Source organism: Maniola hyperantus, chromosome 4, assembly GCF_902806685.2.
Source record: "Maniola hyperantus chromosome 4, iAphHyp1.2, whole genome shotgun sequence".
Lineage (NCBI taxonomy): Eukaryota > Metazoa > Arthropoda > Insecta > Lepidoptera > Nymphalidae > Maniola > Maniola hyperantus.
In genome coordinates, this window is record NC_048539.1 from 4,906,172 (window position 1) to 5,482,568 (window position 576,397).

Sequence of the window (576,397 nt, forward strand, 5' to 3'; positions counted from 1 at the left end):
TAAATATAGAAGTGCTAAGTTTTTGTAGTTTAGGCCTTTTAATCTGGGGGTCTCGAGGCATATATATGTATAGTTACGCCACTGTATGGAAGTGTGTCAAAGTATTTATACGATGTACAACGTCCATATCACATCGAAGTTCGAGACGCGTTCTCCAACGAGCATTTCGCGAGTTCAGGACACAGATTCTCTGTGACACATACACTATTCAAAAATAAATTTTATTGGACCTAATAAGGGTTATCAATTTTTTTGGAGCTAGAGGAAATTAAGTCACTGATGAATAGAGCTGTGGCCGAAGTGGTCGATGCATTCCTGCGCGATACCTGGAGAAATGCAGATATGCGTACCTCTAGCTCCGAAATTTTGATATGTAGATATTTAAGTTTTATAAACTATCCCTGTGTAGATTGAGAAGAAATCTCTTCACAAGAACTGTCAGTCTTAAGACATCACAAGATGTGGGTTAGTGTGTTACAAATTACAATTAAAGTCACAGAGAATAGGGGTCCCTGTTGATGTATTAAATTATTATTAAGAGTATGATGTCGCGGCTGAGCACGTCTGTTTGTTTACATGAGTGAATGTATTTAATCCTATTAGTTTTAATTATATTATTTATATTTTATGTTTATTGTAAATTTCTCATTAAAAGGTATGCAGGATGCCTGCAGTTTTGTTAGCACCGAGAATACTAGGTGCAGAAAGTATCGCGGATATTATTTGAATAGTACATTTGACAGTTAATTAAAGAGGTGCTTAAAATAAATGTTTTTTAATATCCTTAAGTCTCCCTATATTAAACACTAACTGATGCCCGCGACTTCGTTCGCGTGGAATTAGGTTTTTAAAAATAACAAGTAGCCTATGTCACTCTCCGGGTCTTTATATAGACCCCTGCAAAAAAGCACGCCAATCTGTTGCACCGTTGCGACGTGATTGAAGGACAAACAAACACACTTTCGCATTTATAATAAGGGTACTGATAAAAAAAAATGTTCACTGTTTCAAGTTGTCTTGTCTGAATAAAAAATGTTCAAACTTGAGACTGTGCTTGCTTAGCCTCTCAATTGAACCTCAAAGGAAAGCTTAAAATCGACAACAAATTACAATATAATTATGAACTACTAATAATTCATGATGCTAGCTGTATGAAATAAAATCTATTGCATCTTCAGAGAATCACAATATTATAAATGCGAAAGTTCGTTTGTTGGTTTGCTTGTCCTTCAATCATGCTGTATGTTTACGTTGATGTCTGTCAGTTTTTTTTTAGATGAATTGATAGAAGACCCTTCACATAATATAAAAGTGATTGTTCATTTATTGGTTTGCCATTCAATCACGTCGCAACGGATCGGCGTGATTTTTTGCATGGTACTAAGTACTGGTACTGGTAGGGGTACAAGCCTAGTGAGTGACTTTATCCTGTAGTTTTCCCACAGGATTTTTGAAACCTAAATTAACGCGGACCAAGTTACCGGGCACAAACTAGTCATACATAATGCAGTATCACAGGATATTTCTTGAAAATAAAATGTCTTGCTTCTTAGTAGTATTTTATTTTATGTGATCTGACAGTTTCAATCCATATAAGATTTTAACATAACAATTGTACTCATTCTAATACATTAATTACAATAAATTATATTCTTATCAACTATTTTAAATGCTGATTACAGTATACAGACAAATCAGTTGATTTTATGTACAAGTCTGCAACCCTGAGGGTGACTTTCCAGTAAGAAATGAAGATGAGCAGAGCAGACATGAGACATGTAATAGTTTTTACATTACCTACTAGATAATGCCAGCGACTTTAACTGTGTTGATTTAGGTTTTTAAAAACCCAAGGTAACTTTGATTTTCCAGGGTAAAAAGTAGCCTATATTTGCATATGCCTATATCCGTATAGGACGTAAGGTATCATTCTACCCAACAGTTGATGCCAGCGACTTCATCCATGTGGAATTAAGTTTTAAAAAGCCTGTGGGAACTGATTTTCCAGGACAAAAGGTAGCCTATGTTCCTTGCCGGGATGCAAGCTATATTTGTACCAAGTTTCGTCAAAGTAGGTTAATTGCTTAAAAGCTAGCAGACAGATGCATAACATCACTCATGGTCTATTGGTGAACACATTCACACAGCTCACTAGTAGTCTACACTTCAATAAAAACATATCCATAAATTAATATTAAATAGTCTTATATTCCAACTTAAATTAATGATTTCATCACATTTAGGTATAAAATAAAGTTCTTTAAAAAAATCATCAAAAATGATAGCAGATTATCTAAATTTCAATTAAAGGTTCGTATGCACCTGAGCGGCGCGGCGCGGCGCTTCAGTCCGACTGCAGAACGCGTCACCTCAGGCCGCTCGACGGTGCCTACCGCACTACAACTTCAGTACGCGGCACCTCGCGTCACTTGCGCATCACTTTTATACCCGTTCGCGTACGGGCGCGAAGCGCCGTGCCGCGCCGCTGGGTATGTCGCACTAGCGTCACTGCACTGCGCGTCGCTTCGCTGCGCTTCAAAATATTCTCTCCAGCCGTGCCGCGCGGCAACGCGCAGTGAAGCGCTGTGCAGCGCCGCTCTAGTGCGATATGCGCCATACAAAATGATAGAAATGATATTTTGACGCTCTGTGCCGCGACGTGCAGCTCGCTGAAGCGCCGCGCCGCGCCGCTCAGGTGCGTACGAACCTTAAATCTCAGAATTATTAAGGTTCGTACGCACCTAAGCGGCGCGGCGCGGCGCTTCAGCGAGCTGCACGTCGCGGCACAGAGCTTCAAAATATCATTTCTATCATTTTGTATGGCGCATATCGCACTAGAGCGGCGCTGCACAGCGCTTCACCGCGCGTTGCCGCGCGGCACGGCTGGAGAGAATATTTTGAAGCGCAGCGAAGCGACGCGCAGTGCAGTGACGCTAGTGCGACATACCCAGCGGCGCGGCGCGGCGCTTCGCGCTCGTACGCGAACGGGTATAAAAGTGACGCGCAAGTGACGCGAGGTGCCGCGTACTGAAGTTGTAGTGCGGTAGGCACCGTCGAGCGGCCTGAGGTGACGCGTTCTGCAGTCGGACTGAAGCGCCGCGCCGCGCCGCTCAGGTGCGTACGAACCTTTAATGGCATGGTTATTGGTAACGATGGGACTATTTAAAGTTCCTCCCTCTCTGATCTAAGCTCATTTTCTAGAACCCATACTTCTTCATTTTTAAGTGGAATGTTAATTTCAGCTTCATTTGTAATTTTTTTGAGCATTTCTTCCTCTTGTAACTGCTTTTTAACATACTCTGTTGGTTCCGTCCGGTAACTATCACTTTGTTCAGCTCTTTGCTTGTTGTTCTCTAATTTTCCTTGACTGGGTTTATTGGAAAGACTTTCCTCAATATATTTATTTCTTGGCCTCTTTTTTTCAGCTCGGTCAACTGTCTTTTGTTTTGGCACTTGATAATCATCATTATTATTATCATCTTCACCATCTAACAATCTTTCTTCATCCAAATCATCTTCTGAGTCTAGGATATTTTCCATTTCAACAGGTTTTACCTGTTCAGAATTTAGTTTTTTCTTGTCTCTTAACTCGCTTGATTTGGGTGATGCATCTTTCAGTTTTGGCTTTTCCTTATTGTCTGATTCAGTACTTCCTCCACGATCACCTTTCAAACTCTCGTCTTCAAACAAGCACGACTTGTCAGTATCTTTCAAAGCATGATCGCTACACAAGTGAAGCTTCAAGTCTTTTGTCCCCTGCAGGTTCCAGTACCAATATTCTATGGCTTCTTCATTGTCCTCCAAAAGACTTTCACACTGTGTTTTCATGTGTGTAATTTCAGCAGACGGCTTGTCCCATAATTCATAAGGAATACCCAAGTCGACTTTGACCCCCTTGTCAACGAGTCCATGAAGAGTTTTAAACGTTTGACTCATACCCTTTGCGAACCGTGAACTGTCCTGACGCTCTTTATGTATATTGTACTCCAGAATCCTGTCACAGACCCCATCTATCGACTCAATTAATCTCAACTCAGATTTCTGATATTTAGTTTTTTTCTTTGGCTGCACGTCGTCTAGTGAATATCCTATTTCAATGACATCGTGAACCTTACCGGTCTCTTCGAGTCTGCTTTGCAACTCCGTGGCCAATACTTTACACACTTCACAACGGTTTGCGTATTTAACACCTAAATCTTCTTCGGTTTTCACTTCCACATCGCGACTACAAAGGATGGAAGTTGCGCAAACCACTAATAAAATTATTTTATCAAAAAACATTGTCTATCTCTAAGATAAATACAAAGCTTTGACTTGTGACTTCCAAGTGCTAATAATAATGGTTACTTGAGCGCCGCTTTTACAAGTTAATTACTAAAGTTAAGGTAGTCCTACCATCTCGTTTAAAGAAAAAGGCAGATTCAACTTTCAAAATAAAATAATTAAACTTCTTTCCACTCACTATTTCAATTCAAGATTTCTATTTTCTAACCAATTACTGCCAATTACTAAACCTCATCAAAACAAAGTAAAAAAATCTAAAAATGTCAGCTTGCTTGTCAGGTCAGTCGTCTGTGGTTGTCACTGACAATACAGTGCGACAAGGCTATCTTGGCGCGTGGCAAAAATCGGAACTAACGATGCCGTCAAGTGTCCCCTTTGTTCTTGTTTGAATACCTATTCTCCATCATCCTCCATGAATATTCAGCCTTTGTTCTCCAACAGTGGCATTCAAGTGCCAAGAGAGCCTTGTCGCACTGTAGCTTACTTATAGTCGTGGTCGTTTGCTTCTCTTTGTGCGCGAAAATATTATATTATAGTTACTAGCTTTTATTTCTGGTCGGTGGTTACCAGTGTTTCCATATGTAAATTGAGAATTACCGTGTTCAAGGGTTAAAATTACGGTGTTTCTAGATTAAATTACGGTGGATTAGCTAAAAGAATACCGTGTAAATTACCGTGTCATTTTTAAAAGAAAAAACGTCACGAATTAGCTTTTTAATCAGCTATTAATATTATTCTGAATCTGACTCTCCTAGCATAGCAATATCTTTTTCATATACGGATTTATTCATATTAATATTTTGTTAAATCTCATTAGTTTTACATTTTACTCCTTCCTAATTGCTTGAATAAGGACGAAATACTACTATTACGCAGTATATTATGAATTTTTAACGTGATTTTGCATTACGGTGACACGGTCAAGGTAATGGCCATATTACCTTGACGGTAGATTAGGGCTGAATTACGGTGCATCTACGGTAATTACTATCCTACAGGCCCTGTCAACTGAGGGCCATAAAAGATGCATCAGTCCATTTCTTTCGCACTTTCTATTCCTCTTTCGAAATCCACAGGACTATCTCGCTCCACTCACACAGTATTAAAGGCACATGTACATACAGCACACCTATGATATTTTTTGCTAAAATCTTATTGGTCGGTGATTAGATCCAATCGGCTTTCATTACATAGAATTTCGAAATAAAAACATGTCGGTTTTGAGAGATTTTATAACCTAACCTAAAAAACTCAATTTTTCTAGTCCTTAATCCATTGCGAGAGTTTAAACCTTGAAGTGTGCTGCAGTTATAACAGGATATTCATTTTATATTTCTATTTTCAGTTTTTTATGTTTTTGTTTTAATTGGGAGATATAGTGATGTGCTCTTTAAACTTGCCTGCCTAATTTAGGCTTAGTAATATGTTAGTGTTTCTAAATACCTAGTATCCTTTTTATCTGATATGAGGCAGTGTAGTGTACCTAAGTGTAAAAGCACCCTACATTTACACGCCGTACCTTTTACCGACACAACTAGATGGAAAGCATGGTTGATTAACTGTACATATTTGCGTAAGTACTCCCTTAGGCAATTAAAAAATGTCAGGATTTGCGAATCCCATTTCTTACCTCGGTATATCGTAAATAATAGATTGACAAAAGATTCAATTCCCACGCTGAATTTGCATATTACACAGTCTTTTAAAAACCCAGTAGGGCGATTGTCTAAAACCTGCATCAATCATTATTACAATCTCAATTGTTCTGATTGGCTGAATTTGTGCCATTCTTGTTGCAACAATGCATTGTAGCCAATAGTGAGCGAGCATTAACCATTCAGAGATGATTGCGATCGTGACATTGTAGCTGTCAAACAACCGCGGTAGGGCCACTGGTATAGTACCTACATTTTAAAATTGACAAATTTCTAGAGATATCCCCTTTACAGACTGGTAAACCCCTCGATGTTAACATAGTCGATATCCCATCGACTTCACAAACAGACAAACAAAGTAGGAATGAGCAAGCTTCTGTTATTTCAAGTCCTATATTTTAGAGCCAACAACTTCTATTACTCATTACTCTCAACCACTGAGTCTTAAATATATCATATATATGTCCCACATTTACTGAAATGTTTCCACAATAATTTTCAGAAGAAGGACTTGCTCATCGGGAGTCAGCGTGCTCAGTGGGACTACATCGAGAAGCTGTTTGCTGTTGATGGTGTGGCAGGTGTTGGATGGTCTACCAAATTAACAGACAAGCATGTGAAACCAAATTGATATGACAAGTTGAAGGCAAGTAACTGAACATTTGTTTTGTAACAATAGCTTTGTGATAATGTCCTTGCCATGGAAAAAATCCAATAAAACTATGGTGCGCAGACCTTAGTTATTGGTACTAAAACTTCTTGTTTTCGTGGTGTCTATGTTATCACGTTTTTGAAAGCACTGTCTCTGAAACTATGGGTTGTAGACCCTGTTGTTGGTCAATTTTAAGTTTCAGCTTACAAAAATCTCTTCACGTGATCACATAGACACCATAAAAACAAGAAGTACCAATAACCAGGGTCGGCGCCCAATAGTGTCGAAGATAATTATGAGCATACTAGGTGATGCCAGAGACTGCGTGGATTTTCATTTTTCAAAATCCCGCGGGAACTCTTTGATTTTCCGGGATAAAAAGCAGCCTATATGTTAATTCAGGGTATAATCTATCTCCATTCTAAATTTCATCCAAATCCGTTCAGCTGTTTTTTGTGATTGAGTAACAAACATCCAAACATCCACACTACTAATATTATAAATGTGAAAGTGTGTCTGTCTGTCTGTCTGCTAGCTTTTCACGGCTCAACCGTTCAACCGATTTTGACAAAATTTGGTACAGAGATAGCTTGCATCCCGGGGAAGGACATAGGCTACTTTTTATCCCGGAAAATTGAAGAGTTTCCACAGGATTCTTAAAAACCTAAATCCACGCGTACGAAGTCGCGGGCATCGGCTAGTTTATAATATTAACATTAGGATTAGGATAATAAGGTTTAGGATAGTATAATTATGTTTAGGATAGTATAATTATGAGTATAAAAGATAATTTTTTGAACAAAAATTTGAATCCTAATGAATTTCCAAACTACTCATTTAAATTCTTTAATTATATTTTAAACCCAATGTCTACTTTAAATCTAAATTGCATCATCAAATTTAGTTTATTAACATAATTATCTATAAAAAAATAACTATGCATTACAGGTGAAACTTGCTGCGCAAGTCTTCAGCAGAGATGTGGCCCACAGCTTAAGAATACAGATGAACACTTATCGTCAACTACAACTGGAACATGGTTATTGTCTATTCTAAATAAAGTTTTTATATTTTGATAAATTTGATTAATTTTTTTTTTGAAAAACTAAATTCCTTAATAAATTATTAGTAGGATTACCGATAAATACTGAAAATCGGTAATTAATAGCAAAACCGTTAAAATGACATCACTAAAAAGTTACGGTTTTCCTGCTGTCACGCCATCCCTAATTTACGACAATCCGCTGCGCGATTGCGGGAGAATGACAGCTACAATGTCACGATCGCAATCATCTCTGATTGGTTAACGCTCGCTCACTATTGGCTACAATGCATTGTTGCAACAAGAATCGCACAAATTCAGCCAATCAGAACAATTGAGATTGTAATAATGATTGATGCAGGTTTTACGAAATCGACCTACTGGGCATATAATTGCTATATATTATATAAAGTTAGAAAGAGATGGTCCTGTGGATTCTCATAGTAAAAACCAATAAAATGTGAGACAGACGATCACTACAACAATGACAATTTGTTATATAAATTCCTTGCCTCCCACTTCCCCTTACTACTGAAACAAACATCGTCTATGGAGTTGGTGGTCTGTATCCTATATGTTATTGGTCCGTGGTAATTACCGTGTACATGGAAACACTGGTGGTTACTAGCAAATGTACTCTGTGGTTACTAGCTATAATTTAAAGGGCTTAAAGCTACATATTGGTGCTAATTCTGTTGTACCCTAACCTAAACCTAAACTAAATTTTAGATTCTTTAATTTTAGGATTTCTATTTCTAAGCTGCATTCGCAATTTTGCTTCAACTAAATTTAAACATCCTAAATGGCCGTCTAAAATGACGTTTGAATTGAATAGTAAGTGTTGCTATTTAAGATAACAAGAACTGCACTAATGTTGTGTTTGATTTTCCCCTTTAATCTTAAAACTATTTTTTGCGAAAAATATCGAACGATGTTACTTGAAATACAAAAATAATAACTTTACTTGATTTATTTAGGTCGAATCACAATAAAAGTGTCGAAAATTGAAGTTTTGTTCATTTTATCGTGTGAAGTAGGCTTAAGTCTTTGATCAAAAGTGCTAGAACCCAGAGCCGTAAAACCAGTTAAAAAACTGATCTATTATTTTTGTTGCAAATATAATTTCTAACCTAATTTCTTTATGTTTTGTGGATAAAGAATCTTAGTTTTTGTTACAAAACTTTGTGAAAATAGTGGTTATGTGCATAAAATAGATAAAAGCAAAGAATTTTGCTTGGAATCTTACCTACCTACCTTACCTCGAAATCACCGAGGTACCTAATTGTCAAACTCTTGTTAATAAGGAAATCAATGCAAACAGATGAAAAGCAATCATTCTAAATAACTGACTGCCACAGAGTACATTGAATATACAGGTAAAGGAATATACAGCGAGGAAGTTCTGAAACTTGGCGGTATACTTACAAATCTGGCGTGCAAGGACGTGGAACGAGGTATCCATGAATTCTGCTATGAATTCAACAAACTAAGGCGGTAATGTGATTTAAGGCATGAAAGTACCTACAAGATCAAGATTGAATGTATATACCTACGTGTATAATAATAATAATAACAGGTAACAGCTGGTATCATCATAATGATCAACTCATTGCCAGCTCACCTCTCAAAATGAGAAGAGAATGGCCATAGTCCACCACTCTGTCCAAGTGCAGATTGACAGACTTCACACACCTTGGAGAACACTATGGAGAACTCTCAGGCATGTAGGTTTCCTCACAATGTTTTCCTTCATGGTTAAAGAAAGTGATACTTAATTGCTTATTAAACAGCTAGTACATATTATAATATAGCAAAAAATGGAAGTGTAGCATACCTATATAAAAATAATAATTACAGGCGACAGTTAGTATCATCACACGATCAACTAATTGCCGGCTCACTACTGAGCAGGGGTCTCCTCTCAAAACGGGAAGTTTGGCCATAGTCCACCACTCTGGCCGAGTGCAGATTGACAGATTTCACACACCTTTGAGAACACTATGGAGAACTCTCAGGCATGTAGGTTTCCTCACAATGGTTTGGTTCACCGTTAAAGAAAGTGATGCTTAATTGCATAGAAAACAGCTAGTATGCATAGCAAAAAATTGAAGTGTAGCATACATTAGACCTTTGAACACATCATCATAACAAACTTTCAACGTTGATAATTTTTATTTCAGCCCATTTCATGAAACCAAGTATATGGAGTCTGCGAGTTAAAAAGATGTTCCGTCACTCATCTACCAAAAATGAACAGTTGTTTCCTAAACTTAATTTTTATTTAAATGTTATTGAAATAAATATTAATTATGTACAGTACAGAATGAAACATTTGTTTATTATTTTATTATTTTATTTAATAAAAGTAATTGTTAATCATCTGATTGAAGTTTTCTTGCTTTTGTTAGGAAATTCTTGCCTCCATCATACTGAGCAGCTGTAGTATGACTAAGTTGTACTACTACTACTACCTGAAAATGAAATTTATAATCTATAGGTATAAATAGTTCAAAATTAGTTTTCAGTCCCTATTTATATCAATTTCAATGCAGACTTCGCCATAACAATTATAAAAACATTTTTTGAGGTTTGCATATTTTTTGGCTAAAATCTATAGAGTACCTATACTTTGAATTAGCTCAGACTAGACATAGTTAAAACATAATACTTTAAGCATATATGTGTAGAGAGCATACTTTGACTTTGCTCTGACTTAAGTTTCGGTTAAAACGAGACAGATTTATGCCAATGATATAACTCTGTCTCTTTTATCAGTATCTTAAGTCTATGCAAAGTCAGAGATCTATAGATTTCAAACTAAATAAAGGTTGAGTCTATAGATTTCTGTATTAATTTTTAGAATTATAGGTATGTGTAGAAAACTTTAGTCAGCTAGTTTTCAATAAAATAGATCTAGAAAAGATAAAAGAAATCAAATTATTTTTTGACGTTATTTCTCTTCTAACTATGGGTTCCATACCTCCAAGGAACCATTATAGGATCACTTTGTTGTCTGTCATGAAACCCAAGGTCAACGGGAAGTACCCTATACTTCCCGTTGACCTAAAGGCAGGTAGCTAGGTCAGTACATCATCATCATCATTATCAATCCATCGCCGGGTCACTACTACTGAGCACGGGTCACCTCTCAGAATAAGGTGTTTTGGCCAAAATCTAGCACACTGACCAAGTGCGGATTGGCAGACTTCACACATTTTTGAGGACGTTATGGAGAAGTCCTAGCTTTTCTCTCTCTCTTCTGTACATATTATGTAAATGTAAAAATATAAACTGACTGACTGACGTCAGCATATAAGCTGCTGACTCCTGAGTCTAGTAATTTATTAAGCTGCTGAGTTTAAAAACTTGAGAATTTGCATGTAAGGAACGTTTACTTTAAGTACCTATATAGACCACTACGACATAATTTTCAGATACTTACATAGGTACTTATTCCACCCGAACAAAGCTGGGGCAGGTACAACTCAGGCAGGTCAGCTAGTTAACCTGAAATGTGATACCCATATGGGTATGGGTATACCTATATAGGTAAACTCAACAAGATCCTATCATGATATGTTTAGGAATTACAAGATGTATCTACTAGGTACTTCTCAACTAAAACTTATCAGATGATTAAAGTGAACCCAGGCTAAGTCAGTTAGTTGTAGTTATCTATACTGTACTGTAGTTAGCAAGTACCTACTTATGCAGGTAATAGGTAGTCTTTCAAGCAGGTAGGTATCTACTGAGTTGAAAATAAAGAAGTAACTGGGTACTACTCAAGTACTTAGTTCAATACTAGGGGTATGTAAGTATAAGACATAACTAAATGTAAAATCTGTTAATTTAGCCTATAAATAAACCTTTAGGTGAACTCATTAAGATTTTAGAACTTAAACTTTATTATAAGTACTACTAACTACTACTCTACCACCACACTTATTCTGCTTTATTTTTGATATGTTTAGCAATAAGTAGTAGGTAGTAGGAATTAATCTCATTGATAATGATAACAAGGCATCAAGTTTTACCTTGGCATACCTAATTGGCAAAGATTTTGTTCACACTAATATTTAGGTAGCTACCTAATACCTATGCAAGTTTTTGTCTCTGGGTATGTTCCTTTATGCATCTAACCTAGTTGGGCACAGAGATTTTTCACAAGGACACATACTAGTGAAGGATATACTTATAGGCTACTTTTATTAGGTAGGTAGGTAAGCTAAGTACCTAAAGAAAAGTATCCTAGTCCCACAGGATTTTCGAACAGCTGCCACTTGCTAGTTAAGAAATAAGGAGACTTAAGGATCTTAGGTTTGCCTTGCTGAAGCCGCCAGGATGTCTGTGGAGGTGTCTGATACTCTTAGACAACAAAGTAGATAACCAACCTATTTATTTTTTGCGAATTAACGACGAGCCAGAGAAACCACGTATATTTCCATTTTATAAAGTTTAAATTTAATTAAAACACTTGTAAGACACTTTTTTTATCTTAAATATAACAATTCTTAACTCAAATAAAAATATTTCTTTCAAAACACGTCCATTTTGCCATTTAAGCAGACTCTTTAAATTTAGTGGGCACCTCGCGAGGTCCACTCTAATTTTAGAAAATTTTAGGTTGACGTTTCTTAATTTAGGCATTTAGTTCGTGCAACAGAATAACTTTTGCTCTTTAAAATCTAAATTGAATAGTTTAGTGCTGTCAAATTCAATTTTAGGTTAGACCTGTCATTTAAGTGGGTTTTCAGAATAACACACCTTTCTAAGTCTAATATTAGACATTTTAAAATTAGAAAACCGCCTAGAGAATCGGCCCCATTATTTGTATTTAGCCCTTATTATATCTTAATACTACAATTAATAATAATATAAATCATGCACGCGTGGAATGGTGTCAAGAATACTGGCTGAATTTCGGCGCTGGATAGCCAGGCTGATTCGTTGCGCAAAAAATGAGCCAGCCCTTCTGCTACTAGATGAGGCTATTAATCGCGGTGAAATGTCTCGTACTTAAAAGTGTTTTTTGCATTAAGCCATGTAGGTACTCCATGGCCCCAGAGTATCCACGACAAACGGAACAAAAATGTAACTCTCGATAAGAGAGGCATACTTGCGCCGTTTGTCGTTTTCAGCCATTTCTGCTGTGGCTCCCGGTCTTGATACTATCTCCCTGATATGACACGGGGCCAATATGTCAAGCATGTTGCGTTCCACATTAGCGCCCGTCCCCGTTCCCAGGGAACCAGCGTCAATCCATCAGGTCTGTTGCCATCAATCCCTGCCGGCAATCAATAAGCGTAGGAATGTCTATTTTGGCAAGACCTTGCCACAATAGACTGTGTTTGTGTGTGTGGTGGCTTTGATCGTATCGTTAAGAGAGCCATGCCTACCAGTCGACCAGAGCTCCTTTGGCAAGTCTTGTGTATTCCAAATCTATCAACCTCTTTTCCAAACGTCTGTATGTGCTGACTGCAAAGCGGTGCTCTACAACTTAAAATATCTAATAATAAAGTTCCAATCAAAGGTCCAGACTCCAGGCATTACACGAATAAGAATAAAATACTAAATATTTTTATAAACTTTGTACTTCAAAATAAAATTGTCTATGTAACCATTTAGTCCAGTCTTCTGATACATTTTTTTGTAATGTTACCTCTTGAAATATTTCACTTTGCGACTGTTCCACGAAACCCAGTTTTTTAAACATATTTAAACTAACAGCATTTATAAGAGATATTTTTGCTTCATACTCTTTTATACCAATATATTTTATACCATATAGCATCATTAAAATAACTGCCTCCCAACCAAATTTTTTCCCTCTGGCAAATTTTTCTGCTATCATTATTTCTATTTCTGCAGTTGCAGTATCTTTATTGATTATAAATATATTGGTGTCTCCGATCATTGACTCTGAAAAGAGACCAAAAAAATTTGTAATTGTATTATTTTTCATTTTGTTTCGGATCTTGATGAAGTAAAGGGGAGGATCATTTATCATGCACTGAGTCATATCTTAAAGATATTAAGTATCAAGCTTCGTTATGATATCAATATACCAGTTTTTATTAGGCTGTAAGTTTATTGTTACTAAATAGAATAATATAACATACCTATTTCAAAATCCTCTTCCTTACCATCTTTATTTTTCTTTTCATCATAAACCTTTTTGTCTAAAATAATAAAAGTACATTCTGAAAACAAGAAAAACATGAAAATGTTAAATATTGCTGGTTTTTATTATATATAAAAACTGGCCAAATGTGAGATAGAGTTGGCACTGAGGGTTCTGTAGGTTGGAAAGAAACTTAATAATAGTTATTTAGTTAAACTAATCTACCATCTCAAAAACAAATCCCTATTATTTCTGACCACAAAACTAAGTTTGTAAAGATATATTGCTAACTAAAACCCTATGCTAGTTAGAAACCATGTTTTATATTCCCTGGAAAATTCATATTATAAACATCTAAGGTATCAACTGTCAGATTTTTCGATTAGCAAACTTTGTAGCTTAAAGATAAATGAAAATCTATTTTAGAATGTGCAAACAAACTTAGACACACTATATTATGAGTTCAATTTTAAGGGTTCCTTACCCAAAGGGTTAAAAAGCAGCCTTATTAATATTACTGCTGTCTGTCTGTCTGTCACAGGTCTTTAGCTCCTAGTGTAATTAATGAGTTACAACCCTGAAATTTTGGTATTTGGTGTAGAACATTGACCCAAAACTGAGTAAAGGATTAAAACTAATGATTTTAAGCTTATTTCATTGGCTATAAAGCTTATTTCATTGGCTATAATTCAGTTGCATGAATCGAAATATCGGCAGTTAAAAATCGCCTAATTAATCGTGGTATGTACAGTGTACCCGTGTTATACAATACAAAATGGATTAGAAATTCAATTGAATTCATTTTCAGCGCAGGGCACGCACATACATGAAAAAGCAGAAAAAATCTCACCCTAGCATGTGGGGTATCAATGGTATCATTGAGCAGAGTATGAATATCTTTTTTATCATAAAAAAATAAAGAAATATTATAATTATGGGGGCCATCAAAGTTGTCAGTTTAAGACCATTTTTGTGACTGGGACTATCTAAAAACTAAGCTTAGTTATATAGCATGGCCAGAGCCAGAAATGCGAAAGCGTATCTGTCTATTACATTGCCACAACCCATCTTCTGGCACTATTCAGAGATAGCTTGCATCCCAGAAATGGACACAGGTTTCTTATTCCAGTAAATCAAAGAGTTTGCATGTATTTTTAAAAACCTGAATTCATGCGGAAAAAGCTATGGGTATCATTAACCCATAATAAAAGCGCGTGCGAAACGACCGAGAAATTTTAGATATATTTACAAAAATAATACATTTTAAAAATTATTTTGACACATCTGGGATTTCAGGCCTTGGCCGGTTTTTATAATTTTGGTGCGGGACTCTAAAAATTACAATAATTCTTACTATCCTCATCATCTCTCCATGATTTTTGCATTTCATATTCTTCTTCTAAAGTAAGCGGTTCAGATGCTGTCAATTTTTGAAGCTCTTCAGACTTCATCCAGTTATGATATCTGTTGAAATTAATTCATTTTTCACCATTTAAAAAGGGACTTAAAGCTTAAGTAATTTATAATTATTCTTTTGATTAATATATTGAAAGGCAAAAAGTCCAAACATAGAAGGTAAACAAGGGGTGCCTACTTACTTTGGTACATGATAATTTCTGTAAGGAACTAAGAAAACGTTTAGTCCTTTTATTTGAGAATTACTATTGACTCTCATTATCAATAAAATATCGTATTTTGCATGTTCTGTTGTTTGCGATCTGAATTTAAGAAAAAAAATTAAAACCACTGTCTTCTATTGTCCATTGATGGTCCATATATGTTATTGGTCTGTGGTCCATATAAGGTCCATTGGCAACACAGACCAATAACATATTGGCAACCACCGACCAGAAATAAAAATTGGCAACTGATTGTGCAACTCCTGTCATTGGTCTGTGGTCACCACAGCCATCAGTCCAAACCTCAGATTAAGAATCAATTTCTCTTCTTCTTGACCGTAGTGATCGCAGATCACTACAGACGATCTTGGTAGTGATTATAGTTATATACTCTTTGTTGGAAACTGGAAACCGTGGAAACCAAGGAAGTTAGTTCCACAGAGTAGATTATGGTTAGCTGTGGTTCTACCGTAGATAGAGTTATAAAGGTAGATTGATGTATTGTGTAACCGCGTATGAGATAGCGATACGACGTAACGATGAATAACACGACAATTATTATCATTGTTCAGTAGTCAATATTTGTATTAACCGATCAACAATACATGTATTAAACGTTTTTATGTGAAAAATAGTAAATAACTAATGAGAAATACAATGACGCCACGAATTCTCAAAGTTTGTTTTGCAACTAAAGTTGCATTCCTTGTAGGTATGTAGTCTTGAAAAAAACCGGTTACACGATAAGGGACAAAAAATAGGTTAGCTGCGTCTCTGTTTATCACATTAGTAACTTTATCTGTGCTCTCTTTTTAGTGTGAATGAGAAAGCAAACGTTCATGTATCTACCTTTATTACTCTATCTACGGGTTCTACTTTGCTGCCGCTTGGAGTAAATGTATTCTGTGGCTGCCGCTCTGCTTCGTCCGTAGGCAACGCGTTTCTCGCACCGCTTAAAACGTAGTGATTATATTGGCACCGCTCTTCATCAATGTTGACCAATTCCTATTAATCTGTGATGTTGACAATCCTTTGTTGTTATCGTGTTAGTGGTGTTATCAATCACTGATACTCAAGACAGAAAACTTGTAAGTTTTGTAATTTTTTTGTTTTAGAAGATTTTTTAGAAATTACAAATTTATTCAAAAATTCAGTAAAATTGTGTTACAACCAATAAATGATAATATCCCTATGTTAAATTAACTGGTACCCAAAGTGTTTAAAGTTTGTACCTAAAAAACTTTTTTTGTACTTAACATGTTCATCTAACCAAATGTTCGCAATACCTAAGTTTAATCAAGGTCTAGTTACTAATAACCATACCATGCTCACAACAGGCATAGTTTTAAAGCTCTCCATTACTTCACTCACAATAGTTCCTTGTGATACGATTTACGAAGGCAGGGTACCTTAACGCCTGTATCATACGACGATTTTCAATCAAGAGGTGCAAAATCGCACCTGTTAGCATTTTGAATTGAGTTATTGAATACTTATCCATACTTAACATTTTTAAAACAACTTATTTTCAGGTAAAGCAATAAGGCAATGAATTAAGACCAATTTAATAAAATGAACCAATATGAGACAGAGAAACGCCTTTGCTGGGCATACACTTTGTTGACAGTTTTACTCGTAACATCTGCAATATGTGTGGCCATACCTTACAACCATTGGCGGCAAACCTTGGACGTCTGTCCGGGCAATTGGCTAGAGAACACCAACTGTGGCTGTATATTTTATGGTGTCAGTACATTCCAGTACTTCAACGGTGGGCGTGATTCATACTGCTTGTATGCTATCTTTGCCCCATTGCCAATATTGGTGTATGCTCTAGTTATGGCGTTGTTTCATATGTACAGAGTTTGTATCAATAATATTGGCAAATATGAAAGTGAGAAGTCTACTACTGTTGAAGAAATGTATGTAAATCTTTGTTCATTTTTGTACATCTTTTAATGACAAAATCTGAAATGTTCCACTCTGTTGCGCAATTTGTGCTCTAGCCACAAACTACTGTATCTATAAAGACAATACTTTTTACTGCTTGAACACTGATCAAAATCAGTTTACTTATAGATCAACACGGCTTTTTGCATGGTTATAGTTAATTAGTAATAGATCAACATGACTTTTTGCATGGTTATAGTTAATTCAGATTTTAGATTAGATGAGATAGTTAATTAGTAATAGATCAACATGACTTTTTGCATGGTTACAGTTAATTAGTTAGTAAGACATGGAGAGTGAGTGATTTCCACATGATGTTTTAATAAAGTCAATCCACGTCGCATGCATCAGATAGTCTTAAAATTTTGTCTTTGAATTTTTGTTTCAGTGAAGGAGAATCAATAATAGTAACATCGCGAGCACGGGTGCCTGCCCAGAGCGATGGAGTGATATTCTGCTGGATACCAAATGCCTGCTTAGCGGCTGTGTTCGCTATTTACAACCTTGTGCATGCTGCAATCATGACGGATGGCTTCATCAAGACTTGTACGCAGTATAGAGGGTATTTAGTTAGGGTAAGTTAGTATCACCTACTCTATACCATATCTACTGAATCAAGTTTCAGCTCTCTCTACCTAATCCCATACAAAAACAGAGAGCGCTATATTAGCTACATTCTGCGGATAAGTCAGTTAAGCGCTGTCTCTGTTACATACCCTTACAAATGATAGAGCCAAACAGAGAGAGAGATATTAACTTCATTCCGTGGGTAGGGTATATGGGCAATTCATTTGAAAATTGTTTTTATTATTCGACAACAATCAAATAAATAGATAATAAATATATTCTTTATTGACGACTAGCGACCCGCCCCGGCTTCGCACGGGTAGCTTATTACAATTTCGCAGGGACCTTTAATTTTTTTATGACACTCAGGGATAATGTAGCTTTCTACTGGTGAAAGAATTTTTAAAAATCGCATCAGTGGTTCCTACAAACAAACTCACCAACTTTACCTCTTTATCAGTTGACGATATTAGAAACAGTGTGCTTAGTATGAGATTTTACTTCTCACCAACCTTGATAGAATTCAAGCGTCTAATAATTTCAGCTTTAAAGTAAAATGGACCTTAACTTCCTTGTGTTAGCGCTCAAATTCGTCCATACATGTACAGCCAGCATCCCAAGCAGTAACGCTGTGAAATTTAAATAGGTGGTACTGAATATTTGACTTTGAATCAAAGAACGTTAAGTCCTTTTTACTAAGATGTTATTGTGTTTAGATTCAAATTCTATCAACATTGGTGAGATGTCAAACCTGAAATCTTTTATTGAGCACACAGATGGAGTGTAAATTATAAAATTAATGTTGCAGCAAGTTCACGCCACGGGAGACCACGCGACCACGATCCACTTCCGTTTATCCTGCCAATCGATTTTCGACTTTATGGACTATATCCAGAAGGACGCGGTTAATAGCCGTAGAGGCAACTTCATCAACACCGGCATTGCACTGCAAATTGCATTGATTACTACTTGGTTTGCAGTGTTCCTGTGGATAGTAGTTGCCGTGCATACAGCCTTGAGGGCGTATAAGGAAAGAGAAGTACTAACATGCTGCGGTCAATAAATGTGCCAATAGTTTAAGCATTAAGTATTGAGTCCAACTGCACACCATATATATACACACTATTATAATTTTTTTGCAAAAAATTGTGTCACTTTCGGGGTGCACGCAAACGACAAAATTAGCTAACACTACCTTAAACAATACGCACACAATCAGGGTACACACACAGAGACGTGCTATCAGTACACAATGACGTCACGAAGTTCTAGGTAAAAGTGGAGTTTGCACTCGTAATACCTATTTGTCACCAATGGTATCCAACTTCTAGTTATAATTTGGTAGAAGTGGGATAGCGATAAGTAGGTATTTGCTTCATATACATATTTTGGAGTGCGAACTAAATACTTATTACTTCGTGCATCGACTCTTCTTATAAAATTCAAGTAACTATGACTTCATATCTATCAGCCATACTATATCTTTGATACTATCAGCTGACATTTAGGGTTGCCATCCATCAACAAAATATTTTTGCAGTGATTATTTTATCATTTGAAAAATTCATATTTTTTTATTGTTCACGGAAATTTCAATTGAGTGCATTTAAAATACCTACACAGATCGCCATCGTCTAGAAACTGTAGAAGTTAAGGTGAGGATGTGATGTTTCTTTCACTAAAGGATATTTTTATACTGGTTCATAATCAAATACCGACCTCCAAATTGAACTAAGACACGTGGTTTGGCAGAAGTGTAGGCCGACTTTTACACTCCAGTTTAGTTAAGCACTTAATGGGTTTTAGTTACCGTATCAACAGTATTTACAATGGACAGTGGTAAAAGTATTTCAAAATAACATTCCATGTAAAGCTGATAGAAAAAACCTGCAAGAAGCCAAAGGAGTTGCAGCAATCACCTTTAAAATTACAAAATATAAATTAGATATCTACAAAAGACAAAGATTACAGAGAATAAGATCATAGAAGAATAATTATTTTTTACATTTTTACAAGCTATTATTATATGCGAATCGTAAGATATTCGTCTTGACAAATCCCACCAATGCCATCTTTACTAATTTTTTGAATTGCTTTTATTATAAATAGCCTTGTAATTTTATATGTATTAAATTCCCTCACAACGAGCATTTATTATATTATTATTAGGTATTTAGGTGTATTTAATTTTATTAATATCATCACATCTTTATAAACAATTTTTTGTACCTAATAGATTGTTAGAACTAATTTAATGCCTTTTTAACTTTCATTATTAGAATTAATTAATTATTTCATAAGGTAAGTCAATTAAAAATAGCATTCCTTCCATTTTACCTTCCATTTTTAACATCTTATTAGTTTAAAACTATTAGGATACACGTTAGTATATAAAATATTAAATAAAATTTCAATAAATACTGCTCAAAACCGCCTTAATTATACACAAAATAAATATCATTCGGTACTTCCCGCATTAGGTACGTATTATATTACAATTAGTTATAATAAGAGAATTTACTTTAGGTATATTTTTAGACATACTGTTCTTTATAAATAATTTATTTTTAAATTTTACAATGTTTTTTCAGTCAATGTAATTGTGCCGTCCAAGATAATATTAAGTAATTTAAATATGAAACTGTAATTTGTTTATATAAGTATACTTATTAAATAAAAGATAAAATAAACATCACTTATTTTCTTTTATTTCTTTACTTTTTGCGCTGTTTAGAGATGAGACACATGTCTCATCTCTAAACTATCCGCGGAATGTTAGTATAGGTAGCGCTCTCTCTGTTGGGCTCATCATTTGTATGAGGAGCATCATACTAAATTATCCGCGGAACGAAGTTAGTATACTTTCTCTGTTTTTGTATGGTAATAATACGCTCTCTCTGTTACAATTTATATTGTAACAGAGAGAGCGCTATTCTAACTTCATTCCGCGGATAGAGTTAGAGCTACTGATATGAACAACAGCTGTTAGATTTTCTGATTTTTAGTGCCGCAACTTATAGATTATGAGCCCGCGAGGGCAAGACCTTCGTTAATTTAAAAAAAACTGAAAGTTTCTCTGTATATTGTCCCTAACACAGGGAGGAACGATCCGCGACTATGAAGTTTGGATCAAGATTTTTTACACTTTTGTTACCTGCTATCTGGAAAAGCCACCATGATCCAAACTTCATAGTCGCTGATCATTCCTCGCTGTGTTGGGGGCAATATGCAAAGAAACTTTCAGCTTTTATAAAATAACGAATGTCTGGCCGCGGGCTCACTCTATTGTATACCTATATCCACATCTGCATTGTAGTCTGAACTCTGATTTTTTATATCCGTATTTTCACGGATTCGGATCGGATGAGTACGTGATCGCGTGAGAGTAACAGCGATCTGTAGTGAGCCGGTGCGTGGGTTGATCATGATGATGATGATGATGATTTCTTTGTACGTAGGTATAGCAGTCCGCAAAGATGTACTTACCAACTCACTAGGTGTATTAGTATTAAATATTGTACAGACTATGTAAGAAAATAATACAATAAAAGAACCACATAAAATATTTTATTTCATAACCACAATACAAAACATTTATACGTTTATCTACTCAGGCTTTGATTTCAGGCCTAACAAACTTAAGAAACAACGACCATTAAGTATCAATATTTATTACCTATTAGTCTATTTAACGTTAAGTCCAGACAATTTTTAGTAAACAAGTAGGTACTTAAAGTTCAAAATATACAATAAACTTAAAACAATCAAAATGCTTTTAAAAATAATATGTATAGGAGTACGCGACAGGTTGAGTTGGCGATCGGAACGCCCCGCATGTCACGCTATCCCGCAACCCCGATTGCTATACCTCCACCTATCGCGTGCTATAGACACCGTGATCGCAAAATAAGTAGTCCTATCTGAAGTTGCACTCACGGCTATATGCCGTATGCGCAGGTCATAGACTAAAGAGTAGGTAAATAGTACAGGCCCGACTGAGATCTGTTTTACGCAATATGCAGTCGTACGCATCGTGTTCAGCTGGTACTACTTTTTTTGCGTGTTTAGGTACAATATAGGCAGCCTTATATTCAAAAAGCTATATTTAATCATTAGGTTAACATAACGTAAAAAACATCGTAAAAGTTTAAAGTAAGTAAAATATATTTATTAATATCCATTATTTTAATTTATTAACAATAATTCGATAGTTACATAAAATCAGTCTAAAATTATAAGAGTTTATATCTTATATACGTTATACAGTGTATAATATGTATAATTAATACATTATACACTTAAACAGCAGTAAATATAGAGGAAAGTTTAAACACTTTAATCTAGTTTTTATAGATCATAAAAAATACATTTTTAAGCTTGTTTTTAAAATTATTATCGGAAATATTTCTCATGAAAGGTAATAATTTTATTTATTTACAGAAAAAACGTTATCGAAAATGTTACTCTAAATAAGGATGTCAAAAATTATATCGATAATTTTTATGAATTTATATGAACGCGCTCTGTAATTAAATTACAACCAGTAGGTACAATATATTATTTTGCTTGAACTAATTATAATAATAATAATAATATGAAGCCACTATATATAAGTAACAATACATTCAGTTAAAAGTTGATCTATTAGTATATTAATATTATGTGTGTGTTTATTGTACGGTCGGCCTCAGAATTCGAGTAGCAATTCCGCAAAACTATTGCATCAAAAACCAGTCGCACTTATGACACTCAGATGTGCGCAAAACCGTGCCGTGCAGTGCAAGCGAATTCGGCCATTAAGGTGCTACACGAGTTTTAGCCTTTGAATGTACATTAACTATATTCTGTGCACATGAATATAGAATAGAACATTATCAGATTTTCTATTTTTTTTATTAACTTGAATTATTTATATTATTATGTATATTTTTTTAGTATACAGACAACATTAAATATTTATTTACTGTGGGTATATTACATGGCACGTTAATCAGACACACTAGGTAAATAATAAAATATTAGGTTTACTATAATTATAAATTATCAAAATTAATAATATTTGAAGTTAAAGCTCTTGTAAGGTAACCAAACAATAATGGAAATCTAAAATTGTTTACATTGGAAACAGTATTGTGATAGCAAAGCTGCATATCGCATACCAGAAAAAATACATGACTTAGTACTTTATAAATTCTTTTTTTTTCATCACTGGGCAATGAAATATTTTAAAGATGGTTTATATATGATGTAAATATATGTATGTAAGTATAATATGGTTTAGGTATGATGTAAATTGGAATGATGCATATGTACCAAATATTTATAAAGAGTAATTATAATTTATAACACATTTTGTAGTATTTCACATTAAATTACAATACCATTTTAAGTACTAAATCATCATTCGTATTTTTTTAAAACGTCACCCACCAAGTGTCATTCTCACAACCAAGACGAATCTAAATTCATCGTCGTTAGCGACATCTCATTTGTTTAAATTGACCAACCCCATTAGGCGGTAGGCAAAGCCAACATTTTTTTTATACTTACGCACACCCTAAAACATTACCCTCTTTTTGGTGCAATTGGGCAAAAATGTGACATTTATATATAAATAAATAAGTTTCAGTTATTTGACACAAAAATTGATACTTTTTAATCACAAATTATTCAATGAATACTCATTTTATTGACTCGTATTTTGGCATTCAGCTTCCCAATCTTTTGGTGTTAGAGTGTCGAGATGCTCCACAAACTTATTGTACGTGCAGGGATCGTCACAGTAAGGCAGCTTCAATTCTGTAGCTACTTCCACTTTGGTGTTGTTTCTATAAAATAACTGTAACAACGAAAATGTATTAAGTAAATGTTTTCAAAAGGATTTTTTAACATTTTCAAATTGCAACCTATTTTTAAAACATTAGTATAAATTAAGATAAGTAAGTTGCTTTAGCCGAAGTTGTATTTGCGAAGTTTTCGCAAAAATAACTAAAACTATCGATATTGTAAAACATCCTATTGTTCCCCACACTAGAATGCGTCATGAAGTTTAAAAGGAATTTAGTATTAGCTAGTTCTATAGGTCCCTCAGTCCCCTCATCATTGTCAGTAAAGGGATGACCGTGATCTAAACTATTCTAAATGACCAAAGCAGGCCTGTCGGTTCCGTAATTGTTAATATTATGTATTAATTAATTACTTTTACATTTTCGCTGCTGTGATGTCTTTGTAATTCAATAGACTGGTAACATCAACTTATATATATAACTTTGGGGAGTGTGGTCAAGAAATTCACAACCTTATTCCTTTTTCACAGTTCTACCACAGAACAGTGAGAAACCGTGAATGTTGGCACCCTTATCTGCTCGTACGAAATGTTTCTGTTCAGCGTTTCTAAGATGTGGAATGCCCTATCAGCGTCCCGTGTTTCCTGCCGATTAAACCCTAAATACCTTCTAGGCAATAGTGAATAGGCATCTTCTAGGCAAGCGCGCTCCAACCTAGACCTTATCATTGCTTTTTATTAGGCATGACTGTCGTTAAGCGTAAGCCTATCACACAATTTAAAAAAAAACCGGCCAAGTGCGAGTCAGGCTCGCGCAACGAGGGTTCCGTACTACAGTCGTAGTTTTTCGACATGTTGCACGATAATTCAAACACATAAAAATAAATAAATAACATATGCATAAAAATAAATACAAATCTGTTTTAGAATGTACAGGTGAAGACCTTTCATATTATGATACTTCACTTGATATAGTTATCGTGCTTCGAAAATTGAAAATACTAATTTGTAGTTCATGACCACAATTTAATTTTTTTTTGTGTGATGTAACCACAAATTCACGGTTTTCAGATTTTTCCCCGAATGTCAGCTATAAGACCTACCTACCTGCAAAATTTCAAGATTCTAGGTCAACGGGAAGTACCCTGTAGGTTTCTTGACAGACCGACAGACAGGCAGACAGACAACAAAGTGATCCTATAAGGGTTCCGTTTTTCCGTTTGAGGTACGGAACCTTAAAAAACTTACTCTGATAAAAAAGCTGTCCTGTTCGACTTCCTCGTGCAACTCGACGCCGATGCTGGCGCCGTATTCCGGCTCCAGCAGCTCGCGGAAGCCGAGCGCGCGCCACAGAGACACCACGTTCACGTCGTGCCCCGAGTAGATATACAGGGAGCGGTCATTGGAGTGATTCACTCCGTCTAATAACCGCTGCTTTATTTCATTCAGGAGTGGACCTGGAGGTAAAATTTTTAGTTAGATCTCCAACTCAAGGAAATAGCAAGCTTGTGGCGGTTGCCACAGTTGCAACTAGATGGAGCAAATCAATCGATAACGTTTCATGACGTAGTCCCCAACGAATGTACCGCCGACAGTACTCCCAATAACGGAGTTTTCTGCAATCTGCACTATATCAAGAAGTTTCAATATACAACCGTCAGCCCAGCTGGCGCCCCGAGCACAACACCGCTCGGAGGGAAATTTCCCTATTGCTACGGTCGAGCACACAGACACCGCTCCCTTACAAGCTGAAGTAGCTTTGGACAGGCCATGTCAATTGCAGAAATTAGATGCATGGCCGTTGGGGCCAACGTCATGTTCTGGTGTGGAGATAGTGCAACAAGCACAAGACAACCTCCATCCGTTGGACTGACTACTTATAAAGGTAGTGGGAAGTGGGTGGACGATACATGCACAGATTTGCCTGAAAACGTACTAAAGGCGACGACAGTGTACGGTGACGCGATCTAGAGATCAATTTTTTTTAGTAGCCTTGTATCAAACTAGCTTATACTCGCGACTTCGTCCCCGCATATCCGCATGCCAAATTTCAGCTCGATCTGTCTAGTAGTTTGAGCTGTGCGTTGATAGATCAGTCAGTCAGTCAGTCACCTTTTCCTTTTTGGATTTTGGAAAGTGCTGGCAAGCTGATTTTAAAAATACACTACATCATTACATTTCAGCTATTGATTTCTAAAAAAGATAAAACAAAGTAGCTCACCCGTATGAAACCTCTGTATAGTTTCATTATAAGACAGTAGAGCTAGACTCAACATGAATGGCACTCTCATTTTATGCGGAAACACATTCTTCGTCCACTCGGGCAACTTCAACCCAGCCTCCTGTTGCGATGCAAATGTGCTATAAAGGAAATCCACTTCCAGTACACTCCGCATACTCTGATTTGTGTGTTTGCTCAAATAGTCAAAGAGATCCATGAATTTAGGGTCAGCATTTTTCTCAGCTAACACCTCATTGTACATCGCCTTTGAAACTTTACATGGTTTAGTTGCTGCCACTATCTAAAATATCATTGTTGGTTTAAAAAAATATAAATGTATACTTAACAAACACAATATTATAAAGTGTGAATTTTGTGAGTTTAAGTACCTATATGTTACGGAGGGTCATCACATTTGGAACAAATTGTCCAAGGATGTAATTATTTCAAGCCCAATAAATCATTTTAAGACAGGATTTGACAATTACATAAAGAACTTCAAAGACAAATGACGAAAAAGATGTAGACTCATCAACTAAAGCTGCTTAATCAATTATAAGATACTTGCTTATGCTCGCGACTTCGTCCGCGTGGACTACATAAATTCCAAACCCCTATTTTACCCCGGCAGGGGTTGAATTTCGAAAATACTTTCTTCGCGGATGTCTCTGTCATAATAGCTATCTGCATGCCAAACAGCCCAATCCGTCCAGTAGTTTGAGCTATGCTTTGATAGATCAGTCAGTCAGCTTTTAATTTTTTTTTTATATTATTTATTTATAATTTTTAAATACATAATTTATTTAAAACTAAATGAAAAATACCAACATTATCCATATTTCTAGGCAAAGAATGCACGGGTATGGGCTGCCAGGGTATCTCTGGGTGCCACATTTGTCTCTCCGAGGGCGGGTACAGCCCTGCAAGGAACGTGTAAGCACTCATCATGCATCTAGAGGCATCGCTGCTGCGAATGTACACATCCTTCTCGTAATATTCCTCTGGTATGAAGTTTGCGTAGTAACTGCGGAACTTCTTGCCTAGTTCGTACATTTGAAGCTTTCCTGCCTGTGGACATAAAGAATTCATCACTAACCCATTAACGAGATTTACTTGGCTTCTGAAGCAAGCTTGGAAACTAGCACTTGGTAACCAGAACGCTAGCAATAACTTAGCGTTATTGTTATACTACCTGAACACAATCCAATACCAATTTGCCTCATTTTGTAGTTGCAATAATTTAGTATTTTTCAAACCCGCAATGTATAGCGCGGGTCAATGCCCGCCTACGACGCGGCAAGTGGCCTACTTACGCGTCAGTCAGATATTTTTTTGCAATATACCGTAAACTTTTACAAAAGTATAGGATTTTTTATATCTTTTTTCACGTTTTTTTTTTGTGGTATCATATCAGTAATCATCAGTACTATCACCTGTCTTCGTTTCGTCAGCGTTCTGGTTACACCCTGTATGTATTTTAGAGTAAAGAAGTAATTTAAAAAATGACATACATTTGTCAGGCCACTAAGTCCATCAGGCCACTGGTAGTTTTTAAAGGGATCACTTTTGTAAGAGCTCATTGGGGCCCGAGCTCCATGGCGGAAGAACTGCAACATTAAATTGTTATTGGTATATAGGAAACAGAAGTAGTGCTGAGTAAGCTATAGAAATCATTAAAATCTTTTTAGTATGCTCAAAGAAAAACCATGTTGTATACATACATACATACATGTGTATACAGTATACAGTATTGCAGATTGCTAGTGAAGAATGTTAGGATTCTTGGTTTCTTTGGTTGCGAATTCAAGTGGATATGCTGTGGAAACTATTGTATGAAAACCTCATATTATGTCAGGCCATTTAACTAAAATCTTTGTTATATTGAATTCAAGTGTTTTATTTGTCTCAAACATATTCAATGTATATAATCATAATATAGTTACTGATATCACTACACATATTATAAATGTGAAAGTGAGATTGTTTGTTGGTTTATTGGTTTGTCCTTCAATCACTTCGTAACGGAGCAAGGATTGATGTGATTTTTTGCATGGGTATAGTTAATGCCTGGAGACAACATAGAACCTGGAGAGTAACATAGGCTACTTTTTATCCCAGAAAATCTGAGTTTTTACAGGATTTCTTACAACCTAAATCTATGCGGATGAAGTTGCAGCCATCAGCTAGTAAGCAATAAGTATAGGTATACGCAAATTCAAGAAATAGATTGTACTTGGAAATTTTTACTCTCAATTGCATTCCAAATTATCCAATTTATTGTGAACTAAAATATATGTAGTAAATCCCGTGGGAACTCTTAAATTTTCCAGGATAAAAAGTAGCCTATGTCCTTGCCTGGGATATAAGCTAACTCTGTGCCAAATTTCATCAAAAACAGTTGGGCCGTGAAATGCTAGCAGACAGACAGACAGACACACTTTCGCATTTATAATATTAATATTATTAAAATTAAAATTAAATTAATTAAATTTTTAAATTTTATATTCGAAGTTATGTATTTTTATTTTATTTTAAAAATTAGCTGGCTAATGCACAGCATGCTCTGCAATGCGACTAATGTGCCGCCTATTGCATGTTGTTCCTGCAAGTCTCAACAACAACTGGACAAAACTTCATCACAATCGGATAGTTTACCATGTTTAAAGGCACATGGCAAACTTATATGTTTATAAGACACATTCATTATTATGCATATTGTCGTTTGTAAAAAAACTACCTGAGTGGGGACTGGGGGGACTATATTAGAATTCAGAATACTATAAAATTTTTATTTATTTAAATATACATACACAAAGTATTTTCGAATTGTCAAGTGTATCTACCTATGTTGATAGAATATTACATTTTGTGTACTTACAATAATAACCATCCGTAATGTTTTGGACTCATAAGGTAGAGTTTCGCTCAGCACACAATACCCAAGCAAGCAACTGAGTACTGCCAGGCCTAGCACCACAACCGCTGTGGTCGTTGATCTTTTCGGAATTGTGTGACATGTTGCTACGGCCTTGGGAGAGTGTGACCTTCATAAATCATAATAATATTTTTTATGATTGCTTATTATGATTGCAGTCTCATCTATACATACGCAGTATTTAGTTTGGATGACAAGACCTTAATCAATTAACAAAACTTCTAAAATTGACTTAGGATTTAGGTTTTTAAAAATCCTGTGGGAACTCTTTGATTAAGTATTAAGTATTTTTATGCCTGCTTATGTCCTTCCCAGGGATGAAAGCTATCTCTGTACCAAATTTTGTCAAAATCGGTTGCACGGATGGGCCGTGAAAAGCTAGCAGACAGACAAGAGACACTTTCGCATTTTATTAGTATGGATTTTTGGTGTCTTTAAAACGAAATTTGGCACAAAACAGTACTTACGTCTTAACATAGACCTTTGATTCCGGGAAAATATCAATAATTTACATTTTACAAGAAACCAAAAGCTTAATTCGACTGAAACAGACGAATAGAAAATTAATATGGTGCAACAAGAAAAGGTAAGTAATGCACAGTTTTATAAGAATTTTTAAAAATCTTATATTGAGGTTATGTTTTTGTATATTTTGTTATCATAAACCTCAGTTATGGAGGGACGGGTGAGAGGAGAGACCCCCACTATGCGCGGAGGCTCCTTTTACTGGGTGGTTAAAAAAAAAATAACGAAGCCCCCGAATGGTACGAAATCGTAAAACAACTCCTTATTTACCTTCGCCAAGTGTCATCATTTTCATATTCCATTTTCATAGTTTGTTGATAGCAGTTAACACCTATTTATTTTGTTAAACTGTGAGCTGACAAATACACATCTTAACTTCTTCACAAAATCAAGCAAAATCTTTAGAAAATACCTTGAAATTGAAATTATTCAAAAAGTCGATGGTCGAAACAATTTTTGACTTAAAAGCATAGAGTAAAGTAATGTAGTCAGTAGTATCCCCAAAGAATTTCTAAGTACCTACCTACTACTTCGTAGTACAACATTGAGTATATGGTTTGACGTTTGATTTGTTATCGATTTGACATTGGCATTTGGCAAGGTGACCTCGTAGTGACGGGTAACATTGGTATGTTGGTCATCGTGCGGTTTCGACACCGCATGTCGTATAGAAGCAGGTGTTACTTTGCGATAATCCAAAACACACAATGAATCAGACGCATAATTTGCTATAATCCGGTGAAACAGAGAAATACAGAGTTCCCACGGGAATTTTAAAAACCTAAATCCACGCAGACGAAGTCGCGGGCATCCTCTAGTAATTAAATATAGGTTGCTTGGAAGAGATCACTTTAGTGATAAGGTCGCCCTTTGTTTTTTAAGTGTATCCTGTATTCTTACTCTCTGTAATTTTGTTAACAACAAAGTTGTTTAATTAAAACAAATAAATAAAAATAAGACTTTTAGTGGGCGAAAGATTCGAGATTGTAGATCTTATGACGTCAACTAGTTAGTTCGTTGTGAGTACTGCATCGTAGCGTACCTAGTGATAGCTGTAGAATCCATCGATTTCAGGAATCTTTTACCTACCTATATTGCTTAAGAGTTCCAGTAGGTACACCGTACAGTAGCCGGCAGGAAATATTGTACATCGACCTTTAGAAGGAGATTTTGATCTGTCACTCACATCGAAAGAATTTCTAAGTACTACTTCGTAGTACAAGGTGTATTCCTATGTCAATGCTCACATCTCATGTCTCATACCTATGTGACGTTAGTTGATCTCAACTCTCAACGACAGAGAGCGCTCAACGAAACCGCAATCTCTTTCTAAAGGTCGACCGTCGATTTAACTTGTCCCATACCCCGATAGACTTCAGACCACAGGGTACTTTTTATATCTTCAGTCTGAGACTGCAACTTGGTAGTCATCGAGCATGCATGCTAGGTTTGATGACTGTAGAGATTATATGATGGCGATGTTGCAGATTGCTGGCGAGTAAAGATGTGACCATTGATGTCTCTTAGCTAAGTCAATCTTAGGTGCATAGCTCAAAGTTTATCAGACAAGAGGTCATTTTCAGTAGGTATTGAAAATGCGAGTGACGTCCGTAGATAAAGTATGATGTAAAAAGACGTCATCACAGAGTACATTATGACGTCATATTCTCGGTGGTGCCTTAGTATGGATAAACCATTAAGGTACCGTTTAAAACTACTATCGATTTTATGGAATAAATTAAAAAAACACTATAGTTTGTTGTGTAAATCTTTATTAGTGCAAAATAAATAAAAGTATAAAATGTAATATGTAGCATTATAAAAACTGTAATATTACGAACAAATTAGTAATCACAAAAAAGTTGTGAAAATTACTTGATCCTCTTATACATAAGTATTGATAATATAAAATGTCAAAAAAATGTTTGTTCCTCCAGGGGTGTTACGGATATTCACAATTCACATCCGCATCCGCAAATGCGAAACATCCGCATTAATTCAGATATCCACATCCGCATCAATTAATGCGGAGCTTTGACGGAGATTCATATTTGCAACAAGTCACGACCTGCAAAGAAAGTGGGCGGGGGCAAAGAGGCGCGTGCCTCGCGCCACTTTGCCCCCTGTACCTACTTGCTAGTTTATATATTCGTTCACTAACTGACCAATCAAAATCTGTACAATGGTACCCAACGCGGGGGTGTTACGGATATTCTCGTCCGCATCCGCAAATGCAGAACATTCGCATTAATTCAGAAATCTACATCCGCGGATGTCAAAATATTGGCATCCGTAACAGCCCCGGGTTTCTATAACCATGCTAAACAACTTATAAGCTCTTATACTTTATTTTTTAACACGACTGTGGTCTGTGACACACAGACAGACAAACTGGACGGAATTATAAGGGTTTTACAATAGAACCCTAAAAAAGAACACGGATTAAAAGTAATTTCCGAGATTGCCTGTTAACTGAAGCGGAGCGGAGCGGAAACGTGTTTAATAGACCAATAAGGTTACTGTTAGATAACGTGATCATTTTATTACGTCATCTCTTAATAATCTGATTGGTCGAAAATACGTTTCCATTCAGCTTCGCCCCGATCCGTTCAAAGGAAACGCACTCGCATTGGTTTACTGAATACATCTCAGACCCGCTCCGCTTCAGTGGACAAGCACTCTATACTGGTATAGTACTAAGTATTCGAGTATTGGTCCCTTATTTACTGGCGACACCAGAATGGACCGCAGCAAATGGATCAAAATCCAATTTTACAAGTTCCATCGATTTTTCCCACAGTTTCTTCGCGTATTCATCATTGAGAGCCTTTCTGTCAGGATTTTTTACGACGCAATCGCTGAAATACAAAAAAACTTTACTAATATAGGGATTGGAAAATAATGGTTATTACGATTATGGAAGAAAATGAGTAGGTACCTATAGTATAATCCAGTTTCGTTTGCGCATTTTTCATCCACAGCGCAATAAATGGTTGTTTGCGAGCCAAGTTCTGGCGATTTAAAGAATGGGTAGAAGAGAGTACCAATAATTCTTCTAGCACCTTTGAATAGCACCTCATCCATATGCCGTCCAAGCTCTGTCCTTATAACACCGGGGTGCAAACTGTATGTATTTACACCTTCTATATTGTGGGCCTAAAAAGTTAAAAACCTAATAGGTAAGTACGTAATATTACGTGTTAATGTGTTCCGTACCAAGGAAAAACGGAACGCTTATAGGATCACTTTGTTGTTTTTTCTGTCTGTCAAGAAACCTATAGGGTACTTCCCCATAAGGTCATATATTTAGATTTATAATGTAGTATTGAAAATGTGAGTGAATGATTTATATTAAGTATTATACATACTTATACTTATAGATATCAAATATTCCGAAATGTATATTTTGGAAAGTCCTATAAATAATTAAATTTGTTCTTTCATATTACATAATTATGGGCTGACCTCATGGGTCAGATCTTGCACTTTTGTGAAAATTTATAATTTTGCTTCTTAAAATTTATAATTTTAACAATTTTTGTAAGTATGTTTATGTTAGTTTGTACTCGTAGTTTAATTAGTGTAATTGGCTTTATGGCCGTTCTAATTAAATAATAAATAAATAATAATAATTAACAAATTATAATAATAAAATTATTATTATTCTTAATAGCTGGGTCCACACTACGTGCGGCAACCATTACGAGACTACTTTGCGCGGGCGCGATAGCACGGCCATCATTGTAATCAAGTGCGCTGACCGCACACGGATCCCTTGGTTGTGGCGTGTCTTATCGCACTGTTGCGTAAATCAGTCTTGCGTGGCTGGCGCGCTTGGTGCAGAACCCGCTATTTACGTGTTTATAGTATAGCAATGATTTATAAAATACTGGTTTTTCAAAATACTAGCTCTTCTTATCGCTTGCACTGTAACACATAAGTTGATACTATACAAATACCAGACAAGAAAGGTATAGGATATTCTGTGCTATAGCCATAGGCAGTGGCGTGCAGGTCATAGAGGCATAAATGCACTGCTTACCCAAGTTGTAATAGCTCAATGCAAATTTTACATTATGACCTGCCAGTAAACAGGTTCCTACCTAACTAATGCCTACCCTGGCTTCAAACCCTGTGCACGCCACTGGCCATAGGGTACTTCCCGTTGACGTAGAATCATGCGGACGCGTCGCGGTTGTGACCGCGACGAGTGCGCGAGCTGACTCCCTTGAAAAAGGACCCCGGATGGGTTCGAAACTAGTCGGGCTAACGTCGACTTAACACGTGAGTAAGGCCGAGACAGATATTATATTTATGAGGGTACCCTTCCTTCGTGTGCAAGTCCATCTCGCACTTGACACGTTTTTGTATTTCCAGCTCATTTAGTTGGAAGCTTACCTTAAGCTTAGCTGCTAGCTCTCTCGAAAACAGAACATTTGCTAGTTTGCTCTGTGAGTATGCTTCTGCTGAGTTATAACGTCTTGTCTCATAATTCAAATCATCAAAGTTTATATCATACCCTGAAAAACAATTATTATTTAGCTAAGCCCTTATCACCTAAGGACTAAGGTCACCAGTTGTAATCACAGGGCAAGCTTAATTTAATAAATAAATATTTAGAGCCTCAATAGCTCAACGGTTAAAGGAGTGGACTGAAAACCGAAAGGTCACCGGTTTAAATCCCACCTGTTGTACTATTGTTGTACCTTCTAGCACAATATTTACACTTAATTGGAGTGGAAAAATGAATAAATGAATGAAATTAGTCAGCAATTAACTTGGCTAATATTCTTTTAAAATAAAAAAAAGATCAAATTTGCCACCACCTTTAGGTGCCAGTATACAAAATATCATGTTCTATATTAAAACTGTTGGTATAACGCCTTGCATCATCATTAATCATACACATTACTAGGGTTTTGATCCCTTCCAAGATCAATGATTCCTACTATACTCTGATTTTTAATTCGGTGGAATTCTGACGTTGTCATTTTTATACATCAGGGGAGTTATTTGTATGAAAAACAGTGTGACCACCACCTGAAGTTTGATTTTACCCCAAATTACATTAAACCCCTATCAATATAAAAAGCCCAAGACATAACTTCGCATTAAAATAGGGTGCGATCTTGCAAAGCAATGGGATCGGTTGATTAGAGGATGTAATCTTGACTTATGTTGAACATTTCTAAGTTTGTTTTTAGTTCCTTTTAATTTTAATCATCTTGATGTGCCTAAAAGTACACGCTCAGTCATGATTCAGGATTTTATGAAGAAATTCTTTCACAAAAACCTTGTTCTTTACGAAAACAACAAAAAATCGGCCAAATCAGTTGATTTGTTCTCAAGTGATGATCTTACATACATGCGGCAATTGATTTATGTACTTAAATTTACCTATGTACAATATTTAAAGTTTTCTTCTTTGTGGGAATTGTTTTATCTCTGGTAACATTAAGAAACGTCAGAATTCCACGGAATAAAAAATCAGCCTATAAATAATAAGGATATATTTAAAGCAAGAGTGAATAAGTACTTTCAAGGCAAACACATCCCATTTTTGGCCACATTATCACTTCCTATCAAGTGAATAAAAAATTGATTTAAAATACGAAATTAAGAATTACTCATTGAAATCATTCACCATGTTGCCCTTAAAAATGTTATCAAGCTGGGTAATAGGGGATACATACTAGTATGAGCTGCTGAAGACACAGTAACAATCCTTGCCGGAGTACTGTTCCTTATGCAAGGCAATAACAGCATCGTCAGAAGGAAGTGAGCCAAGTGGTTAGTGCCGAACTGTGTCTCAAAGCCATCCTCTGTGACCCCCTTCGGGCACATCATTACACCTGCGTTATTCACAAGTATATTCACATAAGGTTCTGTATCTAAGATTTTCTTGGAAAATTCTCGAACAGATTTCAGGGAGGATAAGTCACATTTTTCTACCACCAGATCACCCTTTTCTGGTAAATCTTTGCAGGTCTGTTCTATATCATTCTTCGCTGCTTCTGCTTTGTCTATGTTTCTACACGCCATTATTACTTTAGCACCTAAAATAATAATATACATTTAACCAACTCTTTATTTGTAAAATTTTGTGTAAAAAAATACTTACCCTAGCATGTGGGGTATCATTGTTTAGAGCTCATTGAGTAGAGTGTGAATATTTTTTAAATCTTGAAATCTGGAAATGGGGGGCAGTGAAAGTTGTCAGTTTTAGACAGATTGTGTGACGGAGGGCTATCTCAAAAACTAAACTAGTTAGGAATATAAAATTCTGGTATATTATGTACCATATTCCTGTATTAACAAATACTGAAAACGATGATTTATAAAAATATAGTTTGTAAGTTGTGACCAAAAAAAAATCATCATTTTTAGGGTTTTTTTTCGGTTTATGGCAATGTTCTAGCTCGGGAAAGAAATATTTCATAAACCCAAAATATGATGTTATAATTGTGTACGGAACCCTAAAAGAGCGACTCCCGTCTCGCACTTGACCAGTTTTTTAATTATTTTTTTAATGCTAACAGCAAAGTTCACCTTTACTAAATTAGTTAGTGCACCAGAGGTACCTATTCAATTGAATTTGGAATTAGAAAGTATAAAGAGTTAGGAAAATATTCGCGACTTCGTCTGCGTGAAAAAGATAAAAGTATTCTGTCCGCCCGCGTCCCCAAGATGCCAAGCTATCTAATTGCTAAACGCGGAAATAAGTTCAATGGTTTAGGCGTGAAAAGGTTACAAGTCGACCGATAGCTAGTGTGGATTGTGTGAGTTACAAGTTACAAACACTAGCACAGAACACTATTACTTACCTCTTTTATAAAAATCGAGTACAGTTTCTTTTCCTATCCCTGTATTGCATCCTGTTACAATAGCGGTTTTTCCTACCAATTTAATATTACTGTAACAACGTCCACTGAATAAAGGCATGATTAAAAATTATATTCTCGAAATATTCACTAAAGAAAATCACTTTTAAAAAGTTTCAACTTTCAAGAGAATATAAAAATATTAAGTACGAATTCGGAATTTAAAATGTTTTGCTATGGTTTTGCTGTTTTGCGTAGTCCTTATTTACAAAGTAGGTATAGGTACTCTGTGGAGTGGTTCAAAAAGATCAAGGTCATGTAGACTCGCATTTTAGACACCTGTCAAACCGGTTGCAATAGTGACGTCCTCGGTTAAGTAAGTATCGAATTTATTATTTATTGTTTAGCATCGATTTCAAGTCGTGTGGAAAATAATAGATACAAATTCCATCCAAATTCATGAATAACTAACTACCAAATGATGTCATTGTAATCTCTCGTTAGACAGTAGTTAAAACTAGGTAGGTACTTATAACTAAGTACCTAGTTAGTTATATCCTTGATTGTAATCAAGGGCGGATCCAGGGGGGGGGTCATGGGGGTCATGACCCCCCCCCTGGGCTGCGTCCAGAACCTAGGTCGAACCACTAATTAAAATTGTTAAACATAATGTTTTTTATATAGATATGTAAGTTCCTTCAATACTTAATAAATTTAATATAATATTGTGGCTAATTCCGTTGTACACATCTCTAAACTAAACTAAAATGGCACGTCTAAATCTATTGCTATCCCTTTCATAATGTTGCTTGCAAAAAAGGATAGCACTAGATTTAGACCTGTTAATTTAGTTTAGTTTAGAGATTGTGTACAAGAGAATCGGCGCCATTTTGTATGATGGCAAAAACATTATGTTCTTGCGAACAAACGCATTCAAAATTTGAATTTTACCGCGCCACCGCTACCTTTCATCGAGATGTCACATTTCGTGTGACGTTCTTCAATAATTGAAGAACATCACACGACACTTGCCCAGGGCCCACGATTGATTAGGGCCCAGTAGTGCCAGCCAGATCACCAATTCTGGCATTTATCTATATCGTAATACAATATTGCTGACATTTATCTTTTCTTTTTTGTAAATAATGTCATAAATTTTGCGCTCGTTTCGCTCGCACGTTCTGTTCAATACGATTAAAAATCCCTTCCGAGATGCAAGCTATCACTGAGTAGTGAGTAGTACCTACCTACCTACATTTGGCCGTGAAAAAGTACCTAACAAGATGATAGACAGACAGAAAATTTCGCGCTCGCTTCGCTCGCGCTTTTGCTCTGTATTAGTTGTTGCCCGCCCGCAACCTTGTCCGCATTGATTTAGGTTTTCAAACAACCGTAGGAACTCTTTGATTTTCCTCATAAAAAGTGTATGCAGGTTTCCGGGATGAAAGCTTTCTCTGTGTAGTACCTGGTCAAAAAGATAGACCGTCAAATGGTAACAGATAAGTAGATAGACACGCTTTCGCATTTATAATATTAGTAGCTACCTTATGATTTTTTCGTAAATATATGAAAAATTTCGCGCTCGCTTTTTTACTTTATATTGGTTGATGCCCGCAACTTCGTCCACATAGATTTAGTTTTTTAAAATTTCCGTGAGAACCCTTTAATTTTCCGGGATAAAAAGCCGTTTCCGAGTGTAAACTATCTCTGAATAGTACCAAATTTTGATTTAGAATATGGACTTTAAAAAGATAACAGATAGATAGAAACATTAGCATTTATAATACGTCTAGAACGTGACTTAGCTGCTTTCTTTGCCTATTCCAAGAAAATAGTACCTACTCTGTCAAGATCATAGGGGCCCCGTTATTCTAATGTGCCCAGGGCCTCCAATAGGTTAAAGACGGCCCTGCGTGCGGGTGTGCGGGGCGTCCCCCCCCCCCAACCCCCGCTCGTCATACCCCGATTACCAACTCGACCTGTCGCAAGAGGTCGAGATGTTGTGACTTGACCACGACTATGTGACCCCCCCCTGGCACCAAAGCTGGATCCGCCCTTGATTGTAATAATGCAAATGCGTAGGGCACCTCTGTATTGCAACTTTCAATTTTCTAAATAGCTCGATATATCTACAGATAAAGTACCTACATAACGTAGCTACATAACAATTTTGGGTACCTATCACTCGTTCTAGGTAGAAACTGCGAAGTGCTAACGAACTCAAAGCAAGTCGCAAAGCTATACATGCGTAAAATACACGCACAGAATACTGAAAGATCTATGAGGTAACAAAACTATTGTTTCTTGGATAAGATTACCGTCTAAGACCTTAGTACCTACTAACTATTTATTTATGTATACCGCATAACACGCGTCTCATACAAAAGTGCTTTTTATTTAAATTATTGTGAAACATTGAATACGATAATTACAATACGACAGTCGACGTCAGTGTGCAGAGGTTGTGTGTGCTGTAGTCTGTTTGTATTTTTCTGTAATTAGTTACTGTATCAAGCAATAAATACCTAATAGGTAATTTATCACTCGCTAGACCTACACAACTTGTTCATAGCTTCTAAAGGACATTCTGTTTTAATAATTTTACTTCTCCGATTTTTGAACATTGATTTCATCGATTTATTTCCTACCTAAAATCTAAGTGGATTTTTTTATCGATAACTTTACGAAGGGTCGCACCAGGTCGCACACTCTGCTCTGAAGTGCTCACTGCTCAGTGCTCATTGCTCAGGTTCAGTGCCAATATGTTATTGGTCTGTGGTGCCAATCCGTACTTATTAGTTAGTGCATTCACAGAGTACCTCCATTGAGTGCATTTCTCATATTTTATTTATATGGTAAGTTCTCCTTCCGTTATTTGTATATATAGAGTACCTATTATAGGTCTATGATATATAGGTACCCTTTAGGTACCTACCTAATTTAAAATACCACTATGGATATTTTCAAAATAGCGTTGTTTCAGATAAAAGGCAAGAATGGATTATTTGAGTAGTTGGTGTAAAAGTACGAAGACTTTGGACGGATACACTGTGGTGATAACTGGAGGAAGTACTGGCATTGGAAAAGAAACCGCTCTTGATTTGTATAGAAGAGGTTTTAGTATGATTTTTTTTTATTGTTTTGTGAACGAAAATGATTTAAGGCTAGCGTACACTATAAAATAAAACTGCGCAATTTTATTTTATTTGTGCATTGGAGTACCTAGGTACTAAGTTATATATCAATATTTTTCTAGGCGCACGGGTTATTTTGGCGTGTCGAGATATTGCCAAGACCGAAAAGGTGAAAGAGGATATCCTCAAACAAACAAACGATGAACACAAAGGTTCCGTAGCTATCGAAAAGCTGGACCTTAGCAGTTTACAATCGGTCCGTGAATGTGCTTCGCGGATATTGGCTACCGAATCAAAGATCGACATTCTTATAAACAATGCAGGAATAATGATGGCCCCCAAAAGCACGACGGAGGATGGTTACGAGATACATATTGGGACAAACCATTTTGGTCATGCTTTATTGACGTTGCTGCTGTTACCGCGAATAATAGAGAGCGCACCGGCAAGAATAGTGACTGTGGCGTCTTTTGCGCACATTTGTAAGTACCTGATGGTCCTAATGAACGAATAAAATACGTGTCACGAAAGTTGAAAAAGTAGGCTGTTGGTGTCACGAAAAAAACTGACCATGCAACTATGCAGGGAATGATTTATTTACTGATTTATTTGGTGATACAAAACGAAGTAGGGCGTAGTGCCTATGCAACGCGATTGGTTCAACTTCAACTGGTTGTGTCACATGCGGTATGAAAGAACAGTACTACAAAGTGTTTTTGTAAGTGGTGTGACGGACGTATGGCCTTGAGCGTCTTGCGCACTTCCCCTTAAATAGTACTATATTATTTTATTTTAAATTGTCTGTTTAGTCATTTAGTATTTAATGATTGGTTTGTTCGTTACCATTTTATTTTTCAGTGTCAAATTTTGATATAGACGATGTTAATATTGAAAAGACGTTCTACCTTCCGATGAAGGCGTACAGTAGAAGTAAAGCTGCGAATATATTGTTCTCAAGAGCTCTTCATATAAAACTGAGAGTAAGTAGTAGACACAAATTAATTCGGTAATTAAAATCATATATAAATTGCAAAAGAAGATAGGTATCCCCATACATCCAAATCTTCAGAAGTTATGGCGGAAGGTCGTGGAGAAACGGCCTGATTCTACTAACTAATTTTATGTTTTCTAGTTTCATACAAGATTATTTATTATCTAGAGAAGGTAAATAATTTCACACCAGTTTTGTGTGTTCCTTCCTTTTTCCTTCAACATGGCGTTCCGAGACTTTTGTAGGTCGTTACCACTCGTTACTATGAATGGCTTTTTTTGCCTTTTTCGTTTTGCTTTGACTTTGATACTATTCCTTTCCAGGAGAATAACATACAAAATGTAAACACATACAGTTTACACCCAGGAGTAGTGGGTACTGATGTGGTGAGGCATTTAGATAAATCACTTTTTTATGGAGCGACGTGGGTAGTCAATAATGTGATAAGTTGGTTCATACGCTCGCCACGTAGCGGTGCCCAGACGACCATCTATTGTGCCATCGACGACGCTTGTGCTAATGAAAGCGGACTTTACTACGAGTGAGAATCCATTTTATTATTAGGTTATGGATAAGATCATCGTCACGCACAACAGACGGAAACGTTTAAGTGCGGAAACCAGCCCAGAGCGAAGAAAGAACATCATCGTCATGGTCAACCCATCTCTGGCTTTACTACTTACTGAGCATGAATTTCCTCTCGGAATGAGAAGGGATTGACCATAGGCCACCACTCTGGCCAAGATCCGCACTTGGCCAGAGTGGTGGCCTATGGCAGGCTTCACACACCTTTGAGAACATTATGGAGGACAGTGCAGGTTTCCTCGCGATGTTTCCCTTCACAGTTAAGGCAAGCGATAACCCCCCACCAAGAGGCGGAAGTCGTAACCACTAGGTATCACGGCTAGGTTAAGGATAACATAATTTATTTGAAAATTGATTTCCTAGATTTTCTCGCGATTTTAAACAGTCCTACTGGCACATTACCTTTTCTAAACCTTTTACAGCAAATCTGTAAATAAATCTGTAAACAAGCCTGTGTGTGTTAATCGCGCGTATTTTCAATCGCGACTAAATATTAATTGATGCACATTCAAGACGTATATAGGAAACTAGTATATGTAGGACTAGCTTTATGCTTGCGACTTCGTCCACATGGACTTCATAAATTTCAAACCCCTATTTCATCTCCTTAGGGGATGAATTTTCAAAAATCCTTTCTTAGCGGATGCCTACGTCATAATAATAATAAAATAATAATAAAATAGTCATTTATTTAGGCAACTTGAGCAAATTTAATAGCTATCTGCATGCCAAATTTCAGCCCGATCCGTCCAGTAGTTTGAGCTGTGCGTTGATAGATCAGGCAGTCAGTCACCTTTTCCTTTTCCAAAAAAAAAAAAAATCATAGTAAATTTTTTATCGCGCCGAAATATTCCACTGTGCAACCTAGCCCTTATATTAATGACCACCTACTAGCTATAATTTACGAGTAGGTGCAGTAGGTTTTTCTGTAGGTATACCTATTGACTACAAGACAAGCTAATTTAATGGGTTTTTAACGTAAATTGTAGGTTTATTATATCATTTTTATTTTATTTTAGTAACTGTGGTGTTGCTCGGACGTACTGGCAATGTAGAGACGACGCAGCAGCGCTTAAACTTTGGGATTTGACTCTTGAGAAACTTGACCTTCAAGATCCATTCAAAACCAAAGACTGAATTTTAAGTGGAATATAAATTATAAATCTTATAGAGGTACCTAATCTACGTTATAATATTCCTCTTATTTTCAAATATATTTTTTACCGCAATGTAAGTAGGTATTTTATTGTGATTTTGCTTCAACGAAATTGTCGTTTCACGAAGTGGAAACCTACAATACAATTATTCACACACCAATGAGAACATTATGGAGAACTCTCAGGCATTTTCATTTTCACCGTTAAACCAAGTGATATTTAATTAACTTAAAACACACAGTAGGTAACGAAAAGTTAAAGGTGCGTGCCCGGGATCGAACCCCCGACCTTCGATTAGGTGGACGTCCTAACCACTAGGCTATCACAGCTTCACACAGGAGGATACGCCGGCTCACTGCAGAGCACGGGTCTCCTCTCAGAGTGAGAAAGGTTTGGCCATAGTCTACCACGCTGGCCATGTGCGGATTGGTAGACTTCGCATACCTTTGAGAACATTATGGAGAACTCTCAGGCATGCAGGTGTCCTCACGATGTTTTCCTTCACCGTTAAAGCAAGTGATATTTAACTACTTAAAACGCACATAACTCTGAAAAAACACAGGATCTATACATAGCTTAATAAAAAAACAACCCTACTTTTTGTATCAAGTATATTCTTCTAACATGGTATCTTCAAGTTTTGCTGAAACTCTATGCTTGTTACGATACCTATTCGGATCGTTGCTTAATGTTTTCTTGAGCTTGAGGGAGCCAGTGGCCGGTTTCTCGCAGAAGAACATGGAAGGTACGCCGCAGCTCCAGGTGGCTAGAAGGCCACTCCTGCGGATGCCGCCGCAGCGGTCTTCTAACTTCGTGGAGTTACCGGGACATTTGAAGTCCCAGTTTATCTGGTTTGCTGGTAGTCTATCCCCTGTGGATTGCATTTTTATGGCATTCTGGAATTCATAGTCAAGATATGAACTTCTTCAGGGGACCATTCAGATGACAAAAGTTAAATATGACACATGTCGCCTGAATGGTCCCCTAAAGAAGCCCATGAACTATGAATTCCAGTGTTAAAAAGCTTCCACTACGAATTGGCACCTGCCAAATTTCATGATTCTAGGTCAACGGGAAGTACCCTGTAGGTTTCTTAGGCAGGTCTTATAGCTGGCGTTCGGGGAAAAATCCAAAAACCGTGAATTTGTGGTTACATCACACGAAAAAAACTAAATTGTGGTCATGAACTAATAATTAGTTATTTCAATTTTCTAAGTAAGATAACTACCTATATCAAGTGGGGTATCATATGAAAGGTCTTCACCTGTGCATTCTAAAACAGATTATTATTTATTTAAAAGTGGCATAGTTTTTTAATTATCCTGCAAAATGACAAAAAAATACGACTGTAGTACGGAACCCTCGTTGCACGAGCCTGACTCGCACTTGGCCGGTTTTTTACTACTAGGATAGGTGTAGGTACCTACCTACTCATAACCTGTTAGCTTTGCTAGTATTACTAGGAAGAAAGACTTAGCACGCAGAAGACTTACCGAGAACAGTCCGATAGTGGTATCGCTGAAACAAATCGCTAAATCCAAGGAAGGCGAAGTCACCAGGCGTTTTATGCTGGTCTATTTGTTTGAACCGTTCCCGGATATACTCGGCTTCTTCCCGGGTGTCCAAGATCGCGAGGTACCCGCCAGCTGAGTAACAGGTCGAATACGCCACGTGCCATGGCTGTGGCTCTGTGTGCGTTAGGTAGCATGTGGCGTTAGGGCCTAGCTTCCATCCTGAAAAAGGATTTTAGTTCTACTAAACGTGCAGTCCTCACTTATAGTGCTGGACTGAAACGTGGGCACTGATAAGGGGCTTGATCCACCAATTCAAATCGCTCAGTGAGCTATTTTAGGAGTTTGGATAAGGATAAGCTTCGAAATGAAGAGATTGGCAGCAGTACCAAGGTCATTGACATAGCCCAAACCATCAGCAAGTTGAAGTGTCATGTTTGCAATAGGGGCGATGGACGCTGGAGCCGGAGAGTTCTGGAGTGTAGGGCGCCCTCATAAAGGTGGACCGACGATATAAAGAGGGCGGCGGGGAGTGGCTGGATGAGGAAGGCTGGGGGCTGGGTATAGGGGTGCTCTTTGGGAAATCAAAGAATTCCCACGGGATTATTAATCGTTAGCATCATCTATTTAAAGAATCTCATTTTGGTGTCTAGCATGTTCCTAAGGAGTTTTCAAATTGTTTTCATGTTTTTGAGGTAATAAATTGAAATCGATTTGATACAGGCTTGCATCCCGGAGACGGCTACTTTTATCCCGAAAGTACAGAGTTCCCACGGGTATTGAAAAACCGAAACTTATGCGGACGAAGTCGCGGGCAATATCTGGTTTGAGTTTTTTTTAAACGCATGCCTGGCATCAACTAGTGGAATAGTAGAAAAGGTCTTACTTGGGTCAAAAGTATCGCAATTAGGGTGGTAGATGATTCTGGAAGCTTTAATTTTGCAAGCAAAAGGAAGATTTTCAGAACACGGATGTACGAAAAGCCTCCCATTGCGGCGCATCGCAACACATCGGCCTCCGCTATGCAGCGGCTGCGTCAGTTCCCACAGCAGTTCCAAGATCGTATCCTGCAGACTGCTCCCTGGAATCATTTAGAATACCTCTAAATAATCTATAGAAACTTGGGTGCTTATTCTTATTCTAGCTAGTGCCTTCTCTTATCGAAGGCTGGCAATCATTAAGGCTAACTGGCGCCATAATGATTTTCTTGGAAACAAGTAATGAGGTGGTTCTCCGATGGTTATTCATCATCATCAACCCATCGCCGGCTCACTACAGAGCACGGGTCTCCCCTCAGTGTGAGAAGGGTTTTGGCCATAGTCTACCACGCTGGCCATGTGCGGATTGGTAGACTTCACACACCTCTGAGAACATTATGGGGAACTCGCAGGCATGCAGGTTTCCTCACCATGTTTTCTTTCACCGTTAAAGCGTCATATTTAATTACTTAAAACGCACATAAGTAGTACCTCTGAAAAGTTAGAGGTGCGTGCCCGGGATCGAATCCCCGACCTCCGATGCCCTAACTAATAAACCTACAACTTTACGATATAACAGTTAACTAGGGCCTTACCATTAATAGTAACAAAGGTTCTTTCAGAGTACAAATCGTGTACACCCACGTAAACTCCTTCATACTTCGACAATATCGGAGTGATGAGTAGAGGTATACTATCAGCCTCGTCCAAGTTATCTGGCACGAAGAGTTCGGTACCCTCGGCCTCGCAGCGTATACGAGACTGATGCCAGTTCACCGCCTCAGTATGCAGCTTGTAGAACGCGTCGAAAGCCTTCTCGTAACGGTAGTCGTCGCGGTACTTGGGGCGTTGCGACTCTGTTCATGTTCATGTTCATGAGTTCATGGAAGTTCACTATCATATTTTATTTATTTTCACTGAATGGAATCATAGATTATTTGCATATTCTATCTACCTTCAGACTATAGTAAGACTCTCTGTTAAGAATTGGTATGTGGAGTTTTTTCAAATTGTGCTAGTAGTTATTTTAGACCTCAATGGTTGGGAAGACTGAAAAGTAGATGGTCGCCGATTCATAATTTACGAAATAAGTGGAAGGAAAATTAGCGAATGATTAAAATTGGTGTCAATCCCATCTTTGTTGTTCCTACCTACATATTCTTCCTTTAGATACGAACTCGCCCAATGCCAAAGGTCACTGATAGGGTCACTGGTATCTCTTATATACATATAGGTGGGTGCTTCCCTGTCCATTTTTTGTGTTTTAGGGTTCCATAATTTAAGGAAGGCCAGCCTCACTCTATTACTAAACCTCCACTGCCCAATGCCCATCCGCTTGTCTGTCAGTCAGCTTGGACTGTATCTAATGAACCGTAACAGGTAGATTTTTTCTTTATAACCGCCGACCTTTCGGAATTCATTCCGCTCCTTAACCGTTGAGCTATTAAGGCTATAAGTTTTTGAAAATTTCAGGGTGTATCGCCGCTATAACAGCGAACAATACAATTTCACTCACCGATAAATGCGATTATAAATAAAATAACAACTATACGAAGTTTGATATAGAGAACCTGTTTCATTATTATCAATCATCGCATCGCTGTTCATATATTGTTTTGTAAGCACACAACCGATATCTCAGACAAACTTATTCAGTTTTATCAACTGAAGGAATTTATTTCAAACACCGGAAAATTATTATGGCTTCGTGACAGGCAAAAACATAAAACACGTTTTTAATCTCAGAGAAATTATATTTCCGTTTAAAAATCTACTCAATATACCTATGTCGTAAATAAACTCCGGTAGATAGTAAAAGTTTGTTTCTATATACATTTTCATTAAGATAGATATTTTACATGAATTCGATTTATTATGTTTGAAGTGTCTATTAATTTTTTTAACTGTGATAGAATAACGTGATTGAAGAAAATATTCATAGAAATCTTATCACACAATATATAATATATTATGTATAATATCATGATCACAATTTCATTGAGTACAAAATACTAATTTGTGAAGACACTTAGTTAAATGCTGCATTATATTATAAAGCTTCTACTTAATTTATGCTACATAATACTTCAATAAAAACCGTATATACAAACTGCATCTCAAGTTTAAATTAAAATTAAAAACAAACAACAAAATATAATAATCAGGTATAACAGTAACGGTGACTAGGGATACAAAATTTTCCTAAAAACTTCATATGAAGCATTAATTATACCCCAACTTAAGAATGCTCGAGATATATTGAGTAATGCTCCGTGATAGAAATTTGTAAACTTGGATCCTCGTTTTCTAAGAATATAGTTGAATTCGTAAACTAGTGTTCGGTGAGGACCTCCGAGTTCACACTGCATGGCAATTTTTATAACATTCAAGGGATAAAACAATGTGCTCAAGAAAGCACCTATCGAAGCACCCGCGATAAAATTCTGAATGCTTTCATATACCAAATTTTCTTGCTTAGGTAGTCTTAAACGCACTTCATCTCTTATGATAAAGAACATGGCATTTGAAGGACCATTCCTCAAGAGAATAGGCACAAGTCCTCTGTAAAACTCTTTAATTCCATAGTATCTAGCAATGTGACTTGAGGCATGTGCTGTGTTTTTGAACTGATTGTGATATTTGGGGTGTATCAGCAAAGTTTGCAGTCTTTCAAATGGCATCAAAGTTGCTTCAACGCAGCCTGCGACTACTCCCGCGACTGTCTTAGCAAAATAGGGGTTAACTTTGTACTCTAAGAGAGGCTGTAGGCATTCATCGTACACTCCGAACATTAGGGACATTGACATGGATCTCTGTAGTAAAGGCGGAAGCATACCACGGTACAGGTATCCCATACCTTCTTTCTGTAATTGGTGCAATGCAAATGTTGCTTCCACTCCATGCATCATCTGAAATTAAAAGAAAAGCAAACTAGGAGTAAAAAAAAATTGTTTGACTAGTATGATTCAGTTTACCAGCTCTTCATTTGCTTTTTTCCATGCGTGTCTGTTTCTTAATTTTTATGCTTTAATAACTTAACCAATCTTGAGTCTTGAGAAATCTCAATGAAATTTTGTAGAGCTAGCATGCATTCTGGATGAACATTGAGCATACATAGAATACTTTTGTCTTGAGAAACCAAATGAAAATAGTAGGGATAGTAAATAATATAACTTTGTTTAGCCAATACATATTGCTTTGCCTACAATACTAAAATGCTGGGTCTAGGAACTAAAGATTTCTACCACACTATTTGCAACTCTTTAATCTACTTTGTAGTCTGTTTGTCAGGGATAGCATAACTGACATTGGACTGAGAATGCCACAAAGCACGAAAGCAAAGCCACTGACATCATCTACGCGATGTTCACGAGGCGCGAGTTTAGACAGGCTTAACTCCCATCAAAATATTTTAAGAAATTCCACCCCAGTGATGTTGAAGTTCCACGGTACTGAGATGCTGACCTAGCATCAGAAAGCGCATGGCAGACCCCCTATCAGGTGGACAGACAACATCAAAAGTTGCATGGTGCCATAGGATAAAGGAGATGCAGAACCACAGCATATAGAAATCCCTTTAAGGCTCATATCCAGCAGTGGTGATGATGATGATGTTGGAGTCCTAGGGTGCCAGAATGGTGACAAAGTACTGGAAAGTTAGAGTGGGCAGACCCCCCATTTACGTGGACAGGGGACATCAAAAATTGCAGGGTATTGCAAGATCCAAGCAGTGCATGACTGAGGCCTACAAGAGGTGTATGTCCAGCAGTGGGGATCCATTGGTTGATCACAATGTCAGCGAAGCCAAAGCAGGTTGGCTAGTTGTCTATTATATAAAACCACTTATGTAATGTATGAGTATGCCCGCAGCTATATCTGCATGTATTTAAGTTTTCTTTAAATTCCGTGGGAACTCTTTGATTTTCCGAGATACAAAAGTAGCCTACATCCTGCCCCGGGTTGTAAGCTAACTCTGATTACCAAAGTGCATCAAAATCTGTTAAACTATTGGGCCGTGAAAAGCTAGTGGACAGGCACACTGACACACACTTTTACATTTATGGTATTATAGTACCTATGGTTATTAAAAGTTTTACCTGTCTAAATATAAGCTTGTTCAATGGGTAGCTGATGAGTATGTTGCAGAAAGCTGCGCCGCCGCCACACGCAAACTCCTTCCAGTGTGGCTGCAGACTCTTGACGCTCACTGGCACAGACATACTGCCCTCATTCAGTGCAGCGCAACTCCTCTCCAACAACTGAGGTTTGGACATCCTCCGCTCACCACATGGCATCACTTATTTACCCATCATCTGTAAAACACAATTAATAAGATGTATAAGTAAATAGTAATTAATCTCTATGTCATGCAATCCTTTACTGCAGAAAGAATTGTGAAAAGGATTACACTCCCTTTAAACCCTCTCAGTGGTTTAGTATGTACATATAAGATTTAAAACCAAATTGGCACCATTCCTAGTTCACAAATAGTGATGTTCTAAGTGGTAAATTAATGCACTTTGACCTGATATTTAATCCCATTGATTTTTGTGTTTGATGCACTTGTGCAAATATTTTATGAATCAGCTGTTTACGATGTTGGGATTGGATTCTAAAACAATGACCTAGTTTTGCCTGGTTAAAAGACAGTGTCCAAACAGTTTTGTAATAGTGAAATGGTTAATCCCGCTCGGCCTTAAGCACAAGGGAGCCTTAATAATAATATGTATTACAACTTACAAGGCCATTTCAATAATTCTGTTCTAAGAAACCCCAAACATCAACTTCATAATTTTATAAAAAAACTATATAAATCTACCTAAAAGTGACATTTTGATACTGAAATTTACGCGAAATGTATTATTTTTGTAACGTACCTTTCCATGAGTATTACGTGTAGCGTGAAACTTGTAAATCTTCATCATGCTATTCTCATGGCACACATTTAGCGTGAATAGATTCAAAGTTCAAACTTTATAGGAAATCCTTAATCAACATAATTCCCGAGCTTGAAATATTGTATTTTTAATATTTTTTATTTTGACTTTATATCTATATAAACTTTATTGAAGGATTTGCCTAACAAATTATTTTTTACGAATTCGCAGTCGCAAATTATTGCAAGTGCAAAAGTCAAAAGTGGTGCAAAATACCAAAATGTCATATTGACAGTGACTTGATGCGTTTTGAAATGTGACATCAATGAACGTTTAGAAAATTATTTGGATCTATCGATTTCAAGATTGATTTGGATCTTGTTAGGATTTGTCATGGAGAAAGGCTCTCTTGGCACTTGAATGACATAGACATGGGGGCGCTGTTGGAGAGCAAAGCTTGGGCTTGGAATACTCAAACAAGAACAAAGGGGTCACTTGACGGCAACGTTAGTTCCGATTTTCGCCGCGCGCCAAGATAGCCTTGTCACACTGTACGGCTGCAAGCATTAGCAACACCACAGAATACTTTAACTGTATACATAGTGTTTGGCGGTGGTTTGGTTTGCAGGGCAAATCGGATCGAACGATAGTGTTGGCAAGTTGGCAAGCAAAACACGCCTTTCCGTATGTAAAAAGTACTCTGTGCACGTCATCCACACACTTGCCAATGCCAGTGCTTGTTGTTTGCACACCGCAAGGACCACAAGCATGAAATACCGCCATCAAATTGCCAAAGCATAGGGATATGCCAAAGTCAATCGTCACAGTGTGGTCCACTCTGTGTCATTTATTCATTTATAAAATGTGATGACTTGTGCACTTGTGAGTAAATGTGTAGGCATAGATTATCTACTATCATAGATTATCTGTTGTGTAAAACGTAGTGATTATATACTCTTTGGTGTTGTGCAGGCACCGGTGCTCCTAGTGGGAGTAAATGTATTCTGTGCACCGGTGACAGCACCGACAAATAAAAGGTGACAGGCACCAACAGGCACAGTTGTGTTGTTTTTATTTACGCAAATATAATTGTTCACATTCAATCTATATAAAATCCAGATTTTATAGAATGGCAGCTGTCCTAAAAAAACGAGCTTTGGCTGAATACAACAAATCATTCCAGGTAACATTTTGATAAACGATGTTCTTGTGATTAACACTTAGCTTTAAAACTTCAACTCAGTTCTAATACTTATAGGTAATTACCGGTTGCTTGATGACTATTTACCCTACAATGCCCCATACCGCATACGTGAATTTGCCAAACGAAACTTGAACTATTAGTGAATCCTAGGCAACCTTTTCATTTACTTTATAAAGGGACAGAGAGTAGTGCTCTAATAGAAGTCTCCTACCGTCGCTAGGCGGGTAGGACGTTCCACCCCTTTCTCTGTGTTTGGATACAGGACTGGTGCCCCGGCAGCCTACCACCTCAAACCTACCTAAACCTAACAATGCCTTGTATAGAGAAGTTTGTTAGGTCTTCACTGATTCTGCTCAGCTTACCAATCAATACATAGAGCACTAGAATATGAAGCAAAAGCTGATCGCTGCACTACTAGCAACTATCTTTATACTTAAATAATTATGCATTGTTAGAAATTATTTCCAACTAGTGTCCATCTGCAGCTTCACTCGGCGAAAATATAAATCCTCTTTATTCCCTACCCTTTGGAGATTTCGGAAAAAACTGTCTCTATTTCTTGTCTACATTATAAAGGGAACCTCTGCAAAATTTCACTTTTCTAGTGTGTAGTGTAGTTTCACTTTTTTAGTTTTGGCTGGGCATTGAGGAGTCAGTGAGTCAAAACTTTTGAAAAAATATACAATGTCAACTCTTTATAGTGAAACTGAAGGGACCGAGTATTTTATTGCATTATAAAGAGTTTTCATTAAATGGAGAGCAAAAGAGTAACAATGTAAACCAAACAAATCTTAGCGATTTCTACGTTTTAAGGAGTTTTTCATTAAATAGATGTTCACAATATATAGTTTACTGTATTTAGTTGAGTTTTAAAAATGTAACACCTACATATTAATGTACCTAATGGAGTTAATTCTAAATGTAAATTTTTTTTATCAGGATGGTCCAGCATCAAAAAAGTTGCACTTAGCTAAAAAGCCACTAATAGGAAGCTCGGCAGCCGCCTTCGTTGGATTACTTGAGAAATGCAAATCAAGTGATGAAGCCCTGCAGTTGCTGCTCCGTATCTCAGACTGCCTTCAATTCCAAGAGTCTGATGTTGAAGAAGCAATCAAAAAGCTTTCAGAACATTTTCAGTCAGAGGAAGAGTCTGTAGTAAGGGTGAAAATACTGTGGTTGTTTTGTGACATTGGGCTAGAGTGCCCAGGGGCGAATCTTAACAACTTGATTGACGAAACTATACATCTAATTAAGAATGAAACTTCACATAAGGTATATACACGTATGTTAAATTAATTTCTCAATATTAAATTATTAGATCAACTCATCAGTAGCATGAAAAATGAATATCTATCTGTGAGACAACTTGTTTTTTAATCCAGCGGGAACTCTTTCATTTTCAGAATAATAAATCTAAATATATGAAATGAAATGGTGACTGACTGATTGACTGGTCTATCAACGCACAGCTCAAACTACTGGACGGATCGGGCTGAAAATTGCCATACAGATAGCTATTATAGTCGACATCTGCTAAGAAAAGATTTTTGAAAATTCAACCCCTAAGGGGGTAAAACAGGGGTTTGAAATTTGTGTAGTTGCAGACGAAGTCGCGGGCATAAGCTAGTAACTTGTATGATGAGTTGTGGTATAAGCTATCTCCATTCTAAATTTAAGTAAAATTCGTCATGTAGTTTTTGCGTGAAAGAGTAACAAACATAGACACATACATACTTTCGTTTTTATAATATTATAGTCGACGCATTTTAAACTGAGTTGTCAAGATATCTGTCTGTTTCGCTCGCACTTACCTATGACCTGTAAGTGCGCGCGAAACAGACAGATAACTCGACTCGACTAAAATGCGTCAACTATAGTGTGCTAAATAATAATTTGTAGGTAATAGCACAAGGAATAGCAACATTGTTGAAGCTAGGCAATAAACTAAGTGAAGACAAAATCCTCATGACACGGCTAGTCAATGTTGCTAAAGACAATTTGAAGGACACCAGCCATCAAGTGAAATGCAGGTGTTTGCAGCTCATGAGTGAACTATACCCTATATGTCCTGAGCCGGACAGGACTACAGAAATGATTGCTGAGTCTGATGCTATCGTTAAATTGCTGGGAGACTATAGTAATGCTGAGGTATTTATGTTATCTTCAATATTCTCCTTATAGTAATTATTGATGACTTATATTATAAATCTAAATATATAAAAGGAAAAGGTGACTGACTGACTGACTGATTGATCTATCAACGCACAGTCCAAACTACTGGACGGATCTGGCTGAAATTCAGCATGCTGATAGCTGTTATGACGTACACATCCGCTAAGGATTTTTGAAAATTCAACCCCTAAGGGGGTAAAACAGGGGATTGAAACTTATGTAGTCCACATGGGCGAAGTCGCGAGCATAAGCTAGTAATAACTAAAAATTGAAATCTCATTCTCTTATTCAAGTTGTATGCGAAAGCATTATTATCCCAAGAAAACTCCTACCTAAGACCCTCAGCAAAGAAGAATATGACGTAAGTAAGGGTAAATACATGCTGAATTTGTAATATTTATGTTTTATAGGATGCAAGGGTTCGCTGTGAGGCATTTCAATCTCTGCTCACATTACATGAGCGCGGGCTGACGATCAGTTTCGACTTGTATGATCCAGTGTGTGCTGCTCTATCAGATGACTATGAGATAGTGAGAGAGGTCGCGCTCAAACTTGTGTGGCTGTTGGGCAGTAAATATCCAGAAAAGTAAGTTGATTTAGTGTGCATTGTATTGGTGCTAATTAAGTTATTAACATAACTTAAATATCATTGACAGCATTAAAAGTATTTTCATAATAAGGGTTCCACATCTCATAATGGAAAACAGAATTCTTATGGCTATATGTGGCTCGAAGGACCAAAAAGACATTTATGGTCCTTCGAGTTTGATATTTACAAATATTTTTCTCCACAGTTCGGTGACGTTACAAGATGGCGAAACAACAATGAGACTAGTGGACGACGCGTTTATTCGCATCTGCTCCGCTGTTAACGACCTCTCCATGCAAGTGCGTGCGCTGTCGTGTTCCTTGCTCGGAACTACGCGCGCCGTGTCCGATAGATTCCTGCTGCAGACGTTGGATAAACAACTCATGAGCAACATGAAGGTAAGTTGGTTAACTGCCATGCCCCTTCCAGGTTAGCCCGCTTCCATCTTAGACTGCATCGTCACTTACCATCAGGTGAGATTGCAGTCAAGGACTAACCTGCCCGCCCCGACTTCGCACGGGAGTTTAGAACAAATTAACACAAAAAAATATTAAAAAACATCTATAAACCTTTCTCTTGTACCACTTTTGTCTATTGGTGAATACCGCATTAAAATCCATTGCGTAGTTTAAAAGGTCTAAGCGTACTTACAGACAGAGAGAAGAGACAATTTTATACTAATATTTAGGTTTTTTACGTGAGCTTGAGAATGAAATAGTCTACTTATATCCCGGAATATCATAGAGTTCCCACGGGATTTTTAAAACCTAAATCCACGCGTACGAAGTCGCGGGCATCAGCCAGTCAGTGATAAACAAAATTGATGTACAGAAAAAGCGCACGGCTCACGAGCGAGGCGCAGAGCTGGTTCGTTCGGGCGCCTGGGCTAGCGGGCGGCGCTGGGCGGACGACGCGCCCGGCCAGCTCATCGAGCAGGCCGCCGTGCAGTTGTTGCCGGGCGGCGCCGCTGGCGCCTTCGTGCATGGCCTTGAGGATGAGTTCATGGGTAAGAGTTGGTTCGTTCGGGCTCCTGGGCCGTTTTTGAAAATATTTAGATTATACGTGGCAGGAAACACGGACTCCGAAAGAGCACTCCAAACCTGAGCGCTTCATCTCTAACGAAACGTTTCTGATAAACGTTTCGTAAGAGACGTTGCGTCGGTGCTGTAAACTGAGCAATTTCGAATGAAGTGATGGATCGTAAATAATTCTTCGGGCGCGGCGATCTATCGAGTTGGTACTCGGCAGAGCCATCCCCAAGTTAGAAGCAGTACTCCATGCCAGACCAAACCTAAGGCTGGTAACGAGTAAGGCGTTATTTTGGCGTGAAGAAGCGCTTCACCTTGTTCCTTACTAAATTGTTAAAGCTCGACTTGCACCAACCTTTGAAAATTGTTAAATGTAAATTTTCTATTCCTGACCTTTTCTAGTCAACCTTGGAATACACTAAACAAAAAGTGACAGCATCACAAAACTAAACCAGATCAAGCAGTTTGGTGCAAGTGGGCCTAAAACCCCAAAACATTTCTTTACTAGCGACCGCCCGCGGTTTCACTCGGCGAAAATACAAATACTTTTTATTCCCTATCCCGTGGGTATTCCGTAAAATGCGGCCTTGCTCGTCTATATTATAAAGGGATGAACAAACATGTATTAATTTAAACTTTTTTTTGTAGAGGTCCGCACGGCCGCGGTGGAAGCAGTATGTCAGCTTTCAATGGAAAACACGGTGTTCGCGACTACGTCCTTGGACTTCCTGGTGGACATGTTCAATGACGAGATAGAGGACGTGCGTCTCAGAGCCATCGACAGTCTCACGAGGATATCACACCACATCATACTCAGGGAGGATCAGTTGGAGATCATTTTGGGGGCTTTAGAGGTAAGATTAAATAGTTTGAGCTTTTAGGTCTAGTGTAATAGATTTTTTTGGTACATTTCTCATTCATCAGTACCCCTATTATAAATGCGAAAGTGTGTTTGTTTGTTGGTTTATTGGTTTGTCCTTCAATCACGTGGCAACGGATTGACGTGATTTTTTGCATGGGTATAGTTAAAGACCTGGAGAGTGACAAAGGTTACTTTTTATCCCGGAAAATCAAAGAGTTCCCACGGGATTATTTATTATTCTGAGCCTCTGGTATGTCTTCAACTTAATATTTTCTTACAGGATTATTCAATGGATGTGAGGGAAGGACTACACAGAATGCTTGGCTCTTGTACGGTGGCTTCAAAGACGTGCCTCGAAATGTGTATCGATAAAATACTCGAGAATCTCAAACGATATCCACAGGTAACTATTACGTAGGTAGTTGTAACTCATCAAAACTGTACCAACAACAGCTGAAACTCAACATAAATAGTGCATTACTGGCTAGGCCGGAAATAAGGCAATTGCTGGCACATTAAAACGGGAAGAACGAGGCGTAAAACGAGGTTGTTCATGCTCTTTCGGCGAGACTTGTATGCATTCATAACTTACATGAAAACGATAATAAGAATTATTTATAGGTACATCCATGTGAAAACGTCAATATATTAATGTTCAATTCCACGGCGCGCCAATTCAACCGCGCGTGCGAGCTGATTATTGTTTTTTTTTCATATCACATTAATTTTAGCTCAACGGTTTCGGATTTCAGTCCACTCGGACTGAAATCCGAAAGATATGGTACAATCCCTACCCGTTGCTCTATTGTCGTACCTACTCCCTAGCACAAGCTTGACGCTTAGTTGGAGAGGAAAGGGGAATATTAGTCATCATTGGCTTCTTTAAAAAAAAAGAAAAAATTTAAAATAATAAACTGTATACTTAAAAACAGCTAAATTATGTTAGTGTGCATCACTTGTCGTGGTAGAAATTGCTGACGTGCGTGCGTACAGAAAGAGCCGATTGAGGTTTTGTTTTTAAAAAATAATGATGCAATTTCCGAGCAAGTAGTAGAAATATATTTTATTTTGTACTAGAGATTGCCCGCGACTTCGTCCGCGTGGATTTAGGTTTTTTAAAATCCCTTGGGAATCCTTTGATTTTCCGAAATAAAAAGTAGCCTATGTCCTTCCCCAGTAAGTAAGCTATATCTGTACCAAATTTCATCAAAATCGGTTAAACGGTTGAGCCGTAAAAAGCTAGCAGACAGACAGACAGACACACTTTCGCATTTATAATATTATTAGTAAATTAGTAATATTAGTAATTAGTATGGATTTGAACAGGATAAGCGCTCAACATTCCGCTGCGTGCAGCAGATGGGCAGCAAGCACGCGACATTAGTACTGCCGCTCGCCACCCGCCTGCTCGCCGTACATCCGTTCTTTGACATGCCCGAACCGGACGTCGAAGACCCAGCTTGTATCCTTTAACCAAACATATTACACAAGGTGTAACCAGAACGCTAGCAAAAACTTAGCGTTATTGTGGCTAATTCCGTTGTACACAATCTCTAAACTAAACTAAAATGATACGTCTAAATCTATTGCTATCCCTTTCATAATGTTGCTTGCAGAAAAGGTTAGCACTAGATTTAAACCTGTTAATTTAGTTTAGGTTTAGAAATTGTGTACAAGAGAATTGGCCACAATGTCATACTACCTAAACACAATCCAATACCAATAACCATTTGCCTCATTTTGTAGTTTTAATGATTTAGTATTTTAAAAACATTTGTGCTAATTTGAATAAAAAATCTATTTCTATTTTTATTATTCCTTGTATATAATGAACTGATTCCTTGACTAACACCCTTAAGACATGTGCGTGTTGATTCTGGTGCTGAACGCGGCTCAGCACTGCACCACAATGCTGCCGCTGTTCGAGGAGCACACGGTCAAGCACTACACCTACCTGCGCGACACCATGCCGCACCTGGTACCGCACCTTCCGATAGGTAACTGATTTAGTAACTTACTGTCTAATTTTTTTCTATGCATTCTAGTCATATTCATAAGACTCCATTTTTGAAATAATAAATAAAGTACGCGACAGGTCGAGATGGCAATGGAGATGGTATGACGCGGGGGGGGGGGGACGTCACCCGCGCTATCCCGTAATGAAAAATTTCCGAAAGGATTAATTTATCATTTTAAAGTGTGCGTCATACAACGCGTTTATCGCGCATGGTGTCTGTAAACGTAGTTTTTCTAGTTTTAGTTGTATTCAACTATTGGAGATCCTTTTGACTATTGTCAAAAGGATCTCCAAACACACAAAACAATCCTGTGGGAACTCTTTGATTTTCCGGGATAAAAGTAGCCTATATTTCCATCTCCAGGATGCGAGCTATCTCTGTACTCGTCAAAATCGTTTGGACGGATGAACGGATTGGAAGACGTAACAGTCAGACACACTTTCGCATTTATAATAATACTAGCTTATGCTCGCAACTTCGTCCGCGTGGACTACACAAATTTAAAACTCTATTTCACCCCCTTAGGGGTTGAATTTTTCAAAATCCTTTCTTAGTGGATGCCTGCGTCATAATAGCTATCTGCATGCCAAATTTCAGCCTGATCCGTCCAGTAGTTTGAGCCGTGCGTTGATAGATCAGTCAGTCAGTCACCTTTTCCTTTTATATATTTAGATTAGTATGGATGATTCAGTATTTTCCTTTCAGTTTGGCACCGAATTCTGTAATGGAATACTTGTTCCAGGCGGAGCTCAACAATCTCGCAGCGAGAAAAGCGAGGCAACGATAGACGACAGCGCAGTGAGGCGGTTCTTTGACACCGTGCTGCAACATATCGACAATGTCACCCTGTCCACTACCGTGAGGCTCAAGATGTTGCAGTCGGCGGAGGAACAGCTCAACAAGTAAGCGGTTAAGGCTATATTCAACAGTCTCGTGGCTAGAAAAGTGAGGCAATGATGGACGACAGCTAGATAGTAGATAGTCGATGGCGCAACATAACATTGGTACTGATTCTGACCACAACCAAATTTTAGAGTATTCCCATACTCTTCTTACTAATGTAATATGAAAAGGACAGACACAGTTTGACAGTTTTAAATTTTATTTTTAGATGGTAAAACCCGTGATTTTAGCGCACAGTCGCGAGCCTACTGTTTAAATTTGTAGCGTGCACTAACATTTAGAGTCTTTAAATGTAAAGTTCATGTTCTGTCCCATTTTAGCATTGTTAAAAAGAAAAAGATGCAGATACTCTAAATTTAGTTTAGAGAAAGACGAACAGAATCGGTGCCATTGAGGCTGATTCCGTTGTACACAATCTCTAAACTAAACTAAAATGGCACGTCTAAAATCTATTGCTATCCCTTTCATAATGTTGCTTGCGGAAAAGGATAGCACTAAATTTAGACCTGTTAATTTAGTTTAGTTTAGAGATTGTGAACAAGAGAATCGGCCCCAATATTACACTATCTTCAGAATACTACTATTTGTATTCTCCGTACAGGGACAGAAAGCTCATTCCGCAAAGACACCGTTTACCGACTGTTTTACTATGCAAAAAAATGCAATTTCAAAAACAGCATTAAAAATAAGCTTTTATGTTTCTTCCAATATGGTATTTTACACCAAGCGAGAAAAAATCTAACAAGGTATAAACCAGGTAATTTTAGCAATAAACAATCGAAAAAGGTTAATTTCAGTTTATAAAATTATATAATGAATTTTATAATTCATTTTTAAGATTTCACTTTTTTATCTGTTCTACAATTAACCAAAATGCACGATATCATAGCCGCCATGTTAATTCCGACTGTGACGGCACATGGATTGAAATTGTAATGTATTTCACTGAAAACATCGTTGCTTACCAATCCGTGTGACGTCATGACAGCTTATGAACCTAAAAAGAGGGCGGGTAGCGTTTTCGTGGCAAAAGACATGCAAAATTTAAATGCAGTTTTATTGCACTTATCGATCGAATAAAATTTTTGTAAATTTTTTGGTAGTTTACTATCACTTTAGGAGCAAATTAAGATACTTTTCAAAAAAGGGTAAAATACCCTATTCAGCTAACAGCACTGCGGTAAAATTTAACAAAGTCTCTCTCTCTCTCTCTCTTCTTTTATTTCAACACCTATTAATTATTTCAGGTTATCAGAAATGGAGCCTATGGTGTCTGGTGCAGCGAACTTCACCGCTCTGTTCGCGCGCTGCGTGCTCTCACTGCACACGGCGCTCAACGCGACCAGCGGCCCGCCCGCGCACGCCCTACAACAACTGACTACTGACTGTCTCAGGTAAGCGTAACATTAAAAGAGTACTACCGGATTTCTTGCCGGCCCTTCTCAGTAGAACTTGCTTTCCAAATCGGTGGTAATCTTCTATATATAAAAGGAAAAGCTGACTGACTTATGTCACTGATCTATCAATGCACATCTCAAAACTACTGGAGGGATCAGGCTAAAATTACGCATGCAGATAGATAGCTATTATAACATAGGCAATAGACATCCGCTAAAAAAGGATTTTCAAAAATTCAACCCCTAAGGGGGTAAAGTAGGAGTTTGAAATTTGTGTAGTCCACACGGACGAAGTCGCGGGAATAAGCTAGTCTTATCATAAGAGGCTTAAGTGGACCTATGTTAATTTTTTTTTTTACATCAAATTAAAATTTTCCCAGATTTTGCGCTTCTTGCTATTTTCACCAAAACATTCCTAAAAAAAGGGTTGTGCAATATTTTTTTGTACCAATATAATGGTTCAAGCATTAAGTAGAATCGATGTAGTAAAAACTATAGTTTTCTTATTTTAAAACTTACATACTAGTTGTAAGATTTACCCATATTGTCCTAGATAAAATAGTATAAGTAACACATCTTTTTTAATTTTCTTACCCATACAGGCTACAATACCAATTCAGCGCTGTAACGGAACAAGAGAACGCTTGCGTATGGCAACTCGCTCTACGAGTGTGTGCGGCGAGGCTCATCGCTGCGGTAGAGAGCGCTACAGTGGCCAACACGGGCACCGGCAACACTGGCAACTCCGCCAGTGCGGCCGCGGCCTTATCCGCCGCCACCACCTTGACGCACCACGCCGAACTGCTGGACAGGATATTGGCCTCTGCAGGTACGTACAACACGGGCACTGGTAACACTGCCAGTGGGGGCGCGATCTTATCCGCCGACCTTACATGTCATGTTATAATTGTCATGAGAACAAAATTGATGTGCGAAGTTCCTTATAAATCAGTTCAGTAGCACTAATTGAGACATCCATCCGTTCGTAAAATTAAGTCAAATCTATGAGAAGACACAGTAAAGTTTGTTCAGGAAAGTATGTTTGTCCCCAGGCGTGGAGCCGGACCCGTTCACGATAGCGGTGTTCCAGCAGCTGTCGCAGAGCGGCGAGCACAAGCCGGCCGCGCTGGCGCGCGCCGTGCAGCCGCTGCTGCTGTCAGCGCCGCTGCCCGTCATACCCAAGCCCAACCTCAAGGTAACACACTCTAACCCACAGAAGCTATACCTTTCTTTCTTAATAATTGTAGGTATTCGTCATTGCTGAGGGTTGTGACTCTTTTCCATTAATCACATAATAACAGGAGTTCTCTTGGAATAATAATGTGGTGGGTTCCAGATCCTTACGCTACAACTCACTAAGAAACGAGATTTCGATTCTACAAAATCTATATACCTAAAATGAAGTCTTTGACTCACTTATTGACCGACTCATCAACAGTTTCCCTTTATCATGTAGACAAGAAAAAGGCCAGATTTTTCGAAACTCACACGGGTGGTCGCTAGTGCATTATAATATGGTTGTTTAGTTTAAAATTTATATATTTCAGATTCGAATGTGTTCAGCGAGCATAATAGAGCCTGCCACAGATAACGACACAGTGCTGCGCTTCTGTGCGGGCCTCATCACCGGCGTGGCTCTAGAGGCGGAAGTGGTCAGAGTGAAAGACCCGTCCGCTCTCAGAGTGCGAGTGGCGTACCCTGACACACGCGTGCACGCATTAGTGCCGCCGCGCGACCATCTGCGGCCACTCGACCATACTAACACAAGTGAGTAGGTATATTGTAGCCTGCCACAGACGACACAGTGCTGCGCTTCTGTGCGGGCCTCATCACCGGCGTGGCTCTAGAGCCGGAAGTGGTCCGAGTGAAAGACTAGTAGTTCAGATTGACTACTTATGTGCGCACTATACTATACCTGACGCCAGCTGTGTCGTGTTTAAACATCAGTACCAGGGCGCGATCCAGCTTTGCTCGTCGTAGTTTGATTGAATTGGTGTTATCCTTGAATTTCTGTGGAATTCTGTGAAAACACCTATCTAGAGAAACTTGAAAAATATAACAATATCTGAGGGATTTTAAGCTTTCATTTTTGTTTCAGATGACGATGGCACTGAAAACGTGCGTATCCTTACAAAAGTCCTAATATCGCATAGTGTATGGACGGAGCCCTGTGGAGTGGACATATCTGTGTGCCTCGCGGTGGAAGAAGGTAGCAGTCGAGACGCCGCGCCATTGATCGAGCTGTGTCGGCCTGTACGCGTAACCGTAGCTCCTAAACCCATCAAACGTGGCATATAGGACTTACTATTAAGTCATATGCAAAGAAAGTTGCAGAGATTTATTAAAGACGATTCGTAAATCGACAACAAAAATAATCAGTTTTTGAATATTTTTACGAAATCTGTAGTCAGTGTTGTGTAACAAAAACTATCAGACTACATAAAGTACAGACAGATATTGGACTATCTTTACTAGCTAATAGTGATCGAATTGAACTGAAATGGTTTCAGTTGAACTCAATGTATAAAGATGTAGTTTAAATAAAAGAATAAAGGTAAACTTAAAGTTAATGTATTTTATTTAGGTAGTGTTATTTTTACAAATAATAAAAATATAAGAACACTAATAGTACTTATTTATTATTTACACACACAACTTAAAGATAAATACATAAAATAAAACAAAAATAAATAAATCTATATTGGACAAAGTAACCATAAATTCTCCTACACTTGCATTTTTGTTTTTTTACACTTATGTCTTACCATTTTTAATAAAATCACTTTTGTGACTAGACCCGCTAAATCCAATAAATTATTTAACATAATTTCCCTATTTACATTATATGTAGTGCAGAGTACAACAGTACAGTAACAATAGAATAGTATGAACCAGCTGGTTTATGGAATTGGAATTCACAAGCATTAAAACAGAGTACAAGTCTCATTCTGAAGGGTTCACTGAAAATAGATAATGGTGCTAATTTGCTTGTATACAAAAGTTATTCATCTATTTAGCTTATGTTAACTGTAGCAATCCTACTGGTGAGACATGAACACATCTCACTCCTACACTCGCAAATTACTGATGGAGAGCCCTAGCTTTGTGTCTGACCAAAATGTTATTTCAATAATGTGACACAAACGGATTATGTTCATCAGACTACTACAAGTTTTGCAAGAAAATGCACCATGTTTGCAAACAAACTAATAGTGTCTTGCATATTAATAGTAAAAGCTATTCATAAATCTTGCTTAATGCGATATGGGATTGAAGTTGTACACGGGCACTCTATAAAACGCGTTGCGGGCGACTGACGGGCTACAGGATGGCCTTTTGCTGCACCCATTTTATAAATATTTATATTTAAAATTCTATGTGCTCTGTTATCATAAAATAATACCATAATCCCTTAGTGTATTAAATGTTCAACGTAAATACGAGATTTTATTGAAATTTGGTTTTATATCAATCTAATAAAACTGGTTATTATCCTAATGGTTTTGTAAATAAATGCGTATTTTTTATTTATAAGTTGAAATGGAAACTTCGCGATTATTTTGTATCAAGCTAAATTGTGCAAATCGTGTTTTGGCTCTCGTAATTGACTAAAGAATATCTTTAATTTTTATAATATTAAAAAATAAATAAACAAATTTGTAGTTTTTGAGGCCAAAACTTGATTCTTTGAACATCCAAAATGTGTCTCAACACCACTTTTGGGATGCACATCACCTTAAACTAATAATATTAGACTACTTATAGTTGAGGACCTGGTGAACAAAACTGGACCAGTTCTCTTTTATCTAAAACCCATTTTTCAAATTCATAGGGTTGTCTCTTGACATAGTCATGTTGATTGCTATTATTATTTTCTATGAAAATGGTTTTGAACTTTAAAGTGAAGTAAAAACAGCCTCAAAAAGTTTTTTTTTAAATAAAACTGGATGAGTCCAATACTTCTTTTGTTCTTTCCAATACAATCCAATCCAACCAGTCTGCTTGCACCCACTGCTGGACTGCCTGCCTTTTCTAGCACCACCAAACAGTCCTTCCCTTCCTCATTTTCCTGCCAACTTCTTGAGGTCATCAGTCCAGAATGCTCTGTGAGATCTTTATTCTTTATCAATAGCTAATAGTTCTGAACGAGCAATACAGTGGTAGATGAGTTGTTTTACTCCCGGCATCCAAGTTGATATGAAGCTTACATGATCAACCATTAGAGCTTTGTGGATATAATCTGCTTTAGTTGGGTTGTCATCTCTAAGAGCTGGAAAGATAAAACTCAAACTAAAAACTACTTCACATTAATTAAGTATACCAAACTTTTACTGCCATAAGAACTGGAGAAGGCAATATATTAGTTATTACTAGTTGATAAATCAAAATACTTTTAGTGAATAAAAGGCATACCTAGGTACATCAAATCTGGGAAAACTAAAAGTATGAAATAATTTACCACAGGCTAGGTCTTTCATCTGTATTTGAATTTGCTTATTCAGCTTTCCACTCAGCCACATTTCTTCCATTATTCCTATTTTCTTCTTGATGCTCTCTGCTTTTGAGCCCAATTCACTGCTCGACTCTAGGAACTCTAATAAAATATCTTTAACTTCTTTTAGCACATTTTCACTGTCTATTTGAATATCATCTTGAGAGTTGGGTTCTAATGGTGCGATTTGTACAGGAGGAAGTATTGTTGTCGGTAAAGGTGGTAAGTTAATCATCGGAGGTGGTATTGTAGTACTGTTACCAGATAAAGGAAATGCCACTCTTTTGTTTAGGAAATTCCGTGGCCGATTCGGCGTAGTTGTCTGGCTTGCGTTGTAGGCAAAACTAGGCGGGTCGTTCCAACCAGGGTCGAATGACACTAAAATAACAATATTGTTACATTTAAACTTCTGAGATTGCATGAAATATATTGGAAAAAATGTGTAAACTTTACCTTTATTGTTAGCGGTATTTTCACAATTTTCCATGATCACTATGTGTGCAACTGTCCAAGAAACGAACAAAGAAATGTGTACAATAAATCCTAGTCAAGGTGTTTATTGCTTAATTTCTAACTAGAATTTTTAAACAATGTCGATGTTTGGTCGAATTGGTGTAATCTACAAATTGTGCTACAAATCATCAATCATCATCATGTCAATGTGATGTCAATTCAATCGTCAATTTGACACATATATGTCATCACCATTGTAATTTTTTTAAAATTGGCGTTGGATGCAAGTCTGTTGAGACGTTGAGACTACAAACAAAAGTTTCTTAAAACTAAAAGTCAAAATCAAACGATACGATACGAACATTCATATGTTAAAAGTACTCTGTGGATACGAACCACACGGAACCACACGACCGAGACATGAACGAACACTCATCAAACGTCAGTTCGTATCAGTGTTTCCACTTTACAGGATTTCACCATAAAATAGAATAAAACCCTTTAAAGCGTCGAAATCCTTCAGTTGGTAGCCCACTTTTTTACCCACCCAATGTAAATTTTGTATTTTTAGGGTTCCGTACCTCAAAACGGAACCCTCTTCTTCTTATTTTGCTTTATGGCTTTCAACGGAACCTTTATAGGATCACTTTGCTGTCTGTCTGTCTGTCAAGAAACCTATAGGGTGCCTCCCGTTGACCTAGAATCATGAAAGGCAAGAAGGTAGTTAGATCTTATAGCAGACATGAAGGGAAAAATCTAAAAACCGAGAATTTGTGGTTACATCACAAGAAAAAATTAAAATGTGTTCATGAGCCAATATTGCTATTTTCAACTTTCAAAGTAAGATTACTATACCAATGGGCTATCATATAAAAGGACTTTACTTGTACATTCTAAAACAGATTTTTATTTATTTTTAGGCATAATAATTTTTGATTTACCGTGCAAAATGTCAATAAAATACGATTGTAGTACAGAACCCTCAGTGCGCGAGTCTGACCTGTGCCCTGTTTATCAAACGTTACAAGTCTTGTATTACAAGCGTTTCTCTTGTAAATTTGTGCATTTTTACAAGAATGCGTTTATCAAAACTACACTTGTAAACTACAAGCTACAAGTAATATCACTTGTAATACAAGTGTTTTTCACACTCCACATATTTGTGGTTTTGTTCATCAAAAATGCCTTTGTAGCTTGTAGCTTGTAACTTGTAACGAAAAAGTTGGAGAGCCTCCGTTGACTCTTAATTTATTTTACAAGTTATATGCAAGTATGATATTGTATAAAAGAATAATTAAATTATCTAGTACGTAGTAGTAAATCGGTAAAATAACTACAAAATAATTCAAAGGTGTAATTTTATTAAACTTATCAATGCTGCTCTTTTTAAATTTGACCAAAACGTGTCTCATATACATACGAGTATGCTGGCATAATCTTTTTCGGTAGATACAAGTCCAAGCGACTGACATAGCAATAGTATCTCTTTCCACTCTGCTATTTTTTGGTCTTTAGATAATTTATCAGTAAATGCGCCAAATAAAATATCTTTTTTGTCACGAATTACTTAATTGAAAAATAATTGTAACTTTCGAATCAGATTTCGCCATTTTTTGCGGTGTAATTCGAATAGCGAATTTTTTTAAAGTCTATCTATTTTTCCAAATTTTAAGTCTAACCTTAATTCATGAAAAGAATGTACCCATTATTTTTAATTTAAACTTTTTGTGTAGGTACTTCCTGTTGGTGTACCGAAATAGAATAGATAAAAATAGGTAGGTAAATAAAATAAGAAGCAATAGGTTTTACAAATACATAGGTTATTTAACACAAAATTAAATTATTTGAAAACAAAATTTATTTCTAACAATAACTTGAGTAGTTATGGTACCGTAATTTCTATTTTATCGACATTTATTACGGTTGAAAAATTATATTGCAATTTAGCAAAAATAAAGTGTTATAAATTAAAAATACATGTTCTACAAGTCTTGTAAAATCCTACAAGTCTTGTGAAATTATTTGATAAACATAATTTACAAGAGTTTGTAAAAAGTTCTTGTAACTTGTAACTTGTGAGCTTGTAGACTTGTAATGTTTGATAAACAGGGCACAGGACTTAACTTGCACTTGATAAAATAAACCTAATATTGAAATAGTCTTTATTCACCTAAATCAGGGTATTTATAAAAAATTGAAGCCAGCTCCATTTTAAGGGGGAATTTCTACAGAAAATAGGGTAAAACTAAAAATCGTAAGTGAAAACACTGTTTTGATTCTAAATTCTAATCATTCGTCCAACCAAGTTGCCAAGTATTCACTGACATTATGTTGTCGAAGCTTGTCATTGTCAATTGAATTTTTAGGTTTCGGTCGTGCTTTTGCTTTTGAATTAAAAAAAAATGGTTTTAGGGAAGTTTTTAAATAACTATATTTATTTTACTAAGGCATTGTTACTAGTTTCGTTATGGGCTGTTCAGGTGGCTGAAGGTAAGGCTATATCTAACGTAATTGAAGTACATTTTCATTGAAGCATTAATGTTTATCTCTCGAAGTCGAGGTCCATGCTTAACAATTACGTGGCCTTATATTAGGGGAGGATGAGGGATATTAAATGTATTAGACATTTCGTGAATGGAAACTTATTGCTGTTATATTTACAGGTTCGAGAGCTGAATTTGTAACGTGCGGTTCGATTTTGAAGTTAATGAACACAGATTTGAAGTTGCGACTCCACTCTCATGATGTGAAGTACGGTTCAGGCTCGGGGCAGCAATCTGTGACCGCTGTCGATACGTCAGACGACCATAATAGCCATTGGCTAGTTAAAGCAGCTACTGGAGAAACTTGTAAAAGGGGGTAAAGATATTATTTATCATTTTTTAAAACTAAAAATCTGATTTTTCCTTATGTTCTGCTCTGTCAATTAATCTGCCTACCGCTGCTGGTGCGCATTTACTCATGTATTAAAAAACAACCCCTGTGCCCTGTTTATCAAACGTTACAAGTCTTGTATTACAAGCGTTTCTCTTGTAAATTTGTGCATTTTTAAAAGAATGCGTTTATCAAAACTACACTTGTAAACTACAAGCTACGAGTAATATCACTTGTAATACAAGTGTTTTTCACACTTGTATTTGTGGTTTTGTTCATCAAAAATGCCTTTGTAGCTTGTAGCTTGTAACTTGTAACGAAAAAGTTGGAGAGCCTCTGTTGACTCTTAATTTATTTTACAAGTTGTATGCAAGTACCTATGATATTGTATAAAAGAATAATTAAATTATCTAGTACCTAGTAGTAAATAGGTAAAATAACTATAAAATAATTCAAAGGTGTAATTTTATTAAACTTATCATTGGGGCCGATTCTCTTGTACACAATCTCTAAACTAAACTAAATTAACAGGTCTAAATCTAGTGCTATCCTTTTCCGCAAGCAACATTATGAAAGGGATAGCAATAGATTTAGACGTGCCATTTTAGTTTAGTTTAGAGATTGTGTACAACTGAATTAGCCACAATGTTGCTCTTCTTAAATTTGACCAAAACGTGTCTCATTTGACGACCTCCCTGGCGCAGTGGTGAGCACTGTGGTCTTAATAGTGGGAGGTCCCGGGTTCGATTCCTGGCAGGGGTTTGGAATTTTATAATTTCTAAATTTCTGGTCTGGTCTGGTGGGAGGCTTCGGCCGTGGCTAGTTACCACCCTACCGGCAAAAGCCGTGCCGCCAAGCGATTTAGCGTTCCGGTACGATGCCGTGTAGAAACCAAAGGGGTATGGGTTTAATAAAAACTGCTATACCCCTTCCAGGTTAGCCCGCTATCATCTTAGACTGCATCATCACTTACCACCAGGTGAGATTGCAGTCAAGGGCTAACTCGTATCTGAATAATAAAAAAAAAAAATGTACATACGAGTATGCTGGCATAATCTTTTTCGGCAGATACAAGTCCAAGCGACTGACATAGCAATAGTATCTCTTTCCACTCTGCTATTTTTTGGTCTTTAGATAATTTATCAGTAAATGCGCCAAATAAAATATCTTTTTTGTCACGAATTACTTAATTGAAGAATAATTGTAACTTTCGCATCAGATTTTGCCATTTTTTGCGATGTAATTCGAATAGCGAAAATTTTTAAAGTCTATCTATTTTTCCAAATTTTAAGTCTAACCTTAATTCATGAAAAATAATGTATAGTATAGGTACTTCCTGTTGGTGTAGGTACCGAAATAGAATAAATAAAAGTAGGTAGGTAAATAAAATAAGAAGCAATAGGTTTTACAAATAGGTTATTTAACACAAAATTAAATAATTTGAAAAAAAGTTTTATTTTTAACAATAACTTGACTAGTTATGGTACCGTAATTTCTGTTTTATCGACATTTATTACGGTTGAAAAATTATTTTGCAATTTAGCAAAAATAAAGTGTATAAATTAAAAATACAAGTTCTACAAGTCTTGTAAAATCCTACAAGTCTTGTGAAATTATTTGATAAACATAATTTACAAGAGTTTGTAAAAAGTTCTTGTAACTTGTAACTTGTGAGCTTGTAGACTTGTAATGTTTGATAAACAGGGCACTGGTCCCTTTATAATTTTTATTTTAAGTCTCTAAATAAAACTTTTATTCAATCTAATAATACTCTTTATTTCAGAGCCCCAATAAAATGTAACACCAATATTAGACTGCAGCATGTATCCACCAAGAAGAACTTGCACTCTCATTACTTCTCATCTCCGTTGTCGGGCAACCAGGAGGTCTCGTGTTATGGGGATGAGAATGGGGAGGGCGACACTGGTGACAACTGGACTGTAGTCTGCAATAATGACTATTGGAGGAGGGATACACCAGTTAAATTTCGACACATTGATACCTCAGCGTAAGTAGATTTTTAAGTTTCAGTACCTCAAAAGAAAAAAAGAACCCTTACAGGATCACTTCGTTGTCTGTCCGTCTGTCAAGATAACCTATAGGGTACTTCCCGTTGACCTAGAATCATGAAATTAGGCAGGTAGGTAGGTCTTATGCACAAGTAAAGGAAAAAATCCGAAAACTGAATTTGTGGTTACATCACAATAAAATAAAAATGTTCATCAACAAATATTCCTAGTTTTGACTTTCAAAGCAAGATTACTATATAGTGGGGCATCATATGAAAGGGCTTTACTTGTACATTTTTAAGCAGTTTTTTATTTTTATGCTTAATAGTTTTTGATTTATCATGCAAAATGTCAAAAAGTACGGAACCCTCAGTGCTTATTTAGCTAGGGAAAAATAAAAAAAGGTAAGCTCATCACTTCATTCTCATGGATTTAGGTTTTGTAAAGTCCCATGGGATCTCTTTGATTTTTCCAGCATAAAAAGTTGCCTGTCACTCTCCAGGTCTTTAGTGCTAAAAATCACGTCAATCCGTGATTGAACGACAAACCAATAAACCAACACACTTTTGCAGTTATAATATGGGTAGTGAAATAAAATCAATCATTCATTATCTGTGTGCTTTGATTTCAGATATCTGGCAGGTTCTGGCAGAACCTTTGGCAGACCAATCAGTGGTCAGGGAGAAATTGTAGGAGTATCATCACAGTATGGAGCATACACAGACTGGCAACCTCAAGAAGGTCTATTCGTCCACCCAAGCGACTTGTTACCACACCTACAAGCACAGATTATACACACAGAGTTATAATTGTGTAGTTAATGTAATAATTATGTTAGTTTTGTATAAATTGTGATTTTCCTATAATATAAGCACCAATGGATCCAGTCCAGATTAGTTCTACAGCTAGAGTTCCATTTATTTATTTAATTCTCCTTTTAATTATTTATTATACTTGTAGAAACTAACTTACACTTTGAAACTGTTTAATTACAAAATCTTATGTTATTGGGGTTCTGAACTGATTTCTTAATTTTTATCTTTTTTACTCTTGTTAATATCATCATGATCAACCCATCGCCGGCTCACTACAGAGCACAGGTCTCCTCTCCGAGTGAGAAGGGTTTTGGCCACAGTCTACCACGCTGGGCATATGCGGATTAGCAGACTTCACATACCTTTGAGAACATTATGTAGAACTCTCAGGCATGCAGGTTTCCTCACGATGTTTTCCTTCACCGTTAATTAAAGCAAGTGGTATTTAATTACTTAAAACTTGTTAATATAGTTATCAATACTATCTCGAAAGCAGTTTCAGCATGTCCTTGTGCAACAATCAGGCTGACGCCATTGTTTAGGACATTAATTCATGGCTTTAGTATCTAATATAAATTCTCCATAGTCAATTATTTCACTATCAACCAACTTGTATTCGAAAAATATGCAATCTTATGACGTTATGTTATCAATAATAATATAATTGAAGCAGTTTTTTGTTCTTACATTTTTATTTCTTTTTATTAAAATGTGTTCAATGAAAAACAGTATTTTTACTTTACTAAACTTTATTGTCAAATGGTGATATGTCGATAATTATGTTATACAACACATCTACATCGGTGAGAAATGATGTGCTTCAAGAGCATCTATTTTTAATACAATAATACTGAGGGCTTATTTCGATAGAAAGTAATGGCTGAATATAAAGAAAACTTTTTTCTAAAATAACAAGTATAGTTAGTAAAACAAGTTTCATATTTAAGTTAATAGGTACATAACGCACCTAGTTATAAAAAAATATGGCTTCAAAGCACTCATTTTATTCTAATAATAAATGTATTTTATGAAATCATGGTCAAAGTCGGAAGTCGAAGTTCGTAAACTGCCCTTATTTTCGTGATGCTACTAAAGCTAAAAATTAAATCTAAAACTAAATAAAACAATCGAAATTATCATGTAGGGTACTGGTTGCCGTTCTAAGTTACGGTGTACTTATTTCCTAAAAATGCTCAAACAAACAAAATAATATGATAACTGAAATTTAACTTAATATTTAAAAAAAATGTCTAATGTTTTGAGACGAATTTGTATGTGTGACATAGTAATTAAGAAATCAAAATTTAACTTATTCAAAAAAGTACGAACAGAATTAATGTGTTTGTGAAAATTTATAATTACCTAATAATTAATTACCTAATATTGGCTGAGAGATGTAACTTGAGCCCTGTATATTCTCTCAAAAGTCACTCGCGCTCTTTTTCATTTTACTAAGGCTTCAAGTAGACGATCCGGTTTAGAGCCGCAAGCGTACCGGACTGCAACTTTGTCATCAAAAACATCGCGCCGCCCGCGAGTATATCGCTGTTTCCTACATTTTCATTCATAAAAATATAGTATTGACCGCCCGCGGCTTCGCTTCCGTAGTAATTTCGTAAATGTCCGGCCTTATTCCTTGTTGAAATCTTTGTACAAAATAACTTTCTAGGTTTCTAGGTAGGGTATGGACTGGGCGCGGTTGATAAGACTTTCTTTTTTTACAAGGTGCTAGATAATGTCCGTAACATCCCGGCATGCTTACACTCCCTAGAATACCACATTCAGTTGAAGACAAAATCGATAATAAATCGTCAAGATTGCCTGTTAGAAGTCCCGCAAATTTCTATTGCGCTGGAACCATGTCTCATTATCATCAAAATGACGTCAGCCTAAATGAAAATATACCATCAGCTCGAAACTTCAGTCTAGTGCTGACGTCATTAAAATGGCGGCCACGCGCATTAGCAATTTGCGGGACTTATAGCACGGGTGGACGAACGATTCATAGATTAGAGAAATCAGCTGCTCGATTGCGGTAGAATGACAGCTACAATGTCACGATCGCAATCGCCTCTGATTGGTTAACGCTCGCTCACTATTGGCTATAATGCATTGTTGCAACAAGAATCGCACAAATCCAGGCAATCACAACAATTGAGATTGTAATAATGATTGATGCAGGTTTTACGAAATCGACCTACGGATAGAACATGCATCACGGACCGTGGCCCGAGTCAGAGTCGCATGCCACGCCGAAAACCGGGACTCAATACATTAATCAGATGCCTACTTAGTTACTAATCAAATGATCGATACCGATTGTCTGCGCTCGCAACTGCGTTATTAATAGTATGGCTTCATGAAAGTTTTTTAGTAAAAAAAAATTACAGAGACATTTTTCTAGAATAAGTATGGTTCCCAAGGGAAAAATTATTGATCAAAAACTGAAAAAAAAAACATCGAAACTATACACTATATTAAATACCTACAAATAATAAAAAATCGCACTTGTCGCACTGCTACAATCGCAATTGTTGTGGTTGGCTGAATTTATTCTATTCTTGTTGCTACAATCGTGAATGAGAGTCAACCAATCAGGTGATTGCGATCGTGACATTGTAGCCATCATTCTACCACTGACTATTCGTTATATTGACAGTTATATTTACAACTAGCATAATATGCTCGCGACTTCGTCAGCGTGGACTACAAAATTTCAAACCCCTGTTTTACCCCTTTGGGCGTTGAATTTTCAAAAATCCTTTCATAGCAGATGTCTAAGTCATAATGGCCAAATTTTCAAAATGTTGATAAATCAGTCAGTCAGTCACCTTTTCCTATTATATAATATTTAGAATTAGATGCACAAGTACATCACTCACCATACGATAGTCGCTAATAGAGCATACGTGACCTAATCCATACTAATATTATAAATGCGAAAGTGTGTCTGTCTGTCTGCTAGCCTTTCACGGCCCATCCGTTCAACCGATTTTGACGAAATTTGGTACAGAGATAGCTTGCATCCGGGGAAGGACATAGGCTACTTTTTATCCCGGAAAATCAAAGAGTTCCCTTGGGATTTAAAAATATCTAAGTCCACGCGGACGAAGTCGTGGGCATCATCTAGTCCTCAAATATAAGATACATAGGCTATGATAACTCAGGAAGAAAAAGTTTAGAAAGAAATAGAGGGAAGATCTGTAGCGAAAAAAATGGTCTTGCCTAAATAAATAGGAGTGATAGTTCAAAGAAAAATAATATAGCATATTTTTTTGTTATAAGTCCCGCAAATTGCTATTGAGTTTGAACCATGACTCATTAACATTTGACGTCATTTGACGTATATTTAAGTAAAACTATACCATCAGCTCGAAACTTCAGTCTAGTGCTAACGTCACCAAAATTACGGCCACGCGCATTAGCAATTTGCGGGACTTATACTGTTCAATGTTGATGTTATACACCGTGTAAATTAATTGCTGCACATAACACAATTTATAAGAATTAAATTTTTAAGTCCACACAAAATATGGATTAAGACACTTTTGCTCTTGAAAAGTTATATATATCATAATTAAACCTTGAACCAATCAAAGTACAGTACGCGGCTGAAAGTAATGTACATCGACATTTAGAAGTAGATAGCAGATTTGTAGAGCGTTGTCCCTGTCATTGACACCGACAAAACGTCATATAGGTATGAGTGACAGAGACAATGCTCTACAAAGCCGAAATGTCATTCTGAAGGCCGATGTACATTACTTTCTGCCGCGTACTGTAGTACAGTTTAAAGAATACAATACAAACTGAAAAGACGCGCGATAGCAACTGTATGACGTCATACTAAACGCGCGCATTTCTACGATTTATAGTACAAAGAACTTCCCTTGGATTACACTAACAAACTAGTTGTACAAAATTTGTAAAAACTGTGGCCCTACCGCGGTTGTTTGACAGCTACAATGTCACGATCGCAATCATCTCTGATTGGTTAATGCTCGCTCACTATTGGCCACAATGCATTGCTGCAACAAGAATCGCACAAATTCAGCCAATCAGAACAATTGAGATTGTAATAATGATTGATGCCGGTTTTAGACAGTCGCCCTACTGGTCAAACACATGTCAAACGATAAACTTGTATTGCCCTTTTACTTATTATACCTGATACTTAAAAAAGGAGAGACAAAATATGTCTGACACAAAGACATATTTTGTCTCTCCTTTTTTAAATAATTAATAACAAGTAATTTTTTTTACAAGTATTGTATACAATAACTGTCGCAACTTGTAACACAAATTTCAGTTTTTATTATAGTGCGCGCAAAACAAAGTATCTCAAATGTCAATACGAGTCGTCAGGGCCTCATAAGAAAGCTCAGAGTCACTCAGCGGGCGATGGAGAGAGCTATGCCTGGAGTTTCTCTACGTGATCAAATCAGAAATGAGGAGATCCGTAGGAGAACTAGAGTAACCGACATAGCCCAACGGGTTGCGAAGCTGAAGTGGCAGTGGGCAGGGCACATAGTTCGTACAACGGACAGACGTTGGGGTCCCTAGGTGCTGGAATGGCGACCTCGCACCGGAAGACGCAGTGTTGAAAGACCCCCACTAGGTGGACGGACGACATCAGACGAGTCGCCGGGAGTCGCTGGATTCAGGCGGCGCAAGACCGTGGCATGTGGAAGTCCCTACAAGAGACCTATGTCCAGCAGTGGACGTCTATCGGTTGATGATGACGAATACGAGTCGTCAGGCTGCGCATTGTACACACATAGGATCTAGACTATGACCAGCGGAAACACAAACCACCATGTCGCAACTTCGGATTGGACTACGGTACTACCACTTTTATAAGACGCATCGACAAAATCCGTTTGTGCATATTTCACGTAAAAAATGAATATATACACCAATGAAATAGACAGATTTTAAACACAAAAACCGGCCAAGTGCGAGTCAGGCTCGCGCACCGAGGTTTCCGTACTACAGTCGTCTTTTTTCGACATTTTGCACGATAATTACTTCGAAAATTGAAAATACCAATTATTCGTTCTAATGAACTAATAATTAGTTCATTTAATTTTTTTGTATGATGTTACCCGAAATTCACGGTTTTCAGATTTTTTTCCCCCCAAAACCTGCCAAATTTTATGATTCTAAGTCAACGAGAAATACCCTGTAGGTTTCTTGACAGACAGACAGACAGACAGACAGACAACAAAGTGATCCTATAAGGGATCCGTTTTTCCTTTTGAGGTACGGAACCCTAAAAACAACAAACTCTGCTATCTCGCTCATAATGCACGCGCACAAAACAAAAAAATAGGGGACGGACGCGTGCTATGATTGGCTCAGATTCAATAAGATTTCCGCGCGGGTACATCGGTGTAACTTATAAAAGTAGTACTGTACAGTACGCGGCGAAAAATAATGTACATCGACCTTTAGAAAGAGATAACGGTTTTGTAGAGCATTGTCACTGTCATTGAGAACGACAAAACGTCACATAGCTCTATATAGCCGAAATCTCCTTCTAAAGGTCAATGCACATTATTTTCTGTCGCGTACTGTACTTCACGATCACTGTACATGAAAAGTCCTAAAACCCTCCCACCTAAGAAATATTAACCCCTCATTGCAGTCTATTTTAAATTAATTCATTTTATCAAAATAAATCCAATGCGAGTCAAATAAGTTAGGGCATTTTATTCTCTAATACACTGTTAAGTTTCTCGAGCGCGTACATGAGGTTGGAGTACAGCCTCTTGTCGCAGCCCTGCTCGTCGATGGTGCTGAACCGGAATGTACGGAAGTTCTTATCGAGGTCGATGTACGTCACTGCTTGCATCAACGGACACAGGATGATTTTCGTGTGATCTTGGAAGTTTATCTGGAAATACATTTTTGATATACAACGTTAGTTTTAGTGTACGCAAAACCTGAAAGTAGTTTGTTCAGAATCAGTAACAGAATCGATTGCAATAATTTTTACTACATGTTTTATTTTGAGCAAAAAATATTTTAAATCCTGCAAGTTACACAACATCTGGTTGAATGACCGCAAGCACCAGCTGATTTGAGTGGGAGCGCGCACGATCGACGCCAGCCGTCTCGTTCGCTCAGAGCCGCTTGCTTAGGGTGACCATATTTTTCAAGGACATTGACTCAACACAACAAGCTTATAACTTCGTAAATTTTCAATAAATATTTTTGAAATTTTGTATATCTATTCTGTATATAAAAATAGTCGTGTTTCGGTTTTTGCGTCAACTAAAGCTAATGCTGTATAGTAAACTGGTAAATAAAACGTTGTGTGCAATTTTAAGTAATTAAAATATCACTTGCTTTAATGGTGAAGGAAAACATCGTGAGTGACAATTTTATTAAACCCATACCTCTTATCGGTACTGGAACGCTAAATCGCTTAGCGGCACGGCTAAGCCGGTAGGGTGGTAACTAGCCCCGGCAGAAGCCTCCCACCAGAGCAGAGATAATTTAGAAATTATAAATTCCCAAATTGGAACGGGAATCGAACCCCGCACCTCCTGCTTGTAAAACTACAGCACTCACCATTGCGTCAAAAGGGACTAGTCAAATGAGCTACTTTTTATCAAACGTCAAAACGTTCGCTTAGCAAGGGAAATAGTACAATAGATGTGACGTCATAACTTAGTCTTATTTTCGTCGTACTTTTTTTGTTAAATCGATAATTGAAAATAGCAAATTTTTAAAAGTAGACGTGGATTTTATGAATTCCGGAAGACCCTCTATTTAATATAATTACTAAGAAATAATTTATTTTTGACTTTCAGGCACCTTTCCAATTGCACAAAAAACTTTTTAAAACCGAAACTTACGCGGACGAAGTCGCGGTCATCACCTAGTATAATATATTGTACAATAATATTGTAATGTGTTATATAATAATATTTAATTTGAGTTGTTACCTGTAAAGTTCCATTGGTCAGGTACATGATGACTGCAAGACTGGTCCTGAACCATTGGTGCAAGTGGGGCAATCGTGCTAGCCCGTCGGTCTCTCGCACGGGAACCGATGCGCCTGACAAAATAAATACAAAATTATTAAGAGCACAATTACCTTTTAGGCCGTAAAAAAATTACTCCTCACGTGCCATTTTAACTTTTTTGTCAAATTTTATGTCAAAAGTACGATTTTAGTCCTTACTTTAAAGGTGAACCGTCCGACATATTTTTAGTATCATATCGACCATTTTTATGGAAAAAATCGCGAAAAAAACTTTTTCTCACTATTTTTCTTTCTATTTAGCATGGGCTTCCTCTCAGAATGAGAAGGGTTTAGGCCACAGTCTACCACGCTAAATAGTTCAGTAGTAGCCGGCGATAGTTTGATAATTGAATGCACAGGTGGTTACCAGCTTTCATAAGATGTTCAGTCATGTATCGTCGGAAGTAGGTGAGCAGCTTCATCTTCTTGTCAAGCTCCTGCGGGTATTCCTGCATGGTCATATACTGCTCCTGGCCTTGTCGGTTGATGTAGTGGACATTCCTATAAGGAAGATAGTACATTTAATTAGATGTACTAGATGATGTCCAATTCAGGTTTTGTACGATCCTGTGGGAACTTTTTCTTTTTTTTTCTCTTGTGGGAACTCTGCTTTTCGGGATAAAAAGTAATAACTTTTTATCCCAGAAAGAAAAAAGTTCCCACGAGAGAAAGAGAGAGAGAATAAATTTTAATATTCTCCATGGTTAAATATATCTATGCGAATAGTCACATTAAACTGTTAAGCAGTTGTGAGTAATTGGATGGCTATGGGTGTTTTGGGTGTCTACATGTGTATTGGATGGCTAGTGGCTACAGGTGTTTTGGGTAGTATAGATAGTTGCACAAAATATGGTGAAGAGTGCTTGCCAGCGGAACTTGGGCTGTTGCGAGTGGTTACTGATGTATCAGTTTACAACTGCAGTTTTGAGTCATTTAAGGTTTTGGATGGCTATAAGTGTTTTGGGTGGCTACAGAGGTGTTTTGGGTAGCTACAGGTGTTTTTGATGGCTACAGGTGTTATTGGCATGTACAAGTGCTTTGGGTGGCTACAAGAGTTTTGGATGGCTACAAGTATTTTGGGTGGCTACAGGTGCTTTGGTACAGTTGTTTCGTGTGTACTCACACTCCGTTGGCCAGCATGATGAGCTTGGTGGTGTCGTTGAACATGACGCCCACGCTCTCGTCGCACAGCTGGTAGCCGAAGCCGTACTTGTCGCTGTAGTCCACCCACTTGCCCACCCACACCAGCGGTTGGGCAACTGGATCGCTCATATCGTCGTTCAGGTGATCGCGACGATATTTGACCTGTAGGGTTGCATTACAGAACTCTTAATAAGGTATCTAATAGTTTTTTAAAATTATATTACTAGCCCTTGACTGCGATCTCACCTGGCGGTGATGGTATAGTCTAAGATTGAAGCGGGCTAACTTTGGGGGTGGAAATAAGTTTTGTTTCAATATTTTTAAAATAAGTTTAACTTCATTTCTTTATAAATTTAAAAATAGTAAGTAACGTCAGCAGCCAGCAGCATGCCAGGGCCGCGCTTCATCGTCGAATCCACTGCTATGATGTTTTTGGTCAATTTTTACTATCATTTACCTGGCCGCCGAGTAGCGCTTTCAACTGGTCTCGCAGCGCCACGAGGTTCTGCTTGTGCGACAGCGGCTCCACGGCGTGCGGTTCCAGCGGCATGCCGGGGCCGCGCTTCATCGGCGAATCCACTGCCATGATGTTTTCTGTCAATTATTATTAGTAACATTATTGCTATTTTTTTTTAAATTATAGTTTTTGTGAGACAAAATAGTATGCAGTAAAAAGCGAAGTTTCTACAGTACGCGACAGGTCGGGATGGCAATCGGGGAAGGAACGCCCTACACAACCGCACAGCCCCACGGATGACGTGCGGGGCGTCCCCCCGCCTCATACCCCGATTGCCATCTTAACCCGTCGCGGAATATTGATTCACGAAACACCGTTATAAACTGATAAACGCAGCTATGTCGTCTGCGTAAATTACAGAAATGTAGAAGTCTATGGCAGAACATACCGTTGTTTTTGACTTCGTTGAGCGGCTTCCTGTGCACCGCCAGACCCTCGAGTTGGTCAGTCCTGGGCGCGGTGGTGAGGCAAGACAGCGGCAGCGCGGCAGGCATGATGCCGGACGTGAAGAACTCGTGTTGCAGCAGTTTGTCGACTGGAGGCCGCTTCGCTGGGACGGACTGCAGCTGCATGATTATCATATTTGAAGCTGGCTTGCGAAGCGACGATGGGATCCTAAGAAAGAATTAATGCTTTAAGTGACTTGAGGGAAGTTACGTTGCTATACCCTATCCATGAAAAGAAGATAGTATAGAGCTCTTTCTGTTACGTGATCTCACAAATGATAGAGCCATAAATTTCAGTGAGCGCTAACTATTTTGAGACACCCAATCACAAACGAAACTGTTTTCTAAATTCATTTCGAATGTTTTAAAAAAACATCGAATTGAAGTTCGAAGGTTTTTTTGAAAACATGTTTGTCATTGATTGATTCAAAATGGTTAACGCCCACTGAGATTTTTGACTCTTATCATTTGTATGAACTAACTTCTGTCCGCGGATACAGTATTAATTCGGTCACTCCGTTAGTCACAAACATGGATCGAAGTTGCGACTATGCGTATTACGGACAGTGGATTAATATTTAGATGACAAAAGTTAAGCATCAAAAGTGTAACATACAAAATTACAAATTCAAGTTTTAAAACAATACAAGTCACAGCACAAAATGATGATGATGGGTTCCCATTTGCTTGAAAATATTGAACATTTACCTATTTTAATACACAAACAGCAATTGACACATTTAGTTATTAGTTTCCTTTTGAACATACACATTCATAGGTTGTTATACCTTATTCAGATATATATTGCAAATCTTGTTCTGAAGTGGTACAATTTCTATTTATTCTAACATAAGCGACATAGCTACTTTCACACTATTCAAAGAGGACCGCGCATTTTGTCAGCACCATACGCAACATATTTTAATTCTCTGTTATTATATATATTTATTTACCAGAATTATTACATTTTGACTTAAAAGTTGTCCTGGCCCCTAAATAAATAAAAACAAACCGGCCAAGTGCGAGTCACGCTCGCGCCACAAGGGTTCCGTACTACGTCTTATTTTTTCGACATTTTGCACGATAATTCAAAAACTATGATGCATAAAAATAAACAAAAATCTGTTTTAGAATCCAGAGGTGAAGGCCTTTCATATGATACCACACTTGATATAGTTATCTTACTTCGATAATTGAAAATGCTAATTATTATTAGTTTGTGACCACAATTTAATTTTTTTTGTGTGATGTAACCACAAATTCACGGTTTTCAGATTTTTCTCCTAATGCAATCTATAACACCCACCTACCTGCCAAATTTCATGATTCTAGGTCAACGAGAAGTACCCTGTAGGTTTCTTGACAGACAGACAGACAACAAAGTGATCCTATAAGAGTTCCGTTTTTCCTTTTGTGAGGTACGGAACCCTAAAAATAGGTACTTTATCGGTTACTTAGTTATAAGCTCAGTAAGTGGCAAGATCGGAGGAAATAGACCCGCGGACCTACCCCCAAGACCTTGGGCTGACCTAGAGGAAGTGGTCAATCTGTCAATCCAACCTATCTTTGAGAGTGTGCTCAGGAACTTCGTAACCATGTTCCCCCTTCACCATTTTATTACAGAACAGTCGGAAACCGTGAACATTTTCATCCTTATGTGGTTGATATCCAATCCAAAAGTTTCTGATACGAACTGCTACGCTAAGGTGTAGAATTCGATTCTGGCGTTAGTGTATTCTGCCGCGTATAACCTAAATACCTACCTTCAAAACAACAGTGAATAGGCATCTTCGAAGAAAGCGCTCTCCAACCTATAGTCCAAGTTCGATCGTGCATGGCGTACGTCAACGTATGGCTGCAGTACTCCATGCACGATCAAACTTGAGCTTTGTACAACGTAAGAAGCTAAATACGTGAGGAATAAATACTTGTACGTACTACGTGAGTAAATAGTACAAAATACGTGAATAAATACGCGCGTAAAGCCAGTTTCTTCTACATTTATAAAGGGAAGAAGCTGTTTCGGCGTGAAGTACCGTTGAACTTTGTTAAGGATGCCAAGTTTCTTGCCACCAGTTTTTGCCTTGGATTCGATGCATTGTCCAAAGTTGAGATTGGACTATAGATAGGTAAGACGTTTGGTTAAGTGAAGGGCTTGCTATAAAATGTCAACTAAAGTTACAGAATCTCCCTGCTGGAGTATATCCGTCGCGTACGGCGCGTATGGTGCTGACAGTTGTGCGATCAGCGTCAATGGCCAGGTGGGGTAACATCGCAGCGTTCCATCACCGTAACGTATAGTTTGAACCTGTAGCGTAGTTTCAGGGTGTTATCGTTGATAACCGCCTGCGCGTATCGAGTGCCGATCGCGTGCCACGGCCCGGAGAGACACGCGTGCAGAGCTAGCTTTACCCCATCACTACGTAAACATACGCAGGGTTTAATAAAACCAAACTAACTTAATAAATAATAAAATATTAACTAACTTAGAAGGATGATAACCGATAAGTATGACCAGGTGACCGATCAATTGACAAAAAACAAATGACAAAGTTTCATTTCCCAAACAAATTTTGGCAAAATTATGAATCGTTTTATGATCGTTATAAAACTTATGTTTCTACAAATAATTCATTTGATAAAACAAATTACCAGACAAATTGTTATTTCATAAAATATCATTTGACAAACAATTGATTTCTTTAATCGTGTTAATTAGTAAAACAACATATCGCACTTTTTTTTTGATAAAATGAATTGTTTGATAAAATGAACTGTTTGATAAATACTTTAAGAATTCACTCAAATCTTTTATATGTCGACCGGGCCGACGGAAGAGACCGCTTACTATAATGGGGGGTCTCTTTCAACCCAGAAAAACGGAGCCCCTCCTCCGCTCCGTCGATGGGCCCCGGTCGACGAGAAGAGACCACCACTATGGTGGGGGGGTCTCTCTCATCCCCCCCGCTCTCACCATCAAGAGCGAGCGAAGCGAGCTCGGGACTTGGGGCACTCCGACTCGGAACGGTTAGGTTAGAAGGGGATGGCGGGGTCTGTAAGACCCCGCCATCCCCTTCGTGGGTTATTTCTTTTGTTACCACCCAGAAAAAAGGAGCCCCATGATATTATTGATGCGTTGCATAGGGGTTTGCATATGTATGCAAAACAGACTTTTTGTATGTTTTTTGTTAATTAGTTATTTTATCGAATAATAAATTTATCATCTATTATTTTGTAAAATCGCGAATTTGAAAAACAAATTATTTGGTGAAATAATAAATTTTTAAAAATTTGGAAAGTTAAACATTTGTGAATAGAATATTTGTCAAATGATCTTTTGTAAAATGATATGTTTGCGGTATACGACGTTTGTGATTTGATTAGTTTTTCAAAAGTTTTTGGTGAACTGATAATTTGTCATACGTTTTTTGTCATTCATTAGTGAACCGTATGACCAATCTGCTGAGTGAATGAATCAGAAGTATATTTTGTACACAATAATACGTCAATTTTGTTTCTTTTAGAGCTAGCTTTACCCCATCACTACGTAGGTAAAACATACGCGGTGTTTAATAAAATCAAAGTAACTAAGTAAAAATAAAATGTTAACTTTAAAAAAAAACTTATGAAAGAATGATGATAACCCATAAGTATGACCAATCTGTCAACATTGAATGAATCAGAAATATATTTTGTACACAATAACACTTCAATTTGGTTAAAAAAAAATGTTTGGCTACAGGCTTGCTTTAAAATGCCGAGTTACAGAAGAATTACAGTTACAGGTTTGATTTTTCAGGAATAAAAAGCAGGCTACTTTTTATTCCTGAAAAATCTCTTCTCTCGTATGTCTCTCGAATGCAAGCTACCTCAATACCAAAATCGTGCAATCGACTTTTTTCACTGGGATTTAAGTTTTCTAAAAATCCTGTAGGAACTCTATGATTTTCGGGTATAAAAAGTCCTATGTTCTGTCGGTTTGCAAGTTAGCTCTGTACCAAATTTCGTTAAAATCATTTAACCAGATGGGTCTTATAAGTATGGATGTGTGTGTGTTTGCAATAAATAAACATACCTGTATTCACACAGCTTGATCCTCTTGTAAGTGTCTTTCAGGCTGGAGGTTTCAAATGGTGGCTTGCCGACCAGCAATGTGTACATGATGCATCCCAAACTCCAGATGTCAACTTCAAATGAGTGACCAGTCTTTGACAATATTTCTGGTGCGATATAATTTGGTGTACCGCATAAAGTCCTCTTTCTCTCTCCTAAAATGCAACCCATTATTGGGTATTATACAAGACTGACCAGACTTTCGACTTTTTTTGGGGTTCTGTACCCTTAAAACAGGACCCTATTACTAAGACCGTCCGTCTGTCTGTCACCAGGCTGTATCAGGAACTGTGATAGTTAGACAGTTGAAATTTAAAATTTTCACAGATGTTGTATTTCTGTTGCCGCTTTAACAAAAAATACTAAAAATTCTAAAAAAACAGAATAAAATAAATATTTAAGGGGGCTCCCATATACAACAGACATGATTTTATTGCTGTATTTATAGATAATGGTACAGAATCCTTCGAGCATGAGTCTGACTCACACTTGGCCAGTTTTTTAAAATTTACAGACTAGCATTTGGCTGCAATCAAACTTGCTAGCAAATGATGATACAGCCTAAGATGGAGCATGCTTGCCTAGAAGATGCATATATAAGAATGGAACTAGAACTGGCCTAACATTTTGATCTTGGTGTAAAACTGCTGTCAACCTTTTATATCAAGCCAATAGCTAGATAGCCAGGTTTACACTCAGGCCTGGAAGATGAGTTATAGACTGGAGAAGTCACAATACTTATAAGTTGCAGTGATTCTAGGGACAACTAGCCCATCAATGAAAACTTAAGCAAAATGTTATTATAACTATTTTTAGCTTTCGCTGATGCGTCTATATTAGAAGTGCTTTGAGTTTTCCAAATGTTTGTCTAATTTATTCTTGAACTGGTTAACAGAACTTGACATAACCACATCCTTAGGCAATTTATTCCACATGTGCACAACTCTGTTGGTCAGAAAGTGTTTTAATGGATTTGACGATGCCAATTAATATTGTAGCTTCTTATTATAGTAATTATTTATTTATTTATATATGCTATTTAAAGTTTCTCTTACCGTCATATTCAATTTTAGCCGCAAGGCCAAAGTCCCCAATCTTAACATGTAAATCATCGTCAAGGAACAGATTCCCGAGTTTAAGATCCCTGTGTATGATCCGCTGGCTGTGCAAGTACTGCACGCCCAATAGTATCTGATGCATGTAGTACCTAGTCTCTGGCTCTGTGATGGCTTTCCTACGTTTGTGAAGTTCCATCATAGACTGTTGAATATATGACACATAAGATACATTACATACATACACAAGACACATTAAGAACTAGCTTTACCTATATAAACACTAGCTTATGCTCGCGACTTCGTCCACGTGGAATACACAAATTTCAAACCCCTATATTATCCCCTCCAGGGTTAAATATTTGAAAATCCTCTTAGCGGATGCCTACGTCATAATAGCTATCTGCATATTAATCCGTCCAGTAGTTTGAGCTGTGCGTTGATAGATCGGTCAGTCAGTCAGTCAACTTTTACTTTTATATAATTATATAGATTTTTATTTTAAAGAGGTTACTCTTTAACTATTATAAAATTACTACTGTATATATATCCGTACTGCTTCGGTGCAGTGTTGTATATACAACAGGATGCCTACATTGGCTCCCCAGCAATACTTCCTGAAGTCCTTGCAGACCTGGGTGGCCTGCTTGGATTCTGGAGTGATCCAAACAGGGAGCCACACCAATAGATGGCTATGTGCGGAAAAGCAACCCAGGACAAACAGGACAATACGCATTCAAAGCAAAAAATCATACTTGCTGTGTGAAAGAATACTAGCTTTTATAATATTATCAAGAAGGGTACACATCTCTCTGCAGTGCCACTCACACTGCACCTGTCCATTGCAATCAATAATTATTGTCACAATCTCAACTTTTGTGATCATCATACATAAAGCTTCTCTATCTAAGGCCACCTCTTACAACTTCAGGTAACTAAGTCCTATTCACTTTATATTATCTAACCATTCGGATCTTTGTCCACCTGAAGCCTGTTTGCCTTCAATTCTTCCTCCCAACACTAATCTTGGAAACAAGAATTGAGCTCTAGGGTTTGATTAGGATTCTACAGCTACAGGATGATGATCACAATCTTTGATTGGCCAAAATGTATAGTTGCAGCAAGACTGCAACACAATAACTTCAGCAAATCACAACAAATCACAGATTTTAACAATGATTGACACAGCTTTTTCGCAACTGACCAACTGTTTTGTTTCCAGTATAAGGACATAATTTTTTACAAAGCTGTATGCAAAAAAGAGTACACCAAACAATATCTTAAATCAACTTAAAATATAATGTAGTGTTGAAATAAACTTGTTAATACTCACTCTCCTTTTGCAGAGTTCGAGTATAATATAAATGTTGAGATGGTCCTCAAAAAAGTTGTGGAAGCCGACAACATGCTTATGCTGTAAGGATCTGTGAATATCTATCTCTTGGGACATTTTGTCTCTTTGGCTTGACTTTACCATCAGTTTCTTTGACACTATTTTACCAGCATACACCTGTTTCGTTACTAAGTCCTGTATTTCATAGCATTTTGCAAAGCCACCCTAAAATAGATAGAAACAGAGGTAAATAAAGAATCTAAACAAAAAATAGTAGAAATATGCATTCAAGTTTTAGGTCACAATAGACAGTTTTTAGTTCAACATTTTGGTTACGGGTATTTCATTATGACAATAGTTTAGTTAATTGTTCAACAATTATTGTTGCTGAAAAACTACTACAGTTCATAAAACTTTACTAAGTTTACTAGACACTTCTAGTAAAACGTAACGGTTACACTAACGAATATTTAGTGCTTTGATAACTATATTTAAGGCTAACCTTTCAATAAACTACAAATAAATAGATTTTATAATAACTCTAGAAATAGAATTAATCAAGAAAAGTAGAATAAAAACTCACCTTTCCAAAGAATCGCAATCTTTGATATGCACATTGTGTTTGGGGATCATGGATAATTTCAGGAATTTCCTTCTTTTCCTCTTCTTTGATTGTCGTCATTATAAATAAACTTAAAATATAAGTTAAATTGAAATAAAACGTTAATAATTACGGATAAAAGTATTGATAATTTCTAACAAATTCACAAAGACGATTTCAAACATCCAAACGGTAAATCGTTTGAACAAAAATGGCAGTTGCCAGTTGCTCAAAGAGTTTTGAACAATAAAATGACCAATCGTAGCAGTTCACCCATAGTTCACCAGTCCACAATTTTAATCTGTGTGGCAATCCATAGATTCCATTTAGTTCTAGGTAGAAATCACAGTAGAAGTGGGTAACATTGGTATAGGTATTGGTAACGTGGGATGTTAAAAAGTTTTTCTTGAACAATTATTTACAATACAAAAATTGCAGTCAGTGGGGGATTGCTGACAGAAGTGAAAACAAAACGATATATACGAGTCTCCATGATTCAATAACTTTCCGACCCGAGCTCTCGGATCATACTGTGGTCCGATCTCTCGCTCTCCCTCTGTAGTCGAAGTGAGATAGCGATAAATAAGTATTTGCTTCAAATGCTTCAAGGTATAATGTGCTCTATCCATAAGTATAATATGATCAGTAGTTTCATGCAACTCTTTGGTTTCATGATCTTCTTAAAATCGAGCTGTTAAGAAGTCGGTTAAAAATGGCGGGAAATCGAAAAACTTTTTACGGCTAGTGTACGGCAAACGGTTACATAATATTAAGTATCAGAATTAACTATTGTTCTTAGATCATTTTGAAGTATATTTTTTATAAGATAGATAATAGATAATAAGAAAAATTTAATTAGGTTTTATTCCAGTAAAATCGTGGGAAGTCATCTTTTATTTGAAAGATTTAAAGAGCAGGGAAGGTATTAGAAAGTATTGAAGGTAGGTTCATACACTATAAAAGAAAAAATAATCTAGTATTGTGTACTGACAAGTTGATAAATATTTTTATCTCCTACAGGCCCTAGGGTGACAACTATTTCATTTCATTATTTAAAGAAGAAAACTAGCTAAGTAGACACGTACCTACTTTAACCGTTTTCTATTAAATGTTATGCTTAAAACAAAATTATCCTAGTTCAATTTGCTAGAAATATTAGATTCGAGTTTTCCTGCGAAATGTTCGTACTACTAAGCTGAGCAGTAGCACCACGTAGCACTGTCAGTTTAATTTTTGTGTGCAACCAACTTGCACTATTGTTATTTTGTTTTCTTATAAGTAATTTGAATTAAAATAATACAGAAGTAGTTGATACGTTTTTTCTGTTGTTGTGTAAAAAATGTTAAGCATTGATTTAATATTTTAAGTATAAATTTTTCTACTTCAAAAATAAAATTATATAATATCACAGGTTGTAATATTATTGTAAATAGACGATTTACGAGATAATATTATAAAAATTATTAAAAAGTCTACGTACGTTTTAATGCAATGTCCTGGAAATATAAATCATTTGGACACTATACATCAGAAAAAGGTACTTCCTGCAAATGATTTAGCGATCGACAATAATAAAATTGTCGTCGAATTGAATCACGGAATTGGCGTTTATTTGCTAAACATGATAAAAGCTCGATCAGTACCAACATTCTCTTCTGTCGAGTTGGATGGTCGATATAATTGACGGATTTTTTTTTAAATTTTCGTAGGGTACCTATTTATGTCGATAATTTTTGCATTCGACCAACAGAAATCGGCGTTAGTTTGTTTCTTTTGTTATCGTTATATTTTGTTATAATGATTTTTCTTATTGTAATGGTGTTTTTAATTACTCCTTTGAATTATGGAAGTGCTGGACGGGCTTGGGTGACAACAGATGAGCGTGAGTATATCTATCAATACTTATAATAAATTTATCAATAAAATTATAAGTTGGTAAATGGTACGTATAATAAGTTCTTATACCTAAGTAGCCAAAGTTCGATCAAAAGCGAATTTATAACTTTTGAATCTTAATTAAACATTAATTTACTTAAGACTTATATTTTAGCCGTCCTATTTACACACAGTTATTATTATTGATAATATCATTAGTTAGATCTAGATTAGATATTCTCGTGGTTCTCGAATATGCATACCATGAGGTAGGTAGTCGTAAATCGTGAGTGCTCTTATTGCTAACTAGCTTATGCTCGTGACTTCCTCCGCGTGGACAACACAAATTTTAACCCCTATTTAACACCATTAGGGTTACCCACCACCAGTCCAGTAGTTTGAGCTGTGCGTTGATAGATCAGTCAGTCAGTCAGTCACCTTTTCCTTTTAAATATATAGATTAGTGTAAATTGCGAAATTTCGCAATTCTAACTTCAAAACTGACAGACTTTCATACAAACTTCAAACCCCTATTTTAACCCCTTAGGGGTTGAATTTTAAAAAATCCTTTCTTAGCGGATGCCTACGTCATAATAGCTATCTGCATGCCGAATTTCAGCGCGATCCGTCCAGTATTTTGAGCTGAGCGTTGATAGATCAGTCAGTCTGTCAGTCAGTCAGTCACCTTTTCTTTTTATATTTATATAGACTATGGTGCTATACCATTTAACTGTTAACTAATACCAATGCCACTGTTTAGGTATACCTCTGTTACTAGGTCTACTTTTATCTAGATATGACATTTTCCACTTCCTATTAAGGCATATTAAATAAAGTAAGTAACTATGTAAATACGTTTTACAAATTATATGAATCAGGTAATGGAATGTGGTTGGTATATTTTATATTTCATAATGCCCGCTTCGTACACGTGGATTTAGGTTTTTAAAAACCCCCTGGGAACTCTTTGATTTTCCGGGACAAAATGTAGTCTACGTTTTGATCTACAACCCGTTTACTGAAAGAATGGACCTGGCGTCGATTAAAAATTTAAAAAATTAAAAACTCAACAAGTGGCAGAATTAACTATTGTTCTTAGATTAAAATTCGTAGTAGGTACGTAGTATGTATCTTTGTCACTGATACACGTACTACGAATGTATGTCTGCCACTTGTTGAGTTTTTAATTTTTTTTTTAATCGACGCCAGGTCCATTCTTTTAAAGTTTTAGTAAACGGGTTGTAAGTAGTAACTATAAGAGACTAGTACCTACAACTTACAAGAGATATTATACTATCTATAATATACCTATAAGGTTAGGTATATCTTTACCCATGAAAAGCTAGCAGACAGACAGACATACACACTTTCATATATATGTATAATCGTTGATTTTCCTCCTCATTGGCCTGTGACAAACCAAAAATCGTTCAAAGGATGGGGCTGTGAAAAGGTAACTGTAACAGCTTTTAATGTTAAGGTAAAGCCCTGTAGTACAAGACTGACAGACAAACTTATGAATTTATAATATTAGTATGGATAATGGATATGGAAATGGAATGATTATATTTTCTCATAGCGGAAGTTTTCTAGGTCAAGGCTGATAGGGAATTATGTGCAATAAAGAATTCAAACAAAATAGAAAAATCTTATTACCGCGATTAATAGCCTCAACTGGTGACAGAAGGGCTGGCTCATTTTTTGCGCAGCGGATCAGCCTAGCTGTCCAGCGCGGAAATGCAGCCAGTATTCTTGGCACCATTCCACGCGGTCATGATTTATATAGTAATTAGATAAGGCTAGCTTTAAGTTTTATTGTATTAAAAAAAAAAAAACATAACTAATAAATAGAAAAATCAAGTCGCGTTATAGAAATATTATGTACCTACCTAGTAGGTATAAAAACGGTCGAAGAACACGCAAAGTGGGTACCTTCCTCGAAAGGAAAATATTTCGAGGAAGGTTCCGGGTTCAGTTCACGGACAGGGCAATAGAAAATTCATAATTTGTATTGGTCAGATCGTCTGTTGTGAGGCTTCGGCGGCGGCTATATATCGGCAAAACGATTTTTGATTGTCAAATGATTACCTACCTACCTACTTACTTTTTATCAATATTATTTAATATTATAAATGCGAAAGTGTGTCTGTCTGCTAGCTTTTCACGGCTCAACCGTTCAACCGATTTTGACGAAATTTGATACAGAGATAGCTTGCATTCCGGGGAAGGACATAGGCTACTTTTTATCCTGGAAATTTGAAGAGTTCTCACAGTATTTTTAAAAACCTAAATCCACGCGGGCGAAGTCGCGGGCATGCATAGTTGATTATAAGTTTGCCTATGACTGCGATAACACTTGATAGGAAGTGATAATGCAGTCTAAGATGAAAGTGGGCTAACTTAACTGGAAGCAATTGGAAGGGGGTATGGCAGTTTCAGTATACCTACCCCTGATCGGTTTCTACCACAGGTTTTTACACACCATTGTACCGGAACGCTAAATCGCTTAGCGGCACGACATTGCCGGCAGGGTGGTAACTAGTAATGACCGAAACTTCCCACCAATCCAGACCGGAGACACTTTGGAAATTTTAAATTCCCAAATCGCTTCTGGTGGGAATCGAAGCCGGGACCTCACACTTATAAGACCACAGGGTTCACCACTGGGTAGTCAAAATCGTATTTAAATATACCTAAGTACCTAATAATAATATTTTAAGTTGCCTAGATAGGTACTCACTTATCTTACACTATAGCTTATGTGCCCGCGATTCAAACTCGTTTTACCCCTTTAGGGATTGAATTTTCAAAAATCCTTCCTCAGCGGATTTGTACGTCATAATAGCTATCTACATGCCCAATTTCAGCCTGATCTTACTAGTTTGAGCTGTGCGTTGATAGATCAGTCCGTCAGTCAGCATTTCGTTTTATACATATAGATGACTAGCTTACTCCCGCTACTTCGTCTGCGTGGACTACACAGGTTTCAAACCCCTATTTATCCCCTCAAGGGTTAAATTAAAAAAAAACCTTTCTTAACGGATGCCTACGTCATAATAGCTATTTGCATGCCAAATTTCAGCCCGATCCGTCCAGTGGTTTGATCTGTGCGTTGATAGATCAGTCAGTCAGTCAGTCACCTTTTCTTTTTATATATTTAGATTATACATCACAGGAGACCGAAGAGCTGGCAGCTACCTCGAACAAAGAATTAGCCTAGTTATTCAAAGGGGGAACGCTGCCAGTATCTTCGGAACCTTGCCTAAAGGGACTCCTTTTAATAATATATTTTAGTTATAATATATATAATATAATATATTATATTTATAAGATTTTAGTTTTAGTTTCATTTGTTCAAGTAAATTTTTAAGATGTTCACTTTTAGATTAGTATCTTTTAGTTACCTAGTATTTAACATTAGACATAGTTTATTAATTACTAATTAGGTACATTATTTATTTTAAGATCTAAAAAAAAAGATTATAGATTAATATCATAATATAGATGCGACTCATACCTGCATTACACCGACTTTAAAAATGCGCTTGCAACTACTTCCTGCTTATACATCCGCGACTGTTCGAAGAAGTACATAGATATTATTATGCATTATGCACTATGCACTCACAATCTCGTAATCACTAGATACCTACCTAGCTTATTGATTCCAATCCATATTCGGCCTTAACATAATTCAATTACTACAATTATGTATATAAAAAAGTGATTTAAAATTTAACTAGTACTATCACAGTTTTTCAATGAGATCGCGTGTCTAGTGGCTTCTAATTGCGAGATAATCGCTTCACTGAACTCTATTCATTTACTTACAGCCTTATAGGCAGTAGGTCAAGTTGATGGGTTGCCTTGGAGATATCAGGCTAAGTAAATGCTTGTATGTAGGTCATAGGTCAACTGTACAAGAAAGGGTGTTAGTTCGTATAGAGCTACTTGCTCATGTACCCGCGACTTCGGCCGCGTGGACTGCACTAGTTTCAAACTCCTATTTTAATCCTGGGGTTGAATTTTCAGAAATCCTTTCTTAGCGAACGTCATACGTCATAATAGCTATATGCATGGCAAATTTCAGTACAATCCGTCGACTGGTTCGAGCTGTGCGTTGATAGATCAGTCAATGTTCTTTTATATATTTAGACTAGCTGACCCGGCGAACTTCGTTCCTCCTAACAGTCGATTCAAATTTTTTTTTTTAAATATCAATTCACTATCAGAAATTCTAAAATCCCCACGATTTAGGACTTCAGTACTTTGCGGCATCAGGATTGAGGAGTTAGGATCCGAAGTTCAATGATGTAGCCTATGCTTGGTACCTAAAATAATTTTGCATCATCCGCAGTTCCTGAAACATTATAGTTTAGGAGTGCTGTACTCTACATCATCAGGGTTGAGGAGTTGAGACTTGAAGTCTGAGAATAAAGTCGTTGCTTGGTACCTACAATATGAATTCACTATGAACACTTCCTGAATCTTGATAACTCAGGCGGGTAGTAACCCTGCAGCATCAGGATTAAGGAGTTGAATCCAGAATTTTTTATGTGAACACCACGAAAACTTTTTTTGTTGATTTAAAAAAAAAATTTGCAAATCGGTCCAGAAACCTCGAAAAAATCGATGTAGAAAAAAGAACCACCTCCTTTTTGACAGTCGGTTAAAAACCAATGACCTTGAAATATTTACGGAACAATTTTTAAAATATCCCCTTTCTAACAAAAAAAGAATGAATGAAATCGGACTACGCGTTAATGAATTACAACTCGGTATACATTTTAACTTTCATCCCCTCTCCTACGGGAACCATGCTGAATTTCGGGATAAAAAGTATCCTATATTCTTCCTCATAGTATGACCTCAAATCGTACCAAGTTTCATTGGAATCCATTCAGTAGTTTCAGCGTGATGCGCGGCCGTGATACAGACAGACAGACGGACAGACAGACAGACAGACAGACAGACAGATAGACAGACAGACAGACAAAAATGAAAAAAATTACAGTTTTGGGTTCAGTATCGATTATAGAGTGCCCTCGAAAAAAAATTTTCAAAATATCTTCAATGTACAGAATTTGACCTGTTAGTTTTATTATAAGTATTGATTGATTGATAGAAATATAATATAGCCTAGCTTAGCAAAATATGCAGTCAGTACCTACCAATAAATAGGTTTAAAGTTCTTACTCTTAGTACTTAGTAGGTATACTTAAATCTATGTCTTGAATCTATTCTTTCTCTTAGATTAGGTCACTCCTCAAGGTTACTCGAGTGACGTGTTCATTAAAACCATACACAATTTTTTGTTTGAGTTGTGTCGCAACTCGCAAGCGTGTGAGGCGCCCCGTCCTATTGTCATCGCTCGCGCGATGATGCGATACGATTTCATCGTGCGACGAAACTGGTCGCGCGATAAGAAATTGTGTGTCCTATTTTGAAGCGATGCGATCACATTCGAAATGGCTGTTAACAGAGATGCACAGTTTTTGCTGTCGGGCAATATTTCTTTAATCGTTAAAAAAAGAAAACGCGGACCACGAGCAGCGAGCGCACACTGTGGTACCCCCCTCCTCCGCTCCTCTTACCCACGTGGTCGCGCGAGCGCCATTAGAACATTCAGTACAGATCAGTATGTTTGGTCGGTGATCGTCCGTGCGTCGATGGTCGCGCGACTAATACTAGACAATATGAACGCATCGCATAATCGCGCGATCTTCAATAGGACATTCAGTAGAACACAGTTTGTTTGAACGCGCGGACGCGCGATCATTTTCGTCGGACGCACGCATCATCGCACCAGCGAGCGATGACAATAGGACGGCGGCGCCTGAAGCAACTCGTGTGCCTGAACCCTTTGGCAGATTTTTAAACTGAGGCAATGATTTTTTCAATAGAACATCATCAGACTGAAGCCATTACAAATAAGCTGATAGGGTTTTTATAATAGGAATGAAGGTAGGTAAATTACAGAAAATTATGAAATCTTTTGCAATGGTTTGAAAAACATACGAAGTACTTAATTTCGTTATTAGATGGCTTTTGGGTTTTATGGATATTCTATGTAGGTATACCTTCACGCAAACTCAGAATCGCACGAATTTGCAATACTTAGTAGATAAATACTATGGCCAATTAGTCAATTTACTCCTTTCATTGTACTTACTAATAGATGTGATTCCATGTAGTTACCCTACTTGATAAAATTTACAGTTGAAAATCACATCAGTCCGGAAGACTTGGAGGAATTTATAAAATGGAGCAGAAGACACGAAACGACAACAATTAGAGACGATGAAGATGTAAACTATGCAGTTTTTGAGGTAAATGTACCTACTTATAATTATTTAGTTTGAAAAGTTATTAAATTCTACCCCTATTTTACCCCCTTACTTAGGGGTTGAATTTATAGAAATCCTTTCTTAGCGGATGTCTACGTCATAATAATTGCTATTCGGTTCATAATGCTGCTACAAGAACGAATTTTTGCATTCTTCAGTGCCCAATGAAGTAGGTATGTACCTAACTCATTTTTCAGAGGGTCAATGACGCTGTGTTTTTTTTAAAATCTGTATTTTTTAAAAGTTTACAATATATTGAAAATAAAACATCTGACTGACGCTAGAGGTCAACGAACGTTACGTAAATAGGTCAGTCGGAGTCAATGCCGCATCGTAGGTTGGGCATTGACCCGAGATTTGCACGATATACATACATTGCGGGTTTGAAAAATATTAATTCACTAAAACTAAAAGATAAGGTAAATGGTAAAAATGATTATTTGCATTGGATTGTGTTTAGATAGTATAAGAATAGCCCCAAGTTTTTGCTAGCGTACTGGTTACACCTTGTATAATATGCCATTTATTTTCTCCCAGGATACGACTGTACTCCCAGTTCCCGACACAGTAGACTGCTTCGGTCTAGGAACTCTGACGCGGGCGTTATGGTTCAACATGCGACCGGGATCCTCCAATGAAATTAAGACGCACTTCTTTTTCTCATCTAGGCAAAATCCTGCAAGAGTTCAAGTGAGTATTCTTTTATTCACACATTTAACCATGTCCAGTAGGTAAGCACTTTAATTGGCTTTAAATGAGACTGCCAAAATTCCCATACATTCCCCCATTATTTAAATTTTTTGCACTGGGTCCAAACTTTTGTGATCTAAATTTTTTAATGATTTCAAAAAAGGAGGAAGGAGGTTCTCGATTCGTCTGAATCATTTTTCATCAAATTAATCATACACATGATTTTTAGTTTAAATTACGTGTTACATTTACTTGGTATCACTTGGTATATTTATTAAACTCAAACTGTGTACCTAATAAGTTATTGATTCTATTAGAAAATCATTTATTTAAATATCTATTTCACGCTTTATTATTTTCTTTACTCAATTTATTTTGTGTGTTTGTTATTTATTTATTAGTATTATTATTTTTTTTTTTTCGTGACGTAAAACATAATATTTTGTCTTGTACGAATGTGATTTAGTTCGTTTAAGACCTATGTATACTCATAGGCTTTACCCATTTCTATTCCTTGTTCGTCATATATTTCCTGTATGTTGTACCAGATATTTTTATATTCTCATAGGTATTCCCCGGCTCGCAGTTCGGCTTAGAATGGGTTGACTTCAAGCCTGAAAGAAAAACTGTTATGATTGTCCACGGGTTCATGAGTCACAGCAATGCTTCGTGGGTCCGCGATATGACTAGTGCATTTTTGGAATGGGTGCGTACTTGTTTGTTAATGAATATATTATGACGTAGAGCGGAGCGAGACCAATAATAATTAATCTATGATTATGACGCATATACATTATACATGTACAGTTTACTTATTCCACTGAATATTTCTTGGTTGTTATTTAAAAGTTAAGTGACGTTTAGGTTTTACTTGGTAATTTCGAAATGTTTCTGAGTCAGCACCAAACAAGTTCAGTGCAAAAACCTGATTGGAAATTGATAATTAATTTTCTAGATCCCTTAAATAGAGAAATAAACGATTGGCCCATTTTTGTTTCAAGATAATATAAAAAGTAAGTTTATCAGTAAATCTGTAGGTGAATCAATGTGATCGAATCCAAAGAAATTTTAAGTACTAATTCGATGTACTTATTAAAAATTACCTTCTAAATCGTGATAGAATCAAAATTAGAATACTTAATTTACAACTGTAGCAGGTAGGTAGGCAACAACAGTATTTATCAATCATGATCAGTATTATTAACACATAAACGAACATATCGCGAATATCCGCCCTAATGAAATCGGTCAAGGTTTCCCTAATTAAAAGTTAAAGAAAAAAGGTTTCTATTCAACATTTCCAATATTTTTTATGCAAACGAGTTTACCGAATACAAATCGAAAGCCGAGCATAAGGAACAAGGGTCAAGGTCGATTCTGTTCAGGATCTTATACTTTTTTTTTGGGGGAGCAAAAAATCCCTACGGACTTCTGCCTGCTGGTGGGGTGTGTCCGACTTACACGGACTAAAATAACCTCCCATTGTCTACAATCTCTTGGGTACAGCGTGTCAAAAATGCAACTGTACTACAAAGGCTAAGCAAAGATCTTGAAATCTTGAAGACCATAAAAGTGCGGAGGTTGGAGTACTTCTGCCACATTATGAGAAATAGCAAATACGACCTCCTTCAGCTCATTATTCAGGGTAAAATAGCCGGCAGAAGACCACCAGGCCGTAGAAGAACATCGTGGCTAAAGAATTTACGCCAATGGTACGGGAAGAGTACCCGATCTCCTATCCGAGCATCAGTGTTTAAGGTGCAGATAGCCCCAATGATTGCCAACCTCCGATAGGAAACGGCATTTCAAGAAGAAGATGTCTACCAGGGCGAGCACGGAACTGTGTAAGCATTAATTCGTGCTGATCATCTAAATTTCTATCTTTTTCTTTTCTTATTTCCCTCTCTTCAATTCTTATCATTATAGCCCTCAGTATTTGGCTATATCGTTACCAGGCGTCTCATGCGGGCTATATGGTTACGGGCATTCACAGCCTCCGCGTCGTCGGTCGATCCTAGCGCTTCTGACCTTAGTTCGGCACAACCAGGACATTCTAAGATTGCGTGACTCGGGCTGTCTTCCTCTCCGCAGAAGTAGCCGTCTTCTGACCCCCCGTTACCACTGAGGCACCCCGTGACCACTGAGAGCTTGCGTTAGCCACTGGTCTACCTCTCCATACTTTCTCTTGTGACACATTTTTAGGTCTGTAACCAGTTCCTTTATCTATCTATACCTACTACTTTATTAAAAGTAAAAATTAAAATTCTTCAGGATGACGTGAACGTAATAGCCGTGGACTGGAGCAGGGGTGGGAACACGTGGAAGTATTGGCGTGCAGTGGCCAACACGCGACGCGTCGGCTCCGATGTTACCGGGTAAGCTTAAACGTCAATCAATAAATAGATCCACCGGTTTGCGTCCACTGCTTGACATAGGCCTTCCTGAGAGCGTGCCTCCATACACGGTCCTCCACCTTCCTCATCCACCCACCACCTCTTCGTCGCCAGTTCAGCGAGGGTCATCATACGCTGCGCTTGTCGGTGCGTGATTTCTACTCCAAAACAGGTTTGCCCCAGAACCAGAAGATATAGTTCTGCGACAAACTTGGCCTGGCCACTATGGTACGTGACAAGTCGAAGTGGCAATCGGGGTATGAGGCGGGGGGAGGCCCTCACACCAGCACGTCACCCGCACTGTCCCGCACCGGGGTAGCGCGGGGGCTGTGCTGGTGTGCAGGGTGTCCCCCATCTCGATCTCGACCTGTCACGGACTCTCTCTCTCTCTCTCTCCACATTTATTCAACATCATTTTGTTTTCTATACAAAAGAGAGGACCGTTTTAGGCTCGATCTATTGTGATTTGTAGGGCATTAATTACATCACATTGAGACAAAACATATAATTCTATCTCTAGTCTATAAAACATACAGAAAAACTTATCACTAAAAAATTTATATTTACAAAAAATATACGCCGTCCAAATGGTCATTTATGGGCATTGTGCCCAAAACACTGGCGCTATTACCTCGCTGAACGGCAAGGCTCAAACATCACATTTGCAATAATTAAAAACACCTTTAAAATTATTGAAGTCGTTTATGATTACGAGTCACGATTTATACACTAGCGAATGTCGGCTTCAACTGTCAAAATTAAAGGTATAGCAACAGTAAAATTTCGTAAAATATCATGCGTGTGGTCTCGCGCGTCTCGTAAGATGGATCATCCTTAACCTTGTATCCTATAGCTTAGCTGTTAACTATCAAGCAATGAACTCTCCACGTACGATTCTGATACTGGGTATAGGGGTTAAATTCTTAATTAATTCCGGACGTGGATCCTTTGCTACGGTCCTCGTCACGACTGAGACTCCAATGCATATTACATCCACTGTTCCGCTCTAATGCATAAACGTAGCATCCTTTTAAGTAAACACATCGAACACCATTCCAGTCAGAAAAGTGCTGCTGTACCTGGTAGCCAGTAGTAGTAACAAGTATTGGCGAGAAAATTCAAAATTGGCGACAGTCATAAATGGATCGGATACGGTAGACGTGATACCTTTATTTGATACCCAACAAAATTCAGTAACAAAATGTCCAAGAAGAAGAAAGAAGAATAAGAATCCATACGTCCCAACGTCCTTAAAGGATGCGTCGTTAGAAAGATTTCATTGAGCCCTAGGGCTCAACCACTAGTTAGTCTTCGCCATAACCCCTAACGACGCTGTAACGGTCAATAAAAAAAAAAACACCACTATTATGTTATAGGTTTATGAAGCAACTCATGGCAGCGACTGGTGCTAGAGTGAAGGACTTCCACTTTGTGGGTCACAGCTTAGGAGCTCACATTGCATCCTACGTCTCCTACCACATCGGCAGAGTTGCGAGGATTACAGGTGAGAATAATATTTACACATTTTATTTTATACATTACTTAGTCTGGTGCAACCAGTAAAATACGATGGAATTGGGATTTTTAAGGATCTTAGATCTCTTGATTTTGAGGTGACATTTGATAGATCTTCACAAACTTCTTTCTTTGGAGTTTAGCGTCATGATAGTAAAATCAAAATCGATGACATGATAGTAGTTTAGGAAACGGTAGCATAATAGGGGTTATTAAAACGAGTGAGTTTAAAAACCGAGTGCCGCAGGCGAGGTTTTTAATAGTATCGATAAAAAGATATTTTACTATAAAGATGAGGGTTAATAGGCTGGCATGGGATGGACACATAATGCGGAGGGAAGAAAACCATGTCACTAGAAAAATGTTAAGTATGCATGTGGAAGGAAAAAAGAGGAGAGGACGACCAAAGTAAAGGTGGATGGATTGCGTGAAAAAGGGGTGGATAATACGTTGACGAATGACAGAAGTGAGTGGAAGAAGAAGACATTTTGCGCCGACTCCACGTAGCGTGGGATAAGGTAAGGAAGAAAAAGATAAAAAGATAATGTATTTTGCTAGAAGCAGCAGAAAAACTGAAACAGCTCAATGTAATGTTTCCGAGGTCGGTTGTGGAGTTAACATTGGATAGAACTGATCAATCTATATTTTTAGGTCTAGACCCAGCTCAGCCATGTTTTCGGACATCGAATCGTGTGGAGCGTTTGGACGACACCGATGCAGACTTTGTGGATGTTATTCACACTAACGGTCGACTGCTGCAGAGGATCGGCTTTGGACTTCCCGATCCTATTGGTGTGTAAATTGAAATTATTGACTTTGGCTTCTTTTGAATTTATTGACAGACCTGGATGCTGATATGTTCTTTATTCCTGACAACTAGCTGATGCCTGCGACTTCGTTTGCATGAAATTAGGTTTTTTAAAAATCCCGGGAACTCTTTGATTTTCCGGGATAAAAAGTAGCCTATGTCACTCTCCAGGGCTTTGTCTATACCCATGCAAAAACACGTCAATCCGTTGCACCGTTGCGCTGTGACTAATATTCCCCTTTCCTCTTCAACTAAGCGTCAGGCTCAGGTCTGTACGACAATAGTGCAACGGGCGGGGTTTGAACCACGGGGTTTGTGGTTTTCAGTCCACTCCTTTACCGGTTGAGCTATTGAGGCTCTAATATGGGTAGTGATTCTATAATTTAGTTTCTCTGTAACAGGTAAGTTCTATAAGCTTGCTTTTATCTTGCACAGGTCACGCAGATTTCTACCCTAACGGCGGTATGAAGCAACCCGGTTGTGCAAACAAAACCAGCTCAATATGGGCACGGATCTTGCCTATATCACCCGCAAGTGAGTAAAGATCCTATGTTTTCTTAGTTGTTAGGGGGTTGTAGCAGTTTATTGTGATTCTTACATTGTAAAAATATTTTTTTACAAAAGGGCTATTTACTTACCAAATTATGTATTTTAAATAGTTACTTATGAATTTTTTTCTCTTAAAATACACAATTATGTCGAAAAACAGAAAACCATAATTTTACTGGTTTTTTCTTCTGAATTGCACATGAATTCAGCATCCCTGATTTATTTGAAAATGCTTGGCCTAGTAGTTTAAATAATGTTGGTATCAAGATCAGACCGAGGGCTTTCCTTGCCTTTAACATCAAAAATCTCGATGGCTCCACTTCTTAAATCCTGAATCCTAAGGATCCATCCCAACAAAGGAAATATCTTGTTCACGAAAACGCCGTATAATATAACATATATACTAGACTATACCAGATATATATATAATAGACTATATCCATGTTATAGGAGACTATAACATGGATGAAACGCCAGAGAGAATTTCTGCAAGAGTCGTCCCACGCCTAGATTAATTACCTAGGTACATCATATTCATTGTTTATTTGAAAAATACTTGACAAGTCAATCCTAGTTAGAGGAGAAATGTTGATCGATAAAAATGACGATAAATTGGTTGGATGGTTGAATTTGGAAATTGGATTAAATATTATTCATAGAATTGCAAATATTTTTTGTAGAATTGCAAACATTTTTTATAGAATTGCAAACATTTTTTATAGAATTGCAAATATTTTTTATAGAATTGCAACAGGCGATATGCAGCCATGGACGCGCTTACCTTCTCTTCACGGAGTCACTGATTAACAATAACTGCAGTTTCCGAGCACATCAATGGAACTTGACTTACGAAGGGTAAGAAGTTTCAATTAAATTATTTATTGAAGTGATTATTTATCATTTATAAATAGGAACGTCCCTCCAGCATCAGTTTTCATATGGGTACCTTCAAGTCAAGAGTGAATAGACATATCTTCTAAGCAAGCGCGCTCCATCTTAGGTTGCATGCTCACTTGCCAGCTGATCTGATTGCAGCCAAGCGCTAGTCTATGTCAGTCAGTCGTCCGCAACGCGTCTTCTCGCATCCGTGTACTCCTTCAATCCCATTTCGGCTTAGGAGTTTTATTCACCATCCATCTAACATCTTGCTGTACGTCCCGCGAAGGCCATGCACGATGCACGATGCAAAAAGACCGTGAATAGGCTTGACGTACATACGTCTATAATTATTATTAACTAGCTGATGCCCGCGACTTCGTACGCGTGAAATTAGGTTTTTAAAAATCCCGCGAGAACTCTTTGATTTTCCGGGATAAAAAGTAGCCTATGTCACTCTCCAGGTCTTTATCTATACCCATGCAAAAAATCACGTCAATCCGTTGCACCGTTGCGACGTGATTGAAGGACAAACCAACAAACAAACACACTTTCGCATTTATATAAGGGTACGGATTGTTTGCTGGATGTGCACGATGAATATTGCATCCAGCGAGCGCCCCCACCACCGCCCGCGTCGTGCAAATATACAGTGAATAGCGCGGACGTACGTCAGAGTCGGCCTGCGTCGTGCATGACTGATCGTGAATAGACTTGCTGTACAGCAGATTGTACCATTTAGAGGTTGTTTTGAGGTTTTCTTCTGCTCACGCTTGATGCGCGCACGATGGTCTGTATGCTACATCCAGCACCGCGGCCTTGACCTGACCTTGGCGGGACGTACAGCAAGATGGATGGTGAATAAAGCGCTTAAAGAGCTTTAGGTAATCGGTTATTATTTTACGAATAGGGTAAACGCAAGCCTAATAGCGGCTTGTGAGAGATTCTCGTCGTGTTCTGTGATGGGCATCAACGCAGTCGGCGATTCTAGGCGACCCCGCGCTACGGGGGCATATTTCGTTCTAACCACTGAGAAGGTTCCTTATTGCCGTAAGTTTTTTTAATGTATTATCCTCAATAGTAATAGTAACAGTAATAGTAATAGTAATAGTAATAGAAATAGTAATAGTAATAGTAATAGTAATAGTAACAGTAACAGTAACAGGAACAGTTATAGTAATAGTAATAGTAATAGTAATAGTAATAGTAATAGTAATAGTAATAGTAATAGTAATAGTAATAGTAATAGTAATAGTAATAGTAATAGTAATAGTAATAGTAATAGTAATAGTAACAGTAATAGTAACAGTAACAGTAACAGTAATAGTAATAGTAATAGTAATAGTAATAGTTTTATTTGCTTGAATGTGGTATAATTTGGTCTTAAATCTATTTTGTTCTAACACATTCAACCAATTACTTAGTGTGCAAATTATATCCATTATCATAACATAATGTGAAAAATAATCAACAACATATAAGTTCATCTATCTAGGTGACTATCTATATATCAAGAGACGTGAGGCGTTTTTATGTTTTTTAAATGATGTCTTAAGGAATTTTTTTCTACGAGTAGACCTAATGGGTGATCGTGAGTAAAACTTACACCTGTAAGTTTTACTCACGTAAGTACCTTACCTACACTTACTACCTTCACTAATGTAAACACTCTTATAAGTACAATTACAATGGTAAAGTTGTCAATCAATTACGTAAGCTACTTACGTGAGTAAAACTTACAGGTGTAATCGCAGCCTTATGTTCATATTGAAGTTAATTTTTATTTTCTCCTGCAGCTACAGAAGATGAACGTCGTCATCCCTTACCAGATTTATTAAGAGACCTGCGTCAAGGGTTCCGTATAGATCGGTCAGTTAAAATAATTCCTACCCAAACGCCAGCGTACGCTGACCCCTATGTGGTTGAAGAAGTGACTACAACAACTCCTAAGAATTGGTTCTGGAGGCTAGTTGGTAGTTTGGGCAAATAATAATTAGACCAATGATATCTTCGTACTTATTATTTTAATTTATAGTGCAATAGATTAGATCTTTAGTGGAGACTGAATAAATTAAAAGGCTACTTAAAATTATGTTTATGTAAGAGACGGTACTTAAATATTGTAAATAAGTATTCATAGACTATAAATTTTTGTATTTGTATTTTGTATAAGAAATGAATTTAGTTAAGTACCTAGTAGACGATTAAAATGTAGGATAATAAAATACTTCATATTAAAAGACAAAGGCACCAATATTACCTGAAATATGAAATGATTAAAAAATGTGCAATACTTAATTTCATACCTATAATAAATGACAATAAATAATTACATCCTAAATATAAATAAACAATTGTACTTATAAATTTGTTTAATTGTAAAATTATCGCACTTATTAATTAACTATAGCTGATCCCCGCGGCTTCGCCCGTGTTTATTTAGGTTTTTAAAAATCCCGTGGAAACTTTTAATTTTCCGGGACAAAAAGTAGCCTATTCATAGTAGCCCGGAGATGTAAGGACGCAGTACCAAATTTGTCTAACCCATGATTCTTTAAAAATCCTGTGGGATCACCACGATTTAGGAATGCAATTTCCTGCAGCACCAGGGCTGAGTAGTTGGATCCCCGAGTTCAAAAAAGTCTTTACTTGGTAAGTACCTCCAATATCAATTTATAAACGACAGTTTCTAAATCCCATCGGTCTTGATGGTCAGGTCTCCCTACAGTAGCAGGATCGAGGAGTTGGAATCTACTATGGAACAAAGTTTCTCCATCGATTAATAAAAATTACTCAAATCGGTTCAGAAATCTCGGAGATTTCGGTGTACGTAGGTAGAAAAACACATCTCCTCCGTTTTTGAAAGTCAGTTTAAAAAGTAGCCTCTTTGGTTAATCCTACTTGTCTGTGAAAGTCCCGTCAAAATGGGTTCAGCCGTTCCGAAGATTAGCCCTTTCAAACATGCAGACACTTCAATTTTATTTATTAGTATAGATTTAAAGAAAAATATAGAATTGATAATATGATCTGTAGGTACGTAAGTATAGCACTTAAAAGTAATTTTGATCAATACTTAATTCAGATAAGTGCCTACCTATATGTTAGAACAAAAGTGTGGATAAAATAACATTTCACGCTTCGAAAATTAGTAGTTAAAAGTGTCATTTAACGTTCTAATAACAGCAATATAACTGAATAACGTAATGACATTGCAATAAATATTACAATTATTTAAACTCAGAAAATTAGAGCTTTTAGCTTAATTAGTGAAATGTATGGTATATATAGTAAATACCGGTTTTCCAGTTACTATTTCATACGTCGCAACGGTATTGGTAAATAGCCATTTCGTGAAAATGATACGGAAACAGTGGAAAATGAAGAGAGAGAGGAAACTTAAGATACAGAGGAAACTAAAAACTGTCTACCATAATGCTTTTGTTAAAAGATTTGTATATTTCGGACGCAACAGCAGCATTCAAGGTCTCAAATATATTTTTCAAGCAAATGGAACTCCTTTAAGCAGGTATGAAAATCTGTCTTAGACATCTTTTGAATACAGTAGAAACTAGATTATACGGATTCGCGATTATCCGGACTACCATACCCGGGTATTTTTCCGCCATTTTGTACGATAAATCAAAAACTATTATGCATAAAAATAAATAAAAACCTGTTTTAGAATTTACAGGCAAAGCCCTTTCATATGATTTCCCGTTTGGTATAGTTATCTTACTTTGAAAATTGAAAATACTATTATGGTGAACTACATAATATGCACAAAACCCACTTTTCTTCATACATTCGATTATCCGGATTTTCGATTATCCGAATCCCTAACGACAATTTCCACTGTAGTTCCAATGTAGTTTGATATTGAAACTACGGCCTATGGCAGGTTTCCTCATGGTGTTTTCCTTCGCCGTTAAAGCAAGTCATAATTAATTAATTAAAACGAACATGACTTCCAAAAGTTAGAGGTGCGTGCCCGGGATCGAACCCCCGACCTCTGATTAGAAGGCGGATGTCTTAATCCTTACTCTATGCTGTGGCTTAGGGGCCTTAAGCTGAGATCTATAGAGCGCACTTTGACTTTGCTCAGACTTAAGATTGAGTTAAAACGAGACAGATTTATGTGGGAAATATAGCTCTGTCTCGTTTTAACTCTATATTAAGTCTAAGCTAAGTCAGAGTGCGCTCTATAGATCTCACCCTTAGTTTCGCTCAATGACTTGATGCGTTTTTAATAAAGGTTATTCTGGCTGCTTCTGCTGATTGTATTTACCGGGTGTCTGTATCTGCTACTGGTGCCAGTCGTACAAAGAGGTGGATCTATTAGTCTCACTCCTGATACTCGCTATTTGCATTGGAACACCACATTCCCGGGGGTCACTGTGTGTGAAAAATATTATTTTCGCGAAGTGGAAACGAAATTACTGAAACATCGTAAGTATAATTTACTATCCTACTAATTATTATTAACTAAGTAGAACATGCCAGCGATTTCGTCCGTGTGGATTTGGGTTTATGAAAATCCCGTGGGACCTTTTTGATTTTCCTAAGATTCCGACGAATTGAGAACCTCCTCCTTTTTTTGAAGTCGGTTAAAAAGTAGCCTATGTCACTCTCCAGGTCTTTAAAGTATAACCATGCAAAAAATCACATCGATCCGTTGCTTCGTTGTGACGTGATTGAAGGACAAACCAACAAACCAATAAACCAACAAAGAAACACACTTACGCATCCATACTTAATATTATAAATGCGAAAGTGTGTCTGTCCGTCCGTCTGTCTGTCAGTCTGTCTGCTAGCCTTTCACGGCCCATCCGTTCAACCGGTATTGACGAAATTTGGTACAGACCTCTTGCATCCCGGGGAAGGACATATACTACTTTTTATCCCGGAAAATCAAAGAGTTCCCACGGGATTAAAAAAAAATCTCAATCCACGCGGACGAAGTCGCGGGCATCATCTAGTTTATAATATTTTTTCAATTCATTTATATTATTTTAGCGTTTAAACTATCGTGAGTGATTTCCATTAAGTAGGTATATATAATATCTGTCAGCGGCTGTACTCACGTACTCATGAGTCCGTTGCGAGGGTGGCTGAGGTAGGCGGGGGTCTTCTTGCTGATCTTCATCGCTGGAGCCGTCACCGCAAGCACCGCACTGTCCAGGCAAGCGGAGAGCTAATAGTGTCCTGTCCCACGACTGATGCCCTTGTCTTAGCGTCAAAAAGCGGTTTCCACGCTGAGGGTAGCATCCATCCATTGTCACGATTGAACCGCGACGCGTGCGCGAACTAACTTCCTTGAAAAAGGACCCCGGATGGGTTCGAAACTAGTCAGGCTAACGTCGACTAAATACGTGAGTACCTACAGCCGTTGACAGATATCATTTATATTAATTTATAACTAAGGAAGTCGAGATTGGTGGAAGTGGCATTTCAACGCTTTTGACTACATACGGCATATCGCGGATGTGACACACGGCCGCGGTAACTGCGGCAACTATTGTGCGCCTTGTGGGAAGTCTAATGCGCCGTCTTGCAATATGACCTGGAGGAATTTAATTGAAAACGTAAGTAATAATAAATTATTACGTCTAGCTATTACCCTCGGCTTCGCTCGCGTGGCTCAAGGGAAGAATAAAATTAAGGTTCAGTTACGATACTTTTTGATGGCATGGTTGCTTTATTTCTGATTTTCATCGAAAATTTAGACATGTTTAGGAAGTTAATCCATATCTCCGTTGCAGCGTTATTGAACGACAAATGCTCAAAAATTAGCAAAAATAGCCTTTTCCACTTTTCAGATCCTCAACCTATGCCTATACAAAAATTTTCTGTATCTGTATGATTGATGGACAAATGCTTGAAAAATATCATGTTACTAGCTGACCCGCCCCGGCTTCGCTCGAAAAATGACGGACTTTCACACAAACTTTCATCCCCTATTTAATCCACCCACGCTGTGCGTTGATATATAAGTCAGTCAGTCAGGACTTTGAATTTTATATATATAGATTGAAAGGTATACCTATGCAAAAGCAATTTAAAATTATTTGAGCTACTTACCACTGTAGGTATCTGATACCAAAATTATTTCAGGTTCACAAAAAATGTGACGAGTTGATTACTAACTGCCATTTCAACAAAGTTAAGTTCCCCTGCTGCAAACACTTTTACACAGTTGACTCCGAAAATGGTCAATGTTTCTCATTCAACAGTTTGCAGGGCCCGTAAGTTACATAATACATTTATATTCGTGTAATATAAGTACTAACACACTGCCAGTGCGTCGTTCGTTCGAATTAGAAAGTCTTATTAGAACTTAGTGGACACTTGATCTTGATACCTCAGGATCAATGATTTATATTTTATACCTAATAGAGATTAGGATTTGAAATTCTTCTTCACTGTCATTCTTTAGATACATTGTTTTTGTTATACAAGGAACATTCACATAAGTTTGACGGGGCTCTTTCATTATCACATTTGGTAAAATATCAAATTAGACAGATGCACATACACCAAATACTTCAGTCACAATTAAAAGTTAGCTGTACAGCACTATCTCGGATATTGAATTAAACTACAGCTACACTAGGAGGTGTCATTTTGACTATTTCTTCAGCAAATTATGCATAACATATAACCATATAATACAATAGGTACGCGGCCGAAAGTAATGCACATCGACCTTTAGACGGGATAGCAGATTTGTACAGCATTTGTCTCAGTCGTTGAGACCGACAAAACGTCCTACAGGTATGAGTGACAGAGACAACGCTCTACAAAGCCGAAATGTCACTCTAAAGACCGATGTACACTAATTTCTGCCGCGTACTGTAAGTATATTGCCACAGACACAAACACATTATACAACGTCAAGAAATAGTGGGAAAAGTAGAGCACATTTTGTTCATAGCCTACTCGAACATAATCAGCTGATATCACACTGATAAGAATCCTCAAACGATTAGTAGGTACTTGTTTTTATTATGACGTAATTGATATTGGTATAGCGATTGTTACCTGATACCTCTAATTAACGTTTTCCAGGTTTACTGGGGATTTTCAGTTTTATGTGAATAGAAGTACTGGTCCTGGTGCACTGTCTTTTCAGCTACTGTCTAATGCAGAAGTATGATTCTTTTCTTATTATTTCCCTCTATGGAGAGAGACGTGGAACCTTGGCTGGAATACCTAGCAACTTCATTGCTTTTAGGGTTCCGTACCTAAAGCGTAAAACGGGACTCTATTACTAAGACTCCGCTGTCCGTCCGCCTGTCTGTCCGTCTGTCTGTCCGCCTGTCACCTGAGGCCCAACCGCGGTTGTTTGACAGCTACAATGTCACGATCGCAATCATCTCTGATTGGTTAATGCTCGCTCACTATTGGCCACAATGCATTGTTGCAACAAGAATCGCACAAATTCAGCCAATCAGAACAATTGAGATTGTAATAATGATTGATGCAGGTTTTAGACAATCGCCCTACAGGTGTATCTCATGAACCGTGATAGTTAGACAGTTGAAATTTTCACAGATGATGTATTTCTGTTGCCGCTATAACAACAAATACTAAATACAGATTAAATAAATATTTAAGGGGCCTCCCATACAACAAACGTGATTTTTTTGCTGTTTTTATAGATATTGGTACGGAATCTTTTGTGCACGAGTCCGACTCACGCTTGGCAGGTTTTTTAAATCTTTGAATAGTTTCTTTATATACTTACAATATTAAATTGTTTATCAATAAACATATTCATGAATTTCAGCATTATTATAGTTTAATTTTAATTCTGGCTAATTTTATTTCTCTAGATATCCGTACATAGTTCTGAAGAGTTATCCACAAATGTTCTAAACCCGAAGTTCAGATTCGAAGTTGATACGTATTCGGAAGAAGTAGTGGACTACTTTTTTTCTATAATCGAAGTGGAAAATGAACCAGATTTAGAAAACGAGGATATCGACATAAGGGAATGTCGATATGACCACGAAATACCAGACCTTCCATTACATACTTATCAGGTAACTAGCTGACGCCCGCGACTTCGTCAGCGTGGAATTAGGTTTTTTTAAATCCCGTGGGAACTCTTTGATTTTCCGGGACAAAAAGTAGTGTATGTCACTCTCGTCTTTATCTATACCCCATGCAATAAGTGTTTTTTGACGTTTTGACGTGTGTCAATCCGTGGCGCCGTTACGACGTGTTTGAAGGACAAACCAACAAACAAACACACTTTCGCATTTATAATAAGGGTACCTCTACCTACTGATTAGCTTGTGCCCGCTACTACATCCGCGTTTACTATACACAAACAAACCCCTCAGGGATTTCTTTCTTAGCTGATGTCTACGTCATAGCTTTCTGCACAATGTTTCTGCATGTCAAATTTCAGCCCGATCCGTCCAGTGGTTGAGTTGTGCGTTGATAGATCAGTCATTCAGTCAGTCACCTTTACCTCTTATATATTTAAAAATGATATGGTAATGGGGCTAATTCTGAGCACAACCTAATTTTAGAGTATTCGCATGCTCTTCTTACTTATGTAATTTGAAAAGAACAGACACAGTTTGACAGTTTTAAATTTAATTTAGATATTCTGAGAAGATACTATGTATCTTATATTAACATTAAAGCTAAATGAACAAAGCACTTTTGTCTTTTAGTGCTACATATTTCATTACTAAGAAGTATTTCAATTTTTTTCTATGTTAGATGGATACATATAATTTGGTTTTTTTTTGATCTTGCATTTTGAATTTCAATAGTTTAAATAATTTTTCAGGTTTATTCTTATGGTGGGTGCCGTTTAGCTCAAAGTACAGCGAAATCTTTCAACCATTGCCATTGTATACATCCTGTACGTGATATACGATGTACGTATCAACTATCTACTTGTACTGGAAATCGAATTCCTGTGTAGGTGTTTAGTAGTGCTTGTAATAACTTTCTTTCCATCATCATCATCATGATCAACCCATCGCCGGCTCACTGCAGAGCACGGGTCTCCTCTCAGAGTGAGAAGGGTTTGGTCATAACTCATAGTCTACCACGCTGGCCATGTGCGGATTGGTAGACTTCGCACCTTTGAGAACATTATGGAGCACTGACGATAGATTCGTTCATCGTTGAAGCAAATGATATTTAATTACTTAAAACGCACACAACTCCGAAAAGTTATAGCCGCGTGCCCGGGATCGAACCCCCGACTTCCGATTAGAAGGCGGACGTCCTAACCACTAGGCTATCACAGCTTTCTTTCTATAATAATAATAATATTTTTTAATCGATTTTCAGATAAAGATATGTATTGTAATTATACCGGAATTATATGTTTAATTGAGTATGAAGGTAATAATGCTAATAATAAAATCTAAATAAGTTTAAAGAATATAAAAATACAAAAAATTACTAAATCTAACTTTTATTACAGTTCAAACATCAAAATTGAGTAAAAACTTCTATACTGACACCGCAGAGTGTCTACCAGCATGTGCGGAAAGTGAACTATACAAAATCCATTTAACTAAGTATGAAAAACGAAAGTTGTTTATAGGTTTACGTATCTCTAAAGAAAAAAACCGGCCAAGTGCGAGTCAGTCTCGCGCACCGAGGGTTCCTAACTAAACTGCATAAAAATTAATTAAAACCTGTTTTAAACAGTCCAAATAAAGCCCTTTCATATGATACCCCACTTGGTAAAGTTATCTTACTTTAAAAGTTCAAAATACTAATTATTTGTTCATGAACACATTTTAATTTTTTTGTGATGTAACTACAAATTCACGGTTTTTAAATTTTTCTCTTCATGTCTGTTATAAGACCTACCTTCCTGCCAAATTTCATGATTCTAGGTCAACGGGAAGTACCCTCTAGGTTTCTTGACAGACAGACTGATAGACAAAAAAGTGATCCTATAAGGGTTCTGTTTTCCCTTTGACGTACGGAGCTCTAAAACGAACCCTTGTAGGATCACTTCATTGTCTGTGTCTCGGTCAAGAGTCTACTCAAGACCCGCCAAGAGAATCAAAAGTTATGTTTAGCATCGAAACAGATTATGTAGTGTGTTGGAGAATCTGTGAGGAAGCCTTGTGATGCGTTTATTGCATTTCCTGTATAGTACTAACAGTCTACCACTGCAATACCCCTTCCAGATTAGCCCGCTTTCATTTTAGACAGCATCGTCACTTACCACCAGGTGAGATTCAAGGGCTAACTTGTATCTGAATATAAAAAAAGTCTGGTGGCAAAAATAAGTTGGTGGTTCTACTTATGTATATTGCCATCAGTGGCGTAGCTACCTAGGGGCTAGGCGGGGCAGTGCCCCGGGGCCCTAAAGCTCAGGGGACCTTCGAATCCTTACCAGAAAATCTCGATCGATCTAAAGTTTTGAAAATTTCTCCCATTTTCAAAATAAATATGATAATTTGAAAGTTACTAGGGAATTCCCCTAAATTCTTTCTGTGAGTGTATTTGTATTTGTATATTTAATATTTTTACTTGATAAAACCTAACCAGTGTAGATAGCAGTGGGGCCCCATTTCTGATTTGCCCCAGGGCCCTTGGTTACCTAGCTACGCCACTGATTGCCATGGACTTTTGTTACTCAGAATCTTTATTGTTTCTGTAATAAAAACCAATTTTTCTTTTCGTTACTACCTGTGAAGAAGAAGAAGACTGCAGCGAAAAGGTGAAATTGTATCCCTAATAAATATACGTATGGTTGCCTTGCCTACTATGCGCTACCAGAAAAGATTGTTACGCACCAATATGGATTTTGTTGGTTAGTACAATTACGAATATTCATCACATTTTAAAAGTAGGTACTGTTAATAATATTTTTTCCAAAAAAAAAAAAAAAAAATTAGGTACCTATAGTACTAGCACGACCGCAGAGCTCCTGCGCTAAACCGGTGCGGGCGAGCGTGGGTGACGTGCGGGGCGTCTCTACCCCAATTGCCATCTCGACTTGTCGCGGACTATACGTCAATTTTGACCGTCACTTCGTCAAAAAAGGCTAAGGGCCGTGATAATGTAACAGACAGAAAGACAGACAGTTTAGCATATTGTGGGTAGGGAGTTATTTGAGTAAATGGGTAAAGTAGGTACATCTTACATATCTGCAATGCAGTTTTCGCTAGTTCGAAAAGTAGTGAGATCCCGGGAACTTTAAAAACTTTTTAAATGATATTCAGAAGCCTTACGTAAGGGACACTGATGGAGTGGTCAGTGGAGTGACGGCAAAGCGTGGCTTACTATATTTTTAACCGACTTCAAAAAAAGGAGGAGGTTCTCAATTCGTCGGAATCTTTTTTTTTTTATTTTTTTTATTTTTTATGTATGTTCCCCGATTACTCAAAAACGCCTGGACCGATTTTGAAAATTCTTTTTTTGTTTGAAAGGGTATACTTCAAAGTTGGTCCCATTTCAATTTGGTGAAGATCTGATGAACATCTTCGAAGATAGATACTGGAACTCCTCAACGGATAAGAGTAAATTGCTCGCGATCAGTGTAATAGCTTAGTAAACAGTAGATTTTTAACCAGTCATAGCATAATTCCATGGGGCCACTAAAAATTGTGAAATAAAAAATTTTTACAAAAAAAATAAAAACCGACTTCGTTACATAAACACTAAAAATTGAAAAATAATTTAATTTATTACCGAATATATTATGTATACAAGAGTTAATATAGTTCCATAATAATATTTTTTGGGGTCGGTGCCAATGAGGTGCCATTGTGGAGTCCCATAAAAATATGAAGTCTAGACGATTCGCGCAGCTAAAGCTAATTGGCACCGGCACCAAAAAATATTATTATGGAACTATATTAACTCTTGTATACATAATATATTCGGTAATAAATTAAATTATTTTTCAATTTTTAGTGTTTATGTAACGAAGTCGGTTTTTATTTTTTTTGTAATTATCAAGTTAAACAGGTTTGTCCAGAGTGTGAATCGAACCCATGACCCAAGATTTTTGAATTTGAAATCAGTTATTAACCACTAGACTTACGAGTTAGTTCTAGATGAATTTTTATTTTATCCTATCTACAGATAGGTATAGTACGCGACAGGTTGAAATGGCAATCGGGGAGTGATCGCCCCGCACACCCGCTAAGCCTCCACGCTAACCCGGTGCGGACCACTATATTACTTTACTCTATGGTGCGGACGAGCGCGGGTGACGTGTCTGACGTGACGTATTTTATATTTATATAGGGTACTTTGTTTATATGCGGTTTTAGCTATTGTGTAAGCTCAAAGAAGTTGGAAGTACTACCACACGAGTAGAGAGTAGATATATAGACCAGAGGGGAAGCTTCATACTAGCGGTTGGCTGTAGGTTCACTCTAGCGCAGCTCACGCAAACCACGACGTGTCACGGACGCTCCGTTTGCCGCCAAACTGGGCGCACGGAGTGTCCGTGGCACGTCGTGGTGTGCGTAAGCTAGTGTGAAGTTTCCCCTCTGGTCTATAAAATCTACTCGTGTGGTACTACTACGTATGTGTAAGCTATCAAGGTAGAGTGACAATTGTTTTTTTGTTACAGTAACCATAGGCGGTATGGTAGGACTTTTCTTCAGTGCATCGATACTAAGCTTCGCTGAAATATTTTATCTAATCTTAAGATCACCTAATAAATAAATAAATATTATAAGTAGCTACGGTACACATCGATTTTTTATTTCATCCAATTATACATTAAAAAAAACTTTCTTGTACAATATAAAAATGTACGTTTGTCTATCTGTTAGTTACTTATATGCGTTCGCGCATCGTTCATCCAAATTGATTTGAATTTTCTACTACTATTTGTTGTTGGTGGCACTTGCGTGAATGTTTCTGACATAATCACATCAATGTAGGACACGATTCGTAGGTACAGGATAACCAGAGCAAAGCTGGAGTAAGTATTATGGTAAGTAGGTAAATCAAATCAATTTATTTATTTATTTTTATTTTTCATGTACCAAAATTGTAGTCATTTATTTCATGTAGGACAACTACTGCCCCTTATGTTATGTCTGTGAGTCTGTGTACCACTAGTTCGGAATTAAGATTCTACTAGTGAGACGAGCCGGCAAGAATATCATCAGTTGCTCTTTTTCTTTTATAGAGCTGAGTCACTAAGTGTAGTTGCTCTTCAAATCATAAAAAATTACAATGGTGTAACAATACGCTACACTAAAAGTACTATACATATCTCACACCCGGCTTTACTGACGTGTTAAGTAGACGTTAGCCCGACTAGTTTCGAACCCATCCGGGGTCCTTTTTCAAAGGGAGGCAGTTCACGCACACGTCGCGGTTGTGACTGCAGTCTCAACTGACTCCCTTTGAAAAAGAACCCCGAATGGGTTCGAAACTAGTCGGACTAACGTCTACTTAACACGTCAGTAAAGCATTTACTGACGTGTATAAAGTATTAGGTAGTAGTTAGTAGGTAGATATAGATAAGCTATTGTTATAGTAACGGACTGTTTCATCAATATCCTCAGCCAGTGCTTAGCTTACACAGACAACGCCGTATTTGTTTAACTAGTAAAGTTTTATAAATAAAACGCAATACGTAATTAATATTGTTCCAAGATGGGTAATACGGAAAGTAATGTTACTAGTGGCGTAAAAAAGCAGGCCGGTACATCGTCACAGAAACTTTATAGATTCATTGATCTCAAAGGTAAGGAATATCATATTTGAAAACGTTACTCAATCTGTACCTACTCTCATTAAAGCAGATTGTAGTAAGTGGGTACTTAAGTGGCAATCCTACATAAGATAGGTAGTTGGTATCATTCAGAACAAGAAACTTACTACCTATTTTTTTTAATAGAGAAAGCGAGCAAATGACCTGGCGGGTCACCTGATGTTAAGTGATTACCGCCGCCCATGAACATTTGCAGAACCAGAGGAACCGCCGATGCGTTGCCGGCCTTTTAAGAATTTGTTGGTCCGCCCCTTGAATAACCCCATGTTATAATCTAGTGAGAACACCGCCGATGGGAGTTGGTTCCACAGTTTGCACGTGCGTGGAAAGAAGGATCTGGCACAGCGGACGGTCGAAGTGCACCAGACACCCAGGTGGTGAGGGTGAAATTCCATACGGTGGCGCGCGGTGCGGTTGTAGAAAAACGAGGGTGGAATGAGGTCAAAAAGCTCTTCAGAGCACTCCCCATTATAAAGGCGACTACTTACTCGCTAATGGAAAAAAAACCAGTAAAGCAATAATTTTTCTCTATTTTTGATATGCGTATTTAAAAAAATCATAAGTCATACACTATTTGGAAAACTATCCATTTATATAAAAACTAGCTGATCCCCGCGGCTTCGCCCGCGTAGATTTAGGTTTTTAAAGATCCCGTATAGCCTATGTCACTCAGGAATAATGTAGCTTTCTACTGGTGAAAGAATTTTTAAAATCGGTTCAGTAGTTCTAAAGATTACCCCCTACAAACAAACTTAACGACATTACCTCTTTATATAATATAAACTGTTCTTAGTGATGAAATCATTTATTTTGATAAGGATTAATAGCATGAGTAAAATAAACGCGTTTAAATGTAGTCCAAAAAAAATTCAAGATTTTTAAATAAAAAAATGGTTGCTGTGCCTCACTCGACATAGATGGGTATAGTGTGTCGCGGACTTTTTTGTAGATATTTATAAGATCTACAATTAATTAGAACATTTTATGGTTCTATCTTTTATAGTTTAGGCAGCGTACGCAAAATAAGTAACTTTTCTGGTTGATTTTTTACACCTTGTGTCCGAAAAACCCAAATATCTTACGGAACCCTATTTTTTTCCAAAATAAAATATAGCCTATGTTACTCGTGGATAATGTAGCTTTCGAATGGTGAAAGAATTTTTAAAATCGGTCCAGTAGTTTTTGAGCCTATTCAGTACAAACAAACAAACAAACAAACAAACAAACAAACAAACAAAGTTTTCCTCTTTATAATATTAGTGTAGACAACGCCGTGCAGCAGAAATCGTAATATTTTAATTTCGCCATAACTTCAAAACCAAACGTCCAATTTTAATCATTCAAAGACCAAATATTATCTCCATAAACTGTTCTTAGTGATGAAATCATTTATTTTGATAAGGATTAATAGCATGAGTAAAATAAACGCGTTTAAATGTAGTCCAAAAAAAATTCAAGATTTTTAAATAAAAAAATGGTTGCTGTGCCTCACTCGACATAGATGGGTATAGTGTGTCGCGGACTTTTTTGTAGATATTTATAAGATCTACAATTAATTAGAACATTTTATGGTTCTATCTTTTATAGTTTAGGCAGCGTACGCAAAATAAGTAACTTTTCTGGTTGATTTTTTACACCTTGTGTCCGAAAAACCCAAATATCTTACGGAACCCTATTTTTTTCCAAAATAAAATATAGCCTATGTTACTCGTGGATAATGTAGCTTTCGAATGGTGAAAGAATTTTTAAAATCGGTCCAGTAGTTTTTGAGCCTATTCAGTACAAACAAACAAACAAACAAACAAACAAACAAACAAACAAAGTTTTCCTCTTTATAATATTAGTGTAGATGTAGAAGATAAACTGTTCTTAGTGATGAAATCATTTATTTTGATAAGGATTAATAGCATGAGTAAAATAAACGCGTTTAAATGTAGTCCAAAAAAAATTCAAGATTTTTAAATAAAAAAATGGTTGCTGTGCCTCACTCGACATAGATGGGTATAGTGTGTCGCGGACTTTTTTGTAGATATTTATAAGATCTACAATTAATTAGAACATTTTATGGTTCTATCTTTTATAGTTTAGGCAGCGTACGCAAAATAAGTAACTTTTCTGGTTGATTTTTTACACCTTGTGTCCGAAAAACCCAAATATCTTACGGAACCCTATTTTTTTCCAAAATAAAATATAGCCTATGTTACTCGTGGATAATGTAGCTTTCGAATGGTGAAAGAATTTTTAAAATCGGTCCAGTAGTTTTTGAGCCTATTCAGTACAAACAAACAAACAAACAAACAAACAAACAAACAAACAAACAAAGTTTTCCTCTTTATAATATTAGTGTAGATATTTCATAAACTTGACTCGATATAAAAAAAAATCCTTTAACGATACAAGTAGGAATGTAAGTAATAAATAAAAATCTAAATTAAATCGGATTCGTGATCTTTGGTTTGGAATTGTAGGTTTACTTCCTTCTAAGAAATATAAGTAGGTAACAGTACCTAAGTATTTCAGATCACAAATCTCAATTCAGATCTGAAATCTTTCGACAATTAAATCCAGGTGGTGGTCTCCTCGTGGACATGATGAAACGTGCAGTGCAAAATAAGCAGTATGCTGAGATAGACCATGCTATCAAAACTAAGGTGGAACCCTTTCTCTACAACCGAGGCAAGGGCCGGTATATACCGATATCTCACTTAGTATTGCTGAGGAATAAGGAAAGGCCGCGGCATAAGCTGGTAAGAATAAAATCAGTAGGTACCTACTTCAGACTATATTGTTTCTAATAAGCCGTCGAATTCTTTTTCTTAGGGAATTTTAGGGAACTTTTTGAAAAGTATTTTAATTTGATCCTAAAGTTATAATAAACTACCAAAAAAAATTATTAGAACGATAAGTGCTCTAAAAATGCATTTAAATTTTGCACGTCAAATTTTGCCGCGAAAACGCTACCCACCATCTTTTTAGGTTCATGAGCTGTCATGAGGTCACATGGATTGGTATGCAAGTGTTTTCTTGTAAAATACATTAGAACTTCAATCCATGTGACGTCACAGTCAGAATTAACATGGCGGCTACGGTATCGTGAAGTTGTATATGTGTTATTTCTCAGTTACCTCCATTACGAGGCATGGAAAACCCCGATGAAGAGTTTGACGTAGAAAAGGATTGGCCCGCGGTCACTCAAGAGGAATACGACGCTAACCCTTCTGCATATAGAGAGCTTTGTTGGGACCTAAAGGTACAAATTCAAGTATCTTCCTTCTACAAGATAGCCTTCACGAAAATATTATTATGAAGGTAGTCTTGTGGCGTTTACGTTAAACCGGCGTCCCATGGTGCGTGATATTGCAGACGGGCGCGGATCAGCGCGCACCGACGACCCACCATGGGAAGAGTATCGTCTGTGGTAGCGCTGACACGTTTTCGTCGTCACTAAGTCTTGTGCGGGATACGTGGCTGACGTCGTCGGGCGTGCGTGATAATCCGCAGAATCACGCACTGTGGGAAGCCAGTTATATCAGGTTAAGGCTCTTTACGCCCTGCTTCCGATCCGAATCCGATAATTATCGATCCGTAGTAGCCGTAGTACTATTTGCACAAGAATTCGTAAAGGTAGGTCCAAAAAAGTACGAAGTACCCTCACACTGCAATGACAAAATGCGAACTGCAGGGGTGCGCGGTACCGCGACACCTTTTTTGTTGACGGGTGGAAATCTTGTGTACCTTAGACCTTAATCTTAGAGATTGGGTTATGTGGGGCTTTCTACCCACTGAAACCCCCTCGCTTCAAAGAGTTCCTTCAAGTCAAAGTGTCACAAGGACTTCTAGGAGATACGTTGAAACGTCGCCGTCGAATCGCACGGCCGTCGAGTTGTATATTTTTTTGGCTTTCTTGAGGATCATTGTAAAATATTTATTTTAGGAGCGTGGTGCAGTGGGAGAAACAATCCTTCACCTATGTCTGCTGAACGCAACGTCACTTTTAGCAGATCTGGCAAAGCGACTGCTGCGGTTTTATCCGAAACTCATCAACGATATTTATATGAGTGACGAGTATTACGGTAATTTCAAAACATTTTTTTGTTTTTATATTGATACAATTTTGGGAATCTGTGATCCAAGAGCCAATGTCAAATTTCGTAGAGGCAGAATATAAAAGCACTATATCATTATTACATTGAACTCGACTATTTTTCCAAATAAAAATCAAAAATGAAAATGAGTAATATTTATGTAAATCACTGGACTTTCATTCATACTTCTGGTAGGTACCTATCGGAATAGCTTATGAGCATAGAATGAAATCAGCCTGATGGATTCTATTTCAACGTGACAAAAAATACAGTTTACTATGATACTTATAAATTATACTGTCTTTCCAAGATTTTACATAGTAACTAGGTAGATTGTCACAACCTTTTTTTTTATTGTGCTTGCTTCATGCCCAATAAAAAGCAGTGATGAGTTAGGGCGCGCTTGTCTACAAGTTGCCTACCCACTCTGGCCTTGGAGGTGTTTAGGTTATAAATACTTGGCACTTGGCAGGAAACACGGACGCTCGCGCCCGTAGCACAGCCCGTCGTAGTTCCTAACTCCGTACGAAGATGGAGCGAGTCAGCTAGCATTTTCTAAAACTCGTCACGACGACGCGCGACGTCGCACTGTATTTTGTGACGGTAGTGTGGCAATTTTAGCAATCCACACTATCCATACTACTTAATATTATAAATGCGAAAGTGTGTCTGTCTGTCTGTCTGTCTGCTAGCTTTTCACGGCCCAACCGTTCAACCGATTTTGATGAAATTTGGTACAGAGTTAGCTTATATCCCGAGGAAGGAAGGCTACTTTTCATCCCGGAAAATTGATGAGTTCCCACGGGATTTTCAAAAACCTAACTCCACGCGTACGAAGTCGTGCGCATCAGCTAGTACTATTATAAATGCGAAAGTGTGTCTGTCTGCTAGCTTTTCATGGCCCATCCGTCCACCCGATTTTGATGAAATTCGGTACAGAGATAGCTTGCATCCCGGGGCCTTAAGGACATAGGCTACTAAGATGTCCCGGAAAATCAAAGAGTTACCACGGGATTTTCAAAAATCTAAATCCACGCGTACGAAGTCGTGGGCATCATCCAGTAATGTATAAACGTAATAAGTTCATAATAGTTCATCATAAGTTGCACGTTTGTCATTCATTATTTTTGATCGCATCTCTTGCAACAAAAGCCGGCATTATGTCGACACATATCCGTTGCGTGATTTCACCTTTGGCTAAACTTACAAACCTACTTCTGCGTAAAGGGTAGAGGACATCTCGAGGGGACGTTGATAAATAAACAATGTTTCTGAATTATATAAACGATGATTTTTGTTGTTTAGGCTTATATAAACGGTTACGAATGTCAACGGTCAAAATTAGATATCTGTTTATGTTAATTACAATCAAGATACAATAAATTATGTTGATGAAAATATTAGGTAAGACATAATTTTGTAGCTGTGGACTTATGATGAACCAGCTACATATAATGCACAGTTTATTTTTACATTTTACATAAATATTATACTACATATTATTAGTAGTACCTCAGGTCATTGTATACACAATGACCTGAGGTACTACTAATAATAGAGGTACTAGGTACTACAGAAGATTCAACATTGAGGCAACTGACCGGTTTAAACCGGCTTACGAAATTAGAGCCGTTCAATCTTATTTGCCTTTTCTTTTTATTACTACATGTTCTAGTTTAATAGGATTTATTTCTCTCATACCTTATCAACCTTTATTTTATAATACTTGCCTAACTTATTATTTCTTTTTTTCCTGTTTCTCACTCCATATGGGGGTGATGTGGAGGTATACCACCTCTACTCGCTACCAATTGGCTGACTGGCAGCGAGTAGAGGTGGTATACCACTACACTAATTCATCATGGAGATCTCATCGTTTTCCGTAGATACACCAAGTTCTTCTTCTCCAGTTAGTATGAAGTTATACGTAATCTCGAAGGATCAGTCATCTGTCATATTCATTTTATGAATGTTAAGTCACACAAATATCAGACTGTTAATCCGAACTGCACATGTCTAAAAATCCTAGATTTATATGATGTTAGATGATGCCCACGACTTCGTTCGCGTGGATTTAAGTTTTTTAAAAATCCCGTGGGAACTCTTTGATTTCCCTGGATAAAAAGCCTATGTCCTTTCCCGGGATGTAAGCTAACTCTGTACCAATTTTCATCAAAATCGGTTAAACTGGTGGGCCGTGAAAAGCTAGTAGACAGAGAGACACACTTTCGCATTTATAATATTAGTATGGATTATTTTAATTAAAATAATAATACCTACTTAATGTATGATTTCTTGGACTATTGAACACAATTAATAGTGCATATATGATATACCATGTACATTAGAATAGAATAGAATAGAATATGTTTTTTATTCATGTAAACTTTTTACAAGTGCTTATGAATAGTCAGGTAGTTTTAATTGAATGAATTACTAATGTTGTTGCCTAACTCCAATACTTTCAATTTTCACTTCGACCCTAAACGCATCCGCAAAAATATTATATCAAAATTTACTAGACATAATATTATGATAAGCAAGCAGTATAGATCAGTAGATAGGCTAAACATATCGGCTACTCTATCAAATTAATAGTTCCTCTTGTACCCATTTGCCAAAGTGCCCGCAACTTTAGTAATATAAACTGGCAGTGATTTATTATTAACCTGTGCGTGATGAGCGTGGTGTTTTCATTTAATTATAGCCTTTCAAAGATATTACATTGCGCAGTACGTAGCAGTATACATTAGTGCATAGTTGCGCCGAAATGGACTGCAAATATTTATTATGTACTTACATTTTGATATTATCATAGTAATTGCCATTTAAAATGTAATTGAGTGTATGAAGGAATCGAGTATCTTGTTTTTGAAAAAAAGACTGTCGCAATAGGGATTCTTAGCTAAAAATTTAGGTACTTCAGAAGCCTACACACGTATCTTTTTAAAGTTAACGTAAACTGTGTTAATACTCGAAAGATTATTAGTAAAGACGAAAAAGTTTTCGGTCCCTTTTCCGTCCACACTTGACTAGAAAGTAATAATCGAGAAAAGGTATAAGTCCCGCAAAATAATGCGCGTGGCCACCATTTTAGTGACGTCAGCACTAGACTGAAGTTTCGAGGTGATAGTATATTTTTATTTCGGCTGACGTCAAAATGACGTAATTTCGACGTTAACGAGATATGGTTCCAGCGCAATAGCAATTTGCGGGACGTTAGATTAGTGACGACGTTATACGTAGTGCTCCGTTCTTTAGTTTGGCTCGTCTTGGCGATAAAATGACAGATTTACGTTTACGCAATTACACACACTTTACGTTAACTTGAAAAACTACATTAGGGCTGGATAATTGAAATGTTATTTGTAGGTGAGAGTGTACTACACATGACAATAGTAAACGAAGACCCGACGATGGTGAAGTTCCTCCTCGACGCTGGGGCAGACTACCATGAGAGATGCTTCGGAAACTTCATGTGTCCTGAGGATCAGAAGGCGTCTAGGACAGATTCGTTTGACCATGAATGGGTTAATGTGCAGCCGGATACTAATTATAATGGGTGAGTGTGGTAAACAGCCACTCTTGCGCTATTGGTTTAAATTTTGTTTTAAGGAAGGAAGGTATTTTAAGTATTCTGTGACTATTATCGTCTACTATTAATTCAGACGATGATACATCTCCTAGTATCATACATCTATCATAGTAGACCTAGCATAAAGCTATATTGAGAGCTACAAGTGTAATTATTTCGATTTTAAATACCCCACTGTCGATATAAATACTCTTCAGCATGAGTATTATAAAATCAGTTTCATATATCTAACTAGCTACTATTAGGCTAGTTAGGTGCTAGTTATAGATACCAGGAAGTTAGCAGGATGCACCCTGCTAACTTCCTGGTATCTATTGGGTTGTTTTCACCAGATACGTGTATTGGGGAGAATACCCGCTCAGTTTTGCTGCATGTCTTGGCCAGGAGGAATGTTACAGGCTGATCTTAGCGAGAGGAGCTGATCCAAACAAGCAGGATACTAATGGAAATACTGTTCTGCATATGCTGATCATTTATGACAAAATGGTAACTTTTTGCTATTTTATTGGCCTTTTAGTCTCTAGTGAGAGTGAGCTGTATTGTTGCAGCTAAGATTAGTAGTCTCAGAATACAAGGTTTCCTGTGATAAATTCCATCTAAATCTTTTCAGGAACAGCTAATATCCATACTAATGTTATTTAAATTCAAACGTATGTTTGTCTGTCTGTTACCTTTTCACGGCCCATCCATTGCCCGATTATGACGAAATTTTTACAAAGCGCTTTCGAAACTTCAAGTGAAATAAATACCATTGGTTCGGTCGGTAATGCTTTGTTCAATGCTGTATCTATTTGTAGAGTACTTTCGACATGGCTTACGAAGTCGGAGCATCTTTAAACAATAAAAACGTCCTACACTTGACACCTCTGACCCTCGCAGCTAAGTTGGCGCGAGTCGAGCTTTTCTTTCACATCCTCAACATTGAAAGGGAGATATACTGGCAAATCGGTGCGACAACCTGCGCGGCGTATCCTCTGGGACAAGTGGATACTATCGATACGGAAACTGGGAGGATAAGCAAGGATTCGGCATTGAACTTGGTAGTTTTTGGTGTAAGTAGGCACTTAACCATAGTAGTAGAAAGGAGTTATGTGCGTTTTAAGCAATTAAATATCACTTGTTTTAACGGTGAAGGAAAACATCGTAAGGAATCCTGCATGTCGGAGAGTTATCCTTAAAGTTCTCAAAGGTTTATGAAGTCTGCCAATCCACACATGGCCAGCGTTGCGACTATGGCCTAAACTCTTCTCATTCTAAGAGGAGACCCGTGCTCATTAGTGAGCTGTAACAGTATATTTAAATGCTTCTTTTATATTTCTTCCATATTTATCTTTAGTATAAATTACTATTATAATTAACACTCCCTTACCGTAGAAACCATGTGAAATACACCGGCACATTGCGGTTGGCCTACAATTCTGAGCAGTGCCAAGGGCGCTTATAGTCTAAAGCCAAAACTTTCCCTTCTTAGGCAGAAGTTTTAAGGCTAATCTAGAAATGCCTGAATTCCTAATCCGAAGCTGAAACTTTGAAGTCCAAAATGCATTTTTCAATTTCGCCTTTCGACTAGGCAAGTCTGAATTATGAGCACTACAAGTTATACGTTTGTTGTTGGTGCTGTGTTTGCTGTTAACTCAAAAAGTTTTGAACTTGATACTTTTACTTATTTTTTTCAGGAGAAAGACGAACATTTAGAGCTATTGGAAGGGATGCTAATCGACCTTCTAAAGACGAAATGGAACACGTTCGTAAAGTTTCGTTTTTACCGTCAATTCATCTTGTTTTCTTGCTACTTCCTGATTTCTCTCGTGTGTTTCACACTACGTCCCGGACCGCCTGATCGGCCGGTTAATGGTACGGTAGTTAACAGTACTATGGGACCTTTGAACAATGACACTGAATTGGTGTCTGAAGTTGGTAAGTCTTTTTTATCGCGAGATGGAATTGCGCTTGATAACAACCTTTCTTCTCGCGTTGGTCCCTCAATTTTGAGGATCGTGGCTCCCTCGAGATATCACCTTCTTCACGATGTTGCGCCATTTTTCCCTGTTGGAGGAGAATGATGACAACCATGCTTTATAAAAAGCAGCGATGAGGTCTGGTTGGAGTGCACTTGCTTAGACGATGCCAATTCACTCTTGCCTTGAAAATATTTAGGTTATACGTGGCAGGAAAAGTACGGATGCCGAAAGGGAATTCCACACCGTAGCGGCACTTAATTCCTCTAAGGTGTGACCTTAGCGGTCTTGTGTACGTCTTGCTTGCTGCCTAATTTTTTTCAATTACCGACATTAAAAACTGGTTGCCTCGAAATCTTATAAGCATCGGTTCAGTAGAATAAAACCAAGTTGAATTTCTTTTCATACGATTTAGAAAAAATTGTATACGAAGGTCAAGCTATATATAAGAAGGTCAATTATTATTTATGAAAGTATATACCTACCGCTTAAAACTAAGACGGTTCCTGAGGTAGGGTGGGTGCGGTTGACATAATACAGTGCAAGCTAAAGATTATAATATTCTTTGAATTTTACAGAAAACAATTGCACTATACCAAAAACTGGTGTAGAATTTGACCCAGGAGACGTTGAGGTATTTAACAGTACAAAGCCAGGAGGTGTCCACTGTGGCAGTTTCAAAAGTCACCCGAAAGAGAAAGAAAAACGTAAGCAAGTCAAAGCCACATTCCTAGGCATGATTTATCTACACGAAATTCAAAACATAGAAGTTGATTTTATAATAGAGCTCAAAAAAGAACTGATTTTGGTCGACCAATGTATCCTACATATTATAATACTGTAATCTCGCGGTGGTTACACTAAAATTCTTTAGTGTTCAAGCAGTAGACTTCCAGTATGGTGATAAGATAAGTGAAGATGCTAGGATTGTTGTTACAAATAAAATAAACAAGTTTAAGTAAGTACTATTTTTTACAGCTGGTACTGAAGCTCCCAGGGAAAATGACATGGAAGGCTGGTGGGAAGATCTAACTGAAGATTGTAGATTGATGAACTTTGATACATGGCAAGCTAAGGTTAGTTGGAGAATACTGCATTCTAATTGAGGTCCAGAAACTATTTAAAAAAAATGATTTGGTTATATTTTTTATTAAAGTTTTGGTAAACGACATGCGTTACAACTTACAATACCTCACGCGACACTGATCAGAACCATCACGCACAGATTACCCTTCAGCAAAAGCAACTGTACAAAGTTTCAACGAACTATCTGAAGATTAACTTACAGTATAAAGAAGATAAGCTAACGTTTGACGATATTGATGTTTAGATAGACAAGGTAGTGTCTTTTTACTCTTGGCTTGAAGGTACTTAAGTTTACATATCTACGTTTATGAAACGTCGATCTCAGCCGAAACGGATCTCAGCAGCTCAGTTCTTACCGGACGATTAGCACAGTCAAAACAACAGATAGAGTTGGCTTTTCATATGCTTGTGTCAATAATATGTTGCCATGTTTCATTGCATTGCATTGCATTATTATTTAAATATCTCGATTTTTAGGTACGGATAAGCGCAGAGCTCATGCTATGGGTCGGTGCGCTGGCATATATCGGAGCAGCGTTACGTGAAGCAAGATTCCTGGGGCTGAAAATGTTTTTCGAGAACTTGAGCACTGTTCCATCAAGGTAAGGGCGAAAAATAAAGGCCAATTTTTGTATGTTTGTGATTTACCCTTTAAAAACCGAAGCGTTTAGGTTTTCGTTATATGTTTATGTCTCCATTTCACATATAATGTTTTAGTACCCTGTTTGGGCGGTATAAATGTTCTCAAAAGAGGCAGTTAGGGTTTGGGTGTGACGTTAATCTGCCAAATGGTTCATTTAGCTGTGTTGTTATTCCTGCCACAGACCGGCTGCTCCCCTGACGTTCTCATTGTACTTACCTAAATGGGTACCTACAGATTTTAGTGACAGAATGGGCACCCAGTAACTAGAAATGCGCCAAACTTCTTCTAGATCTTTTAAAGTCGTTACGGCTTGCCGCGTGTGGAGGAAATAGATAAGTACAAAGCACTTCACGTCCTTTTTTTCATAGACAAATATGAAAAAACATCATAAAGTGCTTTATCATCATCAACATCATTATCAACTGATAGACGTCCACTGCTGAACATAGGTCGCTTGTAGGGGATTCACCACGCCACGGTCTTCCGCGCTCGGAATCCAGTGGCTCTTTGCGACTCTTTTGATGTCGTCTGTACTCTGTACTCTCTAGATACGCTGCGCTTTCCAGTGCGAGGTCACCATCCAGCACTTTGGGACCCCACTGTCTATCGGTTTTTCAAAATATGTGCCCTGCCACTTCAGCTTCGCAATTCGTTGAGCTATGTCGGTTACTCTGGTTCCCCTACCGATTTGCTCACGTAAAGAAACTCCAACCATAGCTCTCTCCATCGCTCGCTGAGTGGCGCTAAGAAGCTTTACTATACTTATCTGCTATTGCAACTTCAGAGTGATCTAGAAGTACCTGTACAATGTACATACTTTACTTCCAGAGTGATGTTCTTATTCTCTTGCTTGCTGATGGTGGCATTGCCGACACTGCGTCTGTGGTGCGCCGACGAAGAGGAAGATCATCTTGCAGTTATTATTATGCTAACGACTGCGCCATACTTTTTGTTTTTCTGTCGGTAAGTTTCTATCTAGATTAGAACCAACCAACCAAGTGTGTAAAATCTATATACTTATTTATTATTTTCAGAAAGTCTGTGTCTATATTCTGTCGGAATTTTCGCTAAAAAGCTGGGATAAGGGATTAGAAACTTGAAATTTTGACAGTTCCTTTTATTACGGAGGCACTCACTAAGAAAAGATTTTTAGAAATTCCACTTCTAAGGGGTTTAGATGGGGGATAAAAGTTTGATAACTGGCATTTGGGTTTTGGTTATTTAAAATTAAGAAGTAGGTAGGTACGTGTTTCATGATTTTTTGAAATTCCAGCCCCTCACCGATTTTCAGAAATTTCACTCGAACGAAGCTACGCAAATCTCACTAGCTGAGCAGCTAGTAAGATATTAATTTAAAAATCGTTGTCCAGGATATTCTATTGAAGTGTTATTAAATTGTCTTTGTACCTGTTATTTTAAATAACATTGCTTAAAATTTTGCTACGCCGATCTAAAATATAATTGGGTTGGGGCGTTTCAGTAACTTCATCAAAGGGAACGTAGGTACGGACGTAAACTCCGGAATACCTGCCTGGTTTTATTCCGAATATTAACTGCTCACAATAAAAGAGAAGGATCACTGGAGCCTTTATTAAAATAATAATTAACCTATAGGGAAAGGATGCTGTAAAACAAACGGCAGCGTACAACACACGATTTTAATTTAGTGTGCCTCAAACGTATACCACTTCTCTCACGTAGCGTTTTATTTTTATCTACCTACTACCTTGATGTACTAAAATATGCTGGTTTATTAAAATTACATACTTGGAATCCTTCTAAATGAGTAAGAAATTAGTATCCATAGAAGAGCTATTTAAAAAAAAACCGTTGTTTTATGAAACCATTAGTATGACACTGGATTTCAGGTTGTAAGCAAAAAACGCGTGATAGCCAGCGAAAATATGTTTTTTTTTGTTTCTATTATTCTGATACATGATAGCCCTTAACTGCAATCTCACCTGGTGGTAAGTGATGATGCAGTCTGAGATGGAAGCGGGCTAACCTGGAAGGGGTATGGCAGTTTTTTAAACCAGTTTTTACTAAACCTAGCCCTTTGGTTTCTACAAGGCATCGACGTACCGGAACGCTAACTCGGTTGGCGGCATGGCTTTGACAGTAGGGTGGTAACTAGCTACGGCAGAAGCCTCCCACCAGACCAGAGCCAAGTAAATTTAAAAATTATAAAATTTCAAATTTCCCCTGTCGGGAATAGGTACCAGGACCTCCCACTGATAAGACCGCTGCTTTCACCACTGCGCCAGGGAGGTCGTCAAAATATTGTGTTAAGAATGACCGTCTATTGCGTAGTATAAGTATTACTGCATAAAGTTAGTTGATTTACCCATATTTTATTAAGTCACTGTTACGAGTGTAATTAACAAAACTTACCTGTTCCAGTGGGTTTAAAACTGTTGGGCCATTCGTTGTGATGATATACAGAATGGTAATGGGTGATCTTCTCCGATTTGTTTGTATTTATCTCGTATTTGTTATGGGATTTTCGCAAGGTAAGTTTAAAAAAAACATCATTGATTTTCAACACAAATATTATTTGAAAGGCCTTGGTAAAGTTTTGGCTAAAACAATAAAAGCGCTGTAGTCCAGCCTTCGTTAAAGCTTTTTGTTTTTACCTACCTGTTTTGTTCCGAGAATATAGTAATATGAAACTTTCAGCAAAGCGATTTCGATCCCTCGCTTCCCTCTTGTACTTAACTAAACTTTTAGGTCGGAAAATCCCTTGTCAGATGTTGTATGTTAATTTTTGATGAATGATTTATCAATTAATTGTTTTGTAAATATACTGTATTATTAAGAATAATATAATTAACAGCCTCATCTGGTGACAGAAGGGCTGGCTCATTTTTTGCGCAACAGCTCACCCTGCCTGTCCACCGCGGAAATGGAGCCAGTATTCTGGCACCATTCCACGCGGGCATGATTTGTATAGTAATCAGATAAGGCTAGCTTTAAATTTTATTATAATATTTTCAATAAAAAAAAGAAAAATATTATATTGAATCTTCTTTATCTATACGTACCTACCTACTTAGTTTCGTCATGTCTGTCTATCCGTCCGTGTGTATTGCACATTCATCATTCACATTGTTAACAAACTCTATTGCGGATTGTGATAGAGAAAAAACCGGCCAAGTGCGAGTCAGGCTCGCGCAACGAGGGTTCCGTACTACAGTCGTATTTTTCCGGCATTTTGCACGATAACTCAAAAACCATGATGCATAATTAAATAAATAAAAATCTGTTTTAGAATCCACAGGTAAAGACCTTTCATATGATACCCCACTTGATATAGTTATCTTACTTCGAAAAATGAAAATACGAATTATTAGTTCACGACCACAATTTAATTTTTTTTGTGCGATATAACCACAAACTCACGGTTTTCAGATTTTTCCCCGAATGTCTGCTATAAGACCTACCTACCTGCCAAATTTCATGATTCTAGGTCAACGGGAAGTACCCTGTAGGTTTCTTGACAGACCGACAGACAGAAAGACAGACAGACAACAAAGTGATCCTATAAGGGTTCCGTTTTTCCTTTTGAGGTACGGAACCCTAAAAATCAAAGTTTCTAAGCAAGCAAAAATTGGTCGATACCTACTTACTTAGTAACTGTTCCATAAATTTTAAAATCCTTTCTTTTCAGCCTACTACGTAATATTTCTGTCATTCGACAACCCGAACACACCAGAAGGTGTGGATGATTCGGTGTCCAATCCCATGCCCTCACCGATGGAGAGCATAATGGCCATGTTCCTCATGTCACTCACGTCATTTTCCGATTATTATGGAGCGTTCGAGAGAACTGATCATGAAATAGCAGCTAAGGTAATTTTTTTTTTATTTGTACCAAAACATTTACAGTAAAGAGAAAAATAGAGTAAAAGTGTACAGGAAGGCACTTATCTCTAAGAGAGATCTCTACCAGTGACCCTTGGCAGTGCGAGAGGTCGTAAAGGGAGTAGAATAGGTACAAAAAGAAGATTGGTAACACAGACTTATAATAATGTATTTTCTTTTAAATAAGCATACGGTCGTTTTGAATTTTTATTAATTTTTAGTAGATCTTATAGCTGTCATTTGGGGAAAAATCTGAAAACCGTGAATTTAGGGTTAGATCACACAAAAAAAATTAAATTGTGGTCATGAACTAATATAATAATTATTATAATTATTATATTAGTTCATGACCACAATTTAATAACCCTAAATTCACGGTTTTCAGATTTTGAATTTAGGGTTATTTAGTATTTTCAACTTTCGAAGTGAGTGACTATATCAAGTGGGGTATCATATGAAAGGTATTCACCTGTACATTCTAAAACAAATTTTTATTTATTTTTATGCATCATAGTTTTTGAATTATCGTGCAAAATGTCGAAAAAATATGACTGTAGTACGGAACCCTCATTGCGCGAGCCTGACTCGCACTTGGCCGGTTTTTTTTTCGATTAGAAGTTCATTGTGATCTCACCTGGTGGTAAATGATCATGCAGTCTAAGATGGAAGCGGGCAAATTTGGCAGTTTTATTAAACCCATACCCCTAATTATTGTTCTACATGGTATCATACCGGAACGGTTTTACCGGAGTTCAATTTTCATATTTTTAAGTAGCTTATAAGTTGATAAGTAATAAATAAGATCAGTTTCTTTCAGCTATTATTCGTGATATACATGATAATAGTAGCTATTTTACTTGTAAACATGTTGATCGCTATGATGGGTAACACTTACCAGAAGATTGCCGAAACTCGAAACGAATGGCAGAGGCAATGGGCTAGAATAGTACTAGTGGTGGAGAGGGGTGTACCGCCCGCCCAGAGGTTAAAGCAGCTGTTGGCTTATAGTCAACCGATGGCCAGCGGGAAGAGAGCTCTAGTGTTGAGAATTAATCAAAAGGTAAGTTTATAATCTAAATATATAAAAGAAAAAAGGTGACTGACTGACTGCTCTATCAACGCATAGCTCAAACTACTGGACGGATCGGGCTGAAATTTGGCATGCAGATAGCTATTATGACGTAAGCATCCGCTAAGAAAGAATATTTGAAAATTCAACCCCTAATGGGGTGAAATAGGGGTTCGAAAGTTGTGTAGTCCACGCGGACGAAGTCGCGAGCATAAGCTAGTTGAAGACTAAAGTCTTCGAACAGTGCGTGATGCCAGTGATGACAATGGATCCGAGACATGGTCGCTTATTGAGAACCTCATAAGAAAGCTCACCCAGCGGGCGATGGAGAGAGCTATGCTTAGAGTTTCTTTACGTGATCAAATCAGAAATGAGGAGATCCGTAAAAGAACTAGAGTAACCGATATAGCTCAACGGGTTACGAAGCTGAAGTGGCAATGGGCAGGACACATAGTTCGTACAACCGATAGACGTTGGGGTCCCAAGGTGCTTGAATGGCGACCTCGCACCGGAAGATCAGTGTTGGAAGACCCCCCACTAGCATGGACGGACGACATCAGACGAGTCGCAGGGAGCCGCTGGATTCAGGCGGCGCAAGATCGTGGCCTGTGGTAGTCCCTACAAGAGACCTATGTCCAGCAGTGGACGTCTATCGGTTGATGATGATGAAGGTAGGAAAGATAAGGAAGTGAGGCATAACTTACATTCAGTAATTAGATAATGACTAAATTCGAAACACTTAACTTTTTTTTTTTTTAAAGAATATTAGCCATGTTAAATGACTAATATTCCCCTTTCCTCTCCAACTAAGCGTGAAGCTTGTGCTAGGAGTATAGGTACGACAATAGTGCAACGGGCGGGGTTTGAACCGTCGACCTTTCGGTTTCAGACCACTCCTTTAGCAGTTGAGCTATTGAGGCTCTAACTCTCTAACTAATAGTAGCAACTACTTTAACACTTGAAAAGAGCAACTGCCGAGTTTCTTCCATCCTAGTTACTAATTTTAAATGTGTTTGCAGGATGAAGACAAGGAAGAAATGAAGGAAATATTGGAAATGAAGCGAACTCACGAACGCATAGTCGCTAAAAGGAAGCAGCGAGATGAGGAATTAAAGGGGATGAAGGGGAAATTGCCTCCACCACCTGTTAGAGATTACCCTACCAAGAAAAATCCAAATGCTGTTAAAAAATCAAGCAAATTGATTATGTAGAACTATTTGAAGTGACATAATATTAAGTACCGTACGCGGCCAAAAGTGATGAACATCGGCCTTTAAAATGACTTTTCATCTTTGTAGAGCGTTGTCTCTGTCACTCATACCCATATGACGCTTTGTCGGTCTTAACGACCGAGACAGTGCTCTACAAATGTTCTGTCTCCTTCTAAAGATCGATGTTCATCACTTTTGGCCGCGTACTGTATTAATATATTCATCTCATTTTATTAGAAGTTGTTAAGCGTAGTGACAAAATATAACTTGCTTTTGTTATTTGTTTCGAACTTAACAATAACTTAATAAAGAGATTAATAATGATAACTTAGCGTTATTTGGCAAAATTCAACTAATGGTAAAGTAAATGATGATGCAGTCTTATGGGGATATAATTTACCCTGGAATAATCTTCTCTATATATAAAAATGAATCGCTAAATGTGTTGCTGATCGCAAATCTCGAGAACAGCTGAACCGATTTCGCTAATTTTTTTTCACAATATTTCTTGAAGTACCTACGAGGATGGTTCGTACGCAGAGAAAAATTTAAAAAACTGCCTGAAAAAGAATCGACTGTTAGGCGGTACGAAGTTCGCCGGGGCAGCTAGTACTTATAGCTTATAATAATAGACTCTCATAACTTCTAAATAATCCATTTCTGCGCAACATCATGCTGAAATGCTCCAGCCCCATGTAAGATTCTCCTCCCAGATCTAAATTGACAGCTTGAATCCTTTTCCCCCCTAAATATTAATGCAAAAAACTTTATGTAGAATCATTAAATGCCCCCCACTAATTCTATTATCTATAGTTGATGCCTGTAAGTCCTGCAACTTGCGTGCGCATATGGGAACTCTTTGATTTTCCGGGATAAAAAGTAGCCTATGTTCCAGCTTTATCAATGCAAAAAATCGCATTATTCCGTTGCTCCATTGTGGCTTGATTGAAGCATAAACCAACAAAGAAATACTTTCACATTTACGAGTAAGTATTATTATTAGTTGTGATATGAGTTATGATCACGAAATTGCTAATATGTAAGTAAGTAGGCATAGAGCATTGACCTTAGCTCGTATTTAGTTATGTCAATCAAAATCCTTCAGAATAAAATACGGTAGCATAACTTAGCTAAAATTAAGCCAAATATGCATTGATGATATTATGGAAACTGTTAAAAGGTCAAGTAGCAAAATTATTGCCTAAGACCGCGTTCTGCGACCCACATTTTAAGCACAGAAGTACCCAAAGGTGTAAACATGGCAAGTTCAAATTTCTCTCTTACTAAATTATTTACAATGTCTTTTTATTTGCTACCAGCGACCCGCCCCGGCTTCGCATGGGTGCAATGTAGATACTAATGTGGTCTCATTGAGGTGTCATTGCCAAGGAAAGTCTCAAATAAGAGGATTTTTTCCGACCTAATTCATATTATTTCAATTTCTCTAGGGATCTCTAATTTTTTGAGAATTAAACTATAGCTATAAACCTTCCTCTTGAATCACTCTATCTATTGGTGAAAATCGCATTAAAAATCCGTTGCGTAGTTTAAAAGATCTACGCGTTCATATATACAGACAGCGGGAAGCGAGTTTATTTTATACTATGTAAAGATAAAGAAGCAATACGGACTAATAGGGATGTGTCCGTCCTTGGTCCAAGCCAATGTATAGTCCGTACAAAATGAGCCAATGATTTTAACTCTATGGGTCAACTGTCATGTCAAAAGTAGATTCACCTTTGAAATGTACTTTTGACATGACAATTGTCACATAAATTTAAAATGGCGCGTGAGAAGTTAAATTTTACGTGTTATACACAAACATTGCGTTGTCGCCAAAAGTCAAGGGGGATTTCTCACGTACCTACGCGTGCATAGATAATAGCGTTTTCACATTATCCGATCCGACATCGATAAGACGCTACTTTACGCTTGACCAAGATACTTCAAACGATCTATTTTGAACCTATATAAGCCTAACCTATATAACCAATAATAGCGTTGCATCTCGCCAGAACGATCTCTTACGCTTTTTGCCAGTTTACTAAAAGAATTACAACTAAGAGCCAGAGATTTTCGACTCTTATGTTTATACAGTTATTGTGAGATATTAGTGATAATAACCAGAACCGACAGCTTAACGTGCTCTCCGAGGCACGCAGAAAACAAAAAGGTCAAATCGGAGCTCAAAAATTGGTCACTCATTAATCAAGCCTACCAACTTGGCTCCATGTACTTAGCAATCGCAATAAAAATCCGTCCGATCCGGATCCGTGAAAATACCTACCTACGGATATAAAAATATCTACGTTATGGCATACGTACTCATAAGCTACCATACAAGTACAAATAGGTACATAGTTCGGAAAACAAAAAGGAACGTATTTTCACGGACTCGGATCGGATGAGTGCGTGATCGCTCTTAGTCTAAGTAAGGATTTAGACACTATAACAACTAGCTATCGTACTTGAAGGACATGAGAGAGTCAAATAAACATAACATTTTTCGTGCCCCGAATCGTCGGGTGTGGAAATTCTCAACAATAAGGCGTCTTACTTGTACTAATATAATTTGTACGATTAGTATCTTTTTATGAGGAACGCATTGCGTTGTCACCACACCACAACGCTCCAGGCATTAGCTCGTATTGTGTGTGAATTACGAAATGCGTAGACTTATCCATTGAGGCGAGGGATTTCGACAAATAATGCCTATTGGTAATTGTGATGAGCCTAGTGGTCAAGACGTCGGCCTTCTATTCGGGAGGTCGGGAGTTCGATTTTGCGCACGCATATCTCACTCTTCGAAGATATCACTGCTTTAACGGTGAAGGAAAACATCGCGAGGAAACCTGCAAGCCTGAGTTCTCCGTAATATTCTCAAAGATGTGCGAAGTCTGCCAATGCGGAATGTGGCCCATTCCGTGGCAGACCATGGCGTAAACCTATCTCATTCTGATTAGGTTTATTATGATGAAATCTGTCATTTAGTATGGATGAAAAAGTTTTCTGTCCCTTTTCCGTTCAGACTACACTAGCTGCCTAGTGTAGTCTGAACGAAAATCAGTATACATACTCGTATATATAGTATCGACAGATTTACGCATGCTTCCTGCTTACCTTGAAAATTTACACTACAGCCTCTGATGTTTGCAGGCGAGAGTGTACTACACAATATGATGATAATGATGATGATGATGGTCATTGTGAACTTATAATTTCACCTCCTCATTATTTATCCAGCAAGTACCTACCTGGGTATTTCCCAACAGATTTTTTTCTCAGTTTAGTACCCGGACCTGCTTAATATTCTAATCCATGTTCCATTATTTCCCATATAGTAAGTAGGTATGCTAACAGATTTTACATGGAGGCTGGGACGATTGCATCAATTTAAGCTTGCTCTTTACATACATTGTGGCACGCCCAAACGTCGTCGTCGAGTGTCGTCTTGTGCCTATTATAATATATTAGGAGTCTATTTCTATAATATGACGCGTAAGTTTAGGTTTTTCCAAAATCCCGTAGGAACTGTTTGATTTTCCGGAACAAAGAGTAGCCTGTCCTTTCTCGGGATGTAAGCTGTCTCTGTACCCATCAAAATCGGTTAAACGGATGGTCCGTGAAATTCTAGCAGACAGACAGGCGGACACGTTTTCGCATTTATAATATTAGTATGGATTACCATTATCTAAAGTACCTAACTACGTATTGCTCAGTAATATAGTATACTAAGTACTTATTGGTAGAATGTAGATGAATTTGACGATTCAAAAGTACTTGTAAAAGTTTAATTGAATAAAAAATATTTTTATTTATTTATTAACTAGCTTATGCCCGCGACTTCGTCCGCGTGGAATTCATTTTTTTTAAATCACGTGGGAACTTTTTGATTTTCCGGGATAGCCTATGTCACTCTCCAAGTCTTTATCTATCTATATTCTATACCCATGTAAAAAAATCACGTCAATCCCTTCGCACTTCGCACACTTCCACATTCGCATTTATAATAAGGGTACTAATGAGGGGATTAAGTGCAGCTCTGCATGCTTTACAGGTTACCCTGAACGTAAAGCCTCGCAATTTCTGCTTCACAGCAGCGACGACGTGATGAAACTTATTTTGTGAAGACCGTACAATAAGTGCTGCTTGCAATATGAAGGAATGAATTAATGCAAAATGAAGCTGTGATAGCCTAGTGGTTAGGACGTCCGCCTCCTAATCTGAGGTCGGAGTTCGATCCCGGGCACGCACCTTTAACTTTTCGTGGTTATGTGCGTTTTAATGCTTTAACGGTGAAGGAAAACATCGTGAGGAAACCTAATGCCTGAGAGTTCTCCATAATGTTCTCAAAGGTGTGTGAAGTCTGCCAATCCGCAATTGGCCAGCGTGGTAGAATATGGCCAAAACACTTCTCACTCAGAGCGGAGACCCGTGCTCTGTAGTGAGCCGGCGACGGGTTGATCGTGTGTGTGTGTTAACCTGGTCTCATCAGATAGGAATATTAAATAGTATTTGCATAATTTGCGTACATTCAAAATTGTATTCGATTCGGATGATTCCAATGATCTCTAGACTCTATACATTTTAATTGCGACTGACAAAGTTCAAAATCTCAGCGCGGTCGTCTTCAGAACCGTAGCATAGTATAGTGAACTATTGACATTGGCTAGCAAATTTTGCGTAACCAAATGGCTCATTGATGAGCAAGTAGTGGTGGCGTATATAACAGAGATTTGTCTATTTACATCGCACACTGACCTCGGTAACCTCGAGACATGAACGCGGTGAGTAACTTCGGAGCGAAAAGTGAAAATGTATACACGTCCTAAAACTCCTAAAAGTCAAATAGTCAACATGCGAATGCGACTTTCCTAATGTTTGAGTAAAAATAAACAGTGATGTGTTTGTGTCGTGACTCGTGATGGATTTGTGGTTTCCAGAAGTGATTACTTAAGTGTCTTGGGTTCGCATCGAGATAATCATCATCAACCCATCGCCGGCTCACTACTGAGAACGGGTCTCCTCTCAGAACGAGAAAGGTTTTTCCAAGTGCGGATTGGCAGACTTTGATAACATTATGGAGAACTCTCAGGCATGATGCTTTCCTTCACCGTTAAAACAAGCGATATGTACCTACCTTATTGCGTAAAATGAACAGAACTCCGAAAAGTTAAAGGTGCGTGTTCGGGATCGAACCTTGGACCCCCGACTAGAAAGCTGACGTTTTAACCACTAGGCTATCACCGCACGATAGGACCAAGATAGTATTAGGGATTATTTGTACCAGCACGTGGCGGGCGCGGGCCGTCTATATGAAGCAGTTTAAATGCTTCACCGTGCCGTGTCCGTGCACGGACGTTACACGTTACGTTCGTGATGTTTTGAATCTGTGCCTCGTCCGCGCGCAGTACATGGCACGTGCTGGCATAAATCATCCCTAAAGTACCTAACAAATTATATATACTGACGAATAATGATCGTAATATATGAAGCGATGAAAGCCTAGTGGTTAAGACGTCGGTCGCCTATTCGGAGGGTCTGGGGTTAGATTCTGGGCATTCGACACCTCAAAGTTTTTGAAGTAATGCGCGTTTTAAGCAATGCCACTTGCTTTAACTGTGAAGAAAAAAATCGCGAGGAAACATATGCCTGAGAGCTCTCCATCGTGTTATCAAATGTTGTGTTGTCTGCCAATCCAACCTAAACATGCCTCATTCTGAGAGGAGACCCGTACTCAGTAGTGGGCCGGCGGCGATGGCTTGAAAATGATTATAATATACGGACCACACTTTATAGTGACCATTTAAGGTGATCGCAAAATACTAGACGCAAAAGGCGTACGAACATGAAGAACCGTACACAACGCAAGTTTTATTATTGAAAATGCTAATTCAGTCCGATGAGGCTGCAGTACTGAACAGGACGTTCTGCTGAAAGTTTTTAATACTGAAAAATATGCCTGTTTTACGAGCCTTGCGGCAGTGTGCGTTTACCTTTACTCGAGTAATAAGTATACGATTTCGAGCCCTTTCACCAATGATCATAATTAAATTACATATGCGTACACCCGCACGTCACCCGCGCTATCCCGCACCGGGTTAGCGCAGGGGCTGTGCGGGTGTGCGGGGCATACCCACCCCGATTGCCATCTCGACCTGTCGCGGACTATAGTGATTGTGTACTAAGCCATCGATATATCGAGCTTCACCCGCAATACGGTATTCGACAACTAGTCAAATCAGTAACTTTTTATCAAACGTGCAACAAAATGCGCACTTAATATGCGATATTCTATGAAATACTGGAATGTGACGTCATATCCTATCATAATGACGTACTTTTTTAGTTTAACCGATAATTTAATATGGTTAATTAATTACCCTTCAAAGGACGTGGATTTTACGTATTTTGGAAGATCCTCTATTTAATAATCACTGAGAAAAAAATTATTTTTGATGCAAGTAGTCAAATACCGAATTACTAATTACCTTTGTGCTGAGAATGTAGACAGGTACCTAATCAAAATCAGTTCAGTGTTTGCGTGCTATCATAAATTACTCTTTTAGTCGTTATAGCCAAAACGACTGTCTAAACTTGTTTTACATAACAATTTCCAAATTACAATTACTTGGTTGCAAGATTTTGGATTTACAAAACTTGCAATCACTTTAGATCACGCTGCAATCTAATATGGCAGATGTACGGCACATGCAATCTTAAATTAAGATTTAAAAAATTCTATGAATTAATAAGTTATCTAATTAAATCACCCGTTAAGTCGACTTTTAGTATCCTCATAACTCATCTCTTTTCATATTTTAAGATAGCTAGTTAATTTGTTACTGCATTATATTATACTAGCTTATGCTCGCGACTTTGTCCGCGAGGACTACACAAATTTCGAACCCCTATTTCACCCCCTTAGGAGTCGAATTTTCAAAAATCCTTTATTAGCGGATGTCTACGTCATAATTGCCATCTGCATGCCAAACTTGTTTGAGCTGTGCGTTGATAGATCAGTCAGTCAGTCAGTCAGTCACCTTTTCCTTTTATATATTTAGTTAGACTATATAGATGATCCCCGCGATTTCGTCCGCGTGGATTTAGGTTTTTTTAAATCCCGTAGAAACTTTTTTATTTTCCTGGATCAAAAGTAGCGTATGTTCTTCCCCAGGGATGCAAGCTATCTCTGTATCTAATTTCATCGAAATCGGTTAAACGGATTGGCCGTGAAAAGCTAGACAGACAGACAGACGGACACACTTTAGCATTTATAATATTAGTGTGGATTTATGCTAAGGTATTAATAAGAGAGCCGTGGTGGCCTAGTGGTTAAGACGTCCGCCTTTTATCCGAGGTCGGGGGTTTGATCACAAGCACACGCCCCTAACTTTTCGGAGTGATAATATGTGCATTTCAAATATCACTTGCTTTACGGTGAAGGAAAATACCGTGAGGAACTCTGCATGTCTGAGAGTTTTCCATAAGTCGTTAACGTCACGGCTTCATTGAAAACGCACCCGGACCGGATATAAATGCACTAAAGGAGAGATAGGCGGAAATGTGGTTAGTTGAAAAATCAGTTTATTGATAGATGAAGTGATATTTTTTTCACGCCATCTTTCAATAATCCTGAAGGGTCTGAGATGTGTTCAATCTCCGTTCCGCTCTTATTAAGCAGATATGTACCGAGCGTTATTGTTTACGAGCTTTTACAAGTATTAGTAATAAATATTATAATATCAACCTTTATTGTTCGCAGGTATTAATACTGGCGTTGGTCATCGCCGCAGCGGCCGAGCCACAATACACTTCATTTAATCCATTCCCTGCAGTATCACAATCACAAGCGCAACCTAGTTACAACTATCAACAACCGCAAATACGACAACAACCTGGTTACAACTTTCAACAACCTAGTTTTAATTATCAACAACTACAACCTGGTTACAATTATCAGCAACCTCAAAGGCCACACCCAGTTTATATCTTCCCACAACCGCAGCCTGGATTTAACTATCCTCAACCACAACCGCTTCCGCTGCCACAACCCCAGCTACAACTTGGTTATAAATATCCACAACCACAACCTCAACCCCAACCACAACCTCAACCGCAACCTCAACCTATTTACCCTATCGATGTAAGATCACAAGCCCGTGTTCTACCGCAACCACTACCCCAGCCACAACCTGGTTACAACTATCCACAGCCACAACCCCAACCCCAACCTCAACCGCAACCTCAACCTATTTACCCTATTGATGTCAGATCACCAGCCCGCGTTCTACCACAACCACAACCCCAGCCACAACCTGGTTACAAATATCCACAACCGCAACCTCAACCACAACCTGAACCTCTTTACCCTATCGATGTAAGATCACCAGCTCAGGTTCAGCCCGTACCAACAGCACAAACGATTACCGTCACACAATCCCGACCAACCTCCCAACCACAGTTGCAATCATCACCGCAACCGCAACCACTTTTCTTATCACAACCAGGATCAACTTTGCAGCCGGAACTACAATCTTCTACACAATCGCAATCATCACAGCAACCACAATCATCACCGCAACCACAGTCATCACCGCTACCACAATCATCACCGCAACCGCAATCACTTTTCATATCACAGCCGCTGTCAACCTTCCAACCAGAATTGCAATCATCTACGCAACCACAACCAACATCTATTCCCCAGACAAGTTCTTCATTTGGCCCTTCATCATCACCCCAAACCACTCCTGTGTTAATACCACGACCACAAACATCGCCGCAACCGTCGACGCAGACTTCACCTCAACCGTCTCCTCAACCACTTTCAATACCTGAAGCCAGTCCGTCTTATGACCCTCCTCGATCACAACCTTCTCCACAACCACAATCTACCACACAATCACAACCAACCCCGCAACCTACCGCAATACCACTAGCTAGATCTTCCTATGGTCCACCACCACTGCTGCCTCAACCACAACCAACCACCCAACTGCAACCAATATCACAGTCGCAACCAATAACACAATCACAACCAATACCACAGTCGCAACCTATACCCCAATCGCAACAAATATTCCAACAGCAATTAATACCTCAACCGCAATTAATAACTCAACCTCGTACAGCTTTTGGAGCATCTACACCGATTCGCAACCTTTCTCCTCAACAACCTTTTTACCAACCTAGTCTTCAGTACCAGCAAGCGCCTATTCAGTATTACCAACAACAGCAACAAAATCAGGCATTCTCCTCCCAACAACGATCACAATTTAACTCACAATTTTTGTCGCAACCAGCACAGTCAATTCCACAATTGTCGAGTTACCAGGCTGACTTCAGCCAATACAATCCCCAAACACAATCTTTTAATGAACCACTAGATGATACAGTCATTTCTAGAGTACAAAATATCTTAAGAGATAACGAACAATCGATAGCTAAAAATGCAGGATATCAGTCTGTAGTATCAGGAGTGGCCTTAGGTAATGCTCAACCTAGCCTTGAAATCTTATCATTTGTACAAAATTCTCCTGTGCCTAGAAACCAGCAGTTGCTATCACAGGGCCTGGGATCCTCAAGTGCTTCATCATTTCAAGGCAGTCAAGTTATAGGTTCGAGTAGCAATATTGGATTCTTAGGACGAACTCCACCAGCTACTTCGTATGGTGTACCAAATTAATTTAATGATTAAGTTGCCATATCTTTTGTAAATATCTAGGTCTAAGTTTTGTAAATAAAATGCCTATTGTTTCTTGTTTTAATTTTTAATTTTAACACAACAATTTCTGTAAGATTCACATCTAATAATGCTAATTCTCTTTTAATTTATCAGCACAAATAATTTTCATGAACAAAGGATATTCAGGGAACATGGTTTGGTTCTGAAAATGTAAAAAATAAACCATGTTAAATACAGCATAAAAATATTTAAGTATATTCGAATCGAATATAAATTAAAATGAAGCCAAACGAACAAAAAGATCTACTTTACATTTTTAATTTAAGATTATTAGAGATACAAGTATTAAGTAATAAATCTTACATCTTTCAAAATGTTCAGAAAATTATAGGCATCAACATCTATATTTGTCACGACATTACGAATAAAATTACCTTTTACCATATTAAGCATATTAAGTAACCTTGGGACCTTGGTATTTTGATTTTGTGCAATATCATAAAAATCATAAACAACTTACAAGGTTTATCGAATAGTTCGAAGTTTGGACACAATCGTTTACAGGTGCTAAAAATGCAGCTCTATTTTTCTCTGTGCTCGTGGAAGGCGCCGTAAAACTTGTTTCTTCTATTTGTGGAATGCATTCTGACGATCTGTTTGGTTTTATAACACTCGTATTGGTTCCCGAAGTCACTAAATCTTGTTTCTGGATTTCAAAAGGTACAACTATTATTAAACTAAATACGATTGCGTTTAGGGATAATAATCGATCACTTCAAGGTCTTCAAAATTTACCATATATCGTTTTCTTAGGGAAAACTGAGTAGGCTAAATAGGATTATCAAAATTACCGTTTCCAAATTTCTGCTATCGAGGTAAGATACAACTTCTGGATACTTTAATTTGCAAGGGCATGGATCTGATCCTTTTATTCCTCTATCTTCGCTTTGACTATTTGCATCGTGTTTTTCATACATATACTTTGAACACTGACAAGATACATGTCTCGAACGATACTTTTTTTTCTTCCGTCTAGAATCTTTCTTTTCGATCTTATGTTTTGAATTTTTTTTATATTCACGTTCCTGGGGAGGTAATCCATACGTATTTATTTAGATCACAGAACCCCATTCGTAAAGCTTATTTAATATAAACTATAGTCATCCTCAAGACGTTACATGCTTCTCGCTCAATATTTATCACGATATATAGATTACGATGATGTATCGTGTTACACGTTGAGCTTTAAGTTACTATTTAAATGACTCACAATACGATATTCAATGAGGATCTCGGATCGTAATAAAATAAATATTGAGATCTCAATATTGTGACAAATATTGAGCATGTATTTGATTATGTAGCCCTTTAGGTACTCATTAACAATGACAAAAATGCCTTAAACAATACAAAACTCTTACGTCTCTTTTAGCACTATATTCAGGAATCTCGAAGGGGAGCATGTATATCTCTCTCTTCTCAATACTAGTCAAACTTTGCGATTTTTGTTTCGTAACTCTGTGCGTGCTTGCATTGGATCCGACGGGGCTACTTGAGCGATTGCAGCATGTCTGGACCTTGGATCTATAGATAATTAAGAAGTTGAAAAGTTTGCGCCTTTCCCAAACAGGTGCGAAAATTTATTCCTAGCTAACTGATATCCGCGACTTCGTCCGCGTGGATTTAGATTTCAAATTCTTATAGGAATTCTTTGTAAGTTGTCTTTGTGCGAAATTTGATCAAGAATGGCGCAGCGGCTGAGCCGTGAAAAATGTAACAAACAGACAGACACAATTACTATCGTATATTTTATAGTAATATGAATACGAAGTAAGAATATCGTAAGATAAATGGTGCTAATTTTAGAACTATAGATTCACAAGTCTTAAATAATTATTATCAAGACTTGAAATCAGTACTTTTCGCAAGTGCCATTGTGAAATGAATGGCATTAGGTATTTATGTTCCAGCAGATTTGTGTATCACCACAAAATTATATAGAATTATACTGAATGCGATAGTGAATCTGTTCATCATTCCGTCTGTTACAGATTTTGATGAAATTGTGTTTTCAATACAATACAGATTACTTTAATCCTGGAAAAACAGAGGATCCCTTTAACGAAAAGATCTCAATCCATGTCGATAAGTCAGAGAGGTAAAGTTTGGACGAAGGGGGACTATAATACGATTCTAAAAAATATCTCACTGATATAATATGAATATTATAGAGCAACATTATTCTCAAGTGCTATCAATTTTATCACGCAGGTAAAATCGCGGGAAAAACTAATTTTTGTTAATTTCGTCTCATCCAAACCTCCGAGCGGTAATTTAACTACGCAGCTGTATCATGTATGTTAGCACAAAATACACAATAGATGTTACTAAGCATGATACGGTATCTAGGTACTAAATAATCTAGACAGATATAACAATAAAGCATTACGAAAATTGCACATTGTACAAAAATGTAGGTCGTATTGCAACGCCAAAAGAAGGCACGTTTCTCATATTCAAATCTTGAATGAAAATGTACAGACTGTCAAGCTTTGTGCTGATAAATGATGAGTGAATGCTTTCGATGAGACAAGGTTTACTATCATTGCAATACGACGTAACTGAGTGATTTATAACTATAATACGTAAGGTTTAACAACTTAACAATTTTAATGAACTTTTTGAAATGCCTCTTTGTCGAAAAGCAATTAGGCTTGGCGGTCTAATACCTAAAAGGCAAAGAAACCTTTTGTCGTTAAAACACTTATTCATAAAACCGACAAAGCACATAAATATAAATAATATAAAATATTGGACTTTTCATAATATGTATGTATAGCCTATAGGTCATACCTAGGTATATTAAAAGTTTAATATTATGTATAGGTATGTACCTACCTTTGACAATATTCTGATGGAGGGCGGGACAAGTCTTTTGGTTTCAAAATTATTTCAATGCTCTGTTTGGATCTAGAATCACCTTTTTCTTTAGCATTTAAACTTTTTTTACGTTTCTTCCACGGGCTGAAATTATACAAGAAGAGTTGAATGAGTTTTTTAAGTTTTGACTCCTTGACTATTCAATTTAGTTAGGTACAGGGTTCCTGGACTACGAAAATTGTCCAATAAATAATAGTCACACACATTCCTAAATTGTTTTTGAATGTTGTGAGTATTCCTGCGAAGACAAATCGGGAACCACTTCAGCTTAAGGCGGTACTCGGAGACGTGGTCATTCTTTCGCAGCCCAAATATGAACCTTATACAAAGATTTTGAAGCCGCTTAAGTTTGTTCAGTTGGTCCTCAGCCAGGTTAAGATTTTTCGAAGGTTATTATTAATCGAGTTGTTATTATTCGAGTTACGTCGCTTCTATAAAAGAAAAAATGTGTGTTCATACCTTTTAACTCTTTTGTGTTTCTTTGTCAACGGCTGTCCGAATTGTTCGCTGAAATTTTTCATTAAAATGTAACATCTGCTTTCGCCAAAAAGTAGGCTGTGTTGCCTAGTAGAGCTATATCATGCGACATGAATTTTCAAGCATTGTTTATATGCAAAACTGCAAAATAAACTTGAGTACAATTAGATATGATATTTTAATTATGTTAATCTCAGAATGCTATTTCGCCAATGACAAACCCAGGACAGAAATTTCTGCCTCTTACATACAAGAAGGCCCATCCCCGAATTGAAATGTGACAAGAACAAGAAAAATAAGAAGCGAAAGGGTATTGAATCGGATGCTCTTAATGTTTCACCCTCAGCGCATTAGGAGCATCCTAGAGAATCCTCTTTTCAATAAAGTAGCTTTTATAATTGAGAAGCTCCAGAAGATCTTTTCTATATTTGTATAGAATAGTGAAATCATAAATTTACTTACCACTTGGTAATTCTATCCATTTCAACAGCGGAAGTTTGAGTCACAATATATTTGGTTCTCTCAGTTCTAGTACTCGTCTGTAGAAACTCGTTATATTTCTCATCCAACCATGCTGCAAAGCCCTTTACGTCGGTTTTGTTCAAATTGCGTGATGAATCCGTGTGTGGTCCTATGTGCTCCTATGAGAGTAATCATATTTTAATAGAGAATTTTATTACTAACCTCCTCGTGCAAAACCCTGGGTATTTTGCGTTCTCTTTTGCATTTTGTCTGAGAAATTATGTCCAAGATTCAAGGACAAAAGTTTAAACTTTTAAATTTTAAGGGTGTCTGGCAAGGGGTTGCCATGATACGAAGTGTCTGGCAATACATGACGTGATTTCTAATACGATTCCGCAGAAAATATAAAAAAATTAGACTTTATAATTTGACGTAAGATTTTTTTACACCTTTATTACCTGTTAGCTCCCAAAGCCACCATGATCCAAACAAACGTTCCTCCTAGTGTTGGGGACAATATGCAGAGAAACTTTCCGCTTTTATAAAATAACGAAGGTCTGGCACGCGCTTGCTCTCTCACTATCACAGTTTTAGGTATATTGTTTACAAGTTTGTTTTGCTAAGACATAATTTATAAAGGGAGGGGTGTACCTGGGTGTACCATCGAAAGGCTTTTTTGAAGTAATTCGGTTTATGGTTTTCGGTTTCTTTGATTCTTTGCCTTCTACTAAAGGGTTGCTGAAGCAGAAATTAATTAGGATTTTAAATAGAATATTTAAATTTGAAAGTACTTATTATTATTCTGCAAACATAAAATAATATTTGCTGTATTATTATTTTATGTTTTAATAAAGGCTAGCTGATCCACCAGCACCGGCCAGCTTCGCTTGGGTTGCTTATCGAAAAAATCTCTATGTAATCCAGGCTGTTCGTTGATAGATGCCTTCATCTATCAACGAACAGCCATCTATCATGTATCATTTTTATGAAAACATTAAGGAGAGGATGAATTCCAAATGTAGAAAGATGAAAGACCTCCAATGGTGTCTCGGCCGCCAGTTCTTGATACCTAGCATATTTTATGGAAGGAGTTGCAACGTCAAGAGCGAAGCTTTTAAATGATGATGACGATGCAAACACTAATTAGGGTTTAGTGTTAGGGTTTAGTGTTTAGGGTAGTACACAGAGATATTTTCAGCTGCAAGGAGCAAGCCAGGAGCATAATGAACTGAGAGGTAAGTGCAGCAGTTTCAGAAGCATGTCAGATCACAGGCGTATAAGCTTTGCTTTGACAATCATGTCTGAGATGGAAGTAGTAACTTTTATGGACCCACTTATGATACTTATGTCAAGATTCTACCACCCGGTTTATAAAGCAGATTTTACTGAGAAGATTTAAATGCGTCAAACGCAACTAAAACCAAGCTGGGCTAACAATAAATGGCCGCGTTACTTGTGAGTTGAGATATATAGGTACGTGGCGGCTCCCAATTTCCTTCGATCTCATAAGAGATATATAAGACAAGAGTTTACACTATAGAAAGGAGAGGCATTAGTTAAATTTGAGACCGTAATGCTGTGCGAACTTTAGTACCTCGTAACACAGGAGTGATTATTTATTTAAATGTCTCTGCGGAGCGAGCCTTCTGAACCTGTAAGGTATTGAGGATTCAGTGCAAAGAAATACCAATTCAGTCCAGTCTCTTTAACTTTTGGTTTATCTTCGCAGTATGTATAAATTAGAATACGTACAACTTGAGAGTAGTAAATCAAAGGTTGACCAAAAGTTGGATACCACGGCGATTCCATCTTATTAGCCCAATACTGCAGAGGATCACATTCACACTCGCTTGATGATGTCGACATGGTTAAAGAAATTGGTAAATAAATGTAAAAATCCAATAGTATTTCATATTTTATTTATATTTTGTGATATTTATTGCAACCAACATAGAGATCCAAAAATAATAAAATTATAATGAAGTACGATTTAAGATGTCAAGATCAATCACGTTACTGCAGATAATCAATTCTCAAGTAATTTTTAATAAGTTAAACTTTTTTATCAGGCCTGTGACCTGTGCGGTATAAATTATTAGTTTTGCGGGTTTTTAGATTTTTGTTATATGAGCATCTGATCTGCATCTGTCTGCATCCATCGGCATCTACATCGATGTCTATCTACGTCCATCTGCATCTGTTTGCGTCTATCTACATTTGTCTGTTTCTATCTGAATCTGACTAACTACTATCGCACTAACCGCATCTGTCAGCATCAGTCTGCACTCTGCATCTATCTGCATCCATCTAAGTATATAGTCTGCTTAAGAACTACAGACCAATCTCACTTCTAAGCCATATTTATAAGCTGTTCTCGCGGGTTATTACGAATCGTCTCGCCCGAAGACTTGACGAATTTCAGCCTCCAGAGCAGGCGGGGTTTCGAAAAGGCTACAGCACCGTTGACCACATTCACACGCTACGGCAGATTATGCAGAAAACTCAGGAGTATAATCTGCCCCTCTGTTTAGCATTTGTGGACTACGAGAAAGCCTTCGATTCCATCGAGACCTGGGCTGTTCTGGACTCACTGCAGCGATGCCAAGTCGACTGGCACTATATCCAAGTGTTGAGATGTTTGTATGACTCCGCCACCATGGCCGTCCAAGTCCAAGACCAACAAACGAATCCGATACCAATACGAAGAGGTGTGAGGCAGGGAGATGTAATATCACCAAAACTTTTCACCTCTGCCCTAGAAGACGTGTTTAAAGTAGTAGTTTGTACGTAGGTTTTGGACTGGAAAGGTCGAGGCATAAACGTGAACGGCGAAAACATCTCACACTTGCGATTTGCGGACGACATCGTCATACTAGCAGAATCGCTGCAGGACCTTGAGGAAATGCTGATCGAGCTTAGTTGTTCTTCCAGACGCGTAGGTCTTGAGATGAACATTGACAAAACAAAAGTCATGTTTAACGAACACGTTATCTCAAGACCCGTCATCGTCGGGAATGTCAGCATCGAAGTTGTTCAAGAATATAACTACCTCGGCCAGATCATACAACTCGGTAGAAACAACTTCGACAAGGAAGCTGACAGAAGAATTCAGCTGGGCTGGGCAGCATTTTCAAAGCTACGACAGGTCTTCGAATCGTCGATACCGCAAAGCCTTAAGACTAAGGTCTTCAACGAGTGTGTCCTACCTGTGATGACGTATGGAGCGGAAACGTGGACACTGACAGTTGGCCTCGTCCACAAACTAAAAGTCGCTCAGCGTGCTATGGAGCGAGCTATGTTGGGTATCACTCTCAGGGATAAAATCCGGAACGAGGAAATTCGCAGAAGAACAAAAGCGACCGACATAGCTCAAAGGATTAGCGCGCTGAAGTGGCAATGGGCAGGCCATGTCTGTCGCAGAACCGATGGCCGATGGGGCAGACGTGTTCTGGAGTGGAGACCGCGTACCGGTAAGCGCAGTGTAGGACGACCCCCCGCCCGCTGGACCGATGACCTGAAGAAGGTGGTGGGGAGCGGTTGGATGAGGAAGGCGGAGGACCGTGTTTGGTGGCGCGCTCTTGGAAAGGCCTATGTCCAGCAGTGGACGCAAACAGGCTGATGGATGGATGAAGTATATTATCTTTTGCAACTGTCTGCATCAACTAGAGTATTCTTTCATGAATTACCATCGAAAACGAAGTGTTTATGCGCCATCGGGTATTTACTGCTACTACTTGGAATCGTCTGCTCTAGCCACGACAAATTCGGGCTTCGGCCCATCATTCTCAACTCCGCCATATCAATATCAGAAACAGCAGAAAGCATTACAAGACCAAGACCAAAAAGTTTTCTGCATTCCCGTCACTTTTCGCGAGGAAGACGCTTAGGATCGCTCGAGCAAAAATCTCGCTCATCGTTCGGGGGATCGTTTTTGCCCCACAGAAACTGGCTCGTTTCTCTTGGCTACTTCATTCGACTCCACTTTCTGTGCATTTTAATTGCTCCTGCTTGGGTGATTTCTTTCTTTTCTCCAACATAGCCCGTTGATCGAATAATTTTTTGACGATTTTTATAGCCATAGCCTTCTAGAGCACTAGTGTAATTACTGTATAGTTTAGCTATAATATCTAATAATATTTAAAACTAATTTTTATTAAAATGCACCTGCTACATGATATTTTAATCAGTTTCTGCTGGTTTGTCTTTGTTAGTGCTTATCGAAATCAGCTTTTCACCATTGCTAAGTTGGAGGAAGGTAGAACTAGAGGTAAACAATTTTTGTATCACAAAATCATACCAACATGAGATTGTGTTGAAAATGATGTTTTTCAACTACGAAGTGGATTTTGTGTAATACCTATGCATAGATATCTAAACATTATGATTTGAAAAAAGTAGAAACAGAGATAGGAATCAATTTGGAAGTAAAATTAAAATTAGATACGATAACTATATGTAGGTTTTTATTTTATTCTGATGCATTTTAGTCGATGTTCTTTTGAATGAATGTTTTCTACATTCACTTGCCTTTATACTATATCTAGAATATAAATGCGCTGTATACGAAGGAGTTAGGACACAAAAAGACCAAGACGAAGACACAAATAGTTCAAGAAGAACATCACCCTTACCATCACGAACTACATCCGGTTTGTCAGGGACTACTGCTATAGAAAGTAAGAACTTTTCACTTAATCCATGAAAGTAACCGAAAATGAAAGAGTTCCAGAAGAGTTCTTAATTTATCTAAATTGCCTTGATTAAAATTTATTATAATTTTCACGATTAGAAAATATTCCCTGATTTTCTCTATTTTATCGACGAGAGCGATATTTTTGGTTTTCGCATCACTGTAATGCCAATTATACCAAGCTGGATTTTTTATAATGTATCCATCTGACATCCGCTTTTTAAACGAACGGAAATAAAGGACTTGGCACTGGGACTGGGCAGGTAATTTTACATTTTCGATCAATATTTAATTTCAGATCCTTATGAAGTATACCAAAACTATCTTCACAAATTCCTGTACGGAAAGAATATTGAAATGGATGGTAGATGCATAATTATTTGTTGATTTTTATTTATTTAAAATGATTTACTTTGTTTACATACAAGCTATTGGAATCTATTTTTTTTAGTAGAAACAATTAAATTGGAACAGAAACTGCTATGGCCTAACGAAAGTGATACGAACAACTACAGACATTATGTTGTCGGTAGCTACATGCGGTAAGAGACATCTTAATATAAAAATTAAAACTAACTTATTTATCAACGCACATCTAAATTGTTGGGTCTAAGAATTTCAAAATTTGTATGTAAGTTTTCTTTGTAATGTAAATCCTGCTCAGAAAAGATGCCCTGACCTCTACCGTCAGTCAGATGTTTTATTTGAAATAAAATTTGCAAACTTTTAAATAAAATAATACAGATTTTTTAATTTATTTTCTCGTTTTTTGTGGTATTTTATCACTTATCTTCAGTACTATCAGCTGTCTTCGTTTTTGCTAGTAGGTATTCTACTTACAGCCTGTGTAAATCATAGGTCGGAATTGTTCAATAACAGAAGTGGTGTCCATTTTCCTTTTCTGGAGTTCTTGCATCGAGGTTATTGTGAGCTGAATCTAACCAGGGATTACATGCAAACCGCCATCAACGCGTTCGCCATCTTTCTTTACGGCACATTGGACGATATAGAACGATTGCCTGCTGATTATGTTTTGCGATCTGTTAGTACTATCAAACTGCTTTCCTGGTAGTATTTCTGTAAATTCGGCAGAATTTTTGGAAATCCACAATAGCATACAAAATCTTAACTTTCTAGACTTATACTAAGTAGTTGCAGTCCCAAGGTGCTACAATGGCAACCTCAAGACCGTGACGTGTGGAAGTCCCTACAAAAGATATATAGCAGTGGATGTCTATCGGTTGCTAATTTATTTGATGAGATATATTGCTATGTCAGTCAGTCGGTTTTAATAACGAATGGTTTAATATTTTGTTAATTCTTTTCAGTCTCGTACCATATCCATGATGAAGATAGCACGAGAGAAACTAGCAGCTACTTGGAATGTGGTGAAGGCAGGCAGGGATACTATACACATCTCACACCTAACACTAGAATTGTATCGGCCGTTGTTCAAATACATCAACGGGAGGGAAATAGCCAGGCTGAACTTGAGCGATGAGAGGATTTTAACTTATATTGGCACACATGCTGACCTAGATAGACATCAGGTCTGTAAATTTTCCGCTGATAGATTTTCCGTGTTCCCGTATTTACAGAATATGCAATTTTAAGACTTGCTAAGGGTCTTGCTATAGGCTTGCGCATGAGTACAATATAATAATTATCATGTATGATAAGGTTCTATATTCGGTTGCGGGGTTATCTTTACTCATAAGCGATGTCATACAAAACAGCTCATATATTTTAAGGAAACTTAGGTAGTACGTTAATGATTACGAATGCATTACCGACAAATATTTGTAGTTATTTTTGATTGGACCAACATTTTTAATACTAGATGCTGCCCGGGATAAAAGTTAGCCTACGTCCTTCCCCGAGATGCAAGCTATCTCTGTAGCAAATTTCGTCAAAATCTGTTGAATGGATGGGCTGTAAAAGGCTAGCAGACAGACTTTTGCATTTATGGTACTATTTTGCAAGTATGGTTTTAAAAAGACCTAAGTAGCATTTTCCTTAAGAAGGATAACATTTGGAAACAAATATTGGTAATTCCAGGTTGGTGTAGTGACTAGCAAGTACATAGAGGTCAATAAAGTTTGGACCAGTCCCAGATATTTAAACATAATGAATAATTTGCTTTGCGGAGTCCCGATGACGTTCATGAGAAGACTTCCTATTAGCACATATTTGCAACTATCACATCAGGTATTTACGGTATTTATGATCTTACTATGGAAACTAACATAGATAACCAACGGATATATACATATATGCCATCATCATCATCATGATCAACCCATCGCTGGCTCACTAAAGAGCACGGGTCTCCTCTCAAATTGAGAAGGGTTTTGGCCATAGACTACCAGGCTGGCTACGTGCAGATTTGCTGACTTCATGACCTTTGAGAACATTATGGAGAACGCTCAGGCACTCAGGCATGCAAGTTTTCTCACGATGTTTTCCTTTACCGTTAAAGCAAGTGATATTTAGTTGCTTAAAACGCGGATAGCTCCGTAAAGTTAGAGGTGCGTGCCCGGGACCGAACCCTCGACCTCCGCTTTGGAGGCGGATGTCGTGACCACAATGCTATCGCACACTACATATAAGTATGCATTCCTCTCAAAATTAACTATATAGTATTGATAGTAAAAACTTTCCGTTTAATACAAAATTAGCATAGTTAAAATAAAAAGCATACCTATTCAAGAAACCACGATACGATATCAAGTTACAACTCTTCCAAATAATGAAAAAGGTTATTTCTGGCTTTTCCGAAGACAATTTCCATATTATTATATAGTGATTAACCAAATGGATAGATTTATTATATGTTTCTTAATTTAAATAATACCTTTTTCTTTCATGTCTTTATTTAATTATATAATTAAAATTTTATTGAGTAGGTACATTAATATAATGTTTTAAATTTTATAACAAGGTGTTTTATCATATTCGAGCTTGCGATCCTTTGCAGCGACGATTTTATCTCGCTATGATGACACGGACTAAGGTAGCTATAATAAAAAATATTTCTTTCTTTTACATATTTTACTGAACTACCTATTTGGGAATAATACTGAATACTATGTATTTCTAAACGTGAACCAATTTCATAGTCTGACAATGACAAGGAGTGGTTTCTGTTTCCTAATTCTAAGAGATTAAGAACTGCTGGGACTGGTCCCACTTTCTTAAAATCGGCCAAGTGCGAGTCGGACTCGCGCACGAAGGGTTCTGCACCATTATCTATAAAAACTGCAAAAAAGTCACGTTTGTTGTATGGCAAAATATTTATTTTATTCCGTTTTAAGCATTTTTTGTTGCGGCAGCAGAAATACATCATCAATCATGCATCATCATGAAAATTTCAACTGTCTCTGTTCATGAGATACTGCCTTGTGATTATTGTGATTTGTGAGAAGACTACTAAAAAGCTGCTAAAAGTGCGAAGAAAATATATTTACACATGTTTTTGCTATTATGTTTTGTCAGGCACTTGGAAAGTCTTTCAGTTGGAATGCCAGAGACGTATCCCGCTTGGGCTTGCTATTGACTGAAGTTGAGGGAACTGATCTAAGTACTATAAATCCTGAAGCTATAGCAGGTATCACTGCACAGGTATGTTAATCCTGTGAGGAAAACATTTGTACGTTTTATGGTAGTAGGTAGTAATTGAAGAAAAGAAGAAACTAAGAAAACGATCGGATGACTACAATCTTCTAAGCAATTCCTGATTTTCAAAGTTACATGTAGTAGGTAACTAATAATATAATTATACTTTGACATCAGGTAATGCTGGATATGTCGCCACGAAGCTTGAAATACTTAACGGATAATCAGTTGAAGTATCTTGCACCGAAGCCACTGAACATACTTAGCCGAAAATTAAAAATTTATAATGATCAACTTCAGTTATACGATTCTGGATTTCAAAGTAAATATATTATGAAATTCATTCTGTTAAATTTAAGTATTACCTATTTGTTCTAAATTTTCTATTCGATTAATCTTGTATTGTAGTAAGTATCAAATTGTATTGCTTCAACAAATCTAAAGGTGGTAAATGAAATTTGTAACGTCCATCTTCACGGCATTTCGCTTGAACCTGAAAAATTAAAGAAAAATATACTATTGTCTTATGGAAATTTAAAAATATAATTGTAAGGTTACTGAATTTAATTTAAGACATACCAAAGTATTACACCAGTCAGTCTGCGCAAAATTATCAATTTTATGGTTCAGCTCAATCAATTCGATAGTATCATTTAGCGAAGGATTTTGTGTATGTATTTCTTCTTGTGATTTAAGTTGCATGCTATCGAAATTTAATTCTTTAGGAGCTTCTCGAGATATGGATACTTTCCGTTTGGTAACATTTTCGGGTTTTCTGTTAGATACTACTGAATTAGTCGATACTGGAACACGAATAGAATGTAATAATTCTTGGATTTCCATATCTGATCCTCGATGGGTTTCAAGATCGCTTCTGTAAAATCATAATCTGTAAATTTTTGTTATTTTTGTTATTAATTCATATGAAAAAAATAAAATTCTCATTAAATACCTTGGCATAAATTTATCATTTCTTTCACTTGGAAATAAAATTATGTAGTGATCATTTTCGTTGAAATTGCAGGGAGATAATGTATCTGATTTTATAAGATTGCACTTACAATTAACTATCACTTTTATTTTATTGTCAGCAAGCTTTTCGTCGCACGGTTTTGCGATATCAGATTCTGCAGGCTGTTCCCAAAGTAAAACTTCATGCCCTAAGTTCAATATTTCTTTACTTAAATTTACGTTAACATTGACCTGTGAAGCCTTTTCCGGTTCCAATGTCACATAAGTTTTGTTATTGTTTGCTTGACTTTTGTTCTTTGTTTTAAACACTCTGTAACCCTTTAAATCTATGTTTATATTTATATTGAATGTTCTTGGTTGGCTTCCTTTATTTGGTGCCTGTACTTCTGATAGATTACTTGTGCGTTGCTGAGAATTTGCCGTGTTCGTTTTAAAATAATTTTCTGGAGTGTCTCCAACTTCTTCAATATTTTCTAACACTCGTGGTATCTTTCTTTGTTCATTACTTAATATTGCTGTTTCTCGATCTGCATCAATATAAATGGATGGTATATCACTGTCAGTATTTTTATAAGCATCGAATAATACCGTGAAATCTGTATCAAAAGTGCCTGGTGAAGTTTTAATTAGAGTATCATTTATTAATTTTTCAGTTTCTTCTTTTGTTTCTGTATTTTCAGCATTTTTTATATTATTAATTCGAGGTTCTTCTATTGATTTAACTTTTGACTGAACTTCTTCTAAGTTTATTTTCAAAACATTTGTAGATGTCGGTGACTTCTTACTGTTGTTATTAGCTTTCATTAAGTGCTTGGCAAAATATGTAGTTCTTTTTTTATTTGTATTACGCCCATCTTCTTTGTTTTTAGAATTTGGACAGGTTTTTTTAAGGGTTATGTCCTTAGTATTAATTTCAGGTTTTTTTCTTTGCAATAGTTGTGGTTTCGCAGTTTTAACAGACTCATTAGGTTTTTTACTATTTTGAAGTCTTTTGGTATTATTTTGTGATTCGGTAAATGTATTATTTTGAACCTTAGTCAAACCGCATTCAATTTTCTTTTATGTACAATGAAAAATAAAAATTAGTCAAGGAAAGAAGAATATAAAATGATATAAATAAAGCAAATGAAATAATTTAATCATTTTAAAACCTACTGGATCTAAAGGAATGCTATCTATATTTTTCCAATCGTTCTCATTGGGAATATTTAGGTTGGATTTAATTTGTTCCTTTATTGCGACGTTTTCTTTTTCTGGAAATTATAATTACATGTTTGTTATACTAAGTAGTTTTATTTATTAATCAAACATAAATTATTCTTAGCAGTGATTCTATTCACATAACATTTAGAAAAATAAGTATTTAGCTGAAACCTGATTTTCCTCCGTCAATGTTATGTAGCCTCTCGTGTCGTTTTTCCCAAGATCTACAAAATCCATTTTATATTTGTCGAAAAATCCATGTAACATGATTTAATGTTTTCCATATTTTTTAATATTGTAACTACAATTAATAGGTAAGTTCATTATTTACCTTGATGCTTTTAAAAGATATTTTTCATATCCAGTCTGTACAAAGGTATCAGGTGGCTTAACAGCAACATAAGGTGCATCGTTTTTCAATTCTAGAGGTGTATCAATCTTTTTACCATCCAATGTGTAAAGTTCTATATTAGATTGCCTAAAATTTTACGCTGCATTTATTTAAGCACTTCCTAACAAAGATGCATTTTTTTGAGTACCAATATATTTCACTACCATATTATTATTAATGCGAAAGTGTGTTTGTTTGTTGGTTTGTCTTTCAATAACGCTGAAAAGGAGCAACGAATTTACGCGATTTTTTGCATGGATATGATATTAGGCCTGGAGAGTTATAGGTTATTTTTTCTGGGAAGTCAAAGAGTTCTCATAGGATTTTTAAAAACCTAAATCCACACAAACGAAGTCATGGACATCAGCTACGTTTTAGTATTAGAACAAAAATATTCTTACAAAGATCCAAATTGTGAATGGGCTAGTAAATTTAAGGTCGCACACCAACATTTTATTTCATCAGTTTTTAAAAGATACTTCCTGGGAGGCGAATAGTCTTGTCCATTTGTAAACAAATATATATAAATAAAATCCCAATCCCTAGCATCGTCTGGAGCTTTAGGTTTATCCATAATTTGGTCAATTATAAAAAGAAAATTGCCGAAAAATTACGGAGGAGTTACATTACAAGTAAAGAGATCATCTTAATCGATTTTTACCCTTATATCTTTTATAGTCATAGTCATTACCAAATGCTAAAATAATGTTATTCGTTTTAATTTTGTGATGTTACATAAATGGTTTATCTTTATACATTAGTGTTAAACTCTGTTAAATTAATTTAAGCACAGAGATGTGGATGAATGCTCCAAAAACTTATCCAAAAATTAATTACACAAACATGACTTGTTTGACATATTATTATTATGAAATCATAAATCGTTTATGTTTGATGCACAGATCTGTCGTTTGATGTCTTTTCGATGTAATTTTTCCTTGGTTTTTTCCTTTTTTCCCTTCTGAATATTTTATTGCACGATTTATGTCATCTTTCATAGATATCTACATACACTACATAGATAACAGAAGTGATATCTTATATCTACAATATTATTATATCTGTACCTATCTGGTATTGTTTTCTGATTTTTGATACAGAAGGCCTAATATCATATTTTTAGACTTAGATTTAGTAGCTACTGTTTAATGAATTAAATAATAAACATAATTGCTAATGATCGCCTTCTGGACAAGGGTTGCAGCCTATAGCGCTTAGTCCAAAGCAAAAAAACTTCAGCTTCCGCCTAACGAGTTTTCAGACCAATCAAAAAGTGCATGAATTTCTAGTCCAAAGCTTGCTCAAATGGAGTTTTGGTTTTAGAGAATTTAGACACCTCTAGATTGACCAAGAAACTGGTTAGGCAGAAGCTGAAGTTTTGGCTTTGAACTGAGCGCTTTGCTCATTTTTGAAGATAGCCTAAGCCAATTGCGATGTTTCGGTAGGGAACTCGTGTGGTTTCGGCTTTTGACAATAACAAATCGATGTAATATGTATTTTATACTAGAGGTCAACGGTCGCCGCACCCGGGGGTGGCTACACTGACACAAAAATATATTACTCAACATTACCCTCCAAAGTGTAGACTCGATGTATTTGGTAATAATGGATGCCAGTTAGGGAAGTAAATAAAGTTGAAAGTTTGCTTCAAATAAGTCCAGTGTTTTATTAATTTGATACACAACAGTGAACTGTGAAGCATTTTTATGACAAATAGTTTTTTTTTCTTCTGAAAATTGAGACAAGGCACTAAAAAAAATAGGGTTCTTCAGTTGTTTATATAAGTCCTCAGATATACACACTGTGGATAGGTATATATAATAACAAGAGTTTGCGTATTATTATCAAAAGTAGAGATCGACTGATAGTGATGATGTCCAAACTGTACATTTTTTTAAGTACCTACCTCATGGATTTTGTTCATATAAGTACCAACGCAAAAGGAGTAAATATACTCGTTCTCGCAAGAAAGGTTTCATTAAAGTACTAGTAGTAACTACTTATTCTAGGGTTTCTTGATATTCGAGTATCTATGTAGGTATTGGGTTGGGTAGCTTTGTTTTAATAAACCAAGCCTACGATTTACTTATACTTAGTTTAAATTAATATAGTTACCTATTCTGCGTTCATTCGTTTATTAAGATAATCCGATCATTCACTTAGGGATGAATATTTAAGCAACGTAATATCAGTTTATTTTCAAGTGAAAATACAAACACTAGCTTTAATTTTTAATTATTCAATATTAGAGTTACGAGTTGGATTTTGCGTTGGAAAATGAAATTTAAAATTATGATCTTTAAATTAACTTTTACTCTATCTGGGCCAATTCTTTTGGTCCAAGATCCCAGAGCCGCTAGACGTTACTTATTTTTTTATTCAATGTGGGTACCTTTTTACACGATATTGTGCCCGATTGATCATCAGAGACTTATTCAAAGAGCAAAAAAAGTCGTGAAGAAATTCCGCTGCATCTTTCACGGGTTCCTGCTTGCGAAATAAAGTATACGAGTAGGGTACCTACATATAATTTACACAATAGTCAGGCGTAACGTACAAAATAGCAGATTCATTTTCAGTATTTGAAAAAGAGATAAAAGGCGATCCATTGTCAGTATTTGAAAAGGCGAGTTTTAGGCGTACGGCGCGCGGGGAAATGGCTAAAAAACTAGGGGAGCGTAAATAAACAGCGCGCTATTTGTAGAGTCCGTCTCATCCAACGTTCATCGAGTGTCGACTGCCGGCACGCGCTGTGCGTCGAACGACGCGACGTATGTAGAAGTACTATGAACACTAAAGATGGGCGTTATTGGCTATTTACGGCAACGGTTAATCAACAGTTACTTAGTTTCAATACCGATATTGTTAACCGTTGCCGAATATCGGTATCAGAGTTGTGTTTCAACTAATTTAATATGCGCAACGCGCAGCGGTTTACGTAGTAGTAACTAAGCTAGCTGCCGTATCAATACCGTCTGTATAGCTAGCGCCCGCATATTCACTAAAATAAAACCAATTTTACTTTCATGAATATCGTGAAGTAACCACAACCTTAAGTTCATAGCAGTAAAGTTTAATTTGATCATTGACATAGGTCAAACTATAGTGGACGCCTGCAGGAATAGTTTGCCACAGTCCAGTTAACCAAAAACATTTCATGAAGATTGATAAACCAAAGAGGACCTTATCTCTATTACTCTAAGGCTAACTGTATTTAGAATGATAGATCAAAGTGTAATGGACAAGTACTTGTACAGTTAAGCCTTAGCGTAATAGAGATAAGGTCGGCTTTGGTTTACCAAGTTCTTAGTTACTAAACCGGTAGCCAATAACCGCTCCTTCTCAGCTTTCAGTGAAAGAAAGAAAGAGAAGGCATAATTATTGCGTTTCTAGTTACCAAAAAACCAAACAATGCATTGTCAGTTGCCAGTTGGCAGTGTTGCGTTGTCAGGTGGTTCGTCATAGATGATAACTGAAAACCGTTGCTAGCTACGACAATAACGCTACGGTACGATATAGGCACGGCAGCGGTTTTCAGTTAAGTTAAGCTATAGCGGACACATGTCTAATGAACACAGAATATAAATAGTGCTGTATGAAATGAAGTAATAAACTAAAAAAAACCGGCCAAGTGCGAGTCAGGCTCGCGCAATAAGGGTTCCGTACTACAGTCGTTTTTTTTCGACATTTTGCACGATAATTCAAACACTATGATGCATAAAAATAAATAAAAATCGGTTTTAGAATGTACAGGTGAAGACCTTTCATATGATACCCCACTTGATATAGTCACTCACTTCGAAAGTTAAAAATACTAATTATTAGTTCATGACCACAATTTAATTTTATTTGTGTGATCTAACCGGTCGGTGATCAAATTCACGGTTTTCAGATTTTTCCCCAAATGTCAGCTATAAGATCTACCTACCTGCCAAATTTCATGATTCTAGGTCAACGGGAAGTACCCTGTAGGTTTCTTGACAGACAGACGGACGGACGGACGGACGGACAGACAGACAGACAGACAGACAGACAGACAGACAGACAGACAGACAGACAGACAGACAGACAGACAGACAGACAGACAGACAGACAGACAACTAAGTGATCCTATAAGGGTTCCGTTTTTCCTTTTGAGGTACAGAACCCTAAACTTCGGTCAAGTAGGTACACACGCAGGATTCCGTACTTAAGTAACTAGGTAACTATATTTTTAAAGTTTTCATAGCGGCCATTTGGAATTTTGAAATAGCGGCAATAGAAATACACATTCTGTGATCAACTCTTCTGTTACGTTGACGAGATTACAGCTCACTAATAGACAGACGGATGGACGGACTGGCTTAGTAATAAGATCCCGTTGTCGTTGGCATACTTACCTATCGCTCTACCACGACATTGAATACAGCTGGGACAGAATGCAATTTTTACTTAGGTCATAAAATGAACAAGTAATTTTGTACCTAGGTATTTTTGTCTACGCGACTGATATGTGCCTATAATATTGCAATATTTTAAGTTTAGTTTTTTTTTAAACTCAGATTTAGCACTAAAAGCTAGACCAAGTAATAGTTGCTGTTGTAGTTTCATCAGGTGCTAACCGAGTGAGCAAGGAGGACATCAGACATGTGCTGGGACGGGAGCAAGTCGACGGGCGTCGCGCGTCGGAGGGAGCGGCGCGGGGCCGGCGCGGTCCTCACTCCTCCGCGCCGTCCGCCGTCCTCCCGGCCGCCGCTGCAGTCCGCGCGCGGATCCGCCGCCGGCGAGTGCTGTATCTCGTGGCTTTGATCGAGTCTCGCCGCCGACCGCGACACTTTCGACACTCCAGCCGCCTTTGTTTACTCCCCACGCGCGCCCGACTAACAGCTGTTCCGCGTTCTGTTGCGAATTGTGAACGTAGCTAGTGCAGTTTTTGTGCCAGATCGGAATCAGTGCGCCCTATTGTGTTTGTGTTTACAGTGTTTGATGGAGCTCGCGGGGCCTCCCCTGCAGTAGTGCAGCAGTGCTCGCGAAGGCCCGGCCATGGCAGCCACGGCCCGCCGGGAGATCGACACCGGCGAGGAGGACATCGCCGCGATCGCCAAACAGATTTCGGATCATGCGGAAGCCATATATCAGACTTGGAAAGCGCGAGGCCTTGCACCCACAGAAATATTGTCATGCAGGCCCACGCCCGGCCTTAAGTTGGCCGAGAGCCTACGGACTAAACCTAAACCGGAACCCAAACCTGAAATAAAGCAGCGGCCAGAGCTTCGCAGAGAGCGGCCAGAGATCCGGGAACGTCCCGAGCTTCGCACGGAGCAGAGGCCCGAGCCTAGGCGAGACGTACGCCTGAGTCTCGAAAGCGAAGCAGTAGAAGTTATGTTGCCTCCAGACTTGGTACCGGAACGAAACGGGACTGGATCTGGTTCCAATATGAGACGGCCGGATAACGCAGCAATGCGACTGGAAGTCGCTCGGGAAGAAGAAAGACTTTTGCGAGCTTTGCGTACAGGCGGGGTTGTCGCAGAACGTCCTTCAGAAAGACCTGATGTAGTTCCTCCTATATCGCTCGTGGATTACGCAAAAAGTCGATATCAGGATCGGTTGGACACAGGAGCAAGGAAGCCGGCTGCTGGAGCGAGTGGAGAAAGAAGAGCGTCTTTCGGGTCACATGTCACTGAAGCCAGGTCAAAATTTGAAGCTCGAGCTCGTCGTGCTTCCAGCGCTGGGGCCATTGGGGAGACCGCCTCGGCACAGGGTACAGCGCCTGTGAGGCCGTTCCTTACGCGTGGTTCTGTGGCTGAACGTGTCCTAATGTTTGAACGATGTCCAAGTGAAGCTACGTTAGAGTTAGCCAAGAGAAAATCGCCAGCAGCTACCACATGGCGAGGACCGCATGACGTCATTAATAGAGCCCAGGTAAGTTTCGATAGTTTCAAACTCAGTGGTTTAAGCCGTAATGTTTTAAGTTTGCCAGTATTAGGAATGTGAAGTTCAAAACATTTGTACCTAACGTTGCGTGTGTGCCCCAAAGTAAATATTAATTCGACTGTTTGTTATGTCGTCATTCAGCCTCACACGGGCGAAAATTGAAATAGACTTATGGACAGAGATGTAGGTACCTACTCATGAATATACTATGTAAGTTTGCAGCATCAACATTCAACTGTCTAGCTACTCAATGACATCAGCTATAAAATAACACAAGCGCTGGACATAACAAACTCTCGTGAGTATTTGTGTTTTGATAAACAATGACTTGTCATGGTCACGGGCGTTACGAAGGAATGTTATACGTCGAAACCTAGAACAAAGATATTATATGCACATAAATTAACAGCACTACAGGCTTCCACCTTTCCAGAATCTTGACGGTGATGCTAAGCGATGTTGTAATGGTGTAAAATAAAATACGCTAGATATATTTAGTTATATGTACTTAAATTGAAGATTGTAACTCTAAAACTTTACAGACAAAATATATCTCTGCAGATCAGACTATTCAGGAAGAACAAGATCAATATCCGGATTTCGTACCACAGTTAGTCAATAGACTCGACAATTTAATAAATTATGTGACTCTTGGTATTATTATTTTCGTTTATGTACTGAGAAATAAATATGCGTGTAGCTGGTTACAAATAGCTTGTTTTAGGGCTTGGTACGCCATGTGGTTAGTAGATCGCGGTGATTCGCGGCATTTTTGACAAATTGCCAATACGCTGCCCGTTGAACCCGATGAAACTCACATCTTTTACTATATACTTAAGTCTGTGGATTAGGTTAAAAGGGAGATTCTAGAAATTAAACCGAAAGCCACACTTACCATACCATGAGGTTCCTTCGCTGGGCATCTGTTGAATTCATCAGTCAAAGAACACAAGGCGTTGCACTCGTAAAACGAGATATTTGCATTGGAGTCCCATGTAAAATTCTCTACAGTAAATAATAGTTTTCTTGTCTTGAGATTGAATGTGCATTATCATTCGTATAAACCTCAGTCATCGATATTATAACCATTGAAAAATATTGATACCCATGTGGACCGCCGCACTCTCTAGTGCTCTCCACTTTGCCCTGCATGGCAAGATACTCGATGGAATCTCATCTCATGCTGGAAGACGTGTCCGAAGAATTTTAATATGCGACTCTGCACTAACGCCGACATAGATACCTACGTTGTTTAATGCCGAGTTCTTGGAGTATAGAGACGCGTTGGTACGAAGTTCGTTCCATAAAACTCGTAGCATAAGGACGTCGCTTTGTGATAACCATTACTCTGCCAAGAGATTTATGTAGAAGAAGAATCCAAATTAAAAGCATGGATATTTTTATTACCTAATTGTCTCTAGCTTAAACACTCACAGCCGCCGCCGTCGTTATTGTTGCCAAGGGAGTAGAGACGATTCCAACTATACTACAGATCTTCCTCGATTACGAATGCCGAGATTCATCCCCAAGGGATACTCCAATTTGGCACGCTTACATTTTGCCACCTTCTAGAATCAACGTGAGCAATGCGAATTTTGAAAACATACCTAATCATCAATGTTTTAAAAGATTGTTTGCATTTCTATAAGTTGTAACAATAGCTATTGCATTTACAATTTGCTATTGTACCAAATCATGAGTAATTTTGTAATCTTTTCTGTTATTTCATAACAGTTTTAATTAAGGTCACTTCAGGACTTTTTGTTGCCCTTAAGGAGCTCTACGCTTGAGAAAAGAAATTCGAGACAATCCCTACAAAAACACGGAACGTGGAAAAGCTTTGTATTGTATTTACAAGAAATTATTTTTCAGTGATGAAGTTCAAAGTAATCCGGACGGTCATGCGAGCAATTTTTTGATTATCGTAATTAGTATAATTGGTACAATTATAGTAATTTTGTTTGGGGTTAGTGTACCATTTGAAATTCGTGGAAAATTTTATATCGCGCTACATAATCTAGGTACTTAGTCGAAATCAAAAGTTAAAAAGTCGTAGTTTAAAAAATCAAAAACACAACTGTCCTGCTATAAAGCGAACTAAAAAGTAAAAATTTAAAATGGTGCCATACAGCCGCCATATTAAATAAAAAAATATATATAACAGTGTCTCATGATGTAAGGATTCTACCCTAATGATACCCCATACATCCAAATCTGTTCAGACACTTAGAAGGTGTGGTGGAATAAAGAGTCCCACATACATACACAGCACACTCCTCACATACGTACATACACGATCCCTGAAATATCAGTACCTAACTGTTCGTTCCTTTATGGAATCATAGATCTAGGTAAGAATGAATTCTCTTCTTAAAGAAACATCGCTACAACTTTATTTAAATTAATTTCAAAATTTATGTTACGCATGTTACTATATTGGATTCGTAAGTAATTAATATTGAGAAGTTGAGTAAACATCTTGCAGCATTATGTGGTTGCGGTTTTCCGAACAATTGCTCATCACGACTCAAACGTGTTAACCAATCAATTTGGTAACCGAGACTGTACATAAACTTAAATAATTATAAAAAGCAAATAGGGAATATAATTAAAACAATAATATACTATAGTGAAAGCATTATGAAAATGAAATAAATTAACAATGTGATCGAAACGAATGAATATTAGCACGATGTATTATTAATGCTTACTTAATAACGACATAAACTTTCCTTAGTTCCTATTGAAATAGACATGATGACACAGCAATGGCCAAAATCAATAATCAATCTTAGATCTGTAATCTGTAGATAAGATACAGCAGTGTTGTTACTTGTTATTTTCTGTTTTTTATTGACAAAGATATAAATACAGATATAGATTGATTATTATTGTTAATTTTTGCCGCAAATCAGCAATACAATGCTGCTTAATTGGTAACACATAATAAGCTGTTGTGACTGAAAGTTGATTCTTATCATAAGTTAATAACATGATTAATAAAATGCTCAGTTGTAAAACACCGAAGCTCTAAATTTCAACTCAAACGATGACGATAAGTAAAGTTTTAATGATCAATTGGCAGTTATCGGGTGAATTAACGTTCAGAGTTCAGAATGTTTTGATGGCAGAGTAGAAATCGGAATTCCTAACTAAGGTCGTGCCATAGTATTCAGAGAGGAGGTACGTTGAGAGCAAAAGAATAGAATAGAATTATTTTTTCAATTAAACTTTTACAAGTACTTTTGAATCATCAAATTCATCTACCACTGATTCGGAATGCCTTTCTTACCGAGAAGAACCAGCAAAAAACTCGGCGGTTGCTCTTTTCAAAGATTTCATATACTTTCAATATTACGCCGTGTAATTGCATTAATATTACTTACAATATTATGCCGTTTAATTGCAGTTTCGTGCATTGCTGGAGCGAGTTGTAGGTCAAATCCACGCTCTTTTATCATTTACATAATCTTCGATAGGTAAATCGAATATTATGCTTATTTCAGGAGCATAGAATATGAATCAAACTTTTCCGGGCTCATAACTATAATATTATACTCGCACCTTCATATTTATTTTTAGAAGATTACGTTTCCCGGATCAATTCGCGATCATATCCTAGAAGGCATCTCGGATGGACTGCACTATTCAAAAGAAAATCATTTTGTTTGACCCAAATACGTGGAATTTGTTTTTTTCATATCAATTGGCTCTGCAATCGGCTTGCGAGATCAGTAAAAGTGGGGCGGTAAGTAACTCAATATTTGCTCTTATCAATATGCAGTACGTTACAAGTTTTATCAATACTTTTAGTAAGTATTTCGTGTAGTGCAAATCATATCAGCCGTCACTTATCGTTTATCTGAGTGCATTTTATAATAATCTCAGATATTCATCAAAACTTTAAATAACAATACTGTTCCGGTGTAGTACGTACTTCTTGGCACCAGCATTCTCGTTCCAATTGCAACAATTATCTTGTTTGTGTCAAATCTTACATAAGCGACATAGCGGGCCGGTGTTAACTAATTCGCTTCGAAATGAAAATTACGAACATTTTCAATTGATGTCGTTACAAACACGCGATGTTAAAGGAAATTGACTTGGGGCAATCAAAGACTATTACAATCGGCTACATAAGTCTGAGCTTGCTACTGCCGTCTTGGAATTTAGTCAAATTGTTAAAAGTTTCTGCTAAAGCTGATCGAATTTCTTCGGAACTTTAAGTTTTCAGTTCCGTTCAACTAATGTTTAAAGGAATGTACGGATGTATCTATAAATAAAACAATTGCGAAACCATAAATATATCACTAACCGTGTTTGTTATAAACGCTTAGTCCCACTTAAAATTTTATAAAATTCTGTACTTAAAGTTTTGTTTTGATTATAAATAGAGATCAAAGCCGAAGATTAATGAATACTAGTTCTATTGATAGTCAAAGTAAATATTCATAGGGCGTTGCCTTAGTCTCAGACTCTAAAATCTTAGCAGCGAGTCATAACTCGCCACAGATTACGAAAGCGTGCATGCCTTTAGCATGTACCTACATACAGTTTCTCTATAATCTTGTACGTTGTTAACTCTACCGTAAATATATGTTCGGAAATGTCGTAAAGGCTAAGAATAAATTTTTACTTCGCTCACTGCGCTTGACTTGTTCAGCGATGCGTCAACGCAATGATTTATGCCGTCATTCACTAAAACCTTGTACATAATCGTATTTAGTCAAGTTGGTACATATCACACATCACGTCATGGATTAAAACCTGACGGAGCATTGAGGCCACAACTTTGGTGGCCCTTTAATAATGGACTACTATTTTCCTGATAGAACCATGATGGCCTAGTAGTTAAGACTTTCGTCTCCTACCTAGGTCGGGGGTTCGGTCCGGGTCACGTCCCTCTAAGTTTTTGGAGTTTAATCACTTGCTTTAATGGTGAAGGAAAACATCGTGAGAAAACCTGCATGTTCTCCGTAATGTTCTCAAAGATGCCCTGCCCATTGCCACTTCAGCTTCGCAACCCGTTGAGCTATGTCGGTTACTCTAGTTCTCCTACGGCTCTCCTCATTTCTGTTTTGATCACGTAGCTATGCTTGGAGTTGAGCACTCCAAGCATCGCTCTCTCCATCGCCCGCTGAGTGACTCTGAGATTTACGTTAGGTATGTAGAGTTTGAGAGGACGGGAGCATCTTATTTGTCATGTAGTTACTTCCATTGCAGGGGCCATTGACACACATTTTCGAGTATAACAGTGTGTTTTACTCGTTTAGAATTACAAGTAGCGTTAAACAGGATATGATTTGATATATTCGGGTCACGAACTGAGCTACATTGTAAATCCTTGCATGGACTGCTTTATTTAAGCTTTCCTTATTGAAATGTGACACATATTAAATCACACAGACCAGGTCAATTCTACGTAAATAAGATCACTTGCAAGAATTACTTAGTGACCTTATACCTAGCTAAGTATTTTATGTAGTAGGGTTTATTGTAGTTAGACTTTCCTTAATAAAATGCAATAGGTATATAGTAGGGACCTAAAAGCGATGATTCCTTAAGAACGATTGATGATGATGATGACTTTTAAATTAGTAACGACTGTCGAAACTCGAGACTATGATTCTCGGTCTTTGCCTATTTCTGCCATTGTTACAATTTTTTTACGCAAATGGCGTCAGGATCAGGTTAATTTTACTTTTCATGCAAACACTAGATAATGCCCGTGACTTCGTCCGTGTGGATATATAAGTTGTTGAAAATCCCGCGGGAGCTCTTTAATTTTCCTGTGTAAAAAGAAGCATATTATGACTGTGTTAATAATTCAAAGTATAATCTATTCCAAACTTCAGCCAAATCATTCCAGTCATTGAGGGGTTCCACGTGAAGGAGTAACAAACATCCAAACTTTCACATTATTTTATTAGGATTAAGGTAATAGGATGGCGTTAGGAAGAGCTGTGGCTTTATAGGTAGGTACCTACTTGTTGGTAGCAACTTTTTTGGCACAAGACAAAAGAAAAAAAACATTTTGTCTTATCCGAGTCCATTTTTTTTCAATGCACAGCGGAAAGAGATTGTTCACCTCGCCGGACGTGTCTTCTAACCGTTCAGAAAAAATAGCGTTCCAAAATTAAACTCCCAACGACGGGAATGGGTTGGCTGACGCCCAGCGGCGCGGTAGACGAGTGACAACCGAGCGCATACGACAGAAGCCGACGAATAATATGAGTAACATGGTGGTGGATTTTATGTATGGGAACTAGGAATTTGGTAGGAATCGATTATTAATTGTTATAAAATAATAACTGCAATACCAATCGGTAAACCATTATCTAACATCACGCCACGATCTCGGGGGCGTACGGGCTAACCAATTCCAACAACCCATTCGTTCCAACGCCATCTCCAAGCGTCACATGAAGGACCCTTAGGAAGACGAAGTTAGCTGATGTCTAATTATTGACGCCGCGCTGTAGCGTCCAGTACCGGGCCTACGCATCATACCAGCTCAATCCGATGTTTACCGGTACCATTCTTGTTACTAATTACAATAATTCCCGTCATAGTTCGCCTCGCGTCATTCCGATATCTACTGCAATGCGGATTGAAATGCAAATAGAAACTTAATCTGCAAATTTCATTATTTCCACTATCGAATAGTAACTGGAATAAATCAATAAGTTAAATAGAATAGGAGCTGTTATATAATATTGGAAACCATAATTTTACAAGTGGTTTAAAATCGTCAAAATAATCTACCACTGATTTTATTGTACCGTCCTACCGAGAAGAACCAGCAAGAAATGTTACTTAGCTTAAAAATCTTTTGTTATCACAGATTCTAAAATCTCTTTCTTGATCTGTAGTGTGGGTAATAGTTTTAAAACTTTTAAAAGTTAACTCGATTTCAATTCTGCCTACTGTACTAAAGCTTTCGTAATTCTATAACGTAAAGTTTTTGACTACGCCGTTCCCGTTTTTTTATATGCCGTTTTCTTTGAGAAGTTTATATAAAGTTTCTTTTTAAGGCAGTTTCCTTTTTTTATTAGTTCCACAACTAACCACCATCAACTGGTCAACTTGGATTTGGGACACAAATCTAAATATAAAAAAGGAAAAGCACAGCAGATAGCTTTTATGACGTAGGCATCCGCTAAGAAAGGATTTTTGAAAATTCAACCCCTAAGGGGGTGAAATAGAGGCTTGAAGTTTGTGTAATCCACGCGGATGAAGTCGCAGGCATAAGCTAGTATTTAGGTATATAGGTAGATACAAACATTTGAATTTATATAAAAAAATCATAAGTAGGTTTGCGTCCTTTATAATTTTTTAGGCCTGAACAAATTGCCAACAGACCTTTCACCTGACCTTTGAGAATCCAAAAGGTAGAATTTTTCAATTATATTAATGTGATTTGATTTAAACAAACTCTACTTCTCGGAATTGTTGACGGCCATCTTAAATTTATATTCGCCGTCCATTCACAGAATTTAAATGGGACACACGGATAAAAGAGGTCAAGAATTCTTAAACGGAACGCAAACACGAGTGCTTTAATAACATATTAAAACATTCATTATGACTGCAGTAGCTAATGTGCCAAATTATTCTCTGAAAACCACTTCAATTGTGTATTCAATAATGCTTTTTTGTTCTAAATCTTTAAACAAAAAGCAAATTAAGTATACAAAATCTATATTGAATTAATTTAAATCTAAAACCGAGGCATTGTACTTACCCAAGATGCTGGCTGCATTGCCCCTTTAGATGGCTAAACTAATTCTTTATCCAAGGTAGGGTCTTGGGTCCCCGGTCGACTCGAAAACTATTTATTTAATAGTGTCACAACGTCCAAATAGACGCTCAAAAGTTTTTGTAAAATCTGTAGACGAGTTTTCAGCTTGATGGCCTGTTGAAAGATTACAACTAGGACGATAAATTAAATCACATTCTGTACCACAACTATTCGCTTAATTACTTATCCAGAACCGGTTCTAAACTAAACATTTTACGACTAAGTATAATCCGAGTGTCAATTACACGCATGCGTTGCTTACACGCAATGCTTTCATTCGGTCATTGTTCACTACTTCCGCCACACAGTTTCCTACTGACCGATTTGACTTCCTATGTTCCACTGTGTATAGAAAGATATGCTCCGCTAGCTATATAAGTGGACTGTGGAAAAGTAAATTGTACAAAAAATTGTTCCTATAAGTATTATTAAATTTTGTCAACATACCTATTTATAAAATTTTAGTTAGAATAGCTAATAATTTAGTTAGAACGGCGTTTGTTTTACAAAAATTCACTCGGTAGTTTCGTACCTGAAAAAATTAATTGGTGTTTAAAAATGATTTTTATTTTTTAAAACACAATGGCTGAATGTAAATTTTAAGAATTAGCTCATATGTAAAGCCCTCTCAGTATGAACCTTAGAGAATAGGTTTAAAAATACTAATAATAATTCTTGATGAGACCATAAAAAATGTTTTGGAACACAAAATTTGCAGGCACCATGACGACTATTCATACATATGATATGTGACCTTAAAATATAAAACAAAAGTCAAACTGTAGTCCTCATATTTTGCAAACGAAATTCCTATTCCAACTTAAAAAAATTAATTAAAAACTATTTAAGAATTTCTGTTAAAAAGTAAAAAACAATAAATCATCATGACTTCTTAGATACTAATAAAATACAAATGCAAACCTTACTTAATTATTCAGAACTCTAAAATGCTTGACGAACCCAAATTCAAGCAGGTTTGACCGATATATGAGCCAACTTCTCACTCCGTATTTGGGATCTCTAGAGATTTGATTCTCGACTCAATATGGTTTCAGTTTTGCAATTTAAACATTTCAAAACACGTAGTAGGTTGCACGTTTTATCATAGAAACAACTACGAAATTGTGTACACAAATAAATGATTCATGGATACCTATTTATATCTATTATCTATCCTGTAGGTATTGCCAAATGCCTCGGTCAAGTGGCTTCGATTAATTCTCAAGTCAAGCCTAAAAGCTGTAGGGATTTTCTGTCAACAAATCCTTGGTAACAGTTGGTTGAGTTGGAACGTTAGATCTGTTATCCTGTAGAGCACGTAAAGATCCTGCTGCCTGCGCCTGATCTCTCTCCAGACGCATCGGATTTTCTTCCCATCTCTATGAAAGTGAGGGAACAGAGAGTACACTGTGTTGTACCACCAAGTTTTGCGCAGACATTTGTGCACTATAGCACTCCTGAATTAGTCTTCGCTGCGATTAGTCGCCGTGGCCGAAAATCGGTGTCCTAGGACTTTTTCGGCGAAGCATTCTTCTTTTTTGAGACGTGTCTCATTATTGAAGGTCGTGACTTGTGACCCTTTTCATTTAGTACCTATGTCTAGAAAGTCTATCATTATGTGATAATGATAGACTTTCTAGACATAGGTACTAAAGCAGTGTTCTCGCATCTGTCTCGCATAACATCCTTCTGTCAACAACAATCCAATCTTCAGTAACTAACGCCATATAGGTACATAATCTTATAGCACCATGATTCGCTATCCGATTCGCTAATGGCAATCGCCACGCCACAACATAAGAGATCGGTTATCGCTTATGGTTTCCTGTAATCGCGTGGAGCATGCCAACCGGCTGTTCTAGACCTTGAGGTCAAGTCATTAATACTCAGTACATAATATTATAAATGCGCAAGTGTGCCTGTCTGTCTGTCTGCTAGCTTTTCACGGGCCATCCGTTTAATCGCAAAGTATAATATTAATAAATGTCTTGGTTTTTTGTTTTTGATGAAATGTAATAGTACAGAGATATCTTGACTTGGAAAATCGAAAAGTACCCATAAGATTTTTAAAAACCTAAATCCATGGGGACAAAGTCGCGGGTATCGTCGAGGGACTTATATAAAGAAGTAAGGGTAACTCTTGGGTTAATTTAACTATCTATACCTACTTAGTTATAGTTACTTGTATTTCAATTTCGTGTAAGAGATTGAGCTAGAGAAAGTCTTCAAGACATACCTAGGTATTTTCAAAAGTTTTGCCTTCAATTTTCCCTGCCAGGTAAAGACCTGCAATAGCAGAGTGAATAGGAACCTTCTAGGCAGGCGCGCTCCACCTTAGGCAGGCGGCGTGCACAAGGTTTGAAGCTAGGGTAGGCATTAGTTAGGTAGGCCTGTTTACTGGCAGGTCATAATAAAAAATATGCATTGAGCTATTACAACTGGGGTAAGCAGTGCATTTATGCCTCTATGACCTGCACGCCACTTTAGGCTGCATCGTCACCAAGTACCTAATTGGTGTAATTGCACTCAAGTGCATGCCTATTCAGTTAAAAAAAGTTTATTAAATGAACATGCTCTAAAAACTTTGCGGGCTGTGCGCACATCACACTTCAATTGCCAATTTTAAAAGATCATGTTGGAATTTCTAAAAAAAAAACTTCTTTGTGACACCTACACTACTGCGTTATAAAGAACCTGACAAACTGTGTGATATAAGTATAGGTATATGTATGTATCAGCAAGACAGCCAGCGCGGCAGGATGGGAAGGATTGCAATTGTAACATTTTCGCTGTGCAAATTGTGCGCTAGAGGAAACTAATTTGCCACCACAATCTACACTACAGGACTGTTGAATAGCGTTCTCTGTGTAATATGCTTGGAGATTTATAATATAGAGGTCATAAAATAAAATCCTAAGAGATGTAAGAAGCGCTTATTAAAAACCTACATCTTGTACCTGCCTATATTATCCAATTTGCTACAATAGAGCTGTGCTTGTATTACGTCTTTACACAATTCAAGAATTCGCTAATCCCGTTCATTGTGTAGGTATGCTAGATTACTTAGGGCCAGATCATACAGACGGCATGGAATAACTAGATTTACCGAGCTTTTTATATAAGCACTAAATTTCAGCTACAAGCACGTTGATATAATAAATTGATATACCCATAGGTATCAAATATGAATGAAATTGGCTCACTGAAAACAGAAAAATGGAGGAGACTCAAAACCGCGCGCTGCACCTTTATGCCAAACTAAAGGCTAGTTTGAGTTATCATCAAGAACTAGCTTATATTTTATGCCCGCGACATCGTCCGCGTGGACAACACAAATATCAAACCCCTATTTTAACTCCTTAGGGGCTGAATTTCCAAAAATCCTTTCTTAGCGGATGTTTACGTCATACTAGCTTACATGCTGCCAGCTGCGATCCCAGCCCCAGCCGTCAAATAGTTTGAACTGTGCGTCGTCAGTCAGTCACCTTTTCCTTTAATACATAGTATATTTAATGGCGCCGCGCGGATGCTCACACCACGGCTCCAGATCACTTTGCCGGTGTGCGTTGCGCCTTAGACGATAAATAATCTCAACAACTGATAATGATCTTCAACAGTATTATTTAAGAGAAAGTTTCCTCCTGTTAACTGCCTATTTGATGGCTTTATACTTTAAAGACACAGAAAGGTTCCTAATAAACATGATTAATTTTTAATTAAAAATTAAATGCATATGATTTATGTTTAAGAGAAATAAAATTATCTTTAATATATTTTATTACTAATCATAAATAATAATTACTTATGTCGAAGGTGCTTGGTATAGTCGTAATAGCAGAGTGGTTAGAAACCGTGGAACTTTTGTCGAATTTCCGGTCCCAAATCTCATACAAACTAAAAAATCGGCCAAGTGCGAATCAGACTCGCGCACTGAGGGTTCCGTACTACAATCGTATTTTATCGACATTTTGCACGATAAATCAAAAACTACTTACTAGATCTCGTTCAAACCAATTTTCGGTGGAAGTTTGCATGATAATGTACCTACATCATATATTTTTTTAGTTTTATCATTCTCTTATTAAATGATATTAGAAACCTCAATATCATTTTTGAAGACCTATCCACAGATCCCCACACGCATGGGTTATGATAAAAAAAAAATTTAAGTTTCAGTTCTAAGAGTTTTTTTTATATTTTTCTGTGAAAATCTTAATGCGGTTCACAAAATACATCTACTTACCAAGTTTCAACAGCTCTATTACAGTTTCGGAAAAAAGTGGCTGTGACATACGGACGGACAGACAGACAGACAGACAGACATGACGAATCTATAAGGGTTCCGTTTTTTGCCATTTGGCTACCGAACCCTAAAAAGTAACACAAATATTAGGTATTATACTGATATTGACTCTTCTAGAATCTAGTCACGTAGACTGACGTAATCTGCTTTTGGAACTAGAGTTGCCATCATACTATGCACCTGCGCGGTCGACATAAGAAGAATTTAGGCCTATCATCATCATCATCATGATCAACCCATCCCCGGTTCACTACTGAGCACTGGTCTCCTCTCAGAATGAGAAGGACTTGGGCCACTGTCCACCACACTGACCAAACACTGGACTTAACATACTTTGGCAACATTATAGAGAACTCTTAGGCATGCAGATTTCCTTACGATGTTTTCTTTGAACTTTAAGCAAGGATATTTAATTGCTAACTCGAAAAAGCTAGAGGTGCGTGCCCGGGATCGAACTCCTGACCCCCCGAATAGGAGGCCGCTGGCCGATGTCTTAACCACTATATTGCCACCCCTATACTTTGTACTTACTGAAGGCTATAATTGGAACGATCAGCTGTTCTGGTTCTACTAACTGATAGTTAAGATAATAGCTGGATAGAAACAGGCGTAATTTTGCCGAAGTCCATGCTATGTACAAGTAACCTAAAACTAAAACATACAAATCTGTATGTTACAATATTATGCAATATGCAGTATGCACCGCCCGCCCGTCCACTACTAAGAAGCAGGATAAGCAAGCAGTATAACCAACACACAACACCACCCAAATCTTCTAGAACACATTCAACGTACCTACGTTTTTGGCGGATTATCACAAATTAAGCTTTAGGTTCCTTTTATAGGGTGTCACCAGAACGCTGGCAAAAACGAAGACAGGTGATAGTACTGATGATTACTGATATGATACCACGAAAAAAATCCTATAATTTTGTAAAAGTTTACGATATATTATTGCAAATAAAACATCTGACTGACGCTAGAGATCAACGAACGTTGCCCAAATAGGTCACTCGGAGTCAATGCCGCGTCGTAGGCGGGGCATTGACCCGAGTTTTGCATTGCTGGTTTGAAAAATCACTAAAACTACAAAATGAGGCAAATGCTTATTGGATTGTGTTTAGGTAGTATAACATTTTTTTTAAAAGTATATAAGCCATGTTAAATGACTAATATTCCCCTTTCCTCTCCAACTAAGCGTCCAGCTTGTGCTAGGAGTAGGTACGACAATAGTGCAACGGGCGGGGTTTGAACCGTCGACCTTTCGATTTTCAGTCCACTCCTTTACCGGTTGAGCTATTGAGGCTAAGTTTTTGCTAGCGTTCTGGTTACACCTTGTATAACAAAATCTCGTGGAACATTTTTGCCAAATAGAAACAAAGAGAGGCTAATAGACGTGAAATGTTCAAATTCTCGTGTGTAGAGACTAGCCGCTAGCGTGACAAGGTGCGAATTGAGCTGCGCGGCTTATTCGCAGCGAAAGTGAAAGTGCTTTCTGTGGTTACTCTGTAAGGTACCAGCATGGGCATTGCCGATGGCGTTTCTTTCACCAACGTTTTTTGCGAACGTGGGACTAGTCTTGACTTGTCGCCTTACCATTTCGTTTACCATTATGTAGATAGTGATAATAAAATCCCAGAAGACACATTGGAGAGGTCTCTCAAAGTCAAAGTAATTTGTTCAAAAAAATAGATTCCATTGTATATATACTCTTTGACAGTCAACTGTTGAATTTGTAAGATAATTATACATAACTAGCTTATTCTAGCGACTTCGTCCGCGTGGACTACACAAATTTCAAACCCCTATTTTACCACCATAGAGGTTGAATTTTCAAAAATCCTTTCTTCTCTTAATAGCTATCTGCATGCCAAATTTCAGCCCGAGCTGTTCGTTGATAGGTCAGTCAATCAGCCAGCCAGTCAGTCAGTCAGTCAGCTTTTCCTATTATATACTTATAGATATTTTGTTTTAATTTTAAATTTATAGACTAGGGCTTGGCTGGAATCAGACCTGCAGGCAAGTGATGATGCCAGCGATGATGCAGCCTAAGATGGAACTCGAGACGACGAGTTTGGATATTCGTACCTTAGTTTTAGGTTTACGTAATTAATTATCACCATTATATGAAGCTCTGATAGCCTAGTGGTTAGGTCTTCCGCCTTCTAATCGGGGGTCGGGGGTTCGACCCCGGGCACGCACCTCTAACTTTTCGGAGTTATGTGCGTTTTAAGTAACTAAATATCACTTGCTTTAACGATGAAGGAAAATCATGGCGAGGAAACCTGCAAGCTTGAGAGTTCTCCAATGTTCTCAAAAGTGTGTAAAGTCTAAGAATCCGCACATGGCCAGCGTGGTAGACTATGGCTAAAACTCTTCTCATTCTGAGTGGAGACCCGTGCTCTGTAGTGAGCCGGCGATGGGTTGATCATGATGATGATGATGATTATATGAATATTAGTATGATACTTATACAAAGCAGCCAAGTCTTATTACTAAACCCGTCTTTCAGCAGAACGATACTGACAGTAAGGAACCAGCCGACGACGTGAAAAAAGATCGCTTCCAGTAAATGCGGTCTAATTAGCCTACGTCGAGGCGTCAAAGCTATTTATTCTCTCACCTATTTGGCAACGTAATTTGAATGCTCAGGGCAATCAATCCGCAGTCTAGTCATAGTGTGCGCAGCTCGTTTGAAGTCATTAAGTAGGCGCTAATAATGAATAAATAATGCATCGGGTTCACAGCGTGCGACACGATGTCACGACACGAACTTTATTTACAACAATATCGGATTTAAACCAAGGCTAGAATCTATTTTGTTTTGATGTATCTTTATCATCATTTTAGCCAATTATCCATATACTAATATAATAAATGCGAAAGTGTGTCTGTCTGTCTGTCTGTCTGTATGCTAGCTTTTCACAGCCCATCCGTTCAACCGATTTAATAAAATTTGGTACAGAGATAGCTTGCATGCCGGGGAAGGACATAGGCTATTTTTTATCCCGGGAAATCAAAGAGTTCCCACGGGATTTTTAGAAACCTAAATCTACGCGGACGAAGTCGCGGGGATCATCTAGTAGACTATTATATAGATGTTGCATCGGCTGCAGAGTCACAAGCACAATTCATACACGGTCGCTGCCTCTTTCTTTACCAATAACTTTCCAATACCCTGGGGGCCTACTGCTACAATGTTACGATGGCAATCACCTCTGATTGGCCGACACTCTCTCACTATTGGCTTCAACAATACCATAAAATTAGCCAATCCAATTGAATCGACCAGCAATTTATTATCTTCGGCACTAGGCACAGAACGCCTTGCTTTCCGTATTTGCTCACATTTCAGATATATTTTCACAATAAGCAAAGAATAATCATTATTGAAATACTGGATTTAGATATGAGAATATTGGGAAAGACATGATGATAAAAGTCGCATACGGGAGGTTCGCAATAAAGTTAAAGTAACTTAACAATATTTTGAAAGCGTTTTTGGAAATAATCATTTGGTTTTTAAATATCGTGTCGGATACAGTGGTTTGGAGGGGTAAGATGAAACTGCGGTGTTTCACTATGCAAGTTATAGGGCGCTGTGGGAAAATTAATTACGCAATTAATACGAGAATAGTATTCGATGTTTACTTTTTAGGGTTCCGTACCTCAAAAGGAAAAACGGAACCCTTATAGGGTCCTTCTGTCAAAAAACCTATCGGGTACTTCCCGTTGACCTAGAATCATGAAATTTGGTAGATAGGCAGGTCTTATAGCACACTTAAGGGGAAAAATCCGAAAGCCATGAATTTTTGGTTACATCACCAAAAAAAAATGTGTTCGTGAACAAATAATTAGTAGGTATTTTCATCTTTCAAAGTAAGATAACTATACGAAGTGGAGTATCTGAAAGGGCTTTACCTAGACATTCTAAAACATATTTTTTATGCATTATAGTTTTTGATGTATAGTGCAAAATGTTGAAAAAATACGACTGCAGTGCGGAACCCTCGGTGCGCGAGTCTGATTCGCACTTGGCCGGTTTTTACAATGTTTAATTATTATGTATTATGATTTTCCGAACAGTAAACTTGGGGCATTAATGAAATTTACGACCTAAGTGACCGACAGGTTATAAATAATCATTAAATACTTTAATTCAGGCGCAATTAAGTTTGAATCTTTAAAATGTAGATACCTAATAAATCACTTACCAATACGTACCTACCTATTGTACGCATTGTTTTTGCGCAACACACTTTCATCAATTGCAAATCTTCTGTGCCAACCAGTTGTTAACGTTTATGATAAGTGTCTTTGAGTTACATATAAATCTCTTTTTTATGTAAATATTTATTTATGTATGTTGTTGGTTAGTCAAATAAAGTAAAATAAAATTAGTAAACAATCGTATAATCCATATCCATACTAAATTATTACGAAAGGTGTCTGTATATTTGTCTTAAGTCTCTCTGTCTGTCTGTTTGTTACCTTTCGATCGAATCGAAACGATCTTTACAGTTACAGACATTTCAAAGCTTGCTTTCTGGAAACTGGCGTAGAATACTTTTTAGGTACCTACTGCAGTATGGAACTCTCAGTGCGCGAGTCTGATTCGCACTTGGCCGGTTTTGCAGTTGCGGTTCACAGAATACATCTGCTTACCAAGTTTAAACAGTATAGTTCTTATAGTTTCGGAAAAAAGTGGCTGTGACATACGGACGGACAGACAGACAGACAGACATGACGAATCTATATGGGTGCCGTTTTTTGCCATTTGGCTACGGAACCCTAGAGAGGTCGTGAAAACGTTTTTATAGTCGGTAGCTGGAGTGTGGGACGCATCTACGAATATAATTGATTTCGTAAATCAGGGCTTTAACATGGCATTTCGCTCTCAAATTACGCTGAATTGTTTGTCCAGCAGGGGATTAATATAGGTAACTCGTATCATAATTGTTGAAACGAATTAACTTTTCAACAGTTCGACTACTCTGATTGTTGTTTTTAACATGCACATAATATGTTTTAGTGCATTGTTTATACTTAGCTTTGTGCTATTAGTCTACTAGTAAGTAGGTACGTACACCTTATAATATTTCCTACAAAAGCTTGAAAAAGGCGTTGAAAAATAACTTACACATGCGATAAAGGTAAACCTTAAATTTTTTTTAGGATTCAACTAAATTACCAGAACAGATATAAATTGATGTAATAATTATGTACCTACCTACCAAAGTAACTGAGATTGTAAATAAAAAAAAAACGTATGCTAATTTTTCTTAAAGCATAGCTAGGTACAATTTAGTTAGTTTAGTAGTGCGGGCGAGCGCAGGTGCCGTCCGGGTGTGTGGGACGTCCTCCCGCCTCATACCCCGATTGCCATGTCAACATGTCGCGGACGTTAACTAGGTATGCGAAAGAGGTCCATTTACTTACCACAATCTCAGACAACGTTTAGCAAAAATTAGTTTCTACAACCCTATTTTTTACTACAACCCTAGTGTTAATGCATCATTAAGTTTGACTTGTGCTCAGTGAAGCACACACAATTTAATTTATCGCGTGATCTTGCTACAGAAAATTGTAAGGCTTCTGCAATGAAGGCATGTGTGGGCTAGCTATAGTTCTGTTCCATTTATAGATTGGATTGCAAATATGCCCGTCCTCGTATCAGAAGGTTATATTGTAATGTAAATTACTATGGACATATTTGAAGTAGGTAAAGTCGTTTGCAATATGGGCATTAAATAAAGCATATTGGAACCTACGTGACGTTATAGTAGGTAACTGCATGTGACGTCTTAAGAAATATTGTTTGGTCCTGCTCATTGAATTTGCTTTAGAATTATTTATTAGACTATTTTTATAAATATGACTGAGCAGTTGCGAATAATAATAATTATTATCTAGATACGCACCTACGTACCTACACTCTACTTTCAAAGCATTTCATAATAATACCTATTTAATTTAGTTATCATGAGGTTTGGAAATACATTTTAATTTATAGCGAAAACAAAAAGTTATTGTCAAATTAGGTGCCTACATATTGTATTAATAAATAATAATATTACTCGTACTTGCACCTGTCTCAATTATAAAAATTAATATCAGCCTATAAATCATATTGTATTATCAACTCTTTTCTTTAGAATCCTTTATTTATTTACACGAGATTATTTATTAAATATGAAAGTAAAATAAAAATACAGAAAGTACTTAGTAACTACTTAATATATTGTAATAATCATCCACTAAATAGATAGTTCACTCAAATATAGATTTGCATTTAGTTCTGTGTAAATTATTTTTCTAATACGAGCACTTTCTTAAACTTATTTTGGAGAGAACAAAATTATTTCGTTACTTACGACGGCTTTCCGACTCTTAAGAGTCCTTAGCTGCATCATCAGTCATCACCTACTGTCTGGTGTGATTGCAGTCAAACACAAGCCTATATTTATATTTTTTTAAAGTACATATTAGCTTCCACAACCAAGATTACGCCAGTCTTCTCGTCGATCAAATTTAAACTCGGAAGCTTTGCTGTTGAAAAAATGGAAAATAGGGCAGACAGAAATGCATATTGGTAAAGACCGGATGGACGATGACTTATCGATTGTCCTAAATATCGCTTACCTATAAGATAAAGAACGTATCAAAAATTAGGCAGCAGATTGGCTGCTAAATATATTCATAACGTTCCCAAATGAAAACGAAAACTTTGTACCGATTACTTCGAAGTGCAATTTCAAAAATCTTTGTGACTCCGCTCTTATGAAAGGCTAGACTAGAAAAGTTCTGAACCGTGAAATCTTTTAGTATTTGTTATTTAACGCTAAGTTACGTATTCACGTTACGAAAATCTTTTATCTACGTATCTTTATTATGCTGGTATATCACTTATTTTTAACTTAGCTGAAACTGATGTTTGATGCCCTTGTAAGTAGTTAAGTAAACAATAAGTAAATATATTGGGACAAGGCAAAAGACTTGACTAATCAAAAATATGGTGAAATAAAATTTGATTGCATATTCTACGTGAATTTTTAATTAATTAATTAACTACGGTAATACGTACGTGGAAAATTCTTCACAGCTGTTATGAAACCTCACTACTTTTGATGCAGCAATATAAATATATGTTTTGTTTTGATGAAATAGCTGATAATCTTTACACACACCTTATTTATTTTTTCAAGTAAAAACAATAATTCAATTCTTCTATAATAATATGTCAATAAGTTCCTTGCCACGATATTAATTTGTCAAAAATTGTATGGGCAAATATAACAGCGTTGTTAAGTAACTTATTGGCATAACTATATGTATATATACAGATAACTCTAGATTGATTATAAGTATTATATTAATTTCGGCGATAAGATGGAAGTGGACTAATTTGTTTTTACGATGAAGGAAAACATCGTGAGAGAACCAACATGCCCGAGCGCTCTCTATAATGTTCTCACTTCTCACCAAAGGTACGTATGCCAATTCGCACTGGGCCAGTAGCGTGGTGGACCACCAACCAAACCCCGTCTCTTATTCTGCGAGGAAACCCGTGCTCAGTGGTGAGCCGGCAATGGGTTGATAATGATGTTAAAAGTTATATATTTTATCCTGAATTAAGTAACTCTACCTGTTTTATGAGCGAATAGTCATTCACGTAACATATCTCACGCGATCTATATATATATATATATATATATATATATATAGGCACATTTCTTATAAAACAACGCAGACTGCGGAGACAAAGAACAATAAAACACAAGTATCACACTACACTACACTTACAACTAGAGTAACCAAGAGTGCAATTTTTTGCGGACTATCTGAAGTGAATTGAAAAAAAAATCGGCTTAATAAATCAAACAAAAAAATAAAATTAGAATAAAAAGATAGTAGATATAAATATCAACAAAATGGATTTTATTATTCGTCATCGATGGTTCAATCCTTGTGCTTATTATTGTGTATGCTGTGAAAAGAAAAATAATGCAATATCTACCTACATTTTGGCAGTTTGCTGCTTAATATTTTTGTTTTATTTAGATACAAGTTAGCCCTTGACTGCAATCTCACCTGGTGGTAAGTGATGATGCAGTCTAATGCAGTTTTTATTAAACCCATACCGACCCCTTTACTTTCTACACGGCATCGTACCGGAACGCTAAATCGCTTAGGCTGGTAACTAGCCACGGCCGAAGGCTCCTACCAGACCAAAATATAATTAAATATGACATTACGATTGTTGCTCGGTAAAGATGCCATAATCAATACTTATCTCGATTTTTGCGTCTCTATCTGCGAGACAAGGGTCTTTGGTAGGGCCTTCCACACTCCACATGCCACGCTCTTAGCCCTCCTTAATCTAGCGGCTCCCGGTGGCTCGGACCCCGGGGACGGGGACGTTTATCAGCGATGTGCTTTCCTTGAAAAGGAAATTCTAGGAATTGTATTTCTTTAGGGAATGGTAACCCTACATTACACCTCGCGCGTTCATTCACATGCTTAAATACTTTCCTTAAGTGTACGAGCGTGAGATTTCTGCCGTTTTGGTCAAAGAGTAGTTATGGCTCAAAGGTTAACACCTGGGAATAGTTAGCGTAGCTTGTGAATAGGTAAAAGTTTTTACCATTACGCGACTTATCTAACCACTACCTGTAAGTCAAGTCTTCTGGACTCATCCACTGAAAAAACTTGCCAGGTTTAAAGCGCCTGGTCAGATGTTTCAACAAGAAGGCCTCTGAAGGGCTGGCCCTTGGTAGGAAAAACCTATGTATTTTAGTGCGAGCTTTGACGGGTTTACTATGAACTAAATACTTAGATAGGTACAAGTACAACCTTAAGCGCCAGGACACAGATATCCGCAGACTCCAGAAGTGCGTGCGCTTCGATGCATATTATCTGCTGCTGCCCCGCTCTCATGCATAAACGTAGCGTCCATTTAGAGAAACAACGCTAATAAAGCTACTCTAAATTCCAGTCAGCATAGTGTTGCTGCTGTACCTGCCACCTGTTGGTTACCATAAAACGATCGGTCCAATAAATTCGGAGCAAATTGGCTGTGACAGACGGACAGTCAGACAGACTTGACACACGAGTGATTCTATAAGAGTTACTTTTTTTTAAGACTTACGGAACCCTAAAAACCTCGGGCGATGGGTTTGTGCCCAAAGAGTAAACTCTCATAGTTAAGTAAGTAGGTTTAGGTCTTAGTTTATTTTCATGTGGGGATTAGGGTTTTTGCAATAAAACCTAAAGCTAGCCTTATCTAATTACAATACAAATCATGCCCACGTGGAATAGTGCCAAGAATACTGGCTGCATTTGCGCGCTGGACAGCCAGGCTGATCCGTTGCGCAAAAACAGCCCTTCTGTCACCAGATTAATCGCGGTGAATTGTCTCGTAAAAATGTTTGAGCACAAAGACTCCATGGCCCCAGGGTCTCCATGGCAAACGGAACACAAATGTAACTCTCGATAAGAGAGGCATACCTGCGCCGCTTGCTGTTTTCAGCTGTTTTTGCTGCGGCTCCCGGTCTTGATGCTCTCCCCTGATATTTTTGAATTCTTCGATCCATGCATTGTAGACACCGACCACTGTAGATTACGTTTTTGGTACAATGCATCGATATAAATGACAAGATAGGCCCAAGCGAACAAAATTTTTCACGGTTTTGGAACCAAATAAATCAGCGCCACCTCTTAGATACTAATGAACGACCCGTTTAAAATCCAGACGTCACTGAGGTTGCATTGGTGCTGATAGCACCACTGAGTCGGAACCATTTGTTTGTTCAATGGCCCTGTCTATACGAAGTAATATATAAGTCAATAGTACAATGGGGCCGATTCTCTAGTACACAATCTCTAAACTAAACTAAATTAACAGGTCTAAATCTAGTGCTTTCCTTTTCCGCAAGCAACATTATGAAAGGGATAGCAATAGATTTAGACGTGATATTTTAGTTTAGTTTAGAGATTGTGTACAAAGGAATTAGCCACAATGTCATCTATTATGTACCTACCATAATATATCAACAACCAAAAGGGCACATGCTTACGTCATCCCTAACTTTAATTAATGATTTAAGTTCGGCCCTGAAACTGAACAAGAACCAATGCAGAGGGCAAACAAACGTTAACCTCTCACGTGCAAACAAAACACTTAATTATTAGAGCTATAAAACAAGTCCTTATGTATATTTAATACGGCCCATGGTCAACGGCTGGGGAAAACTTGTTACCCTTTGTGTTACTACCCACAAAGTTTTGCCAATAATGACGTGGATGAAGACGTCTACAGAATATTAAAGATCTGTACTTATTTGTAATATGAATGAAACCTTAAGATCTGTACGCACCTGAGCTGCGCTGCGCGTCACTGCAGGGCGCGGCACAGAGCGTCAAAATATTATTTCTATCATTTTGTATGGCGCATATCGCACTAGAGCGGCGCTGCACGGCCGGCGCTTCACCGCGCGTTGCCGCGCGTCGCGCTTGGGAGAATATTTTGAAGCGCAGCGCAGTAACGCTCTGTGCAGCGACGCTAGTGCGATATATCCAGCGGCGCGTCACGTCGCTTTAGAATGCGTATGGCGCTCGGATATGATACACGCGCATCGAGTTAAGTATATAATGTACAGGCGTGATAGACCTCAAAATAAATAACGTAGTTTTAATTTTTGGCACATGACGGGCTCTTAGAAGTATATCCTCAAAATTCCCTACCCCTAGGATGTCGGCTTCCACCCTTTCCCTCTTCACTGTCGCTCATCCTGCGACGTTGTTGCTCATACGCGAACGGGTATAGAAGTGACGCGCAAGTGACGCGAGCTGCCGCGTACTGCAGTTGTAGTGCGGTAGGTCCCGTGAGCGGCCTGAAGTGACGCGCCCTGCAGTCGGACTGCAGCGACGCGCAGCGCAGCTCAGGTGCGTACAGATCTTAAAGCTATGCTACGCTGGTCGTCCGCGTAGATTTGTTTACGAATTTCTTACACACGAAGTCGTGTTGCTACTTTATATGCTAGTATACTAGACACGATGCAAGTTAGAATTATTGTCATCCATATTCATGAGCTAGGTTGTTAAAAGTAATAAATTTTCCGAAGAGATTGATTTAATGCAACCCTTTTTAACCCTTTTAACATCGCGTCTTTCTCTACCCAAAGTTAATAAATCCAAGTAATACGGATTTATTCCTTTTAATACAATATATCACCATCGCTCGTGGTTTGCCCCTTGTCTATATATAAAATTCCTGCCATAACCTGGAAGGGGTATGGCAGTTTTTATTAAACCCATGCCCTTTTGGTTTCTCCCACCAGACAAATTCTAATTTCTAACACGTCCGTCTAGTAGCTAGCATAGTAGCTCTGCAAGGACTTGAGAGAAAACATTCTTCTTGCCTCTCGACTAGTCAGTCGAGATGCAAGAAGAATGTTTTAGATATGTAATACTACAAAATTATGCTAAGTAACCACAATTAGTAACAACTGTAATAATAATATAATAATATTAATAGGGAGATATGTTATTAGAAATAGGATAATATTAGGAATAATGAGAAATTAACGCTTTTGCTTACGCACTTCAAGGTAAGTAAATACGATAACAATGTTTTGTTTTGACTTACCTACGCTGAAATCAATCCTATTCTGCTATTTAGCACCGGAGTATCTAGCGTGGGTGTAAAATAATTCCATACTCTGAGATTTGGAAGCTACATACTAGGTATATTGTTGCTTTCTTGTCCTCATCTTAGTAGACTATAAACTTTTGGTAATAAAAGATACTTACCACCCAGAGTCTAAACGCGTTGGATAGTACATTTTTTTATAGCAAAGTGCCTCTAGTCTCTAGTCTAGTCTCTAGTGGATTGGCAGATCTAAATCTTTTTGGTTAGGACGGTCCCGGGGGTTCTTCCTAATATACCCGAGTTCCTAGGCACGCGATTTGGTTATGAGATTTTACCAACCAAAACTCTGTAGTCACTGGCCCCTTTTTTTGATAACGGGGATAAATGTTAAGATATCCGATTTTTCCTTGAAAAAAATATACCCTTGGCTCCTATCGCATCTCTTGGGTAGTACAGAAACTACGTTACTTGGTATGCTCTACGACTTCATATAAATAAATAAAAGGAAAGGCTGACAGACTGACTGACCGGGCTGAGGCATATAGATAGCTATTATGACGTAGAGATCCGCTAAGAAAGGATTTTGTAAATTCAACCTCTAAGAGGTTTGAAATTTGTGTAGTCTACGCAAACGAAGCTACTTCTCTATAATCTTCATAAAAGTTTCCTGTAATTTAGTTTAAACTTTTGATACAGGACTGTTGAACTGAATGGCAGTGTAAATGTATAGATCCAAGATGGGAAATGAATCTTTATATACCTAGTACTTAAGTTGTTGCAAAAGACGACATTAATAAAGTGTCTAGAAGGCGGAGTGTTTGCGTCGAGGCGACTAGAATGCGGTAAGCTGACGGCCAGTTTAAGGGCTCTGTAATTAACAAGCGGAGCGGCGCAACTCAATGGGGCTAGATAATATTATTAAACGTTGACGAGGGAATAAGGAAATGTTAAGTGTAGCGGCCGAAATGTAGGGCACAGTTATACTAAACTTACGCTGTGTTTATTGGTAAGAGTAAAAAGTTTATTGGCATGTTGCTTTAGAATTTAATTGGGGTTGGAGTCGCTTGGACTCTTCTTGGTTTGGTGGAAGGATTTTTACTTCCACCAAAAATCTCACGTACCTACCAAAATGAGTGGGTAGCTATTTACTTAATAGGTAAATAATGAAATGTAAACGAGACATAGCTTATGAACTGATTGGATTTATCACAGCATTGTGCGTTGCAGAAAAAACTCTGACCTTGTCCGCACAGTGGTCATTTCGCTTCTTGCACAGCAAGTAGGTGGTAACAAAGTTGTTACCACCATCCACCACCATCTAGCTGCACAAAGTCTCAGGGCAATAATTAATAGTAGCAGTTCTGCTGATAGGTACCAAATAGTACTTACCTATCAACAGAACTGTGCCAAATAATTTTAAATAGGTACATATCAAAAATTGCGTAACCGGCAGGAATTGAACCTGCATCTTCTGGGTTCGCGCCCGATGCCTCGATGATGAGGTTCGATTCCTGCCGGTTACGCAATTTTTGATATGTACCTATTTAAAATTATTTAGTAATTTCCTTGAAGTGTAGGTAAAACACTAAAAAATTATAAAAAATATAGAACTGTGCCAATTTGAGCTGATCCTTGAGTTTCCCAACTGGACATATAAATAGAGTAATTGTTTGGATTTAGTGGAGGATGACATGCTGTGAAAAGTTTTATAGCGCCAGAAAGAACTAATAATGGAATCCGCTATATTTGTGACGTACAGTGGTGCATTGTGCAAGCAACCTCGCACCCACTCCACTCCCGCATATTGCAAAATCAGACGCCGATCTATGGAGATGGGCAAACAAATAGCGTAGGAACAATTGATGGGAAAGATTACATGATCTATGGGTGCTATTAAAATAACAAAGGTTGAGAAGTCCTTTATGAGCATTACATAGAACATTCTCATTTAAAAGTGTGGCATAACTTTATTTTCAACATTTGTTAATACTTTTGAAAATGTAGGTACCTATTTGTGTGCTGATTCTTCCAACGGGGCTATAACGTTTTCTAAGTCCTGGGCATCTTCACAGTTTTCCACATGGGGAGAGTTTGAGTCCAATTCTCTCCAATTTACCTTCCCATCCTTCTTATGTAATCTTCTACACATTTCATGCAACGTTTCTCGGCCTGCCTTCTGGCTTCTTCTACTAGCTGCTAGGATGTTCTCCTGCATTCGATCCATGTGATCTGCCCTGCCCAGTATATTGCATTAAATAACTACCTACTCTATTTCTCATTTTCAATTGAGGGAACCCTTTATTTAGGCTGCTTGTCGGATGTTTTAATTTTAGAAGTTTATTCAGGTGCAAGTATTTTTCGTGATTTGTTACTTTCTTACTTCGTAAAGCATGTTTAAGGTTGTATTTGCCTTAATACTGTGACCAAATAACCGAGACGCGATTTACAGAGTCCAAAAACCCCACGGCCTTCAGAAAACACCTTGAGAAATGACATTGTATTTAAAGTATTCTTTCTATACTAATTTAAAAATAACTTCTGCTTTTAACTATAGGTACTTAAATAACTTTTTATAAACGAATTTAATTTAAGTTATCTAAAACGTAAGAAGCTAAAAGCTTTATTTACAGAGCTTTATTATTATTTTTAGAAGGTTTACTTTAAATACTAATGAAATACGAGTAGGGAGATAAATAGCTGACGCCCAAACATGCCCTTCGATCAGAAAACACCCACACTATGAACGTAATTATATAAAATTGCGTAAAATATTGAGAAACAGCAAAAATAGACGTATACGCCTTAAATGAGCCATAAATAAGGAAAATGCTAATAAATAATGATATTATGTCCATTTAGTTAGATTGATGGACGTTTACTTATGCATTGACGACTGACGTACACATTTTGCATCCACAATCAGTTCGAGACCGTTTATTGTGTTGTAGAAAACAGAGATGTTGTTTGTTTAAGTTTGTTCGACTATGGACTCGTATTTTATTTAAAAACTAGCTTATGCCCGTGACTTCGTCCGCGTGAACTACACAAATTTCAAACCCTTATTTCACCCCCTTTGAATTTTCAAAAATCCCTTCTTAGCGGATGCCACGTCATAATAGCTATCTGCATGCCAAAGGAGATCGCCCGTGAACGGGCCCTCTTTTGTGGCGTTTTTGGCCCGATCCGTTCAGTATGGTCCAGTAGTTTGAGTTGTGCGTTGATAGATCAGTCAGTCAGTCAGTCCTTTTTCTTTAATATATTTAGATCCACGATTCTAACGATGTAAACAAACTTTTTCTCTTGTTTTTTTTTGTAATTCACTTACATATTAATCTACATGTAATTCTACACATTCACGCTTACGGCTTGCATTTAAAAAATTCAGAATTGAAATTAGTAGTAGGTACTTTTAACTGAAATAGTATAAAAAATTACTACCCTCCAGATAAAAAAAAACCCGGCCAAGTGCGAGTCAGGCTCGCGCACCGAGGGTTCCGTAGTACATTCGTATTTTTTCGACATTTTGCACGGTAATTATGATGATGATGATACAATATGATACAACTATAATGCATAAAAATAAATAAAAATCTGTTTTAGAATCCACAGCCCTTTTATATGATACTCCACTTGATATAGTTATCTTACTTTGATAATTTAAAATACTAATTATTAGTTCATGACCACAATTAATTTTTTTTGTGTGAAGTAACCACATATTCACGGTTTTCAGATTTTTCCTTTTCTTACTTTCCTTTCAGTTCTCAAGTATTGTGATAATACCAATAACTCCAATTTTTTCGTCAATCTGTCGGTTCTTTGAGTGATGCAACGCAACAAATGTCATGGCGTGTTGTGAAACGATTTATCTCTTTGTTAATATAACTTTTCGTTTGCGTACCTTGATCTAGTTTGGAAAGACAAAATTCTGTACACGTAGATAAATCGGCGTTAGCTAACACTTGGAGAGATTTATTATCTTGAGATACTGCTGCAACTATCCAATGTGTCTCTTCGCATAAATTATAGTTGTAGACGATGTGGCGAAACTTATCGGGCTAGCATTTTAGCATAATTTAGGCGTCAATCCCGAGTACAATGTTCTGCCAAGTAGTATAAATTGTTTGGCGTCACTTAAACCTAAACGGGTAGATTTAGTTTAATATCTGAGGTGTTGTTACATTCGTCTTGTTTGGGTCGGTGACGTTACAAAAAAAACAACGTAGACACGTACACGCGTAAAATTTAGAATAGGTTAACTTTTATAGTATACGTATCCCTGAGTAAATCTAAGACTATCTCTGAAAGTAACTCCCATAACAATAGACATTACCATTTTATATCAACGACATCAAGTTTAGTGCTCAATAAACCACCAGGTACGATAAAAGTTTAGTGCGAAGACAGTCTACTTAAAGGTAATGAAAGGATGGTATCAAGAGATTAATAGAGTCCTCACAGATTACAGTTTCTCGGAGTCTTCCTGAACAAAATTCGAAGTCTTCACCATATTATAAAGTTTAATAGATAGGTTTTACAATAAAACTTAAAACTAGCCTTATCTAATTACTATATAAATCATGACCGCGTGGAATGGTGCCAAGAATACTGGCTGCATTTCCGCGCTGGACAGCCAGGCTGATCCGTTGCGCAAAAAATGAGCCAGCCCTTCTGTCACCAGATGAGGCTATTAATCGCGGTGAAATGTCTCGTAAAAAATTTTTAGCACTAAGACTCCATGGCCCCAGGGTCTCCACGGCAAACGGCACAAAAATGTAACTCTCTATAAGAGAGGCATACTTGCGCCGCTTGCCGTTTTCAGCTGTTTCTGCTGCGGCTCCCGGTCTTGATGCTGTCTTCCTGATATGACACGGGGCCAATGTGTCAACGCAAGTTGCGTCCCACACTAGTGCCCGTCCCCATTCCCAGGGAACCAGCGTCAATCCATCAGGTCTCTTGCCATCATCCCGACTAATCCCTGCCGGCTCAAGAATATTTATGGTGGCAAGAGCTCTTTTAATTGTATCGTTAAGAGTTATAAAGTGTAATATTTTTGTAGTTAAATGAGCTTCTTTATTTTAAAGTATCCCTATTCATATTCTTACTCTATCTGCGAGTCTGCCTTTGCTTCGTATAAGTAAAAAATCAGTAACCCTTAGAAGATCTGCACTTTAATTAACGTAAATTATAATATTTTGGATGAGTACCTATTGTTTCACGAAACAGTCGCACGAAATTTGGTATTTTTTGCTAGCTTTATTATTTTCGTTCCACGATTGCCAAGTTAAAATGATTTTAAAGTATGATGATGATGGATGTGACGTCTATGATGTACTTAGTATAAAAAAGACCAAACACGTTTGGTATATTCTCTACTCGTCATACTGAATTGGCAGTTTTCCTAACCACATCTGTTTGCTCTTAGATACTGTTAGTGTTATGTATAAATAGGTTAGAGATCCGATACTTGTCCTACCTCGTTACCTCAGCAGTTCTTTTTTGCTGAATTTGGTGAAGCAGCAAATTTTTGTTAAAAATCCCGGCTTAGTTCGTTAGTACGCTTAACGACCTATCGTCGCATAATTAACTTACAATAATTACAAGTCGTTATTGTCTACGTATGTATTATATTATTTTTATAATAGTTTTGACTTTTATAACCCAAAAAATTATAAAAATGATATGTAGGTCTTTTATATAATATCACAATCACTATCCATATTATAATTAATGTGGAAATGAGTTAGTTTATTGGTTGGTCCTTCAATCACGCTCAACGGAGTAACGGGTTGATGTAAATTTTGCATGGACATAGTTATCTGGAGAGTGAAAGGCCTTGGCATAGGCTATGTTTTTGGTTTAATCCCGGAAAATTAAAGATTATCCACGGAATTTTTAGAAACATAAATTCGCGCGGACGTCAGCTAGTGTATAATATTTTTGGTTGATTAAATGGATATGTACTCATTTAATCAGAAATATCCTGTGCATTTAGATTGCACTGTCCTTTATTTCAGCTAGGAGTTACGACCCTCAGAAAAATACAATGGTGGTACACAGTCACAAGGCTTTACGCTTTCATGAAAATGGTGTCAGTTATCATAAAATAGGCTCTGATAAATGATATTATGTATTTTTATTGCGAGCGTTAATATTTTATATCTGCTTTATCGTTCAATATAACGCTATAGAAGATAAAACCTGTATTATGTGGTATTCTACTTATGGGTAATGAAAAAGCTGTTAGCTGTTTGGAACTACCAGACCTAGTAGATTATTTCAGTGGCGTGAGTGGAGTGACTAACACTAGTCTTGGCATAAAAAGTTTGAATGACATAATAAATGATTGCACCTCCATGCACCTATACCTCCATGTGTATACTCTATATCCCTTCATTAGGAACGTATAAAGAAAATAATACAAAAGGGAGCAAGCAACGATGCCCCATGGGCCCTGTCTGATCTCACAAAAGGGCGATTTGAGAAAACCTACAAAATCCGAAGGGACAACATTTTTACCAATAGTTGACGACTGACGACCTGTCTGGTACAGACTGTAAGAAAATAAAACAAGGTTGCTTATTTGTTCGTACAAATTAAATTTCGGGTTTAATTTCCGGCTAACCCGATTTGGAAGGATGATATTTCTATAATTCAATCATTCAGAGCTTGGCATTCTTTTGGCAGGGGTTTTCCTTGGTCTGATATATTTTATTTTACGCTACGGCTAATATTATCTATACTCTACCTATACTTTTTTATATATAAAAGGAAAAGCTGGCTAGGCGACTGATCTATCAACGCACAGTTCAAACTACTGAACGGATCGGGCTGAAATTTGGCATGTTTTTTGGCTATTATCACGCAGACATCCGTTAAGAAAGGATTTTTGAAAATACAACACCTAAGGGGGTAAAATAGGGGTTTGAGATTTCTGTAGTCCACGCGGACGAAGTCGCAGGAATAAGCTAGTAAAATATATACCTAATTGCTTTTTTCCAGTGCCTGTTTCAGAGGAGTTTATATGCAGCGCGCTCCAAACAATTGTAATTCGGTTCTCATTTAAATACTAACCAGTTAAACTTAACGAAATGGTCTAGGTACATTCTATATCTGTGGTTTTCCAGATTTTTGTAAAAATGTGAAGTTTTATAGTTACACGGACTCAAACATTAATACAAATCTTCACATAATACCTGATGAATCTGATGAGAATATCAGCTATCCAAATGAAACCCGGACTGCGTTTGTATTGAAAGCGCTGGGAGTGTACTTGGCAAACTTCTCCTAACACATAATACATATTATATAGGTACACATAACACCATTTCACGTGTATTTTGTTGCAATAAATAAATGAATTATGAATTATGGCTCAGTACAAATTTACTTTTTCTTTTTCAGGTAAGCGCATCTAGAATCTTCCTAACCAACCCAACGTTCGTTAGAATCCAACGTTATTACTAAAAATCAGGTAAGATTGATTATTTAATTATATTTTATAATTATAGGTATATTTTATTGTTATATTAGAAGCATCATTTTGTATGTGAGTGGCCATGTGGTTGATACTGCTTTTAAGTGCTGATAAACATTATCTAGCTTATTACGTAGCCATACCGCCTGATAAAGTAGATGTAAAAATATTATCATTAAACAAAAAGTAACTAATTAAGTAGTATTATTAAATGTTAAGTTATACATATAACATGTACAGTATAAAATATATTTATAGACTTAAATTCGAAGATAAAATATAAATTATACCTTGTGTAATTGTCTAACCTAATTAGTTGTGACTACCTATTCAAGGTAAACAGATTTGGCACAAAAATTTTAATTCTGGAAGACAAAGCGGTGGAATCATTATATTGTTGGCAAGGGACAGTCATTTTGTATTATATTATAGTACTGATGCATTACCCATATCATAACATATGCAAAAATGTGTTTGTTTGTTGGTTTGCCCTTCAATCACGCCACAACGGATCGGCGTGTTTTTTGCATTGCCATATGGATAAAGACATAAGCTACTTTTTTATCTAAAAATCAAAGAGTCCTCGCGGGATTTTGAAAACCTAAATCCACCCGGACGAAGTCGTGGGCATCAGCTTGTAAGATAATATTATGTGAAACTAGACAGTATTTTTTTTGAAATATGCATCGTGTTTAAAACTCAAGAGGAATTTTTTTTTAGTCAAGCATGGAACTACATTACCAAATGATTCTAACCACAGAATTTAATTTTGAAATAGTGAATGTGTAATAGTCCGTTGATCTAACGAAGATTTATATCGTACGAAGGTTGAACGTCGAAATTGGTCGTAATAGGGTGATTGGACGAAATGGGGCACTATTGTGTTCGCAATGGTTCCCAGTATATTTAAGTCATCGAGTTTCTATGTCTGAGTGGTCGTTCCCGCTGGATTACTTACGTCGTTTTTGTAGGAATCTGGGATTGAAATATAGCACGATAAAATATAAGAACGCTATTAGCGAGAAGCTCTATCGAATTGAGGACAGATAAACTTTTTATTTTCTTTAAGTAGATAGTAGGTAGTTACTTACTTACGTCTATAAGGGTTATATTTTTGTGATACCTAATATAAATAAGGCATTCTAAATTCTCCTTATTCTCATAGACCTTATACTTAGAACTAAGCCAGAACACCACTATCTCGCACCCTGCACCCTGCACATCACCACACCCATCACCCACATCCTACATCCCACACCCTTTTTTTTTTTTAACGTTGGGAAATGCGTTTACGCATCCCCCTCTCCTGGAAGCCAGCCAGCTAACCAGCCAGCCAACCAACTGGAGGGAAGGTATGTGGGACTCGCTGGCCGAGAGGCGACCGGAATACTCACTAAAACCCAGCGGCATTCCTGCACGTCGCCTGGTGACATCCCACACCCTACGCAATATTGGCATTAATGTTCATGACTATGAAATTACCTTTGGTCTTTTGATCTCTTCGACTTCAATAAAATAGAGAATTATGTTTATAACAACTTTTGTTCCTTCTTATGATACTATTTATCGATGTTAACCAGTTCCAAAAGTAGCCGCACGAAGGACCTTTTGCACAAATGATTAGAATTTTAAGTTCAAACCAGCTGGCAGTGTCGCGCAAAAGTTCAAAAAGCCTGTAGGTAATGTGCTAGGTACTTACAATACTTTCTAAAGAGAGAATAAAATAAAAAACTTTGTGCTTTTTTAGTTATATTTTGCTATATTATGTTAAGAAAGATATTAAGTCTTTTCTAAATGAAAAAGTATAAATAAAAAAGCACCTTTCACGGAATGCAAAATATCATGAGAAATCTACATACATATCTTAGCCAAATGGGACCTCTGCCAACCTTCATAATCGCCTATATCGCATTAGTATTCGAATTTTCATATTTCTTGGCACATAAATCACTGGATAAAGCAGAATTTAATTTTATTAAAAATGTAGTTGTCATTTTTTTTTTGATACCGCAATAGTACCCTGTCTACCAATTTGTAATTCTGCAGAAACCGTCAAAGCAATAAGTTAGCAAGTTTTGCTCTATGTCAATGGTGCGATTTAAGTTACTACGGATGATCATGATTAACCCATCGCCGGCTCACTACAGAACACGGGTCTCCTCTCAGAATGAGAAGGGTTTGGCCATAGTCTACCACGCTGGCCATGTGCGGATTGGTAGACTTCACACACCTTTGAGAACATTATGACGAACTCTCAGGCATGCAGGTTTCCGTCACCGTTAAAGCAAGTGATATTTAATTACTTAAAACGCACATAACTCCGATAAGTTAGAGGTGCGTGCCCGGGATCGAACCCCCGACCTCCGATTAGAAGGCGGACGTCTTAACCACTAGGCTACCACAGCTTCTACGGATAGAAATTATACTAAAATAGTCTATCAATAAAATGGCGGATGCGGATGGATAGACCGACGCGGGATAGACAGATTATGCAACTAAGGTATCATTGTAGGTACGTTCCTTATTAATCACGGAAGGTACGTCAATATTTCTTAAAAAATGCCGGGAAAATAGACCAAGCGATTAATTGAAGCCGGAACTGACACGATATCTAGCCAAGTAGGTTTTCGCATGACTGCGCCTCAGAGATCATGATTCCTTTATTGAGATATAACATTCAGACAGAAGGCAATTTGTCAGACGATTTATCTCGACCACTATAATGCTAAATAATAATTAATTGCTTTGGAAACAATGGATGTTTAAAAACTGAGGACATCAGTGAAGCGTAGTTTTATTTTATACAGTCCATGTAGAATCGTATTGTTAATTTCAAACTTGTAGTTTAATTTGATACTTACATGTGCCTTCAAATAAATTACTTAAGTACTTCGTGGAATTGATAAAATAACTGACATGTGAGTTCTTATCATACTCCTACTTAGCAGTTATACCAGAACGAGTTTTCATGTAATGTAAGTAAACCCTACATTTGTATCTGGTAAGGAAAGTATTGAGTTGTTTATCGTAACTGATTAGATCGAATCGATTATTATGAGATATACCATAGGTAGGTGCACTGCCTATAATATAGATGTATAAATTATAATAATGTAATTATAGACAGTGTATTATGATATCCGCAAGTCTATAAAGTTCCGTTTTTAGGACAACCACTTAATCAACAAAACTTCGACGTTAGATTAGAAGCGTCGTCCATTATACGGGTTACAGGAAAAGAGGACACGATCCCGTTTAGGGGTTATAGTACAGGACATTAGCTATCAAACGACCCCTAAAGTGCTTATGCGAAAGTGTATTGTTTTCGAGTTATTAATTTTTTTATTTTTTTCTTGGTAAAAGGGTGTTTGCCACTTTAAAAATTAATAAAAAAAAGGAACAATGTATTTCAGCAGATTTTTTTTTATTTCTTGCTAGTACATATCCTTGTTAATAATAAATAGTTATAAAACTAAAAAAATCTTCAAGCATTTTAAAATTACAGCCCAAAAACTGTACAAGTTTTCGAATTTTAAATTTAATTCTTTGAATAACTTGCAAATTTTCTGTAAAAATTACTACGGCATTTATCCTGCGGATTATTTTAAAAACATCTACGTTTCATTAGCTATCCATTGGTACAAAAAAATTACAAAAAAAATCATAAAATCAAGAAAAAATTACACAACAAAGAGACCAGGTAGAAAATTCTAACAAATGCTATTGCCAAAGAATTAAATCAGAATCTATGTAAAAACGAGTTTAATGCAAAATCGTTAAAGATTATTTTTAATGAGGTCAAAAGGTAATATAAAATCAGTCAAGTGCGAGTCACGAAGGGTTCCGTACCTTCGTACAAGAAATAACAATTTTTATTTTTTTTGAAATTTTTATGGCGGCCATTTTGTAATTTTTAGTATTTGTTGTTATAGCGGCCATAAAAATACACATTTTGTGAAAATTTCATGTTCGTTCGTCCGTCCGTCCGTCTGTTAGGCCGTCCGTTTGTTATGTCAGTGGACTGTATCTCGTGAACCCTAATACGTAGAGACTTGAAATTTTTACAGAATGTGTATTTTTATTGCCGCTATAACAATTAATACTAAAGATTACAAAATGGCCGCCATAAAAATTAAAAAAAATTAAAAAGTGTTATTTTTTGTACGATGGTACGAAACCCTTGGTGTGCGAGCCCGACTCGCAGTTAATTGATTTTATGTTACCTTTTGACCTCATTAAAAATAATCCTTAACTATTTTGCATTAAACTCGTTTTTACATAGATTCTGATTTATTTCTTTGGCCATAGCATTTGTTAGAATTTTCTACCAGGTCTCTTTGTTGTGTAATTTTTTCTTGATTTTATGATTTTTTTTGTAATGTTTTTGTACCAATGGATAGCTAATGAAACGTAGATGTTTTTAAAATAATCCGCAGGATAAGTGCCATAGTAATTTTTACAGGAAATTTGCAAGTTATTCAAAGAATTAAATTTAAAATTCGAAAACTTGTACAGTTTTTGGGCTGTAATTTTAAAATGCTTGAAGATTTTTTTAATTTTATAACTGTTTATTATTAACAAGGATATGTACTAGCAAGAAATAAAAAAAAATCTGCTGAAATACATTGTTCCTTTTTTTAATTAATTTTTAAAGTGGCAAACACCCTTTTACCAATAAAAAAATAAAAAAATGAATAACTCGAAAACGATACACTTTCGCATAAGCACTTTAGGGGTCGTTTGATAGCTAATGTCCTGTACTATAACCCCTTAACGGGATCGTGTCCTATTTTCCTGTAACCTTGTATATTATTATTACCCATTCAGGACCATATAAATTTTTAAAAATTATCTACACCAAATTGGAAATAAACCAACCCACTAAACATGTAGTACACATGAAGTATGTACCTAAAGTTGTAAATCCATCAGTCCAATAAAAAAATAGTAATGATATAAATTGAAATGAAAAAAATTGAATAATGTTGGGACTGCCTCGGTACTGTAGCGCGTCCGGTATGTTTGCGGATAACTGTGTAGACGGCTTCTTCGCAATCATACGGAAAAGGATCGCCTCAATTAAAAGTAGGTTGGAGAGAAGTCCTAACATTATCCTGAAGGTGATAGCAGACAGACAGGACAGCGCTCTCAAGGCGCACTGGATGTCTGCATTAGTTAATAAGTATATTAATTATATTAACTAACATAGAATAAGTTTCTTACTAACATACATTATATTGTAATATAGTTACTAACATAGATTAAGATGGTTACTAACATAATATTGTGGGCCTTGATGTCTGTGAAATAAAGATTATTTATTTATTATTTATAAAGTCTTGTCCATAATCGGAAGTAGTAAAAGGAAACATGGTCTTTCCTTAATCCTTTCGCGGCTCGTGACTTGGTGTTAATACTTACCTACAATTTACTTGATGATGTATTTTAATTCAATGTCATCGAGTGGGTGAGGTAGAACATGCGGGCACAGTCCGTGACCGGCGCGGCGGCGCGGCGGCGCGGGCGCATCGACAACAACTTAGTTTTTTGTCGTATTCCAAACTGATTAATATCCCAGACTTCCTAATCCCATTGCTATTTGCACTTCATGTCTTGTAATAATTACATTGCTTATGTATTGCATCTACCTACACCTATTGTAACACTAGCTGATAACCGCGACTTCGTCCGCGTGGATAAACCTATAAGTTTTTAAAAATTCCCTGGGAGCTCTTTGATTTTCCGGGATAGAAAGTACTCTGTGCGACTCTAAAAATTTACGTCATCCTTTGCTCCGTTGCGGCGTGATTGAAGGACAAACCAACAAACCAAAAACAAATACTTTCGCATTTATACCTCCTAGGTAGCATTCTATTATTTCATTGATAGCGTATTCTGTTTGTTTCCGTGATTCTTCGAAGTGGCTATACGTACTCATTCGATTCGTATTTTGACGGATCCGTCAAATCACGGATGAGTGCACAAACGCCCTTAGGGAACTTGTAACAAAACGTCGAGGCTTCGACGTCACTGACAGGTCAATGTTCCTACATTTGACGCTAGGAAGCCTATGAATCGCCTATTTTTCTTTGATTTTTGCATTAATATTTTGCATCTTCTAGGCAAGCGCGCTCCATCTTAGGCTGCATCATCACTTGCCACCAGGTCTGATTGCAGCCAAGTGCTAGTCTATAAATAAAAAAAAAACACCGCTACGCTATTACGCTATTACCGCTGTTATTTGTACGCTACTACGCTTAGCTACTTTTAAAATTACTACTTGCCTTTACTTACCTTTTTTATTATTTTTAACGATGTATAATTTGCATTTATTATGATTAAATTTAAATTAATAACCCTGGTTACAACATTAACATGCATAACATGCAATCATAAAATATGTCCCTTCACATAATTCAAAGCAATTCCTCTAACCGGTGTATTCACAGAAAGTGAAAGTGTTCACTTTCACGATTTTTTTTCACACGTCATTTGTGATTTGCATGTTAGTGCTAACTAATTAACATATTCAAAATAAGCATCAAAAATTTCCTTTGGTTGTATAAAACCAGAACTATGTATTGATAAAATATTATTATGTAGGAAGGCTGTTACTAAAAATTTGCCTAAAATAATATATTTTTACTGAGATAGGTAATACATATTATAAAATGAAATGAGCATTGTAAAAAACCGAAATGCAAGTTGGACTCGCACTCGAAGGTTCCGTATCATCGTAGAATAGTAATAGTAAGTATAACTTTTTTTAAATTCTTCCTTTTCTTCTTTTCTTAAATTTTTTTTCTTCTTTAAAGGTTAATTCTTGACCGCAATTTCACCTAACATACTTACTTAGTAAGAGGAGTAGTTGATACAATTCGTCGATGTGGATTTAAGTTTTTTAAATCTCGAGGGATTTGATTTTCCGGGATTTTCCGATCATATTATATCTGAGTCCAGAAATTCAAGCACTGTGCCAGATTTTAATATTTTATAAATAAATAAATTTTAAACCATGAAAAGGTAACAAACACATTTATAATACTAAATAGGTACGGATGAAAAGAAAATGTAGTGGAAATACAGGTCTGCCGTGGCGGGCAGCGTGCGCCCGCGCATGTCAATGTGATGTAACCGGTGTTCGCGCAAGGTCGTTCTCTGTCGCACTCCAACCGGTTCTCTGACGAACATTCAACGTGAAATGTTGTTGATTAATGTAATTTATTAACTTGTTATTTTAACAACGAGTTTCATAATTAATCGCAATCATAATCTTTAAAGGGTTAGGTATATTTGACGAATAATAGATCCTCAAGTCTAAAACAATGCAGTCTAAATAACTTATTTAGACCTATTTTCAGCTGTGCAGCATCCATTGGATGAATTAATTAATATTTTGAATAATATTATCTAACTGGCGATCAACCGTGGCTTTGCTCCCGAGGAAAGTTCGTAAAATCTGGCCTCATTCCTTGTTTACATTATAAAGGAAACCTCAATACAAAGCTCCAGCTTTTTAGATCCGAGGGATTTTTTATTTTTATATTGGAAACGTTTGGTTTCATCATTCATAATTGAGATAATACATAAATATCCTACTGTCTTAAACACACATACCAAACTAAATTGAAAATATACTTATGTCTTTTACTTTAATATAACTAACGTTACTGTATTCGATTTTACTTCCAAGTTCCACAGTATTTTGCGTAGTTCCTTTTCATTTATATCGCCGACATTTCGTATCGTATTAATTCAACACCGGTTTAATTCATAATTTTATATTTTAAAAATGTAGCTGTTCGCGGAATCGCCACGTTTAATACAATAGGTATACCTAGCAAGACAATATTTGGCTTTATTATACTATTCAATTAGAGTGAAATATGAAGGTTAATCGATGACCAACATAAAATATAATAAATAGAAATATAATTAACATACTCAGCCGAAATAACTTTGTTATAGGTAGATATTATTTTTATTGTAGGGAAGATCTTTCTGGTGAAGGGACATTTTCTTTAGATATATTTATTTTCCTAATCGTAAAAACACTATATAATATTGTTTTTAAGTACATAATTGTGTAATTTACTCGATGGTCAAATACTTGGTTGACATAAAAAGGAAAATAGATCAAGATACGCTTAAACAGGCGAAGCCTTACATGCACGTCGCGTTCTGAATACTTAATGAGGATTGAGACCGCTTGCAGTGGCCATATTAACTGTTTAACACCTACCTTGCGTCGAGCTGCGAGCAATGGAGTTGTGATGGAGTGTTGCTAACATTCTTTGTTACCTTATGTAAATATTCTTAATTAAAAGTATTCCAATTGCCTCTAAGGTGGCTAACCTGTTCAACTGTGGATCATGATTTCTTGGGCTGAGATGTTAGAGCGCACTTTGACTTTATTCAGACTTGTCAAACTTAAAACAAGACAGATGTATGTGTAGACTAGATGATGCTCGCGCCCGAGTGGATTTAGGCTCTTTAAAAATCCCGTGGAAACTTCTTGATATCCAGGATTAAAAGCGTCCTATGTTCGTCTCCAGAATGCAAGCTATATGTGTAGAAAATAAATGATGCCTGCGACTTTATTAGCGTGGATATAAGTTTTTCAAATCCCGTAAGAATTTTTTGATTTTCCGGGACAAAAATTACCTATGTAAAAAAAGTACCCCGTACCATATTTCGCGAAAATTGGTTAAATGGACGGGATGTGAAAATTTAGCAGACAGGCAGATTGACACACTTTCGCGTAATTGTAATATTAAGTACCTATGAATGGTTGTAAAAGAAAACAAAAAGGCATGTAATAGGTATTTCAAAAGTAAAAAATGATATCGGGACTTTTTGTTTTACATTTTTACTCGCTAAGAAATTAAAACAGAACTCATATTAAAACACTTAATTTGTACATAACGGGCATACACCACAATTAAATATACGACTAAATAAGCTTAAAATCATTAGTTTAAAACACTTGTGATTTGAAGATATTATATTATTTCAATCACTATCTAAGTAACTACTTACTTATTATATATTTAATTTAGAATACAGCATAAAAATTAAACTATATTTACATTTAATACAATAAATAATAACTGAGTCAAAACAATTAATTTATATTTTTATATCAGTATAAAATAATCACTAAATTCGTCCACATTCTGTATACAATTTTCGACTACTTTTGTATTTTCCCATATTTCATCATTGTTAGTTGATATTGGTGGTGCTACTGTACTTTGAGCATAGGAAGAACTCTCTTGGTATTCAGGATCATCAGTCGTGTAGTCTTCGTCATTAGATCCAAATTCGTTCGCCCTATCTTCTGTTGGCAATAGTTTATTGCTGCAATCTTCTAGACGTGACAAAACTATGAAACTTTTATCTTCATTTTGTAATGCATTTTCACACTCTTTAATGTTTGTTGTGTTACTATTAAATGTACTTACATTAAAAATCGTTCGTTTTAGTTCCAACGTTGCGTTAAAATTTTTATCAATCATTTTTACTTTTTCTGATCCTCTATTGAATCCGCAACTGCTCGTAACTTTACTATTTTTAATAAAATTTCTGGAAGGTTTTTCATCGCTGCGATTTAATTTTTTATCAGTACAAAATAAATTATTGTTTGAGTAGCCATTCCAATAGTAAGGTTTCCATAATTCACTAGCACATAGTGGGTATTCGACATCCGGAAAATTACAAATATCGCGATAGATAGGTGCAGATGAAAATTCAGGAAATGGAATGGGTGCATGTTGCTCATTTTTTTCGTTCGAATTTATACTCTTTTTGACATTATTTTTGTATGTTGTAAATGCGTTGTGTGCCTTGTAAGCCAGATCCTGGGTGCTGCGCTCTTGATATTGATGATTTGGAAAATATATTGATGTCCCAGAATATTCAGTTTCGGGGAAGTTAAAACTTTTACGGATAGATTCGCCATATTTTTCAGTTGGACCTCTATAACATTCTAAATTTTGAGTTGGTTGTAGCGGGCTATGTTTCAAACAAAATTTTTGCAAGGCACCATTACTTCTTGCCCCTGGGAAATTTGTATATTTTCGTGGCAATCTTAAACAGTTGACGGTCATCTGTAATAGAGATATACATCGGTAGGGTTTATAAATTATCACATGATATATTTTAAAGAATAATATTATTAATATAAGTATTTTATTAATAATAAAAATCACGTATGTACAGAGAAATTCTCAGTATCAAATACACACCTGTAAAGTTACAAGCACTTTGAAAGTAAGTGTTACTTTTTCTCGAAGTCCCATAATGTAATAAGTATTATTCAATTTATCGTTCTCATTTTATATTACGTATCTATACTATCAACCAACATTTGAAGAAAACGTGATATTTAGGTGTCAATTGCTATTAGTAAATGGGCTTATCAATAGCGGAGATATTTTCGAAACAATTCAAGTAAGTAATTTGATTTATTATTTGGAAAAGTTAAAAAGCTATGATTACACATCATCTGAATCATCTGATTTTGCTTCTTTAGGATCAGTAAAAATAGACAGTTTTTTGTAGTCATTGCCTTTTATTGTTTGAAAATCATTATTTTGTAATTGATGATTAAGTGAAATTATTAACTCCAAAAAGTAATCGCTTCCGTCAATCAGTACATTATCTTTGTTAAGAAGTTGCTTTTCGATCTCAGCTGTTTCGATTGTATCATTTATTTCTATGGGACTATTTATTTTGTGATAATCTAAAGGAATCAATAATGTTTCGTTATTTATTGTGGTAATTGAATGTACATCTACAGATAACTCTGTGAAATCAATCATATCTGTTTCCGAAAATTCTTGCATTTCTGAATGCAAAATCAAAAGATCTGAAGAATTGTTTTGTACGTTGTTCAAGTAATCACACAGTAATTCAGATAAAATATTTTCAAAACAAGTTTCGTTCATTTTATTAAATGTTGTATTACTAATTTCTAAAGGACTATTTATTTCATAACTATCGATAGGAATTAGTAATGTTTTGTTATTTTTTGTACTAATTGAATTTTCTTCTATAGATGACTCTGTGAAACCAATTGAATCTGGTTCAAGTTTTTCTTGCATTTCTGATTGGAAAATCAAAAATTCTGAACAATCGTTTTGTACGTTGTTCGAGTAATCGCACAGTAATTTAGATAAAATATTATTTTCAATATCAATTTTGTTCATTTTATTGAATGTTGTATTACTAATTTCTAAAGGACTGTTTATTATATAAGAATCGACAGGAATTAATAGTATTTTGTTACTACTTGTAATAATTGAATTTTTATCTAGAGATGACTCTGTGAAATCAGTTGAATCTGGTTCAAAAAAATCTTGCATGTCTGGTTGCAAAATCAAAAATTCTGATGAATCGTTTTGTACGTTGTTCGAGTAATCGGACAGTAATTTAGATACAATATTTTCAAAATCAGTCTCGTTCATTTTATTAAATGTTTTATTACAAATTTCTAAAGGAGTATTTATTTTATAAAAATCTACAGGAATTAATAATGTTTTGTTATTACTTGTAGTAATTGAATTTTTATCTAGAGATGACTCTGTGAAATCAGTTGAATCTGGTTCAAAAAATTCTTGCATGTCTAATTGCAAAATCAAAAATTCTGATGAATCGTTTTGTACGTTGTTCGAGTAATCGGACAGTAATTTAGATACAATATTTTCAAAATCAGTCTCGTTCATTTTATTAAATGTTTTATTACAAATTTCTAAAGGAGTATTTATTTTATAAAAATCTACAGGAATTAATAGTATTTTGTTACTACTTGTAATAATTGAATTTTTATCTAGAGATGACTCTGTGAAATCAGTTGAATCTGGTTCAAAAAATTCTTGCATGTCTGATTGCAAAATCAAAAATTCTGATGAATCGTTTTGTACGTTGTTCGAGTAATCGGACAGTAATTTAGATACAATATTTTCAAAATCAGTCTCGTTCATTTTATTAAATGTTTTATTACAAATTTCTAAAGGAGTATTTATTTTATAAAAATCTACAGGAATTAATAATGTTTTGTTATTACTTGTAGTAATTGAATTTTTATCTAGAGATGACTCTGTGAGAACAATTGAATCTGGTTCAAAATTTTCTCGCATTTCTGATTGGAAAATCAAAAATTCTGAAGAATCGTTTTGTACGTTGTTCGAGTAATCGCACAGTAATTTACATAAAGTATTTTCAAAATGTGTTTCGTACAATTCATTAAATGTATTTGTGTGGCTTGAATTATCTTTATCTTCTTCTATTGAAGTTTTCCTAGTATTTCCTGGTTCTTTTTCCGAAGATGAATTATTTACTCTATTTAAATGATCTGATAATGTCTCTAGATTTTTATTAGAAACATTTGATAATAAATCACTAGCATTTTTCAAAACCTCATTATCTGTTATAAGTTGCACTGGTGTTTCAATATAGTTTTGGTTATTATTTATATTTGTAGTCACGTTATTATTTAAGCCTACATCTTCTTCGAGTAACAGGCATAGATTATTTTCATCATCATTTTTCTGTTCGCCAATGTCCTCATTAATTACCCCCAAAGTATGATTTTGTGGACTATTATCATTGTTCTCGCAAACATTTTCAATTTTAGTACCCGTAGAATTGGTATGATTATTACCAATAGCACAATATTTTGCTATATCTATTAATAAATTGTCTTCAAGATACTTTACAGTATTTTTATTACTAGGCGTGGTACTTGCACTAAAACTTTTGTATGATTTTTTCACATCAGGAGGGAACGGTCCTAAGACATCGTCTGTGTGAGAATTATAGTAAAAAGGTTCATTGACTTCAAAAACACAAGTAGGATACGTAACCTCTGGAAAGTAGTGCTTTGATATATCTTTGGTTTTGTCAGCTATAGTGGCTTTATTGTTAATTTTAATAGAAGTTGTAAAGCAGAAAATAATCTGGAAGAAAATAGGACTAGAATAAGTAAAAATTATATATATTAAAATATTTATATTAAAAGCTCTTATTTCCATTAACTTACATTTACTGTGAAAAACAGCAACAATCCTTTTAATTTCATTATAACTTTATTTTATTGAGGTATGCATAACTTTGATCTATGTTACTTTATAACAAAAATTAGAAATATTTTATGATAAAATTTTATTATATATACTAAAATGTTACAAAATGATTACCGAATGTTTTGAGAAACAATATGTTATGTTATCTTTGTTAGTAATAACATTTGTTAATTATTGTAAGTTTGATAATATCATAGTATGTATATATATTCATAGTGAGTGAAATAACATTAAATTTTAATTTCAACGGAAATCTGGTAAACCACAGACACAGATATTAGTTCCTAGAACGTATCTAGTACAAAATTTCATTGCGTTTAATAGGTTAATATACTAAGTTTGTCCGGAGTGCACTACAAATAAACCCCTCTAAATGAGACTCTATTTTTATAGCGCAAACATGTTATAGGTCTACGTCATTATGTTGTACAGGATTGATTGTTACGATTTCGTAATTAGCGAAATGTGTTAATTAGGACACGTAGTGACCTTGGCCAATATACGTGGTTTGTAAAATTTTGTCATACATTCAGCGTGGCAATGCTGCCAGCTTAATGGGCACCCTTATTATAAATGCGAAAGTGTGTTTGTTTGTTGGTTTGTTGGTTTGTTCATCAATCACATCGCAACGGTGCAACGGATTGACGTGAATTTTTGCATGGGTATAGATTGAGACCTGGAGAGTGACATAGGCTACTTTTTATCTCGGAAAATCAAATAGTTCCGACGGGATTTTTAAAAAACCTAATTACACGCGGACGAAGTCGCGGGCATCAGATAGTAATTTATAATTAGTAGTTTATAGGTATTGACATTGTTTATAATTATATTTATCAAATTTTATGTAATTATTATGAATAAATGACATTCCAAATAAAATTTTACTAGCTGACGCCCGCGACTTCGTCCGCGTGGAATTAGGTTTTTAGGGCTCCGTACCTCAAAAGGAAAAACGAAACCCTTATAGGATCACTTTGTTGTCTGTCTGTCTGTCAAGAAACCTACAGGGTACTTCCCGTTGACCTAGAATCATGAAATTTGGCAGGTAGGTAGGTCTTATAGCTGACATTCGGGGAAACCGACTGAAAACCGTGAATTTGTGGTTACATCACACAAAAAATTAAATTGCGGTTATATATAATAATTAGTATTTTCCATTTTCGAAGTAAGATAACTATATCAAGTGGGGTATCATATGAAAGGTCTTCCAAACATTCCAAACCTGTACATTCCAAAACAGATTTTTATTTATTTTTATGCATCATGGTTTTTGAATTAACGTGCAAAATGTCGAAAATACGACTGTATTACGGAACCCTCGTTGCGCAAGCCTGACTCGCACTTGGCCGGTTTTTTAAAAATCTCTTTGTCTTTCCAGAATAAAAAGTAGCCGATGTCACTCTACAGGTCTTTTACTATATCCTTGCAAAAAATTAGGATAGGTAATTTAAAAGAATAAGTGGTATGGAATCTACAAAATACGAGTGAGTAGGTAAAGAAGGTCATTTGTTATTAAATAAAATGAAATCATCGTTTACATTGTCTTTATTTTCGTTAAACATTATAAAAGTACACGACAAAAACTGTAGTAGTTAAAAAGTAGAAATATGAACTTTAAATATTATGTTTAATTATTATATTTCCTTTTAATTATAACTACTTCAAATATTGCTTAAATAATCAAGACACATTATTAATATTTCATTTAATTATTGCTCTAGTAATCTCTGCAACATCTATCATTTTTGTGCTTAATACATTTATTACAACCGCAATCTGAGTTAGAACAACCACAACCACAATCGGAACCACATTTCGACTTGAAACGCCATTTCTCACATTCACTACAACCGCAATTGCAGCCACAATCACAGCAACTTGCCGAATAGGAGCAACCGCATCCACCGCAACCACAATCCGAATAACCAAAATCTGATCTACAACCGCAGTTGTTATGGTAATCATTTCCATTAATGACAACCACTACAGGTTGCTGACAGGGTTGTTGGTAATAGTCATAAGGGTTTGGTTGAGGATATGTGGTAATGCATATAGTTGATGCAGAGCTATAATCGTATGGTGCATATCCTCCATAGGGGTTATATGATTGTGCATAGGAGTCCCAAGTAGATCCAATGCCATACCCATTCCAGCATTGGTTTTGGACAGATTGATACTGAAATAAATATTTGTTAATTCATTTGAATTTGTTTAGAAGTTAATAATTTTAAAACAATTATATATTTACCTTTATCGACAAAAGTAATACGAGCAGTACTGCCTGAATCGAAATCATGTTTCTTCCGTCTTCGACCTATATTTATTGAAGCACTAAAAAGAGGGCTCTTTTTATACGTCTTTGGTTATATATGTGTACGTGTGTAGTATATTTTGCAATATTACAAAACAATTTCTCAAAATCCTGTAGTCGAATGTCTTCATCTTTACTTATATCTACCTTACGTGTATCGTTCTCTAGTTAAAATTCTTTAGGTTGGAACAGACCGTAGGAACCCTTTATTGCATAATATTATTACAGAGTCATATTTTATGAAACTTGCTTTTATTTCTAAAATTACATGGACATATCATTTCGTAAAAGAAAATTTTATCATAAAGTTCGACAAGTCAGCATGTTACTAACGATCCGGCTCACAATCAGAATTAATTATAAATCGAATTATTCTATCATAATCTGAACAATTGCAGTTAGTAGGTGGGATTTCAGGTCCCGGTGATGGACGGTCTGGTATTTTTGGCAAATCAGGAAATGAAAATGGAGGAAAACTTTTGTTTCCGCCTTTTTTTTCCTTATGTCCACCATTATTGACGATACCGTCGTACGCACAGCATCCACAACAACCGCATCCATATCCTCCACCGCATCTGCAACCACAACCGCAACCGCATCCGCAACAGCATCCGCAACCGCAACCGCAACCGCATCCGCAACCGCAACCGCAACCGCGACCCCAACCGCAACCACAGCAATCGTTACCGCAACAACAACAATCGTTACCGCAACAACAGCAATCGTTACCGCAACAACAGCAATCGTTACCGCAACCACAGCAATCGTAACAACACTTTCTTCCACAACCACCATTGCCATTACAATTACCACAACCACATCCTCCTCCTCTATTCCCAGTCAATGCATAAATAAGGGAGAACATAAGACTGTACAAATCCTTGTCATCATCACGAATTATGATTACAGGTGGCACAGGCATTGGTGGAGGCACACAACAGCAACATGGCACAGGTGGTGTTGTGGGTGTAGGTTCAGTGGGTGCAGGTTCAGTTGGTGCAGGATCAGTGGGTGCAGGGTCATCGGGTGGTATCATTGGCTTAATAACTACAGGTATGCAAAACTGTCCAGCTGTTTGGAGATATGACGTTGTACACAGCGTCGGTATAGATGGCTTGAGGTACTCCACACGCTGGGCTAGAACCTCGCAGCCCTAGAATATAGACAACGATAAACACTTAAAAATAGATATTTCAACACAAGTTTAAGAAATATTAGTTTACTGAAACAATTGACCAATAATAAATACCTTAGCAAGCAACAATAGCGCAGTCAGAAATATCGGAAGCTTCATAGTGGTGTTATAGACTAAAAGATATTTTTACACTTCTTTTATATGCTGTGAATTTCAAAAGAAATGTAGGTTACTCGGTATGCCATGACGTAACTCCATTTTTTTGGGGCATAAGCACGTTTGATAGGAAAAAATTATAAAAATATCAAATATCGGTTAAATATAAACCGAAAACGGGTAAGATAAAAAAACTTTATGTATAAAATTCTTTATTGGTTAATATGTACAAATAATGTCACAAGTAGAGCGGAGCGAGACCAATAGTTATTAATCTATGGTCACAAGTTATTGCACAATTTTAAAGGTAATGAGGAATAATAAGTATTTTAAAAGTAGGTATTCGTGTTAACACGTGCAGAAAGAGGTAAGGTAAAATAGCATATAATAAAGTAGGTACATGTTTGCGTACAGGTTTAAATGTAATTGCAACGCATTTCGATTGCGAATAATATGTTTAGAACTTGAAGTATAAAGTAGAAGTCCTATAGTATAAAAACATCTGAATTCTTTTCATTCTTTTTCGCTCTTCAGAACTCGAAACACACGTATGTATATTCATAATAATTTCTTTTGAAGTCTCAGTGCATTGGAATGACTAATTAAGTATATTATTGAATAATTCAATGGTATTGTAAGTACCACTTCCATTTTCACTAATTTCAAATCTGATTGGTGAAACCACTGGTACCTATACTGTGGGTTGATGCACTGTGAGACTTCATAGTAATGATCATCACCATCATTACTATGAAGTCTATGAAGTTACAGGTGTAATGGTACTAATTCCCTTGTAAGTAGTAAGTACACAATCTCTAATCTGAACTAAAATAACAGGTCCAAATGTTGCTATCCCTTTCACAATGCTCTCTGTGGTAAAGGATGGCACTAGATTTAGGACCTATAAATTTGGTTTAGTGGTTGAGTACACCGCATTAACACCTTCAGCATTGCTGTTCAGTTTGTCCTGCAATGTGCGATCAACGTAATGTCACGTTTATTAAATAGGTGCAATTGACACGTTTGTGTAAACTGTAGGTAGATTTCACTTCTAAATTATCCAACAAACATAAAAAATATAAGCGTGGAGCCTACTTCGCCTGCTCTTCACTCACGAGCGGTTCGCGGCGCAAAAGCCTGCAATAAGCACTCCGTGAACGGCCCGAAAGAACCGTCCACATTCTACTCCATACTGTTGTTTCACGGTGTATAGAAGCTTTCGCGTTGCGATTCTTAGCGAGCGAACTTTAAATTTAATTTCTGTAGCCCTTATTAGGTACTAATCAAAATTTACAATGGGTACACATGCCTTATAGGTGCATAAATATATCTATATATATATAAAATTCAAAGTCCTGACTGACTGACTGACTGACTGACATATATTTCAACGCACAGCCTAAACCGCTGGTCCTAAAGACATGAAATTTGGAGGGTCTATTCTTTGTAAAGAGTAGGTATCCACTAAGAAAGGATTTTTAGAAATTCCACCCCTAAGTGGGTTAAATGCGGGATGAAAGTTTGTATGAAAGTCCGTCATTTTTCAAGTTATTTGCACGAAAATTGGTATTTGGGTTTTCGGTCACAAATGAAGAAATTCGTGTTTCAGGATTTTTGGAAAATTCGCCCATAAGGGTGGTAAAATAGGGGACGAAAGTTTGTATGGGAAAGTTTTATCATTGTTAATTAACTTGTGGAAAGTAGGTTCTTTATAAGACTTATAGGTGTCAGCTAAAACGATTTTCAGAAAATCCATCCCTAAGCGGGTGGAATGGGGGTGGGAGGTTATTTGAAAGTTCTATGTTTTTAAAGTAACAGACGTGAACTCAACATATTTTAGGTCGTCAGCTTTAAATAATAAAATCTTACGAAAATTTTACGAAAATCTTAGGGGTCTAAAGGGGTAAAATGAGGGTTAAAAGGTTATAAGAAAGTCCTATGTTTTAAAAAAAAGCCATTTTTTTCCTGTACGCCACGCGGGCGAAGCCGCGAGCAGAAGCTAGTACCTACATATAAAAAGTTTTGTCTTGACTGACTGATATATCTATCAACGCAAAGCCTAAACCGCTCGGATTAGAAACTTGGAATTTTAACAGAAGGTTCCTTTTATGACGTAGGTTTCTTAATGAAAGGATTTTTGCTAATATTTGCATTTCTTCGCTAAGGGGGTTACATGGTTGATGAAAGTTTGTATGAAAGTCTGTCACTTTTCAAGTCATGTCTATGAAAATAACTGCTATTTTCTTAAAATTACTTTTGCTTAAAATTATAGAAGTACGTGTTTCAGTGTTTTGGAAATTCTACTTTTAAGAGGGTTAGGCAGTGGTCCGACCGCCGGCCGCCGGCGAGTAAACGACCAACTATCGGCGATTTTCTCTCTCAAGAAACGCACAATAAATGTACATTCCGTGATAACGAAAGAGATGCCTATATCAAAAGTTGCTCTCTGACTGTTCACACTGCCGGCGACGACTCCGCGAGTAATCGCTCGTCGCACTTGCACACTCGCTTCTAGCCCGGCGACAAAACTATCGAACTACACACTCGCTTCCCGTTGATCGCCAACTCGTTTATAGTTTCTAGTTCTACTCGTTTCTCGTTCATCGATGGCGGTCGGACCACTGCCTAAAATAGGGGATGAAAGTTTATAATGAAAGTGCGACATTTTTTAAGTTAAGTAGGTATAAAAAGTTAGGTAGGTATAAACATTATTCTATTCTATTCTATATCTTTGAAAATCAGTATTTTGACTTTCGGGCAAAAATAAAAAGTGAGTGTTTCAAAATATTTGTAAATATAACCCCTTACCTACCGATTGTCAAAAAATACACTGGAGCAAAGCTGGGCTAGGGCAGCTAGTCTTGTATAAGCAGGGTGTAATTATTTATTAGGTGGCCTTAGTTTAAGGGGCCGTGAACAGTTTTGTTATTAGATTCAGTTATTAATTAAAGGACAGTTCATTGGTATTGGAATGGGATATGGGATGGGGATAGTTGTGCCCGAGTTTCCGCATCCGCATCCACAGCTACAACAGCCGCAACCTCCGCAACCTCCGCCAAAACCGTCGTCAGTTAACAGCAGCAGCAGTATGGGCAAGATAGATTTCAATTTGTCCTTGCCTTTGCTTTCTATATAGATAGGGTAAGGCGTCCCATAGCATGAGCCGCAGGACCCGCAGTAGCCTGGTGTTTGGCCCTGGGCTGGTATTGTCTGGAAAATATAAATTGTATCTTTTGAGAAAGCGGTGCTAGTGGTAAAGACGCCGATCTCCAGTCCGATTTTCAATCCCGGGCAAGCACCTCTAACTTTTCAGAGTTAAGAGTATTTAAAGCAATTAAGTATTACTTGCTTTAACGGTGAAGGAAAACATCGTTAATAAACCTGAAGAAAACCTGAGAGTTTTCCATAATGTTCTCAAAGGTCTACCAATCCGCACTTGGCCAGCGTGGTAGACTTTGACCACCCTCACAACCAGTATTTGTCGTACTTGTCGTAAAAGAACGCTTTTTTCTAGATTTTGTCTATATACTGACTATATGTGACCCCCGTAAGTTCACCTGCAGTACGCGGTAGAAATTAAAGTACATCGGCCTTTAGAATGAGATTTCGGCAATGTAGAGCGTTGTCTCTGTCACGTATACATATGTGACGTTTTGTCGGTCTCAACGACAGAGACAATGGTCTACAAAACCGCTATCTCTTTCCAAAGGTCGATGTATGTTATTTTCTGGCGCGTACTTTTACAAGCAACACGATAAATAGCCAAAAAAAATACATAAAAAAGTTCTTACATTAAAATAGCTAAGAAACAGTAGACAGCTTAGGCACCACAGAGTCGACATTGTAATCCATTTGAACAAAACCTGATGCCCAATTTACTTATTTATATAACTTTTATATTAATAGCATGTTATCTGATTTTGAAACTGGCATTACATTAAATGTTTCTAAACCCTTTTATCGTGTTATACCTATACATGAAATCAAAATTCTCGAAGATAGATTTTAAAAATTTGCTGTTGAAACACCTCATTCTAGTTTACTATATGTCGTACTTTTCAGCTCTAGATTTCTAAATAAGTACTTAGCATTTTGCTAAAGTTCGTAGAATTATTTCTATAAGTATTACATATTCATACGAAATAGGAGATAAGAAAAAGGTAAATATAACCAGAATCTCATGAAAAATATTGAAGTGGTATTCCGGAGTTAACAGCGCTGTACTCTGTGCAGTACGCGGCCGAAAGTAATGTACATCGGCCTTTAGAATGACATTTCGGCTTTGTGGAGCGTTGTCTCTGTAACTCATACCTATGCGACGTTATTTACCCGAAGGTTAAATAATATGGTAAAAAAGTCTAAACAACGAATGACTTTTTTAGTCAAATAAAGTACCTATCTTACTCATATTTGTGACATGAAGAATGTATTGACGACCTCCCTGGCGCAGTGGTGAGCGCTGTGGTCTTATTAGTGGGAGGTCCCGGGTTCGATTCCTGGCAGGGGTTTGGAATTTTATAATTTCTAAATTTCTGGTCTGGTCTGGTGGGAGGCTTCGGCCGTGGCTAGTTACCACCCTACCGGCAAAGCCGTGCCGCCAAGCGATTTAGCGTTCCGGTACGATGCCGTGTAGAAAACAAAGGGGTATGGGTTTAATAAAAACTGCCATACCCCTTCCAGGTTAGCCCGCTATCATCTTAGACTGCATCATCACTTACCATCAGGTGAGATTGCAGTCGAGGGCTAACTTGTATCTGAATTTTAAAAAAAAAATGTTAAGCTAACTAACATCTAATATTATATTAACTATGACCTTACAAATCGCGGTAAAGTGCAAGATAAAATTTAAATATCTATAATCAGATATAAATCAGACGTTTACCGAAGTAGTTCACTGGTTCGAAAATAATAATCTACAGATTAATATTGAAAAAACTAAATAATACCTATAACGATTCAATATAATAATTCAATCATTGAAGAAGTCAACACAATTAAATTTTTAGCCATTACATTAGACCGTCACTGCACCTGGAAACAACACATTAATGACCTATGCAATAGAGTAGAAAAGTTTGTGTATGCATTAAAAAGACTTAGGCAAGTGTCAAGTAAAGAAGCGGTGCTATGCGCGTATTATGGATATGTGTCGTCTGTACTTAGTTACGGAATTGTTGTCTGGGGAAACTCAGTAGATGCAGATAGAATTTTTAAAGTCCAAAAAAAATGCATTCGTGCTATATGTAACGCTCACTTTCTGGATAGCTGTAAGCCCATGTTCAAAGAACTTAAGATATTACCCCTACCTTGTATCTACATTAAGGAAGTCTGTATCTTCGTCAAAAAGAATCCCGAATACTTTAAAACTCATGGCCAGGTTCTACAAAGAGTAACAAGGCATAAAGATAGACTGCTTGTACCCAGAATCAAACTAACTTTATATAGACAAAATGCATTTTGTATGGCGATTCAAATATTCAATAATCTACCAACGGCCATGAAAGAAATGACACTTCCTAAATTTAAACGGAAGCTACACGAGTGGTTATTATTTCTTAAACTTCAAAGAATGATAATTTGGCGGATAAAGTGTTTGTTGTTAACAATTACTAATCTAAGTACTATAACTAATAATAATTTTAATGACAGCATGTTGACATACTTTTTTCCACTTTTGATGTCTGTTTATATAATATTTTATTAATTTTAATAATTGACATTTTGTAATCGCAATATTTTATTTTGTTTCGTACTCAATATTCTCCTTTTAAATACTAATTATTGATGACTTATTTAAATTAGGTATATATTATTGACATTATTGTACTTAATAACATTGCACGCCATACTTGGTAATACACTGTTTTAAAAAAAAAATTGTAACACCACTTCACGTGTATTTTTTGCAATAAAAAATTATGAATTATGATTTACAGTTTTTTCGACATTTTGCACGATAAATCAAGAACTATTATGCATAAAAATAAATAAAAATCTGTTTTAGACATGTACAAGTAAAGCCCTTTCATAATATGATACCCCACTTGGTATAGCACTTGTTCATGAACACATTTCAATTGTTTTTTTGTGATGTAACTACAAATTCACAGTTTTCGGTTTTCTCTTCAAATGTTCTATAAGACCTACCTACCTGCCAAATTTCACGATTCTAGGTCAACGGGAAGTACCCTATAGGTTTTTTTAAGAGACCCTATACGGAACCCTAAAAACTATTAATTAAAATTAATAAAAATGGTTTACTATCACCCTGCAAGATGATCAGCCACGGGCCATGGCAGAATGGTTATCGGATCGTTGTCTCCATTCGCCACGTATGTTATCGTTGGAACAACGAGCGCAGGAGGCAGGCCAGGTGCAGGTACAGATGCTGCCATCAATCCATCTGAATAGACGCCACCATAGCTGCACATACGAGGACACGAGCTTCTGTAATCTTTGGTTAAAGACTTGCTTTAAATTTTTATCTATTTCCCCTTCCAAATGCAATGGGATGGCTCTGAAAGCTCCAGCTAACTTCTGTCACAAAAAAGTTGGTTAAACTATGAAGCTTCATCGTCTTCATCATTACAGTAGTTTTGAACAGGGTAATATCAAAGGAAAGTAGCCAAAATATTATCTTCCTTCTTTGGCAGCAGTCGGGTAAAAATTGGAGACTTCGGCATGCAATAATTGTTAAAGCCATGTGTGAAGAAAGTGAGAAACAATGTTTCGGATATACAGTTTCTGAAACATTACGTAGATGTTTCCAGGAACAATGTTTCGGAAACTGCCGTCCACACAGCCAGAAAGAGACATTGCTTAGGCCAGATTACATGTTTATGAAACATGTAATGTTATAGAGACAAAAAATGATTTGTTTCAGAAACATGTGTTTTTGTTTCTAAAACAGGGTTTACAAACAATTGCTTCTCAGATTCTACATTATTTCCTTTTATTTAAAAACACGCTTATCACGCCGCAACTTTGCCTGCGTGCACTGCACCAATTTCAAACGGCTATTTTATCCCCGTAGGGATTGAATTTTCAAAAATCTTTTCTTAGCGGATGCCTGCGTCATAATAGCTATCGGTATGCAAAATTTCAGCTCGATCCGTACGACGTCGACGATTTTTTTGACGATTTTCTGAATAAATGCATGCCTAAATGAATTTTACACACAAAATATTCGAAGTTATTGGGCCAAATTGGGAGCATCCTCATTTTTTGAAGGCAGCTAATAATACCTCCTTGATATTTCGAGAAAATTCAGTAAGTATTCGTATATCAAGACTTTATTTGCAGTATGCCTCATATTTCGTGGAACAAGTCAAATAAAATGTTGTTATATAATAAATATAGCAAATTCGTATAACAAGGTCTCTAGAGATATGAAGTAATTGGAAGGAATGACGACGAATAATTGCCTATTACAACGAAATCAATTTCGTCCTTGTTAACTCTAGAGTGATTAAAAGTTTCTCCCCGGTTTGCCATTCGCGCTGCTCTTATCGCTATGTTTATTGCTCATTATTATTTATCGAGCTAATTTCACAGAAAATATTATTTTGCAAAAGTACCTAGTAAATTCGTAGATACCTTGATCGCTCGGGTCCGACGCGATCGGTTGGAATAATCCAATTGCTGGTTAGATCGAAATACGAAATAAATTTTGCCCTCGTTATGTGTTGTGGTTTTATTCCTTCTTTTTCTCGATTATATTAATATTGCCTCTGTATCGTAAGCACATCTTTTTTAAGTATTTTGAAAATGGTTAAAAATTATTTATAAGTTATGTAAAAGTAACTTTACTTAAGAAATATAAATAGAAAGTTTTTTTATTCAAATAAACTTTTAAAGTTCTTTTGAATCGTGTTATATAAAACTGATGATGTATTGTTTTGTCATCATTAGCAGATATTCTGTAGTGCTGTACGCCACCTGCACGCTTTGAGCCCCGGCTTGATTTCTTCTAATTGATTTCTCTACATACATACTATTATGTCCATATTTTTTTTATTACTTAATGCTTTTTATAGTTTAAGTATCTATATTTAAGTATTTAGTAATGTTTAAGTTTTGTAAGTAGAGGCTTGTAGCAGATATTGTGATTTTAAAAATTTCAGTAATAAACTTTTTTCATTTGAGTCTCCAATATAATTATTTACGATGATTTCTTTTATCACAAGATTTTACCCAAGAAACGGAACAAAATTAAAGTAAAACGGAAGCTCTTTACTTAACACCAAAACAAAACTCACATTTAGAATAACAAGGACGACGAAAGAGACGACCCACGTCGCAGAGCTCATTATTCTAGCTTTATAATTGTTACAAAACAGGATAAGCTTATATATTAAAATTTTATCTCTACGCGCTCCTTTCCTTTGTGTGAATATCTCTGTCAACGAGTAACTATTATTTAGGTATGGTACACAGGTGTCAGATATAAAACAAAGCGAAAATAATTCATGACTCAGTTTAACACAACGTGGCCTGATCGAGAACATCGATGTACTTCTAGTTTTTAAAACGGGCACGTTTCAATACGGTTCCGCTACTACCAGTTTCAACATACAACTTCTGGATTCCTTTTCCTTTATAAATAACCTGTAAAGTCCTGTTAAAGGTCTGCACCTTGCGTTTTTAGTATAATAATCAAGGACAGCTATTGGCTATTATTATAAAGAAAGTAGTTCAACAAATTTTAAAATATTTTTATTCTAATCAATAAATAATTTTCTTAATACCAATAGTAAATAGGCTTAGTTTTCATCTTCTTCGGAACAATCACCGTAGTCCGCATCTTCATCTTCACAACTATCAACTGGTATTGAGTTTTTTAGTTTCTTTGATTTCTTATGTTCCCTGACCATCCTAGAAATATCTCCTTCAGATCCGTCTTTTTGGAACATGTCTTTTCTTAGACTGTAATCTCTTTTATTTGAATAACCCTCGTATACTCTGGGCTCATCATCTTCTTTATTTAATCTGTTTTGTTCACAACTTTGGCAGCCTCCACGACAGCCACAACATTCTCTTCTTTCACTTAACATGTTTAAAATTAAAGGTAATAAAGTTTGTATGCTAGATGATTTTGATCCTTTCTTTAAATAAGACATTAGATAAGGAATCACCGGAGAGCCAGAGGGAATTTCTGATTTTGAAGATTTTTTTGGTGATTGTAATACTGATAGTAGAAGAGAAATTAAATTATCTTGATTTAGATCTTTTGTTTCATCTTCTATGAAAAAATTGTTGGAAATTCGTAGTGGACTTTCCATAATATCTGGAGCTTGATTGCCATATGGCATGACTGTATGAGTAACTAGAGGTATTGGAGTGGGCGCGGATCGGAATGCCATGACTGGCAATGTTGAATAGGGTGTAGAAATTTGTGGTGTTTCTATAAAAGAATACGCACTGGCAGTTGACGGCAAGTAATTAGCTCCAAAGTTATTATTTGTATTATCCGTACGTTGGTACGGACAACTAAGGATTGCGGATACAGAAGGAGAAGAAGTAATGAATGAAGCGTTTGGAATGCCTTGAGATGTTTGAACAGGAATTTGTTTTACCACAGGACTTGCGATTGGTGCTTGTTGTTGTATATTAAAATCCACTAAATTAACAGACTGTTGTGGATTTAGCTGTTTCGTGCATGGTATTTGTTGGATAACTGGTATCTTATACACATTTTGAGATTGTTGCAAATTTTGAGGTTGTTGTAAACCAGTTAACTGTTGTGATGGTTGTTGTAAAAACGAAGTGTCAAACTGCAGAGATGGTTGAACAGTAAATGCCTGTTGAAAATTAGGTATCTGTGATAACTGAAGATTTGTGGGTTGTGAAGTTCTCTTCGGTTGTTGCAATGAAAGAATTGACTGAGTAGAAATTGTTGATTGTGGATTCGAAGATTGAAAATTAACTGGAACTTGAGCGTTAAGAATTGTTGCTTTATTTGCTGAATTTCCGTTTTGATTTTGTATATAATTTTCTTGTGTAGTCCCTTGATTACTCTGAGGAACTTGATTTAAACTGTTTTGTCCAAGTGACGGGGCACTCTGCTGTCCGCGTATTCCCTTTAAAATAAAATTATTAAACGTAAAACACTATTATCTATTATCTACTTAAATATGAGCCGACAAGAACTTTAGGACATTTTAAGAAAAATGTTACCTGTTTGTATAACAATATGGATATTAATATCGTATATCTGGCTAAAGCCATCTTGAAATGAACAAATGACATCTCTAGAGATAAAACCAATTATATACTTAAAAGTTATTAAGATGTGAGGCAATTGGCATCTTATCTTATAGATTATATCTTATCTTCTACCTTCTATTGCATTACATTGTTTTATTAGAATATCAATATCATATTAATTTCATAATTTTCTTATTTTATCTGAGTAATATTTTTTAAAATGACATAATTAATCGTTTATGTTAGTGAAATGTTATCAATGATTTAATCTTCTCTGGACTTATAGCGCGCTTTGTTTATATTAATCACTTTTTGATAACGCAGAGCAGCGGGGTGAGTCGCTAACTCAGTGTTCTTTTAAGTATATAATAGCAACCGAGTTCATTTGACATTTATCCATTGAAGGTTTTCATTAAAACATTCCAGAGCAGAGTAACTTTTTGTCTTTGTTAAAGTCTTAGTTTAGTGTACCTACGTCTTTCGATCGTGCTATCCAAATTCTAAATAAACTTGGAAAGTAAAACATTATTTAAATGCACATCGAAATCATTAGAGCCGTTTGCGAGAAACCAGTAATCCCTGAATTCCAGCAGATGGCACCTATCTAAATAAACTTGGAAAGAAGCACATTATCTAAATACAAAATTTCATTCAAATCGTTAGAGCCGTTTCCGAAAACCAATTACATTATTATCTACATTCAAATCAGGATCATAAAACTAACTATAATCTCTGCATATCTAAATACTCTAAACTGACTGACTGACTGATCTAGCAACGCACAGCTCAAACTACTGGGTGAATTGGGCTGAAAGGCATGCAGATAGTTATTATAAAACGTCGACAATCGCTAAGGAAGCATTTTTGAAAATTCAAAACCAGGTGAAATAGGGGTTTGAAATTAGTCTGCAGTGTAAATCCAAAACACTGTATCTTAGCCAAACCGTTTTGGATTTACACGGCAGTTAGTGCAGTCGACGTGAGCGAAGTCGCGGGATTAGCTAGTTATTATATAAAACACAAAAAATGTTTCTACCTATGTCCGTTATAGACTTTCAGACAATCCAACCCGGTTTGATTAGAAAGGCAATAATGCGAAGATAGTTTTAGAGTCTTTTTAGCGTAGTAGCACACACCGGGTCTCCGCTAGTAATATAATAACAAATAACATAAAATAAATAATACTAAGATCTATAGAGCATACTTTATTTACATTAAAATAGTTGTTATAAGTCCCGCAAATTGCTAAAGCGGGTGGCCGCCATTTTAGTGACGTCAGCACTAGACTAAAGTTTCGATCTGATGGTATATTTTTATTTCGGCTGACGTCAAAATGACGTCATTCCGATGTTAATGAGACATGGTTCCAGCGCAATAGCGCAATGGCTCTGTCTTGTTTTAACTAAACTTAAGTAGCGATTAAGCGACTCTGAGTGCGGCTGTATGTCTTTACGGTCTTACCTACACCGTGTTTGATATAGGTAAAACATCATACTTAATATGCGAAAGTGTGTTTGTTTGTTTGTCTTTCCTTCACGCCCTAACTAAGCCACCAATCGACTTGATTCTTGACATAGAGATAGTTGAAAACCAAAGAGTTCCCACGGGATTTTTAAAAACTTTAATTACCAAATATGTAGTTAGTGCCATAGATTCTTTCGTTGTCTCTGCTACTGACAAACGTTCAAACGGTCCTTCTAGTTCAAAGAAGTTTTTTACGAGTTAATTTTCACGATGAGCTGTTTGCAAGGATGTTACAGTGGAGTTTTAACAAATATCTCCCACGGGTATCATGAAACGAGGCTCATTCTTTTTAGGGTTCCGTATCTCAAAAGGACAAATGGAACCCTTATAGGATCACTTTCTGTCTGTCTGTCTGTCTGTCTGTCAAGAAACCTACAGGGTACTTCCCGTTGACCTAGAATCATGAAATTTGGCATGTACGTAGGTCTTGTAGCTGATATTAGGGGAAAAATCTGAAAACTGTGAATTTGTGGTTACATCACACAAAAAAAAAATTAAGTTGTGATCATGAATTAGTGTTTTTAATTTTCAAAGTAAGATAACTATATCAAGTGGGGTATCATATTTTATTTATTTATTATTAACACACAAGAAAAAATTACATCTAATAGGTAGCACGCATTGTAAAAAAAAAAACCACAGAGGTTTGACCCTCAATGCGTACGTCTGCGCATTACATCATGCCTACTTATATCATAAAGAAATTATAAATAAATAATATTACTATAATTATTATAATATACTAAATGTTTAAAACAGATAATACATATGTATACATATATACATAATGTATTAATAATCCATACTTTTATACTAATACTAATACTAATACTAAGTAGTATTATAAATGCGAAAGTGTGTCTGTCTGTCTGTCTGTCTGTCTGCTAGCTTTTCACGGCTCAACCGTTCAACCGATTTTGATGAAATTTGGTACAGGGATAGCTTGCATCCCGGGGAAGGACATAGGCTACTTTTTATCCCAGAAAATTGAAGAGTTCCCACAGGATTTTTAAAAACCTAAATGCACGCGGACGAAGTCGCGGGCATCATCTAGTATTTTAATAATTATATTTTATAATTATATAAAAGGGCTTCACTTGTATATTCTAAAACAGTTTTTTATTTATTGTTACGCATCATAGTTTTTGATTTATCAAATCAAATCAAAGCATTTATTCGTATCATATCGTGCATAATGTCGAAAAAATACGACTATAGTACAGAACCCTCGGTGCGCGAGCCTGACTCGCACTTGGCCGGTTTTTTGGTACATCTACACATCAGTCCTAACCTCAGGCCTCAGCTTATCGGAATGTTACGGACATTATTTAACACCTTGTATACTACAACTAAATCTTTAGGCCTTAATCTCCACAATGGAACACCACGTAAGATACTATATTTATATATTATGTAGATGCAATCTTCTAACTTCGTTAATGTTTTGGTATGGATAAGGTACTCAGTTAACAGGAAATAATGATCAATATAAGAAATAAAGATTTATTACAACGTTACATTTTTACTAAATTCGAGTTTTTTAGAATGCTTCGATTCATTCTTTGCATCAGACTTCTCGATCTTAATATCCTTAGAGACCTTTTTATCGTCCTTATTATCGTCCTTATTATCGTCCTTACTATCATCACAATCATAACTACAATTATAATAATATGGAGGAAGAGGAGGAGGAGGTGGAGATTTAGTATTTATAATCGGATTATTAGTTGGGAATGGTATGGGATAAGGGACCGGTATGGTCTTTGTTGAACTCCCGCAGTTGCAACAGTTGCAACAGTTACAGTTGCCATTTTTGTTCCTGGTTGCCAAAAGTAGAACAGTTAGAAGGAGGCCGATGTCACCGTCGTCGTTGGAGTTGTCGTACACAATTGGCGCGCAGCCATATGGCGGGTAGAACGATTGGCCCGATACTTCCTGAAATCATATTTAGTTAAGCTTCATTAAAGAACGTTGACACAATATAATCATTTATCGTCATCATTATCATGATCAACCCATCGTCAGCCCTCTACTCCGTGCTGAGTACCCTACTCCTCTCAGAATAAGTAGGATTTGGCCATAGTCCGTTACCCTGGCCCTGTGCAGATTGACTCCACACACTTTTGGGAACATTATGGAGAACTCTCAGGCATGCAGGTTTCCTCCCGATATGTTCCTTCGCTAATAAAGCAAGTGCTATTTAATTGCTTAAGACGCACCTAATTCCGAAGAGTTAGAGGTGCGTTCCCATGATAGAATGCCCGACATCCCGAATTTACTGTCTGTACTGTCACCGCTTTTTAATGCTCAAATACGTCATGTAATAGTCACATGGTGGATTTAAGTTTGATCGAGGCCAGAACAACCTATTCCGGGGCAGCTATAACTTGCCCGGGTAGGGCATGATCTAATCCGTTTACATCTTAGCTTATAATACATAGACGAAAAAAGGAAATTCTGTCTAATAGTCGCTACATTATGAAGCACAATCTTAACTCATCCTTTAAAAAAATGGAATACACCTAAATACCTAGATTTTCCCAACCCAATCTTCTGATATTTTATACTTCAAGGTTCTTGAATAGTTAATTAACTTAAAAAGTTTACCTGATAGAATGTCGATAATATGAAGACAAGTATGAACACTTGAAAAGTTACAACTGTTTTCATTGCTGATGACTATTGTACCTGTCAAGTGAATTTTCCTAAAGATAATAAAGTCCCGTGGAGACGTAGTTATATTACTGTAATTACATCAGATCTGTGGTATATCTAATCTTATCAGTAACTTACAATACGCACGTGCTGATCGATGACTTTATCAATGTTGAAAATAAATCTTACATAAAACCATGCGTAATTTATATTTCACGCACATAAGAATTTATGTTGCTGCAAGAGGCGTTTATAATTGTAATTTTTATTATTCGTTGTTTTGTTTGTTGTCTTCCGATATTTTCTATAATAACATAACGTCAAGTGATTTAAAATATTCAATTTTATTTGGACAAATTCAGCACCTACTACGTCTCTGATTCAAGGGCACAATGGATATTGTAAATGAAAATACAATATATAACAATTTGTTCATTTAATTTGCGTAATAAATTATATTATTTAAAACTTATGGTCTAAATACAACTGAAAGTAAATTTTTCGTATTTAATTTAAACACGAAATACATTAATTAGTTTGCCACTTTCCATAATCTCTTGACTCTCGGTTACGAGAGGAGTATGGAGAATCACATGTATTTGAATGCCTTGTAAAAATCACTAAGTTCTCTTTTATCGAGTTTGTGTTTGCCAGTTCAAAATATTGAATACTATTTTATCAGTAGGTATTACCTTTTTAAGAACGCCACTTAAAACTTACTCATTATTTTTTTTACACGTAGTTTTACATTATATAAATATAAATATAAATATATTATTATTATTATTTTTATATTATACATCATTTATTATAGGACTATTTACAGCAATGGAAATAGGATATGGTATTGGAATAAAGTCATCTGAACCACAATCGCATGGACAACCATATCCTCCACAACCTCCGCAGTCATCAATCAAAGCTAACAATAATATAGGCAACAGTTTACTTAAGCGAGACCGTGTTCTCCTCATCATATTTGGTAGCGGAGGTGGAAACGCACATGGTGAAAAATTGGTAGTGGGTTCACAATTGGTTGGTGCTCCAGTAATAATTGTTATTGAAGGGCATAGATCTTTCGGCGATGGCATGTTTATTTGTAAGTTAACAGGTATACCCGGTTTACTGTCACATGTAACCAAGACTGGTGTTTCAGATAAAGTTCCACAATTTGACTTGCAAACATTCTTAAAAGTACAGCATTCATTATTTATTGGAGTAAGTATACGAGTCGGTGGACTTATTTGTAGATTAGCATAAGGAGTAGTTTCGCTAAATACCATAGGTTGATTCGATGGGCAATTTTTCATTACAGTTACTAGCTGTGAGGGTTGTGGGATCTTCCAAACTGTTTGAGGTTGCTGAGCACATACAGAATTCTCGAAACATCCTCCTTGGCATGTTTTAGATGGATACGTCCAAGAAACTGATTCAGTTTGTAACGTGGGCTGTAACATCACCGCGTGCGAATAAGTTGCTGTTGGTGCTGACACTTGATTTTGGTTAGTGTTAACAGGTAGCGCCTTAATACTAGATATTATTGCTTTCTTTTCACAATTCGATGACATCTGAGGTTGTAGAGATACAATATCAAGCAATTTTGGTACAGTTTGACATGTTGATACTTGTGATTGTTTTTGTGGCAGTGCTGATTGTATTATTTGAGTCGTTTTTGGCAATAATCCTTGAGCGGTTGCATATGAAAACAAAGCGTTTATTAATTGCGCTTTAGTTGGACTTTGTGTTTGCGTAACTTCCCTTTTCAAATTTTCTTTTTGAGGTTGCATTAAAACTTCAGGCGAAATTCGCTCCACTGGAATGTTTTGGCAGAAAACATTCGCAACCTGTAATGAGTTTGGATATTAGTTATTATTAGATACAAAAACATTTGAACTAGTTCCATCACGAACTAAATGTCATATTAGTACTTACGTGTACTGAAAAGTATATCAAAAAGTAAATGTTTGCCCATCCACATGGCCACTCCATTTCTAACAGTACTTGATAATGTAATCATTTCCTTTTATACATACAATCACCCAATCGTCATAAATTCGTCTCAGTATAAGAATTTTATCGGTCTGAAGTAATATTTTTCATAATACTGATTTTATTAAACAATACTAATAGCTAATATTAATAATTAGTTATCAACTTAGATAACTATGAAGAGAAAGTTGATTTAAAAGCATTTACAAAATAGATTATTTGTGTTACTATGATTAGAATCGGTTAGGAAAATGTTTATAACAAATTATTATCTAGGTATAGTAATTCTCGAGTGTAGATGTAGAAAGAGATTGATTTTTCAGTTGCATTATTTATTATATATGTATTTCAAGTGCATACTATATAAAAAACATTTAATTCTGAAATAGAATACAAAAATAATATATTTAGAAACTTTGAACCGATTTCACTACTACCTTTTAGAGATGTTAAGTGATAACTGATAGCACGACAGAAAACTGTACAGCGCCATCTCGTAGATTACCAATAATTATATATTATTAATCCAAAAGTGTTTCTGTTTGCAAATTTTTGACTTCTCTACTCAACGAAATAGCTTACATTTTTTATGCAATTAAGATATGCGCTTGATACAAAAATATTTCAAAAAGCAAAATAATCATGCTTAATGCAAAGCATCATGTTGAAGATGTCTGTCTATGTATTCTTGCCTTAAAAAAGCTTAAGTCATACGTGGCAGGAAACACAATATCCTGAAGATGGTCAGAATTTGAATAGCACAAACAACGTCGCATTCAAAAGCCAGTATTTATTATATACTTACTTTAGCATTTTTTTTGTTACAGGTGAGCCGAACGAGTCAACTGAAATATAAATTAGTATATTATAATATACTACGTCAATTTCGAAGGTAACAATTATTTCACACTAGCTGATGCCCGCGACTTCGTCCGCGTGGAATTAGGTTTTTTGAAAATCCCATGGATGTACTCTTTGATTTTCCGCGATGAAAAGTAGCCTATACCACTCTCCAGGTCTTTATCTATACCCATGCAAAAAATCGCGTCAATCCGTTGCACCGTTGCGACGTGATTGAAGGACAAACCAACAAACCAACAAACAAACACGCTTTCGCATTTATAATAAGGGTACTGATTGCTAATACATTTAGGTATTATAATATTTAGCATTTTGTGAAGTTTCTTGTCGGTTCTTCTCAGTAGAGTATGCTTTCCGAACCGATGTGGTAGTCTGAGACTTGTCCATAGGACATAGCTAGAGTCGTATAAGCTGCAAGTCGGCCTACATGAAATAAAGATACTTATTTGAATTTAAAAAGATATATGGCACTAGTTCTAGGCTCTAATACCTAACTTACAGGTAAGTACATATTTTTTATTATATACAAATCCATTCTTCGAGGCAGTAGTGAAAATACATTATTTATGAGGTGTTGCTAAATATGTAGCATTATAGGTCAATTTATTGAATGTTAATCCGTTGATTTCCAAAATGGGTTTTTATAGTCCAACTACATTGTATCAGTGATTCAGTGACCTACGGCTACGTGTACACTAGATAATGCTTCAACCGACGACTTTTTGTTCTTCATGAAGACTCAGTTTTCGGTATTAGGCATTTTAGTGTTTGAGGGAAGGAAAATTCGACCGAATTTAAATTAAAACAGCTCGTTTTTGGTGATTTTGTAAAGGGATTTAAGATTCCTCACTCGCTTCTTTTCAAACAATATAGTTAAATTGTTTTGGTAGACTATCAGTACCCTTATTATATAAAGTATGTTTGTTTGTTGGCTTGTCCTTCAATCACGTCGCAACGGAGCAACGGATCGACGTGATCTTTTGCATGGGTACTTATAGTTGTTAAAGACCTGAAGAGTGACACAGGCTACTTTTTATCCCGGAAAATTAAAGAGTTCCCCCGGGATTTTAAAAACCTAAATCCACGCGAACGAAGTCGCGGGCATCAGCTAGTAAAATATAACACTTACAATTACATACAACACTACTAATCTATTTCAAATGAGAAAGTGTGTGTGTTCATTCGAATTGGAACGAGCAACAGATCCATGTGATTTTTCGTTGGAGAATAACGCTACTTTTTGTTCCGAGAAATCGAATAGATCCCACGGGATTTTATAAACCTAATGTGGCAGGGACTGGCCATCATAATATAAGTATTTAAAACATATTGTCTGCCGTGTAAATAATGTACGTTCGACCTTACAGTGTAGGTGGTTTGAGAAATCAATGCAAAAGGTCTTTGCACCAGTATTAGCATTTTAAGCCTTCTGTATCTTGTAAAATTCCTGATTTATGAGAACACATTTGGAAAGATTAACAACTTTAATACCTACTTAAAATCTACAATTTTAGATTTTTCATCATAGTTATAAACATGTTCTAAATGTTTACCGGTCTGTCATTCGCTGTATGTATCTACGTTTATATACAAGGCAAAGCGGAATATATTATCGTAATACTTGTATAATATCAGCAAGTTAATATTAATTTTTTTCGCTCTGATAACATGCGCTTACTAGATGTAATTTTGCCTTTAATTTATTATTATTTAATATCAAGAGTGAGTAAGCCTCTAGACAAGAGCACAGAATATATAATAGTACTAACGTAGTGTGATTACACCGTATTTCATTAAGATTTTCGGCTTAACTGAGCTTATATCTTACTTTTTAGATCCAGTGGTTTATGCTGAAGGTACGTTAATTTTTCTTTAAAGAAATCATGTCATGAGAGATTAACGTATTACGACAATAGTGCAACGCGTGGGATTTGAACCGCCGACCTTTCGGAATTGAGCTCGCTCTTCAACCGTTGAGCTATTGAAGCTCTATATATCTATATTTGTCAAACAGTTTATACTTTTATGTGTTTTGTATTGTATAAGGTACTAGCAAATGCCCGCGACTTGATCCGCGTAGAATTCGGTTTTTTAAAAATCCCGTGGAAACTCTTTGATTTTCCAGGATAAAAAGTAGCCTATGTCACTCTCCAGGTTTTTATCTAAACCCATGCATAAAACTACGTCAATCCGTTGCACCGTTGCTACGTGATTGAAGGACAAACCAACAAACAAACACACTTTCGCATTTATAATAAGGGTACTGATTATGTTTATAAGATTGGATGTGTTATATGTCTATCTCCTCGTGCATCTATTAGCGTATTGCTTCCTCAGGGACTGGAGGGAGGAAGCGCTCTGTCACTTTGTCGGCGTTCGGACGCGATAACGACATCCGCGCGATGATTCTTGATTGATGTTTATTCCTTTTGCTCTTCTTTCTATTTTTATCTTTTAGAAATATTGTGTAGTAAGTGTACAGGGCGTATACCAACCCTGAAGTTTTCATGTTAAAAAGTCCATATATATTAAAATGTTTACTTTCACAAACTTTTTAGGCCTTCAAAAGACCTACTATGCTTGCTACGAGTAACTCGATTCCCGTAAAGTGAGTAGGTATTAAAAAAAGGTAGACTTATTTCATCAACCTAAACATCAGCCTATACGCGTCTCCTGGACTTCGCCGCCCTCCGCCTTCCTCGTCCACCCACTTCCGGCCACCTTTTTAAGGTGTCGTTCCAGCGGAGGTCATCCCACACTGCGCTTATCGGAACGCTCCAGAACGAAGCGGAAGTGGAGGTTCCGGAACGAGTCTCCACTCCAGAATTCGTCTTTCCATCGCGATCGGTTCTGCGACTGACTTGCGCTGCCCACTGCAACTTCAGCTTGGTAATCTCCTAAGCTATGACAGTTACTAAGTTGGTTCTTCGATGTATTACTTCTTTGCGGATTCCTCAAAGAGACGCCCAACATCGCCCGCTCGCTAGCCCGCTGAACGACTTTTAATTTGTGGATTAGGCCAACTGTTAGTATCCACGTTTCAGCTCCATATGTCACCATAGGTAGGTCACATTTACTACAGACTTTTGTCTTTAGATTAAAATAATGTTCATTTATTGGTGTTAGGTGTTGCAACTTGCATTACATTTCATATAAGTATATGTAGTTTAAAGATTTTCCTCTTTGACATCATAGGTACGACGCGGTAAACGTTAAAATAGTCATTTTCATATCATTGTGCAATGTTACGTATGAGATAATATGTCTATTAGTAATCCTTACAGCTAAGGACAACGACTAATTATATCAAGTTGACCTTTGTTATAATGACCCAGTTGCGCAGACGCAGTTTTGCATAATACTTAATTATGGTGGTACATATTACATACCTACTATATTGAAAAGACAACTCCCTTATTTTTGATAAATTAAGGGAAGTTCTCCTCCATTCTAATCTTCTTCCTTTACAACCTCTCCACTGCCAAGGGTCACTGATAGAGATCTTTCATAGAGATATAGTGCTTCCCTGTCCACTTTTATCGTTTTTCTTTTGATTGTTACAATATTTTTTATGAACCGAATAAAAAAGTAAATCGTCTGCTATGTACCTATGTAATAGTACCTTTAAATCACCAGTTCCCTCATAATTGCCAAACTAATAATATTATTCTACTAAACGAGGTGTTCTTGGCTTAATTGAGTAATTAAAAGTTATTTCTGATGATGGATAAGTATATGTATTTATATTGTATACAAAATATTGCAATAGGCACAAAATATTCTAATATTATTCTTTCATTCATTGTCAGATACTGCTTCGGGGAGATAGAGCAAAAAATAATGTTACGATTATCCTTTGTTAACTTCCAAAGTGTAAAATTTTCCTCATATTTTGTTGGCGTTACGAAGCTTTGGGCTCAAAAGGTCGCCGTAAAATAAAGTTCAACTAGGCTTTTAGGCTTTTATAAAGTGTAAATCTGGCATGAAGCATGTCATCAGGTGTTTGCAATGTGTCAGCTTTATTTGGTGACATTTCATACCGAATTTCTGCTGGTTGTAAGCTTTTATCAATTGATAAAAGCTAGCATCAATAACTCAACGGTCAGGCAGTGGACAAAATTATACAAAAGGTCATAGATTTAAACTGCATTGTGTTGTACTAATGGCGTACCTATTCCTAGCATAAACTTTAGTCAAATTAGAGGGCATAGAAGGATATTAGTCATGTACTTATAAAGGCATGCCAAGTATTTTATCGTTATATTATGATATTGACTAAAACATAAAATGTTTAGGCCTGTCCTATACCCTTGCCATCCCGCCCTATAAATTCGAGCATCCTAGGCCGTCACCTAATCCACGTATATGAACGGGCTGACCCTGAGCAACAATTGGCAGCAATTGGACGTCGTAAAGCGTAAATTGTTTATATGTTGGAGACAAAAAGAGTTGGAAAGTTGACCTATATGTTCTAAATCTATGACTTTGTTGACCTATAAATCATGATCATCCTATTAAATTAGCCAATTTTACTGCAATAAAGTTTCATAATAGTGTCGTCTCAACACGTTCTTTTTCGTGATAATATTCTGTGGACTTCTACCTACTTCGCATAAAATGTTTTAAAAATAAAATAAAAATAAAATTTGGATTTTATATCGACGGCTATCGTTGTAAAAAATAACGGAACTCTAGTATCACGTTTTTGTCTTGAATATTTACACTAAAGGCAGAGTGAACTAGAGTGAGGGAACTCTCAGTTTGATCCTGAATCGACGATATGTCAAATATTATGCTATGATGATATAAAATCATAGAAAAATAGGGCTACCTTAGGGCTACCTGCGTCAAATGTTAGGACATTTGACGCCTGCCAGTGACGCCGAAGCCTCGACGTTTTGTTAGAAGTTCCTTACTGTCGTGAGCTGTGTTGGATGTCTGAATGTCAAATGTTTTGTAAATGAACAAGGAATTATAAAAAAACGTAATGATAACGGGCATTGCCCCCCTCTAGACTACCTGTCCTTATCAGTCGCACGCGCCTTATCACTACAGTGAAAATTATACACCTCATGTTGTGCAATGCCATGGTGCGTACGTGAGTGTTTTGCGTTTCTTAATCTTAATAAATTTGATAAGTAATAAAAATATATCCGTACACGCGACGTGAAAGTTGAAAAATGTGTTTTTTTTTTCAATAATGTTTTAAATCGTAGCCCCCAAATACTGACCACAATTTGAGTTTGCTTTAATTTGTAGTTTTGGCCGCAATTCCTCCATATTACATTAAATTATTGATTTGACATAATAATATACCTAAGATGCGCTCAGAAAAATTGGCGTTTCAGTATTCGGGGATAAGTGACGTAATGGACATGTGATTTTCATATGGATAGGACTGTTGTATATTTATATGGAAATATAGTTTGGTTCTATGGTTATTATAGATAATGCTGGAGGTCCTGATGGGGTAAGTCCGTATTTGATAACTGGTAATTTCATTGGAAACGAAAATGACGTCATTTCTAGGTAGTATTTACATAAAACCGTTACAGAAACACATTTCACCTTGGAGGAAATATAACAAAAAAAGTCATGTGGCTAAACACGCCATTTTACCTACATAAATACTGTGTCAACATGTATTACGAATATGTATCCGTCAGATAAAAGTTATTATAGGTACTAGTTGTTTCCAATTAATTTTTAATGAAAAATTACAGAGCTACACTTTAAAAGCGAAAGAAACGCCGCAGAAAATCTGGGAGGAAATCTCTTTTAGGATGCTTGAAAGGAACCTTAAACGTGGGATTTAGCGAATCACTCTGGATAAAGCTGCATTGCGCTGGTTTCATCGCCTCAGCATCCATCTCTTGAGACGAAAACATTCAATACACTCTTTGCGATATAATTATTCCTACAGATACCTTCCCGAGTTCATCATTAGTAAGTGTTAATGATTTAATGAGGAACTTTCTAGCGCGACCAGGGTGTCTCCGGTTGGCCGAAAGCTAAGCGGGGGTGTCGAGGCGTAGCCTCCTTACCCGGGTAGGGCTCTGGGTATTCTTTTTAACCCGGTGTTGCTCTTCTAGCTCTAGGGCCAGCCATCTTGGCTTGAGGCCTCATCAGGCGTAGCCTCATAGATATCGCTGTTCATGCCCTTCCCAGGAAAGTCATAGATTGTTTCTTAAATCAGACTTTTGGGCAAGAGTGTGTTTAACGAAAAGCTGAGAATGATTATTTAGAGTTTTTAAAAACCTGAAACTTTGCGGAAAATGCCACTTGTTCTTTTTAAAACTCACAAAACACAGCAAAAGAAATATAACGGCAGAAAAGAAAATTGCTGTCTCGTAATACGAGTTCTTCACTCGGTTTTTTTAAAATTTAGAAGGCCAAAGTCGCTATCACTGCTTTTTACACTAGGTATGTACCTATATGCTACACGCTTTTAATTTGCTCAATGCTCTTGTATTTCAATGCTTATAAACATACAAGTGTCACGTATTAAACTGCATTTTTCTTTTACGACTGTCTCGTATTCTGAGATGAGTATACACCGATATCGATAAATAATGGAGCATTGTATCGCATTGTTCGTCAGTGATGCTCGTGCTTATATCAACACAATTAACCATTGTCTCAAACTGTTCATAAAAATTTATATACCTACAGTGAAAATTTTTTTTTTTAAGATTTTACTTTGTGGCTAATTCCGTTAAGCGTTGAACACAGTAAACTAAAATCTCTAACTTAAAACGACAATCTAAATGTAGTTATTTAGTTTAGTTTATAGATTGTGTGAGACAATCCACATTGTAATAATATTTAGTACTAAATAATTACTTCATTTCCAATAAAGTTGGGCAAGCATTATTAAAACTTTATTTTAAAACCTTCATTGAAATAAACAGATGTGACGGAAGGACAGACTTAGTTTCACTATAAAGGGTCCTTTTTGCCATTTTGGTAAATTACTATTAATATGTCCAATTTTTGAGTTGAACTATAAACGGAATTTGTCAGTAGAGATCAATAATTAAAATCAATATTGATCGATTCGATTAGGGATTTGCAGGCGAGTTGGCGCACCGCTCGCGCTGCCTTTGTACGTAGACTGTAGGTAGAGGTTTCTTAAAGTAGAACTTCAAGAACAAAAGCAAAATATAATTATTTCCACAGCGCTAAATTCAGTTTTTAGTTTCAGCTCCTGTGGACGACACTCGTATTTTAAAGTTAGTGGAGCAGCAATTTTCCCGAAGCAAAAATATTGGGTTAGTAGCTATACAACCACAACTACGAATTGTTCCGACATTATGAAGTTTATATATGTATACTTGCCTACGAAAAGTATATTTATTGTTTAAGTACATAAAAAGTATTTTCAATAAATTTGAACGGTAATAGGTGACTTGGTAGACCGCGGGGCCGTATTACTAAGCCTCCACTGTCCGTCCGTGTGTCCGTTCGTCCGTCTGTCCGTTTATCTGTCAGCGAGAGTATGAATTTCTAATGCAGCTATAACAACACATAATAAAAGTTTTAAAAATGGCCGCACTACAACTAAAAAAAATTTCAAAAGTACATAGTGTTAGTGGTAATATCTTCGTGTGCGAGTCCAAGTCGCATTTGACCGGTTTGTTCAAAAACTGTCGAAGAAACCTCAAAAATTTTGGCGATTGTTATTTGTAAACGGCAGCTTTTCCCCAAAACTGTCTAAGAATGATATTTTAAATAAGATCACTTGATGTGGTTAGCCAAAAATTTGCTTTTCAGGTTCAGGAATCTGAAATCAGGTAATTTTTAAGGTTCCGTACCTCAAAAGGAAAAACGGAACCCTTATAGGATCACTTTGGTGTCTGTCTGTCTGTCTGTCTGTCTGTCTGTCTGTCTGTCAGTCAGTCAAGAAACCTACAGGGCACTTCCCGTAAACCTTGAATCATGAAATTTGGCAGGTAGGTGGGTCTTATAGCTGGCTTTAGGGGAAAAATCTGAAAACCGTGAATTTGTGGTCACATCACACAAAAAATTAAATTGTGGTCATAAACTAATAATTAGTATTTTCAATTTTCGAAGTAAGATAACTATATCAAGTGGGGTCTCATATGAAAAGGCTTTACTCGTACATTCTAAAACAGATTTTTATTTATTTTACGGTATAATAGTTTTTGATTTATCATGCAAAATGTCGATAAAATACGATTGTATTACGGAACCCTCAGTGCGCGAGTCTGAGTCGCACTTGGCCGGTTTTTTTGGAAAAGATATTCCTCTATCAGTAATAGATTTAGGTACTTAAAGTTTTTATATATTATTATTATTATATTTATTTATTTTATTAAAGAAGAATATTTACAATTTACAATAAGTTTGGTGCATTCATAAACTTTAATTAAGTTTTTCCGTACACCAGTGCCGTCGACAGTCGATAGGTACCTACACGTAACACATAATAATTATTTTATTAGTTACTTACACAGAATATAGGGATGGGTGGGTCCGTCATCAATGGTTACTTATACCTACTTATAGTTTATTTTTAAAATGACTGCGACACACATAGGTACAAAGTACAGACTGACAGATAATGTTTCAATTTGTACGATCGGCCAAAATATGTCGTGATTGCACAACTCCATTTCCAAATTACCCACTTGAAACAGCAGTTTACCTGTTTTGAATACCCTTGGGGTCAAGGGTCGGCATAATATTCCCTCCCATATTATTTGGGTTGGAATCCTCGTAACATACCGGGATCTTACAAGGTCGCAGAGCGTAGTGCTTTCTACTTAGAAGAAAGAGCGTAGAACATAGAGTTCTATAACAAACTTTATTTTTATAGGTACTTACCTTAAGTAACTTTATATTTGACTAGCTATTTCCATCGACTTCGTTCGTAATTTATAGTCTTTAGCACAGGGGAATATAATGTAGCTATATATCAGTGAAAGAATTTTCAGAATCGGATCCTCGAAACTTACTTGCATAATGGCTTTTATCTTCACAACGTCACGTCACAGTTAGTTAACTTTACTCTGAAATCATGGAAAAAAATTATAGAGCGACGAAAAGACACGCGTTTTCGCAAGCAGGCGACATAAAGTGCGCGCGAATGCGCTTCTCATTTTTTCTTAGTAGTTTGTGCGCGCTGTGGAGATAAAGATCAATAGTTATGTTAATGGTATGCTATGTAAAACTTTAGATTGTCTTTTCGTTTCGCCTCGACTCTGCGTCAATGTGAATCGACCCTTGTAATTCGATAAACTCGTAGTTAATACCTTGTCAAGCTGCGAAATGCCGCTCTAGGGAAGCTTGAACAATTCCCACAGCCATTTTATTGCGTCGTCTAAACAAGGTTAGGTAATAGGTTAATAGGTCGGGCACGCACTCAATAACCTACTTTAGTAAACCCACAATGAATATTATTATTTAATTTATAGACTAGCGCTCAATTGCAATCAAACCTGTAGTCTAGCACCCGGCAAGTGATGACTGATGATGCAGTCTAAGGTGGAGCGCGCCTGTCTAAAACTTAGATAGGTATAATGGCTTTAGGTCTTTCCAAAAGCTCTTTTGCTTGAAAGAAAAAGGCATACCTACTCGTAACAAACGGGCATATTTTGGCAATTGTCTTATAATTTAAGGGTTATAACAAATTAAAGTGCCCTTAAGTTTCCAAAAAGGACCATAGTCCCTGCAGAAACCCTTGGCTCACGAGGCAAACTGATACGATCAATCGCTTTTCTTATAAGTAATAACTCTCAATTTGACCACTTTGGTCAAGATGTTTGGCTTATGGAGCGTTATTTATGAGAAATTACTTGTTATTCGGGCGAAATCTTTAAAACCACTTACGTAGCTCGTTATTACACGTCAGCCCAATAAAAGAAATGTATTGTTTTCAGGTTCATGTATGTAATAATTATATTGTATGTACATGATATGTGATTTCTTTATTCCTTATTATCCATTACTTCTAAATGATACACACTATACAGAACGTAACCAGAACGCTTGCAAAAACTTAGCATTATTGTTATACTACCTAAACACAATCCGATACCAATAACTATTTGCAACATTTTGTAGTTTTAGTGATTTAGTAGTTTTCAAACCCGCAATGTATAGCGTGCCAAAATCGGGTCAAACCCTTCGACACGGCATTGGCTTCGAGTTACGTAACGTTTGTTGACCTCTAGCATCAGTCAGATGTTTTATTTGCAATATATCGTGAATTTCTACAAAATATAGATTTTTCCGCGTTTTTTAAAATCATATTATATCAGTAATCATCAGTACTATCACCTGTCTTTGTTTTTGCCAGCGTTCTGGTTACACCCTGTATATGTTCACGTAGGTACTTTTACCACCCCTCTGCGTCGGAGATTAGAAACTGTGCGCCTAATATTTTAATTTTTCAGACAAAAACTGAAAGTTCCTGGAAAATTCTGGCTCACGGTATTTTATTTAGCCTACTACTACATTGAGCCTTAAATTTTAAGCCTTCTAACTTTGTCGGGTTGGTATACTAAATAGTTTACAGGCGCTTGAAACTCGTCTCTAGGGAAGTCTAAGCAATTCCCTCCCGTGTTTTATTACATTCAAGGCTTTAGATGCTAAAGGACGCCAAAAGGTCGTATCTAAATTCTAAAGTTTAGAATTTAGATACCTACAACCTTGTGGCCAAGTATAAAGCAACGTGTGAGGTAAAACAATAGTGTTACTTTGACTCTAGACTCTTTAGGGAAATTCTGCAAATGTTAATGGGCTTAATCATTAAGGGCCAGAAGCAAGCTCAGCACAAGTAAAGAAATAAATCCGAACAGTCCAACTCGGTTTTTTAGATTTCCGTGCCTACCACAAGAGTGCCAATGGGACTTCATTACTAAACCTCCGCTGTCTGCCCTTCTGTCTGTCTGATGTTAAGTGATTACCGCTGCCTATGAATATTTGCATAACCAGAAAAACCGCTGATGCGTTGCAGGTCCTTATAGAATAGAATGAAATAGAGTATATTTTTATTCAAGTAATTCAAGTAAACAAGTGCTTTTGAATCGTCAGATAGTTTAATTTACCACTGGTTCGGAAAGCCGTATAAACTCGTTACCTACTTCAATAGCCCCATATAGTAGTTGTGAGGGAACAAACAGGTGAGTTCTGCAATTTGTAACAAGTAAAGAAGTGGCACAAAACGGAAGGTTGAAAAGAATACATATTTTTTTATAAGCATGAATGTTTTCAAAGTAAAAACGGCGTATCAACATTAATTTAATTACAAAATGCAAAGGCAAATAGAGACACTTGCAGCGATATTATTATATTAAACTCAATTTACCTAACAACATTGCACTTCAGTATTCACAAAGCTATTCGCAGATGCAAAGCTCCGCCGTGCATTTAAAATTTAATCTTAAACGGAACAGGGTAACGTTCAGTTTAGCTTGAAATCTGATTGCCGCAGTATGCAGCACGTTTTCAAATTGAGCACATGTCCAATGTCCAGTGTTCACCCACACAATTATTACCAGTTCACTGTGAAAAATTCTTTAGGGACCGCTTTACAATAGTCAAATAAAATTTCAATCCAATCCATCAGCCTGTTTGCGTCCACTGCTGCACATAGGCCTTTCCAAGAGCGCGCCACCAAACACGGTCTAGCGCCTTCCTCTCCACCACCTTCTTCAGGTCATCGGTCCAGCGGGAGATCATCCCACACTGCCCTTACCGGTACGCGGTCTCCACTCCAGAACACGTCTGCCCCATTGCCCATCGATTCTGCGACAGACATGAGTTGCCCATTGCCACTACAGCTTGCTAATCCTTTGAACTATGTCGGTCGCTTTTGTTCTGCGAATTTCCTCATTTCGGATTTTATATACCTGAGAGTGATACCCAACATGGCTCGCTGCATCGAATCCTGGGCCCACCGAATAGGAGACCGAAGTATTTTAACCACCAGCCAAAACACTTGGTCATAAAGCCATTTCACTTGATCTTTTATAACGCCAGAAAGTTTCATTAAAAGTCAAGCCCCTAAAATGTTTAAGATATCATGATTAAGTGAAGCTCCAAGTTATAAAAGCCGTACCTACTTAACCCACGCTTAACTTTTACGTTATGTTAAGCTGTGTCCACACCAATAAAAATTGCGTAGAGCTTCGTGTGGAGCTATTATTGTGGCGAATCATTTCGTCAGAGTTAACGTCTATTTTTGGGGAAAAAGTAGAACTATTTGCGAAAAACGCTCCGCGTGGCCTGCAGTATTTATTCGTTCATCCTGAACCGCTAGACGTCCACTGCTAAACATAGGTATCTTTTAGGGACCTCCACATGCCACAGTCATGTGCCACCTGAATCCAGCGGCTCCCTGTGGTTCGTTTCATGTTGTCTATCCACCTAGTGAAGGCGGAGGGTCTTCCAACGGTGCGCATTCCGGTGCGAGGTCGCCATGGCAGCGCCATGACAACGCTTATCCCTGTTGTGGCCCTGCCTATTGCCACTTAAGCTTTGCAACCCGTTGAGCTGTGTTGGTTACTCTGGTCCTCCTACGGATCTCCTCATAACTGATTTGATCACGTAGAGAAATTCTCTACATCGCCCGCTGATTGACTCTGAGCTTTCTTTTGAGGCCCATAGTTAGCGACCATCCATAGTTGGTAAGTAGACCATCTATAGGCCCATAGTTAGTCATAGGCAAATTTTTCTTGATGTGAATTCGGTTTTATACCTTATATTATTGAATAAAAGGTTTTTACTTTCAACAATGGACCTGTTGGAATTTTGGTAGATTGTATGACTTAATCTAACTTAAACCTTGATAATGAAACTATAGTACGCGACAGGTTGAGATGGCAATCGGGGTATGAGGCGAGGGGACGCCTCGCGGCCCGCACACCTGCACAGCGCCCACGTTCGCCCGCACCGGGTTAGCGTGGTAGCTGTATGGGTGTGGAGGGCGTTCCCACCCCGATTGCCATCTCGACCCGGCGCGCACTATACAGTATCCAAATAAAATTAAATCTACTCGAAATACAAACTTGTAACTTTTCATATCAGTTCATATCACAATAATAAGCAGTCTCTGTTAAATACCGAGAAAAAGCAATAACGAAGAAGGAAAAGTTAAAGTTATAAAAATTAAAGTTGCTACTGTAGCAGAAGTAATGTTTTTAGCGTAATTGACGTTGAAATACAAGTTTGTATACTGAAAGCAACTGAAGAAAAAGATTTCAGACTTTTCTTGAGTTCTTGAGGTAACGCTTTTCCTTAGCTATTATACCTACTAGGCCAGGCGTTGAGTTGAGTCGCCATCAAGAAAAGCTGTGTTATTATAATTAATTATTTTCGTATTTTGTTTTCATACAATTTTTGTTTACAACCCAGTAGGTAACATTATATATCAAAACTAAACGATGCCCGCACTTCGTTCGCGTGAATTGTGTTATTAAAATCCTGTGGGAATTCTTTGATTTTTTTAAAGAACCCGGAATGCAAGCAATTTTTGCAACAAATTTCGTCAAAATTGATTGACTGGATGTGCCCTAAAAATACCGTCGAAAGTGGAAAATATTTAACTACAACTAAGTAAGTTATGGTCCAGCTGATAAAATCAGTTTGTTCATACCTATCTAATTATCGTTAAAATAAAATAAAACTTTGCTATTGGTGTTACGTCGACGTCCAAAATATTGCGAATATCTGGATTATGATTTATGCCCAAATTGATTTAATCTGATGTAGGTGTATCCCCATGTTTTGATGTGATCAATCACTTCCTGAGTTATCGATAGAGACGTGAGTTATCGGTATACTCTTATAATATTTAAGAGTAAACTTTAAAAGGTTTTATCGATCTGCGTTAATTTTTTCTTTGACTGTAGGTTTGGATCTGCCATAGTCACTGTTAAAAGATCCCAAAAATTTCAGAATAAAAATAAAATAAAACTTCGGGATTTTACAAGGACTGCATTAATTAAATCAAAACACTGGAAATATCACTACCCATATTAAGATAACTGTGAAAGTATGTTTCTTTGTTGGTTTATCCTTTAATCACGAATATAATATAATTAAATAATAAAGACTATAGAATAACACTAATTTATGCAAATACAGAATTGTATTGTATTGTAAAGAAGGGCTTTGATTACAAGTGCCTTTACAGGTTATTATCGGTACGATTGCTTCTAAAGAGGGTGATAAATATTTTGCAATTCGTCCCAAGTACTCGTGGAATGCTAACCTGTCCCGGCGATATTGATTTAAAATCCCATCCCGTCTCAACGTATAATATGATACCCGGAAAATTTCTTGAGACCCGGGAGCTATACCTATAAATGTAAATTTTTGCTCGATTACCGGAGGAAATAGGGGTGAAAAGTTTAGTAGGTGTAGGTAAGTTTAGTTTTGTCATCAGAATTTTTATGGTGTCTTTATGGTTTAAACTTCAGACAAGAATGCTTTGCTGAAAACTGGTAGCGCATAATTTGCCTAGCTAAACTATATTACCTACCCCTACTACAATACCTTCTTATTTTGTGTCTTCTTCATCATCTTCTTCGCCATCTTTGTGAACACTCTTTATTCTCTTTATCAATTACCATAACTCCGAAAAGTTAGAGGTGGGTGCCTTGTATAGAACCGCTGACCCTCCGAATAGGAGGCTATCACTGATAACCACTAATCTATGACTGCTCATCGTTATATCGTTTATTTATACATTCTCCAAAAGGATAGTTACAATCATTGTGTTATAAAATAAGTTAGTGAAGAATATTTTGGTAGACCCTGTAGGTACAGGATTTACTAATAATTAAAATAGGGATTTTATTTCAGTTTCAGACTTTCAGAGAATTAATGACTCAGTCTGAAATGGGATTAGGGTGTAAGTGATCCGTTTAATGATCATTAAAACTTAGTTTATATTTACAACAACACAATCAAATTAAATACAATTTAATTTAATCATTTTTACTTGATTTATTATAAATAACTAGAATATTTCGAAAAGGTTTATCGAGTCAACCGGGGACTCAAGAACTAGCAGCTACCTTGGACATAGAATAAGTTTGGCCATCCAAAGAGGTAATGCTGCCAACACCATGGGTACAATCCCTCATTACATACAAGTTTACGTAAGATACAAGTTAGGAATTGACTGCGATCTTACCTGGTGGTAAGTGATGATGCAGTCTAAGATGGAAGCGGGTTAACTTGAAAGATGTATGGAAGTTCCAAGTTATTTTTAAGATTAATATGAAATTATTAAAATAATGCAACAAATAATAATTAATTTACAATATTTTTATTGTTACGTGTTCACAACTTGGCACATGCCAGGCTTGATTGTCAATAGACGCAGACGACTGCATTCAAGATGGCGCTCGATCAATGGTTGCCATGGAAACGCGTCCGGACCGCTCAGCTGGCCTGAAGTCCTGAAACCATAACACCATAGCCTTATGTTGCTTTTTGCTTAACAGACAGAGATGGCTGTTCAATGTAATGCATGTGGATAAATGAGATAGAGAGAGGAAAATTTCATTTGATTTGAACGGATTTTGATGAAAGGTACTTTGGTAGCTATCTACATTCTACACCATATCTACACACTTTGATTGTCAATTGTTGAATATGTTATTTGTATACTTGATGAAATGGTGATAAATAATTACGCAAACCAAACTAAATTTAAAAAAAAACATAATTCAAATTATTTATTCAAAGTAGTTCCTACTTTTTTTCATAGTCAGGTTATAGATAGTGCCGATAATTTTAATAGCTGCGAGAATTGTGTTACGCGCCCTGCTAGTCTGAAAAGAAGCCGGATTGTTATTGATGATGATGATGACAGGAAATATTATTTTTATCAGTTCCTAGTCATACAGGGCCATCCTTATCATAAATTAATCCTTACAATCTGCCTACATACGAACTGCAACACAGTCTTTGTCTTTGTACTATTTTATTGCGCAGTGAAAATTCCTAAATTTTGCGGGTAAGGTCCTATTCTTATAATCACACCTACAATACCTACTATCATCGATTTAACCTACTTAAATGTTTACATTAACAGTCCAAACGCCACAAGTAAATTCAACAGATTGAATATGAAATTGAATCCCAAGTTCTTTAACAACCTCATTTTATAATCTACAAGCGCGGCAAGGCCCTAAGTGAGCTATAAACGAAATCACTAAATGAATATTAAACAACCAAAGAAACCAAATACAACTTGATCGTTTCCAATATTGAGAACTTCGGCGAACCCGTTTCCAATATCACGATGATATTCTTGCCGTAATAATCGTATTTGGGTTTGGTCTGTCGCGAAATATCGAAACAGCTAACCTAACAATCGAAATTCGAATACATTTATTGATACCAAAACAGCTGGTACGGTTCTTCCGAAAAGTAATATAATGGTGATTATTTAACATTAGCACACTAATATTATAAAGGCGAAAGTTTGTGTGTATCTGTGTTTGTTTGCTACTCCTTCACGCAAAATTACTGGACGGATTTGGCTGAATTTAGAATGGAGGTAGATTATACCCTGCAAATTAACACTACAATCTAAACCTGGAATAGCGGTGGAATAGTTATACTATGTTTTGTCTTTTTCCTTCAAATGTCAAATTACTGATGACAGAGAAAGACAAAACAGAGTATAACTATTCCACCGCTATTCCAGGTTTATTTGTTACAGGGTTAGGCTACTTTTTATCCCGGAAAATAAAAGAGTTCCCACGGAATTTTCAAAAACTCCACGCGAACGAAGTCGCGGGCATCAGCAAGTTTAATAGGTAAGTCTTAGCGTTCCTTTCTAAGCAAGTTTTTACTACTTATTCGGTTGATCATACAGGGACATATACAAGTACCTAAGCCATACAAATAAGGGCGAAGAGAGGCAAGGCAATTGTAAGAGATGCTCCATTTTAAATTAATAGAGCGTAAATTGTACAGACTCTTTATTGTTAGATTCCACGTACTTGTACTGGGATAGACCAAATCGATTAACGACTCAGTTCACAAGAGCTCCAGCCTCTAAACTACACAATGTGTAACAATACATTCTATTCGTTGATAGGTTCGTATCGTATCGTATATCCACGTTTCAACATTCACATTGAAATGCAAGCAGAATGATCACTCAGTAATCGTTGATCTAAATCGTCGTGACGCGACAGAGCTGCGTAAATTACGTCGCCGAAAGTTCAGCGGCTGAATTTTACTTCCTAGTATTTATTTTTTTAACTTTATTTACTGAACACTTACAGTAATTACACAGAAATTTTGACAAAACACATATTAATTAAATATCAGTAAAATATATGTAAACAAAAAAATAAACGATAGCATAAGCAAAAGTACTCAACGGAATACGCTACGTGTTTTTCACCGCGCTACATAACGGAACGATGACTACGAGCGTTGAAGTTTCGGCCGCGCGCTTTTTGAAAAGTCGCTTGCAATGGCATTGCATAGGTTCTGAACTTCAGGGAGCTTCCGGTCGAAATAAGAACTAGGCGGAAGGTACATAATATGGCGTTATGCTGAACGCGCCTTCAACTAAATAGTTAGATAATAATATGTTACAAGTAACTTATACAAGTAAGTACTTAACAAAATAAAACCTGACTGCCCTGCCAAAAAACCGGCCAAGTGCGAGTCAGGCTCGCGCAATGAGGGTTCCGTACTACAGTCGTATTTTTTCGACATTTTGCACGATAATTAAAAAACTATGGTGCATAAAAATAAATAAAAATCTGTTTTAGAATATACAGGTGAAGACCTTTCATATGATACCCCACTTGATATAGTCACTCACTTCGAAAGTTGAAAATACTAATTATTAGTTCATGACCACAATTTAATTTTTTTTGTGTGATCTAACCCTAAATTTACGGTTTTCAGATTTTTCCCCAAATGTCAGCTGTAAGATCTACCTTCCTGCCAAATTTTATGATTCTAGGTCAACGGGAAGTACCCTGTAGGTTTCTTGACAGACAGACGGACAGACAGACAGACAGACAGACAGACAGACAACAAAGTGATCCTATAAGGGTTCCGTTTTTCCTTTTGAGGTACGGAACCCTAAAAATGAATTAAAAAGTAAAATATTTCACATTTGAAAATGGTGCCACTCAACCGCCATAATGTTTTTTTTTTTTTTTAATTTATAGCCAATGTCGCTTGAGATGATGCAAGGGATTAGAAAACATTACACTATTTTATTTACAGTTGTATTTAAATCATAGCGAGCGTACAAATATGCGCTAACTTTCGGCGACGGAATTTACGCAAATGTGTCGCAACACTAATGCTTATGCCTGTGCCTCGCAATAATAATATGCAAATATACATCGATGGCAAAAGCCAACTAAATAGGAAATATTCTAGCTATTATACCTATAGTCTGATATCTACTCTAATTGATTGGATCTCATTTATCATTTACCTACACAACCAAGACCCATTCAATACGTGACTATACCGAATACATTTTCTAGAGTATTGCTGCAGCACAATTGTCGAATGTAGGTTAGATTTTCAGAGACGCAGAATCAAACAAAATTCAAATACCTAGCATGTTTGGTAGAGTTGAGGGTGTATGGCGCTATTCAATATAACGAAAACAATAACTGGTACTAAAACAAAGCTCGTATGACTTCAATGGAACTTAAAAAGTTAAATTAACTGTGTGATCATTTTTTATTTCATCCATCAACATCATCATTATCAACCGATAGATGTCCACGGCTGGACATAAGTATCTTGTAGAGACTTCCACACGTCACGGTCTTGCGCCGCGCCACCTGAATCCAGCGACTCCCTGCGATTCGTCTGATGACGTCTGACCCAGTAGGGGTTCTTCGAAAGCTGCACTTTCCGGTGTAATCACCGAGGCAGCGATATTTTTATTTATTCGTATCAAAATTTTGTAACAGTAAAAAGAAAACTTATCCTCTATAAGGGACTTATCTCTACAAGAGATGTCTACTTGACTTAGGTAGATGTTATTATAAATAACCTAAGTACCTATGTTATAAAAGGAACTTATACCTAAAATCAAAATCTCAATTCTCAAGTTCTAACCCCCAGTGGTGTGCATTGAAAGATTAGTCAGTCAGTCAGTCAGGACAAGTCAATGCAGTGCGCGTTCTTTACTGACTCTCGCGGTTTGTAGTACACGATCACCTTCAATTTAGACAAAGAAAAGAATAAGTAAAAAAATAATGAGTAAGTAGGTAGGTAGGCTCAATAAATAATTCAACAAAGCTTCTCTGAACTTTGAAAGTCAAGGATGGCTAAAAAATTCTTATTTCACGTATTAAGCTTCCATAACAGTCTGTGATGGAATATGCAAATGAGGCTAAAAAGAAAAAATAGACTAAATGAAACGAGCGTCGAGCTGAGAATAAAATATAGCACTCATTTTTTATACACACCCATTGAGTTTTAGACCATACAGACCATAGAGAAGCAGACTTCCTACATCAGGTGATAAAACTGCGCCCGAACTTATTAACCACAAAGATGAACTGGACTACTAGATGCTTGGAACTAACATATTGAAGTACATACTACATTACATTAAACTACATGCATGTGTATATCTCGTTTGTTCCGGTTACGTTACCGCAAAAGTTGCATCATTTAAACAAAATACTATAGAAACACTGTAAAAGGCTAATTTACTGAATGACATAAAATCAGGACTGGCGAACTATTGTACCCTTCATTAGTAGTGGGTTGGTGAAGTAGTATACATCAACATTAAGGCCTTCTAGAATTAGAAGATTATGAACCTTTAAATACCTACTTTAGTATTATCACTAGCTATTATAATATTATTCATTGAGTTGAACAGATTATCGGCTTACATAAATAAATATGCCTCGTCGTCTTTGCCTTCAAAGTTCCCAACACAATCAGTTCAATACCGATACTATACCACAGCGTCAATACATACAGTGAGACGAGCCTAGAAAGAATAATAGGTAGATATAAGTACTGTGTAACCGCGTATGAGATAGCGATAGCACGACGTAACGATGAATAACACGACAATTATTACCATTGTTTCGTAGTCAATATTTGTATTAACCGATCAACAATATTTGTATTAAACGTTTTTTATGTGAAAACAAGTAAATAACTAATGAGAAATACAATTACGCCATGAATTTTCAAAGTTTGTTTTGCAACTTCTTGTATGTATTCTTGAAAAAAACCAGTTAGTGCTCTCTTTTTAGTGCGAATGAGAAAGCAAACGTTCCTGCATCTACCTTTATTACTCTATCTACGGAGATGAGTGACGACGTGATTGATGTTTTCAAACGAACTGGCATCTGCACGACGTCGTAGCACATACTTACTTGCACGACTGATCGACTAATAATATAATAATTAATTAAAATTTGTTCTGCCGCTCGGTATAATCCCTCCTGCTCTCCGTCTCACCCCTGTTACCCTCAGGATTGCTCTGTCTAGACAACTGCACTGACGGACTGTATGAAGTGTTTCTCAAGGCTGCATTAAAAACGCGTAATACACACATACGTAGATATTGTTGGCAACGGCATTACCATCATATTGCACATAATATCCGTAGGAGAACTAGAGTAACCGACATAGCTCAACGGGTTGCGAACTGAAATTGCAATGGGCAGGGCACATAGTTCGTACAAGCGATAGACGTTGGGGTCCCAAGGTGCTGGAATGGCGACCTTGCACCGGAAGACGCAGCGTTGGAAGAAGCCCCACTAGGTGTACGGACGACATCAGACGAGTCGCAGGGAGCCACTGGATTCAGGCGGCGCATGACCGTGGCGTGTGGAAGTCCCTACAAGAGACCTACGTCCATCAGTGGACGTCTATAGGTTGATGATGACACATAATATATATTTACAAATACACTGTAGCAAAATACAGAGCGTTTCTCACGATATACCGTGTACTGAGTGTACATGATTCGCAATGGGTTGGGCTATAATTATAGCATGGGATAGCCGTCGTCCGTCTGCGTGAACGCGGGCGCGTTGTATAAATAGTCGCGCGCGCATCGCTCGCGCACGCCATATTGGGAAACGGCAGTGCCGATACAGAGAATAATGTTCCCAGGGGGTTGGTTGATCCTTTACAGTGTGACAATAGCCATCACCTCTGATTGGCTAAAGAGCGTGGATTTGACTCGCAGCTCGCTCAAGCAATACCGAGGATTGCTATTACTTTTATACAGTGCATAATACTCGTATTATTAGTTATTGTAAATCGAATATTTGAAAAGAGCAACCGACGAGTTTCTTACTGGTTCTCTCAGTAAGCAAGGCATTCTAAAACAGTGGTAGATGCATTTTTAAAAAAAATATTAGCCATGCTAAATGACTAATATTCCCCTTTCGTCTCCAACTAAGCGTCAGGCTTGTCCTTGGAGTAGGTACGACAATAGTGCAACGGGCGGGGTTTGAACCGTCGACCTTTCGGTTTTCAGTCCACTCCTTTACCGGTTGAGCAATTGAGGCTCTTTGAGGCATTTGCCAATTCAAAAGCTACTTTTAAAAGTTTATTTGAATAAAAATCTTTCTATTTCTAAGTATAACCCTTGCTATTAGCCAAAATATATTATTGCAGTAAGAAAATATATGTCTGGACTGATGGCTTATGGAATGGAATGGATTGAGCGCTTATCCAGCGTAACATGTATGTTTTGTGCTTTAGGCACGCACGCATTAACCACAGCATAATATTATAATCTCAATTTACATAGGTACTCAGTACTGACAGTACTCATAAAATAGATTGGAAAGCAAACATTAAAAGAGACTGTAACCCAAAGCACAAAGCCTCACGCATTGCGAGTTTAATTATCGCTTACCAAATACCAACAGTAAATAATGAAATCATGAAATATGTGAATTAGGTTTATACATGTAAAACACTCAGAGAGTTGCAAAGTAATAGAGGACGATGTCTCGCAGAACGGCCTGGTGATATTTTTGTCATCCAATAAATTGGCGCTGTACCTACTTTTACTTTGTCAGTCAATATTATACCTATCTTTTACTTCTATTAATTTTTTTTTATAAAGAGATAAAAGTGAAAATCAATTGTATTTATTAGTTCCATTATGTCTATATTGACGAGTGCAGCGAGATTTCCTAATCTATGCGGGTTTTCTTTGCATTTGTTTTAGTCTATCCATCTATCAGAGCCGATAAAATTTATTATACTAGAAACAAGATTGTACTTGACAAATAAGTGACAAGTAAATATGAAAAAAAATGTTTCTATCCCATATTCTTTATCGGTCCGAATTCATAGGACGCAAGGTCATAGCCCGTGGTGAACTTCTATTAATGAGGTGGGGGCGGTTACTTATTTGACGCTTGGTTCGGTGTACAAAGTCTGCATCTCTATTGCCTACAACTCAGTGGAGAAAAACATAATACTATTTGCGTGTTCAAGTTCGATAACATAAGCTACTCACAGACTAAGCACTAATATAAAAAACATTATTACTTGATATTAATATAATCTAAAGCTTAAACTTATGCCTAACTACGACGAACACGTATTCGTTTTGTTTGGAATAAGTATATTTTTTAGTATTATAATTGTATTATGTAAGTTGATATATCGAACAACAATAATTTGAATGTTACCTACGCACTGAATCGGACGAGGGTCGGAGCATTGAAACGGACGAAAAAAAATGATAAAAATCTCCCTACCTACTTTTCTTTTTTAAATCCGATTATTCCTTTTTATAATAAAGTAGTAGAGTGAATCCCGTGGGAAATTATTAAAAAGGCAAAAATCTCTTCTTACAATAATTATTACGAATATAAAATTTAAAAAATTACATCACAAATAAAATATCGTAAACTGAGGGTAGAACCGCACGCTTTGACGATCGATAATGAACTGCCTCGAGCGGCCTTTTTTTGTGTGTTGTTTCGGATTGACTATGCTGCGTATGCCCTACTGGCCGCTACAGCGTCACCAGGGAGGGTTGGCGAGTGCGAAGTTAAAAGCTTAAAATCATAGGACTAAGATCTTTTCGCGATAAGTGTAGGTATCCAATTCACATGTTAACATTAGTGATGGAGTAAGATATTAGAGTTCTCTGATGTAATAAAATTCGTATGGGATGGTTTGGTAAATTAAATCTAATTATTTTTTTGGGTTAATACTTAGCACCCTATTTTGGTTTGCTGAAAAAATAAATAAGGTTATTTATTTTTTGTCAGGAATTTCTATGAGATGATCTATCGTCTTTATTTTGGTTAATTATTTAAACAATTTTTCTAACAAGGGGCGCAGTGTGACTCGATAGGAAAAAATTCCAAACGAGTCACACTCTGACACGATTGAGTGTGACTCGTTGGGAACCCACCTTGAATGCCTGTTTGATGGCTGGAATTTGAAAGTCGCGGGAAACATTCATCACAAAGTATGCTTGAAATCTCTGACAATGGCGGCGCTTAACCTTGAACTTGTCGTCGTCTAACTTTCAGCTTCTAACGAACTTTATTAAATCTTTTCATGTAACAAAGTAACATAGAAACTTAAGGGCCAATGGCATATCAGGCCCCCGCTAAAGTTACGTTACTCGTAAATTAAGAAAATTCCTTAATCCTCATCTACCTACATAAATCACACTAATAACATAAAGGCGAAAGTTTGTGTGTATGTTTGTTACACTTTCACGCAAAAACTTGCTACTTTTTATCCCGTAAAATCAAAGAGTTCCGACGGAATTTTTAAAAACCTGTATCCACGCGAACGAAGCGAATCAGCTAGTGATTTTACAATATGAAAAAAAAAACATGTCTTTGTAAGCTTAAATAGAGCATTCTATTTATTTAGTTTTAGCATGGATATAGTTAAAACAATATTTATAACATTGATAAGGATTTAGGTGTCTATCACTAGATACCTAGACACCTAAATTCTAAGTCGCTTTCAAAATTTATCAGTCTTTGGGTTAACGTTCGAAACGTTTTATTAATTTAAATGCAAATGAGCTAGTGAAATAAATGGTCGTTAGTAGGTACCTACGTTTACCTACGTTTCGTTAAAAAACCAGTCAAGCGCGAAATAGATTTGAACTAATAACTTTTAACGAATTATTATAAAAATCGTTCAGTTTATTGTTATAGTATTTTTATTCCAAAAATAATTGACTCTGTATTTTACCCACAACTTCCTTCTCGTGGTTTTGTACTCTTGCATAAATTTCTACTGAAGCCACTTTAAAATACACATTTTCAATTTATTGTTTTTAGGCATTAGAATATTCATCTTAGCTAAAAAATTACACTACAGAATGACAATTGAAGTGGCAATGCGCAGGGCACTTAGTCTAAAAAACCGATAGACGTTGCGGTCCCAAGATGCTCGATGGCAACTTCGCACGTAGTATTCGCACGACGTAGCCCGAGACGTTGGTCGGACCAGATAAGAGGAGCGGTTGACACACATATGCAATACAATCCACGTAGCAAGTAACAATAAAACGGGAGTCACGATCCTCATAGATGAGGGAGCGCCGCAGGAAGAAAGCGCCTAACTAACGATTTTCTTATATCCTTACAGAACTCTAGAAATATAATTAGGTATCCATAATATAGGTAGCTCTTAAGACGTTTCAATGATTTTAATTGGTAATTACAGTAGATTAATCAATCAGCCCACCAGGGTTATGAGTTATGACTTACGAATGACCTAACAAAACAAAGTCTTAGCTTGTCGTGTGGACTGTGGGCGGCACATCAATAAATAAAATTAGTGTGAATAAGAATTTGACAAAGCGAAGTTTATTTTATTTAAGGCTTTCAATTTTCTGCAGTTCTTTTTAAATAAAGTGATAAGGTATGGCAACAGAATTTGTACCTGGGATTAGTGAGCTTTCTCACGAATGTAAACATGCAATTAATAATGATGTAAAGTAAAATGATAGATGCATGCAGTGGTAGATGCATCCGACTATTCGAAAGTACTTGTAAAAGTTTATTCGAATAAAAAAGATTTTTATTTTTATTTTATTCATTTTTATTTAAAAAAACCGGCCAAGTGCGAGTCCGACTCGCGCACCGAGGGTTCCGTACTCAGGTATTTTTTTCGACATTTTGAACGAGAAATCAAAAACTATTATGCATAAACATAAATAAAAATCTGTTTGAGAATGTACAGGTAAAAAGCCCTTTCATATGATACCCCACTTGGTATAGTTATCTTACTTTGAAAATTGAAAATACTAATTATTTGTTGATGAATAATTAATTTTTTGTGATGTAACCACAAATTCACGGTTTTCAAATTTTTTCCTTTACTTGTGCCCTACCTACCTGCCAAATTTGATGATTCTAGGTCAACGGGAAGTACCCTATAGATTTTCTTGACAGACACGACAGACGGACAGATAATTTGGCTACTCGCTACCTAGCTATCTCATCCAGGCAAGTGGCAACCAAATGGTACATACAGCTATAGTTAGTAGGTGGTTCAAGTATAATGATTATAACTAATATCTATCCCGGCTGTACTCACGTGTCTAGTCGACGTTAGTTGTAATGGAAATCACTCACGGTAGTTTAAACGCTAAAGATTAACGCGATTAACTTTGTTGTATAATTTTTTATTAATTAGTTACTCTTTATTGAGTTTTGTGTATATTTTGGTTAACAGTTCGGCAGTGACGTAGATACACCTCGTATACGAGTTTATAGGTCAAGGAGAGTCCAAAACGAATTTAACGACCGTGCCAATCTCGGGAGCGATAGATACAGGCTATAAAAGATTGGAATGTTATCACGGATAAATTAAGATGAATAGATTTTATTTAACAAAATTATCAGCAATCCACGTCAAATTGAAAGTCCTTACGACACATTTTTATAAGGAACTCGAGTAGGTACAGCCTTCTTTCCATCTCTTCTTAGCCTTTGTGCTGGCTTTCACTAGAGTCCGCTAATTAAAACTTATCTTTCCTCTATTCAGTTTAAATTACAATACCTAAAAAGGCATGTCTAGGATCACACGTCGATCTTATACGTAGATACAGCGGCATTGTATACTGAATAGTTCTGGAGAGTGATATAAGCTACTTTTTATCCCGGAAAATCAATGAGCTCCCACGGGATTTTTAAAAAAACCTACTTAAATCCACGCGGACGAAGTCGCGGGCATCAGCTAGTGTTTATTATACGTTGAGATGAGAACCCTAAGAGGCGGTTAACGGGGTCGTAGACCGACAAGGCTAGTGGTATTATGAGTGGGAACCACTTAAGCTAAATTCGCACGCTGCAGCTGCGACTGCAGCCAGAAATAGCTGGTAGACAGTGATCGATAAAACTGAAAATGCCCGTTGCATTTTAACCGAGCCCCCATACAATATGAATGAGTTTTATTATAGGTAGATGTGTTTCGTTATGATAGAATGACCGTGTCAGCGTATAATGGCCTTTTCTCAAAATGACCTTTTTTATAATGTCCTCTTCCATTTCTCAGAATGACTTTTTCGCAAAATGTTCTTTTCTCGTAAAGTCCTTATCTCATAATCTATTTTTCTCAAAATGTTCTTTCTCAATATGTCCTTTTCTCAAAATGTCCTTTAATTCCCACGGCTTAAAAGTTCAGTACCTTGCAGCATCAGGATTGAGGAGTTGGGACTTGGAATTCGATAAGGAAGATTCAGCTATGCTCGGCGTTTATAATACCTTCCTACTTATTATTTCGCCATGAACTGCAGTTTCCGAACATCTATGGTTTAGGAATATGTATCTACCTTTATGTTATTTCAGCCATGGAATAAACTCTGTCATCAGTGATTTTCAATTCCAATTTCCAACACACTTTAGATAAACCTAAGTAGGTACCTATAAGGAATTCCGGCGGGGTGATTACGTATCTCGTGACAGGCTTGCGACCACAGCTTGCGACAGACTAGATGACCTATGACGTTTTGTCGGTCTCAACGACAGAGACAATGTTCTACAAATCCGATATCTCCTTCTAAAGTTCGATGTACATTACTTTCTGACGCGTACTGTAGATCAGTTTGGGTCGCTCCTTCGTTCCGCAATCCGCACCGCTCGATTGCCGTCTAGACGGCTTCGTCGAACCTCTGTATGTAATATCAAATCCTTACTCTGTACCCCTACTAACCTTATCGTGCGATAAAATCAGATGCTCCAATTTATATTCGATCGAAACTAGCGCCCACTCCCGTTTATTTATACTGCGATATTTTCAGCGTGTTTGTAATATGATAACATTTTGTAATAAAACGTAACAAGTGGATAGTATTTTACTTTAGCGTAGAAGAACGCGAGAGATGAAATATTGCAACTTAGTAGGTACCTAAGTAGTGCTTAAAAAGATAGGTAGAGCTTAGTACAGTGAATTTACTAACTACATTCAGATTCCAACTCCTCAGTCTTGATGCTGCGGGGGTAGTTTGAAAAAAGTTCAACGGATTTCCCAAAATCAAAAATCCACTGCGAATGAAGTCGTGGAAAAAATTTAGTATCCACATATAGAACCGTGAGAATGAAGAATCTATTCCATTCCATCTAACTTAGATACCAGTCCAGAGAAACATAAAGTTAAATATAGTGTTAGATAGATTTTTTGTAGTCTAAACATCTAAAGCACCAGGACAGTTGTCTAGAAGTCAGGGTATGGTTGACGCTTGAGAATGTTTATACTTGTAAATGTACGAAAAGGTAAAAAAAAGAAATGTATAAAGTACTTGTAAAAGTTTAATTGAATAAAAAAATATTTTTATTTATTATTTATTCATGAACCTGAAATTTCGTTATCTTATTATAAATATAAAATATAAATTTTGCCCCTGTTACAGATGATACTTAGGTATATCGATTTAACATATATTACATACATACGGGTCAAATACAGAATTTCTTTTTTTGAAGTCGGTTAACACATTCAGCAATAATTGTTACATAAACAAACAACCCTGAAAGACACTCATACTTGTCCTTAGGAAGGGCAAACATACTCGTAATGGCAACATACTCGTAATGGCAACATTTTTATCGTCCTTTTCGAGTTGTACCTAGGTAATGAATAATGATATCTTACAGTCAAGGGCGTTTCTTCATAATATTATGTGTTTACGCAGAAGTTTATTAGAAAGTAAAAATAAATCAGCAGTACCCTTATTATAAATGCGAAAGTGTGTTTGTTTGTTCGTTTGTGGGTTTGTTGGTTTAATGGTTTGTAGGTTTATTCTTCAATCACGTCGCAACGGTGCAACTGATTGACGTGATTTTTTGTATGGGTATAGATAAAGACCTGAAGAGTGACATAGGCTACTTTTATCCTAGAAAATCAAAGAGTTCCCACGGGGTTTTTAAAACCCTAATTCCACGCGGACGAAACCAACAAACAAACACATTTTCGCATTTATAATAATGATTCCGATAACTTGATGTCCAATATCTACTAACTTTCACAGTTTCATAAAAACATTATTTCTGTTCGAAATGACCCCTCCAGTGCGTACTACGTAGCATAAATATTGATGTCATAGGCAGATATCATTGGTAAATAGAAATGTAAAGATTTTATTGTTTCTTTCACAGAACTACGCAGCATCAACACCTCCAAAGGCATCTTCAGCGCCGGCGCACACGACGCTCCAGAGGTCGGTGCGAGCGGCGGGGCCGTCCAGAGTCATCCCGCGGTTCCACTTCCCCAAGGGCAGACCACCGCCAGCTCACCAGCAGGACCATGCCTTGCTTAAAGTCCAGTCGGCGTTTGCGACCTTCCCTAATAGCCAAGTAAGTATCGCTTTTATCTTACATTGCGATCGCCCCAATTTTTCTTTTTTAAAAAATACTGTGGCTGTGGGAACATAATTTTTCGATTTCTAGATCCGTTTGTATAATTATGATGTTTAAAAGTGCTAATTTTTAGGGTTCCGTACCTCAAAAGGAAAAACGGAACCCTTATAGGATCACTTTGTTGTCTGTCTGTCGGTCTGTCAAGAAACCTACAGGGTACTTCCCGTTGACCTAGAATCATGAAATTTGGCAGGTAGGTAGGTCCTATAGCAGACATTCGGGGAAAATCTGAAAACCGTGAATTTGTGGTTACATCACAAGAAAAAATTAAAATGTGTTCATGAACAAATATTGCTGTTTTCAACTTTCAAAGTAAGATTACTTACTATAGGTACTAAGTGGGGTAACATAATATGAAAGAGCTTTACTTATTTTTAAGCATAATAGTTTTTAATTTATCGTGCAAAGTGTCGATAAAATACGAGTACCTATAGTACGGAACCCTCAGTGCGCGAGTCTGACTCGCAGTTGGCCGGTTTTTACTTTGTACGCAGATTTTTTTTCTCCCAATATTTTCCCCGGTTCACCTTGACCAAAGATAAAATGGCGATATGTTTTGCCACACGAAGAAAGAAATTTATTCACCATATAAATATAACCACGATGAAATCCTTCTCTTAAAATAAAGAACTGAATGTATTTAGGATTAGGCCTTAATTTTCTTTACTCTTGGAATCGAAACAAATACAAAATTCATTGAATTGTATTTTTTCCGACACAGAAAGATACTAAAGTTCATCTCAGATTAAATATGGACAAGGTATGTAAATTGTATAGTCCGCAACAGGTTGAAATGGCAATCGGGGTATGAGGTGGGGGGACGCCCCGCAAACCCACACGTCAGCCGCACTTGCCCAGCACCAGGTTAGCGCGAAGGTTGTGCGAGTGTGCGAGGCGTTCTCTCCCCGATTGCTATGTCGACCTGTCGCGTAGTTACTATATGTACTTGTACAAGCATTCGAGGGACGCATAATTAATTTGAAGACGTCTGAAATCGATTTAAAATCCATTAGAAACTATTTAAGTGCTCTGAACTTTACAGACTTCAAATATTTTCTCGATAAGGCGCTAAACTTATTTGTGAGCGAGAATTTATTTGTTACAAAACAAATTGTGTAAATTTAACAGAAGGATTTCTCCCAATTTATTTCTAATCGGATTACAAACTGAATCTTAAGCTTATTGTGCAAACCGTGTTTGCGTGGTGTAACAGCAACGATTTCTATAACCATTTTTATCGAAGATTTATTTGACTTAAGGCAAAAATACTTTCAAATTGAAAAAGACTCTTCTCATAAAAGAATTGTATGAAGAACTAGACAATGCTCGCGACTTCGACCACGTGGATTAAAGTTTTCTAAAAACCCACTTCGATTTTCGACGATAAGAAGTAGCGTATGTCAGTTGCTGGTGTGGTTCATCATAATTATAACCTGCCATATTATCCTACCTATAATGCTTATGCAAACTTTGAGCCCTGGGTTCCTGGATCCCCTGGGTTCATCTGTACCTACCAAATTTCGTCATAATCGGTTAAGCGGAATTAACATACACTTTGTTTTATAATAGATATTAGTATGGATTCGAGTTTATTTTTATTGTATTGAGAAGTATCTAAAAACGAAATGCTAAGTCCTTTAGCGGTGTACACGAATTTTTCTTATGCATGGTATGTAGTGGATCAAAATTGAGCCAATTTTGAAAAAATCGTGGGACCCATAAGGAATCACGGATCTCTTGCTTGGAAAGCAAGTATTAAGTATTTATTAAACAATTAAACACAAGAGACTTCATCAGAAAACTAAGTCAAAGATACCACAATGGCAATATAGCAGGATATATAAATCGCCGTATTGAATCTTGATACAATATCTTCGACCTTCAGCTCTAGGTCTAGATTTCTACCGACGACACCGGTGAAATATTAAAGAGTTAAAACACAAAAGCGTTGACGTCGAATTCCATTAAACTTTCATAGCTGAACTACTTTATAGGAATCCGAGGTTTTGAACTTAAGATTAGATTTAAAATATTAATTTGTTAACTAGCTACATTATGTGGTGGTTAACAATCGTTTTACTAAAAGAAACGAAATATTTGAGAGTTGGTTTACCTGGGTTTCTATGCCTTCTTGAATTTTGATGGTTATCTTAGTTAATCTGTTAACAAAATTAAACAAATAAGACGTAACTACATTAAACATAAGATCAATAAACCTAATGACCTCCAGGTATGTTTCAATATTTTCTTTATTGCTTATATGAGAAAAACAGCTCTGTTTTTCATTCAAATAGTAGAAGATAAACTGTGACAAACACTAGAATAATTTCAAAGGAACCGTCTGCTTAGCATTGACTTACGAAAAAATTTGTTTGGAATACATCCAAATCTGACTAAAATTCTTATCATTCGTACAGCAAATAAAAAGATATGGTTCGATTGTTTTACAAGCATATCCTCTTAGCTATAAATCAATTCAATGGTAATGTGGTGCCAAAAAATGCGCATAATCATACCGTTGTATCATACAAGAGTCAAATTGGACATGTCAAGAACACAATTTCTGTATTGATTGATTGGTCAATTGCAAAGCATAGATTCATACAATGATTCATTTATAATAATAGTTGCGTATTAATAATGCAATTAGTACGTTTTTTTTCTTCATGGCATAGTCCCAAATACCATTATCAAGAAACAGGGACCTATGTCCATTGGGATTCCTCTACATAATCAAATCTGGAACTAAGAGATCCGTGGGAGAACCAGAGTAACCGACATAGCTCAACGGGATGCGATGCTGATGAGGCAATGGGCAGGGCATATATTTTAAAAAACTGATTGACGCTGGGGTCCCAAGGTACTTAAATGAAATTTGTGATTTCGATTAAAAAGGTACAATTGCAGTTAAGTTTCAATAGTTTTCATTCAGTTTTTCGCTCCTCCTGTAAATTTCTTATTTCGTGCAATTACCACGTTTTGTACTCCTTACTCCTCAGTTATTTACACTAGTATTTTTTCTACCTAATAAATCTTCTAACTAAAGCGTCTATTGTTACGTGAACGTGTTTGTATGTATGAATAAAACATGTAATGTTTCAATATCGTAATCATACTAACAGGTTACAGTTGAGTATTTATACCTGTATAAGGTAAATTTTTTATTGGTGGTCAAAATTTGTATTGTAACCGTCTGTCATGCAGCTGGACCCTAGTTAGGTATTATATGCCTAGCTATTTTTTCTTGATCTATCTAATGGTAGCAAGGAATTTTGTGAAGCACAGTTTTGCAATATGGTTATATACATTGTACGTTTTCTTGGCCTCTGCAATCCATAGACATAGTGCTGTAATCGAACGTTACGCACGTGAAAACGCTTTACAAAATTTACCTTCAGAATAATTATACCTCAGTCTATAGAATCTAGGTTATATTATGTGGCGTTCTAGACTAAACGTGTGGGTGGAATGATTCTTGCTATCTATGAAAAAGTTTAGTGTCGCAAGATCAAGGACGCGACGTGTTTTGATTAATTTTTTTGTATTCTCATCATAAACTAGGGAAATGCTGTCAAAAGCAATATTTATAAATATCACCTAAAAAGAAGCAAACCGCATCGATCTCTCGCCGCCCGCGGCCGTTTGGCGAGTATCCAACATCCAGTAACATGCCTTTGCCTTTGCCTTTGACTTTTTAATCTGTTCGCACACTGTACCAAATGCGCCGCTTTTCAGGAAAATTCTGTAGGTAGTATTAATTTAATTACAGGAAATGCATCTCAATGACGTCATCAAATTACGCGACAGCCGCGGCAAATGATAAACGAGATAAAATTTAAAATCTAAAACGAAAACCCGGCTGCTTTTACCTCAATGATTTGAAGATCAAAGTCTTCGAACAGTGTCTGTTGCCTGTGGTGACATAATTTGGATCCGAGACATGGTTGCTAACTATTATGGGCTTCATGAGAAAGCTCAGAGCCACTCAGTGGGCGATGGAGAGGCGAGTTTCTCTACGTGATCAAATCAGAAATGAGGAGATCCGTAGGAGAACTAGAGTAACCGACATAGCTCAACGGGTCGCGAAGCTGAAGTGGCAATGGGTAGAGCACATAGCACGTTGGGGTCCCAAGTTGCTAGAACGGCGACCTTGCACTGCAAAGCGCAGTTTTGGCAAACCGTTTACAGCATTTTCCTGAGATAGGATTACGAAGCATCTTATTTGATTACGCTAGCGAGGTTGCATTCAATTTTAAAGACAAAATCCTATCATCTTCTTCTTTATCAGCCTCTACTTATCTATTGTTAGATACAGGCCTCCTCACGTGCATTCCATTCTTCCCGATGTTGGGTGAGTCTCCTCCAAGTCTTTCCTGCACTCTTGGTGATGTCAGCGGACCAACGAGATAGTCGTCTTCCAACGTTTGTTTTTCCAGTACCAGTAGCAAAACGGGTCTATACTGTATGTGTATTCCTCTTACACCTGTAATATCGGCTTCCAGCCATATATGTATGCCACAAGCACTTCTGTCTCACTTCCCAGTCACATGCCAAGTGTCTGGAAGGGGTTACTCTAATCCATGATCAGTCTATAGTGTGCGGCGTATAGGAGCAAGACGACAGTAATAGTTCATACATTACAGGGTCCATCGGTCATCTGCAGGTGGTCCTACAGACATGCCCTGCCATCTCAATTCTGTCGGACACTTTCAAAATAGTTAAAGAAATCGAATTATGGCCTGTTAGCCGCGCATTGTACGAATAAATGAGCGGTCAGCGTTATTGTGAGCGTTCCTACTATTCTGCTTTAATGCGTCAAATGTACTCCGATAAACGGACACAAGGATATATTTGAACTGTCTGTGTCTACGACTTGCTTCGGCTAGTTCAGTCTGCTTTGGAATTTGACTTCTCTTGCAATCCTATGTAACAAGATTTCCACCTTTGCCAAGATCGGGATGCGAAATGCAAATGGAGTTAAATATACGGAATATTTAACTCCATTTGCATTTCAATCAACAAATTATCACTATTATCTGTCTTAAGCATCACTAAATATTTTTGTTTATATTAAAAGTTAAGTTATTATCTCGTAAAAATAAACTTTTACTCTTATCTCGTAAAAATAAACTTTTACTCTTATCTCGTAAAAATAAATATTTTTATCTTCACAATGATTAATAACGGGTTTTTAGCTAATTTTTTAAAAAGTTATCTCATTCATTACTGCTAATTTAGTCTATACAAATTTAAATACTGCTAACTTAGCCTATGGGCAGGTTTAATTACTACTAAATTGTATGTATGGCTAAATCTGAAAAGCAAATATTCAGGGAATAGGAATGGATTGGTTTGTTCCACATCTCACGAAAGAAGAAAGCTATGTAATTCATCTAAAGTAAAAGTAACAACCAAATAGGTTACGAAAAAATTCATTGAATATTCAAAAAACTGGTAATAAAAACCCAATTAATTCAATTGCATAAGAGTAACGTGTTATGAGCAATTGTACTACTTACTTGTATCATAACTACTAGCAATAAAGATAAGAACTTTAACAGAGCCACAGAACGTTTGTCATTGAACGTGTAGTAAGTACGTAAATCGAGTGAAATTACCGTTTTATAGGTTTTCTGTTCCGGACTTAGAACAACATCTTTTAAACAAAATAACCCACAAGAGTCAACGCATTTTCAGAGTTCCTTAATGAAACTAGGAATTGTCCGTCTATGTGTGTGTCACAGCCATTTTATAAATAAACTACGAGAGCTGTAAGATTGAAAACTAGTAGTTATAGAAACTTATTACCTACATAGGGGCATATTTAGGTTTTGAAAAAATATTTTTCAGGGTAGATTACTCCTGAACATAAATAGCGTGAGTTGTAACAATTTTGGTTTGCCACCTTGAGTAATTAATACCTTGAATTGATTTTTTTTAAATATTTTATTGTAAAGGCACACAAAACAATATAAATAACAGGCAGTTAAATTAAGTATGTATGAAACTCACATCTAATTTCCTAAAGCAATGATAACATCCATAGCCTTAAGATTACCTTCGTACTACATATGTAACGGGCAATTTAATTCGTCTTAAGGTAATAACAACTGAATAGTGGATTCGAAACTACATAGTATTTAAAGTGGTAATGATAAGAGATTTACTTATCTCGATTAAAAGTGAACGTTTTGTGAACGTATGTTTGGTGATATCACTTTTTAAAGGTCTATGTTTCTCCATTTCCAAGTTCCGACTTCAAGCCCGGTCAAGTTAGCCCCAAAAATAGAGGAAGGAAAGGTTACAATAAATCGTATTGGTATTAGTAGAGCTGAAAATTATTACGAATGTTGGGAACATCATAAAACTGTTCTTCATTTTTTTTTTTAATAGATATAGCGAGCAAACGAGCAGGCGGGTCACCTGATGTTAAGTGATTACCGCCGCCCATGAACATTTGCAGCACCAGAGGAGCCGCCGATGCGTTGCCGGCCTTTTAGGAATTTGTTGGTCCGCCCCTTGAATAACCCCATGTTATAATCTAGTGGGAACACCGCCGATGGGAGTTGGTTCCACAGTTTGCACGTGCGTGGAAAGAAGGATCTGGCGCAGCGGACGGTCGAAGTGCACTAGACACCCAGATGGTGAGGGTGAAATTCCTTACGGTGGCGCGCGGTGCGGTTGTAGAAAAAAGAGGGTGGAATGAGGTCAAAAAGCTCCTCTGAGCACTCCCCATTATACAGGCGATAGAACACGCATAGGGAGCTAACGTCTCTGCGGTGCTCCAGGCTTTCCAACGAGCCGGTTAGTTTGGGATCGTCCACAAGTCGATCAGCCCGCCTTTGGATCCGATCAAATGGAAGGAAGGAGTTGGTACTGGGGTGTTCCAGCCCAAAGGTGGGAGCAGTACTCCATGTGAGGGCGGACTTGCGCCTTATAGAGTAGGAGCCTATGCTCGGGCGCGAAGTACCGCTTTGCTCTGTTGAGCACCCCAAGCTTTTTGGAGGCTAATTTGGCCTTGCTTTCCAAATGATCGCGGAATTGAACCTCGCTCGAAATGTGGACTCCAAGGATCCCAATGCTGTTGGAAGGTGTAAGGGGAGTGCTCTGAAAGAGAAGAGGTAATGTGAACGGGGACTTCTTGGCGGAAAACGCGCAAACCTGTGTTTTAGTTGGATTAAATTGCACTAGGTTTTGTGCGCCCCATTCTGACACTTTACCTAGGCAGGTTTCTATGTCAAACACAAGTTTGGCTCTACACTCCTCCAGCACTGCGCGAGAAAGCTGTGTATGTCCTTTGTACAGGGCATCACCCGTACTGTCATCCGCATAGCAATGGATGTTAGTGTGATGCAACATGTCATTGATATGCAGGATGAACAGTGTGGGCGATAGCACCGAGCCCTGAGGGACGCCAGCATTGATGGGTTTGAGTTCCGAGCAAAAACTGTCGACAGCGACCTTGATGCTGCGACCGTCAAGGAAACTGGCGAGCCAGTTACACAGCTTCACTGGTAGTCCGTAAGATGGTAGTTTCGATAGAAGTGCCCCATGCCAAACCCTATCAAAGGCTTTAGCATTATCAAGACTGACTGCCAGGGCCTCTCCCTTGCTGTCAATGGCTTCCGCCCTTTCTTGTTCTTCATAACATGCATGTCTACTGCTATTAGCAGTTTTTATTTGAAAATTCATACAAATATTATTATAAATGCGAAAGTGTGTCTGTCTGCTAGCTTTTGACGGTCCAACAGTTTAACCAATTTTGATGAAATTTGATACGGCGTTACATCCCGGGGAAGGACATAGGTTACTTTTTATCCCGGAAAATAAAAGAGTTTCCGCGAGATTTTTAAAGGTCCACTCGTTTAACCGATTTATATGAAATTCGGTACAGAGGTACTTTGCATCCCGGAAATTGACATAGGCTACTTTTTATCCTGAAAAATCAAAGTTTCCACAGTATTTTTAAAAACCTAAATCCTCGCGGACGAAGTCGCGGGCATCATCTAGTATTACAATAAAACTTAAAGCTATAGCCTTATCTAATTATTATACAAATCATGCCCGCGTGGAATTAATTACCTACTTACCTACCATCTTTATTTCAAGTATTATTAGTGTTGGTATTTTCTCGGTTACGATTCCTTCTTGTATTTACATACAGGATTTCGATACGAATTTTTGACATATTTTACTTTTTGACTTGAAATATAGATGAGTTACATAATATGTGTGTTCGTGACCAGTAACTCCAGTAAGTATCTTGTACTAGATTCTCAATACGTCCATACAATGCTGGAAGCTCAACCGAACATCGGGGTAAAATGAAAAGAAAGTGAAAACCACAATTTTCACGTTTCCCTTTACCGCCAATGTATTTATTCGTCAAAGCCCCAGGCAAAAAGCTAGTCTGCAAAATAAAACGAAATATTTAACGGCGTTATTGTTGAAGCGTGAACAGATTTCCCGGCAGATTCAATTCAATCACGGACTTACCTACATCATCCCTCACCAAGAAAAACTAATTAAGGCCCCTCATTTGCATTCCGAGATTTGTTAGGGTTCCGTACATGAAGTACGAAGCTGTGGTAGCCTAGTGGTTAGGACGTCCGCCTTCCAATCGGAGGTCGGGGGTTCGATCCCGGGCACGCAACTTTTCGGAGTTATGTGCGTTTTTAAGTAATTAAAATATCACTTGCTTTAACGGTGAAGGAAAACATCGTGAGAAAACCTGCACGCCTGAGAGTTCTCCATAATATTCTCAAAGGTGTGTGAAGTCTGCCAATCCGCACTTGGCCAGCGTGGTAGACTAGGTATGGCGAAACCCTTCTCACTCTGAGAGGAGACCCGTGCTCTGTAGTGAGCCGGCGATGCATGGGTTGGTCATGATGATGATGATGACATGAAGTATGCTAACGGGATGACCACATTACTAAGCTTCCGCTTCCGTTCGTCTGTCCAGCCGTCCGTCCATCTGTTCATTTTATTCATTTAATTTCAAATTTTCACTACTATAATATATTATGCTAGCTTATGCCCGCGACTTCGTGGACTGCGTGGACTACACAAATTTAAAACCCCTATTTTACCCCCTTAGGGGTTGAATTTTCAAAAATCCTTTCTTAGCGGACGCCTGTGTTATAATCATAATAGCTATATGCATGCATGACAAACAGCCCGATCGGTCCATTAGTTTGACCTGTGCGTTGATAGATCAATCAGCCAGCTTTTTCTTTTCTACACTATCTACAATTCTACACTAACATTATAAAGAGGAAAGATTTGTATTTTTGTATGTTTGTAACGAATAAACTCAAAAACTACTAGACTGATTTCAAAAATTCTTTCACCATTAGAATGCTATATTATTCCTGAGTAACATAGGCTATATTCATTAAAATCGACTCAGGTGGAACATACAGAAATAGAAACGTACATAATAAGTCCCGCAAATTGCTATTGCGCTGGATCCATGTCTCATTGACATCGAAATGACTTCGTTTTGACGTCATTTGACGTATATTTAAGTAGAAATATACCATCAGCTCGAAACTTCAGTCTAGTGCTGACGTCCCTAAAATGGCGGCCACACGTATTAGCAATTTGCGGGACATATACAAACCTGCATATTGGCTTTGTCGTAGCCGGGTAAAAAATCGTAAAGGTATTATCATCTGTCGCTCTCGTGTTAACGTGGGAGCATTCTCACGGATGTAAACATGCAAATAATGATGTAAATGCGACGTCCTCGCGGCTCATTGTGTCCCTTCCGGGCTGCGAGCTGCGCTAGGAAGTCGTTGTTATAATGCTACTTAGCTGATGCTTCTTGCCGGAGATTATCATAAGCAAAATATCATGGATAATGGACATACTGCCTAAGAAACTGCTACTAAAGGAGAAGAGAATTTAGTCTATTCTATAGTTACAGTACGCGGCAGAAATTAATGTACATCGACTTTTAGAAGGAGATAGCAGATTTGTAGAGTTGTCTCTGTCGTTGAGACCGACAAAACGTCATATAGGTATGAGTGACAGAGGCAACGCTCTACAAAGCCGAAATGTCATTCGGAAGGCCGATGTACATTACTTTCTGTAGCGTACTGTATTAATTCGAACATTTTGGCTGTGCACTTAGCATTGCGACAGCATTCCATTGTCTTGGTAACCGCTTTTATTATCTATATCTGAACATCCGGAACACAAACAAAAGTTTAGAATTTAGTATATTATGTTTCTGTAACTAACTTGAACTACGGTAAATCCTAGGATTTTGCAGTAAAACCTAAGATTTCGAAGTCAATGTTCTGTGACAATCTTTTATCAGAATTTACTCGGTGGATGGGTAGGGTAGGTCGGCGATGGTTTGATGATGATGATTCAAAGATTCAAAGATTCTTCTTTATTTGCGGTTTCTTCTTTATTTTATGATGATGTCATCTTATGGTTTTACCAGGTCATCCTAGCGTACCGTACCGTCACACCGTAGCGTAGTTCGAGCTTTTACAGTACTTACCTACCATGTTTTGGTTAAAAGTCATGAGCAATGACCTGAATACGGTGACAGGGAGAATGAGGTCACCGAGGCGGAGTGGGTTTGCCCAAGCGTGGCTTTGACGCGCCGCCTTCCGGCAACAAATAATGGAGCATTATCATCTTAAATAGGTCTTTATTTTTTAATTGTTATTCAATCTCCATTTAGTATAAAATAAAGTCGCTTCCTGCCATCTGTCCCTCTGTACCTACGCTTAGATTTTAAAGTACGATAGGCGATTCATTTTTATTTATACGTCCCGCGGGAACTGCCTTTTCCCGTGGATTTTCCAAAAAAATCTAAATATATAAAAAGAAAAGGTGACTGACTGACTGATCTATCAACGCACAGCTCAAACTACTGGACGGATCGGGCTGAAATTTGGCATGTAGATAGCTGTTATGACGTAGGCATCCGCTAAGAAAGGATTTTTGAAAATTCAACTCATAAGGGGGTGAAATAGGGGTTTGAAATTTGTAGGGTCCACGCGGAAAAAGTTGTTCGATTTCAGTTTGTCCCTAGATCGATAAACAATAAATTGTAATTTCACCGGGGAATGTGATGGCAATCACTGATTCCTATGTTCCTACCTCCATGATAGCAATAACTTCAAAAGTTAGTAGGTATCTCAGAGCCATTGCCTGTACCTACTTATTATTAATTCCCTCATGCTTCCTTTCGTATACTTAGGCACTTAATTAAAAATATAAAATTTAATTTCACCTATGGAAAATGATTGCAGTTGTCCTAGATAATAAAGAAACCGCATCGACTAGACTTAGGATAGGTAGACGTCGCCTGCCTAGTGCCTGACCTAAAAACGCGACATCTCATCTTAAAGTAGCTGGAGGCTAACCGATTGAGAACTAGGGATTAAGGAACCACTTTGTGAACTGCGAACTTTGCTGTTATGGGTTAAGATTAAACGAGATGCCTATACCTAGAAGAAAAGTTTTAAGCACCTACTTTTTTCATTTTCTTATTGACATAATATAGTCGAGTTGTATGTGGAAGGATTTGGGAACTCATCGCATTATCATGCCAAGAATACTCCTGCCAATAATGATAGGAGTATTGCAAGCGTTCGTCGTGACCCCTTTCCATCACTACCCATATTATAAATGGGAAAGTGTGTTTGTTTGTTGGTTTGTTGGTTTATTGGTTTGTTGATTTGTTGGTTTGTCCTTAAATCACCTATTATATTATATTCTGTCGCAACGGAGCAACGGATCGATGCCATTTTTTGCATGGCTATAGTTAAAGACCTGCAGAGTGACGTCCATGCGGACGAAATCGCGGGCATCAGCTAGATATTCACATAAGTGAATAATGGAAAGTCACGACGATGCTTGCATATATAGTAACTAGCTTATGCCCGCGACTTCGTCCGCGTGGACTACACAAATTTCGAACCCATATATTACCCCCGTAAGGGTTGAATTTTCAAAAATCCTTTCTTAGTGGATGTCTACGTCACAATAGCTATCTGCATGCCAAATTTCAGCCCGATCCGAACAGTAGTTTGAGCTGTGCCTTGATAGATCAGTCAGTCAGTCAGTCAGTCAGTCACCTTTTCGTTGCCACGAACTATGCAAAATGTAAACTGTACGACGATACTTAATTTATACTAGTCTTGTAGGTAACTGCTCTTTATAATATGACGTATAGCTTTTATCTGCCGATCCATTTATCTTGGCAATAAAAACCTACCCACAATTTAAAACTGTTGATAGCAAAATAAGTAGTTTAGTTAGGCGATTTCTTACCATTGTGTTATGCAAAATCAGCAGCTCTCACAGATTTAACAAAGATTGCCTGACGAATGGCGTTTATAAATTTCCTCACGTACGATGGAAAACATAAAGGTTAAGCCCGGCGCAGATAAATCTACAAAGCATGACTAAACTATTTGTCTACCCTCATATCACATTTCTTACATAATAATATTATGGTATATTTTTCCTCTTTACTGAAACTTTCTGAATTGAAAGGATTTAGGGCCATTAGCGTGCAGTGATGGAGGCATAAAGAAGCTCCTCTAGTTGAAAATCTTGTTACAGCTCAATGCTTTTATCAATTCTCATGATTATAAGTTATAACCTGATAATGCTTACCAAGCTTTGAGCCCTTTGCACGCCACTGGGTGTACATTTACCCTTTACGCATGCATGAAGCTATACAAGTACACGCCCTAAGCCTAACCTTTTATTTATATTATTCTTTTACACGCTCACAATGCCTTTCTAACACAACCTACCTACCTACCTATAAGGCACTCGTATATATGCCACTTTTCAATGACAGATTTACTATTGCTACAAAATAGAAAGTTTAAGCTTTTAAGTTGGGTAGGTACCTATACGAATTACGAACGTACAGTACGCGGCAGAAAATAATGTACATCGACCTGAAGGAGATAGCGGACTTGTAGAGCATTGTCTCTGTCGCTGAGACCGATAAAACGTCATATAGGTATGAGTGACAGAGACAACGCTCTACAAAGCCGAAATGTCATTCTAAAGGCCGGTGTACATTATTTATCTGCCGCGTAGGTACTGTAAGCAGGTATGAAACTGATCGTGCCCGTCATAGTTTACTGAAGCAGAACAGTAACTAAACTTGGTTAACTGAAAAAAAATTGAAAAAAATTGTCAAATTTTGACGTCATTATCGACCTTCCGTACAGCGTGACGTTCATGTTAAAATAAATAAAAATCATGTTTTTTTTTAATTATTCTCTTTAACAATGAATTCTAGCCCCATAAACTACCGCTCTACAAAAAAATCACTTCATTTTATTAGGTAGGTACTACAGTCCAAGACCCTATTGGGAGTTCATCAAAAAACTTTTAAGTATAAAAAGTAGGTACAAAGAGACAATTACAAAAAAAACTTGTTAACTTATCATATAAAGGGCAACGGACCTTAGGATTGACCGATTAGTCTAACCAATAAATCTGCTTCCTGCCCTAGCCCTCGGGGTCGTTGACCGCGGAAGTAGGTCACGCCTTGCCTATAAATAGAGACACTTGGTTTGACGGACTAGCCGACTGCCCGTTACGCAAGCTAGGACACTATCCCTCTAACAAATAAACCTGGAATAGCGGTGGAATAGTTATACTCTGTTTTGTCTTTTTCCTTCAAATGTCAAATTACTGATGACAGAGAAAGACAAAACAGAGTATAACTATTCCACCGCTATTCCAGGTTTATTTGTTAGAGGGTTAAAGTTACTATTCCGATAGTCCAAGAGACAGGATTATCATTCATATCATCTATACTTGCATACCTACTTACTTAATATACCTACTTAATATTATAAATACGAAAGTGTGTTTGTCTGTCTGTCTGTCTGTTGTTAGCGCCTCGTTTATAGGATTCGCCACATAGTAATATCATCTGACAACGTTGTTGGCATTAGCCTATGGACGGGACATCTGCGGCAGACCTCCGACCTCCCTGGCGCAGTGGTGAGCGCTATGGTCTTAATAGTGGGAGGTCCCGGGTTCGATTCCTGGCAGGGGTTTGGAATTTTATAATTTCTAAATTTCTGGTCTGGTCTGGTGGGAGGCTTCGGCCGTGGCTGGTTACCACCCTAACGGCAAAGCCGTGCCGCCAAGCGATTTAGCGTTCCGGTACGATGCCGTGTAGAAACCAAAGGGGCATGGGTTTATTAAAAATTGCCATACCCCTTCCAGGTTAGCCCGCTATCATCTTAGACTGCATCATCACTTACCACCAGGTGAGATTGCAGTCAAGGGCTAACTTGTATCTGAATAAAAAATATAAAAAAAAGACCAACTCTTAATAATCTGATAAACTGCAGACAAAAAAGCGCTCTAAGTGCAACACAGCGCATCTCACAAGAAATCTAGCAAAAATTTTACGTTGTTTCTTCATCTACCTGTACAGTATACCTACGCGACAGAAAGTAATACCTACATCGGCCATAAGAATGACATTTCAGCTTTGTAGAGTGTTGTCTCTGTCACTCATACCTATATGACGCTTTGTCGGTCACAACGACAGAGACTTAATACTCTACAAATCTGATATCTCCTTCTAAAGGTCGATGTACATTACTTTCTGCCGCGTACTTACTGTAATGAATTTGGAATTTGGAACGTCATGTCTTTAGTATTCAACAAATATATATTTACAGACAAAGAAAATATCTCAACATTAGCACAGCTGCCGCCTATAATGTTCGATGGGGTTCATATTCCATACAGCAGCAAAGTGAAAAATCTAGGCATTACTTTTGACCAATCTCTAACTTGGATACAAATGAGTGAGCTGAGCAGAAAGATGTTTGGTGCAGTCGTCTCCCTCCGAAGATTGCGTAATGTTCTTCCTATTCCTGCTAAGGTTGCGCTGGCTCAGTCTCTACTTCTACCAATCCTCGATTACGCTGATACTTGTTATCTTAATCTAACTGAGGACCAACTGAACAAACTTGAGCGGCTTCAAAATCTTTGTATAAGGTTCATATTTGGGCTGCGAAAGTATGACCATGTCTCCGAGTACCGCCGTAAGCTCAAGTGGCTCCCGATTCGTCTTCGCAGGAATACTCATATTCTTCATCTTCTTTACTGTATACTGTTCAATCCCTCCATTCCTTTTTATCTTAAAGAACGCTTTGAGTACGTATGTGATACACACTCTTTTTCTCTTCGTTCTCAAAATAATCTACGTCTGAAAGTTCCTACACACTCCTCTTCTTATTATGCTAAATCATTTACTGTTACCGCTATACTGCTATGGAATTCTCTCCCCTTGGATATAATACAGTCTCAATCACTATCAATTTTCAAAACGAAATTGAAGGTCTTTTATTTATCCTCCATTTGATGTGTTTATTTATTTATTTTTACTGTTTATTCCACTTATCTGTCGTCTATTCCTCTCTTATTTACTGTTGTATTTTTTATTATATATTTATATACATACGTATATTATGTATATTTACTTTATTTAATTAGTACACCCCTTCCTCTTTCTTTAATTTTTATAATATCCTCTACCCTAAGGTTGCCTGGAAGAGATCGCTATTTTAGCGATAAGGCCGCCTTTTGTACATGCTATCTTTGTTATATGTCTATTGTTTTGGTTTTGGTGTACAATAAAGCATATTTTACTTTACTTTACTTTACTCTACATTATTACGACATAATATCCTACTCGTTGGAGAGATAGGAATGAACTTCCTTATGAGCATTTTCAACGTTTAGTCTGTTAAATAGGGCAATATAAGAACTAGAGCAAGCGGTCATCAATTGTGTGATTATAGTAGGCAGCGCGAGCTACCCAGTCCCTAGTTACAGAATACGACAAAACTTTAGAGATTACTTTTACTCAAAAACACTTATAAAATTTTAGGTATTCTTACTTCTACTATCACTATACCTACTAATATTAGTACTTACCTACTTAGCATCATCATCTTCAACCCATCGCTGGCTCACTACTGAGCACGGGTCTCCTCTCAGAATGAGAACGGTTTGGCCATCCGCGTACTAGGTACGCCTAGTTTTGAGAACATTATGGAAAACTCTCAGGTGCAGATTTCCACCTGCCTAAAGGAAGGAAAACCTTCACCATTAAAGTAAGTGATACTCATAACTTCAAAAAGTTAGGGGTAGGTAAGTAGGTACGTGCCCGGGATAGAAGCCGAACTCACCGAATAGGAGGCCGATGTCTTATCATATCACCTAGCATCGCTGCTTACTACCTTATCATATACCTACGGATTTAGCATAGAATTAGAAATGGATGAAGTTAGGTGATAATTAGCTTTTCTAGTAAAATAAGAACATCGATAATAGGCATAGACTTATTAAGGTAGCCCTTGACTGCAATCTCACCTGGTGGTAAGTGATGATGCAGTCTAAGATGATAGCGGGCTAACCTGGAAGGGGTATGGCAGTTTTTATTAAACCCATACCCCTTTGGTTTCTACACGGCATCGTACCGGAAGGCTTAATCGCTTGGCGGCACGGCTTTGCCGTTAGGGTGGTAACTAGCCACGGCCGAAGCCTCCCACCAGACCAGACCAGAAATTTAGAAATGATAAAATTCCAAACCCCTGCCAGGAATCGAACCCGGGACCTCCCACTATTTAGACCACAGCGCTCACCACTGCGCCAGGGAGGTCGTCAAAACCTCCTTCCTCCTCCTTACCTCCTCCTTATACCTTGTTAGGTATACCTAACTATACTACGCGACAGGTCGTGATGGCAATCGGGGAAAGAACGCCCCGCATTCCTGGGCCCTGCGCTAACCCGGTGCGGGCGAGCACGGGTGATGTGCAGGTGTGGGGGTACCCCGCCTCATACCCACCCCGATTGTCCTTTCATATATAGTTACGTCCCTATAAAGTAGGTAAGTAGAATACGTGTAATTGCCAAAAAGCAGGAAGTCGTCTCGGCTCCTTTGTCTTTAATAACGCGAGACAGAACGATATAAAGACTGTTGCCATATTATGTCCTTTTATAGGAATCTCATAGCCATATCTATGAGAAATTCAAGCATTGATTTAATTTTAATTTCATTTATGTCTAGGTAGTACCTACCTAGTCTTTTTGTTTGAACTTTCCTTTTGGTTTCTGCCAAACCGGTCCTTTTCTTTGAGATTCCAAGTGAATATCAGTACAGAACGCGGCCGAAAGTAGTCGATAAGAAAGACTAAAGTCGTAAAGAAGTCGATGTACCTACATCGACCTTTAGCGAGAAGGAGAAAGCAAATTTGTAGATCACTGTCTCTCTGTCGTTGAAACCGGCAAAACGTCATATAGGTATGAGTGACAGAGACAACGCTCTACAAAGCCGAAATGTCATTCTAAAGGCCGATGTACATTACTTTCGGCCGCGTCCTGTAGCGGTGTATTTTATTGCAAGCTGTGCTCTCAAATTAGATTTAGTTACATTTACAATTACGTAAATAGCGAACTCTTGCGTGAGTTGAAATCAATGATGGGACAAACTCTGTTGACCTCTCTGGAAGATTTTAATAAGGCTAGTTGACTCTGGAATTTTCGGACATAGGGTCGGTTTTTTGATCCGTGGTATAAGTTGAGTTGACTATAAAGGTACGATTCCGAACCACGCTGCCGCAACAGTACTGTCGCGGCACTACTGGTCCCCATACAATCTCTATAAGCTTATATGAGATTACAGAGATTGTATGGGGACCAGTAGTGCCGCGACAGCACTCTTGCGGCAGCACTGCTGCGTGCAGCGTGGTTTGGAATCATACATTTAGTCAAACTTACAAACTATAGTAAAAATTGTGAAATGCAGATTGCAGCGACTCTTCTAACAGCCGCACTCAGAGTCGCTTAATCGTTACTTAAGGCATACCTTATCCATACTAATTAATGACTTAAGTAACAATTAAGCGACTCTGAGTGCGGCTGTAAGAGTCGCTGCCATCTGCATTTCACTGAAACAAAACAAACCGAAACATGACAACGACCATTCCTGTAGACCGGAAACTGTATTAGATATGTATACCTACCGTACCGGCGGAAGCGACGGACCACCCACGGGACGCACGTGACCACGACCAGTCCGTGTACACCTTGACACAGAATACCAAATAACTACTGCACAGCGTGGGCGCATCGGTACGAAATACGAATGTCGAAAATACACACCTTGCAAGGTGCAAGCAAGGCGTTTGGATTTAGGCAATGATCCATGGATAGATATCTACTAGTCACACTAATATTGTGTCTTTCTACCTTTTAGAGCTCAACCTTATTTGATACCTCCCTGACGCAATGGTAAACCCTGTGGTCTTATGAAAGGGAGGTTATAGGTTCGATTCCCAGCATAGGGGTATTTTAGGAATTTATAATTTCTAAATTGTCTCCCGAGTCCCGTCTGGTCTAGTAGGAAGCTTCGGCTGTGGCTAGCTATGACTTTAACGGCAAAGTCGTGCTGCCAAACGGTTTAGCGCGCCGGAAATAATCATGTACCTGCTACTAAGAGAGAAACAGTAGAATCTAACTTAAAGCTGATATTAAGTTGAACCATAACTTTAAACGACTGAACAGGAGCGAGGGCTGTTAAATAATAATTAGGAACTTAAGCGAAAAATCTTTCAGCTCATGCATTTAATTAAGAGGAACATGAGCAAAATTTTTTCAGCTCATACCATGCAGTAGGTAATCAGGAAGCGACGTGAAATTCTAAACTCCCATCGGCGGTGTTCCCACTAGATTACAACTTGTGGTTATTCAAGGGGCGGACCAACAAATTCCTAAAAGGCCGGCAACGCATCGGCAGTTCCTCTGGTGCTGCAAATGCTCATGGGCGGCGGTAATCACTTAACATCAGGTGACCCGCCTGCTCGTTTGCTCGCTATCTCTATTTTAAAAAAATCTAATCTATGATCTAAGGCATATTACTAGGTACTTAAACTATCAGCCTCAGGAGTACCTACCTATCAGCAGTTGATATTATACAACTTTCTAATATTAAAGCGCCATCAAAACATCATTATAATATTAGAAATCTCCTTATCCCCAGGTGCCGCGGGAAAGTTTCAAGCACATCGTGAAAGCGTGCGAGTGCACGCTATACTGGAAAATGCCTTTGTTCCTTGCGACGCAGCAGAACCTCAACGCACCCGTTGACGGCCACAAGTTCATCGATTTTTGGAGAGAGTAAGTGATTTGATGACTTGTGGACGATCCCAAACTAACCGGCTCGTTAGAAAGCCTGGAGCACCGCACAGACGTTAGTTCTCTATGCGTGTTCTATCGCCTTTATACTGGGGAGTGCTCTGCTTTTTGACCTCATTCCACCCTCATTTTTCTACAACCGCACCGCGCGCCACCGTAAGGAAATTCACCCTCACCACCTGGGTGTCTGGTGCACTTCGACCGTCCGCTGTGCCAGATCCTTCTTTCCACGCACATGCAAACCGTGGAACCAACTCCCATCGGCGGTGTTCCCACTAGATTACAACTTACAACATGAGGTATGAATTACCCCATAGGGGCGGACCAACAAATTCCTAAAAGGCCGGCAAACGCATCGGCGGTTCCTCTGGTGCTGCAAATGTTTTTGGGCGGCGGTAATCACTTAACATCAGGTGACCCGCCTGCTCGTTTGCTCGCTATCTCTATTTTTTAAAAAAACTAAATCGTTCACTCAACATTATCAACATTCTTCAAGAATGTTAAGAATCTCTTAGGTACAACGGGTCAAGAATGCAACTGTGTACTACTGGCCTCCCTGGAGCAGTGGTAAGCGCTGTGGTCTTATTAGTGGAAGGTCCCGGGTTCGATTCCTGGCAGGGATTTGGAATTTTATAATTTCTTAATTTCTGGTCTGGTCTGGTAGGAGGCTTCGGCCGTGGCTAGTTACCACCCTACCGGCAAAACCGTGCCGCTAAGCGATTTAGCGTTCCGGTACGATACCGTGTAGAAACCAAAGGGGCATGCATGGGTTTATTAAAAACAACTATACCTCTTCCAGGTTACCCCGCTTCTATCTTAGACTGCATCGTCACTTACTACCAGGTGAGATTGCAGTCAAGGGCTGACTTAAGTATCTGAATAAAAAAAATACAAAGGCTAAGCAAAGATCTTGAAACGCCAAACTTACACCAAATCTATTAAATCCTCAAATCTAACGTCATGAGAGCAAATTTAAATAAAATTATTGAAACTCAAGGAACTGTCCCACTTTTAATAAAAATAAAATTAAAAAGCCTTATGCAATGTGAATAGGTAGCCTACGTACCTATCGTGTTATTCCAAAAATACTTATTGCATAGATAATTTTGAAATAGTGAACTGTGAAGTAATAGGTTTCACATAAACTTTCACAATATTATGGTTTATAGCTTAATTCGATTTCACGAACTAGTTCGAATCGGTACATACATAATACCTATGAGTTAACTTTTACGATCAATTTATTTAGATCATAATTTACCTACTGCCGTTTGCGGTTACCTCGGCTAAAAGTAATAGTACAATCACAGAGTAACCGCAACTCAGAAATAATGACTGGTCGTGTATTATTTACGGCACTTTGGAAATAAGTTGGCGAAAACGATAAATTAATTTGATAATGTAAATATAGAAGAATCCGGCTTTACTCACGTATTTAGTCGACGAAAGCCAATTTTAAACCAATCTCGCGATTCTTTTCATATAGGGACTACAATGATACGTGATAAAAAAATAAAAAAATAAAATGATACGTGATTATGATACGTGTAAGTTGCAACTAGCAGAATAACCGCGACTGCGCGACTGTTTCAACTCAAAAACCCTCGCCTTTTGAGATGATCTCATTTTTTGGTCTCTTTACTAGCAGATAGTCACCGGTAAAGCAAATGATATTTAATTCCTTAAAACGCAAAACTCTGGAATCGGGCTCCTGACCTCCCAAATACAAGGCTGACGTCTTAACCAGTAGGCTTTTCACCCCTTAATTTATATAAGTTTTATAAAAATGATTTTTTATTGCAAGATAGACGCTTGGCGACAATCATAAAGTAAAGTAAAGTAAAATATTCTTTATTGTACACCAAAACCAAAACACTAGATATAAAACAAAGATGTTTGCAAGTACAATATGCGGCGTTATCGCTAAAATAGCGATCTCTTCCATGCAACCTTAGGGGGTAGAGGATATTATTAAATTAAAGAAAGCGGAAGGGGTGTACTAATTAAATAAAGTAAATACACATAATATACGCATGTAAATATACATATAAATAATAATACAACAGTAAATAAGAGAGGAATAGACGACAGATAAGTGGAATAAAAAGTATATAAGAGGATAAATAAAATAGCTTTAATTTTGTTTTGAAAATTGATAGCAATCATGCTTAATTTGTGGCATAGGTTGAAGCGCGCTTGTCTAGAATATACCTAATCACTCATGCCTTTAAGGTATTTAAATTATACGTGGCAGGTAGATACTTAAAAACTCCGTTAAAATTCAAATTTAAAATTTTCTTTCTCGTTTTCGCCAGGATGACGACACAATGCCATGACCATGCTTCCCGATTCGTGTACCTACTGACCCGGGGGAAGAACAGCAATCTAACTCCTGAAGACTTCGTGCCGCTGGTGCAAGATGTCGTCGACACACACCCTGGGCTATCGTTCCTCAAGGAAGCCACCGAGTTTCACTCCCGATATGTTCATACTGTAAGTTAAATCGGTTATTTACAAATATTGTGTTCATACTATGAGTTTTTATGGCATGGCAGATTTTTCACGCTCTAATACAATCTATGGATTATGAAAAGCAATATAATTGTCATTTGAAAACCAGCATCAAATCTTCATCCATCCATCCAACAGCCTGTTTGACATAGGCCTTTCCAAGAGTGCGCCACCAAACACGGTCCTTAGCCTTCCTCATCCACCCGCTCCCCACCAGGTCATCGGTCCAGCGGGCTGGAGGTCGTCCCACACGGCGCTTACCGGTACGCGGTCTCCACTCCAGAACACGTCTACCCCATCGGCCGTCGGTTCCACGACAGACATGACCTGCCCAGTGCCACTTCAGCTTGCTAATCCTTCATCAAATCTTATTTCTAAATTCTAATCAATTAAATATCACTTGCTTTAACGGTGAAGGAAAACATCGTGAGGAAATCTGTATGTTCAAGAGTTCTCCATAATGTTCTTAAAGGTGTGTGAGAAGTCTGCCTATCCGCACTTAGCCAGCGTGGTGGACTATGGCCTTAACCCTGGTCATTTTTGCTGGCAATGGGTTGAGAGTGATGATAATGACAGTGAAATTCTATTAAAGGGATAACGGCGGTTACGCACTCATCCGATCCAAGTCCATTAAAATACGTTACTTTTTGTTTTGTATGGTAGCTTATGATGAAATATCTCGTAGATAATTTATAAGTATTTTTGCGTATTTTTACGGATTCGGATCGGATGAGTCCGTAACCGCCGTGCGGTATCGCTGTAAGGGATCATTATACAAATGATCCTAGCAGAATAGTTATGCAATAAAAGCCTGACACTACAACTGTTGAAGGAAAACATCGTGAGGAAACCTGGATGCCTGAGAGTTCTCCATAATGTCCTCAAAGGTGTGTGAAGTCTACCAATCTGCACATGGCCAGCGTGGTAGACTATGGCCAAAACCCTTGTCGCTCTGTAGTGAGCCGGTGATGGGTTGATCATGATGATGACAGAAATCCCCAAGTAGGTATGCTTCTTTTTACGTAAAACGGAGCTATATGAATTTCGAACGTAACAATCTCAATGGAATCCTTTCTGTCGTCTTTCCAGGTAATAGCTAGGATATTCTATTGCGTGAACCGGTCGTGGTCCGGCCGGATATCAATACCCGAGCTGAGGAGATCCAATCTCCTCCAAGTGATACAGCTCTTGGAGGATGAGGAAGACATCAATCAAGTTACGCAATACTTTAGGTGAGCTAGCTACCTACAGTACCTACTTATGCCTACTCCTTCTGAAAAATATGAACGTTAATACTTTTGTTACGAAATACCTACGTCAACGTTCGATTAAACTTTAGAAACTTCAGAACTATTTTAAAACAGTAGGTACAAATAAAATCCAGTAATTTCTTTAAATTAAAAATACGTATTTACGTTATTACGTTTGAAATGCTTATAGTATAATGCAGCTTACGTATTTTTCTCTATTTAATATTTCGTAGTTTTCTCTATTTAATGTTCTATGGTTAAAAGTAAGATAGTGGGTCCCTAATCAGCGTAATTTCTATGCTCTTCAAAGTAGATAGTTCTTGTACCTACTTAAAAAATGATGCCACATAAAAAATCAATAAATTAATTTTCAATATCAATGTGTATATTTTCAGTTACGAGCATTTCTATGTCATCTACTGCAAATTCTGGGAGTTGGACAAAGACCACGATCTGTTCATTGACAAGCATGATCTCGCCAGGCATAACGATCACGGTTAGTGAAATTTTAATAAGTACAAATAAAAGCCCTAATGGGAAGATTACACCTACCGAGTAGTGAAGCGAGACACTAAAATGTCACTCGGCCGAGACAGTGCTGTGGCTAAGAAATTGCGGCGAAATTGCACTCGTTAAAGTGTTTATACCAACCGAGTACTCGGCCGAGGACACTGACTCGCCACTGTACTCGGTAGGTGTAATCTGCCTATTAGTGGTAATTGGTATTTCCTGGTACACTTCTTCAACAAACACAATTACTTTTAGATATAACAAAATTCCGCAATCAATTTTGTACTTGCCACACGAGTTTAAAAAATCTATCAAACGTTATGCTCATGAAAAAAGCATATTACACAATCGAAGATTATGTAGGTGCTTAAATGATAAAAGAGCGTGGTTTTAATTTGCAGTTCGCTCTAGAAACTGCAGTTACTTTTATACACGGCATAATAATATTGTACTTGCATCAAATCTTTGAAAAGGCTGCCACCGAGTTTCTTGCTGGTTCTTCTCGGCTCTTAATTTTTAACCGACTTCAAAAAAGGAGGAGGTTCTCAATTCGTCGGAATACCGTCGGTCTTAGGTGCAAAATTTTGAGTTAAATAGTACAGGTATGAGTTGAAAAGAGGTCTGCTCTTTTCAACTCTCACAACTGCGCCAGGGAAGTCGTCATTATTTATCTATTGATCTGTTTTTTAATTTCAGCTCTGTCAAGTCGTATGATCGAGCGGGTGTTATCCGGGTGCGTGACGCGGGGCAACCAGAACCGACTGACACCTGATGGTGAGCCTCGCATGTCCTACACTGAGTTCGTGTGGTTCCTGCTGGCTGAAGAGGACAAGACCCATCCCACTGCTATTGAATACTGGTTCAGGTAAACACCTAAACTTGCATTATTAATTTAAGTACTAGATGATGCCCGCGACTTTGTCTTCGTGGATTTTAAAAAATCCGTGAGAGCTCTTTGATTTTCAGGGATAAAAAGTAGTTTATGTCCGTCTCCAGGAGTCCGTATATCTCTATACCAGTAAATGATACCTGCAACGTCGTTCATGCGGATTTAGGTTCTTTAATTTAATTTTCTTAATCTTCCGTAATTCCTGTGAAAACTCTTTCATTTTCCCAGACCAAAAGTAGCTTATGCTATGTTCTTCCCCGGGATGCAAGCTGTATCCATATTCCAAACCAGGGTTATTGCGAATGCTAATATTTTAACATCTACGGATGCGGATGTAGATTATTAAAAGTTCACTTCCGCGGATGCGGGTGACCACTCTACCCCGCCCACTTTCTTTGCAGGCTGTTGTTGCAAATATGAATCTGCATCCATAAAAGCTCCGCATTAATTGATGCGGATGCGGATGTCTGAATTAATGGAATGTTCCGCATTTGCGGTTGCGAATATCCGTAACACCCGTCAAAATCAGTTAAACGGATCGGTTGAGAAAAGCTAGCAGATAGAGAGACAGACACACTTTCGCACTTATATTATTAAGTACAAGTAAGTATTAGGGTGGATACTGGATAGTATATGGATATGGATTAGATTTGGTGAATGAGTTAGTTAATTTAGAAGCTTAGATTAAAGTAGAGTTAGGCTAAATCGTTTATTGAGTAGGTAACTCATTGGAACTCAGTAATAAGAGAAAAATAAGTAAAGTTGTTAACTTGTGTTTCCAGGTGTATGGACGTGGACGGAGACGGTTACATCTCCATATACGAGTTGGAGTACTTCTACGAGGAGCAAATGCAGAGGATGGAGGCGATAGGTATTGAGACGCTGCCGTTCGGCGATTGTTTATGTCAGGTACGTAACTTATATTTATTGTCTTACTAGATGATGCCAGCGACTTCCTATCTGTGTGAAATTAGGAGATCCATAGGAGAACCCGGTGCGGGATAGCGCAGGTAACGTGCGTGTCTGTGGGGTGTCCCCCTGCCTCATACCCCGATTGCCATCTCAAACTGTCGCGAACTATACTTACTTAAGTACGTATAGATTTAAAAAACCGGGCAAGTGCGAGTCAGAATCGCGCAATGAGGGTTCCGTACTATAGTCGCATTTTTCGACATTTTGCAGGATAATTCAAAAACTATGATGCATAAAAATAAATAAAAATCTGTTTTAGAATTCACAGGTGAAGACCTTTCATATGATACCCCATTTGATATAGTTATCTTACTGAGAAAATTAATAATACTAATTATTAGTTCATGACCACAATTTAATTTTTTTTGTGTGATCTAACCCTAAATTGACGGTTTTCAGATTTTTCCCCTAAAGCCAGCTATAAGACCCACCTACCTGCTAAATTTCATGATTCTAGGTCAACGGGAAGTACCCTGTAGGTTTCTTGACAGACAGACAGACAGACGACAGACAACAAAGTGATCCTATAAGCGTTCCGTTTTTCCTTTTGAGGTACGGAACCCTAAAAATGGATGAATTTACAAATTCCAGATGTTAGATATGGTCCACCCGGCAGAAGACGGCAAGATCACACTCGGCGACCTGAAGAAGTGCAAACTGACGCCCATCTTCTTTGACACGTTCTTCAACCTCGAGAAGTACCTCGATCACGAGCAGCGGGATCCGTTCGCGACCCAGCGCGATTCAGATTGCGAGGTCAGTTTATACACCTACATTCGACCTTATAACCACAAAGTGCAGACCTTACAACCACACAGTACGCGGCAGAAAATAACGTACATCGACCTTTAGAAAGAGATAGCGGTTTCGTAGGACGTAGAGCATTGTCTCTGTCGTTATGTCCAATGTTTTATACGGCTGGGACCGCATGCAACAGGTAGCAAAGGGGCCTTGTTGACACGATGTCTGCAATATTATGGGTTGACGACGGCCTCACAAAGCGTCAGTGAGACGGCGAAGGCAGCAAGTGGCCAACAGTGTGTGGTAGGATAGGCGACCAGAGGAATTAACTTCCCCTTTCTTCTGGCACCAGTTGAGACCGACAAAACGTCACATAGGTATCAGTGACAGAGACACCGCTGATACAAAACTGAACTGACGTATATGAAGACTAAGCCCACTTATCCTTTAGCTCAACTTTTAAGTTGATAAAACTCTACTAGTCAAAATAGGAAAATATTTAACTATAACCAAGCAAATTATATTTTCATTTCAGATGTCAGAATGGGACAGATTTGCCGCTGAAGAATACGAACTGTTAGTCGCTGAAGAAGGTGGCAGTGATGCGCAGGACCAAATGTAAGCATTTCTATCATATAACTTACATACCTATTTTAAGTAGCTATCGAATATAATCCAAATCAATAATACTTTTCTTTATAAAACAGGCAGTTATTCGGTATTAAAGAATCGGAGAAAAAGAAGTATGTTAATCGATTCTATGATTTGATCAGAAGTAGTGGGTTTCCTGGACTTAAATCGAACAAATAGTGTACCCTGCAGTGGTAAAGTAAATGTCACCTTAAGGCACTAGATGATCATACCTTGTTCAAGGAGTCGAGCTAACATAGGGCGCTCTCTCTCGCACAATTGTATAAAAGTGAAAAGGATGCATATGATCGTGATTGGTCAGTGGGTATGTGACCATTCCCTAAAAATGTAAGGGCGCGTTTATATTGCACTACAAAACATCTTAAAAAGATTGCAAGTTTTTGCGCGCGCCTTCGTCCGTGCGGTATTGATATTAAATTAATCATGAGATGTTTCATTTGTACAAGTATTCATAAACAAAACAGCAGAAGTTAGGAAAGAGAAAAAAATCTAGTAAGCAAACCAGATTAATAATAAATAATCAATTTATCCGAGAAACACGCCAACTTACTAAATAAGCAGAATACAGTCAACGCAAGGTATTTTTAAAAAACTAGAATCAAAATAAGAAGCAACTAAAGACATGATGTGCGCAAGAGAGACATGATGTGCGCAATGTGTATATAGGTACGTACCCTATGTCTGTTATCGGCAAGTTCTGCAACCAGTGACGTGCGATTTCTTACTTCCCTATTAGCTCGTCTCGATGAACAGGGTATAGGCCTCAAGCATTTGATGCATTGTGGAGCACTAGTCTTAGAACATATTGCTAGTGCACGATATCTTACAGCCACAAAGACATTAACAGAAACCCACGCAATATGTTCTGAATGCACATTATTAAAATATACGTACCAGAGACTTGTTAAAAGAAAACGAAATCTTCATTCCTAATAGATATTATTATATTCTGTCATATCTACATATTATAATATTACTCTTATTTATTTTCTTTATTCACACTTAGCTATATTTATCTTTATATTCGTGCTCATAAACGGGTTAGCTTCTCAATACCTCGATGCAATTGAGATCTTACTCCGTTTCTCCACCCTAAGATATTTCAAGAAACTTTGGTCCATCTATCCACCACAGACTAAATAAAATACAAATTCCGTTAATAAGGTGGAAAGACGGACACACGTTTCCGAGAGTACTACACCAAACTTTTAGGGTGCATAAAGGGGATAAGCCCAATTGAGTAGATGCGAACTTATTTTGATTACACAAGTTCTGATTCTGAAGGTCTAAAGTCCTGAGAAGATTCTGAGTAACACAGTGTTAGGTACCTACTCAGAATTATGGACTGTATTGCCAGCTAGATTTATGGTATTTGGCAATGTTTGAAGCCCATTTACGAGCCACTATATATTATGTCTATTTATTTCTTTATTTTCTACATTATGTTATTTATTTTATTAGAATAAAAAATATTACGGTACCATTCATTTAGTTGTCACTTTTTATTACCTACCTAATATTATGTTCACAATCTATTTCGATTTCTTTCATCAGGGAGGAAGACAGAACTGGCTATGATAGGGTAAGATTGTGTTCGTGTATGGCCGTGTATGATAATATTGTATTGTGTACTTTTGCTGCATTGACTTTGCAATAATATTATCGAAATGAACTCTGAATTTGCTTGAGTTCATCGTCATCAGAACGTCATTCAAAACTTGTCTACCCAAGAATTATACCTAGGTTCTATACAACAACATCTATAGACTGAACACGGCCCCCATTTTCGAAGCATGCTCGTGTTATAGGCGTCGTTTTACTCAAAGGTGCGTAAACCCCGCGCCACAATCATCCATGTCGCTATGACCTTTGCCTACCTGGAGTTTAAAATATCTTTGATCCTATAGAAGTTCCAATTTTGTTCAAGGACTACCTAATAGATATTTTACCATTAAAATAATATACTGTGTTCTGATTCCGATGTCTAAGTTTAAGCTTGTATACTTGTTATAACTCTCACAAGAAAAGTTTGCACATTTGTTCTTCATAATACTTATCGCTTACGAATATTTTGTGCGTGCGTAAAATTGTTATGATCTACCAAACTTCTCAAAGAAATTCGCGACTACCAGTTACTTTGCTTGGAAAGTCTGCCTTACTGATGAAACATTATATTATATCACCCTTGTAAATATAATCCTACCATATTATTATTATTTACCTTGCTTATGTTTGTAAATAATATATTCAAACTCATTGGCATTTTATCAGGCATGAAGCGACTAACATTGATTTCGATCTTGCAGATCTGTTGCATTCAGTACATATAAATAATGCTACAGACATATTACACTGTTGTGATGTGTCTCAATACAATCTAGCACGAGAATCGACTAATCGGAGATTTACTTTAGAGATTTATGCTAGAGAGCCACACGGCACACGCGTTGTGCACTAGTGCAGACGCGTTTTCATATGAAATGTTTCTCTACTCGTCTCCTATTGCGATTTGCGACACAACACACCACAGTAATATGTATGCAGCTTAAGCCTAGTGTAACTTTTTGCGTAAAGAAAACTTCATCACTATAAGTACTTATTAAAAAATTCGCCATACAAATTGATGGCAACTGCAGTGAGCAAGTTTTACTAAGTACTCAAAAACATACACTAGAAACTCTGAGTAATGTGTTAGCCCTTGTATTACCACCCATGATGCAATCTATGCGATAATCGGAATGCTTTTGGCTGAAACGCTGTACCTACTACCTACCTATCTAAGTAGGTATACGAAAATCGCTGCGGTCTATGTTCGCATTGAGTTTTATCATGAGTCCAAAAATCAGCCAAAAACAATGTTTTCGATGATCGTATTGCAACAAGTAAGTAGTACCTACAGGGGCAAGTTGATCTATTTACTGAAGTCCGTATTAATAATTTCAGCTCATACGATGAAACAGATGAAGATTGTTTATCGCCTAACCTAGATGATGTTACGAACACTGAGGTCATCGAGGACTCCAGTGTTGAGGAGTCAACTCTGAGCGAAGGGTTGTCAACCGTGATCGCAGGACGCGCTAGAGATCCAGCGGGAGTCGCGATCGGACCACGAACTTCCGTGTCAACTAACCCAACCGGTTTTGTCAACCTTAGCTCTATTTACTCCATCGGGAACGACGAACGCTGGGCCGGCCAAAAGAATGTTGCATCGGAAAAGAAAGGAGAAAAGCCCATCCCACCTGAAAAACCAGTCAGCTTGATGATGATGAACGGCAAAATGGACAATAGATACGGTTTCGGTAACAACAGTTTCCTATATTCCCAACTGTTGAACCCTGGCGGAGTGAGCGGCGCTCGAGCGAAAGATCCACCTTCGTACACAGCTGCTACTAGTGGAGTATTCGATAAGAACGGGGAAACCAAAAAGGCCACATCGCCTAGTAAAACCGTTAAGTCACCAGTCACAAGCCCTGTAAATGGAGTTAGCAAAATCTCGGATAACTACGAAAAGGCCGTGGCGGAGAGACTCAGTCCTCAGAGAGAGATATCCAGGCTGAATCGAAGTAGTCTGTTCAGTAAGGTCAACACAGGTGTAGTTTCCGGTAAAGTTAAGAAGAATGGCCGTCAGGATGACGAAGATGAGGACTACGCGCGCGATAGTGACGAGTGCTCCATTTAGACTTGGCTACAATGTGGCAGTGCCATATGCTATAGACTTTAATGCCTCACCAGGACAAACGGATTTTCATTAGATACTCGTCATGAATTTCCTGTTGCCTGCATGCATTAAGTACGAGTAGGTACGATTCTATATGCAGTTTGCGAAATTGTACCTTTGATGTGTACTACGCATAGGTAATGAAAAATGTGCTCGGAATTTCGACCGGTAATTTCGCAGATGCGCATTAAAAATAAGCAAGACTAGATGATGCCCGCGACAATGGGTTAAACGGATAAGCTGTGATAAGCAAGCAGACAGACAGACACACATTTATCATACAATACGTTAGACGTATACCTAAGTACCCAATATAAAAAAGCTCTGATTTTAAACCTGAGCAGTAAGTGAGTTATGAAACTAAAATATGTAGTATGAAAATAAAATATAATTATAAGCTTATCGCAATAATGCATTGCGAAAATCCCGATCGGATTTCGGCTCGGTAGTTTCGCACATGTGTTTGAAAACGCCAAAGATCGTCATAGTGTGCAATTTAGATTTTCTAAAATGGTGATTTTACATCATTGGAACAAGAACTGTTGTGTTTGTCAGAGAAATATTTTTTCAGCGTATCCTAGATTCGATACGTGCCTTGTGAATGTAGATATTAAGTAACTAGATGTGTAGTTTTCGTGTGGACGTTACCTAGTAGGTAGATACAGGTACCCAGTAGTAAGGTTGCAGTGGTAAAGCGCGTTAATCCTCGGGGACTGTTAGTTAGAGTGCGAACGGTGTGTTTTAACATCGCTTTAAGTTATTTTCAGCATTTTACAAGTATTATGGACAGTGTTACATTTGTATTTAGTAAGTAGATACCTACTATTTGCTGTAGTGGTTAAGCATACTATGAAATGCTAACAGGCACGTCTTGACAGCGTTTTGACTTGGTGAAATAATTATTTTTCTTCACAGTGATTTCACAGACGATTTTTCACGGAGAGTGATTATCGCAGAGCTATGATTAAGATCAATAGAGCTGATATTTCACAAGTGGATTTTTACGGAAAGTGAATTTTCGCGATTTTAAGTGCGAAAATTCGCTATTAATTTAAATAGATATTTGACCGTTGACGATCTTTTGTGAATTGCAACCCATCGCAGTTCCCATCCAATGATTGCCGCCAGGAATAGCAGCTGCGTCTTGGCTCGGCTCGAAAACAGTCATCATCATCATGATCAACCCATCACCGGCTCACTACAGAGCACGGGTCTCCTCTCAGAGTGAGAAGGGTTTTGGCCATAGTCTACCACGCTGGCCATGTGCGGATTGGTAGACTTCACACACCTTTGAGAACATTATGGAGAACTCTCAGGCATGCAGGTTTCCTCACGATTTATTCCTTCACCGTTAAAGCAAGTGATATTTACTTAATAAAAACGCACATAACTCTGAAAAGTTAGAGGTGCGTGCCCGGGATCGAACCCCCGACCTCAGATTAGAAGGCGGACGTCCTAACTACTAGGCTATCACAGCAGCGAAAACAGTGCGTGCGTGAAATGCAAACAATAAGGCAGAATTAAAATATAATAATTTTAGAACTTTGTGAGATTTTTCTACGTGATTTTTCACATGCTATAAGTCCCGCAAATCGGTAATGCGTGTGGCCGCCATTTTAGTGACGTCAGCACTAGGCTGAAGTTTCGAGCTGATGGTATATTTTTACTTAAATATACGACAAATGACGTCAAAATGATGTCATTTCGTTGTTAATGAGACATGGTTCCAGCGCAATAGCAATTTGCGGGACTTATACTTTAGAAATGGCCTATCTCTAGAATGAAACTAGAAGGTGAAATGGCCTATCTCTAGAATGAAACTAGAAGGTGTCAAAACTCATACCGTGCCTGTTAGCATTTGATTAGAGTTAATTAATAGTAATAATCGTTTAGTCAGAGTGAACTAGAGTGAGGGAACTCTCGGTTTGATCCTACTGTTTTAACCCAGTGCGAGATAGCGCGGGTGACGTGCGGGTGTGCGGGGCGTCCCCTCTCCTTATACCCCGATTGCCATCTCGACCTGTCGCGTACTTATGTAGGTACCTATTCAAATTCATAACCGCCTGATAATCTTTATCTAAGGAATAAATTTTTCATTTTGACAGATTCCCAATACAAAAACTGTCATAATGTCATTTTGTTAGATAAAGTTTGTCGGTTGCAAAGAATTTTTAAGTACTAATTAGTAAGAATTATTACTTTCTAAATCCATGGGCGGTTGTGAAACGGATCTTTTTCTTATTTGGCTTCAGCTTCAGGGCTATCAATATAACCAGAGAGAAACCTCAAAACCTCACACCAAGGAATAAAAAGTTTTAAGTTACCACAGCCTACGTCTAGTGAGTACAGTACAACAAGGCTGTCTTGGCACGTGGCGAAAATCGGAACTAACGTTGCCGCCAAGTGTCCCCTTTGTTCTTGTTCGAATAGGTATTCTAAGCCTTTGTTCTCCAACAGCGCCCCCCTGTCAATGTCATTCAAGTGCCAAGAGAGCCTTGTCGCACTGTAGACATGGACGTTATTTTAAACGTAATTAGAAACGGTTGAAAACGTACCTATGACGTTGCAATTGAAACTAATTCAACAATATAATAAGTTTAAGAAACATTCTTAAGTAAAATAAAATATCGTGCAATGTTAAAAAGCAACTAAAAATACTTAGTTAAATTACTTTTTAATTACTTAATTTAAAAAGCGCAGTTAACTTAACAATCGGTGACCGTTGCGTTGGTGTATTATTTTATATCGGTACCTTTTTACAGACGCTGTTTGTACCTACTTCAACAAGGAATACCTAAACAACTAGTTAGTTGTTAAGTAGGTACATTATAAGTTTGGTGTACACACAGTCGCAATATCTATTGAGAAACTTTTTATACAATAGGCTGAATCATCTTCGTAATAAAGTTAAGTATTTTAAATTACCTACAGCTTGTTAGGTGATAACTATTATGAATCTTCTCTTATGACACTGCTTATATTTAAATTATTAAGTAAATAGGCCTCGATATTATCCGTCATCGCATATAATATTATTCATATCATCGCTCCATCCATGACAATGACAAAGAAGTATTTTGGATATTATAGAAAGATGCAGAGAAAAATATAGATTTAAATTACTAATCACCGCGCTTTTATAATTCAAAATAATCTTTTATACTTAGGAAACACGCACAGATATAATATTTTAGTTTAGATAATGAAATATTTTTGTAAAGCGTCACGAACGAGCGCTCAGTAGGTTTTTTAAATAAAAAAAAATAGTGTCAAATTAGGATATCGATAACGATATAGGTATCGATAAACATTTTTCAGATCGCATTTAGCGTCAAATAATAATAATTAGGACATTTAAAGTATTACACGTATTGTTATATTGTATGAATAATTTTAACTAGCAGGTACAACATGTAGTTTTGTACTAATTATTAAAATTCATCATAAAGTTTAGATAATATTATGTATACTTAGCTATTTCATATTCTGTCTACGATTTTGCACAATATTTTTTGAAACTCAACTTATTTCATGTCATATTTAATAACTAAATACAGAATAGAAACTAGATATGATTTAAAAATAAGATACTCTCTTAACAAATTTTCTTACTAATTTCTTTAAGTAGGTATATTCGTTTTATTTGAAAATCACGTAAATGGTATTTTCCGTTACCTAATATGTAAGTATCTAATAGATAAATCTGTTATTTTAAACTGATTAGGAAATTAAACCATGGCAGCTGTAAATAAGCTTTTAATGATTGCTAGGTAGATTAACGTTTATCTCTAGTCTACAGGGTGCTGAATCAAAGCTAATTGACGGTCTACCTTAATTCATTTTAGTTTTTATATGAAAGCGTACTACAGCCAAAGAAAGGGTTGTTACAAATTGCCTGTCATATTATTGTGTGAATATTTGATTAACAGAGTATTTCTAGATCTAACTCAAATATATTGTTTTTATTTTATACTTAAATAAATTCTATAATTAAATTAAATTTTTATGATGTGTGAGTTGTAATTTTATTATGTGAAACTATATAACTAAACGAAGTATAGGTACATATTTTGAAAACTTGTGCCTCACTTAATATACAAAAAATATTTAAAAAAATTGCCTAACGTTTCTTTAATACTTTTACATAACTTACGTTACTAATAAACTAGTCATTCAATTATTATTTCACCAAACCCCAAAATGATCAATGTACTAACATATTATTTTACCAACTACTTATTATTAACCAAAACAAATTGTTCAAGTGTTTAACAAATTTTATTATTATGTTGTAACCTTTACCGGTTGTTTTTTATACTAAAGGTTAATATCACTGACTATGGATACTGACCCTATCTATTTTAAGATCTATTAAATCTATCTATATCGATCTATAGACTATAATATGTAATTTAGTTTAGTCTAAACTTACGAAATTAATTAATCTAACCGTAGCACTCCGTAGTGTCGATAAGTTATTTAGCAATGTTGTTATATTCAAAAAAATTATGGTAATTTTTAAAGAAAGTTGCTAACCAACTTGTCGATAGATTACAGATAGATTAATTATTAATTTCGAACTTTAATTACCTACCTATCCATTGATGATGACAATGTTTTTAATCAAAAAATTATCAAAGCAAATATGGGAATGGCAAAAACGTACCAACTAGGTTATGGGCGTGTCGAATTTTGTTTTTGATGATTAAAATTAATTATGTTAATTTAATGTGCATGTAAACCATTAATTGGTACTTAGGTTTATCTTTAACTAGCTGATGCCCGCGACTTCGTCCGCGTGGATTTAAGTTTTTTTAAATCCTGTGGGGATTCTTTGATTTTCCGGGATAAAAGTAGCATATGTCATTCTCCAGGTCTTTAACTATACCCATGCAAAAAAACGGGTAGGTACCTATGTAGGTACCACGATTAATTATTTGATGTTTTTATTTGTCGATATTTCAACCCAATTGCACGGATCGTCGTCGACGTCCCGTCCCGTCGTCGTGACGACCCGTCTGGGTGTTTTATAAGAAAAGTTTTTATAAGAACAATTTTATCTTCCAAATAATGACCCCATGCCAATTATAAAATAGAATAATAGGTATGTAGGTAGGTACCTATGTGCCATTAAAAATAATTTTGAATATGGACGTTTGGTTAATTTGAGTTTGAATGTGACTGAATTTTGTATAAGTCAATAGACCAACATAGCAATTACTTAGGTACATCTTTACGTTTACTTAGGTAGGTACCTATTTTTATTTATTAGTATATATTTTGGCTTATTTTATATTATAGTTAATAATAAACTGCATTTCAATCTTTTTCATCAATTGTTAATTAATTATTTATTATTATCAGGGGGCACGGCAGTGCTCCCGCCAAGACGATTGTATTATACATATTATATTATACTTACCTATTTGTAAAAAGAAGCATTGGTACGTCAAAATGTGTTAATAGGATTTACTAATTTTGTTTTAACGAAGAAACAATATTATGTTATGGGCTAAGTGCCCGGGAGAGCCAGATCTTCGTTATTTTATAAAAGCTGAAAGTTTCTCTGCGTATTGTCCCCAACATAGGGAGGAATGATCAAGCACTATGAAGTTTGGATCATGGTGGCTTTGGGTTTAAAGGTCAACAATTTATTAGTTTCAGGGTGTCTGCCAGGGGGTTGCCACGAGATTAAGTGTCTGGCATTGCATGACGTGATTTTTAGAATACCTAGTATTAGTACTATTCCGACGAAAATATAAAAAAAATTACACTTTATAATTTTACGTAAAACACCTTTGTTACCTGCGTTATCTCCCAACCCAAAGCCACCACGATCCAAACTTCATAATCGCTGATCGTTCCTCCCTGTGTTGAAGACAGTACGCAGAGAAACTTTCAGCTTTTATAAAATAATTAAGGTCTGGTGAGGGCCAGACCTTAATTATTTTACTGGGCTCTCACTCTATTAGCTCGATTGTCATTACGAAAGTAGAATGTTAAGATTAAATAATCTATTTATAAGTATTAAAAATACTAGAGCTAGACAGTAGAAATTTGTGTGTTTGGATAGTATCAATAAAAAAATGTGAAATTGGATGGTGTTGATATTTTGCAATTATATTTCTAGACGGTGTATTTTTCTTCTACATCCTATTATAATATTATTATCTAACAACATTATTATAACTACCTACATAATTTAGTAATCTTATACGTAAACCACCACAGCAAGTGGTAAATTATGTTGCAAAATACAACAATAAAATCAGATTTTTTTACAAAATGTTAGTAAAGACGTAGATTTGGTGTTAACGCAAAAATATTATGATGGTGATTGACCTATAGTTAAGAATTATTCTAATAAAGTACATTATTGTATTTGGGTTAACCTTTTTTTTACTTTTACCTATTCATTAGCTCAAAGAATAGAATGGTCTATTCTTTTGAAAAATTAATTGAGACCTTATTTACCTTTATCTACAGATCTATTATTGAGAATGTTGATTTATTTTTCTTATACCCGAGAAATAGGCACGAAAATAGGCAGAGTGCGACAAGGCTCGCTTGGCAGTTTGCACTATGGTACCTACGTACCTACTTACTTACTTTAATCATTTACATATATCATTTCAAAGTTCAAGTTTGTTCGACAAAAATAAGACAGTGAAATCACGAAAAAAAATCAGGCTACCTATTATAATTAAGGAATTTATGGGTTATTCCCGTTGAGTCACACCCCCGTGTGTAACACTGTGACACAAGGTGCCTAAAATTTCAAAACATTCCCGTTGAGTAACACTGTTACACAACGGGAATTAATTTGAACTTGTTGGCACCTTGTGTCACACCTACATAAATACATATTATTGCGCGTGTATCAAGTACTAACTGATTGTGCACTTTTCCGGGATGTTATTTATTTATAAATACAAGATGGCGGACATGAATTTTTTTTACAAAAAATTGACATGGGTGTCGTTTTTAGGGTTTTCGAGGGTGCTGAATTTGATGATGACATTTATTCTGAAATCCAAGATGGCGGACATGATTTTTTTTACACAAAATTGACATGGGTGTCGTTTTCAGGGTTTTAGAGGGTGCTGAATTTGATGATGACATTTATACTGAAATCCAAGATGGCGGACATGATTTTTTTTACAAAAAATTGACATGGGTGTCGTTTTCAGGGTTTTCGAGGGTGCTGAATTTGATGATGACATTTATTCTGAAATCCAAGATGGCCGACATGGATTTTTTTACAAAAAATAGACATGGGTGTCGTTTTCAGGGTTTTCGAGGGTGCTGAATTTGATGATGACATTTATTTTGAAATCCAAGATGGCCGACATGGATTTTTACAAAAAATAGACATGGGTGTCGTTTTCAGGGTTTTCGAGGGTGCTGAATTTGATGATGACATTTATTCTGAAATCCAAGATGGCGGACATGATTTTTTTTACAAAAAATTGACATGGGTGTCGTTTTCAGGGTTTTCGAGGGTGCTGAATTTGATGATGACATTTATTCTGAAATCCAAGATGGCCGACATGGATTTTTTTACAAAAAATAGACATGGGTGTCGTTTTCAGGGTTTTCGAGGGTGCTGAATTTGATGATGACATTTATTTTCAAATCCAAGATGGCCGACATGAATTTTTTACAAAAAATAGACATGGGTGTCGTTTTCAGGGTTTTCGAGGGTGCTGAATTTGATGGTGACATTTATTTTGAAATCCAAGATGGCCGACATGGATTTTTTACAAAAAAATTGACATGGGTGTCGTTTTAGGGTTTTTGAGGGTGCTGAATGTGATGATGACATTTATTTTTAAATCCAAGATAGCCGACATGGATTTTTTACAAAAATAGACATGGGTGTCGTTTTCAGGGTTTTCGAGGGTGCTGAATTGGATGATGACATTTATTTTGAAATCCAAGGTGTCCAACATGGATTTTTTACAAAAAATAGACATGGGTGTCGTTTTTAGGGTTTTTGAGCGTGCTGAATTTGATGAACCATTTATTTTCAAATCCAAGATGGCCACAATGGATTTCTTACAAAAAATAGACATGGGTGTCGTTTTCAGGGTTTTCGAGGGTGTTGAATTTGATGGTGACATTTATTTTGAAATCCAAGATGGCCAACATAGATTTTTTACAAAAAATAGACATGGGTGTCGTTTTCAGGGTTTTCGAGGGTGCTGAATTGGATGATGACATTTATTTTGAAATCCAAGATGGCCGACATGGATTTTTAAAAAAAAATAGACATGGGTGTCGTTTTCAGGGTTTTCCAGGGTGCTGAGTTTGATGATGACATTTAATTTTAAATCCAAGATGGCCAAAATGGATTTTTTACAAAAATCTCCCATGTCTATTTTTTGTAAAAATCTGTCGGCCATCTTGGATTTCAAAACAAATGTCATCATTAAATTCAGCTTGCTCGAAAACCCTGAAAACGACACCCATGTCAATTTTTTGTAAAAAATTCATGTCGGCCATCTTGAATTTAAAAATAAATGTCATCATCAAATTCTGCACCCCCGAAAACCCTGTAAACGACACCCATGTCTATTTTTTGTAAAAAAATCCATATCAGCCATCTTGGATTTTAAAATAAATGTCATCATCAAATTCAGCACCCTCAAAAACCCTAAAACGACCCCCATGTCAATTTTTTTGTAAAAAATCCATGTCGGCCATCTTGGATTTCAAAATAAATGTCACCATCAAATTTAGCACCCTCGAAAACCCTGAAAACGACACCCATGTCTATTTTTTGTAAAAAAAATCATGTCCGCCATCTTGGATTTCAGAATAAATGTCATCATCAAATTCAGCACCCTCGAAAACCCTGAAAACGACACCCATGTCTATTTTTTGTAAAAAAATCCATGTCGGCCATCTTGGATTTCAAAATAAATGTCATGATCCAATTCAGCACCCTCGAAAACTCTGAAAACGACACCCATGTCAATTTTTTGAAAAAAAATCCATGTCGGCCATCTTGGATTTCAGAATAAATGTCATCATCAAATTCAGCACCCTCGAAAACCCTGAAAACGACACCCATGTCTATTTTTTGTAAAAAATCCATGTCGGCCATCTTGGATTTCAAAATTAATGTCATCATCCAATTCAGCACCCTCGAAAACCCTGAAAACGACACCCATGTCAATTTTTTGTAAAAAATCCATGTCGGCCATCTTGGATTTCAGAATAAATGTCATCATCAAATTCAGCACCCTCGAAAACCCTGAAAACGACACCCATGTCTATTTTTTGTAAAAAATTCATGTCGGCCATCTTGGATTTCAAAATAAATGTCATCATCCAATTCAGCACCCTCGAAAACCCTGAAAACGACACCCATGTCAATTTTTTGTAAAAAATCCATGTCAGCCATCTTGGATTTCAGAATAAATGTCAACATCAAATTCAGCACCCTCGAAAACCCTGAAAACGACACCCCTGTCAATTTTTGTAAAAAAAATCATGTCCGCCATCTTGGATTTCAGAATAAATGTCATCATCAAATTCAGCACCCTAGAAAACCCTGAAAACGACACCCATGTCTATTTTTTGTAAAAAAATCCATGTCAGCCATCTTGGATTTCAAAGTAAATGTCATCATCAAATTCAGCACCCTCGAAAACCCTGAAAACGACACCCATGTCTATTTTTTGTAAAAAAAATCATGTCCGCCATCTTGGATTTCAGAATAAATGTCATCATCAAATTCAGCACCCTCGAAAACCCTGAAAACGACACCCATGTCTATTTTTTGTAAAAAATCCATGTCGGCCATCTTGGATTTCAAAATAAATGTCATCATCCAATTCAGCACCCTCGAAAACCCTGAAAACGACACCCATGTCAATTTTTTGTAAAAAATCCATGTCGGCCATCTTGGATTTCAGAATAAATGTCATCATCCAATTCAGCACCCTCTAAAACCCTGAAAACGACACCCATGACAATTTTTTGTAAAAAAAATCATGTCCGCCATCTTGGATTTCAGAATAAATGTCATCATCAAATTCAGCACCCTCGAAAACCCTAAAAACGACACCCATGTCAATTTTTTGTAAAAAAAATCATGTCCGCCATCTTGGATTTCAAAATAAATGTCATCATCCAATTCAGCACCCTCGAAAACCCTGAAAACGACACCCATGTCAATTTTTTGTAAAAAATCCATGTCGGCCATCTTGGATTTCAGAATAAATGTCATCATCCAATTCAGCACCCTCTAAAACCCTGAAAACGACACCCATGACAATTTTTTGTAAAAAAAATCATGTCCGCCATCTTGGATTTCAGAATAAATGTCATCATCAAATTCAGCACCCTCGAAAACCCTAAAAACGACACCCATGTCAATTTTTTGTAAAAAAAATCATGTCCGCCATCTTGTATTTATAAATAAATAACATCCCGGAAAAGTGCACAATCAGTTAGTACTTGATACACGCGCAATAATATGTATTTATGTAGGTGTGACACAAGGTGCCAACAAGTTCAAATTAATTCCCGTTGTGTAACAGTGTTACTCAACGGGAATGTTTTGAAATTTTAGGCACCTTGTGTCACAGTGTTACACACGGGGGTGTGACTCAACGGGAATAACCCGAATTTATGAAGATTATAATAGTTATTTATGCAACTGTTGTATAAAGATGGGTATTAAAACATCATCCATTACTGAGTAGGTATATACAAATAAGTAAACTAAGTATTAATGAAACAATTATTTATTGTAGTAGTAATTTACATTTTGTATAGTGCAATTATTAAATAACTATTATTGCTAGATATAGTTGATCTGGCGCTTGACTTAAAAACCTATTTATTTCACCAGGTGAAAACGTTTTCGATTTCTTGCCGGTATAGCCTTCTCCTTTACGTTTTAACAAGGCAATTAATTTGAGCATTGAGTAGAAAGTCCATAGGGATGAAGATTTAAATTTCTCTGATAGGTCTTGAAAATAAACTAAAAGTACTTCATCAGAAAATGATTAATATCAAAGGGCAGTAAATATAAAAGATTTTATCAATTGGAAATTTTTTCCAATTGATAAAATCTTGATAGGTTTTTTCATATAGTGCTTTCTTGATTTTTCCGGTAGTAATTTGTTAGAAATATCCTTTGCAGCGTTTAAAATATCTGGCGATGTGCTTTCGAAGCTCCAATCGCTCATTTTATTGTAAACAAAACAATAAAAATCACGTAAAAATATTGAAGAAAAATGGCGGGGATTCGAATATTTTACTTTTTTTACGGCGCACCGCGCGGCGTTCTGTGCCCTGTTTATCAAACATTACAATTTTACAAGCTCACAAGTTACAAGTTACAAGAACTTTTTTACAAACTCTTGTAAATTATGTTTATCAAATAATTTCACAAGACTTGTAGGATTTTACAAGACTTGTAGAACTTGTATTTTTAATTTATAACACTTTATTTTTGCTAAATTGCAAAATAATTTTTCAACCGCAATAAATGTCGATAAAATAGAAATTACGGTACCATAACTAGTCAAGTTATTGTTAGAAATAAATTTTGTTTTCAAATAATTTAATTTTTTGTTAACCTATTTGTAAAACCTATTGCTTCTTATTTTATTTACCTACCTACTTTTATTTATTCTATTTCGGTACACCAACAGGAAGTACCTACACAAAAAGTTTAAATTAAAAATAATAAATTCTTTTTCATGAATTAAGGTTAGACTTAAAATTTGGAAAAATAGATAGACTTTAAAAAATTTCGCTATTCGAATTACACCGCAAAAAATGGCGTAATCTGATTCGAAAGTTACAATTATTCTTCAATTAAGTAATTCGTGACAAAAAAGATATTTTATTCGGCGCATTTACTGATAAATTATCTAAAGACCAAAAAATAGCAGAGTGGAAAGAGATACTATTGCTATGTCAGTCGCTTGGACTTGTATCTACCGAAAAAGATTATGCCAGCACACTCGTATGTATATGAGACACGGTTTGGTCGAATTTAAAAAGAGCAGCATTGATACATAAGTTTAATAAAATTACACCTTTGAAGTATTTTATAGTTATTTTACCTATTTACTACTAGGTACTAGATAATTTAATTATTCTTTTATACAATATCATACAGTACAGTACAGTATTATTATGAAATTCAGTACAACCACATAAAACACCCATCATTCATCTAAGATAACACCCGTTTGGATAACGTAGTGATTATATTCTCTTTGGTTTGGATGTATCCTAGGATGTATTATGGTTATTACGTCATTGGGTGTTTTAATGTTGGCAATAAGCTAACTGTTTCAGAATCTTTTATAGAGGATTTAAAGCATGGGTGTAGATAAATAAAATATTAATATTAGGAAAATTTTGCAGTTATTTTTTTTCAAAAGATATCTAAGGACAAACCATATTTTCCATGTAAAATCATTGACTTATAATATAGTGTAGAATATTCCATTCATAAAATTATCCAAAATTGTATGGTAACATTGTAATAGCACAAAAGTCTGATTCAGAAAACATAATTTTTTTTATCTTTTCTTTTGTAGGTACTGCAAAGATTGCAAATTATATTATCTTCTACACCTAATTTTACAAAACCACGTCTGCGCATAAAATGTTAAGGGTAGGTAACCTAAAAACTTTCGTGACTTTAGCAATGTTACGAAGTAGTACTTAGAAATTCTTTAGTTACCCGTTTCTGTTGTACATAAAGCTGGGTACTCATTATCTGTGGTTAATGAATGAATAAACGCCGTTTCCAGAGCCGTAAAGCCAGTAGATAAAAAATTAAAAGCCGGAAGCCAACCGGATGGCGGCATGGCGGCCATTACCGTGACATCAACATTCAACGTGTCATTTTGTTTTGTTCCTGTGATTTGTTTGGATTTGTTCAAACGTGCAACGTGTTATCAACGGCTTTTATATTTTTCAAAAAAATATAAACTAAGGATCTAGTGAAGGACTTCTAACTAGAAACAAACCCTTTCTAGCTTTAAAAAGTTAAAGAAATACTGCTAAAATGCCGTACTACGCTGTAGCAAAGGGGCGGTCATCGGGAATTTATAACTCTTGGTCAGACTGCGAAAAACAAGTCAAAGGATTCTCCGGTGCTCAATTCAAGAAATTCGACAGAGCTAGTCCCAAGTTTACACTGACGGCGCTTGTTCTTCCAACGGTAAAGAAGGTGCGAAGGCTGGTTGGGGAGTGTACTGGGGCGATGGACACGCGCTGAACGAGAGCGCGCCGGTATTCGGTCGGGCAACCAACAACCGTGGCGAGATCCAGGCCGCCACGCGCGCCATCCGGCAAGCCATCGACCACGGCGTGGACAAGCTGGCCATCAACACAGACTCCAAGTTCCTCATCGATTCAGCCACCAAATGGATGGACGGTAAACAAATCCTTAGCTAATTTCTACCCACACTATCTTGACTTTGCAGCTCTCATTTAATGTCATGAGGAGAATTTTCTTAGTTCAACTATGTTTTTTTTTTGTTTTTAATTTATAGACCAGCTTTTATAGGTTTTTAATTTATAAGCTAGCATGATACAGCCTAAGGTGGAGTGAGCTTTATTACCAAGCAAGTATTTGAAGGCATAGATTATTATTAAGCAAAGCAAATAGCAAATCTGAAATGAAGTAATAAGTACTAGTTTTTCTGTTGCCTTTGTAGCTCTCTTAGTATGATGTGACATGTCCCGGTTTTATCTCTGATTTTTACCTAGGTACTCAAAACCCTATTCAAATGATTGGCATGGCAGATGGCTCAACAGACATAGCTTGACACTGTGACTGCATCACAATACTATATCTTAACGGCACTGCATTTCAGTAGCCGGCAAGAATTAATATTGTACATCAACCTTCAGAATGAGATTTCGGCTTTGTAGAGCATTTTCTCTGTCACTCATACCTATGTGACATTAGCAAAGCGTGCAATCTATGGTTAGCTGTAATATTTTTGCTATGGGATAGGTTGAATCATTTTAGCTGTAATGTTTTTTTTTCTAAAATAGGTTGGCAACAAAATGGATGGAAGCTTCAATCAGGAGAGCCGGTGAAGAATGAAGCAGACTTCAAGGAATTGGCCCGAGTCAAGGACAAAATTCAAGTCAAGTGGAAGCATGTAGATGCACATAAAGGTGTATATGGTAATGAAAAGGCTGACCAGTTGGCCCAAAGAAGGGGCTTGTAAGTACCACTATAATTAAATAATAATAGTGGTACATAATAATAATATTATGTTGTTGCTAGGTGTAAGAGTTTAAGATTGATTTTTGGATAACTTGTATTAATTAATGTTAAGAAGTGGAAGTTTAATTTTTGTCTTACATTATTATTTTAGGAGGGAGGAAGTAAGGTAAATTTTTTGTTAAAAATTGTATTTCTTGCTGAAAAATGCAAAGCTTCTATTTATTTTATTTTATAGCCTCTATCCGATGCACTAATCTGCCATTATTATTTGCTTTTTCTTACCTAGGTATAGGTATATTATTACATAAGTAAACGTTATTATTTTTTAAACATATTTGGTTTTGTGCATCTGGGTATGATAGCCATTTTTTGAACATTTATGTATTTTCAATATTGATTTTCAATTTTAATATTAATTTCTTATTTTCAATTTTAATGGTTTAACGCCTTAGCGAATCAACCATTTTATGTACAATTACGTAAACCAATTCACTATTTTATATACATTTGTTAGGGTAAATCAACTGTTTCATTTAAATTTCATATTAATTATTTTTCTTTTGTTTCACTAAATATAAGGTGGATTCAATAAGGTTACACATTATGAATTATTTTTATGACTATAGTGTAACGTTTGATTGAACTGATATACCATCAAGTTCATAGTTACAATGAGAGTAGGTACCTAGTACCTACAGAGTTATTCAATTTCACTCATAGTGAATTAATTTATGAAGTTACCAACATTACAGTCAGACACTCCAGCCTCAACCATTGATGTATTAAGAAAGCAATTACTGAAATTAACGGTTAAATGTTCCTCAGATGCAATTTTAGAGACTGATTTGCACCGGATTTGGAATTAGTTAACTTATTGAATTTTCTGCAATCCTAGATAAATGGGATATATGTTTAGAAATGTTTCTTTTTCTAGAGATGTCTTGGTTTTCATTTGTACCACAGATTGCCTAGGTTTCATGTTTTAGATTCAGTATATAATTCCAAGAAAACAAAATTACATAAAAAAACTAGAGAAATTCGGTTTCAGGTGCTCAAGAACTTGGTCATCCAGCAGTCATCGAATGCTTAGGAAATGGGAATATTACCAAGTGGAACACTAAATTCAATGGAACCTCGGATCCGCATTCCTTTATTGAGCGCATTGAAGAGTTAAAAAGTTGTTTTGGCGTGTCAGATCAGACTGTTTAATTCGGCGGCTCTAATATTTTCAGACCAGGCTCTGTTGTGGTATAGGGGGGTCCGTAGCCAGGTTTCGTCATGGACCGAGTTGAAAGCTCTCATTTTATCGGAGTTCGAGCCAGTTGACTATGATTATAGATTGAAGGAAGAAATTCGAGCGCGAACCCAGGGTGTGGACGAGCCAGTCCATATTTATTTTTCAATCATAGCATGTTTATTTAACAGGCTCAAAGTCTCGCTCTCGGAGGAAGCTAAGCTCGAAATTTTACTTCATAATGTTCACCCAAAATTCTGCCAGGCCATGTTAGAGACTTCTTCTATTGCGGACTTAAAGGAGAAGTGTAAAAGATTAGAAGCTGCATACCAACGGTCCAATTTGTTTGTGGAACCTGCTAAATCTAGTTCAAATGTACTCAGTACGGAATTCGCTTATAAGCCAAAAGGTTAGATCATCAAATCCTAAAGTGAAAAAATATTGGAAAGGAAAAAACTCTATCAAATAGGTGCGGGCTACCTGACCATTTCTTTCGCCCTTGTACGAATAAAACTAGGAAGGACATTAAGGGCGTTTGTGCACTATTTGACGAACGACGGATCTGTCAATCAAATGAGTTTTACGTACCTACGTATAGTAAGATGGCCGCTTCGAATCGTGTATTTTCAACAATCACGAAAACGAATCGAATACGAATGTGTGCATAAATGCCCTTAGTTTCTGTATTTATTGTTAAGTACCTACCTATTAAATTTTCTTAAAAAATAATTGTAAAAGGACGATTACGCGGTGTGCGTAATCCCAGCAAAATAATGTTGAATTTCAGGATTTGAGTTGGATAGATTTTTAGTGCGTAACGTCGTGTAATTGTGCGTGAAAGTTTTAAATTTGTGCGTCCAACCAATAAGTAGATATTCGAAAAAAACGCGTTTTGCCAGGAATACGTCATCCCAGCTACACATTTTTTTCCCAATGGACGTACGAGAAAAAAAATAGGTCCATGAATTAGTGCGTTTTAAGAAGTAAATGTGCGTGCTAAAATTAAATTTGTGCGTCATAATACTTCGAAGATATTCAGTTTTTTGCTGGGATGACGTTTAACCATTTCTTATATCTCTTAAACGGTTAAACGTATAGACGTGATTTTTTTTACACATATTGCTATGAATTTGTGCGTAATGTTTGTAAAAACAGAATTTAAAAAAAAATTACCGTTCAGTTTTTATAATTAAAAAATAAAATAACGTTATTAGGTCCTAGTACTTTAAATATGACCTGTAAAGATAAACTTATACCGTTGATTTGTCCCTTATAACGGCTCACAGTATCTTATCAAGTTTCACTGGAGTATTTTAAGTATTTATTGAATTATGAAGAAAATTACTACGACAGGACTACGATATTTTTCGACATTTAATTGGTCGAGTATTTTATGAGTTGGCTAATTAAAATTTCTACCAATAATTAGTGCGTCAGCTCATTTATCCATCTGCAAAAATATAGCCCAATACACAGATAAATTATAGAAATATAATCAAAAAACCTATAAGATGCGCAATACAATGATAAACCGACAAAGTTTGAATAGCCACAAAAAAGCGACCGTGTCATATATCGTGCTAACCTTCCAAAATTGATAGTATTGTGCCATTTCTTTTCTGGTACATGTGCGCACAAAATTATTAAGCTTTTTATTAATCATACTATAATATTATAAATGCGTGCATTATTATAAAGTATGTTTGTTTGTTGGTTTGTCCTTCCATCACACCGCAACAGAGTTTCAGATTGACGTGATTTTTGCATAAGTGACCCGTTACATTTATTCCGAAATATTAGAGTTCCCACGGGATTTTAACAAACAAAAGCAAACAGTCCTATTGTCTGGTCACAAGCCATAATTAAACAATATAGTTTTCTGGAAACTGTTAAACTAAGCCACCCGTTCGTCTTCAAAACACGGCAATAAAACTGAATTTTAAAACTAATAGGTACCAAAGGTTCCGACCACAGCCATCTTTACTTACAAGCCATGCTATTAAATTTGGCAACGTCGCAATTAGGATCCGCCGTGAATCTGTGGCATAAACCGATAGAGCTACAAGTGTACTAGTGGACAGCTTTCTATAGGCTGTATCTAGTTATATTTACAAACACTATGCACCTACTTACATTACAAATACATAAAATCATTAGTTTTTGAAATTACGTATTGACCACATACAGCCCATTTACTTAATGTAAGGCAGTACCTAGTAGGTATGTCTTTCGTAAGAATGTAGGAACTTAAAACTTGTTTGAAACTTTGAAGATCTACCTACTATTTCACTAAAATAAAACATAAATGAGGGTTAATAGATATTTTATTTCCTATTATAATTAGACTTAACAGTTATTTTATTTCCTGTCCTTTGTGATTGTTCTTTTCTTGGGCTTGCTGATGTAGTTCTTGACGACGCTCGCTGTTTATACAGCTGTTCCCTTTTAGAGGGATCCATCCTAGATGTTTTTTCGCACGTAACTTAGGTAACGCAAGTTCTTAGGTAGGTTAGGGAAAATATGGGGCACTGCACCAGCTACTAGTTGATTCAACGTGATTTATCTCTATTTCTAGATTATTTTACTATTTTGTTACTGTTGATTATTTTTATTGTTATGTTAATATGACAAATTATGTTAATACAATAATTTTAGATTACCTACTTAATTTACAATCGGTATTCAGTCAGAATATTGATCAACTAAAACTTAGAAAATAAAAAATATATTGAACTGTTCTGTTGTTTTAATTTTCACTAACTAGTATGTACGTACCTGTACTTAAGTGCGAAAAAAGTAATGGTACAATACTATCAATTTTGGAAGGTTAGCACGATATATGACACGGTCGCTTTTTTGTGGCTATTCAAACTTTGTCGGTTTATCATTGTAATGCGCATCTTATAGGTTTTTGATTATATCTCTATAATTTATCTGTGTATTGGGCTATATTTTTGCAGATGGATAAATGAGCTGACGCACTAATTATTGGTAAAAAATTTAATTAGCCAACTCATAAAAAACTCGACCAATTAAATGTCTAAAAATATCGTGTCCTGTCGTAGTAATTTTCTTCATAATTCAATAAATACTTAAAATACTCCAATGAAACTTGATAAGATACTGTGGGCCGTTATAAGGGACAAATCAACGGTATAAGTTTATCTTTAGAGGTCATATTTAAAGTACTAGGACCTAATAACGTTATTTTATTTTTTAATTATAAAAACTGAACGGTAATTTTTTTTTAAATTGTGTTTTTACAAACATTACGCACAAATTCATAGCAATATGTGTAAAAAAAATCACGTCTATACGTTTAACCGTTTAAGAGATATAAGAAATGGTTAAACGTCATCCCAGCAAAAAACTGAATATCTTCGAAGTGTTATGACGCACAAATTTAATTTTAGCACGCACATTTACTTCTTAAAACGCACTAATTCATGGACCTATTTTTTTTCTCGTACGTCCATTGGGAAAAAAATGTGTAATTGGGATGACGTATTCCTGGCAAAACGCGTTTTTTTCGAATATCTACTTATTGGTTGGACGCACAAATTTAAAACTTTCACGCACAATTACACGACGTTACGCACTAAAAATCTATCCAACTCAAATCCAGAAATTCGACATTATTTTGCTGGGACTACGCACACGATTACGCGCAAATAAGCGTGAACTCTGTACTGAAGTACCTATTACAAAACTGATTAAACTACAGTTCAGATAACATTACGAGAGGATCACTGTTAAACTATAAAAGCAGAATGGGTTGCACATGTCAGGGTTTATCAACTTTTTAGTTTTTACCTTTTTATTTTATATATGAATAGTAGTGTGGCGTGTGGCCTACTTTGTTTTTTATTGGTGGTCATAGTAGAACTGTAACTTAACCACATGTCACGCCACTGGGCCTAAATAATTGATTTTTTAGAATTATTTTTGTTCGTTTACTTTTTACTTTCTTTTCAAATTGATGAAGCTTTGGGCAGCTTTCTGTTTGTCCTATATTTTTTATCATTCAAGGATTCTACCTACTGGAGTTCTCATTAAAGAAATATCAATACATATTGTTTTTTTGAATTCTGCTATAAGTAAGTACTAGTTGACTGGCCCCAGCTTCGCACGGGGCATATTCCATGGGCAAAGTCTTGTATACCCATTAGACTACCTAGGTACTTATAAACATTCTTCGTGAAAAGTTCATACACTCGTTTTGTATTGCACTGAGCTTTGGAGTAGTTGCTTAAAATCGATTAAAAATATGATCCCGATCCGGAAGAATCCTAGTGTTTTCGGGATAAAAACTACCCTACACCGGAAAAAATTCTAAAATTCTTGAAACACCCTATAGACATGGATTCCTCAAAATATTTTATGTACGTATACAGAAATCGTTAGTTTTATTATTATAACTCAGGACAAATAGGTAATTAAAACCACTACCTACATTTGAACAAAATTATTTAACTTATGAGTAGGTAGATATTGTGGCTAATTTCGTTGTACACGAACTCTAAACTAAACTAAAATGGCACGTCTAAATCTATTGCTATCACTTTCATAATGTTGCTTGCGGAAAAGGATAGCACTAGATTTAGACCCGATAATTTAGTTTAGTTTAGAGATTGTGTACAAGAGAATCAGCCCCAATATAACTGCAAAATTGCAGTTGGAATGAAGTCGTAGGTAGTACTACACCCACGTAGGTATATACTTATTTAATTGTACAAAAGGGCATTCCTACCTAAACAATTTGTAATAATAATTGATATAATAGGTAGAGTGGTTCTTATCTTATACCTAGGTATAGTCCGCGACAGGTTCAGATGGCAATCGGGGTATAAGGCGGGTGACCACGCTCGACCGAACCGGGCTGAGCGAGTGTGCAGGGCGTTCACTTCCTGATTGCCATTTCAACCTGTCGCATACTTCACATAATTCACAAACAAAATATAAACAAGTAGGATAACAGAGCCTGATGACTAATTTGAGGTTAACATGGGAAATCTATCAAGATTTAAAATAAATAAACGCTTGTAACTTATAAATTTTTGTATTACCTACCATCGAATTAACAAAGGTCCCCCATAACTAACTACGAAGTAATTCACTTCTATTATTAAAAGAATAATGTTAAGAAATTACTGTATCAAAGTTGGTACAAAGTAATAACACTCCACTTCATTTAGGAAATATCCTCATTAACAAAAAAAATAAGCCTCTTTACAGCAAACAGATTCTCTATAAATAATTGTATTATCCAAATAATAATAATAATCAATCTTAACTTAAAAAAGTTTACCCTGTGGTTGCCTAAAAATTTGTTCTTAAACCTTGGTGGCCAAGGGACATACCTAATATTAGTTCCAAAAAATAAATTTGACTTACCGTAACAGTTACATTACTGCCAAGTCCTTTTAAATTCACTTGCAAAAGGTAAACTAATAAACTATTATAGTTTAAACTTAAAAAATCAACCATCATAATATCAAGTTAGCAATCTGATACCTATTAATATTTTAATTGTACTTAGAAGCCCCTTCTTTTGCCAACTGGTCAGCCTTTTCATTACCATATACACCTTTATGAGCATCTACATGATTCCATTTCACTTGAATTTTATCCTTAACTTGGGCCAATTCCTTAAAGTCTGCTTCATTCTTCACTGGTTCCCCTGATTGAAGCCTCCATCCGTTTTGTTCCCAACCTGAAATAGAACAAAAATAAACATCAGTGAAGCTAAGCAATTTGCTTCATTTCAGATTTACACTGCTTATAGAATACCATTCGGGCTTGTTTTCCTCTCCACTACTAATATCTATGCCTTCAAATACTTGCTCCCTAATAAAGCTTACTTCACATTAGGCTGTATCATGCTTGCAAGTCTGATTGTAGCCTATAAAAGCTGGTCTATAACTAAATAAAAAAGTTGACATGGTAATCAGACATGGCAGAAAGTAGTAGCATAGTATTAATAATTAGTAGTGTGGTAAGAAAAATAGGTAATGATTTGTTTACCGTCCATCCATTTAGTGGCAGAATCGATGAGGAACTTGGAGTCTGTGTTGATGGTCAGCTTGTCCACGCCGTGGTCAATGGCCTGCCGGATGGCGCGCGTGGCGGCCTGGATCTCGCCGCGGTTGTTGGTTGCCCGACCGGATACCGGCGCACTCTCGTTCAGCGCGTGCCCATCGCCCCAGAACACTCCCCAACCAGCCTTCGCACCTTCTCTCCCGTTAGATGAACAAGCGCCGTCAGTGTAAACTTGAGTGAAACCATCCCTGTCGGTTTCAAAACCTCTTCCTCTAGAGGAGTGCGACATGTTAGTAGACGATCCATACACGGAGGGTATGTCGTAATATGAATCCGACGAAAACGATGACCCTCCTTGAGATCCACCGCCACGTTGAGAGACGAATGCCTGAGCGTCACTAGCTGTATCGAATTTCTTGAATTGAGCACCGGAGAATCCTTTGACTTGGTTTTCGCAATCTGACCAAGAGGTATAGATGCCCGCTGATCGACCCTTTGCTACAGCGTAGTAAGGCATGTTGATTTTAATTTTACACCTTCAGCAGCCAAATAATAGATAGAGAATATAGAAACAGAAACACAAATTATTAGTAGAACTATTCCAGTTAATCGTTGGATTAGCTGATGGCAGCAGATTCAATGGATTTAAATTCAAGAATTACGGCTGGCGTCAGTTGAAATTGGTTGAAATTAAAATCACAGATTAAAATGGAAATCACAGACCAATAACATTGGAAATTGAAACCGGAAACGTGAATGAATGAAACTAAATTTTCCAACTGGCTTTACGGCTCTGGGTTCTAGGCATATTTATTAGTAAGGCCAAACTTAAAACCCAGACTCTACCACGACTATAGGGGCAACTATATAGCATGGCCCCTATAGTCCCTCTCGCACAAGCTGAGGTACTTACGTGTGAAATGTTATTCTTTATATTTTACGTTCGCTTCGGCTATTGTAGCCTTGCAACCCATTATTGCAGAATAACTTCAAAAAGACAAACTGATCAAATTCTTTAAAATACATGAGTCAGCATAATCTCATTTCACTGTTTCTCAAGATCTCATGTACAAAATACATCTCGACAAACCAAAAAAATGGCCACAAAATGATCATTTGTCACGTTCTAATAAGAGCGTATAGTAATGTATTAGCTCTATCTTTCTAACAGTAAGAGTCACATTAGGGCTACTTCTACAGGTATTTACTCTGAGAGTAAGAAGAAGCAATGACGTAGAGTTCATTATCAATTATTTTCAATCACAGTTTTCAATACTACTTGAAGCAAATAGTTAGTTACCTAGGTACTTATCGTTATCTCATTTCGACTAATACACTAATAAATTGGAGCCTCGCTCGGTAGTTGAAGTGTGATTGTGATTTACAGGTTTTGCTTCAAGTAAGTTGAATTACGAGTAAGCAATCCAGGCATTACAAATTCATCATTTATGGTTTAGGCCACAGATTCATAGGGATATGGTTTAGCCCTTTTAAGATAAAATTTAAACTCATAAAAATGCAGCTGACACGAGTAACATTGATAGCGAGAGTTTTTAGAGACTACGACGGGTAGCCAAAGAATTTGCAAGTACTACTATAGCGAAGGCATCGACATAGGAATACACAGTAGTACTTAGAAATTCTTTGAGCGAAGGTTTTTTAGAGGCCTAAAATAGTAGATTTAATCTATGGACTTAAATTTCTATGTGCTTCCATGCTCAAAAAGGCTAGAACCCAGAGCCGAAAAACTACAATTAATATCATGTCATTTGTCTTATTATTATTTATTACAAAAAAAATTGCTAAATGATATGGAAGATAATTAATCCTCAACGGTTTATTAGAAGAATTAAAACTGAAATACTTTTACAAGGTTTAAAAATTCCTAATATGTCGTTCTACGCCGTGGCAAAGGGTCGGACATCGGGCATCTTTGGTTCTTGGGCAGACTGCGAATCACAAGTAAAAGGATTCTCTGGTGCTCGCTACAAAAAGTTTAACACAGTTACCGAGGCCCAAGACTTCATTAACACGTATGGTGAAAACAAATCTCAGAAAAAGATTGCTTCAAATACTCATAATGGTATAAGTTTACCCTCTCGATCATCTGCATCCAATGGGCCCTCTAATACTCTTAAGAGGCCGTTTAGCACTTCAAATCTAAACAACTCTGACGAGGGTCCAAGTAAACCAAAGAAAAAATCTACAAAGTCAAGACGAGCATCTTACGACAGCATTGATTCTGATGATCTAAATACAATTATAGTGAAACAAATGGATGACATAGAGAAGAGGTTGAAAGGTTTCGAGAAAGGTGTAGACAAGATTATAGAAAAAAGCGTAAAATCTGACCGGAAAGCAATTATGATAGAACCTCAGAGCCTCAGTAAGACAAACGGTTCTAACAATTTTAAAACAGATAGTAATGGATATGTACACGTTTACACTGACGGTGCTTGCTCAGCTAATGGCAAAAAGGGTGCAAAAGCAGGTCTAGGAGTCTATTGGGGTGAAGGGCACCCTTTGAACGTCAGTGAACCAGTCTCAGGCCGTGCTACAAACAATTGCGGGGAGATTCAAGCTGCTACACGAGCCATTCAGCAGGCAATAGACAATGGTGTAGATAAACTAGCTATCAACACTGACTCGCAGTTTCTCATCAACTCAGTGACCAAATGGATTCATGGTAAATCTATATCTACCTTTATATATATAAAACTGACTGACTGACTGATCTATCAACGCACAGCTCAAACTATTGGCCCAATTGGGTTGAAATTTAGCTATTATGGTGTAGATATCCACTAAGAAAGGATTTTTGAAAATACAACCCTTAAAGTAAAATATGGGTATGAAATTTGAGTAGTCCATGCGAACGAAGTTGTGGGATTAAGCTAGTAATAGTGTAAACCAGTAGTTTCCAAACTATGGGATGCGGGCCAAGATCAACCAAACAAAAAGAAAGCGAATTGTTGATTTTTATTAATTATAATACCTGATGCCCGAGACTTCGTGGAATTAGGTTTTTAAAAATCTCGTGGGAACTCTTTGATTTTCCGAGATCTAAAGCCTATGTCACTCTCCAGGACTTTATCTATGCCCATGCAAAAAATCACGTCAATCCGTTACTACGTGATTGAAGGGCAAACCAACAAACAAACACACTTTCGCATTTATAATAAGGATACTGATTTTTTGTTTTGTAACAGGTTGGAAACGAAAAGGTTGGAAACTTCAGTCAGGTGAGCCAGTGAAAAATGAGAAAGACTTCAAGGATTTGGATAGAATTCAAGATAAAATTCTCATCAGATGGAATTATGTAGAAGCTCACAAAGGCATACATGGTAATGAAAGGGCTGACCAGTTAGCCAAAGCCGGAGCTGCTATGTACACTAATTAAAAAAAATTTTTATAGGTTTTTATTATTACAGGCATAGCGCATAACAGAGTAAGCTCCTGTGGTAATGGAGCAGTGCCGGAGGAGTGTGAGGTACAGAGCTGTCTCTGTATACATGTCATCATCATCATCAACTAATAGACATCTACTGCTGGACATAGGTCTCTTGTAGGGACATCCACACGCCACAGTCTTGTGCCGCCTGAATCCTGTGGCTCCCTGCGACTCATCTGATGTCGTTTGTCCACATAGTGGGGTGTCTTCCAACACTGTGTCGTCTTCTGGTGCGAGGTCGCGATTCCAGCACCTTGGGACCCCAACGTCTATCGGTTTTAACCTTTATTACCATTCATGTGTATACTGAGACAGCTCTGTACCACCTCCCACACAACTCCACTACCGGATCGTTATGCAGTATGCCTGTAGTTAGTAATGAATAAATTGATATATGGTACAGTATGCGGCCAAAAGTGATTAACATCAGCCTTTAGAATGACATTTCTTATTTGTAGAGCGTTGTCTCTGTCAGTCATACCCATATGACGCTTTGTCGGTTTAAACAACCAAGACAGTGCTCTACAAATCTGCTGTCTCATAATAATCGATGTTCATCACTTTTGGCAGCATACTGTACCATAATGTTTTAGATGTCTTAATGGTCAACAATATATCTTATATTTGCTAGTGCTACCTGTACTAGTACTCAAATTGTAAGTTTCTTTATTTTGTTCTATTTTTTTATAAGACTTTTATAAGGATCTGTTGTTACTTGTAAAAATATTTGTGGTCCAAGTTTGACAAATCGTGCGTTACAGAATGATATTTTATTGACCATCAAAATATGAGATTAAAAGTAATATTTTCAAATCTATTTATGTAATGTATGAACAAACCCTAAGATGCTTAAATAATTATTCTGCGTCATACTCTTAAAATAAAGATTTTTTATTATTCTTTTCTGCAGATCAGTATTTGTTGTCAATTGAATTAATACTATAACAATACAGTTTTTATTTGTTGTAAAATCCAGAAAGTTTCTCGTCATTAACATGATAGATGACCAATGCTGGACATAGGTCTCTTGTAGGGACTTCCACACACCAGTCTTGCGCCAACTGGATCAGAGGTCCCTGCGACTTGTTATGTTGTTGTCTGTCCACCTAGTAGTAGGTCGCCGTTCTAGCGCCCTGGGACCCCACAGTTCCTCTTTTGATAATATTATATTGATAGAAAAAGCTTCAAATCAATGCATTTAGGTAATATAAGTTCTTCTGTGAGTCAGCTGCCCAGGTGGGAGCGGGTGAGTCCTGCGGGGCGTCCAGTATGTAGAACAAACTCTTAATATTTACAAGAAATTGGAAGGAAGACGCGTGGATATGTTCTAATAGAGAGCGGGTGCCGAGCGACATGCAATGTATGGCACCGCGCCCACTGGATGCACCCGCTCCCCCCTAGGCCGCAAGCTTCGAGTGGGCTATACACAGGCATCTTGAAGCAGTCATGAGCATGACAGACTGGCCGCTTGAAGCTGTGATTAGCATATTTTCAATCGCCTTCCTTTGTTCTTTTCATTATTATACATGACAGCTTGAAAGCAGTTGTGACTGCACCGAGCAGTCGTGCAGGTGACAACTGCTCGAGCAGTCAGTGTTGTCCAGTGATCAATGGCTCAAGCTATCTTGTGTGTAGCAACTCTTACTCTAGTAATTTAGGTAAGAACTGATGAGCTGTGATAATAATTTCAGTAATTTCATTGACATGATTTTCAATTTTCATCAATAAATAATTACTTAAATTAACAGTGGTATTTTTTTGCTCCACTCGGGAATTCCAAAATCCTTTTTTTGTGGGCGTCTTCATTGTATAAAACCGCTTAGATGAATTTCAACTATTATGGGAGAAACCTAGCCAAAACCTCAAACTTCTAAAACTTTACATATTATGTTGATATTGATATATGGCGGAAATTATGATCAATCTATCTGTAATCTGACAAAAAAAACCAATAAAATTTTCAAAATTTTAATAAATAATTTTTTTAACAATTAACAATGTTGCCAAGTCACTTGTCGACAGATAGAGATAGGATTGATTTTATTACTCTTTGACTGATACACTATAATTTCACCTTTTGTATTTATGAATTTTATGATAGACTTGCAATGCGACCTTTTTTTACCCAATCGGATGAACGAAACATCTATATTGTACCGTGTTTTTATAACAATAAAACAACAATGATATCGACATATTTTGTATATTGAAACTAAAACATTTCGTAACTTACATGCTAGAAGCGACATGCCTCCAAAAAAACCTTAACTGCACATTAAAATAATATGATGCTATTAGTCATTATTGTTTTTAAAATTGTGAATTTTGTACAACTGTGGCTAATTCTGTTACACACAATCTCTAAACTAAATTTACGGGTCTAAATCTTGTGTTACCCTTTTCTGCAGGGAGCATTATGAGAGGAATAGCAATATAATTTAGACCTATCACTTTAGTCTAAGTTGGCAAATTAGAGATTGTAGACAACAGGATACCTTATATACTTTAACACAGTAATTTTATTTGCACTTAATTTTAATATTTTTAGTATATCCTTAAGTATTATTTTATTTTATTTTATTTTTTATTATCCTAATACAAGTTTTGTTGCAACTAAGTATATCTAGGTATGAGAAAAAATAGCCATCTATGGAAGCTGTGTAGTATACTGATTTAAATTGTTTCGAATGATATTTTATTAAGTTACAATAATATCACTTTTATTAGTCGCATCGGTAAAATAATTCTTTTGTGCAGAAAAGCGCAACCTGAAGCAGACTGATCTTTGTTGATAAAAACTCAATCAATTTACTTTGTCATAAAGGCGGTGGCGCGCGGCGATTAATAATAATGTAACTATTTACATAATGATAGAACCATATCTTGCATGCCACATTTACAGAAACTTACCTAAATATATTTACAATGCCTTGCTATATTTGCTAAGCCTATACAAGAAATTAGAGTTGTTAGGGCTATTAGATTTCAGATTTGGATATTTTAAGAGTACATATTTGTTACTGTGATACATACAGATATGAAATTATATTGAATTTAAATGTATCGAAACAAATTTCAAGCGGTACGCGGCAGGCAAAAACCTACATAAGATGCCCCATTTGAAACTCAGCATAAGTCCCGCAAATTGCTACTGCGCGTGGCCGCCATTTTAGTGACGTCAGCACTAGACTGAAGTTTCGAGCTGATGGTATATTTTTATTTCGGCTGACGTCAAAAGGACGTCATTTCGATGTTAATGAGACATGGTTCCAGCGCAATAGCAATTTGCGGGAATTTTATATCAGCCCGAAATGATTAGAAAGGGAAACATGCAGATTTGGTTAAGATTTTAGATTTTTTCGGATATCCATTAGTTATAATTACGGAGCTTCATAATATCCTTAACAAGAATTATCAGCATGATACAAACTTAAAGTTACCAGTCTTAGTAAAATTAATTACCTTAATTTAACCAATTATCCATATTAATATTATAAATGCGAAAGTGTGTGTCCGACTGCTAGCTTTTCAGCGCCATCCGTTTAACCGATTTTGACAAATAAAGAGATACCTTTCATCCCGGGTAAGGACATAGGCTACTTCTTATCCTGGAAAATGAAAGAGTTCCAACGGGATTTATAGTAACCGAAACTTACGCAAACGAAGTCAATTACCTAGTGTGTTATAAATAAGCCACATTTTTACGTAACATATGGCGATCGAGATGGCAATCGTGGTGGGGGCGCCCCGCAAAGCGCTACCCAGTGCGGGATAGCGCGGGTGACGTGCAGGTGTGCAGGGCGCCCCCCGCCTCATACCCCGATTTTCATCTCGACCTGTCGCTTACTATGTGTACTAACATGACAAATAGACTCAGGAATCAGGAAGTCAAATAGCAGGAACTAAAAAAGGCACACATTAGAAAAACTGACAGCATATAGATATCCTTGCCCGGGTGTGGCGTGTGGAAGAGTGGCGTTTCCCCAGTAACGTACTTGTTGGCTACGGCCTGCCTTCTTGGTTTAGGACCTCGATGCCTTGATTGTGTATCGAGTCTAGGGCCCCCATGCTGTGGGCGATGGGTTCGCCGCCACGAATAGCGGCATCTGTGGCTTTTAAGGAACATGCCCTGGAAAGTTCCTCATTTATTGGGATAAAACTGTGCGCCTGTCTTAAGACTATCTGGTCATGCTAGTTTTATATTTTCGATGTTGAGATATAAAATAACAATTAATACAAGCAATAAATATATTGATTTTAAATAATATTACGCTCAATGTGAATTGTGATCACAAAAATAAAAATAAATCTTTACAATTGAGAAAAACTATGTCTATGATTAAATAAAAATTAAGTCCATATACTTACTTGAAAAAACATACCTACATAAAGTAGAAATATAATATTTAATTAAAAAGAGGAATATAGCTCACAATTGTTAAAAATTTTATAATGCGTAAATTTTGAGAAAGTTCTCGCCATATTTGTTTTACGTGCGGTCATGTCATGTCACAAGTCAAAAGTGCGGTATACCCATAGAGATTATAAACACATGGAGGCATACCTACAGAAAAGAATCTCATAAAATGGCTGCCCATTAGGGAGTGCGCGCCTGTGAAGTACTATCAACACAGATATACACTTACAGATATGCAACTAGCGTGGCCCCCTCAGTCCCTCTCGCTCAAGCAGAGGTACTTCCCTGTGAAATGGTATTCCTTCTATTTTACGTTCGCTTCGGCAATTGTAGCCTAGTATACTGCAACCCACCATTGCACAATAACTTCAAAAACAAAAAATAACAAAACAAATCAATTATTTCCTTAAGATACTTGAGTCAACATAACCTCACTTCACGTTGTCTGTCAAGATCTCTCGTACATATACATCTTGACAAACAAAAAAGAATATAATCATTTTGTCACGTTCTAATAAGAGCCTAAATGTATTTAGCTATCTCGCTCTAACAATAAGTCACAATAGGGCTACTTCTAAAAGTATTTATTCTGAGACTATCAAGACCCATCTCACAAAATGGCGGATGGCACCCGGCCTACACAGCAATAAAGTCTATTCCGGTATCTCCATATATATTCCTATTTCTATGGGTTTAGGGGTTTACAGTAGGTACTGAATCGTACTTTTGACATGACACATAGAGCAAATATGGCGTGTACTTTCTCAAAATTTATGCTCTATATGAGATATTATTAATGTCCTCTGTGCGTGTGATTTACGACCAAAATTAACATATATAGATTATACATACTGCTATTATTCATGAGAATTAATTTTTTGGATACACATCCACCACTCAGCCTGTGCCCTGTACATTAAAATACAAGGTGCATGGAACATGCCAACGAAAACTGACATCAGCGATTCAGGACATTATTCAGAGTCCCGAAAAGCGAGTGAGTTCTAAGCTTGTAATTTTTCATTGGTCTTTTCGTGACCTTGACGTTTATTTTTATTTTGTAAGGGTTCCGCATCTCCAGAGAAAAAAAAGGAATCCTCTAAGGAAAAGGAGTCATCTATTTCAAAGCAGTTCACTTGACATGATGCATGTACGCTGTACAGTAAGCGATAAAAAATAACGTACATCGATCGACCTTTAGAAGGAGATAGCAGATTTGTAGATCATTATCTCTGTCATTAAGACCAAAAAAAAGGTCTTTAGGTATGAGTGACAGAGATAACGCTCTACAAAGCCGAAATATCATTCTAAAAGCCGATGTTGTTGTTATTTTCTGCATGTTGCACATATCCTGTACATACAGTATTCACTTGTAATCACTTGAACGTAATAGCTATAATATAAGTCATAATTTCACAGCAATTTAGCCTACATATTGCACGTACACTGTACCTACAATATTCACTTGTCTTATAATCACTTGAACATAATAGCTATAGGTCATGATTTCACAGCAGTTCATCTTACATATTGCATGTACACTGTACATACAATATACACTTGTCTTATAATCACTTGAACATAATAGCTATAAGATATGATTTCACAGCAGTTCATCTTTCATATTGCATGTACAGTATTCACTTGGGACGTAATAGCGTCAAGTTGTCAATTTCACGGCTATATATCTCACGTGTTGTACGTGTACTGAACGGGGTGGGTGCGTCTATTCGTCGTCAGGGGAGTACTGTTCCCTGCTCCCACAATGAGGTAACCGCCTGACGTCATCACTTTCTTGGCTGCGTTTTCGTCGTTGCTTATTAGCTGAAAGAAACAAAAACAAACCAGTCAAGTGGGAGTCGAACAAGGGTTACAACACTTTTATGTGTTTTTATGCAAGTTACTGACGGACAGCGCCATCTACATTTGATAAGTAATAATAGTAAACTAAATTATTTAATCGTGAACACATTTTATTTTATTTTATGACGTCAGTTGCGGATTCTTTAGTTTTGTGTTATAAGACCTATTCTAACTGCCAAATTTAATTTAGTGCCCTATAGGTTTTGAGTCACTTTTATTGACAGATACGACAGACAGACAACGAAGTGATCCTATAAGGGTTCTTTTTTTCTTTTTAAGGTATGAAACGTTTGAAAACCTAAATTCAGGCATACAAAGTCGCGATTAAGGCAAGTAGATAATGTAATGAGGCAAAAATCACAATCAATATGGTTAAGTATGTATCTCTATCTATCCTCTAACTACTTCTTGTATCTAACTATACTTTTAACTACGCTCTCACTTGATAAATCATAGAAACGCTAACCTGGACAAGGCCCAATGATTTTAATAGTTTTTAAATGGCATCATACAGACACTCCCAATTAGCTTGTTGGTATAGTTTTGCCTTTAGAGCGAACAGGGGCTTTCCGCTTGCGAGGTGCATTTTTGCCATTCTATGACAGAGAGTTCGTTAATGATCGTATAAAAAATCCATACTAATATTATAAATGCGAAAGTGTGTCTGTCTGTCTGTGTGTCTGCTAGCTTTTCACGGCTCAACCGTTCAACAGATTTTGACGAAATTTGGTATAGAGGTAGCTTGCAACCCGGGGAAGGACATAGGCTACTTTTTATCCCGGAAAATTAATGAGTTCCCACAGGATTTTAAAAAACCTAAATCCACGCGTACGAAGTCGCGGGCATCGGCTAGTATAAAATAATTACCTCAGTAATACGGTATTTGACTACGTCAAAAATAAATTATTTCTCAGTGATTATTAAATAGAGGGTCTTCCAAAATACGTGAAATCCACATCCTTTGTTAGACGTTTGTTTGTGCGACGTGCGCCCTTTCCCCCCCCCCCCCCCCCCCTTTATTAGTCGTTTTACTCCAATAAACAAGGTACTTACTTGTTTATTGAGGATGAGCGGCGACACCTGCTGCGTGCCGGTAGGCTTGTACGTCCCGACACACTTCACCATTTGATTGCCGCTGGGGTCTTCCACCATGCTCACTGTGAATCAATCAAATACAAATATTATTTCCTATTTGAAAAATAGTTTAACTGCAAGAACGGAAGAGATCCCGGGTTCAATTTGGTAATTTATAATTTATAATTTCTAAATTGTTTTTATCTGGTCTGGTGGGAAACTTCGGCCGTGACCGACAAAGCCGTGCCGCCAAGCGATTTAACGTTCCGGTACGATGCCGTGTAGAAATCAAAGGGGTATGCCATACCACTTTCAAGTTAGCCAGCTTCCATCTTAGACTGCATCATCGCTTACCACCCGGTGAGATCGGAGTCGAGGGCTAACATGTATCAGAACAAAAAACCGGCCAAGTGCGAGTCAGGCTTGCGCAATGAGGGTTTCGTACTACAGTCGTATTTTTTCGTCATTTTGCAGGATAATTCAAAAACTACGATACATAAAAATAAATAAAAATCTGTTTTAGAGTGCACTGGTGAAGACCTTTCATATGATACCCCACTTGATATAGTTATCTTACTTAGAAAATTGAAAATACTTATTAGTTCATGACCACAATTTAATTTTTTTTGTGTGATCTAACCCTAAATTCACGGTTTTCAGATTTTTCCCCAAATGTCAGCTATAAGATTTACCTACCTGCCAAATTTCATGATTCTAGGTCAACGGGAAGTACCCTGTAGGTTTCTTGACAGACAGACGGACAGACAAAAAGTGATCCTATAAGGGTTCCGTTTTTCCTTTTGAGGTACGGAACCCTAAAAATAAAAAATGTGTACCGCAAATGTATAGAAAGAGGTTTACCAATAATGGACGTCTTCTGCGCATGCGCGTCCTGCGCGTAGACGCGCGTTGGCGTGAGCTTGGTGCCGACCGCGAGCGGCGGCGCGGCCGGGTTCCTCTGCAACACCAGTACACCAACACCATCAAAACATATACGTCTACACCACACTCGCCGCCCATACTTGCAATACCACACTAATCTCTACCCTTACATGCGAAAGTGTGTTTGTTTGTTGGATTGTCCTTCAATCACGTCGCAACGGAGCACCGGATCGACGTGATTTCTGCATGGGTATAGAGACCTGGAGAGTGACAAAGGCTACTTTTTATCCCAGAAAATCAACGAGTTCCCACGGGTTTTTGAAAAACCTAAATCCTCCACGCGAACGAAGTCGCGGGCATCAACTAGTATTATAAAGTGTGTGTATGTTTTTTACTCTTTTACACAAAAAAAACTACTGGACAGATTTGGCTGGAATTTGGAATGGAGGTAGATTATACCCTGGATTAACACATATGCTACTTTTGTCCCTGAAAATCAAAGTATCCACAGGATTTTTGAAGGCCCTTCCATTTAACTGATTTTGACGAAATTTGGTACAGAGATAGCTTGCATCCCGGGAACGGACATATGCTACTTTTTATATCGGAAAATCAAAAATTTCGTCTACACGTGATTTTTAAAAACCTATCACGAACTTACTGGGAGATTTTCGGGTGCGGATTGCAGTCTCTTGTCTAATGAACCACCATTCTCATTGGAGTTGTTTTCCTGAAACAATCTCAATTTAAAACAAGAAATAAAAATCGGCGATACAAATTTGATTTTAAAACAAGGACCTTTAGGTAATTTTTTACGATCTTGGTGAGGTGTAAAATCTCAGCCCTATCCCTAGTAAGTAGTAAGTAGTATCTACACCTAGAATGAGTTTTCACACCTCACAATCGGGGATTGAGATCCAATAATCCTAATCACAGGGCACGGACGAATAACGTAAGAACATAGGCTACTTTTTATCCCGAAAATTTAAAGAGCTCTCACGAAATTTTTAAAAACCTAAATCCACGCGGACGAAGTGTCGGGCGTCATCTAGTTTTATATAAGTTTAAAGTGGCTTACGGTGTTCCTCTGTTGCGTGCAAACGGAGGAGTGCTGCGACCAGTGCGACCTCTGACACGGGTAGTCGCAGTACGACGTGTTCCAGCAGCAGTAGAACTGCGCCTCTTGGTTGCAGTTCGCGCACCTGCCGATCACAATCACAGTTTTCTATACATAAAAGAAAAAGCTGACTGACTGAGTGACTCTATCAATCCACAGCGCAAACTACTGGACGGATACGTAAAAAAAAACAAATTTTGTACAATATTTAGGCAAATGTTAGCAATATCACTTACCACTGCTTAGTCTTAGCAGCCTTTACAGCCGCCTCCAGTTCGACTTGCGCCACTCGCCGCATCTCACTGATGGCGCGTGTTTTCTCCTTCTCGAACGCCACTCGCATCTCAGTCGTTAATAACTCTGCAAATCATTAAATAGAGAATTACGTGTAATTAAGTGTATTTTTATGTACTTAATGCTTGTTTTTTTCTCTCTTATTATTTTTTCGAGAAAATCTGTAATCTAAATATATAAAAGGAAAAGGTGACTGACTGACTGATCTATCAACGCAAAGCTCAAACTACTGGACGGATCGGGCTGAAATTTGGCATCCAGTTAGCCATTATGACGTAGGCATCCGCTAAGAAAGGATTTTTGAAAATCCAACCCCTAAGGGGGTGAGATAAGGGTTTGAAGTTTGTGTAGTCCACGCGGACGAAGTCGCGAGCATGAGCTAGTTAAATCATAAGTAAAGCTTACCATGCGTATGCTTCAGTTCTTTGATCTCTTGCTGGTGCTTCCACAAGACCTGCTCGAGTTGCGTCCTGAGTATCGTCGCCTGCGACGACGGGTCATCTATTTTCTCCAGCGAATCTTCTAGCATCGTTCTGAAGAAATCCGCTAACTGCAAAACAAACACGAGTTTTTGTTATTTCCGTGGCAGTTTTCTTTTTACGAAAAAACAATGTATCATCACACTAATATCACAGCCTTGAAATATACAGTCCAATTACGAATGTACTTGTACAGAGCAACGGTGGGGTGGGTTGCGGAGCGCGGGCGGCGCGGCCCGCTGCACACAGATTCGCGTAGTCTGTGTGATTGATGGACCAGGGTTTACGTGAGCGTGGTTTTAAATATTTTAAGTGTCGTTTAGTAAGTTCTATCATAAAATGGTGCATTACTGTTCTGTCTACGGATGCTATACGAATTCTAAACAGAACAAGGGTCTAAAATTTCACCGATTTCCCCGTCATTTTAATCCCAATTTTGTGACAACCCTTGCATATTTCCGTAGGAACACGTATATACCTACACGAGCGGCGGCATCGCTCGACTTCAAAGGCGTCGAACAACTGGTAGTATTTAGTTAAACTGTGCTAATATTATAAAGGCGAGAGTTTGTGTGTGTGTTTGTTAATAATAATCATAGATTACTACAAAAATCCTATTATAATTTTTTTTTTTTTTTTTTTTTCCTACCATAAAGCACCATTATAAAATGGCAGCTTTATTACTACTACCATCTAGCCTATGGGCTAATAAGTAATATTATTCTAGCTTAAACTTCTACTTATGATTAATTTTTAAATCTAATTTACAGTCCAATAACTGTCCTTAGTTTATTCTAACACGTACTTACAGTTCACTATGTTCTTGTGACCTAGAAAAATAAAGTAGCACAAGCACTATTACAAACGCTGCACTTATGTACTTTTTAACACTAATTCGAACGGCTTGGTTCTTTTGAGCCTCCTTTTGATATCCATGTTATCTAGAAGCTTCACAGCCTCCAAATTAACATGATGGCGAAGTCGATGTTGGTGAGCTTCTGCGTACTTTTGGATGATTTTGTTTACGAACTCTATCTTAAGGTCCCTGTGGAGATCGTGATTTCTTACATACCAGGGTGCATTTGTTATTTCCCTGAGTACTTTGTTCTGGAATCTCTGTATTACTTGAACATTGGTCGGTTTAGTACACCCCCAGAGTTGTATACCATACGTCCATACAGGCATCAGAACTTGCTTGTATAGCATAAGTTTATTATGTAATGAGAGCGTGGAATGCCTTCCAAGCAGCCAATACATTTTTTTGTAGCGTAATTCTAACTCCTCACGTTTCTTTTTAACATGAGCTTTCCATCGAAGCTTTGCGTCAAGCGTCATACCCAAGTACTTCGCTGTATTTACGTAGGGAATAAGTTGCCGATTTAGATAAATTGGGTGATATTTTGGTAACTTATTGGTAAAATCTATATGCATAGATTTCGACTCGTTTAGCTTAATTCGCCACTTTATAGTCCAATCGTTGACTTTATTTATGGCAGCTTGAACTTTTTCTACTGCTTCTTCGTGACTTTCTCCAGTTGCTATTATGGCAGTATCATCAGCGAATGTTGCAATAGTGTTATTTTCTAGTGCTGGAATATCACAGGTGTATAATAAGTACAGGACCGGACCTAAGACACTTCCTTGTGGTACCCCAGCTTTAATTTCCTTGAGTTCAGAATACGCATCTTCTTGACGAACTCTAAACCATCTATTTGAGATGTATGATTCAAGAATATCTGCAAATGACTTTGGTAGCATATTTCTGAGTTTATAGATAAGCCCTTCGTGCCACACTTTATCGAAAGCTTGCGCTACGTCTAAAAAGACTGTAGAACACACTTTCTTATTTTCTAATGATTTCTCTATTATGTCAGTAATTCTGTGGACTTGATCTATCGTTGAGTGTTTTTCACGGAATCCAAATTGGTGATCTGGTATTAATTTTCTCTCCTCTAGTATAGGTTTTATTCTTTTGAGTAACAGTTTTTCAAATAATTTTGAAATAACTGGTAATAAAGAGATTGGTCTGTATGATGTTGTTTCATGGGGTGGTTTCCCCGGTTTAGCGATCATAATAACTTCAGCAACTTTCCATAACTCAGGTACATGTCTTAGTCTAAATGATGCATTTATGAGATTGGTAAGTTTCACTAAAGCTTTCCGAGGTAGGTTTTTTAAAATTTCTCCGGTAATGAGATCATATCCTGGAGATTTTTTTTTGCTTAAATTGAACTTTATTTCTTCAGATACTTCCTTTGGTGTCACAAGTCTGATATTTTGCAGGTCATCTTGTCTTTCTTCATTCTCACTGAACTCAATTGTATGGCCCTCATTTGGTTGGAATATATCTTCCAGATGCTGAGCGAATCTATTAGCTTTTTGAATGTTATTGATAGCCCATTTTCCATTTGATTCTTTAATAGGTGGTATATGTGTGATAGGTCTTTTTAGATTACCTGTTACTTTCCAAAGAGAATAGTCAGTTTCTCGGTCATTGGTCAAGCTTCGTAGGTAATCATTTAACTTAGTGTCATTATGACTTTTGATTGCTTTCTTGATTGTTTTCGCGAGTTTGTTCAGTATTCTTTTGTCTTGTGGCGATCTCGAGGCATGCCATTTTTTTCTCTGCTTTCTCTTTGTTCTAATGAGCTGTATAATTTCCTTAGGATAGGTGGTACCCTTACTCCTTTTTTTTATCGATGGCGTATTATTCCAGGCTGATTTTTGTATGTCTGTTATAAATTTAGCTACTTCCATATTGAGCTGGTCTTGGCATTTTAAGGGGACCTTTAGGTTTATAGTACTGTCTAACTCTATTTTAAAGCTTTCCCAGTCTGTATTGTTATTCACTAGAGTTATCTTGGTTTCTTTGAATGCAATGTTATGTTTATTCAATATTAACAATATTGGTGAATGGTCCGAATTCATGTCATATTTTCCTTCAATATTTAGGTACCTTGGTGAGATGTTCTTAGTTATAAAGAAGTCTATCAGATCTGGGGTTTTTTGAGGATCAGTAGGCCAATAGGTCGGCATACCTGTACTGATCGCGTCGCATCCCAAGTCTTTGATCGCACTCAGCAATTCTTTACCTTTTGTTGTTGTTAGTCTGGAGCCCCAGAAAATATTTTTGGCGTTAAAATCTCCACCAATTATAAATCTGTGTCCATATTGTCTCAAGAAACGCACGTATTCATATTTTTTTAGAGAATGCCTTGGTGGGCAGTATATGGCTACAATTGTAATTGGGTATCGTTCTGTTTTAATATTTACTGCCACTGCTTGAATTTCAGGCTCTTCGTATTTACTTTCTTCGTAGTGACAAATACTCTCTTTTATTATAACAGCACTACCTCCTCTGGCTGAATTATTAGGATGTAGGGCGTGATATACTTTATATCCATTAAATTTGATGTAGGATTCTTTTGTGAAATGTGTTTCGGAGATCAAACATATGTCGATATTTTCAGTATCTAGGACTACTTGTAGCTCATGTTGATGTTGGAATAGTCCATTAGAATTCCATGCCAATAGTTTTAGTTCTTTTTCCATTATTTGGTTTTAAAAGGGGCTTTGTTAGTGTCATTTTCAAGTTTTCGCAGGCGATCATCGAATGATGACATAAATTTCAAGATCTCGTCTAGTTTATTTAAGGTAGGATCGCTCGTGTTATTACTGTTGGACATTTTGTTTGAGGCTACTTGTGCATATGTTACCTTTTTACTAGGATTTTCTTTGTTAATTTCGGGAAGTCGCACATTTTTAGCAACTGGAGTTTGTTTTGTAATACCACTTGTTGCTTGAGTGTTTTGAGAAGATGGTTTTTTGTATTTCCTGTTCCTGATGGATTGCATTTCCTTGGCTACTATGCAGCCTCTATAGTTAGCTGGATGAGCTTCCCCACAGTGTACACATTTAGGTTTCTGCTCAGCTGGTTTTTTGCATTCAACACTTAGATGTTTTCCAGTGCATTTGACACATCTTGGCTCTCTGGAGCAATACTTCTGGGTGTGCCCATACGTTTGACATTTTTTACACTGTGGTATGAGTTTCGATGATCTCAGTGGATGTATTTCCACTTTGCATCCAAGAATCGAGGTGATTCCATAAATTTTGTCGATGTCTTCCCCATTCGTAAAACTTAGCAGGAACATGTTTAGTGGTTCCTTGTTTTTCCACCTTAGCTTATTGACGGCATTTTCAACCTTAAACCCTTTATTCTGAAGGTCTTCGATTATTCTTTCTGGCTTACAGGTAAAATGCAGCTTTTTGGCCATGACTTTAATGGGCCTATCTTGCTTGTTTTCAAAAGAATGCCACAGGAATTTCCCTGCAGTCAATGTTTTAGTGATTGACCGATATGTATCTTCATTGTTAGCATTTATTTTAACATTGTTGCCATTTAACATTTTAATTCGAAAAGAATCTCCAGAAGGACCTTCTGTTAATAAGTCATAGAATGACTGATAATTTGTTACGTCATCTACTATTATTGGCGGGGGTGGTGGAATTTTCTTTTTCCTTTCCTTACTAAGACTGGTCGAGGAATCATCATGCTGATTGGTGGATGTGGACTGCTCGGGGGAGGTGTTCAATTTTCTTTTCTTCCTGCTTTTAGCTCTAATCCATTCTGTCTCTCTGGCTAATTCTTCTTCATCCGTTTGATATTCCGCTGGTTGCGGTGAAGTTTCCTTGGTGGTATTATTCTGGCTAGTATCCATTGTATTTTCTTTCGACAGAAATTTTATTTTATTTTGTAGCTCCAATATTTGCTTCTCCATAGATGTAATTATGAGCTGAAGCTTCTCATTTTCCGCCTTTTTCTCAGTGAATGCTTTAAAAAGCACATGCTCTGTTTCGGTGATTAATTTTATTTCTGTACCCATAGTTGCAGTATAATAGTAGTATAGCTGCGATTTATTATTTTACAATTTATTCTGACACGACAAAACGCAAAACTAGGTCATTATGTCGAACGCGGTCGACCATCGGCGGCCGAGACGCGGCGTCAGCAGATTACGCTGCGATGCGCGTATTGCGATTAAGACACGGTTGTTTTCGACGAAAACCAAACACGGACTGACCTATTATAATGTAAAGGATTATTTAAATGAGAAGCAAGCTTGGGAACGAGTTGCTTAACGGCTATGTGATAGTTCTAATAAGTTTCAATATTTTTGTAAAGTGGTGATAATAAAAAGAATACCCGGCTGAGTTTGTTGTGGGCTCTTCTCAGACCTGGGCACGTTTGGAACCCTCGTAGCTTTAGTTTTAAGTTTGCGTAATAATTATCACCACTATATATCTTACAAATCCAACATCTGACTATCAAAAAGAGTTTATTACCTATTTTGAATAAATCATTTGACTTTGACTAAATGATGCCCGCGACTTCATCCACGTGGACTTGGGTTTTAAAAAATCCCGTGGGAACTTTTTGATTTTCCGGGATAAAAAGTAACCTATGTTCTTCCCCTGATGTAAATAATTGATTATTATAAAAATGAAATAATGTATTTTTCAAAATATTCTCTTTACATTACATTAATTTCTCTAATAGTACTACTTATAGTTCTCCTACTCCCAAAGAAGGCTCCAACCTTTTTGTGTTACTGTTGACCTAAGTTATTTAAAACTACTTTTTTTAATTTAGATATGTCAATTTAGTTTAGGTTAGATGTTTGTGCGTAGACTGATTAAAAAAGCCAGACTAAGTACTGTGTAACAGCGTGTGAGATAGCGATAGCAGGACGTAACGATGAATAACACTACAATTACCATTGTTTAGTATTTGTATAAACCGCTCAACAATATTTTTATGTGAGAACAAGTAAATAACTAATGAGAAATACAATGACGCCACGAATTCTCAAAGTTTGTTTTGCAAGTAAAGTTGTATTCCTTGAAAAAAATCGGTTACATGATAAGGGACAAAAAATAGGTTAGCTCTGTTTATCACATTAGTAACTTTATCTGTGCTCTCTTTTTAGTGTGAATGAGAAAGCACACGTTCCTTTGTCTAGATTTTACTCCGTCTAAGTTATATGAAACTATTTTTAAAAAATTTAGATATGTCAATTTAGTTTAGGTTAGAGGTTTGTGTTTCATAGAAATAGGAACCACCATGTTTTCCTCACCTTAACAGCGTTCCGGTTGAGCTTGGCAGTGAGTGGTCCAGCGGTTGAAGGTGCCGGCAATATGGTCGGGAGCGCGCTCGGGTCGAAGGGGTTCACTAACGGCGGCCGCTGCTGCAGGCGCGGCAACTGAGACAGAACATGGATTTCGAATGCAAATCTTGAAGAATATGATTGAATATGATTCGATTTCAAATGCAAATTTTAAAGATGGTTAAAACTTACATCGATTTCAAATGCAAGTCTTGAAGATGGTTAAAACTTACATCGATTTCAAATGCAAGTCTTGATGATGGTTAAAACTTACATCGATTTCAAATGCAAATTTTGAAGATGGTTAAAACTTACATCGATTTCAAATGCAAGTCTTGAAGATGGTTAAAACTTACATCGATTTCAAATGCAAGTCTTGATGATGGTTAAAACTTACATCGATTTCAAATGCAAGTCTTGATGATGGTTAAAACTTACATCGATTTCAAATGCAAATTTTGAAGATGGTTAAAACTTACATCGATTTCAAATGCAAGTCTTGAAGATGGTTAAAACTTACATCGATTTCAAATGCAAGTCTTGATGATGGTTAAAACTTACATCGATTTCAAATGCAAATTTTGAAGATGGTTAAAACTTACAACGATTTCAAATGCAAATTTTGAAGATGGTTAAAACTTACATCGATTTCAAATGCAAGTCTTGAAGATAGTTAAAAGTTACATCGATTTCAAATGCAAGTCTTGAAGATAGTTACAATTTACATCGATTTCAAATGCAAATTTTGAAGATGGTTAAAACTTACATCGATTTCAAATGTAAGTCTTGAAGATGGTTAAAACTTACATCGATTTCAAATGCAAGTCTTGATGATGGTTAAAACTTACATCGATTTCAAATGCAAGTCTTGATGATGGTTAAAACTTACATCGATTTCAAATGCAAATTTTGAAGATGGTTAAAACTTACATCGATTTCAAATGTAAGTCTTGAAGATGGTTAAAACTTACATCGATTTCAAATGCAAGTCTTGATGATGGTTAAAACTTACATCGATTTCAAATGCAAATTTTGAAGATGGTTAAAACTTACATCGATTCAAATGCTAATCTTGAAATGGTTAAAACTTACATCGATTTCAAATGCAAGTCTTGAAGATAGTTAAAAGTTACATAGATTTCAAATGCAAGTCGTGGAAGATAGTTAAAATTTACAGCGATTTCAAATGTAAGTCTTGAAGATGGTTAAAACTTACATCAATTTCAAATGAAAACTTTTGAAGATGGTTAAAACTTACATCGATTTCAAATGCAAGGCTTGAAGATGGTTAAAACTTACATCGATTTGACATGACTTTAATAATGAATTCTGGCCCCATAAACTACCACTATACAAAACATCATATCATTTTATTACTACAGTCCAATACCCTATTATCAACAAAAAGGCATAACTCACCTCTGCTGTAGTAGTATCACCATTATTACTGCTAGCGTTATTGTTGTTAGGCAATATTTGCGTGGACGGAAGTAAAGCGAGCGGATTGGGCGGAGCCATAGGGATGAATGGTTTGTTACGTTCAGGTAACCCGTTGACGACCGGCGGGGAGGCTGTACCCTGGAATTTGTTAGAAATAATAAAAAAAATATGTCTTAATTTATTTATCTGATGAAGATATTATGTAGATTAATTAAATCTTTAATTGACTCATTTGATATCTAAGAGAGCAACTTGAGTGAATTTTTATGAATACGAGTGTTTTGTCGGTTTTTATTTTAGTCTCCTTCCGAGGTTCGCAACAATTATATAAAATAAAATTAATAAGTATGCGGCTGTCCAACTTCTGTCTGCGGCGGATGCTCGACTACTTTGGTCACATTGCTAGGAAAAACGCGAGTAGCATAGAGAAACCGTTTGATCACTGGCAAGATCGGAGGAAAGACACAAGAGACTTGGTCCGACCAGATACGAGAAGCAGTCGACACACCCTTGTGCAATGCCTTCCGTACAGCCTCCAACAGGGAAAAACCGGCCAAGTGCGAGTCAGGCTCGCGCAACGAGGGTTCCGTACAACAGTCGTATTTTTTCGACATTTTGCTCGATAAATTAAAAACTATGATGGATATAAAAATAAATAAAAATCTGTTTTAGAATGTAGATGTGAAGACCTTTCATATGAAACCCCACTTGATATAGTTATCTTACTTCGAAAATTGAAAACACTAATTATTAGTTCATGACCACAATTTAATTTTTTTTATGTGATGTACTCAAAATATTTTTTGAAAAACGGTTTTCAGTTTTTTTCCCCTAATGTCAGCTATAAGACCTACCTACCTGTCAAATTTCATGATTCATGAAGTACCCTGTAGGTTTCTTGACAGACCGACAGACATACAACAAAGTGATCCTATAAGGGTTCCTTTTGAGGTACGGAACCCTAAAAATGGCGCAACATCGTGAAGAAGGTGATATCTCGAGTTAGCCACGATCCTCAAAATTGAGGGATCGACGCGAGAAGAAGAATATCGAATACCTTCGGTGTTTATATCGTAAACTGGATAATTACTTAGTACTTACATCACCTCCAACTGACATCATAGGTTGCAGGCTGAAAGTCCACTGTCCGTTCACCGACGTTATCAATGGCACGGTGTGCACCGTAGTGGGGATTTGCCCAACGGTGGGCACTTGACACACTTGGCCGATGGTGGGCATCTGTCCAACGGAGGGTACGCATATAGCGTTGTTATGAGAGTTGGTCGCGATTGTGTTCGTAGGCTTTGGCGTGGCGATAGCTAGAGATGTCGTCATTGGTACTGATACAAGCGGTGTTGTTTGGGTGTTGACTACACTAACTGAAAAGAAAAAACATATTAGTTAACTAACTGTCCCACCCAAGTGGAATTTTTGAAAATCAGCAGCTGGATACGATTTCCAAAAATCCTGAAACACTACTTTATTTTTAACCGACAATTTAAATACTAATTTTCATCGATTACGATAGCGTTGGAGTGAGCTTGCTTACAAAATGCCTATTCACTTATGCCTTGAAGCTATTCAGGTTATACGTGACAGGAAACATGTATGGCTGATGCGTATTCCCACCTTAGTAATTCGTATCACGTTAAACAAAAACGTTTCGAAGGAGTAGGTTGGATGTCGACCACTAAGAGCTAGCGCGCACCACGGTAAATTTCCGTACGTTTTTTTTCGCAAAATCTGTGTCTGCACAGAAGTGCGCGCACTGCGGAATTAATCCCGTACCGGATTTTCCCCGGGTTGAATTTTCAAAAATACTTTCTTAGTGGATGCCTACTGATCCATCCAGTAGTTTGAACTGTGCGTTGATAGATCAGTCAGTCAGTCAGTCACCTTTTCCTTTTATATATTTAGATATTATTGCATAAAATAAAAAAAAATTACCTATACTAGTTTGTGCTTGAGGTCTAATGGTCTGCGAGTTAACTCCATTGATAGTAATGGGACGGGGCGGTCTCTGTGTCGGCGCCTGCGTCGTCGGCGGCTGTATCGGGATATACACCATGGTATTCTTTCCGTTCAACTCCGACCGGCCATCGTTTGCATCTTTTCTCGGTGTAGGGAAAGTTTTCCTCGCTCTTATTCGGACTTCAGTTGTTTTCGTAACACCTTTTCGATTCAAAGGCGCAACGACCACTTTGTTAATTCTCACATCGCGTAAACTCGCCGATGTGGCCGTATTTACCGGCTGCAAGGTTAACGATCTCATTAAATCCATTTTTTCGACTTGCCGATATGCGTCGTCGAAATCTATTGGTTCCGACTTAACCTCTATTTCTACAGTATCGGCGGGGTTCGCTGGGGGTGCTGGCGGTGACGTCATCCTAGCAAACGACCGAACACCGACCCTACCCACTAGTGGTTTGTCAGTCTCATTTCTCAACTTCTGCAGTTTGTCCACTGCTTCCTTCATATTACGGACGTTATCTGTGCTCGTCGGCGTAAACACATTTAACGCGCAATGCGCAGATACCGTCACTTCAACAGTCTTTGGAGTTGTAGTTGTTTTAGTAATCGTGCTAGTACTTTGCGCGGATGTCGAGAGACTTCGAACGCTACTTATCGTTGGAAGCCCAGTAAAGCTCTTCTTAGCAGACTCGCGAGCTATTACAGCCAAGCTTGTATCATCATCGAACTGTAATCTATCTTTGACAGATTTTGAATTATCTGTTACATTAGTATTAGGTTTGTTCACTTTTTCAATAGGCTTCTCTGCTTCAGTTGCTTTATCCTTAGATGGAATAGTGGTCTCTTTAATTTTATCATTTGTACTATCATTCGATACAGTATCTTTATCACTCTTCTTTTCGGCAGTATTTTCTTCTTTTTCAACTTGGCTGCTATTGAGCGATCGATTTCTTGACTTACTCCGCCTTCGTGATTTGAGAATTGATTCATCTTGCTTTTCCTTTTCAATTTGAGATGGCTTATCTGGTTTTATAGTTTTTTGCTTAGCTGTCGTTTTTTTTTCTTCTTTTTCTTTTGGTGTGCTGGTTTTAATTGGTTTGACTTTTGGGGTTGTCTTAACAGGTGTTGATGTGACAGCTTGTGTCTTTTCTACTTTTTTAGTTGGAACTTCTTTATCTACTTCCTTGTTAACCGTGGGTGTTGTTGGTAACTTTACTTCATTTACTTTATTATTTGCTTTTTCAACTGTTTTTTCATTTTTGTTATTATTGGACGTCGTCGTTTCTGATGTTGTTGTTCCTTCAGGCTTTTTGCTATTTTCTTGTGTACTTTCAGCTTTCTTATCATCTTTTACTTTTTCGTTTTCAATTTTTTTCCTTTTATCGCTAGAGCTGGTATTGATGATTGTTATGACAGCCTCTTCGAGACCGGATCTACGACGTTTTCTTGCAGAATCTTTCTCTTTATTCTGTACACTTTGATCGTCAATCTCCATAGGTGTACTTCTGTAAAATAGTAACAGTAGTTTATTTAAAACATTTACATACAGGCATAACTATATTTTATTACTTACTTTTCAATAGAAACGTCATCTTTCTCGCGAGCGATTGCTGTACCATCGGCCATTTTTCGGGGTGTTTTCGCTTCGTCGTTTTCACTAGCATCACTAAAACCGACAAAAAATAAGACGACTGATTCAAATATCATCAATTTTACCATATAACATTCATCATCTTACCCTTCGATCGCGGAATTTTTTGAACTCTTCGAATTTGATCGACTTTTACGACGATCTTTAACGACATTCGGTGACGAAGTCGCCGGCTTTTCTTTTACTAGTGCACTTAGTTCTCCATCGAAGGCTGGGATCTAAATAACGATAAAGAATTATTACAATGATAAATCAAAAAAATACTAAAAAGTAATGGCTGTCAATTTACTTTACCATCATTTTGAGCTGTTCTGTTAATTTGGTTGGATCGAATGGTGTCTTAAAAGCTGGATAAACGAATTTTCCATACTTTCGCGATATATTACGAATGTGATCCTCCGCCTCCTGAAAGAGAGAAAAAAATTTAATATATTCATAATTTTGATAGTTCCCGGCAGTTAAACAATCGCGTCTGACCTACGATCTGAGTGCGAGCTCGTGCAGGTATTGTTCCACGCGCTCGTGTAATGTTTACAGATGTAGCACTCACACTAATGCAGATGGCGAACGCGGGGTGCGACACGACGCGCGGGCTGGTGTGTTCCGCTACTTTACGTCACGCATCCCACTGACGCCTAAAAAATGCTATAGCGACGCGTCTTGCGGTTAAGTTCAGGGACGACTATTTAATTGGCGCGAACTATACCTATATTAAAAGTGGAGGGGAAAACTGATGCCGGAAATTATAAAATACCTGCATGCTTTCCAATATATCCATACGTTTGGCTTTAAAATTGTTCGGATCCTTCTGGCAATAGAGGAAGCAATCCCTCGCGGGCACCCACGCTCGGTCGTGAGCACCGAAGAACCTCACATCGACCAGCCCCTGGCTGTTCACGGACATGCCTTTCGCTGGCCAGTACGGGAAACCTGAAAAACCATTTTTTTTAAATTCAGATACAAGTTAAACCTTGACTGTAATGTCACCGGGTGGTTAGTGGAGATGCATTCTAAGATAGAAACGGGCTAACCTTGAGGGCGCATTGTATGGTAGGTATAGTTAGTTTTTATCAAATCCATCTGGTTTCTACACAGCATCGTACCAGAATCCGGAACGCTATATCGCGTGCCTTATTAAGCTTTTGCGCATTATACAAATACGATAGTGTGTCAGTCTATCGGCTTTTACGGCCCATCTAATTTTGAAGAAAGGTACAGATGTAGCTTTCATCCCAGGGAAGGACATAGGCTACTTTTGGTTCCAGAAAATCGAAGATTCCACGCGATTTTTAAAAACCTTAATCCAAGCGAATAGGCCAATTTTCCAGGACATCAAAAGCATTACCACGGGAATTTTAAAAATCTAAATCTATGCGGACGAAGTCACGGGCATCGTCTAGTTTAACAATCCCAAAAACAAGTCTTCCATAAAGTTTCTTTACACTCATGTATTTTACTTTTAAGTTGAGAATGAGAGTGAGGGATAAAACTTAGGCTGGCCACGACAATAAGACAGATTTTTGTATAACTTCCTTAAGCCAATATGTTAGTTTACCTCATAAATGTCTGTCTATATCAAAGTCTGCAGATTTTATGTTGTTCCTAAGCCTTTATAAGCTGTGATATGCTGAAAAGCTGTGATAGCCAAGCGGTTAGGACGTCCGCCTTCTAATCGTAGGTCGGGGGTTCGATCCCGGGCACGCACCTCTAACTTTTCAGAGTTATGTGCGTTTTAAATAATTAAATTGCTTTAACGGTGAAGGAAAACATCGTGAGGAAACCTGCATGCTTGGGAGTTCTCCATGATGTTCTCAAAGGTGTGTGAAGTCTACCAATCCGCACATGACCAGCGTGGTAGACTATGGCCAAAACCCTTCTCACTCTGAGAGGAGACCCGTGCTCTGTAGTGAGCCGGCGATGGGTCGATCATGATGATGATGAAGCCTTTATAACATTACTTACCTTTAAGTTTGGCCCACAGCAGTATATGGGGTGTGGAGCACACATCGGTGAACCACGTGAGACGTCGCGCGTGGGCCGCCGCGTAGCATTCCGGACAGGCTTCTATTTCACCCATCTCCGATCGACATGAGCGTACCAACGCGCGGGCCCCGGCGGTTAGTTTGGATTGCACTGGAAATAACATAAAATATCTCTAAGGGACAGAATTTTTTAACATAAAATTGGGTGTTTGACTCCAATTTTTTATTACTTTATTATAGACTAGATTATAAACTAGGATAAAAATAATGACGTAAACTGAGAAAACTAATTAAATCGATCAAATAACAAAAAAGTTATAAGCATTTAAATATTTCTGATTATACTAGAGATAGCGATATAGCATTTTGACGTCACACCTTACTAATGCCATAGTACCTTCGTGCGGTTTCATACAAATTTTCGTTTTGCGAGAAAGGGATAGAAGACCCTCCCACTCCAAAATTAAAATGCCTGTAACTTCGTAAATCTTTGTTGGATTTTAATATTTTTTAAAACGTACGGCATTATTTTTATCCTAGTTTATAATAAAGTAACAATATTTATCAAATTCAAAAGTAGGAAAATACCCAATAGCCCAATAGCGAGCAAAGGAGCAGGTGGTTCCACGTGAGGTTAAATGATTACCACCGCCCATGAACATTAATTGCAGCACCACCAGAGGAGTTCGCCCCTTGAATAACTCCATGTTGTAATCTAGTGGGTCATGTAGTAGTAGTTGGAATGCAGTTCGACCGCGTTTGACACAACTGCCGATCAACTGCGAAGTCCGGGTGTAGTTTTGATAGGGGTATACAGGGTGAACCTGCACGGTAAACGCGCTGTCGGTCGGCAGTTGGGATACAGAGCGTCAATAGCTCAATGGTTAAGGAGCGGACTGAATTCTAAAAGTTTGCCGGTTCAAACCCCCACCCGTTGCACTATTGTCGTACCTACTCCTAGCACAAGCTTTTCGCTTAGTTGGAAAACGGGGAATATTCGTCATAATTAACAAAGCTAATATTCTTTAAAGTGAGTTTGTTTGTTGGTTTCTTCTTCAATCACGTCGCAACGGAGCAACGGATCGACGTGATTTTTTGTACTGTTGCCACTTTTTATTCCGGAAAATCACAGGGTTCCTACGGAATTTTTAAAAACCTAAGTCGCGGGGATCAGCTAGCAGGGGAATAAAGGATTTAGATTGTCGCCGAGCCAAGCGGCTAGCAGTCGCTAGGCCTACAATAAATCTGTATAAAAATAACATACTCATACATGTGTTAAATATGATGCTGTTGTGGAGAATCCACTGCGCGTCGGCTAGGAACGCCTCGGTGCTGCCGTACTTGAGTTGTGATAAGTTCTTCTTCATCAAGGAGAGGTCCATCGGATGAACGACGTACTTGTCGTAGTCCGGGAAGGCGGTTCTATCCACCGGGTTCATGAATGGTTCCACCTATAAGAGAGTACAAAATAATTGTAATCGATAGGTATAGTTCGTGCAAAACAAGTACAGTACGCGGCCGAAAGTAATGTACATCGACCTTTAGAAGGAGATATCAAATTTGTAGAGCGCTCTCTCTGTCGTTGAGATAACTGTGTTATAATTCGGTCATAAAACTCATTTTATTCTCGGCTTAAATATCTGCCATCGCCGATCTCGAATAAAATGGCTCGTTTTATGCCCTTTTTGTACAATCTACGAATTTTGTGCATTCTAAAATAGATTTTTATTTATTTTATGCATAATAGTTTTTGATTTATCGTGCAAAGTCGAAAAAATACGACTGCAGTACGGAACCCTCAGTGCGCAAGTCTGACACGCACTTGGCCGGTTTTTTTATCATATAAATGTGTGTACATTAAATATCTATGTATATAAAATTCAAAGTCCTGACTGACTGACTGACTGACCTATATGTATATCAACGCACAGCCTAAACCGCTGGTCCATAAGACATGAAATTTGGAGGGTCCATTCTTTGTAAAGAGTAGGTATCCATTAATAAAGGATTTTTTGAAATTCCACCCCTAAGGGGGTTAAATGGGGGATGAAAGTTTGTATGAAAGTCCGTCATTTTTCAAGTTATTTGCATGAAAATTGGTATTTGGGTTCTCGGTCACAAATGAAGAAATACGTGTTTCAGGATTTTTGGAAAATTGGCCCATAAGGGTGGTAAAATAGGGGATGAAAGTTTGTATGGGAAAGTTTTAATTATAGATATTATTAACTTGAAATTTGGAAAGTAGGTTTTTTCTTGAGGTTAGGTGTCAGCTAAGAAACGACTATGAGAAAATCCCTCCCTAAAGGGATGAAATGGGGGTTGGAAGGTTATATATTGTGTTATTCGGTACTGTTCAGGGTGCGCGTCCTGATGTTATAATGTTTGTTTCTGAAAAAAAATGCCATTTGTTTCCTGTAGGCCACGCGGGCGAAGCCGCGGGCAGAAGCTAGTTAGGTATATTTGAATTTGCTCTGCAATTATATTTATCATTCGAAAAGTTATTGCTTTGAGTGTAGTGGGTACAGACATGGTACACACACACTCGCATTGTAAACGAGATAATTCGATAGTTCCTATATTATGCTTATAGGCAGGCATGACAAATACCGAGGCCCGGGCTGAGAAATATAGAACTAGCATAACACACCGTTCTACGTGAATCGTTTATTATTAGCACAGAACGAGACGGCGATAGCGACGCGTCCGTATCGATTATTCCGCGTGAGAAAGGGAGGGGAGATGTCGGTCCCTGCCACTGCCTACAGATAAGTAGCAAGGTCATTTCACCTAACCGACCGACGCGTTTGCGACTTGCGTTTCGTATCGCATACTTTTGTCTTTAGCACGTATTATGCGATTTGTTACATTGTTACATTTACATCTGGTGAAAGTATATAATTTATAGATTCATTCGCAACGCCGCGCTGCTTTGCGTTATGTACGATTAAAAGATGTCTACCTATTGTACTGTCGAGCTTATTTTTCAAACTACGGAATATAAATTATATTATAGTCCGATCAATATTGGCGTTCCCAACATTCGTACCAATTTTTAGAGTAAAAATTGGTACGAATGTTGGGAGCGTCAATAATATAATTTATATCCCGTAGTTTAAAATCAGCTTTATCTGGACGATAGTTCATTTTACACCTAATTAAACTTTTCCTTTTGGGAGATGAATGAATGAAGGAATGGGAAACTCATTTGTTCTTTTTGAATGGAAATGTAATAAATAGTATTTTATACGAACGAAAACTATTTAATGTAATAACTACCGTAATGTAGGTATGACGTATACCTACACAATAGACTGTGATAATAGTCAGAACATCGCTCGTTTTAATATGGCGACTGGCGGCCATTTTGTCGTGACAAGAAAAGCAAGATGTACCAACTTAAAATAAATATACTTTATACTTATATCATTATTTTATCACGTCAGTTATCATTACATCTTTGGTGTTATATAACTGACCTAACGTGGACCTAACTTACCTTTTAAAAATTAACTATTAAAATTACACTTACACACTAATATAGATACAAATATAATGTTGTTTCATATTTTTATATTTGCTAAGTATACAGAAGTATGATCTTTTCTTTGCTGAAATAGTGAAATAGGTCATCTTTTTTAATTTTTCATAAACTGTACGGTAATCGAAGGTTTTCGCCAGTCTGTGACATAACCTTCAAAGATGTTGATTTACGAATTACATGCATAGGTAAAGGTTAAGTTCACATACTTTTGCACTAGTTTCGAAACACTAAAACTAGGTACATAACCTACTTATTTACATTCATGTAAAGTTATTGTCAACATGACACTGAATGTTGTAAATAACAAAAACAATTAGATACTAGTAAGTACCTATATTACGCAACAGGTCGAAATGGCAATCAGGGAGGGAGCGCCCGCACACCCACACACCCCCGCGCTTACCTGGTGCGGGCGAGCGCAAGTGACGTGCAGGTATGAGGCGAGGGGACGCCCCGCACGGGCGTCCCCTCGCCTCATACCCCGATTGCCATCTCGAGCTGTCGCAGACCATACAAGCTAATAAATAAGGCATATTTGATATTAAAGCAACATATTTACCCCGTTAAGATCCACCATCCGATCCCAAGCATATTGCAGCAGCTCACACAGACGGGGATGGTTGAGCTTCTTCATAGCGAGAGATCTGGAAGCAAGAATTAGGCATTCAATAGAGTTAAAATGTGTCAACTGGATGATATAGTATGTATAGTCTTCAGTATGTACGGCGGCCGAGCTTCCTGCCACGTTATCCTAAATACCTTCAATGCAAGAGAGAATAGGCATCTTCTAGACAACCGCATTGGCGGTTGCTCTGGTGCTGCAAATGTTCATGGGTGGCGGACGGTAATCACTTAACATCGGGTGACCCGCCGCAGCTGCTCGTTTGACCGCAATTTTTATTTTTATAAAAAAATCGCGTCCCGACCTAGTAGGTACTCATCATTGCTTTTTATTAAGCTTACGCCCGCGACTTCGTCCGCGTGGACTACACAAATTTCAAACCCCTATTTTACCCTCTTAGATGTTGGATTTTATATTACATATATATTTTTTTTCAAGTCATTTTGAGAACCTAACTAGATTTTTAACTAGAAATGGTAATGAATAGTCTGAAAAGTTTTATATATTGACAATTTCAACTAAATATAATATAGTTTTAGGCTATAACAGCTTTTAAAGTGTAAAATGTGAAAACTTACTGAGTCTCTGAAGATTCAGCATGCAACACGTTCATGCATTCCGTACAGATCCAGCCCTTTACGGTCATTGTTCTATTACGCTCTGTCCCTGTCAGGCACTTGTAGTGGAAGGTTCTCGGGCACACTGTGCATTGCAATGGAGGATGACCTTTATCGTTGGCAGCTTGCTCCACCGCCCAGTGGCATCGCCAACAGTACAAGTCTGAACGGAGCCTTCTATTTTGTTCTTCAGTCTATGGATTACAAAAAACATTATAATAGGAATTAATTGGAGATAATAATGAATAATTGTAACAAATTAAACATTAATTACTTTAAACATTGTAAATCAACATGTCTTCAATATGTCAAATAAAGAACCATTTGCAAAATAACATTTGACTATTGATTTTTATTTTCAAATATACAAAAAAGGTTGTAGTATTCTGTCTGCCTGCCTGGTCATTTACATATTACAATATTCATTTTAACTTAATCAAGTCGGCGGCGATATCAGGTAGAAAACCCTATGGTCTAAGAGCCAGCGCGTGCCAAACCTTTCTTATTTTATAAAAGCTGAAAGTTTCTCTGCATATCGTCCCCAACACTAGGAGGAACGTTTGTTTGGATGTTTGTTTGAGTCATGGTGGTAAGTTACATTACACAGGTAATAAAAGTGTAAAAAATCTTATGTCAAAGTATGTATAAAGTAAAAATTTTTAATTTTTTTTTCGAATAGTACTAGAAATCACGTCAAGCATTGCCAGACATTTAGTGTCGTGGAAACCCCTGCCAGACACCCTTAAATGGTAATAATTTATTAAACTTTAAAGGTGTCTGGCAGAGGGTTGCCATCACACTAAGTGTCTGGCAAATGTTTAATTGGATCAAACTGAAGTATCTTTCTAAGTAGTTTCCTAAAATTATTTTTCATTTTACTTGGAATTTAAATATTTGTGTCAAAAAGGTTATGTTGCTTCTGGCTGGGTTAAAAATACTCACAACTTCTGGTTGCTGGGATTCTGTCAGTTTCTTCTTTTTTGGTGATGGAGATGAGCTTTCACTGTCTTTCTTCCTATTATCAACCTCTTCTTCATCATCACCCTTTTGATTCTTCCCTGTTACAGAGTTCAGGAATTGTTTTACCTTATTTACAAATTCTGGGTTCTGGGACCGCATTGATCTTTTAGTAGCCTTCTCTGATTTCCCACTACAATTGCTCTTCTGTGAGTTGATACTGCTACGTCGCACATTTTGTATTTTATCTGCCTCCACAGAAGCATTTAAGCTTGTGTTATTACTATCTGTGGCTGCTCTGGACTTCCTAGTTTTACTCGTCAGTTGTGTACATTCACTAATAATCTTAGAATCTTTGGCCGACCTGAGAAGGGATTTGAGTTCTCTGCTTATACTTTTATTGTGGTCTTTTTCAGATATATCAGAGTTCATCTCTGATTGTGAGTCATTAGATTTTTCACAAATATCTATTGCAGTGGGAGATACTCCATCTTCTTTTTTCTCATCCTTTTTATTTCCTTTGACTTTGTCAGTAGAATCCTTTATTAGTTCTGCATTATCAGAACAATCCATACTTGAGTTTTGTTTGTCTAGAGATTCTTTTTTTGGGGATTTATCTTTGATTGAAGATTTTTCTGATTTGTTTGTGTGGGAGTCAGATTTATTCAGATCATGTTTTCCAGAAGTTTCCTTAGATTGTTCTTGTTCTTTAGCCAATTCCTTAATTTGGTTTGATTCTTTTGTAGGTTTTGAAACTGATTCTGGCATTTCTTTGTGGTCAATAACTTCATCGTCTGATATATCTATAATATCTTTAGACTTCTGTTGCTCTAATGACTTAACAGAAGACTTTATTGGTGTCTTCTGTCCTACAATTTTCTCTGCTTCATCCACCTTCTTATATACAGACATTGTCGTTTGCACCTGCTCAGATTTAGTTGATGTGTTTTGTATCTGATCTGAATTTTTTGGTGTCTCCAATACTTGATCCAATTTCTTTTGAACCTGCTCTGAAGGTGTTTTTATCATCTGCCCTGACTTAGGTAGAGTCTTAGGCATCTCAACTGATTTAGGTGATGACTTAGGCACCTGAACTGCTTTAGGTGGTGACTCAGGCTCCTGATCTGACTTAGGTGGTGATTTAGGTACCTGATCTAAGTTGGGATGTGACTTAGGCACCTGATCTGTCTTAGACACCTGATCTAACTTAGGTGGTGACTGAGGCACCTGATCTAACTTAGGTGGTGACTTAGGCACCTGGCCTGACTTAGGTGGTGACTTAGTCACCTGCTCTGGCTTTGGTGGTGACTTAGGAACCTGATCTGACTTAGGTGGTGAATTCGGCACCTGATCTGACTCAGGTTGTGACTTAGGCATCTGATCTGATTTAGGTGGTGAAGTTATTTGACCAAGCTTTTTTGGGCATTCTGAATCAATCTGCATTTTTTGCACCAGATCCAACTTTTTAGGCACTTGCTCAACTATAAGTGAAGTTTTTGGCATCTGGTTTGACTCAACTAGTTTCTTTTGTAATTGCTCTTGTATTTGCTCAGATATTGGAGGTGTCTTTTGCACTGATTCAGACATATTTAGGGTCTTTTGCATGTACTCAAACTTTTTAGGTGTCTTTTGGACTTGCACTAACTTTATAGGAATTTTTTGTGCCTGGTCTAATTTTAGTAAGGACTTCTGCATGTGTCCAGAAAGTGTAGGTATCTTTTGGTCCTGCTCTGACTCAGTTAGTGTACAATTTACCTCCGCTGACTTTGTTGGTGCCCTTTGTTTATTAAAGTAAACTATCCTAACTTCCTTATTTGAAGAAATGACTATTTTCTTGGACTGATCCTTTTCGGGGGAAGGTATAGATGTTGCCACAGCCTCCGGTGCATCTTTAGACTTAGTTGGTGAAGACTCTGGAGTACCATAGCTGTTTAAATCTTCCTCCTTAACCTCTTCAACAACTATAACCGTCTCAAGATTTCCATGTATCCCTGTCGCCTGCTGAGTGTCAGGCACAGCACTTGTGGTCGAGGACACGTCGGTGCCCACATGATGCTCAGAATTTTCCTCCATGACCTAAACAAAAAATACCTAGTCACTAATATGAGCTATGAACTTGAATAAAAATGCTGACTGAATGAATTACAGTCATGTGTGGCGTATCAACAATAGGCATCTAAATATTGGAACCGGTCATTACCCAAGCTTAGACATCCAGCCAGTTACTTACCTACCTACTTTCAATACATACAAATTCATACAGAAACTTACGTTTGGACTCTTTGTTGTGTGTCGGAACGATGTCTCTTTCAAGAAATGCTTGTCTTAGGTTACACAACTTCTTGTTTGTCCATCAATCACACCGATATTATAGGTTTAGCTAAAAATATTACATTACAACGAACGAAAGAAATCACACATTGCCAAGCAGATAGCAAAATTCACAAACTGTCGTTCTGTCTGTTCTGTCTTTACTTGTTATTGGTAGATGAATCCTGACGTCACTTGTTTTACTCCAATTTCCAAGCTCGTGTGTGTACATCTCGTTCTGTCACATATTAAATCGTAATGCTTTGGCTCTTTTCATTTCAGTAAACCGTCTACCTATCTCTTTCATTGACGTATTCTCATTTAACTGCATTTAACATTTTTTTTTAATATTTAGTTGCCACTTATATTATATTTATTTCATGGCAATACTATTTATCTTTCTATTCTAGATTTTGATAATAAAATATAATAGGTTAAGAATGTAATAACTACATACAAATAGAAATATAAAATATATATTAATAATATATTATATGACGTTCTAAAAGATCTTAATCATATTAAGCAACAGTTTGGGAAAATTGGTTTAGAACTTAATTTTTCGAAATGCGAATTGTTTTTTACAGAAAAACTGTCGCAAGAAAGAATTCTATTGGCCTCTGAATTATTCAATGAAATTTCACCTAATATTAAAATACTTGATAAACGTTCACTTTGCCTTCTCGGTGCTCCTCTTTATAATGAATCCATACAACCACTCTTGGATCAAAAAGTCAGAACATTTTCGGCTAATACCGACAAATTGGGCACTCTAAATTCTCACATTGCATTTTCGATCCTAAAATATTGCCTTTTTGTACCTAAATTAATTTACATTCTCCGCGCGAGCCCAATTTGGAAATTTCATGGACTACTCGATAACATGGATGCCACCCTTAAAAGTACACTAGAACAAATTCTAAATTTAACTTTTGATGAGCACTCCTGGAACCAAGCAACTTTACCGGTCAAGTACGGTGGCATCGGCGTGAGGAAAATTTCCAGTGTAGCTCTTCCGGCTTTTCTGTCCTCTGTGCATAGTATAAAAGAGCTTAGCTCTCAAATTCTCAAATCCAATTCATCATTGACCTATGCCGCAGAGGCCCTAGAGAGTTGGAAGGTCAGATGTCCCAATGTCGACATCCCGAAGGAACGTACTACACAAAAACTTTGGGATTTGCCATTGGTTCAACTGACACATACGAATTTGGTTCAAAATCTTACAAGTGACAGAGATCGTGCCAGGCTTCTAGCATTATCCGAAAAGGAATCTGGGTATTGGCTGCATGCCTTGCCATCAAAAAATCTCGGCACACTTTTAGATAACGAAAGTTTTCGTGTGGCTCTAGGTCTCAGATTGGGAACACCACTGTGCCATCAGCACAGATGTCCGTGTGGAAAAGAGGTTGATAAATTTGGAATCCACGGACTCTCTTGCCAAAGGAGCTCCGGTAGGCTGTTTAGGCATGGCTCTCTTAACGATACAATTAAAAGAGCTCTTGCCACCATAAATATTCCTGCGCTCATTGAGCCGGCAGGGATTAGTCGGGATGATGGCAAGAGACCTGATGGATTGACGCTGGTTCCCTGGGAACGGGGACGGGCGCTAATGTGGGACGCAACTTGCGTTGACACATTGGCCCCGTGTCATATCAGGAAGACAGCATCAAGACCGGGAGCCGCAGCAGAAACAGCTGAAAACGGCAAGCGGCGCAAGTATGCCTCTCTTATAGAGAGTTACATTTTTGTGCCGTTTGCCGTGGAGACCCTGGGGCCATGGAGTCTTAGTGCTAAAAATTTTTTACGAGACATTTCACCGCGATTAATAGCCTCAACTGGTGACAGAAGGGCTGGCTCATTTTTTGCGCAGCGGATCAGCCTGGCTGTCCAGCGCGGAAATGCAGCCAGTATTCTTGGCACCATTCCACGCGGTCATGATTTATATAGTAATTAGATAAGGCTAGCCTTAAGTTTTATTGTATTAAAAAAAAAATAGTAAAAAAAAAAAAAAAAAAATTAAAAATTATTACTTTCTAAATATATATACAGTTAATTAAAGTCGTAGTTAAATTTCTTTGATAATTGTTAATATTTTCTAAAGATATAAGTAAAATTAGTACAGTCTTGGAGGATGAGTACAGTGGTACCATAGTGGTACAGTGCGACAAGGCGATATCCATGCGATATCTCTATGGCGACAAGGCTCACTTGCATAGAGATTTGTGCATTGAGATAGTATTTGGGCCTTGGCACATTGGCACTTGAATGACATTGACAGGGGGGCGTATGACTATTGTAGAATAAAGGCTGCCACCAAATAAAACCTCCTCAATTTTAGGGAATATATTGAAAATGTCTATGTCAAAATCGAGAAGTTTTATCCAATTTTAACTGAATGAGAAATTGGAAAAGCCTTCCCTGTTTCCAAATCGAGAAAGAATGATAAAAACCATTTATAGGCCATGAACTTGCAACTTATCGTGTTTACCTGCTCAAATACTACCTATATTTCAAAGTATCGTCACATGATTCAAGATTTAGGATTTTGAAATGGTTTTGTTTTATAAGATAATAATACAATTTATAAGCGCCCTAAATCAGGGTAGGTACATTTTGATTTTTTTTGGGTAATTTAGAAGAAACTCCATAGGAACTCCTCCACAAACTAGGGTAAAGCCTATATCGAAAGTGGAAACACTGATTGAAATGTCAATTATTACTCACGTCAACGTCAAATTGTGGTCGAATTACGAACGGTGATTACGAATTGATTTTATTTCGAAGTAATGTGATTGTTTAATTTTTGTTAGCCTAGCTAAATATTACCTGCAAGATCGGCCTAATGGAATTTATAGAGCTTATACTTATTAATAAACTAGACGGAGTTATACTAAAATATCCTCATCATGAAAACGTGGATGGAACAGTCTGTATCACTGGGCATCACCTCATTTTAAGTTCTAGAAAAGAAGGCGTTCGTGAGCTATGGGTAGGTAAACACTAAAATTAACGTAATGAGCAAGTAAATAAATACAGGCGTTCTATATATTACTTAATTGCATGCATCTCATGAAATTTTTGTCAGTTAGAGTATGCCACCTTTGTGAAAAGATAAGTATAACATAGTCATATGCAAAATCTGACAGAAAATTGTTGCTTCGACAACAGCTAGGTAGGTACCAGCAAAAATAAAACGACAGAAAAAAATTGTTGCTTCGGCAACAGCAACAAGCAAAACATATAATAAATAAAATACAAATTCACACCTCATTGAAATGATATCAAAATTATAAATCTATTAAATTACAAACATATGCCCAATCATGGTTGAGCTGATATTTTAACTAACACTTTTATGTTTGTAAGCTCATCTTCTAAATTATTCATCAAAGGTAGTGCTAAATTATTTAATTAATTTATTATAGGTATCTGATTTATATGGAAAGATTAAAGTTAGCAGGATTTAAGTTTTTAAAAAGTCTTTCATTTTGTTTTTAACTTTGCAATGTGCATATCAGTTTATATAAATTAAGATGATGCCTGTGACTTGGTCACTGGGGATTTAGGTTTTTCGAAAATCCTCTGGGAATTCATTGATTTACTGAGATGAAACCTAGCCTATGGCTAATTCAGGGATGCAAGCTATCTCTGTAGCATAGAATGAGAAATATCTATTATAAGACCCGGAAATTGCTATTGCGCTGGAACCATGTCTCATTAACATCAAAATGAAGTCATTTGACGTATGTTTAACTAAAAATATACCATTAGCTCTAAACTTCAGTCTAGTGCTGATGTCACTAAAATAGCGGCCACGCGTATTAGCAATTTGCGGGACTTATATAAGTAGATATTGATTAGTAGGAAAATATGTTAAAACCAATCAGTAATCATCCACAGTCTACACCTACACAGTACACATCATGTACTGTAACAATAATATTAAATTTTATGACTCATGTGCAATATCCAACACAATAAATTTTATTTTATGACTAGCTAATGCCCGCGATTTAGGTTTCTAAAATTCCCATGGGAACTCTTTGATTTTCCGGGATAAAAAGTAGTCTATGTCATCTACCAGGTGTTTGACTATACCCATCCAAAAAATCACATCGATCTGTTGCTTCATTGCGACATGATTGAAGGACAAACCAACACACCAACCAACAATCACACTTTCGCATTTATAATGTGGGTAGTGATGTAGAAATAAGCATTCTGCTATTATACATTTACTGTTTACCTACAAAATTTATGAAAATTAAATTGTTATTAATTATACAATTTGTATAAATAAATAGAAGGTACCAGTCCCCATTACCAAAGGTTAGCTAGAAGAGAATACTTCAAAGTATCATGGCTGTCTTTGTACATTTTTTTAAATGTGCAATGAAGAGTTCAAAAAAATGTACACTTAGCTCTTTCTACTATATCCTTAGTCGCATGTTAGTTTATGTAGTAAATAAGCTTTTTGCCTGTGATTTGGTCCAGGTAAAAGATTTTTTGTTCCCATGGGAATACTTTTTTTCCTGGGAAAGTAAGTCCTCTGCCTAAACTCACCAAGATCAGTTTAATAGTTGAGACTTAAAATGGTAATAAAAAATAGACACTACATTATTACTAAAATATTACATTTGGATTCATAATCCTCATCATAATGTCAGCCTGTGAGCGTTCATTGTTGAATATAGGCCTTCCCTAGTGAGCTTTACCACACCCTGTCCTCAGTCTTCCTCATGCAGCGGCTTCCCTCTCTCTATTTATCTCATCGGTCCATTGTGCTGGAAGGTACTTATCATAGTGGCGATGGATGTTGCAGACAAAAAGTCCTAGAGCACAGACCTCATACTAGTAAGCATAGCATTTATAATAGTACAAAAATATTAGTTATTGATAGTTATCTTTGTAGCTTCTACACAAAAACATAGATAGCATAGAGAAAAAAGAGACTAAAGTAAGTGGAGGCATAATACAGGGTGGATCTATCTATCTAAAATGCAAGGATCTCAGAATATTTCAACTGGACATCAGCAATACAACAGAATTGAACCTTTTGATGCAGACCCTGGAGAATTTGTCAAGTATACAAGACCCGATTCTCTTCTACCCATTCTTTTATCGGCACATGCATCCTATCATGGAAAATGGGTATACATTGTATGGGTAAGTAGACAAAAGTTCTTATATTTTAGAACTAGCTTTATGCTCGCGACTTCTTCCGCGTGGACTATACAAATTTCAAACCCCAATTTTACCTCGTTTGCCTACGTCATAATAGCTACCTGCATGCCAAATTTCAGCCCAACCCATCCAGTAGCTTGAACTGTGCGTTGATAGATCAGTCAGTCAGTCGGTCAGTCACCTTTTCCTTTTATATATTTAGATTGTTTTATTTTTAGAACAATACATTTCTTCTGAAAGGAAATGAGAGAGAGATAGAAATTGAAATGAAATATAATATGAATAGTTGTTTTAACGTTAAAAAACTATTAACGTTAAAGATTTATTGACTTACTAAATGATGCCCGCGACTTCGTCCGCGTGGATTTAGGTTTTTAAAAATCCTGTGGGAACTCTTTGATTTTCCGGAAGAAAAAGTAGCCTATGTCCTTCCCTGGGATGCAAGCTACCTCTGTACCAAATTTCGTCAAAATCGGTTAAACGGATGGGCCGTGAAAAGCTAGCAGACAGACTGACAGACAGACACACTTTTGCATTTATAATATTAGTATGGATATTACAGCAAAAACATTAAAAAATACTCTTTTAAAATTGCAGTGTGGAAGGAGAATTTACAAAAGTGTTAGCGACAGAGGAATGGCGGATATCACGCGTGAACCAGCACTACACGGTGTGTCCCGCCTATCCCAAGGGCGTGGTGGTGCCTAAGATTATTGACGATGAGATGTTAGCCGCCGCTGCCACGTTTCGACAAGGTGGCAGGTTTCCCGTGCTCTCTTATCGACATAATAATGGTGTAAGTTCATATCTTATCCCTTCTGACTCCAATCATATCCATCAGCCTGTAAACGCCCACTGCTAGAAATAGGACTTTACAAGAGCGTGCCACCAAAATTCGATCCTGGGCACGCTCCTTAACTATACAGAACTATGTGCGTTTTGAGAAATTAAATATCACTTCTTCTTCTTTTCTTCTCTATATGGCTCTTTGTACTGCGGTTTGTAGTCCGCAATAATTCCGCCAATGTCAATTCAGTGGAGAAAAGAGCGTTGTAATTTGGTTCTTGAATTCCTTTCATGAGAGACTTTTTTCAATCCTTTGTTAGACCTAGACATCACACAGACAACACAAGTTATGACGGGCTAGGAAAACATCGTGAGAAAACCTGCATGCCTGAAGAGTTCTTCATAATATTCTTGGTGGTGTGTGAAGTCTGCCTATCTGTACTTGGCCAGCATGGTGGACTATCCTTTAAACCCTTGTTATTTTGAGAAGAAAGCCATGCTCAGTAGAGGACTGATGAGGGTGCAGTGGGGTGAAATTTTTTAAAACCGAAAACCCTCTGATATTTGTATTTCAGGGTTCTTGAGTGGGTTGAGATTATGACCTGACCTGACGCCACGTGGCGTCAATAGAAACTAACTATATTTCCCTATTTCTAGGCAGTATTACTAAGAGCCGGTCAGCCACTATACGGGCCCAAACACCGACGCTGCAGGCCCGACGAGGCGATATTGAATACTGTAGTGAGCGCTGGCATGAAAGGCGTTATATACGACTTGAGGAGCTCCAACGCGATACTACAGCAGCAAAATAAAGGTGAACTAAATTGAAAAAAATCCTTTTGGATAAACAAATTTCAGGATCATGTGGCGGAGTACTCCTTTTTGTAACATGATTTAGGCTACATAATGGGTATACCTTATGCATGTGCATAGATGTGTCCAATTATAAATAAGAATAATATGTGTGAATTTGTATATATGTATTATGAATAGATAGATTAGATAAGTACAACTAAAAATAATTCCGTGACATACTTTATTCCGGCACTTCTTCTACTTGTGGTCTTTTGACTTTACTACTCAAGTATTAGAGGCGCCGGGATAACCTAACCAGGTCTAACTAGTAATGTGTGGTACAGCTTTAAAAAATAAACGTTTTTCTTTCTTTTAACTTAGCAAGAAAAAAGGCTTTATGGCCCCATATCATTTTAAAATTCAAATTCTAGCCAACTAGTGACCCTTATACTACATCTGCGACTTTACTATGGGTGCGGAAAGCAAATTCAACTGAGAAGAGCCGGCAAGAAAATCAGCATTTACCTACTCTTTTTAAATTTAAAAAATTCTGATTTGATAAAAACTAAAGTAGTTATTATAGTACATCCACAAAAAAACCAAATAAACCTGTGAATGGATGCTAAGTACTTAAGCAACGTTTATTAAAAAAAAAAAATCTTTTTTATTCAAGTAAACTTTCACAAGTGCTTTCGAATCGTCAGATGCATCTACACTGGTTCGGAATGCCAGCCGGAATTATTTTTTAAGAGCCAGTAAAAAACTCACTGCTGTCAGAGTTAATTTGATTGGGTCGTAGAATAATCTGATGTACACAATCTCTAAGCTCAATTGACAGAACTAAATGTATTGCTATCCCTTTCATAATAGTCCCTATGGAAAAGTATTAATTACACTAGAGTTAGACCTGTCAGTATAGTTTAATTTAGAGATTGTGATTGTGTATTTGTAACTCACACAGAATTCGACCTCAAGAGTACGCATATACAAGGTTTTGCATGAAAACAAAATCGTAAAATGTTGGCGAGAGACAGGGTAGAATGCTTTGTTATGATTGGCGGACTCAAAAGTCACGTAATCAAGACAATGTGCGGAATGAGGGTACCGAACTTTTATGCTAAGCAAGTGCCCAAGCTTGGCGATCTCGGGTGTCCGACTATTAGGCGTCTATATACATAGGTGGTGGTCTGTGGTACAACGGAATTTGCCACAAATCACAATGGCATATTTTTTGTATGTTTGCAGGTGGAGGGAGTGAAAGTCCCGCCAACTATTCGCAATGGAAAATATACAACAGGTCCATGGACGAAGTGGATAACCAACAGCAGTTATTGGAGAACTTTTCTAAACTTATCGAAGGTATCTGCTCTGTTATTTGAACTTGAATCACAGTATAAAAGGAGACAGTAGACCGAGGCGGGACGCCTTTGACCGACGTGGTAAATGACGACCACGATGACCTTTCAACGTAAGGCTCTACTACCTAGGCCAGTTCGGGTCGCTTCTTTGTCCCGCATTGCTTTGTCTAGACAGCTTCGTCGAACCTTTGTATGTACAGTACGCGGCAGAAAGTAATGTACATCGGCCTTTAGAGTGCCATTTCGGCTTTGTAGAGCGTTGTCTCTGTCACTCAGACATATATATATATTTTTTTTAATAGATATAGCGAGCAAACGAGCAGGCGGGTCACCTGATGTTAAGTGATTACCATGAACATTTGCAGCACCAGAGGAACCGCCGATGCGTTGCCGGTCTTTTAGGAATTTGTTGGTCCGCCCCTTGAATAACCCCATGTTATAATCTAGTGGGAACACCGCCGACCTATATGACGTTTTGTCGGTCTCAATGACAGAGACAACGCTCTACAAATCTGGTATCCTTCTTAAGATCGATATAAATTACTTTCGCCGCGTACTGTAATAACATAATATCCTGCACTTGAATAGTGCGCGCAAAACAAGTAGTCAACATTTGCATAGTACATTAATCTGCCGCTCTGTCGCAGCTTCACTTATACCACAGACGCTCGACTCAAAAGTCCACCTTTAGTCGTCCATCAATAAATTCTGCATCAGTTAATTCTATTAATCATGAGTGAAGAATGATTGATGATTTTTTGAAGTTCCGTTTGATGCCTTCCAGCATGCGTAGATCGGGAAATATCAAGCGACAAGTGGTTATCCAAGCTAGAGTCCTCTGGCTGGCCGGAGTCCGTGAGAAATGCGCTGCACACTGCCTGTATAGTTGCTCAGCATATACACCAGGTATGATGAATACTTACTTGTCTCATATACCTACTTAAAGTTAATAAAATCTTAAAGTTAATAAAATCTTATCTTTCACAACTTCCAGATAAACTTGGTTTAACAAATAAAGACGTTATGACAGTTTTTGTATTGGGAAACTGTCAAGATGACTATCCGTTGGATAAAATTTATCTAGCGGTTGTGAAGCAGGCATTTAGACGTTTAAATAAATATCGACTCTATTTACAAAGCAATAAAGTGCAATTAAACTCGCACAGGAATACAATTAAAAGTTATCTGGCGGTTCTGAAACAGGCCCTAGGCGTTTAAATAAATAGCGACTCTGTTTACAACGCATTAATGTGCAAATAAATTCGCACAGGACTACAATAATTAAAAGTTAAACAAACGCCTCTCTTTCAATCGCGTAAACTGTTATCTTTTTTCTCACTTATGAGATCGAAGGGAATCGGGAGCCGCTGGTGGTTGGCGCCGCATCTCTGGTCACTTGATCAAGTGAATCGCTCAAAATATATGGCAGCAAACTGCGCGAGTGTTTTGTCCGCCAAGAGAGCGTCCCTGAGCGAGTTTTTTTCTTTGATAACTCTTGTCGCCGTGACAAAATATTGGAGAGAGAGAGTTTTTCCGACAGTGTGCACAGTCAGCGATCAACTCCTAATGTATTTATATCTTTTTGACACGTAATCATATTCGATTGCATATTTCTTGAGCGAGAAAATAGTGGATAGTTAGTCGCTTCTTCATAGGCCCGGCGTGGGACAAGTGCCTGAAGTACATCCACCTGACTAATAGAAAAAAAACCGGCCAAGTGCGAGTCAGGCTCGCGCAATGAGGGTTCCGTACTACAGTCGTATTTTTTCGACATTTTGCACGATAATTCAAAAACATGATGCATAAAAATACATAAAAAATCTGTTTTAGAATGCACACAAGACCTTTCATATGATACCCCACTTGATATAGTTATCTTACTTCGAAAATTGAAATTACTAATTATTAGTTCATGACCACAATTTAATTTTTTTTGTGTGATGTAACCATAAATTCACGGTTTTCAGATTTTACCCCGAATGTCTGCTATAAGACCTACCTATCTGCCAAACTTCATGATTCTAGGTCAACGGAAAGTACCCTGTAGGTTTCTTGACAGACCGACAGACAGACAGACAGATAACAAAGTGATCCTATAAGGGTTCCGTTTTTCCTTTTGAGGTACGGAACCCTAAAAACTACTCACTAAAACGAAAAGGCTTATCAAAGTGAAGCCAGTTGTGACTATTTGTTTTAAGGTGGGTAACAATAAATTTTCAGAAAGCAGAACCAGTCCTAATACACGGAACGCGGGGAGAGGACGCAACACTATTAGTTTGCTCATTAGTACAAATTATTCTTAATCCTGACTGCCGGACTATACGAGGGTAAATATTAAATTGTTATTTTGTGTTTTAGACCCAGACTAACTTCTTCCCGTGGATAGAGTATAGTGGATCTAATCCAAACTCATAAAATAAATGCGAAAGTGTGTCCTTCTGTCTACTAGCTTTTTACGGCTCATCTCTTCAACTGATTTTGACGTTCGGTGCAGAGATAGCTTGCATCCTGGGGCAGGACGTAGCGTACTTTTTATCCCAGAAAATTAAAGAGTTCCCACGCGATTTTTAAAAACCTAAACCACGTGAATGAAGTCACGGCCATCATCTAATCTAAACTTAATATTATAAAGAGATAAAGTTTGTTAGTAGGAAGTAATCTTTGGAACTACTGAACCGACTTTGAAAATTCTTTCACCAGTAGAAAGCTACATTATTCCTGAGTAACATAGGCTTTATTTTATTTTCATTTCATCATTCATTAAAAATCCTTACGAAAATTGTAACAGGTAATCGACATTTATGCGAAGCCAGGGTGGGTCGGTTGTAACTAATAACTTACAAACCTTTTTTCTTTATAGGTTACAAGCTTTAATAGAAAGGGAGTGGCTTCAAGCAGGCCACCCCTTTGGCACCAGATTAAGATCAGGTCCATACTCAGCATCACAAGCTAGATCAGCACCAACGTTTCCTCTGTTCTTGGATTGCGTGCGGCAGTTCTTGGAGCAGTTCCCCTGCAGCTTCGAATATCGACAGTGCTTCCTTGTTACGTTGTTTGAACACGCGTATGCTAGTCAATATGGTAAGTTTTCAAATTTTATTCTATTTATTTATTTATTTATTTGGGACTTTATTGTCCCTAATAAATAATTGCATATTATGTATTAAAAATGTAACTTAAATCTGTCAAAAAAGTTGGTAATGTATATAACCAACTACACTATCCACAATTTTGCAACAGAACTACTTGCTTCTGCTTGAGGTCTTTTGACTTTACTGCTCAAGTATTAGAGGCGCCGGTATAACCTAACTAGGTCTAGGTCTGTGGCACAGCTTTAAAAATAAACGTTTTTCTTTCTTTCTTTCAACTACGGCGACACTTAACCTAATTTAAAACAAACGACTTAAACTATACAGAAATTATTAAATTGTTGCTTGAAATATTTTTCTTTTACGTTATGTCGACAAATCACACTAACACTAAATGATAAATCAATGATCTCCATGTAGTACTAAACTAGGCACTAACCACATCCTTCTGAACTGAAATGTTTGCTGGCTGTAGTAACTCGTTGTTGCTTACAACTGGATGTGCAGACAACACTTCTTTACGGCGATTACGCACTACACTCCGTCATCTGAGTTCAAAGTCAAAGTCAAATGATTTATTCAAAATAGGTAATAAATTACTCTTATTGATGGTCTGGTATGGTGTTAGATTTGTAAGATATAGTGGAGATAATTATTACGCAAACTTAAAACTAAAGCTACGAGGGTTACAAACGCGCCCAGGTCTGAGAAGAGCCCACAACAAACTCAGCCGGGTATCATCAGCCGGGTTCTATCCGTCATCCGTGAGAATACCAGCGATTATCTACGACATACGTCATATAGTAAGTTCCCATACTCGGATGAACTCGGATAGGATGTAGTGCATAACCGCTCTTACCCTCCGTAAAAATTTAAAATAAAACACTTCTTTATTCTTAAAGAGTTCCAAAGTCTAAATTAAAAACTCCTATTTTTAGGGTTCCGTACCTCAAAAGGAAAAACGGAACCCTTATAGGATCACTTTGTTGTCTGTCTGTCTGTCTGTCTGTCCGTCTGTCTGTCAAGAAACCTACAGGGTACTTCTCGTTGACCTAGAATCATGAAATTTGGTAGGTAGGTAGATCTTATAGCTGACATTTGGGGAAAAATCTGAAAACCGTGAATTTAGGGTTAGATCACACAAAAAAAATTGTGGTCATGAAGTAATAATTAGTATTTTGAACTTTCGAAGTGAGTGACTATATCAAGTGGGGTATCATATGAAAGGTCTTCACCTGTACATTCTAAAACAGATTTTTATTTATTTTTATGCATCATAGTTTTTGAATTATCGTGCAAAATGTCGAAAAAATACGACTGTAGTACGGGACCCTCATTGCGCGAGCCTGACTCGCACTTGGCCGGTTTTTATTTCCAGGTACATTCCTCTGTGATAGCGATCAGGAACGTGAAACACGTGGCGTTTATGATCAGACTACGAGTATATGGTCGTGGATCAACCAGCCAGACGAACTGACGACCTACATCAACCCGCTTTACGACCCCACGCCTAATGTTATATGGCCTTCCGTTGCACCCATGAGCTACGTCATTTGGGAAGGTAAGAAAAATGCAGTTAGAAACCTTTTATAGATCAAACTAATAATAATAAATAACAAATATCTTTATTTCATCAGACAACAAAGGCCCACAATATTATGTTAGTAACCATCTTAACCTATGTTAGAGAGTCTATAATATAATAGTATTAGTAAGGAACTTATTCTATGTTAGTTAATATAATAATAAGAAATAAGAATGATCTGTTGCTGCATTGCTGAAGGAAGCTGCGCTGTTGCAACATGACAGGAGGACAAACCTATTGGTTTGTCCTCCAACATTTTTGCTTTATAATATGGGTGGTGACTTAACTATAGTTGGCAACGTTCTTTTTCCAGAACTCTACCTCCGCTGGCTGGCCCACCAACATACGGAAGAGCGCGAAGAGCAGTACAAGATTATACGCACGCGCGAGCAACACTTACGCGCGCAGGCCTTACAGCTGCGCAGAGAACTGCTCGATCTAGCTAACCAATACTATGCGCCCACTGGTAAATGATGCGGTTACTTTATCCATAACGTGTACCAATAAAGAGGGGATCATTCTATCTCACTTATACAGTATACTTGTATGTAGTGTGTGAGTGAAATGGAATGATAAGCGATGCTTCGATTCGATTCGTTTCTTTACTAACATTCCTATAAAAACTGTTGAATATTTTATATTAGAATATTTTATTCTTCGTCCGGTTTTTTAAAATCATATGGGAACTCTTATATGTTCCGAGATAAATTATCTATCTATATTATTCCGAGATAGATATCTTGAGAGTGATTATACCTTGGAATTAACACATAGGCTACTTTTTTTCCGTAAAACTCCATGGTTTTCGCGGGATTTTTTATACATATGCAACACTAGGTGAACCCCGCGGCTTCGCCCGCGTGGATTTAGGTTTCTTAATATCGCGTGGGAATTCTTAAATTTTCTGGGATAAAAAGTAGCCCATGTCCTTCCCCAGGATGCAAGCTATCTCTGTACCAAATTTCATCAAAATCGTTTGAATGGATGGGCAGTGAAAAGTTAGCAGACAGACAGACATCCTTTCGCATTTAATATTATAAATTAGTCAAGAAATGGGGCCGATTCTCTTGTACACAATCTCTAAACGTAACTAAATTAACAGGTCTAAATCTAATGCTATCCTTTTCCGCGAGCAACAGTATGAAAGGGATAGCAATAGATTTAGACGTGCCATTTTAGTTTAGTTTAGAGATTGTGTACAACGGAATTAGTCACAATGTCTAATTTTCACATCTGAAGTCTATCTTTTTCTATAATGAGCATTGTGAAAAAGGTAGCACTATATTTAAACTTCTTAATTTAGTTGAGTTTATCTAGCACCACTATGAGAAAAATAATTACTGTTTTATGGTGCTAATTCTGGTGTACGAAATCTTTTTAATTAGTGCCGTACTTGTCACAATGTTCTCTGCGGTAAAAGATGTCACAACTTTTAGATATGTCAGTTTACGAAATTTTGTATTGTGGCTAATTCTTTATATACAATCTCTAAACTAAACTAAACTAAAATGACGGTTCTGAATTTTTTCGTAAGTATCCCTTTTATATGCTCCCTCCCTGCAAAAAACAACAGCACTAAATTAAGAACCTGTCAATTTAGTTTAGTAGAACAGAATTAGTCCGTGTAGCTAATTATGTTATGTACAAGCTCTTAACTAAGATGACGGGTCTATATATATTGCTAGCCCTGCGGGAAAAGATCAATTAAACTTAGACCTGTCAATTTAGTTTAGAAATTGTGTAGAATACAACAGGATCAGCTCCAATCTCATCTATCTAGTTTGTATCTACTTTGCCAACAAAGTATAAAAGTTTAATACAATTAATTATATTGGTTCAGAGTACAGACTGCAATGACATTAAATTATATTATGATTTATGATATAAGCTCTCTTCGTATAAGAATTATTTTATTATAGGTTAGTTAAAGTACCTAGCTGTTTTGAAAAAACAACTAAATTATGCCCTATGTATTAAAAAAAAATCAGACGAGTACTTCAAAGAAGAATTGCAGTTTATGACATGTATTCTTAAGTTGTTATTTTTTAGTTGTATTTTTATGTATAGTTACTAAATGATGCCCGCGACTTCGTCCGCGTGGGTGTAGGTAAAAATCCCGTTGGAACTCTTTGATTTTCCGAAATAAAAAGTAGCCTATGTCCGTCCCCGGGGTGTAAGCTAATTCTGTACTAAAATTCTGTATCAAAATTGGTTAAACTGTTGGACCGTGAAAAGCAAGCAGGCAGACAGACACTTTCGCATTTATAATATACTCATAAGTATGGAAGTATGGATTTATTACGTAATCATTGAAGGATTTTACTTAAAACCAAATTTATATATTTTTACTACTCTAATTAAAAGATGTGAATCATGTTTAACGCCTAAATTCATACATTGTAAATTTTTATAGCTCAAAGCCGAAATGCAGGCATATCACGATTGGCCTAGGCAATCTTCAGGAATGCCCTGAGCGCTTAGTCCAAAACCACAGTTCACGACAGTTAGGGAATTTCTAACAAAACGTCGAGGCTTCGACGTCACTGGCAGGCGTCAAATGTTAGTATATTTGACGTAGGTAGCCCTATTTTTCTATGATTTCAAGTCACCATAGTGTAATTTCTAGTCCATGCCGCATTGGTAAATGGAGTTTCGACTTTGGACTAGGAATTGAGCAAAAACCGAAGTTTTTGTTCTGGACTAAGTGCTCTGGGCATTTCTGTGCATTGCCTAGGCCTAGGCCAATCGCAATGTGCCGGAATTTCAGCGTTGGACTATAAACATATCAATAAAACATAAGTAGTTAGATATATACTTATATATAACATGCCTAATTTTGTATATTTTTTACGTAAATGACTGTCTGAATAAATTATGATAAAGAAACTTGTAAATTTAAATGTAACGTCTTTTTTTGTATAAAATTGTATAATGAGTCAGTTTATGATTAAGTTATGAAAAATGAAAATATTTGTTGTCAATTAAATATTTGCACATGAATAGACTGGTTTTGTTTCTACATCATAGTTCTGGCTCACTACAGAGCTTATGCTAACCAACTAACTTATGCTCGCGACTTCGTCCTCGTGAACTACATAAATTTCAACCCCATATTTTACTCCCTTAGGGGTTGAATTTCAAAAATCCCTTACCGGACGCCTAGGTACGTCATAATAGCTATCTGCATGCCGAATTTCAGCCCAATCCGTCCAGTAGTTTCAGCTGTGCGTTGATAGATCAGTCGAACCTTTTCCTTTTATATATTTAGAAAAATCATTTACCGTTATGCAAAGTGATCACTAGATCAACGAGGTGTGGATAATGTATTCAAATGATACAATTTTATCAGTAAGTACAATGTGGGTACATACCTACACGTAAAGTGCCGACTGACCGAACAATGAAGATGAATGATAAACTAAAACTACAGTACAAACTGAATGGAATGGCAAAGTAGGTACCTATCTAATGCTTTTAGTGTTCTTGCAAAAAAGTCGTAGGTACCTAGATAAAATACATACCCTAACTTCTTAAATTACAAAAATATTGGAAAACTACAATAATGAGCCCGCGAATTTTTTCCTCGTGGATATAGGTTTTTGAAATTCCCGTGAGAACTTGATTTTCCCGGATAAAAAGTAATTTATGCCAGTCTCCATATTTATTCATAGTTTTATTTTAGTTTATTCATAAACGTGGGCGGCGCACTTCGGACGCACCGCACCGCAGCGCACCGTACCATATCTGTACAATAGTACAAAAAATAACAATTATTTTTTCATTTCCATGGCGGCCTTTTAAAAAAATATAGTTTGTTATAGCGTAGCGGAAATTACACATTTCTGTTAAAATTTCAACTCTACCTATTACGGTTCACGAGATCCAGCCCCCTAACAGATCGACGGACGGACAGAGTACGGGCAGCAGAGGCTTTAGGGCCATTGGCACTCTTCGGGTACTCAACCCTAACAATGGCATCTCCATACAATTTTGGCCAATTTATGCAAAGTTAATGTTAACTTTGAATATATACCTACACTACCTGTACTATTATGTATTCTGAGACGTAGGATGGGGTTTGAACCGTTGACTTTTAAGTTTAAGCTATTGATGAGTTTTCTAAATATCCTACGGTATTTTTAAGAAACCCAAATCCACCCGGACGAAGCCGTGGGTCTTATCATATCATCTAGTGTTTCAATAAAAATATTCTTTATAGGCCCCAGAGCCCAGAGATGGAAAAGGCGGGCGCAGATAAAATACTACTACACCGGTAATGATGCGGTTGTGGTAATTACGGTCGTTCACCCCGCTGTAGTGGTGCTACGCGTTATTCTATAAACTGAGGCTCTGCTTGCTCTGAGCAAGTCAACACTATTCACACAACAACAATGAAACATGGGAATACACTTAGATTATTTATTTTTAACGGTAAAAGCATAAAAAACTTATGTACTTACTGTCTTACAGATAACTTGTATCTCCGAAAATAAGGCTGACTTGTTTCTAAAAGTCAGTTCCTTTTCTTATATACCTACGTGACAATAAAAAATGAAAATAAAGTGTGATTTTATAAAAAAATGTTTGATTTTATTTAAAAAATTATAAAAAATCGTCATTTATTTTGTGCTAGATGATGCCCACGACTTCGTCCGCGGGGATTTAGGTTTTAAAAATCCCGTGGGAACTCTTTGATTTTCTGGGATAAAAAGTAGTATGTCCTTCCCCGGGGATGGAAGCTATATCTGTACCAAATTTCGTCAAAATCGGTTGAACGGATGGGTCGTGAAAGGCTAGCGCCTAGCTAAGCTAGCGGCAGACAGACAGACAGATACATTTTCGCATTTATAATATTAAGTAGTATGGATTTGTTTTCTATTTTGATTTCAGGAACTTAACTTTTCTACGCAGTAAATAATTTTGCTTCAATCATCAAAACTCACACTCATGTTTTAATCAATTCATCATCATCAATTCAATCAATCAATGAGCCTGTTTGCGTCCACTGTTGGACATAGGCCTTCCAAAGAGTGCGCCACCACACACGATCCTCCGCCTTCCTCATCCACCCATTTTACCGCTACCTTCTTAAGGTCGACAGTTCAGCCGGTCGTCAGTCCAGTAGTCTGTGTACCTAGGATTTTACTTGCATGTGTAGGTAGGTATAGGTTTTAGTTTAGTAATTCGTGGACACTGGACATCCATAATAAGAATTTTGCCTATGCGGCAATTAGCCAACGGAAAAACAAAATATCCATGACTAAATTCAATACCACGCAACAATAATACGTTCACACAGACACATTAATAATGGATGAACTACGAGGCGTAAAAATCGTGGGCGATTATTAAAATGGTTACGCATTGCTCGTGATAAATAATTGCTAAACTTCGATTGACTACGTCATTGTAAGAGTGTACAGATGATTCCCACAGAAAGTAAGTTGGTTATTTATAAGAAATAAGTTCTTGTTTGCGCTGTTATAGAGTACCTACTTACCTAAGTATAAGGAATAGTATGAACTATGAAGGCACAGCTGTGTGTAGGCCTAGTGGGTAAGTCGTCGACATCTTAGTAGGGTCTTAGTAATCCAAGGTTTGACCCCAGGCACACACTTCCTGCTTCCAACATTTCGGACTTATGGCTTGAGGGAACATGCATGCCTGAGAGTTCCCCATAATGTTCTCAAAAGTAGTCAATCTAAGGCTATAAACGCATCTCATTCTGAGAGGAGATCCGTATACAGTAGTGAGTCAGCGAAGGGTTGATGATGGATGACTGAAGGCGTCCACACAGGCGGAGTAATACAGTTACCTAAAACAATTCCGCTCATTTAACAATAGTAAATCCCTGTAAAAGTCATCACAAAGGCTTTTACAGTCTGTTAAACAAAATCGCTTGCTGGTACCTCATTTGTATAAAGGTAATTACGAGCTGTAGAGTATTGTTATCCGAAATGCCATGGTATTTGCCGGTCGTTTCGTAACTGCGGACCAAAGAACAATCAAATCATTACCTAGTTTTATATAAAGTAGGTAATGATTTGATACCTCCTCAGATAACAGTACTTAGGAAGTACTGTTATCTGAGGACTTAACATTAATAGAGGAACACTAGAGTGATGTTAGCTCACGGAAAATACTTAGGTAGATAGGTATAATATAGTCAATATACAAAGTTTATAGTCAAAATCGATTATTATAATATTACAACTATATAGGTACCTATAGGTACATCGGCCTTTAGACATTTCAGCTGTGTGCAGCAACTCATACTAAGTCTAAGTACCTATGTGACGTTTTGTCGATCTCAACGACATCGACAGTAAAAGACAGTGCTCTACAAAACCGTTACCTCTTTCCAAAGCTTCCTCAGGAGCAGGAGATTAATAGATAGAAAGAGAAACGTATGCCAAGTTGCGTTTTGGACTCTTTATCGACAATAATGCTTCCTCCGTTTAAAAATATTATTATAATGTACTTATAGAAATCGTCCAGAACTTACAGTTTTATTATAAGAATAGATTAAGTATAATGTAGGTAGGTATATTACACAGATGTGTGACCTTTTCATTTTTCACACGCATTTTCCTGTGGCGCCTAAAATCCGGTTTCCACTGGCCTATTGAATCAGTAGCTATTCCTATAATAATTTATAACGACAATCGAAACTTTATCGAGTTGAAAATACCTACTTAATTAAGTATAAGTACCTAATATTATTAATATAGACGGATGTGTTTCTAATACATCATATTATTCATATTACGTTTTCTTTGATCCCGTGCTTGATTTGCATTTTTATGAATACCTACATACTTTAAAATGGCCGTTAAGAGACGTTGAGTGTTATGATTATGAAGTATGAACCGTACGAACCTACATAATAATAAAATCGTTGACCGGATAATTGTTGTAGGTAGCTAGTACTAGTAGGTATATAAGTTGCAATTAAAGAAGTACAATTAACACATTTGAAAATTTTAAAGCTTTTAAGCACTTGTCCCACAGCCGACGATTAGTCTCGAGCGATCGGCGCGAGCAAGCGCCCGTCGCACTAGCACACTCACAAACCAACTATATAGTACACACTCGCTTCTCGTTGCTCGCTAACTTGTTTCTAGTTTGTAGCTCAACTCATTTTTCACTAAGTACTATAAATTGTCACGGTCTAGTCGTCAGTGCGTAATGACTCTTAATTTCTGCGCAAACTGCGCGAGTGTTTTGACAGCCAAGAGAGCGTCGCTGGATGAATATTTTCTTTGATATCCCTTATCGCTGCTACAAATTAGTGGAGAGAAAGTTCTTGTTGACACTGTGCACAGTCAGCAATCAGCTATTACTTAGCTCTTTTATTGACACGGTATCACACTTCAATTGTACGTTTCTTGAGCGAGTCGAAAATAGTCGATATAGGTAGTTAGTCGCTTCCTTGGTGGTGGTGGGACAAGTGCTTTAGGCAGGTATTAAAGGTATATACTTACCTAGTTAGTTTTAGAATAAGATACGAAAAATAATATAATAATTAACTTTTTAAAGTTTCGTAGTAAAACAAGGAAGCCCAGTGTTCTAACCGTCCACGTCTGTACGACTGCTCGTCAGTATTTATATCAGCCATTTTATTCGCTAACTAGAGACAGTAGAGGTTGAACTTCTGCTTATTGTAGAGCACATACATTATTATAAAAAGTACTTAAAAACATTTCAGGCACCGCCGTGGTCTAAAATTTTTTCATTTCTATAGTTTGTTCGTGTACAACTAAATCAAAGGCACCTCATCATCATCATCATGATCAGCCCATCACCGGCTCACTACAGAACACGGGTCTCCTCTCAGAGTGAGAAGGGTTTTGGCCATAGTCTACCACGCTGGCCATGTGCGGATTGGTAGACTTTACACACCTGTGAGAACATTATCGAGAATTCTCAGGCATGCAGGTTTCCTCACGATGTTTTCCTTCACCGTTAAAGCAAGTGAAATTTATTATTAATTAAAACGCACATAGCTCCGAAAAGTTAGAGGTGCGTGCCCAGGATCAAACCGCCGACCTCTGATTAGAAAGCGGACGTCCTAACCACTAGGCTATCACAGCTTATTCATAGGCACATACTAACACAAAATAGGCACTAAGTTTAGAGTAATGACAATGGTAGAACATTTCCATATTTATCATCAAAAGATATTTGTATTTAAAGGTCGTATGTAGATCGAACATCGACATTTAGATTTTAGAGAATTTCTTGTCTTGCCTGGTGCGACATTAATTATAGCTAAACGATAAATAACTGCCACAATTTCTACTTGTTATTGCCGTAGAAGTTAATCTAGCCTTCGTCTTAGTTAATTAATAGTTAATTAAGTTATTTTATAGTAAGTCGGTAATTGCTTTGAATTTGAAACACTGACCAGTGCCTGCGACCCGAACACTAGGTATGTGACACATTAATTCTCAAGCGGCTTTTTTTTAGCTGAAAAAGCCGCACCACTGTATTTTTTAAAATTATAGTCTCCGATTCGAATTTTTAACAATAATGAACAGTAACAAGAAGCAAAAAAAAAACATTAGTAGGTAGGTACCTAACTACCTATCTATGAAGTTACCATACAGCTAATAAATATTCACAATTGCTAAGTTAGGTAAATATTAAAAAAACAATAAATTATTGAAAAAATAAAAGAATAAGTAAGTACCTACAGTACAGTTTATTAATTGTTCATGCAGCCACTCCACACATATGGCCAGCATGGTAGGGCTATGGCCAAATCCTTCTTATATTCTGAGAGGAGACCCGCGGGGAGATTACGTAAAACGTTGCAGTAGCGACAGCAGTAGCAATGCGACAGTTCATTTGCTGTCTCTCTTCTTTTTCTTCTTATTTTGCTTTGTGGCTATTGCTCTCTCTCTCTAGCCGGACGTTTGACAGCAATGATCGCGAGATTTACGCCTGTCGCAAGCCTGTCGCGGTCACCCCGCCGCGCCGTGCTCAGTAGTGAGTCGGCGGCGATAGGTTGAAGATGATTCCATGCAGAATGGAGATAAATAGAATGTCGTGGAAGACGACAATTGTCAGGGGGTGGGGAATAATGTAGTAGGTTAGATTCTCCTAGTAATAATTTGTCTGGTGGGAGGCTTCGGCCGTGGCTAGTCACTACCCTACCGGCAAGACCGTGCCGCCAAGCGATATAGCGTTCCGATACGATGCCGTGTAGAAACCAAAGGGATATGGGTTTATTAAAAACTGCCATACCCCTCCCAGGTTAGCCCGCTTCCATCTTAGACTGCATCATCACTTACCACCAGGTGAGATGGCAGTCAAGGGCTAACTTGTATCTAAATTTAAAAAATAAATATCTGTCACTATTTCATAAATGGTAGGTATTTTACGAAATAACTGTCTAAGAAACCTCATAATCACACTATCACTAGTCTAATATTATAAAGGCAAAAGTTTGTATGTGTGTGTGTGTGTGTGTGTATGTTTGTTACTCCTTCACGCAAAAACTACTGCACGGATTTGGATGGCTGAAATTTGGAATGGAGATACATTATACCCTGGATTAAGACATAGGCTACTTTTTATCCCGGAAAATCAAAGAGTTCCCGCGGGATTTTGAAAAACGTAAATCCACGCGGACGAAGTCGCGGGCATCAGCTAGTCATTTTATAAGTATTGAACAAGGTATCAAAAAAAAATTCAACGCACGATTTTACATTCACGTGTTCATTTTGATACAATTAATCAACATAATATTGTTTAACAATTAGTGTTTAATCTCAGATGAATTAAAGTGTTTAATGTAATGTTTCGCAATTCACTGATCCTTTCAATGCCATTGCAAAATAACAGCATTCTTTGCAATGAGACGGATTTTTAACGATACGATAACTACATAATATTATACATATTAATCCCACATACTTTTATAATACCAAGTAAAGTATTTAATATTAAGTTAGGTAGGTTTCGTTAATCGTATCTGATCTAGTGGAATCAAATCTTGTCTAAAATCATGAACTCTCACGCTAGTTCCAAAAGTCAATAAAGGTCGTTAAAAGGTCTTTAGGTACATGAATATTTGTATTAGAATTTACTCGTTGATATTTAGGCAACCAGCTTCCTAGGTTCTAGATATCTACACTGGGATCTTACCTGTTGGTAAGCTATACCTAATATAACCCCAGCCTAAAGAGATACTTCTAACAGTAAAGATGGTTCGGTGAATTGTTATATTATAACCTCAAACTTATTATTAAGTTTTTTTTATTTTATTCATTATAGGCAAACGCTTGACCGCAATCACACATGATGGAAAGTGATGATGCGGCCTAATATGGGACGCGTTTACCTAGAAGATACCTATTCACTCTTGTTTTAAAGATACCCGGGTTGTAGTTGGTAACTAGTAACTAGCTTATGCTCGCGACTTCGTCCGCGTGGACTACTCAAATTTCAAAACTCTATTTCACCCCCTTAGGGGTTGAATTTTTAAAAATATTTTCTTAGCGGATGCCTACGTCATACCTAATAGCTATCTGCATGCCAAATTTCAGCCCGATCCGTCCAGTAGTTGGAGCTGTGCGTTGATAGATCAGTCAGTCAGTCAGTCAGTCACCTTTTCCTTTTATATATTTAGAATATTATTTGAAAACAGCAACGGCTGAGTTTCTTGTCGGTTCTTTTCAATTTAAAAGAATTGCGCCCGAATCGGTGCGGTATAGAGTCCTAGACACACTAACTAAGTAGTTGTTCTACATGGAATAAATAAATTTTGATTTGATTTGAATGGCCACACATCACAAAAGACACAAAAAGTAATACTTAATAATTAATTTACGAGAAAGTGTAATAATGCCCGCCGCGTCAGCAATCTAATGGTTGTCCAATTTCACGGTCGGCGGCACTTGAAAATCATCGAACGGGTTGTATGAGAACGTCAAACCAAAATATTATTATTTTTCCACCGCAATTATTAGAAATATTGCGCCTTTCTAATATAATTGAGATCTAGGTACCAAAGGCTATGTACCTACCTGTTTAACTTTAGCTCTACGACATTTTATATAGCTACAACCTATCTATGGTTTACGTTCATTTTTAGAGTTCCATTATTCCTTACCACAAAAGAAAAAGGAACTTATAGGATCACTTCATTGTCTGTCTGTCTGTCCGCTGTCGTGTCATTTTTCAAATTCGGCAGGTAGGTAGCTAGGTGCCACAAGTAAAGAAAAAATCCGAAAACCATGAGTTTGTATATTACTTATGATTACTACACTTTAGTGGAAGGGCTTTACTTGTACATTCTAACAGCAACAAACAACTAATTCAACAGTTTTTTTAATGCATACTTAATAGTTTTTGATTTATCGTGCAAAATGTCTAAAAAATACAATTGTGGTACGGAACCCTCGGTGCGCGAGTCTGACTAGCACTTGGCCGGTTTTTGTACCTACCTATCCATAAAATTGCTCTCGGGCCATACATACTACACAATCAAGCTTACCGTCAAGTTAGCGGTCGACTTGAAGCGGCATCCAGTAAACTTGACGGTGGATGATGGCTATCAGTGTGCATGGCAATATCATCTACGCCATCACATCTAGTGGGTGATCTATTTGATGGTACTAAGTTGATCCCGGATTCAGTCTTCCCTCTAATCCGTAATTTAAGCTCCAAAAACGAATTTTATTTTAACAAGTTCAGCTTTTATTCAAATCAAGAAATGTAAGTAAATTACCTACCTATTTTGTTAGGTTTCATCATGATCAACCCATCGCCGGCTCACTACAGAGCACGGGTCTCCTCTCAGAGTAAGAAGGGTTTTGGCCATAGTCTACCACGCTGGTCTTGTGCGGATTGGTAGACTTCACACACCTTTGGGAACATTATGGAGAACTCTTAGGCATGCAGGTTTCCTCACGTTTTTCTTCACCTCATAGCGAGTGCTTTTTAATTATGTAGGTACTATAAATTTTTTAGTGATAAGTTTTTTCTGTATGTATAATTATGGTTTTCTTTTGTATTGAAATAAATTTTAAAAGACCAAAAAAAAAATTATGTACTTAAAACACACATAACTCCGAAAAGTGCGTGCTCGGGATCGAACCCCCGACCGATTAGAAGCGGACGTCCTTTTTTGTTAGGTTTAGGCACAGAAAAATCAACATTTCCAGTAACTCAAAACTGCACTGATAAATCGTGTGTGGGCGAAATCTAAGGCTTTCACGATATCTAAGACGCGATTTAACTCATTTCACAACACATTCCCGTAATGTTAAGCGAAGCTAACAGAACGTTTCGACACCTGAGCTAATTTTGCAAATATCATGTTAATTTTTCATCGAACCCAGTGCAATATGAGATGCGGCGCCGGTGGTCGGCTCGCGGTCAACGCCCGTTGTGACCATTTATCATTAAAAATTCTGACCTGCTTCACCAATACTGACTTGTCCTTTTTACCCGTCTGTGGCGATGCCCAAAAGGAGGCTTATAGGTAGGGTAATAGGTTTTAGCTTTGTATGGTCGTACCTAGTAATGCCTATTTTTATGATAGAGACTGACAAACCGACATTGAGTAGGTACCTACGTGGAAAAGAACTTAAAATTCTGCCCCATAATCCTAAATGACCCTTTCCTTCTATTAATTAAATCGAAATCAACCCATCGCCGGCTCACTACTGAGCACGGATCTCCTCTCAGAATGAAAAGGGTATGGCGACAGTCCACCACACTGGCCAAAGTCCGGCTTGTTAAAATGGTCATAAGTTTGAAAAGTTAGAGGAGTGTGCCCGGGACTGAAACCCCGATTTCCCGAATAGAAGGCTAACGTCTTAACCATCCTCAGGTAAGTAGGTATATTTATTGATATTATTGTTTCTGGTCAGTAAGTAGTTATTGTATTGAATAATTTGAAAATGATTTACATTGGCATTAAACGACCTGTGGCATTAGAATTATAATACTCGTAGAATTCAACTGCCCTTTTATTTGTTAGATAAATCTGCGACATTATAGACTAATTACTACTTAATCTTTTCTTATTAAGATAATACCTAGCTAAACATTTTCTTATTCATACTGGTTTGCTGACTTCCCAGTGCCACACCTAAAGCTGCCTTTGCAGGACTTCAAAATTGCTTGTCGAAATATCGAGGCTGGCATGAAATGCTGTACCTACCTACCTACCCGTTAGCCATAATTACTAAACTAATCTCTGCTAATAATTATTATTGTACTTATGATGTCACTCCCAGTTCCCAAACCAACAGTATGGAAATAATAAGGTAGGTACCTACAGTACGCAGCCGAAAGTAATGTACATCGGCCTTTAGAATGACATTTCATGTATGATATGATATGATGATATGATTTCATATGATGTACCTACATTATTTTCTGCCTCGTACTGTACCAGTTTATCAATACAGATAAGCTATAAATCGTTAACTTGTTCTAGCAATTTGTACCCGCATTTTGTAAAGTCCATAAACAATTTGTGTGTCCGTCAAAAAGCCTCGCGTGACGCAGAAAGCTGTTGAGCGAGGCAGGGAAACTTGAGCCCATCACTGGCGTCCATTTGAATCGTATTAACGCTCCACTAGTGCCACCACGCTCCTCAACTCTACAGGACTTTCTCGAACTTGTAACCGTGTCTAACCCAATGTTTAGTGTCTTATTTTAAACCTATTTTTATGTACAGATAGTGTTTATTAAAACAAAGAGGACTAAAATCAGATAACAAAGACATGTATACACCATCTAGTTCTCCCGCGACTTCACGATTTTAAAAATCCCGTGGTATTTGATTTTTATGATAAAAAATAGTCTATGCCTGTCTCCAGAACGCAAGCTAGGGCCGTGAAAAGCTAGCAGACAGACAGACACACTTTTGTCCAGACCACCCAGACAATGATACTAACAACTGAGCCCTAGTTGCTTTAAATAAAGATTTATTTATTTATTTATTAATGATGTAGTGTAGTCGCGGGGAAATGTGATAGTCCTTTACTGTTTACTAAACTTATCAATAGGTATTTACGTTTTAAGCTGTAAGTAATACCTTTTGTCCTAGATATTAACAAGAATTAAAGAATATATAACTTTAGTAAAATACAGCCTCAATTTAGAATTTTGATTGATTTTGGTTAAATGGAGTTAAGATGGCCAAAAGTGAGTCAAATATGTAACAAGTATGAACAAATATGAGTCAAATACCAGGCAACCCTACGCTAAAGTAAGGTTGCCAGGTTTTAAAATCGAAAAGCCAAACAGACCAACCAGTTTAGCCGGACATTTGGGTAAAAAGGCCGGACAACCTTATTTTTTTGTCTTGGTAAATATAACACGACAAAGTAAAACAAGGCTTTTCATCATTTACTTACCTTAAAATCTTCTTAAATTCTAATGAAAGAACAACAAAATTAAACTAATCAGTTTTCTTTTTCAATACTTAATCATTCATTAATATTGTTGCAATTTGTAATGGAAAACAAAATTAAGTAAACAAACTTTAATGACTGAACCAGTCCTATTTTAATTCTTTACTTACTATTATTGCAAAATGTAAAAAATGGACAAAATTAAAAAGCTTAACAAAAGCGGGACAGGCCGGACACCGTCTAATTTGGCCATACATGCAACCAAAAAGCTTGACTTTGTCCGGCTTTATCCGAACGCCTGCCAACGCTACGCTCAAGTAATGTAACAAATAAAGGGGAGGTCGTTGCCCCGCGCATCTCGAAGCAAAACCAAGTCTGGTCCTCTCACAAAAGAAATAGTTAATATTAGAGCTCGCTTCTTCACGAGTGTCATTAGTAGCGGCACAAAGCGCCGGAGTCATTCCACGCTCCTACTATTTGTCAGCGGCAAAAAGTTCCTTGTCCACAATAATTACGGGACCGGCTTTCGAGCGCGCTCATAATTCGTCATGTTCTGGTCGGCCGCGTCGTTTCCGAACCCGTCCATAATTTGACATTTCCCGCGTGGACGTTGTGGTAGGCGAGAAACAATGATTTACTCAGAGTTACTTTCCCAAAACCGAAGCACCCGGCCCGCCCGGACTATTGTACTCGTGTGCTATAGGGCTAGGCATGCATGAATACCTACCTATTAGGCTACTACAACAATACAGGTTTACTCTAAACCATGTAACATATTATGTAATCTACGTATCTAGTGGCCGAGTATGTTTTTTTTATGTACCCACTGACCTACTTAATTAAAAATTATCTATTCATTTATGTTACGACTGAAAACTGAAGTTCAGTTACCCCTAGTTTTAGCCAGCTACAAGCTGCATTCGGATTTCGAGCTACGCCAAAATGGGCTGCACCCGAAGACTCGCTTCTTTGTCCCTTCATTCAGCTTCACCTACTCAGCCTTCATTTTGCTACGGATATTATAAGATATTTTTACAGTGACAACAGAAATAACATCTGGACTGCATCCAATCTGAAAAAGTTAAAAGCTTGACCTACCAATTTTTGAAAAAGTTGGAAACTCATTTTATTTTTCTTTAGAGTAACTTAAATTACCTACCTATGTATAGTACGCAACAGGTCGAGATTGCAATCGGGGTATGAGGCGGGAGACGCCCCGCACACCCGCACAGCCTCGTGCGGACGAGCGCGGGCGCTGTGCGTGTGTGCGGGCTGTGCCGTTGACCAGATTGTCATCTCGATCTGTTGCGTAGGTACCTACATATTATTATTATTACATATTTGAATACGTATTTTGATTTTTGAGGCCTTCAATCAACAATTTGATTTAAAATTATGTTCAAGTATCAGTACCTATAGCCTCAACCAATTTCTGTATCGATAAATCAACTGTCAGCACGGATGAAGTTACTGCAGGTAAATGTTATTGTACAAGATTATGAGATAATGTATTAATGTAATAAATAATGTATTGCGTACGTATATTCTGTATTTTATGCCTCGAGGCTGAACTTCAATTACTGGAATAGCAAGGTTTAATAAAGACCTAGATAATTCATGTGTATCTATTACCTCTTTAACAAGCAAAGCAACTCTTAATACTTCTATCTAAGAAGCAGGTAAGAGTTAGTTATATTATTTTCTTTGTTTTAAGCTTCTAACAAAGAGAACACTCGGAACACACGATTCTCAGCTATGAAGACTATGACAGAAAATAGCTTTTAAAAAATTTGAGATAATAAAGAAATTTTTTATCACAATATTACTTATATTGAACTAAATAACGCCCGCGACTTAATCTGCGTGGATTTAAGTTTTTGAATATCCCGCGGGAATTCTTTGATTTTCCGGATAAAAAGTGTCCGGAATGCAAGCTCTCAAGCATCTCTGTATTAAATTTCGTAAAAACGTAAACTAGCACACAGATATACATACAGACAGACTGACAAACAGACAGACAGACAGACAGACGGACTGACGAACAGAAAGACTTTCGCATTTATAATATAAGTAGATATGGATTTTAAAGTGTTCCCCGCTCCATAGACCTCCAGAGTCCAGACTTCAGGCAGACAAATCGATGTTTTGAAACGGACGAAAATGAGTTCACCGACCGACCAGACACTTTACCAATCAATTGATTGCATTACACAATTGTCTGGGCCAGTGCTTTTTGTAATTTAAATTCTAATATTCGAGACAGAGAGGTGCCATTATTACTTACTGCTTAGGTTCTGGAGGCATAAAGTATAAACATACTATTATATCAGGCATCAAAAAATCTCTCCTAAGTCCTACTTACCTAAAAATTACAAAACTCTTTCTAATGCTCTTGTAACATTATTTTATAATTTTTATAGTGAATAACCTACACTTCAAGGAAATTTCTAAATAATTTTAAATACATATCAAAAATTGCGGACCGGCAGGATTCGAACCTGCGTCTACTGAGATCACGCGCGACGCTCTGACCACTAAGCTACGGTTCGCTTGCTGCCAGAGACAAAATTTGTGATATGTATGTTCAGTCAGTACTGAAGCGACTGTTAATGCCAGCTAGTAGCAACACTTTGCAGCTATCGAAACTACTTTCAAAGGCCCATATTACAATGCAGCTCTTTGAACGAGAAATGACATATTTGACCTATTCTTGTAACATTACCGTGATATTTGTGTCATATTATACTATGATACCTAAAATTGCCTAAAATCAGGCTAAAATTCAGAGCAGGCAAATTAAAGTACTGTCAACCCATCGCTGGTACACTACTTCGCACGGGTCTCCTCTCAGAATAACAAGGATTTAGGCTACAGTTCACCACGCTGCCTGGCCAAGTTCGGATTGACAGTTGGCCGACTTCACACACCTTTGAGACCATCAGGCAGACAATAAAATACATAAATATAATAATAATATCGTTGACTATGCATACTGCCGACGAGAACTCTCTTTTTAATAGTTTCACGCAGCGGCGAGAGCTGTCAAAGAAAAGCTCGATCATGATCTCTTGACGGTTGCGCAGTTTGCGCAAGGATTTATTTATGTACTCGCTCGTCTCATTCGCATACTCGCTCATAGCCGCCCAGCAATAAAACTATCCGTCGTCGCTTCTCGTTGCTCTCCAACTCGTTTCCAGTTTTTAGCTCAACACATTTCTCATTAATCGTCAGCGGTCGGACAAATGCATGCATGCATTCAAATTTCAAACGTATAAAGACCCTCACGGTTTTCTTAACTGTTAAAACAAGTGATATTTAATTGATCTGGACCCCTTCAAATAGGAGGCCGCAGTGAGCCGCTTTCAAAGTAGTTTAACTGATACTAAATAACAATAAAAGCACGAGTGATCCTTCTTGTATAGGTATCAGTTTTTGTAGGCCATTTGGCAATACAATCCTGCCTCTAGTAATAGGACAACTCTCTATGAAATGATGCTATTGATTTGTCGAAGACGAGGTTGTAAAGAAAATTAAGCAGCGGGCAATTATTATCTATTGTTAAGGTAATTTCTAGGCGTTGTGTCTTAGATGACTGAAATTAGCTAATTTAAACATCATTTTTAGTTATACTTGCTTTGCTTATGCAAATGTGTTAGTTTGAGCTGTCAATACAAATACGGAAAAGGTAATAAAGAGTCCGGTTGCGTCAGCCAAACAAAATACTTAAGTACTGAAATAACGAAAAATATCAAGCTAAGCTAAGAAATAAACACACAAACATGGTCGTAGCCAGGGTCCTCTTTCTCCAAAATCGTCAAATGCATTTATTACTGGTTCGGAATTCCTTTCCTACCGAGAAGAACCAGCAAGAAATTCGGCGGTTGCCATTTTCAATGTTTTCATTTTAATAATAATATAATCTACAGGAAATTCCAAGTCAAAGTCAAAGTCAAATGATTTATTCAAAATAGGTAATTAATAACTCTTTTTGATGGTCAGATTTTGGATTTCTAAGATATAGTGGTGATAATTATTACGCAAACTTAAAACTAAAGCTACGAGGGTTCCAAACACGCCCAAGTCTGAGAAGGGCCCACAACAAACTCAGCCGGGTATTCTTTTTATTATCACCACTTTACAAAATTATTGAAACTTATTAGAACTATCACAACCCGTTAAGCAACTCATTCCCAAGCTTGCTTATCATTTAAATAATCCTTTACATTGTAATAGGATTTTTCAATTAGTTTACGTTTTATGAAAACTTTGAACTTGATAATAACATTTGAACAAGATAATATTATGTAGGTACTAGGTAGGTACTTGTATCTACGTGTTTGCTGAATGCTGAATTTTAGAGATCTCTTGCCGATACAAGAAACAAAATACTAAAATAGAAATAAAATATCCTTGTCAATCTTTCCCATACAGTCTATATACCCAGGTATTCATCCTGACCTTATATGTAAGCCTTTACAAATACTCACATATAGGTGTGAAGTGTGAAAGACAGTTCAACGATCGAGTCGGGTCGGACTTATTACGTCTCTATTGTAAGTTGGTGACACTTATCCATACATCTCAACATTAAACTAGCGGCACGCTATGATGGCCGGTTTGACGTTTGTCCGCTCATGAAGTTCCGTATTAATTGATAACGACTTTGAAGGAAATAATTGTATTACTTTATTGACGATAGTGATGTGCAGAGATTCATAAATTTTATCGAATGTAGTTTTAGGTTTAGGACTCAAAATTTATTTATTAAATTGATTTCTTAAATGTATACAAGTGTAGAAAAATCAGTTTGCACCATTTAAGGGGTGAATGTACTTGTGAATATGAACAATTTTCACTATGTGGACAAATTTTTAAAAATGGAATCTAATACGATCGTCACATAGGATCGCTGGCTAGCACAACTACTACCTCCGGCAAACTCGCGTCAATGCTCAATGCAAAACAAAGCAGTTTCGAATTGACGTTGCTTCGAAAAGTATAAACTGTCAGTGCAATGCGATTGTGATATAGTTTTGACCTGGCTTTGGATTTCAAATATTGATACTGCATTACTGTTGACCCTTGCTCGTTAATTTGGACTCTGTTCAAGCCCTTTGTTGTGGATTTCGTCGATATGACCGAACGTACGCAGAGAACTGTTCTAAATAGTCAGACACGTGAGTTCCTAATACGCCTTCGTAACTATTTCGATCGTGAAGCTCAAAATGGAGGGCCAATTTTACCTATAACGTCAGTGGTTGAACGCGTAGCTGATGCGCTTAATATTGGACAACGAACTGTTAGACGGATAACTAAAAAAAAATATGGCGAGACTGGCACAGAAGAAAATAAACTTCACACACCAAAAAAGAGAAAACGAGCAAAACCAGTCGTAGGCATCGATAGCTTTGATGCCGATGCTATCCGAAGACATGTTTACGGCTACTATTTACAGAAGGAGTATCCAACAAGAAAAAAGTTGGTGCATTCACTGAAGGAAGCTGGATTATTCTTCGGTGGGGAAAGTTCTTTAACGAAGATTTTGAAGACCATTGGATTTCGATACAAAAAATGTAACAAACGCAAAATATTGATGGAAAGATTTGATATAGCGATGGCAAGGTATACTTTTTTACGGCAAGTGAAAGAAATCAAAAATTGGCAAAATGTTGTGTTCTTGGATGAAACATGGCTTAATGCTAACCATACTGTAGGCCGTTCTTGGAACGATGACACAGCAGCATCTACTTCCAAAGTTCCTGTAGGAAAAGGATCGCGACTTATAATTTGTCACGCCGGAACCATCAACGGGTTTGTCGAAGGTTCTCTCATGGCTTTTGCGTCAAAAACCACTGGAGACTATCATGAAGACATGAATGGAGAAAAGTTTACTGAATGGTTTACCTCAATGTTGTGTAGCCTCCCTGAACCATCTATTATAATTATGGACAACGCCCCATACCACTCGATGCAAATTGACAAGCCACCTGCCCAATCCCAAAAGAAAGCTGATATCGTCGCATGGCTTCGTAAAAATGGCGTAGATGCAAACATGAATATGTTAAAAGCGGAATTAGTACGTCTTTTAAAAGAAAACAAACCAACCAAGATCCGATACGTCATTGACGAAATAGCATTAGAACATGGGCACAGAGTTATACGGTTACCGCCTTACCATTGTGAGTATAATGCGATTGAGTTGGTGTGGGCTCAAATTAAGGGATATGCTGCAAGACACAATACAGAACCCCCATTTACCACAAAAAAAATGCTAAAATTATTAGAAGAAGCTTGTGAACATGTGACTAAAGGAGACTGGGAAAAGGTTGTGAATAGAACTGTTAAATTAATAAGGGAAGATTATGAAAGAGATGTGAAAATAGATAATATTATAGAAAACGAACATATAATTATTAATGTATGTGATGATAGCAGTGACGACAGTGAAAATAGTAGTATGGACGAATCTGATTAATTATGGCCTTTTGTGGCACCTTTTTCGGTATCTTTTGTATTCATATGTTTCTTGTGTGCATATAAAGTATGTATATTCATTTTCGTTCAAATATTCAGTTCGTTCAAATAAATTAAATAAACATATACATTTTTGTTTTATTAAACCTATTTAATCAGGTACAAAAACAAAACTTAATTGTTTTTTGTTCGAGAATAAATTGACATTCCACATCACTATTGTAATGTGTCAAACCGGCCATCATAGCGTGCCGCTAGTAGTAACAATTGGCTTTGTAACGCAACTTATTTATATTAATCTTTATAAAGGGCTGGTAGAAGAGTTACCTACTGAAAAATGCTTTATTTTTCTTTTTATAATGATAATACCATAATTTAAATATAATAAAATATAGGTACTATAATAAAAAAGCTGTGATAGCCTAGTGGTTAGGACATCCGCCTTCTAATCGGAGGTCGAGGGTTCGATCCCGGGCACGCACCTCTAACTTTTCGGAGTTATGTGTGTTTTAGTAATTAAATATCACTTGCTTTAAACGGTGAAGGAAAATATCGTGAGGAAACCTGCATGCCTGAGAGTTCTCCATAATGTTCTCAAAGGTGTGTGAAGTCTACCAATCCGCACATGGCCACCGTGGTAGACTATGGCTAAACCCTTCTCACTCTGAGAGGGGACCCGGTGCTCTGCAGTGAGCCGGAGATGATCATGATTATAATTTATGTAGATAAAAGGAGGATTTCGGGCTTCAACTAAGATGTAGGATCACTTAGGAAAAACTTTAAAAGGACTCATAAGTCAAGCAATAAGGATACGATATGAAGAGAGTTTTCGTTTTATGAATGAGAAATTAGGTTTCAAGGTTGGAAAGCGGTAAAAACGAAAGGCGCGTGTGAAAATCTGGAGCGATGGGGGTACTCGTCCTAATGGCAGCGAGGGGTGATAAGTTGGTAGTAAGTAAACTAGTAATTCGAGTCTACCCGCACGGGCCACGTGCCGCGATGCGGGCGCAATCCAAGCTTAATTGGTTTAATTTCGGCCCGCTGTATTGCACTATGTTTTTGATTTATATATTATTATTATCAGGAGTTGTTTGTGTTCTGTTATTTTTTAATGATGATTGAAGATGATGATGATTCCCTGGTGTCATTATATCTGTCAGTCGCAATATTCTCAGTAGGTAACACACAGTAGGTACATTTTACACAAATTAATAATTAATCTTTTCTCTTGCTACCTAGACTCTAAAATTGGACTCTCTAAATCATGGATGACAGAAACAATCAGTGCTCTAAATAAAAGTGTCCGCTGATTTGAATACGTGTGCTTATTTTCTTTCCTGCAAACATAACAAAGAGAAGGTGTCTAAGCAAAGGCTTAGAAGCGTACATAGGAAATTAGCATGTAACTTCTAACTACCATGTGAAAAATGCCGATGCCACCGGGAAATTCTAAAAGTCGCATCGTAAAACAGGTAAATCATACGAGTAATCCCCAGCTGTGAACTTACGTGGAAATTTTGCGGTGTTATATTATGATAAGGTAAAAGACCACGTTTTTACCGTACATGATTTTGATGAGATTTTTGTATTGGTAAGTACCTACCAATAATATTTAAATAGAAACAAACAGTTTGTTGCAATAGGGTTTAAAGTAATATGAGAGTGAATCATAAGTGCAATAATATAATCGCAATAAATCCAGTATAATCGATCAAATAAGGTCAGCCCACCAGCATACATTCGGCGATTCGGTCTTTATAGAAGGGGCGTGGATCATTGAGTTTCTCAAAATAGGCTTTATTAGTTATATTTTACAGTAAAACTAGATGATTCCAGCGAGTGTGTGTAGATTAAAAGTTCTTGAAAACCCGAGGGAACTATAATTTTTCTGGATAAAAGTAGCCGTAGTAGTATATAAGTAGTAGTAGTAGTATATACATTTCCGGGATGTAAGTCGTCTCTGTACCAAAAAGATAATGCCCGCGATTAATCTCATTGGAAACCTTCGATTTTCCGGGACAAAAGTAGCCTATAATATGATTTCCGTACCCGGGATGCAAGCTAAACGGGGCAAATCAGTCAATCAAACGAATGCTTGAAACGGTACCTTGCCTGAGTTGGACAGACATACACACTTTCGCATTTATAGGTAAGGACAATGATTTTTTTTTAATTATTGTTATATTGAAGGCCTTCCATGCGAAACAGGAGCGAGCTATGCAAGTAAAGCAATCTTTTAAAGTATTTCTATATTATTTATTTCCACGTCCCAACCCAGTTGTTATTAGGAATCATGCAAATTATGCGGTTGGAGGTTGGTTCAAACTCGGACCATGAGAACTGAAAATATAATAATATTAAATACGGTAGGTATTGCTATACAATAATAATTTGTACGTTACATCATCACCATTTTTGCTATCCGAGTATAGTACAGCCATATGTTGTAATTTGTAGGTTATCCGTTAAGTATACTTATTACTTAATACCAATAAAATTCTAGCCGATCCGCCCCGACATCGTTCGGGTGGAATTTCTGGAAATCCTTTTCTTATGGCGTTTGTGCACTCATCCATGAAATCACGGATTCCGTAAAAATACGAATCGAATGAGTAGGTACGTACTTGTACGGCCACTTCGTAGAATCACGGATACGAACCGAATACGGATGAGTGCACACGTGCCCTTAGTAGGGGTTGTTAAAGTAAAGTTGACTCAAGCCGGTAAATGGATAGGTGACCGATTGTGGATATGGTCACGAAGAGACTAATAATTTGCATTGCATGCGTCAGTTTTGTGCGACTACTATCATACATTACACATAACTCAAAAGTATAACATTAGTTCAGTCATAGGTAATCCTAGTATTCGCTAGGGCCCGCACTGCGAAATTTCGCGCGATTTTTCTTGCAGAATGCAGAGAGCAAGAAATCGTTCGCACGTATTTTTTCGACTACCCTACACTTAATTGGTGCGTGATCTTATTATTTAAGTAGTCGTAAACACCACGAAACTTAATATAAGTACTAAGTACTTATACGCAGGTAAGTAATTCTAAAGTAGCACCAAAAACTCGGAACAATGGACCGACCATATTCTTTCTGTGAGTTCATTATACGATCAGTGTCAAAGCTCAAGAACACAAGTTTACTGTCCGAGAGTAAAAACCTGTATAGCAATCGTAAACTGATTTATGCACTAACCTACTTGGTGCAACGCAGTAGACGTAGGTATAAGCTCAAAGAAAAACTCGGAAAGATTGAAAAATGGGGCGACCTTGTGAAAATGTAGAGGTCATTATACAAGTGCCGATGCTCAAGAACACAGATTTACTGTCCGTAAATAAAAACCAGTGTACACTCGTAAATTGATTTATGTACTTACTTGGTTCAAAGCAGTAGGTAGGTGGATACTATTTTATTTAAGCTCTGTGAAGCCTACGCGGACTTTACGTTGACCTTCGAATATTAGAGTTGTATTTAAACAAAACAACTTTTAATGGAATTATAGGGACGTAATCATAATGATTATGACTATGAGTCGTAATAGATGAAGAAGAACGATGATTTCAACTTTATGCACACAGGCGGTACAAATGGTACATTTTCCTTACGTGAAAATTCATGACCGGAATATTTATCTTTGTGTTCAAATAATATTATGGTCTATGATCCTATGGATATTTTCAAACATAATTTTTTTTTACAAAAAAAATAAAAACCGACTTCGATACACAAACACTAAAAATTGAAAAATAATTTAATTTATTACCGATTATATTATGTATACAAGAGTTAATATAGTTCCATAATAATACTTTTTGGTGCCGGTGCCAATTAGCTTTAGCTGCGCGAATAGTCTAGACCTCATATTTTTATGAGACTCCACAATGGCACCTCATTGGCACCGACCCCAAAAAATATTATTATGGAACTATATTAACTCTTGTATACATAATATATTCGGTAATAAATTAAATTATTTTTCAATTTTTAGTGTTTGTGTATCGAAGTCAGTTTTTATTTTTTTTGTAAAAAAAAAATATTTCACAATTTTTAGTGGCCCCATGGAATTATGCTATAACTGGTTAAAAATCTACTGTTTACTAAGTAAGCTATTACACTGATCGCGAGCAATTTACTCTTATCCGTTGAGGAGTTCCAGTATCTATCTTCGAAGATGTTCATCAGATCTTCACCAAATTTAAATGGGACCAACTTTGAAGTATACCCTTTCAAACAAAAAAAGAATTTTGAAAATCGGTCCAGGCGTCATCGAGTAATCGGGGAACATACATAAAAAATAAAAAAATAAAAAAAAAAAAGATTCCGACGAATTGAGAACCTCCTCCTTTTTTTGAAGTCGGTTAAAAATGTACTCGACAATAGTAAAGGGCCACGGAAAACCGGTTTTATAGTAACCGGCGTAGGGCACTAGCTTACGCTGGCCATAGAGCCGTGCGAGCTTTTTATCGACTTTAAGTAGTTTTATTTCCATTGACAACTCTGTCTCAATGGAAAGTTTGATAATCAGCATAAATTATAAAACTAGTATTATTTTAAATGCCATTGGTACTCATTTGACTTGTATGTGTAATAAATAACATATTGAGGAAGCCTTCGCCTACACGCTTTTGTTGCTAAGGATAAAATATTTTCCTTTTGTTTTATCATGTTTTTATATATACCTACTATCTATTGGTAGACCTAATAATCTATCTAGTAATCTATACTGATATTATAAAGTGGAAAGATTTTTTTGTTTGTCTGTAATCGATAAACTCCGAAACTACCAAACTAATTTTAATAATTCTTTCACATTTAGAAAGCCACTTTATCCAAAAGAAATATCGATACTAATATTATAAAAGCGAAAGTGTGTCTGTCTGTCTGTCTGCTAGCTTTTCGTGACCCAACAGTTTAACCGATTTTGATGAAATATTGTAGGTACAGAGTTAGCACATATCGGGGAAGGACATAAGCTATTTTATATCCCGGAAAATCAAAGAGGTCCTCCGGGATTCTTAAAGGCCCATCCAAGGTGGCTTGCATGCCGGTAACCCTACATAAATATAAAATAACGGAAAGTAAGTAAAGGTAAGTAGGTATTTATATAGAAAACTCTGAGCCTACATGAGGTGGCCGTCTCTGGAAAATTCGTATTTGAAACAATATGATAGACAAGTGACGAATTATCGATAAAAAATGATGTTACACAGTACACCACTATGAGTTGTCCGTCCTCAAACAAAGAAACTAAGCAAAATCCGTCAAGTCACGCCTAGCAACATAGTCCATCCTAAGGGACTGGCCAGACACACAGCGGGACGACGTGGCAGCGGAACAGCCTGAACATCGCCATGATGGGCGTTGAATACTCTCTCTCTGCGTCGTGTTTGTCATTTCTGAGGTTCGTGACCCCTTCTCATTAATCACATAATGGCTGGTGTTTTCTTGGGATAGTATTAGAGGTTCTCAGATCCTTCCGCATACAATTCGACTAAGAGAACGATATTTCGAGTCTTAGGTTTTACAACTGTTATTTTATCAGATGCTGATAGGTAACAACCAGGACTAAGAGCTTAACGTATTCCCCGAGGCACGAAAGAGAAGATTCCGAAATTCACCCAGTTACTGACGTGAGTCAAAGTTGATTAACAATCGCAATCGATTCTACTAGGCCACAATCAACTGTTATATTTTATGTCAACGTGATAACTATGGATCGTTTATCAATAACCTATGTAGGTATAGTACGCGACAGGTCGAGATGGTAATCGGTGTGGCCCCGCACACCCTCACAGCCCCCGCGCTAACCTGTGGGGCGATTTCGTAAAACCTGCATCAATCATTATTACAATCTCAATTGTTGTGATTGAATTTGGGCTATTATTGACGCAACAATGCATTGTAGCCAATAGTGAGCGAGCGTCAACCAATTAGAGGTGATTGCGATCATGACATTGTAGCTGTCATTCTACTACTGTGCGGGATAGCGTGGGTGACGTTCAGAGATGGCGTAAATTCATTGCAATTTGCCCTCACTAAAAACTCACTCACTGAAAATTAACGATTACTATTTTTGAACACTAAAAGTAATTAAATAAAATCTGAAATTCAAAAAGTGCCTTGTTCAAAACGACTTGCAGTGTTGTGTACTACGTATGTATCGCACAACACTTGCGTCGCGCGTCATAAATGCCCAAACCTGAAATTACGACAAAAACTAATCGAAAACACCCGGAACTAATCATTTCTTAATTATAATAAAAAAATATGGATAGCATAGAAAATTCTTCTTCGCGGTCAAATTCGGTAGAAAAACAAGTACCTACGGTATCAACCAAATTTTATTAAATCAGCAAGTTTAAAATATTTCAAGTACCTAAGTAAATAGCTAACCGGCCCAGGATTTATACGATCGGAATTTTAAAAAATCAGTTCTTAGAGACCAAAATAAAATTTTCATGCGCTGAAGAAAGAAACAAAATTTGATTTATCAAATCCGGTTTAGGAAATTATAAGCGTGTTACCATTAATTATCATAACGCCTAGTCCTCATAAAAAAGCTGTCTAAACTCTCCCTCTAAATACATTTGAATGCGTGTGAATTATTTTCCGCAAAAGTATCGACCTGACCCGTAGGAGCGTCGCGTTTTTGCGTCGCCCTATCATATTATACACATTGTTTATTATCACTATACGTGCATTAACATAAGTGTAATTTAGTAATTTATTTTGCCCTATTTTATTAATGTGCCGTGAATCCTATAGCAATTTATAGTTTCCCAGAACTGTTTCCGCATGGAAATATTAATAACGACTTTTTTAAAGAACTAGATGATGCCCGCGAATTTGTCCACGTGGATTTAGGTTTTTAAAAATCCCGTGGGAACTTTTTCATTTTCCGGGATAAAGAGTTGCCTATGTCAATTACCGGGATGCAAGCCACCTCTGTACTATATGTCACGGGATTCGGGAGCAATAATTGCAATAGTAGCATAATATATTTAGTCCATATTATTATAATAGTAGTAGGTATGTATGTATGTAGTAACTCAGGATACATAATAGTGTAGTACTACAAAAATTTATGTCGTAAAAATTTCTACGCACTCGATGTAAAAATGAGCGGAAGAGATCCGGGTTGTGAAGGTACCTACAATTAAAAATAGTTCGTTTGGGTGGGTACCTACTACGTAATATTTTATTTCAGACTAGCTTATGCTCACGACTTAACCCCTGTTTTACCCCTTAGGAGTTGTATTTTCAAACATCTTTCCTTAGCAGATGCCTACGTCATAATGGCTATCTGCATGCCAAATATCAGCCCGATCCAGTAGTTTGAGCTGTGCGTCGATAGATCAGCCAGTCAGTCAGTCAGTCAGTCACCTTTTCCTTTTAAATATTTAGATATATTATATAGATTCATAATAATACGAACAGACAATCATCGTAAATTCGTGCGGCGACGCGGGTTATAGCGTTCCCAGAACCTTTTGGTGCATGTTCAGTGGTTTCCAAGCTAAGACCTCCGGGCAATGCGCCATTCACTCAGAAATCAGGGGGCACGGCAGTGCTACCGCCAAGACGAGCCAATTTTATCTTTACTAGATAAATTATTAGAAATATGAGGTATGTATATTTCAGGAAGTATATACCTACCTAATAGGTAAATATAATAAAATGCATTACCGTTACTTTATAGAAAAAAAGCTTAGTTTACTATGTATAAATGTGTTTCGGGAACGCAGTCTGTTTACACTTTTGGATGTAGCAGTACCTACCTCATGAGCGGAGCGAGACCAATAACTAATCTATAATATATTATAATTGATTTATTTTATTACAATTTCCAAGCAAGATATATAGGTATGAGTGACAGGGACAACGCTTTACAAAGCCGAAATCTCATTCTAGAGGTCGATGCACAACAATTACCTATTTCTTGCCGGCTACTGTACTTACCTATTTCGATTCTCAAAGTCTTGAGACGTAGACGTACGACCTTATTCTTGAACTTGCGGCGCGGCACGGGGCCAATTCGTCAAACCAGTGATTTAAAAACTAGAGAAACAAGGATGCAGAGTCCATCAAGCGTGGATGGCGGGTAAACCTGAAATGTGAGGAGTGGTGCGGGGCGGGTGAGCGCTTTATTACGTGCTAGATCGATAGTAAGAGTGACGTCTTAGTTGGTCTTAGTATCGCCTATAAGATAAATAAAAGTCAATGCCTAGAGGTTGTAACTATAAGATATACCTATATTCTTATAGAAATAGTTATACGAACAGGTATTTAAATTGGGCCATCAAAATTGAAACAGCAATTTTTTGAGTGACATCGTAAAGAATACGCGGGAAAAATTCGTCGTGGCTTCTCGCTGAGTCACGCAGATCGTTGACCCCTAGCGCCCGCCATCTTGCGTATGCGCAGGAATCTACCCTTGTTTTAAACTTTAGACGTAAGACAGTAGGGCTGGTCAAACGAGTAACGACAAGGGTAGATTTCGATATGGCATTTAAATAAATTATTAATTGAAAACATTAAATATATCAGTTGTTGGTTTTTATTTAAATTAGTTATTGCAAAAAGTGTGAATTAAGTATCCTATCATTCCTAACTACGATCTTATTAATTAGGTAAGTAAGTATGTATTCATTTTTAGAAATAAGTAGGTAGGAGGCTAACTATGATGAGGCTTGAGGCTCAATCATTTTAGTAAAGACTGGTTTCAAGTTTCAGTATTAATGGCAAAGACATTAATTTGTTAGCTAGGTAGATACTTCGCTAAGTACCTACCTACCTACTAAGTAACTAAAATGTCGACTAAATAAATTATTTGTTTATTTTACTTCAATCAACATTTTATAAGACTTCTCACTCTCGAACCTTGTAGTTTTTAAATTAATGAATGTACCTAAATTATACTTAGCTACCTACTTAGTTACACAAAAAAATTGAGATACATTTATTTTGATTTTAAGTTTTACTTAGCTTCAGTCTAAGTAAATTAAAAAATTACAATTTTAAATTTAATTTAGGTGCTTTCCAAACGTAGCAATCTAGCAAGTAGGTAACTTTGATACAAAAACCCTCGTTTCAAAGAAATTTCTTTCTCAAAGTAATTTCATATTCCCGCTGTTTTAAGGTCTTTGCACATTACACAGACTCGATGCCAACTCCCCTCCGACTCGACTCACAGTACAGCATGGAAATGTGAAAGTGTTCCTTACGGACTACGGTGGGATTTTCATTTTTTCAATACCTATTCAATTGAAAAAAGTGGACTACGCGTGGTGCAGGTATCTTAATACATATAGATTATAGGTACACTTTAATTAAGTGCATACTTCATTATTGAAAATTCCACCATAAGGAACACGATGTAAAGCTCAGATTTTCTTGCTTTAGGTACTGTGAGTCGAGTCGATGTGGAGTCGGCGTCTGTGTAATGTGCGAAGATCTTTACTGTCAATTTTGCGGTTGGACTATTTTATAGCAAGTTTATAGCATTGTAAACTACTGTAATTATTGTGAGGCTAAACAATTTAGCTTCCATGGGCCTCTCTGACGTCACTCGGCCACAATAAAACGTGAATTGAGCTCCGTGGCAATGACCAAAATGATTATAATTCACGACAAGACTTGCTTTACGAGTACGATAAAATGCGTCGTTTAACCTTCTCGCCATATACTTAGTAGCAAACAAAGATAAACTATAGTACCTACGCGACAGGTCGAGATTGCAATCGGGGAGGGAACGCCCCGCACACCCGCACGGTCCCTGGTGCGGGCGAGCCCGAGTGACGTGCGGGAGTGCGGGGCGTCCCCTCGCCTCATACGGCAGCCCCGATTGCCTCAACCTGTCGCATACTATACATACCACGGAGTACAAATAAAGTGCTCCGTGATACTGGATACATAACATAAACTATCATACCATCTAGAATAACCCATGGAACAGATTAAAGGCCTTTACCTACTTCAATGACCTACATAATCAAGTAGGTAGCTTAAAATTTTAATTTAAAGCATAACACATTTAGTGTACCTAATAATAATATAAGTAGGTAATAGATATCTATACAAAATGATATATACCATATAGATAACTATATAAGTACCTACCTAAATATCATATATCTTAAAAATATTTCGTTGTTTGATAAAAATCTAAAACTGAAAATGCGCCATTTTCGATTATGCAATTATAGCTTCATTCGTTATAGCACAGTTTTTAAAACTAGTTGTAGTAAAATTAATTTTATTGAATTTAAGTATTAGCCGTTGGTCTTACCTAAGTAGGTATACGCAATTCGTCCATATCAAGAGTCGTCTGTTACGCAATTGATTGTTTAAAAATAATAAAGAGTCAATTATTTCCAAGCACGACCGAAGCAAGAATAAATAAGTCTAGCGTAGGTACCTACTCGAGCTAAGTGGGTAGACTAGGTCATAGGTGGGTACTATACTATAACAATATTATGTACGCGTCCGATTTGTCGTATCATAAAGAGATAAAAGAAAGAGAAATCGTAAGACATAAAGACACACTCGATACAACTACAGGAAAATATTAACATATCTCCACAAAACTATTAATAAAATATTGTTGTTATGAATAGATTTTATTCTCTGTTCTGTAAAGTCCCCATAAGTTGTTATTCAATGGCCAGTGTTTGGATTGTATTATTGGCGGTTTACATTTCCTGTTGCCTTTCATAGAATACCTATCGTGATTTTTAGGGTTCCGTACCTTATCAGGGGGCACGACAGTGCCTCCGCCAAGACGAGCCAAACTAAAGGTATACGCCAAACTAAAAGACGGGGTATAATAATCCATAAATCCTCTAGAAAATAATCCGAGGAAAACATGATTGCACAAACTTTTCTCGACATAATATATAGGTAACTGAACTATGCTAGAATGGCGACCTCGCACCGGAAGACGCAGTGTTGGAAGACCCCCCACTAGGTGGACGGACGACATAAGACGAGTCGCAGGGAGCCGCTGGATCCAGGCGGCGCAAGACAGTGGCGTGTGGAAGTCCCAACAAAAGAACCTATGTCCAGCAGTGGACGTCTATTGGTTGATGATGATGATGAACTACCTATTGATGCATTTGAAAAGGCCCGCTAAGAGAGCAAAAGTTACTGAATTACAAAAATCGTTGAATAATTAATTAAGAAATTCAAGTTACTTAAATTGAAATTAAAGATATAGTTATCGATAAAGCAGTTAATTTTACCAGGTATTCAATTGCTCTGGAATCACTGGTTATCTTACCAATGACGGTTGAACATAAAACCGGTAAGATGACATACAATCTCGTAAGCGTAACTCGTTATTGACTGCGAAGGGTTATCGCTAAACCACGGATATTCGTTCAATTGAGACTGCGGTTTAGGCATTGACTTATATCTGGTTTAGGCTAGATAAAGATGCCAACCTTATCGCTATATTAATTAATTTTAATCTGGCTGCAGTTACCTACCTGATTACAAAATTCAAAACATATAGAGCCCTAAAGGTCAAAATTAATAATAAAATCAATCATATCTCTAATCGGTCGATAAAGTCTCTTAAGAAACGGAATTACATACTTATTTGCTAAGTATTGTTTTTTTTACATTATCAATGTTGCTCAGTAATTTATCAACACCTATTACTAGCTTATGCTCGCGACTTCGTCTGCGTGGACTAGGGTCAGGTGGTAAACAGTGGCCCAGTAGTACACAGTGCACCACCACTCATATCTCAAAAACGCGACGTTGCTAAACCGTACTGCAAACGCGAAACAATTCGCCTTCTACCACCTCCCGCACTCCCCAGTCGACGGCGCTCTCCCGCCCGTAACAGTGGCACAGTGTATGGTTTTGTTCTTGTAGCCCAAAAAAGTAAGTACACGTGTTTTCATTTATTTTCTTTCTAGAATCGTTGTTTATTTAGTAACATTATATTGCACTGTTTCCATGTGTAAAGTAATTGTTCTTTAATAACTTAGATATATAAATATCCTTTGAATTTGGTATGTTTAATAGTTATGTAACCTTAAAGGTTAGAAAGTGGTGTCTGCACACAGTGGCTCAAAATCGTAGGGTACACAGTGAACCATGGTTCACTGTGTACAATCACTTGTTCATTATGTCCGATACAATTTATGCATTAACTTTCAACTGTGATTGTTATGAACAAAAAAAGGCGTTAATAGAAGATCTAATACTTAATATAATAATAGTAATTTTTTTGTTTTAGAATGTGTCGAACTACAGTAAAAAATCGAAAAATTGGCGGACATGATGCAAATGACATGAAAAAAGCTGTAAAGAACGGAATTAGTATACACAAACCAGCACAAGAATTAATTTAAATATTCAACTATGAGAAGATTTATGTGAAAATACTAATAAGTGGAAACATAAAAATCCAAGCTTTAATTTATATAGTCAGTATTCCTAATTAGATTTGTAAGTTAAATTAGTATCTACTAGTTTGTTTTTTGTACTGATTTTATGTGATTGTTGCTAAAGAATACAAATATAATATAAAGAAATGATTAAATATTACTTTACTGTAGTTTTATTTAAAGACATTTATATCAATAAATATTTTTAAATATGGAACAAATGTAGGTAATTAAAATGATGATTCACTGTGTACACATTGGTTCACTGTCGACTCACACCCTGATTCACTGTGTACATATACTGGTACACAGTGAACCATTCGCCATCTTTTAAATAAAACAATATTACTTATAAACTATTACAATTAGTGCTGAAATTGATATGCAAAATACAAGTTTAATAAATTACCTTTCGTCTAATGCCAATAGTTCTTAACTACATTCACGTACGGTGGATCTATAAATGTTTGAAATTTTAGTGGTTCACTGTTTACCATGTCACCCTACACAAAATTTCGAACCCCTATTTCACCCGCTCAAGAGTTGAATTTTCAAAAATCCTTTCTTAGATGCATACGTCATAATTGCTATCTGCATGCCAAATTTCAGCACGATCCGTCCAGTAGTTTGAGCTGTGCGTTGATAGATCAGTCAGTCAGTCAGTCAGTCAGTCAGTCAGTCACCTTTTCCTTTTATATATTTAGATTATTTATTAATTACGGCCGTAAATTAGCAGTCAAAGATGAAATATGTAGGTTTAAAGTTTTAAACTTTACATTCCAGCGGCCTTAACAAGCACTGAATCATTTGAACGCAATTTTAACAGATTTTTCATACAAAAACTGTCGAAACGTTATATTAATTTAATCATCATTAAACTATGTTTTTAATTAATTTTCGTGCTATAAGTCCCGCAAATTGTTAATGCGCGTGGCCGCCATTTTAGTGACGTCGGCACTAGATTGAAGTTTCGAGCTGATGGTATCTCGGCTGACGTCAAAATTACGTCATTTTGATGTTAATGAGACATGGTTCCAGCGCAATAGCTATTTGCGGGACTTATATGGCGGGTGGTTAAAGTAACATAAGCTGTCTTAAAATCAATATAAATGCAGGTAGGTACCTAAATAGGTAAAAGCTACCTAGTTAAGTGAATAAGTCATTTCGAATGTCACCTGCCGCGTAACAAGAGCTTTTTTATTCTGAAAGAAGGAACATTAGCCAAGTAGTTATAAAAACCATAATAAGCGGGTGCAGCGGCTATCAGCGCCGAACGGGCCAAGAAGCGCAAACCTAGATTAAAGCTTTATATTCGTGCCTTTTGGTGGGAGACCTAGCGCCGCCGTAGCGCCTGGGGGCTCGAGCTCTTTTTGAGGAAATTTCGAAAATGGTTATAGAGTCAACCTGGGACCCGAGAGCTGGCAGCTACCTTGGACAAAGAATTAGTTTGGCCATCCGAAGGGGTAATGCTGCCGCCAGCATCTTGGGTACAATGCCTCGCTGCGGTGATCTCGATGAGGCTTTAGATTTAATTTAATTTATTAATTTAGATTTAAATTTATTTAATAGACTTGTCTGTTATTATTATACCTTCCAAAATGTTAAAAAATAAACATCTTGTATACAAAAATGGCAAATGGTTTCAATAAGCGATCCTAGCATTCATAAAACCGTGTAAAAAGAGTATGACGATTATTTATTTTATATTTCAAAGAATACGAGCAATTATTATGGCAGAACCCGACTCGCATCGGTTCAAATTGCTTGACGACAACTATTTTTAACCGTCATTCATCAAGAAGATGACGTAGGTACTATCACCTCGCACGGCGACCTTGTAATTTCAATAAACAGGACAAATACTAAAAAACTTATCGCACTATATTCCTACTATATATAATTTTTAATAGACAAACTCATCAAAAATCTGAAAGCTCAGTTTTGCTTGGATGGGGTACAATAAAGTGTCGATCAGTTAGCCTGTTTACGTACACATTTAGCAGCATAGGCCTTCCTCGAGATGAAAACAAAGTATGCCACTTAGTTCTTACTCCTCAATCAATTTTCTACTTCTAAAAATTTGCAAATTATTCACAGTCATTTTGACAAGAAAACTGCAGCATTCTGCTGAAATAATATTATGTATCTAATTATCCTTATTATGCTTGTAAGACACCCTAGTCCTTGGTAATCATAGGATATGGTCTACGGTGTACTTACTACTTACATATTTTTTGAAAAGTATCGTTCCGTGTAATTTTGAATAGATTTCTAAATAATGTTTACTTTCGAAAGTTGATGGTTTTTTAAATGCTTTTGTCTAAAGAAGAGCGAACTATCAGGTCAATCTTTAGAGCTACCTACCTACAGTTCGTTGTGTTTAATCAGTAATCACTAATCAGTTAAAACCGTTGTGAAACACTTTATTAATAAAATACTAAGCTAGTCCTTAATCTAAGTTATTAAGTATGGCTTTTTTCTCAATTTCCGTACATTGGGGACAAAATCCAGAAAACCGGGGAAAAACCGGTAATTTTCCATTTCACAAGTTTAACTATTTAAATCTATGTATTTATAAAATTATTCATAGTTTCCTTATCATACCTACCTATCAGTATTCACTGACCACAAAAAGCGGGACATCGTGTCTATTATAAATCTATGTAAATGGGAAAAATTATTCACAGCCTAACACCAGTAGTTAAAAGTCGTTAACGCATTACATTTATAATATTATTTATGGACAAACTGACCGTTGCCAGTGCCACTTGATAGTTTCATTGCCAGGTTAAAAAGCTTGTGCATACTTCTACGAGCCCGACTTCCTAGGTATAAAGTAAAATGAATATTCCATGTTTAGACGTGCGCTGCAAATTGCGTTTCATCTGTTTTTTTCTGCCTTATTGAGGAAGATTTAGAACATAAAGTTCGTGACAATTTTCTCTCTTTTAGAGTTCCGTACCTAAAAAGGAAAAACGGAACCCTTATAGGATTACTTTGTTGTCTGTCTCTCTGTCAAGAAACCTATAGGGTAAACCGTTAACCTAGAATCATGAAATTTGGTAGGTAGGTAAGTCGTAGAGCACACGTAAGGGTAAAAGTCCGAAAATTGTGAATTTGTGGTTTCATCACAAAAAAATGTGTTCATGAACAAATAATTAGTATTTTCAAACTAGCTGATGCCCGCGACTTCGTCCGCGTGGAATTAGGTTTCTAAAAATCCCGTAGGAACTCTTTGATTTTCCGGGATAAAAAGTAGCCTATGTCACTCTCCAGGTCTTTATCTATACCCATGCAAAATATCACGTCCAATCGTTGCACCGTTGCGACGTGATTGAAGGATAAACAAACAAACCAACAAACAAACACACTTTCTCATTTATAATAAGGGATAACTATACGAAGTGGGTATCATGAAAGGGCTTTATCTGTAATTCTAAACCAGATTTTAATTTATTTTTATGCATTAAATTTTTTAATATTGTAAGTAGGTACCTATATCGTGCAAATTGACGAAAAAATACGACTGCATTACGGAACCCTCGGAGCGCTAGTCTGACTTCGAAGTCGTGGGCATCATCTAGTACTTCTCTACATAGTATAAAATAAAGTCGCTTCCCGCGTCTGTATGTATGTATGTATGTATGTATGAACGCGTAGATCTTTTAAACTACGCAACGGATTTTAATGCGGTTTTTACCAATAGATAGATTGACTCAAGAGGAAGGTTTATAGCTATAGTTTAATTCTCAAAAAAATTGAAATCCCTAGAGAAATTGAAATAATGTGAATTAGGTCGAAAAAAATCCTCTCATTTAAGAGTTTCCGAGGCAATGACACCACATTAGTATCTACATTTCACCCATGCGAAGCCGGTGCGGGTCGCTAGTAATTTATAATATTAAGTACCTATGGCTATATGTAGTGATTTCACGTAACAAATTGAAGAGAAGAAGTCTTATAATATTATAACAGCACGTCATATCGAGCTGATCGTTGATAGTGGCTATTGAGCGACCGGTCCTTAAATAGCCGGGCGCTGACCCCATGGCCTTGCCCTTCGTAAGTCTTCATACCTCATACAATCCGCTCGAGATTTATTACTTACAGGGTTACCACCTACCTACCATCTTTACAAAGTATAAAATAAAGTCGCTTCCCGCTGTCTGTATGTATGAACGCGTAGATCTTTTAAACCACGCAACGGATTTTAATACGGTTTTCACCAATAGATAGAGTGATTCAAGAGGAAGGTTTATAGGTATTAAGTCTCAAAAAATTAGAGATCCCTACGAAAATTGAACTCATTGACACCACATTAGTATCAACACTGCACCCATGCGAAGCCGGGGCGGGTCGCTAGTATACTATATTTGCTGTAATTTCGATTATATTACCGAAACAGGGATGCGGGAGGATCTGGGAACCCACCCCATTATTATCCCAATTAGCGAACTCCTGCCATTATGTGATTAATGGAAAAGAGTCACGACCATCATCAGCAATGAGGAATTACTATTTTAGCGTTTAAACTATCGTGAGTTTTTTTTTTTTTTTTTTTTTTTTTTTTTTTTTTCCTACCATAAAGCACCATTATAAAATGGCAGCTTTATTACTACTACCATCTAGCCTATGGGCTAATAAGTAATATTATTCTAGCTTAAACTTCTACTTATGATTAATTTTTAAATCTAATTTACAGTCCAATAACTGTCCTTAGTTTATTCTAACACGTACTTACAGTTCACTATGTTCTTGTGACCTAGAAAAATAAAGTAGCACAAGCACTATTACACAAACGCTGCACTTATGTACTTTTTAACACTAATTCGAACGGCTTGGTTCTTTTGAGCCTCCTTTTGATATCCATGTTATCTAGAAGCTTCACAGCCTCCAAATTAACATGATGGCGAAGTCGATGTTGGTGAGCTTCTGCGTACTTTTGGATGATTTTGTTTACGAACTCTATCTTAAGGTCCCTGTGGAGATCGTGATTTCTTACATACCAGGGTGCATTTGTTATTTCCCTGAGTACTTTGTTCTGGAATCTCTGTATTACTTGAACATTGGTCGGTTTAGTACACCCCCAGAGTTGTATACCATACGTCCATACAGGCATCAGAACTTGCTTGTATAGCATAAGTTTATTATGTAATGAGAGCGTGGAATGCCTTCCAAGCAGCCAATACATTTTTTTGTAGCGTAATTCTAACTCCTCACGTTTCTTTTTAACATGAGCTTTCCACCGAAGCTTTGCGTCAAGCGTCATACCCAAGTACTTCGCTGTATTTACGTAGGGAATAAGTTGCCGATTTAGATAAATTGGGTGATATTTTGGTAACTTATTGGTAAAATCTATATGCATAGATTTCGACTCGTTTAGCTTAATTCGCCACTTTATAGTCCAATCGTTGACTTTATTTATGGCAGCTTGAACTTTTTCTACTGCTTCTTCGTGACTTTCTCCAGTTGCTATTATGGCAGTATCATCAGCGAATGTTGCAATAGTGTTATTTTCTAGTGCTGGAATATCACAGGTGTATAATAAGTACAGGACCGGACCTAAGACACTTCCTTGTGGTACCCCAGCTTTAATTTCCTTGAGTTCAGAATACGCATCTTCTTGACGAACTCTAAACCATCTATTTGAGATGTATGATTCAAGAATATCTGCAAATGACTTTGGTAGCATATTTCTGAGTTTATAGATAAGCCCTTCGTGCCACACTTTATCGAAAGCTTGCGCTACGTCTAAAAAGACTGTAGAACACACTTTCTTATTTTCTAATGATTTCTCTATTATGTCAGTAATTCTGTGGACTTGATCTATCGTTGAGTGTTTTTCACGGAATCCAAATTGGTGATCTGGTATTAATTTTCTCTCCTCTAGTATAGGTTTTATTCTTTTGAGTAACAGTTTTTCAAATAATTTTGAAATAACTGGTAATAAAGAGATTGGTCTGTATGATGTTGTTTCATGGGGTGGTTTCCCCGGTTTAGCGATCATAATAACTTCAGCAACTTTCCATAACTCAGGTACATGTCTTAGTCTAAATGATGCATTTATGAGATTGGTAAGTTTCACTAAAGCTTTCCGAGGTAGGTTTTTTAAAATTTCTCCGGTAATGAGATCATATCCTGGAGATTTTTTTTTGCTTAAATTGTACTTTATTTCTTCAGATACTTCCTTTGGTGTCACAAGTCTGATATTTTGCAGGTCATCTTGTCTTTCTTCATTCTCACTGAAATCAATTGTATGGCCCTCATTTGGTTGGAATATATCTTCCAGATGCTGAGCGAATCTATTAGCTTTTTGAATGTTATTGATAGCCCATTTTCCATTTGATTCTTTAATAGGTGGTATATGTGTGATAGGTCTTTTTAGATTACCTGTTACTTTCCAAAGAGAATAGTCAGTTTCTCGGTCATTGGTCAAGCTTCGTAGGTAATCATTTAACTTAGTGTCATTATGACTTTTGATTGCTTTCTTGATTGTTTTCGCGAGTTTGTTAAGTATTCTTTTGTCTTGTGGCGATCTCGAGGCATGCCATTTTTTTCTCTGCTTTCTCTTTGTTCTAATGAGCTGTATAATTTCCTTAGGATAGGTGGTACCCTTACTCCTTTTTTTTATCGATGGCGTATTATTCCAGGCTGATTTTTGTATGTCTGTTATAAATTTAGCTACTTCCATATTGAGCTGGTCTTGGCATTTTAAGGGGACCTTTAGGTTTATAGTACTGTCTAACTCTATTTTAAAGCTTTCCCAGTCTGTATTGTTATTCACTAGAGTTATCTTGGTTTCTTTGAATGCAATGTTATGTTTATTCAATATTAACAATATTGGTGAATGGTCCGAATTCATGTCATATTTTCCTTCAATATTTAGGTACCTTGGTGAGATGTTCTTAGTTATAAAGAAGTCTATCAGATCTGGGGTTTTTTGAGGATCAGTAGGCCAATAGGTCGGCATACCTGTACTGATCGCGTCGCATCCCAAGTCTTTGATCGCACTCAGCAATTCTTTACCTTTTGTTGTTGTTAGTCTGGAGCCCCAGAAAATATTTTTGGCGTTAAAATCTCCACCAATTATAAATCTGTGTCCATATTGTCTCAAGAAACGCACGTATTCATATTTTTTTAGAGAATGCCTTGGTGGGCAGTATATGGCTACAATTGTAATTGGGTATCGTTCTGTTTTAATATTTACTGCCACTGCTTGGATTTCAGACTCTTCGTATTTACTTTCTTCGTAGTGACAAATACTCTCTTTTATTATAACAGCACTACCTCCTCTGGCTGAATTATTAGGATGTAGGGCGTGATATACTTTATATCCATTAAATTTGATGTAGGATTCTTTTGTGAAATGTGTTTCGGAGATCAAACATATGTCGATATTTTCAGTATCTAGGACTACTTGTAGCTCATGTTGATGTTGGAATAGTCCATTAGAATTCCATGCCAATAGTTTTAGTTCTTTTTCCATTATTTGGTTTCAAAAGGGGCTTTGTTAGTGCCATTTTCAAGTTTTCGCAGGCGATCATCGAATGATGACATAAATTTCAAGATCTCGTCTAGTTTATTTAAGGTAGGATCGCTCGTGTTATTACTGTTGGACATTTTGTTTGAGGCTACTTGTGCATATGTTACCTTTTTACTAGGATTTTCTTTGTTAATTTCGGGAAGTCGCACATTTTTAGCAACTGGAGTTTGTTTTGTAATACCACTTGTTGCTTGAGTGTTTTGAGAAGATGGTTTTTTGTATTTCCTGTTCCTGATGGATTGCATTTCCTTGGCTACTATGCAGCCTCTATAGTTAGCTGGATGAGCTTCCCCACAGTGTACACATTTAGGTTTCTGCTCAGCTGGTTTTTTGCATTCAACACTTAGATGTTTTCCAGTGCATTTGACACATCTTGGCTCTCTGGAGCAATACTTCTGGGTGTGCCCATACGTTTGACATTTTTTACACTGTGGTATGAGCTTCGATGATCTCAGTGGATGTATTTCCACTTTGCATCCAAGAATCGAGGTGATTCCATAAATTTTGTCGATGTCTTCCCCATTCGTAAAACTTAGCAGGAACATGTTTAGTGGTTCCTTGTTTTTCCACCTTAGCTTATTGACGGCATTTTCAACCTTAAACCCTTTGTTCTGAAGGTCTTCGATTATTCTTTCTGGCTTACAGGTAAAATGCAGCTTTTTGGCCATGACTTTAATGGGCCTATCTTGCTTGTTTTCAAAAGAATGCCACAGGAATTTCCCTGCAGTCAATGTTTTAGTGATTGACCGATATGTATCTTCATTGTTAGCATTTATTTTAACATTGTTGCCATTTAACATTTTAATTCGAAAAGAATCTCCAGAAGGACCTTCTGTTAATAAGTCATAGAATGACTGATAATTTGTTACGTCATCTACTATTATTGGCGGGGGTGGTGGAATTTTCTTTTTCCTTTCCTTACTAAGACTGGTCGAGGAATCATCATGCTGATTGGTGGATGTGGACTGCTCGGGGGAGGTGTTCAATTTTCTTTTCTTCCTGCTTTTAGCTCTAATCCATTCTGTCTCTCTGGCTAATTCTTCTTCATCCGTTTGATATTCCGCTGGTTGCGGTGAAGTTTCCTTGGTGGTATTATTCTGGCTAGTATCCATTGTATTTTCTTTCGACAGAAATTTTATTTTATTTTTTAGCTCCAATATTTGCTTCTCCATAGATGTAATTATGAGCTGAAGCTTCTCGTTTTCCGCCTTTTTCTCAGAGAATGCTTTAAAAAGCATATGCTCTGTTTCGGTGATTAATTTTATTTCTGAACCCATAGTTGCAGTATAATAGTAGTTTAGCTGCGATTTATTATTTTACAATTTATTCTGACATGACAAAACGCAAAACTAGGTCATTATGTCGAACGCGGTCGACCATCGGCGGCCGAGACGCGGCGTCAGCAGATTACGCTGCGATGCGCGTATTGCGATTAAGACACGGTTGTTTTCGACGAAAACCAAACACGGACTATCGTGAGTGATTTCCATTATACATATCTCACACCCGGCTTTACTCACGTGTTTAGTCGTCAGGCAGCGCGCGCGGCGCGCAGTCTCAACCGCGACGCGTGCGCGAACTGAGTAAAGCCGGTTGTGAGATATGTGTAGAGGAATCACCACCCATATTATAAATGCGAAAGTGTGTTTCCTGGTTGATTTGTTGCTTTGCGATTCAATCACGTCGCAACGGAGCAACAGATTTGCATTGATATAGAGAGTGACATAGGCTACTTTTATCCCGGAAAATCAAAGAATTCCCACAGGATTTTTAAAAACCTAAATCCACGCGCACGAAGTCGCGGGCATCAGCTAGTACGACTATAAAGAAGAGACGGTAAAAAGATAAAGTTGAAAAACTATAACCCGACAAATGCCAAAAATTATAAAAAATTTAAAAAGTGTATGGTGTAAAGGTACGGTATGGAACCCTTCGTATGCGAGTCCAACTCGCACTTGCCCGATTTTTTGAACATAAAAAAATCATTATACCTACATATTTTTATAAAAAAAGGATTACTTGCAAGTGGCACCCCTACTCACAGCTATTACAACTTGTGACGTGGGATTAACTTGTGAAAACCATGTTTTTGAATTACCTATTTGACTATTTTGTTATTTTAAAAACTACAAAAGTAGGCATAGTTTTTTATCTCTGCCTCATTTTCTTTTATAGCATTTAAGTAATCACGATTGTATGTTTCGTTCTTGCCTTGAACATTTTTTGCGTTTTAAGCTCTATCTACACATTATCAGTGCCGTCCGTGCACTGCCAGTGCCGTTTCAGTGAACCTCAAGGCGCCCATCCGAACTGATTCGTCTCAACTGTCAGTGTCGTTCCGACGCGTTCCGTGATCGGACGTGAACCTCTCGCGAAGAATATTTTGCCGGTCACGGTCGCAAGATGGACGATGAAATGTTAATAGCGTTAGTGCGAAAACATCCAGCATTATATGACCTTTCACATAGACAATACATGGATTCCAACTGTAAATCAACCATTTGGAATGATATTATTGGCCAAGAACTGGGATTAAGCGGTATGTACCTACCTATTTACTTATCTTATACCACACAGTACGCGTCATCGACCTTTAGGAGATAGCAGATTTGTAGAGCATTGTCTCTGTCTTTGAGAGCGACAAAACGTCATATTATAGGTATGAGCACAGAATATATAATTGGTATGCGTGACAGAGATAACGCTCTACAAAACCGAAATTTCATTCTAACGACCGATGTACATTACTTTCTGCCGCGTACTTTACCTACTTGATTTTTGTTTTTGGATCTTAGATTTTTTTACAAAAAATAAAACTACAAATAGATCAATGTTGTTAATTATAATTTATGTAGCTATTCATTGGTATTTTCTAATAATTTTCATTTGATATTGTGCGTGAGATGCATCAATTTTAATTTACAAATGGCAGGAAATTTAAATTTCGTTGAGAAAAATGTAGGTTTGGAGTATTAAAATTAGAGGTGCGTGCCCATAAAGATCATACTCAGACCTCTCGAATAGGAGGCTAAGGACTTTTAACCACTAGGCTATAACCACTTCTTTCTGTATTATATTTGAATATAAAAAATTTCAGGCGATTTGTGTAAATCAAGGTGGTACAATATAAGGGACAATTTCAGGAAGACTATTTTGAAAAGTGCTACGAAAAGCGGTCAAGGCAGAAAGCAAATCAAGCCCTACAAGTACCACGATCAATTACAATTTTTAATAAAATATATGGATGATAGAAAAAACATCGAAAATGTCGAAAATATAATCGCAGAATGCGATATTCCAGAATATCTACCATCAGTTCAAGCATCGCCGTCACTAGGGTCAGATTTGCAACGGACTGGTTCGCAATATCGCGATGGATGCTCGCTAACATTTCCTACAACTCCATCTCCAGCTTCTCATCATGGCTCTCTGACAGATCCACCAGCCCCTTCAATATCTTCAAGTACTCGTAGAACGCGAGGAGGACGCAAGGATAGAGTCTCTTTTAGAATAGGTTCATCAGAAGTTATGGATTATTTGACTCGCCAAAATGAGCACCCAGTCGACATATTTCTGGCATCTCTTGCACCGATATTAAAAGAACTTCACCCTTGTGATTTATTTGCAGCTAAATCAGAAATGTACGCAGTAGTACAAAAATATGAACTAAAACTGTTAAAGCAAAAATATCCTGCGCAAACAAGCAGTCGCCAAACATCTTCTAGTCTTTCCAACACTGAATAACGAACGAAAGTACAATAAATTTGGGTGCACCTATTTGTTGCGGTGAACTACATATTTAGATGACAATAATGTAAATGACACCCAAAGTGCAAACCGAAATATATACTTACACAATTCAGGAATTCTAGGACCTATCCAAGGGGTAAAGTACACTTACACTTCAAAGCAGATCACCATTTGCACAAGCACGGCGAATATAAATTAAGTGATCCATAATAATTAACCTATGTTACTTCAAAATTAAAATTATTATTTTTGAATATAATGTATTGTTTTATTTACATCACCTCAAAGTAACTGCTAGACAATCATTTGGTCATAATTTTTCTATGGCGATTGCTATGGATAAGTATAGGTGCGTGCCCGGGATCGAACCCCTGACGCTCTAAATGTCGGTGTGGTCGAGGTTTATCAAGTACCTCTTTGACAGCCGACCTAATAATTAGTGCCTACCATCATAATTATTCTGATCTTGACTATCGCAGGACCAGCGGACGTTGTAGCAGGTGTGTTGGAGTGGAGACCGCGTACTGGTAAGCGCATCTTAGGACGCCTAGATGACCTGAAGAAGGTGAGAAGGGGGTGGGTGAAGAAGAATTTGGTGGCGCGCTGTTGAAAAGGCCAACTCTTGTTCAGCAGTCATAGATGCATACAATACCTATAGGTTAATGAATTGGACTGCAAGTAATTTATTACCACGTAGTATGTACTGCCATTCGACAAACCTACCCTTTATGTGATAAAAAATAACATAAATCTAATAAATACTTAGTCGTTCGCTTAGATCTTGATCTCATAACTAAAATGTAAACGCTTATCTTGATGTGACGAAATGGATTACGTGGTCTCGTGAGAAGTGTTCTACGAAACCATTTTCTAGTTGGATTTATTTACTTACTGTACCTACTGTCAACTTAAATAAGGTAACAAGATGTACCTACCTACACTACAGTTTAATAAAATGGTTTAAATAGTTTTTAATCCATTTAGTTTCAATGATTTCGCTCTGGTTTTCTCCAGAGAGAATTACTACCTACCGATCATCACCGATATTATAAAACAATGCGAAATGGTGTTTGTTTGTTGGTTTTGTTTTGTTGATTTATAGGAAAGGCATTCCGAACCAGTGGTAGATGCATTTGACGATTCAAAAGTACCTACTTGTAAAAGTTTAACTGAATAAAAAAATATTTAGATTTTGATTTTATTGATTTGTTGGTTTGTCCTGCCATCGCGTCGCGACAGAGCAACGATTCGACGTGATTTTTTACATGGGTAAAGCTAGGTATAAACCAGGTGAGTGACATAGGCTAATTTTTATCCCGGGAAACTCTTTGTTTACCACGGGTTTTAAAAAAACCTAAATCTACACAGACGAAGTCGCAGGTATCAGTATACCTTATATCTATTTGCTATTAGCGACGACCACTTCTAACTCCATCAAAATTTCTTCAATGCTTCCGCTGCTGCTGAATCGCGTTGCTGATGCCGTTACTGAAAAATGCACGTAATGCTACTTAGGTGATTCTTGCGGCCGTATGCCTATCTGCTTGGAAGCACCTCATGTGTCACAACCGTATTCTATCGTCAAAAAGTGTGGTCAAGCAAATATTCTAAACTGAAACTGAAAGAATTTGTAAAATTGTGAAATACAAAATCAAATACCTGCCTCATTGTTGGCTTGAGGTCTGAGGTAGCGGGCGGGCGCAGACTATTATTCACAAAAATTAGAGAGCGAGCGTTACGGAATGTTAAACTAAGATCTTTCAATTTCGGTGCACAAAAAACTTGAAGGATGACTTGTTAAAACAGGTATTACCGTATTAGTAAGATGAACTAACCAAAATGTGTTGAATTGGTAATCTATGGATCGTTACAAGTGTAAATCGGTCTCATGATCCCGGTCAAACTTGTTTGTTGGTTATTACTTATACCAGAAATTCCCTTGCAGCGTCTGTGTTTCCTGCCAAGCGTAACTTAAATACCTTCAAGGCAAGAGTGAATAGGCATCTTCTAGGCAAGTGCGCTCCAGCCTCCAACCTATACCTCATCAATGTTGCTCTGTTCCTCAAGCATGGTTGATGTGAAGCGCAAGCCTATCTCACAAATTATTTAAACAAACCGGCCAAGTGCGAGTCAGACTCGCGCACTAAGGGTTCCGTACTACAATCGTATTTTATCGACATTTGTGCGATAAATCAAAAACTATCATGCCAAAAAATAAATAAAAATCTGTTTTAGAATATACAGGTAAAGCCCTTTTATATGATACCCCACTTGATATAGCAATCTTACTTTGAAAGTCGGAAATAGCAATATTCGTTCATGAACACATTTTAATTTTTTTCTTGTTATGTCACCACAAATTCATGGTTTTCAGATTTGTCCCTGAATGTCTGCTATAAGAACTACCTACCTGCCAAATTTCATGATTCTAGGTCAATGGGAAGTACCCTGTAGGTTTCTTGACAGACCGACATACAGACAACAAAGTCATCCTATAAGGGATCCGTTTTTCCTTTTGAGGTACGGAATCCTAAAAAAGAAGCGATTGTGACTTTTCAGCATAGTGTCCGAGTTTTAGCAGCCTTCCCTTCATATAGCCTAGCCATCGAAACGGGTGCTGTTCGGATGCGGAAACGGAAGCATTTGATTACTTCATAATTCATGGTTGCCGTCTCCGGCAACTAGAAGCTAGAGTTTCATTTTTAGATGCTCAAGCGGGCGGCGGCTTGAGAGGTTAGCTGCTTAGGCGATAGTAAAACTAAACATATCTGAACCTTGCTAAGATTGGTTAAAAACTTTATTATAGCCTTGATACAAACATGTATTAAGGCAACCCTCCGGGACAAGGGACACGGTGAGTGTGAAACACCTCGCACCGGAAAGCGCACGCGTTGGAAGATCCCCCACTAGGCAGACGGACAACATCAGACGAGTCGCAGGGAGCCCCTGGCGCTGGATAGGGCGGCGCAAGATCGTGGTGAGTATCTAAAAATCTAAATTGTTAGGATTATTACTTCATTTTTCTAGTTGGACGGATAGTCCTAAATTTTCTATTCGTATTCTTACAATAGGTAGGTATGTTGTTGGAACAAAGGCGGATAATGCATCGCGATCTTATATAAATACCTACAAGCTTAGAACAGGGATTGGTCTCCGCTAGGAGCGGAGCGGCAAGCGGAGATCTATCCTTAATCTAAAGCCTACAACATTACGAATGTGCCTACAAGTATATTTTATAAGTTACCTTTACACAGCCAAGCTTTTCGCTGAGGCAAGAGCGATACTTAATAGAGTGGTTTGACTCGTCAAGGTAATAATAATCTAGGTGTCGATGTTTCCACGATATTGCATCAAATGACAGTCGGGAGAAATGAGAAATGATTGAAAATTCCCTTCTGAGAAACGTGAAATGAGAGGAGGGTGGCGTCGGCGCCGACTCGCCGGCAGCACCGCATTCCTTCTAACCGCAGCCCTATGTTTAGAGTAGGGTCTGCACGCTGCAATATGGTCTTGGACTGTAGTAATAAAATGATGTGAATAAGTGCTAGAATTCATTATTAAAGAGAATAATTTTAAAAGATCATAATTTTTATTTATTTTTAACATACTTAATAATTAACGTGAAACGTCACGCTATACCGAAAGCGATTAATGACGTCACCAAGAACGAACGACGAATAAGTATTTTTCAATTTTTTATATATAATAGAGTAATTTCTACAGGAAAATATTTTTTTGTTAAAAAAATGAAAAATATTTGTCGTTTACGCCTTGTGACGTCATTAATCACTTTCCGTATAGCGGCGTGACGTTAATAATTAATTGTGTTAAAAATAAATAAAAATCATGATTATTTTTTAATCATTCTCTTTAATAAAGAATTATAGCCCCATAAACTACCACTATACAAAAATTCACATCATTTTATTACAACAGTCCAAGACTCTATTCTGTCTAATTCAGGAATGCGAAAGTGTGTATATCTCTCTGTCTGCTAGCTTTTCACGCTAATCATTCGCATCGTGGGGATGGACGAAGGCTACTTTAATCCCGGAAAATCGATGAGATCCCTAGGCGTCTTTAAAAAACCTAAATCAACGTCCACGACTAGTAATCTATATTTCCTTGGAAAGATATGCAAATTGCAGTTAACTTCCTGGAGAAACGCGTATGCGACGTGATATGCCTGTTAAATTTTTTCGCCTTGACTTATGCAGAATCAAGAATCTCAACTAAGTTTAGTTGCTGGAAAGCGAAAATACATATTTGAATATTTAGTTGACGAGGTTGAGGATATGTTATGCTTAATATAAGTTAATCTATAAATTTTTCATGTAAAAATATTTTTCTCCCACTTGCTCGGAATCGGCTACTTTACTGAAGAAAGGATTTCATAATAGAGGACTGTTATTAGGTCTTTACTGGTCATGTGCCGGCAATTTTCAAAAGGACGTCAGTAGTGGAAATTGCTGGACCATTTCATACTGATGACGAGGTTCTTTATGGTGTACACTGACATAAATTAAGTTTTTTAGGTACACGATTTTTTTAATATTTTTTATTTATTCATTTTTTAAATTTAAATTAAAACTTTGTTTCTTTAATTATTTTTTATCGTTTCCTTGCAAATTGAAGAAAGTACTATACAACTCTCGGCCGATATAGCAATTATCAACCTCGTTTAATAAATCACTTGAGAAGTCCTCGGCTTCGCCTCGGCCTTCCAATGTACTCGGCCAGTAATCGCTTTATTTCACGCCTGGACTGTAATCGATAATTTAAAATAGTTATCACACTTAAAACTACGAGTAGCAAAGGACGTGGATTTTACTTATTTTGCAAGACCCTCTATTTAATAATCACTGAGAAATAAATTATTTTTGATGTAGTGAAATGCCCAATTAGCATAAGTACCTACATATCCATTAAACTTTCAGCTACATATTAACCCTACTTTAGAGTCACTGCCTTCGCGCCACTACTCTTTCAGTAGGTATTAACTTTTATTCGCCTGCAAGTTGCAGTAGGTATAGAATATAGGGTATGTGTTCAGATGCAAGTATTTCTTCCTTATGCAAATCGTGTAAATTCCGATAAACTCAGTTTTACGCGGAAACGATTGCAGGTGGTCAATTAAATAAAATACTTATTCTAATAATTATTATAGCAGCATGCTATAAATTATAAAGCTCAGAGTCACTCAGCGGGCGATGGAAAGAATGCTTGGAGTTTCTCTACGCGATCAAATCAGAAATGAGGAGATCCGTAGGAGAACCAAAGTAACCGACAGAGCTCGGCGGATTACGAAGTGAACTGGCAATGGGCAGGGCACATAGTTCGAAAAACCGATTAAAGTTTGGGGAAGGGAAATGTACGGGAGCGGTGTGCAGGCTCGACCGTACCAAAGGGGAGTACTCCCACCGAGCGGTTGGTTGTGCTCGGTAGCGCCAGCTGGGCCGACGGTTATGTCTTGAAACTTCTATATAATATAGTCCAGATTGCAGAAAACTCCGTTAGTGCGATTACCATCGGCGGTACATTAGCTGTGGCTACATCCGTCTTACAGGCCTCGATGTGCTTGCTGTTGCTGCTTGTAGACTTGGAGTTGGAGGAGACGTCGGCTTGCGGTGTGTGATCCAAAGGTGTTGCGGTGTATGCGATCACCCTTGATCACGTTGAGTGCGCAGTGCGGAGTGCGGCGGTGTGCGGTTGATCTTCGATGACGTCGGCTGTTGTAGTGTGCGACCATTCTTGATTTAGTCGGTTGTTGAGGTGTGCGACCGTTCTTGATCACGTCGGGGTCACCAATGTACGGGAGCGCGGCGGTGTGCAGGCTCGACCGTACCAAAGGGGAGATCTCCCACCGAGCGGTTGGTTGTGCTCGGTAGCGCCAGCTGGGCCGACGGTTATGACTTGAAACTTCTATATATAGTCCAGATTGCAGAAAACTCCGTTAGTGCGATTACCATCGGCGGTACATTTGTTCGGGACTACGTCATCGATTGAACAGCGCCATCTAGTTTCTATTGTGGTAACCGCCACAGAAGCTTCTTAACAACTTCCATTAATTATACTTATTCTGCTATCAGAAGGGTTGTCAAGTCAATAAGGAATTCTACCTTTTCACTGTGAACACAGCTTTCTTTATGGTAAAGGATGACTCTGCCTATTATATCTTTGGATATCAATCTAACTACTTAACCACTTTTCGTTACCTACTAGGATGATGTTTTAAAGTTTTAAAGTAATGATAGCCAGTGGACACTTACACACACACAACAGCTGACAACCATCATGTAACAACGTATTCATACATACGTTGCACAATAAAAATGATTACAATGTGGGACATAACAACTGAATGGCGGACAGGAAAGCGGTATGCACGCCAGTACAATTAGCTAAGACACCGATCTACTACACGTGATTACCAACACGCGATATTATTATCAACTACGCTAAGGGCGTTTATATACGAACCACCGAACGTCACATTTGGTCACGACACACTACGCACGAGCGACTTGACGTCCCGTTCGTAGGTTTTCCACGAGTGATGATTTCGCAACAACACGGCAGTTGCAGCTGGTAGTCTTTTGTACACTCTTCATTTCTCCCGAATTTATTTTTGCATTCTGTACATAAGAAGAAGGGGGAGATGCAAACAATATTGGATTTATCCATATTCTCTAATAAAGAGATAGAAAGTTGTACGTCGTGATGTACGTCGTCAGCAAGTTTATAGTTACTTCGTACAACCGCCATATTATCGTCACTGCAAAAAACTTGTATAACAATTATAATGAGACCGAACGGGCATAGCCAAAAAGTCCTCTGAAACACATTCGTCGTGCTGTGTGGTGTCGTTAAATGATCCATGCAAATATATATATTTCACTCGAATCGAAGTCGTCCGTGTCACCGCATTTTATTTTATCGTGCCGTGCGGTGGCTCTCGTGTAAAGACGCCCTAACATTAACATCCTACTGTGCAACTTGCTTGGGGATAAACCGTGAGATTATTTTGCACAATTGTTAATTTGTCAATATGTTACAGCAGCTAGTGTGCAGAATATCTGTTTATTCTGCAGATTACCATAGAAGGTGCAAAAAGTTGCGCATCTCAAATTAGAATCTAAATATATAAAAGGAAAAGGAAAAGGTGACTGACTGACTGATCTATTAACTCACAGCTCAAACTACTGGACGGATCGGACTGAAATTTGGCATGCAGGTAGCTATTATGATGCAGGCATCCGCTAAGAAAGGATTTTTGAAAATTCAGCTCCTAAGGGGGTGAAATAACTACACAAATTAGAAACCCCTATTTCACCCCCTTAGGGGTTGAATTTTCAAAAATTCTTTCTTAACAGATGCTTACGTCATAATAGCTATCTGCGTGCCAAATTTCAGCCCGATCCGTCCAGTAGTTTGAGCTGTGCGTTGATAGATCAGTCAGTCAGTCAGTCACTTTTTCCTTTTATATATTTAGATTGACCTAGAATCATGAAATTTAATAGACAGCATATAGCATATTTAGCAATATTATTATTATTATAGCACAAGTAGATAAAGGGAAAAATCCGAAAACGGTGAATTTGTAGTTGCAAAAAATCAAAAAGTGTTATTTCTTGTACGATGGTAGTTTACGTACGGAACCATTCGACGGTGACTTCCAAGCTTCGTAGTTTTTGATATTAGCGCTGACAAATAAACTTGAACACGTCAATAAAAATTCCATTCATACAAAAAAATACCGGTCAAGTGCAAGTCAGGCTCGCACATTGAGGGTTCCGTACTACAGAAAGGGTTTGAAGTTTGTGTAGTACACGCGGACGAAGTCGCGAGCATAAGCTAGTTAAATCATAAGTAAAGCTACTTAAATTTTTTTCTGTGTTTATAGTCAAGCGCAAACCAATCTTGTGTAAAAAAAAGATTTGCTGGGCAATAATCCTGTTCATCCTAAGCGTTTTATAATTTATTGAAAACAAATACAATAATTATTATGTAGAGCACAGGTAGACAGTAAAGTTGGGCCGGTGGCGAGTGGGCCCTCGCATCAAACCTGTCGGCCGAAAGCATCAGGCGATTGCGCGCGCATTTTCTTGGAACCAATATTTACTGCAAACGGCAAATTTTATTGCCAGAAAGGTCTTTATGCCCTTCTATTAATACGATTTTACAAAATAAGCGGAATTCACTCAGGGTATCTAATGGATTCTGTGATCTCTCGAATTTGTATCTTATTTAGGTGCAACTTAAACTTACCTATTTTTAACCGACTTCCAACAAGGAGGTAGGCGGTTCTTAATTCGGTCCGTTTTTTTATATTTCTAAGAACCAATCACCATTTGCAAAATTCATTCATTTGAAAAATTTGCAATAAGAGAGGGTGCCCGTCTGTCTGTCTGCTACCTTATATCACGGCCCATCGGGAAACTATTTAATTTTTCCCCCCGAAAATTACAGAGTTTCCACAGAACTTTCGCAAACCTAAATTTCTATTGGTGATGTGAGTTGTGACAAGTCAGAACAGTTATCAATTAACTTGTATGGTGGGAGGCGACTCCGCACGAGGTGTCATTAGTGGTGCTGCGAGCATGACCGTCACAGAGTGAACCGCGCGTGACTTCAACTACCTATCTACCTACTTGGCTTATAGGGCTGATGACTACTCTTTGACTCACTATGAGTTTATAACTAGGGTTGTCAACTTTTTTTAGAAGTAACAATTTATAAGTAGCATAATTATAATTTCTAATTTCTGACAGTGTAGGTAATGAAAAAAAGAGTAGTTACAGATGCGGCAGAAAATAATGTACCTACATCGAGCTTTAGAAAGAGATAGCGGTTTTGTAAAGCATATTGTCTCTGTCGTTGAGACCGACAAAACGTCACATAGGTATGAGTGACAGAGAACGCTCTACTAAGCCGAAATCTCATTCTAAAGATCGATGTACATTACTTTCTGCCACGTACTTTAGGTACCTACTACCTACTTAGTATTCTTTATTTAATTTTTTTTTTACATTTTTTCACGCTGTTTAAAAATTATTGTAGGTGCAACAAGGCTCTCTTGGCACTTTAATGACATTGACAGGGGCCGCTGTTGGAGAACAAAGGCTTAGAATATTCAAACAAGAACAAAGGGGACGACACTTGACGACAACGTTAGTATAGACAACGTACTTACCTAGTTACGATTTAGACTGCGACCACCTGCGACTTAGGGCGTTTGTGCACTCACTCGAATTCTATTCGTATTCGTTTTCGTAATGGTGGCCGAAGTGGCTGTTGTACAAAATGTAAGTATGCTTGTGCACTACTAATTTGATTCGTATTTTGACGGATCCGTAAGTATATAAATGATGATGCTCATGATCTGCAGCTCTTATTTGGCTAGGTTAAAGACCGAATAAGAGCTGCTATATGCTAATAACTTGGTATAAGAGTTGAACAGGTAGTTAATAATAGGCAGCCCTATACAAGTAGATAGGAGGCAGGCAAGCGCAGTTCGGGGCCGCGAGGAAGTCAATGAAACGCCGCTTTGACACGCCGCCATGACAACGGCGACACGCACTGTGCCTCGCAATTTGTCCCCTAGCTCGCGGCCCCACGTTACGCAACAGTTAAATGTAACTGAAATCAAACTATAGTACGGACAGGTCGAGATGGCAATCGGGGTATGAGACGAGGGGACGCCCTGCACAGTGCACACCCACAAGTCACTCGCGCTATCCTGCACCGGTGGCCCTACCGCGGTTGTTTGACAGCTACAATGTCACGATCGCAATCATCTCTGATTGGTTAATGCTCGCTCACTATTGGCTACAATGCATTGGTGCAACAAAAATGGCACAAATTCAGCCAATCAGAACAATTGAGATTGTAATAATGATTGATGCAGGTTTTAGACAATCGCCCTGCGGGTTAGTGCGGGCACTGTGCCGGGCGTCCCCCACCTAAGCTTACTTAAGCTTACTTAACTAATTATTAAGTAGAAAATAAATACACGAGTGATTATTATTATTACTAGCTGATGCCTGCGACTTCGTACGCGAGGAAATTCGTTGATTTCCCGGGATAAAAAGTAGCCTATGTCACTCTCCAGGTCTTTAAATCTGTTACTCCGTTGCGACTGATTGAAGGACAAACCAATAACCAACACACATTCGCATTTATAATAGGTATGGGTACTGATTTAACTGACAAGACAATCAGTAGACAGCCATGTAACAAAGGCTTTATTAGACAGAGTAGGTATCTACCACCTATGTACTTATTTACGCAGTTATTGCAAAATCTCATTACCTTTGTCTTGGGGTCGGCTAAAAGAACGCTGTAGGTAGTAGAGTAGGTATAGTAGATTCAGTATTTACTGACTCGTTTCCACTTGAACATAAACAATAGGGGTATACCTACTACCTAATCAACCAAACACTCATAGAGCCCATTCATTTTTAAAAAAGCTGGTTCAACCTTATCTATAATGTTGCAAACCAACCAGTGTTGGTGTCAAGCCATGACTTAATCCTATTTTTATTGCTAATGACGGTATCAAGTGGAAACACGCCAGGTAATATTGAATGCACTATACCTACTTACTTGAACCAGCGCGGCAGTGAGTGACTTCTCGGTCTATTTACTTAGTACGAATGAGGGTAGTACGATGGCGGTGGTTTGTCACTCGACCGTTTTGCTTCCCGCGCAGTACTTACCTAGTAAAACCACAGAATATGTAATAGTAAAAACATAGTACAGGTAGAGATGTGTTTAGGTATGTATTAAACATACCTAAACACATCTCTACCACCACGGGACAAAGTCGTACCCTATGTAAAGCGTTGTCCTTGTCCCGTTTTATTTGCCTTGTACACGACAGACATGATGACAGAAGTGAGTGGAAGTAGAGAACACGTTGTGCCGACCCCAAAGTAGCGTGGGAAAGGAAGAAGAAGAAGCTGCCTTGTCCATACTTGATAGTTAAAGTGTTAGGAGTTTGCCTCCACCACTCCACAGTCGTATAGAGTTCTTGTGACTTGGCACCAAATGTACTTACCTATGTAGGTATACTACATAATATTATATATTCTGTGGTTCTACGAAAGTTTCAAAAGGATGTCGACCAGTGTGGCAGGGCTCTAACGCTACTAAGCCGCGCGGGCAGGTTTCCGCAACAACAATAATAATTATGCACGTGCAGATTGCTACCTAATCTGATGCAGGATTTCCGCCCGGAGCCGTCCACTACATCCTTTACTATTGGAATTATTCATGTTATCCACATCTGACAAGATTTCTTAGTCGTTCGATTTGAAATAGATCGTTTGTCTACCTAATAAAATTGTAGAGACATTTCTGCAGGTCTAATCCTAATCTGAATCTTTTTTGTCAACTGATTTATGTGTCATTTCTATACAAAAGCAGCCGCAATTGCAAAATATTCCCTGAGTTTTCTATGTACCCACTGTCGGACTATACGGACTACGGAGTATGGAGTATGGCGTATGGCGACACGGATCGCTAGGTACCGAATTGCTAAATGTATAAAAAGTCACAGTTTACGCTAAACTCTAAGCAGTGGAAACTTATGTATTTCTTAAAAAAAATGATTGGAATTTCTTTGAAACCAGGTAAATATATCTTTCATACGATTATTACAGAGTCGAGTATTAACGACGAACGACGATTGTAAAACTCTAAAGACCCATCGCTTGACCAAGTCGACGATTTTCTTCTTGACGCAAACTTCAAAAAGTTTCTCTCAACCTCACAGTGTTTAAATGTAAATGATATCCACCAAGCTGATTTGAAATTGGTTGTCCTACATTGCTGCTTCACCGAGTGATATTACAATGATTTTTCATAGAAAAACCTTCATGAATGGATTAAAAATAAATGTCAAATGAGCTCGGTGGCTATCATTAATAATTGTTGAATACTGAGTTAGGAAAGGAACAAAATGAACAAATAGTCATGTTTAAATTGCTAACAATTAGGTACCTATTAATTACACAAGGCATAAAGTTTAGTGTGTATTGGATAGGCATGTTAACAACGCAGCAAGCTTGGCTTGGACGCTGTGACCGATATTCAATTGGACGGATTAATTGGCGGGTACTTGGCTGGAAGATCATTGACGGTTCTCCAGTAATGTTATGGGTAATATACGTAAAATGTGTGTTTCTATTCATTCCTTTCATTATGTCTCAATTATTTATAAGTAGGTACCTAGGTCTCATAAAGAACTAGTTTTTGGTAAAGGTAAATAGGCCTACTACAGTGACCGGGTTCACTGGTATGATATACTAGATAGGTATACATATAGGTACAGTTCTTGCAATTCACGAAGGCTAGTGAACTTTACTTGTGGTAACGTCGCGTCGTTTACATGGTCATTGCGTAAGTGTGCGTGCATGTCGGACCAATCAGTCGCGAGCAAGCGCTGTCAAACGCACACATTTAGCGTACCTACCTTACGTATACGACTTAAACATGAGCATGAGTCAGTGGCCTTCGTGAAATGCAAGAACTGTAGGTATCTAGTATTGGCAGTCTGGCACAATTTTCTATGGGGCCACGTCGACTTTTCTAGACTGCTCGTCTTTCGTTGAGCCTTGAAAGCATTGCCTCGTTGGCTGGTGCGCCTTCAAATGACTGGCATAAACAGATTTTATGACGGTTGTCAAGAATCGTAGGTATGTGAGACAAAATCAAATTAGTTGTAAAGAGGTACCCTCTTATCGATACGAAATACGTACTAGGTATGTACAAGTACTTAGTTGTAATAGTTGTGACTACATACCTTAAATTTAGACCCTAAGCTTCAATTTTTAAAGTACCTACCTAGTTAGTAAAATATCTATACTGAACGAGAAAAAACTCGTCCCCACTTTACGTGTACGCCGGTACCCTAATTTTTTTGCAATATTTTTTATCACTTCATATGCCTTATAGCTTTCTTGTACTAAAGAGTTTCCAAGCTAAGCTGCGAATGGATGGATAGATGGATTGAAATTCGGGCAGAGGGACATAGCGAAACAAAGGATTGTCTAGAGATCATTTTTAGTGATAAAAACGGCAAAACGCGTTTGCGCACTTTATTTTCCATTTGTTTATTTTCTGTGTATATTATGTTTTGTGTGGCAATATTTTATATCTATCTATGTAATACATTGCAGTGTTAACAAGACTGAAGTCTACAATACAAGTAACGCGTATTACACAAATAGCTTGATCAATATCACCGCTTCAGTGGACAGCTGGAGACAACTAGGGTTGACACCTGGATATTTTAAAATTAAATTGTTCATCGAAAATGCTGCTCCATGACCTACCATACTCGTCTGAGAAATCACGACTGGCTGCGTTGATTGGCTGCTAATTTATACTGCCTGGTTGCCGAGCTTGGCTGCTAGGTAGACGAGCTGGCTGCGGCAGCCTAGCCTGGGACTAATGTTTCTTACGAAGACTTCTCTTTAAATTCAATAGAAAGCTTGTCAATTCCTCTTATGAAGACAAGTTAAAATATTTTAAACTCGATTCTCTATGCTTGCGCCGTATGCTACTTGATACAATCCTACTGCATAAAATCATCAACAATCAAACGGATACCACACTTTTGTCAAAAATAGGTCTAAATTGTAAAATCCCAAAACGAGCAACTCGCACTTACAACGTATTTCCAACTAAGCCCTGCTGCACTGTTTTTGCGACGCACTCTTTCCTCAATCGCATCTGTCATCAATTTAATACGCTTCATCAGAAAGATCGACAGCTAAATATTTTTAATTCTACGACAACCTGCTTTCGTCGTAACGTCATTATCTCCCTACGAAAGGGAGCTTATTAATCAGTTTGTAATGAGACGTAACCGATTTAACGTGCTAATTCCTTATTACATTTTGCTTTACTTTACTGCCTTTTAAAGTCATAACATCATTGTACCTAAATCTTATGTACTAGCCAGTTGTTAACGTTTATGCTATGTGTCCTTTAGTTATAAATCCTTTTGTATGTAAATACTTGTGTATGTGTAAATGTTGTTGGTTAGTCAAATAAAATAAAAAAAAATAATGCTCATGTATAATAAGTTGAAATGCCAAAATGCAATAAAATAACACCCGTATTAACAAACATTGCTATGAGGGTGCTAGGAGGTCACACCACCTTTCCTCCGCGGGACTCACAGTGCGCTTGAAGGCACAACACATTAAGTTAACATTCATTTCAAGTTTACTTATTTACTTCATTTGAACTTTTTTTTATTCAGATACAAGTTAGCCCTTGACTGCAATCTCACCTGGTGGTAAGTGATTATGCAGTCTAAGATGGAATGGAAGCGGGCTAACCTGGAAGGGGTATGGCAGTTTTCATTACACCCATGCCCCTTTTGGTCTCTAGTTTCTACACGGCATCGTACCGGAACGCTAAATCGCTTGGCGGCACTGCTTATGAATAACTAGACGATGCCCGCGACTTCGTCTGCTTGGATTTAGGTTTTTAAAAATCCCGTGGAAAGAACTCTTTTACTTTCCGAGATAAAAAGCCTATGTCCTTCCCTGGGATGTAAGCTAACTCTGTACCAAATTTCATCAAAATCGGTTAAAATGTTGGGCCGTGAAAAGCTAGCAGATAGACAGACAGACAGACAGACACACTTTCGTATTATTTAGTATGGAAGTATGGATGACGTCTAAAGATTATTTTCAATAGGAAGGTAACATAAGTACACGACGCACTGTGAGACCTCATCGTATAATGTAAGTATTTTACGTAAGTTACGATTTGATTCCTATAAAGTATCAGGGTCCAGAAATACAAAATGGTGACAATGAAGGACAGCCCTACGCATAGTTAACGAATGGGCAATGGACCGGACATAGATTAGTGGTCCGACCCACTTGCCGGTAATTAATTCCATCTTGCGTCCTTCAGGTCTTATCCCACGGCGCTGCACGCTAAATCAATTCGATTCTTGTTGTACAGTATCAGTATTTAATTGACATCTCGGGGTTTATCATAATGTAGATAACGGCTACATATAGTCCGCCCTGCATACCCGCACGTTACCCACGCTTGCCCGCACGGGGACTGTGCGGGTGTGCACTGTGCAGGGCGTTCCCTCCCCGATTGCTATTTCGACCTGTCGCGTACTATATAATGATAAATTTTCAGAGCCTCAATAGCTAAAGGAGTGGACTGAAAACCGAAAAGGCGACGGTTCAAACCCTGCCCTTTGGACTATTGTAGGTTGTAGCTGTCATTCTATACCGCAATCGAGCAGTTGGAGAGTGACATAGTGTCATAGGCTACTTTTTTATCCAGGAAAATCAAATAATTCCCACGGAAGGTCGACGGTTCAAACTCCGCCTGTTGCACTATTGTCGTACCTATTCCTAGCACAAGCTTGACGCTTAGTTGGAGAGGAAAGGAGAATATGAGTCATTTAACATGACTAATATTCTTTAAAAAAATGATAATTTTGCCTTGTCCATCTTTCGACCCGGTTACATGAGTGGTGGTCACAACGGGACTGCAGTGCTGCGAGAGATGAAGTTCGAGCTGCCATGGGTAGTTCAGTACCTACTGCCCATGACAATTCGAACTTCGTGCGCATGGATTTAGGTTTTCAACCAGCAGAAACTCAGTTCCGATCTAGATCGAGGAGCTCAAAAAAGTCACACATGCACGCACATCCACTTCCCACACACACACGTACTACACACGCAGAACACACGTGCAACACACGCACCACACACGCCAATTACAGTAAGTAGGTCGGACTCGCGATTCCCTCGCCCGTGGAGATGGCGCCTTAGTGTCAGTAGAAAGTATACCTCTCTCACAAATTGCATTTTGTGTGTAAAAGCTTCAAAGTTAATAAACCTAAATGAAAAAGGTATATGAAGCTATCTTAGGTAATAAAATAACCGCAACAAAGTCAAATGTAACCGCTTCAGCTTTACGACATTATGGAGCAACAGCTAAATAGGGTTGAACTACGAGGGGAGGTCCAAAAGATTTATGATACGCGATTACGCGTATGATAAGGTATAAGTATTGTATGTTTTTTTTCATGGCACTGGATCCAGGTGGATTGCCTCAGCTTGATGGATCTAATTTTAGCACCTCTTCTCTTGTCTCTATTTCCTTTTTCGTTTTTTCTCCTTCTATATCGGTTTCTATTTCGGTATAGCTGCTATGCTATGGGATAGTACCTAACGAATGTGCACCCATTCTGAAGAAAATCTAAAGGATCTGCAAGCGAGTAGATTTAAAGATATATATTTTGGTAGCCCTATCCTGCGGCAATATTTTGATTGCACACTAAAATTGCGGTGAGAAGGTGCATTTCCTATATTACGGGCTACCGAAGGCTTTGGGGGATCATTAATGCAGTTACATTGCAACGTGGGAGCTGTATATCTTTAATCTTACACGTAAATCAACTATATCTCTTATCTACCTAGCTGGCCAGTAGGCAGTAGGTAACATGTCTGTTGAAATTGAAGATAGGTTAATAATGGCCAGCAGGTATAACTTAACTTAATGTCTGTTGAAATTTAGGGTGGCTGATTTGATGATAGGTAATAATAATCGATTATTATCATTATAGGCTGAGACATTTTGAATTGCTTTTAAATAAAGCTCCGCACGCGAAATGGCGTAAGCTCAAATCGAAATCATTGTTGAATTAAAATGTCACGCGTTCTATTGTGAAGGTTGACCAGCTTGATCAGTATTTTAAGGAAAGTCCCGATTTAAGTTGTATACCTATTTTAGACGGTCAGAATCAGAAAATACCTATATATTTGACAACTTACCTGGCACGTCAGTGGAAAGTTTCGGGTTCCATTTCGTCAGAGTCAATTTGGAAAATAATTATTACTAAATTGTTTGTGGTCTGATCTGGAAGCTTTGGTAGTAGCTAGTTATTAGTTACCACCCTACTGGTGACTACGTAGGTGGACTTGCGCAATATCTCCACCGCTGTAAGCTTCGCGACACACCCGGATGCTTCTGCTCTTCAGTTTAGAAACTGAGCAAAAAGTGAAACCAGGCAGCGAGGTTACGCAGAAATGACAACCTTGAACTGGAATTCCCTCTTAATTATGTCGTGGACATATAGCACCTAGATACGCCGACTTTTGCAGGGTCGCTGAATTGTATATTTACATCAAGGGTTTCAAGAGAGAGAAAAAAAATTCCTTCTGACAAAATGTGTCACCAAGCGATTCTACGTTTGTTACAATGCCGCGTGGAAACCGATGGGATTTAAGTTTTATAAACCTACCAAACCCTTTCCATATTAGCCCGTTTCCATCTTAGACTGCATCATTAGTCTGAACACTGAGCTAACGTTTCGTTCTCATATAATTAAATGCTGTAAAAAAGCATATCGAAATTTAGGCTTTATACTTCGCACGGTTCGCGGTTTTAGTAATATGAAGGCTGTCGTTGCCTTATACAATGCGCTTGTAAGAAGCCAATTAGAAGGTAATGCTGTCATCTGGGCTCCTCATGAAACCAAATATTGTATGATGTTGGAGAGGGTACAGAACAAGTTTGTCAGGTACTTGTATATTATGAGGCTGTATGGGGTATATCCATATTATCCTCTAATGTACCCAACATTGTTTGTTCTAGGGATGGTAGGATATAACGAGCTGAGGGTAAGGAGGGAACTTGCGCTCGTTACATATATCTTCAAGATATTGAGAGGGAAGGTTTGCGATGCAGACATATTGGCGCAGGTTAGTCTGTGTGCCCCGGAGAGGTACGTGGAGCGGAGACGCCGGCCGCCGCTGCTGGCCGTGCCGTACGGGCGTACCAACTTGCTCAGGCAGGCGCCGCTGACGCGCGCACTCCGCACCCTTAACTTAATAGCCGAAAGAATAGATATTTTTTGTTGCTCTCTGACTGAGCTCACAAGGATAGCAATGTGGATTATTAGTTATTCATAAGATAGCCGTTAAGTAGTAGATTAATAATTTTATTATCGTTGTAAATAATTTATTTTTTAATTTTAAGTATAATTGTTAATAGGTATAAGATAGATTAGAGTGCACTGTCGCATTAGGACTACCCTGTAAGGACAGTGCACATTATGGTATAATAATAAATAAATAAATAAATAAATAAATAAATCATCACTTCACCAACAGGCTAAGGTGACATCACAGTCAAACAAAAAGACTAACCAACTACCTACTCATCGAATGAGGAAATGTCCCAGAAAAAGTAATGAATTTGGTAGCCTTACTTATGAACTCGAACGTTACGGGTGATTGATTAACTAAACTTTTCGTCACGAATAAAATATAGTCGCAAAAGTGGCAATGAACACAGAAATTTACGTGAACAAGTTTGATACATAGCTTGGCTTGCTAATAATGCAAAAGAGAAGTGGGTAGATATACTTGTACCTACCTACTTAGCGATTGTAAAGGTTTCCACAATCAAGTCGTTTATTCCATTGCCTGCAGCCATAATGCAGGTTTATTAGCCGCTATGTACCTAGGCTAGGTATACCTACCTAGTAGCTACGTCTGTTTTCCGTTACTTTGATATATTTTTTCCAGAGGTAGGCTGCCGCGGTGGACTATAAAACGGTCATACTCATAGGCCAAAGTTTACCGTGTTCTACATGAAATTGCCGACAGGTCAGAACTCAGAAGCCGTCAGGTAAAAAATTTAGTATTAGCAGATTTCAAGAAAAACTACTGACCTGCCATTAAATTTTAAGAGAACTTACTACAACCAAAAAAGAAACATCAATATTTACCTCAATTTTGTACTTGATTCTAGACACTTTTAAATCGAAATTAGTACCTGTGGTAGCTACTTAGGTAATGCCGCTAGATTTACTTATTTCCTCAAAGAATATTTAGCGAGATGATTTATATACCATCGCTATTCACCAACCACACCATACCTAAATGCGAAAGTGTGTTTGTTTTTTGTGTTCCATCAGTAACATCGCAACGGGGCAACGGATCGACGTGGTTCTCTTGCATGGATCAAAGAGTGACATAGGCTTCTTTTTACCACCCGAAGAATAAATCCAAGAGTTTCCACGAGAATTTCAAAAGCTAAATCCACGCAGACATAGTCGCGGACACCAGCTAGTATAGGTACACAATATTACGTCTCATCAAAGAATTCTGAGATAAGTAAAAGAAAAGCAAAAGAATGCCAAGTGACTGGCGAGTGCGAAATAATCCGTGGCAGCGCAGCCGAGTGGTCCACGTAATGACAGCCCCGTCATTACCTCGCATTACCCCCCAGTCACGTACCGCGGCAGAAATGGATTTGTCTTTGCGAAAATAATGATCCTAGATTGCGGACCGCCTTCGGAGAAAATTAGATTCGACGCGTAAACAGCGCGGTGTAGACGCGTTTTAGTGCGGAATAATTGTATAGACTGCTGTTGAGACCTAGAGAGACCGTAAAGCTATAAAGATCTACAGAGCGTACTTTGACTTTGCTCAGACTTGAGACACCATGGTTGTTGCGGATGCAATATTTTGACATTGGATGCGGATTATTAGAAACGCACATCCGCGGATGCATATGTGGATATCTGAATTAATGCGGATGTTGCAGATGCGGATGCAAATATCCGCAACACCCCCGTAAGACACTTGAAACAAGACAGCGTCATATTGCTAGCATAACTGAAACTTGAGCCTGAGCAAGTACTCTATAGGTAGATCTCTGCCTAGCGCGATGACGAGAACTTAGTAATATGGTAAGGAACTAGAAGCTTAATCTGCCAAATCAATGGTACAACGTGTAGCATGCTATATTCACCACCCACCCCCTCCACAGTGCATTATGGAGTCTCTTGAGAATGCCCGGTGTCAGAGTTATTTCGCAAAGTAACACCTGCTTCAACCCAACAAGGGATGCCATCACCGCTGGAATTCACTGTGTTGTCCTGTCATACGAAACACTACTTAGGACGAGGGTATTAAAACGATTCCTACATTAAACCTCTCTCCTCAGTGTGAACGCCTTACTAGTTACTACAGTTTCCTGTGGTAGGTAGGTGCCTAATACAACTTGTAAGAGTAGCGTTGGACACTTTTCCCTTGCGCGTCACATCCGTTGCGAGTTTGTATATCCAAGATTCCGCGTGCCAGTGAAGAACGACATGCTTGAGACATACAAAAATGTTTCGTGTCCGATGACCATGGACCCAGAGTTTCAAACGCAAGCGTGCCGCACAAAAATGTCATGTTGGTGCCTTATAGGAAGAATCCTTAGGTACTAATATCTGAGTATTTGCGGCGCTTCATTGTCTGAATTCGACAGCGGCACCCGCTCACGTAGAATTTCAAAAATCTGCAAAGCTTCCTTGTCAATATTTTAATTCAGTTAGGTAAAGGTAGCACGAGGAGCTGCAGTTTGCTGAAGCTGAACTGAAGGTTTTTGATGTAAGGAAAGGAGTTAAGCATTAATAATTAATATTAAGTAATTTCCCAAAGTAAAAATAAGTAGGAAGTAGTTATTTACAGTACTAACTCCATTACAGACATTACAGCACTGTAACAACATAATAAGCGACTCGGCGAACATTGCTAAATCAATGGGAAATTCGTCAATTTCATGTACATTGTACACCTCAATAAACAAAAGGCTGTGGGCACAGAGTTGTTAAAATATTACTAGAGTAGAATTATTGTCCTTCAAAATTGACTAAACCTAACCAGTGCTGCTTTTGGCACAATAACTACTATTGAGCGTTCAACGCCTCTAACGCAAAGTCGTTGGTTTGTCCTTCAATCTGCAACCACAAGGCCGCAAAACGGATCGACGTGATTTTTACATGGTTACGTGACCTGTCGATTGCGGAAAAACTGCAACAATCGTTATTAAAATCTCAATTGTTGTGATTGGCTGAATTTATAGTAGGTATTCTTGTTGCAACAATACATTGTGATTTGTAACCAACGGTGAGCGAGCGTCAACCAATCAGAGGTGATTGCGATCGTGAGGTTGTAGCTGTCATTCTATACCGCAATCGAGCAGTTGGAGAGTGACATAGTGTCATAGGCTACTTTTTTATCCAGGAAAATCAAATAATTCCCACGGAAGGTCGACGGTTCAAACTCCGCCTGTTGCACTATTGTCGTACCTACTTCTAGCACAAGCTTCACACTTAGTTGGAGAGGAAAGGGGAATATTATTCATTTAACATGGCTTTCATAAAAAAAATACACAATCCCTACTGAAAACAATAATGATTTTGTTTTACGCTGCGCAGCCATACGCCTCGTGTTCAGATTGGACTACCTACTTGTTTTGGGATCACTGTATGAGTTCTGCTCCTCCATGGTCTGACTCAGCGACAAGCGATTGTGGGTAATAATACAATCAGCACATGAGTCACATGTTACAACACCATTACCGTTGACCGGTAACACGAGCCGTGGCGAGTAAAATTTTGCAAGTAATCAAATCAACTGCCAAATAATGAGTAAGTAGGTAGGTGTCCTATGACTAACGATTTGATTTGCTTGTCTGAAATATAAGGTACTGCATCAAATTCGATTGCCTATTCAATTTTGAAATGTGAAATTGGAAATTTTTTGTAGTAGCATTTTGACAACTTCTCTGGAGCAGTGGTGAGCGCTGAGTGGTGGTCTTGTAAGTGGGAGGTCCTGGACTCGGTTTCTGTCAGGGGCAATTAGGGAATTTATAATTTCGACGCCTGCTGTGGCTATAGTTACCACCCTACCAAAGCCGTGCCGCTAAGCGATTTAGCGCTCCCGTAGGTACTATGCGTTTAAAAGGTCCCGACTCCTGACCTTTCGCTTGCAAGTTGCAAGGCTTACAATTGCTACATTGCGCCAGTGTCTTTATTGGCTGATGCAAAAACCATTATAGTACAACTTGCAGCAAGCAAATCTCGATTCTCGCTCATTCGCGCACAAAACAATGACGCGTAGGTAACAACGCAATAGCGGAGACGAACGCGCGGCGCGGCGCTATGATCGGCGCATTCAAAAATAAGATTTCTGCGCAGGTACATCGGTAAACTTATAAAAGTGGTGGAACCTTTTTTTTGCCACTGTTTTCCACTGTCTGCTTTCACTTGACAGACTCCACCTATACTACCCTGGCCAGATATTTTAAAGTATCTATCGCTTGCCCGACATGCAGTTACTGTAAGTGCACTCAATGATCAAGCCAATAAAGTATTATTGACGCACACGACACCTATTCAGACAGTAAGAATACTTATCAATATGATAGAAGACTACGAGTATAAGTAATACCATATCTCAACGGCTATACTCACGTATCCAGTCGACGTTATCGATACGATACGATACGATAGTACGTTAGCAGTAGATGTTAGATTTCATTTTCTTTTGGTTTCGGGCTTGGACGATTTTTTTATCGTGCTGCGTTTTAAGAATCTTGAAGCTCGCAATGTAAAAGATTGAGACTTCATTGCGACTTGACTTAGGTAAGTATAAACTAGCGACCCGCCCCGGCTTCCCACGGGTGTTAATGTAGATAATATCGACTACATGTGGTGTCAGTATGGTTTTTTGATATACCTACTTATTTCAAAAGAATAGACAGCATATTCGATGAAAGCTCTCAGGCATAATTTCTCTCAACACCTTGAACATTATCGTCATATTTCAACAAATTAACACCAAACAATGTTAAAAACTAGTACCTACCTACCTATGTATAAATTGTATAAACCTTTCTCTTGAATCACCCTATCTATTGATAAAAACAGCAAAGCCGTTGCGTAGCTTAAAAGATCTAAGCGTACGGAGGGTATCGATATAAAATATATCGATATGATCAGAGGGATATTTTTTGTACCTATGTGTTGGTCTACTTCCAAGGAACTTACATACTTACCATCGGCTCATAAATCTCACCCGAAGAGTGAAGACTTTCCAGCTTTCATATCCCACGAAGACCCGTAATTCTTGCCGTTCTTTCATTGCCGAGGTACTGGAGATATGTATTCACCTTATTAACCTCAATCAATCAAGATATTTTGTTACTTGAATCAACTCCAATTATCAAGTCACGAAACTTAAATTAATTAAACGAAATAAACAAATTTAAATCACAATACAACAGTTAGGTACAAATGCGGTGGTATGCAATAAAACGACTTGTTAATTCAACAGGTGTGAAGAGCTGAGTCGATACATGTAAGTACAGCTTCAAGCAACGAAAGCTTTCTACTGTCAAAATGAACATGCCGAAAGGAATCAGCCTCATACTCGTATTACGAAACTTTTTTATCGTAAAAGGAAAAGGTGACGGACTGATACTAACTGATCCGTTGCATACGTTGCACCGATTGTGACAATCGCAATGTACCATGCATGTTCAGTAATACAAGGGGCGGCATCTTGTACATTTTCGAAGCTCATTCAAGTCAAACTAAGCAAGAGGTATCGCGTAACAACTCGGAATGAATTGAAGGCATCGACCTCGTACCGTCAGCATAGATACTACACAAAAGAATTTCCTAATCTGAAGTGATTAAATATCGCCTTTCGTTATGCACGGCCATCTTACGGCCATCGGCAGTCGGCACGCCAAGTGCTTAGTTTTTTAGCCCACGAAATCGTTTTAAAAGTATCCACTGAGAAGAAATGGTTTTATAAGTTTTATTTTGTTTCGAACGCTCGTGATTCGAAGGTAGAAAATAGATTACAAATAACCGAAAAAAGTATTTGGTTGTTTAATTTCGTTGCCACAAAATGGTTGCGTTTATAATAGGATCTAATGGCGAATCAGTAGCACAATTAGATATTCTGAGATATAAATATTTTTATTCAAATGAATTTGAATTTTTACAAGTGTAGTTCGCGACAGGTCGAGGTTGAAATTGGAGTATGAGGCGGGGGGACGCCCCGCACACCCGCGCTATCCCGCACCGGGGCTGTGCGGGTAGTATAGGTACTTTTGAATCGTCAAATGCATCTAATTACCTTTGGTTCGGAATGCGTTTCTTACCGAGCAGAACCAGCAAGAAATTCGTAGGTTGCTTTTTTTTTTTAAATATTCGATTTACAATAATAATATTATGACCGTATATTATATAGGTATACCTACTTAAAAGTAACAGCTATTTGCGAAATTTTTGTATAAAGGATTATTATAGTATAGGTATCTACACTCGCTACACTGAAATGATGTTCAGGAAGGTTCCTTACGCGAAATATATGATTACAGTACGACAAGGCTCTTTTGGCACTTGAATGACATTGACAGGGGGGCGTTAGTTGTAGAACAAAGGCTTAGACTATTCAAACAAGAAGATAGGCGACACTTGACGGCAACGTTAGTTCCGATTTTCGCCACGCGCCAAAAGAGCCTTGTCGCACTGTAGGTATATGACATTTATTCATCATCATCATCATCAGCCTGTGGACGTCCACTGTTGTACTTGTCCAACAGTTACAAGTTGCTTGATAAAAAGTCGGCAATGGCAGGTTATACAGATCGCGCGGCGAGAGTTTGGCTTTGACCTTCGGGTGGAGGGGATTACTGCGCATGGGTACTGTCACGCACACAATACTTTTCCTTTTTTATGTACCAGGTTGGATATTTGAGTGGGTCAAAATTCATGTACAGTGGTAATAATGCTAGAAAATAATACGAAATAGATAAACTTCTTCATTTATTAAAACTATTGATAGTTATTTTACTTATATAAAATGTTTATTTCCTTTTAAAGTTTACAGAGACAGCGATGAAAATTCTAAATAATTGTTTTTTAATAAAATTATTTATTCCAAGATACATGTAAAATTGGTACATACAAACAAAAGAAAACTTAAAATAATTATTAAATACAAAAGTTAACATTAAAAAAAAGTCTTAGCAGCAGTGCTATTCAGATTCTTATATAATAAACAATTAACGAAAATAGCAATTCACTTGTGAACGTGATTGTACAAACAGAGGCAGGGAACGACTGGAGCAGTGGAGCGCCAATCAGAGCACCGCGTGCGCCTACACACCCGCCCCGCACCCCACTAATTGCCCGTTGATACCCAATTTCTGATTTCTGCGCAATAACGGTCAAAGCCAAACTCTCGCCGCGCGTACTGTACTTGTATTTCCCAGTATCTATATTTGTATTAGAAGAGGTCAATGTAGATACAGAATATGATAAAATGATGATTGATGGCACTGCAGACGCTTATAATATTGAAACGAAGTGTTGGAAAATATCCCCCCACAAACAAACCAGTCGCTTGCTTGCCGTTAATTACTTCAATAACAGTTACAGCTAGGGTTGACAGTTGACACGTCTTGCTTATACTAAGTTTAAAGTTTAAAATACCAAATTAAGTTACAGTGCAACAAGGCTGTTTTGGCACGTGGCGAAAATCGGAACTAACGTTGCCGACAAGTGTCCCCTTTGTTCTTGTTTGAATAGTCTTGCCTTTGTTCTACAACTACGCCCCTCTGACAATGTCATTCAAGTGCCAAAAGAGCCTTGTCGCACTGTACCTATTAATTTAATTTTGAAATAGAAAAGATGCATTAAATAAACTACAGTAGCCGGCAGAAAATATTGTACATCGAACCTTTAGTTTAGTTTTTTTTAAGTTTAATATTCTTTATTGTACACCAAAAAGAAAAGACACAAAAAGAAACATGTAAAAGAAGAACATACAATTAGCGGCCTTATCGCTGTGAAGCGACCTTTAGAAAGAGATAGCGGTTTTGTAGAGCGTTGTGTCTGTCGTCGAGACCAACAAAACGTCACATAGGTATGAGTGACAGAGACAACGTTCTACGAAGCTGAAACCTCTTTCTAATAGTCGACGTTCAATATTTCCGGTCGGCCACTGTACTTATTAAATAAATAGTGATCAATAACGTACTTAATTATTGTACATACATAGTTAGTATGAAAAAACAACACTTTATTACATTTCTGATTCATTTAATCAACGCAAAAATACTCATCAAACTCATCTTCGCGATCAATTGCACCTTGGTTGATTTCGTCGATGACAAGTGACAACCCTATTGTACCCTCGTAATGCTGTGCAGTTTGTCAGCGAGCCGAGTTCTGTGAAATGTACAAACACCAAAAAATTACAAGAAAATAAAGAATTAATTTAACTCTGTAAGACCTTATGTAAATTTAGGTATGTGTTTCTTCAAAATAAATAAATTTAATTGAATTGAATAATTTCCTCAGGCCAAGCCACGTCTCGGCTCGTCACTCGACTTGGAGGTTCGAATCACGGAGTCCGGAATATCTACTACAGTGCGACAAGGCTCTCTTGGCACTTGAACGACATTGAGAAGGGGGCGCTGTTGGAGAACAAAGGCTTAGAATATTCAAACGGCAACGTTAGTTTCGATTTTCGCCACGCGCCAAGATAGCCTTGTCGCACTGTAGGTGCCTAGGTTTATTTTAATCGTTGCGCTCGCTTTATCATGTCTGTAACCCTGAAAACAGTTACATTTTTATTAAGTACCTACACAAGTTACCCTACGATATAAAAACTAAAGCGTAATTTTTTCAAAAGGAAAAACGGAACCCTTATAGGATCACTTTGTTGTCTGTCTGTCTATCTGTCCGTCTGTCTGTCAAGAAACCTACAGGGTACTTCCCGTTGACCTAGAACATGAAATTTGGCAGGTAGGTAGGTCTTATAGCTGGCATTAGGGGAAAAATCTGAAAACCGTGAATTTGTGGTTACATTACACAAAAAAAATTAAATTGTGGTCACAAACAATAATCAGTATTTTCAACTTTCGAAGTAAGATAACTATATCAAGTGGGGTATCATATGAAAGGTCTTCACTTGTACATTCTAAAACAGATTTTTATTTATTTTTATGCATCATAGTTTTAGAATTATCGTGCAAAATGTCGAAAAAATACGACTGTTGTACGGAACCCTCGTTGTGCGAGCCTGACTCGCACTTGGCCGGTTTTTTATATCAATGACAAAAAGTAACGTTATATACGTAGCGCGGCATAATAAGTCGACCGCAAATCCCACACGTCTATTTCTTGGAAAGTTCCCATAACAATAATGGATTCGCACTGAAGTTGTAAACAGCGTTTCACCACTACCTAACTGTTTTTGTCCCAACACTGCCAAAACAAATCTCGGTATATAAGTAAAAACGTTAATATCGTTTATAAATTGGAAAACATAAAAAAATTCAGTTCATTGGGAACTGCTACTTTTGTAAGACCGTTAATAATAATTAGGTAATTTAAGTTTGGTTCCGTTTAATACACCTAGAAAGATAATAACGTAGGAGCCCGAAGGAGGGTTATTTGTTTGACCTGTATGTATGTATGTCCGTTACTATGTCCGCTTGTAACTACTGAACGGCTCAAGCTATGGGCTCAACCGATTTTGATAAATGATACACGTCATGATACATCTTGACGGCGCGAGTGTCACACATAAAATTCTTAAAAAATCAAAATGGCGGATTTTATGTGCTTTAATGTGCGGGCTGATTTTTTCTAAGACTTTCGAGAGGGGTATCAAAAAAAAGGACTTTAAATGGCAAGTACAAAAATAATACAATCTACCCTATATGTTTGAAAACAGTTTGGAGTGACAAATCATAGAAAATAATTAATAACTACACTGGCGTTACACTGGTGTGTTCGAATCTTTACTTGGTAGTACCTCAATTATTGTCAATTTATAATAGACAGTTTCTAAATCCCATCAGTTCAGGTGGTCAGGTCCCCTTCAGCATCAGGGTTGAGGAGTTGGAATCCAATTTTTTTATGGAAGAATTTTGCAAAGTTTCTCTATCAATTAAAAAAGAAACTATACACAAATCAGTTCGGTAATTTCGGTGTACATAAGTAGAAAAACACAACTCCTTTTTTGAAAGTCGGTTAAAAAAGTAGGCTATGTCTCTCTGGCTAATCCTCTACTTGTCTGTAACAGTCCCGTCAAAATAGGTTCAGCCGTTCCGAAGATTAGCCCGTTCAAACAGACAGACAGACAAAAATTTAAAAAACGTGTGATTCAGTTATGGTCCGTATAGGTTTCAAACAATCGTATGAGCTTAATATGAGTTAGTTATTTCGAAATTACAGACAGACACTTCAATTTTATTTATTAGTATTATATTTAAATAAGAACATTTTTTGTTTTGAGTTACAGTGTCTTTGAACTGTAAGCCTAAGTTTTGAAATTTGAACTAAACGGTCTTTGAACTCTGTGCATTTGCGTGTGTTTTAACTTTATACACATCAATAGGTAGGTTGTACATAGGTATCTACACATAAAACGTTCGCATGAAAGTGTGAATTAAAACCAAACTGTGTGCAAGTTTGTGGAGGTGTGTGTAGGGTTTGTGCCAAACGGTATTTATGTATGTTGTGTGTGTGTGAGAGAGAGTGCGTTTGCGTTTAAACAAAAGAAAGTTACGCTAGGTCGGCCCGTTCCGTCAACCCTAACGTTCGCACGGCCCACGGAAGTGTTTATACGGCAAAAAACGAACGCACAATACCATAACGTCCCCATGCGCCATGGGAGAGCGATGCGCTGCTATGCTAGGTGACCTTTTGTTTGACGTGGGGTTAATTAATGTGTGATTACGCGAAATAACTCTGTACTGAACTACAAAGGGGTTTAAAGAGCTTATTTTACCTTAGGCGCCATCTCTACGGGCGAGAGAATCGCAATGAGTCCGACCAACTATCGTCGGCGATAGCATCGCCCTGTGGAGATAGGTCTATAAGAGTTCTATCGAATTTAAGTACGGCACGGCGAGACTATCGCCACGAATCTCTCGTCCATGGAGATGGGAGAACAACCGCACCGCCACGAGCCATTACTGGCATAATAGAGCAGGTGTGGCAATGGCAGGGTAGTTACATAGTTCGAAAACCGATAGATATTGGAATCGGTGCTAGAATGGCAACCTCGCACCGGTAAGCGCAGCGTTGGGGGTGGACAGACGATATCAAACGAGTCCCTACAAGAGACCTAGGACCTAGATCAAAGTCGATCGGTTGATGATAATGATGATGATGAAGTAGGTGTTCTATAGATTATAACATCTATATATATATATATATATATATATATATATATATATATATATATATATATATGTGTGTAATTTATAGATATCACGGTCGAGTCTAAATGATAAGTTTATTCTCAACTCTGTTAGTTTTATAGATTGACAGATCAAACCAGTAATAAACATTCGCAGAATGTAACATAGGTAGATATTATTACGACCTTGGTTAAATACCAATCCAATGCGTTACTCGTATATAACAAAGTTATTGATTGAACATACCTAATAATATACAAATCTGAACCCGGATAAAAAAATTCAGCCAATTGTTGTGTAGCAGTAGAAGTGTCTCAAAAAAATCTGTTGCTAGGAATTTCCCCATCTTATGCAAAGCAGATACATACTTCTAATAATAATAGGTAAGTACTACATAGGTTAACATATAATGCGGAGGGAAGAAATTAGCCATGTCACTAGAAGAATGTTAAATATGCATGTGGAAGGAAAAAAGAGGAGAGGACGACCAAAGAAAAGGTGGATGGATTGTGTGAAAGAAGTGAGTGGAAGTAGAAGACAATATACCTACCTATTTATTTATTGTGATGTTGATGATCAATTTTAAAAGCGGTTACAAAGTTACTCGGGCACAAAGATTTACATACAAATATTTTGAAACTTTGAAACTACACATTTTTACGGAAATCCGGAAACGGATCGGAATTTTGCGGAATAGACCGACGGATGAACGATAAATGAACGCATAGGCAACAAACAGCATACATAAACATTAATATATAAGAAGATACATAATAATAATATGTATCTATCGACTATCTTGTTACTCGACTTTAGTGAAATATAAACTTATTGAAAAGTTGAGACGATTCGACATTCTTAGACCTTTCTACCTGGTAAAAATACCTGGCACACTAAACCTACTACCCGGAACGCCATTAACCAATTCCACAAAGCGTAAAAGGTATCAAGTCATTCTTAGAGAAAGAGGGTATTTTATTCTGGAATAGCACTTTAGACAAATTGTGGTAATTTTCTCGGAATGACGGCTGATTTTTAGAATTTCGTTGGCCAATAGCTGCACTTAACTATAATAGTCCCTTTTAGCTATGTGGCGTCAGTAGTTTTGTCTGTCAATCTTTCTGTCACTGTCCGACAAAATAATCCCTGAACTAGGTATGAATAATGCCACTCTGATAATAGCTTCTATCCTAGTTACACCAGAGTGAACTAGAGAGAGCGAATCCTCGGTTTGATCCTGAATCGACGATATGTCAAATATTAGATTATGGGTGACGTGAAATCGATGTAAAGTAAAATAGGCGATTTATAGTCTACCTAGCGCGAAAAGTAGGAACATTTGACGCCTGCCAGTGACGTTGAAACTTCGAGGTTTTGTTACAAGTTCCCTAATTGTCGTAATCTATGCCTATATCTGGTGGTAAGGGACGATGCACGTCACTTACAACCAGGTGAAATTGCAGTCAAGGACTAACTTGTATCGGAATAAGAAAAAACTCGGAAATGATGAAGCGCGAGCGCAGCGAGCGCGAAGTTTCTTACAATATTAGCCATAGGAGGCGCATATTTGTTTCCTTTTCGCACCCCCTGAAATCAGATCTAGGTTCAATATAATTCGCAATTTGATAAAACGAGCACGAATTTTTCTTTCGGCCCCCAGCCTTTGGGGGCTGGGGCCCCTTGGTCCGTGGGTCCGTGACATTTTGTCCGGCTTAAGTGGCGTTATAATAACAACACAAAAATATTGTTGTCAACTATTCCAAATGTGGACATCTTATGTACCTATTATGTTTTGCCCACCAAATACCTAAGTTGGGTTTGGTCTCAAATTTTCAGTGGCAAATCGGTCACCGTGATCATCAATATAGTCTGTTTTAGCGCCTGTAATCTATGTAACCCTGAACCGAGTAACTCAGCCAAGTACCTACTCGGTTTGGCGGTAGGCACCTATCTTCCATTTTAAGTATAGATTTTTTCATTAAATTTGGGTTCCACCTCCTAAATCCTGATACAGCAGAAGTAATGTCCACATAAATCGTGAGCGTAGAGGATTTACCTATTCATAATATTATTAAGTATGTAATGACTAATGAGTAAAATGAAATACCTACTTTAAACTTTTCAAAGTCAAAGTCAAAGTCAAATGATATATTCAAATCCATATTGATAAGGTAGTAAATAGAGCTTACAAACAATTGGGTTTCATCAAACGGGTAACCCGTTCTTTTAGTAATGTGGAATGCATAAAAACACTTTACTTCGCGTATGTCCGGAGTATTCTAGAATATGCGTGTAATATCTGGTCGCCTCAATACATAATATATGCCCATAGGCTTGAAACCATACAGAGGCAGTTTCTTAAATACTTAGCTTTTAAAGACTTTAAAAAATTTAATAGTTATGAGGAAGCGTGTACTCACTACGGTATCGGCTCACTGGAACATAGAAGGCAACAATGTGATATGTTGTTACTGCAAGCAATTTTAACCGGCTCAATCGATTGTCCTAGCTTACTCTCAGCCTTTTCATTTAATGCTCAACCTTTAAGAACGCGTCACACGCGCCTTCTAAATGTTCCCAAATCTAACTCAAATTATGCGCGAAATTCTATAATTCCATGCTTGGTACGTACTTATAACAATCAGTTCGCTGAGTTTGACTTATTTTACCTATCAAACAATAAATTTAAAAAGGAATTAAGAAACTATCATCGTAAAACAAAAAAAAAGTAGCTAACATCTAAATATGCATGCAATCATACACTCCCATTTACACACACACACACATGCACACACGCTCACACATACTCATAAGCACACACTCACACACGCATACACACACACATACAATCATACACACACTGTTGTAATTTTATTTTATTATTGTATATACCTACATTTATTCTAACTCTATTCTGTTAAAATAGTTTAATTATAATTTTAAGTACCTAATCTCTTTTGGCCTTCTGTTATACCTAGATTTAAATTTAAATAATAATTATGTATTTACGCTGTTGATTACTTTCAAATAAACAAAATAAAAAAATAATAAAAAAAAAAAAAAAATAGTATAATAATATAATCTAGTAAATTGAGAATCTGGTAAATTGCACATAAAGGATTCAATTGAGTGAGCTACCTACCATCGGTCTACCATACCTAGGTAGGTATAGATGAGTGCGAAACTTTGCAGTTTAGCAGTGTGGCAGTGCAGCGCCGCGGCGAGGTACCGTCTATTTTCATCATCATCACCTCGACCCATTGCCAGCGCACTACTGAGGTACACGGGTCTCATTTCAGAATGAGGAGTTAGTGAGACCATAGTTTACCACGCTGGCCAAGTGTGGATTGGCAGACTTCGCACACCTTCGAGAACATTATGGAGAACTCGGGCATGCAGGTTTCCTTCACCCTTAAAGCAATAAATACCTAACTAGCTTATCCTCGCGACTTCGTCCGCGTGGACTACACAAATTTCAAACCCCTATTTCACTCCTTTAGCGGTTGACTTTTCAAAAATCCTTTCTTAGCAGATGCCTACGTCATAATAGCTATCTGCATGCAAAATTTCAGCCCGATCCGTCCAGTAGTTTGAGCTCTGCGTTGATAGATCAGTCAGTCAGTCACCTTTTTCTTTTTATATATTTAGATTTTTTATATATTTGTGTTTTCTTTGGTTATTTATTAGTAAGTTGTTAGTATACTCAATTGTGTTAGTTTATCTTTTAGTGAAGTAGGTAGGTTTAAATTAGTATGTAGTACAGTTTTATTATAAGAATAGATATAGGTGTATGAATAGCGTTAAGGAAATATAGTAGTAAGTTATGTACATAGTATTAAGAGCGCCACCTCGCCAACAAACTGGCCCAACAGTTTGGCGAGATAGATATGTAGGAAACTCTGTAAAATTACTATGAATAAATAAATTAAAAAAAAAGATTAATTGCTCAATTAAAGCTCCGAAAAGTTAGGTGCGTGCACATGATTAACCGCAGGACTGTTAAGAAGATGAGGCCGACGTCTTAACCACTAGGCTATTACCGCTTTTTTGCTAGAATTAGATAGACCGTATCTATGTAAAATTTAATCCAAACGAATAATATTTTATGATTCCAAAGACCTTGAATAAAGCATAGATGGGATTTTCGAGTTTGAATATTCTTTGCATCACTTTGAAATGAGTAACGACCGACGGGATGGCAATTCATGTAAATGGGGTATTGTTCGGTTAGATTCGCCTTTTGCGTTCGTCTTATTGTAGGGTTGATGAATACACGGTGAGGACTTTAGGATAAATTGTATGACAAATATGTACCTACCTAGTTATAATCGTAATTTTTTAAGTTTCATTCATAAATACTGCTATTTAGGCGGTTTGTTAAAAATGAAGTGAGTCACGATTTTTTTTAATTCCACCTTTAAGAGCGTTAAATTGGAGATAAAAGTTTGTATGAAAGTCGGTCATTTTTCAAATTATATGCATGAAAATTGGTAAACTGTATTTTAGCTTTTGTTTTAAAAAGAAAAAGTATCGAAGTACCTACGCGTTTCAGGATTTTTGAATTTTTTTGGAAACCAAGGGCTCTTCCAAACTTCAAATTTCCACTCGAGCGAAGATGGGGCGGGTCAAGTTAATAATTCTACTACTTGGCAGAAGAATATCGAACTTCCCATTTATTACAACAATTTTTTTTCAAAATTTAGAACACATGAAAATGCGTTAACGAAAACACGTGATTACGACAATGAAGTAGAATAATTACCTACATAAGTAGGTACTTACAGCCAATCTATTCGTGGGTAGGTACCTATTTTTGATTCTTAAAACCTTAAAGACATGCTAAATAACCTACCCGAAGTTGTACCTACCTAGTTACCGGACTAAACTATAAGTTGCTTAACCGTGTGAAAGAACAATTTATTATCCTGTTTGAATACGTCAAACAATGTGCTCTGTAGCCAGTCGTGAAGGGTAGGTCGTTAGCGTCAGGTTGACGGCCCCAGCCTGTGACGTCACCTCACTGACCACTCTGGGACCCGCCACAATGGCCTTTCTCAGAAGGAGCAGATGCGCTTGCGCCGCTATTTACCTCGCCCCCTCTTCACCCGCCGTGTGCTCCCTTCGCGCGATTTCTTCGAGAACACGATATTGTTAAATTAAAACACTAAAGAAAATTACATCACACACAATTTTAAACATACTTTACCTGTCCGCCTATGATTAATTGCCCTCGGCGATATTATCAAGACCATGTAAAAAACCTTAGCAAAAAAACTCACTGAATACAAGCTGTTAAGCTGACCGGAATTTTACGACATTGCAGGCGGTGCGGGCAGGTAGATAGATGATTAGGTACCTCCAGCCAGCGCGCGTACCTGCGCTCGGCGTATCATTAGTACGGTACGCAGGTAATGATACCCCTTCGCAATCACGCTCCGTGTCCTTGTCGCCGCACGAAGAGCATCGCAACTTCCATGGATGAGTGTGGATCTAGTCATGATGAAAAAACATGCACTAAACCTCCACTCATCGAAAGAAATTGACTTTTTTGTCGGCCGCAGCAGTATCCGAGGTACGATGCACTGCACGCACTAATCGTTTGCAATGTCACGTTGCACCGAACCGAACGTTTGTTAACGTGCATTTAAGTTAGCACGTTGCCGTGTAAAAAACAAGTGATAAAATGTGGCCGAGCGTTTCCGGCGACGCGACACGACCGCGCGCTTCGGCTGTTCACCACGAAATAAACGGTCGAGATTTGAAATCTGGGATCCTAGACGCTGCGCGTGCGGCGGGGAAGGAGTACCGCAGTCGCTGTCGGCCAATGGCGGGCGTGCGCGCGCAAACCGTGACGTGGTGGGGCAAACCGCCGCGCAAAGCCACCCGATATTATCTTTTCTTGAAGAACGTTATTTTCTTGCTTTCCTACTCACTCGCTCGCTCGTCCGTTCAACCGACAGCGGAAGTGAAATGAACGTGAGCGTAAACTACAGCCATGATGGTACTACCACGACGCGGCGGCCGGGCTGTTGTGCACCTGCCTCAACTGAATCGACCATTACGAGTTATCTTTATGTCGATGAATTATTGAATACGTTGCCCTAAGAGTTCTTCACGGTACCATTATTACTTATACCATACCTAAGCAGAAAAAATCTATCATCAATGTGAAGAGACTTTTTTCAAAGAACTTGAGCAATAACAATAAAAACTGCCATGTACATATTACGAAACATTTATTTACTGTAAAATCACGACAATGGAACGATTCTCAGAACACAAAATTAAAGCACCAGAATCGACATTAATGTTTCTCAGTATTGATATTTAATAAGTACAATTCACATCTATCCATTTTACACATTAAACAATTCTGTTCTTTATAACAACAACATAAAGAATATTGTAATTTTTTTAACAGTGAGTAATTACTAAACTCGGAATGTGTTGCATAATAAGTATACTGTGTGTATACGTTGCTCGTTTGGCACCTGTGTTTGGCACGAAACATTCGTATGAGAATAATAGTTTAAGGCATTTTTTGCAATTGCAGCAAGTGTTTAGAAACATTAATTAGGTACATAAACATCCATTCATGAAACTACAAACTAAAAACTAGTTTTGAGGTTAGATGGGGTAGTTTTTTTTCTTTTTCTTCAATGTATTATAGCTACTAGGTATTTTTTAGGGTTCCGTACCTCAAAAGGAAAAAAAATATTTGCAAATCGGTCAAGAAACCTATGTACATTAAAAAAAACGGACCGAATTGACAACCACCTCCTTTTTGGAAGTCGGTTAAATAGGAACCCTTATCTGTTTGTCTGTCGTGTCTATCAAGAAACCTAGAGGGTACCTACTATCCGTTGACCTAGAATCATAAAATTTGGCAAGTAGGTAGGTCTTATAGTACATGTAAGGGGAAAAATCCGAAAATCGTGAATTAAAAAAAAGTGTGTTCATGAACAAGTAACCGAACCGTTCGGCCGAACCTTCGCCCATTTTGGCCGAAGGTTCGGCCGAAGTTGGTTTGATTGGCTGAAGCCGAAGGTTTGGCCGAAACGGATTTTATTGGCCAAAAGTGGCTGAAGCCAGAGGTTCGACCGTGGCTGGTTTTATTGGCTGAAAGCGGCCGAAGCCGAAGGTTCGGTCGGACACTACTTATAGATAAAATCAAGGATTATTATTTGCCATAATGACAGTGCAGCCTAGGTCTGTAAGCTGCATGACCTCGGCGCCCCCGTCGAGGAGTCTGTGGGAGCAGACGGCCACCTTCTCACTGATCACGCACTTCTGTTTGTTGGTCAAGTGGCCGCAGCTGACGACCGTCGCGCTCAGCTGCTCCAAGAGTTGAGATGCTGAGTATGCCTCCATGAGGAAACTGTAACCAATAACATTAATCAGGTCTTTTTAGAAAAAAAAACGGTCAAGTGTGAGTTGGACTCGCACACGAATGGTTCCGTACCATTGTACAAGATACAGTTTTTATATACACAGTTGTGGACATATAATTAAGAACGATTTGTAGTTCCAGTTTTTTTTATCAATATCATGTTATGTGTAGCTGTATGTTTCTTCTTAGAAGTTTTTAATTATGTTTTCACATAGCCACATAGCTCAGTAAACTGAATAAGGAATAGAGATATGAAATAGCTAAATATATTTTTTATAAATTTCATTCCTATCTAATATTAACAAATTCGAACACCAATGTAGCTGGACAAATAATTAAGAATGAAAATTAAAATGGGGCGAGGATTATTAGAGATGAAACTTAGAGTTAATAAACTACATGAATGTGAAAAAAAGACAATTTTAAAGTGAAATTAGTAGTAAGTGGCATTTCTACGGTTTTTAATAACTGCCTTACAGCGGCAAGACTTTAACTCTAATCATTTTTTTATATTTTACAAGAGAAACTGTGTTCCATCTTCTAAAGAAACATCGTAAAGCTCTAAAATTTACACACTGTCATTTTGATACACTTTTCTTGCCTTTACACCAAAGATTTTAAATTGTATTTAGATCTGGATTGTTATAGCTGGCCAGTCTAAGATGAAACTGACTATGTTATTAGGAATCCCTTAACGTTGCGTGCAGTAAGCTTGCTTCAGATCATTGTGATGCTGCCTGGAATGTCCAAATAATTGAAAGAACGTCTTCAGCATACGATAGCATTGTTTCTTCCACTATAATTTTGTATTGAAATTGATCCATGTTTCCTTCTATCAGTCTAACGGGTCCAACTCAATAACCAGAAAAACACCCTCAAATTTTCACGTTTCCTCCGCCATGATTTAATGTCACTTAGGTGTACATTGGGTTAAATTCTTTATTCGGAGGTCGTCCTACGTATCGTTTTCTATCCGAACACACTGCGTTTATTTTTGTTTCATCTGAAAAAAGTACATTTTTCCACTGTCTGACTATGCCTCTTTGCAAATACGAGACGGGCTTGCCTGTGACACCGTTTCAACATGGATAACTTCCTTCCTATTTTTCTGTACAACTTCTTTTCTATCAAACGTCTTCGAATAGTGCATGCTGAGATCGCTGAAGGGTTGTTTTCACCAATATATTATTTTCTGTGCTCGTTAGACCCCTTGAAAGATTTTGTTTTGCCAAACGAACCATATTCCTATCATCGCGACGAGATGTCTTTCTAGGTGTAGGTACGCGCGGAATATTTGAAGTAGTTTGATACGTGTTAAAATGGCTAACAGCATTGGAAACCTTGTTTTCGAGCATCGCAAATGATCAGCTATCTTTTTATACGACTAATTCTTCTTACCAAGTTGTACTAGTACTTCCCTTGTAGATTTATCACAAAGTTTTATTTTTACCCATTATTTTTCTAAAGTAATCAAATTTAAGACTTGCACAGCACTAAATGGCGCCAGAAATTAAACGAAAAAGACTTAGCCACAGAGTATTTTCTAATAAAATTTGAATAAAAAAATAAACTGATAAGCGTTCTTAATTATGTGACCAGCCAGTCAGTAGTAGTATTAGATTCAGATCTAATGTAATAAATTTATCTTTTTATTGATTAATTAATAATGCCCATAAATCAATGCACTAATAATATGGAAAAGTTTTGCGATACCACGAGATATAAAATATAATACATGCATTAAGTTTATTTCAAAAATAATAATCTTTATATAAGCGTTCTTAATTATATGACCACAACTGTATATATACTTTTTTTATGATGTAACCACAAAATCTGTTTTCGGATTTTTCTAGTGCTATAAGACATTGCTGCCAAATTTCATGATTCTGGGAAGTACCCTATAGTTTTTGATTCCTTTGACGAGCCTTGACAGACACGGACAAAGAAGTGATCCTGAAACAGGCAACGATGATAGTCGCGAGCATAAGCTAGTTATATTATAACAACCGGCCAAGTGCGAGTCAGGCTCGCGCAATGAGGGTTCCGTACTATAGTCGTATTTTTTCGACATTTTGCAGAATAATTCAAAAATTCTTTAAAAAAAATTTTATTTATTTTTATGTATCATAGATACATAAAAAAATTGTGCAATAAATCAAAAACTATCATGCCTAAAAATAAATAAAAATCTGTTTTAGAATGCACAGGTGAAGACCTTTCATATGATACCCCACTTGATATAGTTATCTTACTTAGAAAATTGAAAATACTAATAATTATTAGTTCATGACCACAATTTAATTTTTTTGTGTGATCTAACCCTAAATTCACGGTTTTCAGATTTTTCCTCAAATGTCAGCTATAAGATCTACCTACCTGCCAAATTTCATGATTCTAGGTCAACGGGACGTACCCTGTGGGTTTCTTGACAGACAGACAGACAGACAACAAAGTGATCCTATAAGGGTTCCGTTTTTCCTTTTGAGGTACGGAACCCTAAAATAATGTTTTTTGTTTGTGACGTTTGCATTCCTATTCTCCTCGCGTCGCTTCCTCATTTACTGAGTATCATGGCTCCTTTCTGATAATACCCTCTTAATGTCATTTTTCCAGCGCAAGCAGTGATAAGCACAATAGATAGTGCAAGTGCTTCCTTCACCAGTGGCCCTACCGCGGTTGTTTGACAGCTACAATGTCACGATCGCAATCATCTCTGATTGGTTAATGCTCGCTCACTATTGGCCACAATGCATTGTTGCAACAAGAATCGCACAAATTCAGCCAATCAGAACAATTTAGATTGTAATAATGATTGATGCAGGTTTTAGACAATAATCCACCACGCTGGCCTAGCATGGCTTGGCATTCTGCGGGTACTACTAGTAAATAATAATGAAGTGGGTAGGTACTTACTTTTCAACGAATTTTTCTAATTCATTGAAGTTCTTGATATTGAGGAATTCATTAATCAGTTTTTCAGGAACTAGGCCTGTCACCTAAAATATGAGCAGTTAATAAAAGGACAACTAGTAATACTTAATATGGATTATGTTGACAACATTTTAACAAAGTGCTTTCATGATTTTAAATAAGATAAGGCTAGGTAGGTACATATCTAGTGCAATTTTCCTAATTTCCCTTCATAGCCTTAAAATCTCAGCTATCCAAAAAATAAGCTCATTTAAATAGCACACTGGCCATTTGTGTAGCAAACTAATTAAGAACCAGCAATTTATATTAATAAATTGCTGGTTCTTAATTAGTTGCTTGTAAGCAATTTATAGATAGTTATTATAGATAGTTTATACTTTATATCATTATATTTTATTACATAGAACAAAATTGTATTATAAAATACATACAACAGAATTTCTGTTATTGTTCAATAACATACATGTACAGTATGCGGCAGAAAATATTGTACATCACCTTTAGAAAGAGATCGCGATTTCGTAGAGCGTAGTCTTTGTCGTTGAGACTGACAAAACGTCACATAGGTATGAGTGACAGAGACAACGCTCTACAAAGTCGAAATCTCATTCTAAAGATTGATATACAATTTTCTTTCATAAGCACATATTATGTTTATAATAAAAACATTTAATAAATACAAATAGGTTACATACCTCAATCAGGCCTTCTGAGGTGATTTTTCCAAGCAAACGCTGGCAACACTGTAAAGCGGTGAGCGCACGACGCATATCTCCCTCGCATGTATCAACTGCTTGGTGTAACACCTCTCCGTTGCCCACTTCTACACCCTCTGCTACACATACATCTTGCAACCTTGTAATATCAAAAACTACTCTACTTCTTGCCTATAGTCCGCGACAGCTTGAGTTGGCGGGGTCTGAAGCGGGGGGACGCCCCGCACACCCGCACGTCACCCGCATGGGCTGTGTGGGTCGTTCCTCCACGATTACCAACTCGACCTGTTGTATACTATACTTAGCAATAATTATTCTAATAAGCACTGTAGTATAGTTTGCAATCTACAAAGGCATTAGAAATTTAGTCATAATATAGAAATGATTACATTTCGATTTGAAATGAAATAGATACAAAAAATTTCTTATGTGTATAAGGTTTGTTCCGTAATAATTCCACAAAAGCCAATGTAGTGAAAAAGACAATCAGTCTAATTTTGTTGTACACATCCTCTGAGCTGTAACTAAAATGACAGAACTATTTATGTTGCTGTCCCTTTCAAAATACTCTCTGGGGAAAGGGATAGCAGATTTATGCCTGCTAGTTTAGTTTAGCTTAGAGAATTGTATACTGTGCACAGTCCTTCTCTCAAAATGAGACAGGTTAAGGCTATAATCAACCACGCTGGCCAAGCATGCCTTGGCAGTCTGCGGGTATTGTGTAGGTACTGCCGAGTTATTGTGTAGGTACTGCCGAGTTAGCCACAACAATTCTGTTGTGCATGGTCTTTACTACACTAAATACTAACAACTAATAAGTAAAGTGACAGATCTAAATCTAGTGCTATCATTTTCAGCAGGTAATTGTGAAAGGGTTAGCCAAACATTTAGTTTAGAGATAGTATACAACAGAATTTGCACCAGGCATCAGTGTTAAGATAATTCAGTTGTCAATTTTCTTTCAATTACTTGCTTAACTTTTGAACAAGATTTTTTCTTTCTCAAAAAGCTACATGGCCTAAATTCTAAGTTTTTGAAAGTTTCAATCATAGTTTGCTTTATGTTTTGTGTATAATAGCTTACCTTTTTATAACATTTTCTCTTGCCAGCGGCTTAAATCTGAACTTGGAACATCTGCTAGTGATGGGTGGAATGATTCTAGACACATAATTGCAAATGAGACAAAAGCGTGTGGTCCGAGTCTCTCTTTCCATCGTACGACGTAACGCTGCCTGCGCTGCTGATGTCATTGAGTCCGCCTCATCAAGAATAACTAGTTTATATGGAGGGCATGGTCTGCCACTGAAATAATTAAGATTTATTGTTAAAATTCACTAAATCTAAGTAGTTATCTGCACTGTTGAGGCTTTTTATTAACATTTTGTACATTCTATTTTTAATACAATTTAAGGGCTAATTATGGGCCACATAAGAAAGCTCAGTCACTCAGTAGGCGACCTATACAGACTTTTATAGTTATGGATCGTACTAATGCTACATCTTTACCACTTCCTATAAACCATGCCTAAGCAAACACATCGGTGTTATAGGTCTAATCAGACAAGTTCTAAATTAAAAATTAACAAAATGCTTACTCAGGTCTGGTACTGCTGACAGTCAATTGAGCGAAAGACTTGACTTTGTCTCGTATAACCTGTATACCACGCTCATCTGAGGCGTTCAGTTCCAAGACACGGTCTCGCGTAATATCTCCGAACAGCTGGCGAGCGGCTGCCAGAATAGCGCTCGTCTTGCCAGTCCCAGGAGGGCCGTAGAACAAGAGATGCGGTAAATCGCCACCAGCCAAACATTCTCTCAGAACTTGTATCACCTCTCCTTGATCAACGATGTCGTCAATTGTTTTCGGACGACTAGAAAATTAAATACTTAAACTGAATTTCGCATAGTATAAGAAAAAAGTTCGGTGATAATATAGAAGATAAATCTTACTATTTTTCTACCCATGGCGCGGGTGGTTTCTTCTTAGTAGTTTTGACACCAGATGAAGAAGGTTTATCAGCGCTGGATATTTTCCCAGTTTTCAGAAACGCTTGCATTTTATTATTTCAATGACAGATTTTAAGTTTTAACTGAATCTAAAATTCCAACCAGTAAAAAGTAGGTAATCTGTGATTCCAACAAAATTGATACCAATTTTGCCGCCGCCGCCGCCGGCAATTTAAAGATGATAACACGGGATGATAATATGACAATCGCAGACAGACTAATCAATGACAGTTGACACATAAGTGCTGTCTGTAGATAATATAAAGTTCTTAGTCCATAGCCTATGGTCTTATGGGGGATCCCTTGGGGAACCACATGCTTGCGACAAACAGCAAGCGTGTGTACGGCTACTGCAACGTGGGCACACCAACCTACAAGAGACCTGTCTATCGGTTGATGATGACGATGATACAGATGTAGTCTCAGAATAAGGACTATTAGAAGTAGCCCTACAGTGATACTTACTTAGACTTCCTTTTCTATGTAAGGTGTGCTAAAATCCATCTAAATCAACAAAGTGTTTTTTTTTATCTTTGACAGCACTGACAATAATTTTAGGGTTGTTCCATGTAGTACTTAGAAATTCTTTGGGTTGTTCTATGTAAGACATTTTAGTTCCAAATATTTAATTTCTACTCTAAGCGGTTGCACTTTACCTATATTAATAGTCCCTGTGCGCTAGAGCCGTAGGTGCATGAAAAAAAAACGTTTTATTTTTATTTTTCACTTTGACACCTTTTGACAGTTGCTGTCAGGTGAATTTTTTTTTTTAATTTTTTTTACGGCCCTGGATAACAGTCCTTTAAGGCCTAAAGATTTGTCAGGTGAATTTTGACGGCCACCACAGACCAATAACATGTATGACGGCCACGGCCACGAATGGTTTATTGTTTACAATTTATGTTTACAAAATCTAAAACATCACAGTAAAATCAATTTAGTGGTACAGTGTGGCTAATTCCGTTGTACACAATCTCTAAACTAAACTAAAATGGCACGTCTAAATCTATTGCTATCCCTTTCATAATGTTGCTTGCGGAAAAGGAGAGCACTAGATTTAGACCTATTAATTTAGTTTAGTTTAGAGATTGTGTACTAGAGAATCGGCCCCAATGAGTACGAGATCAAAAAAGAAGCAGTCAATACCGGACACCAAGAATTCAATATTACGGAAACGCGTAGAGAATTCATGGATTCTTCTTTTAAAAGGTTTATATTGGCAGTATTTTTCATATCTTTCTGATACATTTGTTGTGCAAAAAATTATAGATGTGTATAGGTATGTATTTAAATTTTAAGCATTACTGGCAATGCTTTACCAGGAGATCACAGCTAGCCAGAAGATCACAGCTAGCCAGAAGCGTTTAGCGTTTTTTTTAACTACATTACATATTTGTCTTACAGAGTCAATACTGGAAAATAAAAACTTTCAAATTATCTCACTTCCACATCCGGCAAATGGCAATTCAACAAAGTATGTGCTGGATAGTCTTAATCACAAGATATATGAGGTTGTAACCTTCAATGAATTCTACAGGTCATGGTTTATAAATGACACTGTGAAGTCTGATGGCAGTATTATGATGGTAACACCAATTAATCCACTGTTTTTAGGTTTGTGAGAAATGCTGATTTTTAACTATTTTTTTTACTTAAATTAACCAGTTAGTAAAACATATTTTGTTTTATTTCCATACTAATAATATAAATGGAAAAGAGTGTTTATCTGTTAACTTTTCACAGCCTACCAGTTTAACTAATTTTAACAAAATTTAGTTCAGACCTTGCATCCCCAGAATGGACATAAGCTACTTTTTATCCTGGAAAATTGGATATTGTAATGTCCCATCTGTTTGATCAGTTTTGATGAAGTTTGGGTAGAAATCGCTTCCATCCTGGAGATGGACAGGCTACTTTTCATCCTGAAAAATCAAAGAGTTACCATTGGATTTTTGAAAACATAAATCAACATGGATGAAGTTGTGGGTAGTGTGGTGTCGTAGTCTAGTATTCTCATTTCATTCTGTAATTATTCCACTGATAATTATTGTCCTTGAAACCTTGAACTGAGGTTTTTATTTAATCTTATTTTGAGACACTGGTGTGATTCATTAATTGTTACATGTATAAAACCATGATGAGTTGTATGTAAATACAAATTCTTGGATTTCATCATTATCAAAAAATATTGGGAACCCAATATTTTTTCAGGATTTTATATAAAAATAAATGTGGTATTAAGTGTACTTATATTTTATAGTTTTGCCAAGATTAAGACAACAGTGTGCAAACAGAGCTATTCCTCTTGAAGATTTATTATCGGAGAAGGGTTTTGACAAAATCTTGGATTTTATAACTAATTTAGATGCTGTCGCTGATTTAAAGGTATTTTATTCTCTTCAGTTAATTTTAGATAAGTAAAAAAACTGTAGAAATCTAAAAGTGTGTTTGTTGCTACTTTAGAACTAGACTGGTACTAGTTAAAGACTTGAATGTTTGGCACTTAACTTAAGAGTTCCTGTAGGATTTTTATAAATTATAATTTTTGCATTTTAGTGTTGCTTAAATCTGTGTACAATATTGCTACACTAGATGGGTGTGGGTGAATGGGTGCAAGACTAATGCTTCTGAACCTATACCTTCAAAATGGCTACTGCTTAAAAAACTAAACTTATAATTTAAACAAATACCTATCTTCATTTTCAGGGTCCACAGGATATAAGAGCATATAAATATAACGAAGAAAAGACTTTAAATTGGTTGGAAAATAAAATTCGAAAACTAGCCATAGTATTAAGGGAGAAAAGGGTCCATGTAACATCTGGAGCAGTTTCGGCAACATTTGTAACTAGTGATGTGAATAATGAAAATATAGATGAAGGTATAACTCCTTTTTTTAAAGTTACCCAATATTACCCTAATAATAATTAATTTTATGTTTACCTACATGACTAATAAAGTGGTAGCGTTCAAATTTCCCCCACCTGATTGGTACTTCCAAATCACACACCTCTAACTTCTTTGGAGTTTTGTGTGTTTAAGCAACCACTTGAAGTTTGTGGAGAAACCTGCATGCCTGAGAGTTTTCAAAAACTTCTCAAAAGTGTGCAAAATCTGTCAATCTACACCAAGTGTGGTGAACTATGGCCCTTATCATGACTGAGAGAAGACCCATGCTCAGTAGTGAGCCAGCGATGGGTTAAGAAGATGATGGTGACATGTGAGATATTAGGAAAAGCCCCTTTAAAAAAAAATTGCTTTACTGTTATGGTAGTGTTGCTAGTAAAAAAAATTTCTATTTTCAATTTCAGAATTCTACTTAAAATATGCCCATGGGATGATGTCAGATTATCTAGAAGAAGGGATAGTTGAATTACTTGAAAAGAAATTTGATTTTAAGACCGAGCTCATTCAACATATAGGCAACAAAAGGAAATCAGAAATAGAACTAGAAAATGTCAATAAAAAAATCAAACTTGAACCACATGGACAGTCAGAAGAAATCAAATTCAGTCTCAATAATTCAACAATGGATATCAAAAATCAAAAACCATTGACAGCAAAAGAAAAAGCTAGACAAAAAGCTGCTAGTAAAACTAAAACCATCTCATCTTTTTTTTGTAAAAAGTGACAAAACTTAAAATATCTAGGCTAGGTACCTACCTATTTGTAAATTGTAATGAATATAACATTGCATAATTGTACATATTTTGTTTTATTTGTGAGTTAATTTCAATTATTGTTAAATGCAATAAAACTGATTTCTATTGAAATAATGAATAAGTAACATTACACGTTCCATTGCAAATTCAACATCCATGGAATGATATTCGCCTGTCAGATCGTAGGGAAAAGGCTTGGATCATAGTAGATAATCTATGGCTTGGATAATACATTCGTACAAATCTATGCATTCGTGGGAAAAGGTACCTAGTTACCTGGAACATGAATAATGTCCTACCTGCTTATAAAATCCGTAGTTATCTTCCTAATGAAATGGTATGAACTCGAATCCTTGATTCGAATCAAGGAAGATGAATCAAAATATCTATGGATAGAATATGACAAAAAGTGGAAAAAATAATGATATTTGGCAACACCAAATAGTCGCCATTGCTACGTCCAATTTTGTTCCTATTCCTTTTCGGACATTGAGCAATTCTTTGTATATTGCTTGTTCTTTATTATTTATTAGTGTTTTTCGGACACACCGGACACTGTAGTGAAACTCATGTGATTAATATTGATATTGCCGTGAGTAAAGACTTTAATAAGTGTTCAATACGCTAAAATCGCGGCCAATGTCAGCAGGCGTGTCAGATCAGGTATTTCGCGTTTACGCTCATTTGTGCTTTATTTACGTGTAATCGTACGGTTATTTTGTGTAATTCTTACACGTTTTGTTTCTTGTTTCATGTTCGTTGGGCATGTAGCGGATGAAAGGGCAAGGGAACCAAGGTAAAGACTTGCGATTATGACGTTGCAGCCTGCAGGTGTTTTGTGAGTAGGAAGGACCTCGCACCGGTCGGCGGCGGCTCGCCGCTCTGCTTACGCGTCCGGTATCGTGATGCCGTCGTTCTAAAGCGTCATCTAATTTTCACTTTCTTATTCAAATACATAAGTATTATAGTTACTTAAGTACTCACTAAACATATTCATTTCATACCCTTCACTGTTATCACTTTCTTCTGAGAAACGACTTAGCTAATGAAGATGTTTCATGTTACTCATTACGTGTTTAAGTTCAACAAGTTTATGTTCAAAACAGTAAAGTGATTATTTACTGAGATTACAATTTAGTAATCGAATAGTTAATACTTAGTTGTTTAGTAATATAAAATTTCATCTTAGTCTCATTAATACAAATTAATCGAACACAAACATAAATTAACTGTTGTTGCATAAAATTATAGTTACATACTGCTAGTTACTGAATGTTTTCATAAATAGCTTTTATATTCTGATTTACACAATAGTAGCTCAACAGATTTTTATGTTCTTTATGTCCTAAGGTTATCAAAAATAATGTTGTTATGTATGACTAAGTAACTTGTAAGTAAAAAATATTGTATTAAGTATGTACTTACTACCAGCAAGTCAATTTTAACCTTGTCTTAGCTAGTGGAACTTGACATAACAATGACAGCAACTTCTGCAAGTTTTGTTGGTAGTGGACACTTGGCATTAAAACCACCTAAAACTTAATCATGCATCATCATCATCATCATCAATACATCACCAGTTCACTACTGAGTACACAACAGTCAGTCGTCTCAGAATGGCCTTAGTTTATGGCATGGTTTACGCATCAACAGATGGAACGGAAATGTTTAAGTGCGGAAACCAGCCCAGAATGAAGTTGGCTTGGTTTAGGCGATAGTTAATGGCCATATGGCATGGTTTAGGCCATAGTTCACTCTAGCCAAGTGCACATTGGCTGACTTCAAACGCCGCTGACAACATTATAGAAAAAAATTAGGTATGCAGATTTCCTTATGATGTTTTCCTTCACCATTAAAGCAAGATGTGATAGTTAATTGCTGTAAACTCTCATTACTCGGAAAAGTTAGAGGTGCATGCCTGGGATCAAACCCTGAATCTCACAATTAGGCGATAAAATAAGGATAGAAGATAACTTTCCTGGTAGAGTGGTAACTAGCTACTGCCGTAGATCATTTAGAATTTCCAAAATACCCCTTTCAGGAATCGAACCCAGCATCCCTCATTTATAAGACCACCATGCCGGAGAGCTCATCACAACTGCCCATTAGTGCAGTGAACTAGAGTAAGAGAACTCTCGGTTTGATCCTGAATCGACGATATGTCAAATATTCGCCATGGTGATGTGAAATCAAAGAGAAATAGGGCTACTTTAGGACTACCTGCGTCAAACGTACAAACATTTGACGCCTGTCAGCGTCGTTGAATCTTGTCGACGTTTTGTTAGAAGTTACCTAACTGTTGTGAACTGCTATTAGGTTTTAAATAGGGTAATGGTTACCAGTTTCCAAAATTTTTTGTTATATCTAAATTCCAGTGGCAAATGTACCTAAGGAGCAACACTTAGAGAGTGGCGGCGACGAGCTGGCGGAGGTGTCATGGCGTCACCAGCAGCAACCATCCTATGCACCACCAATATCGTCAGCGGCCGACCACTACAGCCCGGCAGGTAGGTACATAAATTTTCGAAAATATCTCTTGTAGAACAGAAGCTTTACATGACCCCTTGGCACGAAAGTTGTGATTATCACATTGTTACAATCGTAATTGATGTGATTGGCTGAATTTATTGCATCATTACTGAGATTGCAGTTTAGCCAATATTATAGCCAGAGTGACTATCAATCAGGTAGTTGCAATCTTCATAATAGCATTCAAACTACGCAGTAGGCTTGGTATAGTGACCAGCAAACGACTTGAGAATAAAGCTGCATAGTGGGACAAAGTTGACGAAACGCGGGAAACAAAAGGCAATTGATCAGCCTACGCGTGCTCTTGCACGGCAGAAATTCCGTCGCGATGCTTCGGTCCGGTCCTGAAAATCAACTATTATCAAATACAATATGGTGTATTGATCAAGTTCTTTGAAGGTCACTGTAATACAATAGGTAAAGCTCATGCAAAGCTAGATATTAAAGCCAGAAGTGCAACACTCAGCAGCGTGTCGAATCCAGCTTTTAATAGCTATATAAAGGAACTGTATGAAAGTGTTGAACTGGAAATCGTGAAATTTAGGTACAAAGAAAGAAAAACATTTATTTCTGAAATTATGTCACACATTAAATGTTATACATAAGCGTTGGTTATCATCCTGGCGTTTCCTCCACTTGAGAATTGTGCCCCAAGCAGAAGCGCCGAATAAACTGTCATGTGTGGCATAACCACAAAAAATAGGTTCCATCTCAGCATAATGCTTGATGCACAAGACTGTACAGCGCTGATTTTCAGCTCGAACCCTCACTGTAACGACACCACTCATAGGTGTAGTGATATAATATTCACAAACACCTTACTTCACTTTACCTTGAACTCAACCAAACCATAACTTGTTTTGAATTTGGAGTTGTTCATTATGTTTCTAATAATGTTCAGCTCCAAATTCACGCCGAGGTCCGATAATAGACAAATACACAAGGGATGGTATTCTTGCCTTGCTCCTCGGTTCGGTGGCGATTTTGAGGTCCATGTGCAGTACAAATAGTTTGTGATAGAAAAACCAGATTACCAGACCGCCAACTGTCCGTCAGTCCGTCCGTCCGTCTGTCCGTCCGTCCGTCCGTCGGTCGGTCTGCGCGATCTCATGAACCGTAAGAGGTAGAGTGGAAATTTTCACAGAATGTGTATTTCTATTTTCTATTGCCGCTATAACTACAAATAATAAAATTTTCGAAATGGCCGCTATAAAAATTTAAAAGTTGTTTTTCGTTTGCGAGTCCAACTCGCACTTGACCGATTTTAAAAGTATTTAACTTTTATAAATTTCTTGCTTTTCTTGTTTCAGGTTATTATGGCACAACAGCCCTTCCTTATCAGGCATTTGGAGTTGGGGATGGAACTTGGTCCACCAATGGAACAGACCCAATGACCTTCCTTGGAGGATACAATCCTCACGATTCTTATGGCATGGATGGTAGCTAGTATTTATTCCAGTCAAACTTTTTAAATAAAACCAATAAGGTCAACAGTTTTCACTGGATGTTATCGTAATTTTTAGGGTTCCGTACCCGAATGGTGCCAACGGTATCCTATTGCGTCTGTCCGTTCGTCTGTCTGTCAGCGGGATGTATCTCGTGAACTCGTGTCTCGCCAGTATAGCAACTAATTAATCAAAATCAAAATGGCCACCATGAAAATTCTTATGCTATGGTACGGAATTCTTCCTGTGAGAGTCTAACTTGAACTTGACCGATTTTTGTAGCACCTTAATATTTTTCTTTCAATCAGTTTTTTATTTTTCAGATCAAATTCTAAAATCTTTATTAATCATAAGGTACGTTTCAGGTGTGTTTGGACCATCTACAACACCATTTTCAACAGCTGCATTTGGGCAGCCATCAACATTTAATTATTTTCCGGGAAACGGTGACTATTCTACTTGGGGTCAATTAGGGCGAGCCAAGCAGTATGATGATTACTACAGAACTGATGGGTTATACGTGCCAGATGGCATCAAGGCCGTGGACGCCGGCGTCCAAGCACTGTCGCTCGGCGAGCACAACAAGATCGACAAGGATCGCACACCTGAACTCAAAGACGTATCAAGTGGATCGCAACCCAAAAAGATGACGTGGGCATCGATAGCTAGCCAACCGGCCAAGCCCGCTCCTTTAATGCAAAGCGCCGGCCTCAAGAAGAAGGGACCAGGAATGCCGCCTCCACCAATTGTGCCAGGCAAACATAACATGGATATCAGTACATGGGACGCGGGTAAAAGCGCCCCCGTGGTGACAGCGCCGCCGCCTCCGCAGATGCAGCCCCCGCCCGTGCCGGCCCCGCTGCCCATGCCGCAGCCCGCGCCGGTGCCTGCGCCTGCGCCGATGCCGCGCGGTCCGCCGCCGCCGCACCAGCAGCCGCCCGCGTGGGCTCGCGCGCCGCCGCCGCACCAGCCGCGGCCCCCGATGCCCCCGCCGCCCGCGCCACCCGTTGTGGCCGCCGCGGCGCCCGCTACTCCACACCCTGTGCTGGAGGAATTGCGCGTTAAGAACGAATATAATCCGAAGGAATTCGACCTCAGCGCCCCACTCGCTCGTTTCTTTGTGATTAAATCGTACTCGGAGGACGATATCCATCGTAGTATCAAATACGAAATCTGGTGCAGCACCGAACACGGTAATAAACGCCTCGATGCTGCGTTTCGCGATCGCGAAAGGGAGGGCGGCATGGTATACCTCTTGTTCTCAGTGAACGGTAGCGGCCACTTCTGCGGTATGGCTCGTATGATCAGTGCCGTCGATTACAATTCGAACTCGAGTGTGTGGTCGCAAGACAAGTGGAAGGGACAATTTCGCGTTAGGTGGATATATGTTAAAGATGTTCCTAACGTTCAACTGCGTCATATCAAATTAGAGAACAATGAGAATAAGCCGGTGACAAACTCGCGCGACACTCAAGAGGTTCCGCACGCCAAGGGTCTCCAAGTGTTACGTATCATGCATAGTTACTGCCATTCCACCTCAATTTTTGATGATTTTATACATTACGAGAGACGCCAAGAAGAGGAAGACTCGCGCAAAGTTCCTAACAGCCCTCCTCCTCACAATAGCCGCGAAGAAAACGAGGGTGGTCGCGGGTATCGGAACAACTATCGTGAGTATCGCGAGAATCGCGATGGGCGGGACGGTCGGGACGGACGCGAACACCGCGACGGACGCGACAACAGAGACCACCGCGACGCGCGAGAACCACGAGACCCGCGGGACTCGCGCGACCCACGGGACACGCGAGACCCGCGCGACCATAGGGACGACCGCGACGGACGAGATAATCGCGACCATGGTTATCGTGACCGCGAATCCGGATACAGGCCCCATCATAAGGTTCCGTTTCTGTTTTCGAAATATTTTGCTATTTGTTTATTATGAATGTGGGTGGATTGAAATGTGTTGGTTTCTTTTTCAGGATCGTGACGGCTCACGCGGTCGTGGACGTCCTCGTAACTGATCATACTTAGTGAGTGAGAACAATTTGAGGACTGGCTTCTCTCCATAGACAACTAGTACTCGAGTAATAATTGGTACCGCATTACTAGAAGTGTATGTAAACCGGCATACATAAAGCTGCAATGAGGAACCACAAATGATGCGAATCAACAGACTCGCATTACAAGTTACAACTTGGACTATTGTTACAAATAGATTATTATTAATTGTTTTGAACAGTGCTTTCGCTAACGAAAAAACATTCAACAAATTAAAATGTGCTAAATGATATTTTATACTGGAAGAACATTTAATTAAATAATGACACTAGTGAACAGAACATTAATTATCATGTGTTGGTTTCATATCACATGATGTGTGAAATTGTGGACTTTATTTCAAATTTGTGGACTAAATCAATTAAATATAGTAATTTTATAACTAGAAAATTCTGTGGTGAGAGGAGTTGATCCTTTTGTTTAAGGACTGGTGGTTTAAATGAGTATGATGATTATGATAATATCAATATAGTGTGCACTGATTTGGTGTAGTGTTCGAACGATACTTTAAAGATCAGTGTGTTACAAATATCGGAAATAATTTATAATTATCTACGGATACTTGTATGACTTTTGTAATACAAGAGGAATATGTAATCACTTGAGGTGTAAATGGACATTTTATATACAGTTTTATAATCATACAGGAATTCTCTCGTATTCTACTTTTGTTTTTAATTTCATATAATGATTTGTGATAAGTGCTACATGATCTTATTTTAACATATTTTTTTATTTGTGACCCTTCCCCACTTGTGTTTAATGCAAGATTATTGATTGCATTCACAAAATCATTGTTGACATTAATTATATTTTATCCCATTGATTTAATAAGATGAATTGTTTGTGTTTTTAAACATTTGTATATAATAATATGTATTTTTACTATAAGTGCAACAACAGTGTAATGAAGGAAAATTGATTGAAAAAGATGTTTTGCCATTTTATTATTTATGTACAAGTACCAATTTTAAAATTCCCACCTTAATTTTTCAAGTGCCCTTTTGTCATATTTGCAACTTTTTAGACCTACTTCATCATTGTAATGAAATGAGTTAGGTACTTCTTGATGTTTCATATTACCTAATTAATTATTGTTTTCATAGCATTGTTTGCTTTATCATTTTTTACATGCAATGTTTATTATTGTTGTCAACATTTGTTACAACAGAAGAAAATACTTGGGATGTATGATTTTATTTTTATAATAAAATATTGAACTGCAAAAACTAATCAAATTGTAAAACTTCAAGATCGCTATTGTTCAGTTTCTATAATTTCGCAGTGTTTGTTTATTATTGAAAAATATGTGAACTTGTATAGAGTTCAATTGATACTGAATTAAACTGTCATAGACGTTGTTAAGCATTATTTTTAGATTAACCTAACTAAAGGCACAAATACATTAATGTGTTGTGGTTGTGTTGCAAGTTGCAAGACAATTGCCTGACATCATTCCGAAGCGCCCAACCTTTACAGAACGAGTTAACTACAAAGAACGATAAGTCCCATTACGCAAGGTCGACTAGTCGCCCGGCAACTCGGTCGACGGCGACCGTTTGAATCTATAAATTATATGGAAGTCGCCATGTGTATATGCACACAATCTTGCGCACAGACTGCAGTATGCAACTTCCATATAAATTATAGATTCTAAGGGTCGCCGTCGACTGAGTTGCCGGGCAACTAGTCGACCGTACGTTATGGGTTTCTGACTGACATTTGTAAAATATGTAGTAGGTAAACTTGCCGTCCTTCCCACTAAACATGCCGAAAAAGCAAGCAAGATGCAGCACCACCACCGTAGCCAGGAATTTCGGAAATTTACGGAGTTGCCACGGGATTTTTAAAAAACTAAATCCATGTTTTACGAACTAAAAAAAAAGTAGTTAAATTCGTAAAACCGATAGACGTTGGGGGCCCAAGGTGCTGGTATGGTGACCTCGCACCGGAAGACGCAGTGTTGGAAGAGCCCCCCACTAGGTGGACGGATGACATCAGACGAGTCGCAGGGAGCCGCTGGATTCAGGCAGCGCAGGCCCGTGGCGTGTGGAATCCCTACAAGAGACCTATGTCCAGCAGTGGACGTCAATCGGTTGATAGTGATAATTAAATTTATGATCATGAAGCTACGGGCATGAACCCTATAAAAACGCGAATTTTTTGATAAAACGAAAAAATCTGTACCTACGTAGATAACAAAATAAATGCAAAAGCGTGTCTGTCTATCTACCTATTAACTTTTCACGGCCTATCTTTTAACCAGGTACTAGGTATACAGAGAAAGTTGGCATCCCGGAGACATACCGTAACTATAGGGATTTTATCCCGGAAAATCAAAGAGTTCCTACGGGCTTTGGAAAACCCCGCATAGAAGTATCTATGCGGCCAAAGTAGAGGGGCGAGCAAAGCGGGCGTAAAATGTTCGTTATATTTAAAACAAAAAAGTGGTAAATTGAAGTACTAGCCGTAAGTACGTGGGTACTTATCTACGGCTTAAATTTGTTTTTTTGATAATATTTTATAAATAAATTAACTATAATATTGACAAAAAATATTTTTTGAACAAGTGATTAAATATTTTTGATAAGTTCTTGCAATTAAACTGCAAGTTAATTGGCGTGTAATGGAACGTAAGAGTTACTGAATATTGTCTGTGGTTTATTCAAAAAGGAAAGTGTTTCTACTTTCAGGATTTCTCCCTATTTTAAGGCAAACTGACATATTATGTACGACTATAATATCATTCAATATAATTGTTTTCTAACATTATACGCACTTAAATTAACAAACTATTATACATCATCATATAATTTTTTTAATCAATTCTATTAAATAAACAAATCTAAATTAATAGTAATAAAAAACATTAAATTAAGACTAAAATAAATTAAATTACATCTAAAACCTCATCAAGACCACCACAGCGACTAAACCGTATGACTTAAAGTGTTTTTTTTATGTAGACAGAGATTTGGGATAAAATCGAACATCAGATGGTAGCCCTATTTTTATACCCAGGTCAATCAAAGAGGAGCTTAAATGCTTAGAAAATAGCATATTTGTGATTAGCTGGGAATTAATAATTAATTACATAATCGTATGAGAATGATAATTTGAAAATTGAAAAAAATTATAACTAGACATCTTTGTCATAAATCAAAATTCACAATTCAAAATTTCAGATCATGAAATAATATAAAAAGTGAAACAATTTAAGTAATAATAATTGATGTTGTAATGGTGCGCCCAAAATCAAAGTATTTCTGAGTAATTTACGGTAAATTCGTGTAAAAACTAGGGTAAAACTAAAATCGTAATTGAAAACACTGGTTTGAAGCTTCTTTGAACTGTCATTTCATACTTGACGTTGACGTATGTCAAAATTCAACAAAATGCCTACAACTTGATCGTGTAATATACAAAATATTTTGAAAAAATTATCTTCGAGTTCGAATCTCAGTGCTTTTAGTTCTAAGTGTAGGTAACTGAGTAGTGAATTCAATATGCATCCGAAATTAAAAAGACTCAGTGGACAAGTGTTACATAAAGGGCTAAAAGCAGGCTATGTTTATTCTTCGGTGTTCTGTCATTCACACACTCCTCATGTAGGTACAGGCTGATGTCTCGCATTTTAGTTCTGGCGTCGATGCAGGTACGACGCTGCCGGCGGACACTAACAAAACAATGTTATCGAACTCGTATCACTATCAGTTAATCAAAGGACGATAATAATAACATGAGTTCGTTCCGGACTTTTTAAATTTTTAATAAATAATGCGTACAAAACGCAATAGACCGATGTTGTGAGTGATTTGCTATGATATTTTTAAAAATGAGACATGCATCCGACCGAAATGCAAAAAAGTGTATCAGTGCAAGTAGATAGTGATTTTGCCCTTTTACTGCCCAGTGGTGCATATGAAATTAAAAAGATGGAGCCAAGATCCAAGCTTCGTAAAGTGATATTGTTCTGTTTACTACTTTCACTGTTTGGAATGGTGGCGTTTGGATACTTCTGTCCCGATCAGGTAACATTCCATTTCTCTATATAAGAACATACAATTAAGTACTTGTTTATTTTTAATGTTACAAATATTTTCAGTAATATGTGTGCAATGCAATACAGTAGTTACTAAGAGCTAAATATGCCTGTGACGCTGTGACTACAGCCACATGGATTTAGCTTTTTTTAAAATCCTAACATGTGTAGGTAATATCAAACTTAGTACCTACATAATAAGTACCTATACCTACTTCCCAAAACAAAATCATAATAGGTACTACAATTTAAAAAACCTTAAGTACTACAATTAAAAATATTCTAAGAAAAATTAGCTTAGTACTTAAACCATAGTTATCATGTTAAAAAATGATTTTATTGCTAATCATTTTATTTCTCACAAGTTCTAAGCACCTTTTTAATAGACAGATTTGAGATTTAGAAAATATTATCATTTCAACCTATTGCTGGCTTACTACTGGGCATGGGTCTCCTCTCAGAATGAGAATAGAATAGATTTTTATTCAAGTAAACTTTTACAAGTGCTTTTGAATCATCAACTAGTTTAATTTACCACTGGTTCGGAATGCCGTTCCGAATGATGCCATTCCGTAATGAAGGATTTGGCCATAGTCTACCTCGCTGTCGAAGTGCAATCTAGTGATATACTTATAATAAAACTGTAACTTCCAATCTAAATTTATTCATAGTCACTTAAGCAGCTATATAAATAATGTACAAGTCAAATGAAATTAATTTTTTTATCTGTGACTTTGAAATAACTTTTTTTTTTAAAATCAGGTAAAAAACTATGCAAGGGGCAATTGAGAGTACTTTTATTTCAGGAAAAGTAAAGGTCCCTTAGGTATTTATAAAATATCTTCATACACACAGACAAATGTGGGCATACACTAGTTAAGTACTTAAAATAAGAAGCAGGAAGAAATTAAAAGTAGAGATGATAGTGTATTTAAAAAGTAAATAACTACTTAAACAAAACTGTATGATACAATCACTAATTCTAAATGTGGTATGAAATATGAATAACTATTTGATATGTACTTGTACTTACTAGCTTCATCATCATCATCATCAATATCCTCCTCCTCCACCCATCACCAGACTATTGAGCACTGGTTTCTATTCAGACTGAGGAGATTTTGGGCCGTAGTCCACCATAACAACAGTGGCCAAATGCAGATTTGCAAACTACACATTTTTGAGAACATTATGGAGAACTATCAGGCATGCAGTTTCCTTACGAAATTTTCATCCACAGTTAAAGCAATTAGTGATATTTAATTGCTTGAAACACACATAACTCGGTAAAGTTTGAGTTGTGTGCCTGCGATTGAACCCCCAACCTCCTGAATAGGAAGCGAACGTCTTAAACACTTGGCTATCACGGCTCCGCCACGATGGCCAAATACAGATTGACAAACTTTACACTTGACAACATTACAGGGGCTATAATATCAGGCATGCAGGTTTCCTCGCGAAGTTTTCCTTCAGCGTTAATGCAAATGATATAATTTAAGTAATTGATAAAATTCTTGTGATAAGTAATTAACTAGTATGGCTATATAATATAACTAGCTTATGACCGCGACTTCGTCCGCGTGGATTACACTTTCAAACCCCTGTTTAAACCTTTAGGGATTGAATATTCAAAATCAAGCTTAGCGGATGCCTACGTCATAATAGCTATGTGAATGCCAAATTTTAAACCGATCCGTCCAGTAAGTAGTTTAAGCTGTGCGTTGATAGATCAGTCAGTCTAGTCAGTTTTTTCTTTTATATCTAAATATATAAAAGTAAAAGGTGACTGATTGACTGACTAACTGACTGATCCATGATTGGGCTGAAATTTGTCATGCAGATAGCTATTGTCACGTAGGCAACCGCTAAGAGATTTTTGAAAATTCAACCCCTAATAGAATGGGTGGGTTTATTTAACAGTGCGACTCCATCGTAGCGTCGACGACTCTACTAATTAAAGAGGGTGGCAGCCATGCAAGTCTCTTTCATTTGTTTTTGCGTTCATACCAGCCAGGCTGCAAAAAGGGCCGCTTGCGACCCTTTAAGCAGCTTAGGCTGTGCTTTCACATAAGACGCGTGTACATTTACGGTAGTGGGCTTTGACCGGTAATTTTTTAATGAGATTCGCAATATGCACGCGTTGGTTTTCATTTACTTAACGTCTCATATTATTGTAAATACGTGGGAGTTTTTTAAGCCGATGAAGTGGTACTGTCGCTAGACGGTTATTTTAATTAAAAAGGTAGGCAAGTACTTACTTAATACGTAAGTAAATAATTACATAATAAATACCCATATTTTAGTCATCTAATTAGCAACAGCTACAAATACACAAAAAAGCTGGAAAGATACTAACTTAGTAAAACATAAACATGCCTGACGTCTCCCAATTCGACGTCTCGTCGCGTGTTGAACCCAATCAAATCTTGTTAATTTCTAGTAAGTAGTAGTTACTTACTAGAAAATAACTAAGTAGTTACTTACTATCTGGTGTGATTACATTTTCCGGGATAAAGCCCCTGTTCGTCTCCATCAATGTAATCGCTGCGATGCTATCTCTGTACCAAATTTCGTCAAAATCGGTTAATCGGATGGGCAGTGAAAAGGTAACAGACAGACAAACTTTCGCATTTATAATATTAGTAGATATGGATAATTATTATTGACGCTTCTCAACAACTTATGCTAGTGAGTTAGTTTTCACGCAAATAGATAAAAAATTATTGCGCTAAAAATACAAGACTAGTAACTAAAGTAATACTTAAGTACTACATACATACCTGAATACTTTTGATAATGGCGTAAAGAAGTCTGAAGATTAAATCTATTCAGTTACAAACTAAGTACAGCGAATTTGTTAGCAACAGCAATACAGTAACTGAGTGTGTAAATACTTTGAAAACATTCTCAAAGTGAATGCGAATTCAATATGTATCGCGAGTGCATCTCAACGAGACGATGTTAAAATGCACATATGAAATTCGCGACCGTTTACGTTGCGATAATATTCAGTTTCAAAGGGAGATTTTCTCACTGACGTTCTTAGTGATATATTCGTGAAAACTTAAAAAAATTATAACTGCCCCCAAAATAGATCAAAGCTATCTGCCCATGCTATTGTCTACATTGTGTTCATTTAGCTTTTGCTTTGCCGACGAAACATACTTATATAGAAGTATGAAGAATGACTTTTTGCCGAACTTGCTTAACATTTAATTTTCGGCTGAACCAAATTGGGAATGCATAATTTCGAAATTGAACCTGATTTGACGTTGAGGGGTAGTAATGTGCTTAAAAAACCGCCGTATCTATTCCGGGTTAGGCTTGCCACCTTGGCAGCAGCGTGGTCTTTTAAGTCGTTCCAAAAATAAAAATAAGATTAACTTTAATCTAACAAAATAACTCAGTACTTTCGTGTCAATTTTATCTGAATCTACGATACAGAATCCCACTTAAAATTATAACATAATTGGCTTTCAAATAAACAGGCTAAGTGCGAAAGCAGATCGTATCGAGATCCAATAAAAAAATCGTGGCATAATTTTATAAGCTTTGTTGTCCCCTATGAATGGGAATAGGATCATTCCGTATATGGACACTCGCCGTGCAAGTTCCATATTGGATTGTTTCGAACATGGCGTGGCCCATTAGCGACGGACATCGCGCCTCTGGTATAGTATATCCACTAGCGACCCGCCCAGGCTTTGCACGGGAAGCTTATTAATTACATTTTTTTTGAATAGAATAGCCTATGTTACTCAGAAATAATCTCGCATCTCTACCTTTTCTGGGCGTTGGGCTATGTGCGTTTTAAGCAATTAAGTGGCTTATTTAAGTAAATACATATATGTCACTTGTTTGAACGGGGAAGGGAAACATCGGGATGAAACCTGCATGCCTGAGAGTTCTCCATAATGTTCTCAAAGGTGTGTGAAGTCTGCCAATCCACATTGGACCAGGCGTGGCAGACTATGGCCTTAACCCTTCTCATACTAAGACGACCTTCAAGTCAAGAGTGAATAGGCATCTTCTAGGCAAGCGCGCTCCATCTTAGGCTGCATCATCACTTGCCATCAGGTCTGATTGCAGCCAAGCGCTTGTCTATAAATAAATAAATAAAAGTGTCCCGTGCGCAGTACTGGGCTGGTGATGGCTTGATCATGATGATACACCACATAACGGTAACTCGATAAGCCGGCACACCGCACGGGTAGAGCCGAAGCATAGCATCTTTTGTTATTGATAAAAACTCAAACTATTTAAGGTTACTTTGGAAAAATGGCGGCAAGCCCAGGCGCGCCCAAGTGTGGCGCGTGTCCTCCGTGTTTTGTTATCAGCAGATTATACCAATTTCAACATCAAGGTATGTCGAAGTATCACAAACCTAAGTTCATGAAGTTATCAAGAAGACTTGAGTCCACTTCACTCTGTTGATTTGAGCCCTTAACTATTCTTTTTAAAAATGCCACCACAACCGGACGGAGACAATGAGAATATCTGAGCTGCCGAACAAAACGTTATAATTATTACACTTCTGACCAAAATACTTTTTTTTCTCTAATCCGTATTCCGTATTAGGCAATCAGTACCCTTATTTCAGTACCCTTATTATAAATGCGAAAGTGTGTTTGTTTGTTGGTTTGTCCTTCAATCACTTCGCAACAGTGCAACGGATTGACCTAATTTTTTGCATGGGTGTAGTCAAAGACCTGGAGAGTGACATATGCTACTATTTTCCCGGAAAACCAGCGAGTTCCCACGGGATTATTAAAAACCTAAATCCACGCGGACGAACTCGCGGGCATTATCTAGTTGAATACAAACTTGAACTCATTTCCAAGCAAAACGGCATAATTGCAGCAAAGCTTCATCCATTAAATTTTTTACTCCAGCAGAACTTTCTTTCGTGCAATTTGTTTATTTCTTGACACTGTAGTAGGTACAATAATTTCCAAACACTAAACCCTTCCGTTATAGTCGGGTAATTAAACTTTATATTCACTCTCCATGTAATATGGGCATTGGATACAATCCCGAAACAGTTTGTAGTCCTAGAGGACTTTCGTGTCCCGCAATTTTCTCACAATGCTGTAGTAATGCCCAACATATTATTATATCTACGCATACGAATGTTACAGTTTCCAATTCAATTTCAACATTGTATCTTATTGACCGTTACTTACGTAATCCTCTAGGTCAAAGTAATGTATCACATTTGTTCCAAATAAGGATTTATAAATCAAAGATTAGTAAGGGCCGATGCATACCTATACAAAGTGGAGTGAAGTCGCAACGAGGTGTTTTTTTGATAGCGACTTAGGCTTAGTATTGTTTTAGACCAATTTCAACCGTATTGGTAAGCACCGCAGTATGGTTGAAACTGGCAGTCATAGTTAATAAAAAGAGAACACGGAGGAGGCTCAAGCTGCGCCCTCGCCGTTATGTACCAGAGTCCTAAATAGAGCTTAGTTTGCGCCATAGTTCCACTCTACTTTGCAGGTGCGTGTTGCGCTTAAGATATTTAGTTGAATAGATAAATAAAATATTGTATTTTATTATTCCGATATCTATGTATTACCTCACTTATCATACTCTATATCTCAAGGTAGAAGTAATTAATCTAGAAAGCCTGATATTTCACCATCGAATTTGTCTGGAAACTCAGGCGCAAACGAGTCGTTTGACCCGAGTTGGCGACTCGAATTACCACTTCCAAGTTCCCCTTTTGGTCACACGCTTGATATTCAGTCGAGACAAAGAATTAAATAGCAATTGCGCGTTGTGTTAGCTAAAGGCTACAACACACAACGCGCGACGGCATTATATTGCACGGCAGCGTGTCCAATCTCCAAGATCTCTCTTATTCGTTCACTGCGGCTTTTGTGATCTCTCTCCAGAGACTCCTATTGGTGGTGCACGTATACATATTTGTTGCGGAACGGATTAAGTCCGTCCACCTAGTTGGGGAACGACCACCACGACCACAAGCTCGATAAGTATCTTGAGCAAATGTGCACTATCCATCTTTAAATTTTAGATCTCTGGCGAACTAAAGAGGGCGCAATGGGATTTTTAACGCGCGGAGTATGCGATTGGTTGATCAGTCGCCCCTTTTTTCCAGCGATGCGCCAATTTCCCTACGCCACATTTTGCTCAAATAGTTTGCCGGGCACTTTGCCTACTGTGTGGCATTGTGCAAAGAACAGTAAGGCGTTCGCACTAGCTACGAAAAGTACGTTGTGACTTGTGACGCTCCTGCCATCTTCGTGGCACGATGCCACTATCGATATAGAAGCTGCTACAGATGGTTTCAGGTAAAAATTGGTCTAGAGCCTAGAGTCACATCCCTTCCATTGTTGTCAAGTGTTTAGACAACAGTTGGAAGTGATGTCGTCATGTCGTCGGTTTACTTACGTACCAATCGCGCATCTGAACAGAGACCCTCGCTTCCGTGTCTTTTGTCTTACCATCGAATATAAATAATATTAAGTGTAATAAATTACTCACTGTTCAGGTTTATGGTTAGAACTCTTTTTTCGCAGCGTCAATTCTACGTTGGCGTCATGTTCTGAAGTCCAGTCGTCGCCGTCGTGTGTGTTACAGGCTTTAGCTAAAAGTCCCATCCTCTTTTGGTACGAATGGCTCGTGTACTTGCTCGGTCCGTGAGCTCGTATTCGGGATTGCGTAGCGCATTATAATAGGCAGGATACCACCTGGTCTGTAGTCCACCCACGGAACATTGCTCCAACGAACACCTCTCTAATTTAAAGGCCAAAGATTAAACAGCAGTATTATTAATACCTCGGCAATTTAGAGCCCATCAACTCACTATTCTTGGGTGGTGAGGTTTAAATGTCATTGATTAGATAAAAATAAACTCCGTAAGGAGCTGACCTTTTCGCTTGGATAACTTTGTTGTTCGTTTAATCTCTTTTGGTGATAAATGATATTGTCTTATTGGAGCTTTTTGATCTTATTGTTGATGTTAAACTATAAATTCAACTTTTTATACTTAGTTAAGAACTAAGTACTAACTTGTTTGATTTGCGTTGCTTATTTTTTACACGACCGCGTTTCTAGGCTAGGTAACTTCAAGTAATACTTATCCATTTTTGATACTTAACACAGTTGCATCTACTTCATTTTAAGTAATCAAATCGCATTTCAAAAGTATAATTATGTAAAAACCTAAAAAACACGTTACAAGTGGAGCTATGAGTAAAATTAAAAAAATATAAGTAAATACTTACGTGTAGTTTTAGTTAACTCTATTTGATCATAGAGATTAATATTTTTTTCATAATTTAGTGTTATTTTTTGAATTCAATAAACTTTGAACCTTTCTGTGAGGTGTTAAAACTAATTGTATGTAATACACAAGCGCAGGCTATCGCCTGTGTTTCAATGAAGGTCCCTTGAATGGGTTCCTCTCACGCAACCATTACATTTGTTTTGTACATTGACGTTGTTAATCTTGTTACGTTGGGTTACATTGGATTAAGTACTTGGATTTTATCTTATTAACCCATCAAGGTTTGTTTCATTATATATTTTGATTTGATTTTTTAAAGCGTCTGTGAGAAATTGAGATACTTTAAGAGTTTTCTATCCAATGTAAAAAGTAGAAACCCACACTGACTTAATTTCTTTCTTTACTTTTTGATATTCTAACTTATGGGTCTCCTTTTTGTGATGTGCTTTTTGCATTGAAATAAAGAAAATGAACTGCATTATCTCATAAGAGACTTACTTAAACAGCCTTTTGGCTACTCCTATAACTAAGTATATTAAGTGAGTATTCTTTTCAATTTCGCCTAAAATATAAATTATTCATAGGCAGAATTAAATCCTTTGCCACGCAAGTTACATCAGTAATAGCTGCTTTGTAGGATACGTCAAAAATTTTGGTTCACTGTCTTTTCTAGTGAACTACTCCTACCTATTTTGACTTTTATTTTTCTTTAAAATTATAAGTATAAACTGCGAGCAAACGAGTATACGTTACCGTCGCGTCGTCCATGAACATTTGCAGCACCAGAGAATGGCCCAAAGCGATTTTCAGGAATTTGTTGATCTGCCCCTTGAATAACCCCATGTTAAAATTCAGTGGTAACGCCGCGGAAGGGAGTCGGTTCCACAATATTTGCATAATTTGCAATTTCGACTTCACTTTTTTTGCAGTTTTGTTTGACGTCCTCCTTTGATATTTATTTCACCACCGCATTTATATGTGCTCAAGGCTCAGTGGCTTTGTTGCTGACTGTAGGAGCTCGTCATAATGTTCGTATAAAACTTTTGCCACATTCGCTTTCATGTAGTCACCACAAACGTGAACATTCAGGACGTGCAGTGGTTTTGTTGAATATACAATTTCATAATTTTCGCAATGCTGGTTATTATACTCAAATGTAATTGGAGAAGTTTGGCCCGCTTATGTTTACTTAGCTATTGTGTACGTTTCGCAAAATTCATAGAATAGGTTACCTATGGTTAGTCAGCTCAGCGGCCACGGCTGGCGCCGGGTTATATTTCTCTACATTATATTGGCATTGAGGCATCAATGCATCAATGGTGGTAATCTGATACAAAAGCCCGCATGATAGATGCGCTGATCAATCTTACTCAGAAAACTTTTACATACCTACTTACTTACTTATAACGATTTCACATGTGAGTAATGTATATTTAAATCTCATAACAAGCCTCGAGATAAACGTACAAATCCATTAGTTATTCCTTTCCTTGGTACCTTTAAATAAGAACCTATAAAGGTATTTTCAGTTCTAAATAAAATTTACTAATTACTAATGAGTAAATAGGTACATGATGAGAAATTCAAGAAAATATTTACTTGCCATGAAAATAAAAGGCAAGAATAAATTATTACAAAAACAAGTATGTTAAGGAAGGTATTCACACAATTTACGAGGAAGGACTCTATTCCTAGTTCAGATGTCTTAGATAAAGCTCGCGTCCGTCCGCCGATGGGACAGTAATAGGCTATTGTCGTGATAGGACCAAAATAAACGGCGTCGGGAATTGTTCTCACCGCGCAGTCCGCATGTCAGGCGTTTAGGTGAAATAAGTAAATCGAAACTTACAGTAGAAATTCTGTTCTTGGTAGACTTTCTTTGGGCATTTCGATGGTAATTTAAAATCATTAATGCTTCGATATTCGATAACTTTTGCTTGCACTCAAGATGTAGCTATCGATCAGTGAAAGAATTTTTGAAATATGGTAAGTAATTTCGGAGATTACCGCTTACGTCCAAGCTTACTCATTTTAACTCTTTATTAATGTGGATGAAAGGAAAACGTTACAAGTAGAGTCTTTCCATTTATGGCCTAAAATCCAGCGTCTTCATTTTATCGTCGTCGAAAAACAAAAAAACATTAAACTTTAGTTTCAAAGATACCAAAATTAACGGACCCTCGAGTGTCATACGACAAGAAGCGTGATTCAGCAAGAGTTGTCTCAGGGGCGACATTTTCCAATTAACAATTGCTGGACAAAAACGAATCCAATTCACGAAGAGCGGCCAACCTTGCCTAAAATTGCGCCCTGTGGGCTGTCGCGCGATTTGAACCTTTATTTCATTAGATAAGAACAATGGCAGACAGTTGAGAAGTTAATATTAGGTTTATGATAGCAGGAGCAAGATGGTGCGTGGTCACTTAGCGGATTGTCGTACCTTTGGTTGTGTAAGTTTTTTTAAACTTTGGAACAGCGATACACTGTGGTTTTTAATAACTCGTTATAATGACATAAAGTTGATTAGTGTATTGGTTAGGGCTGTATTAGTTCATATCGAGAACTATGTGGCTGAGGTGTACCTAACTTGAGGATTAAGGGATATCTAATATTATTTATATATAAATCTGCCACATTTTATAAGAACTTATCGTTAAAAGCTTAACTTATCCGATGTAAACCCGTAAAAGCTCTATTCATCGTAGTAAAAAAATACTTATTTTCAGCCGGGGTGTGACTGAGATGACACTCGGGTGGTCTACGTGTCACGGAATGCGCACAAAATAGTTCGTCAATTAACCTTTATCATTATTGAATGTTGCGATGATGAACTTCTGGTTCGATGGTACTTCTGCCAAGTCTAATTCGTTTTACATAAAGTAAGTGCACCTTCATCAACTACTGAAGGATGTCACGATGTCAGAATGATGGAGAAATATTATTCCAAATCCTGCTTGACACAACGTGATTTCAGCGTTGAAAGGTCTTAAGGAAACCATCCAATTAGCCGATACTGAGCAGAATACAAATTAAAGAAGCACGACGAACCTTGGCCCGAAATAATACACTGTAAGAGTTTGTGATTGCGACTGTAGATTAATGGATGAAGGGCCTGGCACTTCATTAAAGCGAACAAACAAGAGGGGGTGCGGATAGGCTCTTTATCTCGTCACCCTCTTAACCTTCCGCGCCTCACTACCTTTAGCTCGAGTACTGCGTCACTTCTTGGCTTTTTGGGCTGTTGTATAATATTCAAGTTGAACTTGTAATTAAAGATGATTAGAAACTGATAGGCTTCGATTTACATTGATGAGCCAGTAAATTCCGAACGCATAAATGAAATAGGTAGGAGTTTGCTAATTTTTGATTATTGCTAATGGAAATAACTGCCTACACTTTGCTAAAGACAGTTTGCCTCATACTCGTGATACCCAATTGAGGACTCTGCCGCACATTTATATACAGTAAGCACTATTCATGATCGAAAAGTAAAATGTAAATACATTACTTAGATTATTAGAGCCTCAATAGCTCAACAGGTAAAGGAGTGGACTGAAAACCGAAAGGTTGACGGTTCAAACCCCGCCCGTTGCACTATTGTCGTACCTACTCCTAGCACAAGCTTTACGCTTAGTTGGAGGGGAAAGGGGGATATTAGTCATTTAACATGGCTAATATTCTTAAAAAAAAAAAAAACTTGAAACTTGTGACTTGAAACACAAACATCTGCTTAGCTCAAGCACCAGTCCCCACATTCAGGTACTGAATAGAAATGAAGTATAAAAATTGTAATTTGTAAGTACTAAATAATATTAAGAAAATAAAAATGTAAGAAATAGTGTCTTGTAAAAATTGTGTACTGTAGGCATAAGAAATGTGGCCAAATAAATTCATTCATTCAACTATCGTATCGGGCCGTATTCGAATCGTATAGTGTAAAAACAAAACACCCTCTCAAGTTTAACATACAATTAACAAATGTTAACAAAAACAAATCCAATCTAAGGTGAGAGAACCTTTGGCCAAACGCCCGCACAGTGGTGATTGCGACTGTATTAATGGATGAACGGCCGGCCCACTTCATTACGCCGAACAAACAAGAGGGGGTTCGGATAGGCTTTCTCTCGGAACCCTCTTAACCTTTCCGTCCCTAATCCTTATCTGAAATTATTATTACGCAATGCTGTGCCATTTTATTGATTAAGAATTCCAGTCTTTTGGTAACACACGTTATCGTCGAGTAAAGTATTAGCTCTGAAGTCATCCATCCAACTAACTATCAGCCTGCTGCCTGCTAGAATCCACTGTTAGACAGGACTATTTGAGAAAACCACACGTGGTCATAAGGTAGCTTGAAACTCTCAAGCATTGAATAAACAATGATCAAAATTCAAAAATTAATAATAATGAAATCTATCTCTGCTCTGTCGATAAGTAATTTAGGAACATTGTTATGATATCAGAGTGGTTATATTTTGTCAAACAAGACCATACAATTTTTGACAAATAACAACGTAATTTATCGGCAGATTACAGATAAAATTGTTTACATTATTATTAATTTCCGGCCGTATGTCAATAGCCACCCCGAAAACACCAAGCATACACCATAATGGCCAAGTGAAATATTGTTATGTTGCATAGACTGAAAGTATCGTATTCTTAAGGAATCTGTATGATGATACGTGGCTTAATCCGCAATCGGAGTTAGACTTACGGGCTGATGAATTAATAGTCGTGTTCTGACAATGAAGATGTTTCCAAGGCTTAACTTGCCATCAACACGAATATGAATGTCTCATGAAACATATACTTAATATATTCTAAAACCAGCTTCGCTAATCCCTTACCAGTAGAATTTAAAATATTTTATTAGGATTAAAATGATTTTTCCATAATCATATACTTGTGTCGTAGAGTTTCTATTTATTTAAGTAAATGTAAGTTTGCTTTATATAAAACACGCTATTTACTTACTAAGTTTTTAGGGTTCCGTACCTCAAAAGGAAAAAGGAATCCTTATAGGATCACTTTGTTGACTGTTTGTCTGTCAAGAAACCTATAGGTTACTTCCCGTTACCCGACAATTATGAAATTTGGCAGGAAGGTAGATCTTATAGCAGACATGAGGGGAAAAATCTGAAAACCGTGAATTTGTGGTTACATCACAAGGAAAAAATTAAAATGTGTTCATGAACAAATATTGCTATTTTTAACTTTGAAAGTAAGATTACTATACCAAGTGGGGTATCATATGAAAGGGCTTTACTTGTATATTCTAAAACAGATTTTTTTATTTTTACGCATAAAAGTTTTTGATTTATCGTGCAAAATGTCGATAAAATACGATTGTAGTACGGTACCCACAGTGTGCGATTCTGACTCGTACTTGGCCGCTTTTTTATAATTCAATTACCTAATATCTGCTTTTTGCAGAGGATTACCTTTTATAAAAACATTTAATTTGTTTTCAAGAGAGACTGCAAAAATAAGCAAAGTCCTTTTCTTTTCCTCTTGGAAGCTGAATGAAAATCGTTAAAATTAATTAAGTTTCCGAGAAAATCCACTTCGCATCGGTAAACAGTTCTGTATTATTTTTAATACGTATTTAGTTTACCTTGTAAGTACCTAGTTAATTCTGCTCATTTTGCTTTGATTTTAATTTTTTTTGAACCGTAAGTACTTTTAAGTAACTTCTAGCTTCTTAAATATTCAAGAATTTGAATAGGTGTCAGTTTTTTTTAATGCTATTTGTAGTTATAGTTTAGGTATATCTACGTTTAGTTAGTCTGTCCACCTTCTGATTGGAAATTGATATACGTGTGGACATTGAACAGTTATTGTACAATTCTGCGTCAAAAGATTCGCACCCGCTTGCTCGTTTGCTCGCTATTTTTATTTAAAAAAAAAGAATGCATTACCCCATGTATATTTAGATAATAATAAACACAGTATATTTAGATAATCTTTATTGCGCTTTAAAGCGTCCGAATAAAAGGTGCAAAACATTAAACAGGTTCTGTTAGCTTCGCGACTCTACACATTAAAACCTACATTATGGTTTTATGTGCAGACACACTTCACTAACTTCGTAAAATACTGCCGACGGTAACTAATGGCTGTGAAGGGACGGTGTAGTCTGGTAGCGACAGGGTAAACTTATATCAAAAGATTGTCTCGTTTGACCCGTGCTGGTTTCTAGATAGAGGGCGAACCTTTTTGAACCTTTTCCTATTTTTTTTGTTTTAAATTCCGTTGCAAGTTAACCCTTGACTGCGATCTCACCTCGTAAGTGATGATGCAGTCTGAGGGTGAGATCTATAGAGCGCACTCTGACTTAGCTTAGACGTAAGACAGAGCTAAAAGGAGGGAGCTATATCTCTCACATAAAACTGTCTCGTTTTAACTCAATCTTAAGTCTGAGCAAAGACAAAGTGCGCTCTATAGATCTTAGTTGTCACCCTACGGTTCATCATCATCATCAACCGATAGACGTTCACTGCTGCACATAGGTCTCTTGTAGGGAATTTCACACGCCACTGTCCCTCCCTGCGACCGGTCTGATGTCGTCCGTCCAACTAGTGGGGGGGTCTTCAAATGGTGTCTTCCGGTGCGAGGTCGCCATTCCAGCACCTTGGGACCCCAACGTCTATCGGTTTTACGAACTATGTGCCCTGCCCATTGCCACTTCAGCTTATCACAACCCGTTGAGCTATTTATTTTATTTTATTTTATTTATTTTATATCTAATTAGAACGGCAGTGCCACTTACACTAACTAGATGATTAATAATAAATTTAAATACAAATAAAGGTACAAGAAAAAAGACATAGAATACAAAACGATAAAAGATCAAAGAATTTTGAATATGTACGCTGAGAACATTGAATGACATATTCTATGTCGGTTCCTCTAGTTCTCCTACCCTTACCCTTCGGTTACGGAATTCTAACATGAATGAAAATTATGAGTTATTTATGAGTAGGTATTTAGGGAGTTATAATATGTACAGCAGTTGAGGTCTATCATTTAAGGAGTTACCAATACCGAAAGTTTTATCCATTTGTTTCAGGTGTGCGCACTGTCTCCAAGGGACCGGGTATCAGAATCACTTGCACTGACGTACGCGGAAGCCCCCGGAAGACCGCTACCCGATGTGATGGCTCAACCTGGCCTGTCATATGACGATGTCTTGCACGACGACTTTAGGTTCGATCTAAACGCTCACGACGTCATGGTCTTCCTGCATATACAGAAGACTGGGGGCACTTCTTTTGGAAGACACCTTGTTATGGATCTAGACTTGAAGGTATGCTAGAAATCAATTTATTTTGTTAGACATAGAACTCTTAGCTGGCGTTTAGTGTGTGTGGGTTTCGGCCGTTTGGCCGAAACGACCGCAGACGGGGGTACAGGCCTCTAGGCCTTGCCTCCTTTCCTGGGTGGGGCGCAGGGCAACTTTATGCCCTGGCGTTGTTCTTTAAGCCGGGATTTCACTGGCTAGGGCCCACCATCTTGGCTTGTGGCCCTAGTGGACTTTTCTTTCGTTTGTTCTCCGCGCTGCGGGTGGCAAAAGCCATTTCGCCGCGCGTGTCGCTTGTGAGGCTTTGCAATTATGCCGATTTTATACATATTTTGCCTTTCGAAACCCTTGGCTGCCCCGCCCCACTCATTATCCGAACAGATTCTAAAATACACATAACTAATTGCAGCAAGTTTGTATATTAATCAGCCACACAAGTTAGCAACTGTGTAACTATGCCAGCAGTAGGAACGCCCCCGTAACCTGTGCCGTTTGTATTAATCAGCCTGTCGTTCTGTTGATTGGGTGACGCCTCGAGGCCGCCTGCCTTATTGTATCTAAGATATTATCTTATCGATATTTTATATGGCCTATTAGTTTTGTTGCCATAGTAAATACAAAGGACCGGAAAGGAATGGAGTACCTAGGTAATCATGGCACATGCATCAATACAAGAGGTCACAGGATCTCTAAGTAGCTCTAAACCTAATGTTAAATCGATAAGAAGGTATCCATTTACAACCATCAAAAGGAAAACTACAAGAAAATAGTTAAGTAAGATAAATCTATCGAGTTTCATACCAAACTTGATAAAATTGCGGAACCGGCAAGGACCTGCATTGTGTTATCTTTTGTCCAAAGAATTCCATAGTAACATGAGCCTTGAAAAGTAGATCGTTCGTCAAATTGTAACGTGTTGCTACTAGATGGCACTACTAGTCGCATAGATGGTTAAAAATACATTTCGAAGGATTTGTCATCGGCAGTGAAGTCATGGGCATCATCTAGTTTTTAATGAACTTCATAAATTTATCTCAATGAACTGACAAACCATTGAAGCATATTCTCCCGTAGCACTTTCCCGTTCCACCTTCTTGGGTGGAATAAAGCTTATCTTTTTCTCGCATAAACAATTCGGCACCTTTTTTTCGCAACAATCCATCACGACGGATCTAGGAAGTGAAGCAGCCAAACCGATCAATATTAAATGTAAAAAAGAAGACGTGAAGACGTGGTGAACATGTGAATTGTGAAGGATTGGGAAGTAGCTTGGCAAAGCCAACAAGCTTTAAGGGTTCATGCACACCGATTCTGGGGCAGAGGGTCGTGGCGACGTAACCTGTTCTAATTTCATGAACATGTTTTTATTTCAGTGAACTGCTTCGTGTGATATGTACCTAATGTACTCGTACCTATTTATTTTATTTATCTACAGGCACAGAACATGTTATTGTGAACCAGATGATGCCCGTGACTTCGTTCGCGTGGATTTAGATTTTAAAAAAATCCCGTGGGAACATTTTGATTTTCCTGTATAAAAAGCATCCAATGTCCATCTCCGGGCTGCAAGCTATCTCTGTACCAAATTTCATCAAAATCGGTTAAACGGATGGGTTTTTAAAAACCTGTGGGAACTCTTTGATTTTCTTAGATCGAAAGTACGCTATGTCCTTCCCCGAGATTCAAGCTATCACTGTACATAATGTTAAAATCGGGTTAATGGAAGGGGCGTGAAAAACTAGCACACTGCAGACACACTTTCGCTGTATAATATTTGTTTCGTATGGATATGGATGTCCTGAAATTAAAACCAAACTGTTTTCACTAAACCAAATCAGTAATCATTTTATTACATGGTTTAAACTTTAAAGTTTTATTGAACGGTGTGTGGCTATGTAGGTTCTCCTTCTTCTTAATGTGCCTTACGAAGATTGGTAATCATCAGGGCGATTTCAACTTTGAGACGATCTTTGAACGATCTTGTGCTCTTTCCAAAACAACTGGACGTAAGTTTTTAAGCCACGATATCCTTCTGCGGCCAAGCCTCTTCCTGCTTGCTACTTTACAAGAAGGTAATAATCATAATATACGTACTGGACTTATTTGTATAAATACTCGTGTATCTAGTAGGTAGAATCATTCATTACAGCCCGGAAAACACCTATTTCCTTTCTCGTTTAATGCGTCCGAGTTTACACGAATCGTACTAGTAGTAAGATTAGTCGCATTACAGTGTGCCTGTAACCTTAGGGATAGGCATGCGTGCGATGACGTAGCGAAAATGAAAATGGCGGATTCTTTGTGAGAAAATGTAACGTCACGCCATTCTAAAGGCGTCCTCGCTAAATCAGTTTTAATTTTATGAGAACGAAAGTGCGATAAAAGTGGGTAAAAGCTTAACATTTTCATAGCACCTGACTTTTTAGGGTTCCGTACCTTAAAAAGAAAAAGGAACCCTTATAGGATCACTTCGTTGTCTATCTGTCTGTCTGTTGTGTCAGTCAAGAAACGTATAGGGTACTTCCGTAGATCTAGAATCATGAAATTTGGCAGGTAGGTAGGCCTGGCACACGTAAGGGGAGAAATCCGAACACCGTGAATTTGTGGTCACATCACAAAAAAATATTTAAATGTGTTCATGAACAAATTTTTTGTATTTTCAACTTTCAAAGTAAGATGTATATACCAAGTGGGGTATCATACATATGAAAGGGCTTTACCTGTACAATACTAAAACAGATTTTTTTTAATGCATGATAGTTTTTGATTTATCGTGCACAATGTCGAAAAAATACGATTGTAGTACGGAACCCTCGATGCGCGAGTCTGACTCGCATTTGGCCGGCTTTTTCCGCTAAGATTAATTACGATCTAATGGCGAAGTTGAGTAAAATTGTAGGCATGTCTTTAAAAGTTATTCTATTGTTGGATAGTGGAATGTTCGTGGCCTGATATTGGATCTGCGTATACCTACGTACATTCCACATGTATGCTCTACACTTGCTCCTCTACGATATTATTTTACTACCCTATCGTTAGGAATATTGACTGCAGTCTCGTATGGAAGGGCTGTCGCTCTTCTAATCGATTTCTACACGATATTGTTCAGCATAGATTCTACCTACCTTCTATGATATACCTCTGTTTGCCTGAAACTCTTGGCTCTTTCATCTTTGGCTAAAATATATAATACGCAGTAAGAATACTATAAATTCAGCCAATCACATGTATTCATCATCATTATCAATCTATCACCGATCTGCTACTGAGAACGAGTCTCCTTTTAGAATGAGAAGGCTTTAGGTTGCCACGCCTAATGCGAATCGGCAGATTTCACGCACCTTTGAGAACATTATGGAGAACTTATAGGCATAGGGGTTTCCTCACGATATTTTCCTTCACCGTTAAAACTAGTGATATTTCATCGCTTGAAACGCACAAAACTCCGAAAAACGATGCAGCGATGATAGCCCAGTGCTTAAGGCGTCAGCTTTCTATTCGGGAGGTGCGAGGCTCGATCAGCGCTCGCACCTCTTAACTTTTTGGAATTTTGCAATTGTTGCAATGTGGTAATTACAATCCATCCATTCTTACAATATAGTTACTAGCCCTTTCGAATACTAAGATTTAAAAAAAAGAATATTATAACTTAGCTAACTAGCTAACTTCCCCTTTCCCTCCAATTAAGTGTTAAGCTAGTGCTAGGAGTAGGTACGACAGTAGTGCAACGGGTTTGAACCGCCGACCTTTCGGATTTCAGTCCGCTCCTTTAACCGTTGAGCTATTCCAAATTCGAGACCGAAACCAATTCGAAACCAAGTTAAATAAAGCTTAGTTTGAGTTGTTATCAAGAAAGAGACAGAGCTTCGGCACTGCCGGTGTGTGCTGTGCTTTAGGCTGACCTCGCCATCACACGCGGCACGCATGTGTGCGTACTTCTTATAAAGCGTTGTATTGAACGGATCTTCTGTTACTTCAGTATTTTGTGCTAAGTGTTTACCAATTTCTTATCTTAATTGTTTCGTTTTTGTTGTTACGTGGTGATAAATTGCTTTCTTGGAAGACGAATGTGCGGTATCTTTCTGCAATTGAATATAAAAAGTCCTAAGTCACAGTTCATCAGATCTGTCTAAGATATGGCAAAGAATTCTTTATTCACTAAATAATCAGCTTTGTCATGGTGCTACTGTCAGATAAATGACTACTGTTTTTGTTTTAAGGTGACACAGCACAGTTTGTTTCGTTATATATTCTCTATAATATAAAAATAAATCACTAAATGTGTTGCTCATCGCAAATCTCGAGAACAGCTGAACCGATTTCTCCATTTTTTTAGTGATATTCCTTGAAGTACGAGGATGGTTCTTACGGAGAGAAAAATTTAAAAAAATTTAATCGACTGTTAGGCGGAACGAAGTTCGCCAGGGCAGCTAGTACAGTATATAAATAAGCCACTTATGGCCGAAATTAATTATAATCAACAATATAATATCTGTATTCTGTAACTAAATACATAAAAGGAAAAGGTGACTGACTGACTGATCTATCAACGCACAGCACAAACTACTGGACGAATCGGGCTGAAATCAGGATGCAGATATGACGTAGACTTTGCTAAGAAATAATTTTTTGAAATTTAAATCTCTAAAAGAGTAAAATAGGGGTTTAAAATTTCTGAAGTCAACGTGGACGAAGTCGAGGGCATAGCTAGTCTGTCGATAAGTTACTTGGCAACATTGTTATTTATCAAAAAAGACCGTACAATTCTTAACAAATAACATCTTATCGACAGATTACCTCACCGGCTTCATTAATCGAAATTTAAAAGGGGTGATGACTTTTGAAAATCTTAGAAAAACAAAAAGTTTTATAAATATTCGCCTTACGGCCTTACATAAAAAAACTTAAGTTGACGACTTGGCTAGTTATCGAGTCATTAAACCCATTGCCAGCTTTTAATTGCGTTCTGTATGGTTGAGTGGCAGTTTGTAATTATAAACGTTATGGCTTTTTTTATTTTCATATTTTCCAGCGTTGAAACTTAATTTATTGCGCTAAAGCGTCGTAAAAGTAGGTAAAAGAACCATAATGTTACCTCTACCTGCATTTATAATATTATGCAGTGGCGTGCATATGGAACCCATTCAGTCAGGGTAGTTTAATGTATAAGAAAATAAAACGAGTTACTAATTGCCGCATAAATCGGAAAGAACTTGTCAGTTTATTCATCAGTTTTCATCAGCTCTATTACTATAGTGAGGTATACCTGTAGATAAACGAGGCGAAAAAAATAAAAGGTACTTTGTACGGAATTGTGTGGGCTCATTTAGAAGGTTGAATCAATCAACCTGTTTGCGTCCACTGTTGGACATAATATTATGTCTTCCCGAGAGCGCGCCACCTTACACAGTCCTCGGCCTTCCTCATCCACCCACTTCCCGCTACCTTCTTAAGATTGTCAGTCCAGCGGATTGGAGGTCGTCCCACACTGCTTGCTAGTACGTGGTCTCTCACACCAAAACACATTAAGAAGGTTCAATTAAAGTAAATCATTTTCAGTAAACGATGATAAATAATCTACTACGGCTATCATAAAAAAAATCAGCGACTTCATCGACTTTCATATGACTTTCATCGTTTATTATATTTTATATATATGGCATCAAAATTGGAATCAATAATAATTTTATTATAGTCACCGATCCATCACGTCTTCCACTGCCAAGGGTCTAGAATACAAATAAATAAATATTTGAATATAAATCTTTGATAGCTGATGGTGTGTGTTCTTAGAATAATAACACTGGTTGTGTTTCACTACAAATGATTCACTTTAGACAGTAGGTACGACTGTGTAAGTGCATCATAAAGAATGCATGAAATTAAAACTAATATGTGACATAGAAACTGATAACATTAGCATACACGGTGTAGAATTATGCATACCAAGTTAATTCTAACTAGGTCAAGAGTTAGGTCACAGTGGAGGAGTGTTTCCTACCGCATAGTAAATATTTAACGCCTTGGTGCTTGCACTAGCGGTCTGTAGCGACTTCCACTTACTGCCGAAGTACAGGCAATATTCAGGGGACGTGATATACTGACGTAAGGGGCACAGCACACGCGATCCTTTAAAATCGGTGATCAACGACTTCCATTGTCAGTTACACTTGAGAGTGGTATGCCAGAGACTCGGTAAATTACTGCGGCTGGCGTTTGAATGGGTGCAGACTGCAGAGTAAAACGTTGACTGCATAGCTTTCGAGCTTCCTCACGATCAAAATATGTGCGAAATTAAAACTTCAATTGCAGCTTCTAGCTTCTGAAAAACCATCAAATCGCCAATTTCTGATGCAAACAGTATCGTATGTGCTTTGCATCTAAATTGGAATGCGGTAAATGCGGCATCCTTAAGTTCCACGATTTGCCAACAAATTTCCCACAAATAATATAAAATAGGTGGTTTATATTTTCTTGGGCTTAAAATTTGTTTTAGTCCACGCAGACGAAGTCACGGGCCTAAGTTAGTTTAATATTCACGGAATATTTTGTTGGACACTCGTGCGAAGCCGGAGTAAGTGTAGTAAATATCAAGTCAGTAACTTTGCACTAAGCTAAATTGGGATTGTTGGTTTGAAGTTCAAACTGACTTTAGTATTCAAACTTTGAAGTCTCAGGATAATGTCTGCCCTATCCACGTAAAGTTCGGGGATCGATTTTGTTAAAACTTGGAGTAGGTATAAGTAATTATAGAATTATTTTTGAATTGCCAGAGATTCATCTAAACCAATCCAGTGCTTTCGCGTAAAGCGACATATTATCTACTTGCACGAACATTTTCGTTTCATTTATTTTATCACTAGCTTATGCTCGCGACTTCGTTTGCGTGTACTAAATAATTTTTTTTTACTGCCCTTAAGGGTTAAATTTTCAAAAATCCATTCTTAGCGGATGCCTACGTCATCTTGCACCTGCACCTGTAATGTACGTGTTAAGCAATGTCACTTGCTTTGACTGTGAAAGAAAGAACTTCGTGAGGAAACCTGCATGCTTGAGAGTTCATCCATAACGTTCTCAAAAGTGTGTAAAGTCTGCCAATCTGCACTTGGCCAGCGTGGTACTATGACTCTTCTCGATTCGTCAGTTGTGGACTGGCGATGGATTAAGATTAGGGGGTTTGGTTTGAACCTTTATCTTGATTGGTAATATTTTTGGGTCCATATTAAGGCCTCTTCACGTCGTCGTAGTGAATATTTAACGCCACGTTAGTTTCGGCATCGTAGCGGTTTTCGTACTTATTGCCTCGGCCTACAATATTGAGTAGGTAGAGCGCGGCTTAGTGTGCGAATATAAAGGATTCATCGGATGCGGTAGTTTTATGTTATACCCATTCTTCTTTATATTTCACTAGCATATGCCCGCGACATCGTCCGCGTGGATTACAAAAATTTCGAATCCCTATTTTATCCCCTTAGGGGTTAAATTTTTAACCGACTTCCAAAAAGGAGGTGGTTCTCAATACGGCCCGTAATTTTTTTCAGAAATACTTAGCGGATGTCTACGTGATAATAGCTGACTGCATGCCAAATTTCAGCCCGACCCGTCCAGTAGTTTGAGCTGTGCGTTGATAGATCAGTCAGTCAGTCAGTCCCCTTTTCGTTTTATATATTTAGACTAGCTGATCCGCCCGGGTGCGCTCGAGTGAAATTTGATATAAGTACCTATATCATCATAATCAACCTATGATAATTGCTATGAATAGACGTGAAATAGATACCTACTGTAAGGGATCTGTTGAAACAGAGCGAAATTTCAACCGCATTGTAAATATTTGATGCCATGTTGATTTTAACGAAGGTTAGTCTATCTACCAACTGTTGAACCTAGAGATTAACTCTATTATTTGACGTTAGTAAGGAAATAGAGACAATAATGACCAGAACAATGGATGGGAGTAAACTCGACTATGACTATTGTCACCCAACTCGAGCTGAGTCAGAATCATATAGGACTAGAATCTATGGTAAAGTGCGCGTTAGAACTCAACACGCAATTAAGGTAGGGGTTCTGTAGTTATGCTAGTTGCTCAAAACTTTTGTGGTTATTATTTCGTAAGCGGTAGTTTTATTTTCAAAAACTGTCAGAAGCTTCATAATAACTACGAAATATGTACTATTCAACCAGTTGAGCTTTTTTTGACTTTCGCTTTTCATGAAAAATTCTCTTAAACATTGGCACCGCGTCTAGTCATAGAAAATATTAAAGTCGACCTGGAAGTAAAACCAAATTGTTTCAAACGTTGCACCTGATTACCACCGCCTTGTAATCGTAAAAGGTAGCGCGTCGTTTCAGCGTTAAGTATCAACTACGTTGCTACTTGCTACATATTGACAAGAGCATGTTGTTCGTAGTTTCAAACGCAATAATACTATCAAAATATATTGAGACACCGATTCCCACCACGCCGCGTTGTTAGGTTGTTTCGGCGTAGTATAAACTATGTGGCTACTAGCTGCGATATTGAGAAGTGCATGTTGTTTGTAGTTTCAAATGTAATAATATAAAATAGTTAGAAACACCGATTGCCACCGCGTTGTAAGGTTGCACTTCAATGTTTCTACTTGCTCCTGTCTATGATATTGGGAAGAGCATGTTGTTCGAATGCAAATGCGATGCATCCGACGACGTTTACATTTGCCTCTATTCCTAGGAAAGATGAAGATTTGAATGTTAATAGTTCTTATTGAACCGCTGAACACGTAGTAGTCGAAGCTAGTAAAAAAAAATATACATTAGAATGCTTACATGTCTGAACTGGCAACTTTTCGATTTTGTAGTATTGGCAAAGAGATTTTGTGGTATTGTCCGTGACTTTGTCGGCGTAATTTCCCATGAAATTAAGAAATTATCCCGCTGCAAAAGGCCTATCGCCAAATTAAGGTCAACTGCAAATAAAACTTGATTTTCATGTCTATAACTTCTCTTGGTTTATAATTCCCATACAAACTTAAATCTCCTATTTTACCACCCTACTGTGGTAAATTCCTAAAATAGCTTACGTGTCATGGCCCCATGGGATGTTGTCGTTACAATAATCTAAATCAGTTTAACTGTCCTTGTACAACTGATCTTCCGTATCACACTTAAAAGTATCCTTTTTAAGACTTATTTTGGCATTTATTCCACACGCTGACCACCTGAGTCTAAAGTGCAGTAACAACAATAGCACAATTTCGAGAAAAACACCCCTAAAGTAATTCCCTTTAGGCGTTTTTCTCAAAGTCGTGTTTCTGCTCTTACTGCACTTTAGGTTCGGGAAGGTTGTGCAAGAAACCGCAAAAAATAAATTAACGGCTGAAATTAATAATAATCAAACCTATCTTTAATCTGTCGATAAGTTACTTAGCGACGTTGTCATTGCGAAAAATTGTTATTGTATGGTATTTTTTCACAAATAACCATGCTGATTGCTGATAGATAGATTATTATACATAGATTAATAATTTTCGGCCGTTTACTGACGTTTGTGTCTTTTAGATAAAGTTTCTTAGCTCAAATTCGTTATTCTGTGAATAATCAAGTAGGCGAGGGAATATAGTTGAATGAACACTAAACAGTTTCCTGTGTCTCCGAAATGAGAGTACGTGACACGATTATATTAAACGAAACAATACGTTTATTTGTTTCAAACATGTCTACAGGTATTTTTTGGTTGTCACAAGTTATTATTATTTGACCAACTGCGAAAAACAGCGTTGAAATTGAAAACAAAACGTATCGAATTGAGAATATACGTACTAATATTTTGTTTGGAAATCAGTTTAAAATAGGAATGCCATTCTCACGGTTTTGGGGGTACCCCAAGCATCACTTCATTACAACTAGTACATAGCCAAAGACTTATTTTTTTAAAATTTATAGACTAGCACTTGGCTGTAATCGGAACTGGTGGCGAGTGATGATGTAGCCTAAGATGGAGCGCGCTAGCCTAGAAGATTCTTATTCACTCTTGACCAATATTATAATTGAAGAAGAAAACTGATGCTGGAAGGAACTGATTGCCGCGCTCGTGCGTTCCGGGTTCCGTACCTCAGAAAGGAAAAAGAAACCCTCATAGGATCACTTCGTTGTCTGTCTGTCTATTGTGTCTGTCAAGACACGCTTCCCGTTGACCTAGAATCATGAAAATTGGCAGGTAACGATGCTAGCACAAGTAAAGGGAAAATCCGAAAATCATGAATTTGTTGTTATATCACAAAATATAAAAAATGTGTTCTTAAACAAAAAAAATACTAAATCTCATTATACATGATGCTGTCCGTTTTAAACTTGCACGAGGTCACGAATGAACGATGGGCTAGGTGTAGGATTAAAAAGTGTTATTTTTGTACGATGGTGCGGAACCCTCAGTGTGCTAGTCTGATTCGCACTTACCGGTTTTTATGACCTGCCATTAAATTGGTATCTACCTAATACCTACCTTAAGTAGGTATAAACCCTCTGCAGTCTGCACGCCATTGGCTGCAGGGTTATAGATATGTAGTATTCAAAGATCTTCTATATGTACTCATAACCACCTTTCAAAGCGACCTACCATTTCGTTTTACAGGCGATAACCGTACCATCGCATCGTCGTTTCGTCGCCCCTCTAATCTTTCCTAACTCCATGTCCTCCCGAACAAAGGATAAATGTATTCAGACCCGACTTAAATTTTATACCTCATGTATGAATATGAACACGGTTACGTATAAAATCCTGTTAAGTCCACATTGTTTAGCACCGCAACGTACCTCCTGACTCTTGTTAAACGTCTATTGTTAACTTTAATGTCTGGATGGATATGACAGTCTGTAAATGTTAATTGGTGCATGTATTTGTTCATCAGTGACCTCTAACAAGAGCTTTTTTATGCTTTTGGCGTCACCGGTGTGTAAATCTGCTTAAATTTGAGATTCTAGACTTATTTTGATCAAAATTGAAGCAATATAAATAAAAAGATAATATAGATAGAATAGAAAGATATTCAAAAAAATTCAGGTGCTTTTAAATTGGCAAAAGAGTATCACTGCACTGGTTCGAAATATTAAGTATGACTTCGGACTGGCATTTTTCGCTAATTTTTCTGTGGTTTTTGCATGTTGTAAAATGTAATACAACAAACAAACAGACAAGCACAACGACTATAATTTTATAATAATAGTAAAGAATTAATTGATCCTTCTTAAAATTTGATATTTCCAAGACATAGGTCTTGATATAACATTCACCAGATTTCCTCTCCAACCTTTACACATTTCATTGATCATTTCCGCTCCTCGTGCAAAGGTCAGTCGCAAAATGAAAAGGTTCTGCAGTTCAAATAGCCTGTGTACCTGTGTTATTGGCCCTGGTGATATATAGTTTCACTTAAATGAATTGTTACATAGTACAGTAGGCTTAGTATAATATTTTACATCTCACCAACGTGAATAAAATTCGAGCGGTAAAACATTTCAGTGTTAAAGTAAAATGGACCTTAACTGCCTTGTTTTAAAAGCTCAAGTTCCTTCATATATTTTATCAGCATTCCAAGCAGAAACCTTGTTGGTAAATTTAAAATCGATAGTACTGAATTTTTGATTTTAAATCAAGGACCATTCTACATTGTGTTTTGATCAACGATATGAGTATTTACAGGGTTTGTAATAAGTGCTTCGAAAGCGACCCGAAACATGAAAGCAAAAATAATAGTTTGACCTTCAAATTAGTCAAATTTAGACTTAGACGGCGTTACGTACTCATCCGATCCGAGTCCGTGAAAATACGTTCCTTTTCGTTTTGTATAGGAGCTTATGACAATTATGTCGTAGAAAATCTCTGGTATTCTCACGGACAACGGATAGAACTCGGATGACGGAAGAGCAGTGCATAATCGCCGTTATTGCATAGGTGTTAAGTTTTATTTTAGAATAAATATTTTTGTTCTCATTTTAAAAAACCTGGTCACTTGAGCGATGTCATTTTGTTCGTGATCTGTTATCTATTCCTATTCTATATCAATGGTTTCGATGCTCCAATTCTATCAACGTTGGTGAGGTGTGAAATCTCATACTAAGTACACGGTATGTGACCTGATTTCCTAAAATGGATTTGTTTTCAATGCGCAAAGTTACAAATCTCTTTTCTTATTTCAGGGCTTTGTGCAGATCTCAAAGAATTGTCGATGCCACGCTCAGCAGGAGTATAAAAAGGCTTTGCATTTTAAATAGCACGTGTTATAACTCTTTTCTTATTAAAAATCCCACTTTAGTGCTTTTCTACACCGTCTTTGACCTAATTCTGCGCCGGATATGCTATACTTGTGCAAATTTACTGATTTCACTGGTCATTTCCGCGCTTCGTGCGAGACTCAAAGAACCTCCGGCCCGCCACCCAGGGGGGAACTGAAAAGGCTTTGCATTTTAAATCGTGTGTGTTTATTATAGGCTTCTCACATTTAAATTTCTTTGAAATATATTTTTAAAACATAACTTTGCTCATCCGAGTTAGGTTCATAGAACGGATTGATTTTTGAAGTTAAAAGACTCTATTGAGAAATAGCTTTTTCAGTAGAAGTTTATTTAAAACCTTACATCGGACGATTGAAAATTTATTCCATCCCATTTTTTCTTTGCAGAGGCCGTGCAACTGTCAACGGGCGCGTAAACGCTGCCATTGTTTTCGTCCACACAGCAACGAAATATGGCTCTTTTCGCGATACTCAACTGGCTGGAAGTGAGTACCTTTTGTCTGACATACCTACCATGTATTCCCACACGACGACAAACTAAATTATGACATACCTTAAAAATAAACGATTCTCACGACTTTTTGTAGCCATATTTTTCTCGAAACGTTCAGTTCGTCTGTGACAACTACACGTGTCTCATTTTAATCTCGTTTCAAGACAGGCGACGAAGTATCGGCCCCTGCTCGCTAGTCGCTACCATATTTAGGAGCAATAAATTCGTGTCACAGTAGCAATTTGGCGGCATGAAGTTTGAACTTGAATTATTATTTATTGTTCAACTCATCAATATGATTATTGATTACATCAGCACGGCGCCGAGGCTTGCCGTGTGCTCGGACTTGAATGCCGCCTCATTTTGGGCATGCAAATGTGCCGAATATGCGTACTAGGTGTTACAACCATGCAAATTACCTCTCCACACTATTGTCCACCGCCCTTGGGGATTAAACGACCATTCGATTATACGTGGTGCGAATGGCTGATCGAAAACCATTTTTGATTCGACTGAACGACTGGAATTTTCAATTTGGCAGTTCGAAGGCTAACAAATCACAAACTTTTTTGTACATATTGCTCTTCCGGAGGCCCACCGGGTATTGGTTCTGAATTACATACAAAGGTAGCGTAATCTGGTATTCGGTTATAATTCCCAGTAAGCACGCGCTCACAATGTTGATCATATCGACGGTTATTTTTATGTTCTGTGACGTTGTAAATTTTGAACTACTAACTAGCGTTTCGCTTTTAATAAAAATCAATTTTGTTCAAAGTATGACACGGATAAGGAGTACGAGGCCGGAATTCCAAGGGAGGAATACGCAGGAAAGTTTGGAACTTTGGAGGACATATTTGGTCAGGTTAGGAGAAATTTGTTTCAGGCTCATGCAGAGTATGCAACGCATTACAACTTAAGGCGTAGGTCTGCAAGCTATTCTGTTGGGGACATAGTGTGGAAAAAGACCTATCCACAAAGCGACGCTACAAATTTTTTCGCAGCTAAGCTGGCACCTAAGTATGAAAAGTGCAGGGTTGTCAAGGTTTTGTCACCTTTGGTTTACGAACTAGTTAGAGTAGCTGACAACCACCCAATAGGCACTTGGCATATTAAGGATATTAAGAAGTAGATATTTGCCATTACTTAGTTTGGTCTAAACTGTTTGAATATTTAAGTTATCAATATTCAATTAGGAATTTGTATGAGTGTAGTGATGTTCTGAGTTAACAGTTACATTACCATGGTTCAGTTGAGGAGGAATGTAGTGGATGTATGTAGGGATGAATATGTGATGATTGGAATGCTTGTGGTAGACCAACCGGTTGAGAAAGTAAAAATGCAAATATCGTACTTTGGGGATAACGAAAAGGGGGGGTTTTGTGTTTTGTTTTCGTTTTCCTTCTAGATAATGGATCATTTCTGTTATTTTTCCGATTCTGTTCCGAGATCTATTTTCTAGGAGAGTTATTTCGTTTTTTTTTCTCATATTCCGATTTTGATTCGGTTTTATTTTTCCGAATGGGATAGAGAACGGTTGCCATATCAGATGGACCCGTTCACAACCAGTTTTTTCCGTATTTGTTGAGTAACAAATATTAAGATGGTAGTTTAAAAGAGTGAACCACCGTAGGCCTAGACGCATTCTATCAGTCAGCTGAAGAATGATGCCAAGATGTTTCCACTCAAGTGTCTTAGACACCATGAAGTTTTTTTGTATATATTCTTTTAGAAGTTAGGGTTGTGTAGTTAAGTATAATGTATAAAACCTTACACTGTTTTCAGTATATTTATTTTGTTAGACAATTTTCCTTGTTAGTAGTAGATGTGCGTTCACGCGTAACTTCTGTGTTTTTTTTGTTTGTTTCAGGCAAATTGTTAGTAGTTGTTGGATGACGCTGAGGGCAGCGTGGTTCAACCTGTTGAACCTTTTCGTAGGAGGGGAAGTATTGTGACGTTGTAAATTTTGAACTACTAACTAGCGTTTCGCTTTTAATAAAAATCAATTTTGTTCAAAGTATGTTGGTGCCACCTAGCATCAAGGTGCAGAACTACGCGTGGGTCGATGTTCAGAGTTCATTCGAGCCACAATAGATGGCGTTTGCTTCGTTGTCAATTGTCGTAAAAATAAAACAAAATAATTAAATAAAACCATAATATCATTTGTTTATTGTTAAGTCATTAACAAAACGGTTCTTATAATATATCCTTAGGTTCCGCAAATATTCAAAATGAATTGGCTTCATGATCAAACTAAATGAGAGCGGCCACACTCGGGTTGCGTCTGGCAACACCGATTGGTGAGATTTAGAATTTTTCTGGAGTCAACATGTGAAGACGAATTTTTTCGTTCCAGGAAAATCTCATTCTTTTTCGCCCATGGCTTCGCCTGGGAAAATACAATAGTTATAAATTTAGTCATCCTAACGTATTTCAATGTTTCATCAATTATGTTCCAGTTATTTTACCTTCCCAAATAAATGAGGATAATGGGTTGTGGGTGGACTCCTGAAAACCATTGGTGGCCAGGAGTTCAATAGGGTTTCCGTTTGCGTTTCCGTTTTTAGTTTTCGGTTTTCCGTTTTTTTGCTTTCGTTTTCCGTATTTATTTCTTTTGCACATTCACGTTGGCAACTTAATTTCTATGGATAAGACTTGGTGAAAATCTTTGTAAGGAAACATTTCGGTTGTGAAGAATCAAGTTAAATTGAGTTTGGGATCTTGGCCGATGCCGTCCAGCTACATTGCAGTCTTCGCACCTACAAGTAAGCAAATGTTTGTATCCTGGAACAGTTTAGTGAACCTTCTTCGTGTATGTGTACAGTAAGAACCCTGTCTTTACTACTGAGCTTTTATTTTGAAACAATTTTATGAATTTTACTGTGTCATTGTCTATTCCATGCCAATGGCATCTTAAATTTAAAACATAGATTTTATGTACTATCTACCTAAGGCATTCTAATGTATCTAAATTAAGTCTTGGCATTAAGCTAGAATAACTAAGCATTATTAGCCATCATTATGTATTAAGCGACCCCGGTAAAAGTTACATTAAAAACAATTTTGCCTAACATCTAGCAAATTTCATTTATAACACCTCATATACATTACAAGGGAGTCGACGGCTAGCTCTATTCTTTACTAGGTAGATAGATCAAGTAAAGTAAATTATTATTTTCCTCTAATCTTTGTAAGGTGGTAGATTATTCCGTATCCGGGTATATTTCCATTCCGCCCAATTTACCACCCTTACAGTTCGGTGTGAACAATTGACGTTGAAATCATTGATTAGATCAATTCCGTAGCGACTGTTGGTACTTGATTGATATGCTTGACGTGTGCGTCGTAAATTAACGCACCATAACGCGGAACTGTCGGCCCATTGAATAGGAGCCACGTGCAATCAAATATGACTCGAACTCTCAGCTACTGTATCTAACGATAGACGCGACGAATACATTTAGAAATCAATATTCGTCCATTTTTATCTCCGTCCTCCTTTAATAAAAACTTTTCTTTATTATGTTAGCGATAAAATATTTCTTATCTCATGAATAAAGCTGTACCTTGTTTGGTTTCTAATGTTTATTTTATCTCGTAAGCGGGGATTCGAAAAGTCTTAAAAATGCTTTCATAAAGCTCTATTATTTTCAGAGTCATTTATTTGGCTACGCGTGATGTATTCTTTCCTGGCATAAGATTGTTTCTTCAATTTTACGGTGTACAAAGGCTCATTTAGGTGCCGAAGGATGGGACTATCTCACAGTAGAGTCGACATAACGATCCATTCAATGCTCTCCACAATGATTATTTTATTCAAAGTTAAATGTTTACGCACTACCAACGTTTGATTTTAAGCATCTCATGCATCGCTAGAATTTTGATCTTTGCATTGTTACTTAAACTTTTTATTATTCAAGTCACTGATTGTCTTTTTATTTCTAATCCGGTTGCATTTCAACTCATAAGTACATTGTTGTTGGAGAATGCTAAGGAGCTTATAAGATTTTAAGACAAGGTGTATTAGTTTTTAAAGGTATTCAAATTGTTCCCATGAGGTGATCGGTGCTAGAGTGACGTTACTACCGCTAGTAGCTATATTGAATCCGTTATTCTTTCTATGAGACCTCCCAAGGCGTCCCAAGCGGGCGGTCGCAGCATTTTGACAAACTTACGATAAGTCGCTAACAACGCAAGCGATTAACACTCCTAACTCCACCGTGATTAGTTACAAATGGGCTAAACTCGACTATAATTATTTTTCGTGACTGTACATCATTGTGCATCATTTTACATCCTCGAGATTAGCTTCGCGTTCTTGTTGTCTGTTTGCTTATACTGCTTATATAAACAATACGGCCTTCAAGCAGTATTGGAACAAAACCTTATAAATCAATAAAATAATTCTCAAAATCCCCTAAATCTAAATATATAAAAGGAAAAGGTGACTGATTGACTGACTGATCTATTAACACAGCTCTAAGGGGGTGAAATAGGGGTTTGAAATTTGTATAGTCCACGCGGACGAAGTCGCGAGCCTAAGCTAGTACCTACTTGATAAAATTGAGTGTAACATCCGTGAAACTCATTAAATCTAAAATCCATTTCACGTTCCAAGAAATTAATTCTATAAAACCTTCAGTGTATTTACTAATTAAATCCAATACTTAGCAGTTTCAATTAAACCCAATTTTAACTCGGATCCGATTTATAGACTCCCTCTAACTTTTGTAGATCAACTTAAATTATCTATCACTGTTTTGTACAGAATTTTTTTTACTTATACGCTTACTAATTAAAGTTAGCAGTTTCGGTTCAGTTCAGTTTTAACGAGTTCTCTGTGCCTATCTCCGACCCTATCTATCACGTCTCCCCACAGTTATCTTTCATCGTAAATTAACTCAAATTATCTGTCGCCAACCTCTACTCGGTCTACTCTTGTATATTAGTTACCATTACTTATATTCTAAACACGACGCCAATGTTCCGCCTCGAAAGGAGAAAAAATTAATTTGTGTGTTCAACTCCCTTTTTTTCCTTTCAACGCTGCGCGGAGCTTACTAATATTATCCATTTATCTTATTAAGTTATTACTGGCGTCTACGAGCGAAATACGAAATGTAATAATCATTACAAAAAAACATACAGCGTGTTTGATGAATCATATAGCATGTAGATATTATGTAGTACCAAATAGTTAGTGTCATAGATTCTTTCGTTGTCTCTGCTACTGACAAACGTTCAAACGGTCCTACAAGTTCGCAGAAGTTTTTTTACGAGCTTATTTCCGCAATCAGCTTTTTGCAGGATTGTTAGCATTGGAGTTTCAAACAAATTCTTTAAGTCCCTCATATCTCTCACGGGTACATCAAGACATCGGTCTTAACCTCAGCTGGCCGGGATTTTACGGATATTAATTATTATTCTTCTAGCACCTTGTATAGGTTTATAATTTATTTAGTTTTTGCGTTCAAAAGAAGTAGTGGATGTCGTTTGTAAACTTCAAAATACAGTGATATTTCTTTGTAATCGTAGTGATGAATAAATAAAAATTAGTTACAGATAGAAACTAATAATTATAAAATCTTATAAGTCATAACTGAAATGCCAGTTCTTATCAAAGTGTTGCTATCCGTTTCCGTCGGAAAGATTGTGAAAAGGATAGCACGATATCTATTAGACCGGACAATTTAGTTTAGAGATTGTGTACAACCGAATCACTGATTAATTTTGTTATATAACTAATTTTGTTTCAAATATACGTTTAATTTGGCAACAAAACGTTGAATAGATTGAGTTAACTGTTAAATTATAATTGGCAAGAGTTTGCAATTTTAGGCAGTTGTTAATTAAAATTGACAGCTATCGTACATTTAAGCTAAAATTCAACCTGTAGTGATTTTATTTAATTAAATATTGGCACTAATTCTGAGCGTAACTAAATTTTAGATTTGCATCTTTTTCTTACCAGTGTAACAAGAAAAGGACAGACAAACCTAATTTAATTTAGAACTGTCAGACATCATGACTTTAGTTGCACGTCGTGAACCTGTAGTTTAGCAGAGCGTTCTAAAATTTAGTACTTAAAGGAGAATGGGCGGTTTCGTCCCCAGTGGTGTATCAAGTTGTGATATATGTCATTTCAAAGGTCATGATAATAGCTTCATTTTATTGTATGACACCAACAATGAGTTGCGTGCAGGGAAAGAATTAGGAAGCATTTAATTTCATAAATCCAGTGTAAGTCTGAATAAAATAAAAATATCTTTTATTTAATTAAACTCTTACAAGTACTTTTGAATCATCATATGCATCTACCACTGGCTCGGAATGCCTTTCCCACTGAGAAAAATCAGCAAGAAACTCGGCGGTTGCTCTTTTAAAGATTTGATATATGTACAATATTATGCCATAATTATATTAAAAAAGTAATTGCAGTCCCGCTAAAACAGTTTTATACGTTTTTACATTTATTTCGTTTTTTTTAAACAAAGAATATATTACTTTTAGTTTGGCCTATATTTGGGTGCTACCATACCGTGCGGTGTGTACCTATTCGTACGGTGCCGGGGCGGGCTGGTAGGGGACGGAATCGGTGGCGTGTTGTGACTTGTCCCTGTAGTCAGTTACTTACGCGGCGCGCATACGCACACGCATTTTGCTCTTTCGGATCCATACTTTTTTTTTGTTTTTTTGACCTCTGCACGTTTAAAGGACTTGAGTTTCTACTTACACTTTGCTTGTGGCTAGTTTTTATGGGCTAACTAGCTGATTCCCGCCGAGTTTCTTGCTGATTCTTCTCGGTGGGAAAGGCATTCCGAGCCAGTGGTAGATGCATATGATGATCCAAAAGTACTTGTAAGAGTTTAATTGAATAAAAGATATTTTTATTTTATTCAGACTTACACTGGGATTAATGAAATTAAATACTTCCTAATTCTTTCCCTGCACGCAACTCATTGTTGGTGTCATACAATAAAATGAAGCTATTATCATGACCTTTAAAATGACATATATCACAACTTGATACACTCTGGGGACGCAACTCATACAAAAGTGCCCATTCTCCTTTAAAATTAATTCCTTTTTAGCAATATTAAAACGAGAAAGTTGCAGGCAGGTACTCTAAATTTAGTTCAGAGAAAAACAACAGAATTGACGCAATTGTGGGTATAATAGTGCGCGCAAAACAAGTAGTCCAATCTGAACATGAGGCGTGTGACCGCGTATTGTACAATAACGGATCTCTCAGCCTGACTAGTATTCAATCCTTATTCTATGACCTGCGCAATTCGCCATGTTGCAACTTCAGATTGCACTACTTGTTTTGCGCGCACTATACATCATCATGATCAACCCATCGCCGGCTCACTACAGAGCACAGGTCTCCTCTCAGAGTGAGAAGGGTTTTGGCAAGTGATATTTATATACCATATCTGTCACCGGCTGTACTCACGTATTTAGTCGACGTTAGCCCGACTAGTTTCAAACCCATCCGGGGTCCTTTTTCAAGGGATTCAGTTCGCGCACGCGTCACGGTTGAAACTAGTCGGGCTATCGTCGACTGAATACGTGAGTACAGCCGGTGACAGATACATAATGGAATATAATGGAAATCACTCACGATAGTTTAAATGCTAAAAAAGTGATATTTAATTACTTAAAACGCACATGACTCCGAAAAGTTAGAGATGCGTGCCCGTAATCGAACCCCCGACCTTCGATTAGAAGGCGGACGTCCTAACCACTAGGCTGTCACAGCTTTTTTAGCGCACTATACACCATGACGAAATTGCAGTTGAAAAAAAACTCTCCCACTCCACATGTTCATAATTTAGTAGCTGGCCTCAGTAAACCCCATGTTATTAGTTTCTGTAGTAGGTACTCCACATGTTTTGATATTAAAGCGATGTGCAATTTACATGTCTGTGCCGTAAAATAAATAATTATTCTCCTAAAATAACATGTTTGTGTTTAATTCCACTCTAAGGATTAATCAGACTCTGTCACAGCTTCGCACTAAGCCCTCGTTTACTTTGGTATTCCAATAATTTATAATGTCTGTCCATCCGTCGTTAGTCGAGCACTTTCAGTCACAATCTTGTTTTTTAGGACCACTGTTACAGTAAGTTCTAATAATATCGTACAAAACTCAAATACCTATTCGCAATCAACTTAAGTAAGTTATTGTAATACTTGTTTGGTAGATTTTCAATTCGAACCGCTAAAATTTGGAACACCCTTCCAGCATCAGTTTCCCCTCCAATTATAATATGAGTACCTTCAAGTCAAGAGTGAATAAGCATCTTCTAGATAAGCGCGCTCCATCTTACGCTAGTCTATAAATTAAAAAAAAAGCTTTACCGGTTGGGAAAATAATATTTTCTTAATTGGTTTAGCTTTACGTGTTCTGTTTGGTGGAAGCCTTTGGCGCCCGCGGTTAATTACCGCCCTACCAACAAATCCGTACAACCAAGCGACTTAGCTTGCAATACAATGCCGTGTAGAAGCCAATTAGAGGTATGACTTACGACTCTACGGAACCATGCACGCTACATGCGGCGTCCTGGCACACGCAAAAGCAAGCCGTGCAAGTTATATAGCTGCATAAAATACACTTTAGTTACCTGATGGTTCTTGGGATTTTTGCATTAAACATATCTAAAGACCTGGACAGATAATATAAGGGGCGGTAGTAGTACGTCACACAAAACGCGTGTACGACTCGTCATACAGTAATTTTCATTATATTACCTGATGGGAAGTGATGATGTGGCCTAAGATGGGACGCTTTTCCTAGAAGGTACCTATTCCCACTTGTTTTAAAGATACCCGGATTATAATTTTCAGAAAACACTGATCTCGGAAGAGTATTTCAGACCCTAGCCATGCATATAAGGAATGATGTCGCAAAGCGTTATAGACGGAATGTTGACGACATAGGGGTGGAAACTTGCCCGGTGCCTTGCGGTACGGTCGTAGAAAGGTTGGGGGGGGGGGGGAGATCGAATATAATATTAATATAATCGTTATATATCCGCTATAAAACATGTTACATAGCGGAGAAGACTTTCAAACTTCGCAACGGATCGACGTGATTTTTTGTATGGGTATAGTCAAAGACCTGGGGATTGACATAGACTGGACGTTTTATCCCGAAAAATTAAAGAGTTCCCACGGGACTTTCAAAAACCTTTCAAAATCCACGCGAACGAAGTCGCGGGCTTCAGCTAGTAAATAAAACGGGAATTATAGTTGTCTATATAACTACATACTCGTAATAACTACAGGTAGGTACGCAGTGAAATACGTTGTCAATTTTTTACTAACGAGTAGACATCACGGCAGTTGCATTTTACGTTAAAATAATTTTGATAAAAAATGAAACACGATCAAACGGATTTCGCAAAAGCCCGAAAAAAGTGAGAACAAAAAGTCATTTTCGCTCAGATTTAGCGCTCAGTTCCATTAAATCCTAGCAAATTTTTTAGAACGTAAGCGTCCAATATTCGTAAATTTCAGTTGATAGCAGGCGTTTTGTACATAAAACGTAAAATTGGGCGCTGAAACTACATTCGAAAATGTTAAGCGATTTAAAATGGAATAGCTGACTGGGCTTCGCTAGGGTGGAAAATCCGGTCTTTTAGTTTATCTAGTAGTATAAGTCATAATAGATCTATATATATATAAAAGGAAAAGGTGACTGACTGACTGACTGATCTATCAACATACAGCTCAAACTACTGGACGGATCGGGCTGAAATTTGGCATGCAGATAGCTATTATGACGTAGGCATCCGCTAAGAAAGGATTTTTGAAAATTCAACCCCTAAAGGGGTGAAATAGGGGTTTGAAGTTTGTATGAAAGTCAGTTAGTTTTGAAGTAAGAATCGTGAAATTTTGTATTTACACAAATTGTTATAAACATAGAAAACGTGTATCATGGTTTTTGAAAAGTACAAAATTAAGGGGTTTGAAATTTGTATGAAAGTCTGTCAGTTTTAAAATTTGAATCAAGATATCGAGTATATAAATGTAAGTATATATTATAGAAAACAGATGACTTAGGCATCCGCTTAGAAAGGATTTTGGAAAACTTATCCCCTCAGGGGTTAAAATAGGGGTTTGAAAATTGACACTGTTTTAACCCCTGAGGGGTTTAGTTTTTCCAAAATTATTTTTAAGCGGATGCCTACGTCATCTGTTTTCTATAATATATACCTACTTACATTTAAATACTCGATATCTTGATTTAAATTTTAAAACTGACAGACTTTCATACAAATTTCAAACCCCTTAATTTTCTACTTATGGGCTAAATTTTTCTTACTTCAAAACTGACAGACTTTCATACAAACTTCAAATCCCTATTTCACCCCCATAGGGGTTGCATTTTTAATGCCATATTTTATTAAGCTCATATTATGTTAAAATCTCATTGTTAAAGATCAACCCTAAGGGTGTAAAACAGGGGGTTAAATTTTGTTTACTCCACGCGGACGAAGTCGCGGGCATAAGCTAGTACAATATAAAAACAAAAGTCCTGACTCATACACTGACTCGTTCATCAACGCCCAGCCTAAATCCTTGGACCTAGAAAGCTGAAAGTTTGCAAAGAGATTCCATTAATTATAATGTAGACGAGTAATAAGGCAGGATTTTTCGAAATTTCCACATGCATGTGTAGTACGCGACCGATTGGCAATCGGGGAGAGAACACCCTGCACACCCGCACATGTGCGGGTGTGCAGGGTGTTCTCTCAGGGTGTTCTGCAGCTCAATAGCTTGATTCGAAAGCCTTAAAGTACGACTAGTCAAGTTCTGCCCATTTTTCAGAACATTGCTGGTCTAGTAATACGACATCTCTCTGGATAGATATGTGCTGTAGAGCGGAGCGAGACCAATAATTAATCTATGTATTGTGCTATTTCTTGACATCTAAGTATATGCAAGTGTTATTTAATATAATGTGTCCGTTTGATTAAATCATCGCGGCAGCCACCTAAACAACTGAATATCTTTATTAGTATGATGATAAACAAGAAACTAGAACTATCGCGCGAATTAAACGGTCATCGACCTATGCGCGGACATGCACATATTGTAGCATATTGTATAATAAAATTGTTTGTTGTTTATAATATTAAGGGGTTATAAAAATAACTTGAAATAAAGACGAGAACGATAGATTTATGTACATACAATATACCCACATATACACTTAATGCCTCTATATTACAAATATATATGTCGTTTCAAGTAACGGACGAAGTCTTGGACTAATATTTATTGCCATTTTCTAATGAACTTGTTTATACAAGCTACGTGAGCCGGAATAATTCGCCTACTCATTTCCCGTCCATTCTTGAATTGATGCGATTGCATTTCTTTATAGCTATGCATTGCTTATCAACTTACGACTTACTCTACATAATATTACAACATACCTAGCTAAATACGCATACAATATCTATCCCTTGATAATATTATTTTACAGATGATGCCCTCGACTTCGTCCGCGAGGATATATAGGTTTTATTGAATCCCTTGGGAATTCTTTGATTTTCTGGTATAAAAAGTACCCTATAAGTATTCGTCTTCGAGACGCAAGCTATTTCTGTACCAAATAAATGATGCCCGCTACTTCTTCATTGTGGATTTATGTTTTTAAATATCCCGTGGGAACCCTTTGAGTTTCCAGGACAAATAGTAGCGTATGTTATTCCCCGGGATGCATCTCTGCATCAAGATGGGCTGTGAAAAGCTACTAGACCGATATACATGAACAAGTAATGAAAGAAATTAGTTATCAAAAAAAAATATAGTCAGTCACATAACTTATTTTAATCATTACCATCTTGTAAAGATTCATAGAGATTCTAACAAGCTCGAAGTAGGTACATATGAAAGCTATTAATATTTTAAACTTTGTTTTAAAAATAACTTCGAGGAAAATAATGATCTATGATTTGAAACTACTGCGTGAAACACTGACTATTTGGGCTCCCGAGGGTTAATTTAAACATAATCACAATCATCATAATTGAAGACGGTTATGATTGCGTGTGTTCCATTAGAACGGAATTGATTGATTGCAATATGAATTAAGTTCCCTTTAGTAAGATTTTAAAATGTTTCTTTGTGTAGGGCAAAGTCACATTCATTTATTTATTTAGGATCCTTACCTTTTTCTCTATCTTTATCCTTTTATTTGTAGTGAGGTGATGGTAAGAACTAATAACTATAGTACGCGACAGTTTGAAATGGCAATCGGGGAGGGAACACTCCGCATTTCCGCACAGCCCCGGTGCGGGCGAGTGTGGGTGACGGGCGGGTGTGCGTGGCGTCCGCCCGCCTCATACCCTAATTGCCATCTCAACCTGTCGCGGACTATATTTTAGTCAGCGTAAAACTAAAGTTATTTTAAGGACTACTATGATTTTTGCGTGTATTTTATAATTTTAATGTGTATTCTGATATATTTGTAATTTTGGTGAGTAACACAGTTTTCATGCATTAATTAAATGACAATACGATGCAGCGTAAAGTCGCACATTAATTATAAATCAGGCCTGGTCTTTATGGGACCACCTGGTATGTTCGTTATATTTAAGAACGTTTTAAATTGATTTGTACGTTCTTTCTTTACGCTGTCTTTCTTTATACTTATAATAATTTATCATAAAATATTATTATTCTGGTTTTCTTTTTAATGCTGAAGCACCAATCTTGATTGCAATCTAATGTACGAGTATGCGTCCACATTAATGGTTGTATCTTATATTAAATGGTTGTCGAAACAAACTGATTACAGAATAACTCCACAGTGAAATCTACGATGCGCGTCTGACTTTATATATTCATAAGCCTTATCTGTTGTAGTCAATAAGCACTTAATTTTATCTTATGTTGAACGAACAGGTACTTTAGTATGATTGGGTTTGAAATAATTATCACGCTCAGTGTAGAATGTACCTTGGTGTTAATTGAAAATACAGTCCGATGTTTTGCTCTTTTATATTTAAGGATTAAACAGATACACTGTTCTTTATAAACAGTTCTTTTCAAAGATACGTTCCACAAGCCTAAGAACTTTTTCACATCTTGCTTCTATGAAAGATTTTTTACACAATATTTTTTTTATAAGTTTTAAATTACATTTTTGGCTTTAGGTCACAGATTTACATCATAAAACTTCAAGTATTTTTGTATATGTTCATATTAGCGCCAGCGCGTGCCAGTTCTTCGTTATTTTATCGTTATTAATATCGTCTTAGTCCATTATTTCAGAAGTTCTGACATCGTGTTTGAAGTGTGCAATTTGAATCTAGGCATTTCAGTTTTAAATTATTTATTGGAAAGTCACTATTATAAATAAACATTGATTAATTACAATTGGTTAAGCAGTGCTTTCATGCCTCTATGACGCACGCTACTATCTGACTGGCAGACGACAAACAGTCTAACGAACAATGAACAAGTTCAACAAAAAAAAAATTCAATTAAACTTTTACAAGTATTTTCGAATCGTCAACAGCATCTACCACTAGTTCGGAATGCCTTTCCTACCGAGAAGAACCAGCAAGAAACTCGGCGGTTGCTCTTTTCAAAGATTTGATATACAATATTATGCCATGTATAACAAATGTATTTGCAGTCCTGCGCGTTGCTGGAACGAGCTGCAGGTCAAATCCACGCTCTTTTATCATTTAGTTAGGTAATCTTCAATTGTATAATATGCTTTTTTCAGGAGCATACTTATAATAGATTTTTTAAATTTGTGTAAAGGAACAACAAACGAAGACTTGGCTTCACTAGGTTAAAAATAATCCCGACTAAAAAAGTCAAGCACATTATTTTGTTAACTCACATCATACTTCAAAAGCTAATATTTCCGGTGTTTCATTAATTGGTTAACGCTTTTGGTTAACATTTTAATTACTAGATCTTCCAAAAAGTCTTTATCGTTAACGTAAAGATTTATTTCCAGTATGTTATCCGTTAGGCAGATGAATAAATCCGATAATAATGGAAATGAAACCTATTATTACATTTTTATTGAATTTATTTCCCGAAGAGTATTAAATATCGGGTATTACCGAAAGGGCTGTATGCTGATACGTACCTAATTGGTATATAACTTCGGGACGGTTGGGTTGGGGCTATACACAAAATTTCGGGAACGCTTAATAAATGATTAATTCTCATTATTCTCTCATCGAAAACAACAATCAACTTTATCTGAGTAGGGTTGGAAAAAACTGTTTAAAAAAGGAATAAAACAGTTTTGTTTAAATCAGGATTACAACATGCTTAAAATTGTTTTTTTAATTGAAAACACTTGTTTTAAACATTTGTTAAAGACAATGCCTGCGCTGCTCTAGAGTCCAGCGTCTACTAATTCGTAGGTAGGTGTATTCTACAGAAATTGGCCAAATCATAATAAATTGTAAATTTTTAGTGTAGAGTTGTAGAAAGTGTGTTTCCATGTGATTTTGGGGTTTCAACCAACTAAACCATTTGCATAACTTGTACAACGAATCAGTGTGAAAAATCCCAAAAGAAAGTTGTATCTACTAATGACTTAAAAACGAAGATTACACAGATAAGATTAGATAAACAAAATCGATATCGTTTTCTTGTATTTAATTCCATTTCCAACGATACTAATTAAGAAATAATTTACAATGCTCATTTAAAACGATCGGACGTTTTCTGGCGTCCGCGTGAAGACAAATATTTCAAAACAATCGAATAATTGATTGAAATATTAGTCCTTGGCGTGGCGTTTAATTAGAATTTATGTCTCGGCCGGTAATTGCGTTACAGTCAGTCCCGTGACAAATGATTCTAGACCAGTGTAACTTGGACATTCATCATAATCATCATCATGATCAACCCATCGCCGGCTCACTACAGAGCACGGGTCTCTCAAAGTGAGAAGGGTTTTGGCCATAGTCTACCACGCTGGCCAAGTGAGGATTGACAGACTTCACACACCTTTGAAACATTATCCAACTCCATCTCTCCTCGCAGCACTGCAGTCTCGTCGTGACTCGTGACCAGGACCCGTGCAATTGGGTCGCAATATCGACAAATAAAAGTTAAAACCATCAAATTAATCGTACCCGTTATCTACATTAAAATTATGGAGAACTCTCAGGCATGCAGGTTTCTTCACGATGTTTTCCTTCATTAAAGCAAGTGATATTTAATTACTTAAAACGCACATAACTCCGAAAAGTTAGAAATGCGTGCCCGGGATCGAACCCTTGACCCACGATTAGAAGGCGAACGTCCTAACAACTAGGCTATCACCGCTTGGACATTATCTGTAGGAAATTACTGAAATTCCTCCACGATACGATTCTCATTCAGTTAGCTTTTAATCGATCTAAAAGCTTTTTCCATCCGAGATGTTAAACGGAAGGGACATTCTAGCAGCAGCGTTGATTAGACATTAAACAAAGCGTCCTGATTGGAATGGGAGTGGTACCGGGTAGGAATGGAGCGCTTTTTAGAGGTCCGTATCTCCAGTGAAAAAAGTAACCCTTCTAGGATCACGTCGCTGTCTGTCATAAAAATCTATAGGATAGGTACTTCCCGTTGACCGAGAATTATGAAATTTGACAGGTAGCAACGTCTTATAGCACAAGTTAAGGGAAAAATCTGAAAACCGTGAATTTCGTGGCTACATCATAAAAAATATTAGGGTTTGTGCGATTCCCGTAATAAACTAACTTTTTCATTTATTTCTACGGAACCCTCAGTGCGCGAGTCCAATTCGCATTTGACCGATTGTTATTGTGTCGTTCAGCCCTATTGATATAGCAAATGAGGGCTTAACCGGTGGGACGGGAATACGTTGAATGATTTAGCTCTCCACCATTTCCCCGTTTTGCAGTTGACGTGCTACAACAATAAATTAACGACAATTGCACTAATTGTGCAGCTAATGGCCACGTTCCCTGACGCATTGTCTAGTTTTACTATCCGAGCATTAATTGCCACGGTTGTTAGAGAACTTTGAAGCGTTAGACTGAGGCCACACGGTGCGTTCCGGTGCGTTGCGGCGTCGCACTGTTGTGAATTTCAGTATTGGATGCTTCACAGGTACTGCGTTGCCGCCCCGGCAAATAGTATGACGTTGCACCGCACCACCCCTCCCCGCTTTGTCTCTCTCGTCCCAAGTTCGTTGCGCGTGCGGTGTGGCATGGTATTGGTAGCATTTCTATGCACTGATCAGGCGCTGCACCGCCAACGCAATACATCGTATGGCTTCGCTCTTAGCGAACTTTGTGACGCAGTAGGTAAAACAACCATTGGCTCATATTTTTGTAGCGGCATTTCCTTATTGCTTTACGTGATACGAATTTTCCTACGGTGAAATTCCGCCCACAACGATAAAATCAATGCTGTATTGTTTACAGAAGTCCCTCAGGTAGACGAATCGAGAGTATAACTAATGTTTATATTTCCGAGGGTTGGGATAGTGAACGGTGGCGCTGAAGTCGATACTGAAATTGCTTTCAGTGTGCCTAGTATGAAATTTTACACCTCACCAACGTTGGTAGAATTCGAGCGTATGAACACTTCATAGTTAAAGTAAAGTGGACCTTAACTGCTTTGTTTTAAAGCTCAAGTTCGCCTACATATCTACAGTCAGCGCTCCAAGCGGAAACCTTGTGGAATTAAAATTGGTTGTACCAACTGAATTTTTGACTTGAAATCGAGAACCTCTTGGACCATTTTACTGTTATTGTGTTTAAACGCTCGAATTCTTTCAACGTTGGTAGAGTGAACTGGAGTCAGGGAGTTCTCAGTTTGATCCTATTATCAGTTTGATATTATATTAAATATTAGGTATTTGAGCTCTAGGGGTGAGGTGAAATCAAAGATTTAAAAATATTAGGTATAATATTTAAAACTCTTTGCCACGCTTGGTCATGTCATGACGGCCCATGTCACATACCTAGTCGTTCCATAGCCTACATATTTTTTTACAGATGAAGCCTCGAAGTTTCATAACTGTAGTGAACTGTGACGTTGTGGTGAGATGTAAAATCTCATACTAAGCACACTGTAGAGCTCCTGCGTGAGGCTCGCCGCCCATGTAACTCCGATATAAATCTAAAGGCTTGTCGAGTTTCGAATAGATTGCGAACTACGAAGATCCGTGCAATTCGTTCTGTACACCCACGCTGTTGTTCCCCGGTGGTGGCGGTCCGGCTACGATTTCGACAATTTGTCACGTCAGCTTTGACTGGTTTTTGTTGAATTCCATTCCAACAGTACGATGCGGAGATGCGAGTTTTGTAGTCTTTTTATAGCTAAATTCTTTGATGTGTTCAAATTCAATTATACGTCTGTAATGCAGTCAAAAATACCCAGTTTCTTTTATTTCTATTTATGTCATTATAAAAGCTTTAAATATTACTCCCAACTATTCTGGGAAGACGTTCGTATTTTCTTATTAATATTTTGGTTTATTTAGAATACGCGGCAGAAAATAATGTACATCGGCCTTTAGAATGACATTTCGGCTGTGTAGAGCGTTGACTGTCTGTCATGTGACGTTTTGTCGGTCTCAACGACAGAGACAATGCTCTACATAACCGTTATCTCTTCCTATAGGTCGATTGTACATTATTTTCTGCCGCGTAGTGTAGATAATAAGGCTTTATGTTCAAGTTGTCTTTGATTATTTTCTTTAATACAATAATAATGTTATCATCCTTATCGTACAAACTTATTTTGATTATATGTATAGATGAGAATGAAACGCGTTCATTCAGTTATCTGGCGGGGCTCACGTACGACATGATTCAGTCATTCATTTCTAATGAATGGCATCGGTCATGAACTTGCCGGCGTTCAATTGCGCCGCTTCTTGTTTTATTTATCCGCACAAGTAGAACTCTTTCCGTTGACTACGCTATACATTTTATTCGAGTTCATATAAAGCGATTTATTTCTTTCAATTTTAGATTTCGATCTTTTTTAAATAGGTATTGGTCATTGGTGTCACCCTTATTTCAACTGTAAGCTCACTGTTGGACATAGATCTTAGCATTTAAACTACCGTGAGTGATTTCCATTCTAAATAATATCTGTCCCGGCTGTACTCACGTGTGTAGTCGACGTTAGCCCGACTAGTTTCGAACCCATACGGGGTCCTTTTTCAAGGGAGTCCGCTCGCGCACGCGCCGCGGTTTTGACTGCGGGACGCACGTGCCGCTGCCCGTAGCGCCCGTTGTGAGGGTGGCTGGGGTGGGGGGGGGAGACAGCTGCCGATCGTCTCCCGACAGTTCCTGCTGTTCTTCATCACTAGAACCGTCACCGAAATCCAGGCACGCGGAGCTAATGGTGTCCCGTCCAACGACTACACACGTGAGTACAGCCGGGACAGATATTATTTAGAATGGACATAGATCTCTTGCAAAGATTTCCACAGATCACGATCCTGTGCAACCCATTAGAAAATGTCCATCTACCCTGAGAATCGGGTCTCTCGACGCTGGGTTTTAGGCAGCCCGGTCGTCATTCCAGCTCTTCAGGACTCCAAAGTCTATCGGTTATTCGATGTATGAGCTCCACGTTCCGCTTCAGTTTTGTGACTCGTTTGACTGACCTACATCTACTCCGTCTAAATTAATTGGTCTCAAACTTTAACAGGCCAAATTAAGTCCTAAGTTTGTTCCTGTCCTCCAGTAACTTAAAACTTATAACATTTATAAGGGTAAGTTCTGAAATTTCACTGCGCTATTTTCCTGCAGAATTCTGTGACATGGAAATTGTATGAAGACAGTCGCGATATTTTTTTCGCGAGTGCGTGCGGCTTTATATAATGTCTATATGTCACAGAATACTGCGGTGAAAATTCGTAGTGCGGGCTTACGCTAAGTCTTGATAAGTCGCAAAGGTGAATAATGCATAAAATAAAATAAAAATAAAAATCTTTTTTATTCGAATAAACTTTTACAAGTACTTTCGAATAGTCGGATGCATCTATCACTGGTTCGGAATGCCTTTCCTACCGAGAAGAACCAGCAAGAAACTCGGCGGTTGCTCTTTTCAAATATTTGATATAGGTACAAAATTATGCCATGTATAAAATAGTATTTGCAGTTTTGTGCGTCGCCGGAACGACCTGCAGGTCAAATCCACGCTCTTTATCATTTAGATAATCTTCAATTGTGTAATATGCTTTTTTCAGGAGCATATTATAATGAGCATACTCTTTTTTTTATTTTTATGAGTACCTTACCTAAAATGTGCTTTCGTTCGATTTTCAAATTCATTTGGTTCACTCGTATTTAAAATCGCTTTCCATTTTCAGGATATAAGAGGCTAATTAATTTCCCTACTTCCCAGTTCCGACGTTTCTCGGCCCGACCATCTGTCTGGCTCAACGGAACTCCGGCGACTCTAAATCAATTGACCACTGTCTATATCCACACTGAAACGTTTACTTTACTGATTTAAGTACAATCATTTGAAGCTGGGGGTTTCAAATGGTGGAATAAAATATTAAGAGAGTTTTGAAAGCACGGTTCATTTGATTTGAAATTTTCTTTTTCTCCGTTCATTTTATCAGTTACAAAAACGTCGCCGTTTCTGCATAATTACTGTACTATTTCTAATTTCAAATAAAAAACTTATTACGGCGTATGGCATTAAAAAAATTTAAAATGAAAGAGCTAATGTTAGGACAGCTGCTTTGAATTTGTATTCGTATCAGTTTGATTTTTGTGTATTACTCTTCAGAAAGCTCTTCTCTAAAGGCCATAAAACTATATGTAGTACCTATTTGTGCCAAAATAGTTGCGAAGCCGGAAAGTCCTAGAGTGGAGCAGTCTCCACTGTGGAACTACACATCAGTATCTAGGCGTACAAGTAAGCGCAGTATAGGGTGTTCTTTAATACGTTGAACCGATGATATAAAAAGGTTGACAGAAAGTGGCTGAATGAGGAATATCCAGGAATGAGGACCTTTGTGGTTGCGCTCATGAGGGCAGGTCTAGTCCAATAGTAAACGTCTGCAAATCGATGTGATATCTGTCGAAAACTATAGCAACACCGATCTTTAAATCTCTCGTGTCATAAATTCATCTCACAGATCATTTACTTTTACGAGTATGATTTTAAGCACAATTACTCGAAGCTGTTCAAATAATGAGCGAATGGAATAAAAAATATTAATGAGTGGCACCCGGCGAGTAGGCACGGCTTATTTGATGTTCAATATTCGCACGTCGAGTGGAATAGAGGCGTCTACTTTTCTGAATATTAATTGATCTCGCGTGGCCCAGAAAAATGGAAATATATATATCGTATTTCAATTTTATGTATGGGTTCAATTGAAGCATAGATAACTCACCTAGTTATTACTTAAGTTTGTATATTCAGAAAATTACGCAATTTACTTCTGTAAATGCGAATGCAGGTTTCGGCAGCATGTGTTGCATTGCTCGGACTTTCTTTACAAAGACCGAGCTCGCTCGACGCTTCATAAAATGTTTTGGAGCGTCGTCGTAAGACGGTTCATTCGGGTATCAGTATAAGAAATCGCGCAGCTCGGCTTTACGCGTTGAGCATTATCCGCATCGCGATTTTGATGCGGAGCGTTCTGTAATGTGCGATCAGAATTATAGTAGGAAAGTTTGCATCAATTTCACCCTTCATTTGGTTTCGGAAACTAAACAAAGCAAAGTCATTCAATCAAATAAACGAAAACAGGTATAGGCTTATTTCTTGACAATAATATTATATTATAATTGATTCCTTCGAGATTGACTTACGAGAAACTTTATTCCTTCTAACTAAAAAAGGCGAAAGTTGTTCACGTGTCGGGTGGGAGTTGGGACCGGGTGGTAGTGATGAAATTGTTTTGGTTCGGGATTTGGATTTGGTTCAGAGCACATGGCGTTGACAGCTCTCCTAAATAGGGTTGTCTGTTTTTCGTCTTCCAGACAGTGACTGAGTAATTGCGAACCCACGGTTGGAATAGTTTGTGGTTACTGTTCTAACGGTCTGGCCCTTTCTATTTAGGGATCTTGGTACGAGTATATAGGGTTTGCGCTTGATGCCGCTGTGGCTCTACCGTAAGTATATGGGTGACCTTAAATCCTAAGGGGCTCTTCTGAGATTGAGGATTTTTGTCTTAACGAGGTAGACAGGTAGAAAGTATTTTTGGCACTTCAGTTGCAGTATAATTATTTGATAAGTATATTTATGAAAAATTAAAATGTGGACTAAAAGAAGATATTCGTTATAATTTAAGTGAAGCCAGTTGTTTGCATGACTCGCACACATAGACAATTTAGCATTACTGACGCACTTAAGCGTCATCTCGACTTATTTTGTTGAAATCAGTTTCTTTAAGTTGACATCATCCTCTAGTACACAGTTCTTAGTCTGAGAATCCAGATGATTGTAGAAGATAACTAGTAGCACTTTACTTGTTATTAGTTACGTATTTGTTTAGCTCATTAGATTTCCTCTCTACCTTTTTAATCCAATAATCATGATTTTAGTAAATAGAACAAAAAACAAAAGGAGATTTCATTCACTCAGCGCACAGAATTCGGTACGTAATTAGATTTTAGTTAGGAAGATAGATAAAGTTTTGAAATTAAAAAGCTAATGATCCCATGCTGTCTCGCTCTGTCACGGGGTTCGTGCAAACACATCGCAGCCCTACGAGATTTTTATCCCTGTTTGTTTTTCTAGCGTAACCGTTTGTAGGATTGTTTGATTTTCGTTCGAGTTCGAGCGCACGCCCTACGCTGAGATGTTTTTCTATAGTTTTAACTTAGCTAAAGTTGTATTTGTGTTTTTTTTAGAGATTCGATTGTTAGTACTCTCTTTGAGTTTTATGAGTCCCCTGTTGGATTCTGTCTTGAGTTAAATCTGTGAACAATAAGTGTAGGTATGCTGGTACGTTTTGTATTTCGCCATTTCTCACACATTTTTATCACTGTGGCCTCAACAACAAGGGTTATTATTCCGCCTCTAGACATAATTAGTTTGCTTTTTTGTACACTAATTTTGATATACATCTTTACAAGTTTTTGTGACCGTGCAGGTCAAGGAAGAAATAATGTTAGCCGTATTTTAGAGAAGCATATTTTAACAAAACACAATCATTTTCATTAGTTTAAAGCAATCCCTTTAATAAAAATACATATTTGTATCTCCCAATTAAACTTAATTCATCTGCAAATATAAACCCACCTACCCAAATATAGTAGATACTTAACATAATTATGTTTATTTATAAACGATCGCTACATATTTTATACGTGTTATTATTAACATAATCGTTTTAACTAACTCATTGACGGTTCGTGTAGCAATTATATGATATGTTAGGTATGACTTTGACCTGTAAAACTTAGCGGGGCCGACCATTATTAGCCTCTAGTAGCTCAGTCTAACAAATGCTAATCAAATGGCAATGGTAACTAATTACCATAGGTGCGAACTTTGGAAATCCTATACTTCTATCCTAATCGTATATCCTGACTTTAATTCCATGTCCAAGCTTATTTATTTATATTTTGCTTTATTATTTATAATATATTATTAGCTATATATATATATATATATATATATATATATATATATAGCCTATGTGTGGCATTGACTAACATATAACCATTATGTAGAAACAGACGTGAGATCTGCAGACTGGGGATAACGACGGTGCTACGACAAATAATGTTTCCCATTTGCACGTTTCATCCGTGTCGACACTTTCTTGACCCTCGGGCGACGCTTAGAAAAAGTATCAGTTACCATTTATCGCCTATTTTATGTATAACCCTAATGTATTCTTTCATTTATTTGTACAAATAGACGATGTAACATATATGTGTGGCATTGACTAACATATAACCATTATTTAGATAGCAGACGTGAGATCTGCAGACTCGGGATAACGACGGTGCTACGACAAATAATGTTTCCCATTTGCACTTTTCATCCGTGTCAACACTTTCTTGACCCTCGGGCGGCGTTCGAAAAATTATCAGTTACTATTTACCGCCCATTTTATGTATAACCCTAATATTATCATCTTTATTTATAGCTAGCTGATGCCCGTTACTTCGTCCGCGTGGATTTAGCCTTAGGAAAACATTACCAGTTCGAACTGCTTAAGTAATACATAGCTTACACAAATCCTTAACAGAATATAGATATGTCTCATATACCAGTAAATCGATAGGTACATGAATGAATAATTGCATGTGTCATTGCAGACAAGGTCAAGGTACGGTCCTGTGTTGTGGACGTTGATACTTCTACACGACGATTACTAATTTACTATTTTTTATAGTTTACTACTATATTAAACGTGAATTTAAGGCTTTTCCATAACTTTTGTCCTTGGAGGGACTTCATGTGTAAGTTTACGAAACGCTTTAAATGGCTTTCAAATTAAATCAGGACTTCCGAAGTTTGGTAAAAGGGTTTTACTAATGGATAAATAATACAGTTTACGATTGAAAGCTCATTGTTATTACGGGTTCTTACACGTGTAAAATTACCATGAAATCTCTATCAAATTCTGAATGAAATATTATGCCCTAAAAAAATCTCGCTCTCATATTCCGACACAATCACTACTTACCCATATTGTAAATGGGAAAGTGTGTTTATTTGTTGGTTTGTCCTTCAATCATGATGTAACGAAGCACCGGATCGACGTGGTTTTTGCGTGGTTATAGTTAAAAACCTGAGGAGTGACAAAGGCAATTTTTAAACTTTTAGGGCGTCTGGCAGGGGGTTGCCACTACACTAAGTGTTTGGCAATGTATGACGTGATTTCTAATACTATTCCGAAGAAAATATAAAAAATAGACTTTTTACTTTGACACAAGAATTATTACACCTTAATTACCCGTTACCTTCCAAAGCCACCATGATCCAAAATTCATATTCGCTGATCGTTCCTCCCTGTATTGGGACCATACACAAAGAAACTTTCAGCTTTTGCTGACTCTCTCTCTCTCTATAAAAGTAGGAGATTTTAAAAGACAATTATGCGGTAGCTATAGTACAAAATATTTGTCCTGTCAGCAGAATGTAATGAGATCTGAGATAAAGGAGTCCTCCGTAAGCTGAGGCTGACGCTGATTTGTTCTCATCTTTCCCCGTGCCTTTTGTTCTTGGCTACAGCGACATAACAGACGTTTTTGCGCTTGCAAGTTTTATTATAAGTAACGATCTCAACAGTTGGATGGGTACTTTTAAACTCATTATTTATGAAAAATTTCTATAACAATTCCTTGTTCGCAGCAGTTGCCTTCTGTATCATTATTTTTTTGCTTGTTAAATTTTCGTTATAATAAACGTATTTGTAGTTGCAAGTTTTTTATACTGACTCGACAATTACTTTTTGAAACAAGCTCTTTTAATTTTGAAACTTTTTTTGTAATAACTACAGTTTAAAGCGATTATTATTTGTTTCCCTCAAATGTTTAATTCGAATGTTAATGTTTCCGACTGCTGCGGAACGGGAAACGTCTTTGTTTGACCAACGGATGCTTATTACTGCAAGTTGGGAAAATTTGTTTCAGCATGAAAGAGCCAGACCGTACTTAGTGGGCATCCATTGTTCAGGGGTTCTAGCGCCGCTTCAACAATGTAAACCACTTTTTGTTTTATTACAGCCATGTATCACCTTCTCCGACACGCGTTTATTTAATGCCGTGTCGTTTTTGACAACTTACTGAGATTTTCCGGGAACATGTTTTTGGCCGGGACCGTCCAACGCACGGTGGCATGATGTATTTGATTGGGTAATGGTCCGGAAACCTTGGACTTTTTCCTAATGTCGTTTGTGGGATTTCGTTCGGATCGATTGGATTATTTGCTTTGCTTCCGGGAAATATGATAGTTTCTCAAAAGTTAACAATACAATACAATTTCCTCGTGATGTGTGCTTCAAAAGAGAGCTTATGTGGAGATCTTATTCAAATAAATTGTATCAATTGGAATCAAAACACTCTATACATTTCGAAATGTTGTTTGTATTTGGCGCCAATGAAATGAGACGATCAGACGATTGCAAGGAGCTCTAAGGATACCGATCCCCCACGAGTCCTCGAGACGAATCGAAACATTCCACTTGATTAATTTAGACGCACTCCGTAGATAAAAGCACGCTCGTTCAGATAAGCACTTGTAATCTTCGAGACTCTTGTATGAGACATAGGCATTCTAAAGAGATGATGTTGTTGCAAAAATATGTGGCGGCTCAGAATATAGTTTTTTTTTTTAACTTTTATTGTATTCTGAGTGTGGCGGTTTTTAGCCTTTAACTAGTGGTTTTAGAACTAGAAAGATTTTGAGTTTGCGTTCCCAAGTTTGTTGAATTAATTTAGGTTTTGTTATTTATAGTCTACGAGTACGATAGTTATTATTCTTTTTCTTATTTTGATTAATGTCTATTAGTGCCACACCAGATAATTATTATTTACAGAAATTGGTCGATATTTCGGCGCAGTTGCATAGATAATAATTAGATAGTAGTCAGACGAGACTGTGGTGGTGCGAGATATCAATTTGAAGCTTTGAAAAATCTATCAATTTGTCCGTGTTCTGGTTTGTTTTTGCAGAAAATTCGGCGATTGTTCGGAAAAATGTACACTGACTGATTAGTTACCTATAGGATTAAGGTTCCGTACCTCAAAAGGAAAAAGGAACCCTTATAGTGGCTTATAGGATCACTTTGTTGTCTGTCCGTCATCGTGTCGGTCAAGAAAACCTATAGTGTACTTCCCGTTGACCTAGAATCATGTTTGGCAAGTAGGTAGGTCTTATAGCACAAGTAAAGGAAAAATCTGAAAACCGTGAATTTGTGGTTACATCACTAAAACTAAAGTTAATTTACTAAATCACATACATATAAATGGCGCTGTTATCATTAACTTGCACTCTTGCACATAAAAATGTTAAAATATCTTGTACGATGGTACCACAGTTTTGCGATGTACGGAACCCTTCATGTACGAGTCACCACTATTAACTATAATAAAGTCATACCCAGAGGCGTACATATGAAGAAGTAGTAAAGTTTCGTCAAAGAGCTTGTCGATATTTTTTGCTACGATGCACTTGTTCGTTACGCGGAACAGCGATTTCATCGTCACGCAATGCATTCTTTCACGGTTATCTTAGTATCATAGTAGGTATGTAAAACTTGTATATATAACAGGCATTATTACAATGTAAACGATGCTCTAATGATCTACCTACCATATTTGCAGAAAAAAGCCAATTTAAAGTAACGCAAAAAGGTTGTTCGAAATAGTTTTTACCATTGACGGAACTGATGATGCGTTTTGGGTACCTACTAAAAGTTTGTGTGTGTCTATTGTTATTTTTCTTCAAAATCTACTAAACCGATTTTGATGCAGTTTTTTTTGCATTATATAGCTATCACATTTGTGTAGCTTTTTAGACATATTTTAAGACAAAAGAAAGATAAAGCGTTTAATTTCAACTATATGTACAGTTATACGAGTATAAATAGGTGCAGATAAATAAGTAGTGATAGCCTAGTGGTTAGGACGTCCGCCTTCTAATCGGAGGTCGTGGGTTCGATCTCGGGCACGCAGCTTTAACTTTTCGGAGTTATGTGCGTTTTAATTAATTAAATATCACTTGCTATAACGGTGAAGGGAAACATCGTGAAGAAACCTGCATGCCTGAGAGTTCTCCGTAATGTTCTCAAAGGTGTGTGAAGTCTACCAATCCGCACATGGCCAGCGAGGTAGTGTATGGCCAAAACCTTTCTCACTCTGAGAGGAGTCCCGTGCTCTGTATTGGTCCAGCGATCGGTTGATCATGATGATGAAGTACCTAATTTGACACAAGATGCATGGTGTGTGGTACCAAAATGGATTCCACTCAGAATATCTATTACGGAGGCCACCTGAGGGAGTAACAGTTACATGGGATTTTCAAAAATATAAAAAGTTTCGCACACATTTTACTTCCCAGCTTATTAAAAAAAATTGGTGTAGTAGTAAAAAGTACTAGCGTACCTAAAGTATACTAGGGAGCCACTTCGACGCGTTTTGACGCTGGCACCGGTTTTTCGAGTGTGTAACTAGTTAGTGATGTGTACGAGTAGATACGACTAAGTGCAGGGGGTGTGCTTAACGTTGCCTGCTTGTGCACGTATTCACAGAAGGACACAGGGTACCTAGTTATAACTTATACACCGCGTTGTACGTATGGTAGAAACCCATTTCACAGTATTGATCTTTTTACCAGTGGAAGGGTAGACCGAAGAGATCTTAAGTAGGTAGTTAAAAGGCTTGCGTTTAATCAACGTTCACCCAAGGATTTAATCTCTAATCTTCTCTTTTAAGTACTATATTAATCTTTAATCTAAATCTATAAAAGGAAAAAGGTGACTGACTGACTGACTGGCTTATCTATCAACGCACAGCTCAAACTACTGGACGGACCGGGCTGAAATTTGGCATGCAGATAGCTATGATGACGTAGGGATCCGCTAAGAAAGGATTTTTGAAAACTCAACCCCTAAGGGGCTAAAATAGGGGTTTGAATTTTTGTAGTCCACGCGGACGAATTCGCGGGAATAAGCTAGTGTATTTAAAATTAAGTTAAAATCTAGAGTTGAAAGGAAAGATTAACGGCTCGTATGCTAGTGAGCCTAGAACTCAGACGATAGTAGGCAATTCAGCTTAAGTTTCAGAGTAGAATAACCTAGAACCTCATTCTTGCCAGGTGTATTCACTCTTTTAGTCTACAAAATCTTGTCGTCGCCTCAACCAATAGACGTCCACTGCTAGACATCATCCAGGTCTCTTGTAGGGCCTCCGGAGTGCGGACTGTGGATCCAGCGGCTCTCTGCGACTCGCTTGATGTCGTTCGTCCACCAAGTGGGTGGTTTCTTGTGGGACTTCCATTCGCCGCGGTCTTACGCCCCCTGAGTCCATCGGCTGCCTAAGACTGAACGAGTCTCAAGGAGCCGATGGATCCAGGCGATGTGGCACGTCCGCCTAGTGGTGGGTTTGCCAACACTACGCATTCCTGTGCGAGTAGGTAGTACAAAATCTATTAGGTGTTTATTATTTATTTACTACGTACAACGTTCATATAATGGTTACGTGGCTAATCAATATCGCGTGCTGCGGTACGTTTAGTACTGGTTTAGTACCTACTCAGAAAATTTCTTTTCACACGGAACATTTCCAGTTCATGTCAAGGTCCTTATTTATCGCGCTTTCAGTTTTCAATCAAGACTCAAGTTATTATTATTTTTAATTATTTTACTGGACTGAAAATATGTTCATTCATATACCTACTAGGTGATGCCCGCGACTTCGTACGCGTGGATTTTGGTTTTTAAAAATCCCGTAGGAACTCTTTGATTTCCCGGCATAAATATTAGCCTATGTCGCTCTCCAGCTCTTTAACTATACCCATGCAAAAAATCACTTCGATCTGTTTCTCCATTGTGACGTGATTTCAATCACGTCACAATGGAGAAACAGATGGACAAACCAATAAACCAACAAACAAACACACTTTCGCATTTATAATAAGCTGATGTCTTATTTACTACATTTTCACGCGGCTTTTTCCGCGTTTGTCCGTGTAAAGGAATACGTAATAATAATAATAATAATTGTTTTTATTGCCTACGTATTTACGACATAACGGTCTTTGCACCGGTCTAATATAGAAATCTACACACTGTTTATAGAGAGAGCCAGCGCGTGCCAGACCTTTATTTTATAAAAGATAAAAAATTCCTTGCGCATTGTCCCCAATATATGAGAAACGTTTGTTTGGATGTTTGGATCATGGTGACTTTGGCTATAACAGGCAATTAAGGTGTATAAAATCTTTTATACACCTTTTTTTCTATGGAACTTTAACAATGTTAAAGGTGTCTGGCAGGGGTTGCCACCATACCATGTGGGGATGTCTGGCAATGCAAGACGTGTTTTCTAATACTATTCTGAAGAAAAATAGACTTTATACTTTGACATAATGATTTTTTGCACCTTTGACTAGAAGGCCTCGGCCACATAATATTGTAAATAAACGCAATCAACTTTGCAAAAAAATCATTTGGTATCATTTCAAATTTTATGATCACTATTACACGTCTATGTTTTAATTACACTTCACATTCACCTACTATGAAATAAGCTATTTAATGCATATTGTCTCATTTATCGGTTGATCTCACCTATTAGCATAATATAAAAACGGAAGCAAACGCCGGACCGGTCGCTAGTCACTCGCAAACATGGAGTTGTGAACGAGTGGCCAGATGAGATGGAACGCACCCAGATGCGTGCACGTACCAACATTGCGTTCCCACGACCGAGTGAAAAACCGGCAACGCCGATTCAGACGCACTTCATTATCATAACAAGCAATACTAACACAGTTTAGCAATCATACAGTAGGTTAGGTAGATATGTATGGAAGCGCACGAACCATGCAAAAATCACGTCAATCCGTTGCTTCGTTGCGACGTGATTGAAAAACAAACCATTAAACAAATACATTTTTGCTTTTATAATATGGGAAGTGATTAATTACTAACTAAATGGCGACAAGTCAAAATTGGATGATCTTTAATGACGGTTGAGCTCAAACCAGTGAACGGAACAGCCGGCAACTACGTGGCATAGAAAGGATTTTTGAAAATTCAACCCCTAAGTGGGTAAAATAGGGGTTTGAAATTTATGTAGTTCACGCGGACAAAGTCGTGAGCATAAAGCTAGTCCTACATATACTAGTTTCCTTTAGTAGAAGAACGATGCGACCTAAGCGCACAAATAATAGTTAATAGGTGCCTTTCACCAAAGGTGCCTTTCACCAAAGGTTGTCTGAAAGAGATAGCTGTACCAAAGACTATCTTTGCGTTTCTTCTATGTTGTTTCTTCTGTATCTTTAATATAGTTTTCCTGTCTATGTGTTGCAATAAAGATTTCTAAATAAATAAATGTGCCGCGCTCAACTTTGTGATTGTCACACTGCGCTACTACGCCGGGCTCAACGTGAATGCCTACGCATTCTTATTAATAAGCGATTCTCGTATCGGTGTCGATTGTTTTCTCCATTTTTGCGGTATGTATCCTTTTTACATGTTGTTTTTCGTCGAACATGTTTTATGATAGTTAATTTTCGGCTCTCGTATTTGTTTTCCGTGAATTTTTTGACTGAAATATTTAACCACGGCCTTCTCTTTCCAAATGAACCAGGATACGTAGCTTGGATCCAGCAAGGTTACCTTATTTAGAACTAGCGATCGGCCGCGGCTTCGCTCACTTGAAAATTTCTGAAATTCCGGCCTTTATTCCCTTCATTCATCCTTCGACTACATTATAAAGGGTATCATCTCTGTGCAAAATTTCAGCCTTCTGGGTACAAAGGTTTAGGCTAGACGCTGATGAGTCAGTCTTTGAAAGTTTCTTTTTGTATATTTCGATTCTATGGCAGCTGCATATATATCAGTTTTTTTTAGATTATTCCATTCATTGTGTTAATAATAAAACATGACTATGATCTTATAACGGGGCTGCAAAAAAAAAGAAAATGTTTCAAACTGATATTGTTTCATACTTATCATGCGAACTAAAAATAAAGACAAAGTAAACTAAAACAAGTAGTAAGTACCTTATACGAAACTTGCACCTCTTTGATGTCAGTTGTAGTGCTATTAAGCTTCACATTTGCCCCGAAGGCGCAGGATAAGCAAGCGTATAAAACGTTACCAACCACTAACCTAGTATCTGGCATAGCTTGCATACAAAGATTTACTTAAAAGGTAGAGCGGCTCTATCGCAAGATTTTCAAACCAATTTTATCTTACGATTTTAGCATAACATCTGAGTGCTTACTAGGTTAATTAATTAAGGTAAGTCTAAGTACTTAGCTGCTAATTACTACTAAAGAGAAACAGACACTGTCAATTAGAACCTTAAACAATGCTCTAATGATCTACCTACCATATTTGCAGAAAAAAGCCAATTTAAAGTAACGCAAAAAGGTTGTTCGAAATAGTTTTTACCATTGACGGAACTGATGATGCGTTTTGGGTACCTACTAAAAGTTTGTGTGTGTCTATTGTTATTTTTCTTCAAAATCTACTAAACCGATTTTGATGCAGTTTTTTTTGCATTATATAGCTATCACATTTATGTAGCTTTTTAGACATATTTTAAGACAAAAGAAAGATAAAGCGTTTATTTTCAACTATATGTACAGTTATACGAGTATAAATAGGTGCAGATAAATAAGTTGTGATAGCCTAGTGGTTAGGACGTCCGCCTTCTAATCGGAGGTCGTGGGTTCGATCTCGGGCACGCAGCTCTAACTTTTCGGAGTTATGTGCGTTTTAATTAATTAAATATCACTTGCTATAACGGTGAAGGGAAACATCGTGAAGAAACCTGCATGCCTGAGAGTTCTCCGTAATGTTCTCAAAGGTGTGTGAAGTCTACCAATCCGCACATGGTCAGCGTGGTAGAGTATGGCCAAAACCTTTCTCACTCTGAGAGGAGACCCGTGCTCTGTATTGGTCCAGCGATCGGTTGATCATGATGATGAAGTACCTAATTTGACACAAGATGCATGTTGTGTGGTACCAAAATGGACTCCACTCAGAATATCTATTACGGAGGCCACCTGAGGGAGTAACAGTTACATGGGAATTTCAAAAATATAAAAAGTTTCGCACACATTTTACTTCCCAGCTTATTAAAAAAAATTGGTGTAGTAGTAAAAAGTACTAGCGTACCTAAAGTATACTAGGGAGCCACTTCGACGCGTTTTGACGCTGGCACCGGTTTTTCGAGTGTGTAACTAGTTAGTGATGTGTACGAGTAGATACGGCTAAGTGCAGGGGGTGTGCTTAACGTTGCCTGCTTGTGCACGTATTCACAGAAGGACACAGGGTTCCTAGTTATAACTTATACACCGCGTTGTACGTATGGTAGAAACCCATTTCACAGTATTGATCTTTTTACCAGTGGAAGGGTAGACCGAAGAGATCTTAAGTAGGTAGTTCAAAGGCTTGCGTTTAATCAACGTTCACCCAAGGATTTAATCTCTAATCTTCTCTTTTAAGTACTATATTAATCTTTAATCTAAATCTATAAAAGGAAAAAGGTGACTGACTGACTGACTGGCTTATCTATCAACGCACAGCTCAAACTACTGGACGGACCGGGCTGAAATTTGGCATGCAGATAGCTATCATGACGTAGGGATCCGCTAAGAAAGGATTTTTGAAAACTCAACCCCTAAGGGGCTAAAATAGGGGTTTGAATTTTTGTAGTCCACGCGGACGAATTCGCGGGAATAAGCTAGTGTATTTAAAATTAAGTTAAAATCTAGAGTTGAAAGGAAAGATTAACGGCTCGTATGCTAGTGAGCCTAGAACTCAGACGATAGTAGGCAATTCAGCTTAAGTTTCAGAGTAGAATAACCTAGAACCTCATTCTTGCCAGGTGTATTCACTCTTTTAGTCTACAAAATCTTGTCGTCGCCTCAACCAATAGACGTCCACTGCTAGACATCATCCAGGTCTCTAGTAGGGCCTCCGGAGTGCGGACTGTGGATCCAGCGGCTCTCTGCGACTCGCTTGATGTCGTTCGTCCACCAAGTGGGTGGTTTCTTGTAGGGACTTCCATTCGCCGCGGTCTTACGCCCCCTGAGTCCATCGGCTGCCTAAGACTAAACGAGTCTCAAGGAGCCGATGGATCCAGGCGATGTGGCACGTCCGCCTAGTGGTGGGTTTGCCAACACTACGCATTCCTGTGCGAGTAGGTAGTACAAAATCTATTAGGTGTTTATTATTTATTTACTACGTACAACGTTCATATAATGGTACGTGGCTAATCAATATCGCGTGCTGCGGTACGTTTAGTACTGGTTTAGTACCTACTCAGAAAATTTCTTTTCACACGGAACATTTCCAGTTCATGTCAAGGTCCTTATTTATCGCGCTTTCAGTTTTCAATCAAGACTCGAGTTATTATTATTTTTAATTATTTTACTGGACTGAAAATATGTTCATTCATATCCTACTAGCTGATGGCCGCGACTTCGTACGCGTGGATTTTGGTTTTTAAAAATCCCGTAGGAACTCTTTGATTTCTCGGCATAAATAGTAGCCTATGTCACTCTCCAGGTCTTTAACTATACCCATGCAAAAAATCACTTCGATCTGTTTCTAAGAAACAGATGGACAAACAAACACACTTTTGCATTTATAATAAGCTGATGTCTTATTTACTACATTTTCACGCGACTTTTTCCGCGTTTGTCCGTGTAAAGGAATACGTAATAATAATAATAATAATTGTTATTATTGCCTACGTATTTACGACATAACGGTCTTTGCACCGGTCTAATATAGCTACAGCTACACTGTTTATAGAGAGAGCCAGCGCGTGCCAGACCTTTATTTTATAAAAGATAAAAAATTCCTTGCGCGTTGTCCCCAATATATGAGAAACGTTTGTTTGGATGTTTGTTTGGATTTGGCTATAACAGGCAATAAAGGTGTATAAAATCTTTTATACACCTTTTTTTTCTATCGAACTTTAACAATGTTAAAGGTGTCTGGCAGGGGTTGCCACCATACCATGTGGGGATGTCTGGCAATGCAAGACGTGTTTTCTAATACTATTCTGAAGAAAAATAGACTTTATACTTTGACATAATGATTTTTTGCAACTTTGACTAGAAGGCCTCGGCCACATAATATTGTAAATAAACGCAATCAACTTTGCAAAAAAATCATTTGGTATCATTTCAAATTTTATGATCACTATTACACGTCTATGTTTTAATTACACTTCACATTCACCTACTATGAAATAAGCTATTTAATGCATATTGTCTCATTTATCGGTTGATCTCACCTATTAGCATAATATAAAAACGGAAGCAAACGCCGGACCGGTCGCTAGTCACTCGCAAACATGGAGTTGTGAACGAGTGGCCAGATGAGATGGAACGCACCCAGATGCGTGCACGTACCAACATTGCGTTCCCACGACCGAGTGAAAAAACGGCAACGCCGATTCAGACGCACTTCATTATCATAACAAGCAATACTAACACAGTTTAGCAATCATACAGTAGGTTAGGTAGATATGTATGGAAGCGCACGAACCATGCAAAAATCACGTCAATCCGTTGCTTCGTTGCGACGTGATTGAAAAACAAACCATCAAACAAATACATTTTTGCTTTGATAATATGGGAAGTGATTAATTACTAACTAAATGGCGACAAGTCAAAATTGGATGATCTTTAATGACGGTTGAGCTCAAACCAGTGAACGGAACAGCCGGCAACTACGTGGCATAGAAAGGATTTTTGAAAATTCAACCCCTAAGTGGGTAAAATAGGGGTTTGAAATTTATGTAGTTCACGCGGACAAAGTCGTGAGCATAAAGCTAGTCCTACATATACTAGTTTCCTTTAGTAGAAGAACGATGCGACCTAAGCGCACAAATAATAGTTAATAGGTGCCTTTCACCAAAGGTTGTCTGAAAGAGATAGCTGTACCAAAGACTATCTTTGCGTTTCTTCTATGTTGTTTCTTCTGTATCTTTAATATAGTTTTCCTGTCTATGTGTTGCAATAAAGATTTCTAAATAAATAAATGTGCCGCGCTCAACTGTGTGATTGTCACACTGCGCTACTACGCCGGGCTCAACGTGAATGCCTACGCATTCTTATTAATAAGCGATTCTCGTATCGGTGTCGATTGTTTTCTCCATTTTTGCGGTATGTATCCTTTTTACATGTTGTTTTTCGCCGAACATGTTTTATGATAGTTAATTTTCGGCTTTCGTATTTGTTTTCCGTGAATTTTTTGACTGAAATATTTAACCACGGCCTTCTCTTTCGAAATGAACCAGGATACGTAGCTTGGATCCAGCAAGGTTACCTTATTTAGAACTAGCGACCGGACGCGGCTTCGCTCCCTTGAAAATTTCTGAAATTCCGGCCTTTATTCCTCGACTCGCGACTTCATCGCTCGACTACATTATAAAGGGTATCTCTGTGCAAAATTTCAGCCTTCTGGGTACAAAGGTTTAGGCTAGACGCTGATGAGTCAGTCTTTGAAAGTTTCTTTTTGTATATTTCGATTCTATGGCAGCTGCATATATATCAGTTTTTTTAGATTATTCCATTCATTGTGTTAATAATAAAACATTACGATGATTATGATCTTATTACGGGGCTGCAAAAAAAAGAAAATGTTTCAAACTAATATTGTTTCATACTTATCATGCGAACTAAAAATAAAGACAAAGTAAACTAAAACAAGTAGTAAGTACCTTATACGAAACTTGCACCTCTTTGATGCCAGTTGTAGTGCTATTAAGCTTCACATTTGCCCCGAAGGCGCAGGATAAGCAAGCGTATAAAACGTTACCAACCACTAACCTAGTATTTGGCATAGCTTGCATACAAAGATTTACTTAAAAGGTAGAGCGGCTCTATCGCAAGATTTTCAAACCAATTTAATCTTACGATTTTAGCATAACATCTGAGTGCTTACTAGGTTAATTAATTAAGGTAAGTCTAAGTACTTAGCTGCCAATTACTACTAAAGAGAAACAGACACTGTCAATTAGAACCTTATCATGATTGAGGAGTTAGTAGGAGAATGAAATTATGTTCACGGTAACCAATTTCCTGGAGAACACCATGATAAGAGATTGTCGGAAGAAGAGGTGTCGGTCGTAGAAAAATAATCCTGGCTACTCAATATCAAAATAGTTGACAGGAATCGTGAGTGCTGCCGAAATTGTTTCGCCTTGCAAATAATAGAACAGAGTGTGTGAAGTTGACTGCCAACAAGAAAAATCTACTGGATTGATTTGCACTGCAATAAGGTAATCCTTATGGGAATGAAAGCAACGAGTGGTTCCGCAAAAGCTTCCGCAAGACAAAGATCCGAGTGGGATGGCGGTTGTAAGTCGGGTCCGGGTCCACTTTAGGATCAGTTCACACCAAGATTACACTGGTAGGCAACATGCTAACCCGGCAAGCAGTAAGTACCCAATAGAATGCTCGCGACTTTTTGAACCTCCTGAAGCCATACCTACTTACTATGTTATTTTAAAAATGTACCAGGAAAAGTCTTAAGTTGCTGCGCTTTTGACAAAAGAACTGCTTGGGTTTTCGCTCCTTCTGTATCCGATCTATCACTAATAACACATCTAAATATCTTAGCTTGCATATCGGTAACATTTGCTCGGAGAGGGCCCGAACGTTTGGCATGGCGCCACGGACAATCGCCCACCGATTTAGCCGTTCATTCACCGTAACCACGCTGTTTACAAATCTGAATATTATCTGTTTCGGTGTTTGTTTTTCTAAATCTACGGCAACACCTGCGCGCCATGAACGGAGGATGCAGGAGCGTCTACGTCGCGAATCTATACCGTACACTCCTACGCAACTATTGTAGTCATCGCAGTATACAATACTACGATGACTACAATGACTACAAACGACAACAATAGTCGCGTATTGTATTGTAGCCATTAATATATTATATCGTGGAAGGTGACCGCCGCAGCTCTACGCCGCGCGGCTGACGTTCCCGCTTCGTAGTCATTTGGGTCGCGCAGATTTGGATGATGCTTTAATTCTTCTTATTTTACAAGATTTTCATGTCAACATGTTTATTCATGGTTATCAAATTTTTACAATGTCATTTGAACTCCAATTTTCTTTTCATAGAATAATGAGAAACGGCGGGGCGTCTTGACATAATTCTTTGATAAATACCTAAGTAGATCTACTTGTGATTTTCTGTTCATACTTAACATTTAATAGGATCGTTTGAAGTTGTATTCTTTGATGTACGTACCTACGATTGGAAAACAAATTAATTTTATAGAGGCATGTTCAATGCTTCAGCTTCCCTAACACCGCAAAATTGTTGTTGTTGGCTGAATTATTAATAAAACTACCTATAATTTTTACCTACTATACTAACTACCTATTTATAATATTTTTGCTAATTGTAATATAGAGTTAGGCGTTGGCCATTCGAAATAATGGCCACGTCTAGACTAAGAAATAGTGTTTGATTTTAGGGCTGATTCAAAGCAATGCGGGCGCGTGTTCAGTATTCTCAATCAAAAATAGGATTATTACACGATTACCCGTATAACCGCCCCGTCTAGGTACGGAAAAGAAACCCAGGTGAGAAAAAGAAGACTACCCAAAAAAGGAGAGTAATATTTTCAGCTTTCATGTATGTGAGTTCTTTTATTCCACCTAAGTTCTAAAGCTTGAACAGATTTGGAGGCATGGGGTATCGCTAGAACCGTTATATTATCCTAAGTGACACGAGCTATTATTTTTATGTAAAAAAATCAATATGGCGTCTGTATGGTGCCATTTTTAAGTGCTTTTTAATTCGTTTTTGGCAGGGCAGTCGTGTTTTTTAGTTTTTTAATTATCACTTTTTTATTTATTCCAATGTTTGCTGTTCTTTACAAAAATGAATAAGTTCCTAACTAATAGCTATCAAGGTATTTGCCAGGAGAGTATATTATTTCCGGGTGCGTTTAAAATTGGTCTTGAGATATTCCCTGCTCCATAGTTCAGAGTCATGGCAACCGAGACAATATTATCGGCACGCCAATCTACAGCGGAACTGTAGAAAAATATCGCACATCGTCCACGTACAGTATAAACTAAGTAACAGTACAAACTTATCAGGGCCAATACAAACAATATACCTAACTAATTGGTATTCTCTCATTATTCGCTACGTCTCTGTCTCACTGGGTTTTATCTAAAAACTTTTTTGTTGAAGCAAGCGACGATTGGGCATAGGTTAGAAACTTCAGTAATCTGTTATGCCATCTTTATAGACAATATCAGCCCTACAAAATATACATAGTAGGTACATGAAAACATTTATCTCTGGGAAATATGTACCTCTTTGTAAATTTTTGCCAACAAACACGATAAATACTACCCGCATAATATCTAATTAGATGTTAATTAAATATCCCTGAATAGATATTAACAGTAAATTAATATGAACTAACAAATAATTAATAGATGAATGTATAATCGATTTATCAATAATGCGGGTAATAGACTAGGGAAGCAAAAAAATACTTGTAGCTACGTGTTGAGATTTAAGTTGAGTAAGGCTAGTTATTTAAGTCTTACTAAACTAGCACGATCATTAAATAAAATTAATTTTGTTAGATTAGCCTAGGTAGAGTTAGGTAAATGCATGAATCTACATGAATGTTATGAAGAGTTAAAGTTTACTAATTTTGGATGTAGGGGTAATCTCTGGAACTAATAATCCGATTCTGAAAATTCTTTCACTGACATTATTCGATAGGCTTATAGATCTTAGTAAAAAGCTAGTACGGCATAAGTTTTCTAGTTGAATGTTTCATTATCTGTAGTAATTAAATTTTCTTTGCTATCTCAATACGTCATAGTACACGCCTTTGAACGCTGTTGATGTAGGCTATCAATGCTGTATTTTAGACGTTATTACCGTCACCGAGACAGCTATTAATATCCAATCCTTTGTGTGGGCCTTGCGTAATATGCTTTGACAGGTTCGTTATTACGTTCATTATGGCCCAGATAAGACCCTTAATACTGGCATTCAATAAGGTAGAATTGTACCTACCTATTCATTATAGCATTCGGTCTAGTTACTATGATACAAATAATAACTAATCAAGGAAAAGGTTGCGCCACAAAAAGCCGTATTCTTATGTGCGTAGAATAGAGATATTAGAAACATATATTTAGGTACCTTCTGTTGTTTTGGTGCGATAGTCTTGGCAGGTCGAAGATCGGTTTTCACCCAGGTGGAGCGGAAGGCAGATGTATTCAGTCGACCAATCAGATACTTAATAGATCACGTGGAAAAATTATCACTTCAACATACTAATATTTAAATGCGACAGTGTGTTTGTTCCATCAATCACGTTGCAACAAAGCTACGGATCGACGTGATTTGATTGGGTATAGTTACGGGCTTAGAGAGTGACATAGGCTACTTTTTATAACGGAAAGTCAGGAACCAAAAGATCCAAACCTAAATCCACGTCGACGAAGTCGCTGGCATCATCTAGTCTTTTATAAATCTGATTGGTCAAATGAACCAATCTCCTCTCCGCTCCGCTTAGCCGGGCCGAAAGATTTATTGCCATTTGCCACAGATAGGTATATCCGCACTGCCGTCCTTAAACTAAAAAGCCGTTAACTGCAAAAAAATATTTTTTGAGGTAGCGCCAAAAAACGTGGGCATTTTCAAATTCTAATGTAACTTTTGGTGCTGCTTTGGTCACATTTGGTTCAATCCTGAGCGGCGTGATATTGTTTTGCCTATTATTTTCTTGTTTATTTCTAAGTGTAGACTGTAAGAAACATCATCCGTTATTCTGAGTAAATATCCCCACTTTATATCTCTACTGCCATTTATTTACGCAGGACGATGAATTAGGATCGACATGAGCAACAACGAAAGAGATATTATATCATCTATCACTTGATTTGGAGACCGAGAGATTAGGAGATATAATTATCTTGTCAAATCTACCAGCTCCTCGGTTTTGGATTGACAGGCGACAATGACAAACGACGTTTGCTTCCTCGTGAAATGGGACCGCTTAAAAAAGTCGCGCTTCGCGTTCGTATGACAAAAGAGTTTTTGTTTTCACCCGCTTTCCACAATGTGTTGTGTCTTGCAACCGCAAACTTTGTTTTAAATTTCTTAAAGCTCTTATACACTAAACGACTTCGTATCACAAATCGTTCAATCTTAAACCGTAATTTGTAAATGCATATTCATACACCTTGTCTCCTTGAATAATTTGACAAACTGTTTGGTTTGCCTTTTTTTATGCAGAAAAGGAGCGTCAGATCTACGCATAGTATCAGATTTGCATACACATCGTTAAAAAGCCGGAGAATGTAGGCATCGTTTTATCACAAAAATGGGTTCCTATACGGGATAACCGATACTAACGCGGGCGAAACCACTGGCAAAAAAATGAAAATGGCCGTTACAATGTTCACAACGACATCCAATAAAAGTATGAAATATCCATAAACCATGTCAGATCAGAGTTCTATACTAATATTGGATCGGATAGTGTAAAAAGGCTTTTATACCTACCGGCTGCAAAACGTAACTGTGTTACTTTTCAGTCCTTGCATAATGTAGAATACAGAATCGGGTCGCTATGCTGAAACTTCAGCGGCGAGCGCTACATCGCTCTATCGCTCCATCGGACTTTGTGTTTAAAACTCCGAAGTTGGGTGGGTATTGTTCGTAAATGATGGTTAAGTTATATTTTCACTAGCAGTTTCTACGCTTCTATGAGCGTAGCAGTTTGGTTATTATTACCTACATTCTTAAAAAGCGATAAACTGTAAGCTGTAAAATAAGTCATGTTAAAAGATCAACCTCTTTAAAAATGAACAATAGAAAAAGAATGAATGAAATAATTAAGTTCAGATTTGACGAAGACCAGTGAGCTATATGTACATCTATCTGATACGGACTGCCAGGAAGATTTAATTCGCCAGAAACCTGAATAGAGAATAAGCTAGGGAAACCATATTACAAGCTCTCAGCTTTTATCAAGAAACATCTCAAAAACACCCACAGGCCCGTGGTCCACAAGTAAATTTTCAGTTAAAGTCTGTCATTTTCTTTTAATCTACTTTATTCGTATATTTTTATCGTAAACACAAAAGTCACAACATAATATAATGAACAAACATTAGCGTGCACAAATGTCGTTGACGAACGTCCGGTAATAGGACCACTAATTTCCCAACCGAAGACTTTCCTCGAACCTTTGCCGTATTACCGTGGTTAAATCATGAGAACGAAATTAGGTACGTCTGTTATTTTTTTTTTTTTTTTTTTTTTTTTATTTAACAGGAAAACTTACAGCTAATATGTAAAAATGAATAGGTAAAAACAGAAGAAGATTAAAGCTAATGACAAGTTTTCACAGATAGAATACACATAAGAATAACAAAAAAAAAAACTCGACTGGGGGAAAGAAAATTCAGGGAGAAGTAATAAAATAAAAAAAATGAGAAACGAGATCTGGCCAACGAATTATTTAACTGAAGTATGAGCGTTAAAGAATTCATTGGCCAGAGCTTTCCGAATAGTGGTTCCAGTGATGCAGAATAGGTCCAAATTTTTGTCATTTTTACAAATTTTATTAAACGATGAGGCAGATCTAAGCATAAACGAGTTTCTACGAAAATTGGTATGCGTATGCGGTGTGTGAAACATTGAAAAGAAGCGAGGATGAGTATTGCTAGGGACTTTAAAGTGTAACTTCTCAAGAAGCGGCGCACAGTCAACTGAGTTATTTGCAATATTGATTAGATAGGAAATATCACTTATATATCTCCGAGTGGTCAGTGGTAATAGGTGCAGCTGGGCATAAATGCCTTCGTAGCTTGTATTAGATTTGAGTTTAAATTTGTATTTGAGGAATCGAGTGAATTTTTTCTGGATTCTCTCAATACGTTGAATATATACTTCATACTGAGGGTTCCAAATTTGAGATGCATATTCAAGATTGCTCCTAACCAAGGCACAATAAAGAACTTTAATGGTTTTGAGTTTAGTGAAATCTTTAGACGATCGGATTAAGAATCCCAACATTTTTGATGCCTTGCTCACAATTTGATCCACATGAATGTCGTATAGAAGTTTACCATCAACTATAACACCTAGATCTCGTATAGAGGATACATTTTGCTTCCTTTTACCGTTTAATGAAAACCTTTGTGGAAGTAATCCTTAATATCAGACTCTCCACCGGCTTTTCTGTAAGAGCCTTTGAAATTACCGATATGAAAATACCTACTATGGCATGATATTATTGGGCCAGCTTGTTATCCGCTTATTATACTACTACTAACTGCCAACAATAAGGTACCTCAAAAACAACGTTGTAATAGGTTTGGTTGTTTGCCAAACTAAAGAATACGAAATTCAGTATTTAAACTATAAAAAGTTAGCCCGTCAGGAATAAAGATTTTACTATCCAAATTTTTTGTCTGTACTATCCTGCACCTGTCTGATCTTGCTAAAATAGTCGTATGGTAATGTTTACATCTAAAGTTACGAAGTAAATACGTAGGTAATCGAAATTCTGTAGTTACAAATGTTTTTATACATATAAAAAGTTCTGACTGACTGACGGACTGACTGATCGACCACTACTGGGGGTGGAAACTTGAAATTTTCACAGTAGTTTCCTTTTATGATGTAGAAACTCACTAAGAAATTCCACCTTCTCACCAATTTCCAAAAAACTCCAATCGGGCTAATCTGCAGTTGTGGGTCATATGAATATTTCACCAATTATATTCTACATATACCTATGCTTTCCCTTTTGCCGTCCGCTGTAGAGAACACTCCACTGATCACGTGTCAATATTACTTACTACAGTGAAACTTTGGGTTGTACTGAACTTTCACGTGCAAGTAACAATTTAGCTCAATCTGCCTTAACCGTAATAGTATCATCCGGATAATCCCTAAAACTTGTCCGTCTGACGCTCAAGCTTCGAGGGCTTTGCAATTTCTACAAAGGTACTACTCTGCTATAGTATCTGAGTTTTGCACAAATGTCTATACACCGTTTATTAACATAGTCAGCGTACTTTCCGTGACTTTTATCGTACTTTAAAATTTCTGTTCTTGTACACTGACCTCGTTTTTTAGGATAACGTTACTCTCATATATCGGCCGTTCTTTTTTTTATCGTTACGCTCTTGACAGAGCAGTCGTGGTCGTCGACACTGCAGTGTCGTGGGCTGTAGCAGCTTAAATAGTTAAGCTTGCCACAGCCCTCGCATCTCTATTCCTCTCTGATGGCTGTATTCCTTGTGCCGTCATATAAGGGGACGTCAATCGCAGCTTTTGACGAGATGAACAGATCAAACATCTGTCGATCTCATCAAAAGTTATTCCTTATATAGACCGTTAAGTATATGGCGTCAAATAATGTCTCTGAAACGGGATGACGTGTTTTCCTTGAGAAGGTTTATAGACACCGACATAGGATCAAAGCAATTACTCGTAGGTTCAGGTAGATATCCTGCATGTGCTGTGTTACGGCGTACGCGACTGACCGACATCATCATCATTATCATCGTTAACCGATAGACTGCTGCTGGATACAGGTCTCTTGTAGGGATTTCCACACGCCACGGTCTTGCGCTACCTGAATCCAGCGGCTCCCTGCGACTCGTTTGATGTCGTATATCCACCTAATGGGAGTTCTTCCACTGCTGCGCTTTCTGGTGTGAGATCGCCATTCAAGCACCTTTGGACTACGTCTATCCGTTTTTCGAACCATGGGCCCTACCTGTTTCCGGCTCTGACTGACATCAGCGTAGATAAATTCAGACCTTATAAGGCTTGAGTTAGAGCTTAAAGGCTGACATGCTCTTAATTAAGTTGCTCATCCCGAGCGGATTTCAAATATAGCGCTGCCAAATACCACCCCAAGATTAGTTTATTATTCCCGATGCTTTAAATAGTGATTAAGAGTATCGGAGTTGAGCGTAATGGTACTATCGGGATTATCCAACCTCCTTGCGTCTGTGCGGGTAAGGAGATTTAGCCAAATTAATAGTATTGGTGACGAATACTTGAAATCTGACGCATGTTTCTTTCAAGTTTCAACCTTATTAACTGTCTTGTTATGGCGTCAGTACATATTGACCGATGCATTCAGCGAGTGCTGAGTAACGTTTAAACGCTGCTTATAAATTGCTTTAACACGTGAAAAACTTCGGTAAAAAGTCGGCGAGCCGTTCAGCGCTGACCACACGCGGAAAATTTAACTAATCTATTATTTAAGTAATCTGTAAAACAAAATTTTAATCCTATTTGGCCTTATTTTTAGTCTGTTATTATGTAAAATTATATTGTATGTATCGCTGTTGATTGCAAATAAATAAATAAAATAAAATATACGCAAAGTTACGAGCGCATTGCACATTGACCAACGCGCAACACAGATGAAGCTTGATTGATGAAAGTATTGAATAAATCTTTCGTTTCGATAATATACAAACATATAAACACACACACACACACAGATAATATGAAATAAACAAACTATGATTTTTTGTGGATTAAGACAAACTTGTTTTTATGTGAGAAAATGAAAATTATTCGAATTGTCGTTATACTTAGTAATGATGAATATATCCGGGATTATAGTTGATATTATAAGGTGGACAGGAAATTATTATCAAAACGCCCGGATTAGGCATCACTTAATTTGAATATGTCAATAAGCCTTACGGTACATTGGCATCTAAATTTTTTAAGAATTCTTCACACGGTTTCGGAAATGCAAGAGACTGTCATGCGCATTTAAATTTAACGATTATTGTAATCTACATCCATTCGTATTTGGAAATACACAACGACATGTCGTTTACTACACGAGTGTTGCTTGTCGTAAGATAGCCATTTAAACTACTTTATGATAGTAAAACCAGCTTGCTAATCAATTGGAAACTGTAAACGCCTTTGTAAACATTAAGCCAACATGTTGGGCCCAAGCACCAATTAGGTCCAAGTGGATCACGTTGGTCCAGTCTATTGTCCAACTATGGCCCGAAGAGTAAATTAAAAGGCATAATTGTAGTATCTGTTCCTCTATAACTTCATTAGTTTTTTACGCCAAGTAGGTCATATGAAAATACTTAAAACGGTACCCAAATTTCTAAACTCTCCTTTAAACTTTACGTCTCCTGTAAAATGTAGTCCTTTACATGTTAACAAATACCTGTCGATAGAGTTGGACAAAAATATCGAAGGGAATATGTGTATTTGTACTGCGTGCAGTATATTTTGGTCTCACCAAAGCAGCTACTGTGGCTAACGAACTATGACTAAACTAGGTCAAAGTAGCATTTCCTATAACTAGCGGCTTACTCTTTTTCCAACAACAGTCTTACTTTATGTACCATTGGTAGCAATAGAAAAGGAGAAAACCTCGAAACGTATTTTATAATACCTTTGCTCATTAAAGTCTTAGATACAACTAAGCTATGAAACGTTGAAGTGGCCTTATCCACAAATTCCAAAGTATCAGCGAGCTACGAATAAGGCTATGTTAGAAGTTTCCCTGAGGGATAAGATCCGAAATGAAAAGATCCGTAGTAAAACCAAGGTCATTGACATAGCCTGAACCATCAGCAAGCTGAAGTGGCAGTGGACTGAGTTGACCATGCAAGTCGTAGAACTCGTAGATGCAATAGCCGTTGGAGCCAAAGAGTCCTAAATTGGCGACTGTGTACATGTAAGCGTAATGTGTTCGCACTCCAGTACAATCGGCCGACAATATCCTTATCCAAACTTTTCCACAAGCAACCAGGCGTGGTGGAGCTCATTAGGGAAGACCTATGTCCAATAGTGGAAGTCCACTCGCTGACGATGATCTAATCTAATCTAATCTAAATCAGCCTGTGCTGTCCCACGTCTGGGCAAAGGCCTCCCTCCGATCCTTCCACAATTTTCTATTTCGTGCCTCTTCAGCCCACGTAACTGTGAATTTATCTAATTCATCACGCCAACGTCGCCTCGGCCGACCACGCTGGCGTTGATATTGATCCTATTTATGAAAAGGATAGCTTCATTTTGATCGAATATAATAAAACTCGGTTCGTTCATCCCGGGAGTTATGTTGCAATAAGTATAAACTTAAATTTCAATACACTGAATCTGTATTAGTGTAGTCTGTCAGAGCTTTTAGTTTTAATAAAACAGGTGCAACATCTATTCTACTCCTTTATTATACGTTCTGTATAAAATATTGTGTTCAAAAAAGAAAATATTTCAGTAGAAACGAAATATTACCATTTATTTATTTAATTTGAATTGAATTATTGAATATTCAAAAATATATTTCATTCAATCACAGAAATAAACATTCACAATTCGCGATTCAATTTAAGCGATTTTAATGAAGCAGTGACTGATTTTCGCTTATAGTTGAACATAAGCCTTTGAAGATCCATTATTATTATTCGACTTAAGTCAAGTGTTAATATCTTGTTAATTAAGGCGCCATTGACTTTGAATACTGACCTAATATCTTGTCTTTGTTCTGCTGGATTCAATTCGACTAAATTTTTGTTTTATCGTCACGATCGTAGATACTGGGAATTTGAAAATATAATGAATGAATCCACTGGAATAATTTTACATATCTTCACTCAGTATCATCATCATGATCAACTCATCGCAGGCTCACTCAGGCCACGGGTCTTCTCTCAGAATGAGGTCAGAACCACGCTAACCTGCGGATTGGCAGACTTCACACATCTTTGAGAACATTATAGGGAGCTCGCAGGCATGTGGTTTTCTTACGATGTTTTTCCTTCACCGTTATAGCAAGTGATAATATTTAATTGCTTAAAACTCTTTACCTTACTCTGACCGAATATTCTTTCGAAGAGTAGAGTACCGAAATGCCCACATTTACGGCCGATTCTTTTTATTAATCATTTTGCTTATTCATTCCATTGCACATATCGCCCGTATTTTCAATTGCATGCAAGGTTTAATCTTGATACCAGTAGGTACTTATTATATTTAGTATAAGTGGCCCAAAATGATCTTTGAGCGGAGCGCCTATTCTGTTTCACTCTTTCATTCCATCTACATTTTTGATAGTATTTTCTATTAGCGCCAAAACGTAAGTGGCTTTACACAAGCCGTAATATTGTGCGGATTCCCATCGCGTGACAGCAGTCGACCCGATACAATAGCAACTGGGACCAGCCAGTGTAACGACTGTCTCATTGAGTTTTTATTATCGGCCTATTCTATTTGCACGTTCATGCCATGAATACGTTAGTGCTTAATTAGATAATGGAGAGGATCATTCGATAATAGCATTGTATTTATTTGTTTACTGTGGCTCTAGCCTCAGTGTCTCTATTATTATCTACTAGCTGTTGCTTGCGACTTCGTCCGCGTCTTGCGGGAACGGTTTTTTCCCGTTTTTACCCAAAATTTTCTTTCATACAAACCTTTTCCTGATAACTACAAACACAAAAAAAAGAATTATCCAATTTGGTGCATTCATTCGGAAGTTCTGTGCGTACGATTCATTTTTATTTATATAGAAAACTGCTGGCCCGGCGAACTTCGTACCGCCTAACAGTCAAATTTTTTTTTTTAAAATGCCTACTTTAAACTTTTCTCTCCGTAATAACCATCCTCGTACTTCAAGGAATATTATAAAAAAAGAATTAGGGAAATCGGTTCAGCTGTTTTCGAGATTTCCGATCAGTAACACATTTAGCGATTCATTTTTATATATAGAGATTTGTTGTTTAAAAATAATAAAAGAAACATATTCGTTCAAAATAAGTAAACTTGAACTAGTACTTTTCAATCCTACAGTAAATTTTTTGATTCAATTTTAACGTGATTATTTTTCTTAGTATTGAAAGGAATGTAAAGAAAGGAAAATTCTTTACATTTATTTGAAAACATCATTTTAATTTTTATGGCATCAATAAGGAGACATAACCCTTAGGCCGCAGACAATAAAGTGCTCTGGCCCCGGGCGTGGTTCATTATTGTAAGCTGACTCGTCTCAGAAATCCCTTTGTCCGATATTGTCACGCGCGGCACTCCAACACTCCAATCTATTACTGTGTTCATCGCGTGAATAAGTCTACATCATTATCATCATCATCGTCGTCAACCGATAGACCTCCACTGCTGGACATAGGTCTCTTGTTGGGTACACGTCACGGTCTTACGCCCGCCTGGACTCTGGAGCCAGCGGCTCCCTGCGACCCGTTTGATGTCGTTTGTCCACCTAAATCCACACGGACGAAGTCGCGGGCATCAGCTAGTACATAATGCTTTCTTTAGATACCACTATTCTTTTCTTTAAATTACATTGTGCAAAGAATAGCACTACGTTTGGACTAGTCAAGTTAAGATTCTGTGTGCCATCGAATTAGCATTGTCAGCAAAATGGTTCATTAAAAACATAAGTAGCAATGCTTTGGTTGAGCACCCGACCGTCAGAAAAATGCTACAAAGAAAAGTTATAAGAGGCAACTGCAGAGCTATTCAACTTTTTACTGAGTAAAAACTTTTTTATAGCAACTACAGCCGCCGCCAAACAAGCACCGAGTTTTAGTTGCTCCGAGTTTTCGTAAGGTCAAGGCTATGAGAACTAAGCACGACTGTAGTAAACTGTAGCGTCATGCCATAAATTGACAGGCTAGTTGAAACGCAAACTGTAAATTAGCTTTAAATATACATGAAATTAGTATTCGTCATGTCGAATTACAATTTCCTTCGTATTAGGCCAGCGTGGCAGACTATGGCCTAAGCCCTCTCACTCTGAGAAGACCCGGCTCAGTAGTGGGCCGATAATGGGTTGATTATGATGATGATTATATTGAAAGTGTATCCACGATTATTATTATTAAATAAACTTACTTCTTAGTTACCTATCTAAATAAAAATTGCGTTACTCTAAAAAATATTTCCTATATAGTGGATTTTTTTTATTATATAGTGGAAGGGTGTCCTTAAAAAAGATAGTGGGAAGTGGGTGGATGAGGAAGGCGGAGGATCGTAATATGTTGGAGCGCCTATGTCCAGCAGTAAGGCCTCTGTCCAGCAGTGGTACGCAAACAGGCTGAGATAATGTGGAAGATAAGTTTGACATCAAGACTTAATTTAATGTCATGAAATAGCATTAATTAGCTATTTTTGAAAAAGTAGCCAACATTCCTATGTGTGCATTATGTATTTGTATGACACACTCGAAGAATATTTGCATATATATGCGGGGATACTTATAAATTCCTCGGCCCCGTCTCCCACCGACATATGTCATAACGACGAGTCTGTCAGCGGAAGAGGGACGCGTGACGTCTCTCCGAAGGTACCCTGAGACGTGATCTGAGCTCCAATGACGTGAGGTATATCTGTTTCACACAATACATGGCTATTAAGGTGATCGCATACCACAAAAGAATCTGCAACAGCCGCCAGAGACTCACGAGTCGCATTTTTACTTGTTCCTTTATGGCATTCTTGACCGGACGGAGCGATTTTGATGATTCTTGTACTAATAGAATGGCAGTAAAACAATATGGCGCCCACTTGAGGCCATATTGGAACAAATAAAAAATAAAAGTCGATGGACCATAGCAAATGGAGTGTCATTGAATAGGTCTTTTAAAACCATAATTCGGCGTCATAGATCATTTTTCCGTTTAAATGACCATTTAGGATTTTTAAGGCTTCAAATATTTTAATTTTTTTATTTAATAATGAGAATGCTATTAATAATAATTATAACGTAATGTCGCACAGTGGTCAAGTTAAAAACGTTTTCTGTCGTCGTCATCATTTAATTGTTTAAATAATATCTGTCCCGGCTGTACTCACGTGTGTAGTCGACGTTAGCCCGACTAGTTTCGAACCCATACGGGGTCCTTTTTCAAGGGAGTCCGTTCGCGCACGCGCCGCGGTTTTGACTGCGGGACGCACGTGCCGCTGCCCGTAGCGCCCGTTGTGAGGGTGGCTGGGGTGGGGGGGGAGACAGCTGCCGATCGTCTCCCGACAGTTCCTGCTGTTCTTCATCACTGGAACCGTCACCGAAATCCAGGCACGCGGAGCTAATGGTGTCCCGTCCCACGACTGATGCCCTTGTCTTAGCATCAAAAAGCGGTTTCTACGCTGAGGGTAGCATCCATCCATTGTCACGATTGAAATTCGGGTGGCGACTAATTTCGATCGCTTCCCGTATCTTCCGCGGTACTAGAAACTTTTCCCGGGACAATACGGAAACCTTGTCGAATCGTATGTAGTGCGACGTACCCGAATTTTGTTCATTTAATTGTTAGCGCGACCGATGCGGCTGACTTGTAAATTTGCATTTGATTACGTTATTTGCACCTCTTGCTTGTCATTTTAGATTAAGAATTGACCTGAGACCCTTAATCTAAGTTTGTCGTCTTGTCCTAAAGGTAATTCGATGACGTAGTAGTTTTCAATACCAACTGAAAATATTAATAAGTCGTTCAAAAGCGGCATGCGGCAATGGCTACTGCTGCAATATGCGCTGCGTTTGTAATATCTGCGATCAGCTTTATAGTGCGGTAGGAAATGGTCTTGATATTTGAAACTCATACTGCGTGTTATTTCCTACGGTTACGGTATAGACAATGGCTTAACGGTAAAAGTTATAAGCAAAGTAAGTACCTACCTACGAACTTCGTTTGATTAGGTAGGCACATAAAAATAAATGTTGGTCTTATCTTTACGATCATAATAATACTATCACAGTAAGTTCGTGACTTTGTTTAAAAAATCATAAGGCTTATTTAGATTTTAATCTGGCAATAAGCCCAAAACAATTTAAATTATAGGTCTTCTGATTACCTATTTATGCAATCTTTACTCGTAATTGAACTCGTCACACGCTGTTTCCAGAATAAAATTGCAAATCAAACTGATGGTTATTTTAGCGTTTAAACTATCGTTATTCATCATAACTTTATAATTAGATCATTGAGGAGTCGTTGAGAACACAAATAGCGTTATCCAAAAATTGGTAGTTCTGAATTAAAACTAAATCTGCTGTAATTCTTCGAAAAAAACAGGTCCTCTGTAAAGACCCTCGTCTTGATAACTTCGATGACCAGTAACTTGAAAAATCGAGATTTTGAAAAGGGTCACTTTTGTTTTCAATACCTATGCGATATGTAGGTATGTCAAAATAGTCCCACATACTCCAAAAAACAATGAGTTTGATATGATGGTAATTTCATAAAATTTCAGGCCCAGTTAATAAGTTAATGAACAATTTTACAGTTCCCAACGTAAGCTCATAAGCCAAAACGAAACCAAAGCGATCGAAAGTCGTAAAGTATTTAATTATCGTCCCATCGCTCGTTAAACTTAGTGGACATATAAATTTTATAATTAAATTTTATCTGCTTCTACATTTATCGACGCGAACGTGATTCGTTTTTATGTCGCCAGAAATTTTAAACCCGATGTAAATGAGTGTTAAGTATCAAACTTAATTATATTGATGATTAGCTAAGCACGCTCTCAGCATTGAGTTTGAAATATTATGCATGGCGTAATGAATATGCATCATTTATTTGTTTACATAATATTATGTAACATCAGGTACAGCCAGGTTTACACAGTATGGTGTAATCATAAACTGAAAATGTTATTCTGGTATGTAGTAAGTATGCGTGTTTTTAAAGAACAATAACTAAGTTTATTACCCAAGGTTTGAAGATGAAATCAGAGATTAGGAGAATTTTTGGAAAGGCCTTTGTGTGCTTAGAAAAGCATACGTATTCCACTAGATGATACCCGCGACAGTAATGACAAATAGCCTATGTCCTTCCCTGGGGTACAAGCTATCTCGTACCAAATTCGGTTGAACGGATGAGCTGTGAAAAGCTAGCAGACACACTTTCGTATTATAATATTAGTGTAATGTAAATAGTAGAATAGTGCGAAAATAATCGATTGTCACTGGTTGTTTGATCAGATGCATTGATGTTACTTCTTAATTGTATGTATGTAGGTATACCTACCTACGAAAATACTGGCTTAAGAAAACTTATAAAATACAGAAAAACTTACTTCTGTCCTATTACTCCTATTGAATTTTACTTCAGCGGTTGTGATATTGAACATGCGATTGGTTTGTTATTCTGACTACGCGAGAAGTTATCACGTCATCAGTACAAAATATATTCTATAGCCAGTCTCTACTCTATGGTTAAGATTCCCCCAAGTGTGGAACGTTACCGAGTGCAAATTTGGAGGGCTCCATCTCTTTCAATCGAGGGGCGCTCAATCGCCTTAATAGAGCTTTTGTTTCGCTTCACTGTTTATTAGGGGCGCCATTTCCATAAAGGAAGTTCTCTTTAATACACTTGGAATATGAACAGTCCTTGTTTAGCGAGAGGAAAGATTTATTCAAATAATAGAGTAATAATTCAAATTTAGAGCTTCGATAGCTCAACGGTTAAAGGAGCGGACTGAAAACCGAAAGGTCACCGGTTCAAATCCCACCCGTTGCACTATTGTCGTACCTACTCCTAGCACAAGCTTTACGCTTAATTGGAGGGGAAAGGGGAATATTAGTCAGCTTTTAACTTAGCTAATACTCTTTAAAAAAAATGCTGTAGCAACTTGGTGGGACTATATACCATGGCCAACGTGTAACTTTTAGTTTTCTGTTTTAGTTATTAAGCCTATAGTTTTAAAATATGTAGGTATGCTGGTTTGTTACAAATTTTATGTGCATCCATACTAATAAGTAATAAATGAAAAACAATATATACCTACATCAAATTGTAAATGATGTGGTACTGTGCCGCATAGATATACAATAGTATCCAACATACCAAGTTATCTCCATCTTAAACTGCTTCTGCACAATACCACACATATCCTTCAAATATGTCAATGTCAAGGCCCTCAGTGCAAGTTATGTACACGGAGCATCATCGGGAGACTTAACAGTGTAAACGTATTTTAATAAAGTTTTTTAATAAAACTCCTTTCCCAAAGGGGTTCATAATGGTATGTAAATAAAACAATTTCCATGCTAAGTCAAGGCGGTCGTTAAATGTCTATAACGAAAGGAATTTTCGCTGGTACTAAAAACGTTTTATGTCAATTAGCTTTAAAGTCTAGAGATTTATTGACACATTTTTGTTTCAAAGCATGGGTAATAAGCAACTTTGAAGTAGGTAAATATAGGTGCACTGAGCTATTATGGACAAGTTCTCGAGAAAATAAAAAAAAGTGTTTTTTATTTTGTTGCCTTACGTTTGCAAATCCTTATATTATAAATCTCTGTAGCATCTCTTTATGGATTCCTATCGATAAGGCAAAGTTTGCTTATTTGATTTCCACTGATTTACCATTGATATTTCATACATAAATGAGGTCACACAAATGTTAACAGAGCGGTCATGAGCTGCCCCGTGTACGATATATCTTAAGTTAATACGACATTTTTGTAACACCGTTTATACCTTTAGAATCTACCTCAGTCATCATCATGATCAACCCATCGCCGGCTCATTACAGACCACGGGTTTCCTCTCAGAGTGAGAAGACCATAGTCTACCACGCTGGCCAAGTGCGGATTGGCAGACTTCACGCACCTTTGAGAAATGTTCTAAAAGGTGCGTGCGTGCGTTCTCATGGAGAAGTCTCAGGCATGCAGGTTTCCTTCACCGTTAAAGCAAGTGATATTTAATTCTTAAAACACACATAACTCCGAAAAGTCAGAGGTGCGTGCCCGGGATCGAACCCCCAACCTCCGATTAGGAGACGGACGTCCTAACCACTAGGCTATCACAGCTTTTTCTTATCTCAGTATCTACAACTAAAGATAGAATCTACTATATGAATTTTAGTAGGTACCCCACTAGGTGGACCAGTGGGACGGACGACATCAGACGAGTCGCAGGGAGCCGCTGAATTTAGGCGGTGAAATATCGTGAAAGATTTATCGGTTGATGATGATGATGATGATACGAATTATATAAAAACTTTTTGTTCTAGCCTTTCTCACTGAGTTAAAAAAAAAATAAGTAGGTAGGTACCTATCTATTTTTAAAGTTAGGTGCATTATTCAATCACTGCAGATGATACGAATTATGCAAAAACTTTTTGTTCTAGCCTTTCTCACTGAGTTGAAAAAAAATTAAGTAGGTAGGTACCTATCTATTTTTAAAGTTAGGTGCATTATTCAATCACTGCAGATGATACGAATTATGCAAAAACTTTTTGTTCTAGCCTTTCTCACTGAATTGAAAAAAAATTAAGGAGGTAGGTACCTATCTATTTTTAAAGTTAGGTGCATTATTCAATCACTGCAGATGATACGAATTATGCAAAAACTTTTTGTTCTAGCCGTTCTCACTGAGTTGAATAAAAATTAAGTAGGTAGGTACCTATCTATTTTTAAAGTTAGGTGCATTATTCAATCACTGCAATAGGTTTCAATTATTACACCGCCGACCATTTATTGAACTCATCTGTACGCGATCGCCGTTAATTATCTCGTTAACCTTTGACATTGACTTAATATGCTCAATGCAATTAATTAATCGAGTGAAGCGACTGCAAGTGGTGCATGGTGGTCGCACGGATCAACTACTGACTTATAATGCGTTAAAAATGACTTTTCACGCGCCATTTTAACTTTGTGTCAATTGTTATGTCAAAAGTACGATTTTAGTCATTATTTTACAAGCGAACCGTACTTTTGACATGACAGTTGACCCATAGAGTTTTGTGCTGATTATACTAGCTGATGCCCATGACTTCGTCCCCGTGGATTTAACTTTTTTTTTTTTTTTTTAAAGAATATTAGCCATGTTAAATGACTAATATTCCCCTTTCCTCTCCAACTAAGCGTCAAGCTCGCGCTAGGAGTAGGTACGACAATAGTGCAACGGGCGGGGTTTGAATCGTCGACCTTTCGGTTTTCAGTCCACTCCTTTACCGGTTGAGCTATTGAGGCTCTAAACCTATGTTTTTTAAAATCCCGTGGGAAGTCTTTGGTGTTATAAATCGGCATAAAAAGTAGCTTAAGATTGAAGTCGTTAATTCTTGAACTATGTGGATGATTATTGCCAAAAATCATTGCATTTGTAAATTATTTGGCCATACGTAATAATATTATATTGTATTGTGCTTGAAAAACAATTTTTAAAAGTCTTAAGCCGGCTTCTAAAGTATTTGCTATCATAAATTCTCTGTCAACCTGCCTTTGAAGTTCAACACTATAAGCTAAACTTTTATTACTTAGGTACTTGCTTCAGTTTATTTGCTCTAATTTTTGTGAAATCGTTCTATGATCTAACATTTCCACGATTTTAAAACAGGAAGAGGAAAAATTTAAAGCTCTCAATAGTATTTCTGAAAAGTACGAGTCATAATTCAAAAGAACATTCGCTACACCTGGATGTTTGTAATCATTTTGGAGCATGCAGGTACTAAAATAGCGCACGTCGACTACACGTCTCGACTAATATAAATAGTCACCAATAAAAACAATATTGCCGCGCTATGGGGGCAATAAAGAGAACAGCTTTCCGAAATGTTTTAAGGCTTAGTCACACACAACGTGCAGCGAAAGCGATGTGCGACAACTCGAAGACGGCGGCTCCTAGAAGTTGATACAATGAGCTTTAGATCTATTTCATATCTTAATGACTATATAATTTAGCGTTCTGGTACGATGCCGCATAGAAACGGACAAGAAGTATGGGTTTAATAAAGCTGCCGTACCCCTTTCAACTTAGCCCGCTTCCATCTTAGATTGAGTCAGTCTGGGCTTAGCACTAGGCTAACAAATAAAACACTAAATTACACTTGCTTAGGTGAGAACATATCATTGCTGTCGGTGTCTCACTGAAATTCAGTGCTTATGATAGCATCTCATTTGTTTGTTAGTTGGTAAGGAGTTCTTTCGTTGGACAGTTGCCATTAAATACATAAAAGAATACAGAGGAAAGATACGGAATAGGTCAGTTGATGACTTAGGCGTTCAGATTGCGGAGCGCGCTGCTAGAGTCTCGGGCCGTCGCGTCGTCGCTATCGCGCTCTACAGTGAGACATCCTTTATACAATTCCATGTCTTATATCATACAAGCGTACAGACGCGTTCAGTTGACGTTCTTCCTTATAGTTGTCGTCGCGCTCTGTGTATCCAAGCCCTTAAAATAGCGAGGGGCGAATTGTGCTGTGCTTGATTGATAGAAATATATGTATCATGAACAGGCCCTGATGATAATGGCTAATAAGGAATCTGGTGTATTTTGTAGGTAATACGTAACTGACAGAAAAGGAAGTGAGCATAAAAGAGTCGAAAAACCATTTCCTTGTTATGTTATATTATACTAGCTTATCCCCGCGACTTCTTCCGCGTGGCCTACATAAATTCCAAACCCGTATTAACCCTTAGGAGTTGAATTTTCAAAAATCCTTTCTTAGCGGATGTCTACGTCATAATAGTTATCTGCATGCAAAATTTCAGCCCGATCCGTTCCGTATTTTTGTAGGTTTTATTTAAATGTTTGATATTTGTAAACCTAAATTCTAATTACTTACAATAGAATATGACAGGAACTTGAAAAAATGGTAAATTACTTAATGTAGGTTTGTTAACTAACGCAATTTATGGTTTGCGTTTGTAGATTCAATCCGGTAACTTTATGGCGTTATAATACAATTAACCCACAGCTATGCTTTGTTTAAATAACCTTGACGTTATGAAAGAATATCTATGGTATAACCAAATGTGAATAGCAGGTAATATCTAGGTACCTATTTGTATAGCTGAGTCTTGAAGCAGGCGCCTAGTCCGAACCGCGACGCGCATGTGAAAAAGGACCCCGGATGAGTATAGCCGTAACAATCTATCCTTGTAATGGAAATCTCTCACGATAGTGTAAATGCTAAAACAGGTACCTAGTGTCCAAAGAATAATAGTACAAAACTATAAATTAACTTCTTCCTTTGCTTACCTTTACTTAATTTATGTTTACCGTTAAGATATATTATCAATAATGAAGAAATGGCATTGTCTAAAACTAACAATTTATATCGTAGGTATCGTAGCTTCGTATTTACATTGCAGATAGACGCGTTACTTGGTCTGACCAAGGTCTCGAGCTACATCCGCGGGGTCTCTTTCGGAGAGGGGGAAGGCTTTTATAATGATTACAAATACACGCGTGGTTTCCTAGCTCGCACGTAGCACAGGGGTGTATATCGTAGCTACAGTATAACATATTACCTTCTTCCGCAAAGCCATAAAATGATCTTGCAGTTTCATTACACGTTCATAAATTTCATTGGTCCGCCTCGAAGCCGCACACGTAGATAAATTCATTGCTTGTATTTCATAGTAGTTATTCGTTGGGAAGTTTCCGCTTTCGTTGACATTTTCTCCCCCAAGAACTACCTATCTGATTTATTGTCTACTAATAAGGCAACAAAGAAGGAATATAGGATATTCCAAAAAATTGAAGATACGATTCTGTCCAGTACCCGTAGTACAAGATTTTACGTCTCACCAAACCAAACCAAATTCGAGAGTCGAAATACTTCTGCGTTACAGTAAACTAGATCTTAAATGACTTATGTTAAAGCTCAAGTTTGTCTACACTTCTACAGCCAGCGCTCCAAGCGGAAACATTGCGAAATTAAAATCAGTGGCATTGAATATTTGACTTCAATTCAAGGCTGTTTAGGTCCATTTTACTGTAACGCGGAAGTATTTCGACTCTCGAATTTGGTTTGGTTTGGTGAGACGTAAAATCTTGTACTACGGGTACTGATACCTTTTAAGTTTTAGAGAGGAGCTCTATATAAACATACAAGACTGCGCCAGGGAGACAACCTCCCTGGCGCAGTGGTAAGCGCTGTGGTCTTATTAGAGGGAGGTCCCGGATTCGATTCCTGGCAGGGATTTGGAATTTTATAATTTCTAAATTTCTGGTCTGGTCTGGTGGAAGGCCTCGGCCGTGGCTAGTTACCACCCTACCGGCAAAGCCGTGCCGCCAAGCGATTTAGCGTTCCGATACGATGCCGTGTAGAAACCAAAGGTGTATGGGTTTAATAAAAACTGCCATACTCCTTCCAGGTTAGCCCGCTCCCACGTTAGACTGCATCGTCACTTACCATCAGGTGAGATTGCAGTCAAGGGCTAACTTGTATCTGAATTTAAAAAAAAAAAAACGACGAGCGTAGCTTGATTGCTGTTTGTAGAACACGTAGAGCCTACTAGCTACGTTTTATTATAGTGCTCGCTACGATACGATACGATATGATACGATATGATCTGCCTAGTCATATTATAAAGTGCTCTATAATATAGTCTCGATATTATTTACCTGCATAAAATATCTATTCTGCCGTTATAATTAAGATGGTAGTAAATGAGAAATGGTAGAAATTTCTGAAAATCCTTCCTTTGAAGAATGAGGCTTACGTTTTAGAGAGAACCTAGAAACAAAATCTCAAGTTTCAAGATCCAGCGGCTTGGGATATGTCAGTCAGTCAGTTCCCTGGTCTTATTAAGCAGTCATGTTAAGACAATTTTACAGAACATTGCCATCATCATCATCATCATCAACCAATAGACGTCCACTGCTGGACATAGGTCTCTTATAGGGACTTCCACACGCCACGGTCTTGCGCTGCCTGGATCCAGCGGCTCCCTGCGACTCTTCTGATGTCGTCCGTCCACCTAGTGGGGGGTTGCCATCATCATCTCTAGTTAATGACATCTGTCTGTTCTTAAATCGAGCTTCTTAAGTAAGAGACGGAAAAGAGTAAATTTACTCAAATACGAGTATATTCGAAAACCATGCTTCGCTCGTTTAATAAACCCAACGGGTTGGTTTGAGTTAAAAACGCTGTTGCTGAAGCTTGCTCGACGAGTGGAAAATTAAAAACGTTTAATTTCTCAAGAGAATTCGTTGTTTATGATTTGTACGTTTACGTAACTTGAGGATTGAAATGTTAATCTGTTTTTCCGGATAGACTGAAAATTAATTAAACATACCAACGCAGGAGGCGCCAAATAACGCCTGTTAGTATTTGAAGGGGGTTACATTACAGGTTTAACCACGACCTGTAATATAACACTAAGTCCATTAATAATTAAACCTCGTACCTAGTGCTCGTACTTATAAAAGTGGGTATCTTTTATTGTTAGTACAAGGCTACCTAATCCTCTGGGATGTACCCCAGAATAAGAAAACTTTGATGCGAAGCCTCACATGAGAGACCACGTAGAACGCGTTGAAGTATACACCTTTGAAGGAGTTAAATTTATTTAAATAACTTTCATAATAAATTACAAACTTTTATTCGAGATTGGGTAAGACGAATTGAAGTTTCAGGAAAATTTAAATCTTAGTAAGTGATAAATGGAAGTTTTAGTTCCATAATAGAGGGACGCACAAGTTCAAATAAAGTTTAGAAAGTATTTTAAACGATGAAGGTTGGAAAATGCTTGCTAAAAATAACATTTTATTTTATTGACGGCTGATTTTTAATCAACTCTTTGCTTGACGAATAAATAATTTGACGAATTAGGTACTCGTTTTAGTTTTCTAAAAATCTTATTCGTAGGGGATTGCTCTGGCGTTGATATAATATTATTAAAAGTTATCAAAAGTTATGAAAACTTATCCCACTATACTATTATTATAACCATGAATAATATTTGTTTATATCTAATTGATGAACTATGAAACAGCTACTGAACCGATTATAATAATTGTTCTTTACCATTAGAATGCTACTTTATCCACATGATCCAGTGGTAAATTCATTTGACGATTCAAGATCACATGTAAAATTTATATGAAAAAATATATATCTGTCTATGCTTTTTTATTCCCGATGTATATTTTATATAGTTTTATTAAATTTGACCCAGTGAAGCCACGCGGATCAGCTAGTGTAAAATGAAATAGATTTGATTTGGTAAATTTTTGACGATTCAAAAGTTTACTTGAATAAAAATACATTATATTCTATTAAAGCCTAGCTTTCATACGAATGATATGTACAAATGAGATGCACTTATATCATGAACGTGTAAATAAGCTTATAATGAACTCAATGAGGCAGTCGTTCGTTGGCCGATTCCAGACCTATTGTGCTGGGTCGACTGGATGTCACGCGATATGACATGAACCATGCACGATATTGCTCTCCTTTTAAAAACATTCGTACAATGATACATAGAATCTAAGAGGGTGATCCATAATTTATTTTTATTTTTATTCAGATACAAGTTAGCCCTTGATTGCAATCGCACCTGATGGTAAGTGATGATGCAGTCTAAGATGAAAGCGGGCTAACCTGGAAGGGGTATGGCAGTTTATATTAAACCCATGCCCCTTTCGTTTCTACACGGCATTGTACCGGAACGCTGAATCGCTTGGCGGCACGGTTTTGCCGGTAGGGTGGTAACTAGGCACGGCCGAAGCTTCCCTCCAGCCCATACCAGAAATTTAGAAGTTACATATTTGCTAATAGTTTGGATTCCTAATTAGTTAGTAAAGTATATCTGAAAAACTTCGTTTATTGTTTAGCTAACCTGGGACTTTAAATCCCGTGGGAACTTTTCACTTTTTAGATAGATTTGATTAAAAAAACATCCTATGTACTTTTTTCGAGATCTAATTCCCTTTAGATGATAGAAAAAAAGGAGAAGATGAATCTGAAACTTGGTTACACTGATGTACGTAATCATTGGGTACCTATTTCTTACTACTATTTTCCTACTCACAGTTAATTTATTATTGGAGCAAAGTGTTTATAATTACGCAAGACCTTGTTATTATATGAGGGTAAGTGTCAGAGTAGAAATTAATTACAGCTTTGATTAACGAGTTATTATAATATTTAACCGAGCAACATAGTTGAATATTGAATCATTAAGAGATTTGCTCTCAAATATTAATGAAAATTATTCATCAATTCATGAGAGTCTCTTAAATTGAATACGCGGATCGAGAGTGCTTGTTTTTCTGTAATAAAATAAAATTTATTTCTGGAAATCCAGAATATATTTTTGATTTCATACTTTACATTCATGGAAATAACGAACTGGTGTAAAGAGCACTCGTGTAATGATTTACTTGCAATTATTTTATTTCCAAAGAGTATACCCATATTTTACGGAATGGTACCCATTTATAATTTTTCTAAAACTACTTATGTTAAGTTTTATATTTTGTATACTTTCTTCTGTATCTTGTATTCTTTTTCTATATATTTGTATATGTGTATTTCTAAATAAAAATAAATAAATACTATGTTCCACTGCGTAGTCTACTTTTATGCAGTCAGTCTACCAGCAGTTTCCTTGCAGTTATATTATTAAAAAACGAAAAAATGCGAGTCCGACTCGCGCGCCGAGGGTTCCGTACTGCAGTCGTATTTTTTCGACATTTTGCACGATAATTCAAAAACTACGAGGCTTAAAAAAACAAAAATCTGTTTTAGAATGTACAAGTAAAGCCCTTTCATATAATACCCCACTTGGTATATTAATCTTACTTTCAAAGTTGAAAATACTAATGTCGGTTTATGAACACCTTTTTTTTTAAAGGGTTCCGTACTATCATAAAAGATATAACACTGTGTACGGCGGCCCTTTTAAAATTCGCTATCTTAGTTTTTTACTATTTTATGTTACAGTGGCAATAGAAATACACGCTTTGTGAAAATTTCAACTCTACCTATTACGGTTCATGAGATACAGCCCGCTGACAGACAGGCGGGTGGATTGACGGACGAATAGCGGAGGCTTAGTAATAGGGTCACATTGGCATCCTTCGGGTACGGAACCTTAAAAACGTCGCTAAGAAACCTACTTGCCTGTAAGTTTCATAATTTTGTCAAAGGTCTGTGAGCTCTGCCAATACGCACTTGGCATGCTGACCAACTATGGCCTATGGCCTAAAAAAGGGGTATCAAGAATTCTACGAGAAAAGTCCTCATGGCGGTTTTGATATAAAATAGAAAGAGTATAGGCGAGTAATAAAATAATGAATACTCGTCAAAGAGTGTACCATAACTCTGCTAAGCCCACAGCTCTTGCAGACGCGAGCTTCTCGTCTAATCCGGATAATACCATTACGCTTCACTCGGCGACTTTTTATGACTGCTCCGAGATGTTGCTAATGGTAAACGATACTAACATTGTGTCATAAATCGTAACTCGTAAGTGCTTCTAGACTAATCTCTTTTAATGTCTAAAGTCTTTCATATTCCTTCAGGAACACTTTGGGCTTTCCTAACTTGGATTCTTGTGATTTACTCACTAATTGTGAAAATTATTTTTTGCTCTACATCTTAATTATTAAATTACACAGACTTTATAACATCATTTCAGTGAAAAAACTTCAAATATAAGTACTGTCATCATTTAATAAACCTTAATTATTGCTAAAATACAATACGCCTTTAAATTTTTTTGTACCGTAGTAAGTATTCAGAATCGTGGCTTTTTTAATGTACGAGTAAGTACAGGATTGGTTTTATGAACTTTTAATATTCATTAATCATTACTCTCAAATATTAGAAAACCATTCAAATATCATAAGATGTCTAAACTCTAACTTCTCCCTGGGAACTTACCCAGCATTTAGGACTTTCTTTACTCTTTTATAATATTATTTTTGCAAACAGTAATCCAATTATTAAATTGCTTTGAAAATCGCTAAGCCTTTTACAGTTATAGGATCAAACGGAAAACGGAAAACATAAGGGATCATCTGGATAATACACTGTTAATACAGATTGCTAAATTGCTCTGTCGATAGAAATTCGCAAATAAGCTCGCTTTTATTTCTTTCAAAAACCGGCCGAGTGCGAGTCAGGCTCGTGCACCGAGGGTTCCGTAGTACAGTCGTATTTTTTCGACATTTTGCACGATTAATTAAAAAACTATGATTCATAAAAATAAATAAAAACCTGTTTTAGAATCCACAGGTGAAGCCCTTTCATATGAGACCCCACTTGATATAGTTATCTTACTTTGATAATTGAAAATACTAATTTTTAGTTTATGACCACAATTTAATTTTTTTGTGTGATGTGACCACAAATTCACGGTTTTCAGATTTTTTCCCTAAAGCCCTACTATAAGCTATAAGACCTACCTACCTGCTAAATTTCATGATTCTAAGTCAACGGGAAGTACCCTGTAATTTTCTTGACAGACCGACAGACAGACAGACAGACAACAAAGTGATCCTATAAGGGTTCCGTTTTTCCTTTTGAGGTACGGAACTCTAAAAACAAACGAAGTACTCGTACCTAAGTATATTACTGGCCATAGGAACTTCTCTTCTTTTCAATATAACTCCGTCCGGCTTAGGTATTCGAATTTGTCTTGACCCTTACCATGGTCTAATGATGGAACTTGGAGGAAGTAGGAACACCTGTAGATAATATTCGCTTTAGGCTAAAACGAATATTATCTACAGGTGTGCCTATTTTCTAAAACTTTTAGCCTATATGGCTTCCATAAAGCTTGTTTTTAACTCTCTTATTATTGTTTTACATTTCATACAAAAAAGTATTATTAACGTATGAAAATAATAACTGCCAAGTTTTCATTACAACGCCTTTCAAAAAGCTTTCTTTTAAGCTTATCAAATATTTGGAGCGTTGCTCGCGTAATCGCGATCCGGTGTCGAGGATTACGTTGACAAAGGTTTTCATTACGGGGAAAACGAAGGCAAAATAAAAGATGTAAAATTTCCGTTCTCATGTTTAAACCGCGTTAATGCGGCAAAGGGTCGAGGAAAATCTTCGTTCGGGAAATTAGTGGTTGCCATTACTGGCTTTTCGTCAGTCAAGGACTCTCGCCTACGCTAATGCTTGCTCATTACGTGTATACCTCTTATTTTTGGGCGAATTATCGACACTTTTAGACTTGGCGAAAGTTTTTTATTATATCCGAAATCTTCAAAGATACTAGCAAATACCTACATAGATACATACCGTTGAATTTGTTTGCAAGATTCTAAGACATGATTAATATTTTTTATAACTTTATACACTTAATAGAAAAGTAAATAGGAAAGTTGTTTGCCATTGAATTATTATGTAGTAGCTTATGCCTGCTACTTTGTCCGCCTGGACAACACAGATTTCAAATCCTTTTTCAAGGGTTGCGTTTTCGAAATTCCTTTCTTAGCGGATGCATCGCGTCGCAATAGCTATTTGCATGTCAAATTTCAGCGTATGGTAGACTATGGCTAAAACCCTTTTCACTCCGTGCTCTGTAGTGAGCCGGCGATGGGTTGATCATGATGATGATGATGTCAAATTTCAGCCCGATTCCTCCAGTAGTTAGAGCTGTGCGTTGATAGACCAGTCAGTTAGTCAGTCAATCAGTCAGCTATTCCTTTTATATATGTATATAGAAACTAACGTACCGTGTATGTGCCATGCCACGTACCATGTCCCATATTGTAGAACAAATGCCTGTTTGAGAAACGGACATGGAGCTTAAACACACTACATTGATGGATTAGACATGTGTTAAAGTTAGAACTTTACTAGAAGTTCAAACATATGTTTTAGTTGTCTTTATTTTTTCTACATATAAATATATATATATATATATATATATATATATATATATATATATATATATTTAGGTACAGAAGTAAAATTCAATTAAAAAAAAACACAATTTATTAACACAAAACCAAATACTTTTACAATTATCAAACTTTTAATGATTGGAACAAAATTTAACACGAAAGACACAAAAAGTAAAAGTCAGTAATAAAGAAAAACATAATTCAAACCAGACCACGATGAATACAGCACAAAAATCAGTAGCGAAATGAGCCCAGTGCTCGCGCGCGCTCAGCTTTTATAGCTAAGCTCATTAAGAGAGGTGGCGTGACCTAAGACGGCCTCTCCTGACTATGCGGCGTCCTCGCCCGCCAAAATAGCCAGAAAAGGTCGTGAGATCTTCTCTGCGGAGACTTGCAGCTGGTGCCGCAACGCTGTCGGCGTGCGGTGCGCGAGGGGAGACCGGTGAGGAGCTCGCCGAATGGAGCGATGCCTCTGCCTCTACCGCGTAAGGTGCCGGGGCAGACTCAGGTGCGGAAGGGGGACCAGCACCTGGGCCAACTACTTCATAGTCATCACCTGAAATTAGCTTCGATATAGCACAACTCCATAGCTATAAATGGTAACACAATGGGTAAGCAATTCGAAATGCGACTTAGTATTAGCTAGACATGTAGATAAATCATTTAGTTTTATGGGGTGTCCCTATCACCCAGAGGAGGTGACACCTAACAACCTATGAGACGTCTCAAACCTAGCGCGCGCTTCTTCTCATCATCTTCAGACCGCCAGACTCGGGGAACGGTCTCACACCGCCAGACTCGGGCAACGGTCTATGAAGCAGGAACTTGAGGTGACCATCATCAGACCACCAGACTCGGGCAACGGTCTCAGACCACCAGACTCGGGCAACGGTCTATGGAGCAGGAACTTGAGATGACCATCATCAGACCACCGGGCTCGGGCAACAGTCTATGAAAGTGCATCTCAACCAGCCACCGTTGAACTTCCCTTGAGGAGTAAAGCATTACCGTGATTTGTTTAGTCATAGCACAAAAATAGATGTCGTGGATCAGTCCGTAAGTAGATAAGTACGTAAGGGAGCAAGCAAGGCCTTTTTAGTTAGGAGGGTGAGAGTTTTGGGGCTATGATTAACAAAATCACGACTTTCATCTTCACCACCACAAAGTAGTCAACAAGCTGAACTCATACTTGAAGAAAGCAGTACACGCGTCCAGGCGCCACTCTCCCCGCCAGGGCACCATGCCCTCCACTGCCACCTGTAGTCGTGCCATACGACCCACTCAGCAGCTCCAGCTCGTAGCGGCTGCTTGGCAGGGTATTCAGGACCTTGTATGGCCCCCGCATACCAGGATCAAGTTTCCCCGTGGACTGGGAGTACTTGATCACAAACACCATGGCTCCAGCCTGAAACACACGAGGCGGACAACGATTCTGATTATCATAGGCATCCCTGCCAGGCACGATATCAATCTGGAGATCAAGCCGTACAGTTTCAGCAACCACACTGTTGTCTACTGGTGAGGAACTCTAGAGATCTGCTTGTTTGATATACAAACCAGGCAGTGAGCCACATACTTAACTACGACCTGAAGTAGCCCAGGAAACCAGAAGTACTTCGGGATCAGGTTCAGAGCCTTTTAGGCAAAGACTTGCAGCAGACGACGGTATCACAACTACCACGCTTCCGCTCCTACTGGTGAGTAGCGGTAATAGAGCGTAACACTTTAATACCGATGAGAGTCTAGCTGTCCCACTTACAGATACTCGACGAGCTTGTCCTGATCTGCGACCTGCACCATCTGAGCCCAGTTGCTCGGCTTGGTGATGCTGTTGACTTAAAGGGTTGCAGCTAAAATAGTCGCCATAACACATCATCGTGCGCTTTTGGTACTCAAAGTCGAAGATGAAGTCATGGAAATAAATCCACATACGAGTAACGCGCGGCAGTGCGGCCTTCTTACGCTCGGTGGCTGTGAAAGCGTTGTAGTTGGTCACACCCATAAACTGAAGACAAACCAAATGGTGGCGCAAGTGTTGACTGCCAACGCTCCCAGCACGTAGGAGTACTACCTACTCACTGCACCGTGGGTAAATTAGCAAAGATTGCTACCTTGGACTCAGTGGTGAGTCGCTCAGTGATGTTCTGACGTATCTTTTCCTGTTCAGGGCCTCAATGAAAAGGAACCTCTTTTTTTCGTCAAACGTGCAAGGCAGGCTGTCTGAATAGCATACTCCTCAACGTAGCGCCGAAAGTACCCAGCTAGATCTTAGATTGCCAGATTTGTTTAATGTACTCAAGGGGTAAGGACTTTTACCTACGTTATGGCCTTGTCCTAAAGACTCGGCCTCGCCTGACCCTAACAAATGAATCTCATAAAAATGGTAAACTCGGAAACAATCGGTAACGGGAATTATCAGATTTTCTAAAAGAGTTGAATCTACCCACGTTACATTATTTACGAACACACTACAGTGCGTCGCTGGCTAGCATGTCATACGAAACACCTTCAAGTCCAAGACGGTATGCGTAGGTCACGTGCTTTAATACAACACGTGCCTATCGAAATCATGGACACTAACTTTAAAAAAAGAACATTCTCACCAATCAGCTCGTACAAGGGCTTGGCAGCGCTTGTGTTGCCCCACGATGCGCATGGCATCGTGCCACAATACCAGTGAGCTGAAACGTTCACGAAGGGCGCCGAAGCTTGGAGCAGCATGCGCGGTTTGGTGCCGCGACACCAGTGAGCCCCATGCTCGCGAGAGGCACCATAGCCCGCAGCGGCGCACGCAGCGCAGTACCACCAGCGCGCCGTCTCGTTCGCCAAGAGCGCAGAAAAGCGCGGCAGCGGCGCGGCACGTCGCAGCAACGCCAGCGCAGCGTCACGCTCGTGCAGAGCGCAGAAAGGCGCGGCGGCGGCGCGGCACGGCGCAGCAACGCCAGCGCACCGTCACGCTCGTGCAGAGCGCAGAAAGGCGCGGCGGCGGCGCGGCACGGCGCAGCAACGCCAGCGCAGCGTCACGCACGTGCAGAGCGCAGAAAGGCGCGGCAGCGGCGCGGCACGGCGCAGCAACGCCAGCGCACCGTCACGCTCGTGCAGAGCGCAGAAAGGCGCGGCGGCGGCGCGGCACGGCGCAGCAACGCCAGCGCACCGTCACGCTCGTGCAGAGCGCAGAAAGGCGCGGCAGCGGCGCGGCACGGCGCAGCAACGCCAGCGCACCGTCACGCTCGTGCAGAGCGCAGAAAGGCGCGGCAGCGGCGCGGCACGGCGCAGCAACGCCAGCGCACCGTCACGCTCGTGCAGAGCGCAGAAAGGCGCGGCGGCGGCGCGGCACGGCGCAGCAACGCCAGCGCACCGTCACGCTCGTGCAGAGCGCAGAAAGGCGCGGCAGCGGCGCGGCACGGCGCAGCAACGCCAGCGCAGCGTCACGCACGTGCAGAGCGCAGAAAGGCGCGGCAGCGGCGCGGCACGGCGCAGCAACGCCAGCGCACCGTCACGCTCGTGCAGAGCGCAGAAAGGCGCGGCGGCGGCGCGGCACGGCGCAGCAACGCCAGCGCACCGTCACGCTCGTGCAGAGCGCAGAAAGGCGCGGCGGCGGCGCGGCACGGCGCAGCAACGCCAGCGCACCGTCACGCTCGTGCAGAGCGCAGAAAGGCGCGGCGGCGGCGCGGCACGGCGCAGCAACGCCAGCGCACCGTCACGCTCGTGCAGAGCGCAGAAAGGCGCGGCAGCGGCGCGGCACGGCGCAGCAACGCCAGCGCACCGTCACGCTCGTGCAGAGCGCAGAAAGGCGCGGCGGCGGCGCGGCACGGCGCAGCAACGCCAGCGCAGCGTCAGGCCAGAGCATAGCCAGCCTCGCTCTCATGCAGAATTCCAAAGCCCGCAGCCAAGCGTGCAGCATTGCGTCGGAACATTCGAGAAAAGAAAGATAAATGTGAGCACTATGTTCGACTATGTTCGAATCGTGTTCGAATATAAGTATTTCCCAGTTGGTTTAGTACAGTCCTTATTACGACAGATCCACCTATTCATACAACGATCTAACACCACATGAAGACTGATTTCTAATCTTGTGGAAACTCAATTTGTTATCTCGTGGCAAAAATAATTGTTTAGCAAAAACTCATCTACCTACATTACGGTTACTCTTTTTACAAAAAGAACACTGAACTGCATCAAAACCGATGTTTTTGGTTTTCGATAACTTTTAACTTTTCGCACAGTAGGTACACTCTGTGATCCTAATTTTCACTCAGAAAACCGCGTGATTGGAAAGTACTATGACTAAGACTACGCTTTCTAGTCTTAAACTGCGAGTTTAAATTGCGGGTATCTTGGTGAGATACTTCATGAAGTGACTAATGGACCGACATAGATGTTCTTAATCTCAATGTCTACCTCTCGTGGGCACAGTGGAATAAATTCCGTTTTAAAATTGATCTAAGACTGATCATAACAAAAACCTTTTGTACAAGTTCCACTTTACGAAACTACCTCCCGGCTATGCCATCGGTTGAGGTTACGAACATGATCAACTTTTTTACACCATGCATCAACATCATTAAAAATCGAGACCAAAAATAAAGACATCTACGTTCCACTAATTGTACGACACCGACTAGCACGCCTTTGTTCATTATTCAATTTACGTGAATTACTTTTATACTTAAATCGATTAGTAGATTTAGACGACGGCATTATTAATTCACAAAAACACGTAGGGTAGACGTGAAAACTTTTAGACAAAAATTCAATTTGGATAAACACACTTGAACTAGATACGTTCGCGTGGCCAATACGTGCTTAGCCATAAAGCCAAAGGTTTAGGTACTTGATTTTAAAGATTTAATTGCAGTGACTTCATCTTGTGCGGAACAAGGTGCGGAAACGGGAGTGTTGCATTCTGTTTGAACGGTCACAGTGTTACGGAGACGATAAATATTACACTCGCGTGTAGTTACTACCGAGGTTAAACTATTTTCGACAAGTCTCGACACGTTTTCCTATCGCGGAGTATTGAGTGTAACGTTTGGATAAAAACACGACTAAGTGCGTGATCTCGCGACCTATATCTAGGCCCTGCTGTTTCACATCAACGTGGTCTGCTTCGAAAACTTCGAGTTTGATCACGGCACATCACGGCTACGATCGCGGTTACGATACCCGCGATCCGACATTGTACAAGAAAAACAACAAAAATTTAAAGGTTAGAATTTTGTTCCAATTTAAGCAAACTGATTGTCAGTGACTAGATTTTAACTATAGTGGGCTATTGAATAGGAATCCCACTTCTGAATTTAGGTACAGAAGTAAAATTCAATTAAAAAAAAACACAATTTATTAACACAAAACCAAATACTTTTACAATTATCAAACTTTTAATGATTGGAACAAAATTTAACACGAAAGACACAAAAAGTAAAAGTCAGTAATAAAGAAAAACATAATTCAAACCAGACCACGATGAATACAGCACAAAAATCAGTAGCGAAATGAGCCCAGTGCTCGCACGCGCTCAGCTTTTATAGCTAAGCTCATTAAGAGAGGTGGCGTGACCTAAGAATATATATATACTTGAGGCACTGGTCTGTAAAGTTTTGTCTGGCGATTAGGGAGGTCAGGTTGAGTCACCACCTTCTCCCGTCTTAGGTATTGGGTGTAAATATGTGCCGGTTCTACGTCAGGCCTTCTCAGTCGCATCCGATCCTGAGACGCCTTATACTTGACGCGGACGGTACCGCTGGGTTTTTAGTGGGTATGCCGAAGGCTTCTAAAACTATTGTAAGTGAGTCCCACATACCCGCCCTTGCGCGGGATCCGTAGGATCCCATTTTTACCAGCGGATTTTTTTTAAAGAAAACCGTTGACACCTGCCACTCTTCATACGAGTAATGATCCCGGTTCTAACAACTAGGCTGGGCCATCACAGCTTGGTGTAAATAAGTTAAGTGCAGTGTCAAAATTAGCTGTAAAATAGAGACGTTACTAATAATAATTAACTTTATAAATACATTTCACTATATTTGTTGTTCTTGGGCATAGATAATCGAGAAATGAATCGATATCTCGCTTAGTTTTAGATCTTAAACAACAAAAAAATCAGTAATCATCGTAAAATTTGTACGAAGAAGCGAGTAAGAAGTGTAATCTTAAGTACTAAAGTAAAATCTCACCATAAAAGTATTAATATGAAAAGTATCGTTCGAACTTAATTCAAGTTCCGACTGATATAGACCAAGTCCGATGAAGTTCGCCGTTAAAGTTTTTCAGTACCGCCATTCGTTTCTTTACCATAATACAAGTACTGGATGCGGTTTTATCTTGCAGCTTGTTGTAGAAGAAATTGAAAACAAAGTTTGCGGTTGCACGACACAACACGTTGTGGAAAGCGGGGAAACAAAAATTCTTTTGAACGAAACTCGCCGCGGCATTTTTTAGTGGTTCCTATTCATAAGGAAACGTCGTCGTTTGTCATTGTCGCCCATCAATCTGACACTGGAGTTTGTAGATTTGACACGATAATTATATCTACCAATCTAATTCTTCGTCTTCGGATTCGAGTGATAAATCTCTTTCGTTGCCGCTGATGTGCTGCGCCATCCATCTTTATTGATTTCGTTGGTAAAAATTTGCTGTACAGTAATTTAAAGGAACCTTTGAAAAAATCCATTAGCGAATCCGATTTTTAAAATTGTTGAGACGTACTCTCGTAACTCATAGGCATGCAGGTTTTCTCATGATACTGTTATAAATGTGATCAATTATACCTATTCATCGGCTTTTGAGGCTTTTTTTTCTATTGGTGGTAAATTACAATGAAGAAGTCCAAATGGAAAATAATTTCAATACTTCATAGAAATGATACGATTCGTAGATAGTGAGCTATATTTTTCTACTGTCCCTTTATAGATTAGCAAATTGATAGCATTGTCTTGGTTCTGAATGATGGAACAAGATAGATTAAGGTATGTGATGGCAATGGGCGGTTAGACAGAAGCTTGAATGCCCGAGACAGACTACTACAATCGAACAATCGCTCTTAGAATATCAGTTCGCGATTGTTAATGCGTGTCAAAGACGGTAGACACCATTGACTTATATATTACTTCGTAAGGACAAGGCCGTTGAACAAGCAAAATGGCACCGACTCATTGGTCCTAAAATGTTTATTTAGCACCAATGCAACCTCAGTGACGTCTGGATTTCAAACGGGTCGTTCATTAGTATCAAAGAGGTGGCGCTGATTTATTTGGTTCCAAAACCGTGAAAATTTTTGTTCGCTTGGGCATATCTTGTCATTTATATCGATGGTAGACACAGATGAATTGCTTTCCTGATTGAAACACAATTGCGTGCCTTACTATGATATACTGATACAAGCGACAAAGATGATCTACACAGATCATTAGCATTTTCAATGGCGCAACCCGTTGATAAACAACGCTGAATAAAAGTTCTTTAGATGGTACAGAGGAGCCCAATTCTCATTCCCAAGATTAGTGTACGAAGGAAGAATTGGAGACAAAAGAGCTCCAGGTTGCCAAGGGTTATCTGACTAAAAAGACGCAAATGGTTGGACGATATTAGGGGGTGGACAGAGCAGCTTAGTAACCCGAAATTAAAAGAAGCGGCCTTAGATAGCGAAGCTTTTCGCGTGATGATCGTCAAACTACGTTTCAAAAAGGGTACATGATAATGATGATGAATACAAATGCTGATAATATCACTAAGATCTGTTTTTGCTGTTCTTTACAGTGATATTGTAAACGGTAACTGTCTTGTATAACAGTGATCAGCAATTCCAGTTCGAATTTCGCCTAAGACGTTGCTCTCGTTTATAAATTATATTAAACCTTTAGGCTTATTCGCTAGAACAACATCAAAAATCTCCTGCCCAGAAATAATAAGGTAATTTAGTTACGAAATGCCAGACTGTAATTACAACTCTAGACAACAATTCAAGCGTACTTAAGCGATCTTGAAAAGATTCTTGTTGAAGAAGAAATTTGCATGTTTATCAAGAAACTAGCCGGAGCGCCATTTTACGGCATGTTCGGATGTCATACCTTTGGAAATGTTAGGTATATTCTTATTACTTACATAAACACTAGATGATGCCCGCGTAGATTTAGGTTTTTTTAAATCCCGTAGGAACTCTGATTTATCCAGATAACAAGTAGCCCGTAGGCCATATTCCCGTCTCCGGATGCAAGTTATCTCTCAAGTAATCAATTGTGACAAAATTTATTATAATAAATATATAGTGCCCGATAGGTCGAGATGGCATTTGGGGAGGGAACGCCCCGCACACCCGCACAGGTGCGGTCGAGCGCGGTAGACGTGCGGGAGTGCGGGTATCCCCCCGCCTCATACCGCGATTGCCATCTCAACCTGTCGCAGATTTATATGTTTTTCATTCACTCAACTATGTTTAGAGTATAAAATCGTTATACGGACAAAAAAAATTAAATATCAATGTATATGATTAATGAGATAGAAAACCCATTTAGCCTGTCAACAAGCTTATTATCGGCTCCTTTTTTACTGAGGCTCTTGCGAAACTTGAGAAAATTGATATCGTACATACTTAGATGAAGATTAGCTCGGTGCTGGTTTTTGATTGCGTATATTATACTCGGTGTAAATCCAGTCTTATGTGCGCAATTTCGACAAAAACTAGTCATTATATCTTAGTTTATTTAGTATTATTGTGGTAGTTTTTATGACTCTGGATATTCGCGTTAATTTCCTCATACAAACAAATCAATCAACTTGTTATCTTGTAACTTTAAAAATAAAATAAAAAACAAACTTTTCAAATGGACAAGAATAAATATTCTATTCCTTTAATTGCATCATCATTAGATGCAAATGTCAAACTCCAACCATGTGTACTTTTTATTTAATTAATTTTCTATGAGTATAGACTATATCGCTTGGCTGCTATCAAACCTGCTGGCAAGTGATGATGCAGCTAAAGATGGAGTGCGCTTGCACAGAAGCATTTAAGGTACCTATATTAAAAGTGGAAGGGAATACGGAAGTCAAAAGGGAATTACATATCCTAGCGGTTCAAATTAGAAACAGGAAAGCAAATCGGTTCATACATGTCTGTGGAGTTTGACTATACGTATATAGGGATGCAGACTTTGACGATGCCTCGCGGTGCTATAGTAGAAAGGTGAGGGAGGAACCACATCAAAAATTTATGTTTGAGTTGGTGAATTTTGAGTTCCAAGGATCACTTTTGAATTCTAATTTTGAAAGAAAAGCTGCTGTCTCCAAGTTTCAGAAATCCAAGTGCAATCAAGTACACAAACTTCTAGAACATTTCGGTTTGGTAAATTTAAGTGGGCTCGGTGAATGAACGGCGAAATCGGTGGGCGAGTGTCCGTGGCGTCATGCCAACCGAGCCCTCAGCAAACGATATCGATATACATGCAATGTCAGATATCAGACCAATATCTGGTAACGTTTAATTTATTGGAGTGCTGCTTTAGAGCTTATAACTATTAGAATATGAGCGGTTTTAAGAAACTAAGTTAAATGTTTAGAAGCTTTAACTTGTCATTACCGTGAGTTTCCAATAGAGCTTAACAATGTTTAATTAACAGAGTCTTAAGATACAGTCAATGACTTTAAGATAGTTAAATTAGACGGATGTGAATATGCACTGTCAGACTTTGTTTTAAACATGGTATTTGTTTATTGTTAGGTTAGTAGAAAACTTAGGATTTGTATAGGTAATATGCTGCTTATAAAGCACTAGATGATGCCCAGCAATGCAACTTCCAGGCCACCTACTGTATGACGATTTGACAGTGCTACTTACGTTAAAAACTTTCACGTAAGTGTCGACAACAACTGTATAAAGTCTGTTAACTGAACTGAACGATTCGCGAACAGATATGTAACACACAAAAGTTTTTTTTTTACATTATGAATTTCCATCGACACAACATGTAGTATACATAGATACAATATAACGACGCATGCCGAATACTCATGGGATTGCCGAGGTATTGCAGTGCTTCTACTATGTTTGCCGAAGCGGGGGTGCCTGACTTCTATTGTATTGTTAGAACTCGCGTAGCAACCTTTTGGGAAAGACTTCGGAGCTCTAACAATGCAATACTCAAGGTCGTTTGTGAAGGAATGCCCAGCCCTATTTTTAGTTATTGGCTATCTGTACACCAGGATAAGAACAGAAAGTAATACCTGTGACCTGTGACATCTGAAATGAGTTTTTTTAACCATTTCAGTTAGTCGTAAGGTATATTAATGTATGCTTTATAATGTAAATTTTATTTTATTGTAATTTTTAAATGTGTTTATGGGTTTTATGCCTGACAATAAAAACTATTATTATTATTATTATTAGTCGAATAGCCCTAATCAACCGTTTCTAGATTTTCTCACTCTTTGATTTTTTCAATAATTGAGGCTTTTTAATAGGAACCCTTTTAGATATTTTCGAAGTTTTCTGAACTAAAAATATTTAAAGATTTTCTTTTAGAATTCTTTATGGACAATAATATCAACTTATCATCACACGAAAGAACGTTTTTGCATGAACAAGCGAGGTTCTATGTAGATTTCAGCGATATGGCCAACATTCATCCGTGCATGACTTATAGACTTGTAAAGATGCGAAAAAGCGAAGCAATTGCGGGTTGGATATCCGCGGTGGCGTTCTGCCAAACCATCCGAATATCCTCTACGGAAAGCCTTATCGGGTATCACTTCACTTAGGACCACCGAATAGAGGGGTAATATTTGCCAACAGTCAGCAATATCGCTAAACCAGATGTAGTCTATTGTGAAGATTGATATACCTCGATTGGGTGACACATTTTCCTATATGTTCAAAGAAAATTTAAAAAGTTATGAATTTGTGTAACCTTTGTATTGTGTTCTTCATTTTGAATTTTCAACTTTTCTAATAATGATTCCTGAATACCAAAGATGTAACGTAGAGCTTTTAGTATTTCATTCAGTACGCGGCCGAAAGTAATATACATACATCGACCTTTAGAAGGTTGAGACCGACAAAACGTCATATAAGTATGAGTGACAGAGACAACGCTCTACAAAGCCGAAATATCATTCTAAAGGCCGATGTGCATTACTTTCGGCCGCGTACTGTAAGTTTCCTACATAATAGTTCAATTACAAATACATCGAAAATCAAACTCACTTTTTTGAACAAAGGGACAAAACAAATATCTGCGTCTGTGATTAGCTATATTTCTGTAAAAATGTTTAGTTTTTTAAGTGTTTTCCTATTTTTACTATTTCATTACGATTATCATCAACTCTTTTGATCGACTTACCACCAAGCTTCAAAAATATAATTCTTTTTTAGGTACATTCAAAGCAAATATTTTTCTTAGTATTTTGTCCTTTCATTTGACATTGCCTTCAAAATTATTATTTGTCTTTGTCAAATAAATTTATGCTTGTGTAAGCATGGAAATTGCTACTGAATGGACCGTCGAGAGAAATGGCTTTTTTTTGCCAGCCCAATGAATCATTTACTCACTCGCTTGTTTGTTTTGTGACATTGCATAGCAACTGAAGTAGAAGATTCTGAAACAATCATAGCAACATACTTTCATTATATTAGACCCTGTTTATGAACAAATTGTAGGAGTCTAAGGATAACACTTTGTCTCAGGCCTCTGACTTTCGTTTTAATCAGGTGTATACCTAGGAACAAACCGTAGTACCGGATATAGTCGGTATTTCTGTATACGTAATAAATTGTAAGAACAAATAAATTGTAAGAATCATCATCATCATCATCATCATCATCATCATCATCATCATCATCATGATCATCAACCTATAGCTGGCTCACCACTTGGCACGGGTCTTCTCTCTAGTCTACCACACTGGCCAAGTGCAGATTGGCAGACTTCACATACTTTTGAGATTATTATCGAGAGCTCTCATGCATGTATAGTACGCGACAGGTCGAATCGGGGTGGGGACGCCCCGCACAACCGCTGCGCCAAACCGGTGCGGGCGAGTACGGGCGAGCACGGGCGCTGTGCGGGTGTGCGGCGCGTCCCCCATCTCAAACCCCGACTGCCATCTAGACCTGTCGCGTACTATAGGTTTCCGCTCGATATTTTCCTTCACCATTAAAGTGAACTATTAACTTAACTGCACATAACTTTATTAATTTAAAAATGGCCGCCATACAAATTAAAAACTAGTAGGTTAGGTAGTGTTTGAATCTTGTACGAGACGGTACGGAACCCTTTGTGTGCGAGACCAACTTAGACTTGACCGGTTGGTTTTTCATATAATACTTATGTTAATGTTCGCCGGTACCCGCTAAATGATGGATATAAAAATAAAATATTTTATATTCTGAACATCCAGCTCTGGCGGGATGCCAAGCTTTAAAAACAATGTTTTACAAATTTGTTTGACGCGTAGTGCTTTTTTGCGGTTATATGAGGCTTGGTGTAAAATGGCATATATGCAGTTTTACATTTAGGGTGTAACCAGACTTTCGCATCCAGAATTTTGGATATTTTCTTTTAATTTTTCAAAGTAATGGAAAAATAGATACAATGTAGATATACCTAATTAATATTATTATTAAACGCTAATATTATGAGTAGGTCCTACTCAGTAATACTAAGGGGATATACAGACAAACATGGATTGTAACTTTGTTTTATACTTAACTAAACGACCCGCCCCGTTTTCGCTCAAATGGGATTTTGAAAATTGGTGAAGGGGTGGAATTTCCTAAAATCCTGAAACACGTTCTCTGTTAATTGAGAGCCCAAATACCAAACTAATGATATAAACTGAAAATTGTCCGATTTTGGAAATTCCACCTACAAGTTGTGGGTTTCCAAAAATCGTACAGTACGCGGCAGAAAATAATTTACATCGGCCTTTACAGTAATATTTCAGATTTGTAGGTTTAGGCTGTGCATTCATAGACCAGTCAGCCAGGACAATTATTTTTATAAGTATTTTTAAACTAACAGTGTGTATTACTCGTTGATGTTATAATGTCATATTTTAGTCTCCTGTCGGCTATACGCGCGTTTACTAAAGCCTTATTTTAATTTAACAGGCATGTGTAATTTGTACCGAGTAACGCGTATGGCGGGGTGCCAGCGGGCCGTGCTAAGCTCCCTGTTCGATGATAAATATTTGCCATGCGGGGTAGAAAATTACTTCGCAATACCCCGCTCGGGCCTTCCGAAGCCATACATCATCGCTATCTTGCTTATTATTACATTGCGTCCGAAAATGTTTCGATGGAGAAATACCTAGATCGGATATAATATTTGGATGATATAGGACTTTATCACGCGTAAGGGTTCAAAGGGTTTGACGACCTCCCTGGCGCAGTGGTGAGCGCTGTGGTCTTAATAGTGGGAGGTTCCGGGTTCGATTCCTGGCAGGGGTTTGGAATTTTATAATTTCTAAATTTCTGGTCTGGTCTGGTGGGAGGCTTCGGCCGTGGCTAGTTACCACCCTACCGGCAAAGCCGTGCCGCCAAGCGATGTAGCGTTCCGGTACGATGCCGTGTAGAAACCAAAGGGGTATGGGTTTAATAAAAACTGCCATACCCCTTCTAGGTTAGCCCGCTATCATCTTAGACTGCATCATCACTTACCACCAGGTGAGATTGCAGTGAAGGGCTAACTTGTATCTGAATAAAAAAAAAAAAAACCCACACAGATAATTTAAAATAACATACATACAGGATGTAACCAGAACGCTGGCAAGAACGAAGACAGGTAGATAGTACTGATTATTACTGATATGATACAACAACAAAAAAACGCGAAAAGTTTAACTATATATGGAGCCCCGAATCAGCTTAGCTAATTTTTGGTTATCTATGATTACCACAATCGTGGAAGTGCAAATGCGAAATTCGTACTCCATTTACGCTATTGACTAGTCCAATATATCTAATGGAGCACTCGCAATCAAAATTGTTTCAAAGTTGATGGCTAGGTATTGTAATGCACCTAATGTAACTCGTTTTTCATTGTATTTTGAACCCAGAGCGCTGTTTCTATTTATTTTTTGCTAACAACCGTCCGTAGAGTCAGCCTACATTCTACAAACTACACGTTTTTGACGACCTTCCTGGTGCAGTGGTATGCGGTCTTATTAGTGGGAAGTCCCGGGTTCGATTCCTGGCAGGGGTTTCGAATTTTGTAATTTCTAAATGTCTGGCCTGGTTGATGGAAGGCTTCAGCCGTGGCTAGTTACCACCCTACCGGCAAAGCCGTGCCGCCATTATGTAGCATCCCTGTACGATGCCGTGTAGAAACCAAAAGGGCATGGGTTTAATAAGAACTGCCACATCCCTTCCAGGTTAGCCCGCTCCGCTTCCTCTTAGACTGCATCATCACTTACCACCAGATGGGGTTGCAGTCACGGGCTGACTTGTATCTAAATAAAATAAAAAAGTAGGCTCCAAGTCGTCATTGGCAAGTGATTAGTTGAAGGAATATTTGTACAGAAACGGGTATCTTTGTCGAACTACGAGTATTAGGTACGTCAGGATAAGCATGATAAGCAATCTGATATAAAAGGATCTCTCACTTTACCCGCCGAGAAAGAAGTGAGGATAGGATATGTACTTGTTTTTTGTTTTCAGTAAACAACTTTCCGATTTATAATTATTATAAATTAGCTGATGCCCGCGACTTGATGATGCAAGATATCTCTGCACGTGTCAAATTGGCTTAAACGGATGGGCCGTGAAAAACTAGGAGAGAGACAGAAACACTTTCGCATTTATAATATTAAGTATGGATATCGATAATTAAATAGGTACAGAATCGCAGCAAATAGAAGCGATGTGAACAGCGAAATCTTGTCATTTGTTTACTCATAAACAAACGGCTGTATGCTTCATACGCCGTTCTCTGTAAATAAGAACGTTGTGAGGATAGTCTTCAGACTATTTACCTACTTGTCTTTTGGAACCTGTAAACATCTCCCTACATATTATTATTATTATAATTATTATAAACTAGCTGATGCCCGTGACTTCATACGCGTGCATTTTTAAAAAGCCCGTGGCAACTAAAAATGTAACCTGTGTCACTCTTCAGGTCTTTAACTATATATGCAAAAAATGACGTCGACCCGTTGCTCCGTAAGGATAAACAAACAGACAAACGCACTTTCGCATTTATATAAGGTAGGTAGGTATGTTTTATTTTAAATGCGAAAGTGTGTCTGTGTGTCTGTTTATTAACCTTTCAAGGCCGTCCGTTTAACCCATTGTGACGAAATTTGGTACAGATAGCAGATCCCAGGGAAGGACATGGCTACTTTAGGTTTCCGAAAATTAAAGAGTTGCCATGGGATATTTAAAAAAATAATAACCTGAATCCACGTGGATGAAATTGCGGGAATTATTTACTTAGTACAGAGATATCTTTCGTTCTAGAGACGGACATAGGCTACTTTTTATCCTGGAAAATCAAAGAGTTTTTACGGAATTTTTAAAAACTTAAATCCACACGTATCAAGTCGTGGCCATTATCTAGTCTGCTATAAATAAGTTTCACGTGAGATAAAAATCTATGTCAGCTCACATTAGGTACGCCGAAAAAATTTTACACTTCAAGGAGAATATAATTTAAATAGTGATGACATTTGAATCCACATCTCGTAATCTCAAATCTTATGAAACCAAGGCCATAAACCCGCCCACGTAGCGCCGCCAGGCAGTCTGAAGGCGAACCTCTCGAACAATTCCAATAAGGAAATATGACTGTTGCATATTTATGGGAAACTCATGCAAAATACGCCCGTATATTAGACGCTCCGTTCGAAGCTACTGCGTCTAAAGCTTCGTATCCACTGCAGGCAGTCGCGTGTTGAGGCAGTCGACCTGCAGCAAATCAAGTGGATGTCTCAGCTCCCCACCACCATAATAATTTATAGTACCATATTTTTTATTCATTTATTTATACAGGACTAAGATGATGCCCGTGACTTTGTCCGCTTGTTTTTTATTTATTCCGTTACAAGACTACGATTTAACCTGGTGGTAAGTGATGATGCAGTCTAAGATGGAAACGGGCTAACTTGGAAATGATATGACAAGTTTTATTAAACCCCATTAGGTACCCATTATGGGCTTCTATACGGCATCGTACCGGAACGCTAAATCGCACGGCTTTGCCGGTAGGATGGTAGCTAGCCACGGCAGCAGCCTCTCTCAAAGTCAGACCAGAACCAGAGATAATTTGGAAATTTTAAATTGCACCTTCGGAGAATCGAACCCTCTCATTTATAAGACCACAGCCCTCACCACGTCAGAGCGGAAATCCCTAGTACTAGCTCAATGTAAGTAATAGGTGTAAGACATAGGTACGATACTGTAGTCTGTACCGAATATACTATGCTTTCTTTCTTCTTAACAAATCACCATGCTTATAGCCCCAATACATGATGCAACCATCATGTATTGGGGCGATACCAACTTACAACAAGACCACTGCTCGTGTTCCTTCTACACCACTATAGCTCAAGTTTTTAAGCCGCGATAGCTATCCTTTTCTTCCGGCCTGGAAGAGACGGATCTGTCGCCTCCTCCTACCTGCCAAGCAGTAGCTTAAATTGGTGTGCTTTATTCATTTGGCTCAAGTCGAAGCTGCTCAGCTACTTAAATGGATACAAAGCCTTAAAACGGCTATTTTTAACATATTATTCAATTTTACAACTCCAGCTCGTCGACATTCCATTAGAATGATAAAATAATGTTAATATTATAAAACGCTAACATATAAGAGCTTGCGATCGTCAGGCTTAACGTTTGAACTTCAGTAGGTATATAAAATGTTTTAATAATACGTCTTTAATAAACTATATTTTCATAAATTAACTGTTATATAAAAAATATATACTTACGTATTATCAATCGGTAGCATGTAAAACACCAATGTTACGAGTTTATCGTTGTACGGTATATCTGGAAATTTTTTCGCAATGTTATAAATAGGTAATTTGATTAGTAAAAAATATAATACGCGCTGCATGATTTATTATAATTTAACTAGGTATTATGTATCGTAAAACTTGGTACCTACCAACTTTTCACCCTTGACCTTTTTTCTTTGACATAGATTCAGATATACCTATCATATTTCAAACAGTTTCAGTAGAGCTCAAAAATAAAAGGCCATAAATCAAGAACTGAATTGAAATGAAAACAAAAATGTTATTTTTGCGAATTTCATCCGCAAATACTTGTACGCGTATAACCTGTCCAAAACTGTAATAGTAGTACCTACATATATGTATAACTTGCCTTAAAGTAGAAAGTTGCAAGCTCCTGTACTATCATCTCTATCTTTGATCTCATTTGTCGGCAATTTGTCAACGTCCGTGCGTCGGTATTTGCATTTTCTAATAAAAACAATGACATTGAAATTCGATATAAAAAGACCATTATAGTAGATGTAAAATTTACATTTTGATATCTTATCTGATTCATACTAAAATGATCAGCATCTTGGCTCCACCAGACTATGTGGAACATTTAAATACAAAGGTTTTCAATATAATTTATAAAAAAACGTCTCTACGGTATAGAAATTAAATTGTAAAATATGCATAGTAGCATGTTTTATTTCCATGCAATGACAATTGAATATGAAATTGTCTATGAATAATATTAACCGTAAAGAAGTTTTAGAGTTTCTCCTGAACCCAGTCTTTGCCTTGTATCGGTCCTACTGAAATCCGCATTGCCATTTTTGTCGTAGGACTAAATTACATCCGTAGAATTTGTCGTAGCATCATGATCACGTCAAACGTTTAATATCTCTACTTTAAAAAAATTGCAGTAGGATATAATTTATTTGCTTACTATAGCGACCGCCCGCCGTTTCCCTCGACGAAAATACCTACAAATCCTCTTTATTCTCTGTTTCAAAGGAATTTCGAAAATTTGGTCTTATTTCTTGTCTACATTGTAAAGGGAACATCTGTGCCCACAGCTTTCTATGTCCAAGGCGTTGATGAGTCAGTCAGTGAGTCAGGACTTTTTCGACTAAATATTTAGATTTGTGCATGCACGACGTAAATCAAAGGCAATAAAAACCACCAGGCTGATAAATACAAAAATTCGCGCTCAAGCGCTAGCAAAGCTGTGGACAAAAGCTATTGTTTCACTTTCTTTTAAATTAAGCTTACACTTGTATTAAGCATTGATTTCCTAGGATAGCGACCAGTAGCGACCGTTCTTAAATGTTGTGCACAATGTCAGAAGTCAGAGTAGGTACCTAGCATTGTTAAGTACTATACCTATTTTCAGGCAGTACATAATGAAAACTGAGTATTGAGCTAATTCAACTACAGTAAGCAATGCTTTTCTGCCTCTATGGCGTGTACGCCACTAGGTGCTTTCGTAGACCCCACCGACAGCTAAACTGACAAGACAAATAAATAGACAAGACGGATAAACAGACGAAAATCGATAAGAGGTGTTTTCGTAGATAAACCCGACGACGTTACAAACAATAATAATCAACATAGGTAACAAAAATAATCGTTAGGAAACATAGGACTAACTAGAGTTTACGCTCTAGTATTTTCAGCCATTATCGATAACTACCAATATTGTACGTCCACGCGGCACGGCCCGCGGCTATAGCGATTATCCGACGCAGTAAAGCGAAATGTTGCTAATCCATGCCAAATTAGCCGCCATTGTTATACATAATCAATGATATTTATATACGAACCATCGCAATGATAGTCCATAGGAATTTGAACAGAAATTTATATTTTTTAAATCTCACGGATCTTTATCACAGCAATCTGATATGTTTATTGTGGCTTTATTTGATTATCCTATTTTATAGTATCTCTATCCAAACGAACACTTACATTTACTTCATAAGAAATTTATAACTACTTTATCTGTCCCACCTAACTCAAATAGCCTCTATCGAATCTGAGGATAAAAGAGCACGTGTCATTCAAGTCAAACAAGCCGCTTCACGCTTCACTACACTTTGCCACTGTATCGAATTATGTATTGGACGACTGACGCGGAAGTGAGTTTCGAGATCACCCGGATTTATGTGTGCCTAGTACGTATCTGCTACAAACAGGAAAAGTGGTACCAAAAAGTATGAAACAATGAACTTTGTATGAGGTTTTTAGTACTGGGTGCGACCTAACTTCGCTTAGAGCCTTTCGATTTGATTGGTATGATCCTAATATAATTGATGATTTCTTTAATTACTAAGTTACCTGGACGCAACCGGCTGAGCTTTCAGTTGCTCACAAAACAATGTAGTGAATTGATACATTGATAATATAGGCATAGATTGTTACAGCTCGCGACGTAAGCCCGACTAGTTTCACTCACGATAGTTTAAACGCCTAAAATTGATGATATTGTTTATGATTTGAAAAGAAAAACTAATGCATTTCTTGCCGGCTCTTCTCAGTACAGTTTGCTTTGATAGAGTCTCACAGATGTAGTATAAGAAACACTAGCTATTTTGATTTTTGATCCCTAAATTCCTCATCAAAATTTGATTCCGGAAACTCGGTCAGGACTCCTATCTAAAGAAACTTGGAAAAGACAACATTATCAAAACACGTATTTTCTAAGAAACCAATTGTGTAGGTATAAAATTGCGCATTTAAAGTGCAGGATAAGAGGTCACTTAAAATAAGGTTCGGATAATATGTTTCATTTCAATATTTTGCGCTTGATAAAATATAAATAAAAAAAAAAACCGCCTTCAAAAAACGCCCAGAAACTAAAAAGCAAAAAATAATTGGATATATTTACCTATAATTTACATACTAATTCCTACTCAAACCCGTAATAAAATTTATTCTACAATTCCAGTAGAAAAATCAACTAAACTAAACACCCACACAAATAAACACTTATATTAATTATTATACAATAAACGATATTAATACTTAACTCATTATTATATACAATTTCTTAATTTTTAAGTACCTTTTGAAGTCGGTGCCTCCCGTACGTATAGTTTAGTTCCTAAATTACTCAAGAGATGGCACCACACATCAAGTATATCGTCCTATCGTTCTGTCACGGAAACTGTATAAGGCCGACCGTCGAGGTCAGATTTTATTCGTCTATAAAAATAAAATTTAAATAAAATTTGATTTTCATGCCTTTTCGCTCGCTGTGTTCTGTTCGTTGCAAGAGTCAATTTCAGCTTGTTTGTCTCAACTTTCATTATTTAGTTTTTCATAGGATTTTGGACTTGGAGTTTGGCCAAGACTCAAGGTTTCCATAGGACTAGGTGGTCGTTAGGTAGTTGTTTAAGATTAGGTTACTCAGTTACTGTTAGTCTTAGTTTATTTAGTCACACATAGGTAGTTAGGTACGTCTGTGGTTAGTTAATAGTTTATTTATAGGAGGCACCGACTTCAAAAGGTACTTAAAAATTAAGAAATTGTATATAATAATGAGTTAAGTATTAATATCGTTTATTGTATAATAATTAATATAAGTGTTTATTTGTGTGGGTGTTTAGTTTAGTTGATTTTTCTACTGGAATTGTAGAATAAATTTTATTACGGGTTTGAGTAGGAATTAGTATGTAAATTATAGGTAAATATATCCAATTATTTTTTGCTTTTTAGTTTCTGGGCGTTTTTTGAAGGCGGTTTTTTTTTTTTATTTAAAAATAATTTTATTTTTTGCTTTTTAGTGGTGTAAATATAAAATAGATTGTAGGATAGAAGAGGTGGTACACGATGGGGAGGCCTTCCTTACGTACATCTCGTTTGAGAAAGCGTCGAGCACAGGAGTCTGAAAAGGACAAAGATGAACGCCTAAAGCGCAATAGAGAAAGAAACAAAGTTCAGCGTCTCGGAGAGTCTTCCGAAGACCGTGAAGAACGGCTCTCTCAAATGCGAAATTATGTTCAAAGAAAATTGACACAAGAGACTTTAGAACAACGTGAACATCGATTGTCTCTTACTCATGAGCGGTTGTCTCGCGAAACAGTAGAAGAACGTGACCGCCGCTTATCGCTAATGCATGAGCGACTATCAAATGAGTCTGCTAAGCAGCGCGTACATCGGCTGTCGCTTATTCATGAGCGACTGTCAAACGAGTCAGTTGAGCAGCGCGAACATCGGTTGTCTCTTGTTCATGGGCGACTGTCAAACGAGTCAGCTGAGCAGCGCGAACATCGGTTGTCTCTTGTTCATGGGCGACTGTCAAATGAGTCTGCTAAGCAGCGCGTACATCGATTGTCGCTTATTCATGAGCGACTGTCAAACGAGTCAGTTGAGCAGCGCGAACATCGGTTGTCTCTTGTTCATGGGCGACTGTCAAACGAGTCAGCTGAGCAGCGCGAACATCGGTTGTCGCTTGTTCATGGGCGACTGTCAAACGAGTCAGCTGAGCAGCGCGAACATCGGTTGTCGCTTGTTCATGGGCGACTGTCAAACGAGTCAGCTGAGCAGCGCGAACATCGGTTGTTGCTTGTTCATGGGCGACTGTCAAACGAGTCAGCTGAGCAGCGCGAACATCGGTTGTCGTTAGCTAGACGTCAATCCGCTCAAGTACTACTTAATGAAACAGCAGAAGAGAGAGCGATTCGTCTCAGTAATGTGCGTGCCCGCGATAACAGAAGATTGGCGAATGCTCAACAATTTGAATCAGCGATAAATGTGTTTGCTGATGTGGCATGTAACATTTGCAAGAAAATGATATATCCTCAGCAGCGTACAAGATTACCAACTGCCAACCTAGACAATTTACTTCCTGCTGATTTAATCGCATTAGCTAATATCGTTGCTTGTACTCGTTGTTCTACCAATATTAGAAAACGAAAAATTCCTGCTCAGGCATACTGGAACAACATGACCGTTCCAGATATTCCTGAAGAAATAGGCAAATTGACGGAAATTGAAAAGAGGTTTTTATTGAGAATTGTGCCGTTCGTACAATTATTCGAGTACAAAACCGCTTCAGTCAGGATTGGTGTAGGGGGCAAGTTGTTCTATTCGCCAAGGATATTATTGAACTGGCCGAGCAACTTCCACTTCGACCACAACAAGCTGGGCTAGTTATAGTGACAGAAAACTTAGAAAATTTACAGCGATCAAGAGACTTTCAAATTGATATGGCGAAACTTAATCAAGCATTGCAATGGTTGTTGGTTAATAATGCCCTTTACAGAGATGTTCGTCCGTCATTTGCTACTGTAATAGATCTTTGTGCAATCACACAAATCGTCGAGGTACCTGTGAATATTCAACCAGAATCAATAGTAGAGCCAAGACAATTAAACACCTATACTAACATTGATGAAAATGTAGATATATTGCAAGGATCGTTTCATCAAGGAAATGAAAGATTTAGCCCAGAATCACGCAATAATCAATGTACAGCCATTGCAACAGTCGCCTGCACCGCTTTTAACCTTCTAAATCCCAATGCGTGGTGTAGAAGTGACATGGATTATATTGTTATATTGGGAGATAAGTATTATCGTGAGTGTATTGTTGCTCGAGCTAACCCAGACGATCGCGAAGTTAATCGTGAGTACTTAGCTGTGACAGAGCTGTCTGCCACGAATTATTTTTGAAAGGCGTGCTGTAAATCTTTTCGTTAATTATGAAGCGGCATTTAATGGTCATATGGAAAACGATAATAGTAGCGAAGGTTTCCCTAATTTAAAAAATGCGTTACTGCAATTTTTCGAGGGAAATGCTGACAAAGCCGGAATATTAACTTGCAATGCTGTTACAGTTGCTGTGCATTGCAGAAATGAATCGGAAATGCCTTCATATTGGTTATTCGATTCCCACGGCCCGTGGTGCTAAAGGGTGTAAAGCTCCATCAAGGGGTACGGCTTGCTGCATGCGATTCACCAGTGTAGAAAAGTTGTATGCCATATTGAGACGAAATTTATATATTCCTAATAAAAACCATTCTTCTGATTCCATAATGTTAAACGTGTATTCATTGACCCCTATAATGATATCACCAGAAATAGAACAGTTGGAAAATCAGCCAGATGAACAGCCAATTATTGAGGATTCGGCCCGAAGTATCCAAGATAATTTGTCGCTGTCTGATGGTCATCCAACCCAATCCCAAAAAGTTAATTCAATCTTGCCTCGGGATCATTGTGAAACCACTAATACAGAGATCCAATATGTGTATACAACCAACATGCTTCACACTATTGACGAAGGTGTTCCGGATTTAGGTACTGTTATTTCTGTGAATGATCATGATAATATAGAGACTGAAGTTAGGTTGGCAGAAATCACCCGCAAAACCGCTCCTCCTTTAAATTTAGAGCGAGAACGAAGAATGGAGGAATTATCTTGGTATTTTTTGTTTCCTGATGGAAAAAACGGCTTTGGAGAAGAAAGAAATATTTCAATTACAGCTTTGGACTATTTCCAAGCAAGAGTAATGGGTTCAGAAAAACGATTCCAGAGAAACGACTACCTTTTCTTTGCTTTGTCTGTTGTAGAGTATTATCGTGCCAAATCCAGCGTATCTGTATCCTGTCGAATGCGACAAGGTTACGGAGAACGAACACCTCAAGGGCTAGTAGAGAACATGCATTTAACTATGAGAACATTAGAGGTTCTGCTTCCTATTGGAGACGGTGTTGTTCAGAACTGATTGCTATGGTTAGAAGTCTTGGAGCTCCTACTTGGTTTATGACTTTGTCCTGTAACGATTTAAATTGGCCGGACATGATCAAAGCGTTACTTATGCTGACGGTGGTGATTTGTGTAGCGCTGAAACATTATCATTTTCCAGAACGTTTGGCATTGGTGCAGAAATATCCCGTCGTAGTAGCACGTCAGTTCAGTGTAAGAGTAAATGCTTTAATTGCGTTATTTAAAAATAATAACAGCTGCTTGGGGGGCCCTGTTCTGGACTATTGGTACCGAATAGAATTCCAGAACAGGGGAAGTCCCCATTTACATATGTTGTTGTGGTGTGACGGGGTTCCAAATTTTTCTACTACAGAAGGCATAGCAGCAATTGATAATATTGTATCATGCTCTTTAAGCCCTGACGATCCATTGCGTTGCAGTTTGGTTGAAAATGTACAAGTACACAAACACACAGCCACCTGTCACAAAGACCGCAATGACAGTAGCTGTCGATTTGGATTTCCTAGAGAACCAGCAGACATCACAACGTGTTTAGGTCCCGATGAAGCTCTGTCCAACAACGGCCGATTTTGTATTTTGAAGAGAACGCCCTCTGAGACCATGGTTAATAATTACAATCCTGAACTCCTTTCACTATGGAAGGGAAACATGGATATACAGCCATGTGGTAACATTACGGCTGTTGCGTATTATGTGGCAAAGTATGCTAGCAAATGTGAGCCACATGATACGGGAGAAGTAGTTCGGGAAGCAATTACGAAAGCAAAGAGAAGCGGTGGTGCCGTATGGAAACAGTTATTTGCTGTGTCAATGGCTATTCTTTCACAGCGGTTGGTCAGCGCTCCCGAATGTGCATACCGACTTTGCCATCTTCCACTTAAAATGAGTAGCCGCAAAGCAGTATTTGTTAACAGCTGTAAACCAGAACAACGATTCCGGCTACTACGTTTTGATGGAGATGACACAGCAATTTACAACAATATTTTCGACCGTTATGTGCTCAGGCCTGATGAGCTAGAGAACATTAGTCTCGCTGAATTTGCCGTCCGCTATGAGACTGTATCTTCTTCAACATGGGCTGATGATGATGGTGACATAGAGATGAGACTTGTTGAAAACCAACCCTTAAGGTATGTTAAATTGAGAGACAATTCACGAATGCGGATCCGCAACAGACCGGCAGTATTGCGGACGCGTTATTATACTCTCAACAGTGACAAAGAGGCTTATTATTATAACCTTCTTGTTTGTCATATTCCGTTCAGAGATGAGAATGAACTTTATTAGATGGAGAATCTGCAGAAGAATGTTTTTTAGAGACGACAGGGCGAGTTGAGGACCACTGTTGAACGACGTTAGCTCTGAAGAATTTGCTCATGCAGAGCAAGTTATACAGCAAGCACTCGCTCAAGCAGCCGCATTGAATGCCGTTCATGGTATGCATACCGATGGTACCCGAAACGAGCCGCCTATATGTGCTGATGAACATATAGTACATGACCATGACGACTACTGCGATGATCTCGATCAACGCGCAGTAATGACAGATGATACGTTTTTTGGCAATATAGGGGGGTTGAACGTCCAGCAAAACAATTTTTTTTCAAAAAATTACACAAGTTATTCAAAACGATTTGAACGGAGATCAGGAAAGATTACTAATATTATTACTGGTGGAGCAGGAAGCGGCAAGTTCTTTTCTTCTGTATAATTGCTGGTAGAGCATATCAAGCGATGGTATGCTCCTACTGTTGACTCATTGCTTTAAACCAATTTCGTGGAAGTAGCATCGTTGACTGGAGTTGCCGCTCGACAAATACTCGGTAAAACCTTACAGCGCTGTTTTCGATTGCCCATTGAAAAAAGGAACGCTAGGGCTCTCCACTCGAATGACTCGGGCACAGATTAGAACAAGAGCAGAAGAAAGTGGCGCCACATTCGTTGGTTAATCATCGACGAAATCTCAATGGTCTCTTACAGAGAATTTACGCATGATCCATTTGAGGTTACAAGAATTTAAAAATAATGACCTATATTCGGAGGTTTGAATGTATGGTCTTTGGTGACATCATGCAGACTGCCACCTGTTGAAGGGCAGTGGTGTTTTATGCAACCGACATGGTGCTTGGCAGAATATAAACTTATGGCACCCATTTTGTTTCTGCGAATTGACCATAAACAATGCGCCAACGGTAATGATCAGGAGTTTATAGATCTCTGATCATTACGTTTTGGAGAGCTCACAACTGCAGAACTAGAGTTTGTGTGCGAAAGGACGAAGGATCCCATTAACGGGGGACTTTGCGGATGGTACTGTGGTTCGCATCTATCCCACCGTTAGACAACGTTGACGAGTACAACAGTAAAATGACCGCTGCTAATGCGGCATTAAACCGAATGTACAAGATACACGCGCATTGACGAATCACGTGAGAGCAGCAACCTACGGCAGAAAACCTCCAGATAATGTTATTCCCAGCGACGTTAATAACTGTGGGTGGTCTTTTACCGACGATACTTTTAGCTGTCGAATCTCGCGTTATGCTAAGGCGAAATATTGCTGTTTCGGATGGGCCGTGAATGGGGCTAGTGGGTGTTGTAAAGGGTTCACATGGCCAGCATTACGCAGAGATCAGTTGGAAGATGGTGAAATGCCAGACGCTGTTCTCATTAGTTTGATGACGAGACAACAGGTAGCAGATTAAAAGATGCCAATGGCTTAGTTTCCATTCCGCCAATGTGTGCTACATTCCAAGCAACTAGAGGGCTATGGTGACGTTGAGCGTCGAATGTTACCTCTTATTTTATGCTGGGCAGTAACCGTACACAAATTGCAGGGTACGACACCGATAGAGCAGTCATAGACTTAGGAAAAAGAACTTTGCGAAGGGGCAAGTATACGTAGCTCTCAGCAGAGTCAAAACTTTAGAAGGAATAGCTCTATCTGATTTGGAACCCTCTAAACTGTTAAATAAACCCCACGATGAACGAGCATTAGCAGAAATGAAACGATTAAGAAATCTCATTTCTAACGAAAGGTAGACCTGTACCTAACTATCTGGGTTCAGTATTGTATGTACCCTAATAATCAGTACCCTTACTATAAATGCGAACGTGTGTTTGTTTGTTGGTTTGTGGTTTGTTGGTTTGTCCTTCAACTCATGTCGCAACGGAGCACGGACCCACGTGGTTTTTTTGCTTGGATATAGTTTAAGACCTGGAGAGTGACATAATCTACTTGTTTATCCCGGAAAATCAAAGAGTTCCCACGGGATTTAACTTATATCCACGCGTACGAAGTCGCGGACATCAGATACCTCTAACTTCAAAAACATAGGACTTTCATACAACAATCGACCCCCCCCTTTCACCCCCCTTAGGGGTGGAATTTAGTAAGATCCTTTTTTTACCTGATACCTACCCCCTAGAAAGCAACCTACGTTTCAAATTTCAAGTTTAAATAACAGTATTTTAAACTTTTCTATAGAAACCTTTCCCCCCCTATTTTACCACCCTTAAGGGGGAATTTCCCAAACTGACTTATACAGATTTGTATTATTTAAACCTGTTAACCTAAATGTCGATTTACACGTCTCGAAAATACCTAATCACTTCAAGTGTCCTTATAAAATTTAAGTTCCTTTGATTTCCCCAAGATTCCATCATCAGAACTGATGACAATGGGACCACCTGGAAAGTACTTTTTGAAGTCGGTTGTAAAAACTTACTGTTTACTAAGCAATTACACTGATCGCGAGCAATGTACCTCTATCCGTTGAGGAGTTCCTTATCTGTCTTCGAAGATCTTCATCAGATCTTCACCAAATTTATATGGGACCAACTTTGAAGTATACCCTTTCAAACACAAAAAATAATTTTCAAAATCGGTCCAGGCGTTTCGAGTAATCGGGGAACATACATAAAAACAAAAAAACAATAAAAAAAAACAAAAAAAAGATTCCGACGAATTGAGAACCTCCTCCTTTTTTTGAAGTCGGT

The 576,397-nt window shown here is 37.5% G+C and overlaps 31 protein-coding genes, 3 long non-coding RNA genes and 1 pseudogene across 56 annotated transcripts in view; 18 read left to right on the plus strand and 17 right to left on the minus strand.

The window, feature by feature from the left end:
* Positions 1 to 3,134: 3,134 nt before the first annotated feature.
* Positions 3,135 to 4,519, minus strand: CNPYb (protein canopy b). The gene has a single exon (XM_034985498.2). The coding sequence runs from the start codon at positions 4,279 to 4,281 to the stop codon at positions 3,163 to 3,165; it is 1,119 nt and encodes a 372-aa protein (XP_034841389.1). The 5' UTR covers positions 4,282 to 4,519; the 3' UTR covers positions 3,135 to 3,162.
* A 1,208-nt stretch (positions 4,520 to 5,727) lies between these two features.
* On the plus strand, positions 5,728 to 7,671 carry LOC138404785 (uncharacterized). Its single transcript, XR_011238579.1, has 3 exons — positions 5,728 to 5,857; positions 6,442 to 6,585; positions 7,540 to 7,671. It is a non-coding gene; the product is annotated as an uncharacterized lncRNA (long non-coding RNA).
* Positions 7,672 to 13,204: 5,533 nt separating this feature from the next.
* Positions 13,205 to 15,532, minus strand: Mnat9 (microtubule-associated Nat9). Its single transcript, XM_034985516.2, has 4 exons — positions 15,353 to 15,532; positions 15,109 to 15,218; positions 13,753 to 13,833; positions 13,205 to 13,552 (listed from the first exon to the last, which is right to left on the minus strand). The coding sequence occupies exons 1-4, from the start codon at positions 15,427 to 15,429 to the stop codon at positions 13,212 to 13,214; spliced, it is 609 nt and encodes a 202-aa protein (XP_034841407.1). The 5' UTR covers positions 15,430 to 15,532; the 3' UTR covers positions 13,205 to 13,211.
* Positions 15,533 to 16,425: 893 nt separating this feature from the next.
* On the plus strand, positions 16,426 to 20,575 carry LOC117997261 (uncharacterized). Of its 2 annotated transcripts, none has more exons than XM_034985510.2 (4): positions 16,426 to 16,461; positions 16,906 to 17,295; positions 17,712 to 17,898; positions 18,699 to 20,575. In XM_034985510.2, the coding sequence occupies exons 2-4, from the start codon at positions 16,946 to 16,948 to the stop codon at positions 18,951 to 18,953; spliced, it is 792 nt and encodes a 263-aa protein (XP_034841401.1). In that variant the 5' UTR covers positions 16,426 to 16,461; positions 16,906 to 16,945; the 3' UTR covers positions 18,954 to 20,575. The 2 variants fall into 2 exon arrangements, with proteins under 2 accessions (XP_034841401.1, XP_069354256.1); XM_069498155.1 differs by having other exon boundaries at positions 16,459 to 16,597.
* An 865-nt stretch (positions 20,576 to 21,440) lies between these two features.
* On the minus strand, positions 21,441 to 29,834 carry LOC117997250 (testicular acid phosphatase homolog). 2 transcript variants are annotated; one of them, XM_069498156.1, is made up of 8 exons: positions 29,627 to 29,834; positions 29,299 to 29,373; positions 28,775 to 28,940; positions 27,408 to 27,503; positions 26,725 to 26,964; positions 25,897 to 26,197; positions 24,924 to 25,132; positions 21,441 to 23,729 (listed from the first exon to the last, which is right to left on the minus strand). In XM_069498156.1, the coding sequence occupies exons 3-8, from the start codon at positions 28,784 to 28,786 to the stop codon at positions 23,577 to 23,579; spliced, it is 1,011 nt and encodes a 336-aa protein (XP_069354257.1). In that variant the 5' UTR covers positions 28,787 to 28,940; positions 29,299 to 29,373; positions 29,627 to 29,834; the 3' UTR covers positions 21,441 to 23,576. The 2 variants fall into 2 exon arrangements, with proteins under 2 accessions (XP_069354257.1, XP_034841385.1); XM_034985494.2 differs by lacking the exon at positions 29,299 to 29,373.
* Positions 29,835 to 31,111: 1,277 nt separating this feature from the next.
* On the minus strand, positions 31,112 to 36,486 carry LOC117997257 (retinol dehydrogenase 13-like). The gene is made up of 5 exons (XM_034985503.2): positions 36,181 to 36,486; positions 35,050 to 35,412; positions 33,755 to 33,876; positions 32,295 to 32,512; positions 31,112 to 32,214 (listed from the first exon to the last, which is right to left on the minus strand). Exons 1-5 carry the CDS (start codon positions 36,296 to 36,298, stop codon positions 32,076 to 32,078), a joined length of 960 nt encoding a protein of 319 aa, XP_034841394.1. The 5' UTR covers positions 36,299 to 36,486; the 3' UTR covers positions 31,112 to 32,075.
* A 1,957-nt stretch (positions 36,487 to 38,443) lies between these two features.
* Positions 38,444 to 42,121, plus strand: LOC117997258 (retinol dehydrogenase 11-like). Of its 2 annotated transcripts, none has more exons than XM_069509811.1 (6): positions 38,444 to 38,462; positions 39,161 to 39,291; positions 39,434 to 39,793; positions 40,170 to 40,291; positions 40,626 to 40,843; positions 41,907 to 42,121. In XM_069509811.1, exons 2-6 carry the CDS (start codon positions 39,174 to 39,176, stop codon positions 42,022 to 42,024), a joined length of 936 nt encoding a protein of 311 aa, XP_069365912.1. In that variant the 5' UTR covers positions 38,444 to 38,462; positions 39,161 to 39,173; the 3' UTR covers positions 42,025 to 42,121. The 2 variants fall into 2 exon arrangements, with proteins under 2 accessions (XP_069365912.1, XP_069365911.1); XM_069509810.1 differs by lacking the exon at positions 38,444 to 38,462 and adding an exon at positions 38,956 to 39,032.
* Positions 42,122 to 42,640: 519 nt separating this feature from the next.
* Positions 42,641 to 49,692, minus strand: LOC117997276 (uncharacterized). Of its 2 annotated transcripts, XM_034985529.2 has the most exons (7): positions 49,410 to 49,692; positions 48,630 to 48,845; positions 46,772 to 47,441; positions 45,129 to 45,389; positions 44,442 to 44,636; positions 43,538 to 43,777; positions 42,641 to 42,915 (listed from the first exon to the last, which is right to left on the minus strand). In XM_034985529.2, the coding sequence occupies exons 2-7, from the start codon at positions 48,825 to 48,827 to the stop codon at positions 42,650 to 42,652; spliced, it is 1,830 nt and encodes a 609-aa protein (XP_034841420.1). In that variant the 5' UTR covers positions 48,828 to 48,845; positions 49,410 to 49,692; the 3' UTR covers positions 42,641 to 42,649. The 2 variants fall into 2 exon arrangements, with proteins under 2 accessions (XP_034841420.1, XP_069365905.1); XM_069509804.1 differs by lacking the exons at positions 46,772 to 47,441; positions 48,630 to 48,845; positions 49,410 to 49,692 and adding an exon at positions 46,049 to 46,720.
* Positions 49,693 to 50,338: 646 nt separating this feature from the next.
* Positions 50,339 to 62,797, plus strand: IntS4 (integrator complex subunit 4). Its single transcript, XM_034985481.2, has 16 exons — positions 50,339 to 50,592; positions 51,553 to 51,885; positions 52,513 to 52,761; positions 53,196 to 53,371; positions 53,580 to 53,772; positions 54,206 to 54,380; positions 55,051 to 55,256; positions 55,545 to 55,667; positions 56,591 to 56,726; positions 57,124 to 57,261; positions 58,025 to 58,184; positions 59,433 to 59,579; positions 60,185 to 60,411; positions 60,635 to 60,777; positions 61,130 to 61,349; positions 61,681 to 62,797. Exons 1-16 carry the CDS (start codon positions 50,539 to 50,541, stop codon positions 61,878 to 61,880), a joined length of 2,880 nt encoding a protein of 959 aa, XP_034841372.1. The 5' UTR covers positions 50,339 to 50,538; the 3' UTR covers positions 61,881 to 62,797.
* A 427-nt stretch (positions 62,798 to 63,224) lies between these two features.
* On the minus strand, positions 63,225 to 64,714 carry LOC117997266 (steroid receptor RNA activator 1). The gene is made up of 3 exons (XM_034985518.2): positions 64,528 to 64,714; positions 64,042 to 64,452; positions 63,225 to 63,852 (listed from the first exon to the last, which is right to left on the minus strand). Exons 1-3 carry the CDS (start codon positions 64,559 to 64,561, stop codon positions 63,698 to 63,700), a joined length of 600 nt encoding a protein of 199 aa, XP_034841409.1. The 5' UTR covers positions 64,562 to 64,714; the 3' UTR covers positions 63,225 to 63,697.
* A 2,152-nt stretch (positions 64,715 to 66,866) lies between these two features.
* LOC117997264 (stromal cell-derived factor 2) lies at positions 66,867 to 70,907 on the plus strand. The gene is made up of 4 exons (XM_034985515.2): positions 66,867 to 67,017; positions 67,191 to 67,386; positions 69,185 to 69,409; positions 70,042 to 70,907. The coding sequence occupies exons 1-4, from the start codon at positions 66,930 to 66,932 to the stop codon at positions 70,217 to 70,219; spliced, it is 687 nt and encodes a 228-aa protein (XP_034841406.1). The 5' UTR covers positions 66,867 to 66,929; the 3' UTR covers positions 70,220 to 70,907.
* Positions 70,908 to 74,454: 3,547 nt separating this feature from the next.
* Positions 74,455 to 107,690, minus strand: polo (Serine/threonine-protein kinase polo). 4 transcript variants are annotated; one of them, XM_069509779.1, is made up of 12 exons: positions 107,598 to 107,690; positions 86,449 to 86,557; positions 85,866 to 86,090; positions 84,533 to 84,737; positions 83,440 to 83,632; positions 81,673 to 81,783; positions 79,307 to 79,533; positions 78,859 to 78,995; positions 78,382 to 78,563; positions 77,626 to 77,759; positions 77,179 to 77,291; positions 74,455 to 76,121 (listed from the first exon to the last, which is right to left on the minus strand). In XM_069509779.1, the coding sequence occupies exons 2-12, from the start codon at positions 86,545 to 86,547 to the stop codon at positions 75,927 to 75,929; spliced, it is 1,821 nt and encodes a 606-aa protein (XP_069365880.1). In that variant the 5' UTR covers positions 86,548 to 86,557; positions 107,598 to 107,690; the 3' UTR covers positions 74,455 to 75,926. The 4 variants fall into 4 exon arrangements, with proteins under 4 accessions (XP_069365880.1, XP_069365881.1, XP_069365879.1 ...); XM_069509780.1 differs by lacking the exon at positions 107,598 to 107,690 and adding an exon at positions 105,805 to 105,944; XM_069509778.1 differs by lacking the exon at positions 107,598 to 107,690 and having other exon boundaries at positions 86,449 to 86,769.
* LOC117997248 (uncharacterized) lies at positions 88,013 to 114,188 on the plus strand. Its single transcript, XM_034985491.2, has 20 exons — positions 88,013 to 88,348; positions 94,561 to 94,670; positions 95,226 to 95,378; positions 95,947 to 96,084; positions 97,650 to 97,753; positions 99,148 to 99,275; positions 99,938 to 100,078; positions 100,530 to 100,628; positions 101,387 to 101,498; positions 102,430 to 102,569; positions 103,316 to 103,506; positions 106,961 to 107,101; positions 107,631 to 107,761; positions 108,585 to 108,666; positions 109,352 to 109,561; positions 110,323 to 110,413; positions 110,835 to 110,888; positions 110,971 to 111,067; positions 112,205 to 112,320; positions 114,094 to 114,188. Exons 1-20 carry the CDS (start codon positions 88,264 to 88,266, stop codon positions 114,186 to 114,188), a joined length of 2,418 nt encoding a protein of 805 aa, XP_034841382.2. The 5' UTR covers positions 88,013 to 88,263.
* A 917-nt stretch (positions 114,189 to 115,105) lies between these two features.
* Positions 115,106 to 132,956, plus strand: nan (transient receptor potential cation channel subfamily V member nanchung). Its single transcript, XM_034985528.2, has 16 exons — positions 115,106 to 115,224; positions 117,820 to 117,998; positions 118,373 to 118,501; positions 119,186 to 119,324; positions 122,709 to 122,898; positions 123,264 to 123,417; positions 123,729 to 123,983; positions 124,608 to 124,848; positions 125,468 to 125,596; positions 125,868 to 125,965; positions 126,453 to 126,577; positions 127,447 to 127,581; positions 129,019 to 129,128; positions 130,286 to 130,467; positions 131,297 to 131,539; positions 132,568 to 132,956. The coding sequence occupies exons 1-16, from the start codon at positions 115,134 to 115,136 to the stop codon at positions 132,757 to 132,759; spliced, it is 2,592 nt and encodes an 863-aa protein (XP_034841419.2). The 5' UTR covers positions 115,106 to 115,133; the 3' UTR covers positions 132,760 to 132,956.
* A 4,579-nt stretch (positions 132,957 to 137,535) lies between these two features.
* Positions 137,536 to 142,459, plus strand: LOC117981980 (uncharacterized). The gene is made up of 2 exons (XM_069498157.1): positions 137,536 to 137,546; positions 140,525 to 142,459. The coding sequence occupies exons 1-2, from the start codon at positions 137,538 to 137,540 to the stop codon at positions 142,445 to 142,447; spliced, it is 1,932 nt and encodes a 643-aa protein (XP_069354258.1). The 5' UTR covers positions 137,536 to 137,537; the 3' UTR covers positions 142,448 to 142,459.
* A 116-nt stretch (positions 142,460 to 142,575) lies between these two features.
* LOC117997268 (uncharacterized) lies at positions 142,576 to 146,485 on the minus strand. Its single transcript, XM_034985520.2, has 7 exons — positions 146,327 to 146,485; positions 145,847 to 145,894; positions 145,346 to 145,471; positions 143,869 to 144,031; positions 143,299 to 143,532; positions 142,968 to 143,153; positions 142,576 to 142,649 (listed from the first exon to the last, which is right to left on the minus strand). The coding sequence occupies exons 1-7, from the start codon at positions 146,344 to 146,346 to the stop codon at positions 142,578 to 142,580; spliced, it is 849 nt and encodes a 282-aa protein (XP_034841411.2). The 5' UTR covers positions 146,347 to 146,485; the 3' UTR covers positions 142,576 to 142,577.
* Positions 146,486 to 151,490: 5,005 nt separating this feature from the next.
* On the plus strand, positions 151,491 to 155,009 carry LOC117981982 (uncharacterized). The gene is made up of 7 exons (XM_034968256.2): positions 151,491 to 151,558; positions 151,875 to 152,058; positions 152,345 to 152,566; positions 153,075 to 153,224; positions 153,958 to 154,029; positions 154,512 to 154,637; positions 154,809 to 155,009. The coding sequence occupies exons 1-7, from the start codon at positions 151,554 to 151,556 to the stop codon at positions 155,007 to 155,009; spliced, it is 960 nt and encodes a 319-aa protein (XP_034824147.1). The 5' UTR covers positions 151,491 to 151,553.
* Positions 155,010 to 155,022: 13 nt separating this feature from the next.
* On the minus strand, positions 155,023 to 156,407 carry LOC117997285 (uncharacterized). The gene is made up of 3 exons (XM_069498444.1): positions 155,584 to 156,407; positions 155,211 to 155,505; positions 155,023 to 155,124 (listed from the first exon to the last, which is right to left on the minus strand). Exons 1-3 carry the CDS (start codon positions 156,405 to 156,407, stop codon positions 155,023 to 155,025), a joined length of 1,221 nt encoding a protein of 406 aa, XP_069354545.1.
* A 559-nt stretch (positions 156,408 to 156,966) lies between these two features.
* LOC117981983 (uncharacterized) lies at positions 156,967 to 157,771 on the minus strand. Its single transcript, XM_034968257.2, has 3 exons — positions 157,599 to 157,771; positions 157,138 to 157,284; positions 156,967 to 157,030 (listed from the first exon to the last, which is right to left on the minus strand). Exons 1-3 carry the CDS (start codon positions 157,769 to 157,771, stop codon positions 156,967 to 156,969), a joined length of 384 nt encoding a protein of 127 aa, XP_034824148.1.
* A 4,153-nt stretch (positions 157,772 to 161,924) lies between these two features.
* LOC117997241 (serine/threonine-protein phosphatase 2A regulatory subunit B'' subunit delta) lies at positions 161,925 to 293,978 on the plus strand. 4 transcript variants are annotated; one of them, XM_069509771.1, is made up of 13 exons: positions 227,803 to 228,294; positions 229,631 to 233,733; positions 235,462 to 235,534; positions 256,877 to 257,074; positions 276,201 to 276,337; positions 278,671 to 278,848; positions 279,956 to 280,098; positions 280,512 to 280,612; positions 281,323 to 281,491; positions 282,298 to 282,424; positions 283,079 to 283,243; positions 283,764 to 283,846; positions 286,823 to 293,978. In XM_069509771.1, the coding sequence occupies exons 2-13, from the start codon at positions 233,714 to 233,716 to the stop codon at positions 287,556 to 287,558; spliced, it is 2,130 nt and encodes a 709-aa protein (XP_069365872.1). In that variant the 5' UTR covers positions 227,803 to 228,294; positions 229,631 to 233,713; the 3' UTR covers positions 287,559 to 293,978. The 4 variants fall into 4 exon arrangements, with proteins under 4 accessions (XP_069365871.1, XP_034841371.1, XP_069365872.1 ...); XM_069509770.1 differs by lacking the exons at positions 227,803 to 228,294; positions 229,631 to 233,733; positions 235,462 to 235,534 and adding exons at positions 161,925 to 163,098; positions 283,936 to 284,052 and having other exon boundaries at positions 286,823 to 286,953; XM_034985480.2 differs by lacking the exons at positions 227,803 to 228,294; positions 229,631 to 233,733; positions 235,462 to 235,534 and adding an exon at positions 161,926 to 163,098.
* LOC138404778 (uncharacterized) lies at positions 203,188 to 422,149 on the minus strand. Of its 4 annotated transcripts, none has more exons than XR_011238575.1 (3): positions 422,140 to 422,149; positions 204,589 to 207,316; positions 203,188 to 204,450 (listed from the first exon to the last, which is right to left on the minus strand). XR_011238575.1 is itself a non-coding variant. In XM_069509800.1 (3 exons), exons 1-3 carry the CDS (start codon positions 207,420 to 207,422, stop codon positions 203,479 to 203,481), a joined length of 1,104 nt encoding a protein of 367 aa, XP_069365901.1. In that variant the 5' UTR covers positions 207,423 to 207,497; the 3' UTR covers positions 203,188 to 203,478. The 4 variants fall into 4 exon arrangements, 3 of the variants coding, with proteins under 3 accessions (XP_069365901.1, XP_069365902.1, XP_069365903.1); XM_069509800.1 differs by lacking the exon at positions 422,140 to 422,149 and adding an exon at positions 207,384 to 207,497 and having other exon boundaries at positions 207,208 to 207,300; XM_069509801.1 differs by lacking the exon at positions 422,140 to 422,149 and adding an exon at positions 207,384 to 207,497 and having other exon boundaries at positions 204,589 to 207,300.
* LOC138404787 (uncharacterized) lies at positions 207,440 to 208,961 on the plus strand. The gene is made up of 2 exons (XR_011238581.1): positions 207,440 to 207,932; positions 208,805 to 208,961. It is a non-coding gene; the product is annotated as an uncharacterized lncRNA (long non-coding RNA).
* On the minus strand, positions 208,957 to 211,132 carry LOC138404781 (uncharacterized). Of its 2 annotated transcripts, XR_011238576.1 has the most exons (3): positions 210,987 to 211,132; positions 209,675 to 210,890; positions 208,957 to 209,602 (listed from the first exon to the last, which is right to left on the minus strand). XR_011238576.1 is itself a non-coding variant. In XM_069509812.1 (2 exons), exons 1-2 carry the CDS (start codon positions 211,029 to 211,031, stop codon positions 210,066 to 210,068), a joined length of 870 nt encoding a protein of 289 aa, XP_069365913.1. In that variant the 5' UTR covers positions 211,032 to 211,132; the 3' UTR covers positions 208,957 to 210,065. The 2 variants fall into 2 exon arrangements, 1 of the variants encoding a protein (XP_069365913.1); XM_069509812.1 differs by having other exon boundaries at positions 208,957 to 210,890.
* Positions 219,728 to 221,347, minus strand: LOC117997249 (uncharacterized). Its single transcript, XM_034985492.2, has 2 exons — positions 221,205 to 221,347; positions 219,728 to 221,107 (listed from the first exon to the last, which is right to left on the minus strand). Exons 1-2 carry the CDS (start codon positions 221,274 to 221,276, stop codon positions 219,791 to 219,793), a joined length of 1,389 nt encoding a protein of 462 aa, XP_034841383.1. The 5' UTR covers positions 221,277 to 221,347; the 3' UTR covers positions 219,728 to 219,790.
* LOC138404777 (uncharacterized) lies at positions 224,248 to 227,487 on the minus strand. Its single transcript, XM_069509799.1, has 3 exons — positions 227,346 to 227,487; positions 225,366 to 227,257; positions 224,248 to 224,693 (listed from the first exon to the last, which is right to left on the minus strand). Exons 1-2 carry the CDS (start codon positions 227,400 to 227,402, stop codon positions 226,208 to 226,210), a joined length of 1,107 nt encoding a protein of 368 aa, XP_069365900.1. The 5' UTR covers positions 227,403 to 227,487; the 3' UTR covers positions 224,248 to 224,693; positions 225,366 to 226,207.
* On the plus strand, positions 300,457 to 303,173 carry LOC117997267 (ribonuclease H1 pseudogene; annotated as a pseudogene).
* LOC117997263 (ribonuclease H1-like) lies at positions 307,503 to 309,791 on the minus strand. The gene is made up of 2 exons (XM_069498158.1): positions 309,077 to 309,791; positions 307,503 to 308,765 (listed from the first exon to the last, which is right to left on the minus strand). The coding sequence occupies exons 1-2, from the start codon at positions 309,606 to 309,608 to the stop codon at positions 308,578 to 308,580; spliced, it is 720 nt and encodes a 239-aa protein (XP_069354259.1). The 5' UTR covers positions 309,609 to 309,791; the 3' UTR covers positions 307,503 to 308,577.
* LOC117997254 (ribonuclease H1-like) lies at positions 310,846 to 314,287 on the plus strand. Its single transcript, XM_034985499.2, has 2 exons — positions 310,846 to 311,777; positions 312,301 to 314,287. The coding sequence occupies exons 1-2, from the start codon at positions 310,898 to 310,900 to the stop codon at positions 312,489 to 312,491; spliced, it is 1,071 nt and encodes a 356-aa protein (XP_034841390.1). The 5' UTR covers positions 310,846 to 310,897; the 3' UTR covers positions 312,492 to 314,287.
* LOC117997239 (MYND-type zinc finger-containing chromatin reader ZMYND8-like) lies at positions 314,730 to 344,186 on the minus strand. Of its 5 annotated transcripts, none has more exons than XM_069509744.1 (21): positions 343,888 to 344,186; positions 341,602 to 343,692; positions 340,621 to 340,853; positions 339,980 to 340,064; positions 337,144 to 337,330; positions 335,860 to 336,030; positions 334,652 to 334,827; positions 334,192 to 334,302; positions 333,985 to 334,115; positions 333,820 to 333,912; positions 332,223 to 333,751; positions 331,377 to 331,654; positions 330,255 to 330,413; positions 328,806 to 328,931; positions 322,595 to 322,739; positions 322,132 to 322,255; positions 321,857 to 321,980; positions 321,438 to 321,508; positions 320,758 to 320,861; positions 319,876 to 319,979; positions 314,730 to 318,783 (listed from the first exon to the last, which is right to left on the minus strand). In XM_069509744.1, the coding sequence occupies exons 2-21, from the start codon at positions 343,687 to 343,689 to the stop codon at positions 318,649 to 318,651; spliced, it is 6,174 nt and encodes a 2,057-aa protein (XP_069365845.1). In that variant the 5' UTR covers positions 343,690 to 343,692; positions 343,888 to 344,186; the 3' UTR covers positions 314,730 to 318,648. The 5 variants fall into 5 exon arrangements, with proteins under 5 accessions (XP_069365845.1, XP_069365846.1, XP_069365847.1 ...); XM_069509745.1 differs by having other exon boundaries at positions 337,150 to 337,330; positions 343,888 to 344,185; XM_069509746.1 differs by having other exon boundaries at positions 320,758 to 320,854; positions 321,440 to 321,508; positions 343,888 to 344,185.
* Positions 346,669 to 359,713, plus strand: LOC117997247 (myotubularin-related protein 9). Of its 2 annotated transcripts, none has more exons than XM_034985490.2 (10): positions 346,669 to 346,915; positions 348,839 to 349,092; positions 349,708 to 349,906; positions 350,554 to 350,710; positions 351,937 to 352,050; positions 352,834 to 352,955; positions 354,270 to 354,376; positions 354,910 to 355,130; positions 356,517 to 356,699; positions 357,037 to 359,713. In XM_034985490.2, the coding sequence occupies exons 1-10, from the start codon at positions 346,769 to 346,771 to the stop codon at positions 357,195 to 357,197; spliced, it is 1,665 nt and encodes a 554-aa protein (XP_034841381.1). In that variant the 5' UTR covers positions 346,669 to 346,768; the 3' UTR covers positions 357,198 to 359,713. The 2 variants fall into 2 exon arrangements, with proteins under 2 accessions (XP_034841381.1, XP_069365885.1); XM_069509784.1 differs by having other exon boundaries at positions 346,829 to 346,915; positions 348,827 to 349,092.
* LOC138402241 (uncharacterized) lies at positions 399,871 to 401,533 on the plus strand. The gene is made up of 2 exons (XR_011236650.1): positions 399,871 to 400,063; positions 400,622 to 401,533. It is a non-coding gene; the product is annotated as an uncharacterized lncRNA (long non-coding RNA).
* Positions 422,150 to 436,563: 14,414 nt separating the features above from the next.
* Positions 436,564 to 443,590, minus strand: LOC117996873 (replication factor C subunit 4). Its single transcript, XM_034985012.2, has 6 exons — positions 443,335 to 443,590; positions 442,980 to 443,255; positions 442,468 to 442,686; positions 441,364 to 441,523; positions 440,651 to 440,733; positions 436,564 to 437,722 (listed from the first exon to the last, which is right to left on the minus strand). The coding sequence occupies exons 1-6, from the start codon at positions 443,439 to 443,441 to the stop codon at positions 437,515 to 437,517; spliced, it is 1,053 nt and encodes a 350-aa protein (XP_034840903.1). The 5' UTR covers positions 443,442 to 443,590; the 3' UTR covers positions 436,564 to 437,514.
* A 939-nt stretch (positions 443,591 to 444,529) lies between these two features.
* On the plus strand, positions 444,530 to 454,448 carry LOC117996872 (YTH domain-containing family protein 3-like). 3 transcript variants are annotated; one of them, XM_069498159.1, is made up of 9 exons: positions 444,530 to 444,670; positions 444,796 to 445,005; positions 445,652 to 445,776; positions 446,098 to 446,272; positions 446,703 to 446,981; positions 449,429 to 449,560; positions 450,893 to 451,021; positions 451,393 to 452,927; positions 453,010 to 454,448. In XM_069498159.1, exons 1-9 carry the CDS (start codon positions 444,661 to 444,663, stop codon positions 453,049 to 453,051), a joined length of 2,637 nt encoding a protein of 878 aa, XP_069354260.1. In that variant the 5' UTR covers positions 444,530 to 444,660; the 3' UTR covers positions 453,052 to 454,448. The 3 variants fall into 3 exon arrangements, with proteins under 3 accessions (XP_069354260.1, XP_034840899.1, XP_034840900.1); XM_034985008.2 differs by lacking the exons at positions 444,530 to 444,670; positions 444,796 to 445,005; positions 445,652 to 445,776; positions 446,098 to 446,272; positions 446,703 to 446,981 and adding exons at positions 447,497 to 447,716; positions 447,825 to 447,849 and having other exon boundaries at positions 450,893 to 451,024; XM_034985009.2 differs by lacking the exons at positions 444,530 to 444,670; positions 444,796 to 445,005; positions 445,652 to 445,776; positions 446,098 to 446,272; positions 446,703 to 446,981 and adding exons at positions 447,497 to 447,716; positions 447,825 to 447,849.
* A 2,014-nt stretch (positions 454,449 to 456,462) lies between these two features.
* Hs6st (heparan sulfate 6-O-sulfotransferase) overlaps positions 456,463 to 576,397 on the plus strand; it is a 147,286-nt gene continuing 27,351 nt past the window's right edge. For both annotated transcript variants that reach the window (XM_034968234.2, XM_034968235.2), the window contains exons 1-3: positions 456,463 to 457,119; positions 471,455 to 471,691; positions 484,342 to 484,439. In XM_034968234.2, coding sequence (XP_034824125.1) covers positions 456,931 to 457,119; positions 471,455 to 471,691; positions 484,342 to 484,439 — 524 coding nt within the window. In that variant the 5' untranslated portion in view covers positions 456,463 to 456,930. The remainder of the gene's footprint in view (positions 457,120 to 471,454; positions 471,692 to 484,341; positions 484,440 to 576,397) is intronic.
* The window catches only part of LOC117996875 (uncharacterized), a 225,136-nt gene continuing 109,903 nt past the window's right edge, over positions 461,165 to 576,397 (plus strand). Inside the window, exon 1 of the mRNA XM_069509795.1 lies at positions 461,165 to 461,231. The gene's annotated coding sequence lies outside the window, so the exon portion shown is untranslated. The remainder of the gene's footprint in view (positions 461,232 to 576,397) is intronic.

Excerpts from the sequence above, each read along its gene's own strand:
- IntS4 (XM_034985481.2), top strand. The coding sequence starts at position 50,539 with ATGGCAGCTGTCCTAAAAAAACGAGCTTTGGCTGAATACAACAAATCA. Across the intron at positions 55,257-55,544 it reads TCATTTTGGGGGCTTTAGAG|GATTATTCAATGGATGTGAG; the intron begins GTAAGATTAAAT and ends ATTTTCTTACAG. Across the intron at positions 56,727-57,123 it reads GGACGTCGAAGACCCAGCTT|ACATGTGCGTGTTGATTCTG; the intron begins GTATCCTTTAAC and ends AACACCCTTAAG.
- LOC117997263 (XM_069498158.1), bottom strand. The coding sequence starts at position 309,608 with ATGCCTTACTACGCTGTAGCAAAGGGTCGATCAGCGGGCATCTATACC. Across the intron at positions 308,766-309,076 it reads TGCCACTAAATGGATGGACG|GTTGGGAACAAAACGGATGG; the intron begins GTAAACAAATCA and ends GTTCTATTTCAG.
- LOC138404781 (XM_069509812.1), bottom strand. The coding sequence starts at position 211,031 with ATGAAGCTTCCGATATTTCTGACTGCGCTATTGTTGCTTGCTAAG. Across the intron at positions 210,891-210,986 it reads CGCTATTGTTGCTTGCTAAG|GGCTGCGAGGTTCTAGCCCA; the intron begins GTATTTATTATT and ends TCTATATTCTAG.
- LOC117997247 (XM_034985490.2), top strand. The coding sequence starts at position 346,769 with ATGGAATTTATAGAGCTTATACTTATTAATAAACTAGACGGAGTTATA. Across the intron at positions 349,907-350,553 it reads CTTATCGACATAATAATGGT|GCAGTATTACTAAGAGCCGG; the intron begins GTAAGTTCATAT and ends CCCTATTTCTAG. Across the intron at positions 352,956-354,269 it reads TTGCTCAGCATATACACCAG|AAAGCAGAACCAGTCCTAAT; the intron begins GTATGATGAATA and ends ATAAATTTTCAG.
- LOC117997268 (XM_034985520.2), bottom strand. The coding sequence starts at position 146,346 with ATGGATAGAATTACCAAGTG. Across the intron at positions 145,472-145,846 it reads AAACACAAAAGAGTTAAAAG|CCCGTGGAAGAAACGTAAAA; the intron begins GTATGAACACAC and ends GTATAATTTCAG. Across the intron at positions 144,032-145,345 it reads CCATCAGAATATTGTCAAAG|ATCCAAGGTCCAGACATGCT; the intron begins GTAGGTACATAC and ends AATTATCTATAG.
- LOC117997239 (XM_069509744.1), bottom strand. The coding sequence starts at position 343,689 with ATGGAGGAAAATTCTGAGCATCATGTGGGCACCGACGTGTCCTCGACC. Across the intron at positions 333,752-333,819 it reads GATGACGTTTCTATTGAAAA|AAGTACACCTATGGAGATTG; the intron begins GTAAGTAATAAA and ends ACTATTTTACAG. Across the intron at positions 331,655-332,222 it reads TCAAGCACAAACTAGTATAG|TTAGTGTAGTCAACACCCAA; the intron begins GTAATTTTTTTT and ends TTTTCTTTTCAG.
- LOC117997276 (XM_034985529.2), bottom strand. The coding sequence starts at position 48,827 with ATGCCATGTGGTGAGCGGAGGATGTCCAAACCTCAGTTGTTGGAGAGG. Across the intron at positions 44,637-45,128 it reads AACCTTTGTTACTATTAATG|GGAGCAGTCTGCAGGATACG; the intron begins GTAAGGCCCTAG and ends AAATGATTCCAG. Across the intron at positions 43,778-44,441 it reads TTGCGATACTTTTGACCCAA|GATGGAAGCTAGGCCCTAAC; the intron begins GTAAGACCTTTT and ends ATCCTTTTTCAG.
- LOC117997241 (XM_034985480.2), top strand. The coding sequence starts at position 162,220 with ATGGCAGCCACGGCCCGCCGGGAGATCGACACCGGCGAGGAGGACATC. Across the intron at positions 278,849-279,955 it reads ACTCCCGATATGTTCATACT|GTAATAGCTAGGATATTCTA; the intron begins GTAAGTTAAATC and ends TCGTCTTTCCAG. Across the intron at positions 282,425-283,078 it reads TCGGCGATTGTTTATGTCAG|ATGTTAGATATGGTCCACCC; the intron begins GTACGTAACTTA and ends TACAAATTCCAG.
- LOC138404777 (XM_069509799.1), bottom strand. The coding sequence starts at position 227,402 with ATGGAGTGGCCATGTGGATGGGCAAACATTTACTTTTTGATATACTTT. Across the intron at positions 227,258-227,345 it reads TGATATACTTTTCAGTACAC|GTTGCGAATGTTTTCTGCCA; the intron begins GTAAGTACTAAT and ends AACTCATTACAG.
- LOC138404778 (XM_069509800.1), bottom strand. The coding sequence starts at position 207,422 with ATGAAATTAAAAGGATTGTTGCTGTTTTTCACAGTAAAT. Across the intron at positions 207,301-207,383 it reads TGCTGTTTTTCACAGTAAAT|ATTATTTTCTGCTTTACAAC; the intron begins GTAAGTTAATGG and ends ATTTTCTTCCAG. Across the intron at positions 204,451-207,207 it reads CAAAGCACTACTTTCCAGAG|ATGACCGTCAACTGTTTAAG; the intron begins GTTACGTATCCT and ends TCTCTATTACAG.
- CNPYb (XM_034985498.2), bottom strand. The coding sequence starts at position 4,281 with ATGTTTTTTGATAAAATAATTTTATTAGTGGTTTGCGCAACTTCCATC.
- LOC117997248 (XM_034985491.2), top strand. The coding sequence starts at position 88,264 with ATGATTTTTCTTATTGTAATGGTGTTTTTAATTACTCCTTTGAATTAT. Across the intron at positions 96,085-97,649 it reads CTAGTGCATTTTTGGAATGG|GATGACGTGAACGTAATAGC; the intron begins GTGCGTACTTGT and ends AAAATTCTTCAG. Across the intron at positions 101,499-102,429 it reads TGGAACTTGACTTACGAAGG|GGTAAACGCAAGCCTAATAG; the intron begins GTAAGAAGTTTC and ends TTTTACGAATAG.
- LOC117997254 (XM_034985499.2), top strand. The coding sequence starts at position 310,898 with ATGATATGGAAGATAATTAATCCTCAACGGTTTATTAGAAGAATTAAA. Across the intron at positions 311,778-312,300 it reads AGTGACCAAATGGATTCATG|GTTGGAAACGAAAAGGTTGG; the intron begins GTAAATCTATAT and ends GTTTTGTAACAG.
- LOC117981983 (XM_034968257.2), bottom strand. The coding sequence starts at position 157,771 with ATGGATAAACCTAAAGCTCCAGACGATGCTAGGGATTGGGATTTTATT. Across the intron at positions 157,285-157,598 it reads CATTCACAATTTGGATCTTT|GCAATCTAATATAGAACTTT; the intron begins GTAAGAATATTT and ends GTAAAATTTTAG. Across the intron at positions 157,031-157,137 it reads TATCTTTTAAAAGCATCAAG|ATCTTGGGAAAAACGACACG; the intron begins GTAAATAATGAA and ends TGGATTTTGTAG.
- LOC117997261 (XM_034985510.2), top strand. The coding sequence starts at position 16,946 with ATGAACCAATATGAGACAGAGAAACGCCTTTGCTGGGCATACACTTTG. Across the intron at positions 17,296-17,711 it reads TCTACTACTGTTGAAGAAAT|TGAAGGAGAATCAATAATAG; the intron begins GTATGTAAATCT and ends TTTTTGTTTCAG. Across the intron at positions 17,899-18,698 it reads ATAGAGGGTATTTAGTTAGG|CAAGTTCACGCCACGGGAGA; the intron begins GTAAGTTAGTAT and ends TTAATGTTGCAG.
- LOC117997257 (XM_034985503.2), bottom strand. The coding sequence starts at position 36,298 with ATGCCTTTATTCAGTGGACGTTGTTACAGTAATATTAAATTGGTAGGA. Across the intron at positions 32,513-33,754 it reads AGCTAGCAGCTAAGCTTAAG|GCCCACAATATAGAAGGTGT; the intron begins GTAAGCTTCCAA and ends TTAACTTTTTAG. Across the intron at positions 32,215-32,294 it reads GAAACTGGATTATACTATAG|CGATTGCGTCGTAAAAAATC; the intron begins GTACCTACTCAT and ends TTTGTATTTCAG.
- LOC117997285 (XM_069498444.1), bottom strand. The coding sequence starts at position 156,407 with ATGAAAGCTAATAACAACAGTAAGAAGTCACCGACATCTACAAATGTT. Across the intron at positions 155,506-155,583 it reads AATGATAAATTTATGCCAAG|AAGCGATCTTGAAACCCATC; the intron begins GTATTTAATGAG and ends ATGATTTTACAG. Across the intron at positions 155,125-155,210 it reads CTGACTGGTGTAATACTTTG|GTTCAAGCGAAATGCCGTGA; the intron begins GTATGTCTTAAA and ends TTAATTTTTCAG.
- LOC117996872 (XM_069498159.1), top strand. Across the intron at positions 445,006-445,651 it reads AATTAATCCACTGTTTTTAG|TTTTGCCAAGATTAAGACAA; the intron begins GTTTGTGAGAAA and ends TATATTTTATAG. Across the intron at positions 451,022-451,392 it reads CGATTCTTATGGCATGGATG|GTGTGTTTGGACCATCTACA; the intron begins GTAGCTAGTATT and ends GGTACGTTTCAG.
- LOC117997250 (XM_034985494.2), bottom strand. The coding sequence starts at position 29,664 with ATGAAAATGGAATATGAAAATGATGACACTTGGCGAAG. Across the intron at positions 26,198-26,724 it reads TGCCTAGAAATATGGATAAT|ATAGTGGCAGCAACTAAACC; the intron begins GTTGGTATTTTT and ends ATGATATTTTAG. Across the intron at positions 23,730-24,923 it reads AGGACAGCTTTTTTATCAGA|TTATTTTATAGAAACAACAC; the intron begins GTAAGTTTTTTA and ends TCGTTGTTACAG.
- LOC117996873 (XM_034985012.2), bottom strand. The coding sequence starts at position 443,441 with ATGCAAGCGTTTCTGAAAACTGGGAAAATATCCAGCGCTGATAAACCT. Across the intron at positions 443,256-443,334 it reads GCGCCATGGGTAGAAAAATA|TCGTCCGAAAACAATTGACG; the intron begins GTAAGATTTATC and ends TTAATTTTCTAG. Across the intron at positions 442,687-442,979 it reads GTCAGCAGTACCAGACCTGA|TGGCAGACCATGCCCTCCAT; the intron begins GTAAGCATTTTG and ends TAATTATTTCAG.
- LOC117997249 (XM_034985492.2), bottom strand. The coding sequence starts at position 221,276 with ATGTCATTTGTTCATTTCAAGATGGCTTTAGCCAGATATACGATATTA. Across the intron at positions 221,108-221,204 it reads CCATATTGTTATACAAACAG|GGAATACGCGGACAGCAGAG; the intron begins GTAACATTTTTC and ends TTTATTTTAAAG.
- nan (XM_034985528.2), top strand. The coding sequence starts at position 115,134 with ATGGGTAATACGGAAAGTAATGTTACTAGTGGCGTAAAAAAGCAGGCC. Across the intron at positions 122,899-123,263 it reads CCGGATACTAATTATAATGG|ATACGTGTATTGGGGAGAAT; the intron begins GTGAGTGTGGTA and ends TGTTTTCACCAG. Across the intron at positions 125,597-125,867 it reads CCCGAAAGAGAAAGAAAAAC|CTGGTACTGAAGCTCCCAGG; the intron begins GTAAGCAAGTCA and ends TATTTTTTACAG.
- LOC117997266 (XM_034985518.2), bottom strand. The coding sequence starts at position 64,561 with ATGGAAAATTGTGAAAATACCGCTAACAATAAAG. Across the intron at positions 64,453-64,527 it reads AAATACCGCTAACAATAAAG|TGTCATTCGACCCTGGTTGG; the intron begins GTAAAGTTTACA and ends TTGTTATTTTAG. Across the intron at positions 63,853-64,041 it reads GATGAAAGACCTAGCCTGTG|CTCTTAGAGATGACAACCCA; the intron begins GTAAATTATTTC and ends TTATCTTTCCAG.
- polo (XM_069509779.1), bottom strand. The coding sequence starts at position 86,547 with ATGACGACAATCAAAGAAGAGGAAAAGAAGGAAATTCCTGAAATTATC. Across the intron at positions 84,738-85,865 it reads TCGAACTCTGCAAAAGGAGA|TCTATGATGGAACTTCACAA; the intron begins GTGAGTATTAAC and ends TATATTCAACAG. Across the intron at positions 76,122-77,178 it reads TGACCAATGGAACTTTACAG|ATAAACTTCCAAGATCACAC; the intron begins GTAACAACTCAA and ends ATGTATTTCCAG.
- Mnat9 (XM_034985516.2), bottom strand. The coding sequence starts at position 15,429 with ATGAGAGTCAATAGTAATTCTCAAATAAAAGGACTAAACGTTTTCTTA. Across the intron at positions 13,834-15,108 it reads ATGGAGAGATGATGAGGATA|AATGTACTTTTATTATTTTA; the intron begins GTAAGAATTATT and ends TCTTGTTTTCAG. Across the intron at positions 13,553-13,752 it reads GGAAGAGGATTTTGAAATAG|AGTCAATGATCGGAGACACC; the intron begins GTATGTTATATT and ends GTCTCTTTTCAG.
- LOC117997264 (XM_034985515.2), top strand. The coding sequence starts at position 66,930 with ATGGTTTTAGGGAAGTTTTTAAATAACTATATTTATTTTACTAAGGCA. Across the intron at positions 67,018-67,190 it reads GGCTGTTCAGGTGGCTGAAG|GTTCGAGAGCTGAATTTGTA; the intron begins GTAAGGCTATAT and ends TTATATTTACAG. Across the intron at positions 67,387-69,184 it reads GGAGAAACTTGTAAAAGGGG|AGCCCCAATAAAATGTAACA; the intron begins GTAAAGATATTA and ends TCTTTATTTCAG.
- LOC117997258 (XM_069509811.1), top strand. The coding sequence starts at position 39,174 with ATGGATTATTTGAGTAGTTGGTGTAAAAGTACGAAGACTTTGGACGGA. Across the intron at positions 39,292-39,433 it reads TCTTGATTTGTATAGAAGAG|GCGCACGGGTTATTTTGGCG; the intron begins GTTTTAGTATGA and ends ATATTTTTCTAG. Across the intron at positions 40,844-41,906 it reads GAAAGCGGACTTTACTACGA|TAACTGTGGTGTTGCTCGGA; the intron begins GTGAGAATCCAT and ends ATTTTATTTTAG.
- LOC117981982 (XM_034968256.2), top strand. Across the intron at positions 153,225-153,957 it reads ATTTGCAACTATCACATCAG|GTGTTTTATCATATTCGAGC; the intron begins GTATTTACGGTA and ends TTTTATAACAAG. Across the intron at positions 154,030-154,511 it reads CTATGATGACACGGACTAAG|GCACTTGGAAAGTCTTTCAG; the intron begins GTAGCTATAATA and ends ATGTTTTGTCAG.